Genomic DNA, 576,716 nt, shown 5'->3' on the forward strand with positions numbered 1-576,716 from the left:
AAGGCTTTGCTAAATTAAGTATTGTGCCTGGGGCTCCTGTGGATTAGCCAATGGCTCTGCCTGGATTGAGCCCTGGCTACACAGGTTCTGGATCCCACACTCTTAACCATCACACTAACTGCAGCTCCTTCAGAAAGTAGTTATTTCTTTATCCTTCTCTGCATCACCCCAGTCTTACACAAAAAGGAAGATACTATGAGTGGAAACAGATTCACGTCCAAAACTTCAGGTCAGTTCATTTATTCCCTTGATACACCTGAATGTGTCTTTATTTATTATATTTTCGTTTTGCTGTTGTATTGCATCTACATTGGCTGGAATATATAGAGATATGAAAATATATAGATAAGAATATAACTTGTATAAAATTTCATTTATAGAGCTTACAAAGGGATTCAATAAACCCCAAACCCATATCTTCTCCAGATTTCTGCCTTCAAAATTCAACAGGTGGGTGGTGTATAAAAAATGTACAAGGACACGCTGTGACTGAGGAAGAAGATAGTCTCTTAACCTTGATTCAGGAATCTTAAGTAGCTTTTTTCACTGACGTGGTACACCCCTCTCTAAAAGTAAAAGGAAGATCGTGGGAATAAGTAGATGCTCATTTCAGGGATCAATGCATTTAATTTAGTCCTCAAGGAGACTTTTAAGGGTGGCTGTATTTCATCCTTCTATAGTACACACTTAAACATATTTGTTGTGAGGGAGCTCAGTTCCTACAGTTCTCTCTCATAAAAAAATAATATACTTTCCTCCCCACTCTCCATCCCAGGCTCTTTGGGTCATCGTTGTATCTTATAGCCTTTATCTCACCATCCTGCAATCAATCATTTGTTACACGAAGGCCTTACCTTAGGCCATCAACTCCAGAAGGGCAGACAGACACTGAATTCTATTAAATTTTTCATCTCCAGCTTTTGACACAACATCTGACACATACGTGCTTTCGATGTTTGTTAAGTGAATGAATGCAAGCACAAATGAAGGACTGTCTTTCAAAAAGAGTTAATTGTGCAACTCATACATTCGGCTGCAAGATGAAAATCCGTCAAAGACTTTAGTCTTCTCCCTCTTTCAATGACTTGCTTCTGCGGCTTCTTTCTATAACTTTTGACAGCAAATCACTTATTTTCATTTATCTTCCTCTGTGTCGTCTAAATAACTTGTTGTCTTTACAGTCATCGTTAGTATTTTATGGAAATTCTTCAAAGGGTTTGCTGGTACAGCTTAGAGAGTTGTCATGGGAATTACTATTTATCTTAGATTTTGGAAGGATTTTCATTCCTAGCAAAAGGCTGTGGCATTGGAAGTACAAATTTGTTACTATCAAAGCTCCTGACAGTGACAGGGGCTAGAATTATTAGACTAGTTTTAGCTCACCTTCCCAATTTTTACCCTTCACTAGCTATATTCTCATATGTTCTAGTTCTTATACTTGCCAATATAATTTTGAAAGTATTGACTATCACATAAGACAGAAATTCGAATATACACTCATAATCAATCACATAGCATTTTCACTTTATGTTTATTAGATACACACATACTGTATTCAGACCTACTTTTTTTGCAAAGATATCTGCATAAAAAGAATTAGTCTTCTTTTCTCAGCAGTTTTTAATCTGTGAGTATTGTCTAAGATAGAGTCATGTACCCCAAACTTAGTTTTTCCACCAGTGGCCATTGGTACATAAAACCCTAGGTTATGGATAAGACTCTTTATCCCAGGACAGCACCAACTTCCATGTCTGTGTTTATCCACCTCTGTGATTTCCTCATTCTTTCTTATTTTCTAGCCCTTAAAGAGTTCCCATATTTTCCTATGAGCTTAAAATTTTAATAGTGTTTTGCTGTGGCTAAGAGAGCTCTACTAATACTTGAGTCCACAATACTGCTAGAAGTAGAAGTGCTGTTTTTGTGGTTTTCATTATGATCAGAATCCTGGCTTTAACTCCTTTCTCCCACCCCACATCTTCCCTGTGTTATTTGAACAACTCGTATTCATCCTTCAAAACCCAGTTTAGAGGTAACCTCATAGTGCAGCCTTCCTATATAGAAAATTAATAACTTCTTCCTGTATGCTTTTTCTATAATTACGCAATATACCCTTTTTGCACTTTTCATGTCATATTGTAATCTGTTTATTAATCTGTAAAAAAAAAGTTAATACTTGCCTCAAGGTTACTATGAGAATTCAATTAATGACAGGATATAATGCACTTTGCAAACTATTAAGTGACAAGAAATTGAACTGCACCTTACTCTTGGATTGGAAAAGAGAAGTGATATGTTCATAGAAACAAAGAAGGAAACTTTGATTCTCACCTTCCCCAAAAGGGTTCAGTAACATTGAACCGTTTCAGTAGGGTGATTTCATTGCATTTTCTCATTGTATTGTCAATTTCTTGGTCTATAAATTTGCTCTTGTTGGCATACTTATCCCTCTTAAGCTCTGAGTTTATGTGCCTGTCAAATAGATGCATAACTTTTTATCTTCCGATAGCACAACTTCTTCACATTGCCCCCAAATGTGTAACAATTTCCCTCTACCAGCCATGGGGGTGAGAGAAAGAAAGGCAGTCTCTGACGTCCAGGAGCTGGCCTGGTACTCCCAGCTAGGCCTTGGTGTTCTTCTACAGAACATGAACTATGTCACAGAATGTCAGTATCAGACAAGGCCATTCTGTGACCAGGCTGGATCAAGACAAAACTAGAACCATTCAATAATTATATCTAAAAGGATCAAACATGAACACTGTCCAAGGCACAAAATGCCAAACACTCCCCTCTCCCGGTTAATATGAGTAGCTGCAGCTTCTTTTAGGGCTTTATGCTCTATTTTTTCTCTCCTAAATAAAATGTATTAAGATACAAAATCATAGAATTACCCCTGATTCGTGACAGTGTCTGATCAAGACCAAAATCCTGCTTCTTTAAACCCTCCACAAATCACCCAACACGTACCCTATAAGTTTTCCCTAACACCCTTCACTGACACACACCATGGTTCCCCATGGAGTTGCTCTCCCTCATGTCAATATGTCATAAATCCAACTTGATGAACTACAGATGTGTTCCTGGTGGTATTTGGCTGGAGAGGATTGGCAGGGATGTCTTTGGGTTAATGATCAACCAGGGTAGATATTAACTTTACCCCATATCTGACATGTCCATCTGCATTGGAGAGAAAGTGAAAAAAAGCGAGAGATTCGAAGGCAGGCAGTTGGGAAGGAGGGAAGAAAAGAAGGAAGGAGGGAAGAAGAAAGGAAGGGAAAAGATCTTGATTTATTCCCTCTAAAAATATGTTTCCACCTTATGCTTTGGCATATCTACCCCACCCCCAACCAGGCCTCACTATAGGCTGATTTGAAACTCCTAATACTAGGATTTTACATCTTTGCTCTCAGATACACATTCTTCCCACTCTCTGACCCTGGCTCTCTCCTGGCTCAATTTGATCTTCATAGATAAGTATCAGGGTCCAGCTCATGGCTCCCTATCTTCTAGTCTTATAACAGCCTTATTTTAGTTTTACTACTGCTTTCTTGGTGCTTTAAAAAAGTGTAAGAACCTTGCCCCCTTATATAGCTGAGACTGAATACTATTGTTTAAATGATTCATGCCATAAACCTGAAGTCACAAGCATCGTCTAGAATACACCCAGCCTTATTGCCCTACTAAAGTTCTCAGACTTTTATGTGTATCAGAATCATCTGAAAGGCTAAAACATACATTTCTGAGCCCCACTTCCAAGGTGACTGATGCAGTAGCTTCGGAGGGAGGCCCAAGAATTGCATTTCTAACAAGTTCTTGGGTGTTGCAGATGCTGTGGGTCTGGGGACCAAACGTTGAGAATCATTGGTCTAAGAATTAAAGGAGGAGGCCACTATTTCTCAAACTACTTTATGTGGACCTGTGGGATCAAAAATGGTCTCCAGAGTTCAGGAGTTCTCTATAAAAATTTTTTAATTTTTCTGTATCTATTTTGATAATTGTATGAAAAAATAGTACAAACTTATTCTAAAACACCTGGATGGCCACCTTACTGCTGACTGTTGCTATACGATGTCAGTGCCCCTATTTGCATTTATGATTTTAATTACATTGATGCTGAGGCAGGTTAGGTAACCTAGGAAATTGACAACCCCCTCCAGGATACAACATGAGGGGCCTCACTGGTTACACAAGTAACAAGTGACTGTATCTGGCACATGCAGCTGGAGAAAACAAGAACCAGGTTCATTGGGCAGGGCTAATCCCTATGACCAGGAACCTGACCTTTAGTTAATTTTAATGTCATTTGCATTGTGGTTGCTATGACTCCCACCATGCATCTGATGCCATGATAGTTCCAGAGGAACCAAATAAGGAAGAAAGAGCTGGAAACGGAGGGTGCCTCCCAGAGGGAGGAGATGAATGACCCACAGAACAGCATCAATGAGAGGTCACCAATTCCAGCTGGGGAGAGATAAAAATCCCTAATGGTGACTTCCTCTCTGCCACAGGTTCTCTGAGTTCGGCGGCAACTTCCTCTCAAGTGTGTACTTTCATTTTTAGTAAATCACGTTCGCTTTCCGGCATCTGTCTCCCTCTTGAATTCTTTCTTGCACAGGAGACAAGAACCCGGTCACTGCCGCTCCAGGTCGAGTCCTCTCCTGGACATTCCCATGAGCCTCTGGTGACAACACCAAGCAGTACTCCTCTGTCACTAATGGCACAAGAACAGAGATGGACTAAATACGTAAATGATGTATTCTTACTCAGTGAAGACCAAAGGAGATTATAAATGCTATTTGAACAGAGATTTAGCAGTAATTTAAATAGAGAAATGTGCTAGAGGAAAAGGACTGTTTTAATTGAACCATTCCACCGTACAGGAAAGCATTCCTATGTCAAATTCAAAAGGGCTTATGTAATAGCAGTCAGAACCATATTCTCTTCATGAATAGGCTTCGGTTTAATAAAAACATCAGCCGGATGGGAGGGGGATTGGGGAGGCTTGGTTAAAAAAGGTGAAGAGATTAAGAAGTACAAATTAGTAGTTACAAAATGGTCAAAGGAACGTGGGGTACAGTATAGGGAATATGGTCAATAATGTGGTGACCATATATAGTGCCAGGTGGGTGCCACAGGTCTGGTGAATCACTTCGCAGATTATGTGGCTGTATAGCCACTATGCTGTATACCTGAAACTAATATAAAATAATGTTAATTTCAACTATATTGAAAAAATTAAAAGAAGAAAAGTAAACTAGATTGCACAAAAAAAATCAGCTGTCACATCAACTTATTATTATGAATTGTATTAGAGTAAGGTATTGTTTGAATCCAAATAAATGGATGAGTATATCCCTTTTCATTGAGATTCCGCCTCCCCACCCCGCTTAATTTAGAAACAGCCAGAGCCCATAATCTTTGCAATCTTCTCAGTCTTACCATAATTTTATCAGTCAACTTCAAAGATAAACTGCAGGTCAGCCTTTGTGGAACACAGGTAGATCTAAACCACCAGTTATAGAAACAAGAAGCTTACTATTTCTACCTTAAATTCAAATGCCAGGGAAATTTAATTTTTAAAATTATCTCTATGAGGTGACAAAAACTAGGAAAGCAAATGGATTTTGAAGAAAGACCAAAGGAAAAGGTAAATTGCAGGTAGATATGGATGGAAAATAGGAGAGAAATGGAGAAGAGTGAAGAAATGACAAAAAACGTGGACAACGAAACAGAGAAAGTCAGCATAAATATGTCTGGGAATAAATAATACATCCCTGGAAAAGTCAAAGACATATTATGCCTTTTATTAAATGGGAGTATAAATTCTAATTATTCTGTCAAGATTTGCAACAGAAACCCATTAATCTTTTTTTTACCTGCTATGCTAGAATCATTTATCAAAGTTAACTATATAGTATAAACTTCATCAAACAAGCTTAAAAAGCAACAACGTCATACATCATAAACAAATGACCTTATTTTAAAGGAGCAGATATACTTATACCATTTAACAGTTCACAAATGCTGTTGAGTCTTTACTATGTCACAGCAGTGGCACTAGGCATCAGACATACAATGGTACATAAAATAAATATATTTCCCCATTTTAACAGAGTTCATAGTACTGAGGAGGTTACAGGCAACAAGTAACCAAGAAGTTGTAACACACTAGAAATCACTTGGAAGGGAAAAACACAAGACACCATGAAAACATTAATCGAGACGCCTGTCCAGACTTACAGGGCCAGAAGTGCTTATATTGGAAAGGGGAAGGAAAGGATTAGCAACAGGTCTGAAATTTTCTTCCTCTGGGGGATGCCTAGGAAGAGATGCCACAGCCAAACTCCTTTGTAAAAATGAGACCTAATGAAATTTTCTAGGGGTGGGTGAGAGTCCTTTCTATGACATGGTCTAACTATGGTCTATCTAATTTTCTTGTTATAGCTAAACTTGGAATTTATAGCTCACTAAAAAACATCATGTAAGCTATCTAATTAATGGGGTATAGAAAGGACATGTTCCATAACTGAAATAGCTCCCATTATGCATATTATTCAACCATCATTTAGAACATCATGTGTTCTAATATACCTCCTAATATGGGAAGAACAGATTTGGTTGGGTAACTTTGTTGATGGACTCAGATTTTTTCCATGTTTCATTCGAGGGTTTCATTTGCCTGTCGGCTCTGAATTTGAAATTCAAACTCAGTGTTTTCCCAGAAATGATAAGCTGTGACTTAAGCAATAAGTAGGTTGAATTTTCAATATAGTACAGGGAAGGCATTAGAAAAAAGGCAAGAAAACAAGATAGGAAGCTAGTAAAATAATAATACTAATGTATCAAGACTAAGTGCTGCAATTAAAGAACTCACTCAACAGAATGCATATCATGTGTGTCAAATCAAATGTACAAGTGTGATTTTCGAAATGTTGTTTCCAATAACCAAAATCTGGAAACAATCGAAATAGCCATCAACAATGAAGTGGATAAATATACTGCAGAATATTCATGCAATGGACTATACAGCAATGAAAATGAACTGCTACTACCACAATAGGAATGACTCTCACAAGTGTAGTATTGAACTAAATAAGCCAGATACAAATAATGAGTCCTCCATGACATCATTTATATAAAATTGAAAAACAGGCAAAATTATAGTATTACAAGTTGGATCAGTGGTTACCTTTGAACTTGGAATTGTATCTGAAAGGGGTCTGAGGAGTTCCTGTGTTGCTAGAATGTTCTATTTCTTAATGTGGGTGGTGGTATTTCCGGTGTTCACTTTATAGTGAGTCAATAGGCTGTACAATTTTTTTTTTGCACTCTGCTATATGTATGTTATGTTTCAATGTCAAAATTACTTAAAACCAAAACATAGACCATAAAACTGAGGAGACTATAAAGTATCCAGTAAGAAAAAAAGTGTCAAATTTGGGGATTTTTGTTGCAAAATAGTCTTGAAAGCAGTGGCTCGCTATTACAAGAGCTAGGCATTTGAAAGAGAAAATAGTTTGTGTGTGACTTGTTTCTTCTGTGGGAAGTTTCTGGTGGACTTGGGAAAGTTCTGAAAGTTTGGCTTTATTAATTACAAGCAAAGCCTGGAAAACTCAAACCATAGAGCAGGGAAAAACGTGTGATGGCACAAGAATAGCTTTCTTTCTTCTTCTTTTTTTTAGAGATAAGTAAATAGGCTTATTTGCATACAGAGAGAAATAAGTAATATACATAGAGAATCAAGGCAGTGGTTTTTTTTTTCTTCTCTTTTTTTTTTATTAAATGTATTGGAGTGATATTGGTTAATAAAATTATACAGGTTTCAAGTGTAAAATTCTATAATACATCATTTGTATATTGCATTGAGTGTTCACTACCCAAAGTCAACTCTCAAATACATGGTGATGGAAGAATAGCTTTTTAAACACCCAGACAAGTGATTAAAATCTTTTATGGACTATGGGGGAAGAGGAAATTTGGCAAAAGCTCAAAAAGACAAGCAAAAGAGTTAAATGGTAGAACACCTGAGGCGCTGCCACACTCCTCTCTGCCCCATTCTAATCCCACACAGTAGATCAATTTAGAGGAATACTAGGGCACGAGGAATATTGCTGTCTTCTCAGAGTTTAACACAAAGAGACTGCAAACCCCTGAGAGAAGCCCTTCATCCAACCACAGAGAATAGAGGAGCAATGAGTGTAGGACAGGTAGAGAGAGAAAATGAGCCTGATGGTTCGCCAAGTCTCTTCTAGCTCTAAACCTCCATGGCAAAGCACCTAACAGTTCTCAGGTCCCAAGAGAGACATAGAAATTAACAGTAGTCCAAAAGAAAGCTCACAGCTGACATAAGATATTATAATACAGATCATGGTGCCCAGATAACTGAAGGCTGTAGTGGAAATGACACTGTCAGCTGATGTAGCACGAGCAGATGCTGACCCCTATGCCCTGCTAAGACAAAACACCCCTCAGGACAGACAAGCAATGTCAGAAGACGACCATGGAATCCCCATGGTGTGCCATAGGTCCTAATCCCCAGTGTCCCCCAAGGACATAAGGGAAAGAAAGAGGAAGAGGGAGACTACAGAAACTGAGCCCTAAATGGAAATGACTGAGTTTCTTCAGCATGGCAAAAAGATATTCTTACCACCAAGCAGAAATAAGGAATAAAGCTTTATTTTTGCATCTCTGAGTTTGTGACTTATAAACTGTGTACTGCACATGAAAAGATTTACAAGCAATTTTGAAGACCCAGTTGTTATTCCCTTCATGTCAAAAAAGATGCTCCTTCCAAGGTAGGGAGAAAAAAGTGAAGGAAAAAAAGCAGTATCTGTTATCTATAAGCAGGAATGATTATCCAAACTGGTAGGGTTATTAAAAAGATTAAGCAACGTGACAAAAGTAGCTGTCACCAAGTAAGCATCAGTAGATACGAACCCTTTCTCTCGTGGAAAGAAAACAAGAGTTCAAGAGTCTCCAGAGTTCCTCTGGTCCCCTGTCTTTATGAAGGAAAATTCAAAATACTTAAGGCAAATCATTGTCTGACCTAGTTTTATAGATATCAGGCATGGAAAAATCCAAAATCCATCCTAGTATTTATCACAGATACTGTCAACAATACTTCCCACCTCCTTCCTAGGAATTTTAGCCATTTCTTCCCATTACAACCCTTATCAAAGGAGAAATTAATTAGCCATGTCCTTTTCTTTAACTGGAAAATAGTCATCAAATCATCACATAGTCTTTTTATGTAAGCTAAATAATTTTGACTCATTTAATCTTTCCTCATTGGTCCCATTTAAGATCTTGCTGTTTTTGATTCTCAGCACTCAAAACTCCTTTTAAAATGAGAAGATCAAAACAGAATACGATGCTTGATGAAGCTGGAAAATTACTTCTCAAGTTTTATGACAGAAGCTACAATGTTATTTTTTGAAAACAACACTCAACCATTGCTAATTTTTAGGAAGTTAATACTGTTTTAGAGATAACTATGAATTGAATTCTTCTCTGAATGTCACATTTTTAACAAGAGGAAATTAAGAGGTGAGAAAAGCCAGTGACTCACTCATGTTCAAACCACTTGTCAGTGCTAGTTCATGTTAGAGCTGGAATTCTCCATCCATCTGCTTCTTTGCCTGCTCCCCATATCTTGGCTAAGCCACCATCATCTCTCACCTAGACCACCGTAGCAGCCTCGTCACTGTTCTACCCACGTCCATTCTTGTCCTCCTTTGATTCACACTCTATACTTCGTCCAGAAATCTTTTTTAAAAGATAATGTCGATGCCTTGATTCAAACCCTTCAATAATTTTCTGATGTGTGTTAGGGGGGTACACAGGGGTTGTTTTTGTTCCTTTCTTATTTCTTCCACTACTTGATACTCCAGTCTTATCATGTATATGGTCCTGCCCCTAGAATCAGCCATTTCTCCAAGGAGTCCTACTTCCTTTTATTAGAAAATTATGTTAGAAACCAAAACCATTATGTTTCTTTTATTAGAAAATTATGTTAGAAACCAAAATCAAAACCAAAATTATGTTAGGTGCTATGTATGCATATTGCTATTGGGGTATCATAGTCTCTAGGCCCTCTCAACTGACAAAATAAGATAATATGAGTGTGTATACTAGCACGTCTACTAGCCTATGTACACACATACACACAGCGCGTGCGTGCAAGGTCTGATAATTAAGTTCATGAACTTGTTGCAGTGATGTTGCTAATCTTTTTTGATATCAGAGGGATTATTTATTATGAATTTGTACCAACTGGACAAACTGTTAACCAAGTTTACTATTTGGAAGTGCTGAAAAGGCTGCATGAAAAAGTTAGACAAAAACTACTTGAAATCGTTGCCAACAATTCATGGCTCGTGCATTACCACAATGCACAAGCTACCCGGCACTGTCTGTGAGGGAGTTTTTAGCCAGTAAACAAATCACTGTATTGGAACACCCTCCCTACTCACCTCATCTGGCCCCCAATGACTTCTTTCTTTACCCAAAGATAAAGGAAATGTTGAAAGGAAGACATTTTGATGACATTCAGGACATCAAGGGTAATACAATGACAGCTCTGATGGCCATTCCAGAAAAAGAGTTTCAAAATTGCTTTGAAGGGTGGACTAGGCACTGGCATCGGTGCATAGCTTCCCAAGGGAAGTACTTCGAAGGTGACCATAGTGATACTCAGCAATGAGGTGTGTAGCACTTTTTCTAGGATGAGTTCGCGAACTTAATTGTCTGACCTCGTATGTATACCTACATACCTATAGCCATTTTATACGTATATAAAACTAAATATAGGCTCATACTGATGTCTTTAACTAATCCATTAACACATGGATGATTCTAGTCTCTTCTCCTTGCTTATCTATAACCTCCCACTCCAACAGTGAGAACCCTGGATCCCACCATCTGCCATCTATTTACTTAATTGTTCAGTTCTAGTACACATGTATAGTGGCATCAGAATTATTAATTCATACCCTTGTGGGAAAAAACTTTACCAACTAGATTATACTGCTTATGAACAGTTCTTTTTGCCGTTAGTTTTACAGCTTTCACTCATTTCCAATGCTACTTAGGTCAGCATATTTTACCCAAACCCTTCAGTGAGGTTGTTTCACATATTTGTGATACAGTTAAGAGTTTGCATTCAATCTTGGATCTGCTGACCTCCTAAATGATTGCTTGAAGATTATTATGTATTAATGTTTGTCAAAATCAGCACTAAAAATGTTCATACCAGTTTAACTTCTACTTCGGGAAAGCAGATCTCAGCTGTGACTCTCCAGATTTCAGCATAACACCTACCTAGCCCTGTGACCTCATTTCTCTGATGAATCCAAGAAAAGTCATTCATTAATGTTCAGTTTATTCAACATTTTTTATTGTAATGATGGGAGTGAAGATTTCCAAGCTCTACATGATGGAAATGAAAACATTTTTTACTTTTTAATTCCATTTTCTTCCTAACTCTATTCAAACACTTAATTCAAATTTTGACATATAGTAAACACTCAATAAATATTTGTTAAATGGATGGAAAAATGAGTAACTCAAGTCCAAATACAAGTCCAGTTATATTTCTTCTATGACACATATGCCTCCCTTGTCTTATTCTGTTATTAAACAGTCTTTTAACCAATCCACATTGTTTGTTACATAGTGTCCCTTTCACATACTTATAACTGTGGAAGAAAATATCTTTTGTATTAATGGCAATTCAAGTCATCATTCAATGACTGTTTAAGGGAAAACTGTCACAACCTCTCTCAATATCCTATTTCTAGTACCATCATTGCTTGGAATTTTTTCAGGCAACAATTATTGGACTCAGTGGGAACACTGGTGCTTCAAACCCATAATGATTTTAAATAATGAATACAAAACCAGATTTTTCTCTGTATGGTGTTAATAGTTTGCCTCTTTAAATCTGCCTCTGCTACTTCCTGCCATTCACGTTCGCAAATTTTCTTCAAACAAGAAATAAGCTAAACTTCAGCACTCTGCAGTTTGGAAAGCTAATCAAAACTTCAAACTATCTGGATGCTGAGAACAAGACATGCTTTCATGTGTGGCAGAATAATTATCTTGACTGGTTTGCCCCAAGTCAGTAGATATTTAAAGCTCTATTTATAAAGCCTATAAATACAGAAACCACGAAGAGACCGCCAAGCAGGAAAACTAAAGGTCTCTACAATTTTCCATCTAGAAAAAGATTATTTACATATACACGAATCAGTATGCAATTTACACACTCTCTTACCTCTAACACACATGCCTTACCAAAGCTGGGTGTGTTAATTTTCCTCAAGTGAAACACGCAGTCTTCCAAGGAGACTCTCCTTTGTTATTTGTGACAGTGTATAACTGATAGAACCTTTCCGGAGATTATATACAAAAGACTGAAATATTGACACAGAATAATCTCTTTTAGGAGTAATTTCCAAGGAAACAATTAAGGGCGTATGAGAAGATGTGAATCACATAGTGTTTTGAGTTGTGAAAAATTGAAAACAACTTAAACATCCAACTACACTGGATTGATTGCTTAAATTATGATTCAGTCATTTAATGGAGCATTCTGTGGCCATTAAAGAACCTGTACAGATACATTTATTAATATGTAAAGATGTTTTCAATGTGCTGCTGGAGAGTTAAAACTTAAAGTCAAAACAGTTCAAAATTATATAACAGCATTATATAATCTCAAAGATAGATTTATTAAGATAAGTAAATAGGTAAGGCTAGATAGATATAAAGATATATTTCAAAATATTCACAGCAGTTTTGTCTGGGTGACAGTATTTATCTTCTTTATTGTTATATTTTCTGATTTTGCTATTATGTGCATGTATTTTATGATTTTTTTTTAAATATACTCAATCTATAGTCATATTAGCACTCCAAGATAACTTAGCACTCCAACTTGGTCACATTGCAATTTCCAGTTGCTACTATGGTGCCCTTGAAGGGCCAGGGTGTTACACAACTAGAAAGAATAACAATGTTGCTAGAGAGCCTGAATATGAGGTTGTAGACATTATCTGGAGAGGAAAGATATGACTAGAACTAACTCTTTTGTTCCTTGTTTTTCAAAGATGAAGTTAAAATATACAAAGTAGGATATAGAGTAGGGTTGGAATAACATACTGAGAAAGTAATGTCAAAATAACAAAATGTCTGTGGCATAAACAAAGCTGGGATTGGAACAGGACAGGTATAACACGTACTCTTCATATTAGAGTGTAATTTTAAGGGAATCCATTTTTATTTGCTCAACTTTCACAGGGCACTCTTTCCTATCATCAGGTACATTTCCTTCCCTACTTAGGGTTAGGAAATACCTAACCCTAGCCAGTTCTAGCCATCCTGTTTTACCTAAGGGGATGGGGATGGTTTGTGGACAGAGCCAGGAGTGCAGTTTCCAGGCTTTCGGCCTCAGGTGGAGAGGTGCTGGCTCAGGTAGTAAATGGCCATCAACTGTGATTGGATGGCCATCAGCTGTGGCTAGTTGGCCGTCAGCTATAACCAGTGAGCCATTGGCCACTAAGATAAGTGCTGTGGCTACACTAGCAGCAAAATGGGGGCTTGCAAGAAGATGGTGGCTGAGCTAGCAAGAGCGGATTGCAGTAGGAAGGGCAGATTGCAGCTAGCAAGTGAGGTTGGCTGGCAGAGAGAAGTGGACGGCAGGTTGCGGATAGTGTGGCTCCTGCTTTCTGTCTCCAACTCAGCCACCAGCGAGAATACAGTGGTGTGACTCCCCTATCTATAGCTCCGTGGGTGTTCCTTTTTGGCCTCACCATGTCCTGCGTTCTTATGTGGGGAGCAGGAGCTGAGACCCTGCAGGACACCCCGCGAGACAGATGGAATGAAAGCCCTTGTGAGTTCACAGTCCAGAGGTATAGATCCACTAAGAGACTGCGACCTAATCACAGCACTGTAGAAATTTTCCCTTCTCCAACACCTTACCACCACGTTACTAAAGGCCTATTTACAGCAGTTCCTTTACCCATGTCTGGCTATCAAAATTACAGGGCGTACTAAAAAGTAAAAAATACAGACGTAGCATCAGAGCTAGACATGGCGGGGATGTTGGCATTATCAGACTGAGAATATAAAACAGCTATGATTAATGTGCAAAGGGTTCTATTGGATAAAGTAGGCAGCATTCAAGAACAGATGGACAATGTAAGAAGAAAGATGGAAATCCCAAGAAAGAAACTCTGGCAGAAATGAAGAATGCCTTTGATGGATTTATTAGAAAGAACACAACTGAGTAAAGAATCTCTGAGTTTGAGACTATCACAATAGAAATCTTCAAAACGGAAAAGCGTAGAGAATAAAAACTAAATAAATAAATAAAATAGAACAGTATATCCAAGAACTGTAGAACAACTACAAAAAGTATAACATACGCATAATAAGAATATCAGAAGGAGGGAGGCAGAGAGAGAGAGAGAGAGAAAGGAATAGAAGAAAAATCTTGAAGGAATAATGATTAAGAATTTCCCCAAATTAATATCAGAGACCAAACCACAGATTCAGGAAGCTCAGAGAACAGCAATCAGGAAAATGCCCAAAAAATTATACCTAGGCATATCATATTCAAACTATAGAAAATCAAAGATAAAGAAAAAAATCGTGAAAGGAGTCAGAGAGAAAAAAATTACTTTATTTATAGAGGAGCAAAGAAAAGAATTACACCCAAATTCTCCTCAGAAATCAAGCAAGAAGAGTGAAATGAAATATTTAAAGTACTGAGAGATGTAAACCACCAACCTAGAATTCTGTGCCCCATGAAGTTATCCTACCAAAGTGAAAGATAAATAAAGACTGCCCCCCCCACACACACACACACACAATTGAGAGAATTTGTTGCTGGTATACATGCTTTGCAAGACAAGTTTTTAAAAGTTTTTTTAGAGAAAAGGAAATTCATATAGGTCAAAAAATACATATATATATATATATATATATATATATATATATATACACTTATATATAAGTGAAATAAATGACAATACTGATACAAAAGATAAGTGGGAGGAGGAAGGTGGTTATTTAGTTATTGTAAAATACACCACCTGTAAAGCTGTATAATGTCATTTAAAAAGGGACTTGGATTAGTTCTAAGGGTATTTTGCAAACTCAAAGGCAACTACTAAAAAAAATTTTTTTTGTAAGTATAATCAATGTGCTAAGAAAGGGAACGGAATCATATAAAATGCTTGATTAAACCTCCCCCCCAAAAAAAGTCAGAAAAAGAGTGTAAGACAAAAATAGGAAAAAAGAACAAGTGCTACAAATAGAAAACAGTTACAAATATGGTAGGTATTAATCCAACTCTATCAATAATCAGTTTGAATGCCACTGGTCTAAATGCACCACTCAAAAGACACATATTGTCAGAGTGGAACAAAGAAACAAAACCAAACTATGTTGTCTACAAGAAACCCACTTTAAGTATAAGGACACAAAGAGATTAACAGTAAATGGATAGAGAAAGATATGTCATGTTAACACTAATCAAAAGAAAGCAGGAAGACCTATATTAATTTCAGACAGAGCAGACTTCAAAGCAAAGACATTTATCGGAGATAAAGAATGGCATTACATAATAATAAAGGAGTCAGTTCTTTAAGAAGACTTAACACTCCTTAACATGTGCTCTTAACAACAGAGTGAAAAACACAAGAAGCAAAAATTGATAGAACTGCAAGGAGAAACAGATTAATCTGCTATTGTTGTTGGAGTCTTTCACACCCCTCTATCAGAAGTGTGAAAGTTGGATTTATTACAAATCCAGCAGACAGTAAATCAGTAAGGACAGAGTTGAACTCAACAATATCAATCAACTGGCTATCATGGCCATTTATAGACGACTTCATCCAACAACAGCAGAATACACATTTTTCTCAAGCTCACATGGAATATTCACCAAGATAAACCACATTCCAAGTCATGAAGCACATCTTAACAAATTTAAAAGAATGGGAATCATATAGTGCTTGCTTTCAGACCTCAGTGGAATTAAATTAAAAAGTCAACAATAGAAACATAACTGGAAAACCATAAAATACATGGATATTAATCAATCACACTTCTAAATAACATGTGTGTGAAAGAACTCTCAAGACAAACTGAAAACATTCTGAACTAAATTAAAATGAAAATATGACATATTTTGTGAAATACAGCAAAAATAGTATTTAGAGGAAATTTATAGCATTGAATGCATATATTAGAAAAGCAAAAAAGACCTACAATTAATCATCTTAAGAAACTAGAAAAGAAGAGCAAATTAAATCAAAAGTAAGCAGAAGAAAAGAAAATAGAAATATTAGAGCAGAAATTAATGCAATTGAAAACAAGAAATACAGAAAATCAACAAAACCAAAAGCTGGATCTTTGACAAGATCAAAAAAAATGATAAGCCTTTAGCCCAGCTAACTAAGCAAAAAAAAGAAAGAGAGGCCATAAATTACTAATATGGGAAAAGAAAAAGGAGACATCACTGCAGATCCCATGGACAATAAAGGAATACTGTAAACACTCTATGCCCACAAGTTTGATAACATTGATGAAATGGACCAATTCCCCATAACACAATCTGCAAAAACTCACACAAAAAGAAATGAACAACTTGAGTTAACCTATATCTATTAAAGAACTCGAATCAATTGTTATTAAGCTTCCAAAGCAGAAATCACCAAGCCCAGATGGGTTTGGTGTATTATATCAAATATTTAAGGAAACAATTACACCAATTCTCTTTCAGAAGATAGAAATGGAGGGAATAACGCTTAACCCAGTAATGCCCTAATACCAAAACCAGATAAAGACATCACAAGAAAAGAAAACAACACACCAATATCTTTCAAGAACATAAATGCAAAAATCCTCATTAAAATATTAGCAAATCAAATCCGTCGATGTGTCAAAAGAATTACAAAACATGGCCAAATTGAATTTATTCCAAGTATAAAGACTGGTTCAATATTCAAAACTCAGTTATTGTAATCTATCACGTCAACAATCTACAGAAGAAAAATCACATGATCATGTTAACAGGTGTAAAAAAAGCATCTAACAAAATCCAGCACTCATTCATGATAAAAATTCAGTAAACTAAGAGTAGAGAGCTACTTACTCAATTTGAGAGAGATTATTTACAAAATGACTATAGGTACTGTCATACTTACTGGTGAAAAAATAGTTTACCAATAAGATCAGGAATAAGGCAAGCTTGTTCCATCTCACCACTCTTCCAACATCATACTAGAAGTTCTCCCTAATGCAATAAGACAAGAAATGATATGTTGATTGGAAAGGGAGAAGTAAAACTGTCTTTGTTCATAGATAACATGATTGTCTATGTAGAAAATACAAAAGAATTGACAAAAAATCTGGAACTAATAAGGAAGTATAGCAAAGTTTCAGGATATCAGGTTAATATATAAAAGTAAATCACTTTCCTATATAATAGCAATGAATAAGTGAAATTTGAAATTACAAGCATAGTACCATTTACATTAGAACCCCCAAAATGAAATGCTTAGGTATTAACCTAACAATATATGTACAAAATCTATATGAGACAAACTACAAAACTGATGAAAAAAATTAAAGAGTAATGAAATAAATAAATATTTCACATTCATGAATAGGAAGACTCAATATTGTCAAGATGTCATTTCTTCCCAACATGATCTATAAATTCAATGCAATACCAATCAAAATCCCAGCAAGTTATTTTGTGGATATTGACAAACTGATTGTAAAGTTTATATAGAGAGGCAAAAGATTCAGAATAGCCAACACAAACTTGAAGTTGAAAAACAAAGTTGGAAGACCGACACTACCTGAATTGAAAACTTAGTACAAAGCTACAAAAATCAGACAATGTGATGTTAGTGAAAGAATAAACAAATGTTTCAATGGACTAGAACAGAGAACCAAGAAATAGACCTACATACAAGGTGTGATCAAAAGATATGTTGAATGTTTAAATAAAAAAAAATATTACAGTAAAGACACATTGCCATTAATCCCCCTCAAAATACACCCCCTCGCTTTGAGCACACTTATCCTATTGTTCTTGCCACTTTCTGAAGCAGTTCTGGAAATCCTCTTTCATGAGTGTCTTTACTACATCCTCCATCATGACAATTTTCTGTGTCACACATCGCTTCTGGTATGCAGCAATTTCTGTCAAATAAAAACATTACAGTGTGTCCTCATCCACCTTATTCATTGGATCTGGCACCGTGTGACTTCTGTCTCTTCCGAAAAATCAAAATGACCATAAAAGTTAACATTTTGTATCGATTCAGGAGATGGAGGCAGCCACAACAGTACAACTAAAGACATTCATGAAAGAGGACTTCCAGAACTGGTTCAAATAGTGGCAAGAAGAATGGGATAAACATGTTCAAAGCAAGGGGGAGTATTTTGAGGGGGATTAATGGCAATGTGTCTTTTACTGTAATGTTTTTTTTTAATTTAAACATTTACCATATTTTTTTTATTACACCTTGTAATTATTGCCAGCTGACCTTTGACAAAGGTGCAAAGGCAATGCAATGGTGAAAAGACAGTCTTTTAACAAATGATGCTGAAACAATGGGAAAGCCATGGGCAAAAAAGTGAGTCAAGACACAGACCTTATACTCATCACAAAAATTAACTTCAAATAGATCATAGACCTAAATGTAAAGTGAAAAACTATGAAACTAAAAGATAACACAGGAGAAAATCTAGATGATATCAGGTTTGACAATGACTTTTTAAATATGACATCAAAGGCACAATCCATGACAAAAAGATGGATAAACTGAACTTCATTAAAATTAAATGTTTCTGCTTTGCAGAAAAGATTGCCAATGAAATAAAAAGACAAACTTCAGACTGGCAAGAAATGTTTGCAGAGGAATATCTGATAAAGGACTGTTATCCAAAATATACAAACTCAACAGTAAGAAAACAAACAACTCGATTAGAAAAATGAGCCAATGACTTTGAGAGACACCTCCCCAAAGAAGATATATAGATGGCAAATAAGCATATGAAAAGACATTCCACATCATATGTCATCAGGGAAATGCAAACTGAAAGAACAATTAGATACCTACCACTACACAACTATTAGAATGGCCAAACTCCAGAACATTGACAACACCAAATGCTGACAAAGTTGTGAAGCAACAGGAGCTCTTACCCATTTCTGGTGGGAATGCAAAATGGTACAGTCAACCACATGGATGTTTATAGCAGTTTTATTCATAATTGTCAAAACTTACAAGCTACTAAGATATCCTTCAGTAGGTGCAAAAATAAATAAGCTGTGGTACATAGGAATAATGGAAAAGTATTCAGTGCTAAAAGGAAAAGCATTATCAAGCCATGAAAAGACATGGAGGAAACTTAAGTGCCTATTATTAAGTGAAAGAAGCCAATCTGAACAGGCTATATACTGTATGAATTCAACTATATGATATTTGGAAAAAGCAAAACTATGGAGACAGTAAACATATCAGTGGTTGCCAAAGACTAGTGGGGAGAGAGGGGTGAGTAGGCACAGAGGATTTTTAGGGCAGTGTTACACGATATTACAATAGTATACACATGTTACTATACCTTTGTACAAACACCAAGAGTGAACCCAAATGTAAACTCTGAACTTTAGGTGATCATGATGTGTCAATGTCACTTCATCAATTATAACAAAGTTACCACTCGGATGGGGGATATTGATAATGGGGAGACCATACAAATGTGTGAGTAGGGGGCATATTGGCAAATCTCTACACCTTCCTCTCAATTTTGCTGTGAACCCAAAACTGCTCTAAAAAATAAAATCCATTAGAAAATAATTACATAGAGGTACATTTTATTTTATGGTTTATAAAAATTGACAGATTAATTATATTAGATCCTACATCATTTTAAGTGAGACTTGACTGCTTTTGGTGATCTGTCCTACAAGATGCATTCCGTAATTTTTCAGTGCTTTTTATAATAGTTTTTGAAGCACATTCACTTGAATTAAAAAATAAAGCCAGGCTTTTTAACAATGAGTGAACTTGATTTGGTTGAATGACATGTCAATTGGCTTGACAAAAATATATTTAAATCATATGTATTAAAGCATATGGGAGATACAAGCATTTTATTAAACTATTATATTGACGATGTATATTGAAATTATTACTGTTTCATGCCCCCAGTTCTTTCTGAGTGTATTGGGTTAAGCTACAGATCTCTAAAATATAAGGTATAATAAATAGGCATTTTAAAAGTATTGTAAAGCATTTTTGGTACAGTTTTCAAAAACTGAGAAAATGAATGACTCCAACAACTGGCGAACAAATCTTTACAAATGAGGTGATTTTCAATTCTTTGCTCTCAACAAAATTGAAAGCCGACCTAGTAGAGTATGCAGCTAATAGAGCATTAAAAATGATTTTTGGTGTGTTGAACACTTTGAGATGTTTGGCATGTAGCTCAGAAAGTATCCAAGGAGTTAAGGGAAATCACTATAACAAAATTCATTTCATTCTCATCTATTTATCTATGTGAATTGATGCTGAACCCTCTCTGTGCCACTCAAGAAATAAATAATATTCATCTAGAGTTACATTAACTAATTGGGAGAAAAAGTACAACTAATCATATAAGTGGTTAATTTAATTGTTTTTGTTAAATAATTATCAAAAATTGTATATATTATTTTGATCAAATTGCATAGTCATAATGCAGTAACACAATCCAGAACATGTTTTAATATAATAAAATATTTTAATTTTGATATATAATTATGGTTTTGTTTTTAAAAAGTATGATGGGGATCAATAAAAGAATTTTAAGCATAAAAATATATTTTCTTAACATAAAACACTATGGAAGAAGTGGAATAAAATTTAAAGCTAAAGGAGAAAATGATGTTCTTTATCTTACAATAAAAAAAGAGCTCCCTCTTGTATCTTTAAAATAAATGGCTGTGGCTGTGAAATTGCTAGGCTACTTAAAGTATATTGCATATATTTTAAATGGCATTTTAGCAGTTTTGTTTAAATGTAAATACTGAAATATATCTGAAGTTTTATCCTTTGCTTTTATTGAAATTAATAATTAAAAATTAAAAATAATGGTTTAATGTTAGTCACTCTCAGTCTAATCCTGTCAAAGAACATATCCCAACAGAGGGGCATCATACAAAACACCCGACCAGCATTCCTTAAAACTGTCAAGGTCAAGGTCACCAAAAACTAAGGAAGTCTGAGAAACTGCCAGAGTCAAGAGAAGATGTGATGACTAAATATGATGTGGCATCCAGACTAGGATACCAAAACAGAAAAAAAGACATCAGGTAAAAATTAAGAAAATCCGAATGAAGTATGGGCTTTACTTCCTAATAATTCAATATTGGTTCATTAATTGTAAAATATGTGCCATAATAATGGCAAGATGTTAATAATAAGAGAAACTGGGTGCAAGAGTATGGGAACTGTCTGTACTATCTTTATAATTTTTCTGTAAATATAAAACTGTTCTTAAAAGTAAACTTTATTTTAAAATGTAGCACTAAATTAAAAGTAGATGTAAACCTAAAAATGTGGAAGAGGGTATTTAGCTTTTCAAAAAATATTTAGTAGATATCCATGAGAATACATGTTTTACGAACACAAGTTTTGGCTTCTGCTACTTTCTGACTCTATTAACTGAGACAAATGACCTAAATTCTCTCTGCCTTGGTTTTCCTATCTGAAAACTTACCTCTGATTTGGGTTGGTGACAGAGTTACAAGGGGGTAAGACCAAGAAACTGAGATGAAATGTTCATAATCATGAAACATTCACATGTACACAAACCTTCTCAAGATCTGGGCCCTCCCGTGCAATATTTTTCTTCTATTCTTCAATGTGTAGTTCCCTGTGCCCAGTTCTGACGCTAAGCGCAACCTCTGCCTGCAGCCAAAGGGCAGTTGAGTCAACTGTCAGTGACAATCCTTGGGGGTGCCCAGAGGTAAGTCAGAAAGCCCAGCCTCACAGCCATTAAGGACTGTAAGGTCAACCTCTACCAACCTTTCCTTCTTAAAACCATCCACCGAAGACTGGAAATGATATCCATGAGATCCAAGTCACTTGTAATCAAGATAATTGAGGAAAAAATCATTGAGAGCAAGGCAAATTTGCAAAAACATTCAAAGTGGCATGAGAGCCTTGCAGAAATATTTGAAATACTGAAATTTCATCTGCATACTTCCATGTCTGTCTTTCTTTCCAGAATGTAGACTCAATGGAAGAAACCATGGCTTTTTAAGCTCTTTATCTCCAACAAGAAGCACAGTGCCTGGTTGGCACTTAGTACATATTTGTTTAGTGAATAATCTGGACCCCAAAACAATATTTAATCAAATATACTTTATGAAGATAATGAAATAATGTGTATGTTCCCGTTATAGTATAAACTGATAGTGAAAACAACATGATTACTGTTACATTGAACATTAAACTTTCTACTTACAATTATATCTGGCATCTAATTTTTAGCTTTGCAAATCCTTTGCAGAGCATATATCATTTATTTTCATTTGTTAAAAATCAAGCTTTTTCTATTTGATGTAGAAGAATTCAAACATTTAAACACCTACCTGTTTGCAAGACACCAAATAATTGCTGTCTGTGTGAAAAAACTGTTGAAATCCAGTCCTGGTTTTGCTTACTCCTACTTAATATTTTGGACAACTAACTTGGAATGATTTATTCATTCAATTCTTAATTCATTCCTCAAGTCAATGAATATTTATCAAACATCTAGTTTGTGCCAGGTGCTAGAGTTCAACAGTGTACAAGACATAGAGCTTATATCGCTTGGTACACACTAAAACAGGTCATGAAAATAGACGATATATGCATATGCCAAAAGTTGTGAGTTTCTAAGGAACCAGAACTATACATGGATGGAAACAAGGCACCTACTATTTCATTAAGTACGTGGCACATTGAGTTTCCTAGACTCTTTATGTGCTTTGTCATGTTGACAAACTCCCTATAAATGTGCAAGATAGATATCATCCTTAAACTATTATCTCTTGCATTTTGAGGTAATTGTGTCTCCATTTTACAGATGAGGAAACAGATGTGAGAGAGGTAAAGTTATCCAAGTTCCCAGTGAGTGATGGAGCTGAAATTTGAACCCACATCTTTCTTTTTTTCTTTTTCTTTCAAAAGCTAAGTGATTCTAATTATTTTATTTTATTTTATTTTTAGTTTCTGGTGCACAAAACAATGTAATAAACGTTTATCATTTATATCCCTCACACAGTGACAACCCCCTCCCCCCATCTACTACCCCTCTGACATCGCTCACAGCCATTACATTTCCACTGTCTCTCTTCCTAATGCTGTACTCTGCTTCTTGTAAATATATATATATATATATATATATATATATATAAAACATTGTAGTTGACATTCATTATTGTTCAGCTTCAGCTTCAGGTGTACAGTGCAGTGATCAGGCATCTACATCATCCCTGAGGTGGTCTCCCTAATGGGACAAGTGTCCATCGGATACCCTACAAAATCTTTACAACATTATTGATTACATTCCCCAAATTGAATTTTGTGTCCCCGTGGCCATCTTGTGGTTACCAATTGTGCTTTCTAATCCCCTCACCTTCCCCTTTATCCTCAGCCCCCTCCCATCTAGCAACCCCCAGTTTTTCCTCTATGTCTCTGAGACTGTTTCTGATTAGTTCAATCATTTATTCTTTTATTTAGATTCTACCTATAAGTGAGATCATATGGTATTTGTCTTTCTCTGTTTCACTTAAAATAATGGTCCATGCATATTGTTGCAAATGGTAAGATTTCATTCTTCTTTATGACTGCGTACCCAATATACTCCATTGTATAAATGTCCCACAGTTTCTTAATCCAGTCATCTACCGATGGGCATTTCGGTTGTTTCCATATCTTGGCTATTGTGTATAGTGCTGCAATAAACATCGGGGTGCATAAATTTTTTCAAATTAGAGTTTTGGTTTTCTCTGGGTAGATACCTAGGAGTGGAATTGCTGGGTCATAAGGTAGTTCAATTTTCAGTTTTTTGAGATACCTCCATACTATTTTCCATAGTTGATCCCACATCTTTTAAATGGTCAAGCCCATCTTCTTTTCATCTATGATTTCTAATATAGACAATGATGGCACTTTGAAGAATCAAAACGGGACAGAGCTTCAAATTTATAACAAGTACTTTGCTTGTCGTGCCCAAAAGAATATATAAAAGTTTCTTGTTAGTGCAACAACCAATGCTGCTACTCTGCCACCATTTTCTATTTGCCATTCTGTTGAAGTCCTTGGGTCTATTCCTTTTTCAGGAGCCTTAAATCCCAGAGTGACTCTTCCCCACTGCCTTTCCTGCTTTCCTCTCTCTGGGCCCAAGTGGTGTTTACAAAAAGGACAGGAGATGTGCAAGCCAAAATATTGGTGGAATAGGCAGCAAGGGTGCAGCAATAAAGTGTGAGATAGTGATGGAGGTCTTGGGAGCAGTTGTAGCAAGGAAACCAGAGCGAAAGAGAAACAGTGTTAATGGCAAGAATTGGAGCATAACGATGTGCAACGCGGTTTTGCTGGGAACTGAAGAATATGCAAATCTGTAAGAGGCATTATCTTCTTGAACAACTTCCCTTGACAATCATTTCCCCCCTCCTCCCAAAATAATAATAACCTATTCAATCCGTTTTTGCTATATAACCAAACATAAAAATTTAGCGGTTTCAAATCACCATTTACTAGTTCAAAAGTCTATGGAGTGGCCAATTTATGGTGAGATTCAGCTGAGTGACTCTTCAGGTCACAGAGAGGCTCATTCATGTGTCAGCTGCAGAATTGACTGGGGGCTGATGTAAGATGACTCCAGCTGTAACTGCTGTTCTTTGCTCCAGGTAGTTTCTCATCCCCAGCAGGCTAGCCTTCACAAGGCAGTGGGGCAGGGTTCCAAGACAGCAAGCAGAAGCGCTCAGCGCCTCTAAGAACTGGCACAACATCACTGCTGCCCCATTCTGTTAGGGGAAACAAGGCGCAAGGCCAGTCCCGATTTGAGGAGGAAACAGAGTCCACTTCTTGATGGGAGGAGCTGCAAAAGCACATTGCAAATGAGTGTGGAGATGAAGCAGAGAAGAATTGCATTTTTGCACCAAGCAATCAGCAGCTGATTCCAAAGAAAGCATATCGTAAAGAAAGAATTTTCCATTTCCAGAAACTCCATTAGAACTTAGAAATATCAGGGCTCAGAACTTAGCTTTAACTTTAAACGTCCCTCTCTGCTCATTAAAACTTCAATGACAGTAACTGTTTATTGAACACTCATAATATTCCAGAAGCATTACATTTAATCCTCTATATAATACTGCAAGGTAGGATTTATGATTCTTGTTTACAGAAGAGAAAACTGTGGTTCTGAGAGGTTCAGTAGCTTGCCCTGGCCACAAAGATAATGAGTATCAGGTCTGTCTTATTCCAAGGCCCATGCTTTCCCTATCACACTCTAAATTGCCATCTGAATACACTTTTGGAAATTCATTTAGTGTCCTGTGTGTAATAACAAAATAAGACCTAGCCGGTTTCCCCCAAAATAAGACCTAGCCGGACCATCAGCTCTAATGCGTCTTTTGGAGCAAAAATTAATATAAGACCTGGTCTTATTTTACTATAATATAAGACCGGGTCTTATAATATAATATAATATAATATAATATAATATAATATAATATAATATAATATAATATAATATAATACCGGGTCTTATATTAATTTTTGTTCCAAAGACACATTAGAGCTGATGGTCCGGCTAGGTCTTATTTTTGGGGAAACACAGCATCTGCACCAAATGGGAAGACCAGGGATTGACATACTGTAGTGGATGTAGTGGAACGGTTTTAAGTATCATTCCAGCCTCCTTATAGTATACCTTCCTTTATTCACGGAGGCTAGAAAGCTAAAATCTGTATTTCCCATAATCCCTTGAATGTAGGATTCTGAAGGTGATTTAGTTGTTTGGGGTTTTTTTTGGTTTTTGTTTTGTTTTGTTTTTTAATAGCAACTGTAAGATTTTATTTGGTTTATTTTTTAATTTTATTTTTCAATAAAATTATGTATATATTAAAGGTGTACCACATGATTTGATATACATAGAGAAATGATTACTAGTCAGGCTAATTAGCATATCATCTCTTCATGGTTACTGTTCGCGCGTGTGATGAGAGCGCCTGAAATCTACTCTCTGACAAATTCCCAATATTCAGTACAATATTCAGTGTAGTCATCATGCTGTACAATAAATACGTCTCTAACATTTTTCATCCTACATAACTGCAACTTTGTACTGTTTCTTTATTTTATTCTTTTTCTATTAGACAATAAGAGTCCTTCAAGGGCTAGTACCACATTTTTGCTTTTGTTTGTTTTCCCTGTCCTTATCTATTATCTAGCACAGTACTTAGAACACAGAATATGCTTGATAAATGTATTTTTTTTATTGTGGTAAAAAGTTTATAACCTGAGATCTACTCCCTTAACAAATTTTTATGTGTACAGTACAGTGTTTTTAAGAGAGTATAAGCACAGTATAAGAAGAATGTTGTAGAGCAGATCTCAAGAACTTTTTCATCTTGCATGACTGAAACTTTATAACCCTTGAACAGAAATTCCCCATTTCCCCTCCCTCCAGTCCCTGGCAACCACCAATCTACTTTCTGTTTCAATGAGTTCAACTACTTTAGATACGTCATGTAAGTGAACTCATGTATTTGTCCTGTGAGTGGCTTATTTCACTTAGCGTTATGTTCTCAAGTTTCATTCATATCATAGCATCTGACAGGATTTCCTTCTTTTACGGCTGAATGATATTCCATTGTATGTATATACCACATTTTCTTCCTTCATCTGTTAATGGACATTTAGGTCATTCTCACCTCTTGACTATTGTGAATAATGCTGCAATAAATATGTGAGTGCAAATAACTTTTTGAGAGTCTGATTTCTATTCTCTTGGATTAAAGACCTAGAAATGGGATTGCTGAGTCAAATTTTTTTAATTTTTAATTATTGTTAATTTTTTGAGGACCCTCCATACTATTTTCTATAGCAATTGCTCCATTTTACATTTCCACCAACATTGTACCAGTGTTCAAATTTCTCCACATCCTCACCAATATTAGTTATTTTCTGTTTTTGCTGTTGTTGTTGTTGCTGTTTTGATAATGGCCATTTTAACAGATGTGAGGCGATATCTCATTATGGTTTTGATTTGCATTTTCTAGATTATTAGTGATGTGGAGCACTTTTTCACGAACCTGTTGGCCATTTGTATGTCTTCCTTGGAGAAATACGTATATAGTGAAGTCTTTTGCTCATTTTTACACTGGTTTATTTTGTTTATTTGTTTGTTTACTTGCTTGTTCTTTGCTATTGAGTTGTAGGTGTTCCTTATATATTTGGGATATTAATCCCTACCATATATATGAGTGGAAAATATTTCTCCCATTCCATTGATTGCCTTTTTACTCTTTTGATTATTTGCTTTGCTATACAGAAGCTTTTTGGTTTGATGTAATCCCACTTGTCTATTTTTCTTTTCATTGCCTTTGCTTTTAGTGTCATATTGAAGAAATCACTGCCAAGACCTGGTGGTGATTTGTTTTGGAAATAAGGTGACCTTGCCTAAAATGTGAAAGTCGAAAGCAAGCGGCATGCCACTCTTCTCTCCTCCTCTGCTGCTGCTGTTGCTTTTGGTTTTGCTGGCAATCCAGATTGTGGAGACACTTGTTTTTCCATTGGCTATATTAGATAAGGTGCCAGTGTCCAATCATTACTTTCAGTGATACATATTGGGCATCTATTTTACAAATACAGGTACAGATTGTAAGAAGTGGTGTGGTTCTCAGGGCTCTGGCAGCAGTAGCCACAGCTTCCTGGTTGTGCATTTTAAGAGGTGCACATTTTTAGAGGCCCAACTTTGCATGTGGCTTTGGGATTCATTCCTGAAAGCTCAACATAGAATGTGTTGCTTCATCCCACCCAACATTTCTGTAAGCCATTTGATAGCCTAGAATAAACAGTTTCCTACATAAACTAGCCAGAGTATGCACTAACTATATAGCTACAGTAGATTACTTTTTTCCACAACTGAATGCCAACCAATACAGGCATTAACATTGTTACCTGGATGGTAAATATGCTTTTGTTTTCATTTTCTTTACAGTGGAAATAAGGGGGGAGGGGAGAAAAAGGGTTCCTCTCTGTTCCATAATTGTTCAAATTGTATATGAATTTCACACCTCCATAACATCTTGTCTGACTCTCTCCTCTCCCATGTACACCAAATATACCTCTCTATAGGGTGCCCGGGGAGACTGATTGTAACATGGCCTCGTGGAGACGAATCTGTACTTAATAACTGAGAAGCAATGGAACAGATATGCTGAGTATATTTAGACCTCACCAAGCACAGCAGGAGCATTTAAATTGAAGCTTTAAAACCAAAATTGAAAGGCTATTAGTTCTAACTTAGTCATTTCATCCAGTTATACTACCTGCACGCACCCAAGAGTTTCTTGTTCTGTGAAAGATTTTGTGTTTATGTGGTTTATGGGGTGGGTATGTAGTAGTATGTAGACTAGCAGTGATGGGAAGGGAGTCTTGAGAAGAAGCAGAAGACAGGAAAGGAGAAGGCCCCCGTTATCTGGCCTTTCAGTGTCCTCTCATCTTCTCTTTTTTTTTTTTTTTTTTTTTTGTGGCTTAAACAACAAACATTTATTTCTCACAGTTATAGAGGCTACAAAGTTGAAGATAAAGGTGCCTGCAGATTCTGATCCTGGTGAGAGCCCTGGCTTACATATGGATGCCCTCTTGCTTTGTCCTCACATGGCAGAGAGAGTGCTAGCTCTGGTCTCTTCTTTTTTTATAGGGACACTGATCACATCATGGGGGGACCTACCTTCATGACCTCATTCAAACTTAATTACATGTCAAAGACCTCCAAATACAAATTATGTTGAGGGCTTCAAGATATTAATTCAAATTTTCAGGAGTCTTATGTTGCTATGATCCTAGGCCTCTCTCTTGGTCCCAGCTCTCCTTTCCCTTCCTCATTTGTTTTCTTCACAAGTGCGCCTTCACTTCAGACTACACCTCAACCCCACTGCTCTTTTTCTCCCTCCTCCCCACCTTTATCTCTTTTTATCTTCTTCTCAGTCAAAAGAAGAAAGCCAAACAGCAAGACAATATGTCCTGGGAAGGGGAGAACAAGCTCTTTCTCTGACATCTAATATGTGATTCTCTTCTGCTACATTCAATCATTTTTATATCTAAAAATTGACACAAAATGAAAATAAAGAAAAAAAGGAGAAAACATAAATAAGAAAAAGATAAAGTAGTATTTAAATGGTCTCTACTACTTGCCTTTATAACTAGATAATACAGTAGTAGTAGTAGTAGATTAAAAGTCAACTTGCGATCATTTAGCTAGCTTTTATTCCACTACCACTCTATATTTGCCTTCATAATGGGTTAAAAAAGGATAGAAAATTATCAATAAGACCCAACCCCTACCCTCAATCAGCTAGTAATAGAAAAAAAAAAATTCAGTTAGTCTCAGAGTCATCTATTCCTCTCTGGAAGGAACTGTGCCCCCCTGCTTTACCACATGGGCTAACACACTCCCTAATAAATTGTTACTGGATAGTTGGCACCTCCCACTCAAGTGCTTTTACTTTTGAAATCCCCAGACTGCACATCTGCTGTGGAATGTCCAGGGAAACTCTTTTCGGTCTTAGCTTACCCACAAAAATCTTCCCTTGTCACCCTTACTCATGTTTCATAGTAGAGCAGTATTGGTTGATTTTTTTTTTCCTTCCTTTCCGTCCTCTTCCCTCACCCCCACCACACCCAATATCTGATTAGTAAGCAAGTCCCATTATTTCTATTTCCAGAGAATATCTTAAATTTATCCATGTCCCTTGATTTACACTAGAAGTCCTTAAAATAAGCTACTGTTGTTTTCATTTGAACTGCTACAATGGCCCCCTAACGGGTCTCTGTGCCAGTTCTTTCTATATACCATCCTTACCACCTCCTCCAGATCCAGTCTCAATCCTTCTGTGCCCCAGAAGTCTGACTGCTTCATCGAGACTTCCTTGTGGGCTGGATTCTGGGTTGAATTTGGTAGAAGAGAGGCACCAGCAGGAAGTCAGGAAGTGGAAGAAAAGTTAAAGTATTTCTTCCTGCTCCATCTTTCCTTGACACCACACCTCTGGCCAGAGCTATGTCTCGCCTCGCTGACTATAGTCTCTGTAGAGCAAGCCCTCCTCATGAGACTCTGGTGACATGCTTTTCCCCATTTCTCCTTCAGGCCTAGGACTGTTTCTAGTCTTCAGGTGCCGTAATATCCTTGTGGGTTCACTTGAACCTCTCTATTTCTCTATAAATAATTCTTTCATTAAAGTGTCTTGAACGTTCCAAGTAGAGATCATTAGGCTATGATCCTAATTCATATAATCTCCTTGCTTCCACTCTTGTTCCTGTTCAATCCATTCTCAACACAGTAGCCCCAACAGTAGTTCTTAGAATGTAAATACCATCACATCCCTCTCCCACTTAAAGCCTCCCAGTGATTTTCCATCACACTTAGACTAGTTCCTCACCACAGCTTATAAAGTCCTAAACTCTGCCCTCTCTACTGTTTCTCATTTTTTCTGACCCTAATACTCTATCTTTGGTTCCTCAAACAGGCTGAGTTTGTTCCCCATCTTGAGGCTTTTGCAGGAGCTGCTTCCTCAGTATGGAATACTCTTCCTCACAGTCTTTGCATGATTGGTTCCTTCTTATCTTTCAGAGCTCATCTTAAATATCATCTCTACACTGAGGTCTTCCCAGAACACTTAGTATAATAACTTCTCAATAAACCCGTTTCAATTTTCTATGTGCGATTATCACTTTTTCACATTTCTTTTGCTTATTGGTTTGTTTATTGACACTGCCCTACCACCAACTAGAATATATAAGCTCTATCTGGCAGTCTGAAACCAAAAAAAAAAAGAGTTTATTGGATCCAATTTGAAAGATATTTAGTAGCTGGAGGGGCATATTGGGAAATCAGGCTAGAACCAAGGAGGCTCTGAGGGCATCAGAAAGAATAATCCAGGATATCACCACCAGACACGGCTGTACATCAGTCCCGCCCACAACTACAGCACTTGACCATCTACCACTAGATGCATCCACCGCTGCTGGACACGGCCCCATGGCCATGTTCCAGCTGTTTCACTATAACTAATGTGGATCTCTTATCCTTGAGCTGAGAGAACAAAGACACTTTCAGGCAAAGGAAACAATGTATGAGTTGGTGGATAAAGCCCTGATTTTATACTCTGTTACTTACTGCTTTGGCTGAGGATATAATCTGGACAGGTCAGGTTTTTAGGGGGCAGAAAGGTGTAGATTTGAAAGAACAAATAGGTGATATCCATCCAAGTCCACTGCTTTTGCTCTTCAGCATTTACTCTTGCCTTTCAATCCAGTTCAAAAGTTCGTATCTTCAACCCAGGTGACTAAACACCCATCGTATGCTCATAATTTCATTATACTGTCACTTGAAAGCTAAAACATACAGACATCACCAGTATTTTCCATGTTAGGTAGTAGGATGAGAAAAGAAATCATGAAGTTATTAATTAACTTCAAACATAGCTGCTTCAGTCCCCACACCTATAGGTGATCAAGACACCTTCCTCCACTATCCATTCATGTTTTCTTTACCATCTGCAAGCAACTAAACCACAAGGGATTTTTATGTAAAAGGTGACCTGTCAGATCCAACTACTTGGCGGTCTTGTCATTTTGGGGTTGTTGCTATTTTTCATGGAGCAGAACGATTAGACAGGGGACGGCTAACAGGCATCCAAGAGAAACCCCTGAGCTCTGAACATAGTCCTTCTGAAAGATGAGAAGTCATGTGAAAACCATGGAAAGAACATTCCAAAAGGAGGAAGAAGCCGTTCAAAGAAGTCCATATACATATCTTTCCTTATCTTCAATTTTCCAATTGTGTCTCCAAGTGCCTGATCACCTGGCGAGCCTATTAGCCCCAGCCCACAAATCAGTTTAGATTTGTCTAAAGCCTGTCTCTTACCATACAAAGTGAGCAAGCATTTCACCTAAAGTTCTGCCTATTGGTAAGATACATATATATACTTTCACCACAGTCTTTTGGAGCCTTTGTTAACTGGGGCTATATTGCAACAGCATCCACTCCTGCCGGTCCAAGTATACCATGCAGGTACAACAACCCAGCCCCACGTTTTTTTCCCTCTTCCCTGAATTAGTCACAGGAATTCTCTATAAGGACAAAGGTATGGATTGAGAGAGAGGCAGCAAAACAATAGAAGCAGATGAGTCTGAATCGTCTGCTTATGCAGTTTCCTTGTGCCTGTGGACCTCCTCAGACCTACTATTAGCCATTCCCATTGTACAATGGACTGTTGTTATTCCTTTCGAATTGTGCGCTTCATCAGCTCAGATAACACTAGTTAATAATGTGCAGTTTGGGCAACAGTTACATTGTCAGGCTCCACAGTTCCAGGGTCAGGCTTTGGCCTCCATTAGAGCTCAGCAACCGGATCTGTGAAGTAGGAAATATTGGTATCACCATCTGCAGAGCTAAACAAATTAGCACAAAGTCACATAGCTAGCTTCAGCGGCAGAGCTAGGAGGCAAACCCAGAGTCCACACTGTTAATCAGCACAGAACATTCTCTAGTAGTATTTGATTTGGACTTGGAAAGATGAGTGAAGTTTGCACAATGGTGTCAGCTTAACATTTTACATTATCATTAAGTCCCACGAAGTGCGCTAAAGGCTTTTCATTTATATTTCATTTAATCCATACAGAAACCCTATGAAGCAGGTACTATTATCATGAATTTTTTTACACATGAGGAAATTACAACTTAGATTAAGCAATGTTCTCACATCACACAGCTGTTTAATGGCAAAACAAAGATTTTCACCGGTGCAGTCTGACTAAGATCAACACGATGAGCCTTGACACAGTAGAGCATTCAGAAAGAAAGCCTGGGTAATAGCCAAAAAGAGCTAGAGCCTTAAGGTTAGAGTCGCTTTCTGAGCCTTTTTTGCCAAGATAAGGAGTTTGAACGTCATCAGGTAAATAATAGAGAACTATAGAAAGGTCTTAGGAATTACTACCTCTAGGAGAACCTGTAGTAGTTAATCTGTTTAAGGGCAAAACTCATGCCCAATCCTGTCACTGCTCACTGGTTGTGGTTTTCAACAGTAGGTCCAGGGTAATCCAGCAGCGGTGGGAGAAGTCAACAGGGGTGAGACAAACTCCTTCTGCTATGTGTGTGGAAGGCATGCTCTAGATAAGAGAAGACTGTGTCATGATTTTTTTTTTTTTAAAGATTTTACTGGGGAAGGGGAACAGGACTTTATTGGGGAACAGTGTGTACTTCCAGGACTTTTTTCCAAGTCCAGTTGCTGTCCTTTCAATCTTAGTTGGAGGGTGCCCTTCAGCTTCAAGTTGTTGTCCTTTCAGTCTTAGTTGTGGAGGGCACAGCTCAGCTCCAGGTCCAGTTGCCATTGCTAGTTGCCGGGGGCGCAGCCCACCATTCTTTGCGGAACTCAAAACCTGCAACCCTGTGGTTGAAAGCCCACTGGCCCACGTGGGAATCGAACCGGCGGCGCTCGGAGTTAGGAGCATGGAGCCTGAGCCACCGGGCCAGCCCTCCACCACTCACTTCTGAGTGTTGCTGCCCATCCAACCCTTTTGAAAAAACCTTTCTAACCTGCTCTAACCGCCACTGAGCCACCGGGCCGGCCCCCAGTGTTATGATCTTTTGCAAATAGTTCCAGCCTTGGGGGGTGGTTAGCCATCTATTTGGGATATGATACCTCTTCTTCCTGGTCATGTGTACTATTTTTGACATCAAGACTCAAGATCCTTCTTTTCTAGAATTTCACTGTGCCTGACCAGCTTATATTAGGTTGGTGCAAAAGTAATTGCGGTTTACAAGGTTAAAAATAATTGCAAAAACTGCAATTACTTTTACACCAACCTAATACTTTTCTGCCTCAGCAGAACTTAGCCTGCAAAAAAACCACTGATCTTTCTACCCAAGCTGTGCCTCTTTGAACTTGACCTCTCACTCATTGTCCTACAACGTTTATCACCCAAACCCTTTCTGGTCCTACTTTCTCCTAGATGGTCTCAAACTGCCTGTATTCCCTCGGATTAGTTTAGAATATTAATTATAGTGGAAGTAATAGCACAGTTTGGAGAAGAAAAGCACATGATACATGGAGGCCAGATGGGAAATTTCTGTCATTTTTCACATGTGAGATAGGAGCTGCAACTAGAACGAAGGCAGCATGAACAGGAAGCTACTAAAGACTTCAAAGAAACAACAGCATCAAATGGCTAATGAATAGAGGGAAAAAGAGGAATGAAGTATTCAGGGGTGAATTTGCAGTTTCAAGTCAAGGTAAGCTGGAGAATGGTACCATGTTAGGTTGAAAGCATGGGAATCCAACTGTAGACAGGTTGAGATTTAATGTGGACACTGACCACTGAAGAGCAAACGTCTCTTGGGCAGTTGGGAATGAAGAACCTGAGCTCAGGAGAGAGATCAGATCTAGCTTATATAGATTAGGCATTGTTTACGTAGTGGAGGCCAGAAAAGCAAGGAAAATAAAAGAGCTTATCAAGGGAAAAAAATGTTTCATTTTGTATATTCACTTCGTATGTCCAGTAGATAAAATGTCAGAGCACAGTAGGCCTTGCTATTCTCTTTATCTCAGTTGGTTTCTTTCACTTTTGAGGCTCAGATGAATGTGTCAGGAGAAATAAAAGGACTAAGTGGAGAGAGATAATGAGTATAACAAGATGAATAATGTTTCCCCTAAAAAAAACGTTTTCTCTAAAAATCCTCAATTATGAATCTTATTGAAGCACATTTCAGCTTTGTTATAAAATGATAGTATGAAAAAAATTCTCTCATTTTTAATTCTCTTACTTTTATAATAAACTTCGTTACATATTATGGTAACAGAACGGAATGATCTAGTTATTCAATCATTCATTCCAGTGAGATGTTAGGTTGGTACAAAAGTAATTGGGTTTTTGCAATTATTTTTAACCTTTTAAACCACAATTATTTTTGCACCAACCTAAGATAATATGTATTACATATATGGATGAATAATTTTTAAAGAACTAGAAAATCTCAACCTCTTACTTAGAAGACTACCTAAGGCATACTATTTAATTTCCCTTTGATAATTCAAAAGGCATGTTGAGATTTTGAATTCTTCAAGGTTATTACTAAGGCCATAAATTTTCATTGGTCAAAGCATAGGATTCATTGGAGTTACTGATAATAAACATTCTGGGCCATCATTTATTCTCTACCTGAGCAAAGGAGACAACGAGTCTAGCCACAAGAATTTCTTGAGTAGGTGCAATAATAAATCCTCTAGAAATTAAATGCCTTTATAATGTAGTTAGCTTTGCTATATCAAGGGTCTATTTAATATGATCATTAGAATCTATCAGTTTAAGATTTCATCTTCTGGTAACCCATTAGACACAAAAACTCTTAGTAAAACTCTATTTTTAATTTGAATGATTGATTGATCGATCATGAGTTATCTTTTAAGTATGATTTATTATAATCTATGCCATTGAAAAATTTATCTCAGGTATAAAAATAGAGATTTTTAAATTAGTTCTACCATCTGAAATTTCCTTTGATAAGAAGAAATGATAAAATGGGCAAGCCTATGGAAGCCCAACGGGACTAACTACTACTAGTTGGGCCACTTTTGCCACCTTCACCCAGGAAAAAAAGTGAGTGGCATTTTCTTTTAACTTAGAGAATTTAGTTATTTGTTTGTTTGTTTGCTTGTTTTTCCTGGAATGGAATCCTTTTCCTAGTGCTTCCAGGCAGCATAAAGCACACTAAATCAATACATGGGAACAAGAAATTTTAAATCTGTGCACAGAAACCTCAGGTCATATATAATAAATATATAAGTGAAAGAACAAAATCATTGTCCCCACCCACTCATCACATTGGGACTACAAGAAGGTTGGTGTTTGTCTAAGAAATCAAAACCTTGAAAGTACTACAGGCATTCCTTGCTCAGTTACCAAAAAAAATGTACAGAGTGGGTATGCAGTTCTGATATGCAAAAGTTTGAGTTAAGACAGTGCTATACAAATCAAGAACTGCTTGTATTTCAAGAAGAGGCTAGGGTTTGAGCTCAGGTCTAGAGAAGGCAGACTTGCTCTGTGTAATCAAATTGGATGAATTTGTTTCCATCCAATTTATTTCTCTTTTGGTCCTAAGAACACAAGAAGGGAAGAGAAGAAAGAGAAACCTATTAACTATCAAGAGGCCAGGATGTCCCTCAGAATGCCAAGGCCTTTAAAAATTCCTCAGGGAAAAGACTTTTGGGAATGAAACTATTTAATACTGAAATATAACTTGTCTGATGCTCTAAATTTGCATCATCCAATATGGCAGCCACTAGCTACAGGTGTCTATTAAGTACTTGAAATGTGACTAGAAAGAATTGGGATGTGTTCTAAGTATAAAATATACACTGGATTTTGAAGATTTTATATGATGAAGAAGTAAAAAAAAATATATCATTATTAATTACATTTGATTGATCACAATTGATTATATTGGTATTTTGGACATATTGAGTTAAATAAAATATACTATCAAATTAACCTTATCACTTTTTAAATGTGGTCACTATAAAACTTAAACTTATATATGTAGTTCACATTATATATCTGTTGGACAGTATTGCTCCAGTAAAGCCTGATACACACTCAAAGACCTTGTATGAGTACATTTTGATGAGAAGCAAGAAAAAGGCATTATGTCAAGGACAGGATAAGTGAGATGGCATCACAAATGGAGTAATAACATGTACAAAGCACAACTTTAAGAGTTCTACATATATTGATATTTTTAATCTTTATTACAATCCTATGAGGACCTCATTTTTCAAACAAGCAAACCGAGGCTAAAAGAGATTAAGAAATTTGCCCAAGGACACAGAGGCAGATTAAAGGGAGGAACAATATTCTCTGAGACATAGATGACATAGAGATTAAGTTTTCTATAGGCCATTCCATAATTCAATTAGCTTGAATACAAACTTATTCATATACTTTCTGTTTCACTATCTTCCATTCAGAAGGCCCACCTTTGTGCCCCACTCTTGGCGTAATCATACTTTCTTATTGGTTCTCTCTTGAACTCAATTTAAGCCCAAACTGAGTTATTTCTCAGCAAGGTAGATTTTCGGAGAAGTAGGGCTCTTCCTTTTCTAAGCTACATGAAGTCAGACGATTAAGTTTGCAAACATCCTAGAAAAAGTGCTACATACCTCATTGCTGAATATCACTATGGTCACTTTCAAAGTACTCACCTTGGGAAGCTATGCACTGATGTGAGCACCAAGTTCACACTTCAAAGGAATTTTGGAACTCTTTCTGGAATGGCCATCAGAGCTGTTGTCGTATTACCCTTGATGTCCTGTATGTCATCAAAATGTGTTCCTTTTAATATTTCCTGTATCTTTGGGTAAACAAAGAAGTCATTGGGGGCCAGATCAGGTGAGTAGGGAGGGTGTTCTAATATAGTTATTTGTTTACTGCCTGAAAACTCCCTCACAGAGAGTGCGGTGTGAGCTGGTGCATTGTCATGATGCAAAAGCCATGAATTGTCGGAGAAAAGTTCAGGTCGTCTAACTTTTTCACGCAGCCTTTTCAGCACTTCCAAATAGTAAACTTGGTTAACTGTTTGTCCAGTTGGTACAAATTCATAATGAATAATCTCTCTGATATCAAAAAACGTTTGCAACATTGTTGCAACAAATTGGTAAACTTAATTGTCAGACCTCATAAATCTAGTGCTTGAGTTTAGATACACTGTTCTCACTTAGTCACATGACCCACTACTTAGCCCTGTGTCCTAGACACCAGCTGAAATTGCCTGAATAGACTTTCTTCACATTTACATTCACTGTGCATTGGCCTCATCTGTTCCGCTTCAATTTCTCTAACAGATACCTCCCACTTCTATATCCACAGATCTTCTAGAAGCACCTCATTTTTTAGAACACTTGATTGCCTCACAGCATTACTGTCATGGTGCATAACTCTCATTCCCAAAGGAGGACATAAATACCCTCTGAATGGAGAAAGTTTTCAGATATTGTTAAATAGGATCTGTTATAATAGGCCCTTGTCCTTAAAAACCTGGAAGAGACTTCCTGGGTGGAATTTACTACATAGACTTGGGCTGCCTTCTGATGAAAAAGCTTAAGTTTTTTGTTTTTTTTTTTTTTGAATGGGGTAGCTATCTTTCCTTAGAGTTACTTGAAATACTACTAGATGTTGGCTTCATACACTATATATCAGAGTAGACAAATACTTCTTCCCTTTGTGTTCCAACATTAGGCATAACTCTGTAACATCTTATAAACATGGCAAAAGAACTCTTGGCCTGCCCACAAAACTTACTCTTCCCTGAGTTTTCCCCCATTTCAATGAATAATGCCACCATTCATATCACTGTGGTCTGAAATCCAGGAATCAGCCTGCTTTCCCCCTTGGCTCTCTACTCTCCACACATAGCCAAACTAATCTTTTAAAATGTAAATAGATCACATCATTCCCCTGCTTCAATCCTTCCAATATTTTCCCATTACACCCATAATAAAGTCCAAAGCCTTAACAAGGCACGCCAAAGCCCTCCGTGTCTTGTTCTCTACCCACCTCTGACCTCATCACCTACCGCTCTTTATCATCTTCCCCTTGGCCACCACTCTCCAGCCACAAAAATGCTAGACTCATTTGTATACCAGGACTGTTATGCCCATTTAGGCCATTCAGGTCTCTACTCAATTGTGACTGATCTCCTTAGAGATTAGTTTCCGGGTCGTCATATTAAAAATAGCTCTCCTCTTGCTTCCCTCCATCACTCTCTAGCACATTAATTTGCTTTCTAATTTTCATAATACTTACTTACCATCATCTTAAAATGTATTACTTATTTGTGCATATGTTTATCTATCTTCTCATTCCCCATGCAGGACATTATATGCTCCTGCTTTGTTTATCACTATATCTCAAATAACTAGAAAAATGCCTCACACGTAATAAATAATAAATGCTGTTGAATGAGGGAAGGAATGAGTTGCCTTATCCAATAAAGCCAATTGGTGACAAGTTGTAGTTGTTTTTGTCTTAGAACTTTTTATCTTTACTTTTATCCTAATTGACACCTAGGATTTTTGTATGTTTTAAAAAATTCTTCAAATCAATTAATGGTGGATATAGGGAAGTTCCAATGAGATCCTTAGTGCCAAAAAATCAAGTAAAATGGGGACCCATTTGGAAACTATTCATTTTTCATTGACTGGTGCTATATGCCACAAGATTTCAAACCATTACACACATAAATACAGAAATGAAGGAGATATTTCCAAGGCCATATTGAAGATGAAATTCATTATTCCCTTCTCTTTTGGCAATGAATCCATTTTGGTATATAGCTTCTATGGTAATTGAAGTAGTGAAGTGTTGAATGTTACAATAGGAGTAAAGGTTGTATAAGATTAAAGCCTTAGTCATGTCAGTGTGCTTTGGCAAAAGACCACCAAAAACAAACCTGTAGTCGAACAAAGTTGAGTTTATTGATCTGTTCTCAGCGGGAGATTATATACCATGGGGAACTATGGCACAGCTCAATAACGAGGTCTGACAAAGGACCTATGGAATTTGATCTTGTCTTAGGTTTGCTCAAGCAAGTAATGAAAGCATTGTTGGGAGTGTCCAAGCAAGCAGGGCTTAGCTTTGGATGGATGCTGTCTAGATGCAAATGTAATTCTATGGTTAGATGTCTTAATAAATCATATCTATAAGTTGGAAAGAAACAAGGCTAAATATGTGATTAATGAAAGAGTAGTCACTTGTATTAGCTAGGCAAGGGGAATGTTGGATCATTTTGCTTGTACAATGTTCATGTTTTGCCTGTGTTCAGACACGATTACAGAATGGTCTTGTTTTTGTCTTGATGCATCCTGGTCACGAAGGGGCCTTGTATGATGTCTCACCTGCTACTTCTAAGTGATGCATCCACCAGAGTCCCAGTTACTCCTCCCCCCATGAAGGGAAGGCTTCAGCTCAGAAGTGGCAAACTGGAAGTCTCTGGGACACATCTGGCCTGAAAATATGTTTTGTCTGGGCTGCCCCGTATCTTTGTAAGATTACATTAGTGGCCAACGTTTAAAATTGGGAAAATTTACATGAAATAAATCCAAATGTCTGGCTTGTCTGGAAAGAAACATAAACTCTGGCAATGCTTAGTCTGCATTCCCGCCTGGCGGCATTCAACTGGAGCTGAGGAACAGGCTTTCACGTGGTCTGCCTCCCTCAGGTGTGTGGGCTTCATAGGTATTTGAGTCAGAGCTTCTGGTTCACTTCCTTTCTTTCTCTCCCTACCCCTGTCATCATTCTCAGCGGTTTCAAGAGCCTCTGGGTGACCCATCTAACACCTTGGGTCCAAGTGTCCCGACCTTCTCACAAAATGGTCTTTGCTCCTATCTGATTTCGGTTCACACTTCTATCTTGCCCCCTGTACCTTATCACTAGTAAATGCACCACCTTCCAAATCCTCAAGTAGCTACCGAGTGTGCTTTCTAATCGATACGAAAGACAGTTTGGGGAATATAATCAATAATGTTGTAAAGATTTTGTAGGGTACTTGATGGACACGTCTTGTTAGGGAGACCACTCCATGGATGGTGTAGATGCCTGACCACTGCTCTGTACACCTGAAGCTGAAGCTGAATAATAACGAATGTCAACTATAATTAAATATATATATATAGTCACAGGATGTGGAGTACAGCATAAGGAATAGAGTCAGTGGAACTGTAACAGCTATATATGATGTCAGAGGGGTAGTAGATTGTAGAAGGGGGGTTATCACTTTGTGAGGGGTGTAAAAGTCTAATTATTACATAGTTCTGTACACCTGAAACTAAAAAGAAAAAAGAAAACAGAAAAAAAAATCCTCAAGTAAACCTTTTTGACTACAACCTCCAGTCCTCCAGCTGCTTCACTCTATAACTCCTATTGAGACTCTTCATTTACCTTACCTACACTCTGCATTTTCAAATCTCATCATTTTCCCCCCTGTCCAACACCCTCCTCATATTGTCACTGCTGCATATCCAGCTTAGATTCCATGACCTAGCATATAATTACTCATTTGCAAGTCATCTGCTCAAAATCCAACTAACTGTTTGCAGTCAACTTCTCTGTGTCTGCACCAGACAGCTGAATGCTGCTGGAGAAATCATACAAGTGGACCCAATTTGCTACATTTTAAACTCATTTAAAACTCCAATATATTTTCAACATAGCATCAGAACGTTATTATGTTTGCCTAGAATGTTCTTTGTTTCCCCCCAATATTTACTCTCTCTTCAAGCCTTCCCCATCTCCTCTGCAGCCATCTGCTTCAGTCAAGAATCTCACCTTAGACTCCCTAGAATGAGCCTTCAGGGGAACCTGGGTTTTGTATTCTTTGACATCACTAGTTAGGCTAGCATTGTGTAATATAATGCCTGGCCCACAGCAAGAACTTAATAAATACTTGCTGAAAGATTATTTCAAGGAGAATATTTTCCCATCATCAAGTCTACCAACCTTCTTGTGTCTGTACCCATTTCTCTCTGCATCCCCTACTGTTCAATGGAAGAAGTATTCCTGCTTACATTTATGTTCTCTGCAATTCAGTCCTTCCACATCATTTTGACATACATAATAAATCTGATTTAATTTGAAAATCCATCCATGTTATCACAAGATATTGCAACATTATGTTTGTCAAAGAGTGTAATAGACAAAAACATTATATGGAACATTTTATTATGCTGATTATAATCGTAACTAACAGTTATTGAGATCTCACATTTGCTAAGTACTGTTCCAAGGGCTCTTCATGTACCAGCCCATTCAATCTGCACAATAACGTGAGTTAGGCACTATTTTTTTCATCTATTTAACGAAGTGCCACGTACTTGGGTATGCTGCCCACATTCTCATAACCTGAAAACAGCAGAGCATCACTCGGATCCACGTGCTCTACTTCCTCCTTTTAAAAAACTAAATAAAAAGGTGAAAAATTAGTACAAACTGTCATAGTGATGCAAAGAATATTGCTGAGATGGAGAATGGAAAGCAAAGAAGAGGAAGGAATGGGGACCTAGATACTTCTACCTCTAAGATCATCTCAGATCTATCCTTTTTCTCTTTATTGCCACTGCCCTAGTCCAAGCCATTACCATTTTCCACCACGGCTATTGCAACAGCCTCCTAACTGTTGTCTGTGATTCTTTCTCCTCCTCAGAGCAGCCACGTGTTTAAAATGTAAACTAGATGTCAAAGAATTTCCATTGCATTTAGCATAAAATCCAGGCTTCAGGTCATGGTCCATCGAACACCACATATTCTGGCCCCAACCTAACTTTCCAACCATGTCTTACTTTTCCAAAAGTCCCAACTGCTATGCTGAGGAGGAGAAGCCTTCCTTCTTTCAGTCTCTGGAACAGGTGACGTTCTTTCCTGACTCAGGGCCTTTGCCTGGAATGCTGTGCCTCCTGGCTCTCTACCTAGCTCTCTTGGATCTAAAACCAAAACGTCACCTACGCCAAGAGACATTCCCCAAGCATCCTATACATCGCAGCCTCCTACCTGAAGTTACTCCGCATCACATGACTCTCTATTACCTCCACAATATTTAGAATTATCTGAACATACTTTGTTTATTCACTTATCTTTTATTGTATGTCTTCCCAACTCGAGTATAAGCCTTCTATTTTTCTGTCTCTTTGTCCTAGGCATCCAGAACAGTGTGTAGAATTTGAATAGCATCCAATAAATACATTGAATATGAGGTATTGCTTCTATAACTCTTAGCCCAATTCCAAGGTCCCCATATGTATAACATTGGCCAACAATTGACCAATTATATGACTTCCTAAAATAAGTCAAACTAATTTCTCAATATTTTTTTTAATCTAAAAATAACTCTTGTTAAGCTCAATGCTTTAAGACTTATTGCTCTTAATTTTTTAGCAGTTTATGAAAGGAAGCCACCCGGTTTCCTTGATCATGTGCCCTAATAACACATTGTTCCCAAATAACACATTGGTTTATATTGTTATTCTAGTTTTTAATTTACTAAAGTCCATCCTCAGGAGATGACCTTTTCCTATGAGCATCTTTGCAAATGTCTATAAATGATGGTGAGGAATCAGATCTCTTAGTTGGTCATTTCCAAACCATTGGCTCTAATTCAGGAGGAGTCAACGTGTCATATCCTTTCTTTCAAAATGATATCTCTACGGAATAGAAACAGAAATAACTATTTCCATTCTGAATAATTCTTGCTATCTAAACATGGTTACTTGGGCACTAAGAGAATATCTACAAAGAATGAATAATGTCTTACTTGAAAACTCTCTGTCGATTAGAACATTTATAAAAAATTAATGCTAAGCTCCTTTAATTTAGGGTAAAAATAAACAGAACTCCTCTACCTTGCCCAAGCTCTATTACCCTGAGTGATCATTTCCCCTCCAATGTTATTCACCCAAATTCTTCATGGTTTGTAGGAAATATGGTCAATTTTTCAAGTGCTACATTTATGAACTCAAGTTTTACATAAAATCTACATCGTGAAGTCTTGAAGTAAACAGGACCCTTTATAGTCTAGTTCATCCAGTATATCTGTTTCTCTATGTAGGAAAATTTCTCAGTATACAAGAATTTGTCCCACATCTTAAATACGTGGAAGTTAAGTGATTACTCAGACTTTCTTTGGGGTCACATTCAGCCTACAACTAACATGGTTTTAGTTTGGCAGGAGTTGGTCGTCATACACAGTCTTTTTTTCCCAATATATTTCTATTATACAGATTAAATAACCTACATTCTTTCATTTTCTCATCCATTCTGTTTGTTTCTTTGTTTGTTTGTTTTTTTTTAATTTTTGAATTATTACCCTACTCCCTTTTAGGCTGTTGAGTGGTACAGAGCTAGGCGATACCAGAATCATCATGTCTAATGGCAATGTCTCTGATGGTGTCATCAGGTAAAACTGAGAATCCAAGTGCAGTTCTTTCCTTTCTTGGTTCCTTTATAGACAATTGCTTGCTTTGAGGCAATAATCAGTATCGGGAACACTCTGTCACCCACTACCATGCTGAGTGAAAAGGGAAGTAAACTCTTTTTGCTAAAACAAAGGAATAAGACAGATAAAAAATAGAAATTTTTTTTTTTACTTTCACAGGTTGAATTTATCACTCTACAAATCAAAAAAAATTGGCCAGTGATGATGCCGCTTCTCTAAACCCAGAAAAATAATGGCACAAAAGAATTTTCTGAGTTGGAAAACAGTTTCTTGCACATTTGGAGTTGTACAGCTGCACTTCTAGTTTTCATAATCAGTTTATCCTTCGCACATCAGCTTCCTCCTGAAGGGTCGAGGAAACTAACTGAACCCACATTATAAATAACACTGAGAACAGCAATAGAAAGAAACCAGGAAAACAAGCACAATGTGCAGTTGCTATTAACAGGTGATGAGAGAAAAGAAGCTTCTGCTTAGCCGTAGGTCTACTTTGTGTTCTAAGCATGCCACGACCCCCAGGGACATGGCAGGAGGTGAGGGCAGCAGGCTGCTTTTGATTAATGAGCTCAGACAGGGAAGCAGCTTGTACCCATGTCCTGCAGTGTGTACAAGAGAAGATGCAAGTGGTTGCTTTTAATTTAAAAAGCCGTAGCTACTTCTGGCTCCTTTGGCATGGCAACAGTGGTCAAAATTAATGGAGGATTTTTGTTTCCCAGAAGCAAGTAGTTCTGGGGTTTGGGGCTTCTCAAAGATCTATTGTGGCTTTATATTACTAGGATTTGGTTGCCAAAATATTTGCAGTCCATTCTCATTTTGCAAGATGAGATTCTAGTCACATGAGATGAAACAAATACAAATGATTACTTGGAAAGTTTTTTTTGACAAAGTCTAAGAATCACATGCTTTTTTCCTGTATGCTTCTTAACCCTATGCCTCATTCATTCCTTCCCTTCCAAGGCAAGATTCAAAAAACAATGGAATCCACTTACTACTATCTCCAGTTCCTTGCTTCTTTTTCATTCCATAATCCATTGGTTGTTTTCTGCATTCACCAACACACTGAAACTGGCCAAATGTCACCAGTGACCAATAACCCTTTTCAGTGATTATCTTACTAGGCTATTCTGCTGCTTCTGCTCCTGTGGATTTCTCTCTTTCTTAAAACTCTCTGTTCCCTAGACGTCTGTCACACATTATGGATGTCCTCCTACCTCTTTTTTTTTAATATATATATATATCTATATATATATATATATATATAAAGATTTTATTGGGGAAGGGGAACAGAAGTTTTATTGGGGAACAGTGTGTACTTCCAGGATGTTTTTCCAAGTCAAGTTGTTGTTCTGTCAATCTTAGTTGTGGAGGGTGCCGTTCAGCTTCAAGTTGTTGTCCTTTCAGTCTTAGTTGTGGAGGGCGCAGCTCAGCTCCAGGTCCTGTTGCCATTGCTAGTTGCTAGTTGCAGGGGGCGGAGCCCACCATCCCTTACGGGACTCGAGGAATCGAACTGGCAACCTTGTGGTTGAGAGCCCACTGGCCCATGTGGGAATCGAACCGGCAGCCTTCGGAGTTAGGAGCATGGAGCTCCAACTGCCTGAGCCACCGGGCCGGTCTCTCCTCCTACCTCTTTAACTATTCCTTCCTAATCTTTATTTGTCCTTATTGCTGTCTACTTTCCAAAATACTTCTGCTCTCATTCTAGTTTCTTTAATCAACCATTCTGAACATTTCATTGCTTTAAACACCATTTCTGCAATAAAAATTCACAAGTTGTATTTCTAAGTTTGTCCCATTCTATGAGCTCAGACTTGACTACCCGAATGCCTGTTGGATACCTCTATGTGGTTGTCCCACAGGCAAATAAAAAATACAAATTCATCATCTTCTATCTTTCTCTTTTACATCTTATTTCAATAAATGCTGCTAAAAGTCACCGAGTCAACCAAGCCAGAGGCCTTGGAAATTTGTTGAGGTTTCTTACTACCTATCCCTCATCCTCCACCGTCTTTGCTCCATATGAGGTCTGTGACAATTAAGTTCACGAACTTGTTGCAACGATGTTGCTAATTTCTTTTGCTATCAGAGGGATTATTCATTATGAATTTGTACCAACTGGACAAACACTTAACCAAGTTTACTATTTGGAAGTGCTGAAAAGGGTGCATGAAAAAAGTTAGATGACCTGATCTTTTCGTCAACAATTCATGGCTCTTGCATCATGACAATACACCAACTCACACGACTCTGTCTGTGAGGGAGTTTTTAGCCAGTAAACAAATAACTGTATTGTAACACCCTCCCTACTCACCTGATCTGGCCCCCAATGACTTCTTTCTTTACCAGAAGATAAAGGAAATATTGAAAGGAAGACATTTTGATGCCATTCAGGACATCAAGGGTAATATGATGACAGCTCTGATGGTCATTCCAGAAAAAGAGTTCCAAAATTGCTTTGAAGGGTGGACCAGGCGCTGGCGTCGGTGCATAGCTTCCCAAGGGGAGTACTTCGAAAATGACCATAGTGATATTCAGCAATGAGGTATGTAGCACTTTTTCTAGGATGAGTTCACAAACTTTGTTGTCTAACCTCATACATACCTCTAAGAAAATGCAAACAAAATCATCAAGAATTGCTAGTTCTACCTGCAAAATCATTCTACTCTCTACTACTGAGGAAAAGACAATCATAGATGCCAATGCAGAGATAACAGAGTTGTTGGGATTGTCTGAAAAAGATTTTAAAGCAGCTATTATAAAAATGTTCCAACAAGCAGTCCATGCTATTTTTCTTAATCTATCAATTACTGAAAGAGATATGTTAACATATGCTGTGACCATGGGATTGTCAACACTTTGAATAAATTCCAGGTGGGTAAAAGACTTTAATATAAAGAACTGTAAAATCTATGACAGTTCCTCAGTCTTTCATTGTTTATTGTGACCTTAACACTTTTGAGGAGTACTTGTCAGTTGTTTTGGACAATACCTCCTTCAATTTTTCTAATGTTTTCTCATGATTAGATTGACATGGTACATTTTGGCAAGAATACTACAGAACTGGTGTATCATTATTTTTCCCTTTGTAATTAGTATCTTGGGGGGATACTTTGAGACTGTGGTGATATCCTATCTTCTTCTTAAACTTTACACCACAAATTTTGGCATTGACTAATGGCTCTTGCCTATAACAACTATTACTGTGATTTCTCGTGATGATTTTCTAGTCTTCTCATTCCTTCAACATATATTAATTAGAATTCTTCTGTAAAGAAGACCTGTCCCTTCTACCTCATTTATTTGTCAAGTAATGTATTTGTATCACTATGAACTTATGTGTTTTTATTTTATTATTTAAATAATAATCTACTACTATTGTAAGTTTTTTAGTTGCTCAAATAGTTTTTTGCCAGCTTTTGTCCTTGGGAGCTCTTTCAGATTGGCTCCAGTGTTTTTCAACATGACCCTCCCCACGTTCTTTTTTGAGCATTTCTTTATTTTCTGGCACCATAAAATGCCCCAGGCTATCTTGTGTCATATTTTCAATGTCTCACTCCTGGAATCCAGCACTTCTTCCAGGAGCCCTGGTTTCTTATATTGGAGAATGACATATAGAAACCAAAATCTGGTTCTAGGTATAACCATTATTCCTGGGGTATCATTAGTTTTAGGTCCTCTCAGCAGACAGAGCTTAGTTACACACACACACACACACACACACACACACACACACACACACACAGACACACACACTCCGCATTAACCCATGGATATACACAGAGCAAATTTATTTATTTAGCTATTTGAATATATATAGTAAAAAAATAAATAAAATGAGTTCATACCAACGTCTCAGATTTCAAAATATTTATTCTAACCTTCCTCCTTTCCTTATTTATAACTTCTTGTCCAACAGTGAGAAATGTGGTTCTCGTTAGCTAAAATATATTTACTTGTTTATTGAACTTTACTTTATACATAAAGTATTTGAATCTATACCCTGTGAGAAACATTTACTAAATAAATATTGGATTTATGTAAAATTCTTTGTGTCTTTATCCAGTCAAATACTGTTTTCAAAGTAATTTATGTTAGTTTTTTACCCTCCCAACTCTCTTAGTATGGTTATGTTAAGTTGTAATTCAGGTAGGTTTATTTGTTACAGTTTGTATTTCCTTTTCAGTTCCTCTTACATTCTGGTGGGGTTTTTTGTTTTTGTTTTTTTTTTCTGTTTTGGGGTTTTTTGTTGTAGTTTACATACAGTAAAATTCACTTCTTGCACAGCTTTTGGATTTTGACAATGCATACTTTTAAGTTCACCACCACAGTCATGGCACAAAAGTTTTTGTCACCTCAAAAATGCCCTTATAAAGAAAAATTTCTGATAGCAAATTTTTTAAAATGACAAAGACTAACCATAAATAAGACAACTGAAAATTTTATCTCCCATAAACATTTTTTCAAGTTGTTGACTTTTTTGGTTTGGTGTATTTAATCTTAATATTTTGTTCCTTAAATATCATATTTGGTCTTACAGTTTTATAAGCCTTTACTGGGATATATTTTAAATTAAATTTATTAAGGTGTTATTTACAAAAAATAAGCTGCACCTATTTAAAGTATAAAATATCGTGAGGAAAAGGCAGAAGAGATGAGGCAGAAAGGGATGTCAGAGAGATCTAAAGTGTGAGGATTCAACCAGCCATGGCTGGCCTTGAAGGTGGAGAAAAGGCTCTACAAGCCAAAGAATGTAAGAGGCCTTTACCAACTGAGAGCAACCCCTGGCCAATAGCCGGCTAGAAAATAAGCCAACAGTTTAAAAAAAAAGAAAAGAAAAGAAACAAATGGGAACCTCAGTCTTGTAATTGCACTACTTACTACTGAATTTTGATAACAATATAAATGAACTTGGAAGTGAATTCATTCCCAGAGCCTCCAGAAACAAACACCCTTTGCCAACACCTGGATTTGAGCTTGTGACAGAAACCAAATGAACCCACCATACCACTGTGTTTACCCGAAAATAAGACCCAGTTGGACAATCAGCTCTAATGCGTCTTTTAGAGCAAAAATTCAACTTTTGCTCCAAAAGACGCTTTAGAGCTGATTGTCCGGCTGGGTCTTATTTTCGGGGAAACACAGTACTAAGCAGGGTTTGTTTGGCCAATTTCAGCTGGAATATATCAATTTTGAAAAGACTCTATTGGTACAGACACTATGGAAAACAGTATGAAGGTTCCACAAAAATGAAAAGCTTAAAAATAGAACCATTGGGGCCAGCCCGGTGGCTCAGGCGGTTAGAGCTCCAGGCTCCTAACTCCGAAGGCTGCCGGTTCGATTCCCACATGGGCCAGTGGGCTCTCAATCACAAGGTTGCCAGTTCAACTCCTCGAGTCCTGCAAGGGATGGTGGGCTCCGGCTCCTGCAACTAAGATTGAACACAGCACCTTGAGCTGAGCTGCCGCTGAGCTACCAGATGGCTCAGTTGGTTGGAGTGCGTCCTCTCAACCACAGGGTTGCCGGTTCAACTCCCGCAAGGGATGGTGGGCTGTGCCCCCCTGCAACTAGAAAATGGCAACTGGACCTGCAGCTGAGCTGCGCCCTCCACAACTAAGACTGAAAGGACAACAACTTGAAGCTGAATAGCACCCTCCACAACTAAGATTGAAAGGACAACAACTTGACTTGGAAAAAAGGCCTGGAAGTTCACACTGTTCCCCAATAAAGTCCTGTTCCCCTTCCCCAATAAAATCTTAAAAAAAAAAAAAAAAATAGAACCACCATAAGATCCAGCATTCGCACTGCTGGGTATGTATCTAAAGGAAATGGAATCATTATCTTGAAGAGATATCAGCATACCTACGTTCATTGTAGCATTATGTACAACAGCCAAGATATAGAAAAAACCTAAATGTCCATTGATGGACGAATGGATAAAGAAGACAAAGATGGATACATACATGTGTGTATATATTATAATGGAATACTATTCAGCCATGAGGAAGAGGGACATCCTGCTTTTTGTGACAACATGGGTGGATCTTGAGGACATTATGCTAAGTGAAATAAGCCAGACAGAGAAAGCGAAAACTACATGGTATTACTTACATGTGGAATCTTAAAAAACAAACAAATAAACAAAAAACAAACAAGGGCCGGCCCGGTGGCTCAGGGGGTTAGAGCTCCATGCTCCTAACTCCGAAGGCTGCTGGTTCGATTCCCACATGGGCCAGTGGACTCTCAACCACAAGGTTGCCGGTTCAATTCCTCGAGTCCTGCAAGGGATGGTGGGCAGTGCCCCCTGCAACTAAGATTGAACACGGCACCTTGAGCTGAGCTGCTGATGAGCTCCCAGATGGCTCAGTTTTTTGGAGTGCGTCGTCTCAACCACAAGGTTGCCAGTTCAATTCCTCGAGTCCCACAACAGATGGTGGGCTTCGACCCCTGCAACTAGCAACGGCAACTGGACCTGGAGCTGAGCAGTGCCCTCCACAACTAAGACTGAAAGGACAACAGCTTGAAGCTGAACGGCACCCTCCACAACTAAAGGACAATTGAAAGGACAACAACTTGACTTGGAAAAAAGAAAGGCCTGGAAGTACACACTGTTCCCCAATAAAGTCCTGTTCCCCTTCCCCAATAAAGTAAAAAAAAAAAAAAGCCTCAAATTGATAGAAACAAAATTTGTTACCAGGGACTTGAGGGAGGGGAAGGATTAGGCAGCAGTTGGTAAAATGGTACATACATATTGTATGTATGTCTGAGGATCTAATATATAACATAGTTACTACAGATGATAACACTGTATTGTAATATTTAAATTTGCTAAGAGAGTAGAACTTAAATATTCTCACCAAAAAATAAACAAACAAATAAATAAATACGTAAATAAATATGTGAGTGATGGATATGTTAATGAACTAGATGGGAAAAATCCTTTACAATGTATACATATATAAAATCATCACTTTGTACACTTTAAATATCTTACAATTCTATTTTTCACTTATATATCAACAAAGCTAAAAAAATAATACAAATTTTAAAAATAAATAAAGAGAAAGAAGTCACTTCAAAATGTTATGGTGAGTAGAGGACTGAACAATAATTACTGGATTGGAAACCAGGATATAATTTGCCATCTCAGTAAGGGTTTACTTTTCAGTGGGTTGAAGAGAGAAGCCAGGGTACAGGGCATGAAGAACAAAATGAAAAACAAGAAAATAGAAATAGCAATCATTTTTTATTTCTTTTGGATGTTTTACTTGGTAAGAAAAGAAAGGAAGAAAGGCAGTACAAGATTTTATTGTAAAATTAATTTTCTTTTCCAACTTTTAAAATATTTGTTTTACATATAATCTTCCAACCAATTATAGTATGAAAAGAACAACTACTATAATTGAGATAATTAAGATCTTTGAAAACGAATGTATAATTTTTTGCTGGCATCATTTAACCTTATCTATTATTATTTGATAACAGTCTGACATGCATAATACTGTTTCTATAATTAATGGGCTTTAGGCATAGTTCCTGTTTTATATTTGGTTTCCTACCAATTGTTCTATTGCTTCATATTATCTTAGGGTTTTGATAATATGCCTAAGAAATGGAAATCCTTTCTCAAATATAAAGAATTAAGCAATGCATCTCACAAAGGTAATACATGTCTTCCTGATTTTTTGTCTTTTTAAAATGCCTATACATTGCTAATTTATAATAAAAATTTTTTAAATTTTTCAAAAGAAATCAGCACTATGACTATATCATTGCCTATTTAAATTCCCTAAGTTTGACTTTTTACGTTTTCAGTAAGAGAGTTTCACTAAATTTGTTCTGTATTCATATCTTTTTATGTTTTTAAAGTTTATGCTTTTCTGTGAAGCCTCTGAGGAATAGAAGCTCTAACCAAAAAAAAAAAAAAAAAAAAAAGACTTTTAAAAAAAAATTTTAACCAAGACAGAAATAAAATAGAGATTTCCAAAGCCAGATCACATATGCATACATATCCCACATTTTGAATTCTCAGCCACATCAATTATATAAATGGTTGTCAGAGTGAAGAAAAGAAGGCTTTATGGAGGTGTGTTTCTGGAAGATCTATTGTAACACTGTGAGTCCCACCTCAACCCCTGGGGGATGTGTGGGGTGCAGAGGGGGCATTTCCTTCACCTTAAGCCTAGTAAGCCCACCTTAATGCAGGAGTTAGTTTTTGGTGTAAACAGGCACGTACATACTTGATTGCACTTTGTCCTAGCTTTTTCCTCTCAGAATTTGATCTGGACCTTAAGGAAGAGAAATCGCTTTTTTCCACTTCATCAAGATGACAGTTGCAACAAAGAAATATTACTGAACGAAAGTGACAGTGAAAGGGGATCAGAATGAAACCAGCCACCTCAGGCACACAAGCAGTCTGCGAGCCAAGAGCTCAGAGAGTCACTTTCAGAAATTAAAGAGGAGAAGCGTATTGACAGTGGGTCTCTCTGTCCAAGAGGAGAAAGACGTCATAGGAGATCAGGAGAACCTCCCTAAAGAGAACACCTGAGCCTGTGCAGAGGACTTCCGGAACTAGCAGAGCAATAGGACAAGGATGGAGAGATGTTCTTCTGTCACGGTGGTGTGGGGAAACACATACTCACCACTACTGCAAATCTTAATGATTCGATATCAGCCCTGCCTTTCCAACTGAAAGATGCTTCTGCACGTGTCCCTCTCAAAGGAAAGCTTTAGTCAGTTAACACGCATTTAATGAGCACCAATGAATGAGCTAGATTCCCTGAGAGATTATAAGAAAAAGTACATGTTTCAATTCAAAATGGAGGAAATGAAAGGCCAAGCAAGAGAGGAATACTGTTATTTACCTACAATCTGCTCTTCAGTCCAGGACTCCTTCAGGGCTGGGTGATGGTTTTTCCACGAGAGAGGACTTCGGGCCCTAAAGAAAGTGTCTTCCACATAACCAGGCCTGGTTCATTGGTAGAGGTACTTTGTTATTGAGGTTGAGGAAGCCCTTTTCTCCCACAGAGACTGACATAAATCCAGAGAAAGCCCACCAATCTGAGCTTACATGGAGACCCCAAACACTGTCCATTTGTCCACACTTCTGGATGACTTAGGTCTCTCCTGGGGTTGGATTTAACCCTATATTTTTAACAGATCCCTTTTATGTGTCTCAAATAATCCTAAAAAGACCAAGACAAAAATTTAATATACTCTTTTCTAAATTTAATTCATTCCAAAGATTATGTTGAATCTCGTCAGATATTCGTTTGTTTTCCTAATCATAAGTACAAAAATTAGCATCAGAAATGAATATAAAAGATTTTTCAAATATTTTACCTGTAAATTGTATAAGAAAGAAATTTTCTTCCCTCACTCATACTTCTCTGGGCCTCAGTTTTCTTTATAAAGATAGAGATTAGATTAACAAGTTTCCAACTCTCTTTTTCTGTCTGACTTATTTCACTTAGCCTTGTAGCCCTTAATTTATGTAGTTGCAAATACAGGATTGCCTTCCTTTGTGGCTGAATAATATTCCATTGTATATATATACCACAACTTCTGTATCCATCGATCCCTGGATGGACACTTACACTATTTTCATTTCTTGGATACTTTAAATAATGCTGCTATTAACAGGGAGGTGCAGATATCTCTTCAACATAGTGTTTTCATCTCCTACAAATATATTCTCAGAAATGGAATTGCTGGATTACATGGCAATTCTGTTTTTAATATTTTGAAGAACGGTGGACAAATGGGCAGTGTTTGGGGTCTCCATGCCAGCTCAGATTGGTGGGCTTTCTCTGGATTTATTTCAGTCTCTGTGGGAGAAAAGTTTCCTCAATCTCAATAACAAAGCTCCTCTCCCAATGAACGTGGCTTGGTTATCTGGAAGACACTTTCCTGAGGTCCTCTTTCACGGAAAACCCTCACAGAGCCGAAGGAGTCCTGGACCGAAGAGCAGGTTGTAGGCCTTCCGTGCTGGCTCTTCAACACAGTGACTGAATCACAGGATTCCTCTCTTGGCCTTTCATTTCCTCCATTTTGAATGGAAACGTGCTCTCAGGGAACTGAGTCCATTAATTGGTGCTCATTAAATGCTTGTTAATTGACTAAAGCCTTCACTTGAGAGGGACATGTGGAACCCCCATAAAGTTTTCCATGGTGGCTGCACCAATTTACATTTCCACCACCAATTTACATTCCTTCCTACCAGCTGTTGGCCTTTCTCCACATCCTCACCAGCACTTGTTATCTCTTAGCTTTCTGATAACAGCCATTCTAAGAGGTAGGAGGTGATATCTCATTGTGGTTTAATTTACATTTCCCTGATAATTAGTGATGTTGAGCCCCTTTTCCTGTACCTGTTGAGAACTCATATATCTTCTTTGTATAAATGTCTATTCTGGTCATTTTTTAAATTCGATTGTTTGTTTTTTGCTACTGAGTTGTGTGAATTCTTTATATATTTTGGATATTAACGCCTCATCGGATCTATTGTTTGCAAAATTTTTTCCCATTCAGTAGATTGTCATTTCATGTTGTTGATTGTTTCTTTTGCTGTGCAGAAGCTTTTTAATTTGATGTCATCCCACTGGTTTATTTTTTATTTTGTTGTTTGTGCTTTAGGTGTCATAGCCAAAATATCATTTCTGAGACCCACTGCAAGGAAATTTTATTTCTAGCTTCTTGCCTAATTGTTCTGGCTAGGACTTCCAGAGTTGTGTTTATTAGGGGGTTCGGGGTGTGGAGGACAGCCTCCCTGGTGTTCCCAATCAAGCTTTCTGGTCCAGAGGGGCCCAGAGCTGAAGCCTGGTGCGTGTGGCTATTAATTAGCTAGCTCCCCTGCCTGGGTGGAACGGAAGGGTCCGCTCCTAGCTGCCATCCAGGTGTTCCCATCAGGCCTTCTGGCCAGGAAGTGCCAGGAGCTGAACTTAGGAGTGGGTGTGGCTATTAATTAGGTCCCCTGCCTGGGCTGACCTGGGAAATTGACTTTAAACTCAGAGAGGCTCTTTGTGGGATTGACTCAAACGGACTCGCTCTTTATGTTCTCTGGCTGAAAGTTGCCACTGGCTTTGCTCTGGGGACAATCGGTTCTGCCTGCAGAACTCTGTGCTTGATCCTTGCTTGGCTACACCGCTTGCAGGTGTTCCTACCAGGCTTTCTGGTCAGACGCGCCAAGAGCTGCCCTCAGCGAAGGGCCCGATTCTGACTCTGCAGCTGGCTGTGCAGTTACATTCAGCAGAGACTAGAACTGGGACTGTGCTTCCCGGCCTAGGCAGGAGCATACCAGGCTCCGGGCCCGTCAAGGTTGTTCATTTGAGGACCCAACTCAGGCAGACCTGTGCCTGCCGAGTTCCCTGCACCACAAGCAAAGCTGCTGGTTGGGACTACTCCGCGGACACAGCAGGTAGGAACTCAATCTACCAATATTCCCCCTCGCCCCACACATACACACACTCAGGGCTGGATGTTGCAAACCCTTCCCCCCTTCTCCATCACAATTAGATTCCCAGTGGTCAAGCCTCACAGATTCCCTCAAATTCCCCTTGTGGTGAGACCAGAGTGGAGGCTCCCCATGCTGAGGGAGCTGGATGTCTACCCTGGATTGCCTTTTCTCATTGGACGAAGCATAGGCTCAGGGGAGACTTTTTGCGTGCTGCTGCGCAGACCTGGGGGAGGATGCAGTGTGGTTAACGTGTAGCTCCTCCTCTTACCCTTCTAATAGTCTGTCTTGGTCTCTAGTGCAGGGGCTTCAGCCTCACCCCTGTGTTCTAGGATTTTCTCAGTGGGGTCTTAGTAGTTTTCCTTTGCGAGGGGGCGTGAAGTCAGGAATGACCTATGTGACATCAGTCTCCTGAGCTGGATAATTCTTTGTTTTGGGGGCCTCCACTGCTGGGCAGAGCAAGAGAATCCCACGATGTAGGATGCTTAGTCGGACCCCTGGTCTCTACCACTAAATGTCAGTAACTTTTCCCACCCCAGTGTGACAACCAAAATGCCCGTAGACATCGTCAATGTCTCTTGAGGCTCAAACTCCACCCCACCTTTTGAGAAACATTGTGCTACAGGGAGACTGGAAGGAGGGACAGATGGAGAAGAACATGTGTACTGAGCACCCATTCGTGTCAGCATTGCCTCTGTGGTAGCAGTTGCTCTCATTTCCAGTTTCTTTTGGCGCTACCAGAATTAGCCTCATTATGGCCCCTCGGAGACACTAGAGACTGCTGATGTGGGATATTTCTGTGAGTGCCACGGTCCGGGTCTCGCGAAACCCAAGAATGGAAGCATGGACCAGGGAGAGGTGAGGAGTTGCAAAAGAGGATAGTTTATTAAAAGTAAAGAGTAGCAGCTCTCAAACAAGAAGGGGGGTCCCAACTGGGGTGCCCAGTATCTAAGGCGAAAGCTCTTACTCTTAATTTTATATCTTCCCTTGCCTGCTTGGAGAAGGGGGCTGGCGTCTTCTAATGGAATTCGTCTATCAGGTTGGTTCTGTTTGCCCATCCTGAAGGGATTAACGAAATAACCCATTCCTAGCTATCAGATCTGGGCCGTTTGGCCAAAAGGGATTTACCAAAGGGGATTTAGGCGATAACTTATTCGCCTCAAGGCTCCAGTTACATTTTGTCCTGGAGTGAATGAGCCATTTCAAAACCTGGAGTTTCAGGATATGGCTGCCTTTGTTTATTCCACCATAGACCTTCCTGTCTACCTAACAACATGCTAACTAACCTGTCTCACTGCCACACTGTGTGTCCCTCTTCAAAGTTCTGGTCACCAGCTCCTCTGGGTCTCTGCTCTGAGCTGCAAGGTGACCCCCAACTGTACCCATTGTTTCCTCAGTTCTAGGGGTTCATGGTGGAGTGGCTTCTTCCCAGAGATATTACCTCTGGCTTCCCTCAGAATCCCCTTGCTGTACTTTCACCTTCTGTCACTCCTGTAACTATGTAAATCCCCTGTATTAAATCCCCTCTATTTGAAATGTCTACTATAGTTTGTTTTCTGAACTGGCCTCTGACTAATAAAGTGGTAAAAACTATAATCTTGACATAGGTCAAGCAATAGAAAGGGCAGGAGCCTGGGATCATTTTTTTGTTTGTTTTTTGTTTTTTCTCATTCAACAGACCTTTATTGAACATCTATAAATAGATAGGCACAGTAGGAGGCTTTGAGAACAAGAGGTGAGCAATATGCAGTCCTAACTATCTGGGTCTAGATAGAAAAGGTCTCTCAAGAGCCAACTGTAGATGGATTAAGTGCCTGAAAAATTGTTTTGTAATCCAGTGCCTCATTTGGCAACCCACAGAGCCATGTCAAGAGGTGCATGCTAGTATTATCTTCCTCTTTACTAGTTTTAATTGTTTGGGGGCACATACCCTATTTCTTTAGTTTGGCTTTGCAATTGAAAATATACTCATCCTGACACACACACTTTTATCTTTACTGAAAGTGTGGGTGATTCAAATATGTTATATGAATAGTCACCCAACCATTAGCAAAAGTGAAAAGAGGTTAGAAAACTTATGTTCTCTGTTCAAACATCTCTGTTACAACTTGGGGAAATAAGCCAGATTTATTTAGAAAAATGGATGGAGAGTGAGCAAAAATAGACGCTAGGTACTAGTCATGTTAAATGTTTAAAATTTCACCAAATCTTTCAAGATTGATTTGAGACTTCGTATGTTGAAGATTGGAGAATTTGAAAACTTTTTTTTTTTTTTTTAAAGTCTGCTGGTCACTCATTTTTAGTCCGGTAGTCAGGGTGTCTGCTTTCCTGTTAGCTTTAAAAAACAGTTGTTGCAATACAATGTTGATTTGGCCCAAGCCACAGGTTATTTTGCCCAGTTCAAACATTTCAAAGGTTTGAGGAGCAAGACGTGCAAGGCAGTTCCTCTGGAATGGCTGTCTTAATTCTATTTTAAAATGGCTCCACTTATGTCAACTTCTTACAGGCAAGAAATGGATCTGAGGCTGGAGAGTGGTTCGTTCTGTATTTGTTTAACTTGTGCAACACTTAGTAAGGTGAGATTAGCCACTTTTACAGCCGAGGAAACTTAAACTCATTCAGTGACTTGTCCAAAGTCACAAAGCCCGTTAGGGGCAGATGTGGAAGGTTTACCAGGTCTGTCCTGATTCAAAGACCCTGCTGCTTTCTCAGCAGAGGTTTGAACATCACAGCAGGGCTTTCCAGGCTGTAAATCCTGAAGAACACGGAGGACTAATAACCTCCTGGAAAGCAAAATAGGGAGATCGTCTAAGTCACAGAAAGAAACACTCTTGTAATGGAAGGCTACTGGATGGAAGAACCCAGCTGGAGACCTAAACCTTTTTATTGAACAAAACAAACATCCTGGCCTAACTTCTTACATAAATCATTATTGTTCTGCTTAATGGGACTGCCATAAACCTAATAACCCGAAGGATTTGCAAGCATTTTAATGAAAAATACACTGGCATTTTAGAGGAAAGTAATTCAGCCCAGGGGAACAGAGTTTGGATACAAAGGAGATTTATCCTTGTAGTCAACAATAAGCTCTGTTACCTGGGCAATGGAACACATTAGCACAGATGAGTTGATGTGATAAGCCGCTGCCAGCAAAGAGCAGAATCTGAAGACTAGTAGAAGCACACAGGAGCCGTGGTTCCTTTGGTGTATGACAGGAGTTCAGGGGGAGGAGGGAAGAGAGAGAAAGGCCACCTGAAGAATAATGAAATTTCTAGGGAAGTTTATTGAGTTTGCTATTGTTATTTGTTTGTTTAGAAGGTTATCCAATGTACTTATTGTGTGTTACACGATCCTTTGGTTGTCACTCCATATTAGAAAGCTGCCTTCTATGGGTTTATAAGGTTAAGTAACGTGGAATGTTTCTCTTCTCGGATGCTTGTAGAACAGGCGTTCACATATTCTGATCTCCATAGCCTGATGGGTTAATAGGCCTCAGATAGTCCATGATTTCAGCTATTTCCCTTGGAGCCAAGTGAATACTTTTTAAAAATTCCTGATTTAAAATGTTTTGTACTCTTTGTACATGTGTTAACTTTGGACTCTATTGCTTGCTTCCTTGTGTTGTGGAGACAAGCTAGGCTCAGAATTCTCCCATTAGCTGTGTTTGGCCTCCTGTAATCTAGTATCAGTGCTAAGCCCCACTGCACGGCTGAGTCATTGGAGAAACTTGCTCTTTCAGCCACAGTGATTGCCCAGAGTAGAGCACATGAATCACGTCACGTCTATTTGAGGCCATCGCTGGGACTTTCCCAGCTTAAGCTAATCATCCTTAAGCTAGGATGTCATACTCTAAACTGTTGCCAGTCACCTTGCAGCCGATGGAGAGATCCAACAAGCAGCAGGAGACAATAAAGCTGATACACGAAGGAGAGAAGACCAAGAGGGCCTCTGTGTCAATGGTGTTTCAGTTCAAGTTCAAACTCTCTGGTCCCCAGTATACCCTGGTTCATACAGCTCAGATCCTTCCAACATGTGTTTCTGTCACTTGCAGCCAAAGTCCTTGCTTAGTATAATGTGTAATGTAGGTATAATGCTGGTGATTCAACTCTGGGTGAAATTTCCTAAACTCCCCTTCCGAACCCATCCCCCGGGGAAATCAAAGCTGCATGCAGCCCCTCCAAAGACCTCAGTTAATTCCTGAGAAGTTTACATTCCCCCCATAACTCCAGGGATTGGTACCCAGCCTCCTTACATATTACCTGGTAAAGGTAAATAGCATGAACAAAGCATACAACATGACAGCCTTTTTTGGGAACAGCCTTCACAAAAATCACATCTGTGCATTTGGGTGGCTATACTGAAGGCTTGGTGGCTGTGCCCTGAGGTATCAGACCTCGCATATCTCATGGCCTTTTAACAGCTCTCATTCTCTCCCTTCTACTACTTCTTTCTCTCTCTCTTGGCAGCAATACCAAAAACACTTTAAATCCACTTTTCCCATATAAAAATGGACTCATCATCATCTGTTACCTGTACATCTCAACATTTCAGCTCCAGCCCAAATGTCTTATTATGATAACTTCCTAACAAAGTTCTCTTTCAAAGTCTGATGCCAGCTAGAATTTTACCGTATTACAATAGGTCCTCCAATAATGTCATTTTGTTCAACGTCATTTTGTTATAACATTCATGGGGCAGGGGAGGGGAATCAATTCCCAGCCAGAGTCGGTCTGTGTGGAGTCGGCCTGTTCTCCCCATGTCTGCATGTTTTTTTCTTTTTGTCTCCAGGCACTCTGGTTTCCTCCTACATCCCAAAGATGTGCACATTAGGTGAACTAGCATGTCTCTACTGTCTCAGCATGAGTGAGTGTGGGCTGTCTGTGAGTGGGCCCTGCAATGGAAGGGCACCCTGTCCAGGGCGGGTGACTGCCTGGCACCCTGAGTTGCCAGGATCGGCTCTGGCCACCTATGACCCTACCTGGAATAAGTGGGTTTGGAAAATAATTATGTTGTTTTTGTTGGTCTTTCTTAAATAGACGTATAGCTTTACATTTCAATGTTTATTATGAGAGGTGTTTGGGGTCTTTGTTTAGAATTGTGGTGATGCTTTTGTGACGAGAAATATGCCCTAGGAACTTAATTCTTGTTTATATCACTTAGCCTATGGTAAAATTGGTTTCATTTTATGTCATTTACCTTAGTCATTGTTTTCAAGGAACTAATGATGACATTGAGGACTCGTTGTACATAACACTTTTTGCTTATTTCTTTTGTTTTTTAAAAAAGTAGATATATTTTTAGATATTTGACATAGTACATTATATCTAATTTTATATTCTGCTCTAGTCACCTCAGTTTAGACCATAAGCATTTCCCATGTGAATAGAAACTCTTCAAAACCATATTTAATGTCTTCATAGTATTTTATTGTATCAATATATGATAATTTACTTATAATTTCCCTAACTTTGAGTATTGAGATTGTTTTCAGTTTTTACTATTGTAAATATCAATGCAGTGAACATCATTATAGATAAATGTTTGTATTTTTTGTCTTTTGGAATTGTTTCCAAAAAGTGAAATTACAGAATTAGAAGGTATGAAAAATATTAAGGCTTTTAATCAAATCACTACATTACTTTTTCAGAAAGATTGTATAAGTTTAAACATTCTCTAGCAATGTATGAGAAAGTACTTGTGTCACTTCACCTTTATAAAAAAGTACTTGTGTCACTTCACCTTTATAAAAAAGTGCTTGTTTCACTTCACCCTTGTTACCTATGTAAACGTGGTTACCAAGTTTTTAAAGATTTTCTGACTGATAAATGAAAAATGATTCATCATTGCATATTTTTAATTCCTAGGGAGGCTGAGAAAATTTTGTATGCTTTAGCTTTTTGTCCTATTGTAAATGGTCTTTGCCACTTAGATAAAAAGAAGTCTCCCATACCACTTCTCCCTCCATCAGAGAAAAACTCTTTTAATTTTCCTCTTTAAATTTGTTCTGGTGTTTTTCACCATAACTGAGTAGTAATATGTTCAAACTGCCATATCTTGTTTTATCAAATTTAGACAATATGTATTAGCTCCTGGGTATGAAAAAAAAAAGGATTTGACTCATATTTTATAGCTTAGTTTGGTTCCCACTAAAAATAGATCCTGAGACAAGGATTTATGTACAAGTAGTTTATTTGGGAAGGCAATTCTTGGAATGACACAAAGGAGTGAGGAAATGCAACACAGAAGGGAGAAAACCCAATGAATGTTGGATGAATGAACCAGTTACCTCTGTGGGCAACTGGGCTTAATATCTCTGGGAACACTTAACAATGGGACAACTGAAAGTTGTCTCACTGAGAGCCAACTCTCATCCTTATTAGCTGTGGCTTATTCCTGCGCCATCTTCCCAGTCCTTCTGGCCTGTCCAACTTGAGGCCAAGGTCATTCTGGCAGAAAGGGAGAGACTGGGGGAGAGAGAGAGAGAGAGAGAGAGAGAATATTCTATATTCTCCAGTACAGTTACAGTAAGAAAATACATCTGATGTTAGTATGATGTTTAATTCCTTATAAGTGATTTGGTTTTTCTGTCTTTGAGGTTTTTAGGATCATCATTTAATCTTGGTTTTGTAAAAATTCATGACGCTGTCTAGGTGTGGGTCTTTCTACACTTATTTTCCTGGACACCAGATGGGTCGTTTTCGCCTGAAGATTCTTTCTTCTTCAGTTCTGGGAAATTCTCTACTATAACCGCTCAGTGACTCCCCACCAGAAAACTTTTGCCACCACAGGTTATCCATTTTATAGTGAAAACAAATGGGCAGATTGACCCTGTGGATATTCTATGATAGTAAGATCTTGGTCTCTTTTCTGATTAGGTCTCCACATAAAAAATTTTGACGGAGAACTCTAGTGAGGAAATTCAGGGTATCGTGTTTCCTTGAAAATAAGACCTACCTGGAAAATAAGCCCTAGCATGATTTTTCAGGAGGACATCCCCTGAACATAAGCCCTAATGCGTCTTTTGGAGCAAAAATTAATACAAGATTTAGGTTTATTTTCGGGGAGACACGGGATATCAATTCATGTAATTTACTTTATTCTGAGCCAACAGAGAACCAGCTGTTAGGCTACAAATCTGCCCAAATTCTAGAATGAGAAATACTGTTTTTGGAAGCTCCAAAATTTTCACCAGAAGCCTTAGTTGTCTCCAGACAATTAGTTCTGGGTTTTTGTTTTTACCTTAAAAAAAAAAAAGGGTAACAAATGTTTTGCCTTGGAAAATGCCATCTGCTTCTGTTCCATGAGCAGGGTAGAGGAGAATAAGGAAAGCTACAGGTACAGTCAGCCATATAGAGATATTTAATTCATCCCTCTGATTTCAGCCTCATTAATTTTTCTACCTAACTGAATCTGCCGAGAGCCTCCATGGGGGTTCTATCTTGGTAAACTGGCTCCTCATTCTTCAGGAGCCCCCTCACAGTGTATCAGCATTCTTGTTTTCTCTACTTGTTTCATCATCAACCCACTTCCAATTTCGGTCTTCTGGAAATTGTTTTGAAATGTGCTTAATCTTCTATCTTCCTATTTATTTGAGGGTGATCTTGAGGTTTTTCTTATCTAGTTGTATGAGGATGTCAATACATGAGTTTTTGTCATAATTATAGAAAAGATTTCTACCAATATTACGTTTTAAAATTTTTTGTTTGTTTAGACATTGTCTTATTTCAAGCAGGATTTAAGATATATATCTATATAGACATATATCTTGTTATATCTATATAGATATATATCTTAAATCCTGCTTGAAATATGTCATATATGTTATATATTATATATAATATGTATATTATATATATATAACAAAAATAATAAAATAAAAATTTGTAAGCTTCAACCTGTAACATTGATAAAAGAATTCATATACTCTAGATAGCAGGCTGAGGACAGCTGTAATAAGGAGAAGGATGCCCCCCCTCCAAATATATCCACATCCTACTCCCTGGAACCTATGAATATGTTACATTACAAGGCAGAGAAACATTATGGTTGCAGATGGAAATAAGTTTACTAAACAGCTAACTTTAAGATAGGGAAATTATCCTGGATTATCTAGATAGATCCAATGCAATCAAAAGGGTCCCTAAAAGTGGAAGAGAGAGGCAGAAGAGTCACTGTCAGAGTAACACAGCATGAGAAAAACTGGAACACTATTGCTGGCTTTAAAGATGGAAAAGGGCCATGAGCCAAGGAATGCAGACAGTCTCTAGAGGCTGGGAAAGTCAAGGAAACAAACCATCCCCTACACCTTGATTGTCACACCTTGATTGTGATAATTCATTGTGACATTAGCCCAGTGACACTCATTTGGGACTTCTGACCTCCGGAACTATTAAAATAAGTTTGTGTTGTATTAGGAAACTAATACAACAATAAACACACCAAGTTAAAGAGTCTCTCTAGGATTCCTATTGCAATTAAGATTCTGGAGTCCAGAATGGGCAAAACCAGCTTGGAAGTACTAGCTGGAGAATGCTATCATTTAGCACATTAGTTCTGTCTGGGTGAAAGTAGAATAATGATATCAATAGATTCGTATAATAGTTTTTTAAGTGTGGCTTTAAATACAACTCTTGGAGAAAATTATAGAGTACAATTGCCAAAAGCTTCTCTTTACACAACTTTAAGTGCTTATGGCGATGTTAAATTTTCTTATTTATTAAAAGCAACATTTTCTGACTCACCCTATTAGATTTAGTGCTTGATGACTGTGAACTGACTGTAGTTTTTAATTTCATATCAGTTTGAAAAGTTGTCATTAATGGCATTAATGGCCTTCAGACTTAGGTCAGACCTAGGGTTCATATTTGTTCACATTAAAGTAAAAACATTTGCTAAGGGACAGATGGTTTGCACCACAACTTTAACTCTCTACAATGAGTCAATGATGAGGAATCATCATTCTAGAGTCCTACCAGGGATGCAATGGAAACCCCTAGTTAAATCCCTAGCAGAGCAGTTCCCTCATCTCAAAACTCTGTCACTACAACTGGCTCCACAAATGGGCAGACTTGGCAAATAGGTCAACAAGCTTTCCTGCTTTGTTAATGACTCATGGATGCCCCAGGTAGGTCAGGGAGCTTAGCCAGCAGCTATCTTTGTAAAACAAGATCTTTGGGTAAGTAAACAAGTACTTTTCACCCCAGAGGGAACACAGGTTGAAATGATACCTTGAAAACTAAAACACATCAAGGGAGGTTAAAAAAGGGGGAGGTGGGAGGAGCCAAAACTTGGAAAAAAGAGAATTAGAAAGCTATGAAGGAAGCATTGCCTAAAGGAAAGTTATTCATAAACAATTGGGTAGCAGTTTTTCTTCTCATCGTACCAAACTATAGTAACCCTTTGAGGCCTAATTAGTCATTATCATACAGCTGGGGTCGGTCACACATCAGATCACTGGAGAAATCATTAAAAAGTGTGCATTTGGAAGGAATTCAAAAGCAATGCGATGGAAATTAGAATGCAATTTATCTAGAGCAGCCCCACCAAGCATGGGGTGAAATCATGAGTTTCTTTTTTTTTTTAAATTAAAGTTTATTGGGGTGACAATTGTTAGTAAAGTTACATAGATTTCAGGTGTACAATTTTGCAATACATCATCTATATATCACATTGTATGTTCACCACCCAGAGTCAGTTCTCTTTTTATCACCATATATTTGATGAAATCATGAGTTTCTAAAATGAATATCATTTGAATATTTTTCATTACTCACTTTTCCTCTGTCTCTGAAGATTTTGAATATTGACAACTGCAAGAAAAATTAACCAAGCCGCAAAAGAAAAGCAATGATTGAGAAATACAATTGTGCCCCAAATTCTGTCTGCTTAAAATCCTAAAGACTTGGGGAATATATGACTTAAGACATCACTATCACCACAATCACCAAAAAGTATGTGGACAAGTCACTACCTGTGTGTGCAAAGCAGATTTTAAAAGTGACTAAAAGCTCACTAGAGTCGATACTGCCTTGGTTCTAATCCAGGCTCTGCCACTTAACGGCTGTGTAACTAATGTATCTATCACTCAGGCAGGTTATTTAACTTCTGTGTCCTACTTTTCCGTAAAATAGTGGAGTTGTTGTAAGAAAAGAGTTATAGAAAGTGTTAGAACAATGGTTGGTACATAGTAGTGCTATATATGTATTAGTTGTAATTGTTTTTACCTTTACAAAATAGAATTTTGCAATGCCTGTGGCTATGTACTTTAAGGCAAAGATTTCAACCTATCATTTAGACAAATGTGTAAATTTAAGATAGATAGTATTAGTAGTCTGTCTTCTATTACAAGACCCCAAGAGGTTTTGTTTGTTTTTGGTGTTTGAAAGAATTCTCTGTCCTTAACTTGTAGAACATTTTCAAAAGAAATTTTAAAGGGTGGACCTTTCAACACAAGATGTCGCAAACTAAAGACGTGATGAGTATATTCCTTCCACCACTTGCTCTTCATCCCGATTGTGTAATACAGGAAAGATTTGTATGATTTCTTCCTCCCTGTGCTTGTCCTCTAACATTGTCTGTCCCCGCTTCTGCCACTGTCATTACTCCAGCTCACTTTCTCATGAGCTCTTGCAAGGACTATTACAATGGTCCTCTTGCAGGTCTCTTATCTCCAGCTTCTCCATTGTCTACATACTTTTACAGACGAACTCCTGTAAGCACTTTAATCTCACTAAACCCGAGCCCCAAACTTCCTGTAGTTCCCTATCATTTTCAAACTAAACTCCAAGATGTTAATTCTTACATTTAAGGCCTTACCAATCTGGCTTCAAGTTTATATTCCAACTTTATTTCTCCTTGTTCCTCTCTCATAAACTCAATACTCTATCATAGTGATTCTCAACCATGGACAATTTTGCCCTTCACGGAACATTTAGGAATGTCTGAAGACATGTGGCTGTCACAAAAAGGTGAGCATACTACGGATATCAGATGGGCAGAGGTCAGGGATGCTGCTAAAGACCCTACAATGAACAAAACAACTGCTTGCTCACTTGGCTTTTGGCGAGAGAGAGAGAGTATCACCATTTTATCTCATCAGTTTCCCCCAACACAATTATATGAACAATGATTTTTAACAATTTCCCTACCCAAAATATTTCTAATTTCTTTTAAAATAAGACATTTCAACAAGCTGAAGGCAAAAATACCGATACAGTTTTTTTTTTTTTTCCCAATACAGTTTCTTAAATCCAAAACGTTCAGCATGGAAAATGGCTTCAGAGACTCTCTTAGTTCCTTTCTTCCATGCTGTTTCTATAATGGCTTTATTGAGATATACTACACAATCCACTTAAAGTATATAAGTCAATGATTTTTAGTATAATCACAGAGATGTGTAGCCATCACCACAATCAATTTTAGTACATTTTCATCATTGCCTCCCAAAAATTATGTCACCCTATTTCTCCCCAGCCCTTGGCAAACACTAATCTACTTTCCTTTTCTATAGATATGCCCATTCATATAAACAAAATCATACTATCCCTATTTTGGCTGGCTTTTCCATTTAGCGTAATGTTTTCGAGGTTCATACATGTTGTACCACATATCAGTACTTCATTCCTTTTAATTGCTGAATAATATTCCGTTCTATGGGTATATCATATTAATATTATTTATCCATTCAGCCAATTGGGTTGTTTATACTTTTTGGCTATTATGAACGATGCTATTATGAACATTAATATACAAGCTTTTATTTCTCTTGGGTATATATGTAGGCATGGGATTGCTGAGTCATAGGGTAACTCTATGTTTAACCTTTTGAGGAAGTGTCAAACTGTTTTCCAAAGCAGCTTTCCATGTTTGAAGTTGTTGATTTCTCAGTTGTTTTTCTTATATCTAATTCCAACTGGGTTCCTGAAGCACCAGTAATGAACATCCTGGCAGAAACTATGATACCAACATTATAGAAGAATATGCTTCATACTTTTATTACCTTGTATCTCCACTAAGATATCCTCAGCCTCTTTTTTTTTCCTTTCTAGTGATGTGTATATTTGCAGACAGAGAAAAACACTGAATACATATTTGCCATTTAGTAAAGGATCTGAGAAGAATACAGTTTCTTTGAGAATTCTTTGTTTAATGATTTCAGTAGCTGAATTATTGTGGCATACTGAACAACATTTTTTCTGGGAAAAATATAGATGGCAGATGAGTTTTAATGTTAAGAATATGTTCAGTCTTCAACATTTACCTGGTACCTTTATCCTGGGAGTTATTGACCCATGTTGGATATTTTGGCAAGTATTAAAAGTGAATCTCAAATACTTTACAAAAGTCAGTTATAGAAGTAGAATAAATTTAAATGGCCTAAAATATATTGTTACATTTTTTTTTTTCTCATTTAGAATAGATTCACAGCATGGGCGTACGGAAAATGTCAAAGTCAAAAAATACAGTTTCCGGATTGAAAGATCTCATAAATCTTTGATTCCCCCCCTCCCTGGCACCAAAGAAGTTACTTTCTAAATTTATTATCATCGATATACTTATATTTTAAGGTAACATATTTTCATAGATGTAAATATTTTTTTGAGGAGAGGAGCAAAACTATTTTGGAGTGAATAAAAATTTCCATTTTTATGGAGCATTTATAATTTATTAACCCCTATTTACTTCTACTATTGATAAAAAACATAATATCATCCATAAACTCAGATGTGAAAACCTAAAATAAAGTCTCAATGTAAAGAATATAGTTACACATTAAAATTTCACCATGGAATCTGGCCTCTTTTGACCAATTGGCTTAGGCAAAACGAGAACTTAATGACTCACATTACGCAAAATTCCAAGAATAGATCTAGCTTTAAACACTGGTAGGTAAGACTAGATGATATAAGCAAGGTCCATTTTCTCTCTGACAGCCTCTTAGCTCCATCCCTCTGTTGGCTCCATATTTTGAGAGGTTCTTACCTTACTATAATGACAAATTTGGTTTCATTCATATCCTTTCATCCTTACATCCAATGGCAAGTTTTTGTTCCAGAAGTGATAGCAAATGCTCATTGTGAATCATTGGTTCTAAGTAGATCAAGTGCCCACCTATGAACCAATCACTATGACCAGGAAATGTGAAATACTGATTGGCTTAGAATTAAGTGATTATGCCAAGAATGGAGCCAGTAACATTGAAATGTTATATATGGTCTTAGAAAGAAATTATGATATAGCTACCAAAATAAAGAGGAATAGATGATTCCCAAAATAAGGAAATGTGTGCTAAAAATGCTATTTCAATATAAGACAAACATATGAGTACACCAATAGGAGAAAAAAATTCATAAAATTCAATACCTAATCCTTAAATAAAAATTGTCAAAGCATTATTGAGGAGTCACCGACATAAGATAAATTTCATGTTTAAAGTATGCTGTTTAATAGTTTGACTTATGTATACATTCATGAAACTATCATCACAATTAAGATAATGAACATATCCATTACCCCCAAATGCTTCTTTCAAACCCTCTCACTCAGGCAATCACTGATCTGTTTTCTATTACTATAAATTTGTTGGTACTTTCTAGAATTTTATACGAATTGAATCATACAGTATATACTTTAGTTCCATTCACTCAGCATAATTTTGTGATTTATCCATCTTGATGGTATCAATAGCTTATTTTTATTGCCAAATAGCAGTCCATTGCACAGATATATCACAATGCGATTATCCATTCACCTGTTGATGAACCTTTGACTTATTTTCAGGTTTGGCTGTTATAAATAATGCTGCTATGTACAAGTCTGTGCATGGACATATACTTTCATTTCTCTTGAGTAAGAGAATGGGTAAGTGGAATGGCTGGGTCACATGGTAGATGTATGTTTAACATTTTAGAAAATTACCAAACTGTTTTCCAAAGTGGTTCCACTATGTTATGTTACATTCTTATGAGCAGTGTATGAGAATTAGGGGTGCCCCATGTCCTTGTATTTAGTATGGTCAGTCTTAAATTTGAGGCATTTCAATAGCCATGTAGTAATATCTCATTGTGCTTTCATTTTGCAATTTCCTAATGACTAATAATGCTGAGCATCTTTTCATGTGCTTATTTACCATTCATATACTTTATTTGATGTGATGTTTGTTCAATACTTTGTCCCCTTTTTTATTGTATTTATTATGTTTTGTCCCCCTTTTTGTTAAAAAAAGTATTCATTTGTTTATTATCTTATTATTGAGTTTTGAGGGTTCTTTATATATTCTGCATACTAGGCCTTTATCAGATATGCACTTGCAAAATTTTCTCCCAGCCTGTGGCTTGTCTTTCATTCTCCTAACACTGTCTTTCCAAGAACATAATTTCTTAATTTTGATACTCAGTTTATCAATTTTCTCATTAATGAATCTCTCCTTTCGTATCATATATAAGAAATCTTTGCCTAGCCTAGACTTACAAAGATTTGCTTTTATGTTATCTTTTGGAAATTTCATAGTTTCAGGCTTTACATTTAGGCCTATGATCCAATTTGAGTTAATTTTGGTATAAGGCTGTTCATTTCCTACAACTGCTCTAACAAATTACCACCAATTTAGTGACTTGAAACAACAGAAATATATTCTTTCATAGTTCTGAGGCCAGAAGCCCAAAATCAAGGTCTCAGCAGGCCATACTCTCTCCACATATTCTGGGGGGAGAATCCATTCCTTCCTTGCCTCTTCTAGCTTCTAGTGCCTTGTGGACATATCACTCTAATCTTTGCCTCCCTTTTCACACAGCCTCTGCTGTATGTTTATAATCTCCTTCTGTCTCTCTTCAGAGGTCACTGTAATTGGATTTAGGGTCCACCTAGATAATCTAGGATAATCTCTCCACGTAAATAAAGATCCTTAATATAATCACTTATGCAAAGACCCTTTTTCTTAATAAGGTAACATTTACAAGTTACAGGGATTAGGACCTAATATCTTCAGGTAACCATTACTTAGTCTATCACAAAGGTAAAAATGGATATCCAATTGTCCCAGCACCATTTGTTGAAAAGATTATCCCTTCTCCACTGAATTACCTTCACATTTTTGTCTAAAATTGATTGACCATATATGTATATATATGTGCCTATATCTGGACTCTATTCTGTTCCTTGACTCAATTGGTCTATCTTGATGCTAATACCATATTGTTCATTGTCTTGATTACTATAGCTTTATAGTAAGTCTGGTGGAGTAAGATCTTTTTGGTGTTCTAGGTCCTTTGCAATAGCATATTCTATCAAAAAAAAAAAAAGCCTGCTAAGATTGATTGACTGCATTAAATCTATAAACTTGGGGAAGACATCTTACCACTACCAACTCTTCCGATTCATGAACATAGTGCTATTGTTTTTATATCAGTTTCTGGTTGTTCATTGCTAGTATATAGAAATACAATTTAATTTTGTATATTGACTGTTTCCTGCAACTTTGATAAACTTACTTATAATTCAAGTAGTTTGTTTTTATTTTTAATAAAGTCCAAAGGATTTTCTACATGAATGATCATGTTGCCTATGGATAAAGACAGCTTTAGTTTTTCTTTCTGATCTGGATTCCTTTTATGTATTTTTCTTGCCTGATTGTACCGGGTAGAACCCATAGTTCAATGCTGAATTAAAGTGGTGAGTGTGGACATTCTTGCCCTGTACCTGATCTTATACGGAGTGGGGGACATTTAGTCTTTCATCATTCAGTATGATGTTACCTGTAGTTTTCTGTAGAGGCCCTTTATCAGACTGAGGAAGTTCTTTCATTTCTAGTTTGCTGTGAGTTTTCAGTAAGGATACTGGACTTTATCCAAGGCTTCCTCCCCACCTCCATCTACTGATAAGATCTTCTATTTTTTTAGTCTATTGGAATGGCAAATTTTAGTGAGCTGTATTTTAAATATTAAATCAAACTTGCATTGCTCAGATAATCTCTACCTGGTCATGATGTATTGTCATTTTTGTTTCCTTTATAGTATCCTTTAATTTGCTAAAAGTATGTTAACACCTGTTGCATCCATGTTTATAAAGGATATTGCCTGGTTTCGGTATTAAGGTAATTTTGTGGTTGTAGAATACAGTTGGGCATATTCCGTTCCTCAATTTTTCAGAAGAGTTTGTGTAGAAGGAAGATATTTCTTCAAATGTTTGAAAGAATTCACCTTCATACCATCTGGTCTGTGAGTCTTTGTGGGGAGGTTCTTAACTATAAATTTCTCTTTAAAAATAGATATAAAGCAATTCAAGTTATCTATTTCTTCTTCACTGATCTTTGGTCACTTGTTTCTTTTAAAGATTTGGTCCGTATTTTCTAAGTTGTCCAAATTATTGGTACAGAGTTGTTCGTAATATTTCCATATTATTTTTTAAGTATTGATAGAATTTGTATTTCATCTCTCTCACTGCAATTGGTAATTTTTATCTTCCCTATTTTTTTTCCTGATCAGTTTGACTAAAGGTTTATTAATTTTATCAATATTTTCAAAAAAACCAATATTTGGTTTCATTGATTTTCTTAAATGTTTCGTTTCCCATTTCATTGATTTCTACTCTCATCTTTATTACTTTTTTGCCAATTTAGGTTGAGTTTGCTCCTCCTTTTATAGTTTTTTAAAGTGGAAGCAAAGGTCATTGATTTAAGATTGCGTCTTTTCTAGTAAAAGCAGTTAGTGCAATAAACTACCCTTTAAATACTGACTTAGCATCACAAAATTTGATGTTCTTATTTTCATTCATTTGGAATATTTCCTAATTGCTATTTGATTTCTTTTTTGACATGAGTTATTTAGAAGTGTATTTACTTTCTAAATATTTGGGGATTTTTCCAAAGATCTTTCTATTAGTGATTTCCAATTTAATCCTCTTTTGCTCAGAAGACATACTTTGTATGACATACTTTTTGATTTATTGAGATGCTTATTGGCCCAGAATATGGTCTATCTTGATAAAAATGATGTTTGCACTTGAATGTTTATTCTTAAGGTCAAGAATATTAAGAATGTTATTCTGTTGTCGGGTAGTGTGTTCTACAAATGTCAGTTAAGTCAACTTAGTTAAAAGTGTCATCTGAATCTGCTATATCCTTGCTGATTTTCTGTCTACCTGTTTTATCAATGATTGAAAGAATGCCATTCAGATCTCCAAGGGTAATTGCTGATTTGTCTATTCTTGCAGTTTTATTAGTCTTTGTTCCATGTATTTTGAAGCTTTGTTATTAGGGACATAACTATTTAGAAATATGTCCTCTTGAATTACTGACCCCTGTATTATCATGAAATGACCTTCTTTGTTCTGGAATTGACTTTGTGTGATATTAATATAGCCACTCCAATTTAACTATAAATGACAGTCGTTCAGTGTATGCACGCACTTCTTTAGACTTTGTATCAGCTTGCTACAAATCGGTTACCACTTGCCCTAATATTTCAGCCCCTTGGTCCTTGGATAGCCAAGGTCACTTATGCCAAGAGCAGGCTCATTCTTTTGCCCCAGTGTGCCATATTATTTTCTGCGTGCCATGAAGTGGGAGGTTGGGGGTTATAAATCTATATTTGTGGGACACGGTATAAATACATGCGATACATTTCAAAAATGGTTCCAGTTCTTCACCCTCCCCATATCCATATCGTTTGACAGGTAACTTCGCAGGGTACTCCACTCTGACTCTGGGATAAATTATATAATTTGCTTTGGGCAATATATCAGAAAATGTGACACAAGCAGAAGCTTGAAAAATGCTCATGCAATTGACCTTGTGCTCTAACATTGCCATAATACATGCCTGGACTATTCTGCTGGAGGAAACACAGATGGAACAGAATCTTGGATGGATGTGACTGGCAACAGATCCAACAGAAGAGAACTCTCTTGAAACATGGCTTGCTTGCTTTTAAACCCAAGATGCTTGTTCAAAGCAAAATGTTGACTCTTTTACTTCCTTCCCATGGCAGAATCTTTGTAACTTAGGCAATTTTCAATCTTAACTTTCTTCCTTCTTTTGAGGCACTAAGGGTATTATTTCCTCTTATTTTTTAAGACACATTAAACAGCAGAAAAACGTTTTTATGAACAAAGAAAGACTTCTTATAGAAATATCTATTTTCTTGGAAAACAGCAGGCAGGTCTTATTGGAAATTGCCAATGTTACAATTTAACACCATTTTTCTCCCATGAGAAAAGGAAAAAAATATTACATAATGAGTGTCGGAGTTTTCAGGCCCATAAAGAGGGATTTAACATAAATCTTATAAATACTAATATTTAGCATTCCAGTATAAAAATACTACAATTTAGTCATTCCTAGATTAGATTTCGCCAAATTTTTAAACATTGCCACATTGTATAACGTATTCTTTTATTTTTATCTCCCTGTGTACATGTTGCGTGCTTTCATAGCATTGCCTGGATTATGGAGAATGAACCTATTAATACATCCTGCTAAGTGCCCTTCAGTACCTATTTACACTCCCACCAGCTGTGCAGGAACGCTCATTTCCCCATACCCTAGCCAATATTTAATGTTATAAAACTTTTCAATTTTTACCAATTTTTCTGATTACCTAGGTGACTAGCCATCTTTTTAAACGTTTTGCCTGTTTTTCTATTGTGTAATTTCTTTGCTTTAATTAAATGATAGTTCCTTTTTAAAGTCTAGATTTTAACCCTCATGTATTATGCACTGGCAAAAATCTCTCAGTCTGCTATCTTTTACCATTATTAATAGAACAGGTCATAAATTTTACATTTTGTGATGATAAAATTCTTTCCCCCCTTCTCAACTTTGAGATTATAAACATTATTTATTTATTTTTATTTTTTGATTTGTATGGAACCACAAAAGACCCGGAATAGCCAAAGCAATCCTAAGAAAAAAGAACAATGCTGCAGGTGTCACACTCCCTGACTTTAGCTTGTACTACAGGGCAACAATAATCAAAACAGCATGGTATTGACAGAAGAACAGACACACAGACCAATGGAATAGAATTGAGAACCCAGAAATAAACCCACATAAATATAGACAGATAATTTTCGACAAAGAAGCCAAAAACATACAATGGAGAAAAGACAGCCTCTTCAGTAAATGGTGCTGGGAGAATTGGACAGCCACGTGCCAAAGTATGAAACTAGACTGCTATCTGTCACCATGTACCAAAATTAATTCATAATGGATCAAAGACCTAAACATACGACCTGACACAATAAACTGCATAAAAGAATATAGGTACTTAACTTATGGACCTTGGGTTAAAGGAGGATTTTATGAATTTGAAAGGCAAGGGAAGTAAAAGCTAAAATAAATGAATGGGACTATATCAAACTAAAAAGCTTCTGTACAGCAAAAGAAACCATCAACAAAATAAAAGGCCACTAACCGAATGGGAAAAGATTTTTGCAAACAACACCTCCAAACGGGCTAATATCCAAAATATGTAAGGAACTCATACAACTCAACAACAAAAAAACAAACAATCCAATTAGAAAATTGGCAGAGGACCTGAATAGACAGTTCTCCAAAGAGGACATACAAATGGCCAACAGATGTATGAAAGAAAGGATGCTCAACATCACTAATCATCAGAGAAATGCTAATGAAAACCACAATGAGATATCACCTCACCCCAGTCAGAATGGCTATCATCAACAAGACAAATAGTAACAAGTGTTGCAGAGGCTGTGGAGAAAAAAGAACCCTCATCCACTGTTGGTGGGAATGCAGATTGGTGCAGCAGCTCTGGAAGGCAGCGTGCAGGTTCCTCAAACAATTAAAAATAGAATTACTATATGACCCAGCAATCCCTCCCCTGGGTATCTATGCAAAAAATCTGAAAACATTTATCTGTAAAGATATATGTGCTCCCATGTTCACTGCAGCTTTATTTACAGTGAACATTTTCTTCTAATAAATTAAATGTCTTTGTTTACTGATGAATACTACCTTGTTTAATTACAGCTTCATAATGTATCTCCATACCTAGTTGTTTACCTTTTACCTTGGCTGTTTTTGCTCATTATTCTTTCATACTAATTTTAGAAGGGCTTACTTTTCATTCGTTTATTATGCTGACATCCCATCATTAGGTTTTATTTTTACCAGCTCAACTTCTATCACCGGTTTATTAAGACACATTTAGGACTAAAAAAATAATTAAAATATTCTTCCAGTAATCATCAATGACTAGTATACTAGTTTTATTAATTATATTATTTGCCATACATAAACTCACCATTTGTTCTTTCTTATCTCAATGATCAGAAATGTTAGAAATGCCTGTGCAATGATTTAACCTGTAATTTCACTTCTTTGTAAAAATGTTGTAATAAGAGTTGTAATTACTTCAAAGCATCATTTAACACTATTAATCATAAATTTCTTTTTAAGCAGTTATTTAACACATTTATTAAATGTTATACATTAGGACCTGTATCGGGCCTTGGATATAAAATGGCCATAAGTCCCTTAATTATCACTTGAGACTTTGCAGTGGTTATCAGGAAGAACAGGACAGAGCTAGGTTGCTGTCTTTGAAGATGGGGGGGTGGGAGGGGGTGGGTGGAGACTCTGTCTGAGGGCAGGAGGGAATAGTACCCTGAAGAGGTGGGCAGGAAAAGGACTAAATCCAAATGGTGCCCATTCACAGGTAGCACCCTAAGCCTTCAACTTCCGTGTCTTCACACCACAGCCCAGTCCTCACTTTTGCTGCTGCACTTTGCTGACCTGTGTCTTCATGGTGGGCTGAGGTCAGAAAGACAGGGGAGATGGGGTCTCTGTGGATTCCTTGAGTTGGTTTCATGTGGAAGAGGCCATTGGAGCGTCCTGCCCCAGCAGCCATTATCCCTCCCCTGGGACAATTCTTCAAGTCTCACCCTTTTTTTTTTTCAGTGTGGCAGCTGAACTGTGACTCAAATATTACAGATTGGTTTCATTATCTTTTTCACTCATTTTTTGTAATTGACATATACATTAGTTTCAGCTGTACAACACATTAATATTAGTACATACTGAAAAATGATCACAATTAGTTGACATCCATCACCATACGTAGTTTCAAATTTTTTTCTTGTGATGAGAAATTTTAAGATCTACTCTTAGCAACTTTCAAATATGCAATACAGTATTAACTATAGTCATTGTACTCTTCATTACATCCCCGGGAATTATTTATTTAATAACTGGAAGAGTGTATCTTTTGACCCCTGCCTTCAATCATTTTGCCCATCCTCCACCATCTGCCTCTGGCAACCACCATTCCGTTCTCTTTATTGTTTTTGTTTTTTTTGAGATTCCACATATAAGTGAGGTCATGAGGTATTTGTCTTTCTTTGACTTATTTCACTTAGCATAATGCCCAGAAGGTCCATCTGTTTTGTCCCAAATGGCAAGATTTCCTCCATTTTTATGGATGAATGATAATCCATTTGTGTACACACACACACACACACACACACACCCCCCACAATTTCTTTATCCATTCATCCATCAATGAACACTTAGGTTGTTTCCGTATCTTCGCTATTGTAAATAACTCTGCAATAAACATGGGGGAACATTTATCTTTTCTAGTATTTTTGTTTTCTTCAGATAAATACCCAGAAGTGGAATTGCTGGATCATATGGTAGTTCTATTTTTAATTGTTTTGAGGAACCTCCATGATGTTTTCTGTAGTGGCTGTATCAATTTACATATTCAACAGTACACAAGGGTTCCCTTTTGTCCACATCCTTGCTAACACTTATTTCTTGTTTTTGATGACAACCATTCTAAAGTGTATGAGATGATAACTCAGTGTGATTTTGATTTGCATTTCCCTGATGATTTGTGATATTCAGAATATTTTCATGCACCTGCTGGCCATCTGTGTTTTGAAAAACGGCCTTTCAATTGAACTTTTATACAATTGAGTTGTACTGAATTCTTAAATATTTTGAATATTTACCCCTTAACGTTGTATCATGTGCAAATATTTTCTCTATTCAGTAGGTTGCCTTTTTGTTTGTTGATGGGTTCCTTTGCTGTGCAGAAGTTTTTGTTTGCTGTAGTTCCACTTTTCTATTTTTACTTTCGTTCTTTGCTTTTGGTGTCAGATCCAAAAAAAACTTATTGCAAAGACTGATGTCAAGGAGCTTACTGCCTATATTTTGTTCTAGGAGTTTTAGGGTTTCAGGCCTATATTCAAGTTTTTAATCCATTTTGAGTTAATTAGTGTGTATGGTATAAGACAGTGGTGGAGTTTCATTCTTTTGCATATGATTGTCCCGTTTTCCCAATACCATTTATTGAAGACACTGTCCTTTCCCCATTGTATATTTTGGGCTTCTCTGTTGTAGATTAACTGACCATATATGGATGGGTTTATTTCTGGGATCTTCATTCTGTCCTATTGATTTCTGTGTGTTTTTATGCCAATACCATACTGTTTTGATCTCTATAACTTTGTAATATAGTTTGAAATCAGAAAGCATGATGCCTCCAGCTTTGTTCTTTATCAAGTTTGCTTTGGCAATTTTTGGTGTTTTGTGGTTCCATATAAATTTTAGTATTGTTCATTATATTTATGTGAAAAATGCCATGGGAATTTTAATAGGGATTACACTGAATCTGTAGATTGCTTTGAGTTGTACGGACATCTTAACAATATTAATTCCATGAGCACGGGATGCCTTTCTATTTATTTCTGTCTTCTTCAATTTCTTTAATCAATGTTTTATAGTTTTCACCTCTTTGATTAAATTTATTCCTAGGTACTTTATTATTTTTGATGGAACTGTAAATGGGATTGTTTTATTAATTTCTTTGATAGTTTATTAGTTTATCAAAACAGGACAGATTTTTGTGTCCTGCAAGTTTACTGAATTCATTTATTAATTTTACCAGTTTTCTTGTGGAGTCCTTAGGATTTTCTCTATATAATATCATGTCATCTGCAAATAGCTTTACTTCTCCTTTTCCTCCCCATCTCTCCCCTCCCCTTTTCCCCTTCCTTTCCCACCTAATTGCTTTGCCTAAGACTTCTAATACTGTGTTGAAAAAAAAGTGGCAAGAGTGGGCATCCTTATCCCCAGAGGAAAAGCTTTCAGCTTTGCACCATTTAGTATGATGTTAGCTGTGGGCTTTATTGAGGTACATTCCCTTTATATCCACTTTCTTGATAGTTTTTATCATAAATGGATGCTGAATTTTGTCAAATATTTTATGCATCTGATTTTTATGCTTCATTATATTAATGTGGTCTATCACATTGATTTGCAGATATTGAACCATCCTTACATCTCTGGAATAAATCCCACTTGATCATGACGTATGATCCTTTTAATGTACAGCTGAATTTTATTTGATTTGTTGAGGATTTTTGCATCTATATTCATCAGGGATATTGGCCTGTAATTTTTTTTTCTTCTTTTTTTTGTGGCATCCTTCTCAAGTTTTGGTATCAGGGTAATGCTGGCCTTGTCAAATAAGTTTGGAAGTGTTCCCTCATTTTCTATTTTTTAAAAAATTTTTATTTTTTTATTTGGGGGAAAGGGAACAGACTTTATTAGGGAACAGTGTGTACTTCCAGGACTTTTTTCCAAGTCAAGTTGTTGTCCTTTTAATCTTAGTTGTGGAGGCACAGCTCAGCTCCAGGTCCAGTTGCCGTTGTTAGTTGTAGGGGGCGCAGCCCACATCCCTTGCGGGAGTCAAACCGGCAACCTTGTGGTTGAAAGGACGCGCTCCAACCAAGAGAGCCATCCGGGAGCTCAGCAGCAGCTCAAGCTCAAGGTGCTGTGTTCAATCTTAGTTGCATAGTTGCAGGGGGTGGAGCCCACCATCCCTTGTGGGAGTCGAGGAATCGAACTGGCAACCTTGTGGTTGAGAGCCTACTGGCCCATGTGGGAATCGAACCGGCAGCCTTCGGCATTAGGAGCACAGAGCTCCAACCGCCTGAGCCACTGGGCAGACCCTCTCCTTTTCTATTTTTTGGAAGAGTTTGAGAAAGGTTGGTATTAATTCTTTAAATGTTTGGTAGCATTCACTTGTGAAGCTCTCTGGTCCTGGATTTTATTTCTTGGGAAGTTTCGATTATTGATTCAATCTCCTTACTAGTAATTGGTCCGTTCATATTTTCTATTCCTTCATGATTCAATTTTGGAAGGTTGTATATTTCTAAGGATTTATTCATTTCTTCTATGTTGTCAAATTTGTTGGTAGACAATTGTTCATAGTAGTTTCATACGATATTTTTTATTTCTGTGGTTAGTTTCTGGAACTCTCTTGTTTCTGACTCTTTCCATTAGCAACTCTTTTGCCTGATATTACATGGGTTCCATCCTTGGTTAATCTTTCTAATAGAACAACCACTCCACTTACACCCCTCCTATTTTTTTTTTTCACCCAAGGGAAATTTTACTTGGAAATCAGGAGAATATAAACTCTGTGTCTCTTCATCTTGGCACTGAATTATCTTTAACAATGAAAACATCATGTTATGGTATGTAGTTGATGTTTACTAAATATGTTAAAATAATTAATATTGTTAAATGACTCTAATATGAAAAACACAAAGTACTACTTTATTACTATCATAAATTACCACTTATAATTTATGATCAAAATCAAGAAAAATACAGGGTACTGCATTCATAGCACTTGTAGTATACACCTCATTTAAATGTGTTTATTATGAAAAGTTTAGAACACTGTTTAAGCTGAGTTAAATGTTTGTGGAATCCTTGAAACATTTTATAAAACACGTCCTGGAATCACTGCTTTAGACCTATTACTCTTTTAACATACATAGGTCAATATGCAACAATATTTAGGCCTAATTATCCTAATAGTTTTCAATTCAACATTAATCATATTAAAAATCACATGTACAAAGAAAAAATTGACTACTATATGGAAATTTGCTTATATACATCGCCATATTGTTAATTAAGTAGCCACATTAATCTGCATTTTTCTTATATTCCCTAAGAGAGTATTTATGACCTGTGAGGTAAATTTCAAGGAAAATTTAAATCTACTGTTACATAACATAGTCTTTTAATAGTTCATTGTTTAAATAGTCTTTTGTTTAATTTTTACAGTGACACTACAAATGTTCTGGAAATATGGTTTTGTTTTGGTTCACCCATACATTTGTCTCCCCTATATTCATTACCTCATGATGCTTGATATCTAGTCTCTTTCCTAATACTAACAGTACTATTAGGACTTCAAATGTCACTACCAGTTCTCAGGACTTTTCCTAACTTCTCATCTAGCATCCCAATACTTCTCTCTAGGAAATTACATTCTGACATAGTGCTTAGAACACGCAGATAATTCTCACCGTTTTTTCTCTTTTCCTATCTCTTAAACTGGTTTTTACCTTCTTTCACTAAAATTTAATTAGAACACGCAGATAATTCTCACCGTTTTTTCTCTTTTCCTATCTCTTAAACTTGTTTTTACCTTCTTTCACTAAAATTTAATTCAGCCAAACACTTGCAAAGATAGGCAAGAGATATGTTAGGAACAAGTATTTTCTGTCTTGTATCTCTTTTTTCTTAATTTTCTGTCTCTTATATTAAGGTCTCAACTCCCCTAGTAAAATATAAATTCAACTTGAAGTTTATGTAAGGAATACCTAAAAATGGTATAAAAAGTAAACAATTTTCTGGGTAAATGCACACCACAAGAAATCCAAGGAAATAATATGAGGAACTATTCATGGCAAAAATAAATTTAATGCATAAACAGAATTTTTTTCTTAACTGTAGAAATATAACGAGAACTATAAGGACAAATTATAATTTGTGTGGTAGACTGTTACATTAATAAACCCCAATCATATCTCCTGCTATCTATATCCTTATGTATCCCTCCTCACACTGACTCTAGACTTGACCATGTGACTTACTTTGTTGAATGGAAGATGACCAAATATGATGCAAGTTCAGGATTAATAAGGTCTTATCTATTAGGGTTTGCCCTCTTGGAATGCTCTCTCTCTCTCATGGGAAGAAGCAGTCTAGTCTACTGGAGGATGAAAGGCCATGTAGAACAGAGACAGTCAAATCATTGGATCATGAAAAATTATAAAACATCCTTGTTTTAAACCACTGAGTCTTGGGGTGGTTCATTATGCAGCAATGGTAAGAGCTACAGTTTGTAGAACCGTATCGTCTCTTTGTCTATGTCTATGGAAGAGCAAATGGATAAAAATTAAATAAACTATACTTAATTTGAAAAAACACTTAAGGTCTCTCAGCAAACTTTAACAATATGAGACCTGTTGTACTCCTGCTATATTTTCCCCTCTACCTCAACTATTCAGTTCACTTAAGTATTTACAAGAATCAACATTTTAACTGTTATCCTATACATTCTAGAGGTACAGAATGTAGAAACTGTATCAATGAACATAGAGTACACGATAAATAATTTTCTTTTTAAACAATGAATTGTATATTTTCCATATAAAAGATGAGATTATAGCCTATTTTTAGAAAATAATTACACTTGCTAATACTTTTTTTTTACAGAAGCCAATTTTCTCTAAATTTTCAGCTTCATGTCATAGCTTTTATAGAATTACAATCTCTTGAATATATTTCCAGAATCCCTTAAAAAATAAAAAATTAATACAAGATAGTTTTATTTAACACATTTAAAACTTAACAAGTAATGGCATAACTGCCCAGCCTTCCAGCTACCACTGACACTTCCCAGTACAGAGAAGTCAACATGTTCAAGTAACTAATTCTCTGTTTTTACTTTTATTAAAAAGAGGTTTTTGGTAGTCAGAACAAATAATCTCTCATTTGTTGCTTGAAAGCCTAAAATAGGATCATTGGTTTCTAGGCTTGCTACTTGCTGCTTAGCAACCTGCCCTACTTGCCTGCCTTCCTTTCTGTTGTAAAGTACAGTGGACATGGGAGTGGGCTGGCGGTAGATGAATACTCGACGAAGGCACTCACAGAGGGCCGCATAGGAGTAATTTGGAGAACAGGCAAAAAATTTTTTGTCTCTCTTTGATGCTTGGACATAGCCTGCCGAGAAATATGAAACAAACAAAAGAAAAATTATATATTAAACAGAAGGAGAAAATTGTGATTTAACATTCCATATTTCATAATTTTATTACAAATTAAAATGCCTAAATAAACTGCATACCGTAAATACTCAACAATAAACCATTAATGATTAGCTACAATCAATCTTTCCCAACTGGTGCAAAAATACAGCTTTACTTCCTAAGGAATAAAATGGAGAGGGTTTCATCTCTTTAAGAAAAGTAAAATATAGCACCATATAATTTCCATGAATAATTAAAACACTAAAAGTCTAAAATATAAAATACTAAAAACCTACCAGAATATCTTTAAGTGCCAATTTAATAATTAGATTCATAAATCACAGAAGTTTCATTATAGAATCTTGCTTTTTCTAACAAATGGGAAAATGTTTACAGTATATCACTGTACAGTTGTATCAGCAGTGTTTTCATAATGCAGGCCCCATTCCAGAAGATACTAACATGCACAATATGTTCTCATTATTTCTGTAATGTAAGTGGTACTTTTATATACCAGAACCAACACTGTAACTGAATTTTGTTGTACTTCAGCTCCCAGAAGTAGAACCCTGAGACCACCTCAAGCTCGAAAGAAAATTCAAGTATCTAATATTAAAATATTCATTAGGACATCCCTTTAAGACTAAACTTTGAAAAAAGTATTCATCTTATATTTTTAAAAATTATCTTTACAGATAAAAAAAAGCATTTGTGTTCTAAAACATAAATTAGGATTTTCATATTGGGACATGGTTACTGAATGCTGTAACAAGTGAGATAAAAAATGTAACACGAACGTAAATTGAGTCTTCATGAAACAATGAATGAGCAAAGGAACTACTGAACACAGGCAGATTTTTTTAATATTAAGTATTAAAAAGTATTGCTTTTTTAATATTATTGCTTTTTTATTATTAAGCAGAGTTTGGGAAGGAAAAAGAAGATGTAGCTACCTATTTGAGCAGCTTAGAATTAGTTCTCGAGACTAACCTTGACAAAATTAATAACGTATATAGTATCTCAAGACTACGTATCTAATGTAATGTTGACTTAACTTAAATTCACACATAACATAATTCTTCTGTACTAGGGGATTTGGAAGACCTGACCATATGAAAATTATAAGAGTTTCCTCTTACTAAAAATGATAGAGAATTAAAAAAATAGAAATTTACAGTAGAGATTAGAAATTATACAGTTAAATTAATCAAACTTGATTTCAGGTCATAAAAGTCCATTTGGAGTCTGAATTAACCGGTTTAACAGCCTACATTATAAACTCTAAGGGATAATTGACAAAGCTCTACAATTAGGGTTGTGCACATAAAGCCATCCAAATGTACAATTTTATTTCTGCTGCCATTTAAAATAATATTTCCATAAAGCAACAATGGTGGCTAATCCATGTAAAAAGTTTCTCCCACACAATACTAATATATATTGACATCAAATCAATTATTGCATAAGTCTACAATTGTGTAGTCTAAAATGTATTAAGCCCTAGATTTAAAACCCTTTTATCTTACAGAATAAATTTTATTTCTCCTTATCAACATTTCTCCTACGTGTTTTCATTACAATGGGTCTTTGCCCTTACGTCCCATGAAAGATCTCTCTTAGTATGCATTATCTGAGAGCAATTCTATGATGTTTTGAAGATTACTCTGAAAAAACCTGACTACAAGTTCCACGTAGGGTATTGTCAAACTTCTTGCTTATATTCTAACACCATATAGCTTAACTGGAATAAACAAATGATTGATTAGAACGATTTAAGTGGTTAAATAATCACTTTTCTATTCTGCATTGATCTTCTCTACAAGCATAAAAACAGATTAGTCCTACTGTTCCAAAAGTACTAACATTCATCAACTATGGCACAACCAACCAAATTATAGCACAAATCAATCCAAATGTAGTTAGGATAGCTCAAATTTTTAAAAAAGAAATAAACTTAAAAAAAAAATGATGACTGTACTTTTTGACATAATCATCAATGCTGTCAAAGAACTTGCTTTATACCTAAGGCATTGAAAGTTGCGATGTGCTCCCACATATCGTCTCGTTTGCTGGAATATGGCTGCCAGAGCAGGGCATCAACATCATGGCGCAGACAGAAGCAGGGCATTTCTTTAGGATCCACAATGACAGAGAAAAGGTACTGATTGCTTCCAAGATTCACCTGGAATGAAAAGTGATAAACAATATTTTATTCAACTAGAAATTATTGAAAGTAATAATGAGAAAAACTGACACGTAACACTTTATGTTAGCAACTGTTCTTTTTACAAATATATACTTAGTGGGATTAACTCTTCATAACGCCCTTGGAGAAATGTGCAGTTACCTCCATTTTAAAGCCAAGGAAAGTGATGCACAGGCCACTTACATAACTTGCCCAAGGTCTGCCTGGTAGTAAGTCCTGGAACTGAGATTTGAACCCAGGGTCTATGTTTTTAACCACTATACTGTACTACTTCTCAACTCTTAGTAACTAGTTTAAAACATGAGGTAAAGCACCAATTTCATAAGCAGAATATTTTTTTTAAACTGCAGAATACAAATACGAAGTTTACAAATGCTAACTTAGAACAATAATTACCAAGAACAATGATAGCTACTAGGATTTATAGGCACATTCTGTATGCCAGGCAAGTTGTAAATATTAATCTCAGCAGCCACAAGGCTGTTATTATCTTCATTTCATAGATGAAAGAACATACTTGGAGAGCTTGAGTAATTTATTCTAGGCTACACAGAAAAATCACACTGTTGAAATCCAAACTCAGATATGTCCACAAATTATTTACGTTGGTGTACTGTTTAATTACAATATGAATTTCAAGAATGTCTATTACATTAATAATTTTTATTGCAATATGATAGCTAAAGGAATTCATTTTAATAGAAAATCATCAACTTGAGATGATTTCATAACTGGATTCCATCTACAGAAATAGTTATTTTTAATACAAGTAGGTTGCAGTGATTTTCTTCTTTATTAGAAATGTTATTCTCAGAGTTAAAAATGCCTACATACCAACAGTCACATCAAATGTAGAAAACATAAAATATGTGTAGCACTTGATAAATACTGCATTTTTTCCATAAGTGTTAGAGTAGACTGGAGGATAAAATGGGTTAAAATTTGAGATGAAGACCCGAGCAATATATTCAGTAGGGAAAGCGGTGAAGTGGGCTCTCCAGCAAGAATGATTGGTGTAGCTGTGCACTGGTCCCAGGAGAAACCAGCGAGAGAGCAACCCAATTCCTGTTGCCCCAGCAATGCCCAGGGATAGGGTCTTGGATGGGGCAGGTGCTTTTTTCTACAGAAAGGGTCAGGCTAGCAAGCAATGGTCACAGACTGTTTCTTTTCTCCCTTATCTAGGTAATCATTGGCTGAGCGAGGTTTATTTTCAAAATCACCAACTAACGAGCTTTTTATAGTAAGTTTGATGGACCCAACACTGCTTCAGCTCTCTTCCTGTACTCTTCCTCTGCTATTTTCACTTGTTTACCAACGGCTTTCACAGAAGAAAAAGGTAACTGAAATACAAATACAGGTTGAAATAACATTTTCATAAAAAACATTTCCTTTCATGAGCCAAGTGCCTTAAGAATGTATTGGGCGTTAATAGTGAAACTGACTGACCTCTAATACTCTCATATGTGAATGGAGAACAGTCAGACAACAACAGAGGGTCCTGAATCACCAGGTGAAAGGCTGACCACCAAGGGCGATCAGCCATGAGAATAACTGTACTGGGATGCAGGTCTCTACTGTGGGCCCCTTACTTCGACCCAGATGTTCCTTCTCTCCCGGCTTCCACTTACCTCACGCATACCTCCATTACAGTGGAGTCAAAGTACAATTAACTACAGACACAGCAATCTGACATCATACAGTGTGCTTCTGCGAAACCTGTGACACAGCATCCTGCGTAGCTTCTTGCTGCCCTTTCTTGCCTGATGGACTCCTACCTCCCCTCCAAGATTCAGTTCAACCATCTGCTGTGCCAGAAGCTTCCCATATTCTCGTGGTTATATGAGCTGCTTGAACTCTGAGAACCCCCAACACCATGCATATTATTCCTAACAAATTATTTATCATACTATGTTATATCATTAATAGGCATGTGTACCACCTGTGGTAGGCTGAAGAATGTGCCGCACATCTTAATCCCCTGGAACCTGTGAATACGTTCCCTTAATGGCGAAGGGGACTTTGTAGATGTGACTAAGTTAAGGATCTTGAGCTGGAGAAATAATCCTGGATTATCTGGGTGGGCCCAATGTATTAATAAGGGCTCTTATGAGAGGGAGGCAGGAGTGTCACATACACAGAAGGTGACATGACAGCAAAACCAGAGGAACAGCAGAGACAGACTGGAAGAAACCATGTTGTTGGCTTCGAAGCTGGAGGCTGAGGCCACCAGCCAAGGAATGCAGGCAGGCTCCTGGAGCTGGACAAGGCAAGAAAATGGCTTCTCCCCTAGAGCCTCCAGAAGGAATGTGGCCCCAAAGACCTATTTTAGGGACTTCTGTCCTCCAGAACTTAAGGACACACATCCTCTAGAATTTGAGAATAAATATGTGTTGTTTAAGTCACTAAGTTTGTAGTAATTTGTTACAGCAGCAACAGGAGGCAAATACACCACCTTTCTCACAAGACTATTTTGAGGACCAGAAGTTTGTCTTCTTGTTTCCATATTCTAGAGAAATATTTTTTGAAAGAAAACTTTATGTAGAAAATCATTATTTAAAAATATTTCCAACAAAGGTAATCTATCCTAAGAGTTGGGAATATTTTACTCTATCTTACAGTTAGAATAATTGGCTGAGGATTTTGTAAAGCAAAAAAAAAAAAAACCCAAAAAACCTTATGATTAAGTTATTAAAGAAATATCTGAGCACCTTCCACATTTAACCACGTACGCAGTTCTCTGTGCCTTTTAGTTCTCACCTCAGAAAAATCTTACTTTCTCAATAATATTTCCCCATGGCTTTCCAATGTTTAAAGAAAAATGTCCAAACTGACTTGAATGGCGTTTCTGAAGGCATCTCAAAAACTGACCCCAACATATCTTTCTAATACTAGCTACTATTACTCTCTTCAAAACCTACTACATAGCAAAACTAGATCACAGTTTACGAAACTGCCTCCTCTACTTTCCCACTTCTTTTGTCTGTCATGCTTTTTCTGCTTGCTGCAAATCCTGCCCATTATATGCTTTATGCCATACTCAAATGGCACTTTCTCCTCCAAGCAGCTTTTGCCAATGCTAATAAAAAGAAATAATGTATCACAATAGTTTATTTATACCTCTAGAGAACTTATCTCTCATTCTCTTTATAGTTCTTTGAGGGTGAGGGCTATGACTTTGGGTAGGATACTTAGCCCCTCTTTATTTTCCTATAAATACGACGATAATAATAGTACTTACTTCACAGTTGTTATGCTAACAATATATTTCAAGCACTGTACAGTGCTTGGCACTTAGAAAGACCTGAAAAAATGCAAATCCATTATTACCACTGTAAGCATCTTCTATACATTCTGCCTTGACTATTACTGGCATTCCAAATAAAACAAATAGAGATACGCAACATTAATGAGGAAAAGCATAACAATTTTGGTGTGATCCTCATTTAGCTCATACAGCACTTATATAATTTTATGTCTAGAAAATGTGTGAACAGCTATAAAAAAACAATTAACATACTCTTACTCTATCCTAATCCTAGCATATTTAATTTACAGACCAATTTCTAAACTGTTGCACCATTTCAAAAATAAATGCAAAATTCATTATTTTGTTTGTCATCTTATCAAATTCTATTTTATTTGTAGTTTCAAGTGTATGCCCCTTGCTTTCAACTTTCCTGTAATGCATATGTTTCAGTAAAGTTTGTGGCCTGCTCTCCAAACAGTGAACAAGTTATTCTTCAAATAAGAAGAACAGATGCTTTAAATATACTCAAAACCAAGTTTCTGGAAGTTTAAAAAGCAAATAATAATAAACTAGTCCGATGATAATTAACTGTGAGACACAGTCCCTTAAATAAGATAAATTAAGAATTCCTTTCTTTCTATATGTAGTAAGAGACTGTGTGATATCCGTTTTATTTAATAAATTCTGTATGTTTCATTTGAAAAAACTATACAGCTAAATAAAATGATTATGTGACTATAAGATGCTTGCCACTTCTTAGGTTGGTCAACAGCCACGAAAGGAAAATAAGCTCATAGGAACTGCATAGAAGCACTGCTTTTACGGTAACATCAAAAAAGTGTTTGTTTTCATTCTTCTTGTGGTAGTATTGGAATCTCTTGATAATTATTTATGCATTTCACCCCTTTTTCTTACCTCACTAGCTAGGATTTCCAGCATGATGCTGACTAGCAGTAAGGAGGGAAAACACCTTCAGTTTTTTAGTCCCATGAAGTACGATGTTAACGCTAGGTTTCGTGAGGAGAGAGTTACCTTCAATTTCTAGTTTGCTGAGCATTTTTATCATAAATGTATGCTAAATTTTGTCAAATTATTTTTCTGCATCTTCTAGAATGCAAATATTTTTCTTTAGTATGCTGATATGTTGAATTACATTGATTAATACCTGAATGTTGAATCTATTTTGAATTCCCAGGATAAACTGTATTTGGTTATGATATATTATCCTTTTTACTTATTGCTGGATTTGATTTATTAATATTTTACTGAGGATTTTTGTGTCTATCTTTATGAGGGATAAAGGATACTGGGATATTGGTTTCTGCGCCCCTACCCTCCCCCCCCCGCCATTTTCTTTTTGTCATGTGGGAGGTGTTTCTATTTTCTGGAACAGTTTGTATAGGATTGGTATTGTTTCTTCATTTGGTAGAAAACACCAGTGAAGCAATCTAGATCTGGAGATTTCTTTGTCAGAAGGTTTTGTAATAATAAATTCAATCTCTTTAACAGATAGAGGACTATTAAGGTCATCTATTTCTTGAGTGAACTATGGTAATGTTTGTCTTTCAAGGAATTTGCTTCACTAAATTGTCAAATATATGAAAATAACTGTTCATAATATTCCATTATTACATACACCTTAGAGTCTTTTAGACCTATATGAACATGCCCATTTCTATTCCTGATATTGGTAATTTATGTCTTCTTTTGTCCTTGGTTATTATGGCTAGAAACTTAACAGTCTTAATCTTTCAAAGGATCAGCTTTTTGTTTAATTGGTTTTATTATTTCTGGTTTTCAATTTCACTGATATCTGTTCTTCTTTATAGTTTCCTTCCTCTTGCTTGCTTTAAATTTGGTTTGTTGTTCTTTTCCTAGTTTAAGGTGGAAGCTTAAACTATAATGTTAAATTGAGACTTTTGGACTTTTGTTCTTTTCCAATATAACATAAAATGCTATACATTTCCCTCTTAGCATTGCTTTAGCTGCATGCCCTATGTTGCATTTTCATTTAGTCAAAATATTTCCTAACTTCCCTTGTGAGTTCCACTATGACTCATGGGTTATTCAGAAATATGTTAATTTCCAAATATTTGTGGATTTCCATTATTAATTTCTAATTTAATTCTGTTATGTTCAGAGAACATTCTATTTATGATTCTTATTCTTTCAAATTTGTTGAGGTTTATTTTATGGCCCAGAATATGGTCTATTTTGGTGAATGTCATATGACCCTTCTGGGATTCCAAATAGATGTGCCTATGTTAGACTGTTTGACATTGCTCCACAGCTCTTGGATGCTCTCATTTTGCTTTTTAATTCTTCCCTCACTTTCACTTTGCTTTTAGTTCTATTAATTTTTACTAACCTATCTTCAAGGTAACTAATTTATTTTCTACAGATGTACAGAGTGTACTAATTTTTTTGTAGAAGGCATTCTCTTCTCTTGTTGATGTTTGTTTTGTTTTCTAACATTTTCATTTGAAACTTCTACAGTTTCTCTCTGCTAAAATTCTGCAGTTATTCTTGTATGTTATCTACGTTCCCCACGAAAGCCTTTAACATATTAATCACAGTTATTTTAAATTCTTTGATAGTTCCAAAATATGGGTCATCTCTGAGTCTGGTTACATTATTCACCTTGTTTCTTGACAGCAGGATATTTTTACTTTCTTCTTTTTTGTGTGTCTTCTAATTTTTGATTGAATACTGGATATGTAAAACAGTAGAGACTGAGGTAGGTAGTATTTATGCCTGGGAATGGACACACTTCTTCAGCTAGGCTACTAGTGTGGGCGGTTATGACAGAGGGAGGTTGAGACAGGACTGATCTGAGCTTGAGTTCTGTTGTTGCTATGGCTGGTTACCTTCAGTGCATCACTAGCTTCGAATTCCTCTAGTGTTACCTTGTGCTCTGGTGGGGACTGGATTGCTGGAAGATTTTCCTCAACTGTACTGTTTCCCACCCCAGCTTTAGGTCTTCACTATGCATCTACATCTCAGAGAGAAGTCTATGCTCTTACTCCTTCTCTCATGGGAGACTGCTGTTGCGTTGTTTGGTGCTTCCCAGCCTGATGGTGGTGGGCTGGAGGGATATAGGAAGAGTATTCTCTACAGTCTTGTTTCAGCCTCAGTCTTGGGCCTTGTATCCTTAGGTTTCAGGGTTTGTACCTTTTCAGTGATACTGCCCCTCCTCCAGTGGTAGGAAACTTCTAATAGTCTGGGCCTACGATGATTTTCTGGCCCTTCCCCAAGCACAAAGATGGTGTTTTAAAAAATATTTTTATTTGCCTCCAGCTGCAATAGATTTTCTTCCCAGCCCTTGAGATGCTAAGATTTGATGCTCTTACTCAGCGGCTTAAGGTTTTCGTTACTTAAGGAAAATAATTCAGGCAGTACTTCATGCTTTTTCCACAGAAGATACTTCCGTCCTCCAACCCCACACCACCAAAGTAGCTTTTCTCTCATCTTCTCTCCTACTCCCAGTCTCTCCTGCTATGTTCTGCTTAAGGTCCACAAAGAGGTTCTGTGAATCCCAAAGGTTCTATGCTTTCTTGCTAGGCCACACTTGGACTTTAGCAATTTGTTCGTTGAATTCTTCTTACCCACTTATATGGCAGACCTTTCTTCTTCCCATGCTCAGATGAACCAGTCCTCGTAACCCATCTCTTCTTAGTGACACCCATTTTTCCTTAGATTTCAAGCTACTTGGTTGCCCTGTAATCTCAGATTTAAATCTCTTTTTTAAAAGTAAGGATTCTACAGATTTTCCAGTCCTTTATTGTTACATTGGGAGTAACACTCTTTTTAGCTTTCTATATCCAAGGCATCTGGAATTCCCTTGCTCATTAATTATAAACTTGCTTAAAAAGCCTAGGACTTCAACTTATAATCAGCAGACTGGCAACAGTTCAACATCCACAAGAGGTTCCACATACACAAGTAGGCAAACTGTATACTGTAGGACCTTATTCCCCAGGATTCTGCTAAGAGAACCCGGGGTAGGCATCTAACTCAAAGGCAACCATCTTTTATCTGAGATTGAAGTATTTTCTTGAACAGGTGCTTCCCATTATTGGATGGTGGCTGGCCAAAATAATAAAATATTCTTTGGGAAGCCTAAATGCCCAAATAGACAATAAACACACACACATGACTAAAAAAGAAGACAGGCAAAAGATTATCCATAGAGACTGTAGTAACTAGAAACCATGATATGAGGAGAAAGTAAGCGATCAACAGAGAAAGAGGCATGAACAGCAGAAGCCAATAAAGACGATGGTGATGTGATCACCATGGCACAGCACTGAAGTAGAGAGCAAGGGACACTTCATTCTCAAGCAGATTATCTGGTCATTAGAACTATGTTCTATTTTCTAATGTCCCACTTCTCCTTTAGGCCTGACTTGCCAACACATTTGTTTACAGAACGACCCTCTAGTTCACCATGACATCTAAAGAGGTTGTTTCTACTGTTCCTTCATCTCCATGTATGTTCACACTAAACATCTAGCACTTGAGATATTCAAAGGTTTTTTTTTCTCTGTTCCCTGCAACCTCTAAAAGTCCAGATAACAATATTTTGTACAAAAGAAAATCAAACCAGAAGTAACATTATGAACTAAAGTAACTAGTTTTGTTAAGTGAATGAAAATGAAGTGTGATAATTAAAAAGTACAATTGAAATTAAGTGTACTTTTGTATGGTCCTATAGAAACAACAACAAAAATCAATATAAGAAAAAGAAAGAAAATGTTTGAAGAATAAGACATATTGCAATCTGAAGCAGACAAAACAGGGAAGTGAGACATTATCTATATCTGGCATGGGCAATTACCTGTAAGAATCAAGAACAAGATGTTCAAAACGTCCCAGAATAGTCAAGAACAGATGCCCCAAATCCCACTGAGTTTACATCTTAATGGCCAACAGCAAAATGAGACAGCAAATAAGAAAGAAGGAAAAGGATGACTGCTTTGGGCAGACACGGTCAAAAGTAAGAATAGCACCTAATAGCTTATTCGCAGTGGAAAAAAAACAAAAACAGGAGCACGCACAACAAGAACAGAAATTTTTAAAGTGGAGTAGGTTAAGGCTACTTAGTGTAGGGTAAAGATCCCAAATTACTTCAAATGCCTCTAAGGGTATTACTATAGACATATACAGCATGGTAATTAATATTCACAGTAATGATATTCAACCATCAGTAAAATATTATTCTTTTAAGAATGCTCTACAAATGAGGTTGGGCAAATAATAAATTTTAGTAAAATTCCATGGAAAAAGGAAGCTTTAAATGTAGTTTTAGCACTTAAAATAATTAATTTACATTAGACAACTTACTTATTTGGGAAACTAATTCTTTGTTAATGCCAAATAAATAGTGCATTAAAAAAACAAAATAAAAACAAAAAACCCTCTTAAATCCTTAAACCTTTTGGCAAATAAAACTCTACATTTCTTCTATTGTCATGTTTATTGTAGAAAAGGTTATATTTACCTTTGAAGTACCAGTGAAGACTACAATTAGGTAAAATATTCTCTAGAGAAAATTTGAAAAATGAATTCCAGGTAGTCAATTGTCTTTTTCTTGTCTTAGAACATTTAACAATTAAAGACTTCTAAAGATTAAATGTCAAAGTGAAGACTTTTAAACAACCTTTAATCACTGCTATTACGAAATTAAATTCAAAAGTAGTATTAAGAAAGGGTTTATCTATTCAGAAACAAAGTATTTGTTAGGAGGCCAGACTGAAAAGTTAATGACATGAAACTTTAATTCCAAATTCATATTCTGTACCATGGAACTGTTAAAATTTACTGTTCTTCCTATGCATGAAATATTGAGTTGCTCTGTTTCTACTACTGTATAAGTAAACATATTCCCTGTGTTTCTGCTTTACTTTTACAGTACAGTACTACCACAAACAAAACATTTCTGATTCCAGATGTGTGGGTTTTTCACACATCAAGCAATTGTCCAACACCAGTGGGTATCCTACAATTCATTTCAGTTCTGATACAATCTACTGGGAGATAGCGTCAGATTCCACAGATTACTGGCTCAGTTCTACAAGACTCCCCCTCTCTACCCCACTTCTGACGCCAATCACATGTCCCAGGTTGCCACTTGTACATCTGACAGACTGGCTATAAATCAGGGTTCCAATGACCCCCTCCTTGGCATTGATAATTTACTAAAATGGCTCGGCTCACAGAATTCAGGGAAACATTTATCTTTACCAGTGTATTATGAAAGGATTTGATAAAGGTGAACATCCCGATGAAAGAGATGCACAGTGCAAATTACAGAGGAAGGTGCACTGAGCTTCCATTTCCTCGCCAAGCACACCACCCTCCTAATACCTCCATGTGTTCTGTGGCCCAGAAGCGCTATAAACCCTGTACTGTGGGATTTTTATAGAGGTTTCATCACACAGTCATGAGCAATCACTGACTCACTTTCCAGTCCTTCTCCCCTTCCTGGAGGATGGGAGGTGAGCCTGAAAGTTCCAAGCTCGTAATCATGTCTTGGTCTTTCTGGTGATCAGCCCGTCTTGAAGTTATCTAGGAGTACACCGGGAGTTGCTTCATTAAAACAAAAGACACTCATATCCTGGAGGATCAAATTCCAAGGGATTTGGGAGAGCTGTGTCAGGAACCAGATCACAGATCAAATATTACAACAAAATATGCTCCTAGTGCTCTTATCAGGAAATTACAAAGATTTTAGGAGCTGTGTGCCAGGAACTGGGGTCAGAGACCAATATATACATAGTTTTCTAATATTTCACAACTACCTTATTTAATCTTCACTTCCTGAGAATGAAGAATATGATCCCGTTTTATAGAAGAGGAAACTCAAACTCAAGACATTAAGAGATTTAGTAAGTCAAGAAGCTAATAAGTGGGATTTAGCTGGGATTTAAGTTCAATTCAATGTGCTTCCAAACCTACGTTCTTAATCACCGCCACTCTATGGTCTTCCAGAGCCCATTTTATAGTAATTATTAAGCAACCACCAGAGTGTGCCCCTGGCTGGGCACTATTTCAGATATGGTAATCCACATACTATAAAATATATGTATATTCTGCTTGGTCAGTTAAATGTGTTGGTAAGTTGTGCAGGTGTGGCATGTCTAAAGTTGATGTTTATAAACAATGGCAAAGAAGTCTCATAAAATCCTGAGTTATATTTTTGTTTGAACACACGTTCATGAAGTGAAATATATAATTAAAGATGTTGAAACACTGACTAGAGATTGGGCGTAGGAAAATGCCAGATCTTAGCTAAGTGATGTAAAATGCAATTGGGGGAAATGCCCTTACATTTTTACTTTACTAAAAATTGTAAGAAAGAAAATAAATGGAGGATATATCAGACAATAGAAATATATAAATGTATCAGAAAATACAAAATTCCATGAGGAAAAAGAAAAGAAAAAGCAGGTGAGGAGATAATGTGGTTGTGTTTGACATAGGTTAGTAAGGGATGGAATGTAACATGAACAGAGGCCAGAATAAAGTGAGGGAACTAAGAAGAAAAGGCAGAACACTTCAGATAGAAAGATTAATTAATGCAAAGGCATAAAGGAGAAGCATTTTTCGTATGAGGAAAAGGATGAAGGCCAAAGTGGCTACAGACAAGTGCGCTAGGTGGAAAAGGAAAGATAATCAGTACTGGATTTTAAACTATGGGTCTCAGTACTGGTAGCAAAATACATTTAGTAGATCGAAAAAAGAGTTTTCTATTTTATTTCATTAAAAATAGTATGGAATGGAGTACTTACACAACATGGAGAACTTATACAATGGAGTCTTATACAATAAGGACTGCTTTGTGAAATTTCTGTTTCAAATATGTGTGTGTGTTGAGTCTCAATTTAAAACGTATACAGTGAGTCACAGAAAGTTTGAAGGGGGCTTGTAGAACATGGAAGAATCCTAGACATTATTCTAAATATGACAGAAAGCCACTGTAGAAAGAAAAGGAATAGAGAAATGACAAAATCTACTGAAACCTTTAAAAGGATTACTTTGACCTTCACACAAAGTCCTTATTAATTCAAAGGGGAAGATGATAACTCTAGAGCAGAGAAACCTGGTGCACATCATATAATTAAATTTAACATCACGATAAAAGGTGGAAAAAAACAGTAGGAAAACCCACCAAGTTCCTCCTAATGTGATACTCTGGAAAGGAAATATCATTTATGTAGTATTCCTGGCAAAAATGTAATACCTGAATCTAATCTTCAGGAAATATTGGAGACAGTCTATAAAATGTATAAAATAAAGTCAATGTCATAAAGGCTTCATAACTGGATGCTCCAAATTAAAGGAGAATAAAGAGAGATCACAACTAAATGCAGTATATGACATGGGATTAGATCCCAAAGCAGGGAGGGGAAATTGCTATAAAATACATTATCTGACCAATTGGTAAAATTTGAATATGGACTCCATAGTAGATAAAAGTATTGTATCAAAATTAAATTTCCTGAATTGTATTGTGGTTACACAAAAAAATGAGGGGTAAAGGAACCTGTGGCATGTGCAACTCCTTCCTAAATGTTTCAGCAAAGAAAAGAGGAGGTAGAAAACAGAGAAAAAAACCAATGTGGCAAAAGGTTAACATTTGCTAAAATCTAAGTGAAGGATATTGTTATGGGCTAAGCTATATCCACCCCCCAAATTCATATGTTGAAGTCCTAACTGCCAGTACCTCAAAATGTGACCAAATCTGGAGATAGAACCTTTAAAAGAGTAATTAAGTTAAAATGAGGTCATTAGGGTTGGTCCAAATCCAATATGGCTGGTGTCCTTATAAAAGGAGATTAGGACACAGACACATGCAGAGAAAAAACCATGTGAAGACAAAGGAAGAGCACAGCCATGGACAAGCCAAGGAGGCTTCAGAAGAAACTAACTCTGTTGGCACCTTGATCTCAGACTTCTAGTGTCCAGAACTGTGAGAAAACAAATTTCTATTGTTTAATCCACCAAGTCTACAATACGTTGTTACGGCAGCCGTAGCAGGGAAATTATTATATAGATAGCTTAATTTCTAATATGGTCAAATTTTACATAATCCAAATAAACAAAAATATTAAGTACCTCAAGGAACTTAAGAATGTAAAGGGGTCCTGAGACCAAAAAGCTTGAGGACCACTGGTTTAAATACTTTCTAAAAGTATTTTCTTCCTCTATAACTTCTGATCCTATCCTTAGTATCTTTTTGAAAGAATTTTTATATTGAGTATGTGCCTTTGCTACTTACTAGATTTCAAAATGACATTGACCTAAAAGAATTACTTCCTATTTGTAACTCTTCTGCTTCCTGTCTTAATGGGTTTATTTATAAATTGCAAATATTCTTTTCAGTTGTTTCAATCTGGTATTTTAAGCAATATATGGTGAATAGGACCATGTATGTGATCTAAGAAACTCACTGTAATTTAATTTTTAAAATATTCTATGAACTTTTGATTGCTTGAGTCTGTATTTAATTTGATTACTACAGCCCAGTGTTGTCCAATAGAAATAAAATGTAGGCCACATACATAAATTTTAAATTTTCTAGTAGCCACATTAAAAATTAAAAAGAAACAGAATAAATTAATTTTATTAATTGATTTTATTTAAACATATCTAAACTACCATCATCTCATCATAAAAATTCATATAAAATTATTAATAAAAATTTTTTTGTCATGCTAAATCTTCAAAATCTGATTGTATATTTTACATTTACTCGACATCTCAATTCAGAAAAGCCATATTTCAAGTGCTTAATAGCTATTAATATTATGTGGCCAGTAGCTAATGTTTTACAAAATATACAGACCACAGCTCTAGACAGAAGCAAAAATAATTCAGCTTCAATTTTTTTTGAATTCTCATTTGAGCTTTATATCCCAGTCACCACATCTTACCATCTTATCACTTGTCTTCTTCAGTTCTGATACTTACTATTTCTAATTTTGGTGCTGCTACATACAGTCATTTAACATTTTACTTTTCAAATGCCAAATTCTAACCCTGATTCACATTTTTTTCCAGGGAATTTTATAGTTTGAAGAAAATCTGTCATTTACAATATAGAGTTCTGACCTTTTCGTTATAGTATTTTTTCTTAAAACTATAAGGACATATGTTGACCTTTGCATGTACAGGTAATTTTAAATTATCTGAAGTCATGACAAATGAAATCAAGGAGCGAGAACTTGAAGCAAACGTTGACGAAAGCACAAACTGTCAATAAAGCACTACTTAATTCCTAAACTGGATGTGGCACTGAACAAACTATTATAACTCCTTCATTCCCTTCCTCCAGTGACAAGCCAGCTGGTACCCTCTTGGGTATACCAAGAAACTACATCTGACCAGGTAGACCTTGACTTTCATATAATACACTGTTTACTTCACTGAATCTTTGCCTACATTTATTAAAATGACTAATAGCAAAATTGAAGTGCTTATAATTGTACAAAACAACTTTGGTGTCAAATTTAACCCAACTGAGACAACGATAAGAATATTTAGGAGGCTCCAGTTCAAGATGGTGACATAGAAAGATCCTGAATGCACCTCCTTGTGTGGACACATCAAATCTATTCCTACATATGAATCAATTTCCTCTGAAAAAAAAAAAAACCCCGAAAAACTAGCTAAGCAACTCCTACACATCAGGTGAACTAGGAAAAACCCACCCACCCCTGGCATGGCGAACCACATTGGGAAGGAACTCAAACCCGAGCTTCTCCCTGAGGAGCAATGAATTTGAACCCCACACTTCAGGAACAACTTGTAAGACCTGTACCTTAGAGATGAGCTCCCAACATATCTAGCTTTGAAAGTCACTGGGGCATGAGATGCAAGCAGGCATCTAATTTAATACACATCTAGGGACCTACTGACATACTCTCCAGGTACGGACACTGACCAGCACCAACTTTGTGCTCTCCCTCTGCTTCACTACAGGTCACTACTATTTCCCAGAAAGGAGTTTGTATCCTTCTCAGATGCTCCAATTTTTGTGGCTGCCACCCAAGGGGAAACCTCTCAATCACCTGGCTCTGGTGGCCAGAGGAGCTTAAGCTCAGGGGTCCCATAGGACTGTAACCAACAGAGAAATAGTTCTTAACTGCCCACCATCCCCGAGGTACAGCAGAGAGGCAACAGAGTGAGGCACCTGGTCTTTGTGTGAAAGCTTATCTTCCTAACTGTGGCCTGAAGGGCAGTCTTCTAATTAAGCACACATCTAGGAGCCGGCTATCACCTTCTTGAGATCTTAGAGGGGATGTGCTATCTTGTTCTCCCTCTGCTGCACTGCAGGATGCCAGTGTCTCTGGATGGGAGCCACATCTGGAACCCCAGTTTTTACATCTGGTGCTCTAGCTTTTGTGGCTGCTGCCCAGGCGATGACCCCGATTGCTTAGCTGTGGTGTCCAGTGGTGCTTGTGTTCCAGGTGCCATGTGATGGTAACAATCAGACAGCTCTTACACAGTACGGATAGCAAACAAAAACACCCCCAGTATTTTTGTGAAAAAGGACTATTTGCTTGTTCTGGAGCTTCAGCCTAGGGGCAGTCTTCTGGTTTGCCACATATCTAGGGACTTATTAAGCTTTTCCCCAGGGACGGAGACTCCCCAGGAACAGAGACCAGCAGGCACTCTCTTTGCTCTCCCTCTGACTTGTCCCAGATCAGCGGTACTGCCTGGAGAGGAGCTTGTACACTTGGCTGGCACTGGGATTTTTGCAGCTGCCACACAAGGCACACTGCTAGATCACCTGGCTCCGGTGGCCAGCAGAAGTTACCTGGGGTTTCCACAGGAATATACATTTTGCATACTTTAAAAGCTGCTGCATGAGGGTCTGGCTTCCAATCAGCCTGTATCTACATGCTGATTGAAATCTTCCCTTTTGAGACATGACAAGTATTGATACACCCTCAGCGACTGGGAGCCACTAAAAGTAAAACAGGCTGCTTGGACAATCACAAAATTTGAGAGACAACCAAGAGCCAGGACAGAGTTGAATGAATGATAAGATTCATCACCTACCGTGTTTCCCTGAAAATATGACCCAGCTGGACAATCAGCCCTAATGCGTCTTTTCTAGCAAAAATTAATATAAAACCCGGTCTTATGTTACTATAAGACCAGGTATAATATAATATAATATAATATAATATAATATAATATAATATAATATAATATAATATAATATAATAAAATATAATATAACATAATACCAAGTCTTATATTAATTTTTGCTCCAAAAGACACATTAGAGCTGATTGTCCGGCTAGGTCTTATTTTCAGGGAAACACGGTATATGGGGCCACTCCTTTAAGACTGGAATAAATGGCTGTTAAATCCAGTGTATAGTAACAACACACGGAATCAAGGAAAATGAAGAAATTAATGAATACATTCTAAAGAACAAGATAAACCTCAGAAAGAGACCTTAATGAAAGGGGTATGAGTGATTTACATGATAAAGACTTCAAAATAACAGTCATAAAGATGCTCCCTGAGCACAGGAGAAGAATGGATAAACAAAATGAGAACTTCATCAGAGATGTAAATATAATTAAGTACCAACAGAAGTCACAGAAATGAAGAATAAAATAACTGAAATGGAAAGTATACTAGAAGGGTATAGCAGCAGACTAGATGAAGTTAAAAGAATCAGTGAACTCAAAGACAAGGCAGTGGAACTTGCCCAATCAGAGCAGCAAATAGTGAAAATAGCTTACGGGACTTATGGGACATCATCAAGCTGAACAACAGTCACACTGTAGGGCTCCCAGAAGGAAAAGAAAGGGGCAGAAAACTTCCTTAACCCGAGGAAGGAAAGACCTCCAGTTCCAGGAAACCCAGAGAGTTTCAAATAAGATGAACCCAAAGAGACACACAGCAAGACACTTTATATTGAGAGTATCAAAAGTTAAAGACAAGGAGAGAACCTTAAAATCAGCAAGAGAAAAACAACTTGTTATGTACAAGGGAATCCCCATAAGCAATCAGCAGATTTTTTCAGGAGAAACTTTGCAGGCCAGAAAGGAGTGGCAAGTGCTAAACATTCAAAGTGCTAAAAGAAATAAATTCCAACCAAGAAGACTCTACCCAATAAACTTGTCATTTAGATTGAAGAAGACTTTTTCAAAGAAGCAAAAGCTGAAGGAGTTCATCGCCACCAGACCAGCCTTACAAGAAATGTTAAAGGGACTTCTTTAAGTTGAAACAAAAGGGCACTAATTAGTAACAGGAAAACATGAAAGTATAAATCGCACCGGTAACTGTGGTGGGTTAATCACTTATAAAGCTAGTAAAAAATTAAAAGATAAAAATAGTAAAAACAACTATAACTACAATAATTTATTAAGGGATACACAAATAAGAAGATGTAAACTGTGACACCAAAAAACATAAAATGTGAGTGGTGGAAAAGAGAAGTACAGGTAATAGAAATTAATTGTAGGAGTAAGAATTTAATTTTGGTATAGCTTCAATGGTACTTTCGCCTTGCCACTATTCTGCCATTCCACATTTGTCTGCACAGGTATATAATATAAAAATGCTGATTTTTATAAGTCCTTTAAGTACTGTATTGTCCAGCTATTAGTTAAAGTTAAGTATCCAAAAAAGACTAGGAAAGGTTAGTGAGTAAGAGGAACAGTCAGCTCAGTTAAACCAATTTCCCATTGACACTTCTGACTTTGGTTCCATGAATTTTGTTAGAATTCACTGTCCCCTCAACTTATACAAGACAAAGAAACACACTAGGCCAAACTTGGCAGAAATTTTCAAGAATTTTCTTGATCTATATCAAAGACTGAGAGGTTTAAAAACAAAATAACGAGATAAAATTGTTCTCTCTTCTATTGCTTTTGCTTGGACTGAGACTCCCAACACTTCTGGTTTTAGTAATAAGACTAAATTAATTTCTACGTGCAAAGCTCTAAATTAGCCACTGATTTATTACAGACCCTTCTCACATAAACAACTGTCTGACACATGCACTTAGTTGTACAATATTAGGTAATAAATGATTCCCCTAAGCAAGAATATGTAATAAAGTTCTAAATTTTCAAAAAATCTACATATAAAAAGCTGAGGACCACACCCCAGAATACAGGAACTACATCAAAGCCGTCCAGGCAGCATTCTTCAGTACTGTAATGCACAGTTCTCAAAGTTTTTGAATAGAATGAATTTTAAGGGAAAAAAATTAATCAATTTATATACTTATGGCATACCAAAAAACTGGAAAAAAAAATCCCAGATTAATTAAGGAGTTGATTAAAAATACTCAAAGAATAGGAAAAAGTTAAACCACTTGACACAGAAGGGTTTTCTAAGTTTATAACAGGTCCTACAAATCAGTAAGAAACACTAAAACAAATAAATGAAAAAATTCTTCATAAAAAAAAAGAAATTGTCAAAAGTAATATATGAAATAGTCAAAAAAAAAAAAGCAACAAATTAAAACAAGATCCTATATCTTACCCATCAATTAGTAAAGATCTAACAAAAAAATTGAAGAGGCAGTGAAAAATGAAAAATTGAAGAGGCACTGTAAAAATGCAGTGAAACAGGCAATAATTACAACCATTACTAATGAGAACATAAAATGAAAATCAATTTGTCACAGCCTTAGTCCATGAGTCATTAATATAACTTCTATAACTCTTTATTAGATAAATATCCTTGAATATAGAAAATACTTCGTGTAAAAGGAGATTTTAAAAAACACCATCATCATGAATAATGCAGTTCAGAAAACTTTAAACATGTGTATTGTAATCTGTAGAAAACCACTACACATACAGACACACACACACACACACACACACACGAACACCAACAATAACATTATAGTATCATCCAACCAATAAACCAGAGATTGAAATAACATTCAATCATGAAGAAATGGTATGCCATAATGTTAAATGAAAAGACATGACGTTATTATACATTACAGGCATAACTGTATATAAAACCTGCACCGAAAAAAGCCAACTGAAAGATTATCAAATATGCAATGGTATCAAAGCAATACAACATTTTTTATAGAGGGGTGGTGTTGTGAAAAGTTGCTACTTTATGGAGTGATGGGATTTATATCACAGCCAGTAACTGCTAACTAAGACATCTTTGTAAAATATATTACTTGGTCAATCATCATGTCATCTGAGTATCTTCTATTTATTCACAAATTTTTAGAAATATCATTATCAAGAACTTACCACATGAGTAGTTTTTAATGTATTGCCATCAAATCTGGATAAACTGGAACTTTCTTCAAAGAAAATATCACATTCTTCTAATTCTTGAGCATTACAAGGAGGTTTTTCTTTATCTGGATTTGGATTCTTAGACCAGAAAATAAATGAGTGGATTTCTTCATATTTAAAAATGTTAATATTACAGCATTAACTAAAAACTAAATTTCAGAGCCATGACCAATAAAAACTTAATCAGCAGGCAGAAATGACGGAATGATAAAATCAGCAAAAAGAACATTGAAACAGCTATTATAAACAAGTTGTATATACTCAAAGATGTAAAAAAAACCAAAAAGTTGAGAGAAATTATGAAAGATATAAAATAGAACCAAATTTACCTTCTAGATATAGAACTGGAAAATATAATATCTAAAATGGAAAACAAAATAGATAGGATTGACAGCTGATTAGACATTGTAGAAGACCAGTGAGCTTGAAACACAATAAGAGAATAAATAAAATGAAACACAGGGAAGACAAAAAATAAAAACACAGTACTCCAGTGACCTGTGGATCAATATCAAATGGTCTAATATATGAGTAACTGGAAGGGGCCAGGAAGAATGGAAAAAATTTTGAAGAAATGGCCAAAATATTTCAAATTTGATGAAAACATAAACTTATAGATCACAAAGGGCAAAGCTGGGATATGGAGGCACCTATTTGTGCCTCCAAATTGCTGTCTGCTCCAATTTAAATGGCAATGGAAACAATTCTGGTTGTTGTGGCTGGCTAAGGCGGCAATACCAGCAATTAACTGGGGCCATTCTGCCACAGAGACTCAAAAAGATTTGTATGTCCGGCAGAATACAGAAAGCAGTCTTCATAATAATCCTCCTTCCCTTCCCATTTCACTTCCCCATGTCAGAGAGAGGATGACAAAAATGAAAACTTTAGGACTATTAAGGCAGCCAGTACTTAACAGGACAAGATTACAAGAAAAGGGAACAACAGATTACAGAGAAAAGGGAACAACAGCAGAGAAGGGAATCCAACTCTGCTGCTTTCCTAGTGCCATTTACTAATTTCCAAGCTGAATTAAAAACATAGTGGAAAGCATCAGGTAAAGGACTAAAACTTTGATTTCTGATATTATCAAAGTGCTTGGGAGACCAAAATTAGAGACCATGGCCCACACAGGAGGAGAAACCCTGGTAAACAACCCAGACTTTCAGTTGGGTTCTGTCCTAGCAGTAAGAACAAACAAGGAATAAAGATCAGCTATGTAAAAAACTGAAATCCAGCATCAAATCAACCCCCCATTGGGATTAAGAAGACACACTGAAAATTTGGGACATGCAGCTAAAGTAGTGTTTAGAAGGAAGTGTATAGCATTACATCCTTTCATTGGAATAGAAGTAAGGTAAAAAATAATCCAAATTTTTAATTAAAAGAAAGAGCAAAATAGATCCAAAGTAAGCAAAAGAGAGAAAATAATAAATGTAATAACAGAAATGAATAAAATTGGAAACTGGGGGAAAAAAAAAGAATGGAAATAGATGCCCAAAATAATCCGATATCTATTAAAGCATTCATGGCTGAAATACTCAATTCTTTTTCCCAAGATCGCGAATAAGGCAAGAATGTCTGCTTTCACTATTCATCATTTCTATTTGACAGTGGATTAGAGGTTCTAACCAATGTAGTTAGGCAAGAAAAAGTATAAAGATTGGAAAACCCAAAACTGACTTCAGTTGCAGATGACAAGACTCGATGTTTGTTTTTTTCAAAATGTAACAAACACACGGGGATTCGGGCATAAATAACTCACGCATGTATGCCGATATTCATTTGAAATCACCAAGTGTAAAAGGCAGTTAGCAGCAATTATCTGCAACCTCAGAACAAGCCACCACTGCAGAGCCCTCCACAACACATACTTGCTGAATGAATGAACACAGCGCAATGCAGTCTACATGGCGTGTTGTAACATGCGATGAAATCAAAGTTTTGTAGTCTTATTTATGAATTCCAGTGATTCCCAAAATTTTCAATTACTGCTGGGAAACATGAAACTTAGTTTCTCCATTTTGGCCATGTATTATTTTGACAGAGAGATTTTCATTTAAATATTCTAATATTTCCTTTTCTACCTTAGGATGCGACTAACCCTATTATACAGTTTTCCTCATCACTATAATTCTAGGTGGCAATAAGACAGACATTTTACATGTGCTGATATAATTTTGGTGAATGAACATGTAACTGAAATTCTGATGTACTGCTACACAACACTTGTTCAAACTCTTAATATTATTTTACAAGTTAACAGTGGGAATATATTCAACAAAATCTCATAATTGGGTAAGTAGAGTATTGTCATTTGTAATCATTACAGTGAATCACTTTGTCAATCAAAACTAATTGCACTGTATATGATATATATCCCCCTTGTGATATTCTAAGAGCACCTAGAAAATTTCAATGATGATAAGTAGATTAATTAGCAAGGTAGACAGTAAAATCATACTTTTTGTTTCCTGTCAGCATTGGTATTTTTCTAAAGGAGTGTACACACACATACACACACACACACACGCACACACACACACACACACACAGTCATGTGCTGCATAATGACATCTTAGTCAATGACAGACTGCATATACAATGGTGGCCCCATAAGATTATAATGGAACTGGAAAATTCCTATCACCTAGTGAGGTCATAGCCATCGTAAGTGATATGGAATGTATTACTTACATGTCTGTGGTGATGCTGGTGTAAACAAAACTGCACTGTCAGCTGTATAAAAGTACAGCACATATAATTATGTACAGTACATAATACTTGATAGTGATAACAAACGACTATATTACTGGTTTATGTATTTATTATAATTTTAATCATTATTTTAGGGTCTACTCTTTCCACTTATAAAAAAAGTTTGCTGTAAAACAGTGTGCTGTGTTACTCCAGCAGCAGCCTCGTACATCTTGTGTTTACCATCTCTCTTGATCACATTTCTAGTGCTTGATTTAATCTTGTGTTGTTTTATATAGTGACATGCTGTACACACATGTAGCCTAGAACAAACAGGCTATCCCATACAGCCTAGGTGTGTAGTAGACCACCTAGGTCTGTCTACGTGCACTCTATGATGTTCACACAATGACAAAATCACCTCATGAGTCGTTACTCAGAACTTATCTCCGTCGTTAAGTGGAGATGACCGTGTGTGTAGATATATACATACATACATGCACATTCACCCTATACAACATGACAGCACACACACACACACACACACACACACACACGTATTCACATAGTGTAAGGACTGAATATTAGAATTTTAAACACCATATTCAAACACTAGTCAGCAATACTTAATATGTGTCTTTTACATTAGGAAAAGAAATATGTTTGAAAAATATAGCAAAATCCTCACATAACATACTTCTGGATCCTTAGAAAGTCAAACTCCTACTGCCAATGCTTACCAGTTCCTCAGAAGTCAAATGCATCAAACGTTCAGCTATTGCTGCACACTGGGCAGAGTCTCTTATAAATTCCCCTTGTTTATCACCGACTACCAGCTCTGGCCATGTCAGTCCTTCGTTCTTCTTAATTAAGGAAATCTCTAAGCTAGAAGTTTAAATGAAAAAAGTATTGTTATATTAAGCAACTATACAAATTATACAACTAATACCAAATAGAAGAATCTTCCATAGAAATTACCCTTCCCATGTCTAGATGTGTTACCAAAAATTGTGTTCATTTTTTAATTTTGCACATGATGGGAAATCTATAATCCAAGTATAAATAATTTAGATTTAATAAGTAAACAAGAAAGTACCAGTGGAAACAGTATGTCAAATGGTTTGATGAGGGGAGTGATTGGAAAGAGTAAGAACACCCAGAAAGTACTGCTGTAGTCCAGGTGTGCAGTGTGTTACTGAATGTAAGCAACAGACATGCAAGCAGCATGGATCTGAGCTATTTCACTGGGGAGTGGTGGTGGTGAGGGTGATGGCTGGGGTGGGGGTGGATACATAAAGTTAATTGGAAAGATACCTCTTTCCGTGTGGAGCCAATTAACTTTATTTTCACAGACTAGTAGCCATAGTATATACCGTGTTTCCCCGAAAATAAGACCTAGCCGAATCATCAGCTCTAATGCGTCTTTTGGGGCAAAAATTAATATGACAAGTCTTATTTTACTATAAATTATTTTACTATAATACTGGGTCTTATATTAATTTTTGTTGCAAAAGACTCATTAGAGCTGATGGTCCGGCTAGGTCTTATTTTCAGAGAAACACGGTAATTATTAATCAGGAAGGTGAAATCAACAAAAATGTTAATTTTTAAAATACAGACTTTTAAGAATTGTAAAGAAATGTAGGAATTAGAAAAATATTAACTTTGGTAATACAGGAAAAAAATGTTGTTAATGTGCTCTCTCTCAACTTAAAATCTAATTCTGTACATTTACACCATTAAGCACAAGTTGCAAATGCACTAAAAAGGGCCTATCAAGGACTCCTGAGATTAAGGTCTGATGCAGTGGTTAAGGGAGGGGGAGCTCAGTCAGGGCTGACTGTGGACATAGGACAGGGAGTTGCCCAGGTGCCTCCTGAATAGGAAGGGAAATCTGAGTAAGCTTGGGAAATCTTGGGAGCAGCCATTGCTATTAACACAGAGAAAAGAGGGCCGGTGGTAGCTATTCCACAGCAAAGCAGCCTTTTCCATGTGCCATCTTTACTAATCCATGCCCTGGAAAAACAAGTGCAAGCAAACAACTGCAAGAATACAATAATAATTATTATCATAATTATCAAATTGCATATGCAAACTTATCAGCTATTCTTTTTCAAGGCTGTTATTATCGCCACCTCATGAATTAATTGCAGCACTTTAAAATTTTCTGAAACTAGTTATTTTAAGAGACTATACAAAATATATTTCTTATGTAATATGAGTTGCTATCATTAGCATTAAAAATTACCACCACAATCAACAATGCCCACATTTAGTTATATTTTCTAAGGAGAACGTTAATCTTGATAATGATGATGATGGTGAAGATAGTAATAATGACAGTAATAAAAATAATGACAGCAGTTTATACTTACCTAATGCTTACCATATGCCAGGTGCTGTCTTGAGCACTTTACATGTTTTAACTCATTTACTGCTCACCACAACCAAATAAAGTAAGAATTATTATCTCCATTATATGAGTAAGAAAAAAAAGCACTAAGTGGTTAAGAACTCGCCAAGGTCACAAACCAGTAAAGCAGTCGTGCTCCAAGCCCATGTTCTTCACTACTGCACTGCTCTGCGTCTCTGCAAAAATACATGTAGCTAACTAGTGCAGAACGTTTACCCACTGACCAGAATGTATAAATACTGTTCTTAGTTGCTACCTAAATAAGTTAGGAAAAATTCATACAGTCTCAGTTATAAAGAATTTCTGATCCATCATTAAATTTGCACATTTAGTGCACCCCTTCTAGCACAACTGCATACCTACCTAAGTATTAAATCCTGTCATCTAAGCCAAAAAGAACATAAAACCCCATACATAGTAAACTATAGACTAGTTACTCTTCCAACGGGAGAGGGAACATTAGTTGAAAATGAACGAGTAATTTAATCAAGTACAGAAAATCGTGTGTTTTTAAACCAAGGATACCACCTACGCATCATTGTAATTATCTTTTGCAACATAAAATAGTAACCAAGTACATTAAAATTTAATGGAAGAAACAATACAGGTCTGTTTTCATGTATTAAATGCTGAAAGTATCTGCATAAAGTAGACCTTTGCTGGTTTACTGCTTAATGACTTACATTTAACAATTTGTACTAGCTGGTTTGCCAGTTTATGCTACCTTCAAATCTATCACACACACATAAAACATGTTTAAATAGAGTACGTGGATATAAAATATCTTTAAAACAATCTTTCAGATAACTGAGTTTTTAAAATAACTTATTAAAAAGTGTAGGGCGGCCGGTTAGCTCAGCTGGTTAGAGCGCAGTGCTCTTAACAAGGTTGCTGGTTCCATCCCCACATGGGCCACTCCACAACTAGATCGAAACAACTACTTGACTCGGAGATGATGGGTCCCAGAAAAACACACTTAGAAGGAAAAAAAAAAGTGTAACCAAGGCACCAAATTTCTCCATTAATAAAGTGAATTCAGGATATCTGCTTTTAAAGCTTAAAACAGTTTTCAACTAGATATATATTTCTTAAACTCCCAGGATTTACACTCATACAAAGACTCACATGGGTCATATACTACTAATCAAGAACTGTACTGAGAGTAAAAATATCTAACTTATATCCACTTCTGACCAGATTGGACCACTTTTAAAATTAAGTGCCTAATACTATTCATCAATCTATCACTGAATTCAATAATTACGAAGACTTCATATATAATGAAAGAGAATCATTTTATAAATTCAAATGATTGGGGTGTGAAGTACCTGGGACAATAGATGTGCAAATTGCCATGGTAGTAGAGGCAGATTAGTTTTATAAGACCTTTAACCTTTTTACCTTTTTTTAAATCTACCTTTTTATTGAGGTATAATTTATAGACAAAACTCACACATTTTATGTGTAGAATTCATTGAGTTAGACACATGCATACACCTGTGTAACCCAATGAAGATGCTGAATCATCCAGAAAGTTCTCTTGTACTCTTTTCCAGTCAGTCCTACCCCCTAAAGGTAACTGCTGTTCTGATTTTTATCACCATAGATTAGTCTTGCCAGTTCTAGAACTCCACATATATGCAACCTCACATATGTACTTTTTTGTCTCTGGCTTCTCTCACTCCATATAATGTTTCTGAGATTCATTCATATTGTATTTATCAATAGTTCATTCTTTTTTATTGCAGAGTAGCATTCCATTGTATGAATATACCACCACATTGTGTTTATCTGTTCACTTTTTCATGAAGGTTGAGCTGTTTCAGCTGTTTTGGCTTTTATGAATAAAGTAGCTACAACTATACTTTTATGAGTTTGGGGAGGGAGTTGTTTTTTTTTTAACATGTGCTTTCATTTCTCTTGGCTAAGTATCTAGGAGTAGAGTTTCTAGGTTACAAAGTACATGTTTAACTTGGTAAGAAACTGCAGAACATTTTGCAAAGTGATTGTATCATTTCCACTCCCATCAGCTACAAGTTGCTTCCTGGTGCTCCACACCCTTCCAACATTTGATACTATCAGTCATTTTAGTTTTTGCCATGCATTGGTGTCTCATCTGGATTTAATTTGCATTTCCCTAATGACTAATGATGATTATTTTCATGTGCTTACTAGCCATTCATATATCTTCTATTGTGATATGTTTATTCAAATCATTTGACCATTTTTAAAATTGGGTTGTCTTTTTATTATGAATTTTAGTAGGTTTTTATTATAATTAAGAACACAAGTTCTTTGTTTCATGAGTACTGGGACTATTTTTTCCCCTAGTCAATGGCTTGCCTCTTTGTTTTCTTAATGGTGTCTTTAGAAGAGAAAAAGTGCTCAATTTTGGTATACAGAAAAGCTCTTTTTTTGATGAAGTTGAATTTATCATGTATTATTTGTGAATGTGTCCTGAACACCTAATTCACAAAAGAAATGTAAATGGCCAATTCACATAAGAAAAATATTTATTATCCACAATTTCCAAAGAAATATGACTATTCCACTTGTGGGTATTTATTCGCCATATATATTCCACTACATGTGAAATTACACACACACACACACACACACACACACACAAACACACACGAAAGATATTCACTGTAGCGAAAGCCTGGAAACAACCTAAATGTCCAACAATAAAGGATCAATTTTTTTTTAATGATTATGCAGTTGATACTATGAAGCCATAAAAAAGGATAAAAAATAATTATGCATTCTTTATGGAAAGGTCTCTAAGATTTATTGTTGAAAGTTAACAAAAGCAAACTGTACAACTGTGTAGTATGTGTTGAAAATGTTTTTGTCAAAAAACAAAAATAACATTTATGCTGCTTGAATATACATAAAAGTAAACTAACAAGAGTGGTTGTGGGGAGGTAGAGAATTGGTGACGGGAGGACCTCGGTTTGAGGGCATCTTTTACATAGCTTAAAGAATGGGAATGTACCATCTAGTCAGCAAGTTAAAGGTAACAACAAAAAAATTATTTTTATTAAAAAGTTTAAAAAGTACAAATTAAAATAAATAACCACTTTTACCTATTAATTATTATTGTTACTGTTATTATTGTATCCAGAGCTGGTAATGAAAAGCACTACCATACAATGCAAGCAATAACTATACTAGTATCTTTAATCTTAACTACAATTATACTAGTATCTTGAATCTTAACTACAATTCTTTGACATAGTAATTCCATTTTTAATCTAGCTTAAGAAAAATGATCAGCAATATAGAGACCAATCAGACCAATTATAGCATTCGCCTCTGAGGGAACCGCTGTAGAAAGAGTAAAAAGAAAAGGAAGTAAAATAATAAAAAATAAAAAATAAAATTTTAAATATAAATAAAACTATAAAAAAATACCTGTTATTATCTTTAATTATCCATGTACTGCTTTCATGATCGACAGACGAGTAGAGATTTCCTTCCAAAACCCTCTGACCCTTCAGCACAATGTTGACGTGATCAGGCAAAACCTGGACTTGGATGTCCCCTTTGGTACTGTCTTCTGGAAGCCGCACTGTTACTGTCAAGTCGTCTTCAGTCTGTTGCCAGTAATACAGAGGTTCTATTGGGAAAAGAAAAATCATGCCATAATAAAAAATTAAGAATAGAACATATAAAATTAGAGACTGGAACATACAGACGAATACCTATCTAAAAAAACCTTAGCGTATTTTCTAGTGATCTCACAAAAAAGTAATTATAAACAAACACATACAGATCTCTTTGGGGAATTTCACTCAAAGAGTTACAGCAGTTGCACTTCACATTTTCCTCTTCCAGGCTTACTTAATACTCTAGGAGATAAGTAGTCATAAAATACTAATGACAGTGATCCCTTTATCCCCATTCCTTCTCTCTGTGCCTCCTAGTACCTCTCCTTCTCCCTCTTCCCTTACTTAGGACACATATACACACAATGAGTGCATTCCTAGTTTCAAATAATACCAAATATGTCATGAATTACTGTTTGAAACTTTCACCACTGCCCTGTTTTACCCATGTTAGGGCAATGTAACTGTGATACAGGAGACCATTATTATTTGGTGGGACATACATCCACACAAAAATAAAAGATATATTTTTCTTGTAAAGGTATTGGCTATTCTACCCCACAACTCTGTTGCATGAAAGCAATTTCATAGGAAATGCAAAGACTGTCAGCATATTTTATCTAAGTTCCCAGTAAAAGAATCCTCCCTTCACCTCCTTCTCCATCTTCTCTGCTTGTCTCCTAAAATGCCGGCTACTAAAAGAAAAAAAACACCTTTAGACCCATCATGTTGTAACTATGGAACTAAGAAAATAGTGCTTAAATGCAAAATGAATAAATATTTGCCTAATGGCATCCATAAGCATTAATCTGGCCATCCACTCACCCAGAAGAAATATAACATAGTGCTTAGGAACCAGTACTCTAGAGTTGACTAGTTCTGGGTCTGAGAATCCTGGCTCAACCATTTATTAATTTTGGTATGTAATTTAATCTCTGAGCCTTATTTTCCTAATCCATATAATAACAGAATATCATATACCTCTAGGACTGTTGACAATTAAATGAGCTAATATACATAAAACATTTAATATCAATTCTGTTATCTAAATATACACTCTCACTAAATGTGGGTTATTATTGTTCTTATTATTTTTGCACTGTTTTATGGAAACACTTTGGGGGTACTAGATATGCTCAAAGATACAGCATAAACATAGTGTATCTTCTAGAAGAGTCACTTTTACTTGATGTTAAAAAATTTAACAAACATAGAAATAAATATAAAACATGCATGAGTTCTCAGTTGATAAAATTGTTACTTTGGGGTAATTTCGAATTTGCATCACATTTAAGTAGCCTCTCAGATCCTCGCTCTTTTGCTTTTAGAAGTATTTTTAATATAAATTCACTGAAAAACTTTGAACAATAGCTTAAAAGATTGATAACTATAAGTTCCCTAGGCAAGTAATTTGTCTTCTTCGTATTTTTGTTTATTGCAAAAGTTATGGTAGTTTATACACAATACTCAATGGATAACTCCCGCCAGATATGGTGGGAGGACTCTGCAAAATCACATGAGCTTTTAGTATAAATTAAAAACCATGGAAACAGACTAAAGGGAAAGTCAGAATTTTTAAATCCTCTCTCCACTAAACATACACAAACACCTAAATAGTTTTCTCAGTTATTGGTTGCTTTGAGTACCTCTCTATTTAGAGATCATGTTTTAGGTCTTTCAAAGAAAATACTATTATTTATATCATCATAACAATATTAAATAGGCAACAGACAATATCAGTCTTCTTGAGGTTTACAGAAAATGAAACCAGTATATATACTAAGAAGACTGTTTAAAAGAAAACATACTATAATTAATACGCTATCCATATAATTTTTAAAATTCTGTTTTTCATTTATTATTGTGAAAATCACAAAGTAAATGCAAAATAAATTTCCCAATAGAAAGTGAGTACAAATATTTAGTAAGGACTGTTTATTAGAAGGGAAACAGAAAAAAGGGGGGATTTGAGGTTTACATTAAAAGGGAAAAACAGACATAGTAATAAATTCAGAAGACATTCAGAATACAATGTGAGACGTCAACAAGAAAAACAATACCTGGACTGGTAGTTAGTGATTTAAACACGTGTTCCACCTAGGCTGCAAACTGTCTTGGAGCCACATGATCCTAGATACTACGTAAAATAGTTCCAAGGATTAAGGCATTCTTTCATTCCTTCACAATTGCTCAACTAAGGATTTAAGTTCTAAAGAACATGTGGTCTAGAAATATGCATAGTTGTTCTGGCTAAGCTCTAGGAGAGTTTAACATTATAATTAAGATAGAAAAGTGAATTTATTCGGAATAGGATCTTAGAGCCAGTCTAACAATAACAAAAAAAAAATCACATATGAGGAAACTACGTTATTAAGAGGCTAAATAAATAAAGGCCACCAAGCACAATTCTTGTATTCTGAGAAGATATTTATCCGCCTAGGGAAAATATTTTTCAAATATTTATTTAGTATTTTCAAAAAATTCATTTTTAAAAAGCTTTAAATACATAAAAAGAGAAACTAATTTTATTTTAAATAATTAACAAAAAAGGTAGATTCAAAGGGTAATATATATAATTATAATTAAATATTGAAAAATCTTTTAAGAAAAATATATTATTCTTTGCCTATAAACATCAGAAATATGAACAAGTAATGATTACAGAGGGATGGTCTCTTGAATATATTCTTTGTATACAAATGTAAATTTCTCCTGAAAGACCATGTTACTCTTCATTCTAAAACATTACCTTCATTCATTCACTCATTCTACACAGAAAACAGTCAGTGATTATGCATGCCCTCAAGGAACTTTCTTTCAGTAGTAGGAAAAGTAAAACATGTACGTTACCACAGTGTTTCCCAGAAAATAAGACCTAGCCAGACAATCAGCTCTAATGTGTCTTTTGGAGCAAAAATTAATATAAGACCCGCTCTTATAGTAAAATAAGACTGGGTTTTACATAATATAATATAGACCCGGTCTTATTTTACCTACATAATATAATATAAGAGCGGGTTTTATATCAACTTTTGCTCCAAAAGACGCATTAGAGCTGATTGTCCGGCTAGGTCTTATTTTCAGGAAAACAGGGAATACACCTATAATGAACAGACGAGCTTATTTTAAAAGATTACTATCTTCAATACTAATATGCTGACTTCTCAAATGCCAACAACAAATAGACATTATTTATTTTTTTGATAAGTATTTATTAAACATCTAATCAGATAAGCTAATATATATATATTTAAACATTTTTGGTAATTATAAAATTATTAAGTTAAATTAGTTTATACTACTTAGATGGTATATTTTACAAAAGATTATTCTGGTAAATGTAAAGGAAAATAAAAAATATTAAGCACCCATCTTCACCTGGTAAAACCCGTAACTGGGAAGACAAACCAGACATAAATATGTATGTATATAAATACACATGAGCTCTATAAAGATTCAAAGTGAAATTACCTTTGATTTTCTCTGACATATTTTCATCCTTCTTTTCTTCAATATCTTGAGCAACGGGAACAAATGTGAAGGACTTGTAGGAGATAATCATTAGACCGTTCCCATCAGGCTCAACAGCAGCATAATGTGGCACTGATTTTCCACGGAGACTATAACGCTTAGCAATTTCATATTTTTTATTATCTGAAAGAAAATAAAGTATTTTTAGAACAAAAAAATTACAAATAAAAACTATTATAAAAATATTCTGAAAATATTTGTATATTAATTAAAATTAAGTATTTTAAAGGTTCTATTAAAGGCACACTATTAGGTGTCCTTTAGTAAGGGTAAAAAAATTGACCACCTAATAGTCTGTAAATATATCCCTATTTTAAAATATTGGATCTCATGAGAATTGTTTTAGAATGTGCTATCCAATGTGGTGGTCACTGGTCAGAGTGGTTATTTAATTAAAATTAAGTAAAATTGAGCCACACATGGCTAGCTGCTATCACACTGAATGGCACAAATATAAAACACACCCATCTTGCAGAAATTTCTATAGGACAGCAGTTTTCGAGATCATGAAAGTGACTGAGCTGAAACAACAGCCTCTGAACGTTTCGTCTTTTCCTTGACTACTACTTTCTACTGTCAACTTTCCCTGCAAGTGTATGATAGACACCTTTTGAAAAGAGCCACAAATTAAGGATAAGGGGAAAGTGTAAAGCGGACTATTTTTCTACCCATTCTAGCTACAGATAAGGTTTTCCCTAAAATGACAATGTTTAAAGTAGAAATGATTTTTATACACACTCAGATATAGATCTACATGCTTACTATAATGAAACATAAATAATTATACTTAGAAATTTTAAGATATAAACAACTGTGTTCTGAAAGTTTCTGGTAAATTAACTGAATTTATTCTTCTATGAAAATATGTTATTTTTTGCTTTAAAAAGTACCCAAACATTTCAGTTGAGTCCATACCTTTACTTCCAGTTACTCTATTAAAGTGAGTTCTACTTGTAGCTTTACACTGAATATAGTCAAAATTGTAACTCAAATACAATCTATTCTAAAACATCTATTATTGTTTTCACTCTAAACCCTCACCTACATTCACACATTTATTTCATACATATTTAAGAACAGATTTTTCATTTCAATGAATGAAGTAAAACCTATTTTTCCTACACAGGTACATGCAGGGCAAAGAGTCAGTCCTACCTGCCTTAAAGACCCAAACTTAGACACTGTATAAAATAGGGAGCCTTTCCCAATATGTGTGGGACAGAAAATAATATGTAGGTCTTAAGTGAATTCCATGGTTAAACAACTTGGGAAATTCTGGATTAAAATTAGTATTTTTTACTCAAAATTTTTAGAAACTTTAATGTACTTAATGTGTAATGGGGATACTGTATGCCCACACTGCTCTGTTATGTTCATTTAAAAAGAAAAAGTAACACAATTATTATATACTGGTGATAGGAAGAAAAAAGGAATGAGACATTAAGGAGAAATAATTAAAATTATTTGGGGAAGAAAAAAGAAAAGTGAGTCTAAATATATCTGTTCAGTTGAAGCAAGGAAACAAAGATGAAGGGAATACAGGTGATGGTACTAGAGCAGAGTGCTACTGTGTTCTGAGGCAATCTGATGAGAGTTGTTGTGGATTGAGCTAAAGCAGTCACAGAACCAAGTGTCTTGGAGAACAGAACAGACATGCATGACGATTTCTCCTATAAGATGTTATGTACATTAAGAAAAACACAATAAAGCTTTTCTTACCTCAAGCAGGGATCTATCTGTACACTATATAGTGTGTGCCATAGATTAAATTTTATATTTTAAATGGTTAAAAAAAAATCAAAAGAATAATACTTAAATACATGTAAAAATTATATAAAATCCAAATGTCAGTGTCCATAAAGTATTATTGGAATACAGCTATACTCATCCGTGTATTGTCTGGCTGCTTTTGTAACACAGCATCCTAGTTGAGCAGCTCTGACACAGTTCGTATGGTTACCATCTAGTCTTTTACATAAAATTTTCCAACACCTACTCTAAACTTTTAAGATACTGTGTTCTTCCAGAGATGAAACTACAACACGGAGTAGAAAAACAAACAAATTACATTGAATACTTCAAAGAACAAATCTAGGAAATTTATTCAGCTTACATATAAACTATTCCTATATATATATACACACACACACACACACACACATTATATATATATACACATACATTATATATATATATATACACATTATATATATATATATACACACGTACCTATGTATATATATGCACTTATATAATATAGATATAGTAGTCCGTTTTGAAATAAAAGAGCCCTCTTAGAAAAAAATGCTAATAGCACTTACTAGATTGTAAATTAGTAGCTACGGTACAGAAATCTTTTTCTATAGAGATCAATGATTATCTAAGACTGATAAGTTAAATGAGTATGTTAATAAAAACTACTGAGAAAATAGTCATGGAAACAAGCTCCCTTAGTTCTCAAATACAATAAAAAAACCACTTGATGAGTCAGTAAGAGCTAAGCACTAGCAAAGAGCAAAGCCACCCTTAAAAGAATTAAACGAATCCTAATTAATAAAGGAAAAAGTAATTTTTAATCTCCAAATTAGAAGTCTGACAGTTTCAAACAGACTAAACGTCAGGACATTCCTACACAGGGAAGCACTTTAGGTGAGAAAAATTGAGATTTTTCCCTGAGGGTAGAAACAAATGGCAAAGTTCAAATAGATTGAAAGAAATCACAGTTGTGATTTAATAAAATAAAGGTATTCATTTCCATCTAGGTAGTTATATTTAATTTATACTTCAATTTCACTGTAATTTATAATTAATTTACATTTAGTTTTATATAAAAATTTTTGTGTGCAAATGTGATAATATGTGTATATACACGAGGTCGGACAATTAGGTTCCCAAACTTGTTGCAACGATGTTGCTAATCTTTTTTGATATCAGAGGGATTATTCACTATGAATTTGTACCAACTGGACAAACACTTAACAAAGTTTCCTATTTGGAAGTGCTGAAAAGGCTGCATGAAAAAGTTAGACGACCTGAACTTTTTGCCACCAATTCATGGCTCTTGCATTATGACAATGCAGCCACCTCCCATGGCATTGTCTGTGAGAGAGTTTTTAGCCAGTGAACAAATAACTGTCTTGGAACACCCTCCCTACTCACCTGATCTGGCCCCCAGTGACTTCTTTCTTTACCCAAAGATAAAGGAAATATTGAAAGGAAGACATTTTGATGACTTTCAGGACATCAAGGGTAATATGAGAACAGCTCTGATGGCCATTCCAGAAAAAGAGTTCCAAAATTGCTTTGGAAGGGTGGACTAGACACTGGCATCAGTGCATAGCTTCCCAAGAGGAATACTTCAAAGGTGGCCGTAGTGATATTCAGCAATGAGGTATGCAGCACTTTTTCTAGGATGAGTTCTAGAACTTAATTGTCCAATCTCATTTGTGTGTGAGATACACACACACACACACACACACACACACGTACGTATATATTTGTATATATTAAAAATATATGCTTTAAATTCTTCAAAAATTATGTAATAATGTTTCCTTTTATACAAAAAGGAATAATTGACTGGAGAAGCACATGATTTTTTTTTTTACAACCCACAATAAAGAGAAACTATAGATATTCATTCCAGTAAGTGGCAGGAATCATAACACAAGGCCCAAGGAAAATGCAAATAGCATTTATAGGAACAGCTTTGCATTTCAAACCTACTACATTATGGCAACCACTATGAAGAGATTCATAATTTTGTTGTTTTACCTTTATTTTTCTTACTGATAGTGACCCACTCCAAGGACACATAGAAACCACTTCCTTTCCTGTCCAATTCTTCTTTCTCTATTCGAAGAAGTAGGGTAGCTATTGAATGTTCTTCAGCTTTCAGCAATGAGATACTGTGAATTATGATAAAAGGATCACCAAGCTCTTCATTAAACATAATCTACAAAAGGAAATAAAAAAACAACATACAAAAATGAATACATAACATGAATGTATATAGCAGAGGGAATACAGAGAATTCTGACAATCCAACAATTAATTTGGATACTATTTACTATAAGGAATACAAAATTGAAAAAGCCTTTAAATAAAGGTTTCAATTTAAGTAATATTCCTTGAAGAAGTTTTAATACACAATTGTTTAACAGATAAAATTGATCAGTACTCTTGCCTTAAAAACACAGCAAACAACAGGGCATCCAAACAGCATCTAGAGGAGAAAGACAACTAAAAGCAATCTCCTAGAATAGAAGTATCACGGCAAAACAGTGCTCTATACACAAAGAGAGGACTTGAGAAGGTCAATACTATTCATTCCTCCATCTCCTCCCATCTCACATGGTTAATTGCTGCTTTCTTCCTCCTAGTTTCTGGACACTGTGAATGCGTCTGTGCTTTTTTCCTATTGTTTTTGTTTTTGGTTTGTTTTTGTGTTTTCTGAAAGCTTACAAAACAAGAGTCAAAGGAATTGGAAAACAAATCTCTAAAATTTTATTTCTCCAAAAACAATAGTCCTTTACATTTACAAGGTATAATTCAGTCAAGTCTATGTAAAATATAATACTGAAGTTGCCTTTAAAAAAGGAAATCTAAGCATACTATGGAGACACATTAAATCTTAATCAAATTTTTTATACCACAAACACATAATTTAAAAGACTTATATTTTTATTAAAGTAAATACTATTAAATAGGAGAGGTTTTAAGACTGATTTCTAAACAAGATTTTCAAATAAATGAAAAGCAAATATAGATTGGTGCAAAAATAATTGTAGTATTTGCAATTATGTTTAACGTGTTAAACAGCAATTACTTTTACACGAACCTAATAGTTAAAAAAGAAACACCTAACTGAAAAACAAAAATTAGCGATTTTTAAAAACTTGTATCTGGAATCCCCTCGTATCTGCTCCTACTAGAAAGCCTTATTATGAAGGAAGGAAGGAAGGAAGGAAGGAAGGAAGGAAGGGAGGGGAGGGGAGGGGAGGGGAGGGGAGGGGAGGGGAGGGGAGGGGAGGGGAGGGGAGGGGAGGGTAGGGGAGGGGAGGGGAGGGGAAGGGAAGGGAAGGGAAGGGAAGGGAAGGGAAGGAGGGAGGGAGGGAGGAAAGGAAGGAAGGAAGGAAGGAAAGGAAGGGAGGGAAGAGAGGGAAGGAAGGGAAGGAGGGAAGGAGGGAAGAAAATTATGCCTTAACATCACCGATTTTCCTATGCGTTTGAGCAACTCTGAAAATTATTCAAATAGGAGACCTTTGGAATCCATTCTAACGTCTTCCATAAGCAGAAAAACAACAGCAACAAAAATTCAAATACTCAGAACAGGGATTATAAAGACAGGTTTTTAGTTGGTCGATTGGGTTTTCCTTTTGTATGGGAGACTAGGGAAAACAAAGGCGAAGAAGGAAAAAACTATACTAAGTTTTGCCAGGTACAAGTAGCTAGTTTACTGTTTCCTCCCCTTTCTCTCTAGTGCATGAAAGGGACTGGAACGAGACCAGAGGAGAAGGTGTCTGGACTTCTAAGAATTGTCAGGCTGAACTTTCCAGGCTTCTGAACAAGCCCAGCCACTCAGCTGTGATATTGTTGATATACAGCATATTGTTGATATACATCCATTAGAGGCACACTTGGGAAAGCAGGCCGTCTTCCTGTCTGATTTCTCTCTATACTTCATTCATCACCATCATGCTTGCTTGGCCCCCTAATGTCCTACCACACCCCCTAACCACTCCTACCTTTAGCTGCTTCTGTTACACCAAATCCCCCAAAGTTGTTTCTCTTAAGTTGTTCTCCTAAGTTGTTTCTCTTAAAGTGACCGGTGTTCCATAGTATCCTTCTTACTCAGTAAATGTCCAAGTCCCATCTCTGTCCCACTCCCCACCTCCCCAAGCATGAAGTAGATTCAAATTTTTAATTCAGTTTAAAAATATTATTGAAGGCCTACTATGTGCCAAGGGGATATACACAGCAGAAACCAAATGAATCATAAACCCATATGAATGTGCTTCTAGCTAAATATGCAGTGTTATTTTAAGCTGAAGGTGAGTGTGTCTCTTCCTGGTCAAAACCAGCAGAATCAATACAGCTTGTTAATATTAGGTAAGTTCTCATTCATATATTTCCTGCCCATCATTCCCCAAACTCCTTCTAAATGTTTCCGGTAGTTGTGCTATATACATTGCTTCAGTTAAAAAAAGGGGGGGAAAAGTTATTACTGGAGGGTATAGTAGAAAGTATCACAGTGTCCAGTGACTATTTGAAACTGTGACTGCAGAGGCCTGCAAAGGCCCCCAGGAAACAGGCTACTGTTGTTCTGGTCATATACTGTGTTTTTTGTTTAGTTTTTCAACACAGTACAATTGAGTACTATATACCATTTAGTTTGACTTAGTAAGAAAGGTAAACCATTTTGTTGCAAGGCCTTCTTGCTTTTTCTCAAATAATTAAAGCCTCGCCTTGGTAGATATCTGTTGATCTGATAAAAATGTTTTGTAAGATACAAGTATATTAAGTCCCCATCTCTTTACCCAGAACTAAATGCCGAGTGCTGAGAGTTAGTCACGATATCATTAATTTACATCCTTAAATCTAAAAAACAACAACATCCTTACCTCCCATTTTTCAGAAGCATTATTTCCACGTTCACCAGTTTCAATGAGATACAATCTTCCAGTTCCATCTGACAAGGTCACCCACGTAGAAGATGTGAAATGGATAGATGCACAAAGGCGAGTATCACATGCCATCACATCTGTAGGAAGTCGAAATACTTCTCGTGGTTTTCCTAAGGCAGTGTCCTAAAAAGAAGCCAAATATTATAAATGAATCCGTTCCTCTCATTGGTTCATACACATATACAGAATAAATATCTGCAGTGTAGTAACTTAATTTCCCTCTTTTGGAGTATGAGCTATATTACTGACTCACTTCCAAAAAACAGGGCAGAAGTGATGGTATGTGACTTCTCCGATTAGGTCATAAAGGCTTTACATCTTGCTGTCTCTCTTAGATTGTACATGGCAGACCCACATGGGGAGGAACCCAGGGCTCTTGACAGTAACCAGCACCCTGTGAGTGAATCATCTTGGGAGTGTCTCCTTCAGCCCTAGTCAAGGCTTCAAATCACTGCAGTTCTGGCTGACATCTTTCTTGGCTACAAATCTATGAGAAAACTTGAGACAAAACCGTCTAGCTAAGTCACTCTCTGATTTCTGACCCACAGAAACTGTGTGAGATGACAAATGTTTGTTTCAAGTCACTAAGGTTTTTTAAATTAAAATATTGTAGCATACAGGGGCGGCTGGATGGCTCAGTTGGTTAGAGCACGAGTGCTGAACAATAGGGTTGCTGGTTCGATTCCCACATGGGCCAGTGAGCTGTGCCCTCCACAACTAGATCGAAGGTCAAAGACTTGGAGCTGATGAGCCCTGGAGAAACACACTGTTCCCCAATATTCCCCAATTTAAAAAATTAATGTAACATACAGTATTATATTAATTACAGGTATACAGCATAGTTACTCAACATTTATACATACCTAACGAGGTGACCACCATAAGTCACCTCGTGAAATTCTGAAGTTGTTGCACAGAAATATATAATACAATGCAGTAATCTAGTCTTCCTCCTTCTCTTACATTTGGAGTTAATGATCAGCATTTGTATATAATTGGAAAGACAACATTATGTTCTAACTGACTACATAGACACCAGCCTGTGGTATGAAAACGCTACATTTAGACTACTAACTTAGGCTTTTGTTAACACACATTTATTGCGTCCATGTCCTCCTAATTTAAAGCTGCAAGATGGATTACATCATTAAAATGTTTTATAAGAAAATATATACAAAGGCCTCCAATTCAAAAAATATACTTCCTCTCACACACCTACTCAATACACTTCCTCTTAGACACTGTATTCAATAATTTTTTGTTGTTATTTTAGTTTTCAGTTAACAGTTTTTCCTACAGGACAAAAATAATCCTTGATTCACATATTTCATTCCCTGCTCCTAGAACTGTTTAGATATTAATAAAATTTAAGTAAACTATATGCAACGTTCTTACCAGCCGCAAGTTTCTGTTACCCATTGTTTCTAAAGCATAATCGTACAATTTAGTTTTCTTTGAAACAGCACCTTTCCTTCTTTTTGTACTTCTATTTTCCTGATTTACATAACATTGAATTAAATAATGAAAATGCATTGACAAATACTGCTGGCATAAAGTTCTTAGAATGACCAAATCCTCCCCCCAAACCACCTAATACAAGCCCAATCTTGTATGTCCTTTCTAATACCCTCTTACTGAGACACCGTGGTTCCTCTTGGTGTACATTCGCCGTTGCTTAAAAAGTAATAAATCCAAGTGAGTGTTAAATATACTGAAGTGGGTTTATATACTGACATAAAAAAGACCTCCAAAAAAATAACTGAAAAAAAAGATGCAGAATATGTACAGTATAAATCCACATATGTTGAAACAAACAAACGTTGTGATAAGACAGCACAGAGTAAGGTGTAGACAGACACCTGGTCTGTTAATACTGTACCGTTAGAAAGGAAAATAAGATTGGAGTGAGACCAGTGGTAGAAGAGAATGGGGGTAAGGGGAAACTTTCCCTTTTTGCTTCGAATACATGGCTTGACTATATTTTTTCACTGAGCAATTTATATGTGATATATGTAATTTAAAAACGTTAATAAGATAAAATAAAATAAGACTTCTTCCTCAAAACAGTTGTTTCAAAGTAAAGCTTTCTAGTGACCTCCTCAATATGCCCTTCACCACATCTACTCCAGTGAACTAACAGGAAGAATGCAGCACTAAACTTAAGTCACTATTCTTCATTTTATACATAATTATAAAGGTTGTTTTAAGCCATTTTCTTTTAAATACAAGGTTACAATTGACTGAGATTTCTAGAAGTCTGATTATCAATAAATGATTGCAATATCCAACAGAATGATTAAGGTATTCTAGTATGAAAATATAAAGCCAAAATTAATTAAAATACAAAAGAAAACACACCGTATTTCTCTTAAATTAAATGACAGTTTAAGTGAAAACAACCTGAATATTCCTGATTTCTCAAAGGGTACATTTTAATTTTTAAATGGATAAAACAAATTAGAATATTAAATTATTTCCGAATAACCTTCATTGACAGTTACAAAGTGTTCTCATAGTAACACTTTATATGTTAGTGAAATCTATAATGGCCTGATTCCACCGGATCATTTTCTTCTTCTAGACAAAAAATGTTAATGTAACTATGTTCAAAGCTGTTGAAAATCATTCCGAGGTAACATTTCACAGCTGAGCTGCAAAATAATTAAAATTTCATTGAATTTCATTCACTTACTGAATGACTATAATGTAAAAGCATTGTATTAAATAAATGCTTTGACATTTTACCATCTCCTTTAATTGTTACCAAACCTTATGAAGTTGAACTTATCCCCATTTGAAGAAGATAAAGAGCTCTGTTTCAAAAAGATTAAGTGCCCAGACTCCACTGCTAGAAAATGGCAGGGCCAAGATTCAAATCCTGGTGGAATCCACTACAAAGGTTGATGTTCTTTCCTCTATTCCACACTTTCTTGAGAAGAACCACTTCCCAAATTTTTCTAAACAAATGATACCTCAGATCTCGCTGCAATTCTAGGATACTCCCCTTGCAAAAACCCCACTATGAATACAACTACTATATTTAGCTTTCCTTCATGCTATTATACAGTATTTTTAATTAGATTTCTAAGTCAATAAATCATAATACAAAAATTATAACGTCCACATACTACATATAAATGACACTATAAATAAATATTAAATAACTATTAATATAGAAACTATATATTTATTTAAAAAAATCTCTAAACAGGAGTTAGGGTCCTCTTAGTTTCATCTACAAGGAGACAAGCTTTGAACTAATAAAACATTTTCCTAACATTTATAGAAAGGGTTACTGAAGTTTTAAAAAAATGGTTAATCAAAATTAAATAAAAATGCCATTTCTAGTATTGTTAGACACTGACATTTAAAATTTTGTCCTTTTAAAAGGAAGTGATCTTTTTCTAGAGAAAGGCTTTCATCACTAATAACTTTTAAGTTTATTTGAAAAAAAGTCTTCCTTTTTCCTTTTTGTTGCTAAAGCTTTAAGAAATGATGGTTTTAATTAACTGCAGTTTGACTTGAGTAATGTTTCTGTAACATAAAGCTTTCAATAATGCATTAAGCACACAATTCCAAGAACTTAGTCCTCTTTCTTATTATTTTTTTCTTTAACCAGGTAAATAAATGGCTTCCTATTAATAAACTCAACCACAGAAAATAAGCTGAGATTCAGGTCTAGAAGTGAACATACAGTTGAGCTGAACTAACAAGTCGTTGTATATAACCTGTCACTCCAAAACACAGGCTCACCAATGATTTTTAAGTGCAATTTAAAGAGGCACCACAAGATGACACTCTTCTTTAGCAGCAGAAACCAGTTTTTCAGGTACATGGAAAAAACATTATGACATAATTAAGTCCCTAAATATTAAAAAAATGAACACATTATTTTAAAATAAGCCACAATGCCATAATAAAATGATATGATAAAGAACTAAATTTTAAACACACATTTTTTTTTTTGCTTCCCTAAGGTTTTCTACTTTCTAAGCACACTTCCTCCCAATTGACATTTCTCTAACATTAAAGATTTGTAAACCCACAAATGAAACTGACTTATAAGTTGAATGCCTCTAAAACCTCTGTGTTGAACTGCTGCCACCTGCAGTCTGCTGACAAAATCTAAAGGCCAAGTAATGTGTGGATTTCCTTTCTTGGGCTCCACTGCCTTCACTTTTACCACAATAATGTCTAGCCCAGATTGAACAAGGGTGGCTGGTCATTTTAGACTAGCCACAGGAAAAGAGCTTCTATGGGATTTGATCATATGTGCCTTTGATTACAACAACAAAATCAGACAATAAAATGGACATGAGAACAATCGTTTTCTGCTATTAAAAAAAGGCTAATGTGTAGTCAGTGGCCAATATTCTCCCCTTGCCCCCAACACAGCTGAAAAAGCAGGTTGACGTCTTTTGTTGCCGATCAGAAAAATACGAAATAAGTGTGGTGTTCTTCAGAATAAACTCTCCAGGTGCAGAGTTTCTCAAAACTTGGTCACTGAACACAATCCAAATCATCTGAGATGTTGATAAAATGCAGAGTCCCAGACCATGCCCAACCATGACATACTGAATCAGGACCTTCGGGAATGGTAAACTGAAGTTAGCTTTTGTTTTGATCAATTATTCCAAGTGACTCTGATGTGCAATAGTTTGAAAACCAAAGACAAAAGCTGAATTAATAAGCAGGAAAAAAAATAAAACAACCCCAAATATGGGCCATTAAAAATAAAATAATACCCTTCTAAAGTTTGGTTAAGGAAAAAAGAGGAAAAATACAGAAAAGAAAAAAGAGAAAACACAATCTAAATAGCACAATACACTCAACTTTACAGCAACAAATTCGAAAACTTAAGAGGAAATGGATGATTTTCCCTAGCCAAAAATAAAAAATAAATAAAAAATAATTTACATTACCCAAGGAACAGAGCTTGAATAAACTAATTACTGTAGAATCCATTGGATAGGTGATTAGAGAACTTAACATTGAAAAGGACCACAGGACATATAATAGGTCCAAAGAGGATCTTTAAAACACAGAAATCTGATCATTTCAATCTTAAACCATTTCAGTTCCAGAAAATTCTCCAATTCATTTAAGGAAGCCAGAAAAACTTTAATCAAAATCTGACACATATCAGTAAAAACAAAATTAAAAAGAACTGTAACTTGTGAAAATAAATACAAATGTTATAAATAAAATGTCAGCAAATATAATCTAAACAATGTATCTAAAAATATATGTGCTCTTTCCAAAAGGGATTTATTCAAGGAAATTATGGAATTATATTAATTTAAATCACTGCATTATAAATTAATGAAAAGCACACAATCATTAACAGTAAGTGGGTGCTGAAAGGCATGTTGTAAAATTCAACAGCCATTCTACTTAAAAACCATTAAATAGAAACAGAAGTTGAAGGAAACAACCTTAAAACAATAAAGCCATTTATCAAAAACCAACAGTATTTTCTTTTTTTCAATTATAGTTAGTATTCAGTATGGTATTAGTTTCAGGTGTACAGCACAGTGATTAGACATTTACATAAGTTATAAAGTGATTCCCCCTGATACATTTAGTACCCACTTGGCACCATACTTATTACAATATTATTAACTATATTCCCTATACTGTACTTTACATCCCCATGAATATTTTGTAACTGCCAATTTGTACTTCTAATCCCTTCACCTTTTTCACCCAGCCCCAAACCCATTTCTCATCTGGCAATCATCAGTTTGTTCTCTGCATCTCTGAGTTTGTTTCTGTTTTGTTTGTTCATTTATCATTTTATAGATTCCCCATATAAGTAAAATGTTCTAAAAGTATCAATTCTAAAAGTATCAAAGTATGGATTCATCAGGTCTCATGTATCATTTAAGGCTGCTGGATTCTTGTTGATTTTCTGTCTGGATGATCTATCCATTGAGTCAATGGTGTGTTAAAGTCCCCTGCTATTACTGTCTCTCTCTACCTTTATGTCCATCAACATTTGTTTTATGTTTTTAGGTGCTCCTTATGTTGGATGCATAAATAGTATTTACAAGGGTTATATCCCCTTGTTGGATTGATTCCTTTATCATTATAAAATGTCCCTCTTTGTCTTGTTTTAGCCTCTGTTTCACTTAAAGAGTATTTTGTCTGATATAAGTATTGCCACCCCAGCATTTTTTTCTTTTCCTTTTGCGTGAAGTATCTTTTTCCATTCCTTTACTTACAGGCAGTGTGTGCCTTTAGATCTGAAGTGGATATATGTGGGTCTTGTTTTCTTATCCATTCAGCCATTTTGATTGGAGCATTTACTCCATTGATATTTCAAGTAATTATTGATAAGTATATAGTTATTGCCGTTTTGTTATTCCTATTTGTGTTTTTTTTTTTCTTTCTTCCTTCTTCTTCTTCTTAAAGAAGTCCCTCTAAGATTCCCTGTAATACTGGTTTGGTGTTGAACTCCTTTAGCTTTTTCTTGTCTAGGAAGCTCTTTCTGTGTCCTTCAACTCTAAGTGATAGCCTTGCTGGGTAGAGTAGTCTTGGTTGTAGGTCCTTACTTTTCATCACTTTGAATATTTCCTGCCAATCCCTTCTGGCCTGCAAAGATCAGCTGCCAGTCTTATGGGGACTCCCTTGTAGGTAACTAACTGCTTTTCTCTTGCTTCTTTTAAGATTCTGTTTTTAACCTTTGGCACTTTAATTATGATGTGTCTTGGTGTGAGCCTCTTTGGGTTCATCTTGTTTGGGACTCTAAGCTTCCTGGAATTATATGTCTATTTCCTTTACCAGGTTAGGAAAGTTTTCAGTCATTATTTGTTCAAATGTTTTCAATCCCTTACTCTTACTCTTCTCCTTCTGGTACCCCTATGGTATGAATGTTGTTATGCTTGATGTTGTCCCAGAAGTCCTTTAAACTATACTTCTCGGTCCTTAGTGGGGACCTCTGCAACCGAGATATCCCTCCCAATTCTTAATTGCCACACGTGACTGTGGGACCACCCTACCTTGCATCTCCGCCCCTTTCTTCTTTATATTCTTAGTCATAGGAACTCAGTTCAGCTAGTCTTAAAGTGGTTCTCAAGGGTGTTGTTTTGTAATTTAGTTGCAATTTTGATGTGGCTGTGGGAGGAGGTGAGTACAGCATTTACCTACTTAGCCATCTTGACCTGAAATCCCAGTATTTTCTTAAGTAAATTTAAAAGCCATTAAAATTAAAATTAAGAACTAAACAGTGATACCTGCAATCCCCATTATTATTTTAACATTTTCTTGGAGGTTCTGTTTAGTAACACCAATAAGATAAATCTGAAACGACACAGAACGTTATTTCCATTTTTATAAACACTGGAAAAGAAGAGATAAAACCATTTCCTTTTGCTGTCAATATAATTGTATACTCTGAAAACCTAAATGGGAGTAGGTAAAAAATTATGGAATTATGAAATAAGGTGGCTGTTTATACAATAGAGTGTTTATCAATAAGCACCTAGAAAGTAGAAATAGCTATTTTCTATAACAACAAATTAAGAAGCTATAAAATACTTAAGCATAAATTTAATAAAATGAGTATAAGATAAAGGGAAAACTAAAAATCTTACTTAAGGACATAAAAGAAGATCTGAATAAATGGAAGGGAATACCATGTTCTGAAATGAAAAAAAGAGATCATAAAAAGGCCAATTCTTCCAAAGTCAATATAAATTCCCCACCCCAGCAAAAAACCGGAGATTTCTTCTATAGAAAGTTTAAGCTGCACTGACTCTGGCCATCAGGCCCAGATCAGCACAGGGGTCAAGGACACTATTGAAAGAACGCAGGGAATTCAGTGAATGCTATGTATTAAAACGATGAGTCTACAAATTTTTTTCTTTTCCTTGGATCCTAGAAAGCCAGTATCAGGCCTTATACCTCTCAGACAAGAAACCAGAGGACTACTCTCTCTAAGGACACCTACGAGCCAGGAGAGATGACCTATAAAAACCATCATTTGGGGCAGGGGATACTCACTCAAACATACAGTGTCACTTATCACTTACCACTTGATAGGTCTTCTCCATAGAGGATGTAATAAACTATTTTTAGAGTCTAGTATTATGTCTTTTCAACTAAATAATTCAAAGACTTTATAACCCAATTGCTAAATAGAGAATACATATGAAGTGCTGCAATAGTTCAGTGATGAGAATAATTAAGAAAATAAAGAAGGCAACTTGTAGAAACAGTCCCAGAAGTCATCCATTCTAAATTTTGGTTTCCTTATTGCTTACCAATACAATTTTTAAAAAACCTTTTAATTTTATCAGAAAATTAAACATATTTAAATGTACACTGTATATATGGAAAGGCATACATTGCTTTGAACATGCACGAACACATGTACCAAAAGAAGCTGTTATTTCAATGTTAAGTTCAAACTGGGAAGGGAGGGAAGGAGATGGTTTATAGTCTATCTGTAAATTAATAAATTGGAAGAGACTTTATTTTATATGCTGCAGCATTCCCAGTGCTTAGAGCAATGCATAACATATAGTACATCTTCAATAACTATTTTGAATGTCGAGTGAACAGTATAAATCAGACTATGTGACTGAGTTAGGCTTGTAAGCCAATATTCTTAGAGAATTTTCAGACTTCGGATTTGTCTTCCTAAAAACTAAGTATCAGAATTTAAAAAAATATAAAAGCCCTTAAATTTAAAAGACACAATAAAATGCAAACTATGCATAGGCAAAGTATGGACACATATGACTAAAGCACGTGTGTATATAGAGCATTTGGCTTGTGTGTACATACTACCCAAGTATATAGTGCATATAGAGTGTATGTGTGTATGGTATCTTAAATTAGTCCATAGGCAGGTGAAGAGAAACTACACTAGGAAAGAAAGTATAATGAGTTATTCTAAGGTGTCCACAGAAGATAGAGAACAAGTCAGGAAAAGGAATAAAAAACATATAAGTCTGCTGTGATTCCATGTCAAATAAGCTACCTGAATAAAATTACGGTACAGTTTACTCTTGAACAGAAGTTTGACTGTGTGGGTCCACTCCCCAATGGATTTTTTTCAATAAATACCTGTATTGTTTTTGATACAGGGTTGGGAGTCTACAGATGCAGTGGCCGCATGTATGATTTAATCTGCTCAATTCTATATAGAAGACTTGAGCACCCATGGATTTTGGTATACACGGGTGGGGTCAGGGATCCTGGAACCAATCCCCCGTGGATACCAAGGGACAACTAGGTTTTGGGGAAATCAAAAGTTATACATTGATTTTCTATTGTGCAGGAGGTCAGCACCCCTATCCCCTGCATTGTTCAAGGGTCAACTGTATTGGATTTCCTACTGAAACTTTCCAGTGGGAGAAGAAAAATATACTGAACAGTCCACACTGTGTATCTATAGTATTGCACATGCAATCGTTAAACTTGCATTCCAGATTTACACTCAATCTTGTGGTTTAAATTGAAGCTAGCATCCCAAATTGTGATTATCACTGGGTGAACTGATGAAAACAAGCGTTTGGCCCTCAACTGTGACCCTATCGCACCCTTCTCCCAGCCAAACACACTACTACCCTTTCCTTCTCCATACTATTTCTGCATCTTATGCCTATTTCCACTGTACATATCAGTTTATATGAGTATGTGGCTACTAAGCACTTAGTAGCATTCAATAAAGGTTTGCTGAAGAAAAATAAATAATCCTCATTCAGTGAAATGACATCTCAACAAACCAAAGACTCATACCTGTACCTGGATAATAGGAGAAAGATCGTATCAAGAATCAAAGCCAATTCCAAAGAGTAAGAACAAACTTTAAACAGCTGTTATCTATTCAATAAGCAGAAAAGGAGCCTTACATAGACTGATGACTGCCTATCTAAAAGAAAGGTATATGTACGTCAATACTCTGGGCACTGGATTCCAAGTGAAAATGAGGGATCATGTTTACTGGAAAATGCTAGTATTTTTTCCTTACCAGCATCACTTTTAAATTCATCATTCTTCCAAGGTTATCGATGTAGTAGACACTGTCTTGATACCATGAATCGCAGTGTAGGTAATTATACATTCCAAAAGCATGCATGTGTTCCAGTGTGTATTGATCATCTCGAAGTTTTACTTCTGCCACCGCTGAAATATTAGAAAAATAAACATCAAGAGTTTTGCCTCAGGTTGTTCCTTTCTGCAGAATGCCTACGTGGCAAAAAAAAGCACAGAATGTGAATCACAAAGGCCTTCAGGACAATTCACTAGTATTCATTCAAAACAGTTTCTGGACACCTACCAGGAACTGTGTGCAGAAGACAAACTGAGTAGAATTGACATGGTCCCTGAACTTACAGCACTTAGCAGATAGTAGCCATAGGAGAGAGGGCTTCTCAGGCCACAACGCTCTTTTCTTTTAGGCACCTCTTCCTTGGAATAACAAATAAACAGAGAAAATCTAAAATGAAAGGGTTCCTGTCTTCTGGGCAAATATTAAGTCCACTTCACACAGTGTTTTTACACTTTTTAAAATGCTTTTACTGATAATATCTTTCATTTTTACCACATGTTAAGAAGTAAAGAGAATGTTTTTTATTATCTCATTATACAATTATGGAAATGAACGTAAGCACAAATGGTGACTCCAATGTTATACCACATCTTTCCCAAGAGTACAGAACCAAACGGTTATACCTAGAATAAAGTTTTCCTACTTAAAGGATAGTGCGTTTTCCACTAGAGCATATGTTGCCTCCATAATTTTATTTTACTTTCCTCCAGCTTTACTGATATAATATACATATAACACTGTATAAGTTTAAAGTGTACAACATAATGATTTGATATATATATACATATTGCAAAATCATTACAATAGCATACCCATCACTTCATAGTTAAATATTTTTTTTTCTTATGAGAACTCTTAAGATCTACTATCTTAGCTGCTTCAATAATTTTAAATCTGCCAAATGTGATCTCTGCCTCTCACTCCTTCTTCGCTCCCATACTGATAGAAACCCTTATAGTTCAGGGCTATCCGTGACCTAGAATTAATTTCTGCTCCAACAGAAAATATATTAGTGGACCAAGCTGGGCCAATACCTTACCTTAATATAAAACTCACTTTACTGTAATAGAAAATTGTAAGTATTTTCTTCTTTTCCCAGAATGCTCAACTGCTCCTAATTCTATTACCTGCTTTGAGTGCTGGCTGACTTATATCCATTCATTCATTTATTCAACAAATATTTGAACAGGCACCAGAGATACAATGAAGGGGACAGCACACAGAATCTGCCTTCTTAGCACTTATGATCCAGTGGGGAGTCGGACATTAGTCAAATAATCGCATAAGTAAATATGTGACTAAAGTGTAATAAATGTTAAGAAAAATTACTGGGTACCGTGAGAACAAATAACATTGGGACATAAAGCTGATCCACTTGGGGAGATTAATGAAAGCTTTCCAAAATTTGAACCAAGCTACAAAGGATACGGTAAAGAGAACACACACACACACACACAACACACACACACACACACACACCACCCCTATTATCATCGGCAGAAGGAAAGCAGGCAAATGTAGGAGGAAAATCTTGTGTTCCAATACCCAAAAGAAGGCCAAACTGCCTGAGATACAGAGCAACAGAACTGTACAAGGAAAGGTTTACAGATGAATGAAGCTAGAGAACTGGGCAGGGTTGGATCAAGAAAAGCCTTGTATTTATTTAAATTTGTTGATAAACTCAATGTAATAAGAATTCGTTTAGATTTTTAAGCAGTGAAGTCCAGATTCAAATTTGTAAAAGGATCTCTTATAACTACAATATGGACAACATACAGGAGCGAAAAGGGTAAATCCAGGAAAATCCATTAGAAAGCTATTGCAGTCATCTGGGTAAAGGATGACTGAAGTTTGGAGGCATTGCCAAAGTAAAATAATTACACATTTATGATGAATTTGATAGAGACTGAGGAAATTGTTACTATGTAACTCAAAGTGTTTATTTTATAAGTAAGGAACAGTTAGAAACACATATTCCACTGATTGGGAGGGAAACAATCAATTCTTGGTTTTCTAGCACCACTCTGTGGATGAAACTCGATACTGCAGGAAATGTGCGTGGTACCATAATGGCCCGAAGCAGTAATATTAGACGGTATTATGACAAATAACAACAAATAAATTTTCTCATAATTGTGCTGTTAGTGCATAGAAAAAGGTTGCCTCTGGCTCTACATCAGAAATGGGAAGTTATCATCGCATCTATATGTACATCACCTTGAGTATAAAAGGAGAGGCAGAGCAACTTAAGGAGAAAAGCAGTGTTGACGATGTGAGGCTGGCAGAACTTTCTTTCACAGAGCCTCCTAAGAGAACGGGGTAAGAGGAGGGAGTCCTAAATCTCTGCTGGGATCTTTGAGATGGTTGAGAAACGTCTTTAACAAAGGGCTGAGAAGCCAGTGTAGTAAATATTTTATTATTTAACATTATCATGCATTGAAAAAAAAAAAAGCTTTCCTGAGAAACACTTCTTAGTCTTTTAAAAAGAACTTAAGGCCTAAATTTCTTACAAAACATACATGGAACTTCAAAAACCTATAGTTTTTCATTCACAAATTACTTATTGAATGTCTACTAGGTGCCAGGCACTGTGCTTGGCATTAGGCAAACACTGATAAATAAAAACAGATATGACCCCTGCTAATGGTGCTAGCAATAGTTGCAATTACTGCTTCTTGTACATAATCCACCGTTATGTTGAACCACATGAAACTGCCAATATTCAACTCTTTTGACACCAACTAAACACAAGTCAATGTAATACCTATATAAACGAAGTACAGTATTTGTTTAAATGGGTGGAGGTAGAGGCAAAGAACATTAAAACATTAACTAACAAAGGTCATGTCTTAGACCATTTATCTTCTAATCGGACCCAATGAGTTAAGTCTTCTTTCCGCCTAGTTACTGAGTTTGCTATTTGTGTATAAAGATGTAAAAAGTAAGAGTACAAGTTTGTATTACGAGTTTTGAAGCAAGATTTATGGGACAGGGCGGGGCTAGGAGTAGGAGCATTGCTCTCGCTAAGCTACATTATATAATGCTTCTGACACATTAACGTATTCACTGGCCTCTCTTCCCCATGTTTTCCTCCATAAAAGTAGACATGAATTTTATAGTAACATCTACATAAATATAATGGTTACATAGCTCTTCTCTCCCTTTACTCCAACCAGAGTAAATCTTCGCTGCCTTAATCTTCACCAGCATTTATCTCCCTACCCTGAAGAAATAGCCCAGAGAGACTACACAGATCACCAGAAACAACGTCAGCTTTAGGGTCAGCTTTGCCACCGGGGACAAGTAGCTTTGTGAAGTTCCCTAATCTTCCTATCCTGTCTCCTCATCTGTAATAAAGGTTAACAGTACTTGTCCTATACAATTGTTGACAAGCTTAACTTTAAAACACATAAAGTGTTTTGCTCAAAGGCACATAAATAAGAAGTACTGATTTCCTGTTTCTCTGTCTCCCTTGCAAGACTAATTCTCACACTGGTGCATGATTCCATTCTCTCTTCCCTCTTCCAGGCCCCTCCTTCAGCAATTATCTCCTCTCTACAGGTCCCTTCTCCACTTAAACATGTTGAAAACTTACCCACTCAGTCTTTTAAGACATGTAAAGTAGTGTAGTATCATTTGAACATATCATGTAATAAGTTAAAGCTGTATATTTAAACCCTAAAGCAACTACTAAAATAACAAACAAAAATGATACAGTGGATTCACTAAAAAAACACTTAATCCAAAAGAAGGCTGTAAAGTGGGAAAATTCCATTTTCCGAAGACTAGATCGGACAAACAGAATACCAATAGCAAAATAAAAGACCCAACCTAACAAATCAATAATCACATTAAATGTAAACGGTCTAATTAAAAGACAGAGATTGTAAGATTGAATAAAAAAGCAAGACCCAACTATTTCTGCAATAAAAAAATGTATGTTTAAATACTAAGACACTAAGAGGGCTAACAGTAAAAGGATGGAAAAATACACACACACACACACACACCACACAATGGTAACATTAATCAAAGAAAAGCTGGAGTGACTATTTTAATATCAGATGGTAGATTTCAGAGCAAAGACTATCACCAAAGATGAAGGTTATTCATAATGATAAAGGGGTCAATTTATCAAGAGGACACTAACCAATGTTTATGCAACATGACAAGTTTCAAAAATACATGAAGCAAAAACTGATAGAGCTGTCGGGAAAAACTGAAAAATTCACAATTACAGTCAGAGATTTCATTATCCCTCCAGCACAACAAGGATGAACTCAAAGTAATTATGATGAGTAAAAAGCTAGACCAAAAAAGAGTACCTCTGTATATTCCATAAATACAAAACTCTAAAAAATGCAAACTAATATATAGTGACAGAAAGTACATCAGTAGTTGCTTAGGGATTGAAAGGGATATGGGAAGGAACAGAGGACTGGTAACCAGAAGGGTCACAAGGAACTTTGGGGGATGATAGCTAAATTTAATATCTTGCTTGTGGGTGATGACTTCATGAGTATAAACATATATCAAAATTTGTCAAACTATACACTTAAATATGTAGTTTACTGTCAATTATATTTCAATAAAACTGTTTAATGTGTGTGATATAAAATAATTTATTATTCGTCAGGCATGCTCCAGTCCTAGAGATAAGGACTGAAAAAGACAGACCCATCAGGACAGAACTAACAGCCTTACCAGAGAAAACAGACACCAATACTACAAAGTGTGATATAGTCTATGGGAAAGAATAATACAGACTCCAATGTGTATAGATTCTTTAGGTATAGATTTTCACTAGACAGTCAAAGAAGGAATCTCTAAGGAACATGTAAACCAAAATGAAGCATAGAATATGAGTAACTAGGTGAAATATAGAGGAAAATATAAACAGACATTTACTGAATAAAGATTCCAGGGGGAAAAAAATACCTGTAAGATAAATGCCCCAAAATGGAATGCTGGGTCAAAGGTCAATTGCACTTATCAAAAAAAGGGTTTTTTACTTAGTTCTTTGCACAGAAAAAGACAAAGTGACATTTACCGTTTACCGTAGCAGATGGGAATTTTAGAACAACTGTAGTGACATTATTTAAGATAACAGAATAAACCTCACGGCGCCAAGCTCTGAGACCCAGACATCTTCATCCTCACATCCTAAACACATCAAAAGCTTCACGCACCAGAGGTGCCCACTAACGGTTTGCTAAATTATGTAAACTCCTTGGGTATGAAAGAAGTCAAGTTGTGAGGAGGAGCTCCTCAATCTCACTATCTCTAGAAATGATTAGTTTGTAAAAGAATTAACCTCTTCTTCATCATCATCCTCAAGTAAATCTCAATGCAAGCCACTCACCTGGACTATTGCAAAAACCTCCAAGCTGATCTCTCTGTCTCCATTCCTCTTAGTTTCTAAATTCAACCTCTAGAGCCCAACAGTAAACCATTTAATCCTCAAATCAATCTCCCTTTTATACTTAGTAAAACCTAAATAGCACTTCATCATCTCCCCAAACACAGAATCTAAGCCCAACACTGGTGAAAAAGAACAACTTAGTGAGTTTTTAATAAAGTTAATGTATTCAATTTAGAAAGCTATTTCTAGAGAGATTTTGCTTCCTGCTTTTTGGTGTTAAAATATTCTTTTATTATGAAAGAGATAGAAGAATACAATGACAGTTTTTAAGAAACAGCTCCCCTGGCCAATTAAGAAGTTGGCAAATCATGACAGATGAGCTTTATTTTTTTACTGTAAGGGCCTAGAAAAAATCCTGGGAAACACTGACTTACATGATAAGTTCAAAAAGACAACACCTACCTTTCTAAATCCTGTCTCACTTTCTCAGAAGATATTTTTTCTCCTTCTTTCTTCATTTACTCAATTTATTGGGTATCTACTATGCTAAGAGCAAGACAGAGTATTGAATAACAGAGACACATCACTGTCTTCGTGGAGCTTACAGTCCTAGTGGAGGGTAACAGATATGAAATAAATATAGAATTAATAACTATGATAGTACGGCCTTACGGAGAATGGAATGACGGAGCCCAAAAGTGAAGAAGGATAGTCAGGGAAGCTACTATAGTTTAGGTAAGAGATAACTATGATTTGGAGAAGGATGGAGGCACAGAGAAGTCAAAATCTTGAGTCATCTGGATTTGCTGACAGATTGAATGGGGGGGCAGGGGGCTTAAAAGAGGAAACACTCTGTGACTTCAACTATACAGACTTGCACTAACACTCCCGACTTTTATGCCTCCTGGTTCTACGCCTTTTCGTATGAGGTTGCTATACTGACTCTAGGCTTAATTACATGACTTGCTTGGCCAATGGGACAACAGCAAACATTCCAAGCAGTAGCTTGGGAAAGTGCTTGTGCATGGCTACTTGTCCCTTGGAATAAGCCTGGACTAGCCAGCCAGAGACCACATGGAATAAAGTATGGACTATCTGAAATAATGTTAAACCAGGCTATAGCCAGAGAACCCCCACACATATGAGTAAGTGCAGTCAAGATAAGCAAGAGCTACCTAGCAGACCCATAACTGAACACAAATACATGAATGAGCCCAAGTCACAACTAGAAGAACCACCTACCTGATCTGTAGACTTGTGAGCAACAGTAACTGCTTCTTGTTTTGAGCCACTGAGTTTTGAGGAGGTTTTTTTACTGACGTGGAGTGGGACAGGGAAAGGAAAGGAATGAAAAGAAAAACCAAGATCATTTTATCTTACCCTGATCAACTCTTACCTATCTTTCAAAGCTCAAGTAAGCCATCGACTCCTCCAGGAAGCTTTCCCAGATCCCCCAGGCTGGTTTGGAAAGATGCTTAAGTACTGCCATCATTTTTTGTACATATCCCATTCACTGCCTTATCACATTGTTTCATAATTATCTGTTTACACTTTTCTTCCCAACTAGACAATTGCACGTTTATGTCACAGACTTTGTCTTACTCATCTTGATATTAGCATGTAACATAAAACAGGCTCCGGACAGATGTTTCTGGATTTTATAAATTAATTAAAGTTATTATGTGATACTGTAACATCTCTTAACTCTAGATCAGTAATTCTCAAAGTGTGATCCACTGACAAAAGGCATGAGAATCAGCAGGGGGTGTGTATTAAAAATGCAAACCTCTGGTTTCTTTATCATTAATGAAAATGCCCTTCTTTATCTTGTAAAAAGAAGGATGACTATTCTGGCCAGCTACAAATAAACAAAACAAGGAGAAGTATAGGTATTTCTATACTTTGAGGAAAATCAACTTTTCCTCAAAATTTTCCATAGATGTTCTCTACAATACAGTCCTTAGTCTGATAGCACCCAGGTCATTGAAAATGTTCCGAAATGCAATGGAGTTTCTGTTTTAAAAAATGGGTCTCGGCCAGAGCTGAGTGGGGGGAATAAAGGGGGGATGCAGGGGTCCTCCAAAGAGGTGTGGCTTCTCAACGCACACGTTTACAGAGGATGCTGCAGGGGGTGAGCACGTTCTGAGCTTTCTCCACAGCAGGAGCCAGGCCAAGTGAGGACAGGCGGCCTGAGTGCAGACAGCACCCGCTTGCCGGACCTGGGAGCCCCGGCTGTCGAGCCGAGGGCCAGCCCGAAGTCCCGCTACGTAAGAGCCGCAAGAAGGTGGCTCCCATGGAGTTCCGGGATGGGCGTCCTTCTCCAGAGACCCCGCTCCCCGTGTCCACCCCAGCCCCCGACGGATCGTAAGGAAGTCCTCGGTCGCCTTGCTTGCCCGATTCAGACAGGAAGAAAATGCGGGAAGGGTCGGGCCAATGGCATCCGAAAGGGAAAAAGAACAGAGTGGCGAGGGGGGCACCGCCGCTTCCCACCTGCGTCAAGCTCCAGCTGGTAACAGGGCAGCGGCTCGAGGGAGAGTTTTGTAAACCCTCAAATCGCGGATCCAACAGAGGTCTCTTCACCCGCAGGGAGCAATTAGCGGCCACCTCCATCACCTTACAGGGGTCTTCGCGTGAGAATTAATAAAGCTCTTGTTGAAAGGTCCGTGCTTCACTCGTTGCACGGTCTGGGAGGCGGCATGGGTCCCATCCCAGAAAACACGGCGGTGCAAAATGCCTTCTGGGAAATGTAGTGCCCATGCAAATATTTACTGTTGCATGCTGGGCTATGTAGTTTTCCCGGAACGCACTGCGCGCGCGACAGTAGGATCTGGACTCTGTTACCCAGAGGGCTGAGCGACCAGGAGGCGGCCCGCGCTGGTTAAATTCTCACATTATAGGCAGGGTGGCGAGACCCCGCCCCGGAAATGCGTGTTCTAGCTTTCTGTGTGCTTAGGTGCCCGAGCTACTGAGGGTCTAAGTCTGGGCAGCCGAAGAGTGTGGTAGGTAACGGTCGTCAGCGCAAGGGTCATTTCGTCGCTGGGAAGGGACGGCCCTCGCCCGCGGTGATGGTGGTGAGCTATGCCGTGGTCCTCAGGGCGGGACCCGGGCCCAGCCCAGGCCTCCTTTCGATGTGCTGTCTTTCGTTAGCTTCCCCGACCCGCGCTCGCGGGCCTGTAGGGCTCTCCGACAGGGCGTGCTACCGGAGTTGGCCTGAAGCCAGTCCTCGCTTTGTTTTCTGGCTCCTCCCCTCCCGCCTCTCCCGCTGTCTCCGCCCTATTCTGTTTTCCCAAAGAATGTTTGAACTGGGAGGGATCCCCTAGCGCCCTTGTTTTACCAGTGAGAAAACTGAGGCCTTTAAGAATTGACTTGTCCAAGGTCACTATCCGTATTTTAGGAGCCGAGGCGAGAGATCAAGTTCACTAGTCTAGGAATGGTACCGACTAGACTTTAGAATTATTTTGAAAATGTTAGCTTCCAACTGCAAAAGCAAACATTCCTAGTCCTTTCTCAACCCCTCCTTTTTCCTGTTCCACTCAAAAAAAAAAAAAAAATCAACTGAAAACTCATTGCCAGTCTGATTTGCTGTATAGGCAAAGATGGGAGACAACAAAACTAGTCTCAAGTTAGTGACAGATTAGGGGAGGTAATGTTAGCTTATTCTAACTTTTACAACCTAACTCCTTTCTACACCATTTTTGTTTTGGTTGTCTTACTGAAAATTGAGAATTTCCTCAGTTAGGAATTAGTTTGGGATTTGTTTTCCCCTTATCCCACCAGCAAACTTTGGTAAAGAGGAAACACAAACATACTTACAGCTAATTTGGTAGTTGTAGTTCTGGATACGTCCTAGTGAAAAGTAAAGCACTTAGAGCTTTATCTGGAAATTTCATTTTTTCACCAACAATGCTTAATCTTTTATTGATATTTAGACTATATGACTTCCCCCAAATTTTGAATGCAGTTAAGGTACAGAAATGATTAGCAGCCAGTTACAATGTGCTGTTTCAAGTGTTTGGGGGCATCTGGGTTCAAACTACCTGAGTTCAAATCCTGCTTTCAGCACTTTCTGTCTCAGTGCCTCAGTTTCCTCATCTGTAAAATACATATTATGTTAATAATACATAAAAGAATAAGTTCTGGGGTTAAGTGAGATTGAAAAAAAAAAACAATGTGTTAGCTAGTACCGGGCACATAGTGTTAAATAAATGTTACAATGATTATTATTATCCAAAGACTCATTAATAAAGGGTATATGGGGAAAGAAAATTGTAAAGTGAGCTAATCAGTAGGACTTCTTGGGATGCAGGAAATATTAAGAGTAATGACAGTGTTAACACATTGTTGAAATTTATCACCTCTTTAGTTGATAGAATTTTAAACGTGTTGGGATGCTTGCCTAGAAGATTTAGGGGGAAAAATGCTTTGTAAGTGTTCTCTATCTGAAAATACATGTTGATGTTCAGGTTAGCAAGATGAACAAAGATGCGCAGATGAGAGCAGCGATTAACCAAAAGTTGATAGAAACTGGAGAAAGAGAACGGTAAGTAATAGACTGTGTTAGTAAATTACATTTAACACCTTAAATTACAGTTACGTTACATACAAGAATTTAAATATCAAGGAGCAAAACTGACGTCAATGGAAAGAGTTACAGAAAATAGAGATTATCAAAAGCTTCAATTCCTAACATCTGTAAAAAATAGTTAGGTCTGTTCATTATTGCAAGACTTACAGGAAAGTGGATGATGTAGAAAGATGAACAAGAAATGACTCTCTCTCAAAGAATGTATAATAGAGGGAAAAACATCCAAATGACTACAGTTGGAGACAATGTTACCCATGTTTTAATAGGGTGACAAACATAAGAGAACAGAGTTTTAGTTACCAAGCTCTCAACCTCAGAGTAGCATGCACTCTCCCTACTCTCTGAAACATTCCTCTTTCTACCCTAATCATTAGTTAATTCTAGCTCATCTTTCAAGTCTTAATTTAAATGTCTCTACTAGGTATCTGTGAAGTCCCAAATACCTTGGTCTAGCATAGCATTTAATCACGTTGTATTGTGACCACCTACTTTGCTAGTTTATATCCTCTGATAAGTTCCTTGACAGCAAAAATACCATTGTACACCCAGTATCATGCCTAGCATATAATCAGCCAAGTAAATATTTGCAAAATAAACAAGTTTGGAAGTACAAAGGAGAGGCTAAGGAATCAAGAAAGACTTCCAGAAACAGGATGATAAATTGTATGAGAGAAATATATATAAGGAACAGCAGGATCTTTCAACTCCACCTGGGGGTTAAGGTCATCAGTTAAGGCCTCATAAAGGTAAAAGGTACTTCAGCTGGGGGAGAAGGATTAGCAAGTCAAGAAAGTAAAACATACAATCTAGGCCCATGGAACAGAATGTGTAAAATCACAGCTTGTTACAACGTGATAATGTTCTGGGGAACTGCGAATTTAAAGCTGGAGGGTAAAGGGTGAATGCTGTGAGGGTTGAACAGTGGACAGGAAGAGTGTGGATTTTGTATGAGTCAGAATTTTTTCAAGTGAAAAATGATAGAAACGGAACTAGATACTGGCTTAATCAATGGAAATATATAAGCTCATTTAACTAAAAAGTTGAGAGCTTGAAATTGCTTTAGGCACCACTGGGTCCAGGCACTTAAAAATTATTGCCAGGAATGTCTTTCTTTTCCTCTCTCAACTCTCTTTTCATCTGTTAGCTGTATTCTTAAGCAGGCTCTACCCACAAGGTAGCAGAGATTAGTTCAAAATTTACATCCATCTGGCTTAGACTACCTTCCTTCTAGTAGATTCAGCAAAGGACCTAGCTTGATTACCGTCTTACTTAGGTAATAGTCCAGTTATGATCAGCCTGGCCTAGGTCACATTTCCATCACTAGAACCCTAAGCACATTTTTACACTGAGAGTGGTAGAGTTGTTTTTCTTTTTTTTCTTTCTGTCAAAAAAATGTCAAGAAAATGGGTAGTGGGTTTGTAAAAACATCTGTTGTGATGTTTTGTTGGTGGGAGTCATTTAAAGAGTTTTTAAAAGGGAATGGCTAGATCACATTTACACTTTAGAAATGCTATTCCGACAGTGTGGAGGATAGACTGGAAGCTAGAGATAGAATGCAGAAGAATGTGTTACTAGAAAATTATATAGAGGGTGCCAAAAAAATGTGTACACATTTTGGGAAAGGGAAAAACTGTATTAAAATTGTAATACTCAACGTATACCGATAACAAAAGATGAATACAAGTCACATTTGACTTCTGCAGTACAAAAGGTGTTCAAAGTGGTTACCATCGGCATAATTTTAATACAGTTTTTTCCTTTCTTAAAATGTGTCTACATTTTTTTTGGCACCCTATATATTTGGTTAAAAATGAGAAACAGCAAAATGGAAAGGAGAACTTAACAGTTTTGGTTTTTCTTTTTTTTTTTTTTTTTTAAAGTAAAAGCAGCAGCTCTCAATATAAGGAATAAGGAAGAAAGTGGAATCTAGAATGATGCCTTGGGAAATTGAGACCATAGTATTGCCAGTAATGAGTGTAGGTGATTATGTGTTGCCATATTTTGCCGTGTATAATGCGCTCCCATGTATAATGCACACCCACGTTTTTGGCCCAAACTTTCAGGGAAAGAAAAATTTCGTTTTAATTTCTTAATTCAAATTTTTTATTTGTTTACATTTAGGTACTTGTTTTTTGTATTATAAAGGAACTTTAGCATTTATTTTTTGACATGTTATGGTACAGGAAATTTTATGTAACAAATAATTACAAAACAGAAAAGATAGAAGGTACAATAAATTTGATGTACCGGTAACAAATTTACGATATTTACGCATCATAGAAGGCCAAGAACTCATCGTCGTTGTCAAGTTCATTGTAAGTTCAACAAAACCAATTATTGTATTCCAGGGTATTATTTTGTATATGGATGTTGTTATTGATTTCGAAAGTTACACTTTTAACTCATAAGCATAAATAAAAGAATTAGAAACATTTCTATAAATAGGGAATTAGTACTACCCATGTATAACGCGCATCCTTATTTTTCCCTCACAAATTTGGGCTAAAACGTGTGCATTATACCCAGCAGTATACGGTATTTTTATTTTGTTTGTGTTTTCATTCATGCAGCTTAGTTTCTGAGTTTCTACCACATGCCATGTCCTGTTAAGGTGCTGAAGTTATAGTACTGAACAAAATGAAATCTGTTCTTTCATGGAGCTTGCATTCTAATGAGGAAACAGACAATACATGTGTAATATGTCAGATAGTGATGAGTTCTAGAGAAAATACAAAGCAGGGAATAAAGGGGTATGTTACTTTGGATAGAAAAAACAAAGAATTCATTGATAGGAGATCAGAAAGACATGAAAGAGTTAGGGGTACTCCAAGAGCCAAGGTCCTCAGACAGGAGCTTGCCTGGCATTTTGAGGTGCACATGGAAACTAATGAAACAAATTGGGAAAGGGAAAGAAGAGATAAAGTCAGGATATAACTAGGGTGGGGATAGATCACGGAGGGTCAGTTACGCTGTAGGAAAGACTTGGAATCTTATTCTAATTAAACTGCGAAGCCACTGAAAGGTGGAATTTATTCTGGGTAAATTGGGGAGCCACTGGAGGGTTGTGAACAGTGTGAGGAGAGTGGAAGTGTTCAAGGGAAGAAGCAGGGGGACAAGTTTGGAGGCTTGGTAATCAGTCAAGACACGATGGTGGCTTGAACTAGGGTCATAATGGCAGAGATGACAAAAAATGTTTGGATTGTAGGTATATTTTTTAAAACTGGAACCCAAAGGATTGATTTACTCATGAATTGGATGTGTGGTTTTAATCAAGTTGCTGAGTGAAGGAGGCTGCCAAGGTTTCTAACCTGAGGAACCGGAAGAAAGGAGTTGCCATTGTGAAAAGAACAGGTTGAGGTGGGAGAGAAGCAAGAGTTGGGTTTGGGCCCTGTTAAGATTGAAAGACCTAATTAAATGCTGAGATGGAAATGTCATATACTGAAGGTATACGAGTATTGAAAGTAAAGCAGTTTGGTTTGGGCTGTGACATGTTGAAACTTAGATGATTTATGTGGAAGACTTAGGATTTGTAAGAGTGGGTATGGCAAACGGATAAGAGAATACTGATAAGAAAATACCGTATTGCATCCATGATGCCATTAGTTGCAATATACACTTTTTTTATTAACCAGTAAGAAACAAGAAAACACTGCCGATTAAATTATAGGTGTGCCAATTACTGAATTGTTAAAATGTGGGGGAAAAGCAGTGTTAGATTCAATAAAATACCATAGTTACTGTGTAATTTAGAAAGTTAACGGCAAAAGGGAGGGGAAGTCTTTGAAGTTAGAGAGAGAGAGAGAATGGGGAAGGAAGAGAGCTAAAGAATAAGAATTTGTAGTCAACGATTTCAGTGGTGCAGCTGCTCCAAGCTCAACTAATACCCTCCAGAAGTTGCTTGAGACCCACAATATTCTATCGGTGGGGGGAAGTAGGCGAGAAGTGTATAAGGGGGGAAGTGTATAAGGAGGCCAGAGTAGTTTCTTGAGAAGTATTGACCCGGCCACTTCATTTTATTTCACTGATAATGAAAAGGAGGCCCAGAGTTTAAATGACGTGCATAAGATCAAAGAACTATTTGGTAATAGAACCCAGATCAGGCCATGATTAGTCTTGTGACTGGAAAGGATGGGATTTTTAATTGAACAGTTGAAGCTTTGCTTCAAACATTCCTATCTAAGATACTGTGCATTGTTGTTGCTTAATTTGGAAATTCTTCTTTCCAACAGCCTCAAAGAGTTGCTGAGAGCTAAATTAATTGAGTGTGGCTGGAAGGATCAATTGAAGGCACACTGTAAAGGTAACCAGTTTCATTTAGAAGCTAGGCGCTTTCCGTTGCTCTGAACTGTGTTCGTCTGGGGCTCGCTGGAAAAATTATAAGTCAGTATTTTAAGGTTGATTGAGTGCTCGGGCATAATTTTAAACAAATGGAAAATTAACTCTTATAATAATGATTTCCTCCTTTCTGTGATACTATTTAGACCTAATTCCTAAATTTTTAGAAGTTTTCTGTTTCTCCTAAAACTAGTGAGGCAAGATTTTCTCTGGCCTCAAAATACAGAATCCCACCATTTTCAATGTGCCTATTCAAAGTGAAACATGAGTTATTTCTAATATGTTTTAATTTAACAAAAAATTGAGCACTTTATGGTTAGCAGACTTGTAGGAATTATATCTCCTGTCTTTAACGGTGTTATTTTGAAAAACCCATTTTAAAAGCTCTTAGAAAATTACACTTAGTTTTTTAAATGTAGACTGGAAGCTTGTTAAATTGCTGAACGTTGATTATGATACCATTAGGTAAATTACATGTGTCACTAAGACTTTCTTGCTCAGTCAGCCTTTAGTACAATGGCCTTCTGGTTATTTTTAATGAACTGGCATTGTATTGTAATGGTTCTACAAATAATAATGATAATAGAGACTAATTATAGCATTAACCCTAAGAAGGCAATGTGACAAATTAATAAAAGCATAGACTTTGAGGTCATACAGACCTTCACTGATAGAAGACTAAAGCTGGATTTCAACCCATGTTTGGATGAGTTATTTCATCTTTAAGCCTCAGCTGCCTTGCCTGTGAAGTGGGAAAAGTGTTCCGCCTATTAGATTATTGTGAATGTTAAATGATATAAATCACCCAGCTCATAATAGGGGTTCAGTAAATGTTAACTATCCCTCTTCTGTTTCTTTTGGGCCAGCCTGGAGAAAAGAATGGAACAAAGAAATTATTCTATTTTTTAATTTTGGGATACGAAATTATAAGTTAGACACAAATAATAGCTTTTTTTCTCCTCCACACATTCAAGAGCTGGTATGACAATACTGAAATAACATCTGTGCAGTTATAAGTTGCCAGTTTTTTATAAGTGTTAGATTTGACTTTACAGTTCAAATTCATTCTAAATGTTATAATATTTGTTAAGTTACAGGTTATTTAGCTGAGAGAGGAACAGACTTTTGTGATTTTGATTTGGTGAATACTTAATGTGTTTAAGATTGAACTAAATCTTCATTAAAAAAGAAAAAAAGAAGTGTCCTTTTTTTGTTGTTGTTAAAGACCAATCTGAACTCTAAAAACATGATCTTAACCCTTCCTCTATGAAAATCTTTCTTACAGATAATGATTTTAAATGATATGATTTGTTTTTTGCTTTTGCATAAGAGGTAATTAAAGAAAAAGGACTAGAACACGTTACTGTTGATGACTTGGTGGCTGAAATCACACCAAAAGGCAGAGGTAAGGAATATAAATTGTGTGAAAGGAAACTTATGCTAAAGACCTCATTTTTTTTCTCTCTCTTGCTGTTATTTTTATGAGGAAGAACACCCTTTCCAAAATTATTTGGGTACTTGTGTTTCGTCATTGGGAAGAGTTTCCTCTGTAGCATGGTTTTGATTAACAAATGAGATAAAAGGTGTAAAATGTTTTTGCACTCTAAAACAGTATGCAAATGTAAGTTGTTATAGTTGTTAAGATAGATAATTTTGTAAAGGCAAATATTACCTGAAGGTAAGATTTACAAATCATCAGATATGGACTGACTCCACTTAGCTATTTAATAATTCAAAGTTTTACTCTAGTCCCTGAGTCATTGCTCTGCTATCTTTTTCCTTGTTAAAAATAAACAAAGCTTCATAGTCTTGAATGACTAATTAAGAATTTGGTAGCTCCATAACTTCATGTTCAGGGTAATCCATATTTCAGATTCACACTACAATTGCCTTCATTTTCCTCTTTAATGCCTTGTTTACAGAAGGCAAAGGAAAGAAAGGAAATACATTAACTTCGATGTTAAGTAATAAATACTGTCAGGAACTACAATATATTGTATCTCAGAAAATGACATTTTTATTTATTTTGAGAAAGTTTTGTTTAAGTGGAAGCAGGTAAATTACATGACTCATTAGTTGTTTTCTCACACAGAGATGTATCTACTAAAAAGAATTTAAGTGTAAAATGGTAGAATTATTATTAGAGAATACTAGTTCCCCTGAACTGCTGCCTGCTGGGAAGGAGCTAGAGAATCCCATGGTCCTTTCCAACCATCTCTTAAGGCCTTTTTACGAGGAAAGAAACAAAAACGAAAAACAAACCTGATTTTCTTCAAGCATGTCTCAGGGAAAGAAAAACAAAGCAAAAACAGTATTTATTGTTCCCCGCATGGATTTATATTTTAAAATAGTTTTCCTTAATTTCTATTTTCCTTCTGTACTTTAGGCTTAATCTCTAACATGATTTAGGAGCTGGATATATAGGATAGAAATTGTCCTTTGCTTCTTTAACACTGGTATCTGAGACATTTCAGTCCCTTGTAGATCCCTTGCTAGAGAATGAGCAAATAAAGAGAAGTGAAAGTAAATCTTTTCTTTTATGCTCTTAGTCATCTTTGTTGTTAAAGAGAAGTATTTTATTTTTTAAATTGACCTTTTAAAGTGTGCAGCTCTGTGAATTTTATTTGCATGTATAAATTCATGTAACCACCACCCCAGTAAAACTCCCTCAAGCTATCCCTTTGTATTCACACCTTATCCCGAGGCAACTGATCTGTTCTCCATCACCATGATTTTGATTAAAAGTATTTAATGTACATATTGATCACATTTCCAGTAGATTTGAATTAATTATATAATCTTTATTTCTAGGCAGGCTTGAAGTAAATTTATAAAGAAGACTATTCGCCCCATTTGACTTATGTGCTTATTTGTGGAATTCTTTATAGAACTACTGAGCTATATCTGAAGCTTTCAATTTCCTCTGGATACAAGCACAAAACAGAAGTTTCACTTAATTCCTATTGCCCTTATTTATTAATAGCCAGAAAAGGAAAAACAGTCATGTAGATTTGTTTATTAACACTTAATATTCATTAAAATTTCAAAGAGCCGGGCTTTTTGTTCATTTTTAGTTTAATACTCTGAAGAGACTATACAGTCACATTCAAATTCAAAAAGTAAAAATATAGGAAATATAACCACTGTTGCAGTTTTTGCATATTTGCTGAGTCAGAGTATGTTCATTTCTATAAAATATTGCTAAATTACCTTCCCAAAAATCTTGTACCAATTTTTATTCCCACCAGCTAATATGAGAGTGTCAGTTTTTCCCTTAGTCTATCTGCACATTATATTATTGACCTTTGGATTTGTCAGTCTAATTGGTAAAATGTGCTATGTGAATGTGGTTTCAATTTTCTTTTCTATTGTGAAGTTAATGTTCAAGAACTTAATGTTCAAGATCTATGTTTCTTGAACTTAAGAAGTTAATGTTCAAGAACTGTTTCTCCATTTCTTCATCTCCTTTGCTCATTTTTCTATTAGCCTGCTTATCTTTTTTGTATAAATTTGAAGAAATCTTGTACCGGTAGAGAGATTAGCCCATTTCTGTAAGAGTGTTTTCTCAGTTTTTGTCTTTTACCTTTGTTTACAGTGATTTTGACCAAGCTTATTAAGTTGTTTTTGCACTTAAATCAAACTTACCAATCTATTACAGCCTCTGTGTTTAAAAAAGGCCCTTCTCACTCCTAGTTTAAAGAATTTTCCCATCTTCTCAATGTGCAGTATTTCATAGCTCATTCAAATAATGAATTGCAAAGATACTTTATTTTTTCAGATATCTTATATTTTTATCGAAGCATGAGGGTTATTTTTGAAATAAATTATAAGTTAAAAAATTATAAGTGTATGAATTGGTCATCCTGAATAAAATCTCAAATTGATATATATTAATTGGAATCTTCTTACTCTTGTATTTTTATATTTCAGCCCTGGTACCTGACAGTGTAAAGAAGGAGCTTCTACAAAGAATAAGAACATTCCTTGCTCAGCATGCCAGTCTTTAAGATTGAATTAGATTGTGTTGTTTTGTGGTTTTATTTCTGAAAGTAAAACTTGCCATAAATTAGGAACTGCTTTCCCAAAATAAAATCCTTTTTTGTATGATGGTATACAGTTTTCGGTAATGATGTATACATTGTATTGATTTTTTTTCCTAAATGTGTTATTTTAATAAATATCTCATGAATGAGTTCGAAGTTTCCTTGGATTTTGGAATAAATGGGACTTTATTAACAATCTCCCAGATTGGTTGAGAGAAAAAGTCAGCAAGTAATACAGTTTAAGTATTATGTGCATATATGTCTGCTAACAACTGAGGAAAAGTAAGCAACCTCTTCTGATTGTCTAGCTATGGTGTATTTCTCTTTTGAATCCCTATAATATTTTATATAATACATGCCCCGTCTTGTACTACGATTGTCTTATTTCTTATTTGTTATAAACTCTTGCGAGTTAGGACTGGGTCTTACTCATCTTTATGTGCCTTCCTTATTCCTCAAAGAATTTACCATCCTTTTGGAAGAGAGAACTTGCAAACTGGCTCGATACCAAGCTCCTCTCACATACTCTACTCATCTGAACTTTGAAAGCAGAAACTAAATTGCATTCCCACATACTAAGGTCAAGAAAGAACTTAATGGGAAATACTCTCCACCCATAGCTTTACTCTGACATCAAGATTGCCAAATCCAATGGACTCTTGGCTATACTTATGTGACCTCTGCTGGAAAATGAGAATGTTGACCATCCTGCCACTTGGAACTTTCCTCCCACAACTCACATTGCTTATTCCTACAACTGGAAGTTCCTTCTGTTTCTTGTGGAGTACCTTTGCTGTATGAGACTTGAAATAATGATGTTTCTTAGGGCTCCCTCTTGGGCCCTCTGCCTGACTAATGATACACTTTTTCTGGGCAAATCCCAGGAAACTTGGGTCGGACCATGGCTTCAAATACTAACAGGTTAATAAATGGTACATTGCATCACCAAACCAGACTTCAACCCATCCGTCATACCCATATACTCAACTGCTATGGATCAGCTTCCTTGGATGTTCCATGGATACCTCAAACTGACCATATCTAAGATAGTGATTTTTTTTTTCCCTCTAGTAACTAACTACCCTTACTGTATTCCTTATCTCTGAGTGGTACCTCCCAGACATACAGACTACCCAAAAAGCCTGTTAAAATACTGATTCAGAAGGTAAGAGGTGTGGCACAAGATTCTGTATTTCTGACAAGCTCCCAATCAGTGTCCATGCTGCTGATCGTGGTGGCAAGGATGTAAGTTGTCCACACCTGCTCTGTTTACCTGCCTTAGTTACGCCCAGGTTAGTGCAGTAGGCTCCTATTTCCTTGCTTTAGTTGCTTCATGCTTCCTTCAGTATCTCTTCCACACTAGTACCTAAGTGACCTTACTAGAATTTAAGCCTGGTTGTTTATTCCCCTCCTCGAAACTTCTGAAAGGCTCTTCTGGTTTGCAGGGTACAATTCAAGCTCAGCCATAGCACCTAGGCCCTCTTCATCTGACACTTAACCTATTTCTCTAGTTAAGTCTAAAAAGTTCCTAAAAAGACCCAAGTTTCATCCCTAAATAGCTTTGAAAACCATCAAGCTAGGAAGCCCTTCTATCATCCCTACTTGGCCTTCAAAATTCTGCTTGAGTTATTAAAACATTCTGACATTCCTGTTTGATTGAGGTTCCCCATCACTTTTTTCTATAAGAAGCATGGACATAACTTCTCTTCAGCACAGTAGTTCTAGAACTGTATATGTTTCCTGGAGGGGAGGAAACATGAGTTGTTTTTTTGTTTGTTTGTTTTGCTTTGTATGATACTAATTTGTGAGTGAATGGACAGAATAATGAATAAATGAACCAGTCAGTGGACATGGGAGCACAAAATAATGCAATGCATGTATTTGAGAAAAGTTTTCACATTTTTGATTCATGTGCCAGAGATAAACAACTTTACCTTTCTGATGAATTTATGTTAAGTAGTCTGAACCAACTGGGTTTAATTATGTAAAATTTTGAACGTAGGACATGCAAAAACAAAACCAAGAGTTTTTGTTTCACTGCATCTCTTAAATGAGTTACATTCATCATTCTGCTACCTATTATCAAAAAGGAAACAGTACATAGGAAATGTTAAAAATAACAGGTAGCTCTTAATTTCATAGTACTGTATATAAAAGCAAACCAAAAATTGCTCATAGAGGTACTATTTTAATAGTTCATAACAATGGGAAAATGAAAAGTTACGAAATATTTTGAGATAGAACCAAAAATAGTTGAAAGTACTTTATAGCAATTCAAAATACTAAAGAGCATAGCTTTAAAATGATAGTTCTGAGAACTCCCCCACCACCTCTAGGTTTTTTTGACACCTTAAAAATGTCTTGTGGTTTGCATCTACTAGAACTATTGGTATCTTTCAAATAAACCAACTTTGTAAACATCTTGACTCACATCATTGATTTATGTTGACTAAGAATACATTCTTTAAAAATCATGCACCTTTTCATGCCTTGTGTTGGAAATTTGATCAGAGATTACTGTTACAATGACGCCACTAGGTGAGTAAAATACTAATTAGGATTACTATAAGCTCTTGTATAGGATTAAAGAAGATCCAACTAAATTATTTAGGCAATCACTTTGCTTTGGCACTACAAGTGTATCATTTGGTTGAACAGTGCCAATTCAGGGCCTGGGTGATGCTGGGGACTGGTAATTGGATATGGGACTTTTCATAACTTGATAAAAGGCTCCATCCAACTCAAGAGAGTGTGACAGCTGCTCAGCAGCTGATGTTGGAAATGATCCAATGTGTGCATATGTGTTTTAACCCTTTTTGTAAAATCGCTATCTCAAGTTACTCAGCGACTTCATAAAACCCGTTATATTTACCATTACAACCACACAAAGGTCATTGGATGGATGAAAACTAACAGGTACAATCATACAATTCGAGTTCTAGTTTCATCTACGATTCTGAAGTATCAGGTAAGACTGACTCTTCTGCCTCAGTTTCTCCATCTGCTTAATAGATCTGATAATGCTGACGTGGCAAGAATTAAAATTAAAACTGTATACTATTAATAGGATAATCAGAAAAAGCAGTATGGATTATGTTACTCCTAGGAAGAATTCTAGAAATACATATTTACTACCTGATTCCCCAAAAATAAGACCTAGCCGGACAGTCAGCTCTAATGCATCTTTTGGAGCAAAAATTAATATAAGACCCGGTATCATAAGACCGTAGATGGTCTTATATTAAAACAAGACCGGGTCTTATATTAATTTTTGCTCCAAAAGACGCATTAGAGCTGATTGTCCGGTAGGTCTTATTTTTGGGGAAGCACCGTATGAGTTTTCTAGATTTATATAGATATATGAATTACACTCGTGTGGAAAATAGCTTCTTTTATTTTTCAGGAATCTCTAGATAATATTAACTACCATAAGAATTCCTACAAGAATAAAAATGATCAACATAACCTAACTGGAATAGAATAAATATCGCTATAATAGTACATAGCAGGGAGGACTGAAATTGACCTGTAGTCTTTTTACCCACTTTCTACAGTGAACTTCTCTATGCCCCTGACTGTCATGGAGGAGTTTATCTTTTGAACCTATTTATATTTTTGATCCATTTGTCTTTGATCCTAAGTGACTAACAAAATTAATTCTTGATAAATTATTTTAAATGAATAAATAAATGACAGGAAATAGGGAAAGAAATTTGGCATGTGCCTGTTTATTCCAGAATTCAAATTATATTTGGTTATTTTGCCTGTCAGCCACCAGGTGGCACTTGAAGCCTGTGTTTTGGCCCTCCCTGAGAAGGTAACTGAAATGTGTTACAGTCTCAACAGGTCTCATTCCAGTTTGGGCCAGGCAGCTTTTTCGAGATGAAAGTGTTATTGAATTAAAACTTAATTGTTAGGACCTCAGAAGGAGCTGCTGGTATAAACCAAGATGAAGCTACAGTGAGATGCAGTAAGGGTTTTACTGGGACTCTTTTCCAAAGCCAATTCACTAATGCAGACAGCAAGTTGATTTCAATAGCATATCTCATGACTGAAATCGTTCTTTTCCAGTTACTTTACCAAAAAAAGAAAAAGAAAGAAAAGAAAAAAAGAAAGAAAACAAGCAGAGTACATTCTTAATACAAAGTGAAAGAAAATAATTTCAGGTGTTTATTTCCCTCTCATCATGCTCCTTTCTCATACATATCCTTTTTAAAAGGGAATATTTTTGTTTTATTCTATGTCACTTTGTTTAAAAAACAAGTATAAATAGAGCTTTATATAATGCTAAAACCCTGTGGACGTGCAATGATTGTTGCCTTATGATGGCAATGATGGAGAAAGGCAATGGCTGAAAGCAGATGGACTCTCTCAGATGGACTCTCTATTCATGGTGTGATGTTCATAAAACAGTTTGGAGTACAAGAGCTGGTGCCACACCCATAAATTCGTTGGCTTTGTGCCTGGGATGACCAGAATTAAGTGATGATAAATGGCTTTCAGTTACTGTATGCCTTCTCATTCTAAAATTATTTGTTGAGGGCACCCCTTTGATAATTTATCCTTCCTAGACAGCTCCTTACATCAAAGTTGGGCTTCAATGGGGTAAGAGGCACAAAAAAGAGTAATTGAAATACAGATATCCATGAAAACCCTAGCCTGCCTAATGTGCAGGTGATGTAGGTAGTGGTACACATTTTGGGATTTGAGGAGCACTCAGTTTGGCTGAAATAATATGTGAGCGCGTGCTCTAGTTCTCTACTCAATTCTACCATTGATGACGTCATTAGTCACTTAAATGTCCTCTGTGACAGTTGCTTGTCAACACATCTCCTATCTGCTAGGGATGCTGGGAGGATAATAAACTATGAGAATTACAGACACTCCTCTTCGGAGTCAAAGTTATGGTCAAAGACTTTATAAGTCTTTATATATATGCTGTACTTTTCTCCTAGCAATAGTATTCATAAAATAGTTCTGTTTATCATGTCTAGTACCCACATTTTACCCCAGTCATAAAACACTGGACTTTTAGAAGACATACTGAAAAAGCACAGATGTATTCTCTGACCAGCTGCATTTTCTATGTTCCTTATACAATTTTTTCACTTTATAGAGACTTTGTAGAGACCTCCGGAAACTAACAACCTCTTTATGATTACCCATCACTCCCCTCATGTTCTTACTTCCCTCCTTAACCCATTTAAATTTGATAGTTTATAATTAGATCTCCCTTACAATTACCCTCAACTTCTCCCTCCTTTTTTCCCCCAGTAACATATATTCCTACTTAAATCTAACTGTCCTGAAAGCTTACTCCTTGCACGCACCTGACCGCCTAAACTTCGTTGAAGAAAATTATAGAACCCTCTGATAAATCCCATTCTAAAATACCAACTACATGGACTTACCAAAATGTTGTCATGAAAGACTAAAAACAAAAAGAAAAGGGAAAAAAGGAAAGAAATGAAAGTTGAGAACTGTCTAGATTAAAAAAGAACAGACATTAGTATTTAAAGCAATGTGTCATCCTAGATAAACAAATAAAACAGAATTCTTAAGATTATTAGCACAATTGGAAGTTTTAAACATGGGCTATAGTATCAAGTGTTTTTAAATTTCCTGAGTGTTACCTTTGTATTCAAGAAGAATGACCTTGTTCCAAGTTGAAGTATTTAGGGGTAAAGTCATATTGTAACTAACTCTCAAATGGTTCAACAACATAAAAAAGTATATAGTAAATATGGAGAAAGAGAGAAAAAATGTGATCTAAGAGAAGAGTAGATAGATAATTGTTGCAAACAGGTTTGAAATTTTTCAAAATAACATTTTTAAAAGAAGTAATGGCCACAAATTTCAAATGAACACTTTTCATTGTCCAAGAGCTCTACTATACTTTGCTAGTGTATACGCTTTCTTATTTCCCAAAATGCCTGTTTCCCACTCCTCTCCTGCACTAACAAGCCTTCTTCAGGCTTTGTCAAAGAACAGCAGCGATCCGACAAGAACCCAGCATCAACCTATCATCAAGCCTGCCAGCTTTCCTGAATCTGGATCCAGACTTGTAACCTTTCCTCCACCTGTGCTCTGGATTCCAGTGCCTCCATTGTTCTCAGCCATTTCCCGCCTGCGGTTGTCCTCTTCTGTCCTCCATCACAAGTTTCTCCCTCTATTGTATCAGCTCTGGTCCTGGTATCTCTCATCTTGCATAAAAACCATGTCTTGATCACAGATGTCCCTCAAGGAACAGCCCCTTTTCTCTGTCCCATTCAAAGCAAGGAAGGCTTCTTAATTAAGTGGTCTATAGGTACTGTCGCCACTTCTTCACCTCCTACTCACTCAATTTGGGCTTGTAAAAATTCCATTCCACATAAGCTGTTCATGTCAAGGTCAAGAGAAATTATTACCTTAATCAACCTCTTGGCAGCGTTGCTAACAAAAGACTGACCACTCTCCTTCCTCAGACACATTCTTCCCTTGATTTCCATACTACAAAACTGTCCTACCTTTCCCCTAACTCATGGCTGCTCTCTCAGTCTTTCTTTTCTTTTCTTTTTTTAATTAAAATTTATTGGGATGACAATGATTAGTAAAATTACATAGGTTTTCAGTGTACAATTCTGTACTACATCATTTAAATATCACATTGTGTGTTCACCACCCAGAGTCAGTTCTCCTTCCATCGCCCTATACAATTTGACGCCCTTCACCCTTTCCTGCTATCTAACTTCTCTTCTGCTGGAACTCTAACTATTGTAGTTCCTCAAATCCTAATCATGCAACCTAGTTTCTTCTCTCTCTGCTCTCTCTCTCCCTAAATCAGGCTTCTTAACAGTTGTTGTGTTACTTTGGCAGTCCAGTGAAGCCTATGAATTCATCCTCCGAGTAACATATTTAAATGCTGAAATAAAATTCTTAGAATTACCTGGGAAACTATATTAAAATGTAATTATAAAAACATTTCAAAATGATATTCAGCTTTATTAACACACAATTAAGGCAGTGCATTTCAAATATAGGTCAACTTAGAATCATATCTCATTATTTTAAAATATCAGTGTAAAGGCTTATTCAAGTTATTTCTAAACTTGTATCAGACAATAAATTGTGGGATGGTGTTCAATAGCACAACATATATATCATATATAAATGATATGTAGGAAAGTCTATCAATTTTGAATTTTTGTTTTAATGGTTATAAGCATTGAAAATCTTGATGAGTGTATACACACACACACACAAACACACACACACACAAACACACATAATCATTTTCATTCAAGTTGCTCCAAATTTGGAATTTCTTTTCTTTCAGAATAATTGAAGCAACTGCCTTAATTCAAACAAGCACTTAAGTCTTATTCTCTGGGAAAGCCAGTAAACTATTTGATAAAGATTTACGTCATATTCTTGTCCCTTTTCTTGATAATTGTTTAAATGCAATGATTCAGAGGAATTATCAGAGGATAAAACTGATAATTTTTATGGTTTTTAGCAAACCTTCTTCCAGGATTGTCAAAACAGTCTTAATTCCTAGTGCATGTCTGTGTAAAAAAAAACAAAAAGTGACGATATCATGAGGTGCTTCCTTTGTGATTCAGGTAGCAATACCAGATATATCACCATGTATTGCTGGGACCAATCACGTAAGGAGTATAATGCTTTTTTTCCAATTAAAGTTTTATTTGGAAAAAATAATTTAAAAATATAGATCTATAGAGCAACTTCTCATCATTTCCAAAATGTCAAGAACCTTGGTAGTTTCCAGAAGAATCTCACAAAACAGGAATTCTTCTTCCAGGTGTGTCGTAAAAGGGAATGGTGAGGCTGTCAATTCCTCCACTGCTTGTTTCAAAATGTTAAGATGTTTTGATAGTTCTACAATATATCAAAAACATTTGACCTGAGAACCTCTCCTAGATCATCTGTTGGTTCACAACCTTGGGAGTTTGCCAGGTCAGATCTGAAACAGGCTTCCCATACACTGAAGGCAAGGAAAGATGGAAGAAGGAGGCTGACACCCCAGATTGGTAGGTGGCAGATTTAATAAACAAGGGAAGTTACACATGAGGACTGTCTTGAGTGATTGTAAGATAAGTAGATTTCCACACCCACCTAGCAGAATCTTCAAACTTTCTATAGAGGCCTTAACTGGGTTTGGTCACATATTCAGAACAAGAAAACAGCAGTTGGGTGTTTCTCTGAAAACATAATTTGGATCATGTCACATTTCAGCTCAGTATTCCACAGTGGATTCCCATCTCCCTCCGAATCAAATCTATGCTCCTGCATGATCTTTCCCTCCTCCCATTACTTCTCTGACTTTGTATCTTCTACCGCCCTGCTTGCATTCTTCACTCCGGCCACAGTGACTGCTCTGCTCCTTATACACCAGGCACACGCCTTCCTTGTGGCATTGGCATTCAGTCTTCCAGGTGCTCAGAATGTACTTCTGAAGACTCATTTCAGACCCTCAGATCTTTACTCAAAATTCACTTCTCCGTGACAACTTTCTGGTCATCCCATCCAAAACTTCATCACACTAAACACACACACACACTCACACACACACACACACTCACACACACACACACACGCACGCACACACACTGTTCTCCTCTGCTTTATTTTTCTCTTTCTAGTATGGATTACTTTCTGACATACTAGATATTTTACTCATTTATCTTGTGTATTGTCTATCTTCCCTAAGAATGTAAGTTCCATAAAGATAGGGATTTAAAAAACATTACTGCCATATTTTTTTTTTTTTTTTTTTTTTTTACTTTTTTTTATTTAAGTGTGTTTTTCCAGGACCCATCAGCTCTAAGTCAAATAGTTATTTCAATGTAGATGTGGAGGGTGCAGCTCACAGTGGCCCATGTGGGGATCAAACCGGTAACCTTGTTAGCGGTTAGAGCACCGCGCTCTAACCAACTGAGCTAACTGGCCACCCCCGTACTGCCATATTCTTAATGCCTAAGATACTGAATATTTGTTGAATGCAGACTATTGATTTGTAGGTACCTCATTTTGCTCAAACATCTCTTTCACAATTAAGTCTAGATTCAAAATCAGGCTCCAGCACGAAGCTCATTGTTCCATTTAAGTGAATTCCTTACTCCTTTTAGTTCTGCAAGAGTTCCTGATAACTCCTTGTCACTTTCTTATTGCTTTTAAATCAAGGGATCAACAAGTTTAAAATCTGTCTCTTTTTTCATCAGAAAGGCAGGTAGGACCAGCTACATAATTGTGAGACCCCAGGCAAAATGAAAATGGGGATTCTCTCATTCGGAGAATATTAAGGGTTTCAAGATGGGGACAGGAGAGCATTAAGACAAGCATGGGGTCCTAGGAGACTATATAGGTCACATGCCCTTGATGCTGGTGGCCCCTCTTTAGAAAGCAAGGGAAGGTTTTGTTAGAACTAGATTTTTAAAAAATTTACAAAAGAAGCCCAGGGTTTAGTGATCAGGATTCTCCTTTCATGTTTCCCCATTCCATGTTCCATGATGGGTCTGAATTGTAAAGGTTTAAAGATTCTAAAGGTGATTACAATTTAAACCATTATTCATGTAAACTACATAAGCCCTTTTTCTAGTTCTAAGTTGACCTTTTGATTATATAAGTTTCCATCTAGTTATAATTATTTATTGTCACATTGTCACATTTATGTTAATAATTCAAGATTAAAAATCTCACTGGTTTGATCTCTTTCAGAAAATTGATATATTGTATAAATAAGTACTATTTAGAGAGAGATGCTCATTCATTCAACAAAAGTTGAATTAAAACCTACATATGCAAATTATAGTTCCTGGCTCTATAAGAAATTTAGGCATTATAAGGCAGAAAAGTGGGCTAATTTGCTGAAATATCAACTTTCCTGAAGATAATTAGCCAAATGATCAATTTGCTGATGACCAATTTGCCAAATTAGCCAAATTAAATGACTATAGTTTAACAGAAATATTTAGAAGCTTACAGGATTGTTTAATTTTGGTTACTGATAATGAAATATATAGAAAAATGATACACACGTTTTTAATATTAAGTAGTGTGTTTTCTATATATATTATGTACACATATACATTTGTGTATGTATATGTGAGTACATATTTGTATGTACGTACATATATAATCCTGTACATACTTGAATATATAGTTAACTTGTTATAAGAGACTAGGTATCGAGAAAGTAAAGGAAGGGACTATTATAATGGATAATGTGGTTAGTACAAGTTAAATACAAAACTGAAATAGGACACAATAGGAGTAACCATATTATATATTAAATATTGTATGTTATTTGCTGGTTGATAAACTATCTGCGAATTGGTAAAATAATCTTAAAATTTTCGCAAAATCAACGTAAAAGCAGAAATCAACATAAAAAGGTTCCCAATCACTTTATTAATATATCCAAAACTTAGAACAGTTTCCTCTTTGTTATAAACAATATGGATTTTTTTTCTGGAGGAAACTCTGGCTATTTCAATGGTTCCTATTTAGAAAGCAAACTTGATTGTATGATATGGAACAAGATTTTTCACCTACTTCTGCTTTCTTTCGTAGTGCTTTTGAATGACATTTTCTACTTTTTTTTACACTGAAGCATTTTTAATATTCTTTTTAGCATCATTCAGCCTATTCTTCACACTCCATTTTAATTTATAAATTCAAAAGAATCTGAAAAAAAATCAGAATTTTGGATTAAATTGCATTTAAATTACTTTTTAGCGAAATCATCCAAAATTTAATTTAGGTTAACTTAATCGAACTTTAATTTGAAATCATCCGATAGAAATCAAAATTAGCCAAACAATTCCACATAACATTTCCCACATTAAATTTTATTTTGGTTACTGATATTGAAATATACACTTTACACGTTTCATAGCTAATAAGCAAAAGTTATTATTTTTGTTAATACTGCTAAATTATTCTGGGTAAAGTTGATAAGTATTGTTATACAACATTAGAGTCTTTACATTTAGTAAATTTGATAACTAATTAATTGGCAAATTGGTATTCAACTGGTTGATTTTCTTCTAATTGGCTTACTTCCAGATAGAGGAGTGAATAGAACCTGCAGGAATGACAATTTTCAGGAAGAGATGGGAGAGAAAACTATGAGCTAGAAGTGATTGGAGAGGTAGGAAGAAACCCAAGACTATTCAGAGGAATGGAATTTCAAGAAAGATGTTACCAGTGTCACGTGCTACACAGAGTTCCAAGAGAAGGAAGGTCGGTGGTACCCTTGCAGCCACTATTTTCAGTAGAGTGGTGATACTGGAAGTCAGTTTGTAAAAAAATTATTAGATGAATATATTTAACCAAATCTAACAAAATTATTTTCTTGACCCCAGTGAAATAAATATGAACTTCCAATTGTATTTATTAAAATTTAAGGACCTAATTTTATTTACTTATTTTGCAGTTCTCTTTTCATTTCTTCCCGCTTCCTTTCCCAACTAGAGTTTGTCAGATTTAATAAATAAAAACGCAGGATGCTGAATTAAACTGGAATTTCAGATAAACAATTAATAATTTTTTTTTAGCATAAGTGTGTCCTAAGCTTTGCAAACCCTCACTAGAAGTCTACTGAATTGCAGGCAATGGAGGGGATAAGAGAGGACTGACTCTGGAATCACTCTGCTTAAGTCTTCACTCTACTCTTAGGGGTATTGCCTTGGGCAAGTTACTTAACCTGCTGTATGTCAGTGGAGACAATAATTGCAACAACAGTAATAGTAATAGTCCTTTGAGATTATTGTGAGTTGAAGTCTCTGAAGCAGTAGGTATGGTGTTTGGGACATACTGAGAGATCAATCAAGATTCACGTGATTGTCAAAAGAATAGACCGAATTTATTTGAATGTGAAGGGGGGAAATGTGTGAAGTTTGTGTATTAGGTGGACTTTTAGGCCCAACGGGAGATGATTAACAACCATGACAATAGAGGGGCAATGAAAATATGCAGGTCTAGAATTTTAAAAAAGAAAACGAAAAAAAATAAAAAGGAAAGGGGGGAAAAAGCGGGATTGACGGAAAACTTGCCCCTTGATCTCTCTTGCCAAAAGGAGTGGGGCCGCTACACTTATGGGGACAGCCTTGGGACGTTGGTACTCAGGTGTGAGTGTGCAGGTTTGATGAATGCAGGCTGGCTCTGGGCCGGCTTGTTTCTCCAGTGAAGGGGTGTGGATCTGTGTGCAAATCCCAGAGTGCCGCCGGATATACCGGGGCGGGGCGGCCTCCCGCGCCAGAGCTCGCCTGCGCGCGTGGGACGCACCCAGTGCCAGCGGGTGGCGGTCCCGGAGCCGAACGCAGGCGCTGGCGGCGGCTGCGAGCGAGCGGCGGGCTGGTCTCTGCGGCACTCGAGTCGCGATGGGACACCTGTGGCTTTTGGCGATCTGGGGCTTCTGGGGGCCGCTCCTGTGTGCCGCGGAGCCCCGCACAGGTAACCCATTCGGGGAAGCAGGGAGGCACGCAGAAGTCTGTATAGACACACAGTCCCTGCTCCTGGGGTCGTGGGTGAGGCAGGACCGCCTGGCACTAGCCCTGGGCCAAAGGTGTGGGTGCTGCTGGATGGTGAGCCTAGGACCTAGGGACCTGGGAGTCCGGCTTAAGGAGAGACAGAGACAGGGGGACAGAGAGAGGGAGGGAGGGAGAGAGAGAGAAAAAAAAAAGAGAGAGAGCCTCAAGTGACTAATGAAAAAAGACTAAAATTTGTTTGGCCTGGGGTGTGTGTGTTGGGGGCGGGGGTGGGAAACGCAACCCCAGTCATCCTCCAAATTCTTGGGTCCTTTTGTCCCACGGCAGAAAGGTCTCCCAGTAGGAGAAATGGGTCTTCGTGGCGGCTGTCAGTCACTCCCAAGGCCAGCTGCCCTGTGCCTTCAAAGTAATACCCAGGAAAGGTCTGCTGGAGAAACTGATAAGATAAGAAATTGGAGTTGTCCGTGGAGATAACAGGAGGATGAACCTGAGATAGGTGAGGAGCAGCACAGTCTTGGAGATAGGATCCAGCTGGAGTTTCCTACTCCTGGCTGTGGGCTGCTGGAAGGTATAGAAGAGCCTGAAGCAGGAACAGCCTAGGAGCTCTGGGCAAAGACAGGGCTAAAACACGGAGGCATTGGGTCTGGGGGAGGGGGTAGTCTTCTCTGTGTGGGAGAGCTTTTGCTGTTAGAGGTGAAGTCCCTGCTGAACTTTGCTCAGACAGGAATGAACGGCATAATCCTAATTAATTTCACCTTTCTCATAATTCCATTTCACGCAATTGATGATTTCTCTGGCTTTTCTTTGTGCCCCCACTTAAATTTTTCCACCTACTCTGAGAATTTGTAACTGGGTTGAATAATTACCAGATCGGTACAATTTAAGCAGAAAATAACCCTACTGGCCACTGTATATCTTGGAATTGTTTTAAAGCATTGCTTACAGTTCTCCTAGGAGGCTACTCACTCATCCCGGTGCTTGCATAGACACCTCCCTCTGTCTAGAACTCTTGTCTTTCCCACAGTTGGTCCAGTTTAGCTGTTGTATGTTCATATTTGCCTTCCAAGATGCAGCAGGGACACCCCTTCTTTCAATAAACTGGTATGACCCAAGAGGCATGGATGAAATGCCCCTTCTGAGTCACGGGTGGCCTCTGTGCTCTCTTCTGTCGTTCTGTACTAAGCTAAACTCCTGGAAAGTTGGGACTGTTACACATTTTTATATCCTCAGGAACCTAGCATCGTTTAGTGAATGAACCAGTGACCTTTGCATTAAGAACTCACCAGCATCAGGAGACTAGAAAGATCCCAGAAATTATCTTTCCTGAAGCCTTACTCTGTCACAGAAAACAACTTCTTCTTAAAACACAACATTCCTCTTTGTACCTAGACTATTACTAGCTTTGCATTGCCTGTGTGCTTGTATAATGACCTATTTCTCCACAGTGCCATTTCTCCAGCATTGCCTGCTGCTGCAAGTACTGCTAATTGTAGTTAGGAAACTGAAGTTAGAAGAGCACTACGTGAATTTAAGGGCTTAATAAATGTTTGATAATATGATAGGTAAAAATGATGAAAATGATCATGTATTATTCCTGCTCTTTGTAGCACCTAGGATAGTGCATTGCATAAAGCCAATGAGTATTAACTAAGTTAATGATTTAACTCCCTGTCAAGTCATTGGTGAGCAGTAGAGCCCAAAATAAAAGCATTGGCATATTTATTTTTCGTCCTATAATCTTCACGATATTTTTCTAACAACGTTTTAATATATGGTATGAAATTTGATGCTTGAAATGAAGTATTTGATGATTTTACCTCTACTGTACTTTAATATCTTTCAGACGGCTCTAAAATAATTCCTAAAGTCACAGAAGTAATACCTAAATATGGCAGCATAAATGGAGCTACAAGACTAACTATCAAAGGAGAAGGTATGGTTGCCTTTTTTTTTTTCTTATGAAGGTAGAGGTATTTTAAAGACTTTTTCACATTTAGAGCCTTATAGTTTAAAAACAAAAAAAAATTCACTGGAGTTGTTTCTCCACTTGGCCAGAGAAGTAAAACTCTATCCCCTTTGACAGCTAATGAAATCGCCAAGAGTCTCTATCAACACGATCATCTGAATTCGTGTTATAATTACTTGCTTAACTCCAAGATCTGGATTTTAATGACTGAACTGAAAGGAACACCTTTAACTGAAACACTGCAATTATTAGTTTTATTCTTCGTGGGTATAATAATATTTAATTTCTTTTTATATCAAATAAAACACTTTGGGGTTTTGGGGGTAGAATATTATTAGTAAGACAGGATGATAGGAAATAGAAGGGTAAGGAAAGGAGAAAAGCCTTTGACAGTAAAACTTTGGGTTCCTTTTGCCACCCAATCCTTATCACATGCTTCATCAAAACATTGGTTATGTATGACTCTTTTGCCTTGCCTGGTCTTGGGATGAAAACATACTGTGTTTCCCCGAAAATAAGACCTAATCAGAAAATAAGCCCTAGCATGATTTTTCAGCATGATATCCCCTGAACATAAGCCCTAATGCATCTTTGGAGCAAAAATTAATATAAGACCCAGTCTTATTTTCGGGGAAACATGGTAGTAGGCAACCAGTGAATATATTTAATGAGTAACTGTTCCTATAATTAAATAGAAATATGTGGTTCTTTTAGCCATAAGGCCTTTACAATCTAAATGATTGTAGTATTCAAGTGCTTACAATTTTTTGAAGGATGGGAAAGAGAAATTTAAAAAGAATATTAACAAAAGCTATTATTTAGTCTATAATAAGAATAGAAATGAGAAGTTTTAGGAGTCAGAGAATTGACAAAGCAAGATATTTAATTCTGTTATATATACTGAAATGTCTCTCAACACTTTAAGTAATATTTCTGCAGAATTGAATCTCTCAATGATATGCTTAGAATGGTTTATGTGTCTACATTATGAAAAATATATTTTGGATTCAAGTGTTTGTGTTTTAGAGTTAAACACCTGGAGACAGTGTGTCAAAGACTACTTTTAAAATGTCTTTAACCATACCTCTTTTATATTGTAAATTACGGTTAAGATAATGTATTTGGAAGCTATTAGATTTTTAACAGAGACTTATATGCCATGAAAGAAATGCCCAGATTAAAACAAAACCAAAAAACCCAGAAAAATAAAACCACCCGGCTGTTTCCTTCTGTCTTGAGATCTGAACTTTTCCTGCTGTAGGAACCATGGCTTGAGATTAAGTACATAGATCCAGATCATCCCTAGTTAGAAACAGGAAAAAAACAAAACAAAAACACTATTCTTAAGGCAGTTTGGAAGGACATCCTTGTTAATCTAACTATCACCTTTGCTCTTTTGTAATACTCTGACTCATGAAGCACCAAGTGTCATAGTTGATTTCTAGTTTTTCCATCAGTCTCAGCTTATAAGTGCTTTTGGCAGAGAATTAAAGAATAGTTAAATCCTATTTAATTGCAGATACCTTCACCCCTTGCCCAGATTTGTCTTCCCTCTCCCTGCTTTAACCACACACTGTAGGTGACTAAAAATGTGTTAGCTGGTCTTTCTCAGGTTGAATCTGAATACTATTTTATGTAGGTTTGGGGAGCCCATGATATATACACAATGCATATAAAACAGTGAAAATGAATGTGTAAAACACACCAGAGCTCCTATGGCTACATGAATGTGGTACTTGAACAAAGTTTATTTGGAAGGACTGCATTCCCATAATTCATTGGTGCTGTCTTTAACTGCGACTCTGTGGTTAGAATTGCATGCAGACCACAGTTACTAATCACACAAGAACACTTTCTGAGTGAAATTATAAATGCTAGATGATTACCTAAATGTTGGTCCCATATGACTTTTAACATATTTTAGTTTTGTAGAACTCATGATGGAAAAGTAAACTATTATAGAAATGTTCAACTTAGCAAGTGAATCTTTGAAATTCCACGCTCTAGAAAGATCTACTTTAATATTTTGGTGTGTCCAAATGACTTTGGACTATTTCCACATATAAAATTGACCTTTACAGGCAAAAATTTGCTATTGCATAACTTTTTTCTAACGACTGTGCTTCAGGTGCCAAAGATATATAATTTTACAGTTATGATGCCCAAGTAAAGTGCTTCGTGCGATGGCATGATCGCAGAAATACTTGTATCTCCTTCTAAGATGACTAATTTGATGAGGAGCGTTATCATTTTGATAAGTTCTATAGTGTTTGTTATTTTATTGGTTTTATTACATTATATTTATACCTTGTGTCTCTCAATTGACTTCCTCGATGTTTATCTTATTTCCTTTTATTTAAAAAATCAGTAAGATATAAGGAGTAACATTTTACTTTTGGCTCTTTGTTCTATGTATTTTCATATTACAGTGTCTGGCACATATATTTTTGTTAATCTGAAGTGTCAAATCACACAGTTTTTATAATATTATGGAAAGCATGTGGACTTAGGTCTGGTCTGATTGGCTTTCAAGTCCATCTTTGCCACTTGCCACTATGTAACTGGGGCAAGTTGATGCTCTAAGCCTCAGCTTCCTCAGTAAAATGGGGTAGTAATTCTTACCTATTAGGGCTATTGTGAATATTGAAATGGATGATGTATCTAAGATACCCCTATATAGTGTATGCTCCATAAACTAGAGCTCTTTTATTTTTATTATTCTTTTGCATTTTGTTGCAGGTTCAGTTTTATTTATTAGGAGTTTCTGCCATCACACTACACCTTTCCTTTCCATTTTTTTAAAAATGTTCCAACTTTTAAGTAAGTTCATATACTCTCAGCCCTGTTTTTTTTTTAAAGTAGAGAAACCAAAACAGCCTGTATGGCAGCTGTCATCTTCCATGACAGCAGCATAAGCTGCTATCAGGAGGCCCAGCTTTTCTTGCCTGGCAACTCTTGTCTCCGGTTTTTCTGCGCAAGAAAAAAACACGTCAACATTTCAGGAATTTCCATCTGAATCCTCAACCTTTTCTGTATCCAGGGTACACCCAACGCTTCCTCTAATCTTTGTGCTTTGGAGTACTTCCAGAGTTATCTTTTTTCTACCCAATTATGTATTTAGAATTATACTGTTATTATTCGTTTTAAAGGTGATTCCTTTTAATTTTTAAAAATTATACTTCTAAATTAAAATTCTCTTGAAAGGCGATTCTGTTGTATGTTTTTTAACTCTTTGGAATTAGCTAAAAAATTAGAAATATTTCTGTGCTTCTTTTTCTAAAGCACACTGTATAATGAAAATATACAAATCTTAATGATTTGGTTCATATTTTCCCATAGATTTTACTCCTCGGATATATATACATATGTATGTACACACACACACACTATATGTGTGTGTGTGTGCGTGTGTGTGTCTATATATATTCATATATATATATATATATATATACATATAAATATGGCATTAAAACACCTCCTAAGCTAAAAACAACATCATCTTTTGTTGGTATAATTTTTTTAGAATTGTATTTGTCTTAGGAATGCTGAAGAACACATTGCGTTACCATATCGTGGATGTGACATGTACTTAATAGGAAAATAATACATATTATCACATCCTGAGTACACCGCAAGTAAAACTTTCCATTCTTTAGTTAGTTGCCAGCAGCCCTTCTGTGTGTTCCAAACTCAATGTGAACTCTGAAGATAAGCAGAAATTGGCAAAAGGAACATGTGGGTTTACAAATAGCTTGTTTTTCTGTGTTTGCATGTGTCTTCTCACAATTCCATTTTAGCAGGGATTGCCTTTCTAGATTCAAAACTGCAAATTCAATGCAAATACCTTTCATATGTTAAATTGATGCTTGTATTTGTACCTTAGTCTATGCTGGGCGAGTCCTGTTTGGTAAACATTTAAGCTTAGAAGAAGAAAATGGTGTTTATTAAAATCCCTACCCTTTGTTGAATTTCTGCAATAAAGGAGAGGAGAGGAGCTAAGAATATAGGTTGTGGAGGAAGTTGCGTTATAACGTGCGTTTTTAAATACGGTTGTTCTCTGAATATCAGAAGTGTGTCTGATTGGCATCTACGACCTGGGTTCGAATCCTTGCCATCTCTATTAGTTCTGTCATTTTTTAAAAGGAATATTAATACTGAATCTAAAACTCAAGTTCTTTTTGTGACTAATAAGAGCAGATATCAACTGAGCTCTTAACATACGAGCCAGGCACTGTGTTAAACAATATATATGAGGTTGGACAATTAAGTTCGCGAACTCTTCCCAGAAAAAGTGCTATGTAACTCATTGCTGAATATCACTATAGTCACTTTTGAAGTACTCCCCTTGGGAAGCTATGCACTGATGTCAGTGTCTAGTCCACCCTTCAAAGCAATTTTGGAACTCTTTTTCTGGTATGGCCATCAGAGCTGCCATTGTATTGCCCTTGATGTCCTGAATGTCATCAGAATGTCTTCCTTTCAATATTTCCTTTATCTTCAGGTAAAGAAAGAAGTCAGTGGGGGCCAGATCAGGTGAATAGGGAGGGTGTTCCAATACAGTTATTTGTTTACTGGCTACAAACTCCCTCACAGACGATGTCATGTGAGCTGGTGCATTGTCATGATGCAAGAGCCATGAATTGTTAGCGAAACATTCAAGTTGTTTTCATCTAACTTTTTCATGCGGCCATTTCAGCACTTCTAAATAGTAAACTTGGTTAACTGTTTGTCCAGTTGGTACAAATTCATAATGAATAATCCCTCTGATATCAAAAAAAGGTTAGCAACATCGTTGCAATAAGTTTGTGAACTTAATTGGAAGATCTCGTATATCAAGTCCTCATTTAGTCTTCCTAACAATCCAATAAATAGATTATTATGGTCCCTTTTCTAATGAGGAGCCTAAGACTGAGAGAGTTTATATGTAAAACACTAATTCCTAAAGTCATACTGTAGGGAAATGCTGGGGCTGGATTCCAACCTAGGATGTCAGGGTCCAAATGCCCTTTCCTTCAACAGCGCTGTCCCCTAACATGTAGCTTTACTGGAGTTGGAGTTTAGGGGCTTTGGTACTTGCTGAACATCTGGCACAGTGAGGTCCTACTTCCAGTCCTACACTAAACTAGGAAATAGTCATGTTAATAGTCATGTTTTCTAACAGACCTTTGTAGAACACTAAAAACTTTCAGTAATTTAAAAAGCAGTCATACAACAGACATCTGGCAACCCCAATTCAGCCACTTCAACTATTAAAGGTTATTTAGTGTGAACACATATTGTAGTGGTGATTGTTTTGTTGAAACATACTTGAAAACTACTGGCAATGTCAGATAAATACCTAATATTTATTTTTTTAAACATTAGTAATATAAACACGTAGGGTTTAAAGAGTTAAATCCACATCTGAGTTTACCTTCTTTTCTTTTTTTTTTTTACACTGATTTTAAGTTTATTACTGTACTGGGGAATGATGTAATCTGTAGGTAATTAAGTTCTGAAATTTAACTAGTTTATAAGTTTACAGTAAAGGAAAATTTTTCATAATTTCAAAAATATCATTAGTCATCAATTTGGCTATATTGGTGTTTTAATGATAAGTACTTGTGATATTCAGAGAAAAATAGTACTTAAAAACACATATTTTTAGAATTCAGAATTTAGGAATTTTAGATTTTGATGTTATCTGGAAAAAACTGTTTATTTACTAACTTAACTTTATTCCAAAAAAATGCTATGACCTAGACAACTTCATAGATTCACTCTGCATACTTGAATAGTATTGTCTTCTAAACATTTTCATTAGAAGAATATTTAATTATAGTATGTAATCAATAGAACATTATCTAATCAATTTTTTTCATAGGTTTCATTTCTTAGGTTTATTTCAAAATTGAATGTTTCAACAACATAAAATACTTTTATGTGACATAAATACTTAATCCATGTTTACTTCCAAATCTAGTTTTGAATTTTCATATATCCATAGTAACATTAAAATAATTTTCTGCTCTGTTTCACACTATCCATTTCTCTGTTTCTATTTGGGTCACACCCATCAACATGCAAACATAGTGTTATTTCAGCCACCTGAAAAAAGCAAAAGCATAACCATCAATCTTCTCTTCTTGCTCTACACCCCTGTCCAGCTACCACCTGATTTCTCTGCTCTCCTTTACATTAAAACTCCCAAAAATGGTTACCAATATTTATTCTCTTTACTTATCATCCTTCATTTTCTCTTGAGCCTATGCCAGACAGTCATTTATCCATCACCTATTGATACAGCTCCTTCACTCCTGCCCCCGGTCTATAATCTCTGAACAGCAGCTACTGACGCTTGGGAAGTGTAAGTTCAAGCTTCTCTTCTGTTTCACAGCCTCCAGTAGTTCCCCACTCATAAAAATGCCATCCAAATGCCCTTATTTTCTGGTCTCATCTCCTGCCCTTCTCACTTGTACTTCTCCGACCTTACTTGCTAATTCTTGAATCCGCAAACATGCATCTAGCACAGGGCCTTGGAACACTCTGTTCCCTCTATCTAAAATGCACCTGCCATCGATATTCTCGTGGCTTACTCCTGAAAACCGTCCTTGACTGTCTATGTCACATACTTCCTGTATCCCAGGAACAGGATTGGAAGATCAGAAAGAAGAAAGTCTTGGAAAGAGACATGGGAATGGACTCATGGTAGAGAGCGCGAAGCATGTTTCAAGTTAATTCCCCCAAGAAAGCATTCCCACAGGGGAAACAAAAAAAACAGGTTGACTAGATGGCTCATCCAAGAGCTTGTCTCCTCGGCTTGTGAAATGGACCCAAGAATAGAGGGGCCATGGAGTGATTACTGTGCATGGGCAAACAACAGGGACCCCTCTCCCCTTTCACCAAAGCTAAGCTACCTACTGCTGTTGCAGAATACCTGACCTGCCAGTAGCAGAGACCAACACTGAGCTCTCAGTAGAGACCTTCCTTCCCGAGATTCACCCAGCACTTAGTGACTAGTTGTATCACTCTCCTTCTCTAATGGGAAGCGCAGAGATTCGTTATTGCTGGAACTGGCACCTACTCCACATAATGGGTCTTGTCTTCTCTTTCCACGATGCCTTTGTCAGCTCCATCTTCTGAGAGCCTGTGGAGCGTGATTTACTGCCATGATATTCCACAAAATAGTGCTTCAGAACAAGGCACACATCTTATAGAGAAAAAGTTATAATAACAGGCACATGATCATGAAACCTGTGTCACCCTGAAACATATGGCCTAGAAGCATGATGGAATGGCCTACGAAAGGATTGGCTAAGGTCCAAGCCTGGGAACAACATCCTGATGTTGTCCTCCATCTTAGGCTATATGCATTGAGCCAATAGCAGATACGTGCTGCTCTTTCCCAATAAATAAAATACACGAACCTAGAAAAGAAGGACGATGCCCCTCATCATTACCCCATTATTACTGCCAGTGATCTAGAAATTGAATCTGTGCTCTCTGTCCTTGCAATTTTAGATTTCTGCTGGATTTGGAGTCTGAGTTTCCAGTTAGAGCATGCTTCTGCCTAGGATCCCAATATGGGTTCCACTGAACTAAAACTACCACTACTACCTGATCAGTTTGAATTCATCAAACATAATTAGTAGACAACTACAGATAATCATTTCTGATGATCATGAAGAGGTAGAGTTACTTTACCTCATGCAGTTAGGGAGGAACATATCTGGAATTCAGGATATTCATGGAGGCATCTCTTGGCTTCCATGTCCGGTGATAACTGTGCATAGACAATTATGGCAACCACATCCTAACATGTGCAAGGCAACTAAGAGCTCAGACCTTTAGAATAAAAGTTAGTGTCACTTCATTAGCTCAAGTGCTGGCTAAGGGTAAGGGAAATCTACATTGGGTGATAGAGAGGGGACATGTGCATATTCATTATAGCCTCAGGACCAGTTGTGTTAGTATGGCCTTGAACTTGTTCCATTAACCCTGTTGTATTAAATTCTTAGCAGAGCTCTCAGCTGGCCACCACCTTGGAGACTTGATAATGGATTGTACTTCAAATGTGGGACATGAGAATTTCTGTACAGTGCAGGGAATGGACTGTATTAGAGGCCTTTTATGCTCAGCTTCTCATCCTCTTGTTGTCACCTCTAATTCTAGCTACAGCTGTTGCAAACAGTTCCCTCTGTACTTTGACTCAATTTATATTTTAGCTTCTTGCTTCAAGTTCCCACAGCATGTTTTGTCTACTGTCCCAGGGCTCTGTCATAGAGTGACTTGGGACATTCAATCCCATATAGCATATACTTATGTGCTTCCTGAAAGTGTAGAAAAAGTTATTTCCCCCAGTGGGAACCCTCAACTAATGGGGACAGAACTTGATGAGTAAATGCTTCTTGCTATTGATTCTTTGATTCTGAGAGGCAGTCTATATTTTCCTTAAAAGTTACCAGCAAGATTGAGCCCCAGTTATCCTCATTGGTGCCCAGCTTTTCTTTCTTCAGGTTTTCCTCTTCCTTGTACTTAAGGGAACACCACCCAAATAAACTTACCTGTTTACAAGTCCTCCCCTTAGATTTTGTGTTACAGGAACTCGTGGTAAAATAGTGTTATAGTGTTCCCCTCGTGTAATTTTTCTATCCCCCTTAGCCTGCTTTTTTCATAGTAGTTATCCCCACCAAATATAGCATATAGCATCTGGTGGTATGTGTATATGTGTATATACTATATGGGATTCAATGTCCCAAGTCACTCTATGACAGAAGCCCTGGGACAGTAGACAAAACATGCTGTGGGAACTTGAAGCAAGAAGCTAAAATATAAATTGAGTCAAAGTACAGAGGGAACTATTTGCCACAGCTGTATGTGTGGCATATACATAGATACATATATATGTATATACCTACATCCACACACATATACATATTTATATATATAAAATATTTATTTGTTTATTTTCTCCACCCCTCCCTACCCTACCACTGGAATATAAGCTATTTGATTCCACTGCATTTAACAGCACCTGACAAATAATAGGTTCTCAAGGGTTACTTTTATGAATAAGTTAAAGTCTAATTTTTATCCTTCCAAAGAGAATTACAATTATAGGGATAAATATGAAATAAGTTACCTGCTTGCTTCAGTACTAGTCCTTATTATTTGTTGAGTAATTCAATACTGAATGACAGTTGTTAGATCACTAAAAACAGAATCCATTAAAATGAGTGTTTTTACTTTTCCAGGTTTTGCTCAAGCAAACCAGTTTAACTATGGAGTTGATGATGCTGAGATGGGAAACAGTGTGCAATTAGTTTCTTCTTTCCGATCAATTTCTTGTGATGTAGAAAAAGATGCAAGTCATTCAACTCAAATTACATGCTATACTAGGTATGTTTTAAAGTATCTTTAATAATACCATTTTCATCATATCAGAATTGTAATTTTGCACATTAGTATTATAATAGTTTTATCACTGGCTATTACAATATTTATCTGATTATCAACTATTTTTTATTTCATGATGTTTAGGCTGTCTTGTACCTTTATTATATTTGATTGTAGTGCCCCTTTCACATATTGGCATAATAAAATATATTCTATATTCTTTCCCAGGTTATTAGAGCTATTATTATTATTGATCTCCTTTAGAAGATAAATGGCTACTATTAAGTTATAATGATGCTCCTCAAAATATCAAAATTATTCTTTCCTGTCAGGTTTGACTAATTTTGTTCAAAATCTTGACATAGTCATTGAGATTAAAGATAATCACTTTGTATAGTGACACCTCAAGTTCTTTACTATTAGCCCAAATTAATGTTTGTTATTAGCAACTAGGGGAAAAAATTAATCATTTTAAATTGCAACTTTCAATATTGAAACAGGTAGCATATATTCCAGAGGGTTTTTTCTACATCAGGTTTGTTGGCTGTTTTTCTGCAGCAAAATCTTACTTAGCAAAAACTTGATTGAAACTCTTTTACAAATAAAGCAAGGTGATACATTACTATTTTTAAATGATGATTATTAAATTTGTTGTTATTGCATTTATTTTTCTTCTAAATAAGCATCAATGCAGTTAGAATAAGCATTTGCCTGATATGCATGATGTTAGAATTTGCAGTACAGAGTTCAGGATGGAGATCATCTTTTCATATTACAGAATGGAATTTAACTGTACCTCAATTAGAATTTTAAACACCATTTTTTCAAAAATGACACGTAGTCTGGAGCAGTATTTTTTATTACTATCGTACATTAAATAAAAGAGTTATTGTATTCCTTATGTGTTCTTCATTTGCCTTCCAGAGCAATGCCAGAAGACTCCTATACTGTTAGAGTCAGTGTGGATGGGGTTCCTATTACAGAAAATAATACCTGCAAAGGTCATATCCCCAGCCGCGCGTGCAGTTTCTATGTATGTGGGAGCTTGTCTTTAACTTATGTATAATTGACTTGCACTTTCTTTTGTGTGAAACTGGGCTTTTATTTTATTTTTTTAAATTGGGGAATATTGGGGAACAGTGTGTTTTTCCAGGACCCATCAGCTCCATGTCAAGTTGTTGTTTTCAGTCTAGTTGGGGGTGGGGGCGCAGCTTACTTGCCCATGTGGGAATTGAACCTGCGAACTTGGTGTTATGAACTCTGTGCTCTAACCACTGAGCAAACCGGCCGCCCCTTATTTTTCAATTTTACACATTGTTATCTATGTCCACACTTAAAAATGTCTTAGCACATAGCTAAGGATAATTTCACCCAGTTTTAATTATTTTCCCTAGTAATAGAATCTCTTATTATTTCTGATTTGTTTCGCCCTTCTTTAATTTTATTAATTAATTAAACTTTTATACTTCCAAATTATTTTCCTGTTCACACTGTTTTTTATCTTTCTCCATTTCTGTTCTTAGTTTGATTCTTCTTTTTCCCATTTTCATTGGAGTCACCTTCATTTTGAATAGAATCCTAACATTTTTGTTTCTCCATTAAGCATTTCTCTTCTCCTACCATTTTAAAGTGTGAAAGAATAACTCTGAAGTTATTTGTAGCCTTGCATTTCAAAATTTATCTCTTTTCTTGGCAGACTGAAAAAAAACAAACCTATCCTTGTAAGTCGAAATCTGGGCATCTTATGTTGTCCCTGAATGACAATAAAGGGATAAGGGATATTTATTGAGAATCTATTTGTTTTATTTGTATTATTTTTGCATCCATTCATCCTTTTCTGCCTCACCAATCCCCCACCTCCAAAAAACTTCAGTTGTTCCTTAAAAATGCTGCCCATATTTCTGTCCTTTTCTGTTTTCTGTGGCAGCCTTGTGTTTGTGCAGATGGGCTCTTCTTGATCTATTTTTGATCCATTCCAAGAACCCCAGTGGATGCCTGAAACTGCAGATAGTATCCATCCCTGATCAACTTCTTCAATTTTACCGGAAATGTGACAACAGCTTCTTCATCGGCAGACTCAGCCTCTCCAGTAGTCTTTATATTTTTCAGTCCAAACCTATTCCTGAATCTGTGTAACCATCCTTTACTTGTATTAATAGTAAAGGGCTTGATGTCACTCGTTTTAGGGGATCTCTTGCTGAAGTCTTTGTTATAGGCCCAATGCTTTCTGGTACAACATGTTGTTGTCAATGAAAAACGTCAACACAACAGGTTTTCTCTGTTCATGTCGTCCACCCATAAGTTTAATGCCTTTTCCACCTTCACTAAGCACACTGTGACCTTAACTTTTGCAGTCTGAGGCATGACAGAAAAACTAGCATGGATTTCTTTTTCCTTCTTTATAATTTCATGGATAGAAGATTCTTATTATAGATCTTAGCAACCTCAACATATGATTTTTTTTTCTTTCCTTACTAAATTGAGAACTTTCACCCTTTCACATAAAGGAAGCACTTTACAGCTTCCTTTGGCGTTTGGGGTCATTTTTTACATAAAATAAAAGTTACTTCGACCACAAGGACAGGGATACTGAGACAGTCAATTTGAGAACCTAGAGGTGACTAAGTGACTGATGGGCGAGGAGCATATGCAACCTGGATACACTGACAACGGAATGATTCATGTCCTTGGAGGGACGGAGTGGGACTCTCGAGATTTCATCATGATACTCAGAACAGCACACAGTTTAAAACTTATGAATTGTGTATTTCCTGAATTGTCCATGTAATATTTTTGGACCCTGGTTGTCCATGGGTAACTGAATTGAAACTGCAGATAAGCGGGGACTGCTATATTTGTTTTTAAGTGTGGAATTTGATCTGTATATATCTCAGTTACTGAGGACTCTATTTTGCCGAACTCTGCTCTTTACCTTTTTGGTGTTAATTTTGTTTTTCACAGTGTAGTATATTTCCCTTTTGCAGTAATTATTTCTCATTTTGCCTTTTGAAAAGAACTTGGAATATATTTACTTGTATAATAATAGCCAATAATTAAAACGAGTATGATATTTTCTTTGTGCCAGTTGGCAAACTAAATATTTTATAAATATTAACTCTTGGCTCTCACAATAATCCTTTAACGGTACTGTTATTATCTCTATATTATGGACGATAAAACTGAGGAACTGAGAAATTACATACCTACCTAAAGTCATGCAGTGTGGGGGTGGCAGTGCTCAAATTTGAATTCAGATAGCCTGACTTCAAAACTGGACTTTTAGTCATGAATCCCTCCTGCCTCGTATATGTACTCGAGTATCCCTGACAGATATGTATTCATTTCCTATTCGCTGCAGTAAAAAAATTACTCAAACTTAGTGGCTTATAACACAACTTCATTACCTTTCAGCTCTGTAGGTTAAAAGTCTGATGTGGATCTCAACGGGCTAAAATCAAGGTGTTCAGAGTCTGTGTTCCTTGGGGAGACTTTGTTTCCTTACCTTTTTCATTTTCTGGAGGTTGCCCACATTCCTTGTCTCATGGTCCCTTCCTCTGATTTCAAAGCCAGTAGTGGAGGTTGAGTCCTTACCACATTGCATTATTCTGATCTTGCTTCCATTGTCGCACTTCCTCTTACTCTGACTATTCTCTCTCTCTCCCACTTACAAGGACCCTTGTGATTACATTGGGCCCACCCAGATAATCCAAAATAATCTCCCTATATTAAGATCAGCTCATTAGCTACCCTAATTCCATCTGTAACCATCTGCCATTTAACCTAACATATTCACAGGTTCCAGAGATTAGGGGCATGGGAATCTTTGTGAGGCCATTATTCTGTCTACCACAAAGTGTTAGAGTTTCCATCACACTGGTGGCCTCCCTGGAATTCTTTCTTCCAGTTCCCATTTGGTGTCGCAATTCTTAAGATTCATACCTGCAGTGCTCTAGAAAATTATCACTAGATAGATTACTAAAGCTTACTTTGGTGGACTTTTTTGAAATTTTGCTTCTGTGTGTTTTGAAATATTGCTTCTATGTTGAAGTATTGCTTCTATGTTTTTTGAAAAAATAACTTAGTTATTTTTTCTTCTTGGACTTAATCCATAGTAGGTTTTCTTTAACTTTATTCTACCAAATTCCTTAAAATCTTTACCAGAGAGCCTTATTACTGTGGTTTGACTTACACTGATAACAAACAAAAGGATGATTGAATTTTAAAATTCCAAGCTAGAAACGTTTTGAATGAGAGGATTTTTAGGGATAAGGAAAAGATCTTGAATAATCAGAATAATACTCTTAACTTTATTTCTTATATGTAAAAAAGGAACATTTTTACAGTCATATTACAGATATTGTTTAAATATAAATAATATAAGAAACAGAGATATTCCATAAAACCTGGAACAAAATAGAGATAAGAGTGCTTACCAAAAGTATTATTTTACAGGCAAAAAGTTTCAAAACTCCAACAATAAGAAGCATCACACCTTTATCAGGAACTCCAGGTCTGTTATATTATAGCTGAAATATCTTTTTGGTTTGTGGTAATTAATTTACTTTTTGCTGTATAAAATTACCATAATATCTGAAAATGTATAAATAGCATTTTTCTGATTATATAATAACTCCCAATGTTTTTTTAAAAACATGATTCTCAATGGCTGCATATGAATGTACTATAATGTATTTAACTTTTCTTCTATTATTTAGCTGGCTTCCAGTGTTCATTATAACTATAATCATACCAGTTTATAATTCCAATAGGAATATGTGAGAATGCCTTTTTCTGTAACCTTGACAATTCCATGTACTATTTTTTCAAGTATTTATATGAAAAATGTACTAAGTTTTGAAAACAATTTTCCAATTCTTTGATTTATGTAATTAAATTTATTTTATATTTACTGACATTTGTATTTCTTCTTTTATAAATTACCTACCTGTTCATCTCCTTGGTTTATTTTAAGGGGAGTCAACACTTTTCATATTAGATTATAAGAATTCTTTATATTTTAAGGATATTAACCATTTATATGTCATATATGTAGGAAATAGTTTTTAATTCATCATTTGCTTTTAAAATGAGTAATGGTTTTTCTGTCATTTAGACACTTTTAATTTTTTTTTTTTTAAAGATTTTATTGGGGAAGGGGAACAGGACTTTATTGGGGAACTGTGTATACTTCCAGGACTTTTTTCCAAGTCAAGTTGTTGTCCTTTCAGTGTTAGTTGTAGAGGTCGCAGTTCAGCTCCAGGTCCAGTTGCCATTGCTAGTTGCAGGGAGCGCAGCCCACCATCCCTTGTGGGACTCGAGGAATCGAACTGGCAACCTTGTGGTTGAGAGCCCGCGCTCCAACCAACTGAGCCATCCAGGAGGCAGCTCAGCTCAAGGTGCCGTGTTCAATCTTAGTTGCAGGGGGCAGAGCCCACCATCCCTTGTGGGACTCAAGGAGTTAAACCGGCAACCTTGTGGTTGAAAGCGCACTGGCCCATGTGGGAATCGAACAGGTAGCCTTCGGACTTAGGAGCATGGAGCTCCAACCGCCTGAGCCAGCCCAGACACTTTTAATTTTTATTATCCAATTTATAAATCTTAACCTTTGTTTTTTCTTCCCTCATTTTTATGTGGTAGAAGACGCCACAATCCCAAGTACCGTGTTTCCCCGAAAATAAGACCTAGCTGGACAACCAGCTCTAATGCATCTTTTGGAGCAAAAATTAATATAAGACCCGGTCTTACATTATATTATATTGTATAAGAAACACAGCATTAGAGCTGATTGTCCGGCTAGGTCTTATTTTTGGGGAAACACAGTATATAAGTATTACATACATTTTCACTTATTTTTCAAGAGTTTTATTTTTTTATAATTAATTTTTATTTCACCGAGAATTGATTTTGTTTTTTAGTATAAAATATGGACTCTTTATTTATTTTTTCCAGTTAACTCATCCATGATCCAAGTGATATTTATTGAATAATTCATCCTGTCTTCCATGAAACACCTCTTTAATCTATAAATATTTATAGATACTTCCATAATACTATCAATATTTATTTATGTTTTATTGTATTTTCTAGAACTTTCAGAACAATGCTAAGCAATGGTGGTAAACATGAGATATAAATGTTTAGATGCTGGTTTTACTGGAAGAACTTCGAATGTTTTGATATTAAGTATGTGGTTATATGAGTAGATAATCTTACAGAGAACTTTTTGTTTCTTTTTAGGTACATTAATAACAATTCAAGGCAGAATCTTCACTGATGTCTATGGAAGTAATACTGCACTAAGTTCAAATGGGAAAAATGTTAGGATTTTGAGGTAAATTATTGATGTGGAAACATATTTTTATAACTCATAGTTAGGATATGATATTTGAAAAAACAATGGTCCAATTATATTAAAAACCACTACAATGGGATTAACCAGTGTTTTTTTTCAGCCATGTTATGGAAAGAAGCATAGACTGTTAGATGATGCATTGACGTGGAAGCAGTAGCCAATATGCCTTTCTTTATTGGTCTGACAGAATTCCTTCTTTTTCTGTGGTGGATTTTATTACTAGAAGGCACAGGGAGGCAAGTGCTAGAGCAATTGAGTTAAAGTCACAGATCTTTAATATTGGAGAATTTTGTTACTTAATCTAACTGCCTCATTTTGCACACATAAAAGAAAAAACAAACACATGCTGCATCCTGGAGGTCCAAAGCTTCATCACGGTCAGGGGGAGAACCCAAGTCTGCTAACACGTAATTTGCCATTGTTTCTACTGCACTGTGGTGTACAGGAGAGTGCTAAAACGAAAAACCATCAGTAACTTATTAACAGGCTAGAGTTCGAATCCTGGTTCTTTCATTTACCAGCTATGGACCAGATGGTAATATTGGCTAGTTATTTAACATCAAAAAAATCATTGGAAACAAGGATTTTGACTAGAATTCTCTTCCTATAGCATAGATGGGACTATCTCAGTCCTGCCTTAAAAGACTGAAAGTCCTGTTCATTTCCTACAGAAAGGAGTACAGATATCATGGCTTTCAAGTTGTTCCATGCTTATTGAATACTTGTATAAAATGGATAAATTAAATAACAACTCAGGTAACACATACATTTGAATATATAATTTTATGAAACATGCAATTTGAAAGGTTTTACTAAATGAAATAAAACTGATTAATCTGGCATTCTATGTCATAAAACTGAATTAAATAACATTTGTGGGAATCTGTAATCTGGAAATATTCATATCGATTCCTTATAAATAAGAAGAGAACTACTAAATAGGAAAACAAATATTTGACATTTTATATAGATTTTTTCATATGTAACACAAATAAAGATTTTGCTTGCTACCATGTAAGTTGAGTGTTATAAATGGTTTGCATTGTAATTCTTAGAATTCTGTAAATTCTTAGTTTACTAAATCATCCTTTCCTGTAATGATGCCAAGAAATAGAAAGTTTAACTTACAAAAAGAGATTCCCTTTCCCCCCTCACTGTAGCTGAAATTACTTCTGTTTAATACAAAGGGATGGATGGAAATTATGTCATGAATTCACAGAATTGCCGTCAGCAGGGACCTCAGAGGTCAGGCTACCCAGCCCTTATACTCTAGAGACCTTGAAATACTACATATAAATATAGAAAAGAATTTCACATACCTATTAACGGGAGGAGAGAAGACCTGAGAGCTGCATTTATCTCATTTCTACCATGTTAATTGTGACAGTAGGGCCCCCACGGCATTTCATTGTGCCTGAATTCCATTAACTGGGAGCAGTGGCCCGAGTCCTGGGCAGGAATTCAGGAGACTGAGTTCTCAAGCTGCTTCTGTTTCTCACAATCTAGTGAATTCAGACAAATCTCCAAATTCACACCAGGTACAAATTACAGAGGACATGCAAATGACTAAAGGATCTAGTGCCTACCAAGGAGCTAATGGTCTGAAAGATCAGATGAGAAAAATTTTTAAATAGTGTATGTATTATGCCAACTAGTGTAGTGTTACCATAGACAGGCAAACTCAGAGCACTGTGGGAATTACTGTGGTTAAGGGCATACGGGGAGCTCACTGTCTGGGTTTGAATTCCTGCCCTACCCTTTACTGGTCACAGATTTGGGCAAGCTACTTAACTTCCCTACTTTAGTCTCTTTATCTGTATAATGGAAGGATAATATTTACTAACTCATCAAATGGTTGCAAGGATGAAACGTAGTAAGGGCCTGTAAGTGTTAGCTGCTAAAATTATTATTTAGGTGCAGTGAGGTAGGAGATTAGAAGGAGAATATGAATCCATAAATCTATAAGGGGTACAGTAATTCAGGTTACTTTCTTTGCAAACGTAATGTAATGACCAAATGAAAGGATTTGTGTGTAAAATTATATCAAACAGTTCAAAGTTCTCTGCAAACAGAAGTCCTTATATTTTAAGTTCAGGATTATATCTGGTCTTATTTTGAGTCTAGGATTTGCTGTCACTGAAGCTGGGTGGTTTATTATGATGATGCAAAAAATACAATACTCGTCAATAACCTGCAGGCCTCCAATAACCTAAGGGTTCTATCAACCTTAAAGAGATAGGTTGACTTAATCAGCTGCAGAAATGCTAAAATAGATGGTCTCTCTCCAGGCTTACCCTGCCTCTTAGCTTCTTATTCCCATTTCAATGTCACCGATACTGGTAGATGTTCTTTACATCCTGATTACTGTGTGGGGCCTCTGCTATGGACTTTGTTTAATTCCTATAGTATGAAACTTACTACAAAATTATCTTTTGTATTTAATTTTGTTGAACTTCAGATGGACGAGTCCCCATTATCTGTTTCTATGTTTTCTCTTCCCGTAGTACTCATCACTTACTAACACACTAAATATGTTATGATTATCGTGTTTGTTATCCGTCTCCCCTGGTTAGAATGCCAGTCCCACAAGGGCAGGGATCTTTGCTTTGTTCATTGATGTGGTTCAGTACCTAGAGCAAAGCCTGCAACATAATAGGTGTTCAATGGTTGTTTGTTGAATGAATATGTGATGGGTAATAAATGATTGAGAGGAAAATTATAGGCTGGCAGTGAGTTGGTGGGTGGAGAGCATTTTGAAACAATTTAAGAAACATAATTTGATCTTTTCTAATAAAATATTTATACAGAGTTTATATTGGAGGAATGCCCTGTGAGCTTCTTATACCACAGTCTGATAATTTGTAAGTAATCAAATAATTTTTTTTTGGAAAAATAAATAATAGATATAAGCATACTAAGTTTAAATAGTAATTTCTGGAAATACCACATGAATGCTTTATAATATAGTATAAATTATAATATAGTAAATTAGCAAGAATTTATGTACTTAGATGTTACCTGATATCATAGCCCCTGTTGTCTCCAGGATAGTATGATAAGAACTATTAGAGCATTATGAGAAATATGTTTTGAGAAATATCTTTATCAAATAATTATTTTACTTGGTAGTATTTTAAACTCTTTAAGGGGAATATCAATAGGGATGGCCAAATTAATTGCAAAATATTTAATTGTTCAATGAAGTTTTATTCAAATATCTTCAACCGAAGCTGGGAAACATTTTTATTTCACAGAAATTTTTGTTATAGCAGTTGTTTCTATTCTGATAAATATTCTGCAATTCATAAGATGTTTTTTAAGGGAAACACAGTATTTTAAAACTTTAATGTCAATGTAAGCTTTGAAATTAACATATATATTTTATTAGGTATGGCCTAAAACTAGATCACCCAAGTGGAGACATGGGATCTATGATTTGTAAGACGACTGGAACTTACATTGGTAAATGTTGATCATCATTTTTCATAGTTCTCAGAAATGCCTGACTCTATTTCCTTGTTTGGTATTATCCTAGACCTCCCCTGAACCTTCATCCCTTTGTTAAAAATGATCATTTCCTCTTTAACTTGGCTTTTTTTTCATTTTCATGTAAGCATGTAAAAATTATCTTTTTCCTATAAAGTTTACATTTAAGATAACCTTCTTCAAATTACTTTTTTTCTTCTTTTGTCATCCAGAAGATTCTATGACTAATTTGGCTGTTTTTTTCTGTAGCCTTAATTTTACAGTGGTTTTTCCCCCCTTGCTATGTATTCTACACACCTAAACCTTGTAGGTCTTGGATGAGCTTCACTCCCTTCTTGTCTTTGCAAGCTTCTCATCTTGAGAATTTCAGATAAAATGTCATGTCTTCGAAAAGCCTTCCCTGATCCCCTGCCTTACATTCTTAGTTCACTCTCCTTTTCTGTGATAGCTTTGTCACAATTTGCAGTCGGTCTTCTGTTTGTGTCATGGCTCCTGACTGACTGTATCCTCCACTAGACAATAACGCTCTGTTAGAAGAGCAAACTGTGCTTTCTCCCTGAAGCTCTGAACCGCTGACCCAATTAAATAGCTATTGAATAGACAAAAGAAATTCAAGGGTAATATGGTTATATATATATTCTTTTATCATTCTTCTTTCATTATTATATTTTGTCAGGTTTTTCTAGTTATAACCTTGAGACACCTTCGTATGTAATATTAAAATAGTAGATACTTTTTCAAGATAGTTCAGTTGTCATTTCTTTGAGGATTAATAGATGTGTAATTACAGTTTTAATTTTAAGTTTCTTTGCTTTTAAATCAGCTTTATAATGTATAGTTACTGTTCTCCTGTGTTTGGGAATTTAATTGATTGTGTATTTTAATTAATTGCAGGTCATCACAATGTCAGTTTCATCTTGGATAGTGATTATGGAAGGTAGGTCATTTTATAAATAATAATTTTCATAATTGATTCATAAAATAAAACTGTGTACTTACTTTGTGCAATAGATCCAGAGATTAATCACTAAAAAATTAATCACTTTCTTCCCACAAATTAACATTTAAGGTGTCTGTAACTCCCTTTCATTCATAATTTGTGCCTTAGACATGGCCTTTCAACTGTTGGGAAATCTAAAGCAACAAATTAAAAAAAAGTTTTGATTGTGATATTGAAGAGTGTTATTTTATGTCTTTGGCTCTTCTGATTTAATTGTAATTCTTTTGATAACTAAGTAATTCGTTTTTTATTTGACCTAATGTAAGAATGAACAAAACCTGTAGTTAACATTACCTGATAAAGTTATTCTTTTAAAGTGTCAAGACATATAGAGTTGTGAAAGACAGTAGTTACAGCTTTCCGTAGTCTGTCTTAGCACCAATGTTAATAACTTGTAGTTATGATTTTTAATAAAAATAGAACTCATTTCCAGATATCCTACATCCTAATATCAGTAAGAAAGACCATGAAATATTTATAGAAATATCAGCATATGCAAATGTCAACATGTTGCAACCCTTGTATTATAGATAATAATGATAATGAATATTGAGTGGCAGGAACGATGCTAAGTACTTTACGTATATTACCTAGTTTAATACTCCCAAAGAACCTATAAAATTGAGTGATATCATCCACCCTGTGTTGCATACTGAGGAAAATGAGACTTAGGAAGGTTAAATAATTTGCCCAAGGATTTTCAACCAGTAGGAAGCAGTGCTAGTATGGGAACCCTTCAGTCTAACTCCAAGCTGAGTGTTTCATTTCAGTATTCTGCCATGGCTAGTGGAGGGTTTCAGCCACAGAACCGTATCTCATCACTACTTAGCATCTTGACTCAGGATTCTCTATTATGGTAGGATCACCCCATTCCTGGGTACGTTTGCAAATGTGTGGGGACATTTGTTGTCTGTCATAGTAACTGGGACATGCCAATTGCCTTTCCTGGGCAGGAACATGCTGTGCCAAATCTAAGTGCATTGTTCTGCACAAAATATCCTGGCATCCCCCACTGAGAAAATGAGTCACTTAACAGAAATCCAGATAAATCACATTAGTTAGCCATCTAATGCTAACATAACTGTAGTAGATCAATAATAGGATAAGTCTGTTGATTTCTTTGTTGTCTCTGATGAGTGACTCATTGATTAGAACTTTGAAGAGAATGGTGATTATTACAATCAAAGATGTTATTCCTGGTTAATGGATGCAGACTGCAAGAGAAGGATGGTATTCGTTTCACACATGCATGGAACTGCAATTGAATTAGTAATACCAAATCCACTATCATTGTATTTAGGGATAATCTAGTTCTAGACATCTAGAGGCAATAGGTTTGTAATAATGTGATGCCTGAGCTAGACACTTTATTATAGACCGGTATAGACAGGACCAAAACCATGAAGAATATTATTATTCAAGGACAAACTAGAGTGGATGATATGTAAATGGTACTAAGATTTACCTGGGTGATTTACATGGGGCAAATGACTTGGAGTCCCATGAGTTAACTGTTACTTTCTGCAAGGACATGATATATTTACATATAACTTGATAATATAGAACAAAAGGGTTTTATTGAACACATTAGAAAACCATATTAAAAGCAACAATTACCAAGATTAATATGATTTCTTGATCTGTACGAGTATATGATTCTTTTATGCTCTCAATGTCATTTTCCTAAGGTGAGAAAAATGAATTCTTAGTTCTGAGTCTATATGAAAAGTATTAATTGCCAAATCCATCTTATGTCTCTCAGAGAAATAATTATCCAAATATAGAAGTGATCAAGCTCGAATGTGATTGATAAGTATACATAAATCAATATGCTACATTAACATGTCTCCAAAATTTCAATTTAAAAACCCAGCAAATTTGCTCAAAATATAGGGAAATACATACTACATAAAATTGTTGATTCTGTGATCTTGACTTATAATTTCTTTTTTTAAACAAATGGCTGTATTTTTATACTGTCTCAGAATTGATGTAATAGTGTTTCTATACAAAACAATCTTAGGAATTTAAGATAACTATTAAAATATGACATGTATACTTAAAAGCCTAGTTTTAAGATTACATGGCATTTTAAAACGTTAAACCATTTTATAAATTATAAAATACATATTTTACAAATTTCAGGGGCACTCTTGAATATCCAGTGAACCAATTAAAGACCGTTGTGGCACCCATTCTATATTTCTTTTAATAGCCTACCTTCTTTTCTCTTTCACCCAAGTTCAGACAACAGCTGTTCCAAACTGATAAGGTTCAGATGAGGCTGCCTTAATTGAGAAATGCCTAATCATTATCAATGAATTAGTGAAAATCACCTCAGTGTCATACCAAATAAATTACATTCCAATTTTATATCAGGAGGCAATTTTCCCATCAACTTAAGAAGCAGAGTTAATTTTTCAGATGCAGGATCTGACCACAGACAATATTGTGCATCATTTCAGATCTTTAGGAAAGGTACTGAAAGGCTTATAACATAAAAATATAAACTCCAGTATGAACTTCTTAAATAACTAATTTAAAAAAACGTACTTCCAGGGACTCTTTAGTTTTCAAATGCACGTTATGATGCCTGGATTCGATTTAAAGGGGGTAAACTGTTGGTCTCAACTACAAGATTTGCATTATCCTTTTATTAGGTCCGTGCAAAAGTAGTTGCAGTTTAAAAGGTTAAAAATAATTGCCAAAACCGCAATTATTTTTGCACTAACCTACTAGATTCTAGTTCCGTGTATTTTAATTGTGATGAATGAGTTTGAGTCTTAACATTTGAATTTCTTAACTTTTCTAATTATGAATGCCATTGAAGTCATTAAGGGAACAGAATTTCATTTCTAGGGTCAGATTCTTTCCCTTCTCAAACCCTCCAGGCTATGGAAATGCTGGTGTGGACCTATAAAAAATATGAATAAGCTCTGTGTTTATTAAGCATGACAACGCTGCTGGATTGTTGTTAACTTGCTCTCACCTGTTTGTACTCTCACACAAATTAGTGGCAGGAGAGAAGAACTGTGTAGTACATAGGGTGGGAGCCAGGGCTCTGGACTCAAACTGCCTGGGTTTAACTTCTATTTCTGCCACTTAATCTTTTTGTGATCTTTATGACAAAAGTGAATTCTTTGAGTCTTACCTTCCTTGTGGGGTCGAGGTAAGAATTAAAGGGCACAATAAATTAAAAGATTTTTAAAAATCTTAAAATAAGCTTAAAAGTCTTAGCATGGTACCTGATAAGTGTTCAGTGTTAGTTATTGTGACACTGAATGGTTTAGAAGAGAAGAGAGAGCAGGGTGGGCTGTGGAACAGCCAATCCTTTATGGAACGTTATCCTGTTTTTTATGGGGATATAAATTCTTACTTTATGGAGTTACAATTTGCATGAAATAAAATGCACATATTTGAGTCCTGACAAATGTGTATTTGTGTAGTATTTCTATACTTCTATCATTGTGTAACCAATAAATATGTCAAGATACAGAACATTTTTATCTTCCCCAAAAGTTCTGTCCAGCTCCTTTGTAAATTATAACATGATTTATATTACTAAAGTAAAAAATTAAATATTTTCCTAACATAAAGTTTATTTATAAAGTAAGAATCTTTAAACTTTTTTTTAAAACAGGAGTTACCCCCAAAAAATGGCATATTTTGTTTCTTCTCTGAATAAAATTTCAATGTTTCAAACATATGCAGGTATGTGAATTTCTCTCACTCTGTGTGTTTGTGGGAGGTAGAGAGAATGAGAGAGAGATGTGTATACTTCATTTCATGAAGTCAACAATAATAATGGCTTAGAGCGTAGTATATTATTTTGTGTACTTCTAAGAAGGGAAAAACGCTTGAGACGGGGAGTCTAATAGGAAACCCTGTCATTAACCCAAGACCCTGGAGACTACATTCCTAGTGTAAGGTTGATTGGAAAATAAACTTATCATACTAAAAGAGACAGAAGGGAAATTTGCGCACCTCAACTTTGGCTGCTGGTTGAGGGAGGGAAAAAAAAATTTCCAGTGTCAATTTAAGCCACATGCCAATACTCTCAGATATATGCTGTCAGTGTGGTCCAAAAGAATCCTCAAGCAGATTGAAATTTATTTTAATTTATAGAAGTCTCAGGTTGGTAGTACCCTTAGAGTGCCAGAAGCAAACACAAGTCCTCCTGGAAAAATTATATTTCCATCCACGTCAGGAGTGATGGAAGTGGCACATTCAGATTTCGAAGATGTTCAGTGTGAAAAAATGTGTCTTGGAATCAGTCAAATATGACACACCTTGGCTTTTTCTAGAAACTTATTTAATGTGAAAATCATATGTAAAACTACGTAGAACTTTGATGGAACCAATAAGAATAAATTTTAATAAGAATCTGCCGTATGGCATGCTCTGGCCCCATTTACCAATATACCTAAAACTTTTATATATAAAGCCACAAGAATTCCAATCATAAGTAATATATTACCATATGAGAAAAATAATATAAATTTAAGATGTTGGCCCATAAATATAAGAAAAATTCATTCTTCAAGAGCGCAGGGGAAGAAGAGGTGTTCTCCTGCTTTCCTACGTTTTCTTTTGAAACCGCACATCTGTGCTCAGCCCAGGTTTTCCTTACTCCCCGAACCCTCCCATTACCAGTGTCTCTATAGCACTAAAGCCTGGTCCCAGGGAGATGTACTGGTGGGTCTCTGTGAAAGCCATGTTTATTGTTCTCTGCAGGATTACATTAGAGACAAAAGAACGAAACACCTAATCCATTCATTCGGAAATGCAAAACCTACACTGACTGGGTGCTATGGCTGGGTAATTTAGAAACATTTCAAAAGGCAAGCATTTGGGTTTAGGTGTAATATTTATAACATTTTATTTTATATACTTCCCCTTCCTCTCCCCAGAGGTCACTGCAATTTCACCTTCACGAGGAAGCATTCAGGGTGGCACCATGCTAACAATAACTGGACAGTTCTTTGATGAGACGGATTTCCCAGTCAGAGTTCTAGTTGGAGGTATTTTTTTCATGACTTTTTAATATATTGCTTTATAAGAACAAATTGTGTCTTTAATAATTTGTTAGAAGAATAATAGTCTTTTCTCAGTTAATGTCTTCAATTTAAAGCTGAGTATTTTTACATAGGGGCTTGATACTTGTCCTACTGCACCTGTGCAGTGAGGGCCACTCCTTGTAGCATTGCGTGATCAGCTTGGTACCAAAGGGCATTGTGTGGGAGCATTGTGGCTGCTGTCCACAAATTCCTCGCCACACTTAGAGATACACACCTCTGTTTAATGGACTCTTAAATGTCCTTCTTGAACTGTTCTTACTTCTTCATGGGTTGGCTAATTATGAGTAAATTCAAAGTAGTATTTGGGGATATTCTCCTCCTCCCCTTCTACGATACAGTGCCTTGTCTGGACATCAGTAATTGCTAATGATACTGACCTTGGAAAGAGCATCAACTAATGTGTTATATGGTCATAAATGTACGTCGGGCTTGGTTCTCTGGTTATGCATCACTTTTATGTGTCTGGTATAGATCTGTTCAGAGGTAGGGAGCTATGCAGCTCAAAGGGGAGATGGGGGTAAATATAATAATGGGGATCTTCCCAGTCAGTCATAGTGACCTAACTCACCTTGATGGGCAGGGGACAGCCCATGCACCTGGCACATACTTTTTCTCACGCAGCCCTCTCTGCTTAGTGTTTTCTACATTTAAGGAATCTGCTCATAAGCCAGCCAAAATGAGATTTCAAGAAGAGAAATTAATATGAAGCGACCTTATCTAACATTTACATAATGTCTTTCCTATCCATGTGAATGCTTGCTTGTCACCTGCATAAATATTAAAACCTACGCCATAAAAGTTTTATGTTTCTTATACGTCATTTTGATATTTGAAACATAATAAATATGCTTTAAATATTAAAATGAGGGGCATAAAATATTTTTAATTTATGTAATGTGTTTTATGATCTGATATGATACAGTTGATATGCAACTGTACATGCTAGTTTTTATGTCTCATTGCCATTAATGGGATCACTATATTCGAGATTTTGAAGCTTCAGTAATTTCTTGAAAATAAAGATTTTTTTTTTTAGTTTATCTTCCTTTTGCTCCAAACAAAATAGGCTAAATTGGTTTAATGTACTATTCAACTGTACTGTTTTCTAGTTCAATGATTTTGCACTACAAAGCATTCAAAATAGTGAAAGGCAGTGTCAAAGTATAAAGCTTCCAGGCCACCAAACAAGACTTGGCAAAGATACCTTCCTCCATTTGCTAACCCTTGCCTCGTTTCTCATGGGCTGTGATTCCCATTTCGTTAAATACTTAATGAGGGCTGACCGTACATGAGGCCCTCTGAGGGACAGATGGGCATTGAAAGCATAGATTCTTCCCTGAAGTCTACTTGTGCTTATGTAAGTGTAATCATTCTCGTTTAGACTCTTGTCTGTTTTGGTTTCAGTCTGCCTGTACAAATACCATTTACAAGTGATTATCCCCTTTGTTTTCATTTGCAGACCTTGAACTGAACCACCATTTATTTATCTATTTACTTACTTACTTATTTATTTCACCTAAGCGTACTGGGATCACCTGCTTTTGTAAATTCTGACCATCATGGATTTAATTAACATCATTTCCCCAAGGAACAAAATATATGGCTTCACTTTGGACCCCCCCAGAAGAGAAATCTTTTTACAGTTATTTAGTTTTATCAAATTTTTTTTTAAAAAATTTAATTTTTATTGGGGAATATTGGGGAATAGTGCGCCCCTCCAGGGCCCATCAGCTCCAAGCCCAGTCGACATCCCTCAATCCAGCCATGGAGGGCGCCCAGCCGCTGTCCTCAATCTTACTTACAGGGGGCGCAGCCTACCATCCCATGCAGGAACCGAACCGGCAACCCTGTTGCCAAGAGCTCGCGCTCGAACCAACTGAGCCATCCGGCTGCCCCAGTTTTATCAACATTTTAATTTTGTTTCTCAGAAATTGTGAAATTTTATAACTCAGACTTGTGATATTTTGCCAAGAAAATGTTGCCTTATAGAAGTATGACGATTAATGAGTGGTAAACTTTAATGGAGAACATATAAAGGAAATGCAGACCCCCTCCAACTTTGCTTCTTGCTTGTACAACTTTGTTTTAATTTAAAAAATGCCCCAAGGTGGCTGATGTGATTTGTATTCTGAAGCTCTATAGTAATAGCTCTGTACCTTGCTTCTCTGTAGGTCAAGACTGTGATGTTTTGAATGTCACAGAAAATAGCATATGTTGCAAGACACCCTCGAAACCTATTATCAGAACTGTATATCCAGGTAAGTTACCAGAAGAGAGAATGGCCATTCCACATTTACAAAAGAAGAATATTATTGACGTACATCATTAATGCCTTAGTCCATTCGAGCTGCTATAACATAATGCTATAGACTTGGTAGCTTATAAACAACAAACGTTTATTTCTTACAGTTTCGGGGGTTAGGATTGACATCCTAACCCCCGAAAACGTATTATCATGGTACTGGCAGATTAGATGTCTGGTGAGGACTTCTTCCTCATAGATGGTGTCTTCTCAGGGCTGGGGAGCTCAGTGGGTCTCTTTTATAAGGGCACTAATCCCAATTATAAGGGCTCCACGCTTATGACCTAATCACTTCTCAAAGGTACCACCTCCTAATAATAACACATTGGCATTAAGTTGCAATATATGAGTTTTGGGGGGACACAAACATTCAGCCTATAACAATTAGTAAAAAGAAAATTATTTCAACTTTTTAGAATTTGTATTTAGAATTATAGTAAATTTTTTCCTAGTTGTTTTTTTTTTCTCTATACTTTCTGGATTAGGAAGTATTTGCATAAAAATATCTGCATGGAGGCTGCACCCCTGGAGGTAAGGCTGACCTAAATTCCTTGGACACCCTACTGAACACAGCACATCTCTATTAATAAGAGCATGATGGTGACTTTAATTTCAAATTAAATGATGATTAATAAATGTTGGTACTGGCTATGTGGAAGTTTAAAATATGCCTTTTTCTAGTTAAAAAATAAATGGCAGAGATTAAATCCTTACTTGTCTAGAGTTATTTAGGAGTGAAAAGAGGGAGAGAAATGGAACTCAGAATTCTTTTCAGACTTTCACCTGTGGCCCAGTGAAAATACAGATGATGACCTTGATATCTACAATAATACCACTGAGATGCTTGCGTGTTGAGTAGAATGTGTATCTTTTTTGTGCACACAGTGAAATCGGTTCATAATTTTGTTAGTGGCTGATTTTTGAAGCCACATAAATTATGTTTATCAACCTCTTAAATTTCCTTGTTTTGACTGATATTAGAAAAAATGACCAGTTTAAGAAAATAATTTTGATATTTATAATTGACAACATCACAGAAAGTTGCATATATCAGAGAATGCTGCTGCTGTAAAGGCTGAAGTGTTCAAGCTTTTCTCTAACCCAACTCAGCTGAAGAGGAGTAGCCATTACTTTCTAGATCTAGACATTCCAGACAAGCTTAAGGCTGCTGGGGGAAGGCATGAGCCTGATTGTTATTGTATTTTAAGGAAGAAATAGTTAGATGGCTCCTTTTTTTCTTTTTAAATTAAAGTTTATTGGGGTAACAACTATTAGTAAGGTTACATAGGTTTCAAGTGTGCAGTTCTGTAATACATCATCTATATATTATGTTGTGTGTTCACCACCCGGAGTCAGTTCTCCTGCCATCACCATATATTTGATCCCTTTTACCCTTATTTATCAACCCCTTCCCCCCTTACCCTCTGGTAACCACTAAACTATTCTGATAAGGGGCTAATATCCAAAATATATAAGGAACTCATACAAGTCAACAACAAAAAAACAAACAATCCAATTAAAAATGGGCAGAAGACCTGAACAGGCATTTCTCCAAAGAGGATATACAGATCGCCAGTAGACATATGAAAAAAATACTCAACATTATTAATCATCAGAGAAATGCAAATGAAAACCATAATGAGATATCACCTGACCCCAGTTAGAATGATTATCATCAACAAGACAAATAGTAACAAGTGTTGGAGAGGCTGTGGAGAAAAAGGAACCCTCATACACTGCTGGTGGGAATGCAGACTGGTGCAGCCACTATGGAAGGCAGTGTGGAGGGTCCTCAAAAAATTAAGAATAGAATTACCATGTGACCCAGCAATCCCTCTCCTTGGTATCTACGCAAAAAATCTGAAAACATTTATCCGTAAAGATATATGTTCTCTGATGTTTATGATGGCTCCTTTTTTTGATGAGGAAAAAGCTTAATCACAGGGTTTACACTGGCCAAGTGTAGGTACACCTTAATGAGAATATTCTCTCTCTGATTCTAAGAAGGTGATGAAATCCTTGAGCAGAAGTAATATTTATTAAAAAATAAAAAGAAGTACTGACAGAAATCTTAAAGCCAACAGTACCGTCCTTTGATTAGTGGTAAGCCATTCATTAAGTAACTTTTGTTTCAGAGAATAATCAAAACAAAGATTTTGTAATCATATGGTCTGAATCTTGAAGTTTTGAGACTTGACTATATAAAGCAACATCATTGATGTCTTAGGTAATAATTATTATATTGTTATCTTAAGTGAAGCACTTACTAAGTGCTAAGTATTTTACATATATTATGTACCGTGTTTCCCCAAAAATAAGACCTAGCTGGACAATCAGCTCTAATGTGTCTTTTGGAGCAAAAATTAGTATAAGACTGGGTCTTATTTTGCTATAATATAAGACCCGGTCTTATATAAATAATACATTATATTATATATTCATATATATATATATATATATATATTACTTCTCTGCACTTCAGACTCCACATATGTGTGTATGTGAATGTATATATATATATACACACATACACACATATATATAAAATATAATCCTCAGCAATCATGCAAATAGTAATATTATTCCATTTTTCATATGTGGAGCCTGAGGTGCGGAGAAGTGAGGTAATAATAAATTGTAGACTGTCTTAGCACTCTATCCTCTGGATACGGGTACAGGTATGTGTGATTGTTTTGCTTACATACATGCTCTAAAATGTGAATTGAAATAGAATATCTATAACCACCACCCAGACAGAAGGCCTTTGAGATGCCACATCATAATTCTGATGAAACGCTTCTTTTATTTTACTATGTACAGGTGGGAGAGGCCTAAAGCTTGAAGTATGGAATAATAGCCGGCCACTACATCTTGAAGAGATACTTGAATACAATGAAAACACACCAGGGTACCTGGGTGCCAGTTGGGTAGATTCAGCTTCCTATATTTGGCTGATGGAGCAAGACACATTTGCTGCACGACTAAGTGGATTTTTGGTGGCTCCGGATTCTGATGTTTATAGATTCTACATCAAAGGAGATGACCGTTATGCGATTTATTTCAGCCCCACTGGACTTCCAGAGGATAAGGTAGGGAAGCTAAAGAAAATTATTTGATATTATTAAAGCAATATGATAATCTTTATATATGCATATACATAATTTATTCTAAACCAAAACCAACAAATACATGAAATAATTTATGAGGTAAGTTTTCATGTGGTTGGATTCTTGGCTATTTTAACACTTGTGATACAAAATATAAAGTTGTCATAGAAAATCCATGACCTAAGAGAAAATGCTTTCCCATATCTAAATTTTATCTTCTATGGGAAAAACACATATATTTCCTTTACAAGTAAAATTTGTTTTTATTATGAAAGAATTATAACTACAACAGAGGAAATTTGGAAAAGAATGAAAATATTTCACTATTGTACTCACTCAGTCATGAAATGAAAAGTCTGTCATTTCCTTGTATCTCTATTTTGTTTTCTACATAAATAGGATCATACATCCAATTTTATAGTCCTATTTTGTCATATTAGTATGTCCAGATGATATTAAGTAATTTATGTAATACCATGTTTAATGACTGAATAGTATGTTATTGCATGGTTTTACTAAGCTCAGGTCACTGTCTCCATATTGATAAGTTTCTTACTTCTGATTTTTTTATGGCCACAAATACTACCTTACTGAACATCTGTATTCATTAAATGATTCTGTATTTTACATTATTTCTTTAGGATAATTTCATAAATGTGAAACTAATGGATTATATCAAAAGAACATTTTATGACTCAATATATATGGCAAGATTACCTCTAAAACTGGATGCACAAGTTTAAATTGCTACCTGTGATATGAGATTTCCAATTTTACCATAGCTTGTCAGTATGCTTCCACCAAAGATGGTATAGTCCTTCATAATGAGAACCCAGTCTTCTTATTCTAGTATGCAGACCTATTTAGTGATCTTTGACATCATTCAGAACTATTTTTAATTATCTCATTTTGATTAAATCCTTCAAAGTTCTCCACAGAACAAAATAATATTTTATTTAACAATTAAAGCCACCCTCCTGGTTTGTGTCTTTCTCTTTTCCCTTGCAGTTGTAATTGTGGAAAAGCTATGGTCTGTGCAGTACATTTCATATGGTGGTGTTGATGTTAGGGTGGAAGGAATGAAGTGAGCTTTGCTGATTTTTAAAAATTCCACATCATCGTAGATAACAGATCTTAGGAGATAAATAGGAAGTAGTTTCACATTTTCTTATTCATATAAGTTCTAAGACTGACAGAAATAGTAAATAATAAATACTGAAAAGGTTTATTAATGAGGTTCTCTCTCTCTCTCTCTTCCTCCCTCGCTCCCTTCATTCCTTCTTCCCTCCGTCCATCCTCCCTCTTTTTTTTTTTTTTTTTTTTTTTTGGATAAGGTGAAGATTGCATATCATTCTTCAAATGCCAACAATTATTTTTCCAGTCCAACACAAAGATCTGATGACATTCCTCTTCAGAAAGGAAAAGAGTAAGGTTTTTTAAAATTATTGTGTGATAGTTAAAAATTATAACTTTATATCTGAAAATATTTTTAGTTTGTTTTTATTGATGGAAGTGATACTAGTTCATTGGATTAATTTATAATTGTGCATTTGCTGTAATTTTATTAAATTTTGTTTCTATATTTTCAACAATAGTGGCATTCAGTTAATCAGGGAAATTTGACATCTAAGTTATCCCTGTTGCAGAAATTATAATTTTGTGAAATTTACTCAATCCTGTTTTCAGTTTTTTACTAGAACCTTTCAGTCAATCTGGTCATGTAATTTCTCTGTTCCTACACTTGAGTTCTTGTATATTGCTGGAGGAAAATTCCCAAACTGTATGGATTGATGCCACAGTTAACATATATTTATTATTCACTAATTTATTCCAGACCCTTGTCCAGGTACTGGAAATTTAATGCACAGGATGTTAAAATATATTCCCTGTCCTTATGGAATACATCATTTAGTGCTGAAAGGTCAAAGACAGAGAGTAATTGAAGGAAACATTCAAAAAGCAGATAATCCCATTCAAAAAAATTCAGTCAGGATTCCTAGAAAACAGGAAAGTTAAATACATGATATATTAAAAGTAGCTATTGCATGGAGAACATCAAGAGAGTCATTGAGATCATTTTCCATTTATCATTTATATCTGTTAAGATTCGCTACAGAAGAAACTACTCTTCAAATTTTAGTAGCTTAAAGAGACCCAATTTTGTAGTTGGCTAGGCAGTTCTTCTTGTCGTGGCTACTTGAGTTGGTGACTAATGGTCTAGGGTAGCTTCCCTTACATATCTGGAGCCTCGCTTGACCTGGTTGGAACTTAATTTGGGACATTCCTCTCCACATGGTCTGTCATCTTCCAGGAGGCCAGCCCAAACTTGCTATATTGGTGAATGGGTTCCCAGCAGTAAGGAGGGCAGTTCTTAATGCGCACACTTTTCAAGACTCTGCCTGTGTAACATTTGCTGGTATCCCATTGACCAAAGCAAATGGCCAAACCTTGGTTGGGTGAAAAAAATAGATTTCACTTTTGATGGGAGGAGGTTTTTTTGTTGTTCTTCTACCACATCACTATTCTAGATATTGATGAGATTATGCTTATAGGCAGTGCCATGAAGATCTGATAGGAAGAGCTGGGATCTATGGTACCTGGGAGGAGTCACACTTATGTTCTCACTGCGGTTTTAGCCACAGTAACATGGAGAAAGCATTTCATTCTTTTTCTCCTCCTCCTTCTACTCTCGCTTCTTTATATACTTAAACATTTTCTTTTTCAACTAAGATCACTGGGCCAATTCAGGGTAAATGGAGTACCGAATTAACCCCTCCTGCTATTCAGTGTCAGTTCACCTTCAGGCTTTGCCTTGGCCTTGAAAAAGGAGTTCAGTTTACCTGCTTGGCAAGAGCACAAAGCTTGCATGAAAGTGACTCCTAATACACCTGCTGCCTGCACATGAGCTTGGAATTTACACACTGCTCTTAGAATGATGACTGTGAATTCTGCAATTGAGGCCACTCTAGCAGGTTTATGGAACACTGGTCCCTGGGACCTGTCCAAGGGTAGCTCATATCGCCAGTTCATTCTGCTCAGATAATGTAGCCTCTGTCTAAGTGCATATCTCTTTGGCCACCCTGATCTACTTTGAATCCTACCCTACTTACTGATTTTTAAATGATCTTTCAACATTTAAAACTCTCTTAGTCTCTTATTCATATGAACAGAATAATAATAATATCTATTTTATAGGATTTTGTAAAGATTAAATATAATATCTGTAGTGTTCAGATTAGTGTCTAGCACATAGAAAGTGCCTAATAAATATTAAGTTGCCAGGTAAGGATACAGAATATAATAGTTCTTCTTTGAGCTCTGCTCCTTGGTTAGTGTCGCCCACTGTGATTTGGTAGAGCTGGCAAACAGGTTCTCAGGGCAGCCAAGAGCCTGATGCAATCCTCCAATATCAGTTTTGTGAGGGGGATGTCTGAGAGCTCCATCATCGTAGATAGATGAGAGGTGACAAATGTCCCTCAATCAGAGTCCTTCATGAAATGTAGATACTTATTCTCTATCTACAAGAGTATACATTGAATGATGCTCTTCAAAAATGGCAGCTGTAAAATTGATAGATATTTAGGTAAGGAAGCAGTAGCTTTGTACTCACCTGTAACAGTGGGTCAGTGAATGCCTTATCCTGGATAGGCAGTTGGATGATGGACAGGGGACCTCAGCAATCAAGAATTCTATATGTAGGTGTGAATCCCATTTACCTTATTGGAGGATCATACTCAATCTAATCAGTAAAGGTTTCCTGAGGCAATGTTTTATTTCTCAAGTTAAAAGTGGAGCCACTTATTTGCGGATGCTAAAGAAAAGAATAAGTGAATGAACTAATCAGAAACAGTTTTGGAGACAAAGAGGAAAAACTGAGGGTTGCTAGATGGGCGGGAGGGGTGGGGGGTGGGGGGGAGGGTGAAGGGATTGGAGGGCAGTCGGTGACCACAGGATGGCCACAGGTTTGAAAATTAATCTGGGGAACGTAATTTGGTGGTTACCAGAGGGTAAGGGGGTTGGGGGGTGGGGGGTGAGGGTGAGGGGGATCAAATGTATGGTGATGGAAGGGGAGCTGACTCTGGGTGGTGAACACACAGTGTGATTTATGGATGATGTGATACAGAATTGCACACCTGAAATCTATGTAATTTTACTAACAATTGTCACCCCAATAAATTAAAAAATAAAATTAAAAAAAAAGAAAAAAGTGGAGCCAATATTTGAGGAACATGAGAGTAGGAACTTTATATCCCTGATACATATAACCACTCATATACAAAATATATGACATGTCTAAGTCTGCCTGTCATTTTCTTAAAGAATTTAACCTCTGCATATCCTTTGTATTTTATGCCAGGGAATTTGTATTTTTTAAATTTTTATTAAATTTATTGGGGTGACATTAGTTAGTAAAATTATATAGGAATCAAGTGTACAATTCTATAATACATCATCTATATATTGCTTTGTGTGTTTACCACCCAGAGTCAGTTCTCCTTCCATCACCATATGTTTAACCCCCTTTGCCCTTGTCTGCCACTCCTCTCCCCCTTATCCTCTGATAACCACTAAACTGTTGTCTCTGTCTGTAAGTTTTGGTTTGTTTGTCTTGTTTGTTTGTTGCTTTCAGTTTTATATCAGATATAAGTGAAATCATATGGTTCTTGACTTTTACTGACTTATTTCGCTCAGCATGATAATCTCAAGATCCATCCATGTTGTCGCAAATGGCAGTATTTCATCTTTTCTTATGGCAGAGTAATATTCCATTGTATATATGTACCACATCTTCTTTATCCAATTTTACATGTTGAAGGACACTTTGGTTGTTTTCATGTCTTGACCACCATGAATAATACTGTAATGAACATAGGGGTACATATATCTTTATGGACAAATGTTTCATATTTGGGGGGTAGATACCCAGAAGAGGGATTGCTGGGTTGTATGGTAATTATATTCTTAATTTTTTGAGGAGCCTCCAAAGTATTTTCCATAGTGGCTGTGCCAGTTTACATTCCCACCAGCAGTGTGTTAGGGTTCCTTTTTCTCCACAACCTCTCCAACACTTGTTATTACTTGTCTTGTTGATAATAGCCATTCTAACAAGTATAAGGTGAAATCTCATTGTGGTTTTGATTTACATTTCCCTAATAGCTAGTGAAGTTGAGCATTTTTTCATATCATAATCTACGGTGTAATTTTGTTTAAGCTCCTTGAGGATGAGAATTAGTATCTTTCTCAATAAATATTTTGACAAAGTGAATGAATTAGTCATTAATGGGAACAATTCTCAACTAAGGCAGATATCTTACATACTTCATTTTATTTTAGCAAACTACTATGAAACTTTTAATATTTTAATATTTAAAATCAGAAATACTACAATATAAATCATTTAACAGGCAGGTAATTTATATAGTATTGAAATTTTATTCATTGCAAAAAAATCATGACAAGTGCTCTGGAGAAAATGTTATATTTATTAGTTACTTTATTTTTCAGATATTACATTGAAATCTTGCTACAGGAGTATCGACTAAGTGCTTTTGTTGATGTTGGACTGTACCAGTATAGAAATGTCTACTCTGAACAACAAACAGAAGATGCAGTAAATGAAGAACAAGTTATCCAGGCTCAATCAACAGTTGTCCAGGAAGTACAGGTTTGCTATGATTATAGACCCACCTTATAGAAAGTGAATGTTCAAAGGTAGGAGTTCTATTTGGTTATTCAGTTTACTAGATAAGATACTGTTTTGGGGGAGAGTGGTCATGGAAAATTATTGGATTGTTGCTTGGTGTGTCGGTATTATAAACTAAAGAGGCTGTTACTTAAGACAACCATTATTTTATAATTTGCAGTAAAATAGGGCAATAAAGAGACATTGAATAGCTGTATTATGATGCTTTTAAAATGTCTTTTTCTTCATAGTAAAGATATACAATTTTTTAATTGAGAAATAGGTTATAACATTGGAAAACTGGGAAACAACTAATGCAACTAAGGAAGTTCAGAAGATCACAGTAACCAGCCCATGTATAGAAGTTAATTCATGTTCACTTTACCAATATAGATTAATTTATAACAAGGAAAAAACTGGTAAGTGATAAATAATAAGGAAGATTTTATTTGTCTTCATGTATGTATAATTATAAAGAGGTATTTGCAGTTTGCAGTAGTAGTAACATTCTACTACCTGGAAAATACAATTTTAATATTGTGCTCAACAGAAAAGCAGAAAGCTATATTAGATTATAAAGAAAAGCCTTAAAAGACTGTGATAAAAAATGGCATCAATAAAAACATAAAGAAGTAAAACCATGATATGTATTATCATTTTCCTCTATTGGGATCATGATAAATGTATATCTAAATGCACACAAGGATTTTATATATTTGTGACTCACAGATGTAAGTTAATAGAAATTAAATTCATCGTTACAGAGAAGTAAAACATTTCTTTCAATTTCTCAAGTTAAGTGGTAGACCCATAGTAATTATCTGTGAATACAGATAGCAATTATCTGTGAATAAAAACATTGTATTTCTATATAACAAATGCTGAAAAACTAATCTTTGCTCTTTCTGTTAATTGTTTCAATCAGTAAATATTGACGAATGTTTAGTGTTTGCCAAATACAGTGCTTATTACTATGGGAATATAAAACGATAAAATGTGAGCCCTGGCCTCAAGTTACTAAAATCCAATGAAGAAGTCAATATTATTGAACTTGAATCAATTTCAGAACACAGTTTCATTAAGTGATGACTTATATGGTGCAGAGTATGAGCGCTTTAAAAAATTAATACGAGACATCATTGTTGGTTGTGGTAGTGCAGAAAGATTTCAACTGTTCTTTTATTATATTTTTTAATTCGTCCAAGTCTTCCTACCTGCTGATGCTTCTGACGTCCTGCTGCAATCAGCCTTAAATGACCTTTGGTCTTTAAAACCAGACGCAGTTCAAGTAATAAGAACAAAAAAACCCCAAAGTTACATTTACACGATAACGTTTATTTCAACTAGAGGTAAGCATGTTTTTCACTTTACAGTTCTCTAAAGTTTTCCTTAGAAACAAATTTGTATCCTGTGCAGCACAACTGAAAGAGGTAAAAACTCCACAAAATGAGAGAGGAAAAGAATTGGATTGACAGCCTTGATCAGTTTTAGAAAAAATAGAAATTAAGTGGTTAATTTTTTCTGTTGTAATTTATATTTCAGTTGTATGTCCAGAAATGTACAACTTCACTTCATGAGAAATATACTATCTGTATCTACTACAAATGTGCTATCAGTATAATACTCTACTTTATAAATTAACAAAAATTAGTGAAGATATTAATTAATTCTGGGAGTAAAATTTAAGTAAGTCAGTATTTCCCGGGACACACACGTTTGGCCAGATTTTGCCTGATGAAAAGATTCTGTGGTCAAATCCACTTTGGAAACACTGCTTACCACGACTTCTACCTGTAGACTGACAGAGTTTATTCGAACATCAAAATCCCTGAGGGTCCTGCAGTGAGAAACAAACAAACAAACAAAAAAAAACAGTTTACCTGTGTTTAATGCAACATTTTCCAAAGTTATTTGACCTCTCTACCTTTTTTTTTCAAGTAATAGCTGTTAACTTATTAATGTTTCATATTTTCAAGTCTTAAAGCCACGTTTAGCAACCAGTTTGGGTTTTGGAGATTCCTACCTCATGAAATAGGTCCCTGAATATACGTGTTTATTTTTTTTGGGGGGGGGCAATCATTATTTTCCAATTAATTTAAGTAAAATGTTACTTCAATGTTTGTCTCATTTTATGAAATTATTTATTTGATTATGGAATGGAGAGTGAAGAATTATGTTTAACATGAAGTGAAGTTCTAAAATTTCCCCAAACGTTAGATTGTCAGAATACTGTATAAATGACAGTAACGGTATCCTTGTTCTCCCAGGAACTTATTTATAGATCAGAGAAATATGGTACCAAAATCATTACTGGACAAATTCTAGAACTTTACCCAACAGAGAAGGTCAGTAATATTCCACTAGTAAAGCATCCTCCAAAAGAAAAGAGATATCTGAAGACAAGGCCTATTTTTCCCAAAGTAAAATTGTATAAACAGGCCTCGCAGCATGGGGTTGTGTCCTGAAATTCTGCTTTGTACCCTATTCATGTCTAAAAAAATAGCAATATTCCAGCCTAGCCCTTTACACTAAGATAGTGGTACTGGCACAAAACTGAAAGAACTTTTGGAATATTCTACTGCCCATTGATCTTTACCTCATGGTCCTAATACCTACTTCTGTTTATCTCATAATATTTCCTTTTAAGCAATGGAAACAGAACCTGAAAGAAATAGCACTTTATCTACTATTTTCCTATTTCTGCTATGTATAAATCTGCTCAGATTCAAAGGCATTTTCCCATCATCCTTCTTTTGTGATAATGGAACTCCAAATAAAACCAGTTTTGTTAAATTTGAGTATCTACTATGGATCTATTGATATTTTATTAATCAACATCTTAAAATTCTGTTTGGTACTTTATTGCAGGAGACTTTGATATGCTCAGTTATGAAGTATTTGAAGGGTATAATATCACACTGGATATTACAGAACAAACCAAAGGAAAACCCAGTTTGGACACATTCACACTGAATTGGGATGGGATCACTTCTAAGCCTCTCACCCCAAGGTCATCAGAAGCTGAAGTATGCTCTATATTAACTTTGTAAACAGAAAGCCATTTAAGCATCACCTTTCTATAAAAACACAGTTTAAGGAGTAGTAATATACTCTCCTACTTGGCATGATGGGTTGGAGCCAACCCATAGCGAACAGAGAAGGGAAGAAATATCACAAAGACAGGGAAAGAAAGGGGAGTTCTTAGATCTATGCCAACAGGATCCAATGTATCTCCGTAGCAGTCAGCTCTTCATAAGAAAGAATATTTGTTGTGAGTTACTGAATTTTGACAACTACCTATACAATGAGTTTAAGTTAATATTTGTTTGATGATGAAAGATTATACATCATCCCAAATCCTTAGTTCTAAATACCATTTATATCTGTGCTTTGCCAAAGGAATAGATATGGAAATTATAGGAGCCCTCGTGAATGTGTACCGATTCCTGTATAAAACAGATTTATTTATTCTGTTTTAAATAGTCATAACAGACTTTCAGTATCTGTATCTCTTCTTTTGAAAAACAGAATACATCGGGTTGTATAGTTTTTTTCCAGTTAATTTTGAATTAATTTGGAAAACTATTCATTTGGAATCTGTTTAATTGGCTGCTAATTCATTTGGGTTTGCTTCATTGTTCTCTTTAAAAAGCTATTAAACAAATATATCCACCTTAGTAATAACTAAGTACCCTAAGGTTAACCAATTGAATGTAACTATTGTCATTCTAAATTAAAACTCTAGAAAAAGTCATAGGACACTTACATTACCACATATTACTTATTTAGGCAATGATCTCATAATTATGGTTAACATATGGGAATTATCTTATGAATATGTTACAACTAGCTAGTAGAATGACTAATGTTCTAACTCTTCATGAAAAATAATGTACTAAAGTTCATATTGTTAATTTAGTTTCAGGCAGCAGTGGAAGACATGGTTAGTGTTAAGTGTCCACCACAAATTACAAATTTTGAAGAAGGATATGTTGTGAAATACTTCAGCGATTATGAAACTGATTTTAACCTGGTATGGAACGTGTAATGAACCGTGAAACTGACCAAATAATAATTTATTTAAATGTTTGGAATTTTATCATTTTTTAAGTAGCATTTTTATTATTTATTTAATTTTAATTAAATTTATTGGGGTGGCATTTGTTAGTAAAATTATATGGGTTTCAAGTATACACTTCTATAATACAACATCTGTGTATTGCATTGTGTGTTCACCATCCAGAGTCAGTTCACTTTCCATCACCATATGTTTGACCCCCTTTTCCTTATTCTCTCTCCCACCTTATTCTCTGGTAACCACTAAACTGTTGTCTGTGTCGATGATTTGTGGTTTCTTTGTTCGTCTTGATCATTTGTTGCGTTCAGTTTCATCTCCTGCATACGAGTGAAGTCATATGGTACTGAAAATCAGAAATGAACTCACAGCTTCAATAGGGATAATTTGGGACAACAAAAACACTAAAGGGGAGGGAGTAAATGTCTGAATTAACAAAGGGGAATGGAGATAACATGCATGCTGGAGAAAAAGGACTATTGTATATATGAAACTTTCTTTTACATAAACTGAAAGGTAATCACTCAAAAAAAATCCAGAACTGAGGCACATAACAAAAAGAGAAAACAGAATAAAAATATTATAGAATCCCACCAATCTAAAATATCAGGCAGAAACACAAAGCAAAAAAACAATGAAGACACCAACCGACCAGAAACAAAAGATAAAATGGCCATAGGAAATCCTCATATATCAATAATCATCCTAAATGTAAATGGACTGAACTCACCATAAAAAGGCACAGAGGAGAAGATTGGATCAGAAAAACAAAACCCAACCATAGGCTGCCTCCAAGAGACACATCTCAGCTACAAGGACAAATATAGACTCAAAGTGAAAGTGTGGAAAATGGTACTCCAAGCAAATGGAATCCAGAGAAAAGCAGGTGTATTCATACTTACTTATATTTGATGAAACAGACTTCAGGATAAAAAAAGGTAACAAAAGACAGAGATGGGCATTTCATAATGACAAAGGGGACAATAAAATAAGAAGACGTAACACTTATCAATATATATGCTCCCAATCAGAGAGCACCAAAATATATAAAGCAACTACTAACAGAACTAAAGGAAGAAACTGACAAAAACACAATTGTAGTAGGGGACCTAAATACACTATTGATAGCTGTGGACACATCATCCAAACAGAAAGTCAATAAAGAAATATCAGCTTTAAATGACACATTAGACCAAATGGACATAATTGACATTTACAGAGCTTTTCATCTTAGAATATCAGACTATACATTCTTTTCTAGTGCACGTGGAACATTCTCAAGGATAGACCATATGTTAGGACACAAAACTAGCCTCAGCAAATTTAAGAAGACTGAAATCATACCAAGCATATTCTCCAACCATGATGCTTTGAATTTGGAGATCAACTGCAAAAAGAAAGTGGAAAAAACTGTAAATATGTGGAGATTAAACCACATGCTAGTAAAGAACGACTGGATCAAAGCAAAAATAAAAGGAGAAATCAAAAGATATATAGAAACACATGAGAATGAAAATACATCTTATAAAAATTATTGGGATGCAGCAAAAGCGGTATGAAGAGGGAAATTTATATCATCATAGGCCTATCACAAGAAACAAGAAAAATCCCAAATAAACAACCTAACATTACGTCTTAAAGAACTAGAAAAAAGAAGAACAAATGAAACCCAAAGTCAGCAGAAGGAAGCAAATAATAAAAATTAGTGCAGAATTAAATTAAGTAGAGAGCAAAAAGACGGTGGAAAAAAAATGGCATTTCTTTTTTGAACTAGCGTTAATTATCATTCAAAGTTAAATTGCAAACATAACTTTTTGGTAATGTCTGCCCTCATATCTCTTTGCATTATAAAATGATTCATTTGTGAAAGCAGCATTTCTACCACACATGAATTTTCTTAATCAATAGACAGAAGGCAAGATGGACAAATATAAGATCTACAGGATTTTTTGTGTGTTTTCTTCACTTGGATGCAGAATGTATCCCTTTCCCTCATTTGCCTCAGAGAACACAGTTTATAGTAGGGCATTTGTATAGTAAATTGTTTTCTTTGCTTTCTGAGTTCACCCTCTGGTCAATTAGTACAAGACCTAGTGATTATTTCTTTCTTGGTGAGATAAAAAGTTTTTATTAGTTTTTTTTATATACAATAAAGGACATTTAAAATACACTTATCTTTCTAATTCTTATTTTAAAGACTTGAGGAAGCCAGATAGTCACCATTTCCAAGTGAGTATCATCAGAATAAGAAATATGTTAGTTATTCAATTCAGATCAATACCCTAGAAATATACGAGTCCTTAAAAATATATATAACGTGATGCTCTGTATGAACCCATGTATTAGTGAAAAATGGGAAATCTTTCCACTTTAATGGCTTATGTTTTCAGCTTAATTTAATAAATCTATATGTATTTGGGTTCTCCTATCTTGAATGTAGTAACTGCAGCCATGGGGATTGTACACATAATTTACATTATATTCCTTTTTTCCTTCATCTTCCATCATCATTACAACACACATTCTTTGCACCACTTTCGCCTTACTATTTGTGTTTCACGGCACTGCTCTCTCATATCCCTATTTCTTTGCACTGATTTTATCCTCTTTTTGAAGCCCCTTGAACCCCTTTTCTTTTTAAGTAACTCCTGTTTAAAGGCAACTCATATGTCACTTTCTCTGAGTCATCTTTCTTGATGTTTTCTCTGAGTTTATGTGAGGCCTCCCTTCAGCCTTGGTTTTATAATCCTTGGGTCCTTTGTCTCAAACTGGTAGGAACAGTATCCTTCGCCATTTGAACCCTGAAGATTGAACAAGAAGCAAACACTTGAACAAACATACAAACACTTGGCACACAGTGAACACTGAATAAAGATTTGTGGAAGGAAGGACTACATATCCTTGTGGATTTCATAATATAGGGGAAAGATAAGGCTTGGGAAATAGTCTGATACAGGTACAAGGAATTATGTGATTATGGACCCAGATGAGTGATGTAGGATAAGAGCTTTAGAATTTCAAAGAAGAGAGAACATTTCCAGTTAAAGTAGTTAGGGAAGCAATGGGATCTGAGTTGGAATTTAAAGGACTTGGGTGGGGATGTTAGTAAATAAAGCAGGACATGTTGTCATTTGAAATACTATTGTTTCTGCAGGAACATATTAATAGAGGGCAGAAGACAGCTGAAAGTGATGCTTACTGTGGTCGTTATTCCCTGAAAAACCCAGCTGTTCTTTTTGACTCGGCAGATGTTAAACCAAATAGACTACCATATGGAGACATTTTATTATTTCCTTATAATCAGGTAAGCTCAACAAAATGATATGCTAATCCAATTTGTAAAATACCTTGGTAATAAAATTTCATGAAATTTTAGGACAAGGAAAAATGCTTGTCATGTGAAATCATGTCACATTGGACAGGCACTGCAGTGCACAGTCTGGGTGCTTGTGATTTCCTCTTCTGTTGATTCTAAAAACAAGAAATTAAAATAATATGCAGCACTATGTACATGTATTCTGCTTTATTGCATAGTTTCAGAAAAATTATTTGCATTCAAATTTAAATCCTAAAACAAATATGTATAATTTTTTCAATATTCCTTCATTAATGGAGACGAAACAAAAATGGATACCCATCATAGACTGATCTCAGGTGTCTAATGAGGGAAAAGTGAAAAAAAAAAAAGAGAAGAGGAGATGGGAGTTTTAGGATAAGTATTTAAGACTGGCAGTCATAGATTTGCCTTCTCTTGTTTTAAAATTCCGAAATTGTAGCATATGTTCTAAAGTTTGAAGTTCTAAATATATTTGGCATTCTTAAGGTGTGGTAGACCGTTAAATTGGTATTTAATTACTGTTTTAGTGACCTCTCCATCTCTAAAAGCTCAGATGCATTCACATCTTAATTAATCTACCCAAATGTTTCTCTCTCCTCTCTCTATATATGTAATGAACTTTTAAATTCACTTAAGAGTTCAGTTAGAGCTGGGCTTAATTATTATATAGCTCCATGACTATAAGGGGTGCATTATTTCCATTTTTTAAGGAAACCATACCAAAGAAAAAAAATAGAGAATTAATCATTAATTATAAGGTCTCTTGAACTCCACTTCCTCCATTCCAGTTCTTCTGTACCTAATTGGCTGGAGTTAATCATTGTTTTGTGAGTTCTGATACATTTTGTATGGAAAATGCTCAATAGACATTTATTGGTTTGGATTGAATTAATTTGAATTGCTACAAAACAATTTGATGGTAAGTTATTGTTACTGTTTTTTTCCATATTCTCTATGTAGTTATGTTTAGCATACAAAGGATTCCTGGCAAATTATATTGGTCTAAAATTTCAATACCAAGATAAAAGCAAGATTACCAGAAGCACTGATATACAATTTACATACAGCTTTGCTCATGGAAACAAGTAAGTTACACTATGAATTTGAAAACTTAAATTATTCTGTAGTATATAAACTATGAATATAAACCCATTTCCTGTTTGTTTTTGAGAAATAATGAGCATCATGAATCTATCTGCAATTTCCCTGCCCTCTATATAAGCTTCCTACCAGAAATAGTTGTGCCAAAAATAAATCTATAGATTATGAAAATAAAAACTGGTCTAGAGTCATCATCACCCATGACCACTTAAAAGAAAGAAACCAATGATAAACTGTTCAGTATACCAAATTTTTGTAAGTTTTCTAAAACTTCAGAATCATATAATTAGTAGAATTCTACTTACAGGCCTTCAGTACATTTATTACTTTAAAGAGCACTTTAACTTAATGTAGTGCTTCATATAACTTTCTAAAATGGACATGTCATTCTAAGCTTTGATGCACCAGAGGTGGTTCCCATGATGATTTTACAAACCATGAAGGAAATGAGAATAAAAAATGTCCAAACAAACTAAGCAGTTCATAACTACAATAATAGCTGATGTAAAAAATTACTGTTAAATTTTATTTAGTTCTTTGAAGGGCAGTATTTATCTCTTTCTTGTAAACTGCCATAGCTGAATTGCTTATTGTAATTTATGGGACTCTGATGCAGTTAGTATTTAATGGAAGGTCTGAATCTAAATTACACATTTGGAAGTACTGTACTATTAATATAAATAACTTAGCACCTTTTTTAGCACCTTAGCCACTTGAAACAGTAAACAGTGCAACTCCAGTTTTGGAAGTAATAGCAAGTTCCATCTTTGTTTCTTAGTATTCGATTGACTTTATTGTTCTATCCCTGATATTTTTTACTAAAATAGTTTACTTCGTTCTTTTGTCTTGTTTTTGTTTATGTGTTCTACACCAAGGTTCATGCTCCTTAGTTTTCTTAGCTGTTGCCACAGAATATTTTACATTCTTGTGGCTACTGGAAAAACTACAAATAAAAAAATAAAAACCTGTATTTGGATACAACATTAAATCTTTTTACTGACAATGTAAGTTTCTGTCTGTCTGCTGTGGCTTTTTTATAGCTGCTTTTCTGTGCTAATAAAGTATGCTTCATTGTCTTCTTGTGGAAAAATACCCCAAAACTTTTACTATTTATAATTTTAATGCTTTTTATAGTGTATTTGTCTACATTAAACATTACAACAAATCTATATCCCTACTTAATTAACCATATTTCAGCTGGAAGTATACTTGCATAGACCTTCTGAACCTCATACAAACCAAATACGCTGGGACTAATTTTTCTCTTCAGAGGATTAGTTTACAGAAAGCATCAGAATCACAGTCCTTCTATGTGGATGTAGTTTACATTGGACAGATATCTACAATCTCAATATGGGATGGTATGTTATATCCTTTCATATCTACTTAAACCTTCTAAATCTATTATGTAGTAAAATCTGACCATGAACATTATTTATATTATGTAGTATAGATAGAAACATTAATCTCTAAATATTTATGAGTTATTTTATCACAATAATGTGCATAAATCATAATTTTTAAATGAATAGGGCCAGGATTATATAACAGGATTATTATAAGAGTGAGTGTATTCTTAATGTAAACTTTGTCATTATAGCAAGAATTAGCTTTTATAGTCCTGTAATCTGTTTATAGATATGTAAACTGTGGCAAACTTTTTTATTTTGCTTTGTTTGGTTTTTGAAACAAACTACCAAGATGGAGATCTATTCCTAAAAGCCAACTATTGACCTTGTTGAGGATGTTGACATTGACATCTGTTTAGTACAATTCAGCTGCATCTTTCCATGGACATGGTAGCAATAAGTAATAATGCGCTAAATGAAAACATTATGTCTGGTAGTCTTAGCATTGTTTTTTAGTCATGTTAGTAGACTCATATATATCAACTGTGCTAATAAAATAATTAAAATTAAACTGTGGTTTAAAGAAAATCACCCTAACTCCAGTCACCTTAAAAAGTGAGTATTCCCATTTTTCAGAGGAGTTTTGGAATCCTTTCCTTTGGAACTGTTTTCAAGTGCAAGGTTATGAGTCAATGGATAAAAAGTTAAATGTTACTACTTTAGTTACTCCTTTTGAATCCACTGTCACCAGATCTACATTATGATTGGTAGAACACACTTATAAGACAGCTGATTTGTGCTGGGATGTATGTTGTAGTTCGTTAAACAACATTTATGTAGCACCTACCATGTGGCCGGCACTGTGTCAGGTATTAAAGAAAGAGCCGTGAACTTGACAATCCCATTCCTGCCACATGTCCCACTGAGCACCACATTCAGGGCACCTAGAACATTCAGGGTTTGGCGGTTTTTAAATAACAACTTGAACAAATTTTTCTCTGTTTTACCTGATGAGGCTCATATGTCAAAAGACTTTAAGCTTTGTATTTTAGAAGTAAAAGTTTACCAAGCACCATGCACTACTCGCCTTAAAGTCTTCTTTCTAAAATTTGGTTCTAAACAGCTTATTCCATGACATGTGGCTATTACGTGATGATGATTTTCTTCTAAAGAGCAGAAGCTATGCCATTTTATTTCTCATTTACTTTACGTTCTTCAGAAATGCCAGAGAGAAGACTCCCAGCATTAGCAAATAAAGGAATATTTTTAAAGCACTTTCAGGTGAATCAGACCGAAGTTAATGGATCAAGTAGGACCAAACAATATTCTGTCACCATGACTTCATATAATTGTAGTTATAATATACCCATGATGGCTGTGAGCTTTGCGCAGGTAAGCCCAGAATTTTACAAGTTACTATTTTCAGCTTATGAAGCATTAGTTTTGATCTAGTAAACTTTCTTTTTAATTTTTACAAATAGCTGACATTCAGACTGAATATCTTTTAATAGGACAAGGCAGTTATTTTAAGGATAAATGAAGACTTAGTGGCTTGTTGAACTTGAGCGTAAAAGTTCACTTTAAGTATTAAAAAAATCTTCAAAAAATGTATCTATGGGAAAAATTAGAAAATAGCCTTAAGAAACAGTTAATCAGATTTAAGTAGAATTTTCTCTGTTGATTTATTAATAAAAGGAAAAATGGTGGACTCTTCCAATAAAGATCCGTGACCAGAGATTATTGAAAGAAAATTTGAGATTCTGTATTGTTTTTAAATTGTTTCTGTTATAAATACCATTCATTTTTTGCTTATATCAAAAGTTTTCCACAAGTCCAAAAGGATCTGAACAATTGCTTTTATTGCTTGAGTTATTTTTAGTAAGATAAGTATTAAATATTAAAAATGTGATGAGTATTTTTAAATTTAATGTCCTACAAAAGTATACGAATCAATATAATTTCCTAAAACAAACAAAAATATAATAAACTCAAGATTAAGGGTTAAATAATGATTAAATATTGTAGACAGAATATGGTAGACAGAATCTCATAAATAGTGTTTTGCTAACTAAACGATTTTAAGATTAAAAATACTAAAAAACTAAGTATTCCACAAAAATTGCCTTTACCTTATTCTGCCCCAATGTCTTAATCTTAATATCTTCAAGATGAATGTCTTGTAAATATTTTTCATTCTTTTACTCTTAGCTCTATAACAAAATGTAGTTACTAACTCAGGACTTGTGTTGTCAAAGTGTCTGTGTCAAACGTCTTCCTTTTTTTTTTTACTTCATTAATACTGGTAATTGTATCCGCTAGATTTAGCTATTTACCCATCTTTTTCCCAATGGTAGGTAACATCTTGTATAACTATAGAATAACAGCACAACCAGAAATTGACGTCGATACAATCTTCCTCCCTTATTCAGATTTTGCTAGTTCTACATACTTTTGTTTGTGTGTATGTGTGTATATGTGTAGTTCTATACAACTGTATCACGTGTGTAGATTCATCTGGCCCCCATGGAACAATTCAATCGCAAGGATCCCTCATGCTGCCCTTTATAGCCACAGCCACCTCTCTCCCACCTAAACTTCCTTTTATCTGTAAATTACTAATCAGTCTCTATAATTTTGTCATTTCAACAATGTTATGTAAATGGAATCAGACCTTATATAATCATACCAGTATGTAGCCTTTTGAGATTGGCTTTTTTCTTTCGGCATAATTTTTTTGAGATCCCTCCAAGTTGTCTTTATCAGTAGTGTGTACATTTTGTTTGCTGAGTAATATTTAATGGTATGGATGCCCCACAGTTTGTTGAACCACTTACTCATTGAAGGATATTTGAGTTGCTTCCAGGTTGGGGCTATTATAAATAAAGCTGCTATAAATATTAATCTATAGGTTTTCATGTGACATAAAATTTTCCTTTTACTGGGTTAATTGCCCATGTGCCCTAAGTGACATGTATAGCACATGTATAGTTTTGTAAGAAACTGCCATGTTCTTTTCCGGAGTGACTGTATCATTTACACTCCCACCAGCAATATAAGAGTGATTCAGTCTCCATACAAACTTGCCAGCATTGACATTATCACTATTTTTTATTTTACTTATTCTGATAGGGTATGGACTGATACTCCTTTTGGTGTTAATTTGCTTTCCCTAATGGCTAAGGATGAGGAATACCCATATATCTTCCTCTGTGAATTGTTTCTTCTTTTTTAATTTTTTTTTTGGCCCATTTTCTAGTTGGATAATTTTTCTTATTGTTGATGTTTTAAAGCTCTTTATATATTCTAGATATAAGTCTTTGGTCAGATATGTGGTTTGCAAATATTTTCTTCCAGTCTGTCCCTTGCCTTTTCATCTTCTTCATATGGCCTTTCATAGAGCAAAAGTGTTTGGGTTTTTTTTTTAATTTAATTTTTTATTTGAGTATAGTTGGTATGCAATCTTATATTGGTTACATTAGTTTCAGGTGTACAATATAGTGATTCGACATTTGTATACTTTACTATGTGATCACCCCACTAATTCTAGTAAACATCTATCACCATGTAAACTTATCATAGTATTATTGACTGTATTGTCCTTCCTCTTTTCACCCATCCCCCCTACTCCCTCCTATCTAGTAACCATCCCTTTTATCTCTGTTTCTGAGTCGTTTTTTTGTTTTGATTATTTGTTTTCTTTGTTTTTAGATTCCACATATAAGTGATATAATAGTATATTTGTCTTTTTTTGCCTGACTTATTTCACTTAGCATAATACCCTCTAGGTCTACCCATGTTGTCACAAGTGGCAAGATTTCATTCTTTTGTATTGCTGCATTTTATATATGTATGTATGTATATATATATATATATATATATATATATATACACACACACACACACACACACATAATGTTCATACACACACATGCACACCACATCTTCTTTATTCATTCATCTATCAATAGACATCTAGTTTGCTTCCATATCTTGGCTATTGTAAATAATACAGCAATGAACAGAGAGATGCATATATCTTTCTGAATAGTGTTTTCATTTTCTTTGGATAAATACCCAGAAGTGGAATTGTTAGATTGTATGGTATATCTGTTTTTAGTTTTGTGAGGAATCTCCATACTGCTTTCCATAGGGGCTGTACCAGTTAGCAGTCCCACCAACAGTGCACAAGGATTCTTTTTCTCCACATTCTCGCCAACACATGTTATTTGTTGACTTTTTGGTAACAGCCATTCTGACTGATGTATGGTGGTATTCCATTTTGATTTGGTTTTGATTTGCATTTCCCTGATGATTAGTGATGTTGAGCATCTTTTCGTATGTCTGTTGGCCAGCTGTATGTTTTCTTTGGAGAAATGTCTTTTCATGTCCTCTGTTTTTTTCGATAGGATTGCTTATTTTTTTGTTACTCGGCTGTATGTGTTTGTTATGTATTTTGGATATTAACTGCTTATTGGATATATCATTGCAAATATATTCTCCCATTCAGTAGGTTGCCTTTTTGTTTTGTTGAAGGTTCTCTTTGTTTTGCAGAAGCTTTTTAATTTGATGTAGTCCCATTTGTTTATTTTCACTTTTGTTTCCCTTGCCCAAGGGAGCATATCCAAAAAGATATTACTCAGACTGTTGTCAAATAGTTTACTTCCTATGTTTTCTTCTAGGAGTTTTCAGGCCTTATATTTAAGTATTAACCTGTTTTGAGTTAATTTTTGGATATGGTTTAAGAAAGTGTCCAGTTTCTTTCTTTTTTTTTTTTTACGTATCTGTCTAGTTTTTCTAACAAAAAGATTATGTACCATGATCAAGTGGGATTTATACCAGGGATACAGGAGTGGTTGAACATCTGCAAAACAATGTGATTCATCACATCAACAAAAACAAGGATAAAAATTATATGATTATCTCAATAGATGTAGAAAAAGTGTTTCACAAAATTCAACATCCATTTATGGTAAAACCTCTCAACAAAGTGGGTATAGAAGAAAATTACCTCCACTTGATAAAGGGTGTATCTGACGAGCCCGTAGCTAACATTATACTCAATGGTGAAAAGCTGAAAGCTTTTTCTATAAGATCAGGAACAAGACAAGGTTGGCCACTTTCACCACTATTATTCAACATAGTACTGGAAGTCCTAGCCACAGCAATTGGACAAGGAAAAGAAAAAAAAGAAAGAAAGCATCCAAATAGGAAAGGAAGAAGTAAAACTGTTTGCAGATGATATGATACTATATATAGAAAACCCTAAACAATCCACCAAAAAAATTAATAGCATTAATAAAAGAATTCAGTAAACTAACAGGATACAAAATTAATATACAGAAATCTGTCATGTTCCTATACACCTATAGCAAACAATCAGAAGGAGAAATGAAGAAAACAACCCCATTCACAATTGCATCGAAAAGAGTGAAATAGCTAGGAATAAACTTACCCAAGTTGGTGAAAAAACTATACTCTGAAAACTGTAAGACATGAAGAAAGAAATTGAAGAGGACATAAATAAATGGAAGGATTTACTGAACTCATGCATTGGAAGGAATATTGCTAAAATGACCACACTACCCAAAGTAATATACAGATTCAATGCAATTCCTATCAAAATACCAATGTCATCCTTATCAGAACTAAAATTTGTATGTAACTACAAAAGACCCCAAATAGCCACAGCAATCTTGAGAAAGAACAAAGTTGGAGGTATCACGCTCCCTGATCTCAAGCTATACAAGGCTCTGTACTAATCAATACAGTATGGCACTGGCACAAAAACAGACACACAGATCAATGGGACAGAATGCAAAGCCCAGAAATAAACCTTCATTTATATAGTCAACTAATCTACAACAACGGAGGTAGAAATATAGACTGGAGTAATGACAATGTCTTCAAAGGTCTTTAATTTTGAAGAGATACAATTTATCAGTTTTTTTCCTTTTATGAATGGTGCTTTCAGTTTCAGAACTCTTCACTTAGTCTTAAGTCCTGAATGTTTTTCTTTTTTTTTTTTTCTGAAAGTTTTACAGCTATACATTTTTCATTTAAGCTCATGATCCATTTTGAGTTAACTTCTGTATAAGAAGTGTAATTTTAGATGGAGGTTCGTGTGTTTGCCTATGGCTCTAATTGCCCAGCACCATTTGTTGAAAAGGCTATCCTTCCTCTATGAAATTAATTTTGCACTTTTATCAAAAAATCAGTTGGGTGTATTTGTGTCGGTATATTTCTGGATTCTCCATTCTTTATGATTTCTCTGTGTGTCTATTCTTCTTCTCATAATCTCATGTAACCACTACTCGGATCAAGATAAAGAAAATCATTAGCTTCCAAGAGACGTCCTGGTGCCTTCTCCTTGTCACCCCTAGAAATACCACTATTTTGACTTCTATCACCATTAATTAGTTTTGCTTGTTTTTAATCATATCTGTTAGTAATACAGCATGTACTCTTTTTCATCTAGCTATTTTAATTCAATACTATGAGATTCGTGTGTTGCCTGGAGCTGTAGTTCATTCTTTTTTATTGTTTTACAGTATTCCATGGTGTGTGTATATCACAATTTATCCATCCTATTGATGGACTTCTGCATTATTTCCAGTTTGGAGCGATCATGAATAAAGGCATTATGAACATTCTTGTATCTGTCTTTCGGGATTTACGTTTATTCATTTCTGGGGACAGTGGGGCTTATAGTTAACAGATAACTATGAGGGATCAGAAACAGGTGAATGTCGTTTTCACTGTTACAATCTATGAATTTTTATAGGTTGTGTTTCTTTTGGCACTTACATTAGATATTTCCTGAGTCTGGATCAGTCACTGTACTGACCATTCACTTCCTCACATTATTAGGTACATTTTCAAGTCCCCATATGTTATTTCTTCAAAAAGGTTTTTTAGGTTTTTCATAGCCAGGACTATATCGCATGTTTCTCTGCCTCTCCGCAGTAATTAGCACTGTGAATTAGCACCCTGAACAGAATGCCTGCTCAATAAATATTTATTCCTTGAGTGATGGAGGGGATACTCTGAATTAATGAGGTATTACTGTGGTTCCAGATGATTGCTGCACAAATGCCTAACTTTGGCCTCATTATTGCAGCTATATAGGTATGGTCTATGTTGATTTATGTGACTCTCCTTAATGTTCTGAAGAATGTTGAATATCTGTTGCTCATTTATGTCATATCACAGAATCGTACTATGGTGAAATAGAAATCATGTTAGCCATTGTTATGTTTAATCATTTTATCAATATTTATTTTGGAAATTAGCTAATCACAAATGAGACAGAGAATGAGTCTGTTTACAGAGGAAATAATTGGCCAGGGGAGTCAAAGATTCGTATTGAAAGAATTCAAGCAGCGTCTCCACCTCTAAGTGGCAGTTTTGACATTCACGTTTATGGACATGTTCTCAAAGGTATATGAAAAAATTCAGAGCATGGTATATGTATCAATTGGACAGTGCTGATCTAGACAACCATATAAATATTTTGGTGTATTTCTTTCTAATATCGTTTCTCTACATAATTTATATACTTTAAATTATGTCAGTAATGTAAAGCTAAATGATCCAGAACAAATTGCATTTTCCTATTTTCTTTATTGCCTCACCAGATATGCCAGGTTATATTCCCAAAAGTTTGTTTTTTTGTATATCCACAGCTTATAGATTATCCATAAAGTTAATTGATATTAAAAAGAAAGTATTTGAGCCGAGGCTATAATCAGATGTACATCACTCATGTAATGTTTGTTTCTAAGAGATATATAAATTCTTGACAAAAGTAGGATGCAAATTCATTTTTACAATATTGGAGGACAGTTGGTTTAAAGAGATAATACAATTCATGTATTTTAAGGATGAAATTGGTTTGTGAATTTTTGACCCCTGCTGTTTGCCATCCCTCTGTGAGTGCAGGCCTCTCCGCTGATGTGTCAGCTGCAGATTTACAGTTTGCTCTCCAGAGTCTGGAAGAAGTGGGAAGAGTCTCTGTTACACGAGAGGGAACCTGTGCTGGATTCTCGTGGAACATCAAATGGAAAAGCACATATGGAAAGCAGAATCTTCTACAGGTTCCCTCATTTATCTTGGTTTCTGTTTTCTTCTGTGTGCTGCATGCTTATTTGCACCCTGCTTCATTCCAAAAAGAATTGGAGACGACATATATAATTTAAAATGCCATCTGTAGACTAAACATTAAAGAAAGGAAATTGAGGACAAGAAAACTGTTCTACATTAAGTTGACCGGATGGTCTCTCTCGTGAAGAGCTGTTGGTACTTTATTCCTTTTCCCCTCTGGAAAAAGTCTAGGAATATGTGTCAGAAGACCCTTGATAGGGGCAGGAAGAGCCTAGGCAGTGTCAGTCTCAGAACTCAATCTGGGTATACGTAAGGGTGGGGGAAAGCGACCATAATCACTGTCTAGAATTCTACCACTGTGCACGAGAGCTGTACGCTGGGGCCTTGGATGTTTTTGTGGTTTTAAAGATGACCTTTTTAAGTTCATAAGGGAGTCACCCCTTAAGTTCTCACCTAATTACCTTTGCTTAGTCAGAGTGTGGAAGGGGCCAGTAGAGAGGAGGCAGGGCTAGTATATGTGAAGGCAAGTAGTCTAGAACAGACTAGGAGCTCGGATTGTCAAACGTTAAAAAAATGATGCTCTCTTTTCAAGACATGAGTGTGAGGCAACAGTAAATTAGTATGTGCTTTTTAGAGGACATACTATCTCAGCTATATAACTCTCTATGACCGAAATAATAATACAAGTTTTCAATGATATAAGCAGAAAGGTGGTCACTGCCACATTATTTGCAGTAGCGAAAACCTAGAACCTTAAATTCCCATCAATAGAAGAATGGTTGTTGAAAGGACATAACCTTAGCATGAATGCCATGTAGCCATATGTAGACGCACGTATATTTCCCTGGAAAGATGTCCATGACATTAGGTGGAAAAAAATAGAACTCTGTTTATGAAAAAAATTTAAAAAAGAGGTTATGGGGAAAAATGAGACCAAAGAAAAAGGTATATAAACATAGAATACAACGTACCATCCATAGCCTCTATGGATATCGTACAGATGTGGCGGTTATTTTAAGAAAACACATGCCTGCACTAGAATTAGGAAATTCCACAACTGAGACAGCTGTAGTGACAGGTCTTCCTCCTGGTGACCTGGCTGGTGTCTGTGCATCACTCTCTTCTGTCTTTTCTGATTAGTCTCCCCTGCTTCATCTTCATTTCTGCTCCTCATCTCTTTGGATCGATCACACACGGCCCCCCCAGGGTGATGCCTATCTGTTTGTTAGCCCCTCTATACATCACAAGGCTACCCTATTGGCAGAGGGATTTTGGAAGGAACGTGTTGTACATTTTGATTTGGTTTCATTTTTACCATTTGCAGAAAATGAAATTCTGTAAGTGGGTGAAAAACCAGGGTAGTCAGAAGTGAAAAATGCTAAAGGGGAAAAGTTGACTCTCAGATGGAAAGAGGACTAAATTTTTCAATTAGTCAGTAATCATTTATTTTAGGAAAGTGGTCATACTCAGAAAAAAGCATAGAACATTTTGAGAAAATCAAATTTAATAAATTTATTTTCCTTAAGTACATTTTATTCTAAAAATTCAGGTTAATTTTAGTTATTTAATTCAAGTTGTAGGTGATGCACTATATATAATGCAATAATTTTAGCTTTTTTTTCCTTGGGGAGATTACGCTCATTTTTGAAGAGGCTCCTTTGCCAAGAAATGTGATTAAAATGGTTTTGAATTTTTTTTTCAAATCCTTTATCTTTTATTCACTTTTAACCACGTGTAAATTTAACAAGAAAAACTAGTGTGGTCATATTCATTATAGCCTTTCTAGTAAAATAATTTTGTCTAAAAAATAGGTTAATGACTCCAACATTATTGGTGAAAAAGCTAATATGACAGTCATGAGGATAAAGGAAGGTGGCTTATTCAGACAGCGCATACTTGGAGACCTACTTCGTACACCCACCCAACAGCCACAGGTATTTTTAAAACTTTCCTCATGATGTTTGATGATACAATTTTAAATGTATAAGTAGTTTGTAATACATTAAAGGCCTGGTAAAAGAGGAGAAATTACATCTTCATTTTCATGTGAATATTTGCGTTAACAGTTGTTCAACTCAACAATATCATTTTATGACCTTTGGAAAAATTATCTTATGGTAAAAGAATGGATTTTTAAGCTCTACTACAGTCTGTTAGAATTTGAAAATATATTCTTTCATTTAATCTTCACAGTAATACTGTGAAGTAATTTTTAATGTTACTACTTTAATGATGAGGAATTTGAGTGTAAGAGTTTAGGTGACTTTCCCAAGAGTAACCTTTATTTTCCTTCATAGCACTCAACAGCACCAGGGCATAATGTGCTTTTACTTTAGTATTATTATTATTATTTATAGTCCTATGCAACTATCATCTCACCCTCACTAGACTATAAGTTGGGTGCAGATGGGATGTCATCTGTTTTGTTTAATGTTGTATTCCTACATTCGAACATTTACAGTTGTGCCTGATACAGAGTGATCACATTTGCCGAATGAATGAATGAATAAATGAAGTATCAAAGCAGAAAAAGTATAATTAGAATAGACTAATTTTGTAAACAAATAAACAAAATTCCATCATTCGTTCTATGCATATTCTCCTGAACCATGCTGCCTCTTTACCTCTATTCTCTAGCTCTGTGTTTTCTTATTTGAAGGTTGAAGTCTATGTCAATGGAATTCCTGCTAAATGTTCAGGTGATTGTGGATTTACATGGGATCCCATGACTACTCCCCTCGTCAGGGCTATAAGCCCCTCTCAAGGTAGCCTCCTGCTTTTTAACTATGGGGTGAAGACAACTAGCAAAACTGTAAATTCCAATAATAATTTTTTTGTATGCTTGTGTTACCAACTAAGGCAAGCAGAGAGTTCTACATAGTGAAAAAAAAAATCTGTCAGATCAGAAAGCTATGGAAAAATCATTATTTTTGAAGAACAAACAAAAAAACCCTTTGCAGTTGAACTCACCGGTCTTCTACTTCTTCCCTTTCATCACATTAGAATTAGTCTCTAAAAATTCACTCTGATGTTGAGACATTTTTCTTAAACTCTACTACCTAGGGTATTAATTGGATCTTTCATCACATGAGACCACTTCTTCTAGGAGATTTAGTATTAAAAGGCTAGTAACGAGACAGCTGCTGTTGAGTAAAAGAAAATAATTAGGTCTAGATTTGAGAATAAAAGATAGAGAAATTATTGCCAAGAACTCAGTCTGGGGTGACACATTGTACCGTGTCTTCATACTATGTGATTGCCTTAAAAAAATGTGATTATGCTTTGTGTCTGAACTCCTTTGTGTCTGAAACCTTGGCAATTGTCACACAATTGCCAAGATTTTAAGAGCAAAGAAATTGTAACTAAAGATAACTGCGTAAGATGTTTGCTAGTGTTTTAAGGTAGATGTCTATAATCATTTTTAACCTTTGCCTTTTAGGATAAGGTCAATACTACCAATTTCATCTGTGACAATCACACTTGGAGTCATATCATTGCTTCCATTATTGATCTGGTCTTCCTCAATGCTCCTTTTGACAATCCTAAAATGACCGAAGTATAATTATATGTCGAAAAATAAAATTTGAAATTTAAAAATAGCACATATTTGTGTTGAAAGAATATATCCTTCAGACTTTTTTGTTTTTACAGTAATGATACTAACTTTTGGATAATTCATGTTATATGGGGTCAACACTTTCAAGAATAAGGATTGGATGAACTTTAATTTGGTTATAGTCCTTTGGGATCCTTATCCTTCTTTGTGTTGTGTAATGAATTTCCACTTTTATATGCTCTGCCTAAAAAAATTATTTTAATAAATTTAAAAACATTTTGATAAATTTAAAAGCAATGAAAAGGTAAATATAAATAATGCTATTAAAAAAACCATATTCTCTTCACTGAAAATTAACAGCTGTTGACATTTTGTCATACTTACTTCTAATCATCAGTTTAAGAAAGAAAATTTTACAGAGACTGCAGAAGGCTCCTTTAAGCACCATCCCTAGTCCTAGTCACCTGCAAACTTCCCCAGAGGAAATCAGACTAATTAACTTTGTGTGTATTCTTCCATGCCATTTTAAATACTTTTTTATATAACACAAACAGTAATTGTACCAGTTTTTTAAATTTTATGAATGAGATATTACAGTGTAAATATCATTTGCATCTCTTATTATTCAGCATTCAATTTGAGAAATATCTAAGTCATCACTTTAAAATATTTTATGAACATACCAATTTATTTGTTTTTCTATTGATGGACATTAAGACTGTTCACAGTTTTTTGTTTTTATGTGTAAGACTGGACTGAGTTTTGTTGTACAACTCTCTTACATACATACTAGAGCTTTAGGATACATGCCCAGGCATGGAATTGCTGGGTAATAATTGAGTATATGTGTATTCAGTTTATTAGATGACCAAATTGCTCTCCAATGTAGCTGTACCTCCAGCAGGAATGAGAGCACCATATTCCCCACTTCTTGCGAGCGCTCGATATTATCAGCTTCCTAATTTTTGGTCAATCTGATGGATGGGCAAAAGAAGTTATCTCATTATTGTTTTAATGTGTCTGTTCCTTGATTAGTAATGCACATAAGTGTCTTCTTGTGTGTTTCCTGGACATTTAGATTATTTTTCTGCAAATTGCTTGTTAACATCCCTTATCCATTTATCAAATTATCTTTTTTTTCTACCGAGTTGTAACTGTGTACTGTGTACAGTGTTTACCAATCCTTTGCACATGTCTTCTTCCAGTATATCACTTGTGTTTTGTTTTAGTATCTTGTTCATGGAAACATTTAAATCATTAATTTATTCCAATTTATGTATCTTGTCCTTTATGATTAACCATAGCTTTTTGTATCTTATTTAAGAAATTTCTATATTAAAGTCATTAAGATAGTTATGTTTTCTTCTAAAATTTTAGAGTTTTGTTTTTCATCTTTAGTTGTTTAAATCCATGTGTGATCTTTGTTGTGTATGATATTGTATAAGTAGGGTGACCACATTATTTATTGATCAAATCTGGACACTTTTAAGAATCAAATGGAAAATAATTAAGTATAAGATGCGGGGACAGCAGGTGTAATCCAGGAATATCCTAGACACTTTAGGATGGATATCACCATAGATAGAGAAATCTTATTTTATTTCAAATGGAAAGTGTCCATTATACTTAGTTTACAGTTTATCCTTTTCTCATGAATAAATGATGACAATTCTGAAATAGTCTAAGTTACCATATAGAGATGTGTCTCTAAGTTCTTTGTTGTAAGAATAATTTTCCTTTCCTTACCTCATTTCATGCTTTCAGTCAGATAATTCTTTCCACTAATCTCTATCAATACACAGATTCAAAATATGAAGCAATAGATTTATTCAATGGAAAAAAATGCCATTGCTAAATAAATATCTTTTGCTCTCTGCTTGCTTATAGGCTTATTATTTATGTTTTAGAAGATAGGCTTATTTTTCTCTCAGAAATATCTGATTTCATCACAGCAGATTCTATGTTTTGTTATTGTAACATTGCTTTTTCGAATTGTCATTTTCAGGGTCCTATGAAGAAAGCACAATTCTAACCATATTAGGCTCTGGATTTTCTCCTAGTTCAGCTATTTCAGTCTCAGTTGGACCAATAGGTTGCTCCCTTCTTTCTGTGGATGGTAGGTCCTTTTAAAATTTATTATTATTGAGTCTAATTGTCCTTCTCTAAGAGAAAGTGGAATGGAAGAGCACTGTTATCCTATAGTGTACCCTGTGGGGTCATGAAATTGGCAAACTGCTCCGGGTAAATGTCTTTTTAAACTTTGGTTACCAAAAAATTAAAGGGGTAAGACATTTTCTAATTCTCTCTGTTGTACAGTATCTTTATCCCATGATAGGTGATTTTTGTTTTTTTCCCTTCATAAACTGCTTATATGAAATCTTTCCTACCCGAAACTTATATAAAATAATATTGAATTTCAACTGTAATTGGAAAAAATAAAATAGGGATAAATAAATAACGAAAAAGAAATCGTGCCTTCTTTGGTGTGTCTCTGGACCACAGCAGTATATAAATTGCTGCCCTGGTATTCTACTCTGCCTTGCTTTGACAATCTCACGTTAGTCATACAGCAAGAGGACACGGTCATCTTCCTTGACTTCTAGTCCAACAGAACCTCTGTCCATTAACATAGAATTGAAAGAGTATTCACGTTTTTCTGCTCATGGAAAAGATGGCGATAATTTTTTATTTCTCTAAAAATTATTTTTCATAATCCTAGGTGTATTTCTTAATTTTAATAAGTTGGAATTATGTAAGCAAATCCATTTCCTTTCATGTCATTCAAATTGTTTGCAATTTAGATCATCTGTGCATTCTTGAGATCTAACAATCAATTTTGCACCTGTATTACGAGTGCACATATACTATTCTAAATGAGGTGAAGAATGTGTTTTCATTTAGTTTTCAGTCACCTTTCTTGATGAAACCTGTTTTACTCAGTTTGGGACATAAACAATATATTGAATCAAAATTTTTGGAATTATGGTGTAACTGATCTTACAAATTGGGATTTATTGTTGTTGTTATTATTATTATTATTACAGTAACTCTTTCTGCCACAGCAGCAGTCAGGAGCAAATTGTTTACTTTTCTTTCATTATTATTTTACCCAGGAATGTCTGATTCATAACATCAGGTAGTTTATAAAAATTTTTTCTCCCATTATTGTATGAGTAGTTTTCCTTAGATATAGTTCTTGGGGTATAAAAATGAAGGCCGCTATTTATATTGGCAGATATACAATTTCAGTAATTTTGTCTCACGACAACATTTGGCTTATTGTTTTCTTCTTCTTTTTAATCACAAGAAAATGAGATCAAGTGCCAGATACTGAATGGGAGTGCTGGACATTTCCCAGTTGCTGTGTCCATAGCTGATGTTGGACTAGCACAGAATGTGGAAGATGAGGTATTCTACTTCATTTATCAGGGTCACATCTCACACATCTGGCCTGCTTCTGGGAGCCTAGCAGGTAATAAACAAAGAAAATTCCATACATTTTCATCATTTCATTGTACTGTTTCTAGAACAGAGTGAAAGGAGAGGTACCCAAAGCTCCCTCATATAGAACAAAGGAGACTTCCCTTTTAGAAGGCACAGTGATAAGTGGCTGGCTAATTCTTTTGTTTCTTATGAAGCACAAGTCAGGGTGACTGCTTATACTTACATCTTAGGTTATTGAATTAATATCATCAATTATTACATGTTTCTATAATAAGCTCATCAATTATGTCAAGATAAGATTTATTAGTTAGTATTCTGCTTACCAGCTGCTCCATTTGTAACCACAGTCTCAGTGGAGCTACTTGACCCAGAAAAAGTTCCGGGAAAGGAAGGCCAATAAGAAGATGAAAAGAAAATAACACATTTTGCCTGTTCTGTTTCATTTCCTTTGTGTTTTTCCTTTGTTTGTTTTACCATGCTTAGTTTTGAATTTTGTTCTGGTTTTGAACTTTTCGGCATGTTTTGTGTTTTTACTTTATTTTGTTGGGATTTTTTTTCTTAGTTTTCCTTTTATTTAGAGGTGTTAAAATTTGGGATTTGGTAAGAGTCTTAAATTCACTTTCATGTCCCACCCATGGAATCGTTGAACAAATCGAAACAGCATAATTTCTCTTTAGGATGAAGAAGGCACTCTAGAAAATAAAAGTTGCTGCTGGAAATGTCCCAAAGCAATGTTGGTTACAAATCTGTTATTTCATTAATTTGCTCAGCCCCGCTCCTTTATGGTTTCAAACTTCAGAGCTCAGGTTCGGGTGTATGGTGTGATTGTATGTATCTTGAATCTGGTCCCCGATCTTTTTGTCAACCCATCTTTTGGATGATTAGACAGTTCTTGAATGATGAGTCAGATTATTGCCAAAGATTCTTTTTGTTATCGTTCATCTGTTGTTGCTGGGTTGTTGTTTTGTTTTTTCCCCTTATGTAGGTGGTACTCTTCTGACTCTAACTGGATCTGGCTTTACTGAAAATTCAAAGGTATTAGTTGGAAATGAAACCTGCAATGTCATTGATGGGGATGTGAATAAGATAACCTGCAGAACACCCAAAGTAAGGCATCTGATTTTAGTCTTTTTTCCCCCAAAGTCTAAAATCTTATGAATTTAAGAACATCTCAGTAGAGGGCTAAACAAATGGCATATATACCTAGGAAGTGCAGAGTTTCAGTTATGCACCTTAACAATGATTTCTTCAACATCGTTCTGCTAATATCGAAATACGAAATATTATTCCATATTCTAGATACTTAACATAATTAAAGAAGACAGACACATAAGTCAATACTAAAAAGTGTAGTCCATTTGAAATAATAGAAATCGTTACAAAATAAAGATAAAATACGTGGGAAGAGGGTGTTAGAAGAATTTTACAGAAAAGTAGAAAAGTTGATGTCCTATCAGAGCTTAAAGGATGAATGGAGTTGACCAGGTAAATCAAAGGATGAAAAAAAATTAGTACTAATAAATAGTCTAAGAAATTCAGGGAAGCAAATTTAGACATTTTTAGTTTTTAAAAAGGAACATATACTATAAATTAAAGTTTCAATTTGTTGACCAAAAAACAACACAACACAGTGTGAAGTTCCCCATGGAATATTCCATTTTAGGACCAATTGTTGTTCTTTATTTAAAAAAAAAATAGTGCTTAAATTAAAATCAAGAGTCTGGTTTGCTTATTATGTGCATAAGGATGATGAATCCGGTCACTAACATTTTTTAAAAATGTAGCAGACTAAGGGGGGTATTATGCAGTTGAAATCTGTAGGAAAAGTAAATTTGAGCATGCTTTGGAAAGAATGATGGAAATGCGAATCTGGAGGATACAGTAAATTAAATCTTACTTTAAATTATATCATTAAGTTAAATACTCAGTGTGTGTTAAGAAATAGTAGAGTAAAAAGTGATTTTCTAATTGGGAAATGCTATATCAGTGAAAGCACCAAATATTTTTCTTTAGGAGTCTAAGTGTAAGTTTTGGATTCTGGAATTAGGTCAGCTACAGATATGTGATTTGTCAGTGAAAAAGAATGAAAATTATATTCGAGTCTATTTTTCGAGCAAGAAGTCAAAACATTTTGTATCTTATGTTTTATCAGTTAATCACTTGTCCACAGCATCTTGATGACATTGCTGAGCCCTCAGGAATCTAATAACATAGATGTAAATTAAATTGATCAAAACCACTATATCACACACATTTATATAAAGAATTTAAACATGTAATCTACGTTTGCAACCAGGACTTTCTAAAATCTGAAAATTGATTCTAATTCATAACTTAGAAAGAAAACATATTTGAAAATTTATTTTGCATAATGCTGTTTATTTTTAGTCATTGGATAGCTATATCTCAGCATTTAACATTTTCTAATTGTTTTATTTTTTCTTCTTATTTCAGCGAATTGAGGGTACAGTTGATATTTCAGTTACTACCAATGGATTTCAAGCCACAGTCAAGGATGCTTATAGTTATAATTGTTTACAGACTCCAGTCATAACTGATTTTAATCCAAAAATACGGACAATACTAGGTAAGAAATTCTTCAATAATATCAGTTATTTGACATATATGTGTATGTATGTGTGTGTGTGTATTTATATATATAATTTCTAGAAAGTCTTTTGAAATAGTTTCTCCTGCAGTTCTGTTTCTTAAAGCAAAATCGGTTATGAGTTGTTTTTATTTAACCATAGGTTATTATTTCACTTTGAACATGTGCAATAGGAGAAAAATATTTGTTAAAAAAGTACTTTGCCATTTTTCTCTATGAAACAATTAAACATGGATTTTATCTCCATATGCAGCTGTCAGCTCTTTCATTGTTTTTTCTTTTGCCTCTGAAAGTGTTAGGATTTCCTAAATCCAGTGATAGTTAAGAGACATGTTGGTTTACTTAGTATGCAAATTTCACACTGTATAATAAGTTGAACGTTTTTGTAAAACATTTTTTAATTTTAAATAATAGGAGAAGTTAATTTAACAATTAAGGGTTATAACTTTGGAATTGAACTCACACAAAGCGTGGCAGTGTATGTTGGAGGAAAACCCTGCCAAGTTCTTCACTGGAACTTCACCGATATTAGATGCCTTTTACCCAAGTTGCCTCCTGGAAAACATCATGTCTACGTAGAAGTCAGAAACTGGGGTTTTGCATCAACCAGGTATGGTAATGAACATAGAATTGATGGAGTTGTTGAACACACAGGCTAATAGCACAGAATAGGAGAAGAAACAGTTATTAACCTTATTATATTCTGTTGCTTTCTTCACCTTTCTACTATCCTTTTGCAAAAGATTCTGAGAAAATCCTATAAAGTGCAATAAGATGCTTGCTTTTGAGACAAATATTCCGATTAGGATCTAAGATGGCACAACAAGGTTTATGTATGTGTCACATGATTTTCATTTGTTCTGCAAATATTTACATAGTTATTAGGGGACAGGCACTTGCTCAGTGCTGGATTCACAGTGGAAAATAAGAGAGACATGTCCCCCATCGTTTGTGATGCCACAATTTTGTTAGGGGCGAAGATTTCAAACAGGTGATTACATCCATAACTTAATTATAAATGGTAAAAAGTCTACAAAGAAGAGGTGCCAGATACTGTAAGAGTACGTCACGGAGAGAACTAATTTTCCTGAGGGAAAGAGAAGAGTTCTCCGAAAAGGTGACAATTAAGCCTTTGGGTGGGAACTGGCCATCTGAAGGAGAGGATGTACTCGTATAGAATCCTCCTCCAACTCCAACTTTTCTTTAGGGAAGCGTTAGTATTTTCTTCCCCAAAGCTCTTTGTTAACTGGTAAAATTTTAGTTCTGTCATAGGATGTTACAGGTGTAGAATAGAAAAAGAAGAAATTGAAATTTAGGGATTAACAAAAAGCAAGTAAAGCTGATGCTGGAGTGGAAGGAGAAGTGATGACAACAGAGTCTTATGAGGAAAGATGCGCAACAGTAAACATAAATCTCAGAGCTACATCATCCCCTCTTAAATTCACAAGGCAGAGCTCACATGGGTTCTAGAAAAGCTGTCGGCTTGTGCTTTGGCGTATGATAAAATGGGAAGAATTGACAGCATAGAAAACTGGATATTTGGGGAGGTGGTTCATTTTGTTATGCTGAGGAAGTTAAACAGTAGTTAACGCAAAGAATCATTGAAGTTATAGTGACAGCTGGGATGTGGGAATCAACTCTAAATATCAGGTCAGAAATGCATTGTACCTTTCGATGGCCTCTTAGCAGACACATTGTTTGTAATAAAGCAAAATAAGTGAAAAACCTGCTCATTGACCTAGTGGGAAAAGAGATCAAGACAAGTGTCCAACAAACAGGATGGTGAATTCAAATTAATTGCACAAAACTTTCAGAACTCATAGAAAATGTACAAAATTTCATTGCTGTACTCTTTTATAGATAATGCCTCCTTTAAGTTTTAATCTAATGAATATATAAAATATTATAAAGTATTTCATGTGTTTATTGTGACCTCAGTTCTCATAACCATATATTTGTTTTTAATTTTTATTGGGGAATAATAGGGAACAGTGTGTTTTTCTGGGACCCATCAGCTCCAAGTCAAGTCGTTGTTTTCAATCTAGTTGGGGAGGGCACAGCCCACTGGCCCATGTGTAAATCAAACTGGCGACCTTGGTGTGATGAGCACTGTGCTCTAACCAACTGAGCCAACCGGCCATCCCTCATAACTATATTTTCCCCATAATACTTTAAAATCTTTTATCGCAAATTCTTCTACCATGGGATTTTCAAAAATCTAATTTTCATAGTTAGGGAGAAATTATTATCTACATACCATCCAACCAAATTGAAGTTCATGATAATTGTCAGATTAGCTTGAGAACGTACCGGCTAATTAAATATTCAATTACTTCTTCTCCTTGAATGAATCAAGTTCAGCAACATGACCCCATGGAAAGCTCACTGAAACAGCTATTAATTTTTCTTTTGCAGAGACAAGTTAAATGCTTCTATACAATATATTTTGGAAGTGACTGAAATGTTTCCACAGAGAGGCTCCTTATACGGTGGCACTGAAATCACGATAATGGGTTCGGGGTTTAGCGCTATACCAACTGAGAACACCGTGCTCTTAGGTAAGAGTTTCTTCCTCACAGGAGGATTGTTTCGTGTTTCAAAACTTAAAGGATGTGTTTTAGGTGCTGAGTTATTACACAAAGATTATTAATCATGGAAGCTGTATCTTTCTATCGGTGTATAAAAGGTTAAGTGTATTTGGTAAACAAAATAACTGCTTTTGATTTCAATCAATAGTTATTGTGTATATAATGCATATAGAGCACTCAAGAAGAGGAAGGTCTCTGTTCTAAAAATAATCAGGACTCAAACAGGATTATTATCAGAAAAGTGCCAAAGATCCTACTATCTAGTGTGGAGCTTTTGTAGGGCTGACTGTTTATTAATTATACTTCATTTCTACAGTTCACAAATATAGTTGAGAAAATGTTTTTTTCTTCATCTTTATTCTTTCCAGGGTCCTTCCCTTGCAATGTGACATCATCATCAGTAAATGTCATAAAATGTATTCTTCATTCAACAGGGAATGTATTCAGGATTACCAACGATGGGGAAGATTCAGGTATCAGCCAACATCGATAGATTGTAAATAATGGAAACACTTTACCTTGTAATTAACTGATTTTATTTATTTTATACTTCAGAGTACACAGAGAATATATATTGTTATTTCTTTCTATAATTCGTCAATAGTATCCCCTTGACATAGAGGGTCACTTGTAGCGTAGACTTGAGCCTACAATACTAGACTTTACAGTTTCCAAGTTCAGGAATTCCCATTTGTTATTAGTGCTGTATAGATCCTCCTTGGTTTCTCATTGGTTGTGAATTTCTAAATAAATATTCAGATTGGAAGTATATAGATTTTTTTTATGCCTCTATGCCTGAAAAATATTATGTTTAATAATATTTAATCAGCTTTAAAAAATATTCCATGTGACATTTTTGAACAACTTTTTCATTGACTTTCTGATGTTTAAGATTGTCTCTTGATCATCAATTTTGTAGTTCTGTGATTTAGCTTTTTTCCTTAGGTTCTCATTATCTCACTTTCCATTATTTCTGTTTATCTTTGATATATGTTCAAATTACGCATTGTAAAAATTTTACAGTGTTATTTAAAAAGTCTTTCACTAGAGGCTATATAAACATGCAGAATTTTCAAAGATAATTATTAAGAATTCTCACTCCTTTTCCTTTTTTCTTTAACACTATGACTCAATTCTTGCTCCCAGTACATGGATTAGGTTATGCCTGGTCACCATCAGTTTTAAATGTATCTGTGGGCAACACAGTGACATGGCATTGGCAAGCACATCCATTTCTTAGGGGAATAGGATATAGAGTTTTTCTCTGTCTCCAGTCCTGGAAGTGTAATTTATGATGGCAAGGATTTACGAATGGAAGAGAAAAATCTGCATCAGGTATGTTTCCACTGTGTTGAGTTTTGCATCCTGCTGCTTTTTCCTAGATGTAATAAAAAGACATTTTGTTTAGATTTAAAATATATTTGCATAAATAATATATACAAATATTCAAAATGCTTTAGTTGGCATTTTATTGCCATAGTAAAAATTGACAAATTTACATACTATTATAAGTGAATGTTGCAAGATGTTTTATACATTAGTGATGAGTTCCGATACCAGAAATATTTTTATTCATTCTGGAATAATCAACCAGTTGAAAAAAACGTATGAAAACAAGCAAACTACAAAGAACACTGGAATATATGTTTTAATCATACCAGTCTGGTGGGAAGTAATGAACTTCTGGTGATTGGAATCGGTTGTAAGATCACTATTTCTCCTAGGACAACTCAGTGTAAAGAGTGACTTTTAGACTGTTTTGGTCTATACATGTAGCAATTTGAACTTTTTATTCGTAAACACAAACTAAGTATTATTTGTTTATTTTTCATTCCATGTTGAATTGTTCTTTAAAATTTGGTTATACCAAACTTGACGTGGTTTTCTTAAAAAATAAATGCTGGATCTTGTCTTCCTGGAATGTGATTTCATTATACCTAATAGCTCTGGCATAGCCAGTGAGTCACTTCCTTACTACTTTCTGTTGAAATATCACATGCATGAAAGTCAGAAACTTGTCAACTGCATGTGCATTTGAATGATTTCAAACTCCTTTTCAAAGATGCATTAATTGCTTATATTTATTATATGTCCAATCTTATTTTATGGCAGGTTCATTTTCTTACCAATTTACTTCACCTGGAATTCATTATTATAGCAGCGGGTATGTTGATGAGGCTCACTCCGTTTTTCTCCAAGGAGTCATTAATGTTTTACCAGCTGAAACCAGGCACATTCCCCTGCACCTGTTTGTGGCTGGCACTGAAGCCACATATGTTCAGGGTAAGAGAATTAAAGATGGAAACCCCGTTACGCTGGTGACTCAGGTATATGTGACTTTTCTCAAGTAAGAGGCGGATGACTGGGTCTAACCCTGCTTCTGTCTCTTAATAGCCACATGGCCTCAAATACGTCTGGACTACTCTCAGGCTGGAATTTATTATAAAAATCATGTTAATGTTGTCCTACCAGCCTCTTAGTGTCCTTGTTTGCCTCAAATAAGATATAATGTGGAAAAGTTCTAACGCTCCGTTTATGTCCGAAAATCTATTGAAATGTGAGATATTACTGTTTCATTTTCCACATGGGCTCTGGCCTTGGACAAATTGAAAAATTAATTGTATATCCACTCTCTACTGTATCATCTTTTTCCAGGCCTTTCTTTTAAGTTTGCACTGCCTGGGGCCTTCTTGTCTTTAAGAAGAAGAAAAATAAAAGTTTACCAGAATATAAACCACCATCATCAAAATAGAGTAATGCAGTCTGAAAACAGCTCTTATTTTAGAATATTATCCATGACTTACAGGCAGTTCTTTTGTCTAAAGGAGGACCTGTGAATTTGCACTTGGGAAGCTCTGTGGCAGGCTGCCTAGCAACAGAACCCCTGTGTGGCCTGAACGATACCGAGGTTAAAAATTCAGATAGATTTCTGTTTGAGCTTTCAAGATGTTTTTCACCATCTATAAACAACAGTAGTCATCAACTGGGACAGTGAATGAATTGATAACGATTACTGGACATGGCTTCAGTAATCTCACAGTTGCCAATAAGGTAAGACTATAAAGATCTCCTTTTTACTTCTTCATATTCAATAAAAGCAAGATATTTTGTCTATAACCTCATAATTTAATTTCTAACAGCTTTATTGTGATATAAGTCACATACCATACAATTTGTTCATTTAAAGTGCACCATTCTATAGCGTTGAACCCATAGCTTTGAATTTAGTATATTCACAGGATTGGGAATCCATCACCACATCATTTTTAGAACATTTCATTACCCCAAAAAGGAACCCCACAACCCTTAGACATTACTCCCAACCCCTCCATACCTTCCTGCCCTAAATAACCACTAGTCTACTTTCTGTCTCTGTGGATTTGCCTGTTCTGGACATTTCTTATAAATAGAATCATACAATATGTGGTCATTTGTGCTGGCTTTATTCTTTAAAGCATAATGTTTTCAAGGTTCATCCATGTTGTACTATGTATCAGTACTTCATTTTTTATGGCAGAATAATATTCTAGGATATGCCTTAATCAGTCCCCCAAATCAATTTTATGCATAAAAAGTTTGCACATGATTATTATTCTTTTAATTTAGTTGCTGATAATACAAACTTTAAGTTTGTATTTAGAGAAATGTATTGACCTGTTTTCATGTTCATTTTACTTTCAGGTTACAATTGGTAACTACCCCTGTGTTGTAGAAGAAAGTACTACCAATTCCATTGTATGTCATATTGACCCTCAAAACTCAATGGATGTTGGCATCAGGGAACTTGTCACGTTAAGTGTCTACAACTTGGGCACTGCTATCAACACACTGTCCAATGAATTTGATAGGCGATTTGTACTTTTGCCAAACATCAACATGGTGCTGCCAAATGCAGGATCCACTACAGGAATGACAAAAGTGACCATAAGCGGCTCTGGATTCGCAGTCTCTTCTGTGGGTGTAGAAGTCCTTATGGGTCATTTTCCATGTAGAGTTCTATCTGTGAATTATACGACCATTGAATGTGAAACATCTCCTGCTCCCAAGCAGCTTGTGAATGTAGATCTTCTAATACATGGAGTGCCTGCCCAGTGTCAGGGGAACTGCAGCTTTTCGTACTTAGAAAGCAAAACTCCTTTCTTAACAAGAATCTTCCCAAACTCCATCCGGGGGTCCACAGAAGTTCTTATTGAAGGAGAAGGTTTTGGCACTATCTTGGAGGACATTGCTGTTTTCATTGGAAACCAACAGTTCAGAGCAATACATGTTAATGAAAATAACATCACTGTTCTTGTGACTCCCCTCCCGGCTGGACTTCATCCTCTCAGTGTTGTGGTGGGAACTAAGGGCTTGGCTCTGGAAACCTGACTATTAGCAGCCCCGCAGTAGCTTCTGTCACACCAGTTTCTGGAAGCATCGGTGGTGGAACTCCTTTGGTGATCACAGGAAATGGTTTCTATCCCAGGAACCACCACAGTCACTGTGGGGGATGAACCTTGTCAAATTATTTCTGTCACTTCAGTGAAGTTCTACTGCCGCACCCCAGCAAGGGCAGCTGGAAGGGTCCATGTGCAGATCTTTGTTAATGCAGTTGCTTATCCACCTCTGTCATTTACGTATGCCTTGGAGGATACTCCCCTTCTCAGAGGAATTGTCCCAAATACAGGTACTTGCTTTTTATTGTTCGACATCACATTATCAGTTAATATGTATTAGCATAGAATTGGAATAATGTTTATAATGATTATTAAGGTGTGTTTTTAGACGATCGCAGTGAACCCAATTAATACATGGGATTTGAGTTCTGTATAATCTCTATTTTGTGATTATTTTTGTAAATTCTCGGGGTAAAATTTTTAGTCAAATGTCAACTTCTGTTCTGAAAACAAAAATCCCCAATTAATGAACTTGACCTAAATTTCAAAATGAAGAAGAAATAGCTAGATATCTATGGACAAATATTGGTAATTAATTTATGTCATCAAATTGATATGGCACAGGAAACACCTGTCAAAATTCAGAAGTAGTTGACGTTCCTAACATTGAGAATATTTTGGAATACCTTGTTGCCATGAAACTACAATTGATTATTCACTTATCAACACAACAGAATTCTTTTTAAAGAGGTAATTGGCCCATTCAGATGGAAAAATATTATAAGATTTACTCAATTGTTTGGCGTGACTCATATTTCTAAGCTAAGAATAGATTGAGATGTCGTCTTGATCCTTTGTCATTATGTTATGCCATTTGTGATCATCTTCAAGCTGCTGGAATACTTGTCATCTATGTAATGAATTCTGGAAAGGCAGCTGTAGTAAAATGGTTGAGAACCTGGCCTTGAAGCCTGGGTTCAAATATTGGTTCTATTCCTTTCCAATGATGCAACTTTGCATAATTTTTTAAATATCAGTTTCCTGATACATGCAGGTACTTACCCCATAAAGTTAAAAAATTTCATTCATATAATGTAACTTAGAATGGTACCTTTAATAAAGAACTCATTAAGTATTAGCCTTTACAAAAAGTCCTTTTTAGTTTACATTACCAGATTTGGGGAAGATGTATTCTCTGCTTTCAAGAAGTTTGCTGTTGAAATTTTCTTTGATACATCCAGTTTTCTCATTTAGAAATTTTTTAAAAAAGCAAAACATTAACAATAGCAATGACATACTTTCTCCCCGTATATTTGTAGTCATTGCAAATGATGAACTAAATATTGGCATATGTTCCTTATTTCCATGAGCCATTTTTGTCCCATCTCTCTCTTTGAATGTCTCTTTCAAAACAATGTATTTGAAGGTATAAGAAATGTAGACAAGTGAGACTGAGCTGTTTTATTTACTGAAGAGACATACTTAAAGCAACACTTTCATTTGAAAGATGAAAATGCCAGACAATATTAAAAATTTAAGACCTCCCTCAAACATTTTTGGCTTGTAATTTAAAATTATTTCTAACGTGAAAGATTTCATTAATATCTTTGGTCTTTAAAATAACAATGTATATTTCAGTGATCTTTATTATGGTCATTTATATGGTTATTTTACTATTACTATTAGAATTAATATCAAACTACTATTCGGTGACTTTAGTAACGAGTTTTGTTGCTTAATATCTATTCACTTAATACTTAGGTATGTAGGTCATTTAGATGACCTATGAAATATTTCATGTGTTTAATGTCCTCAATGCATTTTTGTCAGAATGAGGAAGGAAGGAAACTGAGACATTGAAATACTTTGTTCTGTGTACATTTATTCAAGGCTTCAGCATCAATATTTATCTACAAGTCTTTAATTCCTTATTTATCTATCATAATTTGTTTATCAAGTCATATATATTAAAAATATTTGAATTAAGAATAACCCATCCTCAAAGACGTTCTAAAATCAGGACAGTGCCAAAAACAAAAAATAGTAAGCCCAGCCTTAAAATATACTCCAACCAGCCACCTCCTGCTCAGACATTCAGACTTCCAACTCTAGATCTCTCTTTTCTTCTCTGCTCTTCTCCACTAGCCTGAATTACTAACTTATAACTCGGTAGAATGAACAGAAGGGCTGGAAAATAATGAATGTTGACATAATTTACACTTAACGTACCAAAGACTATCATGTATACTATAGCCAAAATGTACATGACACAACATGTTTTGTTAACATTTATATTAGTTTTAAAATACTGGATATTGTTTTATTGATAGGTGTGTCTTTAAATGTATGTGAATATACTGGAATTAAGATATATTTGTATTGTTTGCTTTTTTTTTTAAGGTCCACCGGGAACCAAAATTCAGATCACTGGATCTAATTTTGGTATTGATGTCTTGGAAGTGACAGTGATGATAAATAACGCTCAGTGTAATGTAACCATGGTCAATGAGAGTGAATTGCAGTGCATTGTTGGCGAGCATGCTGGTGGCACATTTCCTGTTACGATGCATCATAAGACAAAAGGCTCTGCGGTGTCCACAGTTGTATTTGAATACCCACTTACCATTCAAAATATTCATCCCAGCCAAGGTAGTCACAAGTGTACAGGAACTTATAAATATATTATTTCAGTAAACACCTTATTGAGGGAAAAAAATAAAACAATATACTTCAAACACTGCTAAAATTTGTAGTTCTCTTAACACATTAAACAGATTTTTGTTTAGGCGTCAAATAAATAAGGATGCAAGGGCATCAATTAGTCATATTAAAATATCAGTTTAATGCCTGTATTTCTTAGAGTGATATAATTTATTTAAAATGTAACCCTACTAAAAATGGCCAGGTTATATGTGGAAAAAAATTTTTTTTTGTTTTTTAGAAGGTTCTTTTATTAAAACTGGGTTACATCGATAAGGGGAGAGTACAAAAAAAATTTTGGTCCATGAAAAAAACAATAATTCAGCTAATAAAAAGTAATCGTTAACAGAGACACTGTGTAGGAGTCTGAGCTTCCTTCTCATGGTTCCGGCTCCCAGGACAGAGGCTGTCCAGTATCACTATGGGGAAGAAGCTTTCAAGGGAGGGGTGGTACAATGGCAGGAAGGGGAAGATGGGGAACAAATACTGCCGTCCCCAGTGTGGAACAGGCAGGGACGGGAGCATGATCACAGGAGCCTGAGGAGGGGGTGGGGAAGCAGGGGCTGAAAAAAAAGTTTTTAAGTCATGTTTAGAAATCACTGCCCTGTAATTATGTTTACGTAATTTTTTTTTTGTTTTTTGTATTTGAAAGTTATTTTAGTGGTTCAAAATCTTAAGAAAGTATAAATAACGTGCTCTTAATTAAAATAGTAATTTTACATTTATGTTGTTACTACTCTGAAACTCTTTATGACATCTCTTTTAAATAAAATTTTAGTTCCTAGAAGTAGTTTAAATAAATTACCAGGTGTGACATACGCTCAAAGACTACACTACAATCAAGATTGTACACTCAAAAGATAAAACACTACAATCAAAAGAGATACCATTGCATTAATATACTATATTATACTGTAATATAAATATAGTTTCGGTTATAAGAATCTTCATTAATGTCACTTCGATTTCAGATTTTAAAATACAGTTAAATGTATACATGGAAGAGGCTGTCTTTTAATTAGCTTTGTTTTTTTTCCCTTTTCTATGTCTTCCCTAGGGAGCTTCGGAGGTGGTCAGACCATGACTGTGACAGGCACTGGGTTTAATCCACAGAATTCCATTATATTAGTGTGTGGCTCAGAATGTGCAGTCGACAGGCTTAAATCTGATCGCACAACACTGTTATGTACAATTCCACCTACTAATGGTAAGTTGTCAGAAAAAAGAACAGCAGGCTTTGAGAAATGGTTCATTTTATAAAGATCATAGTCTAGATTTTTTGTGTCAAGTTTTTGTGTTCTTTGGAGCTACTGAATCACCTTTATAACCATTCTGATTTTAAGGAATTTCCTCAGGATCTTTTTTTTTCTAGGTTTGTATGTGTTTCAAGATTCATAACCGTTGGGTTAGAAGGAATTGTTTATAATAAATTGCCATGTTTTAGGTTCACATAAACTGATGGCTCTTAGTTTATTAAGCATACCAAATAGAGAACACATTTTTAGTTCCTATTGGAGAATTAGATTGGCCTTCAAGATAGGATAGTATAATGGGCACGAGTGTGGACTCTGGTAGTGCATTGGCCAAGAGTCAAACCCAAGCTGTGTCTTTGGGCAAGTGATTCAGCCTCCCTGTGTTTCAGTTTCTTCATCTATAGAATGAGAATAACATATTGGCTTACTTTGTAGGATTCTTGGGAGGTTGGATTAGTTAATGTATGTGAAGTGGATGGAATGGTCCCTGAAACATGTTATGTGATTTGCTATTATTCATTTATTTTTACAAAGCAGTTAAGAGCTGGCCTCTGAGGAGCCCAAATATTTTGCCACTTCCTGTGTCACCTTCGCTAGGTAACTTAACTCCTCTCTGCTTTAGTGTCTCCATTTATTAAATGGAGACATTAACCCTAATTCAGTGGGTTATTGTCAACTTTAAATATCTGGTATTTTAGGTCCAAACCGAATTTTAATTATCTAACAAAATTTAAGAAGAACCAAAGGGAATATTTTCAATGAATAAAGAATGTTTTATGTGCAAACATTTCTAAAAACATTGGCAAAATTTGAACATTTCTTGTTCTTTTCTAAACATTTTGGCTTCTTTGTCTGACTTCCTATACGAAGAATATTGAAGAAAATGTAATATTTTTATGTCTGGGCTTATTTATTTCAACATCAGAGTTTGTATCCTGATTTTTTTTTTTTTTAATGCAGCAATGTTGTTGAGATTTATCAAAGTTTTTAGGATGCTTGTCTTAGCACTAGCTCTGCTTCCTCTTTTTACGTTTTTGTATTGGGTTTCTGTAGTTTCCTGTCTCTTACCTGGCTTTCAGCTGTTGATCCTTGCTGTTGTCAGAATGCCTGCCGTTCCTTCCTTCCTGCTCTAATTTGCCGTGTTGGCTCCCCTAGGACTGGAAAACTAAACAGGCAGGTTTGTACAGTTGTCTACAATAAGAGGCTCCCAGGGAGGGTCTGAGGGTTTTTTCCCTGTTGCTAATGTGCGTGAACCTTGTGATGTTTTTAGCAATTGCTAGAGGTGTTTATTATTTCACGTATAGCCTGTGAAAGTGACTTTGGGAAAAAGAAGATGCTATTGAAAATGTTTGGGGGTTTTGTAAATGAATAAGGGCCTGATGGCAGAATTGTACTTAGTTCCCTTCTGTTCTCATAGACAGGGGACCCGAGCTAGCCTGTGAAGTGAGTGTGGGCAATGGGAAGGCTTTGTCACAGGCCACGACTCCTTTTACATACACCATGTCACTGACTCCTCTCATCGCTGGAATATCTCCCAAGAGAGGCAGTACAGCAGGGGGCACCAGACTTACTGTCCAGGGATCCAGCTTCAGGTACTGTCTTTACCTACCCATACATCAGTGCATATTTCCAGGCTCAAGCCATTATGCCTGCTTTCTCGTATGCCAGGACAGTGCGTAAAGATGGTCATGTGATACATAGCCATCTGCTCAAAAGTCACACTTCAGACACGTCATAGTACTTATAAGCTAACATTTATTGAGTACTTACTCTGTGCAAGGCACCTTCCTACCCCACTGAAACTTCTTACCTTACATTAGTAGATATTTTATCCCATTTTATGGTTGGGAGACTAAAATTAGAAAGACTAAGATTAAATAACTTGCCCCAAATCCTAGTAAGTAACATCACAAGTATAAATCATCTTCTTCTGTTTTCCCCAACATCTCATCTCCAGCCATGATCTGCATCATTGAGTAAATGAAACATCACTTCATGCATCAGGTCCAATTCATTTTACTGGCCAGATTCTTTTTTTCCTAAATGTAGTCTTTATTTAGCTCAAGTGTATATACTGCTTCGTTATTCTTCAACTGGATCAGGCTGAGTTCAAAATGCCAGATCATTTAAATCCTAGAGGCAATTTTAATTCCTCAAGTACTTATAACTACCTAGGACTTGGCATTTTTACCTGGAGGTTAAATTCTAAAGTCTGGAAATGTGGTGAAAATGTCACATAGACGAAATGATCCCTGAAAGTCTCTTGCAAAGGTACCTGTTTGGAGACCATCACAGAATCTCTCAATCAATTGAACCCAGGCAGTTTTTTTTCTCCAACAATGGAAGACCTTCTACTTTGTACAGTTATATTTCCTGGCCTCTTAATTTCTGTTTACTTTTTTCTCAACAAATATTTTTAAGTCTTAATACTGAAAAAAGTGTATATCTGTACTTTGACGGATCATAGGGTAAGTTCATTTTTGCAATAATGTATATGAATTATTGTGACAGTGTGACCTAGAAATTTGAGAAAAATTATCCATGTTGTGTTTTCCCCCTTCTTTCTTTACAGTGAAAATATACAGGATGTTCTCGTCACCATAGCTGAAGCCAAATGTAATGTTGAGTATTCCAACAAGACATATATCATCTGCGTGACAAATGCCCACACTCCTTCAGGGTGGGCTCCAGTGCATGTCACCATCGGAAGCTTTGGCATGGCCACACCGGTAATAGTGCTGCTGTATATAGTAACCACAGCAATAGGAAAACTAGCATATGGGAGGTGATGGGAAGTGATGGGAGGTGAAGTGAGAAAAAGTGATGGGCTTTTTACTTTTTTAATGTCTCCAAAAAATAACTGAGCTGTGATTATAATAAATTTAAAGTAGATCATGATTTTTTTTGCTTATTACTAGACATTTTATTATTTCGGATTTTTAATTATTTAATTGTGCGTTAATTGGTAATGGGTTTTTCACTTCATTATCGTGAAATAAGCCAACATATTTGAGGTAGTTTATACTTTATTATTAATGAAAATGTTTATTGTTTTAGATTTCTTCTTTTTTGAGAAATTGAATGAAAAATTCTGATAAAACCTCTGCATTTAAAAGTATCTCATGTTCTATTACAGGATAATGCTGACTTCTTATACGTCGATACTTGGTCCTCCAACTTCTCATGGGGAGGAAAATCTCCTCCAGAGGAAGGGTCATTGGTTGTCATTACAAAAGGACAGACAATTTTGCTGGATCAAAATACCCCTATTCTGAAAATGTTGCTTATTCAGGGTAAATTCCTGAAAATCTGTTTATTAGACTCTGCCTGTGGAATAGTTCTGTACAGTTAATTTGATCAAAAGTCACTATTATGAACATCCAGAGTTGTATCATGTTTTTAATATGGAGTGTTGTACTGAGTTGTTTAAATCAAGTCTTCAAGTTCACTTGTGGTATGAAATTATTTAGTGTATAGCAACCAGAATCATTTAATGAAATAGAATAGAAAATATCAGAATATATCGCATTTGTTGTAACCTGCTTTCATTGTTACCTGGAGTTCTCTCTGCTTCTTGATATTCTGTTTTCACTATACAAAACTAAATGATCGAAACTGTTACAACTGCATGTAAAAGAAATAATCATTGGCAATCATAAAATACTTTGGGGTTTAGTGTATAAACTTTGCCATGTAGTGTTAGCAGCTCAAAGACCTTTGTATTTTATTTTTGTTTTAACTTCTGGGATAATATCCATGCTTCAGAATTTGAAGTTATTAACTATTGGACCTTTGGACAAGTTTCCCTGTCCACAAATTTATGTTAGTCTCATAAAAATGTATCTCAGTACATTCTTTAATAATGCTAATCAAACTAAAGCTGTTACTAGTGCAACTTAGTGGATAAAAGTTCAGAGTTAATCTTGGCATTATAGTGGTCTCTATAAAAAGTGCTTTTATTTTTATTGTTTTCATTCTTAATTTATATTTTGTGGGCCTGTGTTTCTAGAACTAGAATTCATGTAGCTATTTAATAGTATTTAAAATAACCAAGGGTCAAGAGAAAATCTGCCCTGGGATTTGATTTTCTATCACTTCCTGGGTCATGTCTGAAGTTGTTATATTTTATGTTGCCAAAGAGCTGAAATGACATGCATAGTGATAGAAATAGGAGCAAGAAATTAAATTTTAATGTGTAATTGAATAAATAGCTTTTAATGTTAATTTTCTTTCTGATATATTACAAAATTGTATGGCTTACAGGTGGAACTCTAATATTTGATGAAGCTGACATTGAACTCCAGGCCGAAAATATTCTGATTACAGATGGAGGCATTTTTCAGGTATACGAGAGAACCTGATACATATATTCATTGCTGACCTCTCACCATTTCTTTTAAAACTACTATATGTAAACTGAACAGTTAAACATACCAAACTCTCACAAATTTATCTTTGTATAGGCTCTGTTAGTATAAAATCCTCTTTCTGGGGAAAAGTTTTTCAGAGTATTCTTGGGCTTTTAATGAGAAGATAATAGTATTACAACAGAGCAGAATTTTAAATAGAGCAGAAAAAAAAATTAGGTCTGAGATGTGGATAAAGTCCATCAGTATACTTTCCCAAGGTCTAGCATAATGTATTGGGCTGACTAGAAAGTTAGATTATCTTTTGGAAGAAAGCTACTGACAAGCAAACAAGCAATTCTCCAAAGAGAAGGGACAAAAGGAAAACATTCCTTTTAAATGATTAGAATTGTGGATATTGAGTTTTAACTTTCTGAATGATGCTTGTGCAACCCCTTGCAGATTGGGACAGAAGCATCCCCATTTCAGCACCAGGCAGTCATTACTTTGCATGGGCACCTTCGATCTCCTGAGCTCCCAGTATATGGCGCCAAGACACTGGCCGTGCGTGAGGGAATACTGGATCTGCATGGTATGGGGGCCAAAAAAAGGCTCAGGGACCTGGTTGAGGAGAGACTAGACAGGAAACCAGGGATAATCCTCTTGATAACTTTCTCTAAATGAAAACTTGCCAAGCTTCTTCTGTCTTTCCACATTCCCTCTTTCTTCCTCTTTATCTCTTCTCCCCCTTATGTAGGCCAGGCCAGGCCAGCCCTACACAGGATCAAGGCTGACCACCAAGGTCTCTTTTGGAGAAGCCCTTCTGGGCCTTCTCTATATCCTTCCCTTTAGTCCTTTGCATGTTCCCCCATAACACCATTTGCCTGATTTACCGCTCACCACAATTCATACTGATTGTTTATGGGCTCTTTCTGAAATATAACTATAAATTTATAGTTGTACTTTTGTATAACTATATTCCGGAAAGTTATCAGCAAATAACAATGATTTTGATCATGTTTGAAGTAGCAGGGTAACTTATTTAAAGGAAGCATGGAGTGTTCCTTTTCATATTGAAGTCTTCTGTATTACAATAATCCGTCTCTTATGCATTTAGAATATATAAACATGATACCCATTGTGATCATAAACGCCCTGCATTGTGTTAAATATATTTGCTAGTGGAATTTTCAGAAATTTACACATTTCATTTGTCTCTAGATTACCAGTTTGAGCAATTCCTTTCAACAAAGACATTTTATCAATAGTAACACACCACATGTATATTGCGTTTGTATAAAGAAGATTGTCATAAATGGAATATATTGGTGCCGAAGGATGTTTTTAACTTTATAAACTGACACATATTAGTACAAACCTCATTGTTACTTTTATAAAGCAAGCATTTCTTTTTTGAGAAACGTGTGAAATACTAAGGTAAAATGAGCCTTCCCCAAATTGACTGAATCCAGGAAAAGATTTAAATGCATAAAGCTCTCAGTTACTGAGAAAACACATCTGAAGAAATACTCGGTTCGCATGTTGGTTCCAGGTCTGCCTGTTCCTGTGGTCTGGACTCGTTTAGCTCATACTGCACAGGCAGGGGAAAGAACTTTGATTCTACAAGAAGCAGTAACATGGAAACCAGGAGAGAAGATTGTAATTGCGAGCACAGGACACAGGTATGATGTCTTCTGGGCCTGATGAGTTTGATTTGTAAATAGAGACTTTTTTTAACTCTGCAAAGGAGGGATGGTTCAGAAGGTCTACAGCTATCTGATTTAAATTTGAAACCTCTGATAAAGAAACATGAACAGCCAACTATGTATTTGTCAAATGTTAACATTGGGTTGATCACCAGTGTATTGTTTCTATTGATTAAATTTACAATAAGAAAAAGTATTAATTTGAACCTGTGGAATAAACATTTGCAGTAAGTCCTCAACACCGTCAAAAGATTCTGTGACTTGACATAAAATGACATATAATGAAAACAGTTTTATCATAGGCTAATTGATATAAACAAGAGATAAGTTCCTATGGCATTTTACCTGGTTTCCCTGAAAATAAGATGTAGCCGGACCATCAGCTCTAATGCGTCTTTTGGAGCAAAAATTAATGTAAGACCCGGTATTATATTATATTATATTATATTATATTATATTATATTATATTATATTATATTAACCTGGTCTTATATTAAAATAAGACCGGGTCTTATATTAATTTTTGTTCCAAAAGATGCATTAGAGCTGATGGTCCAGCTAGGTCTTATTTTCCGGGAAGCACGGTATCAACATTATAATGAAACAATATTGAATAAAATGATGTTATTCAAGAACCTGCTGAACTAATAAAATATTTTGGTTGTTTTTCATGGTTAGGTTTCCTTATAAGATTTTGATTGAAACAAAAAGCATTCTGCTGTTAAAAGTCATTTGAAAACTTCTCACTTAGCGCTTTAGCTAAATACATTACTGCATGCAAAAATGTAAATGAGTTTCTTTGTTTGTCACTAAATAATATGGTAGGAAGCATTTAGTGAACTGTTTCTTATCTTACAGTCGTGGCAGTCGTTCCCATGATCCAAAATTGTTCGTAATGATTAAATTAAAGGGAAGAAATCATTATAGGATGAATGATAATTAACATGACCTTCTCGGTGTCAGACATTTTATAACTGAAGCTGCTTTATGACACTCAATTTCTCTTTAATTTTATATTTTAGCAAATAAGAAATAAAATGAGCGGGAGCCAAGAAGAGCTTTATTTTTGCTTTATTGTCGAAATTATGGGTAATGGCAAAATTGTATATCAGGGAACAAATAGTAATTTATGACAAGAAGCAGCTAAATTATGTTAAGGTTGTGACTCAGTTTAGAATTAAAATTCAAGGTGGCATTTTGAGTTTGCCATTTTCCAAGTTAAAAATAGACTTGCAGATGTTAGGAAGAGTTAAAAATATACTTAGCTTTATAAGTGAAAAAATTTTTTTTTTGCCCTTGGAAGAAATTTTAATTACATAATGGCAAAATTAAAAAGTAGCAAAACGACAGGGTTTACTAATAAAATAGAAAGCCCTTATTTATAGCTTTTCTGTATGAATGAAAAGTAAGTTTAGTATTTAGCATAGAAATATTTAGTTTTAAGAAACAAGAATCAAAGAGTTTCACTCCAAATCTAATCCATTGTTCATTATTTCATTTGTAAATCCTATTTGAGAGTTTGTAAAGCAGTTGGTTAAAAATATCACTTCAAAGTCAGTCTGTTGGGTCCATCTCCCACCATTACCACTTACTAGGCTTGTAACCATACTTTTTCACCTCTCTGTGCTTCAGTAAAATTGGAATGCTATTGGTATCTATCTTGGAATTACTGTAAGACCTAAATGAGTTAATATGATGTGTACAGCACTTAGAACAGAAGTTGGCTCAAAGTGCTATATAAGTGTTAGCTATTATGACGAAGGAAGGAAAGGTGTATTTAGGCACGCATAACATACAAAAATGGTTTTTAGAACCTTCTTTTCTAAAGAAATCTCTGTATCATCTTGATCCAAGGGAATTCAATAGAGCCCAGCCTAAACCCCTTTTCCATACCACTTGTAGGATGTTCTAAATGAATAGATCATTTAAATACATTTCTACAGAATTAGTGAAATTGTATGAAGAAATGTCGCTCTTGGAAAATATTTAATTGAAGAGCATCTGTAAAATTGATTCAGTTGCTTTAAGAAAGTAAAATACCACCTTTAATTTCCTCTTCAAAATATTGTATGACAAAAAGTTTCCTATTTTACAGATGAAATGTTCAAAATAGCATAAAACAAATACACCAAAACAGTGTTGATTTATATTAATTTTGAAATTTTTTTGTTAAAATTTATATAGACACAGTCAACGAGAAAATGAAAAAGGGACAATTGCATCTGTATCTGCTGATGGCATAAACATAACGCTAACAAATCCACTGAATTACACACACTTGGGAATCACTGTCACCCTTCCTGATGGAACTCTATTTGAAGCAAGGGCAGAAGTTGGAATTCTCACAAGAAATATTTTAATAAGAGGATCTGATAATGTGGAGTGGAATAACAAAATTCCAGCATGTCCTGATGGATTTGACACAGGTAATTTTAGCAGCTATAGGGTGACAACTTAAAATGTTTTCAGACATTGCAAAAATATTCCCCAGGAGCAAAATCACCCCCAGTTGAGAACCGCTGGACTAGGTTGTGCTCTAGTAATAAATAAGTCCCAAATCTCAGTGATTTAATATAAGAAAGGTTTAGTTCTCATTCATGCTACATGTGTCCAATGTGAGTCAATGTGCTCATTGTAATTATTCCAGAATCTAGGCTAATGGATGCTACATCTCAACATGGGAAGCTCCATGAGTCTCCATGTTCTCTGAGACAGGAAATAAGATGGCTGGAGAGGTGCGGGCCAGCAACTAATTACTTCGGTCCTGAAGTGATAGGTCTTTCTTCTACCCAGGGGCCACTAGTAAGAACTAATTTTGTGGCTATGCGTAACTTGAAGGAAGTAAGTTACTACAAACTCTGGTATACCCAGAGGTGGAAGAGAACTGGATATTGGTGAATCTTAATGATGTTTACCATATATATATGATATATATACATTTATATATATATAAATGTATATATATCATACACACAAACACACGTATATAGCACAATGTATTTTACAAGTCTCGTTTAAATATTTTACGTAATCACTAATACCATTACAATCCTATAAGCAGTTAGATAATAACAGACACAGCTTAGATACAGCGTTTTCCTTCATTGGGAAGTATAACATAAGACAAAGCTCGTTGGATTCAATGTCAAGTGACCTACGTTCTGATTCTGGTTGTCAACTAAGAAAAAGTTTAGGCTGTAATGAAGAATAAAAGCATTTATTTGAGCAAAACGATTGCAACCCAAGAGACGCAGATTCAGATGGCAACCCAAACTGTGCTCGGAGAACAAAGAAAGGCAGGGTTTATAAAGGCAAAAACCATAAAATGTAATTCTTTTATGTGAATGAAGGATCGCTGGCTAGGTTAACAGGGATTAGTTAGCTCCAATAAGCAAACAAGGGAGTTGAAAACTACCAGGAGGAAAGTCAAGTCTATATGTGTCCTCTCAGCAGTTATTGTTCCAGGATGTTTATGACTCCAGGATGTTTATGGCTCAGCCTTGAGCTGAGTTTAGCAACTTAACAGCAGCTCTGAGAACTGAGGCACAAGATGTGCACACCCTAATAGCTTCCTATTTTAAGTGACTCTCTTAGCAATGCTTATTCCACTTTGTTGTTTTCCATTATCACAGTTCATCTGCATCAAGTCTCACAATGGCCGTTAAACCAAGTTTCATTCTGTTTAAAATAAGAATGCTTCCTGTTCTGCCTACTTAACTACAGTTATGAAAATTAAGTGAGATGATGCATATTCTAGTGCTATCCAAGTATAAGATTGCCTTAATTATATTAAAATCCAAATCTTGGGGAAAAGCTTCAGAGATAATCAAACAAAATGCCTTTATCAGTATTCATTCAACCATTCAATCACTTATTTAGTATCTTTGAAAAATATGGTAGTAAGTACTTTAGGAAATGCAAAGGTGAACAAGACAAGGTACTTACCTTTTTTATTATCTGGAGGAGGAGATGATGTGAAATGCAAGTAATTATGTTCCAGAATAAGATTAAAATTGTATGTGAATAAAAGGATATAATTCGGAATGAGAAAAAAGTCTTTATGTAATTAGAGGATTTTTGACATGGTTTTTCTTTCTGATGTCTTTAAAAATATTTCTGAAGGTGAATTTGCTACACAGACATGTCTCCAAGGAAAGTTTGGAGAAGAAATAGGAAGTGACCAGTTTGGAGGTTGCATTATGTTTCACGCGCCTATACCTAGTGCTAACATGGTAACTGGAAGAATAGAATATGTAGAGGTAAGAGGCATTATTATTAAATCACAATGGTCTCTGCAAGGTTGTCTGTACAATGAATGTGTACTGAGTTTGTGCTGTTAGCCACGTGCTACTTATCATCTGGTAGAGAAGACAGACCGTTTGAATACACCCAATTATTCACTCATTTAATCACGTTGAAATTTTGTTTCTCTGTTTTTCTCAAACCTCCCATCAAATCCATCAGCAAGTTCTATCCACTGCCCACAAAATACTGTCTCCTGAACCCACTCTCTTTCCACTACCTCTATCTGATCCCTAACCTAAGTCACCGTTACCTCTCACCTGGACTACTGTAATTTGTTTTCCTAACTGGTCTTCCTGTTTTCACCCTGGCTTCAGTGGAATCTTCACACCACAGCACAAGTAAAAATCGTAAAGTGTAAATCAGATCTTGTTACACCCTGTTGAAACCCTTCAAAGCTTCATATTACACCTGAAACAAAAAGTCCAAGTCTTTCCCTTAAGACCCACAGGATCTGTCCCCCAGCTGGCCTCTGACTCTGTCTCCTATGACTTTACCTCTCGCTCGTGCCATACCAGTCATATAAGCCTCCTGCTGTCCCCTGACCACGTCAAGCACATTTCTGTCCCAGGTGTTTGCACTTGCTCTTCATTCTGCTTGAGATGCTTCTGTACCAAATATTTGTGTGGTTCACACCCTCATTTCAGTCAGTTCTCTTCAAGTGTTCTCTCTTCAGAGAGAGAGGCCTTTCCTCACCAACTGTATTTGAAATAGCTACCCAAACCCCTGCTTCCCTTTATTTCTTCATAATTCCTGACATTATAGCTACTTTTTGTTTATTTTTTTTATCTCTCCCTCTAGAACATAAACTCAATTAGTTCAGAAATTTGTCTTTCTGGCTTTCTGGTAATTCCTCTGTGGATTGAACAGTGCTTGACATATAGCAAATTCTTGATTATTAATGGAACAAATATATAAATACATTAAATGCAAGTTATCCCCAAGAGATTAGGAGCTCCTCTGTATCTTATTAATATTCAGTCTATATAATCGAGGTTTACTATAGTTTTTATTAAGTATTCAGTAAAAGGAAGGAAGGGGAGGGGAGTGGAGGGAAAGGGAGGGAAAGAATGGAAGGGGAGAGAAAGGTTGTAAAATCCATAAATCCTCTAAACTGGGAACACTGAAACTACAAACTACTGAGGGTGATAGAGTTAATGCCTGCATTTTGTAAAACTCCCTTCCTCCTAGGATGTGTTACAGGCTTGTGACATCTGAGGTACAGACTGAGTGAGGTTGCCAGGATCCATCTGTATATTACATATTAGTAATGGTTAATTTCTTATTTTTATGAGGAATGAAAATAGAGGCCATAATGTTTTATTTCCAAACCTCACGGGACCATATTTTGCACATGTGCACACACGCGCACACTCTGGCATTCTCCATATTAGATTAGTATTCGTAGATTATAGACTTACCAAAAAAAAGTACAACAGATTGGTTAATAAGAGCACCAACTTTAGAATCAGACCAACATGGGCTAAAACGGCGCCTTACGACTATGAACAAGACACTCATCCTTCCTGAACTTCAATTTCTTAATCTGTAAAATGAAGTTAATGGTAAGTGGCTACTTCATAGGATTGAGGTAGAGACTGTGATCATGCACATAAGACACGTAGCACAATATCTGGCACATGGTAAACATTCAAGGAATGTTTCTTATTTTTATATAAGAATATATGTAAAGGAAAAAAGAAGTCTTTTATGTGGTTTTATTTGGCTAAGCACAAAAGGTTTATAATAGACCAAGGTGAAAAGCAGAGTTGTCAAACCTGACTTTTGTTCATTAATTATAATCATTGGTATCAAGTATGGGCTGTTATATAATGAATAAAACAAGGTAGGTTGGGGGCCAAATATTTTCAAATGACAAACATGAATAATATGGGAAATATAAATGCATTGATAATGATATAAAGTTGGAGATTATTTTTCAACAAGAAATATGAGCTAGGTAAAAGTCTGTGTCTGTGTGATCACTAAATAGCTGTGATTTCTGGGCTTGACAGGTATTCCATGCCGGCCAGGCTTTTCGGCTGGGGAGATATCCAATACATTGGCACATGCTCGAAGACTTACAGTTTAAATCTTATGTAAGAGGCTGTGCTATTCACCAGACCTATAACAGAGCTGTTACTATCCATAACACACATCACCTTCTGGTTGAGAGGAATATTATCTATGATATCAAGGGAGGAGCATTTTTTATAGAAGATGGTATTGAACATGGCAATATCCTGCAATATAACTTGGCAGTATTTGTGCAGCAAAGTACTAGTCTTCTGAATGATGATGTGACTCCCGCTGCATTTTGGGTAACCAACCCAAACAACACCATACGGCACAATGCAGCTGCTGGTGGCACTCACTTTGGCTTTTGGTACCGAATGAACAACCACCCTGATGGGCCATCCTATGACCGAAACATTTGCCAAAAAAGAATTCCTCTTGGAGAATTCTTTAACAACACTGTTCATTCTCAAGGTTGGTTTGGATTGTGGATATTTGAAGAATATTTCCCCATGCAAACAGGAGCTTGTACTTCTACCGTGCCAGTGCCTGCAATATTTCATTCACTTACTACTTGGAATTGTCAAAAAGGAGCTGAATGGGTCAATGGAGGTGCCCTTCAGTTCCATGACTTCGTGACGATCAATAATTATGAGGCTGGAATTGAGACCAAGAGGATCCTGGCTCGTTATGTTGGAGGATGGGGTGAAACCAACGGGGCGGTGATTAAAAATGCCAAAATAGTTGGTCATCTTGATGAACTTGGAATGGGGTCTGCATTTTGCACCACAAAAGGCCTGGTTCTCCCATTCAGTGAAGGCTTGACTGTATCATCTGTACACTTCATGAACTTTGACCGTCCCACCTGTGCAGCTTTGGGGGTGACATCCATCACTGGAGTTTGTAATGAAAGATGTGGAGGTTGGAGTGTGAAATTTGTTGACATCCAGTATTTTCATGCACCGAACAAGGCTGGCTTTCGATGGGAACATGAAGTGGTACTGATTGACATTGATGGTTCACTTACAGGTAATGTTATAATTTCTGAGAAAATACGTTGGAAATGTGTTTGCACTAACATGGAGAGTTGAACTGTCAAAGCAAACTCATGTGAATACCCAGTACCAAACTTTACAAATGACTTAACGATATAGGTCAACACTAGGCACAGATGAGACATTCTTTTCTGGAAGAGCCACAAACTGTCAGATGCAGCCTCCAAATGTGTCTTTTTACTCCTGCCTTTGTACTTTGCTTTTGAATTTACAGCAATATTTATTGAGCAATATTTATGGAAATATTAAGTACAAAAGGAAGCTGTTTCAGGAAGCCTCCATTTTATACTCAGTTAATTACACAGATAAGGAACTGCTTACATGACTACCCAAATTCTCCAGTCATGCCGGATAACGTATAAATTCATAAATTATGAATTCATAAATTCATAAATTAATGTATAAACGTATAAATTCTAGGTTACATAAGCAGTGTAGACAGACTGGATATATCCTGCTCAAATATTTTAAAGGGAAGTAGTAAATTATAGGCCGGTTGTTAACTATTTTTCTTTCTAAATCAGATTCTGAGTTTGGAATTAGTTCAAGCAATATGTTAACTCTAGTAGGTTACATTTTCTTTTTTACCATTTCAAGTTCAGAGTATGTCACAGTTTTTGTAAATATTCATAGTTTCTAGAACTCAGTGTCTTTATAAATTTGTATTCATAAAGACCTATCTAAAAAAGGTAGCAAGGGTGTGTGTGTAGTGTGTGTGTGTGTGAGAGAGAGAGAGAGAGAGAGAGATTGATTCTGCATAATACTTTAGGAGAGAAAATTGACAAGTACACCTACAGATATTAACAACTTACTTTTGAAAGACTTTGAAAAATGGAAGAAGTTTCTCAACAAAAGTTTTCTCAACAAAAGTTGTTGACATCTGTTGCCTGTTCTAATGGTGGCTTTGAGAGGGAGGCCATTTGGATGGTTCTAATATATAAAACTTTGTGTAACCTTAATTTGTTTATTTAATTTAGCTTAGGTTTTTAATGTTAGTTGGCAGTCCATCAGTTAGGAGTACAGGTTCTATGGTCAGAATGCCTAGACTTGAATTCTTCTGTGTATTTTTGACCAACTTATTTATCCCACTTCCCATCTCCTACTTTGACTCTCAGGGGTCTTCAGATCCTACATTTCAGCTACATCCACAAGAATCTACCGCAGAGCCTCTTGCTCCATGCCAATATATATATATATATATATATATATATTTTTTTTTTCCCCAAGACATTTAGATTTTACTAGCAGTACTATGGGTCACAGTACTTTTACGTTGCAGACAGTTTTTTCAGTTATATAACATGATATAGGAAACATGTCATTGGTGTTCATTTCCTAGGTCACCAAGGACACACCGTCATTCCACACAGCTCATTGCTGGACCCTTCTCACTGTACTCAAGAAGATGAGTGGAGCATTGGGTTCCCTGGGTCTGTCTGTGATGCTTCAGTCAGCTTCCACCGTTTAGCATTTAACAAGCCTACTCCAGTGTCTCTGCTTGAAAAGGATGTGGTTCTCTCAGACTCTTTTGGTAAGTGGAATATAATAGTTTAAACCACTAATTTAAACATGTTTTCCTCAATTTTTATCATCTTCTTGAGTTGTCACTCATTGTTTAGAACATTGAAAAAAGCATAATATTTATATGTCAGAAGCCAGACAGGAAACAAAGACACCCAAAACAGGCATGTGAGGAATAGTGAATAAATGCATGGACCATCACGATAAGGAAGCGGCAGCCATTATTATGCCACAGAGCAGGAAAGTTGACATAGCTCTTGGAGCAAGACAATAAAAATATACCATTGTTCCTGCCACTGAAGGCAAATGATTTTGATTGTCTTCACTGGTTGAAATGGGATGGGGAAGCATTTGCTAGGTGAATAGCCACATACCAGGTGCCGGAGACTGTTGATTTACTGATTTGTTTTAGGAACGGTACTGTACCTGGGACACCAGATGTGCTTGACATCATTACCTGACTAGATTGTATGAATTTACTGTCATTATTCATGATCCATCTGGCATTTGCACCAGCCAAACAAGCAAGTTAAATGGGTTTGTGGTAGGAATCCTGATCCTTGCGTCCCTCAGGTCTTTCACTGTGGCACTAATATTTTGATTTTCCCCCCTCGAGGATTTGGAATTGCTTTTAGTATATTATCTCGGCGAGGGGATGAGGAGGCATGGTTCCTAGAGTGTTCACTCTGTCCTTCTTATTTCCCTTCAGTCCATTAGTTAGAGAACCAATGTGGGAATCTTTCAGTTACTAAATATATCTATTTTCATTATACCTGACCTAGCCTACTCTGACTGGCTTAGATCTATATATTTATGTCTTTATCTTCCATCCATTCATTCTTCCATCATTTGTCTAGGAGTTATTACTATCTCTATACAATTAATCCACTTACATACACTGTTTTGATGGACTTCAGATTTTGGAAAATAGGAAAAACACTGATGAATCAAAGATTTTTTTTTTCTTAAATGCAAGGCTAAATTTTATTGGGGAATATTGGGGGACAGTTTGTTTCTCCAGGGCCTATCAGCTCCAAGTCGTTGTCCTTCAATCTAGTTGCAGAGGGCACAGCTCAGCTCCAAGTCCAGTCACCATTTTCAATCTTAGTTGCAGGGGGCGCAGCCCACCATCCCATGTGGGAATTGAACCGGCAACCTGGTTGTTGAGAGCTCACGCTCTAACCAACAGAGCCATCCAGCCGCCTGTTGATGAATCAAAGATTTGCTAAACAGTTCATTATCAAATATAGTTTTCTACATTTTCTGCCTGAATATGTAAATGATGTAGCTTCTTGATGACACTATGTAAAACTAATCATCAAGGTCTAATCTAAACACATAATAAGGAACCATAAATACACAAAGAGACTTTATCAACAAAATCCAAGTTCACTTATTTCTCCTTTTATAATGTCAACATTAACTACTTTTCTTCAATATATTACAAATACTTTTATAATGTTACTTAAAAACTCTTATCAGAATTTCCACATTTAATATTTACAAAGTAGAAACTTGCAATTTGAAGCCAAATTCATGCATCTCAATCTATGCCAAATGAATTTTGAAAATTTGTAGCATGATTATACCAGTCACACTATAGCTGCTAAAATTACACGTTTCAAATCTGTGATGACATGCTGGAATTTTGTTGTTCTACTCCATGTTATCAGACACTCCTATTAAAATATTTCTTGTAAGAATTTCAACTTCTGCCCTTCAAACAGAGTTCTATATCTATTCCCACTTTACAGTCTGGAACTGGAAAAATAACCATAAGATGGGCCAGTGGCCCCACTGGACTCGCTTGTGGGACTAAGCAAAGATTCAGTTTATCACCTGGCCTTCATAAGCTCCCACTCTGTCTGGTAGACCATGTTAGGCATGGTGGCATTTAAGGTGTTGGAGTATTAGAATTAGTTCAGAGCCAGGATCTAACAACTCTTGGAAAATCTGGCGGGTTTCCTCCTAATATTATGCAGTAGCCTGATAAATGGTCACAGATTCCTCCCACTCAGTGTGGCAGGGGGGCTCCCAGTTTGTGAACTGGCTTAGATCTAGGAAGTAAGTCAGAAGCAGTGAATTTCCGCTTGGGTAACTTGAGTTACGTTACAATACCCCAAGACATAGTTTTTCTTCCTACGTATGCCAAACATCACTTTAGTGGGCTACCCACTTATTTCATTTTTAGGAACCCCAAGATCAATCAGCCATCGCCAGAAGTTCCCGCAGATCAGAACACTCTGATTATTCCTCTGGCTAATAGTTACTATGTTCATTAAACCTACCTTTATGTCTGACAGTTAAGGGCCACATCCTGCCACTGTGGGATCCCATTATTCCTACTGATAGGGAACCCAACTGCATTGCAGCAACCTCCGTCAGCATATCCGGCATCCAGAGAACAGCCACCATGGAGCTCTTCAAAGGGCTAATAGGACAAAGGTGCTATTACCACCATGAGGCCCAAAGAGGTGAGGGGAAGGAACAGTTGTATGAACCAGACACAGACAGAGCTATGTGAAACAGGCTGCCTGACAGAGCGTGTGCCCTTTAGTTGAGAGATGCAAGAGCCCACTGAGAACCCTGACCTCCCCACAGGGAGAGAGTCAGGGGAAGTACCTTGCTTCCGCTTTCCTCCTTCCCTGTCTCCTCCCTCTCGTGCTTCCCTCTATCCAAACCCATGGAGAATAGTGGACAGTAGATCTGCAGGGGAAACAGGAAGTATGCAGCTCCACTTCCATCATTTACAATGATATAAGTCATGAGATTTACTTGAAAGGGTCATATACCTACTATCTGAGTATTAGTTATACCCACTGTCTCAGTAGCTTACTGACATAAATCCCGAAGCCAATCCTTCTTTCCTGATAACTAGATGTCCAGAATGGAGCAACGTTACTTGAACTTTTAGAAACTATGATACAATAAATAATATTTTCAGCAGAGTATCTATAAATGCTTTCTTCCAGTGACAATCTTGACAGGCTAAATCAAAATGGAACCAAAACAGCAAAAGCAAATGAAGTTATTTTATCTGGTGAGATAATGTTTTAGTGTTTTCATTACGGTGTCATAGAATAGTTCCTTATGATACAACTTTTAACCATTTCCCCAAATTCTTTATGGCATAACTGTGAGTAGACTGAACATAAGTATTTTGTAAGACGTGATGTAAGATAGTTTTACCAAGAACTCAGAGATGTACAACCTTCCTAAGTAAATTATTTTAAATATACAACATGGCAAAGTATATATACCTTTAATTATTAATTTTTAAGCAGTAGCACTTAAGCTTTTTGTATGTGTCTGTGTGGTAGTGGTGGTGGTGGTGGTGGTGGTGGTGGTGATTTTAAGGAGGAGTTTTTGTTTTGTTTGTTTTTGCTTTTTGATTCAAGAAGTCTAGTATTTCTGAATTTATGAGATTGTAGCTTTCCTGTGAAGTCTCCCTGTACCCTTTGGCCTACTCCCTTCAAGAATTAAGATTTTTATTTAATTACTAACCTGTGAACACCATGAGGGCAAGATCTATAATCTTATCTTTCTGTCGCCCTCAAAGCTCAACACAGGACATTGCAAATAGCAGGGACTCAGTAAATATTGAATTATAATGGAATTAATTGTAGTGCTCAGACCACATTGCACAGTAGAGAAAACATGATGCCAGTCACTTTGCTTTTTAATGTGACCAAAAAAGTAAATCAATTTTTAATAGGCATATTTGACTATTTTTATTTTCTCTCCATTAAAGTCAACTGAGGTGATTTACTAAAAATTTTAAAAATTAAAAATATAAAAAGAGATCACTTGTTTTGATTTTACATGTACACTAAATGAATCAAAATTTCAACAAATACTAGATCAGTGGAAAACAAAGTTTGATATAACTTTATGTATATCTTTATATATCTTTGTTAAAGCATGTCACACATGATGATGTATTTTTATGTAAATATATATAAAAAGTTAGACCAGATGGCCAACTGATTTGAAACACTTACTCTTTATGATATTATTTTTTAAAGATAATCAACTTCAAAGAATTTGTATTTCAGTCCAAAACGCTTAAAATCAACATACTGAAAATGATTGCAGCTGAAAAAATATTAAGATAAACACAACTTTGAAAATGAAAGTTAGTTTTACTTATGAAACAGAATTATGAAGAAATGTTAGGTGAAAATATAATCCCATGTATAAGCAAACTTCAGTGGAGTTTGATTCTGACAAATATAGGAGCAAATTCTAGAGGTTTTGGGTGGTTTGCATTGGCTCTTGTGTAAGTCAGCTATTGCTTCACCCCAGACTATTCCCAAACTCAATAGCTTAAACCTACCCTCATTTATTTTCACTCACAGGTCTGAGGGCTGGGTTAGTTGATCTAGGACAGGGTCAGCTGAGAGGTCAGGATCCAGTAGGCTTTCCTCCTCCCCAAGGGTTGAATTCAGGTGGAATTCAAGGGTTGAAACAGCCTGAGTGCTCACTGGAGGGCTCAGGATGAAGGGAGAGCAGGTAACTGGGGAGCCTCTTCTCATTAGCATGGCAGAGGCTCAAGGCAGCAACCTCACCCTCTAAGTACTTCTTAAGCCTTTGTGTGTGTCAATTCTGCTAATGTTCTGTGGGCCAAAGAAGTCACCCAACATCAAGGGCAGGAAAGACTACTTTGCCATTATGGAGGGAGAGGAGTGGCTATTTGCTGAATGATCCAAATTACATAGCTCTTCTCATACGAGCACACTGCACATGTTTTACTCCTGTGTTTTAGTGCTTCAGCTCATGGCCCTTTCAAAACTAGCATGAATTCATAAGCCTAAAAATGAATGAATTTCTTCCTCCTTTATATTAGAAATTTTTTTTTTTGCCTTATCCTCCAAAGTAAAAGGATGACAGTTTATTTTATAATCTTGCTTCTATCTTCTTCCTCTTAAAGTTGTAAGGGAAGAGATTGCATATTTAATATAAAATTCAATCAGAGATGAAAAGAGAGGGAAGGGAGAGAAAAAAATAGGATATGGACAATTAATTAGTACAGGTTTTTTGTTTATGTTTTAGGAGATCTTTTCACATCTTATACTGAAGTTGTCAGGTACTCTCTTATGACCAGAGCATTACTAAATTAAGTAGTTTTTCCCATAACAGGTAGTTAGGTTCCAAGTTTGTCACTCACAAAATTTAGGGTATCATGGCCAGTGTTTGTGGTAGGTCTAATTGTAACCTAGTTCCTGAAGAGTTCTAAATCAAACTTTTAACTAACTCAACAAATACAGGAGCATCTATTAAGGAATCCAAACTTATGTTTGCATACGAGATCTGACAATTAAGTTCATGAACACATCCTAGAAAAAGTGCTTCATATCTCATTGCTGAATATCACTATGGTCACCTTTGGGAAGCTATGCACTGATGCCAGCATCTAGTCCACCCCTCAAAGCAATTTTGGAACTCTTTTTCTGGAATGGCCATCACGGCTGTTGTCATACTACCCCTGATGTCCTGAATGTCATCAAAATGTCTTCCTTTCAATATTTCCTTCATCTTTGGGTAAAGAAAGAAGTTATTGGGAGCCAGATCAGGTGAGTAGGGAGGGTTTTCCGATACAGTTATTTGTTTCCTGGCTAAAAACTCCCGCACAGGCAGTGCCGTGTGAGCTGGTGCATTGTCGTGATGCAAGAGCCATGAATTGTTGGCGAAAAGTTCAAGTCATCTAACTTTTAATTTAAATTAAAATAATTCATTTCTTTTTCTGAACTTTTATTGTTAGTATAGGAATGCAGTGGATTTTTGTACATTGATTTTTGTATCCTGCACCTTTACTGTATTCATTTTTTATTTCTAATAGTTTTTTGGTGGATATTTTAAGATTTTCTATATAAAGAATTATGTCCTCAACAAAAAAGTGACAATTTAACATCTTCATTCCCAGTTTGGATACCTTTTGTTTCTTTCTCTTGCCTGATTGCTCTGGCTAAGAATTTCAATACTATGTTGAATAACACTGGTGTCATATTCCTGATTTTAGAAGAAAAGCTTTCAGTTTTACACCATTAAGTATGATGTTACCTGAGAGTTAGTCAGACAACTAAGTTCGTGAACTCAAACTAGAAAAAGTGTTATATACCTCATTGCTGAATACCACTACAGTCACCTTCAAAGTACGCCCCTTGGGAAGCTATGCACCAATGCCAGCACCTAGTCCACCCTACAAAGCAGTTTTGGAACTCTTCTTCTGGAATGGCCATCAGAGCTGTTGTCGTATTACACTTGATGTCCTGAATGTCATCAAAATGTCTTCCTTTCAGTATTTCCTTTATCTTTGGGTAAAGAAAGAAGTCATTGGGGGCCAAACCTGGTGAGTAGGAAGGGTGTTCCAATACAGTTATTTGTTTACTGGCTAAAAACTCCCTCACAGACAGAGCCGTGTAAGCTGGTGCATTGTCGTGATGAAAGACCCATGAATTGTTGGTGAAAAGGTCGTTTTCGTCTAACTTTTTCATGCAGCCCTTTCAGAATTTCCAAATAGTAAACTTAGTTAACTGTTTGTCCAGTTGGTACAAATTCATAATGAATAATCCCTCTGATATCAAAAAAAGTTAGCTATATAGTTTTGACTCTTGATTTGTACTGACGAAACTTTTTTGGTCCTGGAGAAGTGGCTGACTTCCATTATGTACTTTGACGCTTTGTTTCAGGGTTGTATTGGTACACCCAGTTTCATCACTAGTAATAACATGGCCCAAAATGTCGTCTTGCCTCTCCAAAGGGTCTTGGCAAACTTCGACTCTCCTTTGATTTTGTTCATTGGAGAGCTCCTTCGGGACCATTTTTGACACACTTTTCTCATGCGAAGATTTTCAGTTAAGATTTTCCTAACCGTTTCTCTATCAATCTTTATTTGGTCTGTTATGCTTCTCACAGTTAGCCAATGATTTTGATGGACAATTCGATGAATTTTTGCCATGTTTTCATCAGTTCTGCTTGTTACTTGCCACCCTGACCTCTCTTCGTCAGTGACACGTTCTCTCCCCTCAGAAAAACGTTTAATAGATGTGTACACTGCCATTTTCTTCATGGCATTATCCCCATAAACTTGGACTAACATGTCCCTGATTCACTCTTTCCAAGTTTAACAAGAAATTTAATGGTGGTTCATTGCTCTAATTCAAGTTCAGACATTCTCGCGATGGCACACAAAAACATACAATAAAATAATAAATGCCAATTGGCAAGACAGTGCCACATGTCAACATAAACACAGCTGTGAGACACTGATATACCCAGGTTATGAAACCTTACCGAGCTGTTTGTGGGGTGCTGCCAATGTAAGCGCATGGTGGCAAGTTCGCTAAGTTAATTGTCAGACCTTAATTGTCAGACATTACAAATCAAGGATTTTGCAGAATTAAGTTCTTAAAAGAATAGAAATGGAATTATAGTTTAGATCAATGATATTTAAAGAATTGAATTGATATATTTAAGCACTTTTGTCATAGTAGTTTTAATCATCATATTTTAATTTTTCTTTCCGTAAGGAATAAATGCTTCATCTCAATTTAATATTTCAAGTGAGAAAGCATTTTATGTTTCAGTTAGGTGTAATATTACACATTGAGACCTTCAGTTAAAGACATTTAGAACATAAATAATGAAATGCTATCGTGACCTCTTTGGAGACATCCATAGACTAGATCAATATTTTACATTTACATATAAAAGGATACATTTTCTATAGGTAGAGATTACTATTATTTGTTTTCTCTTCTCCCACAGGCACAAGCATTGTTCCCTTTAAGAAGAAACGACTGACTCATATGTCTGGTTGGATGGCTCTAATTCCAAATGCAAAGCACATCAACTGGTATTTTAAAGATGTGGATCACATAACCAACATATCATATACATCAACATTCTATGGATTTAAGGTAAACAAAGAGCTATAAAATCCCTCTTCTAGTAATTAGATTGTACATTACTCAGTTGCAGCCTACGTCTCAGCCTTCCGCCAGTTGTTAGGTCTAGAATGCCCTTGCCTCACATATTGCACTGTTCAGTCCTGCACACCCTCACGACCCACCCCCAGTCTCAGAAGCAAGCTCAAAAAGGATCCTTGTTTAAGAATCAGAAGTAAGCAATCTTTCTGCCACATCCCTGTAGTACTAAGCTTCTGCCCTGTTATGATTACCATGAAAATAACTAACATTTATTGAGTGCTGATGATGTTTTAGGTACCAGTTACAGGTCTCAACATTTATATTATGGAACATATCAAAACAGAAAATTAGAGAAAATAGGTCAAGTCTTCTATGCTCACCACCCAGCTCTGTCTGAAGCTACCGTTCTGTGTGAATGTTTACCATCATGTTTTAAAAGAAATAAACATTTTGGATGAAGTTCCCTGTATGGCTTACCCTGATTTCATTCCCCACTCTCCACCTGCGATGGTAACCAGTATCCTGAATTGGGAGTTTTTATCTACATTGGTGTTCTACTTACACTGCATATGTGAAGCCAAACCAAAACAAAACAAAAACTCCTAGCATTGTTTTAAATGTCTTCAAACATTATTGAAATAATATTTATATGTGCATATATATGTGTATATATGTATATATATTATATGTGTATATAATATGTCTATTTAGAGAGAGGCTTTCATTGCCTTAGTGATACAGTTAGCATTATTGCTATAGACATGTAAAATGTTAATAGATAAAACATAAATGCAAGATGAAAAACAAACTAAAACCAAAACTTAAGTCTTAATATAGGGGCTAATTATGTCATCAAAATGAATGTATATTATACCATGTTTTTTATCATAAAACGAGCCATATTTTCTTGTAAACTTTTATAGGAAGAAGACTATGTCATCATATCTCATAACTTCACTCAAAATCCCGATGTGTTTAATGTTGTCGATATGAGGAATGGCTCCTCAAACCCACTGAATTGGAATACTAGCAAGAATGGAGACTGGCACCTTGAGGCAAACACTAGTACTCTATATTACTTGGGTATGTATTCATCAGACAGAAGTCATACTTTTAGCTAAGACTTTGTCTAAAGGAAGAGAAAAATTGCTTAATGAGCAAATGTGTTATACAGTGCCCTGTATATAGCAGGATTCAAGAAATATTTGGTGAATGAAAAGACTGGAGGTGAAATTTATGCTGGAAAAAGCCATGAGTTGAATTAAGAACTTATATTTTATGTTGGGAGATAACACCAGCACTATTAAATGTGGCCCAAAAATTCATTTCACAAAATTAGAGGAAATGAGTCCAATGGAAGCTGTCCTATATATTGCTTTCATTTTTATTGTTTATTTATTTTGGAAAATTAAAAAAACATATAAAAATAAATTTTAATTACATTCTAAAATACTTGTTTTTGTCAAGATATTTGGGCTATGTGCTTCTCAATAAGACATGCATTTTGTCAGAATTTCCATGCATTTGAATTTTATAATACAAAGTCACTATCTGAAGAATATTTTCAAATTGCCTTGACTTTGCTTACATTTAAGTCCTTAGATCGTCATGTTAAGTTAAACTGCTGTGCTGTACTTTTAGTGTCAGGGAGAAGTGACCTTCATCAGAATCAGCCCATTTCCGGGACCCTGGATCCTGCCGTGAAAGACGTTACGATTAATTTCCAGGCTTACTGCTGTGTTCTCCAGGATTGCTTCCCTCTGCACCCTCCATCTAGGAACCCAATTCTCAGGAAACGACCAGCCATATATAAGTATATTAGCCTTTTGTTTGTTAATACCTGTAATACTTGACATAGTCCTTTTCATATGTCACTCCTGGGTGAGAAAATAACGTCCCCCAACTGCACAGTGCCTCGTAGGTCACAAAGCACTTCCACACTCGTTACTTCACTTGAGTCTTATGATCACCCTGATGAGAAGATGGAAAAAAATCTCACAAAAATTATGTGTGTGTTTTACTGGTCATCTCAGACTTCTGGAGTATTAGATCTGAATTATTAGACCAATCCCCTTATTATATAGGTGAAGGCCAACGTCCTTATGTGAATTACCTGAGATCACAAAGCTTCTTGATGACACATCCAGAATAGCAAAATTAGGGTATCGCAATAAGGATTTAGTGGGAGAAAAAGTGATTCAGATGTGCATGGAAAGTTTTCTTCAGTGGAGAGAGCACTATTTGTAGTTGTGTGTGTTGTGTTGAGTGTGTTACTAATTGAAATTATAAACTAATTATAATTATAAACTAATTGAAATTATAAACTAATTTGCATTCTGTCATCCCCCAAACACCTAGTATAGTGCTACACCCTAAGGAGATGGCCGTGGAATATATATAGAGAATAATAGAACGATTTCTCTTTTCAGCTTATGGTCAAATGATTCTTTTTGGCAATCATCTCCGGAAAATAATTATACCGTACCTCACCCAGGAGCAAATGTGGTTATTCCTGAAGGTAAATACATAAAGAAATAAAATGCTTGTGTTTGTGCAACATGAACATAGATACCACAATAGTTAGCATTCCACCTTCATGAAGCACACCTTCGGAACGAGCAAATGTCGAGGTGGATTCTACTGTCGTGTCCTGGATATGAGACTTAGCGTTTATGAGGACTTAAACCTATTAAGAATAATAGACTTTGAGGGAGAGACAAGAATCAGTCATTGGGTAGAAAAGGGGTCATAAACTTCACAGCCAGGACTCGCTGATAAGGCTTTCAACATTTTATCTATAGGCTATAATCTATGGACTATGTTATGTTTCTTATACTAAAGTATTGTTTCCTAGGAACATGGATTGTTGCAGACACAGATATTCCACCAATGGAAAGGCTCATTGTTTGGGGGGTTCTAGAACTGGAAGATAAGCATAATCATAATATGGAAGCTGTAGAGTCTTCTTACCGAAAAGTTGTTTTGAATGCTACCTACATATCCCTGCAGGTAATAGTGAGGGTCTTCTAATTAATACCAATATTCACCAAATTTTGAAATGTTGGAGATGTACAGAAAAAATTAAAAGCATATTCAATTAATATGAATAAGAAATACAGCTGGCTCTAGCCCATGAAACGCGAGTGTCATGGAAGCCTAATATATTTCTGGTCTCCTTTATATAGTGGACTAAACATTCCTTAAGGAATAGTTATCATGCTACTTTTTAGTGTGAGGTTTGCCCATTTTCAATCTTATGTAGAATGTTTGTATTATTATTAGGTACAGCGCAACTCATGGCTTGATCCAACCAACAGAAAATCCCCAGGAGTTTGGAAAAATTAAGATTTTAAGCCTTTTTTTGAAAGACAACAAACAGTATTACTTAAAATAAATGGACATAGATGGAATTATGAAAACAGAAGCAGACTAATAAAAATATGTCAGTAGTTTGGAACAATCACCTCATTCTCTCATAAACCTCACATGATCTTGGTCATATAGCAGTTTAATCAGTTTAATTGTTCTGTCAGTCTTTTATTATCAATCATTAAAAAGAATGGCATAACCAAAAAGCTATTAAGCACCATTAAAACTAAAGTGTGTAGTAGCTTTTCTTTAGTAAAACTGGGCTTTTAATGCTTTAAATGTATGTGACATCTTGGTTAGATTCATGAACTTTGAGGTAGGGAAAGCTATAGTTGAATCTAGACATCACTGTTTGATAGTTGGTTAACCTTGGATAAAGCTTTTAGCATCAGTTTTTTCACATATAAAATAAGAATAATACCAATTCATAGTTTGGTGTAAAGGTTAAATTATATATGTAAAGCCTTACATGTTATGTCTGACATAGAATCAGCAAGCATTTAGTCATAGTTTTATTATTAACAATGATAGCTCATAAATAGCATAGCCTTGAAAACTATATTTGATATATGCCATATTATTTTAAAATACAGTGTGATCTGTTCGAACACTATTAGTTTAGGTCTTATGAGGTCTTGTTTTTAGGTCTAGTTCTGACAGTAGGTAGATATTGAATTTGACCTTGGAAAATAATTTAAATTGCATATCCCAAAGTGAATGGATTAAATTAAGGTTACTTCCAGTTTTAATAATGTCCTTTGTATAATAGAATTCATTCATTTTTACTAGAGGAGGCTGCCAGTCTTTCTAATTCCTTTTTTATGGGGGAAATTTTTTCTGCCCACTTTTCAAGTATTAACAATTTTCTGCTTTACCGCAGGGAGGTAGGTTAATTGGTGGCTGGGAAGATAACCCTTTTAAAGGAGAATTACAGATTATTCTTAGAGGAAATCATTCTACCCCAGAGTGGGCTTTTCCAGAAGGACCAAATCAAGGATCAAAAGTCTTAGGTATGTGTTTCCAGATATCAAAAGTGTCATTCATATCAATTTTAAGAATCTACTTTAAAACATATAGCACTAAAGTACTTGTTATCAGTTCATGATTTATGGTATGAGAAGCTTTTACAGACATTTATTTATAGTAAAGGGTTATAAAAGTGGCGGAGATTTTTAAAAGTTAAATCATGTCACATTAAAATAGATACAGATGTGTATATTTTAAACCAAAATGTAATTCATTGCAAAACTAACATTAACAAATCTCTCCATATGCATATTGTGTCTCCAGTCTGGTTTTCTTCATAATCTGTCATTTATATAAACAATACTTTGCATATTTTGGTGCTTTTCCCCTGAAAGGTAACTCTCCCACATATTATTTCATTCACAGTATTAATAATCTGTGGATCAGTTGACTCTGCTAGCAGCTGCCCAACCACAATTGTTGCTAAGTTTTCATTTCCCACTTACATATTTGTATGGCTGTACATATTCCTATTTGAATCTGGAAAGCAAAGGACCTGAAGGGGGTTTAATTTGGTCACAATAAGTAACTGCTTTTATTAATTCTACTGCACATTTATTTAATAGACACATATAATCATGTGCTACAATTACTCCACAGTACAACTTCTAAAATCATGATAATCAGTATATAAGGGGGTGAAAAATGGCTTGAGATTGCATTAGTCAGCTCTCCCGAGACAACTTCAAATCTTTAAAAAAAGACCCACGCAGGCAAATTCAATCTTAAAAAAATTGAATGGACTTATTTTTTATTTCAAAAATAACATTTCAAATAATACAGAACAGTATCAAGAAAAACATTAAGAAAAAATATACATCTTTACAATTCCACTCCTCTCTTGAGGAAACTAGCATTAGTTAGCAATTTTTACATGTCTTTTCATATTTTTTATCTATGCCTTTATTCATGTTACATATATTGATTTGTGGTGGTAGTATTTTGCCCTTTACAAAAATATGGTCAAGCTAAATATACTAGTATACAGTTTTCTTCTTTTCAGTTAATGTGGATATCTTTCTAGATCAATACGTATTGATAACACTCTTCTTTTTATAGCATATTACACCACAGTATTAATATATTATACTTTATCCCATCATTCTATCAATGTACAATTGGATTAATTCTAGTTTTCTAATATTTTCAAATATTGTAGTAAGTATCCTCATTCATATGTCCTGTGTATTGGCTTTAATTTCTATGGATTAGATTCCTCAAAGTGGGCCAAAGGGTCAAAAAGCCCTGAGCAGATAACCCCAAGTCATTTCATTCATTCTGAAATATTCAGTCACTTATTAAAATAAAGCACTGAACTGTTTCATTTTATATTAGCACCTAACTCAGTACTGTGTGATGGGTAAATAGGCGTGTGTTTTTCTCCTGCAGGGGTGTTTGGTGAGCTGGATCTTCATGGAATTCCACGTTCGATATATAAAACTAAACTCTCAGAAACCGCAGAGGCAGGTTCCAAAGTCCTATCTCTGATGGATGCTGTGGATTGGCAGGTAGAGGAAATACTATGGGGTGGCAAGTGAATACACACAGTGGGTCAACTTAAAAATTCTCATGGACTTTTTTTCTCATATGATTAACTAGATGAAAAATGTACATTTTGCAATTAGTGTACACTCAAAAAACTGACATGATAGCAGGCATTTAAAAACTGGTCTCAAAGGTCCTTCAGAATATATAAAGCACATCATGTATATATTAGTTATGAAAGGGAAATACGAAAGTTTTGGGGCAATAAAAAATATTTATTTTTTACAAATTCTTGCAAAACAGAAAAAAGGAATTGTTTGAAATGCATTTTATTGTTATTTTGGTTATCTCTTTTAATTTATGATTTTACATGTTAAGCATTTGGAAAGAGAACAAATTCTGATGCCCAGTGATATTCGAATAATGCCTGTGTTACATGAGAGATTTTGGTAAAATATAAGTTATGGCATTTCCTATCTCTACTATACTCAAAGCATGCATAGGCCACAGTCTCAGATGTTTTGCAAATACTCTTAATGCTAAAGGATCAGGGAAATGGATGGATTCCTTTTCCAAACTCTCAGATCTCAGCCAGTTCCCTTCTGCTAAGAATAAGCTTTTAAGTCACAGAACAAAGAGAGGCTTAGTCTGAGTCAATCAAAACAAATCAAACACACAGGCTGGCTCTGTGGATGTAGTTTAAAATCAGTAAATAGAAGGAGGATTTATGGGGAGGTATTCTAATCTACTTATAATAGATTTTATTTGTAAGAATTGAGGTGTAATTGCTTTTTAAAGAAAGTAATTAAATGATTTCAATATCCCTATTTATCCAATTAATATTTTCTCTGTATTATTTATTCAGTTAATGTTTAACCAGGTATCAGATATTCTAAGCACTGAGGGTTCAGTTGTGAAGAAACTGGTCAAACTACAGTGGAAATTGCATTGGGATAGGAGAGGCCGACACTAAATGAACAAGTAAATATGTGCTAATTTCAGATTATAATGTGCGTGATGAAGGAAATCAAACAGGTAGTGTGACAGACTGCCATGGTAGAGGGTGGCAGACAACAGTAAATAGGGTGGCCAGAGAAGGCCTCTCTCAAGGGTATGGTGGGGTTCGGGACATGCGACCCCAAAATATTGAATTCAGGACATGCTACCCCAAATCCCTGAATATTTTAAGATGAAGGAATTTGAGAAACAGCCTGCACCAGAAAGCCTTTCTACTTTCCCCTGAAGCAGGTCATAAAACCTTCATGTGAGAGGTGACTTCCCCCCACACCCAGAGGAAAAGACCATCCTTATCTCTGAAGACAAAGGGACAGAGAGAGGAACCTGAATGAAGAAGACTTGCTAGTTACTGTGTTTCCCTGAAAATAAGATCTAGCTGGACAATCAGCTCTAATGTGTCTTTTGGAGGAAAAATTAATATAAGATCCGGTATTATATTGTATTGTATTATATTGTATTATATTATATTATATTACATTACATTATATTATATTATATTATATTATATTATACCTAGTCTTATAGTAAAATAAGACCGGGTATTATATTATATTATATTATATTATATTATATTATTATATTACATAAGACCCAGTCTTATAGTAAAGTAAGAACTGGGTCTTATATTAATTTTTGCTCCAAAAGGTGCATTAAAGCTGATTATCTGGTGAGGTCTTATTTTCAGGGAAACACAGTATCCCAATTTATTATACTTAACTCATACTCTATCCCATTTTCCCACTACTCTCCACTCCTCATCAAACCTAGCATAAAAATGGTCAGGTTTAATATTTTCTTCAGATCTTCATTTCCTTACCAAGGCCCCTATGTCACAAAATTTATATTAAATAAATTTATATGCTTTCTCTTGTTAATCTGTCTTTTGTACAGGGGTCCCAGCCAAGAACTTAGAAGGGTAAAGGAAAAGGTATTTTTCTCCCTTACAGGTACATTTGAGCAGAGAATTGGATGGCAAGAAGGAGCAGCTTGTCATACACAATATACAAAGATTCTCAGACTTGTTCTTGCTCTTTAATTTTCCTCTTCCCTTCCTACCTTTCAGGAATATCAAGTGATAGTTAATTGTGTTAAATTTAAAAAATCCCAGGAAATATTTTTAAGTCTTAAGAATATTGTCCTTATCAGTTTTTGATAAAAATATGAATATATTATTTTTCATCTATTTATATTTTTAATGTACATAGCCCGTGATTTTATTAAATGACTGAATTAAATTTAAGGAAATGCTGAGATAATTCAAAATTTAGAATTCTTAATATCAAACAAAAGCATATTTATTTTAGAGGCCTAAGTGTCCTAACTATATAGTTTGTTCTCTCTGATAATTTCATAATTCTAATCAGATATAAATTAAATTAGAATTACTTAATAGTTATCGAGAAATATAAACCTATTTTTTAAATTGTTCTTGCACCTGGCACTTGGATTTTCCTAAGGAGGGAGAAGAGATTGTGATAACAACCACAAGCTATGATTACCACCAAACAGAAACTAGAAGTATCGTTAAAATCCTGCATGATCACAAAATCCTGATTCTCAATGATACTCTGTCTTACACTCATCTTGGTAAGTGGCTGTTCTGTAACCAAATAGATAATTAAAATGTCTTGAAATATTCACATTTTAGTGCTCTTCTCTGTAATTACAATTAATTCGAAGAACTGTCTCACAAATATTTTTAGAGGAGCATTTCACTCAGATTGGCACTGGTACCCGAGGGGTGCCACTATTTATATGTGGGCTACAAAGAGTCCCTGCTGTAAGCATTCATTCATTCAGCAGATACTCAGCGGAGACCTACTGCGTTACATTCTATGGGATAAGGCAGACTTTCTGTACTAAGCAGGCTGCTAGGTGATACTTATGCACCCTGAAATCTGAGAACCCTTGATCTGAGAGCATCTGATTGGTTTCATTGACACATTCCTTAGCTGTAACTGCTTTTAGACAAGCTACAGCCAAATGGTAAAACTAATTCTCCAGGATAGAAGGAATTAATCAGAATCATCTGAAGACCATCTTTCAGCCTGTAGGATCAGGACCTTCCCAGCACCCCAGCCTTTTCCCATTTGACATTCTACCTTCATCTGAATCCCAGGAAGTGGAAACAGACAGGAGTGGAATGTTAGAAAACCCTCTCAGATATTGCTGTGGCTTGTCAGAACTCCAGTTGTGAGGCAGCGTGAGAGACTGGTGGACATTTGACCGGCATGAAAAAAGCAACTTGAAAGAACTTTTTAAAGCTGTATTTTCATAGAAGCACATGTGTCTATCATTCTCTATCACATGTTTTTCTGTAAATCAAAAGGAAAAGATTTCATTAAAGAAGACGTTAATCGTAAAACAAAAAAGGTTTTGAAGTTTGACATTCTAGAGTCTTTCCTTTAAACTACCAAACATTTCCGTTTGAAATGTACCTGCTTGTCTTAAAATTTTGAATAAGATTTCTAGAAATGTAGAACTTAACTTAGGTTATGTGTTACAAATCGTTCAGATATAAATGTACAGACTGTGTTTGCTATGCTACTACATATTTTTAAAGAATTGTGTTTGATACAAAATATGCCACAGGAAAAGTGGAACAAACCAAGGTTTCGGGTCAGGAGAGGTAATGTCTGTATATTCCCAATTCTCCACATGGCCTTGGGCAAATTCTTTTACTTCTCTACCTCATTTCCCCGTCTATTGCGAGCTTCTCAACTTGCCTTACAACAGTGTTTTCGTGTATAATTTAAAGTAATTGCAAACTATCTGAGAAACAATAACTTCATAATTGGCGGATTATAGTAGTAATCTTTCTGATGTTTGTAGAAGAGCTTTTTTGATTCTATTTCATTTTATAAATAAAAAGATATCATAATTTCAGTCTGCCATCTACCCTGTTTCCCCAAAAATAAGACCTAGCCGGACAATCAGCTCTAATGCGTCTTTTGGAGCAAAAATTAATGTAAGATCCAGTATTATATTATACTATATTATATTATATTATATATTACATTACATTATATTATATTAAAGACCCGGTCTTATTTTACTATAAGTCTTATATTAATTTTTGCTCCAAAAGACGCATTAGAGCTGATTGTCCGGCTAGGTCTTTTTTTCAGGGAAACACGGTACGTCTGTGTAAGCATGCAACTCTAATCAGTTCATGCATTCATGTTGACTTTTGGTATAATAGAAAGTTATGTGGCTTGTGAACTAAAAAGAAACTGATAAAGACAGACATTTCTCAGCACTGGTTATAATGCAGCGATTCTTCTGTTGCAGCGGAAAGATACCACGTTCCTGGAACTGGTCAGAGCTACACATTAGCAGCTGATGTTGGGATACTGAGTAGAAATATCAAAATACTTGGTGAAGATTACCCTGGTTGGTTCAAGGAATCTTTTGGTGCACGTGTGCTGGTCAGCTCATTCAGTAAAAATATGATGACATTTAAAGGTTGGTACAAGTTCAGTTTATTTTTCTGAATGAAATATAATGTAGTCTCTTTTATGTTTAGTCAGTTCTTAAACAACTCTCACTTCTTTATAGAATCATGTGCGTTAAAAAAAAATTCAACAGAATACATTTTAAAGATCTTACTGGCTTTATCCAATGATTCATGAATCAGGCAGCATCCAGTCTAGCAGATAAAAAGGAGCTCTGAAGAGTTGTACAAAATGAAAGACTTTATAGGCAGAAGGAAGCAGGAACAAGGAAGTTGTATTGGGCAGAAAAGCGAATTGGTTATTGCAAAGTTACTTTCCCTATAGAGGATTGTAGGGGTCTGTCAGGCAAATTACCCAACTAATGCTGATCAGGCGATTTCTGATTGGTTTAAGATTCCATTTCTTAACCCAATCTGTAATTTAACCTGTAATTAAGTTAAATTTTGGTTTGGTGAAGTGTGACTTAGTGTAAGTGACTTCACTTTGGGCCTGATGTATTATTTTTAACAAATGGGAAAATAAAGCCTTGAGTTGGGATTATGTAGCCCAGGTGCTACCTTCCGAAACTAAATCCCTAACATTTTATCTTCCTACTTATTATGTATCCCTACTTATTTTATCTTCATAGACAATAAGAATTATCAAATGAACAATGACCTTATGGAACAGCTAGCCCAGGCTCTCACCCAAACAAAAATCATTTTATAACAGGCATAACAGATTTGTTATTTTTGAAGGATAATTTCAAACATATACTGAAAATAGAGAAAATAGTATAATGAATTCCAATGCATCCATCATCAGCTACCACAATTATCAACTTTGTCCAATACTGTTTCATCTATATGCCCACCCACACTCTTCAAGTCCCTGGATTTTTGAAGCAATCACATACATTTTTTATAATTAACATATAACATTGTGTAAATTTAAGATGTACAATGTGTTGATTTGATACATTTATATATTGCAATATGATTAATACCATAGCATTACATAACATCTATATCACATTGCATAATTGTTATTTTTTTTGTGGTGAGAACAATTAAAATTAGTCTCTTAGTAACTTTGAAGTTTATAATACAGCATTGTTGACTATAATCACTGTACCATACATTAGATCTCCAAGACTTACTTATCTAGTAGTTGCAATGCTTGTACCTTTAAACATCTCCCCAATTCCTCCACTTCCTACCCCCTGGTAACCATCATTCCACTCTCTGATTTTACAAGTTCAGCTTTTTTAGATTCCACATGTAAGTGAGATCATACAGTATTTGTCTTTGTCTGACTTATCTCACTTAGCATAATGCCCTCAAGGTCAATCCATGTGGATGCAAATGGCAAGAGTTCCTCCCTTCTCCATGTATACCTACATGTACCATATCTTCTTTATCCATTCATCTGTTGATGATGGACACTTAGACTGTTTCACGTCTTGGCTATTGTGAATGAAGCAACCACATAGTTTTTCACCTAGGAGTGTTTCAGTATGTAATTCTAAAAGACTTCTTTAAAAACACCTGTAAGTCTCAAATTTTAAAATGTTAATAATAATTCCATGTCATTAAATGATTTTGTTTTGCATGCTCCCAATTTGTTAATTCTTTCCCTCTTTTTTAAGCCTTCCTTCCTTTCCCTTGCACTTTCTTTGTTCAAATCAGGATCAAAATAAGGTCCATGTTGCAGTTGGTGATGAATCTTAAATCTCTTTGATTCATTTCTTTTTCCTTGCCATTTATTGAGAAAAGGAGCTATGTCATCTAGGTCCTCTAGTGTTTCCAATAGTCTGGACTTTAGTGATTGAATCCCTAGAATTTAAGTTGTTCCCATCTCCCTTGTATTTTCTTTGCACATGTAGTCTAGAACCAGAAAACTGATCAGACTCAGTTTTTAGACAACAATTCTTTATAGTTGGTAGTGTGTTTTTCCATTAGTAGGCACATAATGTACGACTATTTCTCCTTTTGTGATGTTTGCAGTCATTAATGATCATTGCCTGTATGAAATTACTGAGGTTTAAAATGGTTATGGTTTCTTTCTACCATTCTCTCCTCATTTATAATCTAGAATACTTCTATAAAGAGAAGATTCTCTAGACAACTTTTTGTCTACCCTGAAGGTCAGTTTATGTAGGAAATGTAGGAAAAATGCTTCGTTCTTTCCCCTTTTTAACTAGTTTTCAAAATAGTGAGTTGGTTCCCAAGCATCCTCCAAAGGTGACAAGAAGTTTTTGTTTTCTTTTTAGTATTATTTTGAGATCCATGGATTTAACCATATTTGATGTGTTGTAATCCACTGTGATTGTTGGTCTCATTGATACTGAAAATGCCGCCACACTGACCTTCAGAACCTTTTCATGCCGATGCCTGAGTTCTCCTTTTGACTAATTGTTGTTTTAGCTTCTTCACCTTCTGATATGGCAAGCACATGATGAAATGTTTTTTTCTGAGACTGGGAATAAATTCTTCCTCTAAGTAACCCTGGTGCTTTTCATTGCAAGATGATATTTCAATTCCCCAATCTGGGTACAATGAGTAATCATCTACTCTAGACTTGAAACTGTTTCAGGAGACCCTCACTTGAAGGAGACTTTCATACCATTCCATTCCATTTTGCAACAGCTCTAATTTTAGAAAAATTTTATATTGAGCAAGTAGCTATCCCACCATAACTTCTACCTATTGGTCAGACTCTGGCAACAGAAGCTTAGCTGATGGTGATACGATGACAGTAATGATAGTCATGACACAAGATTCCAGGCTTAGCATTTAACTGTGCTTAGCATTTCACACATGTTATCTCATTTAATACTCATAGCTCTATGGCATAAATATTGTCTCCCTTTTAATTATAAAGAAATATAGATGATTAGCGCTGTGAAATTGCTCTGATATTGGGTACTAATTCATGTCTGTCTCATTAAAAGTCCTATGATGGACCCTCTTCCCATGACAACCTTTTCTTGCTCCTATAAATTATTTTGTGATATTAAGTCAAGGAAATACATCTATGACATTTGTAGGCCCACTTGGTCTTAGTCATCATTTCTTCTCTGTCTCTATCTTATCAATCTTATGTTCTCCACCATATAGCCAATCTCTGGCTCATAGATTTTGAGACAGGCTACGCTTTTACCTCCTAGTACAAAGTTTCTCTTCTCTAGAGTATTTTATTAGATACCAGTTTTTGAAACAAAAGCTGTTTTTTACCAGCCATGAATCACTGTTTTCTTATATAGAAGATAGCAATAATAAGAGTTCATAACTCATAGGATGTTGTATGAGAATTAAACTACACATTGCCTGTTAAGTACTTAGGATAGCATGTGGTACAGAGTAATCTCTCATGGATTGTTATTGCTGTTATTATGAATCTAGGAAATTGGCTTTTGTCAGCTCAATGGTACTGATGACAAATTGATGAGTAGATAGTTAGATGGGAATGCATATTCTGGAAGAAATTATGTAAGGATAATGCCCTTAAAAGCTCTCAAAATGGAAATGTCAGGTAAATTATATCTCATGTCATGCATTCTCAATGTGGATAATGTCACTGCCACGGGGGTGAAAATTAGTTCTTGGGGGATGAAAAAACCCTTAGTTATTACAATGGTTTGTGGCCCTCCAAAGGACCACCATATGTTAACAGATATATAGTATATCTGTGTTGTTAAAATTTTATGTGGAGGGAGTTATTAGGGAAAAATGTCTAAAAGGACTCTGGAGGGCAGTGAAAAAGAAGTTCAGATATACTGCCTCACTTTTATTAAAGGAGCAAAGAAAAACTGAGATTTCCATGAAAAAGTTGAAAACAAATTTGTAATTTGGAAAATTACAACTTTTGTAACTCTTCAAAAAATTTTTTATCCTGTTTCAAAAAAAATAAATTAAACTCTCTTTCCCCTAGGAAATGCAAGAATAAGTAATGTGGAATTTTATCACAGTGGTCAAGAAGGCTTCAGGGATAGCACAGATCCAAGATATGCTGTAACATTTCTTAACCTAGGACAGGTTTGTACTTTATTTTTAATATTTGCACGTATTCAAAGTAAAATATTTTAATTTTGATTGGATTTTGATTTAATTTTATTAAATAGCCATATCTTAGAATTACTAAGACTATAAGCTAATGTAGTAAAACGAATTTCTTAGATACATTTCCTGTTAACTTTTTGAGACTCATTAGCAGCATTTCATGCATTTATTTAAGATCAGTGAAAAAAAAAAAAAAACAGAGCAAAAAGAGCACAAAAGGTGAAAGGATCTATAATAGTATTTTACATCTCCACTTTACTTTGCAATGACCAAACATATTCCCAAGCAGTTTCTGTTAAACAAAGTGAGTATTGCTTACATTTCTCAAATGAAAAGCATGTCTGTATATCCATGCCTCTCTCAAAAGTGGGAAAGTAAATATTCTGAGATGGCTGGTGATACAGGAAAAATGAGAGAGCATATTTCTTATGGAAATAAAAAGTGATCTTGTAGGTGTAAAACTGAAGCCCCTAACCTACTCATTGACTGGTTCCGTATAGCCATTTAACTTGTATGCCCTTCGCTAGTGGATCAACTTTCATAATTAAAAAGAAATCCCTGCTCATCATACAGTAAACTATTCTGAAAAATAACTTATAGTGCCTTGGCATTATATAGGTAATGACTGGAATATAAATGCATGGAAAAGTACTTGAGAATTTTTAATCTGCATTTAAAATAAGCATACTTTTTTTTTTGCTCTATTTAATCATATTTAATCATAAATTCAAGGTATGTGGAAATTTCCCAGGATTAAAAGACCTACTGGGAAATCATTTTTCATGAAATGTAAATTGCATATTTTATTTATCAAAGTTTGTTTCCTGAAAGTCATCTACTTTTAATTTGTCTCTTTAAATACATTTTCATTTTATTTTTAAAACATTCACTAAATCCTCATGTTTTATAGATTCAAGAACATGGGTCATCTTATATTCGAGGCTGTGCTTTTCACCATGGCTTTTCCCCAGCAATTGGTGTGTTTGGAACAGATGGATTGGACATAGATGATAACATCATTCACTTTACAGTGGGGGAAGGTATTATAATAATGTTTCGGTCCAAATAACATGTCTGTCTGAGACAATCTTATCTGTAAATTCTAGGGCCGTGCCGTCCAGGTGAACTTCCTGTAAGAATGGAAATGGTCTTTATCTGTGCTAATATGGTAATTACTAAACCACATGTGTCCATTGAGCACTTGAAATGTGGCTAGTGTGACTGAGGAACTGGATATTTTATTTTAATTATACTTAAGATAATTGTACTTACTTTACATTTAAGTAGTCACATTGACAATGGATACCATATTGGACAAGAAAAATTATTTACCCAACCATGATTTTATGTGAGTTTTCTAATCACCAATAGTTTAAATTGCTGTGACTTTTTAAAATACATCTCACATGTCAGTCATAAAGATTATTCACGAATAAAGGTTATTATTAGATAAAAGTTACATTTGATTATAAGAGGTTATTTTTTCTTGAATATCAACGTAAAGCATAATACAAACCTATTTAACGTGTACAAAATTTATTTCTGTGTTAGTTAAAATCTGAGGTGGAGCCTGTGAACCCACATGTTTAAGAAGCACCCCAGAAGATTCTAATTCAGGTAGTCTATTAAAGAGATAGAGTTTCACTATCAAAGAGTTCAGAGGGCTCACTCTAAAATATAAGGGGTTCACTTGTCAGGCTCAAACTAGAAAACTAATCTCATGAAAAAAAAAAGGAAGACATTCCCCATAGTGCTTATTACAAATGTATATGTATTTGAGGAGGATTTTATTTTTTTTTCCAGGTATAAGAATATGGGGGCATGCCAACAGAGTCCGAGGAAACTTGGTTGCACTTTCAGTTTGGCCAGGAACCTATCAGAACAGAAAAGATTTTAGTTCCACTCTCTGGCATGCAGCAATTGAGGTAGTGTGAACAAATTTATAATTATAATTATACAAAATTATAATTTCCTTAGTGAAGATTTCTGTAGAAACTGTGAATCTCAACATGTTATTGAAAACCATTTCTTGCTTAGATAAAGATTGGTGAATTACTGAAATGAGCTAATTGAAGGAGTGAATGAACTTTCTTAAAAGATATTGTGAGCTCCAATAGCCATTGGGGACTTTTCTTCGTGTTAATATTAATTGGTTTAAATAGCTCTTTTATTTCTTTGCTTCTCCAACATTAATTATTGCTTTCAAGTTACGGTTCAAGGTCTCTCTGCTGCTAATTGATTGAATGTCTTGCACATATTACTACTTAGCCCTGAATTGAGTTTCCTTCCTAATATGGAAAGTTAGGATGATAGATTATAGAATCTCTAAAATCCCTTTCTCATCTAAAATTCTTACGATTCTCTATGCAAGGTTATATACCCTTATCGAATATTATTCATTGGACCCTTCTTGCTGACCATGAAGTTTCTTCGATTACTGTTGGTCTTTATTTAGATGTGGAGTGAGATTATAAGCAAGAAACTAGAAAGTAAAGAGAAAATATTTGGAGGAAACATAGCTTCCTCTTGTTTTTAGTTTACTTACCTATACCATGGGAACAAAAGAGAATTAAAAATAGCTCTCTTTGAAAGATGGGATAGGATTGTGTTTTGTTTTTGTGCAACTATTAATAATCACCTTAAAGTAAGATCTGAAAGCCTGGAGCTCAGTATACATTTATGAGGTAATGATGTTCTCTTTTGATCTAGTAATAGATGTTAGAATGTAATCAAATGTCAATTCCAAAACTTTTATCTGTATTTTTTAAAGCAAAGGTACTTATTTTACTTTTATGAATTCCATTTGACCTTTTATTATAATCTTTAAAAATAAAGGTGTTTAATATACTTTAATTAATTGAAGTTTTAACCATTTTGCTGACACCACAGGCAAGAACTAAACCTTCTATGCTCTATACTTTTCATATTCTACCACTTTGACTTGGCTCATAAAATAAAATGGCTTAATAATTACCTAACACATGTGCTAACCCAGTTTTTTATTATAGCAGATTTTATTTAAATTAGTGAATGCCTCTATTGAATTTAGTGGTACACTGTAATTGCCATAGTTGTTCTTTTTGAAATAAATCAAATTGGTAGTAGAATATAACCAAAAACTGTGATAAAATCTTTGTAAACTTGCTATCATACTGGAATTTGGTCTATGGCTTGTCAATATTGAACGACATCAAGTGGATTTGTGACTGAAATAAAAAACCTCTTTACTATACTTTTCTAATAAAGTTTAAGATATACTATCTAGTGATGGTTTTATACCAAGAACCTAAGGTAATTTTAATACAATTGTAATGTAAGTTTGAATGGGATGAATAATGAATTAAACTTTTCCTCCTGAAAGTGTAGTCTTACCTAGTTTTCCTATGTTTGTTGCAATATTTGCTCTCATTGCATTATTGTGTAAGAGCCTGACCCAAAGCACTTTCTTTATTATTGTACTAGATAAATAGAGGGACCAATACAATCTTACAAAATAACGTTGTGGCTGGGTTTGGAAGGGCAGGATACCGCATTGATGGAGAACCTTGCTCAAGTAAGTCTTTGGCATAGAGTCACTAAAACTAGTGTCACTATAACAACTTGTCTAGATTTGTTAGAAATAAATAATGACATGTGTCAGTTCAATATGTAATATCTCTTCCTGGACACTGAAAGAACTCAACAAAATTACTTCAAGATACCATTGAGTCTATAGAGAAATGAATAAACTTTTAAGAATAACTATTTTCCATGTGCATGATCCCAAAACTCTAACAGCAACTTCAGTTCTTGGTTTGGCTGGTATTGGGACAGTGAGTACCTCATCCCACTACCACTTTACAAGAACAAAACTTTTCAGTATAGAGATTAATGTCTATAGGGTTGTGCCACTGTCGTATGCTTCCTCTTTAAGGGAATAGATGCTGACTATTCACGTGTTAAAATCTGTAAGCATGAAAAAGTCAAAGGACATGAACAGACAGTTCTCAGACACATTTCTGTCAGATGAGTAAAAATCAAGAATTAACTGCACAACTGCTATCTTGGCAAGGCTGTGGGGAAACAGGGACATTTACACATTGCTGGTTGAAGGCCAAAAGGATATGATCCCTACAGATGGAAAGCTGGCAATAGCCACCAAAATTATAGGGGCATTTACCTTTGGCTCAGCATTTCTACTGTGGTAATCTGACTAACAGTTGCCTTTATAGCAGTTAGAAAAAGATTTGTGAACGAGGTTATTCATCACAGCATTGTCTGTACTGGCAGAAAACTGAAAGCTATCCTGTAAAAGTTATATATATATATATATATATATATATATCTCCAAACATTGGAACACTAGGTCCCTCTTAAAACAAATAAAAAATGATTTATATCTATGTATTGATATGAAGAAATCTCCAGGATATTCTGAAGTGATAAATGGTGATTGCAGAACAATACTGTATATGCAGAGGGTGCCAAAAATGTATACACATTTTAAGAAAGGAAAAAACGGTATTAATTATAATAATATTTACCAATAACAAAAGATGAATACAAGTCACGGTTGACTTCTGCAATTACAAGAGGTGCTCAAGGTGGTTACCATCAGCGTCCAGGCATTTCTGATTACGGGGAACTACTGCTTGAGCATAGATAACATCTCTTAAAAAGTGTATATATATTTTTTGTCACCCCCAGTATAAAACTGTTTCGTATATAATATGTTGTGTGGAAGAAAGGGAAGAAAACAGGCATATGTGTTTACATAAAGAAATAGAGAGTGTAAAAACACAAAGTAAAAAAGGTGAGTGGGAACAGGGTGACTGGTGACTTAATATTGTATAACTTTTTATAACCTCATGATTTTTCAACTACATAAACGAATCATTAGATCAAAAAAGTAAAATAATTGTAGAACTATAGGCTTTACCCCTTGAGAAACTTCAAGGAAATGGCATTTTCTCTGAAAAATTCATATTCCTTTTACAGTTTTTTTTTTGTATCTCAGTATAATTATTTTGAAGATCCTTTGAATCAGCATTTTCTTCTATGAATTTAAAAATGACTGTACTTGAGCTAATTTTATTCTTGTGCAAAATACATTTGGAAGGAATAAAACAACAAATTTAACTGTTGTTTTGCTAACAGATTTAACTGAGTCCTTGATATATGCTCTTATTAAATATTTTAGTTCCCGACAGCTTCAAGTGGCTTTTCTTTGATTAAAATTTAAGAATATGTAATTTCTCTAAAACCTCTTGGAATGTTATTCTGGCTTTTTGAAAATCAAAATATGACCTGTGAATATTGAATATTTACTAATATGTAATGTCATATAATGCATTTTTCACTGATTATATTGATGTTACTAAATAATTGAGAGTGTCTATAGGAGTTTTTGGATTTGAAGAAATTGAAATATGAAACATTACACAGGAATTAAGGGTCTCAGTTCCGGGAATGGGACATCAACTTATACAGTCCATCTCCCAGACAAGTGACAGGCTGGGATGCTGGGAAGGGGGTCATGACCCACACTGGGTCCTAGAGTGGAGCTGCATTTGTCCATGGAGCTACACATTGTAGGAACCAAGGGAGAAACATGCAAACAGCTTCTTACACAGAAAACAAAATCAACACCAGGCAGATCATAAGTAAAATGTCAATCTCAAAGGACTAGGAAAAAGGCAAAAGTAAAAGAAGATAGGAGGAAGTCAGATCCTTGGGGAATAATTACAATTTAGGAGATAGTGCTGTTTTTTATAAGGAATCCTCAAGTTATTAAGGTTACTGATCTGATCTGGGCATAAGTAAAACTTTCATTTAAATCTACTTCAATTATCCTGCATATTATGAGTGTAGCATTCATTAATTGGGGCACTTTACGTGGGTTATTTCATTTCACTTTGCAACAACCCTGAATTAGGCATTGAAACTTTTTATATGTGAGGAAATTGACATGTGAAAAGGTTACACAACTTTCCCACGATCATGAATACACTAATTAAACAAATACTGTATTTTGCCATGTATAATGTGCTCCCATGTACTATGTTTCCTGAAAATAAGACCTAGCCGGACAATCAGCTCTAATGCATCTTTTGGAGCAAAAATTAATATAAGACCCGGTCGTTTTTTACTGTAATACAAGACCGGGTGCAATATAATACAATACAATATAATTCAATTCAATTTCGGGTCTTATACCATATAAGACCCGATCTTATTTTGCTATAAGACCGGGTCTTATATAATATAAGACCGGATCTTATATTAATTTTTGCTCCAAAAGACTCATTAGAGCTGATTGTCTGCCTAGGTCTTATTTTCGGGGATACACGGTATAATGCACACCCATGTTTTTGGCCCAAACTTTCAGGGAAATAAAATCTTTCATTTTAATATTTTAATTCAAATTTTTATTTGTTTACATCTAGGGACTTGTTTTTGTATTGTAAAGGAATTTTAGCATTTATTTTTTTAACATATTATGATATAAGAAACTTTATGTAACAAATAATTACAAAACACAAGAATAGATACAAGGTACAAGAAATTTGATGTACCGGTAACATATTTACACATCTTTGTCCTTGCAAGTTTGTCATAAGTTTAACAAAACCCATTATCGTATTCCAGGGTATTATTTTGTATATGGATATCGTTATTGACTTCTAGAGTTATACTTTTAATCATATGCATAAATAAAAGAATTAAAAACATTTATATAGATACAGAATTAGTACTACCCATATATAATGCACATCCTTATTTTTCCCTTACAAATTTGCGCAAAAAAGTGCACATTATACATGGAAAAGTACGGTATTTAATTAGCAGTTACTCCTGCATCACCTCCTAGGTTCTGGGACTGGTGAGTGAGTTAGACACAGAACTCACAGAGCTTCGTCTTCTCTCACGAAGCTTACATTCTAATAGGAGAGAGGAGATGGATGAGTCACAAACATGTAATAATAAAATATTAGGTGAAAAAATTTAATTTCCATGTAAAGTGCCTGAGGTGCTACTTTGAATCAGGTAGGCAGAGAGGGTCTTCTAAGAAAGTGACACTTACCTTGAAAATGGAATAACCAGAAGGAACCAGCAAAAAGGTGTGCCGGGGAAGCATTTTACAGACAGCAAGTGGCATCGTTGAGTTTCCAATTCAGCCTTGTTTGAATCCAATGTCATGTTCTTTCTAATGAAATTCATGTTTAATCAGATTATAAATGAAGGGTGCTCACACTAAACCAAACTTTTGCAAATGAGCATACAATTATTCTGAGTAACGGTGAAGGGACAATTAAGATATGAGTAAATACTACATAGGGTAAATCATAAATGGCCAAACCATAAAAAAAATTTGATCATCTTGTTAAAATTTACATCGAAATTATATATTTAATTTTTTAAAGAATTTTAACTTTAACCAATACTGCTTATAAAACTACATGACCAATGTTAATTCACTGGTTCTGTATTTCTTTCCAAGGTCAGTCTAATCCCCTGGAAAAGTGGTTTGACAATGAAGCCCATGGGGGGTTATATGGTGTCTATATGAACCAGGACGGCCTTCCTGGATGTTCTCTTATACAGGGATTTACCATTTGGATGTGCTGGGATTACGGAATTTATTTTCAGGTAATTTGATCCAAGATGGTGATTGTTTATTTTCTCTTATGATTGTATTTTGTACTGTGTAACCTACAAGTTTGTATTACAGACCACAGAGAGTGTACGTATCTATAATGTGACCCTGGTTGACAACGGAATGGCCATTTCTTCAATGATTTACATGCCAGCTGCTGTATCTCACAAAACTTCCAGTAAGACAGTACACATAAAGGTAAGAAATGAATATAGCCACGCAAAGAGAAAGAGCAACTCTGAGAAGGGTAAATTACTGAAGGAACAATACAAATGATCTCTGTGGCTTCTCCCCTGGCTGTCCCAAACCTCCTGCCTTTGCTCTCAGTATCTTCCGCCAGGAGACTCTCTATTCTCTCTCCTCCCCGCTTCCCTCACGTCTTCTTGCTTATCGTCTGCTCATCTTGCCACAGTTAGTTAAATTTTCATTCTGTCTATAAATATTTTTCCTGAACCAGCATAGGTTGTGTTGACACTCCCTCCTCTTCTTATTCCTACGGTTTCCTGGACATATGTCTATCCGAGAAACAGAACATGTCATTGTGTATAGTTATTTATGTGTCTGTCTGTCTTCCACTCCCACTTTGAGTGTAGCTCCACACAGGGCAGAAATCACATCTTTTTCGTTTTGGTTTAATGAATGATCCACTTCACAAACTTACAGGTTTTGTTTTGCTGCATTTGAATTCAGTATTGCCCTTTTATTATGTTGTCCTTTAGCAAAAGCTATTATTGAAGCTGCACTGTTTGAATTTTTTTAATAGAGCTCATTAGTTGTTGGAAGTAGCCCTGAATTCAATTGCTCTGATGTCCTAACTCATGAGGATCCCAATATTGAACTTTCTGCTGCCCATCGGAGTGCCAGACCTCCATCAGGTGAAACTTTTAGAGCTTTAATTTTGGTGTTCAAATGAGTACATTTTCAAATTTCCTTAACTTTCTTCTTTTTATAAAAGGAGGGAGAAGTGGGATTTGCTGGCCTACCTTTGCTTCGGCACACAACATGGCCCCCCGGAAGCCTCATGCGGGGATCGTGAGTTACAATGCCATCAGTGGCCTGTTGGAAGTCTCAGGCAAGTTTGAACCAAGTCTTTGACAAATCTACTCAATTAAGTGCTATCAAGGATGCCCAGAGTATAACTAATAATGTTTCATTGTACTTTAGTAAAAAAAAAAAAAAGTGATTTATAGGAACCTGCTCAATATGACAAGCAAAGAAATCAGACATCAAAGTCAATTTCAAGAATGGTTTCCTGGCAAAAGTCATCCATATTCAAGAATCGACATTTACTTTTTCTTCTACAACAGAAAAAATACTGGAATAGTGACTTCATATTAATTAGCTTTTATAAATTGTAAAAGCCTTTTCATTTAAAAGGGTTAAACATGATTATTGCTTTTTACAACTGAAGACATTTAAATTCATGTAATTTAAGAACTCATACAATCTTGCTGAAATCCCACAGCTATTGGCGATTTAGGATTAGAGTCAATATCTTCTGACTTAAAATTCACTGCTTTTTCACTGAACCAGGCTGCCTCCTTAAAAATGTAAAATGATTATGTATAAATTAATAGTGACCATAGCAATTATTTACATTTTCTCTATTAAATACACTGTGTCATTCTCTATTTCAGTTTAGCAAGTCTTCCTTTTATGATACTTTTAACCAGTGTCTCCTCAAAGAAAAAAGTTCAATTGTTTCTCATAACTTTATGTCCCAGAAATGCAAAATAAATGATCATTACAAGTAACTCAGTGTTACTCGTAATGAGTATATTCTTGTCAAAAATTATTTAACAGGCTGTATCGGTTTCAGTTGAACATATATTTTTCTCAATAAATAAAAGAATATGCTCTGAAATATTATAAATATCATATAGGAATGAAAATATTCTTATGAAATGGGCCCTTATAAATAAAATTTATTGAAGGAACACAAATAACTGCTCTTTTATAGGACATAGTCTCAAAAGATAATATACGAATGATTGTTGTCTTTGGCTGGGTTCCCTAGAAGCAGAGCCGTAGAGGAGGATTTTTGTGTGTTTTCTTGAAGAAATGCTCTCAGGAGAAAGGCATAGAGTCAAAATAGGACAAAGGAAGTTGCTAAGCAAGGATGGTCATAAGCTGGAGAATAGTTTCACTTGATCCCCTGGGGAGCTCTGGAATGTAAATTACCACGAAGTTGATCTCACATTTTAGGTGGAAGGTTCCTGCCATTTGTACCCTCCAGTTAGATTACAGCTGCCCCCGTGGGAAGGGCCTTAATTTCCTGAGTGATGTGACTCCTATTTGCCTAAGGCTAATTTTCTGGAAAAGAGGGCAGCTCTGGGCTGTTAGCATTCAATGCTCCAAGAGATGGGAGGTGGGTGCACTAGCTTGTATCCATTTCTACCCTTTCCTTGGACTGCTTGTATCCACTTGCTTTTTTTGTTAAGTTTATTCCTCCGAGACATGGTTTCTCCAGGGTCCTGGATGGTCACAATTTCTGGGAAAAACATAAAAAGAAGCTCAGTGGTCACACTGCCACAGCGGGTTCCAGGACTGTAAATGACGATCGTCGTCTCCTTCCTCCATCACCCTTACTAAATGTCCCTCCTCCCGGAATAACTCTTCTGCTAGTCAAGGTGGCTTGCCTGCCCCATACCCTCAGCTCCGTTGGATGTGAGCTCTGGTTACTGTTCCCTTATTGGGCCACGACTGCTGTGCTTGCCCATTTACAGTCCGCACTGGGCATGAGCCCCAGTGTCTGTGAGGCAGACACAGTCCTCCCCGCCTCCATTATGGAGAGTAGCCCTTCCTCTGCATGGTCAGGCTCAGTCACCCCAGATAAATGGTAAACGCTGACAAGGACCCCAAAGGACCATGAGGGAAGCCCAGCTTTAAGGTGACTGGATTCCTTACTATGTCCGCTGGTGGAAATACTTCCACTGTGGAAGTGATCCAGACTCATAGAACCTAAAATTACAGGATTGGAAACACAAATTTTCCAAGTGGGCTTCCCGGGTTCCTGGTGAACAAAATGTATTCCTCCTCCAAGCCTTTGTTACCAATACCCATATTTTTCCCTATATTTTGAGAATTCGGCACCATAGAATAGCTGTTGTTTTTAAGCGAATAAACACATTCTTGCAGGAGATGTCCAAAGTTGACACCTCAGCTGTGCCTTCAGAAGGACTATTTTCCAGTCGGTTAGGCAGATGGTTTCCAGATGCTGCCGTATGTGGTTGTCATGTGCGCACTTTGCTAAAAGTGTGTTCTTTGATCCAGGGTAATGGTACGCAGTTAGACCCCTCTGTGAGGCCCAGGATGGCGGTGCCACCTGAGTCCCTGTAAGCAGAGAAGGAAAATCCATATCAGGAACACAGCTTAATCCCAGCCAGGATAAACTGTTACCCTTTCCAAGGTAGAAAAATCTGATGTAATCAACAGTAATCCAACTGACCGTTCCATTTTCTAAGGAAGCGTAGTTTGGGAGACTTAGCTGTGGTCGCTGTGGCCGTGGTCAGGTCAGACGGGAAGCAGTGAAGTAGTTTTATGAACCTGGGAAAGAAGGAGTCTACGTCAATGCCCATCCCCACCCCAAGGCTGCTCGGTGCATAAGCCTAACGCGTCTGAGGGCAGAGATGAGCTGACATGTTCACGTAGTGCTCCTTCTGCAGTGGATGCTCTTTGCTGATCATTAACACGCCCTTTGTGTTCCCTCCCACAGCCTCGTCCACATGCTTTTCTCCCAGGCTTCCTTTCCCCCAATCATACAATCTTGTTGCTTCCAGGCTCCTGACCCACCACTGATTTACCGCTGCCCATGGTCCATGTCTGTCCTTACCTCAGACGACTTCTCGCTCCACACACACTGGAGGACCCTGTGCCCTACCGAAATTTCTACCCACTTTGAGAATCTTCCCACACTACCCCTCTTCCTGCACCATCCCCAGGTGGGGCTGAAAGGACTTGCTTGGTATTATATAACAGGTTTACTCCAACGTGCCCATGTCGCAGAGCCTTTTGGCCCCTTCTTCCGTAGTCTGCCACGGAAATGTTCACAATTCCACATCACTTAATGTGGATCCTCATTTTCCTCAGACTTACAAAAGCCATGCCAGCAACCTGGGAGTATGCCCCCATCCATATCGATGTGCTCCCCTTTATCTAGCTTTATATTCTGTCTCTTGTGACCCATCATGATTTACTCCCAGATGCATGCTCCCAATTCCTGACAGCATTTTTGCCTGACTCTTGCCTGACGGGGGAAGTTCTGAGCCTGCTATGGGATATGAGGGCTTACACACCAAAGGAGCTATAGGACAAGTGCCTGTATAATGACAAGTCCCATCCCATAGCAGGCCGAGAACTTCCCTGTCAGGCCTTGACGAGACTTGACCCTAGTTACTGCTCTGTTTGCTAGAAGGGGAGATGGAGTTAGATCCTGAGAAAGGCAGGATTTGCCTTATAAGAAACTTACATCTTTTGAGGTCTCTGCGTGATTTCAGAGAAGTGGGATAGGAGAGCTATCCTCTAACGGGGAGAAGGGGGCCACTTACAGAGAACTAGAGCATTCAAGGGAAACCTAACGTGTTAAGGTTCAAGTGCATCTTCCCGTATATCTCCACCCTAACTCAAGGTCCCACTCGTTTTATAGCAGGATGTGGTCTTTGATGTAGGAGACTTGCCAGGGCTGAGAAGTCAACCCTCTATAAATGTTCTGCTAGTTTTATTATTAGGTCCTGAAATTTGCTGTGAATTTGTGATTGATCACCTCAGCTTCTATTTTCTTCAAAGCATCAATAATGGTCAACAATAGTCGCCTAATTCTAGTTTCCTTGTAACTACTGTTTTCCCTGCACCATTCAAATGCCAAAGTTACTGTAGGAGCCAGATCATCTCCTTTCACCTAGATGCTATCCCAGTTCACCACAGGTGAAGTTTTAATAATGGCACTATTACAGCATACTAGGGACTCGCAGTACCCCACCTACCACCAGTAATGGGTTCCTCATTCCCATCTGGCCAGCAAACTATCTAAATTCACTATTGCATCATTACAGTGTGTATCTTAGGACCACTTCTGGTACTAGCTATTTAAATCAAGTAATCTAGAAGTAAAGTCAGAGATGGGATTCTTGTGCAAGTAAGTGGTTTATTGAACATATGCTCTCACAAGAAAGAGAGTGAGGGAAGTTGGATAGGGCAGAGGAAGGAGCTAAGCAAGGATATGGTCTCAGCGGGAGCCTGGCTCCATCTTGATACTTCAGGGAGCTGTGTAACATCCCTTAGTTTCCTTCCCCCTTGAGGCAGGGGGTCTTCTGTATCAGTTGTCAGTCAGGCCTGGCTACCCCTATGGTGATGGTGTTGAAGAAGGCATAATATCTCAGGTGACAGAGTTGTCAAGTGGTCAAGGACAATTCTTCAGAGAACGGGGCATCTGTGAGTGGTTAGCAGTCAATGCTCAGAGGAGCTAAGGATGAGTGCCCTGGGCCAGTGAAAGAGGTCCGCACAGGTAATAAACAGTATCTGCTACTGGGGTATTTTATTAATACTCATCTACAAGCTCAAATTCATGTACATACAATATCTCCTTAGGAAACAATGAAATCAAGAAGGGTAGTAGGTAGCACAAAACTGATTTAAGAATTTTTGGAATCACCTTTTGCTTTTTTTCTATTTTGAGTTCTTGGATTATAAGTACAATGGAGGTTAAGTTTTGGATCCAATAAAGTTTTTCTTTTGACCACACAATATATGCAATAAGCCCAAGAGAACAATAGTGTTTCAGTTAGCCTTTGCTGTGTAACCAACTACCCCCAAAATTAGAGCCTTTAAATAGCCATTTATTAGCTCATGATTCTGTGGATTGGCAATTTGGGCTTTGGTCAGCTGATGGTTCTTCTGCTGGTCTCGCCTGGGATTATTCATTAGGCTGCCAACAGTTTACAGAATGGAAAGGGGCTGATTAGTGTAGGATAGTCTCACTTCCATCTGGTGGTTGGTGTTTGTTGATGGCCATTGGCTGGAGGAATGGATGTGACTGAGCTAGGGCTTATTCACATGCTGGAAGTGACAGAATTCCCAGGAGCACTAAGACAGTGAGCTTGAATATTCAGCTCTGCTTATGCCAAAATTGCTCTTGTCTCATTGGCTGAGTCAAGTCACATGGCTAAGCCCAGAGAAATATGGAAGTGACTATTCAATGGTGTTGATATAGAGAGTCAACAATCTACCACGAACAGTAAGACAATCTAGCTACCACCTAAGTTAAGAGTTCCATGTTCAAGGTAGTATTAAATGATATGTTTGCTGGAATGTACGTGAAATGCAACTGTACATATCTCCAACAGGAAATAATTATTTTTCTATTATTTATATTTTAGGTTCAACATTTGTTGGATTTAAGAATGTTTGTTCAGGTGAAACTAATGTGATATTCATTACTAACCCTTTAAATGAGGATTTACAGCATCCAGTCCATGTAAAGAACATACAGCTGGTTGATACTGCTGACCAATCAAAAATATTTATACATAGGCCTGATATAAGGTAAAATATATGAAAACCCAGTCCTTTTCTGTCTTTATAGTTTTACATTGTCTCTTTCTCCCTGTCATAGATCTGAGAAAGTTGCTATATGAAAGTAACTTAATTTCTGTAAAATTTGAATCAGCATTATGAACATTAAGACTAATTCATCTGTGTTTTCAGTTAAGTTAAAGAAGCTAGGCCTAAATATGTGTATTTTCTCACACTTTTTTTCTATGCATCACACATTACGCTATCATTAAACATAAAAGATAGAGACACAATTAGAAGTGTGTCGTACATTCATCTCTCTCCATTAATCATCATTAGGAATAATGATTATCTTGATCGTTTCTTCTCTCTTCCATACCTCTTTTGTTTCCTGTTGCTTTTTAAATATCTTATCACATGCACTCCAACATGTACTTGGAAATTAAATGTCAATCCTTATTTTCACTGTGACTGAGAATATGCAGAAACGTAGAACAGTGACTTTTCAATCACAAAGGTCAGTTGATATCAGCATATTTCTAGAGGCTGCACCACGTAGATTCTAAATCTTAAAAGAATATAGCCAATAGCTATAGCTGCTCTTCCTAAGAGGTACACACCAGGAATGTTAGAGGAAAGAAATTTTCTATTAGAGACGTTGGACCAGTGTTGGTATAGGGAGAAGACAAGGAATAATGCTGTCTAATTAGATAGACATTTTTTTCAGAGAAATGCAGTTTGACTTCATCTGATTTCTGTTTTGATGACAATCCCACAGCTCTTCATTTAATAAGTGCTGAACTGCGGTGTTTTTTGGCTCAGTAGAGCTTCTCCCCACTAGAAAGTTATTAGCTCCTGTTTGGTCATCATTGAATCTTTCAAATTTAATATATAATTTTAGTATTCTTGGAGTTCTGTGCTTTTATTGGGATACTGGTGACACTCTTTCAGATCCCTTTTACTAGGCAGTTTATCCAGTCCTCAAATGCTCTAAATGCTTAGGCCAATAATTACCTAAGATTGCCTGCTTTTCCAGAAAATTGCTTTTAGCCAAACAGGAATAGCTTTGGGAGGCTAAAACCCTCCCTACCACCACCTTCTTACATTTCATGGAAAATGACTAATTTATTCAGGAATACAAAAGGCCAGCCCCCTTGCTCCAGGTGGGAACCAGTCTGGGTGCAATTCATGATTCAGTGGTTCCCCTGGGATCAGGCAGAAGCTAGTCTGCAGACCATAGTCAGATCCGTTTTCTTTCCCTTGCTCTATATGGCTTCTCTCCTTCCCTTTTGAGAGGACTTCTTCAATAACTAATTTGAACAAAACTCTACATCTCAGCCTCTCTTTGTCTGGAACCGGAAGGAAGACAGAGCCCTAAGCCATGATATAAGAGCGTCACAGGGCACTCTACCTACAGACTTATTTACAAAAGCACTTTGCACATACACACTTGAAAACAACACGTGAACTACAGAAATATTTACTCAGATCATCTCCAAAACTATTACAGTATTATAATAAGGAATAATTTATAGCTTTATGTTTCTCTTATAGCACAAAAGGAGAGATATGCTATATGTTACTTAATAGATCTGAGCTTTCCACTATAATTTTGTTGCTATAACTCCAAAATAAATTATATTTCCCCAAGAATATATGATGATTTAGTGTAAGTATACTGTATACCATGTATGGTGCATTGAAAATTAAACATCTACCTTATTATTATAGCCAATTGACAAGCAACACTCCAGGTGGCTCAAGATGGAGGCAAAATACCATCTATGATTGAAACATATAATGAATTTATAGTATTTCATCTCTTACAGTTTGGGTATCTACAGAATGGTTATAAAATATGTAGCATAAAGATCAGAATCCAAGTATATCTGTTTGTATAGACACAGGCAAAGGTGTATAAGAATATATACTAATCTGCAATTTGTGATGAGCCTAAGAGATTGAGATAGGAACGTGACTAAACTTTTACCAAGTATGTAGATTATTGTATAGTAACTATGCAATACTTATATTAAAGACCCATTAAAAAAATAAAAAGAACGGAAAAATAATAACGACTTCCAAGCCAACACAGGGATCTTGTACGAGTGTGTCCTGAATAATAGAGTAACTGTTCACTTGCTCAGTGGGGCAATGTTAGTATATTGTGAGCAGTGTACAAATATGAAATCTTTCAACAAAATAATGAATAACGAGATGGAATTCTAATTTCATATCCCACAGGTATAACTTGTCCTTTTGAAATGTTAATGAATTCATAGTAGACCAAATCAACACAATGCAAACAAAGACCTCATCACAATGCTAAGTACATATGCTACTTGGTCCCCCTTTGAATCCTTGGAAGTAAGATTCAATCCATCAATTATTTTTGGATACTCGCTTTTTAAATATTCAAGTATATTCAAATGCCCATTAGAAACAGGGGAGGGTACTAAATCTAAGTATTCATACATTTCGCCTTTTCTCCACAGTAAGGTGAATCCATCTGATTGTGTAGACATGGTTTGTGATGCCAAAAGGAAATCTTTTCTTCGAGATATAGATGGCTCCTTTCTGGGGAATTCTGGTTCAGTGATACCTCAGTCAGAATATGAATGGAATGGAAATAGCCAGTTTGGAATTGGAGACTACAGAATTCCTGAGGTGATGCTCACATTTCCAAATGGAAGTAGAATTCCTGTCACTGAGAAAGCACCTTATAAAGGTTCGTTTGATATGTTTCTGTTAGTCTTCAAATTTATGAAACAAAATATATCTTTTATTTTTAATGATTGATGTACTCAACCAATAACACGTTTTCTACTTATTTATTTTACATAACATGAAAAAGATATGTGGATGCTTTGGCAAAGGTATTCCTTTTCATTGTTAAAATGTACATACCGGTGTTTCTAGGAATTATTAGAGATTCAACCTGTAAATACGTTCCAGAATGGCAGAGCTATCGGTGCTTGGGCATGGAATATGCAATGATGGTTATTGAAAGCCTGGATTCTGACACAGAAACTCGAAGACTCTCACCAGTGGCTATAGTGAGCGATGGTTATGTTGATCTCATTAATGGTACGTGTTCAATGTCAAAAAACTAGAGTTACTCAAAGCATTCGCTATTTATTACATGCATGGAAACATCTCATCAATTATTTATCACATAAAACTAGCAAACATTAGGACTTCTTTGCCTCCCGTTTGTAGGGAAGATCTATGTGTAAGAGAAATGCTTGCCTCTGTAGCAGTTCCCCCTATTAGAAAACTAGGACAGTTATTCCAAATTGACCATTAGAATAAGAAGAAGGGGAAGAAAGCTGTTTCTTGAGTGATCTTCACACCTATAATGATAAGGTTTCCTTTTTTAAGAAAAAATTAGCCTTCTGTCTCCAAAAAGCCAATTTGCCTTCCATAAGTTAAAAAACTGGTAATATTTGGAATAGTTGAGAACAAGTATTCTTGGCCTACTCATTTTTCATTTTCATGAATTCTTAAAGGGCTTAATCTTGAAAACAATGTGTTTTGTTTTGTTCTATTTTCATTCTTGATTTCTTGGTCAAGAATATCTCAAGATCCAGAGTCTAGGTTCCTTACCTTCTGGTCATACCTTCAACTAATACAGAGGGGAGGCAAAGTCTCCATAAGAATTCAGATCAACTTAGGAGTCTAGGACTTTTTCAGTGAATAAGATGAACTTCTAAAAGCTACTGAAAACAGAGGTCAGGGACTCATTGTATAACCCTGAAATAGCACTGAGGCCTCCAAGATTCCTCCCTAAGAAGGCTTAACGGTCTTTCAAGTATGAAGGGGCACATGACCTGGATCAGAAAGATTTCTGTGCCCTCGCCATGTCATAACATGTATTAACATATTCTGAGATTCAACAAAACAGCTTATATACCCCCACAAAAATAATCATTTAAAAAAAAATGTGTCAAAGACAATAGAATGAGCTAAATCAGGGTGGGGGGGAGGTCCCAGAGTAACATGATTTTTAAGCTCTCCCCACTTATCTTGCTCCAATATGCAATTACCCCCATTTGAAATGCTGCCTTATAAAGCAGAGATTGTGAGAAGAATTTTATCCAGTCATTGAATAATGGAGATGATTTTAAATTGTTTTATATGGTGGAGAAAGATTTCATTCTATTTATTTTTATGTTTTCCTTTTCTGAAAGGCCATACAAGTTTTCCATTTGCAATAATGACATGAAATTTCTCTTTAAAACAAATTTAAATTGTAAAAAGGGACTGTGAATTTAAAGAAAAGTCTTAAGTAAATGATAGTAGCATTGCAAAAATCATTGAAGTGTTAAAAGAATCACTGAAACTTGAGAATGCCCTACACTAGGTGGCTTTTGTCACTCTAAATTTTTTCATTTTAGACACAGAAATTTCTGTTTGTTTTCAAAACCCACAAACAGGTTTATTTAAAGGTAGGATTTATATTTTGGATGCTAAGGGAAAGTTTAAGGTTCTACTTGAGCTTCAGAAGTTTATATTGATTTAAAATTTGATTGAAGTTCAGTTATAAATATTGATAATAATTTCAAGTAAGCCAGGAAACTGAGCAAAGCTAATGGATAAAATGCATCAAGAAAATTCAACATTCCATATCTCACTCTATATTTTATATATGTATAATCCCAGCCACTTTAATACTGAAGTGAAATAGAGAAGTTTGCTATAAAAGTCATGTTATACCTCTTCTGGAAATGTCTGGATTCAGGTAGAAAAGTGTCCACTATCTTTTGGCTTTTGAGAGGGTTTATTGGGTGTTATTTCTCAGACTGCTTCAGAGTGCATTCATGATGTTGGCCTTCCAACAGTACCGATAATCACAGTCTTTAACAAAAATTTATTAAAATAACAGCGGAGAAAGACTAAAGACAATAAAAAACAAACTGAAGAGTTTGATGAACTTATAGATTAACTGATGAACACATGAATGAGTGAAAGAAGACTTAATGAATCAATGGTTCAGACATAGAAATGTCCATGTTTCCAGGTACAATACAGGCTCTGTTTAAAAAAAAAAATTAATTCTGTTAATTTCTGTTAATTAATTCTGTTAATTAATTTCTCAGCAAAGAGTCTGAGAAAGTTGGTTTCCCACCCAAACTCCCATTTGACAAATGGAAGAAAGTATCAGGCATTTTCTTCCTTATCATTTGACCTGGGCTCCAACATGATTATTAAAGTGGAGAACATGCAAATCTGCCATTTCTCTCAGTGACCTTCCAATACAAATCCTCAGCACATTTATTCACCCTTCTTGGTCTGGGCAAGGTGAAAGTAAGGGTAATAGGGACAAGTTGCTTCCCTGCCTTCCTTTTTTAAGCCAAGGTTTGAGAAATAGCTTAGATCACAGGATACATGGGTGGATAAATCATGGATGTAGATGCTGAATTTGATCACTGCAATTTACTTTTAATACAGTTACTCTCCAGACTTTGCAATAATAATATTCATCATAGGAAACATGAACTTTCATTTTATGTGGATTTAGGCCCACAGGATCATGGCTGGTGTGCTGGATACACATGCCAGAGGAGACTGTCCCTGTTTCATAGCATTGTGGCTCTGAACAAATCTTATGAAGTTTACTTCACTGGTACCAGTCCTCAGAATCTCCGTCTGATGTTGCTTAACACTGACCATGACAAGGTGAGGCAAGACAGAAATACTTTCTTCCGTTATTGGCATTGATTTCTTGCACATATTTCTGTCTGCTAAGGACTTTGTCTCCTCCCCTGTTCTTTTGAACATCATCAGCCTCACAGCTCATTTGCAAGGATCTTTGGGTACTACTGAAAATACTATTAGTCTAGGCCATTGTCATCAGCCTGAGAGCACATGTGAGTCCCAACCACCTCTCCCCCATATGCACTTGATTCGTATAGAAGGCATGACAGTGAGTCCTATGGTTTGTGTGATTTGCAAACAAACCTGAATTTTTACATAAAAAGAGTGCACATCCAAAACTGGCCACTGGAATTATATATTTATTCTTCCTTGCTGCTATTATTTATATATGTCAAAAATACACCTTTTGAATTTACTGCAGAGATCACAGCATGTTAACTGCAATATCTTCAGTAATAGCCATTGCTATAAACTGAACTCAGCTGGGATGATTACCTTTATAGAAACTATGTCAGTGGGAAGCGAGTATAAGGCTAAGCAGTAGTCCCATAATTTTGGTTTTCTTTTCTAAGAGTGTGAGACTGAAAATCTCAGAGTATTAGGACTGTGAAGAAACGATGCTGATGAGATGAAGCAGAGAGAAGTAACACAGGTGACATCTGCCCCTTTTCAGGTGATAGCAATCCTGTCCTTTCAGTTGGAACCATTCTTGATTCTTCTCTTTTTTTCCCACAATCCTGTCCAATAATTCTGCAAATCCTGTTGAGTCTCCGTTCAAAATATCAAGGATCTGACTACTTCTCACTATATCCACGGTTACCATCCAGTTTGAGCTAACATTAAGGCCTTGCCTCCCAACTCCTCCTCCTGCTCGAGCTTTCCCCCCTCTATTGTGGCTTCTCACCTCCTTAGCCACAGAGATACCTTCAAAATATAAGTCAGATTAGGTCACGCCCTCTGCACCAAACCCTGCAATAATTTCCCCCGTGGTCTTTGTACAAGAGGCAGGGTCCTCACAAGGGCCTACAAGGCTGTATGAGAATCTCCCCATCACTTAGTTCTCTGACTTCTGCTCGTCCAGCCACACTGGGCTCCATACTGTTCCTCCACACACCAGACATGCTATCACCTGGGCCTGTGTTTCAGATGTTGACTCTGCTTGGAACATTCTACCCTACAGGCTAACTTTCCCATCTCTTAAACTCCCATTTTCTCAATAGACCTGCCCTGACCAGCCCTCCCCTCTGGGCTCACCCAATTCCTCATACTCTGGTCTCCCTTTTCTTTTTTTCCATAGCACTTATCACTTTCTAACATGCTTTACAGTTTACTTTTTATTATTTCTATTATTTATTGTCTCTCTCCTCACTCTAGAATATAAGCTCAAATAGGGCATTTGCGAGCTCCTAGATTAGTAGTGCCTGGGTCAGATAGGCACTCAATTTTTGAATGAAAGAAAATATTTTTAATTTAAAAAATAAGAATGTAACTACAAAGTAATGTAGTTGCTAATATTTTGAGCCTCTGTAGACAATCTCAGAAGAAGATTCCAAAACTATGCATAGCTTATTAGATTCCTTATTAATTTGTCCCTGCCCTTGCAAAAACCAGTCGGTCTCCTTACTTTATGAATATATCTGATAGCGTAAAATGTGAGGAATAGAAACATGAAAAGTGAACAAAATTGAATCAGAGAGGACAGTAATTTTGAGTGATTTTTATTAGTCTTACTACCAAATTTTTCTCAAGCATTTTTTTCAACATGAACTAGCTACTTTTGTGTGGTTACCTTATACAGAGCACTGCTAAGTTCCCCATTTCCCCTGCCCCTGGAGTTGAGAGTTTGTTTTGAACTCTGTTATCTTTAAAGGAACCTTTTCTTTAATTTAGAGATTCTCCTCTAATAATTTTTCTTACATTCTTTTCTACTGAGAATTAACAACTAAGAGTTAAGTTGTAACAACTAAGAGTTAAGTTGTAACAACAGTATGAATGGTTGATTGCAAGTCCATTTAAAAATTTTAGTTCAACATTTATCCTAAATCCATAAAACTTAGATTTAATATTTTACAGGAGGTATTTATAGTTGGAAGACTTTTTTAAAGTGCTAAATTCTAAATATTCTGTTTCATTGTTCCTGTAAGACAACAAAATGTTTATTTTTAACAGGCGGTTCTGGTAGGAATTTTTTTTTCCACACTTCAGCGCTTGGATGTCTATGTGAACAATGCATTGGTCTGCCCCAAAAATACAGTGTGGAACTCCCAACAGAAACACTGTGAACTTAACAGACACCTGTACACAGGTATTTACTCAGAAAAATGTAATACACACTGTATGTGTACTTAATTACATATAAAATTCTTTGTAATGTTTCATAATATTTTTACTTCCTTAGCCTTTGATGAATGCAGGAGAAAATAGTTTTCAGCCATGGTCCACCAAATATTAAGATGTTGTTTTCATTTATAACGTGTCTTTGAAGATGACTCCTGATAGAACTCTTCTCTATCTGCATATACACAGATAAAAGTTTTTTGTGTGTGATGGACATTCCTTTGCCCCTGGAAACATTTTCATTCTGTACATTTAGTTCAGTTATCTCTCTGTACACAAGAAATTTTGCTTAGAATTTTTATCCTATCTCTGCTTTACCTCTATTTCATAGAGATCAGAGCCTAAATTAATTGGCAGTCACCGGAAGTATTGCCAAGAGAGCTAATATAACATCAATACCATGAAGTAAATGTAATAAACTCTGGATGTAAATGAAATATACGTAAGAGGCTAAACTTACCCATTTAGTAATATTTGCAAAACTAGGATTTAACTACTCATTGAAGTATTTTTGTTAAACTAGGTACTAATAAGGTCAATACATTCCATTCCACATGTGCTACTTATCATTTTTCGATGTGCCCATAATTTTGGCTAACAATCACACAAATGTGTGCTGTAGATCGTAATATAAGCTGGATGTGAGAGTGTGAATGGATAACCCATATTTATTACCGTCTATGGAGAAAGTCCTATTGCTACTAATAATGGGAATAACTGATGTTTCCAGAGACATTACTATGTACCAGGCAGGCACTGTTCTACTATAAGTGCTTTTCATATAATAACTCATTATTGCTATATCCTAATAATAACCCTGTTAGATAGGCACAGATGAGTAAACAGTGAAATAAAGAGGTGAAATAATTTGCCAAGGTCTCTATCTTAGCTCAAGCTGCCGTGACAAAATACCGTAAACTCAGTGGCTTAAAAACAGAAATTTATTTTCTCACCCTTCTGGAGGCTGCTAGCACAAGATCAGGGCGCCAGTATGGATGAGGTCTTGTGAGAGCTTTCCTCCTGGCTTGCAGGTGGCTTCCTTCTCACTGTGTCTTGAGAGAGAGAGAGAGAGAGAGAGAGAGAGAGAGAGAGAGCCCATGCACAAGCTCTCTATAAGGGCATCAATCCATCATGAAGTCCCCACCCCTATAACTTCATCTAAACCTAATTACCTCTCAAAGGCCACTCTCACATTGGGGGTTAGGGCTCCAAGACATGAATTTGGGGGGCTGTGGGGTGACACAACTCAGTCCATAGCAATATCAAAGCTGGCAAGGGCATAGCAAGGATTTGAACTCAGACTCTAGCTCTAGAACCCATGCACTTAACCGTTAATGCTAGATTTCCTCTAATAAACTGAGTCAGGGTTATCATTTTTTACATAATTTTTATATCGTTTGTATCGTATTATACAAATGACTGCACATATTTACAGCTTAATTTTCATAAATTGTAACTCTTTTTTTCAAACAACACTTTTTTAACAAGTATATTTAAGTCCGGAAAGTAGAAACCATAATACCTCGACAGGCAGAATTTAATACAGGGAATTGGTTGTATAGATGTTGAAGGGATGAAAAAGTACCAAGGCCCTCTTATAGATTTTTTTTCCCCATGAAATAACATTGCTTTTAAATGGACATTTTGCCTTGGCACTTGGAATATAAAATAATAGCCCTGTATTATGAAGCTATACATATTTTTTAGATTACTTGAAGTGTTTTATTATTTTCTGTGTCTCTGCTTCCTTCCATTACTGTGAAGACATGAGAAAGTTATGTAGGATAAATAGCGTATGCACTTCTAACAGTAGCTTGAGAGCAGCTTCAATTTATAATACAAAAGCACATTCTTCAGATTCACAGAATGTTTAAACCAAAATGCATCCAGAATTTATCCTCGAAGGTATTAAATATGCAGTAATAATGAAATGGCTTCTTAATGCCATTGCTATAAATGTCCATTACATTCATAAGAAATGCCTTCTTCTTTCTAAAGTTTTACTTTCTTTTTCTTGGTAAGTTTCACTATGAAATGTGGTCAGCTACATGTCTCATTCTAGTACTATTATACAGCTCAGCCTTCGTCAGGGATTAATGTGTGATAGTGGATATGTTACCTTTGAGACATTGCTGATACTCTGCCTTAAAAATCATATATATATATATAATGATCCCAATCACTTTTACAAAATTTATTTCCCTAGTAGAACTTGTTTCGCGTGAACCAAAGATTTTTCAGACTGAAATGTAAACCTGTTTCATTGGTATAAGATCCTTTTGGGATGTTTTAATATATACATCATTTGTATTACATAATTTTGTCCTTGGTAAAACTAGAAGTTCTGAATTGTAACAGCTCCTCGAGATTTGGTATATAGTACTGCATAAACTAGATGGCCATTGAAGTGAAATTTACATTTTTAAATTACCAAATGCCTTCGGTCAAGGCTTTAAAATTCCTAATATGAAAAAAGTATTACAAGCACAATATAAGCTCCTTAGATTTCATGTATACCGTGTCTACAGTATTATTTTTTTTAAATAAGTTTAGTGTATAATGATTATTTTAAATTAAATTAATTTCCTCTTAAATTAATTGCTTTTTAGTTTTTTTAAAATTTAATGTATAATGATTATTAATGTATTTATGGTATTATTTAAAGGATTGACTTTAATTTTGCTTGTCAGTTCTACAAGTGTTTTTATTTTTAATATTCATGCTTTTTTTTCAAATTAAAGTTTATTGGGGTGACAACTGTTAGCAAAGCTACATAGATTTCAGGTATACAATTCTGTAAAACATCATCTATATCTCACATTGTGTGTTCACCACCCAGTCAGTCCTCTTTCCATCACCATATATTTGATCAGTATTCATACCCTCTTATGAAAGAATGATAATGTTGAACTTTTTCAGAATTTCCTAAATTTAAACAAATATTAAATACTACATGGTAATTGTGATCATATAAATATGTTTAACTGTGCTGTTTTGGCTTTTTTCCTTCATAGAGCAATTCCTTCCTAACCTGAATTCCACAGTCCTTGGTGAAAACTACTTTGATAGAACCTACCAAATGCTTTACCTTTTGGTTAAAGGAACTATACCTGTTGAAATCCACACCACTGCAGTCATATTTGTTTCTTTCCAATTACCTGCTGTCACAGAAGATGACTTTTATAGCTCTCACAATCTGGTTAGAAATCTCGCCTTGTTCCTAAAGATACCAAGTGACAAAATTCGTGTCAGCAAAGTAGTAAGAGGGGAGAGTCTGCGGAAGAAGAGATTCGTGGGACTCACAGTTGAATTGGAGATTGCAGATCCTCCCCCTCAGTTCATAAGCAATGACACCACAGGTATGAAAAACAGATATTTGGGATACAGGAACGTAATTATCAAATTCACATCCACAAACAACCCTATCAGGGCCTAGTAAGCCAGGCCTCCGGAAAATCCCACCAACCCCACATCCTGAACCCTGTAAGGGCCTATAGACCTTTCTCTCTGCTCTACTCCTATAATCCCAACGTATTTTGGAATTACAAAGGAACGTTAGCCTCTGTTTTATTATTGTAACCATTAATAAATTCAACAAAAGGATTTGACCTAATATGAAAGAAGTGACCTTATAGCTGAGAAATTACGCATGAAAAGAGTCAGTCAATGGAAAGATGGAGGTAGGGATGTCCAACTCTGAGGAAATAGTTGGTGAGACTTTGGTGTATGAGAAGAACTAGAAAAAGGCCAATGTGTCTGCAGTAAAAGGAACCAGGAAGGGCAAACTGCTGGAGATGAGGTTGAGAGGTCAGCAGGTGCCAGGTCATGGGGCATTTGAGTGAATATTCAGTCCTTCACCTAATGTTCAGTTCTTCCTCTCTGTTCAAGTTGGTACGTGAATACCAAGGGGGCTTTCCTGACCTCAGGCCCTCATAGTATTCCCTCGTCTTCATAGTCTCTGCTACAACGTGGATGGTCTGTGCTCTGCACAAGCCTCTCTTGAGGTACAACTGAACTTTCCAAGTCTCCTGCTGCTAATCCCAAAATGCTAATTCCCAACCATTATATTGTCTCCAGTGCTCAAAGCACAAGTACTCTCACCTAGGCTTTCCCTCTCTCGGAAGATGCGATCTAGGTTTGTCAGAGGAGGATCACTATCCAGCTGGTGAAGCCCAAAGGCCCTTCACTTGTACAAGTCCCAGGAGGTGCTTTAACGTTCAAGGCCCTGGGAGAAGGGTCCATTCAATAAAGTGGTCAGATCATTGAATGTTGTAAAAGTGTAATTTTTCTGCATTCTTCTTTTTAAAGAAAGCTTCTAACTTGCATAAATTTCAGACTCAGAAAATCCATATCTGCCCTATCTGTCCCCACCTTTTTCATTAAACTCCCTGGCTCTCTTCCTGTGTAAACCTGGGTACTGGGTGACATTCTCACCTCTGCCACTAGGGATCATCATTCATTTCCCCAGGAGGTTTGTTTAGTGGTGACGCTCTCCGTGTGCCTTGTTGCCCTTCTGGAATTCTACCAGTTCAGCGGGCAGAAAGTTCTTCCCCTGTGGGCTAAGTCTGTGGAGAGGCGTGCATGAGTGGAGGGAGGGGTTGATCAAACTCTCTTTGTTGAAAGAAACAGGAAGCACAGGTTTGAGTTGTAACCAGATATCCGAAGAAACTAAAATTTACTTCCTAAACATGATCTAAATTTCCTCACATACAATGCTTCCCAGCCCATCCCTTTAAAGCAGTTCTATCTTGTTAGTCAGATTTATCCAGCTTGGTATAATAGTCTCAGAACATGGAGATAAGGGTGGGGAGAGGGACAGACCCATGGCATGTTTCCCAGACCTAAACTGGGGTAGGGTTTCAAGTCTCAAGGAAAGCCTACAACTTGTCAGGGAGCGATAGCGCAACAAAATATAGGGAAGTGACAAAAAGATGTGCATGTAATAATACTGCTGGCTCTCCACAACCTTCACACAGTGTTGGGATATCCAGAAGTTTCCAGGTGTCCTAGAAAGGGGTATGTAAGTACTGAGGGGACCACTGGATAAGCAGAGTCCTGAGGTCAGGAATGAGAGCTCTTCAAGTGAAGGTCTTTGGTTTCTAGGTGGCATCAACAGAATGGACTCCTTCATGTGTCAGATGGTCAGAGTACCTATTAACAGTGCAGGCCAGGTCAGACCGGCTACTGGACCAGAAGCTAGTGAGGACAGGTGGTAGTAGTAGTGTATGGACACGGAGCCTCCTTGTACTGCTACCATTAGGTCACATGAGCCCTCATACCTGGGAAGACGTCTTGGAGAAGAGTACATAGAGGAAGTGGGGGGAGAGGGAGGAATCTGGAAGACTGAGCATTCATCCAGAAGAGTCTGAGTCAATCAAAAGAGACCTTTTAAATAGGAACTGAAATTCCCTAAGACTGTGATTTTCAAAATGTTGTGTGAGACCTGCTGCCCTAGGACATTGCTTCCTTCTTCCCGAGCCTTAATGGAAGAAACTCAGTGATCCGAGTCCTCAAGGCAGGACTCTGGATGTAGCAGATGCTGGATATCTAGGAACAAGGGGCTGGCAAGGCCTACAGTACAACAAACGTTCTTCTGGTTACCGTTGGGTTTCAAAGATCACACTGACTACAGTGTATAGAATGGAGCGAAAGGGGAAAAGATGGATATAAGAAAGCCAGTTTAAGTCCACTGATGATGGCTTTCACTGGGATTTTGACAGTGGGGACAGAGAGATTTAGAAATTGGTAATTGACTATATAGTATAGTCAAGGGAGAGGTGAAGGGGGAAGTAGAAGAAGGGATCAAGCAAAAGTTCCAGGATTCTGAAGGAGTCGAGGTGCCATTTCATAAGGTAAGGAGCATTATGGGTGTAGTAGATTTAAGACCTGCCAAGCTAGAAAGAGAACAGAAACTACCTACAGTGTTAAAAATAACCTTGAAAGTCATAAATGCCCAGAGCAAGTAACCATTTGTTACTAATTTAACAAATTTAATAACTGATAAATATACACACTGTAAATTTGATGATGCCAATTATTCTTCCGTTTCCAAACAACACTCTATTTTTTAAAAAATGATATGTGATGACAGACGTGCATGATAGGGTGCTTCACTTTTAACAAAGAATGACATGGGGAAGTATTAAATTGAGACATTTTCTCACTATGCTTTCATTCATTTTTCTTGTATTTTTTATCTGCCCTTGTTTTATTCTTTAATTCCACCTTAAAAACATATTCTACTGAGTTCTTAATTTTCCTGATATCATTAATATGATTTGTCATATTTAGGTCGTGTACAGTTAGAAAGCTGTAAAATTCTATAATGTGACTAGAGCAGCACAAACATAAACGTAAGTGAAAAACTGTCACATGTTCTCACAATTTTATATTCTTATAATCCACATGTCATAATACTGTCTCCCTCTAGGTCAGATGCAGTTATCTGAACTCCAAAAAATCACTGCTTCTCTTGGACAAGCTGTAATTTTAGGAAAAACCAGTAGTATCCTTGAGTTGAATATCTCTTCCATGTCTATTACTAATCCTATCCCCAGCCCAAGTGATTCTGGCTGGATTAAGGTAAGAAAATGCAAGTAGAAAAATGCATTTTAGCTATTTGATACATTGATGCTTATTTCTTATTTTAACTCTATTTCACGACAGTCATTTAGAGAGCATGTCTTTCTAATTTATTATAGGCCACTTTTTATGGTATCACTAAAATGATCAAGTAGTTGAAAAAGAAGCGTATCTAAAAAACTACTTCTTGGAATAAAATGTGCTTCCCTTTGAATATTTATAACCATGCTTCATGAATTTGATCTAGAGGAAATATTGTAATCATAGTTGCACCTATTGAAGGTATTTGTAAACAAACAATGACTGTTACACTTAGCCTGCCTGAAATGAGCTTGCTATTGAATGTCGTTTATCATATGAAAACCACTTCATCACTACATGACCGTTTACAGGTGACTTCCCAACCAGTGGAAAGGTTTGCGTTTCCTGTTCATCATGTGGCCTTTGTGTCCTCGCTCTCAGTGATCACTCAGCCGGTGGCAGCACAGCTAGGACAGCCATTTTCTCAGCAGCCTTCAGTTAAGGCAGTAGATTCTGATGTAAGTTATACCTCAAAGCTTTATCTGAGCGAAAGGATTGAGCTATAAATTCCAGAGGGTGAGCCAACTTCACTGATCCGGGTAACCTGAGGATTGCACTGCCCCTTGGAAGTTGGACTAATATGTATGGATATCGTCTGTTACTGTTTTAAAACAGTTCCTTTTCCATGAACTTGCTCCAGTGTCCATATTTGTGAACTCTTTGTACAGGAAAGGGACTTCTGCAGGTTTTAAATTTGTAATGAGGCATTTTCAAAAATAAAATTTCACATATCTTAAATAAAGAAGCATGGTGACAGGACAATTAGAACTCTCTATGATTTTTTTTCTTTAGGATAATTGTGTATCAGTTGGGATTACTTCACTGACTTTGAAGGCCATACTAAAGGACTCTAATAATCACCAAATCAGTGGTCTTAGTGGAAATACAACAATTCCATTTAGAAGCTGTTGGGCCAACTACACGGACCTTACGCTTCTTAGAACAGGTGAGTACACTGTTTTGGATCCTCACATATATACCGATAAATAGGGACAATTACAATTGAACAAAGCATTCTGTAATACTCTGGTCAATAAATTATAGAAATCAGATTCCTATGAGTATACTATACCTTATTTCAGAAAACATGCAGTCTAGCTTACAAAAATATATTTAATATGCAAAACAAAATAGAAATTAAAATAAGCAATTAAAGAAGTTAAAACAGGTAATTTGAGGATATGCATCAAAATTACATCATGATTCATATTTGTGTATTTTTCCAAATTTTCACTAAATATGTGTTATTACATTTATAATAAGAAAAACTATTATATACATTTTCAAATTAAAGAAAAGAAAGGGTAAGATAGGCTCACATCATTTTAATGTCCCATGCAGGAATTCAGAGTTGGTCTGGAAAAGTGGTTCCTAGCCTCTCTAGAAGCCAATGCAAAGGAGAAAACATAAGTATTATCATGACTCACAGTGCCCATCAAGATAAACCAGCTGCTGTGGAGAACTGTAATTTGCTCTGAGATCAGAACCAATGTCCCCTGTGAGTCCTCATATAGTAGAGCCAATGAATTAAGTGACATTTTCAACATTGTTACAGTAAATACAGTTATAACTTCCATAGTGATGTTTCTTATGTTATCTCCACACGGGGTGATGGTGTAACTCCAACTGGTAAAAGTCTTTCTACTAAGGCCAAAAGGGTATGTCCAAAAAACAGATCTCCCTTGGTGATCGATTATATAGTATCTAAAAGAATGAAATGGATAAACTGCTTATCCTTGAGCTAGGCCTCCATTAATCAGTTTATCTTAATCTGGGGCCTTTTAAGATCTGTACAGGCCATCACTGCTGAAGAGTGTCATAGTGGCACTTCCTATTTCTTACCACTGTTCTCTCAAACACGCACATGTACATACTAACGGTTAGAATAAAAGTCAAAATAAAGAGTAAAACAAGTAACAGAAATGCCAACATGAGTCAGATTTTTTTTCATAGTAACTAAATATCAAAAACTAAAATCATTCCAGAAGAATTTTTCCCCTCATTTTTGCTTTCGCATGCCTTGCTGAAGCCCTGTCTATTCCAGACAGTTTCATCTGCCAACTGGGCTGCAATATCTCAGCCTAGTGTCCGATGAGACTCAGATGGCAATGAGTTCCACATTGTGCCCATGGAAAAGTGCCCAGAGTATCCTACACGCTTGCTGGTTAAGGGCACAGCTGTATTCTTTAACAGTCAACCTAAATGGTGGTCGGACTAGGACCCTTTTAAGGGACAGGAGGCACCTGACAAGAATTCTGCCTGAAGAGAAGTTTGCCCACCTCCCCATGGAGGTGGACCCAAGAGGTACCCAGTGGCAAAGACCCATCTTGGAGACCAAGGTCTTCAAACTACGACTTCCAAATAGCAGTGTTCCATTCCAGAGTAACCAGAATCAAAGGAATGCTGAAGCAATAATAGAGGTTTTGGCATTTTATTGTGATAATAAAATAGTATTCCTTTTGTACAGTAACTTTTCTTCCAAAGTTCAAAACTTTCCTCAGAGTGTCTATCTGACACATTATGCAGAAGAGCCATTGCTTCTAATTTATTTATTTGTTTGTTTGTGTATTTCTGACTTTCTATTTGTCTGCCTCTGTCTTGCTTTTTTTTTTCTCCACCAAATGTAGGGTCTCATTTCCCTGGTTGTGTATAGTAAGGGAGGTCAAGTATAGTCATCTCTTCATTATCTTTAGGTCACTTATCCAGTTCTTAGATTAACCACTGTAAGATTGTAATCATAACAAAGCACATGTAAGAAAATTAACAAAGCATCTTTCTTATAACACTTTCTAGTAGGTCCCCCCACAATTACTGCACTGTGGGAAATCCCCTTGCAAATTAGACTGTACCTGACAGCGTGGCAGCCAAGCACTCTTCTACTTATAGCTCAGTAAAGGGCAAAGCAGGGGCCACCTGTGTATGGGTTGTGGCTTCTAACACAGAAAATGGGATGTGAGAATTAGGTGAGAAAAGAGTAAGACAAGAAGAAAATAAACAGCTGAGATTGCATCTTCGGGTAACCTGGATAAAAATAGTATTACTAATGGATAATAACATTTGAAACATGTTTATCTATCAACCTATGTGATCTATAGTGTTTGTTTCAATTTCTGTTATTACATAACAAGTCAGCCCAAAATCTAATGACTTAAAACAACAACCATTTCATCTGCTCACAATAGAGTAGGTTGGGGATTTGGGCAGGATGCACATCTGTGCTCCAGGATGTCTGAAGCTTCACTTGGGATGGCTTCATGGAGTCATGGGCCTTGATTCTGGATTTTGTCTGGGTTCTTCAGTTCTCCTCCACGGAGTGGCCTCTCCACAAGGCTGGCTTAGGCTTCCTCAACAGAACTGAAGGAGAAAAAACAAAAACCTAAATTCTTTACACATCGAAATCATTAAGAAAAAATACACCTGCCATAAAAATTCAGTTTTTTTCAGAGTCAAAAGGAAAGAATGAAATACACCATTGTCATGGATGGTAACAGTGGTAGAAAAGTCTATAGAGCAATGCCCATCCATTTTGAAAGTTATAGAACAAATTTCTATTGTTCGTGAAAACACAGTGTGGTCAAGATCTAATTAAATTCACTCCCTGAAAAAGAAAGGAAGAATAAAAACAAATGCTTTTTTTTTTTTTTTAGAAAAAGGTAATAGAAAAAATAAATCAGAGGAACAAAAACTTCAAATTGTACAAGTATTGCAAACTCTGTTCTGTGTGGTAACCATTAATGATAGCAGTAGTCGCAGAAGAAATTATGTCAAGGAAAAATATATTGGTTATCTCATAGTCAAAACTGTGGAAATATTTAAAATGTGGATTAAAAAACATTTGGATGAGGTTTCTATGTTCCACTCTCCAAAGAGATCTAACAGGTGTTTTCTTAAGCTTGTCTACGTGGAGTAAGAAGGAAGGAAGGATCACAATCTTGCCACACCAAAATAGCATCTGACTTAGAGCAAACGTGGGAAACAGTTAAAAAATTGTTAAATCTAAGTGGAGGGCATATGAGTGTTTGTTGTACTATTCTTTCAACTCTTCTGGATGTTTGAAATATTCAAAATAAAAAGTTCAGTATCCATCCCCTGTTCCCCAAACCGAGGCTGAGGCTTCTCCACTCCTCGGTCAAGTATACAAGGATCAAACAGAGATTCAGCACCTGCACCTCCCTTCCCTACTGTCCCTCAATTCAAACAGCCTCCAGTCCTGGGCACTAGGAGGGAATCCTTAAGAAGCAGATAGTGAATCCTTAAGCAGCTACAGAAAGAAAATCTACCCTGAGTCCCCCTGCCCATAGTTGGTGGCAGATTGAACTCTTCGAACTGAGACCCTCTCTTCACTTGTTTATACTTCACTAATTTATTTGACTCAGTTTCCGAAAATACTTTGTTAGGAATTACACGGTATTGTTAAGTCCACGACAACACAACCGGAAGTGTACGAAAACAAAACAAATAATAAAAGGAAGTCAAAGACTATGATGATTTATTTTTTTCTAGGAAAAAATTATAAGATTGAATTTATCCTGGATAATGTTGCTTGGGTGGAATCCAGGCCTTTCAGCCTACCAGCGCAGTCTGTCTCTAGTAGCGGTGGCAGTGCCAGTGGCAGCAGCAGTGGCAGCAGCAGCAGCAGTGGCAGCGGCAGCAGTAGCAGCAGCAGAGCGTCAGCTGTGGGCACAGCTGCCCGGATAACAACACTAATTTGCTGTCTGATGGGAAGAGCATTGCTCTTGGAAATATTTATGGCTGCAGTTTTGACTTTGAACGTAAATCTAGGTAAGCACCGTTCTGTTTTTTTTATATATAATGTATGTCTCCACGTACTGAGCTACTAGTAAATGCGTACCAAGTAAAGACAGTGCACAACACTTGTGCATGGCACCTCTGTGGACCCAGAGACATGGTCTCGGCCATTAGGAAGTAAATGGCTTCAGTGGTAGAGACAAGACAGCCCTACAGGAAATGTTATTCACTTGATGTGGTGGCCTGGCCGAATGGGGGAATGAGAAGTCCACGTAATGCCAAGACTCTTCTTCGGTTACAAGGGGCAGAAGCTCAGCTCGAACTGCTTTAGGCAGTCAGGTTAACTGAGAAGTTCAGAAGTAATGTGATTTCTGCCACAACTAGATCCAAGGACTCATTCAGAACCAGTGTCACTCCATCTCTTGGTTCCATTCTCCTTGGTAGTAGATTCCCTCCCTGGCAGACACCTCCAACCACGATGGGAAAGGTGCCACTAGCATCTTCATGTTTACATTCTACCAGCTCAGCAGCTAAGGCCCAGCCCAGCTAAAGAGCAAACCTCTTTCCCAACACTTCCCGCAAAAGTCTTCAAGCTCTATCATGGACCTGGCTTGGGTCACATGCCCATTCTTGAACTAATCACTGTGGCTATGGGGTGCTGTAATACTGGCCTAGCCTGGGTTACATGGAGTAAAGAGCCGAGAATGATGGAAGTGTGATTTCACAAAGGGAAATCAAAGTGCTACCATGTTTCCCTAAAAATAAGACCTAGCCGGACCATCAGCGCTAATGTGTCTTTTGGAGCAAAAATTAATATAAGACCCGGTCTTCTTTTACTATAATATAAGACCCTAAGATGCTCCAAAAGATGTGTTAGAGCTACTTGTCTGGCTAGATCTATATTTTCGGTGAAACATAGTAGTACCAGAAGAGAGAGTAATAAGAGGAAGAGGTCTCTGTGGGCCAGAAATATTGGAGACAACTGTTGATGTCACGCCATCAGCAGCACTTTACAGATGGGATTCTAAAAAATGAGTAAGATGTGGAAATGGAGGGAAAGGTGCTCCAGAAGAGCAAAGAAAAGAGTGGGAGTGAAAAAAGACATCTTCAGCACAAAATTGCTCATCATTCCCTTCCAAACTCACTTCTCTTCCTGCAGCCCTGCCTTAATGCCAGGGTCATGTTTCTGACCTCTCAGGCTGAGACTTCTTAAGACTTCTCCCTTTCCTTCAACCGCCACATCCCTTCTGGTGCTCTGGGGCGTCTATGTCCATCCATAATGTCTTCTATCAGTCCTCCTTTAAAGTCTCGCTGCTCCACTTACAACCTTTTTAGTTCTCATTTGACCTGTTACAATAGCCTTCTGGATTCCTTGCTTCCAAACTCTACAATGCATTTTCTTCTACTTTCCCATGGTCTCCAATTGTGTTTTGTTTATACCATTATCAAAGCCCTTGCTGGAGTGTACTTGTATTAAACTCGGATATACTCAAATCTATCTTCCTCACTAAATTGTGAGCACTTAGAAGATAACACTGCATGTTTTATGTATTATAGATGCTAAAAATGTGGTTTAATTGATATTAAATCTTAAATAGAGGATAAGGCCTTCCCTCAGATTTAGGGGGAAATGTTGAGTAGGGACATTATAGGCAAATATAAAGAGCTTTGATTGGCAGATATTAATCACTTTACAATTAATCTAATGGGGACATGATGGAGAGTTTCTGACAGATTAATGAAATGAAAGTATCACGTAAGAAATACTGATATGATTTAGGAAGATGAAAACAGTTCTGGAGATTGGTTGCACAACAATGTGAACATACTTAATGCTACTGAACTGCCCAATTTAAAAAGTGGTTAAAATTTTATGTTATGTACATTTCACAATTAAAAAAAATCATCAGTATTGATCTACATAGAAACAATACAAATCTCCAGATATTAAAAAGATAATACATATTATAAGACACCGAATTATATATATACATATATATATATATATATATATTTTTGTTTTATGTCAGATGGGTAATGTCTGAATTATATTCTTATGTTTGAATAAAAAATCAAAATTATAAAAAGGATTTAGGAAGAATTTGAGATTGGGTAATAATTTAGAAATATACTTAAGTATTTCAAGTAGTAAAACCAAGACTAGATTTTAAATTTAAATATAAATAAACAGCATCTAGGGACACAACAAGGCTGGTACTGAGAGTAGCAGAACAAATGGTCGGCCGGGGCCTCAGGAACAGTGATCAAATAGGAAGGAATAATCCTTTCTTCCCTCCTATGGCAGAAACTAATTAGGAACCAGTTGTCAAGGGAGAAGCATGGTCTGAAGAGACCCAGTCCTGGTCTCTAATAGCTGAATATGTCAGGGTAGGTTTGGAGCTAAGGGACAATATAACCAGCACACAAAGTATTGTATTTTTATGCCAGTTTTCTTGTCTCTAGAATTCTAATAAAAGTAACAGTTGCCTATTTTATAATAGTGTGACAGGTATTGCTTAAGTTCATTTCTTTCTTCTCAGAATATTAAAATGTAAGGTATAAATACTGTTTTGGCTGCTCGCTTGTGGGACATGAAAGAATTCACAAGGCAGGTAGAAATATAGAAGGAAGATTTATTAAAGTAAGAGAAGGGTCAGCTGGACAGAGTCTGCTGGAAACTACTGCCTCTAGTCTTTGTTTCTTCTCAAGTTTTATATTTTCTAATCAGGATGTAAATTGCTTTGGCCTGTAGTGGAGTTTTCTATTGAGTTGGCTTGGCTTTGTCAGTGAGGGAAGGAGAATGTGCAGTTAAATTGGTTATCACAACCTTTGCATATGTTATGTAAATTTAAATTGGAGCCAGGAGTGGGTCCCAGTCAGCTGCAAAACCTCTCCCAAGTCACAGGGCCAGCACTGGGCCTAAGTAAATAGGAACCTTAAATCTAGTATGCATAGTAAATGTATGGGAAACAGTCATTAAGGTTTGCTGGAAAGGAGGCAAAGAGGAAAAAAACTTTCTAAAAGTTCCAAGCTAAATTACACTTGTGAAATTGAATTATACCAGAGGTCCAAATCTCAAAATGGAAGATTTTGTGCCACCCTTACAATACCCCCGTTTCATCAAATACTGTTTGTTTCCTCATTCAATATATTATTTTCTAATTATTTTCACTGACTTTCATCCTACGTGTTTATGGCAAACTTTGGGATTTCACACAATTCAGAAAATTCTATATTTATGTCATTAGTAAATGATATTGTTCCTGGCATTTTTTAGGCCATTTTTCTAGAAAAAAAAAGTTAGTTCACAACTTCTTCTTTGCTACTAAATTATCTGTCATTGTTTAATTAAGATACAAGATGATTTAAACACCATTGTCTTAATCCATTCAGGCTTCTGTTATATAACAATATAACACCACAGACTGGGTGGCTTATAAACAACAGAAATTATCTCTCACAATTCTGATAGCAGGAAGTCTGAGATCAGGGGACCTGCAATGCCAGCTGAAGGCCTACTGCTGGGTCAGACTTCTCACTGTGTCCTCACCTGGTAGAAGGGGGAGGGAGTTCTGTGGAGCCTCTTTTATAAGGACACTAGTCCCATTCATGAGGGCTCCACCCTCATGACCTAAGCACCTCCCAAATACTCTACCTCCAAATACCATCACATTGGGCATTAAGCTTTCAACATTTGAATGTTGGGAGGACACATTCAGACTATTGCAACCATTAATGAAATGAAATGCTGTTTTTTTTTTAAATATAACTGCATTCTAAATTAATAATATTTTACTTTTAAGAGAGTCGTGATGTTCCGCTAAATAAAATGACAAAAATTGAATGTGAAAAATACAATGTATAAACACCACCATTCTCCCTCCACTGCTCCACAAAGGAGTACATTATTGATTTTCACATTAAATTGGTAAACTTTGAAATACTAATTTTCATACATACTACTTTTGCCCTGTTAACCATACTAGACAAGTTAAAATTAATAAAACGTATTTTAAGTCACACTCTATGTTACTACTACTTTTAAAAAATGTATTTGTATGTTTTTTGCTTTTCAGGAAGCAACTGAAGTGCTGCTCCAAAGAACAGGATGAAAACAAATATATAAGAACTGGTTATTTAGTAGCTATTTTGTTGCCCAACAAGAAAAAGTCTATAGCAAAAATGTATGCTAAAAATATTTTTATAATATATAAAATGTATTAATTAGCTTTAATTATAAAAAATCAAATTTCTTCAAAATATAAATTTCTTTTGATTCCTTACATGTGTATGTACTTATTTCATTAAAAAAACTTTAGATATTTTTCATTTCGAAGCAGATATGCTACCTCCAAGTTGCTATACCTGCAAATCATAGAATCCTTTAAATAGTAGAAAGAGCTTGTCTAGTTTTGACGTACCCTCTTTAGATCAATCAGTGGGGAAGTGTTTTAAATTTTTATATGTATTGAGGGATCTGACTTCCTCTATCCATTCATGAGGCTCTGATTTCCAATGATCTAAGCCATTCTAATTTCTAAGGATTTTGGGGAAATGAGATTGTTTTAGACCTTTTTCAGACTAAGTTGCTGTTTTTAAAATGCACAGAAATCCCGGGAATTCAGGGTTGTCCTGGATTTCTGAGCCTGCCAAACACTGGCCAGTCTGGAACAAGCTTTTTGAACAAGTCCAAACTTCCTATGCTTACTCCTTCTTCCCACTCAAAACTGCCACTCAACCCCAGGCTACAGCAGAAGAGACACTTAGTTTTGAAAGGATAAACTAGGGAATGCAAAAAAAGCCACAGCTTAATGTAGCTAAGTTAACCACAAGCTCTCACACCATAAAATTTGTACTTTTTACTCAGGAAATTCTAAAGGGCATGCTTAATTTGGAGGAAGCACTCCCAACAAAGGCATTATAATCATGTTCAGAGCAAATAAGAGTGGTACTCACAAAAGTTACCTACTGGCAAGTGACACTCAGGAAGCATTTGAAACAGCTGAGAGAATTCAGTGACGTCCAGACATTTTTCTTCTGTATACCATCACCTAATATATTTACCTCATGTCATTGTTGATCTTGCTTAACAGAAAACTTATAAACACTTATCAGGTGGTGAATCTAAGCATCTTTGGATATATTTGGCATTTCATTCAATCAAATAAACGTCTGTTTAGCATTTACTAGATACCAGGCACTCTAGTGAGAAGACTATAAAGAGTAAGATGCCGTCTCTACCTTCCAAGAGTTTAGAGGGTAGCTGGGGAAGTAATAGTTGAAATAGGAAATACTGATATAATATGGTGTTGAGAGAGAGAGAGAGAGAGAGAGAGAGAAGTGTAGGGTGGTAGAGGGGCATAGAAGAGGGGCACTTGGCTGAGGGTAAGGGGCATCCTGTGAGGAAAGAGATGGATGAGGCACAGCTTCCAGAAGATGATGATGTCTGAGATGAACATGGAGGAAGAAAGCATGAGAATTGCGAAGAAGTCCCAGCAGAAGGTGTGGTGTCGAGCACGAAGGCTGAAACACCACTAGACAGCGAGTTCTTCAAGGTAGGGGCTCTCCCTTACTCAGCATTTTTCCTGCCATCTAACAAAACGTCTGGTACTAGGAGATGCTGATTCACCGTTTAGTGGATGAATGAAGCACAGAGTGTAGGGAAATCAACAAGTGGTCTGATGTTACTGGTGCAGTAATATGACATGAGGAAAGGCTAGAGAAAGGCTGGAAGGGGAGGAGAGCAGTCTTCTGTGCCACGTTCCTAGAGGGGCTTGGATTTATTCTGTAGGTCCCAGGGGTGCAGTTTTAACCATATGTTAAAACACAAGTTTTGGCCAGTACTAATTATAAAGGGAGGTACCAAACAGAAATTTAAAACTTTTTAAGTAAATAGTCTAAAAAGAGTAGATCAGAGGGTTTCTGAAGAGCAATCCTTTGAGATGGCTATGCTGGGAGGCCCCCCACACAAAGGGGAGAGAGCGAAGGTACTAGATTCCAATGCCCAGTCAACAGAAAAGGACTTGAATTAGCCCCCAAGGAAAGCTTAGCAGGTTTGGGGCACGCAATTAATTGGTGTTGGAGTCATAACTGCCTAATCAGAGAGCCGGTGGCTGAAGCAGCCTGTGGCAGCCAAGCCTAGGGCTGCAGTTTAAGAAGTAACGGCATCCCCTAGTTTGTAGGGGAAAGAATGTACAAGTGTGTCCCTCACACTGGATGTGGGGTGTGTGTGTGTGTGTCTGTGTGTGTGTGTCTGTGTGTGCGTGTGTGTGTGTGAGTGACAGAGACAGAGGAGTGGGGGAGAGAGTTCCCTAGCAAAGGAAATCTGAGGTCTTATCCTCAGACCTCAGGAGGGATGCCTAGAAGGGAAGTAGATTGCAGGCAAAGGAAACTTTGAGGGGGTCACTGAAAGCCTAAGGGCTACAGGTAAAGTTCTAGCAAACAGCTAGAATACAAGTAGTCTCAATTTTAAGAGGTCCCTGACAACGAAGTCTGTGAAAAACACATGAAAAGTCCCTTCCTGGGAAACATCTTTCATGTCCAGAGAGCACTGATACTTGACTAGACCACACCACCAGTTAGTTAATTGAGGACTTTCATAGTTCTCTCTGTTCCTACCTTGGAGGGATGAGAAACTCTACTAGGAAAATAGGGAGGAGGACAGACACCCAACACACTCCCATTCCATGATAAGAAACTTAAAAATTGGGTCTTCTAATGAAAATCCAGTTTACTTTCCATTTCCTGATACTTCCTTTCTGTTAGACAACCAAATTCCACAAATTGCAGTTACAGCAACTAGAGAACAAATTTCTACATTTGGGTTCTGGAAGAGATGCAAAAATCTTCACATCAGAACACTGAAAGCCACAGAATTGACCATCACCATCTGTAATTTTCCTTACCTCAAGTTTTAATTCCATCCATTCAAAAATTTTTTTTGTCAAAAATTTTGCAGTTTCTTTTTTTTTTTAATTAGTTTCAGGTACTAAAGAAGTTGTATAATATAAATCATTTGAGAGTAAAAGGATTTTCTAAAATTTTGCTTCTTAGCCACATATTTGTGAAAAAGTTCCTGATTTAACTTCTTTAGTTTTCTGGCTCTCTGCTTTTATAAAATTTTCTAGAGTTATTATAGTACATACCTATAATTGTTTATGCCAGATGAATTACAGTTTTAACTACCACTTTTTAAGATGCCTGAATTGTTAGTTATCCATGGGCAACAGAGCTTCACATAGCCTTCATTCGCAAGCTGGCTTTTTTTTTTTTTTTTAAATCATGTTTCTCTGAATAATGCTTTCTTAGAAATTCATGTCTAGATTTTTAAAAACACTTTTTAATATAAAGTGGTTATTGAACAGGTCATAAAAATACTTTGGGTGTTAGTACTGTTCTATCCAGGATCTGAAAAATTCGTAAAGTAAATGTAATGTTTCCATTTTGGTCAATGTCAGGGACACAGAAAAAGGAAGTAATGTTTTCCTGTATTTCTGATAAGTAAAACGTTTGTATCTTGTACTACTGTCTCTACCCTTTTCAAAGTTCTATTACCTTCTCATCATTGCAATGTCTTTCTTTTTCAAGAGATTAGAAAAATTTTATTCATCATCACAAACTGGATTACATATTACAAATTCTGATCAAAAGTAATAATATTAAAGTGTTTTTAGTAGTACTACAAACTATCATATGTACTTGAAGATAAAACCTAATAGTAAACTGGTAAGCATACACTAAAATTTACTGTTTAAAACAACACTTTGTTTAGAAAATTCACGTTTTTCTGGGTATGAAGTGAAAGGGACACACAAATAGCTACATATCATTCTCACTTAACAAACACATTAAATATTCCCCATCCTTTGAATGAGTCATCAGAAGGCTATCAAATCTTGTAATATTTTTAAAAAGTGATGCAGGAGACAGTATAATTACTTTATAGAACCAAAATACAGTGGTCCATCTACTTTTAGCTCTTCTCTAATTTATCGCAGAGAGCTATCTAAACAACAACTACTACTACTCGCTACTACTACTAGTAGTAGTACTAACAATAAAATAAGACACAGATTTACCACAGGTTTACTAAGTGTCAGACACTATGCTGAGTGTTCTATGTGGATTCTTTCCTTACAATAACGCACTGAACTTATTATCCCTTTTTCCAAATGAGTAAACTTGAAACCTAAAGAGATTAAATAAAATGCCCCAGTTCACAGAGTTTCTAATGGTAAATCTGGGATTCAAACCCAATCTAACTCCAGAGCCCAAGCTCCAACATTATATTGCCTCCCACTTTCCTCAAGCATGGAAAAGTTGTTTCGTCATGAAGAAAGCTTTTAGTAAAACATATGTATATCCACATTCCTATTCAAATGCTAGGTTTATACTTTACCACCTCAATGCCCTCAGGCGAGTTCATAGTTTCTCTTACTCTCAGTTCCTTCACCTATAAATTGTGGGAAGTATCTACCATGCAGTGTGGTATTTGAGGACCCACGTAGCATATACCCAACACCTTATACAGTGCCTAACAGGTAGGTGGCAGGCTGTCAGTAAATGGCAGGCACTCCCGCTATTTTTATGACCATAAGGTTGCCCATGTTACGTCAGTCACTGGCCCAATAAACCACCGAACTTCTTATTGCACCAGAACAATGCCTAGCGTATAACAAACACTATGTGAGTGTTAATGATTAGAATCTTCGGCTGGGCACAGGGCCACTTAGAAGAGAATACTATTTCCCAGCTTCTCTTGCAGTGAGGAGTGACAAACTTCGGTGCAGTGAGTTACGGGAAAAAACAAACAAAAAACAACAACAAAAAACAGATACTCTTGAGGCATATTCTAGGAACTTTCCTTAAAAGATGGCTATCATGCAGCCCTTTGCCCTTTCTTCAGCCTTTCCTGTTTTTCTGCTGCATGGAGCAAGATGCCTCCTCGGCCCAGGAGAACAAAGGCCAGTCCCTGCGGGGATGGTATAGAGAGCTCCGCTGAAAGGAATTTGGGTCTCTGACAATATCGTGTACCGTACCAGCCCTTGCTCTTCCAAGGTTTCAGTGTTACTTGGTGGGGATCCTAATCCTAATTGATAATTCTCCCACTTTCATCAGATGTCTGAGCTGGCAAAATTATTCCTTCCTATAGCTGGATGTGGGCAGAGACAATGCCAGGGTAAGAAAAGACTTTAAAAGACCACATCCTTTGAAGTCATTGCCTGTCTCCTCCAAAACAGAAATGCTTAAACATTGACCTGAATCCATTATGTATTTGGTTCGGGAAATCTGTGTGAAACAGTTGGAATGTCACACTTCCATGCTCGTCATTGGGCATTTTCCGCTTCCTCAGTCTGGCACCAGCTGGCAAGAAAAGTCCAGTCTCCAGTGAAAGAAACATTAAGATGCATTCCCCAACTTCACCTACCCAGAAAATAGTTGCAGACACACTGTGTGAGACCAAAAAAGAAAGGGGCCTACCCTGTAGGGGTTACAGTAGGTATTTACGGCAATCAGACCAACTACAAACCTCCCGCCACCTTATTTGCAGGCCCTAATACACTATTCTAGTTACTAGGATCAGATGATTCTAAAATTGGAAAGCTCCTTATGAGAACATGTTCTTCCATTAAATCTGTTTCCCCATGACATGCTGGGTTATTAGAGAAGTTCCTTTAGGTTAGGAATGTGTGTTCTTTTGACTTTTTTAACATGCTTAGCACACACTGTGCCCATGGCAAGTGTTATTCACTTAACAAATAAATAGACAGCATGATGAAACTTTTCCTCTACTAGATTTCTGAGATAAAGAAATCCTTCCAAAATATTAGAATTGCACTTTATCCTGATTTACTGACTTAACATTTCAAATAACAGTGTACTATGTAATTCACACCCAGTTATAGACCAACTAGTTATGGTTGCTATGGTAATGGAATCAGTGCCTACAAACAGAAAAAATGATTCCTTTTGGGCAAGGTATTTATGAGTGTGTATGGCTACATAGCAAGAGTATTTTCCTTTGGTTGTTATATAATTTATGTATTTATGCAGATGATCCTTTATACATACAAGTTCTCCCTAGGAAGAGAGAAAATGACATATTTTTATGTTGAAAATTTCAAGTATGATTATAACATCGATTTAATTCTCACTTAAAAAGGATTTAATTTCAAATAAAAACACAGCAAGAAGTATATATTTCATGAGGAGGAGGTGAGTTAATTCTCACTGTGTGAAATGTACAGTGTACACAAACAACTTTAACAAGAATTGCTGGTATCTCTGATATTTTAAAGGGCCAGAGGTGGTCAGAGGGGGATCCAGGAGCAGCAGTTCGAAATGATGAGTTTAAAAACCAACAATGAAGACATGTATCCGCCCAAGTAAGTTCGAATTGATGGACAATGGCAAATCTCTATTTTGAACGGGACTGTTTCCATGAAGAAATCTGTGATTTAAAAATATTTATATTAATCATATAGCAAAGGACCAAGCTGATTTAGAGGGAGGGGAAAAAAATACAAAATACTAGTTAGGACATCGTTATGATAATCCCAGTGTGCTAAAACGATGGACACACAGAAGAAAGAATGGATGAAACTTGACAACAGATACTGTTGAAAAAAATATCTCACGAGTAGTGAGAAAAAGCATGGAGAGGGAGGGGTAGGGTTGTACATGCTTTCCTTCTAACAGCTGTTTTTTCTCCTATGTCTTTAAAGCAAAAGTGGGGGGACAAAAGAGGTGGTGGATGTACTCAGAGTGTAGCTTCAAAGCTTAGTGTTTCCTCCTCTTTTCCCTTTTATAATGTGTTACTAACAAATATGTCTATTTCTGATTGCTAATGAGAGAAAATTCACCTGTTTTCCATGGAAGCACTAGTCCCAATTGTAGCTAAAAGAAGATTCTGGACTTGAAGGTGATAAACTTGTACAGCTGAAAGCTTTCAGTGATACTATTGCTTTGTTTCCAAGATATTTCCACATGCATTATGCCACTTACTCTGTAAAATAAATCCCTAAGGCCAGAATTATTAACCAAATTTTGCAGATGAGAAAACTGAGACTCAGATTTGTTCAAGGTAAAAACCACAATGGCCACCATGTTGTAGCTGAATGGATCAGGCTTCCATTGCTGGTTCAGTGTTGTTTTATTTTATTTTTAAGTTTTCAACACACATACAAGATAGATCGTGTCTTAAGCTGTTGTTTTATACTTGTTGTATGAATCTCAACACACTTATCCTTAGAAATAATAAATGGCCTTAGATTGCCAGACCTGCTCACGTCATCTACTTAACTCATAACGTAGCTGAAATATATTAGAGCTCTAATAACAATGTGGCATTAGCCAAAAGGTATGACATTGCTGGACCTCAGGACTGGAACATAGAAGTGAAGGGTTTACTCCTTTTTTCATTTGAATTCATTTCTAGTGAAAGACACATTCCTCCATTCCTATCCAGGCCTCTTCTAAAGAGACTTGGTTAACTCTAAATTGTTCTAATCTTGGGTCTTCCTGTATTTAGCAATAAAATTTACTACTAATTAAAGACATGTTGCAGTAATAATGATGATGAAAAATATTTAAATGCTTTATGGAAAGTTAATTTTCTTTTAATAGAAAAGAAATGAAAAAGTTGCTTCAGAATTTTTGGTATCTCCATTAAACAATTGACCCTAACTATTAAATGGTAATTATGAATATTAAAAAGAAATAACTTTCCAGAATATTAAAATACATTATATTGAAAGCAAGCAAAATTCTCTGGAATTAAAAAGATCAATAAAGCAAGCCACTAAAATTATCATCAGATAATCCTTTGTTTTCAAATGTATCTGTTCAAAACTGTCACTCAATGAGCTGAAGGCTTTGTTTTGCTTGATCAAGAAAGAAATATGGGGCTGGCCCGGTGGCTCAGGCGGTTAGAGCTCCATGCTCCTAACTCCGAAGGCTGCTGGTTCGATTCCCACATGGGCCAGTGGGCTCTCAACCACAAGGTTGCCAGTTCAACTCCTCGAGTCCCGCAAGGGATGGTGGGCTCCGCCCCCTGCAACTAAGATTGAACACAGCACCTTGAGCTGACCTGCCACTGAGCTCCTGGATGGTTCAGTTGGTTGGAGTGAGTCCTCTCAACCACAAGGTTGCTGGTTTGATTCCTGCAAGGGATGGTGGGCTGCGCCCCCTGCAACTAGCAACAGCAACTGGACCTGGAGCTGAGCTGCACCCTCCTCAACTAAGACTGAAAGGACAACAACTTGAAGCTGAACGGTACCCTCCACAACTAAGATTGAAAGGACAACAACTTGACTTGGAAAAAAGTCCTGCAAGTACACACTGTTCCCCAATAAAGTCCTGTTCCCCTTCTCCAATAAAATCTTTAAAAAAAAAAAAAAAAAAGAAAGAAAGAAATATGACTTTATGATCTGTATTCAACTGTGAACAGCTGCTAAGTAATCAAAAGCCTTTAATGTCCTTTAATGTCAGAACAGCAGGTCTAAAATTGTGGCTGAGATAAAAACCCTCCCTTAAGTGAAAAGCCAGGGAACTGGCTTGGGGGAGATCTGGAAGCATTAGGCTGTGTTTGCAAGGTCTGCCCTACCTCCAGGGAAGGGAGGGGAGGTCAGTTGACAGGATAGTTAGTACTCAGACCCAGCTGGAGAACTCAGAACAAGGAGGCCTATATGGGCTTTGAACTGGGAAGGTGAGTGGTGGGTTGGAAGCTGATAGAATGAATAAATCGTGAATGAATAAATCAAGCTGGCAGTTGGGGATCGGGTAGAGGCAAGTCAGCTTCCTTACAGTGGGCAACATAGTCTTCACACAGAGCAGGCAGAATCAACTATACTCCTTGAGGTAGAGGCGATCCAGAAAGATTTTTCATATATTAAGTTCTATCCCTTATACTCCTCCCACTTGACATTTGGTAGTCCCCCACCTTCACCCCCCCACTTGGGCAGAGGATTGCAAATTGCAGAGGACAACCACCCAAGAGGTGGTCCCCAAGCAAGATCCCATATTATTGGAGCCTATGATCCCCCAATTAGGGGATTACTACTCAACAACTAGATAAAGATGATTTTAAAATACAGTGGTACCTCGGTTTTCGAACGTAATCCGTTCCGGAAATCCGTTCGAGTTCTGAAACGTTCGAAAACCGAGGTGCGGTTTCCCCATAGAAAGTAATGTAAAATGGATTAATCCGTTCCAGACCTTTAAAATCAACCCCTAAAACTACAAATTTAGCATGAATTTTACTATCTAATGATACCATAGATCCATAAAACTTACAGCGTTCATAAACTGAAATGTTTGTCAATGGAGACGTTCAAAAACCGAGGTACTACTGTATTCTTTTATGGGTATTTTAAAAGTAAACTTTAAGTGTTACCATCTTTAGCACGCGTTCTTTTTGTTTTGTTATTGTGTTGGGAAACAAGTTGTTCCTGGAAAAATACAGACCTTTTGTTTTATTTCATTTTGAGTTGGCACATTAAATAAAACTGAAGACTAATAAAAAAAACTATCATAGAGGTGTAATAAATAATTTGAAGCAAAGATACAAGTCTCTAAGGAAAAACATGTTTAAGGTTAGGATGTAGGCTATTTTGTATTACTGGATTCATTTTGGAAATTCATTTTGAATATTTGGAATTTAGGCAGTTGAAGAGATTACAGTTAGCGTGTGTAAGGGGCTGCAGAGGGTTTAGTGGACTCAGGAAGGTGTAGTAACGGAATGATGATGAAGTACTGTAACATGAGGTAGCATTAGTAGAAGAGGTGGTAACAGCTCTTATCTGTGAATGTTTGCTCTGTGCTAGGCTCTGCCCTAAGGGCTTAGCAAGCATCAGCCATTCCGTGAAGTAGGAACTATTATGGCCATTTTACTGATAAGGAAACTGAAGTTTAGAGATAAAATAACTTATCCAAAGTTATACAGAACCATTTCAGACCAAGAGTCATAAACGTTCCCTTTTTTTCCCCTCCCTTGGGCATAAACAAGCTAAATTATTAATAGAAATGGTACAGACTGGAGCGGGATAAGGATGCGGGTTCTAGAAAGTTAAATGGGTAGGTGGGTGCTATTCAGGGTGACAGAGCAAAGGTAGTTTAAAAAAAAAAAGTAGAAAAGGAAAAAGGCTGGTTGGGGAACATTTGGAAGAACTGCTTTTAGTCTATGACCATAAAAACTATTGACTTCCCTCAACAGTTGCTTTGTCAACAGCAGGGCAGATAGTTTTCTGAGGGCTCCTCGCTCACAATACCAAAGGACCCTAGTCTTTTATTAGTACATAAGGATAAAAAATAAAAAAAGCATCAGGCTTCAAAGAGAACCATAGCAAAAAAGAACACCTTAGTTTGGGAGACCGGCTAGCCCAGGCTGCAGGCTAAGAACAAATGCAGGGACACGATGAAGTGCCACTTTTTAACTTCCCGTTAAAGCAAATTCAATAAAAAATTAATTGCAGGAGGCTAAGTCCTAAGTTAAACTCTGTTTCCCACCCCTTAGGTGGCAGAACGATTGAGATCTGGCCTACCCACATTCAAATCATCCCGAGACAGCGGGGGCTCCCTCATTTTTTGCAATCTAAACACTGCTTTCCCTTGGTCCTAAGTGGTAAGGGGATTCTGTGGGTGGAGCGTTAAGTGGCATGGTTGGAGCGAAAGCACTCTTTATAGAAAGCAGGGCCACACGGAACCAACCCACATGCTCCCCAACCGAACAGTCCTTACAGTCACAGCCAGCAACAGTCACAAAACACCTACTCGAGATCAAGTCTCCGCCGCAGCCGCGCCAGCCGCTGCTCGCCCCGCCCCCAGCCCTCATTGGCTCTCAGCCCGTACGCCCGACCCGAAGTCTCTCGCCTATTGGGCCAGGCAGGACATGGGGCGGGGTGCGGAAGTGAGGGCCTGGAGACAACCGAGAGCCGCGTTCAAGTAGGCCGAAGGGGGAGGAGCGGGGGCAGGGTTTCCAGAGGAGGGGGAGGCCATGGCAGCTGCGCGGCGGCAACGGCGGCTGCGACGGAGCGCGCGCCCGGCTTTGAATGAGCGGGGCTGGGACTGAACGGGCCGAGCGCGAGCTCGAAGAAGCGACCGGCTGCGCGCGTGCGCGTGCCTCGTGTGCGCGCGTGGCCCGCAGCAGCTCGGAGCCTCAGTCCGGCTGGCGGGGAGGGGGAGGGGCAGGTGAGTGTGAGCGGCTCGCGCGCGCCCGCGATGGGCTTCCCTCCCCCACTCCTACCCTGATCCCAACCCCGGCCTTGGGGTGTCATCTACCCTCCTCTGGTCAGCCCTCGTCTTCGCCTGGCACTTCCCGCCCTCTCACCTTCCTTTTTGCCCCTCCAGATGATTTTCCCCCCATGGTCGACTGCCATTCTGGGATACTGTTTCCGGGTCAGGGTGACCTCTGGGGTGAGGGAATGGTGATGGGGAGGGGGACCCGGGCGTGCTGCCCTCACCATGGTGTGCTCACCCGTGGGAGATCGGCCCGCGGGCCGCTGGCCGGAAAAGCCCTGAAACCCCATATTCGCCCTCCGCAGGGAAATTAGCCCGACCTTTCTGCCTTTCCTCTACGGACCTTGCTCCTTCCCAGACAGATTTTTCCCAAAATCCAAATCCCAGCCCACGCAGCAAACACTTCCAGTAATTTAGAGCGTTTCACAAAACGTCGTGCTCATAACATCGGGTTGGGGAACCTGAAAACGCTCTTGTTTTTCTCATCTGTACAGTGGGTATGATCTTGTTTTTCATCAGCGAATTTCAGATGGGTAATCTGAAGTTGTAAAGCATTTTAGTAATGAAATGCCTTTGTAAGAGTCTTAGTGGTGTCACAAATTGGAGGGCCTTGACTTTAAGTTGCCAGGATGATACAGTGTTCGACTTAGAATCCGCTATTACATTCTACGTCTAGTCCCCCTTCTCTTAACTACTGCCGAACTTTGGTTTTTGAAATTTGAGTGAGTGTAGGTAAATTTTATTTTGGAATCTTGTAATAGTCCTTATCCTACTCCAGAGAGTTTTTCTAATTTTGGTATTAAAAAATTCGAAATGTATAGAAATACAGCAATTGATGACTTTTTTAATCCAGTGTGTACTAACTCAGATTTTGGCTTGGTTTGTTCAACAAATTGTAATACAGTGATTCTACTGAAAGGATCTCCCCAGAAGTTTATATGGAATTACTGGGAGGAAAAATAACATTAAATCTTTCAGTTTCTAATGTAGAATTCTTTTTTAAAATTGAAGGTGAATCTCTTTCGCTTGGCATAGCTGAGGTGTTATTCCTATTGATTTCCTAGAGATGTCATTTTTCCAAAAGCCCTGAAGATTGGTTGCTTGAAAGTTCTGAAACTTATTCTGCTGTATTTTAAGTTTTCGTATTTTCCTAGTAATTTTTAAGGATATTTTAATTTTAAAATTAGGTTATGTTAGCATTTCTCAGTTCTAGAAAGTAGAAGCAACCAAAGTGCAAATTAGCCTAATATACGTGCTTATCAAGTTGATGATCTAGAGGGCATTTTAAAAATCACAGAGGCAATGAGTATAAAAGTAAAGGTTTTTCAAATGGCATGTGATGTGGGGAGAGACTGAGCTTGGGGGTCAATCGCTTTTAATCCTGGGTGAGTGAATCTGAGCTTCAGTGTCAGCCTCATCTGTTAAAAGGGAATAGTGAAACTTACCTCCTTGGTTTGTTCTTAAGATTCCAATGAGGCCATAGAACATACATTGTGTTGAATTATGTCTTGAACATATTGAATGCTCAAGGGATGTTAATTTCCCTTCATTCAACAGATAGTTGAATCACCTACTACTGTGTGCTTGGCATTAGCTAAGACCTAGAGATTCTAAACTGAGCAAGACTGATGGGATCCGTCTCCATCATCCCTTGCATGTCTCTAGCTGGTGACAATTGAGCAGTGAACACAGAGTTTCTCTGTACTTGGTCAGTAGTGTTTCCTATCATCCATGTAGAATCTGTTACATAGTAGGTGCTAAATATACATACATGCATACATACATACACATACATATACTGGGGGTACCAAAAAAATGTATACACATGACATATTCCTCTTTTAACAGTATATATTATTACAATTTTATTAGTCTTTTTCTTTCTTAAAACGTGTGTACTTTTTTGGCATCCTCTGTATATACACACACATACACACATATGTATATATTCATTGAATTAAATTGGAACATTAAATAATAAATATGGGTCCGAAAGAATATTCCAGCCTGTAAATCAGTGTAATTGATAAAACCAAGTGTTGCTTGATAGATAACTTGACTGCATTTACCCCATTTCAGTGCCACTGGTTGAAAAATTAATCTTAGAAATTTTAATGTCATCACTGAATTACTAAGAATATTATTAGTGAGGTATTCTTGGCTTTTGAAGTAAACAGACCTAGAAACCTAAATCATTGGGTGTAGGAACATGGAAATGTGCTTACTCTCTGCTTCAATTCTTTGAAATGAGAACAATAATATTTGTCTCATAAGATGATTTTGTGTATTGAGTGAGATCATATTTAGATAATGCTTGGCACACAGTAGCTGAGCAGTGAATATTGGTTGCTCTCATAAAAGCAAATTTTCCTTAAAGTGAGAAAATTCGTAATTGCTAGGGAGAGAATTCTATTCTGTTGTCAATAATAGTTCTACTTCTGCTTTTCTGATAGAACGTTTTGTCTCCAGTTATCATTGAGTCATTCAAGTTAGAAAAAGTGATCATGGTTACCAAGACTGTATATGAAATTTATTCTCCACTCTTCATTCATGTACAGCAGTCCCCCCTTATCCACAGGGGATGCTTTTCAAGACCCACATGGGATGCCTAAAACCATGCGATAGTACTGAACTCTACATATACAATGTTTTTTCCTGTATGTAAATACATATGGTAAAGTTTAATTTATAAATTAGGCACAGTAGAAATTAATAATAACTAATAACAAAATAGAAGTTATAACAATATACTATAATAAAAGTTAAGTGAATGTGGCAGTAGTAAGTCAAATAAGGGCTTCTTGAACAAAAGCACTTCCATACCAGAACAGTCGATCTGATAACCAAGATGGCTACTAAGTGACTCACAGGCAGGTAGCATAGCATATACAGTGTGGATAGGCTAGAAAAAAGGATGATTCATGTCCAGGGTGGGATGGAATGAGGGCCACAAAGATTTCATTATGCTACTCACAACGGTGTGCAATTTCAAACTTATGAATTATTTTTCTCTGTAATTTTCCATTTAATATTGGTAATATCAGTTACTGTGAGTAACTGAAACTGTGGAAAGCAAAACCATAGATAAGGGGAGACTACTGTATATCCTGAGACGCAGTCTTCTCTCCAGTCCTTAAATATTAATGGAAGTTGGCTTTTCAGAAAGAGTTACATATAATCAATACAAGATGATGGTATTAATGACTTCTTTTAAGATTCTATTTAGAATCTGAAAACTTTCATAAGTGATATAATATTGCAAAAAAATGTCTTACTAGTAGCATAGGTTGTTTTAAATAGATTTTTGAGCTATATTGATGTATGGTAAACTGCACATATTTAAAATGTACAATCTGCTCAGTTTTGATGAAGACGTACATACCTACATACCATCACCATAAACAAAATAGTAAGTGTATCCATTAGTTCCAAAAATTTACTCATGCCTCTTGTAATCCCCACCTTTCCCTACCCCAATCCCAAGGCACCACTGACCTACTATCTGTCAGTATAGATTTGTTTATATTTTGTAGCGCTTTTAAAAATATATGGAATCATACAGTATACTTTTTTGTCTATCTTTCAGCATAATTTGAAATACAGCCATGCTATTGCTTACTGTAGTAGTTCAAGTCCTTTTTATTGCTGAGTAGTAGTCTGTTGTCTGTTTATACCTGTTGGTGTATATTTGGGTTGTTTCCAGTTTGGAGCTATTAAAAATAAAGCTATTCAAGTATAGCAAGTTTTTGTATGGGTATATGTTTACATTTATCTAAGGTAAATTCCTAGGAGTAAAATGGCTGGGTCGTACCGTACATGTTTGTTTAACTTTGTGAGGAACCACCAACTGTTTTCCAAAATGTCTATACCATTTCACATCCCCACTACCAGTGTTTGGAAGTTATAGTTGCTCTACATCCTCACTGGTACTTAGTATGGTCATTATCTCTAATTTGAACCATTCTAGTAGGTGTGTAATGGTTTTTAACTGTGGTTTTAATTTGCATTTCTCTGATTAATGATGTTGACCATCATTTTATGTACTTCTTTACCATTGTACAGAGGGTGCCAAAAAAATGTATACACATTTTAAGAAAGGAAAAAACTATATTAAAATTGTAATAATGTATACAGATAACAAAAGATGAATACAAGTCATGTGTATACATTTTTTTGGCACCCTCAGTATATCTTCTTTGGTGAAGTGTCTGTTCAGATCCTTTGCCCATTTTTAATTAGGTTATTTTCTTACTGAGTTTTGAGAGATTCTTACCTATTCTGGATACGAGTCATTTACCAGTTATATGCTTTGCAAAAATTTTCTCGTAATATGTGGCTTGTCTTTTCTTTTAACTGTTTTTGAATTGTAGAAGTTTTTAATTTTGATGAAGCTTAATTTATCAGTTTTTCTTTTACGGATTGTGCTTCTGGTGTCATACCTAAAAAACTTTGCCTAACCCAGGGTCACAAAGATTTTGTCCTATTTTTTTTTTCCTAGAAGTTTTATAGTTTTAGGTTTTTCATTTAGGTCTCTGATCCATTTTGAGTCTTTTTTGTAAGTGGTATGAGATACCGATTAAAGTTTTTCTTTTTTTGCATATGGATATCTAATTTTTCCAGCGCTATTTCTCAAAAAGACTGTCCTTTCTCCACTGAACTGCCTTCACATCTTTGTCAAGGTTCAATTGCCTGTATGTATATAGGTCTATTTCTGAACCTTCCTTTCTGTTCCATTGATTTATTTGTCAATCTTACCTCCAGTACTATGCCATTTTGATTACCGTAGCTTTATAACAAGTCTTGAAATGAGATAGTATTAGTCCTTCAATTTCATTCTTTTTCAACGTTATTTTGTCTGTTACAGGTCTTTTGAATTTCCATATAAATTTTAGAATCAGCTTGTCAAGTTTTAGAAGGAAAAAGCCTGCTGAGATTTTGATTGAGATTGCATTGAATCTATAGTTCAATTTAGGGAGACTTGATATAGTAACAATATTGAGTTGTCGAGCCCTGAAAGATCTCTTTAAATTAATTCAGGTCTTTTAAATTTCAGCAATATTTTATAGTTTGTCTCTAAGTATATCATTATTTTTTTGTGCTCTTATAAATGTTTCTTTAAATTTCAATTTTTGATTGTTGCTAACATATAAAAATACAGTTGATTGTAGAGTACATTGAATTTTCTACGTAAACAAACAGTTTTACTTCCTTTGTGATCTGCATGCCTTTCATTTCCTTTTCTTTCTTGATAACATTGCCCAGAACCTCCACTACAATATTGACTAGAAGGGTCAAAGCAGACAAGCTTGTGCTGTTCATAATCTTAGGTGGGAAGTGTCCAGTTTTTCACCATTAAGTCTTGTGTTACTATAGGTTTTTCATAGATGTTCTTGATCAGATTGAGAAAGTTCCCTACTATTCCTAGTTGGTTGTGAGATTTATCAGGGATAGATTTGGGGTTTTGTCAAGTCCTTTTTCTGTCTCTACTGAGTATAGTATAGGGTTTTTCTTTTTCTTAACTTGTTAATATAGTGTATTAATTACATTTGGTAAAGTCTTTAGGGTTTTCTATATATAATATCATGTCGTCTGTAAATAATGTGAGTTTTACTTTTTCCTTTCTGATTTAGATGCCTTTTATTTCTTTTGTCTGATTACTATGGCTAGGGCTTTGAATACTACCGTGTTTCTCCAAAAATAAGACCTAGCTGGACCATTAGTTCTAATGCATCTATCTTCTGGAGCAAAAATTATTATCAGACCTGGTATTATATTATACCCAGTATTATATTATATTATATTATATTATATTATATTATATTATACCCAGTAAGACTGGGTCTTATATTAATTTTTGCTCCAAAAGACTCATTAGAGCTGATGGTCCGGCTGTGTCTTATTTTCGGGGAAACACAGTATGTTCATTCAGCCCTCAGTTGTCTTCACAGGAGTAATTGTTGTCTATATACATGTATGTTTGAGTTTGCTTATGGGAGAGGGTGAGTTCAGGGTCCTCCTACGCCCCTGCCATGTTGGACCTCCATGATTTACATTTTAATTTTAAGTTTACTGTTATATTTGTGATTTATAAAGAAAAGTAAAAAAAATATCTGATTTTCACAGCTTATCGTAGGACTTTTCAACTTGACTTCAGAACAGGAGTATTGCTTGTGAAATCAACTTAATGTATTTATTTTTATGTTTTTTCCACAGGTGTTGATTCCCACCATGGCTATCACACAGTTTCGGTTATTTAAAGTTTGTACCTGTTTAGCAACAATATTCTCATTCCTAAAGAAATTAATATGCAGGTAAACAAATTTTATGTTCACACTGACATGTTTGTCTTCTTTTTAGTTTTGGGTACCTTCATAACTATAAAACACCAGGACAGACTATATTTAAACTAAATATCTTGATTGCACTATTCGTTCGCTAATTTCTAGTATTTTTAAAATTCTTTTTTCTCTACTTCAGATCTAGAAAGTAGAGATTCAGTTCTATTTGTTCTTTCAAATTCTTACATCTTCCATTAAAATAACAGTTTTGGTAATACAGAATTTCAGAAATAAACCAACTTTCATTACTATAATCATTAGAGAGTTTTTATATGCATGATTGTTTCATTATCAGAATGTTTTAAGATGGTTAAGTGGAATTAGGCATAGATATTTCTTTATAGACTACAATATGAATGTTATTTTTATATTTTGAAAAAATTTAATAATTTTAATAATTTTAATAATTTTTCATTATTTTTATTTTTATTTTTTAATCTCTTAAATAATATTCCAGAATGTCCAGGTAGCCCAGGGCAGATAGGTCATTGTACTTCAGTAAGTCACCTAGAGACTGAAATTCCTTCTTTTTTGTCACACTTACGTACCCGAGAGCTCTACTGTTCCTAAACTGTGGTAAGGCACTTCGGGCTTTGTATTAAACTCACAGAAGTGCTATAGGATATTTTTAATTTTCCAGCAAAACACAGTGAATGTGATAGTCAATGTCTTGTAAACGCTGCACAAATACTGTCTCAAGGTAGTCACATTTGCAACATCAGAGATCGCTGTATTACTTTTGATGATGTTCTTGAATGTTTGAGATAAGTTTTAGTTTACTCCTGTTTTTGGGTGGCCTGTCTTTGCAAAGGCTAGGATTTTAGTTTGCAATTAAAAGCAAGTACTAAACTAAAATTAATATGGAACAGAAAATGAGGGTAGTGGTATCCAATCTGACTCCAGGGCTTGAGAAGCTGTACAGAGTCCAACAGGATGCACATTCCATTAGTAACTAATAGGGGTTACTTAAGAATGAAAAAAAAACATTATTTTTTCTTTAAATCTATATGTATTATTTTCTCACATGACTACTAAGCAGTTAGGACATGCATAGTATGACATTGTTTGAGGCTAACTTCTTAATGGAACTGTTGAGTATTACTTTTGACCTAGGGGTTCTGTGAAAAAGTACTGACACATTACCTGTAGGGCAAAGTAAAAGAGGAATTTGAGGGAAATCAGCTCTCTTTTTAGTGGACATGATTGAGAAGTTGCACAGAACAATTCTGGTCTCAGCTTACTGTCCAGAGCTTAGTCATATATGGCCATCTAGCTGCAAGGGAGGCTAGGAAATGTATTCTATGGCAAAATGGCCATTTTACAGCTACTAAAACTCACAGGATTAAATGGCATTTAATTTATTGTTAGAATTAGAGTGGTCTGGAATTTTAAAAAGGCAGTCCAGGATATGGCAATGAGAATGAGTGGAGATTGTGGGGGAAGGAGAGGTCAAGAAAGAAATGGAAAATTTAGGTGACTGTTGAAATCATCCAAGAAGAAGACAGAATTGGGGAAGTAGGAAAAAAGTGAACTAAGTGCTCAAAATCATTCAGAGCATGAGGACAATGGCCAGAAATTCACTAGGTAAAACAGGATAAGAATGGATATTATTGCTAGAAGGCCAGAGGTTAAAAGTTGTTATGAGCACACAATGTGATACATAGATGATGTATTGTAGAAATATACACTTGAAACCTATGTAATTTTACTAGCCATTGTAACTTAAAAATTTTTTTTAAGTTAATTACAGGTGTTTTTCTCTTTTTTTTTTAAATTGAGGACTATTGGGGAACACCGTGTTTCTCCAGGGCCCATCAGCTCCAAGTCGTTGTCCTCCAATCTAGTTATGGAGGGCACAGCTCAGCTCCATGTCCAGTCTCTGTTTTCAATCTTTAGTTGCAGGGACACAGCCCACCATCCCATACAGTAATTGAACCGGCAACCTTGTTGTTGAGAGCTCGTGCTCTAACCAGCTGAGCAATCTGGCCACCCCTCCGGAAGCTCAGCGGTAGCTCATTGTCTTCAATCTAGTTGTGGAGAGCTCAGGTCACTGGCCCTTGTGGGAATCGAACCGGCAACCCTGTTGTTCAGAGCTCGCGCTCTAACCAACTCACCCATCCGGCCGCCCTGTTTTTCTCTTTGAATCTGTATTTTCTAAAACGTCTATTATAGAGTATAGGTTTCTTTTAGTATAAAAAATTGCATTTGACTTTAAAAATATTAAGGACATTTCTGTTGTTACATGAATTTCTATTGTCAATGTAAATATATTTAGGGTTAATTGTACAAATTCAGTTATTAAGAAAACTGAACCTGTTTTTAGACTAAGCTTTTCTTAAATGTCAGAAGGAACATAGATCATGTATTCTAAAATACCAGGTTTATATTGTGAATTTAGTAGTTGACTATTACTTTTCTATCTATTGTTTAAGCAAATAAAGTATGATTTCTAATCTTATAATAAAAATAGCTGACTTTACCAATTAGCTCTAAGTAGATGCTTTATAGATTATTTGTAGTTAAGCAAGTGACTGATCATTTATAATAGCTACCCTTTTTTAATGTCTTGTTATATAGCATGCACTGTCTAATGTCTAGCTGTTTTACACGTCACTTAATTAAATCCTTACAACAAACTTACAAAAGTAGGTTTGAGTACCTACTTTTTAGAGATAAGGATATTGAGGTTGAGAGGTTAGGTAATCCCAATTAGACTCATAATTAATAGAAATAACATTGAAAACGATGGTTTACACACATTCCATAGCCCATGCTTTTAACAACTGAGTTATAATACCTATCTTGTTTGAAAGAACACTTTTCTTACTAATCCTTAAAACTTTTACCAGTTATCATTTAGTTAAATACAATGATTTTCAAACTTTTTATTAGTTTAATAGGTAATCTTACCAAGAAACCAAATATGTAAAACAAAAGCAAAGCCACCCTAACAGCATAGGTGTCCCAAACCTTCACCTACAGAACTCACAGTCCTCTAAGGAACATTGTTTGAAACCATTTTGCATTTTTGTTTTTCACTTTATATTACTCCTGAGTTTCTCTCTGATTTTGAGATGAAGCCAAAAAGCAGGTATATTGTCTGTTCCAAGATTCTAAAAACATTTAAAAATAACCTGATACATGCCTTTTCATTTCTTATCTAATGAGCAACTGTTAATTATTAAAATAAATAATTCTAAAGTTGAAAAGGATATTCTTTCATAAGCCTTAAGTTACTGTCCATAGTGCTTTTTTGCTTCTTTTGGTAGTTCTTAAAATAAATAATTTCGTTTTTCTTTCAGATCTGGCAGAGGACGGAAGTTAAGTGGAGACCAAATAACTTTGCCAACCACAGTTGATTATTCGTCAGTTCCTAAACAGGTAATTTTTTTTAAAAGTTTGAATACGTGTTCCAGAACCATATTTTTCAAACAGGCTTTCAGATCATTGACGTGTCACAAAATTAATTTGGTAGTCAAGGTCTGAACTTTTATTGTTACATAATTTTATTCTAAAATTTTTATTTGGTTCTTTATTTTATTTTCTGTTTTTTTGCTGAAGTTTTCTCTTTTTTCCTGTTGGTTTCCAGAGTATTTGCTGTTGCTTGTTGGAACACTTTTACAATAATTATTTTAAAATCTTCGTCAGATAGTGCTAACATTTTTGTCACTTTGGGGTTGGCGTCTACTGATGGACTTTTTCCATTTGAGTTGAGATTTGTTGATTCTTTGTGAGCTAATAATTTCAGGGACATTTTGAATATGTTTGAGACCCTTATCTTATTTAAATCCTATTAAGATTGTTGATATTCTTTGTTTGATCAGGCAATCAACTTGGTTAGGCTTAGGTTGCAAGTTCCAAACCTCCTTCTGTGGGCTGTAGTTCTAAAGACAGTTCAATTTTCAAAGCATTTGTTTTGTTCTGTTTTTTTTTTTTTTTTAATGGATAGAGCAGAATGTCTAAATCATAGTAAAAGTATTTTTTTAAACTTTTGATCCAGTTTTGTGATCCATTATGTGATATAAAATTGATATTTTCCTATTGGTCAAAAAAGTTTGAAAACTAATGTTTTAGACAGCCCATTTTTCTAATAAATGGTGAATGAGATGTTAATTAGGTTCTACCTTTGTCACTGACAGTATTGATCGATTAAATTTAGACAGATGTTGAAGAGTGGACTTCCTGGGATGAAGATGCACCAACAAGTGTAAAGATTGAAGGAGGGAATGGGAATGTGGCAGCACAACAAGATGCTTTGGAACAACTGGAACCTGACTATTTTAAGGACATGACACCAACTATAAGGAAAACTCAGAAAGTATGTTCAAGATTTGTGCTGTTAGAGATTAAACTATTAAAATGATTTTTCTATGGCTGTAGTTAAAATTAGTATAAAATTAGTATAATTAGTATTTATTAGAAAGTCTATTTCTAATTATTAATTTGTTGTGTCTGTCATGTTAAAGTTGAAGTTTATGTGTTCAAATGACCCAGACATACATCTAGTAATTTGTACCCCTTTTAAAATTATATCTAAGCATTTATTGAAATTCTATATGTCAGAGTCTAGACTCCAGTGTCTGCTGTGGAGACTAAGCTGAATAAGATATAGTTTTAAACTTTAAAGAGTTCACTGTTTAGTGATGTCTACAAACTGATAAGTGCATTCCATTGTTTGTAACCATTATAACTGATGCAAGTCTCGTTATAAAATGAGGCCATTATTATTCCACACTTCTCTAATAGGGTTTCTCAGCCTCTTCTACCTTTCACCCAGTTTCAGCTGTACATTTAGTTTTACATTAAGGCTAATAACGTTTACATTCTGTAATCATAAGGAAGGAGTTGTCCAAAAGTCCCAATGCCGAAAAGCATTAAATTGTGTACTGTTTAAGGAGTTTAACTGGGTTTCTTAGTAGATGAATACCTTTTATTGTAGAAATATATTGCTGTTCTTAATAGGACCCAGTAAGTTATGATAGTACCTTAATAAATTAATTAGAATGAAAATGCTTTTAAGCTACAAAAGTAACACTACGGGCTTGAAAGAGTTAATATATTGATAGATATCTACATGCTTGGGAGCTGGTTATACTTTTTGTTGGACATGGTACACGTTCTTATTTAATACTGTGACTAAAAGTGCCTAATTACATTTTGGGGGTCTAGGGAAAGTAGGGAGAAAGGAAGGAGGAAGAGGAAAATTTATAATTTTTTTAAAAGTGAAATTCAATTTGCTTGGTACAAAACTGATTTGTGTGACAATTGCTTGGGAATTTTGGTACTTTTTACAGCCTAAAAAAAATTTTATATTATATTTGTAAATTTTAAAAGAATGGTAGAGCATGTTTTAAATAATTATAAAATGCTTTAGTCAGTTAATTATTTTGTCTATTTTTATAGTGATGTGTAAAATATTTCTACAATTCTATTTCATTTACTCTTGCAGATCATTATTAAGAAGAGAGAACCATTAAATTTTGGAATCCCAGATGGTAGTACAGGTTTCTCTAGTAGATTAGCAGCTACACAAGATATGCCTTTTATTCATCAGTCGGTAAGTATGTTAATGATATCTAGGCAAGGGCTTGATTTTTTTCTGTTTTCTTTAAAGAAGAAGAAAAAAAATCAAAGTTGAACATAGTATTTGTATTTTTGTGACTTTGAAATAGGTTTAATACATTGAGAGATTGTAAATTACATCAGACACTAACATCAGAGTCCCATTGTACACATGAAAGAGACAAAATGTTATTTAAAAATATGACCACTAAAATTTAACCTTGGTTTCCTACTAGATATATTTACAATTTAAGTGTGATTTGCTTTAAAATGGGTTTGACTTAAATGATACACCTTTAAAGACAAAAGTAGTGAGAAAAGTATATAACTGGTTCTCAACCTTGGAAGTATATCAGAATCACCTTTGAACTTTTTAAAAAAACAGTGTCCAGACCCCTCTCCAGACCTGTGCTTAAACATGCTTTGATTGATTAATTATTGATTAATTGATTACATGAGTCATCTATTGTTGTATAACAGCCTCATACTTGGTGGCTTAAAATAATAAACATTTTTTATCTCATACTGTTGCTGTGAATCAGGAATCCAGGGGTGAGTTAAACTGGGTGGTTCTGGCTCAGGGTTTCTAATGAGTTTCCAGATGAGTCATCAGGCTGTTGTCACCTGAAAGCTTGACTGAAATTGGAGGATTCGTTTCAAAGGGGGCCACTTGCCTTCCTGGCAAATTAATGCCTGTTTGCGTGAAGCTTCATTTTGTTGCCACAGACTTCTCCATAGGGCTGTTTGAGCTTCCTTATAACAACAATAACCGCTGACTTTCTCAGAACTAGTGATTCCTGAGAAAAAGAGAACATGCCGGGGGGAAGTCACAATGCTTGTTTATGACTTAATCTTATAAGTCATAAACTTATATGTCACCTCCACATTATTTTATTCATTGTAAGGTAGTCATTAAATCCAGCCAATATGCAGGGGGAGAGGAAGTAAGCTCCAACTCTTGAAGGAAGGAGTGCCAAAGAATTTGCAGATATAGTTTTGAACCACTACATCTGTCTATTTGTCTGTTATATTTGTTTGTTTAAACTGTACAGGTGCTCCTGAGGCCCCCTCTCTAGGGCACCCATGTTTATACATGTTTTTAATTCATTGATCAAAAACTATTCCTACTAATGCCAGACTCTGCTTTGCTGGGTGCTAGTAATGTAGTGGAAAGTAAGCAGGGTCCTGGCCTCAGAAGAATACATTCTTGTGTGGGAGGCACAATATTAAACAAATGACCATACAGATGAATATTATAAACTTTGATAACTCCTTTGCGGTTACGTGGTGTTCCGAAAGCATAACAACACTATAGATATTTCTCTAAAAGAGCATAGCATCAGAATGTATAATTTTTTACTTTATATTTCTAAATTCTAAACATTTCATATATGTATGCTCCATATTGGTAGTCATTCAGACTTCCTCAGTGAATTAGTACATGTATGCTGCCTAACTGTAATTATAAGTTATTATAGCACTAATATACCTAATTATGAAATTGTAAATATGTAACCACTTACAGAGTTGGGAAGGGGTAAATAGGGTATGTGGAGAATGTCTCCACTGCTTTTTCCACATATTTTCCTCCCAAGCAGACAAAACAAAGGGGCATTCCCTAGGAGAGAAGGGCAACCTACTGTATCTACTTTATTCTCTCCAAAATTACCTTACCACCCATTCCACAAATTAGGTTCTTCTTTTAAATTGCACATACTATATTTTTTTCCCCTGGAATTTATCATTTGTATTGTTGTGATAATTTTCTGCACTAAGGATGTTAACTTTTTTCTGTCATCTTTTACTATTTTTGGTTTGTTATTGGCGTTTATAATTTGGTTTGGATGTTTTTGAAGGGCAGATGTATTTGTTCTTTATGTAGCAAATCTATCAATCTTACCCTTTACAACTTCCTCTTTTTTTTTGGCAAAGAATTTTGATTTTATTCTAATGACGATGGGAAGCTAGTTAATGGCCTTTTACTTTTTTTTTTTTTTACGTTTTATTTTGAAATACTTTTAGCTTAACAGAAGAGTCGCAAAGATAGCACAGACAGTTCCTGTATACCCTTCATCCAGCTTCCTCTTACATTAACATCTTATATTACCATGGTGCATTTGTCAAAACTAGGAAATGAATATTGGTATCATATTATTAACTAAACTATCAACTGAATAAATGTGCCAAGTAAACAGAAATAGTCTCAGAGATGTAGAGGAAAAACTGATGTTTGCTAGATGGGAGATGGGTAAGGATGAGGGAGAAGGGGGCGGGATTAGAAAGCACAAATTGGTAACTACAGTATTGCCACGGGGATATGAAAAATAGTTTGGGGAATATAATCAATAATGTAAAAATTTTGTAGAGTGTCAGATGGGCACGTCTTATTAGGGAAAACCACTTCATGGACAGTGTAGATATTTGACCACTGCGCTGTATACCTGAAGCTGAAGCTGAATAGTATTGTATGTCAACTATAATTTAACATATATATAGTCATGGGATACAACTTCCTCTTTTTTACTTAGAAGGCCATCTCTACTAAAGGATCAGATGTCATTCCTTTTTATGGTCTTCAGTAGTTTCACCTTTTTATATCTAAATGTTTATACAGTGAAAGTCAAACACCTCAGTGGAAAAATGGTTAAATAAGAAATAGATATAATCTGCTAACATGAAAAAAAGTTTGATCTTATTAGCACTCAAATTCAAAGTAAAATAACGATAACCATTTTTAAATCTTAACAAATTAGCAAAGATCAAAAAGAAGGCTGTTACCAGTTTTGACAAAGGTACAAGGAAACAAGACTTCCACCTACTGTCGGGAGAAAAGTTGGTACAATTTTTCAAGACAGTCATTTGTATTTTGTTTCAGTGGCTTTAAAACTCCTTCTTTTCTTTGACTTAGCAATTCTACTTTTTAGAAATTATATTAAAGGGATAATTAGAAATACTTAAAAAAAATTTTTTTAGCAGCATGGTATCACATTTATGGTTAGGAGGAGAAAATTCAACACATTTCATTTTTAGGTATAAGTGTTCAAAAAATATAGAATAAATCTAGTCCCAGATTGGTGCCAGTTATTTTATTCACACAGTCACGCCCATGTCTAATTAAACATTCCAGAATGAGCATTTTCACTGGTTTGCAGAAGAAAAAAAAAAACCTTTTAGAGGTTTGGCCTGGGGAATAGTGGAAGGTAGTGGCCTATCTGATGGTATCAGGTAGGTAGGACAAGCGAAAGAAGCACAATATAGAAGTACTTTGATAAAGAGTGAAATTTGCCTGATTTATCATTTTTGCTTGGGACCCAGACAGTAAGTGCCACTGAAACATCTATAAATTATGCTGAAATGAAGATGACTGTGCTAGTTTGGAAACTTCAGTCCTTCCGTTCATCTCCAGCAGAGAGCAGTCCAGCCAGGCATCTCTAATTCAGTCTTCTCTTTCCCCAAGCCCTGCCTGCTACTGAAAAGAGGGAGAAATAGAAAAAAGAAATGTTCTATTCTTGGCCATTCCAAACTAAAGTGGCAAAAAGGAAGAACAGTTGATATAAAAGGAGCGTTCTTTAAAACATAAAATAGGAAGAAAGCTAGACTGCCAAGGACAGTTGAGTACCTAAAGACATGCATCACGTGAAACTTCTCAGTTCCAGGCACACCAGGTGCCAAATCATTTGGGCCTTCTATAAGACGTGGTAAGGGAGAGGACAGACACAGTGGGGCCAAGGGATGAGTTACGTTTTAAAAAGATGCTCTTCCTGACTACCGAGTGGTAAAGAAAGGATGGCTCTTTACTATTGTCATTTTTTTTTTTTAATTGTAGCCTGAATTAGGTGACTTAGATACCTGGCAGGAAAATACCAATGCATGGGAAGAAGAAGAAGATGCGGCCTGGCAAGCAGAAGAAGTTCTCAGGTATTTGAGTAATATTCATATTGCAACCTGAGTAAAAGAGCTAGATTTGTTGCATTTAAGGTCAAGAAAGTTATTCTGCGAAATGTTGTATTTCTTTTGATTCTCATTTGAAGTTTAGATAATATAGATACTATTTTTGTATTTCAGACAACATGTACCCTTCAATATGATTAAAACCTTAAAACCTCACAGAAACCAGTAATGTACAGCATTATAGAAACAAAAGAATAATAATTTTATTAATGGCAAATGAAATCTTTTACATATGTATATTGCATTATATGCTCTATATGCTCTTCATTCTCTGTAAAATGTTCTTATGTCTTGAAATGTCCTACTATGAATGTGAGCCACCCCTGTGTATTCCTATAGGTCAGAAATTATGTCTTTATTTTTGTTTTCCCATGTTCTGGCATAGTGCCCAGCCCTGCAAATTTGAATGAAAATAACTTATATAACATTCTACATTTACGTGTATATCTCAGTTGATGCACTTGAAAGCTCTATGAAGTAGATATAAGTTAGATACTACCCATTCTACAGAAAAGAAAATATTGTCCCGGGGTTTTCAAGTTTGTTTTCCTTGGTTGTTATGGTCTTATTTCTTTGTTTATCTGAGCAATAAACTTAATTCTTGCTACTGCTGAATTAGGTCAAAGAGTAAAAAGAAAATTTACTTGAACCGAATTTGTGACTATCATCACTAATTAAAACTCAGATATTTAAATGTATCTAAATTACTTTTGCATTTTTACATGCTTCTTTTTTAAAGACAATACAAATAGCCTACTTTTGCATTTTTAAATATGAAATAGCAAAATACAGCTATACAAATTTTTTGTATTTTAAAAGATTGTTTTTATAATAGGGATAGAAAATGAATTACCATTTATCTGACTATCTTACCAAAACGACTGATTTCATTTTCGTATTTCCCTTTCCTCTCTGTCAATAAATTACGATACCTTGAAAAACCAGCAGAGGGTGCAGTTAAATAACTGGGAGTCATGGCTGACTTTCTATTTTGGTCTTGTCCTTCCTTTTTCCAGCACTTTTTTTTTTCTTAAAATAGGATGGGGTCATATTTTAAAAGTCAAGTCAGTAAAATTGTGAAGTTTTGAAATATTTAATTCCTATTTAATCATTATTCAGTATAAAGGAAATATTTTAAAAATTCTAAATGACAACATTTATGTTGGATAAATCATCAAAAACGATAAGTCATCTATTTTTTTTACTCTATATTTTGATAAATCAGGTATTGAAGTCTGAGCATTTTTGAACATTTTGGGGCTTCTAGTAATGATTGTGTCATTAACCACAAGGATAAAGAAAAGGACTGTTCATTTTGAATCTATCAGCCTTAATGATAGCGGTTTAGAGTATATGAGTTCACAAGTATCTGAACATTCACCATGCAAAACCTTCTCTTTTCCATCATATCCTCTTGTATGCTGAACAAAATAAGACCAAAAACCCAAACTGAAGTGTTTTACATGATACAACAGCTTGGGAGAGGGAGCCGAGCCTATTAGTCAGTAATAGCCACACTTCGTGTCACAAATTGCAAAAGCAGAGCCAGAGACGTGGAGTTTCCATACATTGTTACGGCCCCAGAAGAACACTGAGAAATTAAAATGTGTATCCATACTCCATGTCCTCTAACTCAGCCTGTTTCCCGTCACTTTAAAATCCTACCACTTCTATGATCAGTATTGTTAAGGAAGATTTTGGTACGTTAGGAATTCCAGGCATGTATCTGGGCAGGGGCAATAAATTTTCTCTAAATAATCTCTGAGTTTCCTCTTGTGCCAGCAACATTAATTGTTTATGTTTATATTTCAGCTAGTAACCAGGTCAAAGCTTAATTACCTTATTTGTTTGTAACCTAGCCAGCCTTTTGTAATTTTTTTCCCAGCTCCCGTTTTGCCTGGCATTTTGACTTGACTAGTGCAGATGATCAGCTTTGCTTAAAAGTCAGCAGAGCTAGTGAAAAGTAGACTTTTAAAAACTATACTTTTGAAATTTTAGTTAATTGGTGGTGATTGTCAAAATGTTGCCTAAAATAAGTCTCTACTTTCTGGAACTTTGGTCGTTCATAACTGCTTACATACTCCCATTTATAAGTATGATTGAGATTTGTATATACATTTCACTCACTATAGTCAGTTGTCCCATATATAGGTAATCCACACTAGATTTTTCTGTGTATAATCTAGTGGTGCCTAGGCCATGCCTAGCTGTGATCTACAGCTTCCTTCCTCAACCTTGCATGCTTCTTATCTTACTTTCTCATGCCCTATACCTTCAGATCCAGGACCAACTTCTGTTTCTCTCCGTGGTCCTATTTCATCACCCTGCACCTACTCCCACTCCCCACACCAATCAATCGATAAAGACCAAGAGGTTTAGTGATGCTAGGGCAGTGGAGTTAGGGAGGGCCAGGGAGCAGGTAAGTAGTTCATAATGTGTATGGACTTAGTAAACACCCACCATTCTGCCCCTCATCAGGATTGCTGCTCAGAGGTCATTCCTTAGATTTCTAGCTTCTAGTTGGAAGGCATGTCTTAAATTTCCTTTTTTTTTTTTTTTGCAATTTGTTCTTGACATCCTTAGCTGACTATTTTTTAATTATCATAATAAAATGAGATTTGATCCTCAATACCAGGCTTTTCTGAGAGAAATAAAAAGGAAGATGTGGTCCAATGGAAGTAATGTTTTAGTGGAAATAATTTGAAGAAGAGGGATCAGGTTATGTGGATTCTTATCCTTGTACTTAATCTTGACTTTGGACAAGTCACTTAACCTTTGTGCCTCATTTTACTTATTTGTAAAATAGAGCTAATACCTCTTTTATCTTGCAAGTCATGTTCTAAGGATTAAAAGAAATACTGTTTTTGAAAATCTTTGAAGTTTTTAAAGCAGTGAAAAGAGTGAAGACTTTTTATTTACATTTGGTGATGGTGAAAAAGCACTGCTGTTTCTTTCTGAAATGTATTTGATATTTTACTTGTGTGGTATTTTCTAAAAGTAAAAATAACCAGTATGTTTCTTTTTAGGCAGCAGAAGATAGCTGACAGAGAAAAGAGAGCAGCAGAACAACAAAGAAAGAAAATGGAAAAGGAAGCTCAGCGACTAATGAAGAAGGAACAAAACAAAATTGGTGTGAAACTTTCATAACAAATGTTCTTCAAATGTCATAGTGCCAGTCGAAGAAATATGAGCTCCACACCCAAGCAACATTTGTATGGATCTCAAGAGTATTTTCACAGAATGCAAACACATTGCTTGATTTTAATGCATTCTTCAGGCCTTTCAGGACACCAGGATTCTGTCAAAGTACCTTGAACTTTTAGGGATTGAGACTCAAAAGAAAAAAAAGACTTAGGAGACAATATTTTCTTCAACATGCTCCAACATAAGATAATTGTTTGCTGTAGAGAGATTATTACAAATGGACTATACGAGTACCTCTTCAAGCTATTGTTTCTAGCTAAATAAATGGATATAAATAATTTTATGGTGGAAAAGAACTCTGCTGTCTATAATGCTTTCTTTCAATGTTCATGATGATAAAATAAATAATTTTGAATATTTGTTTGTTTCCATGATTACCTGACCTACTCAGACAAACTTGCAGGGCTTTAACTTCTTTATTTTTGTTGTCAGAAGCTGGTGTTGGCATACATTTCCTCTGACTTGAACTAGTATTGTTTATGTTCAGTACAACATTAAGGAATTCGATCATTTGAGTTTTCAAGAAAATGACATTAAATGCAATAATTTTATTTATCATAAAGATTTTTGTACATCATTGTTTTCTTTTAGATGGTGATGTAATGTTATAAATATTTGTAATTTATATTGCATGTATAAACATATTGAAAATCAGATAAAATGGCAAATTTGTTTTACATTATTACAACTTGTGAGTTTTAAAAACTAGTGTCAGTAGTTTTTCCCTTTTGTTGTAGATTTTAGGACGTTATGGTCTCTTTAAGTAGCTTCATTCCTCCTCCCCAAAAGCCATTAATTTACAAATGCAGAAAGCCTTCAGTTTTAATATTTTAAAGCTTTTAGATGATTTCTATATCAGTTTTAAATATCCAACATAATGCAGGTTACCTGTGTTGTGGGCTAAGATAACATTGATTTATTTAATTATAAACCAAGATAGGAATAATAATATTTTTACTTTTCGGTGTTAACTAGCTCCAAAATAGTTTTAAGGAAATAAGATACACACTGTGTTCATAGGGGGAAAAAATGTACATTTAATAGTTTAAAATCCCATTAATTTTTTTTCCTTCACAAAATACATCCAGCCTGATTTTCTGTAGCTTTAGAATTTTTAAAGGTTTTTACTTTCTTAAAAGTTATTGCCCAAAATTAACATTTTGTGGATTTTAAAATGTGATGGATACTCTATAGGCCCGAAATTGCTAATATATTTGAATTAAAGGAGTATTTCATATTTAAAATGACAAACTACAAGGAGTGCTCCCTAAATTTAGCCTAAGCTTCCAGACTAAATGTGATTGTGGACTCAGTTGAAATTTAACTTTGGTAGAAAGCTTTTTATATCCCCAAACCACATTTTCAGTTATGTTTATTAGAGAGTTTTTGCCAATAAATTCCCACTTAAATAGAATTAGACTCAAAATTTTAATGATATATAAATGTAATTCTCTTCCCTCATTTGTATTTATTCCTTTTTAGTTATGGAAATGCTACATGATTTTCTAAATTTGGGGTTCATAAAGGATAACCTTCACATTAGTACATACAATAAATTCTACTGTTTTCCCTAACAATTGACGAGTATTGAAGTCTTTGGTCATCATGTTTATGTATGTGAGATTTTGTTTTTTGTTTATTTAGAAATAAAGACTGGTTAGAAATTATAGTTTATATGATTAATTAGGAAGAGATTTTTCTCATGGAAAGAATAGATAACAGTTCTGAATTTTTTTTTTAACCTCCGTGGTATGTAAACTAACTTCCTGTATTAAATTGGGTATATTGTCCCAAAAGAAGTCATGGAGTTAAACACATGGTAAACATTTCATGGGAGCAAATTGGCTCTTCAGCTTCTAAATTTATGGTTTCTGTTTTTTTCTTAATTTAAATAAAGAATTAACAGTTTTAAAAGCATATTAGAAGTAAAGAAGAAATACAGACAAGCATACATAGAATAAGTGAAGTCCTATTCATTACCTGAATTGTATTTCATGTACTGAGTAAGTAAGCAAAGACGTGTGAAAGGTACTTTGTGTTTTTTATGTATACTTTTACGGTTTCCAGCTATGTCCTCTTACTAAACTTGAGCTAGGGAGGATATCCTCTAGTTGCTTCTTGGCTCTTTTAGTAGCATGTTGAATTGAGTGGACATATTAGAACTGACAGTTAAAATTCAACATCTGAATTCCTCAGTTTTGACACGAACTTGACTCTGGCCAGGGCAGTGACTATTCCTGAATGAAGATTGGTTGTTGAGAAGAAGATGGTAACTATGGAAACTGGCATCTCCGTGGAGCTTCCAACACCACAAGTTACCACTATAGTGTAAATCTAACCAGAGCCAATGTTACAAAAAGCCTAAATTTTGTCAATAATAACATATTTACTAAAGGGATGGTCTGGGCCTGATAGAGCTAACATACACATTTTGTTTAATCCTATATAGTTTAGCTTTGAGATAACATGCTGCAATGATTTTCCTACTCTTTAGCACCTTGTTCAGAGGAAATCTTTAATAAGGTGTGTAAGCAAATGTAACAGCAAGGTGAGTGGTTTTGGTTGAAGCCAAATTGGGGGTTGGGGATGCTCTAGGGCCTACAGATTGTTGCAGGTGAATTGGAGGGCTGGAGAAGATGGTGGGTTCACGAGGAGCTTATTTTAGCCGCTAATAACTTGTTTTTACCATTTACATAGACTTAAAATTGGAGGTGCTCATATCAAAGACTTCTTTTTTTCTTGATGTAATTTACTTCATTCACATTCCTTTAATACAGCCAAGGCTATTCCAAGGTTACAGTACTAGCTAGCTACAGACTCCTTTTGTAGTCAATTTTTTTTTTTTTTTAAACTTTGCTTCCTACCTTTTATCTTCGGTGCCCCTCATGGCCAGTCATGGCCACTGGGCACGCTCAGTAACCAGAATAAGTTTTGAGAGTAAGGTGTTTTTTCACCAGAAGCCTCAATCTTCTAGGGCTGGAAAGAGACATATTCTGGGAGCCCCCTCTTACCTGTCTCATACAACAGATTTCTACCCTTGCCGAGCTGTTGCTGACACTTCTAATCCTTGCAGAGAAACATTCACTGAAGTCGGTGGCCAACCCAAGTAATCTCAGCCTTCTTTTTCAGGGAATGTTCGTGGCTATAAATGCAGGTACTCTGCTTGTAGAGTAATCTGATCATACCAATTTTGAGATCTCAAGAGTTCTCAGAACTGCTGCAGAGATGGTGCAGTGTTAAACTAAGTTTGCAAATCTTTTAGATGGAGATGGTTTTAAGGATTAACAGACTTTGTAAGTGTTCAGTATAGTGCCTGGCATATTTGTAAGTGCTCAACAAATGGATGTTGTTATGAGGCCCTGTACACACTTCCTTATGTGATCTTGTACACACTTTTCCCATATCTCACTGTATACTGATATTGGCAGGCCCTTTTCTGTGGAGAGTGGGAGAAGGTGACTGATCTTGCAATAGGAATTTTTACACACCTTTTAGTTGAACTGCAAGTTTAATAAGAGCATTAACATGTATTATGAGCTCATCGCTGTCTATGTGTCTTTATATCAATGACTCCTCACAATCCAGTGAGGTAGATATTATCCCCATTTCACATACAAGGAAACCAAAGCTTAGAAAGGTGATTATGTGTTAGATAACGGAAAGGAAAATAACAAGCAGGTCATATTAGTGGTTAATCAGCATTCTAGGTGGACAATGGTTTCTAAGGCCCCTCTTTACTTGAAACTATGAGCTGCCAAAGAGTTAACCTTTAGAATTTCCTCTCTAGTTCTAGTTCGATGAAGACGATGTTACAAATTATAGTCGATAATGCCCATTTGTGTTTCCTAAGAAATTAATGAATATGAAGGAAACTAGCTTGACTTTTATTTTCATGTAAATAACGACTATAGTTGAGTGTCCCTGTCATGTAATGATGTATTCCCAGTTTACTTGGGTCAGATTTAATCAAGACAAAATGAAATGTGGCTTATATTCATACATTTGCACAGGCCAATTTGCTCACTTGATTGGGTCATAGTTCTAATGAGGCCAAAGTCACAGGTTTCATGCATGTGCAGCCGAGTACTGTACCCAGAGACCCTCCTGCCACAAACTGTACTTGACCTTGTCCAGTTACCTTAACTCGTGTCTTTAGGATATGGTTTGAGAGTGATTGACACAGGAAAAATAATGATCTCCATGCATAGGAAATTCAAAGGACGTACACTGAGTCGGTGGTATGTCAAGAGAAGTTATGGTTTCTTAGTCTTAGGTCAATTTTGGCTCATTATAAGGTACTAACTTCTTGGCTGGCAGGTTAGCTCAGTTGGTTAGAACGCAGTGCTCTTAACAAGGTTGCCGGTTCGATCCCCACATGGGCCACTGTGAGCTGCGCCCTCCACAACCAGATTGAAATAACTACTTGACTTGGAGCTGATGGGTCCTGGGAAAATATATTTAAATAAATAAAAGTTAAAAAAAAAGATATACTAACTTCCTAACTTCTTCCCATAGTTGGTTTCATTTGTTAAAATATTCAAACCTTAATTTGAATGCTTAATTTATACAGCATTGCCATTTCCAAACCTGCTGACTATCCCTGAATAAAATGGGTGTTTACCTATTTTAGGGAGAAAAATGACATCATCATTAGATATAGTGGCCCCTGGAATGAATTTTTGAAAAAAATTTGACCCCGTACTTTATTGTAGTGGTAAGTAAAATAAGATGTGCATAAGAATATGGATATATTTCACTTGCCTCATGTAAGTTTAAAGTACGCAAGTGCTTTTCATTCCTTTTTGAAGGTCTGCCATGTATTGAAGCCTCATAATTCCCTGTCATGATTAAAAGGAACTCTTGTGGAGTCAGGTAGTACAAGGGTGATCATTTAAAAAAACTTTTTTCCATATACTGCATTCAGTGAGAGATGTGAAAATTATTAAGACTGCTTTTGTTTTTCATTTTCTCTATGCAACCAACAAGCCAGAAATAATGTGCTCGTTCAGAAGAATTAAAGGTCAGTTTAAAATGTCAGCACCTATTGTTTACTGTGGAAAGTGAGGCTGCCAAACCATTTCAAACACTGTGAGCTATTTGATTGCAAGGAAGGGAGGGAGGTTCTTATTGTACCATCAAATTAGAGAAATATTGCTGTTGTTAATAGTTTTCATATTCCAGTCCATAACAGCTCTAGTCTGGCAAACATTTAATTTTTCAACTTTATTCAAATAGCTTTGATCAGAAATGACACTTTCAGGGAAGAAGAGTGACGATACCCCTGAAGGCTGGTCAGATAAGACGACCATAGAGAAGAACTCTAGAGCCTCGGGAGCAGAAGCTATGACCTCTGCTTTTCATAGCTTTCACTATAGGAGCCCGGACTGCAGGCTTTCCGTCATCATTTTACTGCACTATAATCCCAGATACTACATGGCCTCTGTACTTGGAGTGAGAGATCCTCTTCAAGGTCAAACCAACAGCACTGGCAAACACAGTTTTGTGATTTGTGTTAAAAGGTTAGAAAACATGTCCATGACCATTTCCCAGAGCACTGTGTATTCCAGTGAACTGAGAGTTACCACTCAGGAGAGCTTACATGAACTGGCCATTTTCAAAGAACCTGGTGTATGGCGAACTGCTTTTCAAGTTGTTCTCAGAGGAGATACTGGAACCACTACAGGGGATGCGAGGAAGACAAATGGCAGGGCCCGCAGGCCTGGTGCCTCTGTTCCAAAAAACTTCACTTTCATGTGTTTTGTGTATTGTTTTTGATTGTTTGTTTCTAGTGTTGAAAAAAATTTTTGAAAGAGATACACCTTTTACAAAACTTAAATGTTACTATAATATTCCAGTCTTTTCACACAAACTCTTCTGCCTATTGTTTGAATCTTTTCTGAATTTTAAAGTTCTGTGGAATTATCAAAATATAATTAATGGAATATAACCATTAGTTATCACAATCATTGTGATTGTGGGAGAATCAGTAGTCACAGCAGAGCATATCTTCCACTGGTTTAAAAATAATTACCTGATACAAATATGTTTTATTCTATTTGGACTTTGTAATTGTTTTTGTTCGGGACAATTGGGAGTTTGCCCACATTCTTTCAAGATTTGCTTGCTATACACTACTATGTTTAATTTCCTAGGTGACTTCCTTGTGCACATGTTGCCTGGTAAGACAGGGAATAAGGGAATTTTGTAAAAGTGCTCATAGAGCCAAAATGGGAGTCAGAAACTACCCCAAGACTTGTAAAATGAAAAATCCTCAAGAGAAAAACATACCAGGGGGCTGGCCCGGTGGCTCAGGTTGTTGGAGCGCAGTGCTCCTAAGGCCGAGGTCACAGGTTTGATTCCCACACAGGCCAGTGAGCTGCGCCCTCTATAGCAAAGATCGTGAACAACAGCTCTCCCTGGAGCTGGGCTGCCGTGAGCTGCCGCCGGCTGCTGTGAGTGGCCCATGGACAACAGAGGACTGACTGCCTCAATTGGGGGGAGGAGCGCAAGGCTCACAATACCAGCATGGACCAGAGAGCTGTGTCCTACACAACTAGACTGAGGAACAACGGCTTGAACCAGAGGGGTGGGGGGTAGGCAGAAGAAAGGGGGGAAAAAAAGAAAAAAACATATCAGACCCAACCACTACTAAGGCAGGGCCTATGATTAATACAAATCACAGACTTCCTTTTTCTGTCACAAATGTCAGAAACGCTTGGCATCTGAGTGCACTGCATTTTTTTCTCCTCATTTCTGAACAGCTCAACTTGGAAAGGTCAGTGTATCCCTTTGGGAAAAATCTTTTCTTATAAATTGGAATGTTTGCACACACAACTGTAGGAAATGTTTAATATTTGCTTTGATGCGACAGCAGTTTGTTGAGTAGAGTAGAATTGTTCTTATTTTTCCATTTTCCTGCCTGTTTGTACATTACAGGCACCCGTATTACGGAAAGCAACTTTGAGGTGCTTCTTTCTATGGGATCAGATCATCCTGTCCACAAAACAGCCAACGCCTTGGGCTTCCGAAAGGCAAGCTATGTTCCATCTCTTTCATGAGGCAAGACTCATTTGTGAGAGACTTTGTTCTGAATAAAAGCAGTAATTTTCCACAGACTGTACACTGAAACCCTGGAGAAGAGGGTGGGGGAAATAAAACACAGTAACTGCTCCAGGATCTCCTCTTTTACCTCTGCACAAATTTGTTTCAGTGTGGAAAGGATATGTAGTGTCCAGTATTTCAAATGAGTTAACTTTGAATTATTCCGTTTAAAGAAGGATACAGGTCATTAAGACAACAAAGCAATTTGCTATTTGTGATCAGCTGCGTTCAATTTGATAATCAACATAAATATTTGTGGTTCCCGGAGAATTCTTTTTTACCAGAGCCCATCTTTCCATCCATCTTGATTTGATGAAGAACAGTGCTGAGTTGGTGTGGTTATATTTGTTTCTGTAGCAATAAGTGGAGACCAAAAATATGTTTATGGTGGGTGCTGGACTAATTGGGGGGATCACTTCATAAATTATATAAATGACTAAACCGCTACGCTGGACACCTGAAACTAATATACTATTGAATGTCAGTTCTTAAAGTAAAAATGTGTTAATTTAGCAACAAAAATAAACACAACGAGGGACAGTGAGGAAGATAGCATCTAGGTGTTGGTTTGGGCTGGACTACAGGAAGGGACCTGAGTCAGCAAGTCTCATTATTTTGAGACAGTTCCGGTTATTCACCTCCAGAAATAGTTCCCTTTCCATTTCAGCCAAATCCCTCGACTGCTGTGTGCTGTGTAACTGCCCAGTGTGTGCCACGTGTATTCCAGTAGAAGCAATGGCCTTTCAGGGACAAACCACCCCTCTCCACATGTACACCTCTTGCCATACAGCCTATCCCTTCTCATCTGCTCAAGGCTTCCCTTCTTCAGTTAATCTTTTCTCTCCTACATCTTCCATTTCCTTCTCTCCTTTGGCTCAGCCACAAAGCATGTAAGCTTGCTCTAACTCCTCTCGATATTGAAAAATAAAACAAACCCCTGTCATTTGCTTCTCCTTGTAACTACCACCTGCCTCCCTGCTCCCCTTCAAGGTAAAACTTTTAAAAATGATTAGCTGCACATGTCAATTTCTACTTTCTCTCTCCTAGTCACTCTCCAATCCACTGCCATCTGGCTCCCATCCCCTTTTCTCCAAAGAAAAGATCTTGACAGTCACTAAGACTGTGTTGTTAAAGCCAGTGGACATGTATCTGTTCTCATGTTACTCAACTTCTTGGTAGGGTTTCAACACAGTTGACTACTCCACTCTTGAATCACTCCCCTCTCTTGGTTTTCATAATGCTACATTCACCTAGTTTTCCTCCTTTAGGCAGCCTCTTCTCAGGCTGTTTTATTCATTCTTCACCCTCTACTTCTATCTAAATGTGGAAGTGCCCCAGGACTCAGTCTTTGCTCTTCTTTTCTTCTTTACATTCACCCTGGATGATTTCGTCCATCTCATGGTTTTAAATAGCATGTAAATGTTGAAGAAGCCCAATTTTATAAAGAACTCTAGCCCTGACAACTCCTATGATTTTTCATATCCATGTATGCAATTACTCACTTGACATTTCCACACAGATATTTAATAGACATTGCAAATGTATTTTCCCAAATTTCTTTCTCTTGACCTCCTTATATTCTTAGTAAATGGCACCACCACTGACACCACCGTAGCTCAAGCTAAAATCCTGAAAATCATCCTTGATTTCTTTTTTCCTTAAACCCTACATCACCCCACTCTCCACCTCTAATTTATCAGCAAATCACAGCAGTCCTGTCTTCAAGCTATATCTTGTTATTCAACTTAATCTCTGTATCCACTTTCACCTCCAAATTGTCGTAACTACTCATTGGACTATTTACTATAGACCCCTAAATGGTCTCTCTTCTTCCAATCCTGCCTGCTTACAATGCATTCTGCATTACAGCAACCAGACTGATTGTGGTAGTGATGGTTTGAGGGTAGGAAACCAGATTATATCATGTCCTGTTTATAAGCCCATTAGTATTTCTCCTTGCACAGGCAATGAATTTAAACCAACTCTACCGTGCTTTATACGGCCCATATGAGCTAGCTTGTCCACTTCTCCAAACCTCCCTCCCCCATCACTCCAAGGCTCTAGCCATACTGGTCTCCTTGGTGCCCCTATAACATATTAAGTAAGCCCTTTTCTGCCTCCCAGCTTTTGCATTTGTTCTTTTTACATTTTATCCCCCATATTTTTATGTGACCAGCTCTTTTTCATCCACTAGCACTGTTATTTCTTCAGAGAAGTATTCCTTACCTTCTCCTTGTCACTCTTCGTTAAAATACCTAATTTATTTCCTTGGAAGCACTTATTGCCATCTAAAATGGTCTTGGTCATTTGTTGGTATATTCTTTGTCTTTCACAGGCAGAATGGCTCTCCGAGGGCAGAAACCTTGTCTGTCTCCTTCACAATTGATGACTGACCCAGTAAAGTGCCTAGCATGTGAACAACCACCCACCCATGTTGGATAATTCATTTAACAGCTATTGTTAGAAACCCTACTACGTGCCACACAGTGTTCTAAGTTCTTGACATAATCTGTGAACAAAGTAGAACAGATCCCTGCCCTCAGAGAGCTAATATTTTAGTGGGGAATGAGTAATAAGTAGGTAAAATATCCATATATTTAAAGGTGGTAAGTGATATGGAAGAAGAGTTCCTGGATGAGAACTTTGGATATTCTCCAGGTCTCTTCCCTTTGTGTGTGAAGTGGAAAAGGCATTTGCTTTGTAGACACTTGAAATCCTGGCTTCCAGAGATGAACTATGACATCCTGAGCAATTCACCTCTTTGAGTAAAATAGAATAATACCCACATCATAAGGTTGGACAGAAGAATAGCTGAATATGGATAAAAACTATCTCATCCCTTTCCAGCCACCCAACCTCACCCTCTTATCCCAAAGGAGCATATAGTACTAGCATATTTTTCCTCTCTGTACCCTTAACATGCTTGAAAAAACATCAACCCAATTTTCCTGAAAACACTCAACGTATCCTTATTGTATAAATATATAGACATATAAGTGCATGGGTAGTTTAAATAACAAACAACCAAAGCTATTTTTTATTCAGAAACAATGCTTTTTACAAGATGGAGTAGAAAATTCCTACCTTTAATAATTATTTTCCCTCTTCCTAATTTCTTTTGCTTTCTTTTTTTTAAATAATATTCCTAAAACCAAACCGGTCACATTTTCACTTTTGTCTTTATTTTTTTTAATTGGGGAATATTGGGGAACAGTGTGTTTTTCCAGGACCCATCAGCTCCAAGTCAAGTTGTTGTCCTTCACTTTAGTTGTGGAGGGTGCAGTTCACTGGCCCATGCGGGAATCGAACTGGCAACCCTGTTGTTAAGAGCTTGCGCTCTAACGAACTGAGCCATCCGGCCACCCAGCCCTCTTTCTAATTTCTTAATTCTATTTTTACAGACCACTATTGATTACTATAGAAGGATCTACTATCCATGTAATCTTTCTTATCATATATAGAAGTAAAACCACAGAGAAAATTATTTTATAGGAGGATAAAACATTTATTTAACTGGAAACACTAATTTTTATTTTCATCATGCTGAAGTGTGTGGTTACAAACAATTTCCAATAAAACACTATATATAATAAGCAAAAAATAAGTTAATACATTGTAAACTTACATACAGTTTCATCAATTAACAGGTTTAAGAACAAACAAGCCATTTTAAGACTTCGGAGCTACATTTAGTAAAAAACTGCAAACACTCAAACCTTATCAACCCCAAGTAAGACACTAAAGAACTAGTCAAGACTTCTTCGAACCAATTACACAAATACATGTTTATTTTTGGTTACAGTCCCCTGCTATGCACAAGACCATTGGAATGCTGGAACAATCACACATTTTAAAACGGCACAAAGCAAAGCAAGGAGATAACATGCCAGCCTTACAGAAGCTGTCTTGAAAGTGCAAACTTCGTATTTTCTCTTCCTGAACCACTAGGCTAAGAACGGGCACCTCAGACGATACGGCAGGGTCATGAGCATGCTTTCTATACCACACTGGTGGGACATTGACTTGAATCAGGTCTCCATGCCTTTGAAGATACCTCCAGTTCTCAACAGTGAACAGGCTTCAACTAACTATAGTGCAAATCAAATACGGAGGGCAACACGACAGAACAGACACCGTCCCAGGTCGACCTGCTGTTTCTCCACCTGGCACAACGCCACACGGGACTGAATGGCACACGGGAACAATCACTTCTACCTAGGTTTTGATATGAAAGGCGGTGCGGCGGAGAGAATGCAGGGCAACCACACAGCAGCCCCGGAGCAAGGCTCCGATGTTGTAGACGGGATCCGTCCCCCCCCTCTGAGTACTGAATGCCCACAGAACGGTGGGGACCATGGGGGCAGCCACGGCCAGGAGATCCACCAGGAAACTGCTGCTCCAGTACTGCTTGCCCACGGCCCCCTGGGCCAGCGGGATGATGCTGTCCCATCTTTCTTCTGTGGAGCTTGCGAAATCCAGCTCTCTCATGAGGCGGTTCGCATGAGCTTCCAGACCCACCACGGTGTGTGGGGTCTCCACGGGAGACAAAAGGATGGCTGAGTTTGGATTCCTTGGAGTTAAATCAACCAGGAATGCAGAGATGGACTCTGGGAAGCTTTCTGTTGAGTCCGCCGCAGACTCCTCCGGGGATGCTGAGCTCGAGGGACAGGCGTCTTGGAGCTTGAGCACATACTGAATGAGCTCCGAGACTGCAGGGCTGTAGGGCACCACATCAGTCTGCACGGCTTGCTCCACCACCATACTGCCCTCCTCCTGGTCCACCGTCACGGGGACGGTCTCAAGGACCTTTGGCCCAGAGGTGGAATGAAGCAGCTCCAGGTCGCCAGCCTCTGTGGTGGTGGCTGTCACCATCTCATCAAACAAATCGGTGCCATCGACCATGCTTTCTCCTACCAGCAGCTCGCTGTCGGTCCCCTCTTCTGTGACCTGCTCTTCCAGAGACAGCCCCTCGGCCACCTTGCCGAAAGGAGTATTTCGGGTGAAGCTTTTCTCTGGGGAATCACACGGAAAGTCCAGACACAGTTCATCCCTCAGAGTGCCATTGTGCGCCATCTCCATGCTCTGAAGTAGTGACTCCAACTTCTTGTTTTGAATGTTTATGTCCACAAAGTATTTCTGAATGCCTTTATCCTTATCAGCCAAGCTGCTCCTCATAGTTTCGATCACCTGCTTGAGCTGTTTAATCTCCTTCCTGGCTTCCTTGAGGGCCAGCTGGGCCTCCACCCGGTGGCACTCTTCTTCAATCCAGTCTTCTCGCATGCGGGCCAGCTGCGACTTAAGCTCCACAATTTCCGTTTCCCTAGAGTGAGAAGACAAGCAAGGCTAAGAAAAATGTCCACTTTGAACTAGGCAGCAAATGATTTTGACACACAGAAGGGAGAGCCCATTCTTTTCCACTTGAAATACAGAGGTTACATCAGTTTTGAACTGCTCCCCTAATCGTAAAATAGCTAAAATAATAGTGAGTAGAATCAGAATAAAATCCGCTATTATTGTTTTTATTCTTTTTTGAGTGCTCAGTATATTTCAGACATTGCATTAAGTACTTTATAAGCATTATCTTCTATTCAATACTTAATATTTGAAAGTTATTATTAGAACACAGCAGAGTCTTTTAGTCTGCTCTATAGCCTCCCCTTTTATGTCTACAGTTTGTGGAAGGAAAGTCCATTTTAGTTTTAATTACCTATGTAAGACAGAAGGCAGACTAAGTTTTAGCATTGCAAAATTGCTCTGATGTCGGTCACCTTCTCTGTGACCTGCTCTTCCAGAGACAGCCCCTCTGCCACCTTGCCAAAAGGGGTACTCCGGGTGAAGCTTAATCATATTCCAATGATAATTACATTTTTTTTTAAATTATAGAATGCTATATGTTGCAAAGGCTTTGTGAAAAGTTTATTATTCCATCTCAGGTAAGATGATACTGAATCCATCTTACACTGAAGAAAATCTATCCTACTTTCTTAGGTCCTTCACAGGACTCTATCTGAAGATCTCTGTCGAAACATTCTTCCTTACATATAAGTTCTTCATAGTCAATGTAAATATATGTCCTTATATTCTCAGTGGATTTGAAGACCAGGTAGTCAGGATGCTGATATATATGAGATGTTGTTAGTGTAGCTGCTGTAAGTTTAGGCTTGAATATTCTCCAGTTTCACTGCCTTCAAACCTCCCTCCCATGATGGCTTGAACCATCCCACAGTTTCCTCAAATCATAAACCAAAGATCTTCAGAAAGTAGGGTCTGACGCACGGCATCATTACCCTGGGTTCATAGCTACCCCGTCAAGACCTCTGCTTGGGCATCCTAAAGTGTTCAGGGGAAAACCATCAAGCAAAGAATGTGGCCTCCTCCAAGAGGTCAAAAGTCATTTCTCTCCGAGGTAAGATCTCTTAAGTATGGACTTTTTTTTTTTTTAAACCTGTTTCTATACAGTACAGTACATGACAATTTTCAGACACTGATTTAGACTGGTGGGTAGGATTGGCCATTATCAATGGTCATCAGTTTCACTATTTGTTTCTTAGTAGAGTACATATATCACCAGTCGTTACTCGGTGCTAGAGTATATTCTTGTTTGAAAGTATTTTAACTGTTGTAAAAAGTAACTTACACAAACCTAACTGGTTTGCCATCTTTGAGTATGGACTTGTAGCTAAACATGAAAAGAGGAAGAAAAATTGTGCCCAATAATGCAGTATTTAAATTTTGTGTCATAAGCCATGCTTAGAATGGCTGTTTTAATACCTTCTGAAATTTAAACATTGCAGCCAAATAAAAGACAAAGATTCAAAAAAAACCTTAACACTTGGCCAAGAATAACTAACCTCTTCCTTCAGCACAGAAATAGCTTGCAGGAATCACAATGCACACAGCCATCTACTCTCTCACAGAGATAAACAGAACTTAATAGGGGCTCACTGTGTGTGACCCATTCTGCTGGAAGTATGGATTGTTCCTGCAAGTGTTCCTGCCACTTAAAAATAGTCAGGCACACACCCAACTCCTCCTGTCAAAGCTGTACACACCCAGAAAAAGCAGACGGTCCCCTCTAACCCTGAATTCCTGAAACAGCCAAATCATGCAAGATTATGAAATGGCTCTTTTGAGAGACTGATTTAAGAAATTTGATAAAAATGAAATGCAATCACATTTCTTCTTTCCTATGTTTCTCTAGTGTGGGTTCCTATTTCATTTTATAGAAAAAGAAACTGTCCTAAACCACCGTGTGCAAGGAACGCAGATTCACCTCTCATGGAGTCGGCGCTCAGATTCCTTCAGCTTGGTCTTCAGGTGTCTCACTGTTACCTCTTTCTGCTGCAGAGGAGTCAAATACTGCTCTGGATTTGGGGGTTTGATACCATGATTTTCACCACAGGACATGTACCTTCCAGACCGCCTGAAATAACCCAAGTAACAAAGTGTTACTTTTTGCCCTATTTCCTTTTGTATAAAAAGAAAAGTTAAGGTACAGCCAACAGCTTGAGAAGGAATGGCAGCTGTATGTTGGGGTCTTTCTAAACCTCTGTCATGTGACCTCAATGTGGAAGGGGACTGTATTACACTTGCCAATCTTAGGATGTTCATTACTTGGAAGTTTGGTGGTGGTGGAGGGGGGGGATGTTTGTGGCGGGGGTGGGGACAGAGGAGAGCGAATTTTTTATGGCTTTAGAATGATCTCAAACAAAATAATACACAATTGTCCATGGGCCTGCCTGTCAGTTCAGAGTAACATGCTGTTATATTAGAGGACAATGAGTGAGGCCAGGCGGGAGGGCAGGAAGGGAGCGAGATGACCTAACTTTCCACACAATGTGCCCCTAAGATTCTGATTGTTATTAGCTGAATTCAAATTGTTCTGAAATCAGTCCCTGGCATGAGTGTGCTGATTTGGTGGAACGTTTCCTTCTTTTGACGGGAACAAGGCTACTCCACTCTCACCAGAGTGTGTTTTGTAAGAGAGGTGCCCAGTGTTCTACAAAACATCCCCAGCCAGAACCTTGGCCCCTCTCAGTCCTGGCCTGGAGCTGAGCATCCCTGCTGTAAGAGAGCTGACTAATGAGAACAGGACGCCCAGAGGAAGAAGACTGAAGGAGGAGGGCTGGCAGCTTCTTCCTTGACTCTGGACCTGGCCCAAGCCACTGCACTCGCCCTGCTCCCCGGTGCCTACACTCCATCCAAGGTGGCCCGAGTCCAGTTCCCACCCTGCCACCCGTCATGGCCCATTTGGATACGCAGTTCCTTCTTTTTGCCTCCCCACTGCCACCCCTCCCCCCAGAACTAACTAATTCCTTGTTTGACCTTCAGATCTCATTTCAATTTCTCTTTCTCAGAGAGCCCTCCAGACTGAGCTGGACCTCTTCCCCACCTTTTACATACACATGTACTTGCAGAATAATCCTAATGTTTTTGTCATTAGATGGATAACGTCTTTCTTCTCCTCGGGGCAGTAGGTACAAGGACGGTCTCTGTTGTTCACTGCTCTGTTCCCAGCACTTCACACTGTACCTAGCACAACGGTGCTCAAGACATATCTCGTACTTGAATGAATGAACACATGACTCTTCCCTGTTCTAATGGAAATGTGCAGGACCCTCCTACTGCCACTGTGCCATTTTGTCTCCCTACCCAGTCACAACTCGGACCGCTGAACCTTATTAGAGATTGTGGCTTACGTTCTTTCTGCAGCAACCCTCGAAGGATTAGCTGACTGTAAGAAAGGAAAGAGAAGTGTCTTACTGTAGAAAAAGGCAGCAGATCAAGAGCTATGTCATTTTTATTTCATTTTTTTTTTTTTTTTTTTAAGAAAACTACCAAGTAGAACCAACGAAGAACCATGGATTGATGACCAGCACTCACCTCATGACGGGGCTGCAGTCGCTTCCTTTGTAGGAGCCGGAGTTGCTGCTACTCGGGGAAGAAGGCGCATAATTGGGATGAATGGTGACAGGGCTCAGCTGATTCCTGCACAGCATGGACAGAAGGTCCTTTTCCCGTGGCGATGGCGGGCTGTTGCCAGACATGTGCGATGAAGCTCCATTACTTCGCCCATGGGGACCTCGACTAGGGGAAAAGCATGAAAACATGTTAAAATCCTTGGGGATGCCAGTGCCTACTGCTAATACTTTAGTCCTTAAAGCCAGTTACTACTAAGGAAATCCAATTTATAGAGTTGAAAGGGGCAATATAATCATCAGTGCAAACTGTCCTTACAAGCAACCTTCTTCCCCCCTCCCCCCGCCTGGATTTTCTTTTCTGTGTCAGCGGCACAGGCAACGGCTCCCTTTGCTGTTCTTTCAAGTTCTTTCTGACCACAAAGCTTGTTTTGGATTAAGCCAAACTGCCTGCTAGGAATACAAACCATGTAAAATATTGATTTGGTTTAGGTTCATTTGGAAGCTGTTTAGAAGATGTGTTTTTTTTGTTTCAGTACACCTGCTTCAGCTTAAACATATTTGGATTGGGTTCAGGTTAGAGTACGAAAATTAGGGTGGTTCATTTGGGGGATGGGAGGAAAGGGGGTTGCCCATAGAGAGGGAGGAGAAAATAGGACAGATAAACATAACCCACAAAAACGTTAAATGTATCAAGTCTATTTTAACGGACTATGTTTTTCCTTTTCTTTCCATCCCCAATGACGTAGCACGACCTTCATTGCTTAACTGCTGAAATGTTGTTAATAGCCCCTTCTTCATTCCCTGGCCTCTTGTCTTGCCCCCTCCAGCAAGAAGGTTGACTCTCTGGCTGAGTCGCCTTTCTAAAATGGAATTTGAATATCACTGCCCTCCTCAAAGCCCTTCAATGGCTCCCCACGGCCTCCAGAATAAAGGCCAGACTCTTTAGTAAAGCTCACAAGGTCCAATCCCACCACCCTGTCCAACTCACCGTCTGCCACTCCTCCCTCGTCCCTCGATCCCAGCGTTCCAAACGACTTACAGTTTCTTGACGATCCATGCTCTCCAGCATCTCTGTATTTTAGAACTTAACAATTTTCTCTGCCTACAATGTTCTCCTACTCCCTACCCTAAGCCTCTGGATACCTCCTAGTTTGAAGACAATGGGAACCTACTCCGAGCAGCCTTCTTGGGATTCTTCTTTCCCTAGGCTGGTGTGGATGCTACTCCCTAATATTCTGTGCAAACTTCCACTGTGAAACTTCTCACACTGCATCAGAACTGCATACTTGCTTGTCTGTCCCGCTACACTAAGGCATCTGAGGGCGGGAGCACAGCCTGTTCTTTTACATCCCCACTATTGTGTGGAACATGCTAGGTGCTCCATAAATGGCTGCTAAGTGACGAAACTGGGTTTGAGTCCCGGCACTACCACTTGCTAGGAACTTAGGCAAGTTAGCCACTTACTATGTGAGGGTATATAGTAGTAACCTATCCTGTCTTCCTCACAGAGTGGTGTGAAAATCAAAGAATGCACGAGAGTGCATCCATAAGCTGTCAAGGGCAATTTCACTGCAGGGTATTATTAGAGAATAAACGTGTTTGGACTTCCTAGTTAATCTAGTATCAGAGATGTAACACCCACTAGTTTAAGGAAACATCTTGAAAATGTTGAAATTACTTAACTAGGATAACAGTTCTGTGTCAGGAATAGCTCTTGATGACTTTACAAGAAAACAAAAGGGAACAATATACCTCTCATAGAGCAGTACTTACTGCTTTTTGACAATTCCCTCTTTGCAATTTTAACTGCAGCTGTATCCAACTATCACGTCTCAGTGAGAACATGTGTGAGTGTGAGTGTGAGTGTGAGTGGGGGTATGCTTGGCTCCAAAACTACAACTACTTATTTAAAATCAAATACAATTTCAACTAGCTATCAAGCCAGTAAACCACACATAAATGAAACATGACTACATTCTAAAGTTAAAATTTCTTTCCTTTCTAAATCATCTGAATGGACTCTGCCTCCTTTTCATGAAAAGGGGACACTTTATATAGAACAGATGGGCTGATGGCTTTGTGACAAACCCACTTCAGCAGCTCAGTGGTGGGCACGCCTTCAGGAGTAGCTGAAAAGACCAGGTACTCTGGTTTGAATTTGCTTCTCCAGGCTCCACTCCTAGTTGTGACACCAATCGGCCTCGTTCTTAACGTGGCCATGAGAAATCTGGAGGATTACCCATTACAAAGTAGGAGAGAGAGCATAGGACTATCACTAATTTTGACCTGGGGAATTACTCTGAATTAACCTTCACCGAGGACCTTCTTGACCCTGCCCCTGTTCCAGATGCCTATGAACACCATTTCGTTTATTTCTGACCATCATGCTTTAAAGCTGGTAAAGTTATTATCTCCCTTTTGTGTTAATGGGAAGTACTCAGTGAAGTACTCAGTGAAGTAACTGAAACTCAGGGGAAAAAAAGTTCCAAGAACATGCACCTGAACTGGGAATTAAATCCAGGTCTTTTAACTCTATAGAAATGTCTCCTACTTGACACAAATGTAATATATTGTTTTGGGCTTGTAAACAGGTATATTAGGTACTGGCTAGGTATGTGGTTATTACCTGAAGAATTCACCACTGACTACTTTAGTGTGGTACATGTACTAAGATACAGATTGAATTTGATGAGGATTTTTGTAAGAACTCATCTGCTATACAGAATAAAGCAAAAACTCTTAAGCTATTAAACATTACTAACGTACAATCGAGTCTTCACATAGTTTCAGGAAATGAATTATTAGACTCTTTGTAAGAGCTAAGTTAAAAAAACGAAACAAAACTACATGCACAAAAGTATCAGCTCTGGTCCTTACATTTAGTTTAGTTCAAATACTATCATACATGGGTACAAAGTCATCGGGGATGATGAGAAAATATTTTCAAAGAGAAGCCGGGATTCCATATTGGTCATGGCTGTGAACAGACAAGCACAATGCTACCGTCCTCAGCCCACCCCGTATCCCTTGGTCTGGTGGACAAGAAGAACGCAGTCCACAAAGGGGAGACAGAATTCTGCTGACCCGCCCCCTTCCCGAAAAACCTGAATACAACCAACGGAAAGTGAGAGAAAGGGAGAAGTGAAGAAGGAAACCTCACAGGGGGCCCAGCCATGGCTCTTCACTCCAGGTGACATTACTATACACCACCATCATCATCATCGTCATCATCATCACACGATCATTGTCATGGGCTGAATCACGTCCCCCGTATTCATAGACCGGAGCCCTAACACCTAGTACCTAAGAATGTGACCATACTAGGAAAAAGGGCTTTAAAAAATGTAATTAACTCTTACACTGCATTAACTGATTTCAAGTTTTTTTCCCCAAAATGTATCAGAAATCCACAAAAATCAAAAAGTTCATATTTTGACTACTGCATGCATTTAATAATAACAATTTGAGCTGCTTTGTACATAAATGACATTATTTTTATATATAAAACTTTCGAATGTATTCATTTGGATATAAACAAACATCGCAGAAAAAGGCTTAAGTTCAAATGAGGCCGTCAGGGTGGGCCCTCATCCAATGCGACTAGTGTCCTTATAAGAAGAGGAAGTTAGTTTGGACACAGACAGGCATAGAAAAAAGATTTTGTGAAGAAACAGGGACAAGCCGAGGAGAGAGGCCTCAGAAGAAGTCAAGCCACCGACACCTTGATTTCATACTCACAGCCTCCAAAATTGTGAAAGTAAGTTTCTGTTGTTTAAGCAACCTAGTCGTGGTGTTTTGTTATGGCAGCCAAGCAAGCTAATATGATTCTCAGCACCATAATCATCACCACTAACACCATCGTCAACAGTGGCAGCAGCTTCACGTCCAGTAATATTTTTGCTACTACTGACTAAAACAACCATTTATTGATGCTTTTAGTAAGTTCTGGATGCTGCGTTACATGTATGTATGTATTCAGCTCATTTAACTCACTGAAGTAGATGCCATTATTACCCCATTTTCCAGAAGAGGAAAATGAGGCTTGGGGCTCTGGGTCATGCATCTAATAAACAAATGAGGCTGAACTCAACGTCCAGGTCTGCCTGACTCCAATTTTTTTTTTTTTCCTTCTCACGTCTGTCTGCCTCTGATCAGATTAGCGTCTTAGTTTAAGAAAAGAAAATTCCTCAGCAATATCAGCAGAGTTGCCCTTCTCTAAGAAGGGATCATTGGTAAATCATTCAAGTTTTGTTTTTAAAATCCCATCAAAAATATTCTCATCAATTCCATCTGTCCCTCACTTCTCCCACCCCTTTACCAAATGTCCCTACCATTCTTTCCCCCAGGAACTAATTCTCCACACACACAAAAATGCATTTATTATAGGAGGAAAGAGCCAGTTAAAAGGATCACAAGCTATTACAGAGTTCGGTATGGATACCCGGCCCCCACCTAGAGGAGGGGTCCTCAATGCATGGTCTTGCAGAACATGGAGATTATGTGAAATGCCGGAGATATTCCACAGAAATCTACTGCTGCTGCTCTGTGCCTGGGTCAGATAATACAGGTGAGGACAATGGGTAGAACATCCCCAATTTCAACTTCCATCTATTTAGCATATATCTGATTTGCACATAATTATATTTAGCTATTTTATGTTTAACACATCAATTTTTAATCACATAGAGGAATCACGGGTTCCAGACTAGAATATTTTCTCAGAGTCACTCAGTTATTGACGTTACCTTGGAATTTAACCACAAACACAAATTCCTTTGAAATGCTTAATAAAATTGGCTTCTTCTTCCAGGACCTTTATGTTTTATTTTGCTTCTCTGTTTTATCATGGGTATGTGCTAATTTCTTGAATGGATTAGACAAATGATTTATTCTCAGAGCGAGCCCCATCTGATTTATACAGAGAATGTTTATATTCATGTCCTGTGATCTCAGAGGCACTTTATTTCCAAAATAGATGGTGTTTGGGAATAGAACAATTGTGTTTTTTCTGTGTGGACTTCACTCCTTTGTTACAGGTTTGTCTGCCTTCAGCTTTGTCTTTAACAAACTGTATGCTGTGGGTCTCAGGTCCCTTTGTAAACACCAGCCAGCGCTTCTGCTCACCCAAGAGAAATGGAAAATATTTGCTTGCTGACTCCTGGAAATGCAAGCTTTCAGAAACTAAACAGTTTTTCTACAGGAAGGGGCCTTAAAAAATCATGTAGTCCAATCTCTTGTTTACACATTTGGACACTGTGGCCCAGGACAGTCAAGTAACTTGCCCACAGTCTAAAGACAAATCATCCCCAAGTGCCCATCGTTGGGTTCAAGTCCTTGCTCAGAGGTCACTTCATCTCAGAGGTCTCCGGAGCCAACCTCTGTACAGTATTCCACACAACCAATTATTCTCTCTATCCTTTCTCTGCATGTTTTAAAAATCATCATTTATGTATTTCTTGTCTTTCTTTCCCTACTAGAATGATTATAATTTTCATGGAGTTTTGTTTACTGCCATATATCCAGAATCTGTCTCATAGCAGATGTTCCATAAATACTTGTTGAATGACTAAATAAGGCCACTGATGGTAGCAGAGAATCCTGGAGCTTACAACCTGTCCCACCAAATGTGAACATTTCTTCACAGTCCTTCTCTCCCCCAATCCAAACAGCATCTATGGCGAACCTTTGTTGACGCTTACTATGCTCCAAGCACTGATCCCACAATTTACCTGTGGTAATCAAGTTAATCCTAACAATAAAATCTACAAGGTAGGTATGAATATAGTAGCCCTATTTTACAGATGAGGCAACTGAGGCGTAGAGAAGTTAAGCATCTTGCTCAGGCCCACACAGACTGTAGGTGACGGAACTGGCATGCAAACCAAAGTAGCTGGGCTCAGAGCCTGCACACCCAGCTGTCAGCTCTTGAAGTGGTGGCCACCCATGACTAAGAACTTCACACTTCCTTCACCCTGTCCCCAAGTGAATATTGGGTTGGCTAGGAGGTCTCTATGCTTCTTTCACAAGGATTAAAAAAAAGGAAGCTCAGCTCGAGGAAAGAAAGGGTGAAGTCAGAGTCTTCACAGCTCAGAGACCATAGATTCATGAAGGGCAGGCAGGGTGGGAAGTGGGAGACTAGCTTGATAGCCAGGTGAGTACACAAGTGAGTGAGGGAAACAGAGAAGGGGGGGATGAGGAGCAGGTGCAGAGTCAAGGCCTGGATGAGAGAGAGCCGTGGGTGGACAAACACAGGCCATGCCATGTGACCGCAGTAGGTAAAGCAGGGAAAAGTACCAACTTCCAATCACTGCTGAAAGCAAACAAACAAGCACCACTCACTGAAAAATAATAAAATATGAATGGACAGTAACCCAGGTGGTTCTACAGAAAGATCAAGTGCAGGTAAGTCACCTGTGTGAAGCATCTTAGTAATTACAGAGCAGGAGACAGTGCCTACTTGCGTGAAAAAGAGGACCGCTTGCTTCCCGCAGCAGACATATGGACCTCAGGAGCGGAAATGCTGCCAGTGCTGCTGGAGGAGCTAAAATCAGCTTCACTACCTGAAAAACAACAGGGGAGAGAGAAGCGTGAAGGGAAGGAAACCTGAGAACACGCTGCCCAGTTCTCTGCCTTCCAAGGCCCCTGGCTCCCTGCGTTTGCACTCGAACTCAGCAAGTGGCAAGACTCCAGCGTTCCCGGGCTCTCAGCGTTTGTCTCAGAGCAGACAAGAGAAGGCACGACTACAAGGACACCATTTCATAAACACAGCTTAGAGGCACAGTAAGGCTGGTTTCATAAAGAGGCCAGTCTTTCCGAAGACTATCAACAGTGACCCAAGTGGGGGCAGAAACGTGTGCCCACCCTATGAGTCAGTCAAAGGCTCCCTCAACAATGACACGCTGGCCAAAACTTTAAGCAAAACGAAAAGCATACTTGTCAGTCCAAAAGTAGTTTTTTGTTTTTTTTTTCCAAGAGAATTTACCTTTGGTCTTTTGTAGTCAGCTAGCCATACTTGAATTTGGCACATTAGCGTCTGGAGATAATCAACCAGTTAGAAGCAGTCAGGAAGAAAGCCTGGGCTCCAGATAACTGCTTCAACCCCGACACTATCTGATTATTGACTTTCTCTGACTGCAGCTGTACTTTTTCTGTCAGAACAGAACCTTAATGAAAAGCAGGAACTGAACATTTCCAAACAGAACGAAAATGTTCACAGTGACAGTGGTGGAACTTCTGAGTTATACTGAAATTTGAAATTTTAGTTTTTTTGGGGATGGAGGGATTGTTCATTAGTCTACAAAGATCACATTTATATTTTGACTATAGACTAGAGTTTAGTAAGTAATTAGAAACATGCTGTGTGGTCAAATAACTAATATAAATTCGCTTCTAACAAAAAAGCATGTAATTCTGAAATAGTAATAATAATGGAAATATTCCGTGGATTGCCTGGGAAAGTGAAAGGATGTGGAAGAGGCAAGAGAGAACAAGGGGGAAAAAGAAAGAGGATTAAAAAAAACCCCAAAACTGAAAATCCATATACTTTTGGAAAACAAATCTAGGTGTACAATTTTATTTGACCCTGTCTCTCAGCTCCTCCAGCACAATTTCTGACTCTTCTGGTCTAGAACCCAGAGCCAGCTCACATTTCTAAGTTGAGGAAAATATGAATATTTTAAATCCCTCGAGTTTCTAACAAGCATTGGACAACAATTATCACAATCAAAACTATTTATTGAGTACCTAGTAGGTTCCAAAGCTATTGAGATGCTTTCCATTCTTTATACCTTTTGACAACTTTGTATGGCAGGTATTAATTTCACTATTGAGGAGACCAAAGCTGATGTGTCCAAGATGTGTAGATGACAGACGTATCCTGGATGACAGACGTATATTTGGTCCAGGACCAAATCCCAGTATTACTTCCTGTGCTGCGTCCTCAGGAAGGCAGTGGGAAAAGCAGAACCAAAGCGAGGTTCTTGAATAAATATACACGACCACCTCCCTAACTGGTAAGATGAGCCCTCCATGCAAGTGCATGATGTGGCCAGTCTGGCCCACTGGTGAACAGATCCTCTCACTGACGGGCTGTATTAGTTTTGCTAGAGGGGAAGGTAAGCAACAGCAAGGCAGAGAGAGAGAAATCCCTTCCCCAGCTTCCAGGACCTCTCAGGAAGTTCAGCCTCTTCTAGGAAAGACATCAAGAATGACGTCTGAGCACAGATGACAGTAGTGAATTTCAGCTCCCAACAGAATTCTGGGAGGATTAGGGTAGCAATTTATCAGGATGGGGACGGGCTATTCCTTCTGGATTTCAGAGACTTTGTCTAGTGATATAATGAACTCTAGAAGCTCCTCGAATTTAATTAGTTGGCTCTGAGAAATGCACTGGGTAAAAAAAAAAAAAAAAAAGAAAGAAAAAAAAGAAGAAACGAAATGCACTGGCTAAATTGTAGTATTTGACAGTCTCAGTGATTCATAATTGGTAGTAGTATCCAGGAACAGAGTAGTCCTGACAGCCTAATTCAACCAGCCTTGTCTGCTAGTAAATGATCAGGTTGGTTATTAAATGATAAAGATGGATGATTTTCAAAAATAGATACTGGAGTTGCCGTCATCAGGTTTAAGATACTATTTTCTAATGTAAAATTATTACTCTGAGACATCCAATGTTCATCTTTAAAAGATACATACAAAGCCATCAATTGTAATTTAGCGGCCTGCATAAAAATGGAAATTATGGAACAGAAACAGGTAATTGCTGAAAATCCACTGTTACCTCATGACGCCTTTGCTCTCTGGTAATTATGTACTCTGAACTGAAGGGACAACTTTGTTCTACACCTTATTGCTTCTGGAACTAAATATGTTGACTCTTACGTATTTGCAGGGCCTGAGATCACGTTGTTCCTGTACTTTTCTAACTTATCTTCTGCCCATCTGAAAAAGATTAGAAGACTCATTCAGGGTACCCAGCAGCTGCATTCAAGACTATCTGAGTAAAATGATAGTGAAAAATGCATATGCTACTTCTCAACTATTTCAGTTTATGATTTGAAAAAAAGAGAAACGATTTCCAGTTCGATTAATATAATGCAAAGACGACGTATTCTTTTTAAGGCATACACAGAAAAGCCCTTTTCATCATCTGATACACTCTCTCCATTTGCTATGCAAGATAACTAAGAGGTAGGCTGGAGACCTGAAAACCCTCCGTTTATCTACTGGCACCAAAGATACAAGGAAAGAGAGGCATTCTTTACTCATTTCCTTTAAACAGTGTATGCAACCAGGTTATTGTTGTGGGTGCTGTAGTTCAATGTTCTTTTGGATTACTGAACTCTTACAAATCTTCACATTAAAAATATAGGCCCCAAGTCCGGCAGCCTGAGTTCAAATCCCACCTCCACTGCTTACTAGATGGAGGACTTTAGGCACGTTACTTCAGCTTTCTGTGCCTTAGTTTCTTAATCTGTGAAATGGAGGTGATAATTATAGCACCTGCCTCATAGAGTTATTGTAAGCAATGAATATATACATATATGTACACACACACACACAGAGTATATAAATAAACTTGATCAACATTGTAAACTCTCAATAAATGTTAGCTGTTGTTATTATTCTGAAGAGGTTAAAAGACAACTTTTATTATATAATACAACTTCCTTTGTAGAAAACTTGAAAAATTGCAATGATACAGAGGGGAACATGTAGTCTATAATTCCATCACCAAAAGTATAACAACAGGTAACCTTTTGATATACAACTATTCAGCATTCATACTTAATACAGTATCACGTAACCTAATTGTCCTTTTAATATGTGAATATCTTGAAAACATACCACATTTTGTTTTATTAAATCAATGAATATGTAGGTTACGTCAGATTTTCCAATTATTAGTAACAAACACTATGTGCCAGAAATTATCCTAAGTATCTTTTACATATCAAGTCACTTATTTCTCATGATAGTACAGGGACATGCACTATAAGGTAGGGACAATTATCAGTCCCTTTTACAGATAAGGCAGAGAAGTTGAGTGACACAACCAATAAGAAGTTGAGCCGGGGGCGGCCGGTTAGCTTTGTTGGTTAGAGCGCTGTGCTCTTAGCAACAAGGTTGCTGGTTCGATCCCCACATGGGCCACTGTGAGCTGTGCCCTCCACAACTAGATGGAAACAACTACTTGACTTGGAACTGATGGGTCTTGTAACAACACGCTTAAATAAATAAAAGTTAAAAAAAAAATAAAAAGAAGTTGAGCCAAGATTGGAACCCACGTCGCCTGACCCCAGGGTCTACGTTCTTAAACACAGACTTAACGTTCAATGGATATCCTTGTGCATGCAAATTTATATCCTTGCCTGCTTATTTCTTTAGAATACATTCCTAAAATTATCTTAAGCCAAAGAATATGTTCAATTTAAAGACTTTTAATATATATTCCATAGGGATTTTTTGGATGACATCAGCCTAAAGCAGTTTTGTGGTCAAGCGTGTTTGTCCCCATTGATCTGTTTGTAGACACCCAACTGGTAAATCTCTGAGGTCACAGGGAAACAATAGTGTGGGAAACACTGACAAAGTATGGGAAACAATATTTGGCTGTTGAAGAGCTGTGCTTGCAAAACTGCAGGGAATATAAAATATATGCATAGCCAAGTCATCCTCACCAATATTGTCTTTGTTCCTTTATCAATAGTGTCTTCGATCAGCTGCTGTGGTTGGTGGAGCGGGACTCCAGGACTGAACATGGAAGATGACCTTAAAGGTATCTTGTGGTGCCAGTCGTGGTGACTGACCATCCTGCAGCAGAGGCATTTTCCAACTATCAGAATTTCCATGCAGAAATTCTGGTGGTTTTCTGTTTGGTAGTATTGCTGGATTCTCTTGAGAGCTGTTACTTTAACTCGTAATGTTAGGGGAACAAGCATTCTGTACATGGGATGGTGAGGTCAGGAATTAGAGAATGAAGGAAAAGTGGAAACAAGACAGAATATGTGCAAAAACTGATAACTAGACTTATTCTTTTAAAAATCACTGCCTGTGATCTGGTCTCTTAGGACGTTGTTATTTTTTCCTGCTTTCAGGATACTATGGAGTCCTCATACATCAGGGCGTCACAGGCCTCTCAGAACAGAGCAATCCTGATGTCCACAAAGCTGTATTAAGCCATTCTAAACCAGGGATCGAAGCAAGCCCAAACCCTCCTTTAACCTTAAGGTGTCATCACAAAGCTATCAAATTAATTCGGTTGGCCACCTATATCCCCGTCTCGAATAGAGGCAGCAAATTAAAAAAGAAAAACAACAACAACAAACACACACAACAAGCCAACCAATCCCTCATCCCTTCATCTTCTCATCCCCCATCCCCACACACAGATACACAGATCTTTTATTTAAAGGTCTCTAGGGAGGAGAGATGAGCCATTTTCACTGAAGCCAAGCAGAGCTATTAGGGAGCAGCTGGGGCAGTGGACAGATGTAATTATAGAAGACACTATAAAAGCTACTCTAAAGTAGACTGGGTAGGATTGACTCTTTCTTAGCTGCCAAGCTTTGGGGGGCCTAGCCAGGGAATCAAAAAAATGCTTCACAGCCTAAAGAGGACTTTTGTTTCAGTGTTTGCAAACTATCCCCGGAACCCACTAGAGATATTTATCTCAGAAAAGGAACATTTCGTCAAAAAGGTCAATAAATTGAAAATATATAGAAAGGTTTTCTTGCATTTCAGAACAGAAGTTTTCCTCAAAAATTGCAAACATCATTTCAATTTAAATCATAATTTCAGAAAAGATGTATCTTCATTCTAATTTATGTGCAATGGATGGTGCTGTGATAAACTTAACAGCACATGCGTACACATTTAAAAACAAAAAAGGAAGTTCAAATTTAAAGTATTTATTAGTGAATAGTTTTGTATTAATACATCTACATAAAAATAAAAGTGTTATGGGAAAATTGCAGTCAAAAAGAATAAATTTAAAGAAATTATTTACAACATGTGATAAAGGGTGAATGGCCATAGTTTACCAAAAGCTCATACAAATTTGAAAAAGGAAAATGGGCAAAGGACATGGATAGGCAGATGACAAAAAAAAAATAATAAAGAAAAACAAACGACCAGTATACGTGAAAAGCCATCCAATTTCACTTACAACATTAAAAATGTAAAGGAAAACAAGGAGATTGTCTTCATCAGATTAGCAAAAAATTAAAAGTCAAAGTTTGCTAATACTGGTTCTGTTAAGAGTGTGAGGAAACAGTCACGCTTATAAGAGTTAGCGAGAGTGAAACGATGCAACATGCATAAAAGGAAAACTGTACTGCTAGGAATTTATCCGAAAAGACAACCTAATTGTTTATCAACTAGGACTCTGTAAGCATGAAAAGGAGTGACATGGACCTGTGTGTGCTGAAAAGATCTGGAAAACTGGTTGTTGGATGAGAAAATCAAGATGAAACATAGTGGGTGTGGCATGTCTGCTTTTGTGTAAAACCTTTAAATAAAATATAACCTGCTATTTACATAGAACCCTTTTCTTCAAGAATTAAAAAGATCTGTTAACAGTGGTTTCCCTTGGGAATGGGACCTTGGGGATATAAAGAGATTCTTATTTTTATATTATCTTTCTGAGCCATTTAGCTTTTCTAACCATGTGCATATTACTCATTATAAAAAATATAAATAGGGGTACAATGCAATTATGGACAATTAGTTTTTTTCTTAAAAAAATCTAAACTTTTTAACAGAAAATTATTTTATAATAGAAGTAATTACACATATAATGTACTGGGCTTTGGAGTCAAGCTACATGGGTTTGAATCATGGCTCTTTGTGAATCCTTGAACAAGTTATTTACTCTCTCTCTCTGCCTTAGTTTCCTCATCTGTAAAATGGGGATGACGCTATTAATAGTAAGTATTGCTAAGGGATTGTGGGAACTAGATAAAACATGAAAAAAATTAGAACAGTGCCTGGCACATAGCAAACACTCAATATATGTTAGCTTTTATTATTTCTAGCTAGACCTGTGTGGGGTGGGGTGGTGGTGGTGCAGTGACTAAAGGGCCAGAAGAGGGCTTTTCAAACACCTTTCCCTTAAAAAGCCTCACAATAGGAAATGCCTTATTTCACTTACGTAATACATTTTTATAAACACCCTTTACAATAGGTAGCTTTCCCTTAGCCATTCTTCAGTGGAGAGCGTTCTTCTATTTCTTACTGTGTGTGTGTGTGAGTGTGTGTGTGTGTGTGTGTGTGAGTGTGTGTGTGTGTGTGTGTGTATGAGAGAGAAAGAGAGAGAGAGAACAAAACAGAGTATGTCTACAGATCTGTAGTCCCAAAACAAATGCCACAGGGCCTCCTCCAAAAACCTCTAGAGTTGCTCCTGGGTTAGAACCTTGCCTTCAGAAAGCTCCAGGGAAATCACATAGGTTCAAAACAGCTCAATCTTAGCAGAGGCCAGTCCCCGGAGGCAGGTAGCTTTGAAGGTCTGAGAAAGGGAGGGAGCGAGTGTGGGAGAAGGGGCCCAGTAGGGTCAAGAACAACTCCACCTATTTCACTCCTTTTGTCTTGAGTTGGCTCAGCTACCTGTCCTGGCAGAAATACAGGCAATCCACCTACCGACCAAGAAAGTAAATGAAAGAAATGATAAAGGGTATAAAGGGACTGGACTGCATGAAGTGAGGAAGTGAAAATTTCTAACCAGGGCAAAAGGTTTATTAATTGCTCACAGGGACCCAGGATACATCTAGTTTCCCTCTCCTTCACTCCCAGGGAAAAGTAAGATTGCTTTGGGGAAGGAGAATGGTGCTGTTCGGCTTTGTGAATGATCACCCAACCTATCTGGGCCTGTTCTCTTCATTAGTAATAAATAAATATGTGGCCCTGTCAATTTACCAGAGATGGCCAAGAGAACGCTAGAGAAGAGATCAATCAGTTCAACCAGAGGTCAAGCAGATGCCTCTAGCATTTTCCAGTGCCCCTGCCATGCACTACCCAGCCTCACCAGAGGGAGGCACCCACCTGCAAATTCATACACCAATAAGCTAAACCTAAAGAAGGCGCTATAAAGCTTGGCTCCATCTCTCACTAGTTATGTGTTCTTGGCCAAGTGTTTTAACCTCTCTAAGCCTTAGTTTATTTATTGATGTGTGTGTGTGTGTGTGTGTGTGTGTGTGTGTGTATAATAAATTAACCTTTAAAATATATCTATAAAAGGTTAATTTGTTTGACAAAAATTTACTATGCATCTGCCATGTGTCATGTGTCAGGCCCTGCTCTGGGTGGATTAATATTCCTGCATCGTAGGATTGTGAAATTGAAATGAATAAAAAGTGAAACGCATGGGAAGTGTGTGACATGCTCATAAATCTTAATCTCATAATTATTATTAAAAATGCAATTATTCCTAAACCTTACTATGCATCAGGATCACCCGGGAAGTTGAATAATAGTGCAGAATCTGGGCAACATTCATAGAAATTCCAGTTCTGAAGGTTTGGGGGAACCTAGGAATCTGCATTTTTAATAATTCCTATAGATGGTTGTGCAGTACGTGATCATGGACCATGTTGTGAGGAAGAGAGCTCCAAAGATAAGAGCCTCTGGACTCTCTTTCCAGGTGCAGTCAAATTACAAGGCTTTCCTTAGTGAGAAGTGGAACACGAGTGAGCAGAAGTCAAGGCAGATAGGCAACCAAAAAGAAGAGTTAATTCAGAGGCAAAGTACACAGGAGAGAAGAGTTTAGTTTACTGAGTGACCTGTCTTCTTATAGCTTTCCAGAAACACTTTCCTGAGCTAAATGCATTTTCACAGGATTGGAGGGGAAATAGGGACATAGAGAAGGCACAGGTTGTTCAAAATTGGGCATTTCCAGCCAAACTCATGTACACAAATGTTGGTTTGCTTAGCAATTGATCCATAGTTTAAAGTCCTCATAATCCTGTTTTAAAGAGGAAGGGTCAACCGATTTGGAGTTGGGGGTGTCAAACACCATTCGGCAGAAAGAAACACCTCACAATCCAGCATGTTCTCCATTTGGGTTATCCCATCAGCCCTAACCTGCTGCAAATGGCCAATGCATCCATGGCTGACTTACTGAATGCCACCAAAGGAGCCATACAGGCAGGCATCGTCACCCACAGTGTATCAGCATTGGGTACAAGCTTTGCGGTAGGTTGGCTAGAGGGGCAATCCTCTCCCGCACTGCCTTTCACTGAGCAGGTCTGGGAAGGGTTTCATCCAGTGGCCATGAACTTCATCCATATTGATTATCTTAAGGTCCTGGTAATAACAAGAGTAAAACCTCCTTGAAGAGTTGTGCAGACTCAAACATGTTCCTTATCTTTGATTTCTTGCCAAATGTACTGAACTGAACTAAATTTCTGCCCCTTTAAAAAGCTAGCTGGAGAGCCTGCTGTTTCTATTTAAGGAGAAGTGTTTATCCAGTGTTTACCAAAATGAGGTGCCAGCTCTCCATGTCTGGCAGGAAAACCTAAATCAGGGAAAAGCAGCACTCACGGTGCTGGTGGTGGGTTCAGAGCAGGGGTGTCTTTGTGGGGGGAGTTAACAGATCAGGAAGGAGGTGATGAAGGGGTGGGAGAGAGAGACGGAGACTGAGATGCCACCAACACTAAAAAGTGTGGGGCAGGGCTAGGCTAGGATTGTCTGCGACTTTAAGTCTGGAATATAAAGGAGAAGGAAAGGATGGGTCTTTTTGAAATCACCTCGTTTTCCACTCTTCTCAGTGAGGTGGTGCTGTGTGCAAGCAGTTAGAGACCATGAATGGAACAAAACACCTACTTGCTAGGAAAAAGATGACATAATTTACAACTTGCTGCAGAGACATGCAATAAGGACTCTAAAGCAACATTTTTTGTTGTTTTTTGTTTTTAACCTCGCTTCAGTCCTTTACGTAATACATATATTTTTTAATTGACTCTAAGACCTAATAGCTTTAGTGCCTTCCCTCATCCTCGTCACCACCGTCAGCACCATGTGACAGCTCCCAGGGCACACCATACATATGTGCTCTCCACAGACAGTTTCCTTTCCACCCTGGGCAGCAGCACCAGGAGTGTCACAATCCACAATCTACACTGAAGTCGGGTCTCACACCTGGATCACTCCCTTGACTTTCTCAGCAGCACTGACCACCTTCACTCCATTTAACAGTCTTCCAGAGAATGATATCACTGGATCTCTCAGCACTCCTGACGTGCTTTCACCACCCATCACAAAAACTAGAATGTTGACACTAGCTTACGTCTACCTCCCTCATCCTTTTCCCTGTTCACCATTTCCTGGCTTTCATTTTTTGCAAAGAATTGTCACATGTTTATGTATTCCTAAAAAGTAGACTTATTTTGTTTTCTATAACAGGTTTATATATATATATATAAAATCTTTTGAGATAATTTTCAAAATTATATTGCTAGAATTATCCATATAGTTGTAGTGCACACATTTGACTGTTATATAATATTCCGTTTGTATGACTTATACTATAATTTATTTATTCAGTCTCCGGATGATGAAAAAAATGAGTTACGTTACTCATCTAGCAAGATTTTCCATTCTGATAAACATCTATTTGTATATCCAGAGGCACAAGTCTCCCTAAGAAATAAATTAAAAGAGTAAACCCACTTTTATGTAATGTTTTCCCTAGGCAAAAAGAAATGCTCTGTGTATCATTTGTTCTTACACCCCTTCCTTCTCTGGAGAAAGAAGAGGTTCTCCATTGTTCTGGAGAATCAAGAGTTAAAAGTAAAACCAGAATCTGTGCATTACCCTACCCCCATTTTAGCATCCAACATGCCTTAGGGTGACCTTTCTTCCTCCAAGACCTTTCCCCTTAGCCTTGGCAATGAGACCAGCCCATGAATGTGAGAAACTGCCCCAGAGTTACCTAATTATGCATATAACTTCCCTGAGGGAAGAAACCCTGTCCTGAGGTGGGGAAGAAGAAGGACAGGAGATACATCCTGGTGAGTATGTGCTACTGTGTTTCCCCCAAAATAAGACTTAACCAAAAAATAAACCCTAGCATGATTTTTCAGGATGACATCCCCTGAACATAAGCCCTAATGTGTATTTTGGAGCAAAAACCCGGTCTTATTTTTGGGGAAACATGGTAATGCTTAACGAAGCCCAGAATTTGGTAAAGTACCTGGTTCTAAGGCTAACCTCTGTGCTTGAGTCATGAGTAAGGGAAACATCTGTTTTAAACTAGGCCCCACTATTTCAGAGAAGGGGAAGCAACTGTGTAAATGTCTATTTGAAAGCCACTGCTCTGCTTCAGAGACGTGAAAGCCAAAGTAAAGATTTCTGTCTTCCGATTTGCATCTATGCATCTTACCTTTTGGATCCAACGTTTGTTGCTTCAAAACGCCCCATGAATTTAAAAAACTAGATCTGTGGAGCCAACCAGGCAATTATAGGGTAGATTTTAAACCATCCTTTGCTCCTAAATTCACTAATCATCTTCTCATTCCTTATGGCAATGGTCCTCAAAGTGTGGTCCCAAACAGCAGTACAAGGCTTCACCTGGGAACTCCTTAGAAATGCAGATTCTCAGACCCCACCCCAGACCTATGGAATCAGTGATTCAGGGGCAGGACAGGGGCTCAGTAATCTGCGTTTTAACAAACCTTTCGGGTACCTACAGTTTGAGAAGCACTGCTCTGAGACACCCTCTGACTGAGAATACCTCATGTGGAAGCTTCCCGAATGGCTGCCTCTGCGAAACAGGGCAGCAGGCTTGACTAGAATTTAAAATATAGCTGCACAGCATAGTATACATTTTGGGAGTCGTTTTTACACATTTCACATTCAAAAGGAGTCAATTTCTTAATTTACTTGGCATAATACTGAGTGTCACTAAACCATGCTTCATCTAACTGACAATACATATTTAACAGCTGTGGTTAAAAAGCAGATTCTAGCATTGGAGGGTTCCAAGTTCTGACATCTGAGGTGTAATGGCATCAGACGACAGTGTGACCTCAGGCAACTGCTTCATCTCTCTATGCCTCAGTTTACTCACTCTAAAAAGAGATCGCATGGGATCGCTGAGAATTAAATGACCTAATTGGGACTACTGTAAGTGCACAATAAATATTCATCACTTATAGGCCTACTTATCCATGTGTTTGGTATGTGTTGGTAAACACTAAATTTCTCTAAGAATTCTTGCATATGACTATGACAATGTGTGTTAATTTTTAAGTACTGTGACTTAAGAAGGTGAAGTGTTTATTACATGATTAAATTCTAATACAAGTGATAAATTTACTATAGGTGACCTGGCTTCCCTCAGCACGGGTCAGAAATGGTCTATGATATTCACACACTATTCAATGTGCTTTACGTGTATTCTCATTTAATCTTCACATCAAGCTCATGAGACAAGTACAATTTTATTCCCATTTTACAGATGAGAGAACAGGTGCCTTGCTGAAGGTTACACAGCTCTCACAGTGATGCTGGGATTAGAAGGTGTGCATTTAGGTTTAAGAAATGCCACAATAACAAACACATCAACATATACCTTAAACATTAAGAACGCACACCTGCATGGAACTTCAAGAGTTGGGGAAAATTTGTTTTCCCCGTAAGTATTTGCTTGTTCATGCAAAGGGCTTGCTGAAACCTTTAAAAATGTGTTTCTAAAGCCTGCAGTAGGGGTCTTAACAAAATTATCACTGCTCTGCTCTGCACCACTCACCAGACAGTGCAGCACTGGTGAACACCAGCTACACCAGCAAGGAGAGTGCTCTTTTTATAGCACGTTCACCCTTGTGGCTGAGCCCATTCACCTATTTCCAACAGAGATCACAGGACTGAATCTTCATTCTTAAATGAAAAGTTAACATATTGTGAACACACTTGAAAGAAGTATTGCAATTTAAAAACATCTGACAGAAAGGGGTTTTCAATGATGCTGTCTGAGGACCACCTCCATCAGTGTCACCTGGACTATTTGCTGATAATCCAGATTCCTGACTCAGACCTCAGATCTGCTGATTGAAATTTCCTCAAGTCATTTCCATAATCCACATTTTTACAAAAATGTTCAGGTGATCTTTTAGGCACACTAACGTTTGAGAACTACTAAAAATTACTAACTCTGGTATTTCAATATTCAATTGCAGCCACCTACTCCAATCTGTCTGTTTACCGTTGTTTCCCCCAAAATAAGACCGGGTCTTATATTAGTTTTTGCTCCAAAAGACGCATTAGAGCTTATGGTCAGGGGATGTCATCCTGAAAAATCATGTAGGGCTTATTTTCCAATTAGGTCTTATTTTCGGGGAAACACGGTAGTAACTTCATGATCAGTCTGCTTCTTCCCATCCCGAATGCTCCACCCCAAGCCATCATCATTTCTCACCTGGAATTATGAAACAGTCATACACTGTGTCCCAGCTGCTCCTGTGGTCCTGAGTGCTCTATCTTCCACCCTGCTCCAGAGCATAAATCTCATTAGGTGATTCCCCCGTTGAAACCCTTTCATGGCACTCCATGTCCTTAAGATAACGCCTGAACTCCGCAGCATGATTTACAAGCCCTTCATCACCTCTTCTGCCGGCCACTACTGCACCTCCAGCCAGTGGAACCATTTTCTGAAAGCAGCACAATACTCTCTAGAGGCCCAATATTTACACATGCTCCTCCCTCTACCTGGATTATTTCCCTGTCCCTCTGGGCCTGGCTAACTACTACCTGTTCTTCAGGTCTCAGGTTAGCCTCCATCTTTAATTCCTTCAGGAAGGGATGAGGTGTCCCTCCTTGAAGCTCTCCCCACTGAGAATTTAACAAGCATGTATCACACTTCACTGCAATGTATGTTTTCAATTTCCCAGCACGCTGTCAAGTCCTTGATGGCTGGCTCTTCATTGTATCCCAGGGTCTAACGCAGCATGTAGCACATAGTAGGTGCTATCACCTAGAAAGATTTCAAAGTATTAAAGTTTCCTCCACTCTTGGCATTCAGCAATGGCTCCTAGAAAGGCTTTCTATTGAGTTACATTCCTTTTTCTCTCCCTTTAGGCTGGGTTGACAGCCTAGTGTTGTTTACAATTAGGATAAATATTTCCTCTGCTCTCACCTTCATTTCATATGGCCAAGTCTCTTACAATTCAAGTTTTTAGCCCAAACCTTAGGATGTAAAAAGCATGCAGCCTGGGAAGACCTCTGTCTTGTTTTCCACTGTATCCCCAAAGCCACGCACAGTGCCTGGCATATAGGAGACTCAGAAGAATATTTACTGAGTGAGGAAAGAAAAGTACTGAAAGCAATTACAGATACATTTGTGGAAACAACACCACTAATTTTTGAGATATCACAAAGGAAGGAGGTTGGAGGTGGACAAAAAGCATACAGGTTATCAAAGCAGAGAAAAAAAATAAATTCTGGAGATCATAAAGTGTTAAGTTTGGTATTGATGTCCAGTAAAATTGTAGAAAAAGTCTCTTAGTAAGGCAAATAGGAACAGCAAGAGTTCACTGAGAATCAGACAGGAAAAACAATTCTCACTTCCTTTCCTGATGGAGTTATGATTGTGGGCTGCCACATAAATTACACATATGGGATTCAGTAGGAACTTAGTAAAAACACTTAGGAGAGTCTTACAAACGTGGCTGGCATATGCACTGGATGACAACACAGTTCAGTACCCAGAAGACGTCGACCAATGGATTGTTTGTCAGCCTCCAGGGAAATCTCTAGGAATGTGTCACCTGGCTCTGTCCTTGCCCTTATCCTACTTAACATACTTCATTAATGACAGGAATGAAAACACAGCAGGCATGGTGTTGACAGCAGACTACATATTACACAAGCCTCGAAGGGATAACTAATACGATGAATGACAGAGTCACATACTAATGTTACTAGCTGCTGTGTACTAACAGTCAAAGCTGTCAAGAACTCTGCATCTGCTCTTTCCTTCAATCCTTCCTCTCAAAGACATACAGGTTATGGACGAGGAAACAGGCTCTGACTGGTAGTGAGATTTGCTTCCAGTCCCAGAGCTACTCAACAGCAGAGCTGGCTTGCCTGAGTCCAGTGTCTGCTTTCCTCTTTACCCATTCTGCTTGGCATCTCGTGAGCAGAATTCATAAAGATGTAAGAACTGGAAACCAAGATGGTCTTCATATTATTCAGCTCAGTCCATTTCAAGTATGTGCTGAAACTTGCACATGCTAAGGCACTGAGTGGGGGTGGGAATCATCAAGAAGTACAGCTCTGGTGCTAACAGATCCTTCCAGGAGATGAGCTTCACAGACAAACAACTAAGATATGAGGTAGGACATGATGAGTGCAATACAGAGAGAGCGCACGAAGGGCACACAGAGGAAGAAGTGCTCTCAGCTAGGGTGAGGGGAGGAGGGCAGGGATATACTGGGGAAAAGATAACACCGGAGATGGGCTTTGAGAACCAGGAAGAATATGAACAAGTGTTGGGGGTGAGGAATGAGCAGACCTTAGGTGAGAGGGAATGTCATGAACAGAAACATGGAGGAAAACACCACAGGGAATATTTAGGACATCCTGAATCCCTTGTTTGTCTGGAATATAGTGACTAGATGAGAAAACGCAGCCAGGAAGGTAAGTTGTACCCAGAGCTGAAGAACAAGAACGCTATGCTAACGTGACTACATGAAAGGTACTATGTCAAGGGCATTGACTCTGAAAGCAAGGAGCCATGATGAGTTTTGAACAGGGTGGACATATGAACAGAGTAGTGCTTTATGGAGATACTGAGGCAGCAATATCTGGAGGAGGGATGGAGGCTGGAAGGCAAGGCAGGTGACTGTTATAGTTAGGAAATGGGGTGTATAGTAGCGGGGAGAACCCAGATCATGGAGTCTCTTTCCACATAGCTCTTAGGTTCACAAAATTAACTGCATAAGTTCAAAATGACTTAAAACCCCAGGTGAATGAAAAGATTTAAGAGTAAAAGCATGAAGTAATTTTAATTTAAACATTAAGAAACACCTCGTCTTGATTGCAGTGCTAAGGGCATAAAAGAACAACTGAAAGAAGGTAGCATGTATATTTTCCGTACAACCAAAAAGCAGAAAAACAAACGAAAGAGGAATTATCTCCATCAAATGAAAGGAAAAAATGTCTCTCATATTGCCTGAGGACTATGTGAAAACTTGAATAATCTAGTCACAATGGTTTGAGGTACTCCAAGATCAATGCTAAATTTACCACTGTTTAATCAATCGTTAATGCAAATATTTATTTGCAAGCACAAACGTCAATAAAATAAAACAAATAAGCTGGGTAAATTCTGGCAATTTCTTGCATCTCTATAGAGTGTCAGAACAAAAGTAAATGGAGAAATGGAAAGCCTAGTGCGGTTTGTTTTAATTCAGACATATGTTCAAGGAACTAACCTAAGAATCAGGGAGGAAGGGGGATGAAGTCACATGAAAATGTTTCCAGGAGAAGGCCTGGCAACACAACAGAGAGAATTCTGGAACAGGGGATGGGCTTGGAGGAAAACAGGTGCAAGGCAGGTGGAACAGCTCCTGCCCTCCTGCCCTGGGACACCTGTCCAAGGCCCTGGGAACCTAGTGCCTGCCCAGGGAGGGGACTTCACTTTGGACATTGCACTCCCACTGTGGCCTTCGGGAGCTGGGTAACCGGTGGGGAGACACAAGGCGTTCTGCAAGCCAGCTGAGCTTCCAGCAGCAAGCGTTAGCACTTCACCTCACACCATTGTTTATCAACTGGAAACTATTTGAACTCCCAAGTTGCTGAACAAAATGTTTCTGAATGTCCCCCTGAAAAAATTCTCTACTGATTCTTGTGAGGTTTAGAGCATTTGAAAAGAACGGCGCATACCCACGATTAGATTATGCTACATTATGCTCCACACACCAATTATGCTCTGCATTTCCATGGACTTGTTTAATGGAACCTTCCCCAGGAGCTCAGCTCAATGTGACATCTGGCACGGATCAGACATTCCCAGGCCAACCCTTTGCTTGCCCAGCGACTCTGCCCCACCCCACCCACAAGCTGACTTTTAAATTCAAGTGTACTCAATGTTCTCTATTCTTTCCACCCCTCAATGTCCTATGAAAAACCAAAATGGAATGGAACAGCAAAGCAGACCATGACAAAACTATTAAGGCCACTCTCTTTAGGATCACACAGTAAAATGGAGACAATAAGTAGGAAATGGTAGTTTGGAAATATCTCTACACAATTAAACAGTATGTGACTAATTCTGTAGCCTATGCGATAAGTACTCCGCAAAAGACAAAACTAACCAGGCTTAAAAAGAACAAACTCACTAAAGTTAAATTCCAATATCGCCTTGACATATAGACTCATAAAAATACCTTCTAGGCTCTGGGGCATATCCATCCATTCACAAACACCTGATGCACACCTACTAAGTTCTAGGCAGTGTGCCAAGTATGGAAAATACAGAGGCAAAGAAAACATGGCTCTGTGTTTAAATTTTGCCATTGCGTTCCAACATATTTCTTAGGGACGCAGACCTCAGGTGGTAAAATGATTTTTAAAGATCAAAGAAATGATAAGATACACATTCAATACAGTGGTTACTTCTGAGGGGACATAGAGAATAAGATCTGGGAGAGCCAGCCGGCAGTTTTGGTGGTGGTGGTAATTCTCCAAGGGAAAAGTAGGGTCACAGTGCTTGATTATTATATCGCATAGTTTACATACATGACATACATTCTTTTTCTGCATCACATTATATATAATATTTAAAAAGAAATAAAAGAGGCAGCAAAAATAAACTTAAAAGATAATAAAAGGATAAAGAAAGAGTGAGAACAAACACATGAGCCGTGTCCTATAAAGGCTCCCATTCTAGCTGAGAAGAGTCATTTAAAAAAATTGTTAAATACAACATGGTAACCATAACAATAGAATTTGAAACAAACAAACAAACAAACAAAAAATCTCCAATTACACAGTATTTAAGTTAATAGCAATGGCATGCAAAGTTCAGATCCTCAAGTGTCTTTGCATATAAACCTGGTTTTACCCTTTAGAAGTATCAATACAACACTATGTCCCCTGGGCGGCATTTTGGACCCCCAAAGTCTGGGTGCCATGGTTCTCCTCAATGGTGCACTCATGGGACCCTGTGCTTCCCCCAGGAACACATCACACAGGAGGCCCCCTGCTTTACTGTTGCACCCCAGTGTCTGTCTCACTGCCAGGTGCATAATAAATATTTGTTGAAAAAAATAAATGAGTAGTGTTACTAGGTTCAGTTTTGTTAAATGGTGCCTGAGACTGGAGAGACAAGGCAGGGTGGATGCTAAATTGGCAAATCCCATGCAAAACTCAAGAATGCTCTGGCTTTGCACAGACAAAACCCCTTCACTGTCCCTTGTAAGCTGGGCTTGGCAGGATACCAGACGACGGCACCGCCTGCAGACCCTAACCCACTGTTCTGTGTGCACCAGCGCTTCTCAGCCTGTGGCTTAGATGCTTCACTTCTTCCACCACCTACTAGGGAAAAGCATTGGATGTCAGGCAGTAACAGTATCAGGTTCAGGCACAGCCTCTTGACAACAGTCAAGCCCGCCAGTAGTCTCAGCAGAAATCAGATCTTCCTGGCAGAGGCTTGCAGAGCCTGCCTATCTCAGCCACGGGGGTCAGGACCAGAAGCCAAGGACTCGGGAAGATGCAGTTTCTCTGAATAATGTTGCCACCACACAAGACAAGGGGCACCCCTCCCTCTGAAACTGCCATGAACTCCCTTCTCATGAGATAAAGCTCGGCAAACAGAAAGGTTAACCAAGACCTCAGAAGGATATGGCCCACAACTCGTGACAGCAGCAGCATGGACCTAACGGACACTTGACACATTGTGTACCATTAGAGCATGTGCCTGTATGACAGACAACAGTGGAACAGGAAGTGGGGCATTACTGTGGTCACAGACCCGCATAGATAAAAGGTCACCATGGCAGTGGGGATGGTGCTAAGAATTTAATTTTTGCCTTGAAACAAGGCTTATTCTAGGTAGATTAGCTGAGGGACATTGCATCTGAAACAATGTTTAGCAAAATAGATTTAGCATTTATGGACATACATGGGTTGCAAGTTCCCAGCCTCTAGATATCTCATTTTAAATCACATCTTACAAAGGTCCTCCCCTTTTCCCATTCAAGTGAGGTGGTATAGTCCCTGTTGCACATGCCACATTCTTTCCAAGGCAAACAGATGGAAGGAAGAGAATATGCCAGAAAGAAGAAACGGAAAATGAAAATGACATTGAAATAAAAATAAAGCTGCAAAATATAATCTGGGTCAACTCTTCATGCGTTTGGAAGTCAGCACCAGCAAGCTCTGCACATATGGCATTGGCTTTATATTTTTCTTGGCTCAGATGTCACACAGGATTAGTGCAAAAGGAAAAATCCCAGCATGGGGTCTATTTTTATACAGATTAATCAATCATTTCTCATCTCTTCCTCTCCCATCATTCCCCGGACTTTCAACTTCATGAAATTACTCTCTTTATAAAATATGTCATTCAAGGCACTCTGAACGGAAATCCTTTTAGGAAAGGAAGTAAGCTTAAAATTTGAACCTAGATATTTAATTGTCACATTTTTAATTTGTTATAAATATTAACCGACTTAACGCTACAGCCTTGTCCCTTTTATCTTACATATCCATTGTCGTGTCCTACATATCCATTGTGTTAGTGGCAGCAAAACTAATTGGCAAACATTTTATTACCTACGTGTGGAGCGATTTAGCAAAATCATACAGCCACACATTTGAAAACAGAAAACGATGTATCTCTCATATTTTGTTAGCTACATTTTCATATACATGGAATGCCATAATCCCCATTGGAATATCAAGCACATAGTTAGGTTTGTAGTAAATATTTGATAGGAAATTTGATAAACTGAATGGAACCAAACCAAAGAATGGTTCAAGACGATAACTACAGCCTCCCTTGACTATTAAGACAAGGCATTGTAAAAATGATGCTTATAGTTATCAAAATACAATAGCAGGTAATACTTATTGTATGCTATCTGCCATTGATTATGTCATTGAATTTTCAAAGCAACCTTGTCATAGGTACTATTATTCCACTATACAGATGAGAAAACAGCGTTGGAGAGGAGATTCAGATATTTTGAGGTTGGAAAAAAATCCCATACTAGGCTGCTTTTCAGAAATGGGCAGGAAAATTAATCACAGACACATAGAAAAAGAGAAATGGGACCTTATTATTACTAATGAGGTAAAAAACCTTTAGGGAAAGTGTCATCAACATTGTTTCCAGATCTCCAAAACCATAACCTCTACAGGTTCATTACCCACTCTTGTTTATTGGCTGCTCCTCTCATGAATGGAAATTATATTTATAAAATATTAAGACAATGACCTAAAGCTTGATCCCGGTGACAAAGTCAGAACCAGAGTAATCACCATCACAGTCACATGCTCAAAGGGTGGTAACTTTTCACCATTTTGGGGCAATTAAAATTGAGCCATGACTAACAGCTGGAAAAGACGACGTCTCAACGGTTGTCTTTCGCCTGAATGGCCATGAGTACAGAAAATAAAATAAATTTATAATCTAGCCTAATACTCTGTACTCACTCTTTTATAAGATTAAAAGGAATCCCTCTTATCCCAATATAATACATGTTTCGCTTTTCGTTTAGAGCTCCACCTGTCTACTGTGGACAGTCTACATTTTACATAATTTTAAAGTTACTGAACTAGAGTTGGGGGTTACCGTATGTGTAGTATTTCTTTTGTTTCTACTAATTAATTTTAACACCACAGGCATTAATCATTTTCTCAGCAGATGAAAATCATTTTAAGATGACTCGTGTGTTTTACAACATTGCAAACCCAACCCCTTAGGCTTTGGAGATGTACAGTAAAGAGGTAGTGTTAGATCGAATCAATTAATAAAAAGCAAACGTCCACATCCCAGGTCCATGGGCATGAAGAGTTTCAGAGTTCTACTGGCTGCCACATGAGAAAAGTAAATTAAAACTGGTCAGAGCGGCGTGCTGGGAATAATTTCCACGGTGAACCGGCAGACGTAACCACATGAGCAGGCTCTCTCTTGATAATAAATACATCATGTCTCGGTCTACACAGAGGCCCACTGCAAACTCTGTGCAGGGCCAATCAGCATTAACCGTGGCTGTGCTCATGCATTCCCGTAGCACGCTACTGGGGAAGGCCAGGCTTTGTATTTACAAATGCAGCATGCAATGCTCCGAGTTCGAAGAACATTCTGAAATGTAAGCGTTCATGGTCATTCTTTTTCATTTTGCACAGGCTCACCTATGACAAGGGGTGTTTAAAACAATATATGTGTGTATTTTTAAAAGTGTCATTATAGACCTGTATTCAGGATACTTGAAAGGCAGAGTTGAAAATTCATTTTTAGACTGCATTTTTAGCCTACCACAACTAACTCCATACACACACATACACAAAGAGCATACATATCCCCTGCGATCCAATATAATAATTTACTTACTGTGACTAATACTACTTACTTAGGAGGTAAGCTCCGTAGACTTTCATGGCAAACACTGCCTCTGCAAACAGCCTCCCACCACAGGCTGGGGTATGTCTTGTGCAGAAATACAGTGTGTGCAGCTCATCTCTTGGTGGAGTACACTCTCAGAGTGGGGTATCCATGGAGACCGAGCCTCCTACATGTGCAGGGCAAGGAAGTTACTCTGCTGGGCACCATAGCAACAGGAGGCAGAGGGAAGGACAGCCTATCAGAGACGAGCACAGGAGCTTCTCCCTGGCAACTGCAGCATTTCAAATGAAACCATTGCCCTCATGAATGGACACAAAGCATTTAAAGATATACCAAATTGTCAAATAGAATTAATGCCTACACAATAGTCAAGGCTAATACTTTGACAGTGTTGGAGCAAAACGCATAAGAGTCTTTCTACAATGATTACATCCCAATGGGCAAGGAAGAAATTACATCAAAATCCCACACTCTCTTAAATTGATGGCAAGCATGTGATGCTTTGAGGAAAAGGCTTGGTGTTCTCTGTGAATTCTAGCTATTTAAATATGCAAGGCACTTCATAGTGCTGCCCAGGAGAGAGGAACAGGATAGATCCATTGTTCCGAAGGGAAAAAACTAACTCGAGGGCTCCCTGGAGCGATAGCCAGCATATTCCTTCCAAATACGTGGGCTTACAGTTAAACACATTTATTAAGCTCCCACCAAAGCCCTCCATTCTGTCAGAATAATTCTTACTAATGAGGTATCCGCAGTAAAATAGGACCAAAGCAAATGAGATGGCGAGTGAACATTCGAATGCTTTCAAGTTGTCCTATTTATAAACTTTACTCATTTCTCATAACAGTAATGACAGTGATCATTTATTGAGCACATACTGTATACCAGGTAAAAGCTATCACTACAAACACAGCTTCCTGCCAATTGCTGACACTGATTTTTGCAAAAATACAGGATGTGTATGTTTACCTTTTACTGCTGTGCAGTATTTATGTGATGCATAGTCTGGCATATATCTACTTTGATTAGCACAGCAACCTGAAAAGGTTAAGTATTAATTATTCCTCCTTGTTAAACAGGAAAAAAATGTCCTTACATTACAAAAGAAACCCTTCTGCCCACTAAGTCCCCTTCCTCCACTGCTCTGCTGGTGACCTGGTCCACCCTATTCAATGCCTAAATATAAGGTGCCACAATTATCTCCCAGAAAAGAAATCCCCTTATATTAGAATCTTCCCAAAGCTTCTTATTATAGCGCTCTCTCTTATAATTACTTTCTTTGAACAAAAAGTGCCATTTGAAAAAGACACATCAGTCTGCATTGACCTCAATCACTGCTAGCTTGGGCTGCCTTCGGACGTCAACTGCTGGGACTGCCTAAAATCAAAGAGGCAAGAAATTGAAAAACAGATTTTTAATTATTCCTGTGGTATGATGCCACCAGCCTTTTAGAGATCACTTTAAATAGCAATAGAGTCAATAGTTAAGTTGTAGAGATCGCAAAAACCCGTATCCCTCGCTAATTGATGTCAGGAACTGAGTAGCTTTGGAGTGAAGAATACTCATATACATCTACCGGAAAACAGAAAAACCAGCTGTCCTCATGCTACAGTGGATGTTGTCACAACCTGCTAGTTCTCCTCCAATGTCCACCTCCATTCTCCCCTTCTTCCATAATAGCAGGTTCTCATTTGATTAAGACGTCCTGCAATATAATTGGAAATGACATGTGCCACTTCTGTGTCCTGACTTTAAAATGACTGGGTGAGTGTCCCCTGGTCTCTTTCCCCCTTCCTTCTGCCTGGTAGATGACAGACAACCTGACATAACTGCCTGTCAGCCTGAATCACCCAAATACCTATGTGCTATTTTGCAAGAGACAAACGTCTGCCTGGTTTTAACGTTTGTATTTTGGGTCTCTTTTTACAGAAACTTAATTCATACCCTCACAGTATGAATTGTCTTGAAAAGATGTCCAATGAGAGCACCAGACAAGGATTCAAAACTGCTTTCTATCAAACAGATTGGGTGGAAGTGAAGATGATTTGCTCTGGAAAAGACAGATGAGTGGAAAAATTACTCTAGGGATGAGAAAGACTGAAAGAAATGTTTTATATTAACTACGAATAACAAAACCGATGTTTCTAAACTAATTATAGAATATAAATAAGTATGTTTAATTAAAATAACAAAAACCACACCCATCGAATATTGACTATTTCATTCAGATATCTAGAGATTTACTTGAATTAGCAAATAAAATAAAACATTTTAAAATCTCAGTAAGAAAATGGAGGCCCTTATATTCTGTCATATGCCCTGTATCCATATATTTTTTCCCTTTTTTCACTATCTCCTTTCCAGGCGAAGCAATCTAAATTTAGTCTACCTGTTTCCAGTTTCATCTCTTTTTCTTTTTATTAAATTTATTCTAGTGACATTGGTTAGAAAAATTACATAGGTTTCAAGTGTACGTTTCTATAATACATCATCTATATATCACATTGTGTGTTCACCCCCCAGAGTCAGTTCTCCTTCCACCACCATATATTTGATCCCTTTTCCCCACTTCTACCGCCTATTGATAATCTAAGCTCCAGAGAGACAAAAGGATCCCAGATATACAAATTAAATTATGTCTCTCTTCTTAAACCCTCCCATGGCTTTCCATTACTCTAACAATACAGACCTCACCTGCTACAACTCTTCCCTCCCTAACTTACTGCCCTACACCCTGGCCCCCAAACAAAACCCACCCTAAGCGTGAATAAGTACGGCTAAGTTCTCAGCTTAAAGGTCATCTCGCCAGTCACTCCCCTGCCCCATCCCCAGTCACTGTCTACACAGCATTACCTTGTGTTACTTGTCACTATCTGAACTTATCTTGTTTGTCTGTTTGTGCACCAGTCATTTCGCCATGTTAAAAGCAGTGTCCATAAGAACACTTCTCTGTTTTTTCACTCCTCGACGCTTAATGCCTGGAACATTGATGCCAGCACAGAGTAAATGCTTAGTAAATATTTGTTGAATGAATGAAGGCAAACTAGTCAATGTATAGCTGGGATTCAAACCTAGGTTTAGCAGAAGCCCTGCATGTGGTGAATGAGGGCTCCCTTCCTCTAGACTCTTACATAGCTATCGCCTTCCTTTCAATGAAACAAACATTCTAGACTGTGCATCTTGGAATGTAAATCCACTGAAGCCTGGTTCCTGCAGCGTTACCTCACTTAACCACAACCTGTATTCACACAGCTTCCTGCTTCCCTTTGGCTGCTTTCAGACACAGGCTTAGGAGGTGAAAGACTTTAACCCACTGAATGACCAAAATGAACAGACCGTGTTGTTCAACACGTAGCTTTTTGTCAATAAGCCTGCAGTACACCAAAATGCCACACAACAAATTATACGGACAAGGCAGACAGAGAGGTCAGGGTATTTATCCCTCTGGCTCTTTTCTTGTTAGGGAAAGGGCCCAGTTTCTTCACAACACTTGGGAGTTCTCTCCGTCTGGATTCTGGGTAACTTGACCCTCCTCTTGCCCCTTCATGATGTGGAAATGGATCCAAGCTGTTGCCAGCGCCAAGTATTTCAGCACACCTTGTTGGCTCTCCTTAACTATGCCCATACCTTTCCATGCAGACAGTCTCTTCAATAAACATTCCTCCTCAATTAGGAAAAAAAAAATCATATATCTGCTTTATTGACAGGTCTTGGTTTATAAGTCTGTGTGTAAAAGAAGTTTCCAGGCTTATTTCTCTTATGCTGGCAGTCAAGAAACATGTCCAACAGTGGATGTGCGGTCTGCTGGAGCATCTGCAATGTGTGAGAGACCTATAGGGCTTCGTTCTCAACTCGTTAGAGAATGTAGTAAGCATTTGGCAGGCTCCCAAACCAGTGGCTACAACACTGTACACGCACTAAATCCTAGTGGACCTGGGATTCAGATGGCAGTCACCTTTGGGGAGAAGAGTATTATAATTCAGTCATGCTTAGGGGAAAACCGTTAGCAGACCATTTGACAGCATTACATTGACTGGGTGTATCATGTAAAGCACAGGCAGGAGAAAGGCATGAGAGTAAATATGTAACTCTGCCATCAAGATAAACACTCGTGTCCACTCATCGCGGTTAAACTTTATTTTCCTAAACTTTTGTTTTCCTACCACAAAACATCCTCTGCTGTATCCGGGGGGAACATCCTTTCTCTTAGGGTGAAAGAAAGTTTCAGAGATCCATTTCAGTATTAATGCAAAAGCTCTGGTTCATGTTGACACAGTCTAATGATCTCTGTTTACGAAAGTATTCATGATATACAGGGTAGCACATAAAACATTGTGACAAGTAGAGAAAGGACCAGCTCACGATGAAGTGGAAAACACTGACGAGCTTAATGTTCCTTTGATGTTCACATCCTCATGGCTTATTTCATTAATCTGCATCCAAACAGCTGTATGTGCTCAACTTTCTGTATTTCACTGACGTTAAGTTACCCTGAGGTTCATGGATTTTGTTATCAGCAACAGCCAGCATAATCTACATAGGGACTCGATCAGCTAATTTATAAAAATTAGTAAAAATATGTTTAGATTCTACAAACATTGAAGAAAAATAATCCTTGTCTTATATCAACACATCGTTCTCAATTGTCATACTCCTGTACTGCAATTAAAATCAATCCTTTGAAGGCAGACCATATAACCAGTGGAATGGTTAAGAGTTAGGAGCAAGACTACCCTGTTTAAAATCCATTTACAAGCTGTGGGACCTTGGATGAGTTACTTAACCTTTCTGTGCCTCAGTTACCCCATCTGTAAAACGGGGGAAAATATCCCTTTCTAGCACTGATGTTAGCATAAAATGAGTAAAGTCCTTGAATTTTTGCCTAGGACAGTCAGTGCTCAATAAATATTAGCTAAAATATTTTTAAATCCAATTTCAGAATGTTAACAAAGCCCACAATTACATCTAATATAGCCTTCCAGATATTTTCATAAGGCTTTCAGCCTCTAAAATAGGTTACAGCCTTTATTTGATGATGGGCCTTGCTGCTGCAACAGCTTTGATTGTAACTATAAGCTATTAGAAAAATAACGCCTTGCCAAAAATGCAAAAAGTTTCCATATAACTAAAATCTTCTCTTTTGGCACTACAGTTTTAATTTTTTTCCACTCTACGAAAATATTTCTAAAACGCTTAAGACATTTTTCTGCTCTCATACACATCATTTTCTGCCAACTCCCCCATAACAATGACTCAATCTGTTTCTAGAACATTAATTACTGCACTAAGTACTACAAAGCATTCAAATACATATGCTTTTTAATGGTCTTTTGTCTGCTCTTTTGTATTTTCCCATCTCTTTCCTCACTGTGAAGCCATCAGCTGTCAATCTGTACTCTGGTGAGTGTCCTCCTACAGCAAACATTCCTGTTCTATAGAAACCAGGATACCATGACATGCTATTATAGAATTTTGTTACAAATAAACCTAAGTTCTACGTGAGAGTTTTAAGGATCTTCTTGTAAATATAGTGCATGGAGTTTGTGACATATCTATTTTAAGAGCGACAAATGACCATTATAAACATTTACTGAGGAATTACTTTGTCCAGGTCCAACGTTAGGCCCTTTACATTCGTTAGTCTGTTTAATCTTCACAAGAACCCATTTTACAGATGCTAACCACAAACTTTCAAGACGAAAACAAGTAGCTGAAGAGCACGCAGTTAGAAAGTGGTGGTATAAAGATTTGAATCTAGTATGCTAGACGTCAGAGTCCAGTTGTTAGAAAGTGTCCCCGCCTCCATCCCACCCCCACACATACTTTTTTTCCCCAAGATAGGACAAGTTAGGTAATCTGGGGAGAAGCTGTGTTAGAAATCTAATCTTTCAACTCTCCTCTAGGTAGCTCAAGTTATTATAAGAATGGCTTCCCCAGGTAAGTTGTGTAGCTCTCCTTTCACAGAACTTTGAAGTGACAGCGATGTTTGTGATAAGCACAGGAACATCTGTAGGTGATGGGCTGTGTGCAGAGAACCTCTATTCAAGAACCAGTGTTGATTAGTCACTAACCTAGTTGGTGCCTTCTGGGTTTTCTAGCAAACGCCTGTGAATGTGGGAATTTTTTTTTTTTTTTTTTTTTTTTTTTAAGTAACCAATCCTCTGTTATTGTTGTGAGGTTATTATAGTTCATCTGGCCAGGTCTCCAATTTCAATAGCCTGGGTGGTATCTGATGACAGGGAATACTAACTTAGTTTGAATGCTGATGGAATGAGGTGACATCTTTCAAATGCAGATTTCAACATTTCAGTTTCTAAATGTGGATTTCTTTGAAATGATTCTGACCCCAATCATTTGCTCTTAACCTGTCTCCTAATCGCAGGTGTTTGTTTTTTTTCTTTCACATTTTCTAATTATTAAATTGTATAATTGTTTCCTCAGTTCTCCAACAAGACTTGTGGTTAGAAAGGATTTAGTACTTGTATTTGTAAAACAATGACATTGGGTCTCTTTCTTCCTTGATTTAAGATACAGTATTCCCCAAGTAGTAAATCAAGCATTAAAGGAGGTCCAGGAATGTCATTTGATGTACTAACAGTAATCCCACAAGGCCTTTCCTTGCTGGGAAAACAAAAAACAAAAAAACAAAAATGCAACCAACCTCATCAGGAAAACTGACTACAAAATAAATATAGGAGGAGCACCTGGGAGAAGGAAGGTTCCCAGCAGATCCCTCAAAAAGTTCCTAGTTGGAATACCTTCATTGCTTTCCTTTTGATCCGTACTATAGGCCAGATTTACCACACAGTATTCTCCCTTAAAAGATAAGCTCCCGAAGAGCAGGGTGACATTGAGGTAATCTTTGCCACATCTGGCCAATGCTGCCCCCAATGCTAAACATAATTCCTTGCACAAAATGTACAGCTTATTTTTCAGTTAAGTATTTATTGAACTGCCACTTTATGACTGGCACCACATTAGGCTCTGGGGATTCAGTTTCAATGTTTGCTGAACTGACTTGTAGATAAAAGGAAAAGATGAAAACGTAAAGCCATTATCCAATAGGATTGTAGGGATGTTTTCCTTTTGCTCTTTGGTGGCAATTTTTAATTAATTGTGTATGGGCATTAAATGACAGAAGCCAACATGACAGAAGGCTCACTGCCTCTAAGAAGTTCCAGAAAGAGTCCTGCCTGGAGAAAGGAAGGGCTTTCATGCTGCGCGTGCCACGGTGCCCTGTTGGAAAGGGCCAGGCTTGCCTAGCTCACCTTTCCAAGCCCTTCCTGGCAGTCTGTGACATATTTCCCTTCTCCTTCTGTATCAGATGCTCAGTCAACATTATTAGCATATGACCAAAGGGGTATTTCAATAACTCCTTTCTGAGGTGAATAGGTTTCCAGAATCTAGAACAAAGGACCTAAAATTAAATGGGTTTAGATTATTTAATGTTCAAGGGCCCCCAAGCATCTGTCTAAGAGACACTAATTGCCTGCTATTTTAATACAGTGGTATTGGTTCTAATGAGTCAATTTATTAAAAAAAAAAAGAAGTAGAGCGTGTGCTAGGCGCTGAAGATCAGTTGGGCTGAGGAGACATGGCCACTTGGGGCTATGGAGAAGGTGGAACATTTTAAACCGCCAGCAGTGTCTTCTTGTGGTTTAACAGGTTATGTCTCTGCATTTCATAAATTTTGGAGCCATCCAAGGGACTCATTTCCAGGATTTCCTCTCTTCGTATTTATGAGACTGACAGGTTTGTTCTGCTGAAAGGTCAGAGAGCTATAGGTCACGGAGCAGATTTTTCTAACTACAAAGAGCTTACTGCACAGAATTGAGTCCCATTCAAAAGCTCGAGCAACGTTTTCAATAATGACATTAGGAATTTTAGGCAACTGAGAAATAAACTTGAGGGATCCCTTTGATCTTGGTTAAGTGCAAACAAATAAAAAGATCACGAGGTAAGAACCGCTTAGGTGATATGTTTGTCTATGGAACGGTTCAATCAGAAGCAGTTGCCAAAAGTGGTGTTTCAGGCTCTGCCTCTGGGCAAGGGTCATTAAACCAGGATTCATAATCCTGCTAAAGGAGACCCATGGAACCTCAGAAACAGTCTGCAGTATTTTGTGCGTAGGGGATTTCTGTGGGATATGGGTCCATGGCCTTCATGATTCTCAAAGGATCCAAAAATCAAAACAGCATTGAGAACAACTTTTCTTTCTTCCTTCTTTCCTTCCTTCCTCCTTCCCTTTTTTCTTCGTGAAGAAAACGCAGACAAACAAGGAAAAAAGGGAAGGAGGAAGGAAGGAAAGAAGGAAGACCTAAGGACTTAAACATTCTCAGCAAGACAAGTGGCTGATCTTTAGCAAGTGCGTACCTTCTGTAGGATCAGGGATGGGCTAGGTGTGAATTCCGTGCATACACATAAAGTTTTAAGTCTTATGTTAACATAATTATTTTTATTATGATTCTTGAAACAAGGAAGGACAACGATAATCTTAACTCCCTTTTAAACTTAGTTAGCTCTTTCGGTACCGCACTTGTCTCTTGTTTCACTGTTTTCTTTTGTTGTCACCACTGTATAATGGTTTTGGAATGAGGCAGGGGGATGGATAACAAAAATGAAATAATTTCAGGTTGCGTAAAATCCTACAATACCTTCACAATGAAATCCGTTTTTCTTTGTAATCCATGAAACTGACTTTCTTTCCAGCACCATTTTATCCTCCCAATCCCATAGCCTACCTTTGCTGTTGAGGTCAACAAGTGTTGACTGAGCCCCCGATATATACTGACCCTGTGTGCTAGGAGTACAGGGATCCTACTCTTAAACTTATATCTCATACTTTAGAGAAGCACATTCTATTGGTTATTACTCCTAGGTTAAAAGAAAATTGAGAACGTTTATCTAAAGAAGATATATAAATGGCCAATGAGCACATGAAAAGACACTCATCCTCACTAGTCATTAGGGAAATGTAAATCAAAAGCACAATGAAATACCACTTCACATTCTCTAGAATGGCTACAATCAAAAAGATAAACAATAACAATTGTTAACAAGGATGAATATGGAGAAATCAGAACCCTCATACATTGCTGGTTGGTATGTAAAATAGTACAGCCATTTTGGAAAACAGTTTGGCAGTTCCTCAAAGAGTTAAAAATAGAGTTATCATACGACTCAGCAATTTCATTCCTAGGTATATACCCAAGAGAACGGAAAGCATGTTCACACAAAATCCCGCACATGAGTGTTCACACACATTATACATAATAGCCCCAAAGTAGAAACAACTCAAATGCCCATCAACTGTGAATGGATAAACAAAATGTGGTATATCACCAAACCAAGGCAAGATGTTAAGAACAGGGGAAGCTGGAAGTAGCAGTGGTGAGAGGGTACATGAGAACTCTGTATTCACCACTCAGTTTTCCTGTAACCGAAAACTGCAAAAAAAAAAAAAAAAAACACCAAAAAACAAAAAAACAAAAAAAGTCTACTTAAAAATGTGATATTATCAATACAATGGGATATTACTGAGTGATAAAAAAGAATGAAGTACTAATACATGCTATGTTGATGAACCTTGAAATCATTATGCTAAGTGAAAGAAGCCAAACACAAAAGACTGCATATGGTATGATTCCATTTATCTGAGGTGTCCAGAATAGGCAGATCCACAGAGACAGAGACAAGGGTAGTGGCTGCAGGGGCTACATAAAAAGGGAGAGTGCAGTGAACGCTAACGGATATGGGGTTTCTTTTTGGGGGTGAAAAAAAAGTTCTGGAATTAGACAGTGGTGACATTTGCAGACTCTTTTGAATATATTAAAAACCACTGAATATACTAAAAGCACTTTGAAAGTGTGCATGTTTTGGTATGTGAATTATATCTCAATTTTTTATAAAGGACAATTGACTTGGGGGAGCGAGGGAAGCAGTTCTTGTCCCTGGATACTAAAGGGAAGCAGAGTTTTGCCATCCAAAAATACGCCTTTTGGGATAGTGATTATTTTAAGCTGGTTATTTTTAAGAAATGAAAGACTCAAGAAAAGACGCTTACATCCCCTTTATCTGTCTAAAGGAATTCAGATAGAAAACCCTGCTTAAAGGAAGGGAGCTAACATCTTAATGTAAGAAACTAAATGTGGTAGACTGGGAGGAACCTGCAAAGTGTGTTTGTTTGATTCCCCTCTGTGTTTCATGGTTTCTGGGTGGCCCAGCAAGAATTTGTTAATCAAATGTTTGCTCTTTCTCATCTACCTGTGAATTGCCTACTTTCCCTTTGAAGTCCCAGATCCCTGCCTCTCTCTCCTTAGTCCAGAAGGGCATATAATACAAGCCTCAACTTCCCTCATTTGTACAAGGATCCTATATTCTTAGTGAACCCACATTTGTACATATGTGATAAATTTGGTCATTTTCTCCTGTTAATCTGTCGCATGTCAATTTGATTATTAGACTAGCCAGAAGCACTTAGAAGGGTAGAAGGGACATTATTTTTCCTCCTATGCAGTATACAAAGCAATGGTTTTATTTCTTGTCAATAATTACATGACGCTCTTTACCTCATTGTCTCTGTCTTAAGTATTGAAGGGACCCAGCATCCTTTTTACAATATCCTCCTTTCCTTTTCACATGCTGTCTCCCCCACTGTGTATCATTCCCTTTCTTTTTCATGTGATTCCAAAGCACAGGACTATTAACAAATTCATCATCACAAACATTTATCAGGTGCCTAGGAAAGAAGGGATTTCTCTTTCCCACAGTTTAAGTTTTGCTCTGAGACTACATGACATTCTCTTTGGTTGACTAAAAGCAAAATCAAGAATAATCCGTTAGGATATGCTGTGTACATCAATTATTCAGGAAGAACAAAAGTGGACAGAGATGGAACAGGACACAGGATCTTCCAATGGAAAAGGCATAGGACCAAGCCTCGGCTCCATCAAAATAAGGCTGTCTAAAGCTCCTTGACCAATAATGTCACCACCAAACAAAAATTAGAAGGCAAATGTAAGGAATGAGGATACATGCAAGCCATCACTCTGTCTTTTGACTCATAAATATGTATAGTATAACTATGGATGTTAAAGAAAATCATGTAATATGGAGGTTGTCTCACAATGCCAATGCTCATGTCTTTCTATGTTAAGGTTATAACTTCAGTGTTAGTGAAAGTCTATTTGCTCATTACTGTATATATTTTTGAGATACAAAATATTTATTTATATATTGCAAATTCTGAGAATTGAACTTCACTGATGTTCATGTTCAACATGGCATCTCATCCATTGCAATAATGATCTTCGTTTCATCTCATAGCTTGTAATATTTTATAATTATTGAACATTTATATGTATATATACATATGATGTCATATTCATGTTTCAGTCTTTAAAAACAAACAAAATGACTAGGTTAGCAAGTATGCCTAGTCGTATAGCTTTGCATCAATATAACCTGCTCTTTTCATAATTTGTGAGCACTTTAGATTGTACTAAGTAATTTCCTAATATAATTTCTGCTAGAATTTGTGATAGAATTTAAATATCTGTTAGACAATCCAGTCTACAGTTTTAAGCTTTGCTCCTTTTTCTATGTCTTTATAATGCACACAGGTCACTATACTTACCCAATTGTTAACAACCAGTACAGAAAATATTCTACTTTTTGCCCCATGTCCTTAAAAAAAAAAAAAAAAAAAAAAAAGTTGTTTCTGGGTACTGGGTACAATAGTGTTCCCTGTCTCGATATACAGCTGCTTCATTTCAAATGTGAAATGACTCCCATCATATTACTCTGATAAAAACATGAATATAGTGCATTTACCTGGCTTTACAAAGCCTGCCTTTGGTTCCTTCTTATATCGCGCTGACTGGATGCTTCCCTCACCAACCATTCCAATTGTGCCTTTCTTTCTAGTAAAGTCTTCATCACTCCCAGGGCGAAAGCCAACAGGACTGTTTCCAGAATCTGAGGGCGTCTTCACAGGAGATACTGACTGGCTACTAGGACAGCCTGTGTCATCTGGAAGACAGGAATCAGTAAGTGTTTAATGAGGAGGAGGAAATCAAGGATGGCCAAGAGAAGAGTGCAGGAAGCTATGCATATGTGTGCTTGGGGCTGCTTATGAAGCCCCAAGTTAACGTCTGTGAATGACTCTTCTTTTAGTTTCCATATCTGGTCCATGATTTTAACAAATAAAATATCATTTTAACAAAGACAATATCAACAATCAGAAAACATATTTTAAGGCAACACCTTACAAGCTTTTTGGGTCACAGATATTTCTGTAACATTCATGTTGTCGAAACCTAAAGGCTTGTCTGTTTTAACACTTCAGGTAGTCAACTTTTGGGTCATAACTGTCCATAGATTTTTGGTGGGGTTAGTAATAGGAAGTTCACCACAGCAACTCAGGATCATTAGTGAGAACATTTCAGAGTTGTTTGTGTTACGGAAAAAAGTTACTTGAATATTATTGACCATACCCAGTGTTTGGTCACTTGGCCCCTCACTGGGTTAAGAGAGTGATAGATAAGAGATCTGACTTTAGGAGTTCAAGGAATCAGAAAGAAATGATCTTGTTTTATTATCATACACACCCAACCAAAAACATATCAAATCAGATATATTGCTGTCTGGAATAAACTGATAAAATGAAAATGATATTCAAATTAGAAACATTCCCTTAATTTTTAAGTTATAGATTATTACCATCTTTAGTATAAATTAATGGGCAAGATATAAAGTGAACTGTGTAGATGCTTATTAAGCAAATGGAAAAATGGAAAAGTCGCACCGTTACTCCTATAAGTGCTTTCCATATTTATTAAATATTTATGATAGTTGGTTAAGTCATTTATACTTTGATGAATATTGTATGGGAATTGAATGCAAATCAGTATTACTTAAAAGTATGTCTACTCAAACTGATCAATTAGAGGTAAATTTCATTACTAAATATTTCCTTGTTATACAAAAATATTTTGATGCCAGTAACTAATTAGACAAGAAATGAATAGACATTTAGTACAAAAAACTTTTAGAACTATTATATTTTTATGAATATTAAAGGAACTGAAATAATTTGCCATCTATGAAAGGCTATCTTCAAACTCCATAGCTTGACTAAAGATAGAAATAGAACTAGGCCTGAATAAAACATACTGATTGCCTGAATTAAGATGAGTAGAATCCATCTAAAAAAAGAATTGCTCTTGCTTCATTTTTGGCCTTTACTTCAATTTTTATTATGAAATATCCCAGTTCCTAGAACAAAGTGAACTTGGCAATGGTAAAATGATTTATTTCTCCTAATATTCTTTTTTGACTTTTGGACATACTGTGTTTCCCCGAAAATAAGAATTAATTTTTGCTCCAAAAGACGCATTAGAGCTGATTGTCCAGCTAGGTCTTATTTACGGGGAAACGGTATTAATATACATAGGACTTCAAGAGTCCACTTCTGGAAAGGAAAGGTATTTAGTGCATTGTTCATGCCTGCTCTCTTTGCTGCTCTTTAAAATGTGCAGAATTCTTCCTGAACTCCTGAAGACACTTGGCCCTGAATTACAGAGTGATGAGAACCCTTCTTGGCCACTACTTCTATTGTCCCTGCCTTTCTGTTACATTTCAATGTCCCATGCTTCAATCCCAAAGAAATCCAAGATCCTCTCTGAAGGTGCAAAGCTGCTATTACTCAGGCAGATTCCACCCCTTTGTCAAGGCTTAACAGGTCTGACACTGCCTCAGAAGAGCCTCTGTTTCTTGATTCCTATCCCAAAGCAGATAAACCCAAAGGAACAAGGTCTATCCATTCAAAATTACCTATTGCCTTTAAAATTATTTCCTAATGAGTCAGTTTCATAAAGTGCTTCTTTTGAAAGAGATGACCCAAATAAATAAAAATCCATGCTTCGGATTCTCTACCCTAAAACATAATGTTTCTCAAAGGGACAACATTAAACAATTTCCAGTATTGCGAAACACTGTCAAAATTATACTTTAAATAAATAGAAAGCAATGTGTTCTGTTTGGTTCTTTTATTATCATGTTGCTAGAGTTAAATAAGAAAAAATATGTACATACCATGCCTTCAGTACTAGTAATTTCAAGGATTACAGTGCCAGGGTCTTATTAAAAATTGGGAACTGAAATTATTTAGAGTGGTACCAGTAGCAGTTTAGGAAAGGCAGTAGCAATTTTTCATCTGGAGTGTGTGCCTCACCTGTCATCAATATTTACAGCCAGTATCTCCAGGGGCAAGACTGAGAAGATGAATACCGAAATAAATTTTTAACTTTAGTTACCTCATACAGCATTTGAATCACTGCATAAACTTATGTTTACCCAACATCTCTTAACTGTCTAGTATTGTGCTTCATATTGAGGGGGAAACAATACGAATATAAAACATGGTCTTTCATTAGTTAAATAAATATGTATCAAGCCTTGGCACTGAAACAGCACAGAAGCATTATACCCAGTCCCCACACTGATGGAGCTCATAAAGAAGCCAAAAGAAGTAGGATAAATATCACTTACAACACACAGTTCCTGTAAACTGCCAAGCCTATTAAGGCAAATCCATATCCAAGAAAATCTGTGAGTTATCAGAGGAGCCTGGGACATTTGCCTGTTTTGTCTATGGGGTCCAACACAAACAAAGGCATTGAGTTATGGAAAGGGCGGGGCCATCAATTTTCCTACTACAGAGAGCACACACTTCAAGTTATGCAAAGCAAGACTGAAGCAAAGGCAACAGAGCTTCATATACCATAGTCATCTGGTCACCTGTGGCACCTGAGGTATTTCCTCCGGGCAGCACTGAAGAAGTGGTTAGTTTTCAACAAGTCTTGTTTACGTCCCTTTCTCCCCTCTCTCCCATCCCTCCTCTTCTTCTTCCTCCTCATTGTTAACTTCATGGTCACAGTCGGAAGCAGACTACCAGTCTAGATGAAGATAAATACTTCTTTCCAAAATTCTATGTAAAATATTCTTTGTTCACATTTACTCCAAGATTCTGAGAATAGTGAAGACAAGTTAATATTCTTTGGTTGTTCCTGTCTAAACTACACTTGGATCAAGCATATATTAAAGAGATTTATTTCTTAAACCCTCTTCAGTTAAACCCTTTGAGTGTGCCTTCTGTTTCCTGCTGCTACCTTGACTCCCGAATTTGTCTTGTGGATCCATAGATTTATAAACACAATATTTATAATTATAGCTTTTATTAGTCATGTTAGCATAAGGAAATTATCAATGACTAAAGTTGCTAACATGACACCATGAGGAAACTTTTTGGGTAGGAAATGGCAGAAATTCTGAATGACAGTCCCAAAAAGTTTGGGATGTTTCAAATTTACAGAAGAATGCCTGAGAAGAGTAAGACCATTTCAGCCTGATTGTGGCATAAGGGAAACTTTGTTCCATGGCTTTAGGGAGAGGGTGTACAAGACTGTCAGTCTATGGGAGAAAAAGGAGTTTGTTTTTTCCAAAACACATGAGCACACTCACGTACACACCCCAGCTCTTACATAGGTGAGTTTTCACACTTCTTTCTCTATTATGTATCCTAAGTACAACTTAATTACACACACACACACACACACACACACACACACACACACCCAACAGGACCATGTTCTATGTTTTACCCAGTGTGCGATCCATTTGAAAACACAGGATGATTTTTTTCTGGATAAACAATTTTAAATCCCACTTGCATGGGCCCAGGATCACCCCTGGTGGAACTGAGGTAAAAGTGACCCCCATTAAGGCTGCATCTAAATGATCACCCCCTGCAGTGAAGGAAACTAATTTACATGTAGTAAATTATTTATAGCAAGGAATAGCTTCTTTGGTTGTTTTTCTTCTTTTTAATTTGTTTTGAATCTGTCAATTTGCAGTATTAAGGACAGTAGAAAGAATACTCACAGATCCAGGAACTTCCAGAAGTTGAGGCCTAACTAAAGTGCTATAAGAAATATACCTACTAACTGGTTTCCAAATTATTATTAAGGAAAACATATTTTAAGGTCTATAAAGACAGATAGGAAAAAGAGGCATCTATTATAATTTTGTAGCCTAGAGGTTGTTCAAAAAATTAAATTTTTAAATCTATTTTTCCTCTTTCTTTACATTATAAGATCTTTGAAAATATGAGAGATAGTTAATAATTGTACAATTATTCCACTTACAGTTCTGAAAAGGTGTGTCTAAGTATCTTTTAAAATAATTTGAATCTTATTTTAAATGCACTAAAGGAACTTGCTAATAAAGGAAATCTGTTGGGGTTGTTAAAATTTTGACTTAATTTTTTATAAAAGTAATAATTCTCATTGTGGGAAATCTGGAGTGCAGGACAGTACAAAGCAGTAAAGAAAAAATAAAGGGATAGTATTTTCCTATAATTGTATTATCCAGAAAAACCAATGTAACAGTTTGGTATATTTCTTATTGATCTTTTCTTAAATGCATATGGTAGACCTGCTTGCTGTTTGTTAAAATTTCAACATATATTATAGACAGCTTCATACTCTTCTACTGAAAATTTCTCCCTGGAACTTGTTAGGCTAGAAAAGAAGCTAAAGACTACGTAACAGGAGCCAACTCAAAGGGACCCCCATTGGCCAAAGATAGAATAATACAAACATTTAAAAAAAAAAAAAAAGCTTCTGATGATAACCATTGGACAGCTAAAAAATCTGTGTGTTCATAGTCATCATACGAAAAAACAAAACTGAAGCGAGAAAAAAAGACCCCTTTCACCCAAAAGAGCCCTAACCCATTGGAAATCACTGGAAGTGACTCAGGGACCAATTCTTTATATTGAAATGTGACAAGTAAAAGGAAAGAAGACTTAGTATATAGTCTGGTTATAAAAACTGTTCCTATACAAACGATATTTCAATATAATTGAAATCCCTCATTAATATTAGAAAGTTCTTTCTTACAGAAGCATTCTGGTTGATGAAAGTAGATGGAATAACAGAAAGTTACTATTCTGTAATTATTTCTAATGAAGTAACTGATTGTGGCACCAAATAAAATCAATGACACCATTAGTCAAAGGGCTGGTAGGGAGTTTCCAGTGTGGGGATCAGGCCTTACCCACCTGTACTCACTAAGTACTTGGCGCCATCAACAGTAGGACAACAGACAATAGGTACCTTCTGGTGGGATGCCATATGAAGCTCAGCACTCCTCATGAAGTATTCTTGCCACAAAAAATTACCCCTGAATCTATTCAATCCTTAAAGCTAACGTCTACCTCATAAACTATATGGAGAACAGAGTAATGAGTTAAATTAGGAGTTGGCAAATTACAGCCTGCAGGCCAAACCTGTTTTCTGCCTGCTTTTGTAAATAAAATGTTATTGGAACAAAGCCATGCAAAATCCTTTACATACCGTCTATTGAGGTTTTCAAGCTACAGTGACAGAGTTGAATAATTGTGACAGAGATCATCTGGCATCCCACCAGCAAAGGAGAAAATATTTACTATCTGGTCCTTCACAGAAGAACTGTGTTGGCCTCTGGGTTAAATGATACCATGAGGAAGCAAACATACTTTAGACAATGGGGCTATTTCAGTGTTCTCTGTCATACCAAGGAATTACGGTAATTGCATTAGCAATGAAAATGACACTAGGATTATGTAAGAAAATGTCTATTTTTCTTTAAAGAAATACATGCTGAGGTATGTAGGTAGACATGAAATGACATGATGTCTGAAGATTTGCTTTAAAATGCTTCTACAAAGTAAAAAAAGAAAAGAAAAAAGATAATAGGATAATATCTTGCTATTGCTTAATCTGGATAAAGTGAATAAGCAGCATATTGGAGTTCATTGCAATATTCCCTCTGCTTTTGAGATGTTTTACAGAATTTCAAAATATTTTATTTACTACCTCAAAAGCATTAATTTAAACGAGTAACTATTTAAAATAGATATAAACAGAGCATTTAAAAAAATAAATTCCTTCTTGTAGGATATTTTAGGTTGTTGATAACTTTCTCACTATTATTAAATTGCTTTAATAACATTTTTACTGATAAGTCTTTGGTCAAATTTTTTATTATCTCATAGAATGTGTCTCTAAAAGTGGAATTACTAAGTCTCCCAAGAAGTTTAGGACAACTGACATTCCTATTATAATTGTATGGGAATATCCCACTTATTAAATTCTTGCCAGTATTGAATACTATTTGCTTGCATTTTTGCCAATAATGAAAAATATATTTTGATGTTTTAATTCGCATGTATTTAATTATTAGTGAGGCTTACTGTCTTTCATTGGCCCTTTTAACTTATTCTACGCATTGCTCATGTCCTTTCACAATTTTTCTGTTAAAGTGTTAAGGATTTCTTACTGAGCTATAAGAAATCCTTGTATATGAAAGGCACTAACCCTCTGTCATATCTCGCCCAGTTTGTTGATTGCTTTTAACTTTATAATGTCTTTGACTTTCAAATGTTTTCCTATTTCTACTTGTCAAATATCACCATATTTTCCTTTATGATTTCTTCTAAGGTTTAGAATGTCTCTTTTTACTCCAAGATCAACTAGACATTTACCTATACTTTATTCTAGATTTTTATAGCTTCACTTTTCATTTAAATTAAGTCCTTTTGGAATTCATTTTAAAACGTAGTATGAGATTAGATTTTTAGGAAATTTATCCTTTCCATATTACTGTGCAATGTTTTCCCAATGAAATTTGAAAGCAATAAATACATTTTGTTTGAATATAAGTATATATATTATATATATTATATACAGAGGGTGCAAAAAAATGTATACACATTTTAAGATAACATCTTTAAGAGATGCTACCTTAAAATGTGTATACATTTTTGGGGCATGCTCGGTATACATGAAGTGTGATCAAACAATATGGTGAATGTTTAAATTAAAAAAATAATTACTACAGTAAAGGACACATTGCCATTATTCCCCCTCAAAATATCCCCCCTCCCTTCGAACACACTTATCCCATCATTCTTGCCACTTTCTGAAGCAGTTCTGGAAGTCCTCTTTTGTGAGTGTCTTTAGTTGCGCTGTCATGGCTGCCTCGATGTCCTGAATCATTTTGACTTTGGGGAAGAGCCAGAAGTCACACGGTGCCAGGTCCAGTGAATAAGGTGGATGAGGACACACTGTAATGTTTTTATTTGACAGAAATTGCCATATACCAGAGGTGATGTGTGACATGGAGCATTGTCATGATGGAGGATGATTTACCACACACTTTAAAACACACCTTCTCTCAACCGTAGCTCACACCTGACTGACTGCACTGAACAGGTTGAAACTTGTCACACACTGTCACTAAGGTTCAACACGCCACTTCCCATATTGAAGATCCCTGCTTTTCCTTTGGATGGCACTTGGAAGGAACATTCACCGTATTTTGTGATCACAGCAGAAAGTCTCTGTGTTACACATAGCTTCTGGTACGGCAATTTCTGTCAAATAAAAACACGCTGTATGTCCTCATCCACCTTATTCAACAGATCTAGCACTGTGTGACTTCTGGTTCTTCCCCAAAGTCAAAAGGACCATGAAAGGTAAACATTTTGAATCGATTCAGGACATGGAGGCAGCCACGACAGTGTAACTAAAAACATTCTCGAAAGAGGACTTCCAGAACTGCTTCAGAAAGAGACAAGAATGATGGGATAAGTGTGTTGGAAACGAGGGGGAGTATTTTGAGGGGGATTAATGGCAATGTGTCTTTTACTGTAAAAATTTTTTTTTAAATTTAAACATTCACCATATTTTGTGATCATACTTCCCATATCTATATATGTCTATATTTATATATCTATATCTATATTTGAATCCACATTTAAAATATTAGAATTGCCCGAAGTGTGTGTGTTTGTTATATAATTTCTTAATATTTAACTAAAGTGCCTAACAACCAGTGCCATAGAACACATTTGGTGGCAATTATGATGACCAAGTCCTTACTTTACTCCCCTTGTACCAATTAATTACATATAGAATAAAATACTAGGTTCCGAAGATTACAAATAAAACATTTCTTTAAAATCCAAGAAACATCTCTAAAACTTTTGGTTCATTTTTGAATTTAGATCTCAAAACTCATTGTTGAACTAAACAATTCCAGAAGACATACTTGTACTTAAAAATAACATCAAGTGGAAGAAAATGTGGTTCTGTGCCATAATGTCTTGAAACATTCAGTTATGGTTTGATGCTGTTCAATGTTCAGTTGCATAATTTGGAGGAAAAAAAATCATTGTATTTTAAGGAAACATTACTTAAACTATATGGAAATTTAGTTGATTCTCATGAATGACAGAAGCATTTGCAGACTACTTATTCATCAATTTGACAAATATTTATTGAGTATCTACTATGTGCCAGACACTGCTATAGGTGTTACTATTTTCACTGTTTTAGATACTGACATTTTTGAAGATAGTCTGATCAAGACAGATAAAATGTCACAGCTTAAACTCATTGTCAGTCTGAACCCTGTGAAATACCACAAACCATTCAAATGCACTGAAAAGAGGTAAGGTAAGGAAAGTATTCAAATGCACTGAATGTAGATAAGGTAAGAAAAGTAACACTTATTAAGTAGTTATCACGTGGCAAGAACACTGATTTTTTTAATCATAATTATATTTAAGAATATCTTATTTTATCAGTGGGAAAACAGAGGCTCAGAGAGGTTAAGAATTTCAGTCCTACATCCGCTAAGTAACTGACTAAAGATTCAAACTCAAGTTTGTCTGATTCTATAAAGTTCTTGTTTTTCTAACTACTACAAACTAGCTGTTTTCTCAATTTTTCTACGTATGTTTGTTCCAAGAGGAAACAAGAGCAATTCTGGGAATGCTCAAATTAAAAACAGACAAAGGAAGCTGTTAAAAAGGAGCCATCCCATAATAAGCAGACCACAAAAATTTGAGGCAAGGAACTCTTTCTAGTTGTTTCCAGTTTTCCAATATTCTTGCTTTAACACAGTAACCATATAATGCTTGCCATTTATATAATTTTGCATTCTAGGTTTTCAATAGCAAAATTTGAACTTCTATTCCTTCATCTAATTTTAGCATCCTTTTGGAGTGAGAATTTACAAGTCTATAAGACTCTACACGAATTTTGCTTCCGTATTATATAGTGGGATACTACCTAATCGCCAGTGTTGAAGTGTAAGGATCCTATCTATCCCATCCATCCATCCATCCATCCATCCATCCATCCATCCATCCATCCATCCATCCTTTCCACAAATAATTACTGATTTCCTATTGTGTTCCAGGTAGTCTTCTAGATATTAGGGATGTACTGATGATCAAGACTCTAAGATCCTTGTCTTCAAGAAGTTCACATTTTGGTGGTGGACAGAGACCATTAAAACACAAGTAAAAAATAACATAGACAAGATATTTTGATTGTGATGTACAGTTAATGAAACAAACTGGGTGATATTACATAGACTAGCTGGTGGGAGGTGGGAAGGTACTTCATCAGATAGGTTGTCACGGAAGGTACTGTAGAGGTAATTTGAACTGAGACCAAGAAGTGAGAAGGAACCCATTATAGAAAAGGCAAAGAGAAGAAAATACACAATACACAACGTCCAGGCAGAGACGTAAACAAGGAGTTTGGGACATTGAGGAAATTGAATGGAGGCCCGGAAGGCTACAGGGGAGAGAAGGACTGATGATGAGGCCGAGAGGAGGTAGGAGCCTGAGCATGTTCAGGATTGTGGGCCAAGAATCCTAAGTGTATCTTAGGTGCAATGGAAGCCATAGCATGTGTGAAGCAGGAGATGACAACAATTTGGTTTGTGGAAAACAGACTGTATTAGTGATAATAAATCTAGCTCATATTTACTGGGTGCCCACTAACTACCAGGTGTGTTCTAAACATTTACCACAAGTCTTAATGAACTCAATCCAATATCTCCTTGAGTAGGCACTCATATCATTCTGCTTTGCAGAGGGCGTGCAAAACTATCACTAGTGTTTAAGCCTCCTGTGAGATCACAGTCAGTAGTAAGTGGTAGAACCATAGCAGGAATCCAAACAGGCAAACTCCAGAGGCCCCTTCTTAATCTCTATGCTGTGTGCCCTTTGGGACTGAAAATGCAGAAGCAAATAAACCCACACGGAGGCTTCCACCATAGTAGAAATGAAAGAGGACAGTGGTTTGACTAGGGTAGTAGTACTGAAAATTGGGAAAAGTAGATGGATTTGGCATAGCTTTTAGAAAAATAATTGAAAGCATTACTTTATGATAATGAAAAATAGGAAGGGATCAAGAATGTCTTCTAGATTCTTTGTTTAAATAGAGAACATGGTGGTCATTTCTGAGTTGGAGAAAAATCGGTCTAAGAGTAGGAAGAGGGTGAAATCAAGACTTCTGCTTTTGATATGTTAAATCTGCCGCACTAATTAACCACAACCCTGGAGATAGCAAGTAGGCAGTTGGATATGTGAGCCTGACACTCAGGGGAGAAGTTAGGGAGCATTACCATCCTACAGGTGAAGGATTTAAAGATCTAAGACCTTAGGGAGAGCAGACAGAGAAAAGGGCTGAGGATTGAGACCTGGAACACAATGATATTGTGGGGATAGGGAGCGTGTGGAACTGACAAAGGTGAGTTAGAAGTGACTTGAGAAGCAAGAGGAAAGCTCAGAGGGGTGGGACCACAGCAGCCAAGGAGGAAAATCTTTCCCAAACGAAGGGCTTTTTCAATTGTGTTGACTGCTGCTGAGAAGTCAAGCAAAAGGAAGGCAAACGAGAGAATGTTAGATTTGCCAACGTGGTCACTCACATGCTTGACAAGGGCAAATTATGGAGACAGGCTTTTGGAGAAGTTTTGCTGTGAAGAGGAGCAGAGAAATAAGATGTCAGTCACAAGCTGTTGAGGGTCAAAGGGAGCTCTCTGAAAGGTGCATATACCCGAGCATGTGTGTATGTTGATGGAAATGAGCTTGGAAAAGTAATTCAAATGAAGCACCTCCACTGAGACATGCAACCGACATCTATAAAAATACAGTGGAGAGTGGAGTAATTATTTAATGAACGTCTCTCTGGTTTCTTGGAGACAAAATAATCATTTCGCATATAAACATTCTTGGGATTTCTGAGCTATTTTGGAGCCTCAAGTGCTCCCATAAATGTCATTCTGGTGCAGCCTTGGGCAGTAAAGGAGGAAGTGAAATGAGATGAAGTGAGGCAAGTCTCCTTTTCTTTCTAGAACTCTTGCTCTCTCTAAAAACAAGGGTCTCTACTTGGTTTTTCCATCAAGCATCAGTCAAGTTGTTTGATTTGCGTTAGCAACCAGAGAAGAAGGAATTTGGAGGGGAACATATCTTGGTCCAAATATGTAAAGTAGTGTGAGTAAGGAATCTATATAGGAGTTTCGGTGAGGGAGTTGCTGATGCCAAAATTGGGAAACAGGGTGACTCTATCATTGCCAGAAGACAGGTGAGCCCGGCAAGGGGTGGGTGCAAGCTTTTATTTCTCTTGCTCTTTCGAAGGGTTATGATCTTTCCAATATAAGCATGTCAGTAATACTTCTGACCTTTTCTCTCTTTAGCAATATGAGTTTATTTGCAGTTTCTAAGCCATGCCTTTTCAAAGACTCAATTTTTTTTTTTTTAAGGTTCCTTGGTAGGGGAAGGTGGAAGAGGGGGAGATGTGGAGAGGGAGGGATGAAGAACTGGAAGGATAGGAAGGAAAGAAAAAAGAGAAACAGAGACAGACACCAAGAAGCTATCTCTTACTCTCTTGGAAACCTTATAACAAGGAAACTCCAAACCACTCTAAGGACACCTGAATTACAGTTGGCTCTCTTGTAGCAATGTAAATATTTCCCCCTCTCCCTTCTAGTTTGTCTCACACTGAGAATCTGAAGATAGCGATGGTCAAGATGGACTAAGGGATAAAAATGGAGCACATTAAGGAAAAAAACAATGTTCGTTATGCAGTTTGTGTAACTGTTATATTTGGGTTTTTCTATCTGGAAAAAAATACGAATTGTTTTAGATAATATACATGTATCATGGTATTTACTTTGTTTTTTAGAAAGGAACAAAGAAAGAAAAGAGAGAGAAAAAGAAGCAATATGCTCATAAACTGTGTAATTCCAGTGACATTCATAAAATAAAATTCTGAATTTTGAAAGTTAGCCTCACAGGCGAAATGCCCATTCACAGAATGGCTGGATAAATGACAGCCTTTTGTATAGTGGAACACAGGCTGTCATTACGATTGACGAGGGGACTTCTGTGCACTGGGAAGTAATAATAGGTACAAGTACTGCCTGAAATACACATTCCTGGACAGGAGTCCTGGCAGTATCGCTCATTGCTCTAGTTCACCTCCTAGGATTAGTCTCTTGCCCACAATAGGTGTTCAATAAATACTGGGGGAGCCACAAAAACGTGTACATTTTAAGAGCTGTTATCTATGTATTACTTTTCGAAGTTGAATTGAGTTATGGTAGGTATGACGTTCGCTCAAAAGATGGCGTTAATCAAAGGAATGTTCGCGTCATTCATTGTATTACAGTTTTAATATAGTGTTTTCCTTTCTTACAATGTGTGTACATTTTTTTTTGACACCCTCTGTATTTATTTGACAAATGAACAGAAAGGACCACAGATGAATGCAGCACAATCTCACTTTGGCAAAAAGCAAAACAAAATAAATCCTGTATATGTGATGACCTCCACTCTCGCGTATGTGTTTCCACATTTCTATTACTTTTAAATTCAAAAAATATAATAACAAGCATCAAAGACATATAATCCTCAGAAACACCGCAGAATAAATAGAAGAGTAGATTAGGGTCCACGTGTTCTCAAGATTTCTGAGGGTTAGGTAAGTGTCTAACACAAATCCTATCTGCACGGGCACCCACCCCAAAGGACAGAGAATAAAGACTGAGCCAGCCAGGAAAGAGGAGGAACCCCAGGAAAATCCAACTGAGGGGAGAAGTTGAAGGACGTGTTTCTACAGATCAGGGTGAGTGCTGGACGAGCCCACCTGAGGAGCACTGGTATGCACTGGGAAGCTTGTTTTGGGTCCCCAAAAAGAAAGAGCAGTAGGCCCCAAATGACTGGCCTCCTTCTGGAGCCAGAGGAGTGTAACTCAGGCAGCGGAGCCCCTGGATATGACAATGGCTACACAGCAGTGTGAGAAACAGCTGGGTCAGGAGTCTCTCTCTGTTCTGGCAGAGGAGCTGGATTGTGTCTCCAAAGCAAGAGATGGCCAAGCCAGTTACGGGGCCCAGGAGCCAGCAAAACCACGTCACACCTGGAGCTCACTGAGTCTCCCCGGGGTCAGCGGGAGGAGATTGGTGCTTTCTCAGAGTGAAAAGCACCTGGGGTGTAGGGTGGGGTGATGGTTAGTGTCAAGTTGGAGTCCTGGGAAAGTGGGTGTGTGGCTTTGTACTAAATGCCTTCTTGACTCTGAAACTGGGCTACTGGGTTTTCTTATGGTTTGCAAGTGTCAACTCTCAAATGGAGCAGTTTCTGACTTTTTCGGCAAGAGATGTCTCTTCTAGCTACCCACAGCACTGGGGGGCATGGGTCTATCACAGAGATTATTTGTTATTGCCTGACAGGGGAGCTCCTCAGGACAGGAAGGTTTCCTTCATTTAACAAACCTATTAAAGTGAGTAATGGGTACGGTTCTAGTAGTTTTATTTCCCCAGTTATTAAGATAGTATTCTGCTCTCAATGGATTCTTTTCCCCCTTCTTCCGCCTCTCCCCCGCCACTCCGCTTCAAGCCATGGTTTCTCAGTCTAGTTGTGTAGGATGGGGCAATCACAGCAGCTCACGGCAGCTCTCCCTGGATGCGGGCCACTCGTGATAGCTACCAGCCGCTCATGGCAGCGCACGGTAGCCCACGACAGCGCACAGCAGCCCATGGCAGCTCACACCAACCTCTGGCTGCTCACAGCAGCCCAGCTCCAGGGAGAGCCGTTGTTCACAATCTTAGCTTTAGAGGGCGCAGCTCACTGGCCCATGTGGGAATCGAACCAGCGACCTTCGCGTTAGAAGCACGGCGCTCCAACCACCTGAGCCACCGGGCTGACCCTCAATAGATTTTATTAAATGAATGAAAATATACCACTTGTCCTGTTCTCATAATTATGCCTTTTACCAAATTCCAACAAATACTTATTAAGCAACTCTGTGTCAGGTATGGTGCAGGGAATTATATCGTTCCTGCCTTCCTGTAGCTTAGTCTACTGAGGAGTCAGGTAACTGAGAGAGAATAAAGAAATTTTCAAACCAGGTCTTGTGATATGATAGAGGAAGCATAAAGAGGGGCACCTAACCTAGACTTTGAAGTGCATCCTTCAGCTACCTACCCTCACCTATAAATACACTTACCTATACAGTTGACCCTTAACATGGGTTTGAACTGCATGGGTCCATTTACATGTGGACTTTTTTTCAACAGACAGTTGGCCCTCCGTTATCCCTGGGATTCCCATCCATGGATTCAGCCAACCTTGGATCAAAAGCAGTATTTTGGATCCATGGTTGGGAATCCGCAGATGCAGAGTGTTTACTATATGCATTGTTCTGTGCCATTTTATATAAGGCACTTGAGCATTGGTGGAGTTTGGTATCTGCGGGGGTCTTGGAACCAATACCCCGCAAATACTGAGGGATGACTGTAGTTACGGTTTTGGGAAGTTAAAAGTTATATGCAGATTTTCAGCTGCATGAAGGTTGGTATCTCTAACACCTGTGTTGTTCAAGGGCCAACTGTATTCATTTCCAGCCTTTCTTTTCTTCCTTATATGTGTCTTTTTTGGTCTACCCTCAGTCTCATTACAAAGTTATCACTTCTCTACTATTTTCAAAATCTCTCTCTCTCTCTCTCTCTCTCTCTCGTTTCCTTCTTTCTCTTCACTGTGTATTCCCTTCAGCCTAAAAACCTTATCAAAATACCTGTCATTTGATAAACACCTTATCTTTACGATGAATGCAACACTTGTTTTTATTCTATTTTCTCTTTCTTATCCCACTGAGCCTTTTTTTAAAAAGCTGTCTGCGTTCTATTTATCACCAACCATTCACATCTCAGCCTTATGCAATTTGAATTCCATACCCCCAATTTTCTGCGATTGTTTCTACCTAAGATCACTGATAACATAGTGGTGTCCTCTCCGAGTACCTTTTAGTGCACACCTTACTTAACCCTGCTGTGACCTCCGAACCTGCTGGCGATTTCTTCTTGAAAGTCTTCCTTTGGGATCATAGTCATTCCTGGCTCTCCCCTTTCCTCTTTGAGTGCTTGTTCTCAGGTGCCTTGGTTTCTTTATTCTGCCTGCCCTTGCTTTATCTCAGAGTTCTAGCCTTGGTCCTCTAATCATTTTCCTCCATGCACACTCCTCAGATAGTATCATCCATTCCCTTGACTTCAGCTACCAACATTTCTGACTTCTCTTCACTCTAGACCTTTACCTTTATGTCAAATGCAACAAAGCCTAATCTGAGCGCATCCACCTGACTCATTGTTCTTCTCCCCGGTCCTGCTACTCTGTCTGTACTCATCCAGTGGACACTTAGATACAATCCTTTCCTGCCCCTTCCACTTGCAATTAGTGACTAAGGCCCATATGCTCTCACCCCCCATTCTCACACGTATCATTTTATCAGTTTTCCCTTAGACAGCCACAATGGTCTTCAAACCAGATAGGCTTCTCACCATAATTGCCTGCCCCTCCCACCCACTTTCCATCACATAATCAGAAAGATATTTCTAAATTATAAATCTGCTCATAACTCTTCCCTGCTGAAAACCCTTCAATGGCTGGGCAAGATCCTTAGGAATTGCACAATGGTAACCCAGGCACCACATTCTGTTATTTATGCGTGCTACTTGGCCCACAAAACGAAAAAGCTAAGTTTTTAAAATTCTGAATACTGTTACAAGGGGAACACACTGTGCAGTTCTAAAATCCCAGCTATTGTAATCTATGCAGGCAGCCTCACTCTTTACATTCCTGGTCTAGTTCCTTATGGATCCTGGATCTCATGGATCAAGTTCTTACCACAGCATACAAAGCCTTTCCTGATCTGACCCTGCCTGCCTTGCTAATCTCATTTCATGCTTTTAACTCAGGTTTGCTGATGTGAAGGCTCATGTTTATCTACTACACCACACTAATTAATGTTACTCCTTTGAATCTCTGGGCTTATGAAATGTGAGAAGTAAATGTGAAGATAAATGGAACAACAAACTCAAATTACAAGGAAGAAGTGTGTGTGTGGAGTAGGTGTGGGTAAAAGGGACAGGGAAACAATACCAGTGAGTGAAAACAGTCACATAGGAATCACATTCTAAGATTTGTTATCCATTTATTTTGGTGCCAGGGTTAAGGCTGTAAAATAATGGAGTTTTCTAATCACTGTGGTTTGTTCATCTTTGTAGCCTTAGTGCGATTCCTGATCCTTAGCAGGTATTTAATAAATGTTTATTGGATAATACATTTTTGTGGAAACTTGCAAAACGCTGAATGTCCTGCTATTCCCGGGCCACAGTTTCTCGTTTTTCATTTTTTTCAGTGTACCCAGTGGCTGTTCAGAGTACACTCCTGGTGTACCCGGTATACCTACTTTCTGTGTACCCCAAATCATCTTAATATAAAAGAAAGAAAATACAAAAGAATAAAGAGCATGAATAGAAATAGTAAAACCAGAGATAGAGAGGATTGTATAGGAAAATAAAGGAAGGAAATGTTTTCTCCTTCCCTCTTCTTTTCTACCATTTGAACACAAGTTAAATCCATATGTAGATATAATAAATATTATTGCTAAGACGAATGACATGGGAATTGTAAATAAAGAGTGAGAAGCTATAATTGCCAAGGAATGCAGAGGCATTTTCCTTGTCCCGTGCTGTGGATTTAAACAGCTCATCTGGCCATCATCTCTCTCATCTCCATCCTTGCTCACCTTTTGATGCCACTTCAGGCATACCACTTGAGTTTCTCATACAGAGACCCCAAACATATACAGACCCCAAAGCAGTGAGGCTGACTTCAGTAGGTATAAGAGTCACCTGGAAAACCTGGAAAATACAGATTCGTAGGTTCACCCACTCAGAGATGCTACGTTACAGTGGGGCCAAGACATCTGCATTTCAAACACGTTTTCCTGAAGATTCTAAAGTAGATAAACACCATACTCTGAAATTGAGAAATAGTGTCAGAAAGATGAGTATCTTAGAACATAAAAGATTTTCACTTTGAGTGCCATAATTTACTTTCAGGCATAATCCAGTTCTATTGCGAAGTATTTTTATTATTATTATTATTATTAAATGTCAAGAAAAGTTTGCTCCTGTCCTCCTAATTGTAGTTACCACATCTTCAAAGAAATAGTGCCTATGTACTTTTCACTTGTAACCTATTTCATTCGGTACTTATTTCTGCAGCTGAGGCAGCTAAGCACTTGAAATATAGATTATGCAACAGTGCCATCCTCATTAAAATGATAGTAAAGTCTTAGACTCTTTGTGTTTTTCCCCCTTCCCAGCAGGTTGGCAGTCATTCAATTACACTGTAATTCTGTATTGCAACTCACTTCACTTTAAGCAGTTCATCTCAATTCTAATCATTATGTTCAAATGCTTACTCTAGCCGCATGCCAAGTTTCCTCCATTGGACAAAAGCATAGCAGAAATATTTCTGTTTGGCAAGGCCTGGCAGATTTCTTGAGGCATTGTCATGCCATGGCAGAATACTAGTCAGGTTGTAATTTGCTTTAATTTTTCTTCCCACAAACAGCAACAACGATTACTCTAGGTCTTGAAACTCAAAGAAGGATTTCTTCATAGCTACTGTCAAAAAACCAAAATACTTTCTGAAACACCCTGACTCAGGATTAGACGGCAAAGCATCTTGGATTCTGATCATTTAGTGTATTGATTTGGTATGTGTTAAAGTCACAAACTTGCCTATGTATCTGTGTGTGCAGATTAGAAACATGGAAATAACTCAGAGAAATCATGGGTCGTCCATAAAACAACCAGTGTTCTATACGCATAATTTGTTCCACCTGCCATGTTTACAAGGCACCCCAAGGAGAACTAGCTTAAAACCCAGCAATCCATCTGCCTCCCAGTTCTAAGGGGCAATTACTGCCTCAACTAAGCAAAGAGGAACGCACAGCAGGCTGCTAACCATGTCAGGTGACTGATGTATGTGACTGAGTTACTCAGGTCATCAGCTTTTCTCATAGTGGCTGCAGTCCTGGGACGATGACACAGACAGTTAACTACCAACAAAAAAAGGAAGAAAAATGGACAGAGACCTAGATTCAGTGGGCCACATCCAGGACACAAATCATAAATATGGGTTTTATCACTTCTCATGGGCATGTTAAACCAAGAAATATGGCACAGGGGCTTTGGGGAAAAAAGATAAGGAGACTTTATGCCAAAACGTTGATTTAAAAAAAAAAACTGATTAAAAATAAAAGAGGGGACATGAAAGCAGATGTTTTGTTACTATTAACTGTACTTCCTTATGTATTTCTTTTTTTAAAGAAAACATTAGTTAATATTTACTAAAAATATACAATGTTTTATTTGCTATGTACACAAAGTAGTGCCTGGCCTCCAATATATACAATATAAACTTAACTATGCCCAATTAAGGCCACAGTGAGTAAGACTGAATACAAACTGTAAGGAATAGACTGTTTTAACAGGAGAATGATGTTGGAGTACACTGCAAAAAACCAAAAACCAAAACACACACGTGTATCTTCAAAGAAATTCTGCTAATAAGAAGCTATTAAAAGAAGAGCTCTTTGGGGACACACCCAAATGAATTGCAAAAGGTCACACACAACTCCTTCCCTCTGAAATGAGATAGATACAACATACAAATTAGCATATAGAATATCAAGTCATTAGATGTTCCTTGTCAAGGCTCCCATGGGAAGGAAGAGGGGAAGGCAGTGGTATGCAGGAAGGAATAGAGAAAGTAGGTAAAAATGGACAGGTCACTTTGAAAACAGTTCCCAGTCTTTTAATTTCACAGATTGGTAAAATTCAAAGAAAACCATGAGGGTGGGTGTGAAGAACCCATCAACTATCGTGATCTTTTTTGTTATAATACAAATGAAAGGAAAGCCAGGCTCTCAAAGGATAATCCTTTATATTAATATTAAGTAAATTTAACTTCATGTAAACTCACAACATTATCCTTCTTTAAAAAGCGAGCATCTTAGAACATATGCTCTTTACAATTAATGCCTCTGGTACAGATTTGGGGAAAGCGTCTGTGGTTTGCTGTTCTGAAAAATGTAATTTTCAAATTAAATTGCATTGAGTTTGAGTAACATCTTCCTCTACCATTTCACGACCAGATTGTAAGAATTCCCCTAACTCTGCATGTCTCCTTTCACATTAGTGAATGTGATGATTTATAAAGAAGACAAGCTAATGCAGAATGATCACTGTAAGGTTATAAAACTATGGTGGTAACAGACAGCTCTAAATAAGTTTAGTTTCATTCTAGCAGAGGATGGAATCTGTAATGTTTGTATGGACTCTGGTCTCTGACTTAACTGCCATGATTAAGCAACCAACACATATTCTGGCCTTAGTGTCAACGTGGCTGGATTTAAACCAGCTATTTCCCCCTGCTGGTTGGACTGTTTTACATTCTCTACCTCACTGCCTGCGGCTTTAATGCTCCCCACAGTACCAAACCCATTTATTTCTCATCCACAGACTGACCTCCTATAGCATCATTAACATGCCCCCCCAAAGGCCTTGCTCCTGTCAATTTTAGTCAGCGCAGCACTCAAAGCAGTCATGGGGTTTGTCAGGGTTCTGTAGGAAAAGAAAGCAAAGAAGGAAAAGGCAACAACCCAAAGCTTGGGGAATCACCAACACAGGAGGATGAGGCCCAGGAATGGAGGGAATCCTAGTAAGAAATAGGATGCAAAGCTAAAGATGGAAAGGTAGGTTTTAGGCACTCATAATTAGTTGCTTCTGCCACTCAATTCTCAGATAGTTAATGGCAGATCGATCAATATCTACTTTTCGATTTTCATGTATAGCATTATGGTCTCGGTTGGAGACAGGTCTCCTAGAAAGGAAGGATGATCCAGGAAATGGGTCTTGGAGAGAGTGATTCATGACCAAAATTAATAATTTTATTGGTTTGTTAAGTATATTTTCTAAAATATATTTGGAGTTTTTGTTTTGATTTGACTTTTTTTTGTTTGTTTGTTTGATAACACTATTCATCCTGAAGTCAGTTAGAGAGAAAGTGATTATGTGGACAGGAGATCAGGATAAATGTGGACTTGAGTTATGTAAACAAGCCATGTCAGTTTGAAATGATATCCCCGGGGTTCATCCATACTTGACCAGAGTGATTCCTGAGCTCCAAATGGAGTGAAAGTAAACAGCATTACACTCTGCAAATATGACTTCAGTTTCTGAGGCTCTAAACTGCTCTAGTTTGTCAGTTTTCCTTTTGTTTTTTTCTTTATCAAGCAAGCCATCAGTGGGTTTCCATTTTAAACTAGATTCATATTATTCCAACAGCAATAAATAAGTTTTAAAATATAATATTTTGAGAGAATATTTTTTCAGAACCACATAGATCATCTGAGGCTTTTCAGAGAAAAAATTTAAAAATCAAAGTATTTCTAGTATGTAACTTACGGATGGAATTCTTTTGCAAAAGTATGTAAGTCCAAAGATGCATGTTAAAAATCCCTGAAATATGTAGTTACCGCTACTAAATATAATGAAATATTGTATTCTGTTAAATGAGCGCATTCATCATAACATCTTGATTCACATATCCTTTCTCATACATGGGTTAATCTTCGAATTACGTTTTCCTAAATAAGTTCTAAAACTTATCCACTATGAAACATGCTTCATTAATCATAAGGCAGTCACTCCTTTAAATTTTACCCAAATTCTTAATACTTCTCAAAGGATTCAAGTGCTTCTCAGTCACGTGCTTCAATGTGTATAACAGGCTCTGCCAAGTGATATGGTGGCACCTTCAGGAGCTATGAAGAGATTTGTGCTTTTACCAAATATGCTCAGAGCTTTAAGGAAACTTCCTACTCATGTGCCAAAACTGATATCCCTACTTCATCTTATTAACAACCATCATTTATTAAGCACCTCTATAATAAGCCAGGCACTGGTCTAGGAGTCCATTTAGGTACGTGCTCTCATTCAACCTCACAGTAACCATACCAGGTAGGTATGATCCTTCCATTTTATGGGTGTAACAACTGAGGCTTAAGGAGATTAAGCAACTTGCCCAAGGTCACACAGCTTGTAAATGGTGGAAAGACCAGGGAATCAGCTAAGGCCTGGAGGATTACAAAGTCTGTGCTCTTCTCCTTTCTCTAAACTACAAGGCCAGTCCTGGGGTATAAACCTCCTTGATCTTGATGTTTTGGAGTTGCTTTAGCTTTGGGGGTTCCATAAATAGAAGTCCACAGGCTTATAAAGGTTGCTAGCAAAAAATGCAAGCTTATACGTTTTCCAGATTTAACAAAGGAACACATTTTTTAAACAGTCCATGTATATAACAGGAATACATTGTTTTCAAACAAGAAGTTAGATTTTACATTGTAAATTATAAACTAGAGTCATATAAAAACAGGTGTGAAGTTCCACTGGGTTGAGTCATATGAAACTGCTGTATTTGTAGGTCAGAACAACCCAAAAGGTTGTGCTGCAACTACAGACAATTCACCCCAATAATAGAGGTCTAGTTCTAGGCTCTACCGGGCCCGATGTAGGCCCATTCACAACACACCTGCAGTGTACACACTTCATGCCTGTGTGTGGCCTCTCGTGGATACTGTACCTGAGCAGAAGCTGTTGCTGCTAATGGTCCTTGCTGACCGCCCAGAGCTGCTGGGGTTGAACTCTCTGCTCTCTTCCTCCGAGAAGGGAGACTCTGAGGCTGGGGACACTTTGTGCTGCTGCTGGGGCAGATGGGGCCGAAGAATCAAACGGGGAATTCGGCTTCGGGAAATCTCCTTCTCATGATGCTGCCCTCTCTGCTCCTTTTCAAAATTGGACATCAAAAGAGAAAACAAAAGAAGAAACTTGTTTCCCTCTCCGAACTTCTCTGCTCCTTGTGGGCTCAGTTTCTAAGAAATCACATGTCTGAACACTGAATCTTCACAGAGTAGTTCTTATCTCAGTAGCTGAAATGAGCTCCAAAACTCATCTACAGAACTAACCCTTCTCATCTACTGAAGAGCACACACTGGAGCAAGGATGAAAATGGACGGACACACACACACACACACACACACACACACGAGCCCACACACTTCCACCACTGGCAGAAAGGCCATCCCACTCTTCCATGCCATTCCTGACTCACCTTCCTGCTCTAGTTTTTTCATTCACATTCAAGCTTTCGGCTCTCTCAAAGGCTTTTTATTACTCACAGCACACTACTTGATTTCCTTTAGACTTCCATTTTGCTGTCCCTGAATTAGCTGCAACAATTTGACTTCTGTTTTCCCATCTCCTCACAAAGTAGACCCCTGTACCTGGAACAATTCTTTCCCGATAGATCATGCAGCCTTATCTTTCAAATCCCTCCTCTTCCGGCCAGGATCTTAATTATTCATTAATATCCTGGTACACAAGGCTTGTTGCCAACAGAAAAGCAAACAAAAATCCAATACCCGGTAAGATGGCTCCACCTTTTACATCATGTTTAGCTTTTGTTTTCCTTACAGGACACCCACGAGAATAGATTTTTTTTTCCTCTCTACTTAAAACCACAGCATTAAATATAGAGGGCGGTGACTTGGTTTAAAAAGAAATGCATGAAAGTAATATTTTGGCAGTGTTTTTCCACTTTTAAAGTGCTTTCCCAACCATTATCTTATTTTATCCTTATAACCCAGACCACCGAGAGGACACTAATTTGTGTCCCGATTTACAGATGAGGAAACTGAGGCTAAAAGAGGTGAAGATGCTTAGCCAACACAGCATGTCATCTAGATGCAGAACAGCCCTGAACTCCAGTGCTTTTCCAGGTTACCACCACTCTGCCTTATTAAAATGGTTTCCTAGGAGGATCTCTTTACAAAAAACCCCACTGCTCCCTCCAACCTCTGCAATTGAAAATGGGTTTTGGATTAGGTAACAAACACTATTTTGAAACATGACCTCCTGCTCCTTTCCACGCTGCTTACCAGGAAGGGTCGCTGCCAAAGTAAACATCTCTAGGAGGCCCGCACAGTGCAGGAACTGAAGGGAAAGCCCAGCCGCGAAGAACTCCTGAGGTTGCTCAGGCATCCAGCCTATCCAGGGGCGAGAGCCGCACCCAGTGTCTGGATTTGTCAAGCACATCAGTCACCCAGCAGGTATCACACGTCTGCCACAGGGCTTGGCAGACTGCATACCCTGAACCAATACTGTCTGGATCGCTGACATGCCGGAGTCCTCATTTCTCAGTCACCAATACATGAAAACGTTTTTATTCACATCACACACACACACACACACACACACACACACACACACACACACACATCAATTCAGAGCTAGATCCCAAATTCCCAATTTCAGGAGATGGGATTAACCCTCCAAAGGCAATGTTTTAAATCCTTGTCAACCCCCCAAATCTTGTCCTACCTAAGCACCTACCCATCTCCCGGGTCTCATCACTTGAGCAAATGTCCCTCGCTTCCCATCCTCCTCACCACCTCCTGTCCCCGTTTACCCCACTCTAAACGCCACCCCTCCAGCTCGTACCTGGCCCTTCTCGCCCTGCCGTGGTCACCTTCCCTCTCCCTCCAGCTCTCGCGCACACTGCCACCCGCGTCCACACTACGTGCCTTCCTTACCTTGCTCTCTCGTAGGGGTCCCATCGCGCTGCTGCCCTCCGGCTCCCCGCGCCGCCGCTGTCGCCGTCCAGGAGGCACCTGCTTGCACTGGGGCGAGAAGACTGCGGTGAGCTGGCGCGGGGTGCAGGACGCGGCTGCTGCGGGTCCGACGAGCCGCCGCCACTGCCACGGTTCGCGCTCCGCTGCGAGGGCGCACCCGTCCGCCCCGCCCCGGCCGGACACGTGGTGCCGCCGCCGCCCGCTGCTGCCCCTGGGGCGCCGCCCCGTTCCCCCGGACCTCCCTCACCTGCCGGCCCCCGAACGACCCGTCCGTGCCTCGGTTCACCCCGCCCGCCCGATTTCGCCGCTGGCACTTCCCCCAGGTGCCAGGCGCCCCTCCCTCTCTGCCGATCCTGACCCGAAGGGGGCAGGCGAGGCTCGGAGCATCTGCAGCCGGGAGGTTCCCGACACCCTCTTTTTGGCACCTGGTATCCGGTTGGAAGGCGGTGCACGTCGGATGGAAGAGCAGAGAAAATCTGCGACATCACTGAGAGCCAAAATGGAGAAAGAGAAAGTTTTCCCTCACGGCCCCTCCCTGCCCTCTCGGTTTTAAGTCAGCACACGGCTGCCCACAATTACCTCCCCCGAGAGAGACAGGGCGGGTCCCCCTCCACCCGGACCCCAGCCAAGCCAGTGCTGCAGGACTGACACAGCATCTGGGTTCCGGGATCTCAAAGGCTGCTTGCTATTCCCCTTGGGTGGTTTGCATCAGAAGGGCCTTGGGTTGGAAGCGCAGCGCCCCAGGCTAAGAACGAGGAGGCGGTTCCCGCGGGCTTGGGGAGCCAAGCTGTTTAGGGCGAGAGCAGCCTTTTCTCCAATTCTGCTCAGCAGCCGCCAGAGAGAGAGAGAGCCCTAGGCACCCAGCTACAGGAAGGACACTGCACTTGAATTTATGAAGCCCGGTTCGGGGCACCACTTCCCTCCTTTCAAGCTGAGTATCTTTGTGCCTCAAGTTTTTGACCTCTCTGAACTTGACCTCTCTGAAATTCATTTTCATTCTCGTGAAATTCAATAATAATAATAATAATAATAATAATAATAATAATAATAATATCTACCTCAAAGGGTAGCTGTGAGGATTAGATGAGGAAAACAAAAGAGCTGTACCCAGCAGACGGAATAGAAATTTCCAAAGGGCAGTTAAGTCACCTTCAGGCTGTCCATTCTACTTGCTGAGGCCTCTTACATGACAGGAAAAGTATTTGTGAGACAGACCAATTTGTTCAAAAAAGCTTCAAAACCTGTCCAACTGAGGACTTAGAATAGGAATCATCAGCTGGATCATGGGCCTTGATTTATTATTTTGCTTGGTGTACTGAAATCTTACCTGGTGATAGAAGTCAACATGTATAATAACTTAGATGCCATTTATTCAGAATTGGAGAGCATTCTAAGTAGCAATATGGGTGGGAACAGTCTGATCCTCACACCCAAGTGTCCTGCATGATCCTTAAAAATCGTATTTGAACTTTCAACATCCCCATTTTTCTGCTCTCCAAATAGCATTTGTCTCAGTCTTCAATTCTCAAAGTCTACAAATGCACAGTATGAGTCTAGAGAGAGCCTGAAGTCAGGATTAGTGGAATCAATTTCTTTTTCCTACATTTCCAAAGCAATTTTACTCCATACATCTTCATACCTTTTCAATCTACTTAGCTCTCTTAAGCAGTGGGGTTGGTGATCCTAGGATTTTTTTATTTGGGAGGAAAGCATGATTAATTTATACTTTCTATATCCATAGCTGTCCTCAGATATGGATGTCAGGAAAGTGATGGTCCAGGATGACTTCTATAATTTATGATTAGGTTGGTGCAAACGTAATTGCAGTTTTTGCAATTATTTTTAATGCTTTAAACCACAATTACTTTTGCACCAACCTAATATTTCCAAAATTATAAGCCTGGGAACATATACTGTGAGATAGGAATGAACTGTTAAGGTCAAAAGGTGCTTCTGAATTCCCTACTAAGAACTGAGAATTGAGGCTTGCGGCCTAATGTCAGAAACATCCTTCACTGACCTGTCCAATCAGGACCTCAGAGTCCTTCTTGGCTTCTCCCTCCCGTGACCCCCAGATAGCAGCCATCGCCACGTGATCTCCACACTACCCTAATAATAATGTCTTGAATCTGATTACTTCTGTCTACTGATCAACTGCATGATCTTCATTTAGAGTCTCAACCACAAACATCCTGGATTATTGCAATAGTGATCTAACTCAAGTGGTCTTGCTTCCAATCTTGCCTCATTCCTTTCTCACCAGTTTTTCAAATTTTCCCCACAAGGCCTTCTTTCAAAGGCCTTGTCATACTTCTTCGTTAAAACCCTTCTTCATGTCATACTTCTTCATTAAAACCCACTAACAACTTCCTGGTTATCTTCTACATAATATTCAAACTCCTTAATGTGGCACAAAGGCCTTTCATGATTTGTCCTTATTTACCTCTCCGATCTCATTTCTTGCCACTCTTCTCTCTCTACCCTGCACCTCCTGCCTTCACTACCCACCGGTCCTTTGCAAATGGATACCCCTAAACTAGAATTTTCAATTCTCTGGAGGTATCTGTTCTTTTTTCCTCTAGACTGTTGCACATGATGGTCCTTTTGTTTAGAACCCTTCTTGTATCCCACCCACCCATCCTTCTCAACTCCTTAGGTTACATTAAGTTTCATGTTAGAGATAGCGTCTTCCAGGAAACCTCCCCAAGAAGGGTCAGGTGCTCCCCTTACATACTTCCAGGACACCTCGTATTTAATTTATCCCAGTAGAGCTGTTATTCTCTTGTATCAGAATTCCCTATTTATTTGTCTGTCTTCACCAGGGATTATTGGCAGTGTCTGGTACAGGTCCTGTCACATGAATAGTCAAATGAATGAATACATAGAATGAATGAATTCTATAACACCATAAGGGGCCCATCAGTACAGGATAAAGAAAACAGACACAACTTCTGCTCTGAAAATGACTCAGGGAAAGCTGCCTCATTATGTCTTTGTATTTGATGATGGGGTATGTGCCTAAAAAATCCAACATGTGTTCAATGAAAGCTTTTACTGCAGAAGTGCAGGCAGTGAGAGGCTGTGTGGTAGCCCTGTTGTCACCATAGCAACCCTGCTGAAGGAAAGGCTGATGATTTAGTGTTCAAATGCTTCTTAGCTCTGTACTTTTGGAACCCAAGCCTGTTTTTCCACTGTTCTAAAAGGCAAGTTTTACAAATGATAATATCTATGTTGCCTTTAGTTTCATTCAAGTGTTTCTCATGTCATCAAGAGAAATGTCTTACAACGTCTGGATTATACCATCAAAGAGATATCATCTAATACAGTATATTATATTCATCTTCATCTGCTTTACAACATTCTCATGCGTCATTTTCAGTGTCTACTTACATACTCATTGTCTGGTTTTGTAGCTTTGTGGCTTTTCCTTTAGAAATGAATGTAATGCTGGTTTTTAGAAGGTATCAGTTGCTTCTGAAGGCTAGAACTCTTCAAGATTATAAATAAGATCCCTGCCCAGGCCTGGGGAGGAACAGGGGAGATAGGGTATTGCAGATTGGGAGAAAAGAAATGTGTCTATGCCCCCAAATCTGGTATAAATTATTTGATTCTTTATGTGAAATTGGTAATTAAATGACTCATACCTTTCATTTGCACACAACTTTATATTTTTAGATCTCTTTCACATATATAATCTTCTTTGAACCTCACAAAAATCCTGTGAGGAGCATGTGGCCAATTCCTGAAACCAGATAAGTGATAAAGGACAGGTTTTTATGTACAGGAGCACCCCCACCACCACCCCTGACTGCCAACTTCACAGAAAGACAATACAAATGCACTGCCAAAGAGAAAACATCTGTACCATACAACCGAGACAACGTGGTCCCCACATCCACTCTTCCTCACAGCTCACCTGAGTATACTGGGGGCTTTCTGGGACTCAGTCAGGGCCGACAAAGCACCATCTCCTAATCCTACAAGCTGTGCGAGCAAGCACTGCTGTCTCTCTCAGTGACCCGATGTTGTGTGATCTGCACAGCAACAACAAGCAGCTGACGTGCTTTACAACACGTCATGAAGAAAAGAAACTGCACTCTGGGGCATCCTGGGATTTCTTTTTTTTTTTGTGGTAGGGTGCAGACCTATGCTTTTCTTACCAGGGAAAGCGCTGTCCATTTTCCCATAAAAACATGTGTGAGTGGTCAACCCTCCTCTTATTGTATGTATTGTTACTATATGGTTAAAGGATTTTGATGTTGTAAAACTGTCGTGAGTAGAATTCTGCAACATCACTCCCCGACGAGGGGTAGAGAGGGGAGTGCGTACCGTGAGGCAAGGCTGGCTTTAACACCCATTGGGTTCAGAGTGTGTCAATTATTTCTGCTCTACAAATGAATTTTCAGTCAGAGGTATCTCCCAGATGAAGAACAGGAATTAATGGCAAGTCCAGGTGAGAAGGCAGAGGTTGGGGCCTTTGAAGACTGATAAGGATACAGTCTTCTGCTTGCCTGATGAGGAAGTAGACATGAGGTAACCCTCCAAAAATGCTGTCTGCTGTTTATGGCCTTTTGTCCATTTGTGCGGATAGGAAAGATACTAGCCAAACATATAGGTATGGTGATTTGATTGTATTGAACAAACTGAAGACACATGGTTGAATAAGCAGGTGTAGACTTATTGGGACAGATTATAATGATTGAAATTAAGACACCCTGGGAAGTATGAATGTAACAGTTTCCATCCAGATAGCAGAAACTGAATCTTGACATTTACCTAATGAAATGCTTCAAATGACTGGACAAGACAGGGAGATGTGTGGGTCTTACCGACTCACAAAAAGGGCAGAGAAAGTTATCTGTAAGGTAGGCATAAGAAGATGTAAATCCAGCGGCTGAATTCTGAGCCTGAGACAAAAGCACCTTCCTTCCCCAAGAGACCAGAAACTATGAATGAGATTGACAGGGCCGTTGAAAACTACGTGAACCCAGCAAGGGACAGCAAGGGACCTAGACATGAGAAATGAAGGCCAAGATTCTTCTCAGACGTGGCAGAGGCAGAGCGGGTAGCCAAGGTTAGAGGGTCTGAGGGATTCATTCAGCATCCACAGTAGTCTAGGCTTAAACAAGGAATTTATAATCTGGGTTCCCAGAAAGCAGATCTGTGACTAGATTTGAGTTACATTAAGGTAAAAGAAACTGTTCTCCATTATATCATTTATTTCCATGATTTAGTACTTGTTTTCCCTTCAACTTCCTGGTAAACATACTTCTCAATAAATAAAAAAAAAACACACACACACCAAAACAATTCTGCCTTTATTTCTGCTAAAAGATGGGGAGGGAGAAAGACAAGGATTTTGAGATCCTCTACTCGAAGGGCAAGAGCAGTACGTATTGGGAAATGGAGCACAGCGCCCCTAGAGGCCAACCACTATAATGGCAGCTACTGGAGCCCTGGGGAAACCTGGAAGCGTCGCGCTCCTCTAGAGGACCTGATGATGGGGTGAAGGGTGAGGGGGGCGTTACCTCTGCAGTCGTGGAGCTGAGAGCAGTTTTGATTGCTACTTTATTTCTACCTCATAGGCCATCCCTGTGATCCATTTTCCCTCATCCCCTGAAGTCTTGTGACTTAGTGAGTAAATATAGCCCTTGTTATGTGGTTGTAGCTCCTCTCCAAATCACTGCAGAAAAATCTGTAGGAACATAAATCCATAATTTGGGAATCTGGCCTATGTTGTTTCATTTGTTCATGCGTCTTCTCTAGCTATTTATAGAATGCCGATTAGTTAAATGGGAAAATAATAGTAGGTCGGTGCAAAAATAATTGCGGTTTTTGCAATTATGTTTAACCTTTTAAGCTGCAGTTACTTTTGCACCAAACTAATACTAAAAAAAGATAATTTTAATATTTTATTTTTTAAAGTACTAAAACCACATCATCAAGATTTTGGAAAGTAAAAGGAAATCCTTACTCATCATCTCATTGCCCTAACATCAATTATCCATAGTCTTTCTTTTAACATTTTTGTGTATTTGTTTTCAGGATTATCTACTATGCAACAAAAACAGCACTATTAAAAATGAGAATAAAATTCTAAAGGACAAGGCATGTGGGGCCTTCATCTGGACCAGCCAAAAGTTTCAGGAAGACCTATCAGTGGTATGGTGGAGAATTAGCAAATTCAAGTCTAGAGAAATGACCTCAACTCAAAGGCTGGTAGAAAAACATCTGTGTCCCTTTCTATTGGAAGCCCAGCTACTGGCTAGCATAATATGATGCTGATTTAAGGGAGAGGAGTAATGTGAAATGAGTTTCCCAAAGTCTGCAAAGGGATCTGTGATGGAAAAAATGTAGTTTAATAAAGGACATGGGTTCTCAAGTCCCATAGGCCTGGTGAGTCCTTCTTTGCTGCTTTCTGACGGTGCAACCTTAGGCAAGTTGTTTAACTCCTCTAGGACCCAGCATGTGATAAGTACATGTTAGTTAAAGGAAGGAAGAAAGGAAAGGAGGAGGGAGAGATAGAGGGAATGAGGGAAGGGAGGAGGGAGGGAGGGAGGGAGGGAGGGAGGGAGGGAGGGAGGGAAAAAGGGAAGGAGGGAGGGAGGAAGAAAGTAAGGAAGGAAACAGAGGGAGCGAAGAGGGAAGAAAGATCAGTTTGCACCAGTTTATGTCTGTGGGCAAATTATCTTCTCTGATCCTCATTTTCTCACTTACAAAATGGGCTTAATAACAGTAATCAGTTCATGATACTGACGTAAGGATTAGATAAGAATACACGCAAAGCCTACCAATTACGTCTGGCACATGGTGAAAGCTTAACAGATACCCTTTCTCCCTCAGGACCAACCGCCATTGCTGCCTCCTGCTTGCTTATCTCACATTCTCCTCTTCCTAAAGATTTTCATTTTAACTTTTATTAAAGGTAAACAATAAGTATTTTCTCATATGACTTATGAGGTAGAAAGAAACTGTATTATTAGAAAAGATATCGACAGGACTTTTTTTCCCAAAGGTAGATTAAAAAGGTAGAAGACGTAATTAACGGCACGATACCTATTATTCATTCATTCATCAGTTCTGAGCCAGGCACTGGGTCAGGCTCTGGTTCCAGAGTATTCAAAGATGAACAGTGTTTCCTCAAGTATCTCAGAATCTAATAAAGACATAGACATGGTCATCAGCCCTTATATTACTCATTGTGTTAGTACCATGACAGATGAATGTCCTGAGGGCTTGCCACCATCTGAATTAGACTGGGGTCTGAGGCTTCCAGGGGTGAGTTTTGAGATGAATTTTGAAGGATAAATAGGTCATATTGTAATTTTGGCTCCTTCATAATTCCTTTCTTTATCTCTCCTCTCTTCTCCTCTCCCTTTCTTCCCCTCCCCTCCCCTTCCTTTCCCTCCTCCCTCCAAATCTAAATCTTCTTTCCATTTCCAGAGATTTCAGCTGCCCTACATACTGGTCCACAATAGATACCAGTAGATGCAGAGCTGATTCAGGTTTCCCCTGAAGCTTTATTATCTGACTGTAACCTTCTGGAAGAAAGGCATTTTTGCCTCAGAGTTGTGATTACCTAGCACAGCACCTAGTGCCTCATTCAATATTTTGTTAATTATTTAAAATATTTGTTAATTATTTTAAATTTCAAGAACACTATGTTATACTGCCACCTCTTGGTTCATTAGTGAAATTTTCTTCTGACAGGTAAAGGCTCTGCAACCAAGTCAGTCTTCGTAACAAACCGTACTGGTAGTGCCTTTATTCAAACTTTCAACACTTTCAGAAAACGTTAAAAGTTTAAGGCTACACATCACTGAATATCAATAAACAGAATCAACATTCATAGGTTATGGGATAATGAGCAGGTGCTTTGTGGTATGATAGCCAATGGTTCCAAATTACTTTTCTCTACCTGCGGAGCAGCTGTAGACAAACAAGGTAAATCACATGTGTGAGTCATATGGTAAGCCATATCCAGATAGTCCCCACCTTATCTATTCCCAGGTCTATTTTTCTGCATTAACAGACTTTGTGGGGGCAGTTTTAGGTATACAGAAAAAAATAAACAGGAAAGTACAGAGAGTTCCCATAATACATATATCCTTTCACCAAGATCTATTTTTTCTCTTTGGACACGATGCATTCATTCCCTGTCTACCAGACTTATTAGGCAATATTATACCCTACTTCTCAAGAAGGTACAAATATGTACCTATCAAATGGATCTACAGCCCTACCCATCCCCAATCCTTCCTCACAGTCCCTGCCTGTTTGATTTGCTTCCAAGGTCTTCTAAGTGTCCATGATGGACTTAAAGCCAAGACCTCTGGATCTTTCTTGGATAGATCGTTTTCCTCTGACCTGAAGTTGAAAAATGGGGAAGGCCCACAACCCTGTGGGTGAATGACACTGCTCGAACTTGTTCTCTAACTGCTGTGGGGCCTCAGTGCTGTCTGGTCATCAATTTATGCTCCTGAGTCAGTGTTCTTTCCTATTCGGCAGGGTCTATTTGAAACCTCCAGCTTTCAAACCTACCAACCTACCATCTCTACCCTCATACTGTGTAGATGCCCTTATCTCCTGATTGGCAGACAAAATAGAAGCTATTAGGAGAAAGCTCTCAATCCCCAGCCTCTGAACCTATACATTCTCCTGCCTCCACCCCATGTTCTCCACTTTTGGTCCTTTCGAACAGAAGTTGTCCCTTTCCCGTACAAGGGTGAGTCCTTTACCTGGGCTTTGGATCCCACCCTTTCCTAGTTCTTAAGGGAAGTTATTCCATCAGTTAGTCCTTCTAACTCTCCATGTTGCTATATCCTTATCTGTAAAATGGAATAATTGCAATACCTACTTCAGAGGTTGTTATGAGAGGAGTTAGCACACGTGAAGAACTTGGAAGAGTGCCTAGTATATATCAAGCACTGAGTCTTACCTGTTATTATTAGCTATTATGTCTTTTTTGATCATTTAATCTACTTTTCTATCAGACACTTCACATCATCAGCATTTAAACATGCTGAAACCTCTCCCAACGAACCAAATGACTCCCTTAAACTCTTATATCTTTCAAGTACTACCCAGTTGCTTCTCCACCATTCATCATCAAACTTCTGAAAAAGAGTCTATATTCACGTTTCACACTCTCCCTGCCCTTTCACCCAACCACGCCACTCATGTACATATACCCACCATTCTACTAAACAGCTCTTGCCCAAAGTCACCAATTCTCTCTATGTGGTTTAATGTAATGGCTAGTTATCCTAATCTTGACCTCTCAAGAGCCTTTGACATAAACGTTCCCACAGTTTTGAAAACCACTTTCCTTCTGTAACACGGCTTTCCTGTCCCCCCCCCCCCGCACATCTCAGTATCCTTTCAGGCCATTCCTTAAATGTTGGTGTCCCTCAGTTTCTAGCCCCAACCCTCTTACATATTCATCCTACCTTCCCTCCCTAAGTAATGTCTTTCTTTCCAATTGCTTCAATTACTATTTATAGGCAGATCTTCCATAAATTTTATAAATCCTCATCCCTATTCCATCACTATCCAACTGGATATCTTGACTTTTGTATCCCACAGGGTCCACAAACTCACCATGTTCCAAATTGAATTCATCATACTTCTAAAAGCTGACCTTCCGTGTTCTCTAAGTGAATAAATGCTATGATCATGCAGACCCTGGAACCCGGGTGACATTCCTAACTCTTCTCTCCTCCTCACCCTGACAACTAATTGGAACCTAAGTCCTATCTGTTCTCTCTCTTATTTATCTTTAAAATGTGCTCATTTCTATACCATCTCTTCCTGCCTTGATTTCTAACCTGGCCTATATATAGAGCTGCCCCCTTCAGTACACTTTAAAACAGTAGCCAGAATGACCTCTTTAAAATACAGATTTGATCAGCCCCTACCCCAGTCTGCATGCCCTGGTTCCAGCTGAAACCCTTCAATGCTTACCATTGCTTCAAGATGAAGTTCATACACTAATATATGGCTTACAACAACCCTCATGATCTAATCCTGCATTCTTCTCCCTTTGACCTTCACAAATGTCGTTTCTCCTACACAGAACACCCTTTCCAATATTAAACCATCTCCCAGCACCACCATCCAGGCCCTCCAGAAGTAGCCACTGAAAAATGTGATTTGTTCGAGTCATGGAATTTACTCTGGTCTTAAGTGTGCAATAGGAAAGAATGATTTCTGGCTTTGAAAATGCTTTCTGCTGGAACTCTATAGGTGTATAATATAATGGAAAGATAAAGCCATATTAAGGATATAATGAACGTGGAAGTAGTGTTAGCTTTGGGGTTTGTAACATGAGTTGAAGAGCAATTCAAAAGAATTTTTTAGTGATCAAGTGAAATGACTTCCAAGTTGGTATAACTTGAAAAGCTTCTGCCAGAGAAAACACATATATTTCATCCTACTTACTACAAAATATTAGTCTTAGCTTCATTGTTTTAAGGGATTCACTTCTCTTGGGTGAGAATTCAAAGAATTCTCTTTGAAAAAGTATTCCCATGATTCCTTGTTATAGTTTTTCCTCCTGTTTTGTTCTATAACTTATTTGACTTTTAGTATTAAAATAGAAAACAATTATAGATGAGGATTTATTTTTTTAAAAAGACACTGGTATTTATATTTTTAAATATTCATATGGTTGCATTGTTTATTATTGTTATAATAAACTCAGGAAAACAGAACTTTTTCAAACGTATATATGGTTTAGGTAAGTTTATTTTGAAACTTGGAAAGATTTGTAATGAATAGTTATTTGGACAAAAGAACATTACAACACCCCACACTACAAAATCTTTTTAAATACATTTGAGAGCAGCCGATTTCCTGATGTTTGAGATACTAAGTATAGAAGTGTGAGTTTGTTAAAACCAATGCGCTTATATCTCCCATAATAAACACCTGTACTTTTTGCATATAAATTACGTACTCAATTTTTTTCTGTCTGCACCTGATATCAGTAGTCCTCTCCACAGACTTCTAAATTCAGAAACACCTCTTTAGAAAAGGACTGTGAAACATGGCCAATGGGGGATAAATATAGAATTAAGAATCTTGTATTTTTCATTTTTGGCTTTTAATTATGTAATAGTGGATATCTGAAAAACATTGTTTTAAAATATGGAGTTTATTCATCACTAAACACAGTGGAGCTAAAGCAGATAATAATTAGGCAGTTTCTGTAAAGCTCACCTAAGAACTGCCTTACAGAGTTATACTGTTTTTTTTTTTTTGGAGGGTGCAGCTCACAGTGGCCTGTATGGGAATCGAACCAGCAACCTTGGTGTTATTAGCACAATGCTCTAACCAACTGAAGTAACCGGCCACCCCCAGAGTTATACTTTTACTGCTGCAAATTTTATCCCATGCATTTCAGACTTTTTATAAATAAGTGATTTTATTTATTCAACAAATATTAATTGAGCTTTTCCTTGCTATGTAGCAAGAACTCTGGTAAAAATTGGGAGAAATTTCAGTAGTTTGCCTTGGTAGTAGGAATAGTGTGATTTTTTAAAATTTTACTCTGTGCCCTTCCTTGCACAGTTCCCTAAGCAGTATTTGGACTATTTTATGGCTATGGAGCATAAAGGCAGAATGATGGACTCCACACGAATATTAAGCCATGCTGCATCCTTCTGGGCAATTTTAAAATAAAAAAATATATATATGATAATTTTGACACTGATAGGCTAATGACATGACTCACTTAATATTAACACTTTAATTCCTAGCCTTTAAGACAAACCAAGAATAAAACACAGAAATAAACATGACAAAAGAATCATATTTATTAATATAGAATAAATGCTGTATTTTTTTCTTTATAATTAAAAGATATGGTCAAGTAAAAATCAAACGAGTCTTTTCCCCCTTGGATGAATCCCTTGAATTCCTTTTCCACAGAGCACTGCTGTTTCTATAAACATTAAAAACTAAACAGAAACACAACCACCCCTTAATGGTAGGAAATATACTCCCTTCTTCATTTTATTTTGCCATAACAGCTCTATTATTACACTTTACAACAAACTGGTGTCACTTCTCCATAATTTATAAATATAGCCAGAGATCATGGTGATTTATGCAGGGAGTTCAAGCAAAAAATACTGCTTATTTTTTATCAGAAGGAATATGGTTCTCCTTCAAAACAGGTTTTTTGGTGGGCTTTTGCCAAAAGGTAATTTATTTGTTTTGGTGAACGTTAATACGAAAAGGTTGACAGCAGGTTTGTCGTTGTGTATTCCTGGCTTTGGGCCTCCCTTAAAAATGTGCATTAGATATTCAAGCCCTTTCTTAGCATTCTATTCCTGTAACTTGATTTCATCCTTTCCTTTCCACTGTTGCCATTGAAATTGGAAATGACTGCAGAATGCAAATCATTTGATAAATGTTTGGGAATTTGTCTTTGTAGTTTTTCAGCACCTCTGCCAAATTTCTTGCCTAGAGAGCCGTGTGAGGCTTTTCAACCTGAAACCTTTGCGCAATCCCATTTTCCAGCCAACTGGGGAGCATCCACATGATTTAATTGTAGCAGCCCTTCAAAGGGATTCACAAACATTTCAAGTTCTCTGGCTGCATATTCTTGTAAGGCTTATTTGTTGGCCACATATTTATATGCAATAATTTTAAACACCGGGAAGCATCTTCTTTATGAAGACCCCATAATGTGATGCACGCAGTTTTGAATTGCATCAGTATAAATGAGGACTCTTGCCCTAAAATTTTCAATCGATGCTATCCCTCCTAGAGCCTAATCCTGCTGAGAGATGCTGCCTCTGGGTTTCTTTCTGCAATCACCAGTAAATCACTGAATGCACCATGCAAGGTCCCTTCCCTGATCCTCTTGAGGGTACAGTAGCACTTCTCAAGAAGTGATGTGACAGAGAGCCAATCTCACTATCCTTCTGGAAGACAATGCCTTTTGGAGAGTAGGTGGGTCTAATATCTCAGTGATGAGTAGGAGGATGAAGGACACATTTCAGGCTTATTAATATCCTCACATAGCTCTGCATTCTCACATGCAGGCCTGCACTTGTGATTTTCTCACTGACCATGCTTTTATACCAAGGGAATATACGAAGGAGGGCTATGTGTGTCCTGTTTTTATGCTAATAACCAGTGTGTTCCATCTACTTTCTTTAGTGTTGTTAAACGGTCTTTCACAAACTCGGCTGTTTTTAATTCAGAAAGACAAAATTCACAAAAAAAGAGGAGTGTTTGATAGAAGTTATGAAGAGAAGTGTGGTAAAAATGTCAACAAAGCCAGTGTTTTAAATGTGTCGGTAGCTATTAACTCTCTAAATGGTGACTAAAACAAGGTAGTGAAATTAAGGAGATTTCCTGCTTGAGGTTAGCAACTTCTCTCTTCATGTGGAGATTACAGCTAAGGCTGTCTCCCATTAAACCAGTATGCTTGTTATTTACATCCACTTCAAGCTCCCAGACTGTATTAAGAATTGTATTCTTCAAACCTTCTGCATTCACCTGTCTGGCCTCTTTTAAACTCAATGATTTAACATCTGGCAAAACTATCTTACCCATATAGAACATACGCATCACTTTGTGGTCATTTGCACTTGTGTTTCAGATCCATTAATAAGGATGAAAAAGTACTGAGCTTGCTGAACAGGGATCATAGATCATGTCTGACGACTTTTCCAGTGATGTGGGTGAAGCTCTGTACGAGGTCTGCCAATCAAGTTTGCGAACTTGTTCCAATGATGTTGCTAACCTTTTTTTGATATCAGAGGGGTTATTCATTACGAATTTGTACCAACTGTATCAACTTCCAAATTTACTATTTGGAAGTGCTGAAAAGGCTACGTGAAAAGTTAGATGAAACCACCTGAACGTTTCGCCAACAATTCATGGCTCTTGCATCATGACAATGCACCAGCTTACACGACACTGTCTCTCAGGGCAGTAAACAAATAACTGTATTGAAACACCCTCCCTACTCACCTGATCTGGCCCCCTATGACTTCTTTCTTTACCCGAAGATAAAGGAAATATTTAAAGGAAGACATTTTGATGACATTCAGGACATCAAGGGTAATACGACAACAGCTCTGATGGCCATTCCAAAAAAAGAGTTCCAAAATTGCTTTGAAGGATGGACTAGGCATTGGCATCAGTGCATAGCTTCCCAAGGGGAGTACTTTGAAGGTGACGTAATGATATTTAGCAATGAGGGATGTAGCACTTGTTGTTGCAAACTTAATTTTCCAACCTCGCATTTACTTTCAGAAAGGTGGTCCTGCCCCAAGTCTGCACCACGATGAACATCGAGTTGGGCAATGAGAGAAAATTAGCCAAGGGAATTTCCAATTTGGCCATTGCTTAGGGAGTAACAAACAACTTGGTATCAGCTGACTCGTATTTGCTCCAGCTCCTACAAGACTTCTGTTCATGATTGCCAAACCGAAGTTCTCCAGTGTGACAGAGGAAGGACTTTTCAAAGCTTATATATAGCTCTTTGTTGCATTTCCCTACCTAAGTATTTATTTACATTGTTCTCTTTCAATGAAGAGCCCACGATGTCATTGATAAAAGTACTATATTCCACAGTGGCCCAATTTGATTTTTTTCTTTTGTACACAGAGAACAACACATTTTAGCAACCATAGCTTTATCACCAGATTCATAGGAGCCCTTCAGCTCTGCCTGTCATTTTCTTTCGTTCTTTATTAGAAGAAAAGTACACTCCAAAGAGGTAAAAGTGGGCCCAAGCAGAAAGCAGTGGCTCACGGCCATTATTAGAAGAGAAAGTACACTCCTAAGGGTTTGGAGCAGACCGAGCAAAGGCAAGGCTCAAGACAGGGCCCTGCCTGTCATTTTCTTAACTCTCCCCACACTAAGAGACATTCTGTTCTTCCCTTTTACTCCTGTTTTTCACTTAATTTTTCCTTCCTCTTGCAAAGCATATCGTTCTTTTGCAGTTAGTTCCCTGTATAGGTGCAATCTAGTGAACTGTCAGTATGAGAAGGGGAAAATATACATTTACTATTATTAGTTTTAGAAATAGAGATTGGTGTTTTTATAAAAGTTTCTCAAGTCAGTTTTCAAAAAACTGTATTAATAAGATCCTAAGTACATTCGTTATATGGAAATAGGAATACTGCATGGAAAAAGGACAAAAAATAATAATTTTGCTTCTGTAACAGCCTGAATATTTATGAATTAAGCAGCCAATTAGGCAACTAGCCAGACAGCTCTGATGAAATTACTCTAAAATACACTTAATTCTGAGTCATCTTCTGGCAGTAACTGTTTGGCTTCCTTTATTTTAGTAAGTAATATATGGAATGACATCTTTCCACATTGAGGTCAAATTTAAAATAAAACTAGCACCATATTTTTTGTTTACAAATCAAAAAGTAAAAGCCCTTTTTCTTATTAGGCAAGAAAGGAAATTAGGCCACAGTTATTTACAAATTATTTAGTTATTTTCCCCCTTTCTAGTTTTAATAAATGGCTTCCATCAACACTATGGTAGAAGTTACAAGTTATTTTAACATCAATTTCATTATTTACATATATTGGAAAGATGAGTACATCACAAACTTTCTAGACTGTGTACTTAACTATATCAGTATTGTGTCTTATCTCAAATAATCCAGTTGGGGTTTCCAGCTGTTGTCTGATGTCTTAATATTCACATTTGCCCTTTTTCAATGCTAAGGTTTATTTTCTATGGCTCAAATGAGGATATATTTTCAAGTGCAATGTGGTCAGCCTGTCTGTCTGTAAGACTATCTACCAAGCATAGGAAATCTTTTAATTCAAGGCTAAAGAAAACAATAAGTGACTAACAAGAAAAAATGAGAAGTAAAAATAAGTTAAAAGCAATAGTCTAAATAAAAATAAGACACACTGATAATATTTTCTACTCGCTTGACAAAGATTAATAAATATTTTTGACATTACCATTTGACTCTAATCTCCAAATTATATCTCACTAAGCAAATGTTTATATTCTGAGTATATATTCTGACTCAGACAGTACTTTTACTTCTGACAAATAAAAGGGAGGTATTCATTCATTCCATAGTGAGTGGAGCTGGAAAAGACATGAATTTCTGGGTATTATCGAAGGAAATCCTGGAAATGTCAGCGAACATAGATCTGTCCACATGCAAATTTGTAGTAGGCATACTCTGGAAATACTATAAAATTCTCTATAACATATTCTAAGACCTATAAGATAAAACAAAAGGTTGAAGCTATAGTGTTTTAAAGAAAAAGGGGAAACTAAAATGGTAAAAAAAAAAAAAAAAAAAAAAAAGAAGAAAAAGCCATGATGTTGCATGAGGAGAATAAATCTACAGGGACTCTAATCTAGAAAGGAAAAGGCTGAGTAAGCTTTGGACAGAGGTGTGTACACCGTACGGTATAGAGATAGAGTGATCTCAGTCTTGTCTATTCAGCAAATGCTGGAATATGAGTATTGAGCAAGCACCTTCTGACCCTAGACAAAGTCAAGACAAAGTCACTGGTTTCCAAAATGCAGAGAAGTTCCCTGGCTGGGGTGGAGAACAGCTACAGAAATTATTGGGTGTGGAAAGGAAATGCCAGAGTGGCAATTTGCAAATAAACATGATGATATTTAACATATGGAATGAAACCAGTGCCATAATTTCATTCCTAAATCAGATGTCTGGTACCACCTCTGTAAATGAAATGAGAATGAGAGATCCATAATGCAGGCTTAGACAGTGGTGTCCTTTCGTGTATAGTAGATTGTTAACAGAGCGCAGTTTACATGTGCCTGGATAATACAGAATAGTTTTAACTCAACAAAATGAAGAAATGGCTTTAAAAAGTGCCCTGCAAAAGAACTGCAGATTGAAGTTCATGTTCATAGTGCAAAGAGAAGCAAACCAGAAAATGACAGAGCTGCCTCTGCTCCCAATATGAACACTTATTTAGCTACATTACTAAGTGAAAATAGTGGAGAGTAAGTTACATATACTAAGGGTGTATGCTCAAAAATTGTGTTATAATTGAAGTGTGTAATCAGAGAAGTTTGTAGAGCACTGGTCTGGGGTCACAGAACCTGAAATACCAATGTGCATGCTTCTCAAATATGTACACTACCTCCAAGAAGTAGTAGTTATTAAAAACTTGCTATTACAGAATTGTATATGTGAAACCTATGTAATTTTACTAACTATTGTCACCCCAATAACTTTTAATTAAAAAACTAGACAGTTATAGAATATTGCACCCAGCAACTGAAAACAAACAAACAAACAAACATCTCATTTATAATAGCATCAAAAATATCAAATACCTGGGAATAAATCTGAGGAAAGATGTACAATAACACTACATAGAAAACTACAAAACATTACTGTGAGAAATTTTAAAAGATCTAAATACATGGAGCGAAAAAGATGTTTATGACTTGGAAAACTCAATATTATTTAAACGTTAATTAGCCTCCAAATTATTGATAGATTCCATTAATTCCAATAAAAGTATCAAAAAAAAAAGAAAACTTTCAATCTTTGATATCTCTATGTTCTCATCACTTGAGAACTTTTGATCTCTCTGTGATGCTTATTGTTAAATTTAGATCTCCAGCTTGTTCAAACTGAGATCTTTTATCTCGAAATCTCACCTGGACATGTCTACTTGGAAATACTATTGTCCCAAATCCAAACTTTATTTCACATATAAATTATTACTGTGTTTCCCTAGCCGGACAATCAGCTCTAATGTGTCTTTTGGAGCAAAAATTAATATAAGACCCAGTCTTATTTTACTACACTGTAAAACTGGGTCTTATCTAATCTAATCTAATCTGATCTAGCCTAATCGTCTAATCTAATCTAATATCGGGTTTCATATTAATTTTTGCTCCAAAAGACACATTAGAGCTGATTGTCCAGCTAGGTCTTATTTTCAGGGAAACATGGTATTACTTATTCTTCCCAATTAGTTCCTCATCCCAAAATATTCATTCACCCTCATTTCTTTAGGACATGAGAGAGAACAGCCTAGAAGCTAAGTGCATGGCATTTGGATCTAGGCTGCCTGGATTAAAATTTCTGTTCAGCTGTCATTTTGGACAACTTATATTTCCTCTATGAACTTGTTTCCTCATCTATAAAATGGGAAAATACTACTACTTACATCAATAAACACATCTTGAAACTGAGGAAAATTCACAAAAAGCACACAAAACACTACTTGGCACAGAGCAAATGCTCAAAAACATTAGCTATTATTATTATTTTTTTATCTGGGCTTAAAACCCTGGGCTCATTTTAACCATCTCACCCACATCTTTTAATTTCCTGTTTCCAGTCAGACCCTGAGTTCTGTCTGTTCTCCTCTCAAAAGCTGCTCCTGGTCTAGTGCCATAGCCATTGCCCTAGAAAGACAGGCATCTTTCCAACCTCGGCTAAAGCCAACCATCTCGGGCACAGTGTTCCTCACACAGGCTCTCACCAACTCTAATCAATTTCCACATTGGGCTCTATGAGTCGAATCTTACCATAGGAGTCATCTTGTGGACCCTCAAAAGTCTCCATGGGCTTTCTGGTATCTTCCGAACATAATGTAAACCATGCCTCTAGCTTTAATAGCCTTCAGAGTTGGCTTTACTCTGCAAACATGCTCGGGTATTCCAGCCCACTTTCAATTCCCGTTTCTGAACTGGAGTACATGTTCCACAGAATTGGGGACTCACTCTCCATTTGTTTTCTAATTATCTGTTTGTTTTTTCTTCTCAACCAAGAAGGCAAAGGAAGTCTGTATTTTACTTTCTCTTTACCCTCCCAAAGCACCTGTCCCCATTATATACTAATATATATGATTTGTTCATATAAGAAGATTTAAATAAAACAGGGAATGAGGCACAGATAGAGCTGCCTTTCATAGGAACAGTAAAGGACAGAGTGGGATAGGATAGTCTCTGGGTCAGACCTAACATGACATTTCCTAGGTATCATCTGTCATGTTTCATTCTTACAACTGGCTTAAATACAGATGCACCTCAACTTACGTCCCAATAAACCCACTGCAAGTTGAAAATAATATCTTCAGTCAAAAATGGATTTAATACACCTAACCTACTGAACATCACAACTTAGCCTGGCCTACCTTAAACGTGCTCAGAACACAACATCCAAATAATGCTGGTAACACAGTGCACTCTGTAGACTATTGGGCATTTGATCCGTGTAATCACGTGCCTGACTGGGAGTTTGCACTGGCGGCCAGTGCCCCGCATCACCGGAGAGTAATGTACAGCATATCATTTGCCTAGGAAATGATGAAAATTCAAGGTACGATTTCCACAGAATGTGTATCGCTTTTGTGCTATTGTACAGTCGAAAAATCGTTAAGTTGAACCATCTTAAGTTGACACATTGTAAAATGGGCACCATCTGTATTCTAATTTTGATTAGTCAGTGCATGTGGGTATAATATATAGTAATGAATCAATTAGGTTTTTGAATTTGGTCACTGAGTGCATATTTTTGGAAAAAAAAAAGTTAGAGTTAAGATATGACCAATCTATATTTGATGGATGTGCTTCAGAAAAAGAAACAGGATCATTTATCACAATTAAAATAGTTCTGGTGACACTTTATTATTCATCCCTGTCCTTCTCCTTTGTACACTTTTTACTTTAAGTTCTTTTTTGCTCTCATTTTCTAGTTTTCTATTTGATCCCCATCTTATATTTTCCAGTGACTTTACCCCTTTTGCCCACAAAGAAACACCAGAGGTATTTATTGGCTTGGTTTAGTGTTGCTGATACTATTCCATACTGAATAGGTTGCAGGTTGTTTGTCCTGTACTTCTATCACTAATTAGTTTAAATTTGAAAGTATTGTGTAGTCGTAAGAACTATAGGGCTTAGCTTACTTTAAAGTTCAATTAGAGTTGCTATTATCATTAACAGGGCTAAAACACATGTAGTTTGATCACTTAATATATTAAGCGAAATCAACAGGTAATTAGTAATTTTGCACAGTGCCAACCAAGATGATTTCTGGCTTAAAAAGTTACATACAATATACGTTAGGAAATAAGAAATAAAAATGTGAATATGTAAGTGGAGGTATAAGATTTATAAATGGCTCAAATCAAGAGGAAAAAAAAGCCACAAAAGAATATGTGTTGATTAATGGTATATGCGCTATTTTTCAAAGAAAGTTGCTAGTAACTCAATCCTGTGAAATGTGTGGACAAAAGAAATGTATTCCATTGTCAGAAAGGACTGGAAAATGCTGGATACCAAATGGCTATTTAGGCCAAGACATAGGAACAACCAAAGCGTCCTTCAATAAATGATTGTATAGAGAAGATGTGGAACATCTATCTATACAGTGGAATATTACTTGGCCATAAAAAAGATAAAATACTGCCATTTGTGACAACATGGATGGATCTTGAGATTATTATGCTGAGCGAAATAAGTCAGACAGAAAAAGTTGAGAACCATCTGATTTCACTCATTTGTGGGATATAAAACTGAAAGCAACAAATGAACAAGACAAACAAAGAAACAAAAACTCACAGACACAGACAACAGGTTAGTGGTTATCAGAGGGTAATGGGGGTGGTGGTGGTAGAAGAGGATAAACAGGGTCAAATATATGGTGATAGAAGGAGAACTGACGCTGGGTGGTGAGCATACAATGTGACATATAGATGATGTATTATAAAAATGTACACTTGAAACCTATATCACCTTAATAAATTGAATTAAAAAACATTTAAAGGCAATTTGCAAAAAAAGGGAAAAAAAAGTTCTCAATCCAGACTAAGCTATTCAGGGCCCTAAGAAATCTTGTACGGAAGAGACCAATTTGACTGCGTTTAACTCACAATTTCCCTAATGTAACTCTCACAGTTCCAGTGTTAGAAGAAACACACTTAGAGAAAGGCTGGTACAGAAGAAGTGCTAAGGAGTTCAGAAATGGGAGAGACCACTTGCTATTGAGGGAAACCATTATGAAAAAGGATTATGTTGAGTTAGATCTGGAAGACCTAGGTAGGTGGAAATAAGGCAGGGCAGACATCCCAGACAAAGGGAACATTGTGAGTGGAAAAACCCAGAGGAGAGAGCATTAGGTTATTCCAGGAAAGCTTCGAAGAACCTGTTTGGGGGAAGCAGAAGGTTCCTGTAGGGCAGAATGGGAAAATGGGGAAACGATAACATTATGTAAACGATGCTATGTAGTAAAATGATTAGGAAACCATGTCTCTTTATGTGTTTTCCTCATTATCGTAATTTCTTAAATGCTTATTTGATCATGAAAGTGATTATTTAATCAAAATTTGAATGGTCCAGGCCAGTGCTGTCCAATAAAAATAATGGACTACAAATGTACTTTTAAAATTTTCTATCAGCAAAATTTAAAAAAGTAAAAAGAAACAGATTGATTTAACAATACATTTTATTCAACCCAACGGAAGCAAAACAGGATCATATCAACATGTAATCAATATAAAAATTATCAATGAGATTTTTTTTTTTTTGGCTAAACTTTCAAAATCTGGTTTGTATTTTACACTTACAATACATCTAACACTACCCTATTGGACATAAATTAGTTGGATAAAACAGTCAATTTGGATAGTTTTCTAGTACTATTAACTACGGTTGAAAGTTTTAAACTCTTTAAATGGCTAAGGCATTTGCTTTATTGTTTTTTGAAATGTATATTTTATTTTTTAGCTGGATTTGAAATAGGCAAATTAAGTACAATTATAGAGTAAAAGTGAAAAGCTCCATTTTCCCTCCAAATCAGCTAATTAATGTAAGTGAATTACCTTCTTGCTCTCTTTTGGCTCTCTTTTAACTATTAAGTTAAGAAAAGTCTGTGGCTTTGTGACAATTAAACACGAGGGCTTTACTACATATACCAGCTGATCTGTAACCATATACATGCTCTATGAATTTCTCGGGTTTTTTAAATGTTAAATGATTCATCCTGCTGGTGCAGTTCCTTCACACTTCATCACATTTCTAAATAAGTGATCATGTAACTGAAGATTTCATGTCCTGAAGGCATTATACCAATGCTTTCAAATGCTTCTACTTAAAATACACAGCAATTTTATTCACACTTCCCATTTTTGAATCCACTAAGGGCCATATTGGGGGAGAAAAAGCTAGAAAACTGCTCTTCTGTTTTCTACAAATTCTCTTGTCTGAGAGCTTGTAAATTCTTGCTAACTTTCCAAAGCACATTTAATACCCATCAGAAACTGAGGGAACATGGCACATTCTTTAAATGAAAGCTCTGGAAAATCTGCTGCTTTAAAAATGGAAGACGAATGCCAAGGCAACTGCTGTGCCTCTTTCTGAGTAGAGAGCTCTAATCTAAATGACCCATGTGGGAACATAACAGGAATGGAAAATAGCCAACAACTTTCTCTGAAAGTTCATGGCTTTATTCCAGGGTTTCTGAACATCAGTCCTTTTAACATATTGGGCCTGGTAATCCTTTGCTGTCGAGGGCTCTCCTTTGCATTGTGTGATGTTTCACAGTATCTCTAGCCTTTACTCACTAGATGCCAATAGCACCTCCACCCCACAGTCCCACCCAGGTCTTGACAAATCAAAAATGCCTCCAGACATTGCCAAATGTTCCCTGAGGAACAAAATTGTCCCACGTTGCTCTATTCAAAGTCTGAAAATTATATGTATGAATATAGTATGCGTTCTAGTTTCAGAGTACAAACCCATTAATATTCTTTCCATCTGCTTTTCCGAAGAGCTTGCAGCCTTTGGAAATGGATTAGGTTCATATAACAGCTTCTTGTGTGTCATATTCTAAATTTCAATGATCTTTTTTTGCTTGCCCTCTAATTTAAATACCACGCCTCATTTTTACCTGGAATTGGTATACTATAATGATAATGTCAACTTTCATACACAATCAATCACTACATGCAACAGAGAGTGAGAAGAGGTAGCAGCCTGAAATCCCTTAGATATATTTCACGGGTGTTCATTGAAATTGTTTTAATAATGACCTGTAATCCCTAGATAACAAGAAGCGCACTAAAACTTCACTATCATCAATTTGGTATCTTTCAACAGTACCACAAAGAAGATGCAGTAATTTATGTTTTAAATAGTACCTAAAACCTTGTCGGCCACATCAAATACGATGTATGAGTAAAACTCTTCAAAGCAAAATTTATATTTCTTTGTCTTCACCTTGAAAACAGTTTGGAAATAAGACATCTCATACTTAGGATAGCCTATTCCTTGTCATATGTGAAATTCGGAGGATTTAAGACTAGTGAAAGCATATTGCATGTGTTGAAGCTTCTACGTTTATTTTGAAGTGACAGAACAGGCAGACAGATGTTATTATGACGACAAGAACATGGTAATTTCACAGAGGCAGCACCTCTACTACCATCTGGTGGTTTGTATAAAAAAACGTTACCAGTTTTTTTAAAAAAAACACCTTAACCTTTATTCTAATCACTGATAATATTAATAGCTACCATTTATTGGCAAACACTACAGTAGGCTTAAAGAAAATTCTCTCATGTAACCCTTAACAGTTGCTTGAGATGGGTACATCTGATAATTAAGAAAACTGAAGCTCAAAGTGTTGAAACAATTGATCTACTGGTAGAAATGGCATTCAAATTCATAATTTTTTATGTCAAAGCTCAAGTTCATTGTGTGTGTTAGTGTTTCCTGGACAATTCTTCATGAGAGCTGGCCTGACACCATGAGCCCTGTAATTTGAGGAGGTTAACGGACTTTTTGGCAAAACAGTGAAGACATGTCATATTCTTATTTAAATTAATCGGATTCAACTATTCAATTTGAGAGAAAGAAAGAGACAGGGAGATTTTTAATCATGTAGGCACTTTCCGGCTTAGGCCTGGAGTTTAGTAAAATGGGAGATGTGAATCTTCTCTTTCTTTAATTCTCACATCTAACTGAACCATGTGTTTCTAGTGTTTAAAGACACAAATATTTTTATACAAGGGTTCTAATTATCAACCTACACATTCATCTCTGGTATTTAATTAATACAAAGTGACCTGTCCTGATGTTTGAAGAAAACTGGCTAAACATTGGATTTATGACCAATTTAAAGAATTTTCCAAAATTATTTGTACTTCGTTATTACTATTGTTTGCTTTGCATGCTTTCTTTAAAAGCTCAACCGAGCACACAATGGGATTCTATCACCTTTGTACCTGTGTATATGTGCTAGGAGAACAGGGTGTTAAGAGTTCATTTTAAGGGGGATGTCACTCCACAATTTCCAACAAGAAAAATGAAGCCAAAAAACCATATTCTTCATGGTATCTCTTAAAACAGCAAAAGAGTATCGTGTTCTTTCAGACCATTGATGGCAAAGATGAATACATATTTTAGAGGTTCTCAAGATGACTGCAATTCTGACTGAACCAGGCAACACTGAATGGTAAATGTATGATTTTCAAATTGGATACTCCTTGAAAAGAGACCCAGTAAAAAAGATTATGCTGCTAACTCAAGCTCAATAATTTATCACTTGAAATCCACTGAATTTTTATTATGTGTATTTTGTGAAAAATAATAAACATGTGTATTCCATTCTATTAGATTTTAAGTACAAATGGACTGAAATTCATCCATGTGTCAAGTATCTATAAAAGAGAGCAAAAATTGTATCAGACAGTGGAAATGCAGACTTATTTTCCTGATTTATTTAATTATTCTATGAAGCAACTGATCTGTGAGATTGAAGCTATTTATTGGCCGTGGCATAAACACCTATAAAATCTGATTGAGCAAATTACGTTTATGCAATATTAGTATATAAAACATATTAATGTGCTGAATTTCAAGTGGAAAACATCTTATTGTCATTTCTGATTTAATATCATGTGAGGTTTTATTCAAACACCATATGTTTTCATATGTTTTAATTTCTGGAGTCTGAGTTTGCAATTCTACCAATGAAAAGCTTCTTTGGGTCGATTCTTTCCTCTTCCAACTTCTCTTCCCATCCAAGAAAATGCAAGGTGGCTAGCCAGAGGCCTAATATACATATTTATGATTTCATAGTCTCCAGATGAAGGATATTTATTTATTAGCTTAAATAAGTGCTCATGCCTGATTACAACTGTCTTTGTGTAAGGACCATCGACTAAGCCTGGATCCTAGCTGTATTTGTAAAATGTGCTTATGCAGTCAAAGTACTTCAATCCTTCAATAAATGATGAATGCTCATCATAGGTACATTTATTTTCAGTATAAATATAGAGGATTAGTGGACTTAGACCAAATGAAGAAAAGCTTAGTGATAGTAACAGAATTCTGAACAGAACTCTAATAAATAAATAAACCTCCATGATGTACAAATTAGCTTCTGTTATTGGCTATTACCAACATATGTTTGCATCACTATACCAATAATCTAAACACTAAGAAGATAAAATTCTACTTTAAGGAAGTTTTTAAAAACAGACTTTTCATATTCATAGAAGAAAATTCCAGAAAATACAAGTTAAATATTATCCTATATATCTTAGTTTTACAAATCATTTTCATGTATACTAGCTCATTTAATTTCAAAATTCCTCTTGACCTTTTCTGTACTATTTTTAATGAGCCTATTGTGTATTTATATTTTGGTTTGTGAGTACTACTGAATGAAGATATAAATGGTGGTTCACTTCTATCATCAGGGTTTCAATATAATATCTTTAAATTTTTAAAGAATATTTGCCTTATCTCTGCCAGGATATCAGTTTTTACCAAACAACCCTGATTCCTTCCTTTCATCTCTTTCCCTCCCTCCCTTTCTTCTATATACGTTATAATTCTGGTTATAACATAAATATTTTCTATTTTTTTCTAAAGAAAAGAGAGAGGTAGGAGGGAGGGAGAGAGAAAAGGAAGGGGGAGAAAGAGAGAGAGAGAGAAAGAGAGAGAGAGAGAGAGAGAGAGAGAGAGAGAGAGAGAGAGAGATTTCTTCACTTTACGTAGGTATCAAAGGCGATCTTAATATAGAATTTCTCCTCTTTGTACTCTAAGTGATAAAAGAATCTACATGTTCTTTTTAAAGAACTGATTGAGATAACACCTGTCAAGTTATAAATCTTTTAGATGAAGCTACCTGCTCTTTGCAATTTATAGGATAGTAAATAGGTATGAAAATCCTAACTTCAAATGTGTAATATTGGTTTTGCTTCCTACAATAATTCTTTCTGATAGAGTGAACTCAAATTTATGTGCAGAAAAACATTCTTTATGATGAAGTCATATTAAGTTCAAGACAAATTTTATTTCAGATTTCTCTTGTTTTCTCCTTATTATGGGTGTGGCATAGTGTTTTCTGAAAAAGAGAGGAAGGCTATGTGAGTGCATATTTCATAAGCTTCTTATTCATTATTCATACCATTAGAGATAGAAGAAATATATACACATGGAACATTCCCTCAGATGTGTCCTCTGAGAAGTACACTCAGCATAAACCTCAAAGGGTCTCTTCAGTGGGAGCTGGAGGGAAACTCAGTGAAGATGGCAGACAGCCTTCCGCAGATAGATTAGAATAGCAATGCTCCAGTGGGTACCAAGTTCCACTGGAATTTAATTCTTGGCCACATGAATTAAGCCAATAGCATTTTATCCTACATAATTTGAGTGACTATAGCATTTGAAAAATTTCAAACTAGTTTTATTCTGTGTTTCAGAAATATTATTTCCTCAAATATGAAAATACAACAATCTCTAATTCAATTTTGTGAGGGCTCATGCCACTTATTTATTTACTTATATAAACTGGAGTCATGCTTCGTATAAGAATGAATGGCTGCTTTAGGCTTATGGGTTAATTAATATGTATTGAAGATGCTGAGGGTACTTAATGAATATTTAATTATAAAAAACGAGGATAGCATGTTTCTCCCCTACATGAATGAAAAAGGAGTTATTAGTGTAAACCTTTTTGACAAACTGTTTTATGAAGTCAAAATGAACTAATAAATTGGGTGCTAAAATGTACTATGTAATTTAAGAATATGAATGAAAACATTTTTCCTTAATTTCAGATTATACTTTTCCCTGAACCATCTATATAATTTCAGTAATGAATGAAATGTCAGAAAGAAAACACCTCTTCCCGCACCTCACTTCTGCGTGTCTGAGATAGATCCATAGTTGTTATCTCAGGAAAACATTTACTGACATTAATAAATTAAGTTCTCATGTAGTCAGCTATCATTAAGAGAAAGACTGTAGCAAACGCTGGTAATTTTAAGGTTGCTGAGCATTTAATAAGCTGTAGTTGAGCAACTTAGATTCTGGGGTCTCAATATCAATAGCAGTTATTTAACTCCAGTTTCACAATATAGCATGTTATTTTACTCACAAAATATAAACGAGAATTCAACTGAAATAGAAAAAGCATAAGTAATTTCTATATTGACATTTATAGCTTGATGTCCAATAGCTGTAAAATTATTAATAAAAAATGACTCAAATATTTTCTTAATAAATTGAACTGTGTACATGGCATTAAAGAGGGAATGGGATTTTTCATATAATTAAGAGGGTGTTAGCTTGGCATTTAGGGGATTGTTTTGGCAGCAATCAGTTGTTATCAACATTTAAATTGGCTAAGATCTCGGAGTCTACATTGTGGAAGAATCTCTCTCTCACTCTCGCTCTCGCTTTGTCTCCCTTTCTCCCTCCTTTTCTCCCTTAAGGAAGATAAAAAAAAAAAAAAAAAAAAAGAGCTAGAAATACGTATTTGGTTGGATAAGTGTTATACATATGAGTTAGGATTTGAGTTGGGAAACTTTTAAAGAACTTGTGTCAATAAATGACAATGGCTGTTCACAAAACTAAAAGAATTTAAGACACTTTAAAAATAATATATGCAAACTCATCCCTGGTAACTCTTCAATTAAAAAATATGAGAGACCTCAAATAATTTAAAATGTTTTCTGTAGTATGCTTGCCATCATTACCAACATAAGGATGCATTTCAGTCATTTCCTTATTTTAACAACGTTTAGGCAAATTAATAAACCTTGTATTTTCTGCACGATTTCTTAGTTATGGAATTCCTTTAATTATTTTGAAATGAATTACAAAGAAATACACATCATACTCCAAAGAAAGCTTTGATTGAATCTACTTAAAAAAACAAGAGATGAATCGACATAATATATGAGACATGACGGTTTTTCCATACCCATTGCCTGAAGGTTAACCTGGAGTGTTTTAATGCTAAAATTAATAAGCTGAAGGAAGGGGAAAACTAACTTAGATTAAGCATCAGTTGTGTGTCAGGCACCAGGCTAAACATTTTAAAATACATTATCCCATTAACCCTTAAATACCCTCTAAGTAAAGTAATAAATCTAGCCATTTGTTTTCCATGAGGAAAATGGCTTGGGTGTTTCCCAAACTGCAGGCTGAGATGAGCCTCAGGGACTGGAGAAAGGTGGTAAGTGTTGCTAAATAATTCAATCATTTCTTTTTGTATTTAGTTATAGATATATTGAGATATGGAAAAGTAAAATTAAACACCTTTTTAAATTTTACTTCTCCAACCTGACTCCAAATACATCAGCATTCAGATAAAGCATGTGGCTTTATATTCTCAAAGCTAAATACATTTGCACCCCTATGAATTTTATTTTATTCATCATGCTGTGTGACTCAAGGTTGTTAGATCAACATTGATACCTCCCTATGCTCCTCAAAAGTAGATAAATCACTTTAGTATACAATATTGCTGCCTGGGGTGGAGACCGCAGTTGCAAAGCATTCTTAAAACTTATGCAGGAAGATAATTCTTTCTGAGGCAGTGGTTCTCAACCTTGACTAAACCTTAAAATTACCTAGAAAACTGAAAAACATTGATTCCAATGTGCAGCTGAGGTTGGAAAACATTGTTCTTAGGTTCCATCCACAACAAGGGCACTATTCTTTTGGCACCCACATGATCTCAAATAAGATGAGCCTTGGGGTGCCAGGTGGGTGTGAGGAATTGGGGACAGCACAGGAATGCCAGCTCTCTATGTAATTAGCACAGAGATAACTCGTATAGTCACAATAATCACCATCACTTTGGAATAGATTCCTGAACTTCTGCAGAAACTTTACTGGAGAGAAAGCTGCCTTAGGGCAGCAGCAACAACCCTTTCCCCCCTTGCTGAGGTGGGAGTTTAATTGGCATCCACTTAATCCCAACAGGGATTGGAGCCTATAGGAAAACAGCTATACTTAAATACTGCTTACCTGCAAGAGGCTTCATCAAGTTGTACACTAGACTCAAATTCATGGTCGCTATTTTTGAAAATCTACATACTAGAGAGGTCAGCAATAAATAATACAGCACTTTTACTTAACGACAGATAAAACACTTTAATCCTAATTTGTGACAGCTCTCAAACAGGAGAGCACATATATATATATAAACGCTTATAGGCTACGGAAGCATTCATTTTATACAACTGCAAAACAACTAACATCACACTTAAATTAGTTTAGTTAAAATGCTTCTCAATCAAAATAATTTTTTTTGTTGTTGTTACATTCTAGAGCAAAGCCTGCATTCTGGAATAAACTGTGGATAGAAACTCATTAAAACTCAATCACTCACTCAACTGCTAGCTAGCTGGCAGGTATAGGAATGGCTACATGCCACTGTAGTTAGTTAGCAGTTCTCTCCTTGTCACCCAGATCAGAGATGCTCATAGTGAAGAACCCAGGAAATAGTTTTGTATGACTTGATAAAAGGAAAGTTACATTTTACCAAAATGAAAAATTAGGATTACTTTTCATAGTACGTGATTTGTAATTTTTTTTGCAGGAATCATAAATCAGGCAGAGCAAATCCTTTGCTCTTGAAATGTTCACTTGGAAACTTTAATTTTCTTCAGATCCTTTCCAACTCCCCAAATTAGGCTCTCTGGAAAAATCAGCAACATTTTACAAAATATGGTTTAGATAACCACATCTTCCTTAATACTTTTATGACAAATCTTTGACAAAAATATAACCCCAGCAGCAAAACAAATATTCCTCCCTCATCACCACAAGCAAACTTACCTACTGGGAAGAAGAAATAATCAAAAATCACTGGCTCAGGGACAATATAAAGAGCTATATGAGGCTTCAGCTCTGGAGCTAAGCGTTCATTTAAATGAACCCAAGAGTCAGATGGCTGTGGCTACCCTCTAAAGCAGGGGTGTCCAAACTTTTTTCAATGTTTTTTACCAAGGGCCATATGCGGTAAAATACACAATCAGCCGGGCCACTCACTCGAGGTGAAGTACGTATTGCCTCACCTGGTTTATTTTAGTAAACTAAATATATTTTTGGAATTTGCTGCGGGCCAATTAACAATGGATTGCGGGCCACAGTTGGCCCGAGGGCTGCAGTTTTGACACCCCTGCTCTAAAGGGAAACCAGAAGATTCTGTACTGGTATGTAGTGCTTCCAGCCTCCTCTCTTTGTTCTAAGTAGGATGCTAATGCTAAAACTGTAGTGTGTATTCCTGCTTGCTCAGGGAACACTGATGTAGTCTGATAAAGCTCCCAGCTTAAATATCCCGGTGGGGGAAAAAATAAGGCCCAGAAATGGAACCTCCCTTGAGTCCTAGTAAAACAAGCCACAGGATGAATGTATAAATCTGAACAGATGGGAATTTGTGGTCATAGTAGTGGTACCTCATCTTCTTTGAAAGATATATTAGAGACATTGAGAAAAGAAATTTTCCACTTCTTGTGAAAGTCCATTAAGGAAGTCATGTGTGTCTTTGAATTTTTTTCATCTCTTTTTTTCTCCCTGGTGTGCAAAAGTTTTATTGGCAGATAAAAGCAAGCAGTGTAAAAAGAGGAAGACATTCCGTAAGGCAGTGAAATACTCGTAGATCAAGGCATAGCATAATGGAATGAAAAACGCTATGAAAAAGTTAAGGCCATCAGAGGAAAAAAAAAAACCTAAGAGTGTAATTTATCCATGTGTTAACAGGATATGCTTTAAAATAAAGAAAACTTTAATTTCAAACCATTTTTTAATGCTGTTTTTCGTTGTACTGGAGGAATATAAAGCAAGTCAAAGAGAAAAAGTATTATTATGGGCCTAAGATAATCCAAAATGAAGTGTGTTGAGAAATCAAATAGAAACTGACAACTGTTGAATATTATTGCTGTTGGTATACCTTAATGAGTAAAGGAAGTGTAGGAGCAAAATGATGAAAATTCCCAAACAGTAGTTCGAAAAAATTAAAAACAAATATTTGCCAATTCAGCCTCCATGTTGCACATTATTCAAACATACAAACTTGAAATGTATGCAAATTTTCTTGCTATGCTGATTATAAAGTTGAACAATACATCCATTTCTAAGTCAATATTTGTATTCTTGTAAGTCATTAACTGAAAGAAATGATCAATCCTTCCTCTCCCCCATCGGACCCTGTAGCGGGGCCACAGAGGAAGAGCCAGTTTCAGCACCATGGACAAAGCACTTACTCTTGGGGACTACAAGAAATGTCCTCCTTAGATTAAAATGTAAGAAATAACTTTATAGTATCCATCTTCCATTTTAATATGTTTTAAGGACCAAGTGAATACTAAAAAATGTTCAGGTGCATAATAAAAAGTTTACACTTTCAAACCCCTTCTAGCATATGGAAAAGCATAATGGCCCTTTTAAAAGACATGCATCACTGTGATAAATGCATTCAAGTGTCATTAGGTTTAATGGCTCCTACTCACTCAGACTCTTACACCGTACCTTTTAAAGTTAATTTGATGTGTATTAATGGTATGAAATTGATGAAATTATGAATTGAGCTTCCCTGGGCACAAGTTAAACCAAGGAAGAAGGGAGAAGACAGGTTAATATTACGTTCCACCCCATTCTTCATTTGTACTACAAAATATGTCAGCCCTGCTCCTGGGAAAGAAATGCTCACTGTTAGTAAGTTGAACTTTAATTGATTTTTATGGTTTTAAACTCAGGTAACTGTCTTTGGTTGGGTCACCAAAGGTTAGCAGTTTTCTTCAGGGAATAAGAAAATATGTGCACTTCTGAGATGAAATTGATATTTTTATTCCAGAGTTTCAGAGACATCCATAACTTGTCACTTCCTTCTCTTTCATTCATCTTATAGATTCAACTTAGAGGGTCAGTCAGGATATTCTTAGTTTGTAATCCGTCCCTCAGATGAAATTGATATTTTTATTCCAGAGTTTCAGAGACATCCATAACTTGTCACTTCCTTCCCTTTCATTCATCTTATAGATTCAACTTAGAGGGTCAGTCAGGATATTCTTAGTTTGTAATCCGTCCCTCACTTCATCACCATGTGTCACACAAAACAGGGTGTTTAATTAATTTAAAATGAGTTAAATTTTATAATAAGTACTGTAACCATTAATGTGAAAAATTGAAAAATCCAAAGTTCTCGTCCTAGGAATACCTGGAGAAAGAAAAGTATAAACTCTCTACTTGTTACCATTCATTTAATATTGATGGATGACTAAGAGAAAATAACTTTATAGCCACTCTTTTGCTTCTCTATCAAGCAAAATGATCTCCAAACTAAAAAGGTTAGCTCAAGCCAGGCACAAATACGAACTTCTTTTAAGGCATTTAGTTCATTTGACAGACAAATTATGTCCAGGTTTTATAATCTCAGCTTTAAAAACAGGATTATGATAACACTGTTAATGTCTCTGAGGAACCCTGGAGATAAGGAGAGATGCCAAGAGATCAGAAATCTAGTAATGAAGCATATATTCTGAGTTTCAAAAATCAGAGAGCAGAGTCTCTAAAACACTGGTAAGACTGAAATGAAATATTAGGCAATATTCTGGCAAAAAATGAATAAAAAGATGATTTCTGAGCACTTAGAAAAGCAAAAAAGTGATACTTAGAGATCAGCCTGGGCTCTGAAGAATAACTTGGGAAAGCCTAGGTTTTTTGTCATTTTTGTTAGTTTATCCAGATAGGTTGAACACTAGTAAATGTGAGAAATGGTTAGGACAAAGAAGTCACAATTTTAGAAGCTTATTTTTAGTCCAGGTAATTAACACACATGAGCTAAGTGGCCCAGTGTACTATCAAATGGAACAATAAAGGGCACTGTGAATGGAAGAGTTTGTGCTCAGCTACCACTACTCAGCTCTAACGTTATAATTTATTTTCCCAGGCCAGCTGGAAATCTGGGATTTTTATGAGAATCTTCTTGATTAAAATGTTTTTTAACTGCAACGTTTTATTAATAAATGTTCCCCTGGTTTTTAAAAGAAAACAAATCAGATCTGTAGACTGAATCTGGCCTATAGGCTGCCAGCATGGGACACGTGGAGAAGCATATGGATCTTGGTGAGGCATCTGGCAAAGTTTCACATATCATTATTGAGATTTTCTGGGTTGGATGGCAATAGAGACGTTACAATTGGGTAAGTTCAAATTTGATCTCAATATAAGGATAACTGGATCTTTCCAATGATGAAATGGACTGCTCTTACACTAGAAGTATTCACCTTAACCACAATTTGGCAATTCACAAGATCAAATGGAAAAAAATCCTGGGCGGAATTCTGCATTTAATGCTATTATTTTTTTCCTAAGTGTGAATATACTTATATGTATATATATACATGTCTTCTTTTAGTCACTCATTTTTTGGAAAATATTTATTAAAAACCTACGATTGCCAAGCACGAAGTGCTGGAAATACAATAGGAACAAAAATCTCTGCTCTTATGGAGTTTACATTCTCTATTTGCCTCAGTTTGGACATTAAATTATATGGGTACTCCCATCTGATGTGTCTCTTTGTGTAAGGTCTTCATTCTGGAATTTTTCTATGCATTCAGCACTGGACATGAAATTACATTGGGTGAAAAGCACATGACAGTGTGACCAATGGGCGTTGTTATCCATTCACTTAAGTTTTCTTTCTAAAATATTTATTATACACCTGCCATTCTGCTGGGGCAAAAAGCTAAACCAGATGGGATTTAGTGTCAAGAGGTATGACCTGGGATATATGGGCACACTCTACATGCACCAACATACTGAATACTTTGGTGGCTCAGCAAATATCCTACATTTTCTTTGATTAGCCTTTCATAAACTTAAATAAATTAGAGAGGAGGATGAAATCATCTGTCATTTGACAGTGGATGTTCCAACATCAGTATTACTTTCACTAAAAAAAACCCACCTTGTCTTTGTTTTTAGATCCCTTCATGGTGTGGCAGACTGTAATTCAAACTGAGATAACAAACATAGTAAAACCTAGCAATAGACTACAAATGAGTCTATTCTAATCCAATTTCTTGTTTTTCTATCTGCACTGGTGATGGGATAGGAAAAATTATTTTAAAAAATTACCATGTATTCAAAATAATCCCATCTGATTTTGTAAATCATTTAGGTTTTTAAACACAAAGGGTCAGAAATAACTGGAGGATATAAGTTGTGACTGAGTTTATTTCTCCTATATCGATTCAGTCTTGGTCAAAGAATTAACATCCTTTCCTCTCAAATCTGGATTTTGCTGGTAGGTAAGGTCTAAGAAGATACTTTTCAATTGTCCCAAGAGGCATGCCAATGTTTCTTGAGAACCAAAGTTAAAAATGAAGCAACAGATCATGTTAATGCTTGAAAATAGTTTAAATAGGAAAGAATCATGGCCCTGAAGAATGCCTTTGCAAACCACATGTTGTAATGGGAAAATGTTTTTGTTTTCCCTTTCTGATGAGTAAACATTTTCACCGAAGTCTGATGGTCATAAAAGTTCATTTTGGAACCCGCAGAAGCACGATAATTCAAGTTCCTTGAAAGTATTTTAAGGAATGCTGTTATGGTCCTTCCATACTCATCTATCTATCTTTTCTCATATAGCTTTTTTTTTTTTTTTAATTTCCTTTGAGAATGCAAGGCTTTTCTCATGAATGCCTTTTTTTCAAAGGGATTTCTATACCAAACCAAATACCATATACAGTAGTCCTCCTTATCCGTGGTTTTGCTTTCCATGCTTTCAGTTATCCACGGTCAACCATGGTAGCAAAATACTCAATTTCCCTAACCATTGACATCATTTGCTCCTGACATCCAACCACTGACATTATCATGGCTTGATCCAGAATCAGCTGAAGCAGAAGATCCACCTTCTTTCTGTCAGAAGGTCAGTAGTAGCCTAATACTATGTCACAATGTCTTTGTCACTCACTTCATCTCATCACACAGGTATTTTATCATCTCACATCATCATAAGAAGGTGGAGTACAGTAAAATAAGGTATTTTGAAAGAGGGAGACAACATTCACATAACTTTTATTACAGTATATTGTTATAATTGTTCTATTTTATTAGTAGTTATTGTTCTTAATCTCTTACTGTGCCTAATTTATAAATTCAATTTTATCACAAGTATGTATATATAGGGAAAAAACATTGTGTATATATACATATATATACATATATATATGTATATATATATGTGTGTGTGTATATATATATATATATATATATATATATATATATATATATATGGTTGGGTACTACCCCAAATTTCAGGCATCCACTGGGGATCTTGAATTATACCCCCGTGGATAATAGGGGACTGCTATAGTTTAAGCAAACTTGAGTTAACATACTGAGAAGAGAGACTGAAAAAGCCCACATACAGACAACCTGGTGATTAAACCTGGGAGACAACTTGAATAATCATTGCCATAAACTATAGAAATTAAAACCAAATACAGGTTCCAGCTTCTACAGAAGTTTACTGGCTGAAATGCTCTACTCTGATAAAGACTCAAGTAATTTTAGGAATATTTTATAACTTAAAAAGCTTAATGAAAATTATTTTTTTCTAGAAGGAATAATAGGTCATTTCTCAGGTGGCTACTAGGATGTGGGGGAACCTAGTTCTCTCTCCTGTGACACCACTGATCAGGAGCTGCTCTGTGGGGCTGAGCTTCCTCCCTCCACGGGGTCTGGGGCACCTCCCAAAGCCTTGCCATTGGACATCATTCCTGATGTGCTGGCTGTACTACTGGTACCTCATGGGATGCTTCTCGGTGGTTTATGGATGTGTCTTTTAAAGTTGTATATTTATTCTTACATATTTGAAGAAATGTAACTGGCATACAAAACCTGGTATGTCATGGATATTATCCCTTATATGAAGGCTAAATAGAAAATAGTGTGTCAATTTAAATAATAATATTAATAAAAGTAGCATAATTTGTTATTTGGATGGCAAAAATTGTGATGCGTACTAGAATAACTGAAGTTCTGGAAATTGTGTCTTCTCCATTGGAGAAGGATGTTTATTTGGTCAGAAGTGTGTATACAAGAACCTTCTTTTCTTTGCCAGGACCTGTAAGGACCTCAGTCAACAGGACCACTGGAACTTTAGTTTTCTACCTCAGGGAATGCATTTAGGTGTCTGGGGCTTCTGCCATGGCTGGCCAATCCCAAAGAGGAAACACCCTGGAGTTGGTGAGGGTAGCTCTAAAAATCCACAACAGACTTTTGATATACTTAATTAACTTAATTTAGACTCCTGATTTCTATCAAAGAGAGAAGTCTTTATGAATATCAATTTCTTTCTATGGGAAGCCTGTCTCCTCGCATCACTTCTGCCCAGCGATATCTACCCTTTTAATCACCTGAAGCACAGAAAACACCCTGTTAAGAAAAGGAGGAAAGACTTTAGTATTTTCTTGCAGATTAAAAAAAAGAAAAAAAACACAACACAATAACTAGTCAAAGGAGATATTTCCTCTCCGTTTTCCAAAATTGTAATAACCTTAAATTAATATCTATTGCTAAAATGCTATTTAGTATCTCCAGAATATACTGATACCCTAGCACAAGAAGTACTATCTTAGAAGTGCACACGGTCTTTTAAAATATCAAATAAGTATGCAGGAAGGTACTGGTTTTGTATCAGACACTTAAAACAGTATAAATAGCAAAACAAGGTATTTTGTATACATTCAGATTAAGCAAAATAGCCAATGTTGGAATTTGACGTACTAGTGAAATAACTTAAAAAAAAACAGCTTCTTTTAAAATAATGATAGATTCATAAAAAGTTGCAAAGGTAGTTCAGAGAAGCCCCATATGACTTCACCCAGTTTCCCCCAATGATTATATCTTATGTAACTATAGTATAACATCAAAACTAGGAAACTGACATCAGTGTAATGTGTCTACAGCTCTGTGACATTTTATCACATATGCAGATTTGTATAACCATCATCACAATCGAGCAATCAAGATACACAGCGTCCCATCATCACCAAGATCTCTCTTATGCTACACATCCCTTCACCGCATCTCTAAGCCCTGCCAATCACTAGTTTGAAAAATTACTCCTTTATTCTTATCTTTTACATATTTTAACTAAAATACGAGAAAACCACAGGACTAGGTGTTAGGAAATGGCTGACGCTAAGTCTACTAAGGGCTGATTCATGCCTCTGGACAACTCACTCTCTGCCAGTCTCAGAAGCTCATTCAGAAAAATAAAGGTTTAAACTCAGTTTTTAGTGTATAAGAACTCATGATGACAGTCTCCATTATAATATCATTTTAAAGACTATTAAATGCAAACCAACTTACAAAATGATTTAAATATGTGAAGATCACCAAGGACTGAATGGTGTTTTCCATGTATTCTGTGTTCAAAGAGTCATTTTCAAATAACTTAAGTAACCAAAAGCTAAAATTATGATAATATATTCGTGCCCTAAAATTTGAAGCAAATGAAAATCACATCTTTCTTGCACCCATTTATTTCTCAAGGGGACAGGTGCTACCATTCTCCCAAATGTACAGGTAGAGAAAACTAGGCACCGCGATTACCTAACTCTCTTTGCCCCCAAGGGCACCCTATGGGAAGGAAGCAGCCAACATCTCTAAAATGTGTCTGACCAAGTATCTGAGCTTGCAATGGTGCAGCAGAAACTTTTTAAGATTCTGAACTGTGGGGTTCAAATTTGGCCCTTTTCTGAGAAGGAAGATTCCGACATTGGAGCGTTCCTTAGTCAGGACCAGAGGACCTGCAAGGAACCCAGTAGGGAAGTTTCCCGCTTTCCTTGCTGTCACTACTCGCTCGAGGACACCGGAGAACAAAATAAAAACAGGAAAGCAGTTTCCCCCAAGTGACTTCTTCTACTTAAAGCTTTACGAATCTCTTCCCACGCACCAAATTTAAGCGTACAGATCTCTTCATCTCTACAATTAACTCTTATTTTCAATTCAACCCTGTTGATGCCCCAGCATCGAGATGACTGAGCTCATCAACTGAGTCCTTCAACAACACATTGATGAAAAAATAGGTCCTCCCTCCTCACCTCAAATAATCGTATGAAAATCTCGAAGGAAGCAAAAAATTGAAAAGGGTCCTCTGGGGACTTTGGACCATTCATGCCTTTGGGGAGATCCACCAAGGTTTTCTTTTTGGAGACCATCAATTCTTTACTGAACATTCCTTATCAAAAGGCACCATTTTGAAGCCCCACTCCCGGAGACAAGCAGTAAAGGGAGATCCAGAACCCAGGGCCCAGTCAACCTTACCTGTTGCCACAGGGAATCCAGCCCAACCATCTCAATAATCTATCAACTAGGGACACTGTCCCCTAGGCTTCCTTGGTTGAAGGTCCTCATTTTCCAGGACCTCCTTCAGTGTGACCCTGGAACACACTGGATTACCCCTGTCCCGGACTGGAAGGGGCAGTCCCGGGGCCCCGCAGGGTCCGTTTCCACCCTCATCGAACGGCAGTGAATCAGTCACCCTCCGGGGCCCGCGGGCACTGACAGCAGAGCCTTCTCAGAAGGCTTACCCTGGTCTTCTCAGAAGGCTTACCCTTTCTCTCCCAGAAGGTCTCCATCGTACGGTCCAGGAGGAGGCACCTCCGCGAGCCCGGGGAGCCGGGGCCCGGCTGGGCCAGGGGCGAGTGCGGACGCGACCCGACTCCACGGCTGGTGCGCGTTCAGGCTCGCGGAGCGGGGCCCGGCCCGCTCCGCTCGCGCCAACCCTGGCCGGACACGTGGTGCCTTCCCCGTCCGCGCGCTGGGTCCCGGAGGCCCCTCGGCCTCTGCAGCCACCCGGCCGCGGCTCGGGCTGCGAACCAAGTGGGGAGAAGGGCGGGGGACCAAAGATGCCCGCGCGGGTAGGTGACGCGCAGAGACGCGGGCGCGGTATGGGCTGCACGGGGTGGGCACCGGGGTCCTGCCCAGGAAGGACCTCCCTGCTCCGGACCTGGAGGCTCGGTCTCTGTCCCCAGGGCCCCCACCGACTGAGCCGCAGGCTCTGTTTCCCGAAGCCACTCGGGGCGGGGCGGGGCGGCGCACTGCAGAAGCCCCGGTTCCCGCGGTAGAGGAAACACCCAAAGGCGGCAGCGTCTGCGTTGCACGACCCACTTCTCGCGCATCCAGGATCCTGGGGCCGCTGCAGGCCTGAGGCCAGAGTCTGCCTGGCGGTGTTCATTCACTCCAGGTAATGACTACACTGTCCCCGCTCTGGAGATGTAAACTACTGAAAACCACAGCGTGGACCTCAGGTGCCCTGTAGGCCATTTGCTCCGTTGGAAAATTCCTTTCGCTCCCACAGCCTGTCTTTGGGCAGCTAAGGCAACACCGGCCCCACACACTTAAAATAGTATAAACTGGAACGAAGACAGCTATAGCCACACGTTTTTCCAACTTCATCCGTGGCCTTGGGTGCCTGGTCTCTATCCAAAGGCGTCTCTATCCAAATTTCCTGATTCTGGGAATAAACGTGGCCATTCACTTTCTATAATAGCCCTCAGGAGATAATAGGGATTGGGGTTTTAAAACTAAATGAAATACTCCTGACGTCTTTAATAGCAAGTGCAATATCAATATAATTTGTATTAACTTTAGGTAAGGCTGAAGGAAACCTCAGGACCGGGAGGAAAATGGTTCTAACTTGTGAGTCCAAATGCAAAACGAATTCATCAGCCCCACTACTGGCTTTTCTGGGAAGGTAGGTTTTTAAGAGATTGATGGGAAGGTACTTTCTTCCCTCAGAATTGCCAAAGCCCGTAGGTAGTCCCATTCAGAACATTCAGCTTAACTAAAGAGCTTCAGGATGAAACTGGTTGCATCCTGTCCTACCATGGCTAAGGGTCAAAGAGCCATCAGAGTCAGGCTAAAGGCTCTTCCAGGTGAGTTTCTTGTTATGTTATTTGCTTACTCTTTAATTAGTCTTCACTTTTATCCCTAAAGAGAGCTTTCTGTACAGAGATTGCTTCTGGAGAATAGCATCCCTGTCCTGACCCAGACGGTGGACTCCCTTCTCCTTCCTTGGTCCCCTTCTGACCTATTCACCAGAGTTTAGTACACACAGGCAGCTTAAAGTAACAGGCTTTAAGTGTGGGAGAACTCTGCGGTGCAAAGTTTATACAATTGAAAAGGACGGGTCTCCCGTTACTTAACTGGGCACATGTTAAAGGCATGAAACATTGTATTCTGTTGTCCCTGCTTATTTTCCTCTGGTCTTTCCTTCTCCTACTTCACTGTCACCATAAGGCTCAGCCTCTAAGATTCCTTCTCTCTGGTGTTTTCTAAGTCTTGGAAACCCCTTCTTTCATTAAAAATGCAGATTCATAATATAATGGAACCTCATCACAACCAAAATTCATTTGCCAAATCTTGACATTTACTAGCTCTTAGTACATAACTTACCCTGCTGCTCTCCCCCTCCATTCAAGAGCCAACCAGTGAGTTTAAGCTTCCCTTGACCTTCAACAGAGATAAATCTATCCCTTTGGCTTTTGAAACTGTTGTCCGTACCAGCATTTCCTTCACCAGCTTGGCTCACGGTCTCTTGGGGCTGTGTCATGGCAATCTGGTTTTCTATCTTCTCTCCATAATCCAGGCTTTCAGTCCCTCTGCATCACGTATTCTTGGATTATTTCCTTTGAATCCCTCCTAGTTTTTAATTAGATTGTCGTGAAGCTGAAAAAGAAAGTGCATGAAAAGTGCCATGGAAATGTAAGTCTATTGGGTTAATGATTATCAGTCTTATGCCTTTGTAAATTTTCGGCTTCCTTCAAAACAGAGATTCCCACCTTTTTGGAAGGAAATGTCATTAGATTTTTATCGGGAAGACTTCAGAGGACTGGGAGTGTGTGCGTGTGTGTTCGTGTGTGTGTGGTGGGGGGTGCGATGGGGTGGGATGGGCTTGGTAGCGGGATGGAAACCTGGGGAAGAGGGAAGGGTGATATGGTACTAACGTGGGGTTCCTGAGTGGGAAGTGTCAAGTGGACCAGAAGGTGGGAAGAGGAGAGGGAACATGCCTGTTAGGAATGATTTTCATCCAAATGGGCACAGTACTGGCTGCTGTGAACAAAAGGAGTTGCTTATCCACAGGAGCTTAGTTTCTTACTCATTGTTAATATACGTTGTGGGGACAGAGTCCCAGAGAGCAGTTTCCAGGCTCTCGGCCTCACGTGGAAAGGTGCTGGCTCAGTTATTAGATGGCCATCAGCTGTAATCAGATGGCCGTCCGCTGTGGCTGGGTGGCCATCAGCGGTTAGCCAGTAGCCACTAATATAGCGGCCATGGCTATGCTAGGGGGTTCATTGGTTGGTGAAGAAGTGGACGGCAGATTGTGGATTGTGTGGATCCTACTTCCTGTGTCTCGCCCAGCCGCCAGCGAGACTGGGGTGCAGGAAGACCCCTCATTGGGGTACTGGTGAATGTTTCCTTTTGTGTCTTGACCAGCTGCCAATGAGAGTATAGTGGTATGACTCCCTTATCCACGGCTTCATTGCTGTTCCTTTTTGGCCTCACCATATCCTGCATTCTTGTGTGGGGAGCAGCAGCTGAGACCCTACATGACATACGTCCTCCACAATGTATCTTCTATAAGACGGATGAAATTAAGAATACAATAAATATCTCTCGATGACTGACTATCAAAGTACGAATCACTGAATTCAAACTTTCCTGGACATATTGCAAGAATACAGTGTACCTGTAGAAACTGTTGTAGAATACATTTTAGAAGGAAGGTTTAAGCCAGGAGGCTTATAAAATCTTAGAGATTGAAAGGACTTTAAAAGATTATCTGATCCAGCCTTTGAGATGCCACATTAATCCTTTCTCAGTTCTTAGGCTCTCTGTTTCTTCTGTCTGGCAACCAACTCCTTCCTTCTCTGTGTTTCCAAGCCAGGCCCCCTTCCTCATGGCTGCCCCTTACTTGTTTATTCCTGGAATCTAGATTTGAACTAGGCTAGAGAAAATTCTCTTTTGATTTCTCTAGACTTGAGAATGATGTTAAATAACCAGCTCACAAGTGGGATGGTTCCCGTGGTGCTCAAATCCACATAGTCCTATAAGAAACTCCAGATTAAAGGAAAACAAATTCAGTTAAAGTGATTGCAGTGAAATGCCAGCCATTCTTTCTGGGACTGAATTGTAATTGTTTTGTGCTGAGAGTATTGGAAGTATAGTTCTTCACTGCTTTTATCAAAATATGTACAGTTAGTGCCTGTCTGTAGTTAATTTTTTCATTCAGCCACATTTTTTATCATATTTCAGACCTATCTTGTTTTTCCTTTTCCTCCTTCCATCTCCTTAAGGCTTGTTTGTTAAAGTGTGATGGATTAGATTGATATATTACTTCTCTAAGTTACCAGGATGGGGAAGAACTCACATTTGCTGAGTGTGTACTATATACCAGGCACCGATTTACATCGTCTAATTTAATTATTACATTTTTTTTAAAGAAGTAGTTATTCTTAGTACATTTGACTGATGAAGAAAAGGCGGCCTATGATTTGTTTACAGTCACAAAGCTAACAAATGCTGGAGTCGGGATGTGAACCCAAATATTTCTGATTTTTCTGTATTCCTATTCACTGCAGGGTCTTTCTGGAAGCAATGCCTTTAGTCAAAGGAATAAGTCAAATGTGAAAATATGAGCTGCTACTGTAGGATGGACACGGAGTAAATTTGGACATCTTTTGTCTGCTCAACTCAAACATATCAAAGGCTTTCTCTCTTCTTATAAAAAATGCTGGGCTAGAGTCTAATCAAAACCCTTGGGAAGACTGGAAAACTGTGGTACAGTCTCTTAAACCACACAGATGATGATGAATATTTATTGAAGAAGTATTTTGGTGAAGGATTATTTGTTATAATCCATGGGTCTGTACCACAACTCTAGAAATATTTAAAGTATTAGTCAAACCAACAATTTATTCATAGCAGATTGGTTTAGTGAAATGATATGCATGGTGAATTTGAGTAACTCATATACCCCCTCTAAGCCTGTAGTTCTTTTTCTGTAAAACAGAAGTAATAAGTATAATCCTTCAGGAGCTTGAGGTATCAAAGGAAATGATGGAAACAAAAGTGTGTTGAAAACTATAACTACATATGCATTATTGTATATGACAATAAGAAAACAGCTAACTGGAAATCACAGTGAATTGAGTGGAAAAAGAATATTTTATAATTCACCTAAGTTTTGATCACAGTCATGTGTTTGCATAAATGGAACATTTATGGATTATTTAATTTCCCCCATTTTATAAATGAAGAAACAAATACCCAGAGAAAGTAAATTGTCTTATTCATATCACTTCCGTAGGAATATTGTTGAAAATTCTAAAATAAGAAAGTGGTACCATGGAAATAGCCAGAGTCAGTTAATGAATATTTATTGAATGGCAACTATGTATCAGGTGTTGTTGAGATGCTGGGAACATAGTGCTGAACAAAACAGGCAGCGTTCCTGCTCTCCAAGATCTGATATTCTGTGTATGGATTCTGTACATATATGGATTGGTGTATATATGGATGTACCTATTACATGTGAGATAATAATGAGTATAACTGTGTGTGTGTGCGTGTGTGCGTGTGTGAGAGAGAGAGAGAGAGAGAGAGAGAGAGAGAGAGAGAGAGAGAGAGAGAAGAGAAATAAAGAGAAACCAAGAGGATATTAAGGTCATATTTTTAGGCTAGGCCTTCACTATAAAAATTCACTATAAAATATTCTGAAAGAAGTTGAAACAACAATATGAAAATTATGTAGGCTTCCCAGCTGTGAGCGAGTGTTTTAGTCAGCCTCTCAGATCCAGGTACCAGACCAAGAGTTTCTATTTTATTGCTTGGGAGACCCCAGGTGTAGTCTTATCTCTTTATGAGCCTGAAAGACTTTTAGTAATTTAGATTTACAATGAACTGGGCGTGACAATTAAATGAGATCTTAATTTAGTTCCTTTGTGCTGGAAATATCAATAGTCTTTTAAAATGGTGTCTCAGCCATATTCTTTAGCATCTTACGCGAGTATTTCATGTCCTAAATGAATTCATCCCCTTCAAACAACGGATACACTTTTAGAGCATCTACTAATATGCCAGCCAGTGTTAGATGCTAGATATAAAAAGTCTCTGATCTCCCAAACCTTATGCTTCAATCGGAGATATAGGCAATTATAGTACAGTGTGATAGGTATTTTGATAATGGAAATGAAAAGTGCCATGGGAGCATGCAAGAGAAATATTTGATTAAATGTGGATGAAATGTTTGGTTAAGTGTTTCTTTTATGTGCTCCCATAACAGTTTTAGTTTCCACTCTAAAAATGCATATCCCATTGTGCTATAGCTGCCTGTATCTCTGACTGAAGTGTGGACTTTGGTAGGACAAGGCTAATTCGCTATTGGTTCTCTATTGGTTAAACCAGGGGTTGGCAAACTTTTCTGCAAAGGGTCAGATAGTAAACACTTTAGGGTCTGCAGACCATTTTTTTTATCTCAACTACTCAACTCACTGTTTTAGTGCAAAAGCAGCCATAGACAATATGAAAATGAATAGGTGTGACTATGTTCTTATAAAACTTTATTTACAAAAACAGGAGGAGTGTTGGAATTTGTTCACTATTGCTTGGTATATGGTGAGGGCTCAAATGATTTTTATTCATAGTAATGGGATGTTAATTTTTTTTTTTTTATTTTTTAATTTATTGGGGTGACAATTGTTAGTAGAATTACATAGATTTCAGTTGTGCAATTCTGAATCACATCATCCATAAATCACACTGTGTGTTCACCACCCAGAGTCAGCTCCCCTTCCATCACCGTACATTTGATCCCCCTCACCCTCATCCCCCACCCCCCAACCCCCTTACGCTCTGGTAACCACCAAATTACGTTCCCCAGATTAATTTTCAAACCCCGTGGCCATCCTGTGGTCACCGACTGCCCTCCAATCCCCTCACCCTCCCCCCCACCCCCCACTCCCCCCGCCCATCTAGCAACCCTCAGTTTTTCCTCATTGTCTCCCAAACAGTTTCTGATTAGTTCATTCACTTATTCTTTTCTTTAGAATCCGCAAATAAGTGAGATCATATGGAACTTATCTTTCTCTGTCTGACTTATTTCACTTAACATAATGTTCTCTAGATCCATCCATGTTGTTGCAAATGGTAAGATTTCTTTCTTCCTTATGGCTGCATAATACTCCATTGTATAAATGTACCACAGTTTCTTAATCCAGTCATCTACCGATGGGCATTTTGGTTGTTTCCATGTCTTAGCTATTGTGTATAGTGCTGCAATAAACATAGGAGTGCATAGAGATTTTTGAATTGAAGTTCTGGATTTCTCCGGATAGATACCTAGGAGTGGAATTACTGGATCATAAGGTAGTTCCATTTTCAGAATTTTGAGATACCTCCATACTGTTTTCCATAGCGGCTGCACCAGTCTGCAATCCCACCAACAGTGCACAAGCGTTCCCTTTTCTCCACATCCGCGCCAGCACTTGTTGTTTGTTGATTTATTGATGATAGCCATTCTGACTGGGGTGAGGTGGTATCTCATTGTGGTTTTTATTTGCATTTCTCTGATGGTTAGCGAGGTTGAGCATTTCTTCATATGTCTGTTTGCCATCTGTATGTCCTTTTCAGAAAAATGTCTCTTCAAGTCCTCTGCCCATTTTTTAATTGGATCGTTTGTTTTTTTGGAGTTGGGTTGAGTAAGTTTTCCATAGATTTGTGATATTAATCCCTTATCAGATATATCACTGGCAAATATCTTTTCCCATTCAGTAGGATCCCTTCTTGTTTTATTGATGGTTTCCTTTGCTGTGAAAAAACTTTTTAGTTTGATATAATCCCACATGTTTATTCTTTCTCTTAGTTCCCTCGCGCGAGGGTGTATATCAGTAAAAATCTTACTCCGGGTAATGTCTGAGAAGTTTCTTCCTATATTTTCTTCTAGGTATTTTATGGTTTCAGACCTTACATTTAAGTCTTTAAGCCATTTTGAATTTATTTTTGTATATGGTGTAAGGAGGTGGTCCAACTTCATTTTTTTGCATGTGTCTGTCCAGGTTTCCCAGCACCATTTATTGAATAGACTGTCATTACTCCATCGTACATTCTTGCTTCCATTGTTGTAGATTAAATGGCCATATAGGCGTGGATTTATTTCTGGACTCTCTATTCTGTTCCATTGATCTATGTGTCTGTTTTTATGCCAGTACCATGCTGTTTTGATTACTGTAGCCTGGGATGTTAATTTTGTTTGATAATGAGTGGAAGCCAAGGGAAACGTAGTATTTGCATTCATGGGTCATACATTCTAGCAGAGATTAAAACAATATCAACACAGTATGAAAAATCCTGTAATGGGCCATGTGCAGTTATTAAGGAAGCCCAGAGAATAGGCCTCCTTATGAAACTGGGGAAGAGATTAGACAAGGTTTCCTGGAAGAGGTAGATTCTGAATTCTGTTTTGAAGAAAAAATAGAAGTAATATGCAGAAGATGAGAGGGAGGAGAAAGAGTATTCCAGGCTAAGGGAATAACATCAGTACAAAGGCTTAGAGGAATGGAAGTCCATGACACATTTGGAGAGCTGTAGGAAGTTTGTTATGGGAATTCTAACTTTGGAAGATGGTGTTGCAGTTGAGTTGCTCCACCTGTGCTCTAACCTCCTTTTCTGTTTTCCTTTGGAACCAGCTCCATCCTTTTTTCTCTCTCTCTCTCTCTCTCATGGTTCTGCGACCATAGTGGATAAACCTGCTCAAGTGTTTTCTATAGTTAAAACTACTATTTCCATTGTACCATCACCACTACCACCACCATCATCACTTACACTACCACCTCTACTGCCACCAGCAACTTCACCACCACCTTAGCTACCTCTGCTACCTCTCCCATTTTCATCACCACCACCGTCATCACCTCCAAGACCACCACTACCCGCTTCACCTCTACCATCTTCACCATCACCTCTGCTACCTCCTCCATTACTTCTGCCACCAGCACCACCATTGCCATATCCGTAGTGAAACGTTCCTTTAAGCCTCCATCCTTCCAAATCAATCGTGACATCTCCTTATTCCACAGACAACCTTTTTGAAAGAGTAGTATGGATGCACTTGCTTTTTCCTCCAACCTACTTTGTATTCTCATCACTTCATTGAAATGATTAGAAACAAAGTCACGATTTGCTTTGATCACCATATTGCTGCATTCAGTGGACCCTTTGACACTTAACATACTTGACTTCTTGGTAGCATTTGAGTCTGTTTTTCACTTCCTCTTTAAATTAATTCTTTTTGGATTTTGTGGTACTGAAACCTATGGAGGCCTCCTAATTTTACTTCCTCCCCTTTTCAGTCTCCTCTAAGATCCCACCATCATCCAGATATCCATTCAATGTACATGTTTTCCTTCGCTGTCCACTAATCTCACAATTTTTAGTCAGCTCTGTATGTAATCTCTCATGCTCAGTTCCTACACCCAGTGAATAAGAGCAAGGCAATTTGCTGTGACTAAGTAAAAAGCATTGGGCAGAGAGGTGAACATTTGGCATAGCTGTTGAGAGAAATGAGAAAGGCAGCTGACTAAGACATGCCGGTCAGGGCATGGAGCCCAGCTGAAATTGCAGACCTTAAATTTGTGGTGTCTTAAAACCACTCAGCTGTAGATTTTTTCCAGCATCCTAAGAATACCAAAAAAAAAAAATAAAAAAAATAAATATATATATTATACAAAATATAATATAAAAATTATATTATTTTTTATAATATAAAAATTATATATTAAATAAAAATATATATTATAAAAATATTACATATATGTGTATTTATATACATATACCATATATATATATATATATATATATATATATATATATATATATAAAAGACTATAAGGAAATTTATTTAGGGACTTTATCCCCTTTTCTAGCCACATAGCTACTGTAGCTATGTGGCTAGAAAAGGGGATAAAGTCCCTAAATAAATTTCCTTATAGTCTTCACTGGGACTGTTCCCTAAATTGACATCTTATTTTCAAATAGTTGAGAGGGTACTATTTATCAAAAAACAGTGACCTCTAACCATTTATGGTTAAAGCAACACATCCTTCTTATTTGATGTGATAAGTCTTTATTCTTTCCATCCTTCATTTTAAAAGATACTTTAAAGTTTATATTAATTTTTAAAAATTAAGATAGAATAAAGTTAGATTTGTCTAGAGCCCTTGATGTGATCTTTGAATACTCTTTTAAGATGATTTTTTTAATACCAAATTCTGGAATAGACAAAATAAATTTGATGTAAACCTTTGGAGTTGTATCTGTTTCCCCCCAAAAGGGATTCCTCAGTATTTTCAAGACCGGGTCTAAACCAGTTTAACTAGAATCCTTATTTGACTGTGCTGGGTAATTGCATGGCTGAATTCATATGTGTTATTTAGTTTTCTATTTCAGCTTGCAAAAATCTGTTGCAGATCTTTGTATATATTACTTAAAATTGTTTAAAGTCAGAGACAATTACATTCTGGATAAAATTCAAACATTTTAGCATAGCCTTTCATTAGAAGGCCACTCTCTGTCTTTCCAGCCTCAACTTCCCATCTTTCCTAACCTCATATCATATGCTACAACCAAGTTGGATAACTTCCAAATCCTCAAACATACCATGTCCTCTCTCACCATCTTATTCTTGAGCATGTGCTGTTCACTCACTGTTGATTACATTCTCCCCTAATTCCTGTGAATTCTTCAAAGCTTCACATTGGGAATTCTTCCCTAACACCTTAATGTTAACTGTATCATAGGACTTAATGCATTGTATTGCAATGATTTCATCTTTATTGCTCCTGCTAGACAATAAGATCCTTGGAGACCCTGTTTTCATTCCCATATGACTAGTGTCTAGCACAGCGCTTGACAATTGAAGGCCTTCAATAATTGTTGTTTGGTTGAATGAATGAATGAATGAAATTGCTCTTTATGTTCCATTTTTCTTTTTAAATCACGTTATTCTGACATGTTTTCAGTTATGTTTCATAGTTTCTTGAATATAAAGTCATGGTTTCCTAATATTTAATATTATTATTTTTCAGTGGTTTTGCTTCTTTGTAGTTGTCTACCATTATTCACCAGTGATCTTATGCTATCCCTGCTTCCATAAGCTTCACCTCTCCCATTTTCATGCATTTGCTTGCTTCCACCTGTACGCCTAGATTCCTACTGTAGCTGGAAGCATATAGGAAGCTTCCTGCCAGGGACTGAAGATTGCCTTGAAATCAAGCTCTCCTTTTTGCTGGTATCTGATATCTGTTCTGCTCATCTTTCTTGTAGATCACCTGGTTCCTAGTGACCTCTCTGGACTTTTGACCATCTGCCATGCCTTCCAGGCTTGGGAATCTTCCGTTCACCTATGCCTTCTTGTCTCTCATTCACCTGCTATTTGCTCTGACCTTCCATGCAGGCACTGAATTTTCCTTTTCTTTTTAGTCTCTGACTGACTGCAACACCGTAACCACTGACTCATTTGTGTGTTTGAATTATGGACCAACCAATATGGTTGCTGTTCCATCACCTCACCTAGATCCCGTACTCTGACTGTGTTTTAGTTTTCCTGGTTTTAGATGCATGCACTATCATTACCTTTAGCTACAGGCCTGGCTCTATCATCTTATTTCTTTTGAACAACAATGCTATTCGTGGTTCTGTAAGCTCCTAGAAACCAACTGCCCTGTCTTCTCAACCTTTGATTTGCTTGCATCACCCAGCACAGTCCTTTGCACGTGAGATATACTAAATTTTGATGAATAAATGCATGAATCAATGAATTAGAGATAGAATTGAATGGGACAACACGTGTGAAAATAGCTTGTAAATTATAAAATGCTGTCCAAGTAATAAGGGATTACCATTATTTTTATTGTTAAGAATAATTTCTTTTAATGTTTTTTGAAGTATGATTACATTTAGAAAGGTGCAATCAGAAGTGTGCATTTCCAAAAGGTGAACAAGCCCATGTAACCAGCCCCAGAATACAAAAACAAAATATTGCCAATATCCAGAAGCCCCTTTTCTGCACCCCCCAAGTCATTGTCTCCCCCAGATGTAACCACTGTCCTCATTTCTGACACTATAGATGTGTTTTGCCTGTTTTTGAATTTCATAAAGTTCAATCATACTGAATGTATTCTTTTGTGTCTTACTTCTGCTCAGCATTTAGTTTGAGAGATCCACTTGTATTTTTAGATGTAGCAATAGTTTTTTCATTCTCTTTGCTGTACAGTACCCCTTGTATGAATATATTTCAATTTATTTATCCTCTCTACTACCGAGAGACTTTGGGTTGTTTTCAGTTTGGGGCTATTACAAATAGTTCAATAATATTCTTCTACATGTTGCATGGTGAAGATATGCACATATTTCTGTTGTATGTATACCCAGAGGTGAAAGTGCTCCAGGTTATAGATATATTCAGCGTTAGCTGATGCTACCAAATAATCTGCTAAGGAATTATATCTGCAGCATATGAAAGTTCCAGTTGCTCTTCATTAAAGACAAGATTTGTTGTCTGGCTTTTTTCATCATAGCCATTCTGACGGGTATGTAGTAGTATTACAACACTGTGTTTAATTTGCATTCCTATGATGACTAAAGAAAATGTGGACATCTGGCTATTCTCTTTTATGAAGTGTTTTTGCACAGGATTTTGCACATTATTTCATGGGGCTTCTTTCTTTGTAAAAATTCTGTACGAGTTCCTCATATATATATAGTGGATTTGGGTTCTTTGTCAGATATTGGTATTGCAAATATCTTCTGTGAACAATTTTAACCCACAGTTCCTTCAGAGTGAAGCCACTCCAGAAGCACCCACTACCAGTGGTGTCAACCTGGTGTACAATAGAATCCCTGTGTGGATGTTACAAGATACCAGGGTTAGGGCCTCCTTCCTGAACAACTGAGACCGAATCTCCAAGGTTGGGGACTGGCTCTATGTTTTATCCATCACTGCACCCCCAGTGCCTAATCAGCAGTATTCTTCATGTGGAAACAGATATTTACATTGTAATCTTTAGTTGAAGATTCATTCTTTCACCAAACTATCTACAGTTTATCTCAAATATATTTTCTCCTACGATTAAAGTAAATTACGCAGTTTAGAGGACTTGATAAATAAAAACGAACATTTATCTTTGCACAGTTACTCTGTATTCATGATCTAATACACTTTCTAATAGAACGTTTGATAATATTCCCATATAAAAATGAGAGTCATTTAAAATGACTTTTCATCTTATCCCTCATAAAAGGATGAGGTGATTTGAAACATTTTTAAAGGAGTATTATCTGATTTTTAAATTTTAGCAAAACAGGTTTATGGTTCACAATCAGTTGGGGAATCTTGCTCTGGAGGAGCAAATGGATGGACATGACAAGGCTGCAGGTTGTGGCTCATGATTAGGAACAGGGAGCGAGAGTTGGCCAACAACTCAGGAACCTCTCAGGACGCATGAAGGACCCATTATGAAGGGTAATCAATGTGTGGTTTGAATTTCCATTTGGATGGAAATTTCCACAGTGGCTCAGATGGATGACCTCTAACAGGGCCTTTTGGCTGTACATTCTCTGTTTTTGCAAGGTAAGACCCTGATATAGTGCAACCCGTTTTCCCCCGGAGGTGAAATCCTCCCAACCCCAGTCCTCTTTATATTCTTGCCCTGGATGCAGAGGCACATGCCAAAGGGTTTTGGAAGTCACCTTTCAAAGGAGGTTTTTGCCAAAAAGATTCCTTCCTGACCTTGATTTAGCAGAGAGGTTCTTATTAAACTTCCTTCTTCCTGTTGGATTTATTCTTGCTCTGTATTTTTAGGAACTCCTCCCTCCCTCAGCTAGATTCAAGATGTTCTGTGAAATGGAAATGGAGCGGAGTGGAAAGCAAGATTGACAGTGAGACTCCTCAATCTGCCATTTACAAAAGATAATTTGTTCAGCATTAAATATAAAAAGCTCTGCCTGATGGTTGCATTATAACCAGTGGGGTGTCTTGTCAACCGACTTGCTGGGGGACAGGTTTCTACAACTCACTTCTTTCAGTAATTATTGCCTTGAAGTGAGAGCATCGGAGCATGTTAAATGAGCCTTAGTTCATAATTGTTAGATAGTAGTAAAATGGATTCAGCTAAAAGGATTTTAGACATTTGGGCCAATTTGGCCCTCTGTTCTAGGAGTTGCATGTGGCACGGTATGACTCCGCCCGTTGAAATTGGGGAGAGGACGATATGAATGACTGGATGCCTGGCTTTCGTTATTTACACTTCCTGATTCTTCTGCCACCCTGAAGCGTGTGCAGCGCTCAGGACTGGCCTACCTCTAACAAACAAAAAGATTTGCAGGACCTTATTGACTCCAGGATGCACGAAATCTGGAGCTTGATGCTCAGGCTGAGAACCCGCGTCAAGAATATTTTCACTTAGCTTCTTGTTAGCTCGCATTTCCAAGTGTTGTCTGAGTCTTCTGTTAGGAAGTGAGCGGTGCCTGAATTCCCAGGATGTGTTCTGAGCTGTTCAGCATATCGTACCAGTCCTAGGCTTGTAGGAGTTTTGATGTGAAGAAACATGACATGTCCAGTCTCTAATTCACCCGTGTAGAGTGTGTACCCACAACAGGGAAATCACACCAATTCTGGTAGTAACTCCATCAGGATGTCAAGGTTGGACCTAAATTTTCACACCTTAAAATTTAGGGAAGGTCAGCACGTTATATAGAATTAGGAACCATTTGACGAGCTCTTTTAATATTGCCTGAGGAACGTGTGTGGGATGCCAGGGGAAACATAATTATTTTGATAATAGCCAAGACACGTGGTCTGACCTTGCCTCAGAGAACCTATGGGTGGGACAGAACCCTCCCTGGTGTGAATATTCATTTAAAAATTCCCCTGGGTATAATCGTGTCTGAGAATCCTGGAGTCTATGATAAAATTTTATTCCACAGCCATGCTCAGATCCAGTCATGGACTAGGCACATTAAAAAAAAAAATCTGTTAAAAAGTACTTATTAGTTTATACAGATAATACATGAACACATTCTTGTGGGAGTATTTCAAGCGGTGAAGGAACTATATTCAGGATTAAAGAGTTAGTCTCCCCTCACTCCTGGCTTTAATCCACTCCAGCTGACCTCATCCTAAAAGTAGTCACCACTCATAGCAGAATATATTTTTCTGATCTTTTTCTTGCATTTACACTCAAATGTATGAATACATACAAATACATAGTTTAGCAAATATGAAAGGAATCATAGAGTATGCATTTTTTGCTAAGGGCTTTTTCATTTAAAAATATAAATCAATTATGTTTAAACCAGGAACCATCAGGATTTGGGAATATGTTTGCAAATGCAGAATTGGGGTTTTCCAAAGGCCTCCCGCCCCTGGGGCCCGGACTGTACTATTTCGTTTCATACCCCACCCCCATTGCCCTTCCCATTGTCTCACAGTCCACTTGCAACAAGAGGAAAAACATTCTATTCAGTGCAACAATTTAGAAAGCCTTGTTTGTGTCTTCAGGTGAAAGGATACTCAAGAGTTTTGAACCAACAGGGTGAGAAAATGGAAACACTAACGGATATTTCAATTAAGAGCTAAACATGCATGGATAGATAGGCTACTAAGGCAGAAAGGGACTATTTCTCATAGCCTCAGAGATAGAAATGGGATAATTGCTAAGACAAATGGGTCCATCTGACCCATTATCCCTTATTTCTCCCAGCTTCCCTAACCCTTCCTTTGTGACCCCTTGACAACCGAGCAGAAGGCAGAGTTCTTCCCTGCAATAGCTGAGCTTGATTGCTTACAATCTTCCACCCCCAGGGGTCCTCACTCCTCCCCCCCTTGATTAGGAGAAATTGCCCCCTGCTCATCCTGTCAAGACTCCCAGTTTGCACAGTGAATGGGGGAGAAATCTCATTTTGGAGACAAGGCATTTTGTGTGAACTCTATTAAGCAACAAAGCAGCCAGGCTTTCACGGGGGTCACATTTCCAGGATATAATCACCAACTTCTTGGGTACAATATAAGGCCCCTGCCGGAGTCCACTCTTTTCCATGTTCGTCAATGTGATTATTCCACGATAACAGCTTTCTCCAGGGAGTCAGAGATGCTTCCTGCACATTTTAATGAGGCTGTCATCCTGCCTCAATTTTTTCTCTTCGTCTTTATTTTCTTTCATGTTACGAGCCACATGTATTTGGAAGACCAAGAGGACACAGAGATTTTAAATGTCATCCAGCATAGATGAAAATCCATTTTCTTCTGCTGAAATATAGCAATATTGCATTTTCTTGATTTAACAGGGTTAAAAGTATTCTAATTCTGTATTCTGAGGGGGAAAATTGTATAATTAGGCACAGAACTTCAGTATATTCCTAGATAAAGAACGATCTTACTTTTCGTGAAGAATTGAACATTAAATACAGTTGTAAGAAAGAGCATTGTAACAAACATCCCTATATAATAAAAGATTTCAGAATCCTATCTAATGACCCAGCAAATTCAAATGTCCATAATTCTGTTTTTACTAGAATTTGTTAAAAGAGACTATATATTGGTTCTAACAGGTAACATTTTTGTTTTTAGGTGTTAATTTAACAGCAAATACTGAATTTGAGATTCATAAAATGTGGTTTTTATGTTTCAGAATAGGAGAAAAAAATTGATACAGGTATGGTTGAAATATTTGATGTCATTTCTGTTGTTCGTGCCATTTCACAATTACTAAATTTACCCTTTATTTTCAATATTTAATGATTTTTTTCTCACATTCGAGTTGAATTTTTATAACTAAATTTATCCTAGGATTTACTATAAAAGGAGACTAGGATAGGATTTGGTTTTATAAATAAATTTACCTTGGGATTTACAATGTAAGGACTATTAGGTATATTGTAATGAATTTCAACTACTCATTGATGATTTTGTATTCTAATCTTTTCAGATGGCTTTTGTTAATGAATGATGTCTGTGACTAATGCTCCCTGTAGCTTCACCTCTTTAAATTAATCTGGCTCTTTATCCTTTGTAAACATATGTATGATCTGCTTCAATCAGATTTTCTGAAAACAAAGGAAAGTCGTCCCCATCTTTTCCCGGGAGATTTACAAATGATATGCATTGAACTAATCCAATTGGACTAATATGATTATTTGTGTGTGTGTGCAAAAGGGCATAGATTGCTCAATAACACATGAGGAAAGAGAAATGATGATTCTCCTCCCAGCTTCTTTGCATCTGAATCCAGGGGAGAAGGTGTCCGTGATATAAGAATCCACGTAGCTGCCAACTGCGAGACTTTGCTTAGGAACGATTGGTGCTCTTTCTTCCTCTGGAAATGAGGATCCATTCTCCAACTCAGACAAAGACGATACATTGGCTCACCTTCACTCACAGCTCTTTTTCTAGCAGTGATGACGGGCTTGTCGGGACAGGTTCCCACTTGGCCACCAGGGTGGTAGAACCAAGGCCTGGGTTTCCAGGCCAGCGGGCTGAGGGAAGGACGTACCCTCTGTCTGGGCCTGAGTGTGGGTCCATGAGGTGTCCCCTCACACAGCTCCTTGGTTTGTCTTTCAGCTTGTGGGGCTGCTGTGACAGAAGACTATAGACTGGGTGGCTTATAACCAACAGAATTTCATTTTTCACAGTTGCGGGGGTTGGGAAGTTCAAAATCAAGGTGCCAGAATGGTTGTGTTCTAGTGAGAGCCCTCTTCCTGGCTCACAGCAGGCGCTTGCTGTGTCCTTCGATGGCAGAAGAGGCTAGGGATCTGTACGGGGTCTCTTACAGGAATGCGAGTGCCATTCCTGAATGCTCCACTCTCGTGACCTAATCACATGCCAGACACCCCACTGCCTAATCCCATCACCTTTGGGGGTTAAGATTCAACGTATGAGTTTGGGGCAGACACAAACATTCAGACCATACCAGTGTGCTTCCTCTACCTTCCCTTTACTGGCTGGTGTTCCCAAAGCTCCTTCCTTGGTTCCCCTCTCTTTTCAAGCTACATAAACTTCCTGGTAATTTCACCAAGGCCATGGTTTTCGACATCTCCTGATGATTCTAAACACGGTTATCAGCCCAGACCCTCTCCCAACATCCTGACTCAGATATTCGATACTCGATTGTATATTTTCATTGGAATATGCCATTGTTCCCCAAAACCATCAAGTCCCAAGATGAACTAATTATCTTGAGTTTCACACATGCCTTCTTGTGTGTTTCTTATCTGAGGGAGTGATACCATCCAACTGACCAAAATGGAACCATAATGGATTCTTCCCTCTTGTCACCTTTCATATTCCAGGTCAGTACATTCTATACATTTTATCTCTTAACTATATCTCAGAGTCCTCTCTGTTTTTCTCTGACCACTTCCAGTATATTAGACAAATTAGTGAATTTCCTTGTTATTTTGTGGAGGAGGGAAGTGAGTGAGTCGGGAGGTAAATGTTTTTCATAGATATAGTACACACCCTTTGTCGGCTGGGTTAGACACGGCACATATTAATACCTTCCTTTTCCTTCTTCCATAACTTTCATGAATATGATTTTAAAAGATGAAATTAGAATTTAAAGACAAGCCATTTACCTGTTGATGGTATGTTCTTTGCATCAATATATTGTCCCACTAACATTATATGAAGGTGTCCTTTAATGCATACTCTTGTCAACTCTAAATAGTATCAGTTTTTAACAGTCCAACGGGCAAAAAAACTGTACTTTATTCCTTTAATGTCAGATTTTGATGATCATCAATATAACTTCTAGCGTTTTCATACATTTTATTCCTTTGTGTTTTTTATTATGTGACTTCCTATTCTCATGATTTTTTCCATGACAATGTAATAAAATTAAAATAGATTTCCATTGAGTTGGAGGAGCTTTTTATTATTAAGCATAGTTGTAAGAACCTTTTCTGGGATGGTGGTATGTGTGTAATTAACTTTTTCCTTTTACTCTGCCACTTGCCTTTTAATAATGTTTATGTTACCCTCTGCCATTCAAAAATAACTTACGTGTAGTTTTTATGTAGTCTCCTGGTCTTTTCCTTTGTGTCTCCACAACACTGACTGACTAGTCTCTCTCCCACAGTCTCCTTGGCCTTCCTTCTGGACTCTAAGTTCCCCAGAGTTATTTTCTCCCAGCCCAAAGCAGCCCTGTTACTTTTCACTTTAAAATCCTACAGTGGTTTCCCACTATCTACCACGAAAGGCTCACATTGAGTTTGGCACAGCAAAGGTCTTTTGTGAGCTGGGACCGTGCTGCATCTCTGACTCATAGCCTGTCACTCACCCCTACAAGCCACATTAACCCACCAGCGCCCCCGTATATTATGTGTGCAGCTCAAATCAGAGTCTATGTACACAGTCCCCTTTGTCTGGAATGCCTTTCCACTTTCCTTGTCCTCACAGGCAATTCCTACGTATCACTCCAGGCGCAAGCATTATTCCTTTCTTTATGGCATCAAGCAGTGTACGAGGTTGGACAATTAAGTTCGCGAACTCATCCTAGAAAAAGTGCTACGTACCTCATCGCTGAATATCCCTATGGTCACCTTCCAAGTACTCCCCTAGGGAAGCTATGCACTGATGCCCGCACCTAGTCCACCCTTCAAAGCAGTTTGGGAACTCTTTTTCTGGAATGGCCATCAGAACTGTCATCGTATTACCCTTGATGTCCTGAATGTCATCAAAATGTCTCCCTTTCAATATTTTCTTTATCTCCGAGTAAAGAAAGAAATCATTGGGGGCCAGATCAGGTGAGTAGGGAGGGTATTCCAATACAGTTATTTGTTTACTGGCTAAAATCTCCCTCACAGACAGTGCGTGTGAGCTGATGCATTGTCGTGATGCAAGAGCCATGAATTGTTGGTGAAAAGTTCAGGTCATTTTTGTCTAGATTTCTCACGCAGCCTTTTCAGCGCTTCCAAATAGTAAACTTGGTTAACTGCTTGTCTACTTGGTGCAAATTCATAATGAATAATCCCTCTGATATCAAAAAAGGTTAGCAACATCCTTGAAACCAGTTCTCAAACTTAATTGTCAGACTTCATATATTCCTCCTTTACACTGTTTTCCAAATTTTTGCTGTAACAATGTACCTATAGTCTTATTTACTTAGGTTTCTTTAATACATACCCATTCTTAATTTAAATAAAACTATTCGAAAAGGAAATTTTATATCTCTACTATAAACAGAGATGCAGTGTTACTTGGAATAGATATGACCATAAAATAGATAAGACTATAAAAATAAAAACATTACTGCAAAAATCTAACTGTTCCCCTACATAAAATCATCTTTACTACCTTTTGGAAAGTACCACTCAGTTGTATCATTTATCAAATTATCCAAATGTAGACTTTTAAAGAGAGATTTTTCTGGAGAAGATTTACAGACCATCGTACAATCATAGCTTTTAAAAGAGATGCAAATTTATGAATGAGTTTAAACAGATCTTTAAATAATCACATATATTTCTATTTGTGTCACAGTAAAAAGGTGTTAATCTTGCACAAATGAAGCAAGTCTTAATTGATTATACACTAACAGAATTCTAAACAGTGTGATGGAAAGCTTTAAAGTGTTTCTCAGCCCATTTTTTCCTATGGCTTTTGTCTTACTTAATTCAGAAGGGAAAGTGTTAAACACAGATAAAAGGAAATGAGATCAGTAGGGCAATGAAAATGGGGTGTGATGCCTCAGGAGACAGATGTTGTTTCAGAAAATTCTGTCAGGCTAAATTTGTTTGATTATATGGTAGGAAGAATATGAACTTAGAATAAAATGCAGTATTATATTTAGATTTTGGAATGGTCAAGGAATATTGCTAGACTGGACTTAATTACATGCGTCATTGGACTGTGGCACTCTATATTTACATATATCTCAAAGGGATCCATTATATCTTAAAAGTTTAAATATACAATTCCCATTACTTTTCATTCTCTCTCTTTCATCTCTCGGTGCTGATGTGTACATTTAATAGATAATGCAGTAGAAACAGTCTACATCCAAATGCTTTTATCATTTAATTTGTTAAGAATAAGTCAACATAGAAGCTGAATGGTTAATAACTGGAGAGCTAGAAACAAAGAAAATTATTGTTTAAAACTTTTCAAATTTGTTACCCTTCTCATCTCAAGATTACAAATTTCTACTAAATGCATAAAAGTGCTGCCAATCCTAGAAATTTCAGAGAGAATAATAAGCATTAACTAGTAGTATAAAAATAGAACTTTGTGACCAGTAATGAAAGGGTGTTTATTTCCTACATTACTCTGAAATGTATAATTTCAGTTGTTCCTTTTCAAATTACAACCGGATACAAAATCCTCTTTTTATTCAGAAAGGATGTTATTAAGTTTTCTTTAAAAAAAAAGAAAAAAAAAAAAAGAGCAGCTGTGTGCAGGCAGGTCTCAAATATGGACCCAAAGATGAATGTAATAGCTTATTAACATGAGTCTCTATATTTTAATAAGATGAAGTCATACTGTTTAATTTTTTATCCTTCATGCTGACTTCATAACCATTAACCATTTGTGGTCTTAGGTTGTAAAAAAGGCATTTAGTTTCAGACAAAAATGAAACTGCACTTGAGTCTATGAGCTTTGGGGTTGATAATGGTTGTCTTTTTGTTCTTTTATCCCATCTGTGATTTCAGACTTTCTTTAGACCTTTAGCAGAAATTGGAGATCACATGCCAGTGAGATTCCCTTTAGTGAAAACCCTCTGACATTCCCAACAGCTGACAGTAGAGTTTTGTTGAGTTTCACGTGATACGTAGGGATTTTGTTGAGTCTCATGTGATAAATAGGAATTTGGTGAGTTTTATGTGACTACTCTTGCAGAGAGGTCAATAGGGAAGCTTCAGGGTACCATCATTTCTGTCCCCCAAATTATACACAACAATGTGTTTTTTCCCCCCTAGAGAGGGGTTCCATAGCCTCCAGAAGATTCTTCAAGGGTCCATTCATTGAAAAAAACATTGAGAACTGCTCTGGTAATGCCTCATTTTGTTGTAATTTGTAGTCCTAGAGAAACTGCCTCGACATTGTGTAGACTTTAAATCTTTTTATGGTGAGATTGATAAGATCTCTTTTTTTATATTATGGTACCATACACACAGTATAATATTTACCTTTTTAACCATTTGTGAGTGCATAATTTAGTGGCATTAACTACATTCACAATGTTGTATAACTATTAATATCATCACTCTCTATATCCAAAACATTCATCTTCCCCAACAAAAACTCTGTACCCCATTAAATAATAAGTCCCTCTACTCTCTTCCCCCCTAGCCCCTGTTAACCTCTATCCTACTTTCTGTCTATGTATTTGCCTGTTCTAGTTACCTCGTAGATGTGATATCATACAAAATTTGTCTTCCTGTGTCTGGCTTATTTCACTAAGCGTAGTATTTTCAAGGCCCATCTCTATTGTACCATATATCAAAATTTCATTCCTTTTATGGCTGAATAATACTGTATTCTGTGTGTATATCACATTTTGTAATCCATTCATCTGTTGATGAACACTTGGGTTGTTTCCACCTTTTGGCTATTGGGAATAATGCTGCTATGAACATTATTCAAAACATCTGAGTCCCTGCTTTCAATTATTTTGGATTTATACCTAGGAGTGGAATTTCTGGGTAGATGTCTTTTTATTATATTAAAAATATAAAGTTAGTTTCTTCTTTTCACCATCATGAAGAGTTTTTGTCACAGAACTATTCAAAGTCAGTTGTTATTCCCTAATCAGTTTGCTCTATGTAACTCCTCTGATATGAATCCCCTTGGGTGGTCTCCGTGACCACCTCATTTTCAAATTACAAGTATAGGTTGGTGCAAAAGTAATTGTGGTTTAAAAGGTTAAAAATAATTGCAAAACCGCAGTTACTTTTGCACCAACCTAATGCTTCTCTCATGGTCTTGCCTGTGAAACACTTGGAAACAAAATCCATCAAAGAAGATAGTTTATTTTCAATTTATCCTGAGTATAGATCCCAGAGATCCTGTTCTCTTTCCACACTCCTGACACATACAGAATTTTTTACTTCATGAAAAAAATATCCTAGGCATTGTTTTTACACAATTTGGAAAATTTATTTTGCAAATTACTTGAAAGGGCACCTGCCACTAATGAACAGGGATGGAAAGTAGGACATGTCATTCCCCTTGTGGAAGTGATTATTCCAGACACGGTGCTAATTTGCCAACCCTGAAAAAGTCAGTTCTGTTTATAAAGAACTTGACATCTCCACAGAATTGAGAATTTTAAGTAAATATCATGAGCTTGTGTATGCTGTCCCTGGGGTGATTGCTTAATACAAGTTCTTCCAGAGCTCTTTACCCTCAGAAATCATACTCCAACGATGGCATTATCAAAGTGCTGGAGGATGGGAGACCAAATCAAATGCAGATGGATTTATAGTGGGAGCTCAGACTGAGCGGTTCATTTCCATAGAGATATTTTGTCATTTCTCTTAAACTCATTCTTTTTTTTTTTAAAATTTATTGGGGTGACAATTGTTAGTAAAATTACATAGGTTTCAGGTGTACAATTCTGTATTCCATCATCTATAAATCCCATTGTGTGTTCACCACCCAGAGTCAGTTCTCCTTCCATCACCATATATTTGATCCCCCTTACCCTCATCTCCCACCCCCCACCCCCCTTACCCTCTGGTAACCACTAAGCTATTGTCTGTGTCTATGAGTTCTTTTCTTAAGTCCATCAGAGAGGCAGGAGAGAGTAGACATACTATACTCCTTTGAGACTCATTGTTAATTATCCTAAATTATGTGATAGGTGCCGCTAGTCAATGGGGATGGAAATCAAGTCATCTCAGGGACCTGCAGCACCCACGTGCCCTCTTTCACTCCCTGCTGTCAGATTTGCTCTGGATTAGCTCTGGTTCTGTAGGTTTGCCCCCTATTCTGGAGAACAATGGATACACAGAATCGAAGGTTTTGAACGTGTTTGTACTCATGTGTCTGAATTCCGTCTGCATCTCTGCCAAGTGGATTTCTGGGGTCGACTGGCAAAAATAACTCTCCCAATAAATCCACACGAAGAACGGTTTATTCGGCAAAAAGGAAAAAGAAACACAAAACCACCACCACACTGTGGGAATGCACACCTCAAACCCTGGGTGCCAACGGCTCCCAGGTGAAGAAGGAAAATAAGGCCCCGGTTCCAAGATGATTATTCTATTTATCAGCATCCCTCCCGCTGACATTACCACAAAGTTCAACAGGAAGTCAGGGCTAGACAGTCAAGGGTGGGGGGGCGAGCTCCACCCACAGTCCTCCCAGGTCCATGGTTAAGCATCCCAAGATGGCAGTTCACTTTTATCACTGGAGTCCAAATGAATTGTACAGAGACAGTGAGCAGTGTGTTCGGAGATAGTGAGGGATGCATCAGAGGCCCCCAGTTTGGGAGTCAGGGCAATTTGGATCTGACATTAGAGCTGTGTGAGTCTTTAGATAAATCACTTAAACATCCTCAGCCTCAGTGTGAAGATCTGTAATACATTTTTAATAACACCTCACATGATAGGAGAACTAAATAGAATAAGATTTGGATACTTCTATCATTGTTTCATGGCTGCTCTGTTCTCATCCCAATAGTAAGTGCTCTACATACATACATGTTATTTCTAGTTGGAACAACAAAAGGGTCAGCTAAGTGTTACCTGTATCTTGAGTTATTCAGGCAGACTACTCCAAGTTTCTTAACAGCGTCAAATCTCACCCCACCCCACCTTCAATTCTTCCCCCGAAATCCGATGTGATAATCACTAAATGGAAGCTTGATAGTATTATTTCCCTACTCGAAATATGGTATCATCTTATCACCGTGAGGACTATGTTTAGACTTCTTAGTATGGCATTCTAGCGACATTCAACTTCTGCCAACTTTTAGCCATTTTTCTGGCTCCTCCCATATATTTGCACTCAGGTACAATTAAATGTACGAGGTTTCACCCATGCCCTATTCTCTTTCACAACCTCTCCCCTTCTTTTCCAGGATAACACGTTTTCTGCCCCATTGGCCAGACTCAAATGTTCCTTCTTTTGGAAGTCTTCCTTGATACCTTCACATAATGTCACTGTGAGTTTACTTACTTGGCTGCAGTGGACACAGAGCTCTGGCTCCCAGAAATCAAGAGCTCTTTCAATTTCTGTATGAAAATTCTGAGCGTCATTCCTGGCTTTGAGTAGTTCTCACCCAATATTGACTGAATTGATGAATAAATGCATATCAGTCCTTTGAAAGTCATTCTCATGTCTCCCCACGCCTCGTGCTGTGAACGTTTTCCTCTCCACACTAATGCAGACACAAAACTAGTTAGACTTAGGAATGTACTGACGTGGACTCAGTTGCCCACAGGGCAAGTCCAAGTTTGGCTTAGGATTCAGGTGCTAAATTGAACATGTGGGTTTACCTCGCCTTCTTATCAAACATCCATTGAAAGGACAGCAGAAACGTACAACGGGTAAGTCAGTCTCATGAGTACAGAGAACTGGAGTAGGGGTATCAGCACACCAAAAATGTTAACCAATGTCTGGGATACTAAAAGTGGATAGGCTCCCATTGCTGGTGAAGCAGAAAGGAGGGATTCATGACTCAGTGCATGCAGGATGAACCTGGAGTGCAAGCTGGTCCCATTGTTTTCATGATACACCTGTCAGATTGAGCAGTGAGAGGAAGAGCAGAATACAGGTGACTGACGTAGGCCACTAAGAGCTGAGGATCAGCCATGGTTTATTCCACTCTCTTCCTCCCACTGCTGTGGTGTGCCATGTTGACATTTGCCCACAGATCGAAGCCACATAGAACACTTCCTGGGAAGAACAAGGCCTGCCAGTTGGGGATTAGCTTTCCTGATTAGGACCCTCTTTCTCTTGGCATTTGGGGAGCGGTCTGCCTTCTTGCTCCTCCCCCGTGTACCCCAACTGAAGCCTGTACACCAATCTCACCTGCATAGAGGCTCTTATCGGTCTGCTCTTTCATCCACAGTGTAGGCCTGTGTATCCTACACAGTGGCAGGTCCATGCATCAGCCAACCATCATTCACAACAATGAGGAGGTAACCAACACTCACTGCCTATTGAGGTCATCCACCAAGGGGAAAAAAGAAACATTGATCTCTAAGGAAACAGATGATTTATAGTAGGAGAGAAATATTTTAAAGAAATTTTCAGTTTGAGAGATAATCAGACCTATAACATGAGAACAGACTGTTATGAAAAGGAATGGGAAACAGGCATAAGAGTTCATAGAAATATAATAAAAGAATTTTTTTGAAGGACTGCGATAAACAGTCAAGGAGCTTCCCAGAATGTAGAACAAAAGGACAAAGCCACTGAAAATTATCAGAGAAAAATTTAAAAATCATAGAGTGTCTATACAGAAGAGCCCACATCTGAATAATAATTCTCAAAAGGGAATACAGAAAATGACAAAGGAGAAAGAATTCAAGAAATATATGCAAACAAATAAACACTAAATCAAAACAAAATTAAAATCAGCTTCCCAGTGCTGAAGTGAGATGAACATATTCAGATTGAAGAAGATAATAACTGAGTTCTGAGTAGAATAATTTAAGTAGACCTTTATTTAAACATGCCTCCCTGGTGTTTAGAACACCACGATTAAATTGAAGATCTTAAAAATCGTAGAGAAAACAGGTTATCTACCTAGGACCATGTAACAGGATGGCATAACGGGAAACAGATGGAAGATGGAGGGGGAAAGACAGGGGAAAATGTATGGGGGATATGTTCTTAATTTTGTATATAGCTCACCTATTTTTACAAGCCAGGTGACTGCGATAGATTTCTATCAAAAGATGATGAACACAGATGGTGTCTTCTCTCGCGGAGCTTAAATTCATCATGTACAGGAGGTGGCCTACAGATACTGCCTAAAGTTAATGGGTCAAGAAAAAGAGATTTAAGCATATTATAAATGGCATAAACATAAACAATAAAATAAAATAACTGAAATGGGCTTCATGGAGGTTGGGAGTGGAGGGAGCAAGTGCAGTGTTAGCTTTTACATCTTTCATAGTGAGGCATCAGTAAGTGATGACTGAGAAATAGACAGACATGTGTATTATCTGCGGTTCAGGGTAGCCATCAGAAGGATGACAATCAGAAATGGTAGTGGGAACCAGGACATGGGAGGAGAGTTTTGTTTTGTTTTGTTTTAATCTGTATCTATCTGTCGTGCGGGGCGGCCTGCGGGGTCTCTGGTCCCGCTCCCCACATAACAGCACAGGACACGGCGAGGCCAAAAAGGAACACCCACGGAGCCACAGGTAGGGGAGTCAGACCACTATACTCTCACTGGCGGCTGGGTTGGAGAAACAGGAAACAGGAGCCACACAATTCTCAACTCTCACTGCGCCGCTTGCAGGCTCAGCCACCATCTTCTTGCTAGCTCCCCCCCTTTTTCTTTTTTTGCTACTAGCCTAGCCACGGCAGTTATATTAGTGGCCAATGGCTCACTGGTTACAGCTGACGGCCAACTAGCCACAGCTGATGGCCATTTGATCACAGTCGATGGCCATTTACTACCTGAGCCAGCACCTTTCTATGTGAGGCCGAGAGCCTGGAAACTGCTTTTTGGGGCTCTGTCCCCACACCATCTGAATAGTTTGACTATGTACGCATTACTCATTTAAAAAAAAAAAAGGCTAAAAAGGAAAACAAATGCCTTTGCAGGGCCTGTAAATCCTTTGATTATCTTATCCTTAACTCTTTTTTTCAGTTTCATCTCCTGCTGTTCCCCTCAGTCATCCAGAAACATTTGCTGTTTGAATGCTGTTTTGTTCTTGTGTCTTTCCCAAACTATTTCTCTGCCTTAATGGTTTTCCCAGGTTCTCCCCAATCTACTCCTTTCTTGAACATACCATTCCCACATCTTCTTGTGAGGTCTTCTTTTACCCCGGGGGAGGTAGGAGATCCATGGCCCTTTGGAAATCCCTCTATTAGAGTGCTTCAATCGTGATGTTGTCATTGTTTCTGCGGCCATTATCCTTGTGGCTAGAAGCCTCTTGATGGTAGGAACCATCTCTTATTCACATTTGTATCTTAGTGCCTGGTCCTGGGCCTGTACTCGTGTAGGTCTGCAATAAATGTTGGGTGAAAGAATGAACGAGTGACCGTGATGTCATTTTGTGCTTCATTGCTGTTCTGGCCTCTGCAGATTCTGCTACAGTTGGTTTATAGTTTTTCCAGATAGTCCGAGGATATGTAGGGTTAGGCAGAGAGTGAGCAAATTACCCAATGGGAATTCTTTACTTTAAAATGTATTTAAATAATAATACTACCACCAACAATATAGTTTATTGATTATTATGTGATTGTCACTGTGCTGTAAACTTTGTGTAGATAATCAAGACTTCTCACAGCCACTCCACAAGAAGCTGTTACGTTGTTCTTTGTTGAATTAGTTTCCTATGGTTGCTGTAACAAAGTATCACAACTTGACGGCTTGAAACAGTAGAAATGTATTCTCTCAAAGTTCTGGAGGGCAGAAGTCTACAATCAGGATCACTGGGCTGCAATCAAGGTGTCAGGAGAGCTGGCAGCGCTCTTCTGGAGACTCCAGGGTAGAATCCATGCTTTGCGTCTTCCTGTTTCTGGTGGCTGCTGGCATTCCTGGATTTGTGGTTACTTTACTCCAAGCTCTACCTTTGTGGTCACAGTGCGTTTTCCTCTTCTGTGTCAAATCTCCCTCTGCTTCCCTTGAATAAGGATATATGTGATTGCATTTCAGACCCACCTATAACTTCCCCACCTCAAAATCCTTAACTTAATCGTATCTGCAAAGACTGCCAGATAAAGAACAATCATAGGTCCAGGGATTCGGGCATAGATATCTTTAGGGGATGGGTGGGGAAGTGGTGGTGGCTATTTTTCTGCCCACCGTACCACACTTTACATATATGGAAATAAAGGGATAAATAAGATCACTTGCCCAAGGACACACAGGCCTTAAGCAGCAGAGGCTAGATTTGAACCTGTGGCTATTTGATCCTGGAGTCTGTCTGTCTGTCCCTTCTCTCCCTCTGTCCCTAAATAATAAGTAAGACATTTGCATTACTGTTTTATTTTTATTCTGCGTCAAGGTTAAATGTGAAACCCTTAGGTTCAGGATTCACAGGGTAGGCCATACTGAGAGAAGTTGCTGATCACACACACACACACACTGGAGTTTCGTGCTACACTTGGTTAACTTCCTTCACGGTTGATGCAGGCAGCGAGGCCCTGAGGAAAGAACACAGATGGGCCCATGCTCCTCGTGGGGATGAGTCAGGGTCTCGTTACCTTCGCTGCTGTTGGCTTTCAACTGGTACGTCAGGACCCTCTGCTAGTAAGATCTTCTTCCCAGGAGGATGGAGTCGCTTCCCAGTTTGCAAAACACCCCCCAATCCAGCATCCTCCTTTGGAGATGCAGGAAGGTGGGTGCTCAGGTTCAGGGTGAGATGGTGACTCAGCTTTTATGCTAGAATTTCTACTAGGGGACTGAGCACTCCCACAGCAAGGAGTATTAGCTCCACTGGCTTTTATGTAAACCCAAACAACTCTTTTACATTACTAGCTTTTCAGAGATAAACATATGTCCCCCTTTTCAAAAATGTCTCTCAAAAATAAGTTTTATATAAACACATGTATAATACTTCTCATGTTTAACAAAGTGGGGTTAAAACACTCTGCCAAAACAAGTTCACTTGAGGGGAGTGCTGAAGCTCTGAAAAATCCTTAAATCACACAAGTCCCATTTGTACACAATCAAAGAGTACAATGCAGACAGAGTGTTCCTCCCTTAGCGGTCACCACTGAATGGTGAATAATTTGGGGTGTATCCTTCTACTCTTCTGTTTGTGCTTTTTAGCATACATATCTAATATATTTATTTTTCAATAAATGAGATCATATTTTGACTACTTGCTTTTTAACATTAACAGTGAACCCTAGAGGTGTTTGCAGGTCAGAACCTACAAAAAGTTTTATAGCACCCCCAAATATGGATGTATAATACCATAATTTATTCACTCCCTACTGGACATTTAAATGTTGCTATTTTATTATTAAAACAATGCTGTAAGGAGCATGTAGCTTGAGTATTTGTGTCACTATAAATTTGGGAGTTTATTTTTTTAAATGGCATATTCAATCTAGAATAAATTAATGTAATATTCTTTACTTTTTCACTTGATATAAGTATTTTAATACTTTGCTACCTAACTTCTAAACATTCATTTAAAAGAGCTGCAATGTATCCCAGAAGTTTTATACCCTTTCTATCTAATCTATCTATTAATCATCTATCTACATCTGCAATGTTAGACATTTAGATTTTTTCCACTTTTAAAAGCTAATGTAGAAAATGTTACGAGGACCATTTTCTTATATATTGCTTTTTATTTCTTTAGGGCACATTCTTTATGGAAGCATTTCAATAAGATGAACATTTTTACGATTCTTGTAAAAGGAACCATGCAATTTTGTGGAAAAGTTTTTACCAATTGCACTGCATCTGTGTTTCCTTTTAATATATTAAAAAGAAAGAGGGGAGGAAGGAAGGAAGGAAAGAAAGAATGAAGGAAGGAAGGAAGGGAAGGGAAGAAAAGGATAGGGAAGGGAAGGAAAGAGAAGGGAAAGGAGAAAGGAAGGGAGAAAGGGAGGAAGGAAAAAGAAAGGTGAGGTGTCCAGGATTGGATTAACCCTACCCTCTTGTGGTAAATCTTAAAATTGCAGGACATTTTTTTTTTTTTTTTTTTTTTTGTCCTCTCTCAAGGTCTTATTTTGATGGCGTAATGCTGTCCTCATTGGCCACCAAGCTTTTCAAATAGAATGTATGGACCTCAGTATTAGTTGCACAGATGCAAAGAATAGTAATGGTTTGGGCTTGAAGTTCACAATATTAACAAAGAAATCACCTACAACAAATGTATCCATATAGAAATAGGCAAATTCTTGTTCTCTTGACTAGGGAATTGTTGGCATTGACTGGGAGACAAACTTCTGAAGGAAATAGTCCTTCAGTGATTATTTAAAGGAAGGAAGAAGAATATGTGGTTGAAGACTGAGGGTTTTTGTTTTTGTTTTTGTTTTTGATCTAGAGGAAACAGTGAAGATCATCTAACCCAATTATTTGAATAAATGCATTTGAATAAATGCATTTGAACTAATGCACGGGAAGTGCTTAGCACAGTGTTGGAACGTAGCCACGGTCTAAAACTGTTAACTAATAATCATTACATTATATGGTTGGCTCTGTCCTAAGTGTTTTACATATATTAACTCCTTCAGTCCTCCTACCAATCCTATGAAGTTGAGCCTATTTTTCATCCCATTTTGTAGATGAGGAACCTGAGGTCAAAAGAGGTTAAGTAACCTGCTGTCGTCACACAGTTGTAAGATGTAGATCCAGGATTTGACTTCAGGCAGCCTGGCTCTGTCATGTGAGTTCTTACTGTCTCCCTAAACCACTTTGAAGGGATCATCTGGTGCTCAGGCTAAATGCCCATTTTCTATCTATTACACAACACATAGTATCTTTTCTGTTATGTCCTCTATCTTACACTAGGAAACAGGAGAATGTCTCCCAGATCTTTTTAGACAAGTAACACTGTAACTTATTGAGAGTCCATATGTTATCAAAACAAAGTAAATGTTGCAACAGATGAATAAATATTTGTTTTCTACTTAGTCATAGTAGTGGAGAAAGAGATATTCCAGGGATCTTTTTCTTCTCAATAGCAGAAGAAGGACAATGTAGAGACTCCTTTTTCATTCGAGAATCAATATTTTCTGACTGTCTTTTTAGCAGAAGGGCTGAGTTTACCTTGATGAACAGGGTAGATGGGGTCCCTGCCCTCAAGGTGCTTACGTTCTTAAGGAGGAAATGAGTATTTCTCAATTGATCACGAGGGCAAATATGACAATTGCTATTAAAAATGAGAAGGGTATATGAGAGTATAACAGCATGATCCATGTTAATAATGAAGGTTGGACAAAGCTTTCTGAGGAAGTATTATTTCAGGAGGAAGAGCATTTCGGGGGCAATACTGTGTGCAAAGATTGTCATAGGAGGGAATGTGACCCCACTGAGAAGCTGACAGATGACTGTGGCTTGAGCACTAGAGAGGAGAAGGGTATAGAGTAAGAAGAAGTGTAGGTGGTGGACTGACCATACAAAGCTCTCTCTCTCTCTCTCTCTCTCTCTCTCTGAATGGCTTTGGTTTTTCTCCCAAGGGCTCTGGGGAATGATTGCAGGGCTTTAGTCTGGTGTGTGTGTGTGTGTGTGTGTGTGTGTGTGTGTGTGTGTGTTTCAACCTGGCTGAAGTCTGAAAAATAGAATAGAAAGCAGCATGGGTCAGAGTGTGGCTAAGAGGTAGCCTTCTAGTACCGGGTGGAGAGATAATGTTTGGGGTCAAAGTAGAGGCAAGACAAGGAAGTAGATTTAATAGACACTTAGGAGGTAAACTGGATAAGACTTGGTAAAGGATCAGATATATTAGATGAAAGGAGATTGCCGAGGAAGACTTCAGGTCTTTTGGAATGCCACGCAAGGGGTGGTGCCACCGTTCATTAAAATAAGGAATATTGGAAGGGTTTAGAGGGTGGGATGGCAGAGGTCTTTTTTGGAATTCAAGTAGTAAATCCAAGGAGGTAATTGTGTTTGTGAAACTGGAGCTTTTAGAGAGAGCAGAAGGTAAAAACTTTAGAGTCATTGAAGTACAAATGGTCTCATACCGATGAGATTGCCTAGGGAGAGAATATATAGTAAGAAGAGGGTCTTGATGAATCTGAAAGAACCTTAACATTTAATGGCCAGATAAATGTTTGCAAAAGAAATGAAAAGGAGTTGAAAGGTAGAGAAAACCTTAGGAGTGGTGTCACAGAGGCTGCAAAAGGAACATTTTCAAAAGGAGGGAGCAATCAAATATGCTAAAAGGTCATGAAAGGTAAGGCTGAAAATGTCCATTGGATTTAGCTCCGTGGAGATCTTAGATGATCTTAGCAAGAAAGTTTTAGTGGAGTCAGGGGTGATGGAAGCCATATTAGGTGGTGTTAAAGAGAGAAGGCAGGGAATGGAGACGGGAGACTGGAAAGGTTGCTGAATTAAGCAAGGTTCTTCAGAGAAACAGAACCGATTGTTTGCTTGTTTGTTTATAAGAATTGGGTCATGCCACTATGGAGGCTGACATGTCTGGAGATCTGCAGGGTGAGTCAGCAAGCTGGACAACCAGGAGAGCCCGTGGTATAATTCCCGTCAAAATGGTGGCAGAGCTGACCCAGGAAAAGCTGATATTTCAGTTAGAGTCCAAAGGTAGGAAAAAGCTAAAGTCCCAGTTCAAAGACAGTCAGGAAGGAGGAATTCTGTCTTGCTTAGGGCAGGATCAATCTTTTTGGTTCTATACTGGCCTTCAACTGATTGGATGTGGCCCACCCACATTAGGGAGGGCAATGTGCTTTATTGGATTTAAATGCTATTCTCATCCCAAAACACCAATAACAGACAAACCCAGAATAATATTTGACCAAATATCTGGGCACCCCATGACCCAATCATGTTGACACATAAACTTAACCATCACAATTGCTGCTCAAATAAGAGGAGACTGAAAAACATCCACCAGACTAGTTGACATGGTAGAAGGATGGCGACAGAAGTCATTCTGGAGATGACTGAAGAGTGAATGTGAGGTGATAACCTACATATGTTTCATTTGTGAAGTTTTGCTGTAAAGGAGAGGAAAGTGAGAATGTCAGAGTTAGACAGAAGTGAGCTTGAAAGATCCTCTTCTCTCTCTCTCTCTCTCTCTCTCTCTCTCTCTCTCTCTCTCTCTCTATTTCTATCTCTATGTCTTAATGGCAGAGAATTAAAAAATAAAAATATTTTGAACGGAAAGAGCAACCAAAAATAAAAAGGGATAATACATATTATAAAGTTCTTGAAAAGGTAGGAGGGGATGAGATCCTTGCCTTTCCTTCATCTTCCTGTCAAGTCTCAATTCATAACCTGAAATGGGAACGTTTAGGTCTCTTACTCTACAAAACATTACTTTCATTATTTTCAGGATTTTCATCACCACCATCATTAGCATCATCTAGAGCATTTATAAATTTCCAAATGGCATCTGATGCTCTACAAAGTTGTAGTCATCTTGTCTCTATCTGTTCTACCTCAAACCCTGGCTGGAATGATGGTTCAGCCTGGTCTGCCTTAGACAGCTTGCATACATGGCATATCAGGTGTGCAGAGATTTTGGCTTATCTGGAAAAATTGCTGTTTTCATTTTACTGACCAAGAGGATACCATGTTCAGGAATGATAAAGATAAAAATTCATTCTGAAGATGTTACCACTTAAAATGTGAAGAATTGAACTACTAAGGGTTTACGACTCTTGGTGCTTAATACAAAAAAATATATATCGATGGTAAAATATTGCCTTCATTTTGTTTAGTCTCTTTGCTTTCGACATTTTTGGAAGTGTTTATGAAGTATTGGGCCTCGCACTAGGAATAGAATGGTGAACAAGAAACCCTTTTTGCTTCCAAAGGATTTACAGTTTGGTGTGACTAAGATAAATATAGATAAGTAGTCACTTGCATGGAGTAGGCATTATTCATTATTCATTATTCATGGTGCTATACGTAGAAAGGGCTCCTGTCTGAGAAGGCTTCTCAAGATAGAATTTGTAAGTTGAGACTGAAAAGGATTAGAATCCAGGTGAAGGAAGCAGGGAGAGGAAAGAGAATTTTTACAGAGGAAACGACCTAGGTGCTAGGCTATGGGAGAAATAAAGCTAGGTGCATTCAGGGTCACCTCAAGTTGTTTTTTATGCCTATAGTGTAGAGTGCAGTAGGGACATGGGAAGAGATGAGGTTGAAGCAAGCAGGGGATGAGAGTTCCAGAAGGGTGAGGCAATAACAGCGTCGTGTTTCCCCGAAAATAAGACCTAGCCGGACAATCAGCACTAACGAATCTTTTGGAGCAAAAATTAATATAAGATACGGTCTTATATAAGACCTGGTCCTATTGTACTATAATTTTTGCTCCAAAAGACGCATTAGAGCTGATCGTCCGGCTAGGTCTTAGTTTCGGGGAAACATGGTAGCAAATGAGTCTTTAGTGTTAAACTGAGCCAGGTTTTATGCATAATAATGCATTTAATCCTTATAAATCTCTGAGACAAGGAATATCATTGTCCCTACAAAGTAGATGAGGAAGTACAGTGAGGTGCCCCAAATCACTCGTAACTAGTTAGGCTAGTTTTTACTCTCATTAAACTGTGACAATTTTAAAGACTATGTACACTCTTCAAGAAAAACTATAGACTAGAATAATTTATATATGTCTGCTCTGTTCTTCCAAGGAAACTCTCACTTCCTCCACTGAAATAATTATCAACCTTTTATTGTTATTGCTTAAGTTACCCAAGTGTCTGCCTCTCACATTTCAAGGATTTCGTTCCCCTCGTATATCTGACCCACGTTAGCTCTGGGCCCCCCCACCTCTCTGCTTTACGCACTGCCAGGCCGTGGGCAGCCTCATGCCAGCCCCCTGCCTCCTGCTCCCTTCTTTTCCCAAGCACTACGAATCCAAGGAAGGCAGTATAATGCGCTGGACCCGCTGTCAAAGTTTAGGAGTAGAAGATCCCAATACCACAGAAGAGAAACCAACTTCAAATAGCTGATGAGAAGAGGGATTCTGTGGAAAGTCACCTCGCAGGGTGATCTAATCCTAAATTCCTAACTGAGCCGGTCATGGTGGGGAGTCACAGGCCTATAACATCTTTACTAAAAGGCTTATCTTTGCCTTAATCCAGCCCTGTCCACTGTCCCTTTGCATCTAGTTAACACACCTTTGCAATGCCCTCCCATTCAGACCTCTCTTTCTGAGGCTGTGACCACCCTCAAGAGATCACAGAGTCTTAACTAGACTATAATCCAATCCCTGCCTTGCTTTCTCCCACCCTCAGTAATCTTCCCTAAAGTCCCTCCTTCATTTCAAATGCGTAAGAGAAACTGCAAAACTGCTATTCTCTGGAGACTTTGAGATCTTGCTCCCCAGCAATTGTCGTCAGTTTGGCTCAAATAAAGTCATAAAAATTCTCTACAGGTTTGGACGTTTCGTAATGTCTACATGTGAAGTGGGCATGGGAGTTCTCCACATGTAGCTGCTGTTTCCTCTCCGGCATTCCTCCCGGCGTGGGTGCTCTGTGGGCTCCCGAGTGCCATCAGTCTCAGGCGCCTGCCTCCCCCCTCAACAAGAAACTGCTGTTTCTGTGCATACCCCCAATTCCTGTGGCATTTTTATTCAGAACGGTAGCAGTTTAGCTCCCTCCTCCAACTCAGTCCAGCTCCAGGTCTATCTGTGTAGACACAAAAAGGTATTAATGGGCCGACCTATGCAAAGGGACCTCGATATTAAGTTATTTTTCCTAGTTTTATTGAGATACAATTGACATATAATACTGTGTGCCTTTAGGATATAAAATGTAATGGTTTGATATATATATATATATATATATATATATATCGCTAAAAGGTTGCCACGATAAGATTAAATAAAACCTCCATCATCTCACGTAATTTCCATTTTGTGTGTGTGTTGAGAACATTCAAGATCTAGCCTCTTACTAACTTCCAAGTCAAGTATATAATACACTATTGTTAACTATATTAGGTTGATGCAAATGTAATTTTGGTTTTCGCAATTATGTTCAACTTTTTAAACCGCAATGACTTTTGCACCAACCTCATAGCGTGCTAGATCCTAGAACTTTTTCATCTTATAACTGGAAGTTTGCCCCCTTTGACCAACATCTCCCTATTCTCCCGACACCCAAACCCCTGTCAACCACCATTCTAGTCTCTCTTTCTACAAGTTTGGCTATTTTAGGTTCCATATATAAGATCACACAGTATTTGTCTTTCTCTGTGTGAGTTATTTCACTTAGCATAATGTCCTCAAGTTCTATCCATGTTGTCACAAATGGCAGGATATTTCCTTCTTTTTAGGAGGTGAATAATATTCCCTTGTGTGTGTGTGTGTGTGTGTGTGTGTGTGTAATCACATTTTTTTATCCATTCACTGTAGATGGACACTTAGGGTTGTCCCATATCTCAGCTATTGTGAATACTCCTGCCCTGAATGTGGCAATGCAGATGTCTCTTTGAGATTCTGTTTCATTTCCTTTGGGTATATACCGAGGAGTGGAATTGCTGGTTCATAAGGTAGTTCCATTTTTAATTTTTTCCGAGGAGCCTCCATATTGATTTCCACAGCAGCTGCAGCAGTCTGCATTCCCACCAGCAGTGCACAGGTTTCTCTTTTCTCCACAGCCTCGTCAACACTTGTTCTTTGTTGTCTTTTTGATCAGAGCCAGTCTAACAGGTGTGAGGTGATATCTTATTGTCGTTTTGGCTTGCATTTTCCTGAGGATTAATGATGCTGAGCACCTTTTCAGGAAATTGTCTTCTTTGGAAAAATGCCTCTACAGGTCCTCTGCCCATTCTGTAATCAGATTTTTTAGTTATTTATTTTTGCTATCAAGTTAATTGCTGATAATTGCTCAAACTATTTAATCCCATCTGCTGCTCAAATCCAAAGCCCACTCCTAGAGCCATCATGCAGTTAGATGAGCCACCTCAGGACCGGGAAACAACAGTGTTTCTAAATAGCACACAAAAGGCATGTGTCAGTCTCCTGGACTCACAGTTAATTCGTCAAGTCCGGTTTAAGGTACAGAACACTGTGGTAAATCAAGTCATCCTCATTTAGTAGATTGGAAGGTGGACGGACAAGAGGTTCAGTCTGTGTCATACAGAAAATGAACAGCAAGGCTAGTATTAGGATTTTGCTCATTTTGTGGTAAATTATTTAATTCTGTTGCATACTCTTCGGAATTAAATTTCTGTGCCCTTAATTGCTTTTGGTCTAAGAACAAAGTTATCTATGAATAACAACTACAGAATGCAGCTGGTGAATAATAAAGCGAGAGGGTTCATTTTCCAGTTGTTTTCTTTAATTGCTTTTCGGCTTCCACGAGACAAGGGATCAGGGATTTCCCGTTAATTGTGATAGAGCATTGAATAACGCAGGTCAACGGTTGCATTACTCATGGAGAAACACTTTCACTGAATCCTCTCTAAAGTAGATGTTAAACAATGTCCCCAAGGATGTACCTCCAGATTTTAAACATGTGCATTCAATACTGCTATTTGGGGGGATTTTTTAAATTTTTTCATCGTCATTCATGGTTAGCTGCATAAATGATTTTCACCGATGGTTCAACCTGTGAGTATGTCTTATCTACCCACAAGCCTGATACACTGAAATCTGAATGTAGCAATGGAAAGCTGGTGCAAGAAGTTTGGGACTAACGGAGGCTACTCTGAAGACTTCTTTTTTTAAATTGTTGGAGCTGAGGACATGGTTCACAGCCATTGCTTTCAAAGTCCTCAGGAATACCACACCACTTATCTTCTTTCTCATTCAGGGTTTTTGGAACTGTTCCTGGGCTTCATTACATCTGCCAAGAGGCAGGCAGGAGGGCTAAAACTCTTCTGTAAAGGCTAGTTTTATTCCTAGTAAGAATAACTTACATTCCTTCCACAACTAGCATGTGAAAAATAACATTCTGACTTTGTGATACAATAATGAGGGAAGGGATTAAATCTATTACCACGAAGGTGAATCCAAATACAAGGTGAATACAGACAGTTAAAAATGAGTTTTCTATTTCACGGCTTGGCCTCTCGTAGTTGAGAATTCTGCTATTTGAAGAGATTTCATATTTGAGAAGTAAAAGCCCTGTTTTCTCACTATTTCATAGGGATTGCTGTCACTTAAAATGGACCTTTTTTATACCTTAGCTTCTCTTTCCAGACCAAGATTTAGGTTGCAGATAGAAAAGCAATAGTTTTAGAGGCATTTTGGTTATTTAGGTGTCATCTCTCTAGGCTTTGTATTATTCAGACAGAGTATCCAGATTCTTGGTTTATTCTTCTTCCACGTTGTCTGTTTTATTTCATTTTTACCTCACAGACTAATATACTTGATTTAAACACTCCCCCCAAAGTAGGCAATTGCTGCAGTAGAGTAGGATAACAATATATCAAAACTTTTGATCGGATTAGGTCTTTCCTCAAGTTCCCTCAGCCTTATCCCCTACATCTTTCAAATAATTTTTTTTTACCCAAGAGGTTCCTTTCTCTTCCTCGGTGTTTGAATATGTGTTCTGGCCAGCTGTATGACTATCACCTTGGACAAGACACTAAACGTTGCTAAGGCAAGTTTTCCTCATCTCTAAAATGAGGCCATGGTTTGCTATCTGCTAGGAGATTTTGAGGCTTAAATGAGGCAGCATAGGTGGAGATTTCCGTTAACTGTGAAGATGCCTTTTGCAGATGCTTATGAAGGATTAATGAACTGTCTGTTCTACTCCCTAATGTATACACTTCACTACCAATTTTGATGTCCCACAATCTGCTATCTCAGCTAGATTTCCATGATCTCTTTGCTAATGAACAAACAAACATTTGTCCCTGGCTTGCCAGTTAGGCTACCTTCCTCTTGACTTCCTGGGAAGGGGATCTCTTTAATCTGTTGCTGCCTGAAGGCTATGGGGGTGAACAGAGTTTTGTGACCCCAAAATATGCCTTTTGGGGATATTATTTGAAGCTGTTATTTTTAAGAAATGAAAGACCGAAGAAGAGTTTACCTCCCCCTTACCTGCTTAAAGGAAGGGAACAAACACCTTAGTGTAACAGAAACTAAATGTGACAGACAGGGAGGACCCTGCCAAGTCTCTTCCTTAGATTCTGCTCTGTGTTCTGTGGTGTCCAGGTGGTCCAGCAAGGATTTGTCTATCAAATGTTTGCTCTTTCTCTTCTACCTGTGAATTCCTTACTTTTCCTTTGAAGTCCCAGACCCTTGCCTCCCTCTCTTAGTTCAGAACTGGCATGTAAGCCTTAACTCTCCGATTTATGCATACCAGGGTCCCATAATCTTATGGAACTCCCATATGTACATATGTGATAAATTTGGTTATTTTTCTCCTGTTACTCTGTCTCATGGCAATTTGATTATCAGAGCAGGCATAAGTCCTTAGAAGGGTAGAAGGAGAATTATTTTTCCTTCCCTACAATGGGGAAAACTTGTCTTTGGGAAAAAAAAAAGTTTTAAAGCAAGTTATTAAAAAACACAACTTTAAAAAAATTAAAAATAGAGACTATATCATGTATAATTGAGTTTCTCTTTACATCAAGCGTAAAAAAAGGCAGGGGATATTTTTGATTATTGAATCAGTATTCGGAGACTACAGTTCTGTTACCAGGACCCCAATATTTGAGTCCAGTGTCTGTGCACACTGGCCAAAGACACTCAGGAGCAGGATTCTGCAGTACGGAAAGTAAGGTTTATTAGAGAATTGGCCAATCTGAAGTACAGGCAAGCTAATGCTCTGAAAGACCCAACTTTTGGACAGTGTGTGGATTATAGCCAAAATCACAACGCCTTGTGGGTTAGGGGATTCACAGTTGTGCTGAGAGCTGATTGGTGGGAGATGATGTAAGGGTAATAAATCATCTCTGCAGGTCTTGAGGACAGCTCTGAGGTATGCTCTGGCATCCCTCTGTCTGGTTTCATGAGAAAGTAGCCAGGGGGTCATTCTACCTTAGGGCTCAGGAGCTGAAATATAACTTAGGTGAAGATATTATCTTTACCCTGATATGTAGGTTCTGATAGAGTGACTATTAGTCAGGTCCAGGCTACTGTCTTCTGCTGCCTTGGGAATGCTGATTATCTGGGAGAAAGGCTAGGTCTCTGAGGGATATATCTATATCTATATATATGGAGAGAGAGAAAAATGGTTTTTTAGAGCTAGGGTTTAAAGCTAGTTTTAATCAAGATCGTAAGGACCCTTGGTTTTAGTTCTATTTTATTTATTTAACTCTCGGGTTTAATAGTATCTTGCAAGAAACAGAGTTATATTGGGTCGTTCAATATTTAGGAAAGGGAACTTGTTGAAATGCTAACGGGTTTTTTTGGACCTTGCCCAATATGGGACACTGAACACTTGAATGGAAATCATGGAACTTCTTAGAATTCAATCCATGTGTGGAATTGAAATGCTGTGGAAAGTAACAGATGAAGAACATTTAAAATCATGTCTAGACCAGAGAGAAAGGGATGGAACTTGTCACAGAGGTAAGCAGTCTGGGTGACTGATTTATCACATCTTTATTTAAAAAGTTCTGTTTTGGGATTTCAGATCCGACTTAAGTATTACTACATGATAACCACTAGATGGCAGGAGTGAACAACATAAACAGTACAGCATGGCTTCTAATAAGAGAAAACGTTTTTATGTAGCTCACCTTTCTTCCCATCACTTTCTATAAGCTCTTGTCTTCTCTCATTATTCCACTTTTCCTCTCTCTTCCTCACTGTGTTTGTATTTATAATTTTAAATAACTGATTCTCAAGAATCACATAAGTGATTTTAAAGACTCTGATCTGAAAATTGTTCAATCACATGTACTTTTTTTTTTTTTTGTTAAAGATGAACTCTTTTTTTCAAGTTTTTAATTGGGGAACATTGGGGAACAGTGTGTTTCTCCAGGGCCCATCAGGTCCAAGTCGTTTTCCTTCAATCTAGTTGTGGAAGGCGCAGCTCAGCTCCAAGTCCAATCGCTGTTTTCAGTCTTTAGTTGCAGGGGGTGCAGCCCACCATCCCATGTGGGAATTGAACTGGCAACCTTGTGATTGAGAGCTGTCGCTCTAACCAACTGAGCCATCTGGCTGCCCCGCAATCGCACATACTTTTAACTTGGAAAATAAAACACAAACTATATCCTCTAAATGAAGAAGTCTTTTGTAATTGCTTTCGCTTGAGCTGGGGATAAAGCTTCAGAAGCTTTTGAGTTTCACAAAGCCTCATATTTCTGTCCCATCCTTGTGTGCAGTTGAGCAGGACTGAACTGAAGAGAAGGAAGAAGAACAAGGACAGCCCTTTGGAGCTCTGTGTAAACCAATAAGCCTTATTTCTTCTCTGTGATCACTATCAAAATGGTGGTTTGATAATGATCAAGGTGCTGTGCTGAAGTTAGTACTAAGAAAACATGAAAAACAAAAAACAACCCAAACTCCAAAATACAACACAGCTTGCCCAAAGGCAGCAGTTGGGAAATGAGCTACTGTTTTCCAAATCCAGCCAATGGAGGAGAATTCATCAGTTTGAATAACAGCCATGCAGTTGAGCCCCATGTTTGAGAAGTGTGATTTAGGCTCTCTTCTCTCTGGGAGTTGTTGTTCTTTGCTTAGTAAATCTTTCTTTCACTTTTAAATTTATTTTTCTAATCTCAAAGGCTTCTCTTTTTGAAGACTAGTGTTCTGGTTTCTTAAGCACAAAATTTAAATTTTGGCCCTCAGTCACCCAAAGGCAGGCTTCAGGCTTCAGAGAGCTTCCTGGAGGTTAGCAATGGCTCCTTGACCACCATTGGTAAGCCAGGCAAGGTCCAGAGGTTAAATTTTTTCAGTCTCTGGGAATTAAGGAATTAAGGAAAAGCCAACTATCCCTCTCTCTCTCTGTCTCTTTCACACACACACACACACACACACACACACACACACACAATACCCACAAGCATACACATGAGAGAAAGAAACACACTTATTCTAGTTTAAAATTAAACTTGGCTCAAATAAATGAGATTATGAAAACTCCTTTTGTCATCATCGTCATTCTGTCGATTCAGTTTTCCCCAGTAGTAGAAGTTAAATAGTTCTGTTTTGGGTAATAAAGACACTGCAGGACTTGAAAAGAGGTTAAGAGAGAGGAATAGACTACAAAGTGACGTAATTTCTGTGATCATTGGAACTCACTGATAGGAGCTACATTAGTTCCAAGAAAACTCAAAGAATTCGGGGTATAACTATTCTATGTCTGAACTGTGAAGCAGCATATGTACAATTAATATGATTGTTTTATCCGTAATTTCCTGGAGGGTTTTGAAGGATGAGTAGGATTTGCAGCTGTGGGGCCTGGGATGGCCAAATATAAAGTATGTCCTAGAGTAACACATGCTGCAGGGAAAATTGACAGGGAAGGAGCAGAGGGTGTTCTGGGGGTGGGATATAGGTTGGATAGGGAATGCCTCACTGAGAAGTCCTCATAGGAGAAGGGAGTGTGAGCAAAAGAGATGAAGGAGTGAGCTGTGTGAATATCTGGGGAGAGAGAGGGTTTTCCAGGCCGAGGGGACTCCAGGTACAGAGGTCCCGAAGCAGATGCATGCTTGGAAAGTTCCACAAATAATAAGGAGGCCAGTGTGGCTGGAGAAGAGACAGCAGGGGGAAAGCAAAGCAGATGAGGCTGGAGAGGTAGCATTGTGGGGTTGATGGTTGAGTGGGCAGGTCATGTAGGGCCTTATGGGCCATTTTAAAGTCTTTGGCTTAATTTTGAGTGAGATGGGAAATCAATGAAGAATTTGAACTGAGGAATGGCAAGACCTGACTTCTGTTTACAATGGATTGGCTAGCTCCTGTTTTGAGAAATAGGCTATGGGGAGCCAAGGGTGGAAGCAGAGAAATCATTTAGGAGAAATTTGCAACAATACAGGTGAGAGTTGATGGTGTCTTGAGCCAACACATCAGAAGTGTGAAGTGGCTAGAGTTTGATATTCTGGATATATTTTGAAGTAGCAGGAAGAATCACAAAAACAATGACCCCATGAGTTATTTTAGAGATGGTTACTCTTTGAACCCTTTGGTTTAGATTTATTACATTTTAGTGATGAAGAGCAAAGTTGTAGGTTTCAACTTCTCTTTCCTTTACCTGTATAACATGTTGCGGTTTGATCCCTCACTTTCACCCTCTATTTTGCTCCTTTACTATATGAGTATATCCATTCCTCATCTTTCCATTCATCCATCCATGCATCCATCCATCCATGCATCCATCCATTCATCCATCCATCCATCCATCCATCCATCCATCCATCCATCCATCCATCCCTCTACCCTTTGAGAATCCATGGTGTGCTATGTGTAGGAACTAGTGCTGGTGACTGAGAGATGAATATAGCTCATGACCCAGCCCGTAAAAAGCTCATAGTCTAATAATGGGGACTGGTAAACAAGAAAAAGTGAAACATTTTGATAGGAACTATGTTAGAGAGATTGAAAACATGATGGTGCACAAACATGTTTACTACTATCTGCATCTCAGAAAAGTCTTCACAGTGAGGTTCCCCCCCCTTAAATGTAAGCATTCACTAATATTCTGTCCTTCAGCCTTTGTCATCTCTCTCCTTTTGAGGTCTCATTCATTCCCACAACTTTATTTATTACCTCTATATGTATGTCTTTAAAAAATTCCAAATCTTCACCTTTAGCCCTGACTGTTCTTTGAATGCCTTCAATTAAGTTTCAAATGTTATCTTCCTGGAATATCTGCCCCGTCACCCTGATAGCCACTGTTCTGCTAGTGCACCAGTTATAAACATCAGTCACATTTGACCCTTCTGTGTTTGACCCATTTTTCTCTTGCTTTATTACCCATTTTCTCTTGCTCTATTCCTGTTGCCACCAATACATTACTTCTTGGCACCACTACTGTCATAGCCACACGTGATGGCTATGGCTCTTCTCACCAGTCTACTCTATACTTTGCTACCAGAGTCATCTATATAAGAGTTCACCTTTTATTATATCACTCTACTTAACAGCTGCCCACTGCCTGTGTGAATATGAACTCTGGTAAAACATGGCACCCAATCAAACTTATTTTCCCCTGATATACCTCCCTCTGCTCCCAGCAAACTTAGTGTCATTTGCTGTCTTGCATCTCTGCCATTTGTTATGTTTTTCTGAGCATATGGAATTCTATCTTTCCGCATCTCTGCCTTTTAAAAATCTTACCCGTACTTCAAAGCCCAGTTATCCTCTACAGGCTTCTTTTTTCTGTTTCTCTCAACAATATACATATACTTATATATAATTACATAATATATGAATCCATCATACAACTGTAATGTAAATTCGGCGAACATGTAACTACTATGTGTTAAGGAGTGTCCTAGGTTGGCATAATATATAAGTTAAAGACATACTTGTTTCCTTCAAGAAGTTTATAATTCAGTGAGTTAGATGGTTAAGTAAACAGTCATACTATGGTACCGGTAAGTGCTATGGTACTGGTGGGCACGTGCTATTAACTGACTAAGCCTCTGGAGCTATGGGAGCACATAGGAAGGACCCTTAACCCACCCTGGGTGGAGACTGGAAGAACCAGAGAACATTTCCCAGAGTCGAGGAAGAGTGGGCCCCTAGGGCTCTTTTCTTCTCTATTTTTGGGGGCCCAGATTGGGTGAAATCAGATTTGGGTGATGCCAGCTTCTTATAGTTCTCCAGTGTCACGTTCTTGTAAAAGTTATTCCCTCTTGAATGAAGTCCCAGTCACATTGTAGAAATTTGCTGTGATGAAATCGGCAGCAATTCCCTCTTTCTTTGTGCTTCTGGGGATGTACGTTTCCCACAAATGGCAATTGCTGCTGCTGAGGGGTATGTGCGTGTGTGAACTCTTATAGAACTGTCTATATCGCTCGTATATTTCAGATTTTATCTGCTGTATGGATTTACCTTATCACCTCTAGCATAAAGAGCACGCATGAGCTGGGCTCAACGTATTTAAAATACCCATTTTTTAACGTATTGTGATGTTTTGTGAGGTCCTGTTTGCAAAGAACTCAGCACAGTGCCTGGTCCCCAGTTGGCATGCATTGTGACATCACCCATCTGTCTCCTGGGTTTTCATTCGCCCACTGTTGTAAGCTTCTTGAGGGCCTGACATCCCTTTTATTACTTAGCACAGATTAAGGTGCTTAGTTGAGGCTCAATAACTATTTTTTAACCAGAAATTCTTTACCTTTTGTAAAATCAAATGGAAATACAAACATATTGGTTCTCAAATTTGTTGTTCATAAGAATTATCAAAGAAAGTTTGTCAAAAATTCAGATTTATGGGGGCTACGCTACAGATATTCTAATTCAGTAAGTCTGGGATGGAGCCCATAAATATTCATTTTTGATAAGCACTGTAGGTGATTCTGTTGTAGGTGGTCTGAAACTGAAAAAAAAAAAAAAACACCTGGAGATATGAGATGATTTGCCTAAGCTTACCTAACACAGCCAGAAATCAAGCTTACTGTGTTTCCCCGAAAATAAGACCTAGTGGGACAATCAGCTCTAATGCATCTTCTGGAGTAAAAATTAATATAAGACCCAGTCTTATTTTACTATAAGACTTATGGTAAAATAAGACTGGTAAATAAGACCGGATATAATATAACATAATATAATATAATATAATAGCGGGTCTTATATTAATTTTTGCTCCAAAAGACACATTAGAGCGGATTGTCCGGCTAGGTCTTATTTTCGGGGAAACATGGTAGCTGCACTGACATGTTTATTGCAATGGTATTCACAATAGCAAAGATATGGCAACAACTTAAGTGTCCATTAATGGATGAATGGATAAAGAATATGTTCATATATATAATGAATTATTATTCAGCCGTGAGAAATGCTTACCAGCATTAGTTATAAACTGACTGACCAGCATCAAGTTCAAGTCTGTGATGTGCCATCTGTGTAAAGGAATTGGCTTCAAGTTGATTTAACAGGCATTTTTCAGATCTTATTTACTCCTTGGCTGCTGTTTAGCTAAGGATAAAAGAACTCAGACAGTTGAGAAGAGAAGAACTAAAAGAGAGAGGGGAAAGCATCAAATCCTGTAGACACATTTAATTGGCTAACTTCCAGAAATATCCTCATGCTTCCTCACGCTTTCATGAAGCATTAAGATCTTGTTTTCAGGGACTGAATGTCTTTCCAATGGATGATAGATCCTCTTGCCAGCATTAGAAAAAGGGAATAGAGTGAACCATCTTAGCCTACTACTGTCATGATTTCATTTTATTTGAACAGTAATCAACTGTGAAGAGGGCTCAGTCTTCTAAAAAGAAGGGGGAAAATGCTTCTTTATTACTCACCAGTCTTTGGGCTCTGTCAGCAACGTGGAGGACATTTGCCAACTAAAATGATTTAGCAGGTGGAAAGTTGTTTATAACTGCAGTTTCCATCCCTTTCTCCGTGAAAATAGGTGAAGACTCAGACACCAGCAGTATCTCAGAGTGTATATGAGATTCTCTGGATACTTCTTCTTGGCTTGTTTGTGGACATAAGATGGAGCCCAGTGTGGCCTAGCTGGGTTTTTTGGGATGCTTCAAAATGTGTAAAAAGGGCATGGATGAAGGCCAGGCACATAGTAGGTGCTCAGATAGCTCTAACGGAAGGCTACAGTGTGTATTCTTCATTCACATCCCTTTAGGCTTTCTTCTCAACCAAAAGAGCAAAGATGACATTTAAAACAAAACAAGATGTTTTGAAAATGAAGCAAAACTAATCACAGGGGATCTCAGTAATTAAGAATGCAACTTTGTAAAATAAGTCATGTGAAATATTTGTGGAGTATAAAAAAATAATTAATACTTTCCTTCCCACCTTCTTAGTTCTTTTAGGTGGGCTAATAATCAAATTACCAGAGACAGATTAACAGGAGAAAATCAAAATTTTAATACATGCACATGTGTGTCAAAATTGTATGCCCTTTCTGATTGTTAATGTTTACTTATGATTTAATTCCTTAGACATATTTTTTTAGCCTGGACTAATTTTCAGTTTCATCTTTAAAGTTAAAAAAAAATTGCACATTAATAAAAGAGAGAATATAAGATCACAAGACTAAAAATGACCTTCAGATGTTGTTTATCCCAATTTTATTTATCCCAAAGGATCACGTAATTGGGTATGTAGGTTATATAGCTCTTCAGCAGTGTGTAGGGTATTCTGACTTTCTAATTATAATTAAACTAAAGTCATGATTCCTGTTTCTAAAAAGCAAAACAAGGACATGTAATGATATCTACTTTATGGGGGCTCTTTTATGCCTTTATGTGAAACTCCCATGGCCAGAATAGCTAATTATTTCTACAGCTATTACATTAAACATATGAATCTTAAATTAGATTTCAGCTTTCTCATTCCCCTCAAATTTTAGTAGACAGAAAGATTATCCAAGGGGCACTTTAAAAAAGCAAATTGTAGTACTTTATCCATAGAGATTTTAATTTTGCAAATTTGGGGTGGGGTTCTGGAGTGTGCACTTTTCTTTGCTTTTTTCAGGGGATACTCACGCTGCCCTTCGAAAAACACTGTCGGAGCTTTCAAACCTGCTTTTAAGGCCAATCTCAGTCAAATCTTCACTGTTTCAAAATGTCTGTTACTTCTCATACTATTCACTCCTCTGTACAAACATAAACTTCATCAAGTTATATTCTTGTTAAAAAATAAAGTGATTTATTTTTATGGTTTTCATGTTATTATATAATTCTTTGTGAATTTAGGAATAGCCTTAATGACTTTAATTTCTTGGTTTAAAATTTGCACGAGTGAAGAAATTTCTCAGGGATAATTCCACATTTCAATGAAATGGTAAATAATCACCCACTATTCACAGATTGGGGTACAGTGTTTTAGAAATGAAGGAAGAATCTACAGGGTTTCTTCAGGAAAGGAGAGATTTTGGAATAATCTAGAATTTATGCTGAACCATTTTAGGTTGTTCAAAAATGTTGCTCATTGAAGCAAATCAGTAATGTGCCTTTATTATTTTTTGGTCTTTCCAAATGGCATCTATCCTTACTTAAATGAAGGTCAATGGGAAGTTGAAAAATAAAGAAAAATTTTGAAAGGAGGTTCTTTTTGCCAAATAATATATGGGGTGTTTGTCGTTGATATACTCCCTGCTATATTTCATAATTTGAGAGAATTATAAAACTGAACTCCCTCAAAGTTTTTAGAAGAAGTATCTATATGATTTATAGAATATTGTTGACTGGTGCTGCTCAATAGGTCTTTATGCAATAACAAAACTATTCTATGGCTATACTGTTCAAAATGGTAGCCACTAACCACACGTGTACTTGAAATCGCTAGTGCAATAGAGGCACTGAATTTTAAATTTTATTAAATTTTAACTATTTATATTTAAATAGGCACATTGGCTAGTGGCTACCATTGGATAGCACAATAGTATATTAGATCATATGTAGAAGAATTCATCTATAGCCATATACTTAGAAATGGCATATACCATACAAAATTCCAAGTCCTTAAAAACATAACTAGAATTGTGGTTATTAAATTAACCATTCAAAGGGGAGATACTCAACCTTTAGGTCTTTATTTTCCCCAGTGAAATAAAGAGGAGTTTGGCCCAAAAAGGTTTCCCCAATTTCAATACTTTATGATTTCCATCTAGATTGTGTCTAGGTACTTCAAGTGAAGAACACAGAGAAGTCAAAAATACATTTTTCTTGCCTTGCTACTGTTTTCTCTGCAGGTTTTTATTTTTGTGGGCTTTTTCACTCTCATAATTTCAGTTATCATCTCCATGGAGATACATCTCAGCTCTAAATCTCTGCATATGACCTCTTACATATATTATTGTTTTACAATTACAATATCCAAAAAGAGATGATTTAAGGTCATCTCTTTTTGGATATTCTACTCTTAAATCAATGTAAACATATATGTTATATACTGAATTGGTTCCCTCCTTTCATTTATGTGTTGAAATCCTAATCCCTTAGAATGTGACCATATTTGGGGATAGAGTCTTTCCAAAAGTAATTAAGTTAAAATGAAGTTATTAGAGTTGTCTCTAATGCAATATGGCTGGTGTCCTCATAAGAAGAGGAAATTAAGACACAGACACACACCGAAGGAGGTCCATGTGAAGACACAGGGAGAAGATGGCCATCTATAAACCAGAAAGGTCTCAGAAGGAACCAACCCTGGCATCCTCATCTTGGACTTCTAGTCTCTAAAATTGTGAGAAAATAAATGTCTGTTGGTAAAGTCATCTAGTCTGTGGTACTTTATTATAGCAACCCGAGCAAACTAATATAATATCTAATATTTTTTCATCAGATTTGCATATTATCTCAACCTTCTCTACTTTATGTTATCCTTAAAGGGTACAGGCATTTTACCCATTCCTCATGAAGGAAATAAACAAATATTTGAATAATGTATCACAGTTTTTAAAACTCTGACCATTGTTATTTCTATTACTTATTAATTCCCCCCTGTTTTTGACAAATCTTGTTTTTATTTGCTTTGTTGTTGAGATTCCATCCTTTTAAGTCTGTTTCCCTTTTATGTTTGTTCTAATTCTAAGTAACTTCTAAGACCTGGTTGAAGTGGTGTCTGAATTCAGAGCAGACAAGCAATGTTCTACACTTTCACTACATTTCATGTAGGACTCCACATAGCCTCCTTACCTGAGGACAGGGTCCCTGTTTTATTGATTTCAAAAAAAAAAGTGTTTTTTTTTTTTTTTTTTCAGTTTCCCAGCACTATGGGAGCCCCTGGTATTTAGTAGGTATTCCAGAAACAGTTTTGGAAATAAACATGTAATAGTCTTGACTCCTTAGATCGTAAATTCCTTGATAGTTCATCTGTCTCATGTTTCTTCAAATATTCAGTGTTCGTTGAGCATTTACGATGTGCAAGATACTGTAATTATAAACCTTTCACTTCACTTGGGCTGTATACAAAGCTTCAGTCAAATTGCTTTTCCTTTTTGCTGGATTGTTTTGTTGTGTAACCATTCAAGCATAAGAAGCATTTGCGGGATTGTGGCATGTTATTTAATACAGATTTGAACTGATCTACTTGTGTAAAAAGTGGATAACTCTGATAGTTAGATTTGTGTTGAAATAATGTACTCCTAAATGTATCTTAGCTCTTAAATACATCTATGTTTTTAAATGTATCTTTCCTCTGATTGTTCATTCTTGAAAGAAGATAATGCAATAGTGGATTGAATTCAATGAAGTCCAAAATCAGTTTGAAAAGTCAGAAATTATTATCACTTTCAGGCAGCCTGAGTTCAGTCTATTAAAATTGTATTTTATTTTAATTGTGAATGACCATTTTGACCTTATCATGCATACATAAGGTCTCTGAGCTAAATGTTCTAAGAAATTTAATTGAAGAAATATTGAGGGATATATGCAGTTGTGGTCTCCTATTTCGTAATGCAGTTCTTTATTTTTTTAATCTGACTTAAGTACATTTCTGAATAGGGGAGTTCAAAGTGGGAATGAAGGCCGGCTTGAGAAGTAATGATCCCTCTGTCAGCAGCTTCTGTCAATTGAAAAGCATATAGGAATTTTGCCAGGAATTAAGATAAAATTGAAAATTGGAAATGATAAAAAAGAAGAGCTGAACTTCATCTGCCTGTTCAGTTCATATCAGACACACGGCCATAGACCCCATGTGCTTAAAATTCTGTTGATTTGGTAAATAATTTGTAAGTCCTGAGGTATATCTGTGCCTGACTATAGTCTCTGCATCCTCCCTCAAAAGAAGTTGCAGAATAGTACTGATGGATTCAGAGTTAGGATCGCGGTGGGAATGGGAGCTAGTTGAATTTATTATCCGTTTCTGTCTTTAGCATCACACTGAGTCATTAAGACAGAAGAGACTTACGAGGACTTCTAGTTCAGTTCTCTTAAACAGATCAGAGAAAAGAGGCCCAAAGGAGTTAAGATGTGCCACAAAACCAGATGTTTCCTAATTCACTCTCACGTGTCGTTTTCACCATTTAGAAAACGATTAACACTGATTTGAACTGAGCTACTGTTATATGAAAAGTCGATGACTGTGGTTTCTAAACAGGTAGGTACATTTCTCGCAAGGTCATAGGAATTAGATATTAAAAATCAGAGTAAAGAAGTTGATTGGGTTGGCTAATGAAAGGGTTAATGGGAACAAAAAAGTCAAATTTAATAGGGGAAATGTTAATCTCTAAAACTTTCTTTACTAAAAATTCAACTCTAGAATTGCAACATATTGCAGATCTGGCATTATAGTGTGATCATTAAGATCATGGTGGACGCTGCCAGACCTGCGTTCAAATTCTGACCAAATCTTTACCAGTTATTTAATCTGATCAAATTAATTAACCTCACCTATCTCAGCATCCTTGTCTTAAAATGGGAAAAATAACTCCCTTACAGGAATATATTCATGCACATGAAATAATACTTAGGACTGTGTGATTGACAGTCTTTGAGGTGCCCCCCAGTGGTCCTACTTACTAGTATTCATGCCCTTATGTCATGACTCGTCTCTATACAAAGAATATAGAAAAGGTGAAGGGATGTTTTTTCCATGATTAGGTTACAAAATATTGTGACTTCCCTCTTGCTAGCAGACTTTCTCCCTTTCTGGTTTTGATGGAACAAGCAGCAAGTTGCAAGGTCCATGTGGCAAGAAAGTGAGGCCCCCAATGAGTTGAATTCTGCCAACAATTACTGAGTGGGTTTGGAAGTGGATCCTTCCCCAGTTGAGGCTTGATTGCAGCCTTCTGAGAGGCCCTGAGGCAGAAGACCCATCTCAGCCGTACCTGGACTCCTGACCCACAGAAACTATGAGACAATTAATGTGTGTTGTACTAAGCCACTAAATTTTGGGATAACTTGTTAAGCAGCAATAGATAGCTAATATAAACAGTGCCTAACACAAGTAGTGAGGCAAATGGTACAGGTAGGTGCTATTTTAGAAAGAGTTTCAAAAGACAGGGATGAAAAGGAGGGCATTGAGGCCCTTCCTGGGAGCCATGAAAAGACTATTATAAATAGAGGGAATGGGTGTAAGTATAGGTCCTGAGGTTAATCTCTGAGTTAATGGGGAAAAAAAGGAACGATATCAGAATGGCTGGAAGGATGGTGGTCGTAGGTTTGGGGGCAAGGTAGTGTAATGTCTTATGAGCTATGGAAGGAATTAAGATTTAAAAACATATACATGACGGGAAGTGGAATAATCTGGTTAGTATTTTGTCTGCTGTGTGGAGAATTGAATGTACTCCTATGTGTGTTTGTGATGGTGGTGCAGGGATGTTAGCAGAGAGGCTTGATCCAGGCAAAAGAGAATGGTGGCTTGGATTCCGGTGGTTAGCAGTGATGATGAGAAATGGTGAAGGATATATTTTGAAGGTTTCAGCAACAAATGTGCTAAAGGGTTGGTTGTAAATTGTCATAAAAAGAAAGGAGTCAAGGATGACTCCAAGGTTTTTCATCTGTGAAACCTGGTAAACACAGTTTCCATTTATCAAAATGGGGAAGGCATAATGGGGAGTCACAGTTTTAAGGGGAAGAGTAAAAGTTCAGCAGATACCTAGTAGACATCCAAGTAGAAAAAGTGAGAAGGCAGATTGAGGAGTCGAGTTCCGAGAGTGGGGATTGGAGACATAAATGTGGGTGCCATCGTAGAATGTATACATGGGTGTATATATTAATTGGATGTATACATAGGTGTATATAGAATGTATACATGGGCCTAGAGTGAGTGTAGACAGAGAAGAAACCCGAAGCATGAACCCGGAGGCACTCCCACATGTGCAAGAGGAAGAGGATTCAGTGGGGACACTTGGAAAGAGCAGACGCTCAAGTCATTGGAAAACCAAGAGGTATCTTTTTCCAGAGACCAAGTTACGACAGCTGTTCTGTTGCTCTCAGTTTTTTGATGAATAGTTCTCAAACTTGAGTGTACATCACAATTATCTATGGGGCTTTGTAAAACACAGGTTTTTAGGCCCCGGAGTTTCTGACTTAGTAGATCTTGAGTTTGGCCCAAGAATTGGCATTTGGAACAAGCTCTCAGGCGATGCTCCCAGGGAGTACAATTTGAGAACTGTTGTTATTAATCAGAGGTTATCTAACTATGGCCCACAGAATATTTGGGATCGTCTTGTACATTTTCTTCATTTTTATCCGTTCAATGATTTATTGATTCCTTAGAATGTTACAGGTATTGTTCTTGGCACTAGGAATACAAAAGAATTCAGTGAGTAGAGGACTCACATATAAACATATTATTTACAGTGCAACGTGGTACATACAATAGGAGGGGTGCAAACAAGGCAGAATGGCCATAGGGTGGTGGAAGGGGGACAGCGGAGGTTTTGAATGGGGACTTTTGAAGAGCAGGTGATGTTTTAATTTAGTCATGAGTAAGGGTTCTTTAGGTGCTCATAAGGGGGAAATACACTCCAGAGATTAGTGTACACAGACATGAAGGGATGAATAGACACAGTGTGTTTGTTAGATTCAGGACACGACAAGAGTTACAGGGTTTGAAAGGGCAGTGGAAAGGGGTGAGGCTAGACATAGGCAGATGCATATCATTTGTATTTGCTCCATTGTCCAGCTTCTCAATATCCCATTAAATTCGGAGTTTATAGATAGGAATAGTGATACTTATTTGAAAACCAATGTGGATTGAACCACTAGGGCTGTCCCAGAGATTTTAATGACTCCAGCAATTAAAGTGGTTTTCTTCAGAAGTGACATAAAAAGCAACATAAACATAGTGTCTGATTTCAGGTATATGAAATATCCAGAATAGGTAAATCCAGAGAGACAGAAAGTGATCAGTGGTTGCCAGGGGCTGCGTGGTGGTGGTGGGGACATAGAGAGTAACTGCTTAACGGGTGTGGGATCCCCTTTGGGGATGATAAAAGCATTTGGGAACTAGATAGAGGTATTGGTTGTACACTATTAAGAATATACTAATGTTACCCAATGTGCACTTTGAAATGGTTTAATTTTTATGCTACATGAATTTAATCTCAGGTAAAAGTATATTGGCACGATAACACACATATTAACTATAATATTCTAAAATAAATATTGCTTGTGCTGCCAACAATGCAGATTGGGACAGTTCTAATTTTCATGTACATCCAGAGAGAAATGTCAGGCAATTTGATCTTACAATATAAAGGTTGTTTATCATTAACCTGGTTGAACACTAGAAAAGGACATTTTGATGAATAAAACAAAACAACTGACACACAAGATTCAGAATGTTAGATAATTTAAATGAAGATAAATTTTCTCTTTTTTTGATGACAGTTACTGATTGGAAGGTCTGTATTGTTATCGGGACGATTAATGTTATAAAATGCCATTGCACTGTTGAAGGTACTGTTTTTCATGTGATTCATAACTGAAAAAAATCAGTTCAATACTGCAAACGTATAAATTGATTAATGTCAGGTTATCTCAGCATATAAACTACTTCTTGGAGGAAAGCATTCATCTTTTTCTTAAATATTATAAAAACAAAACATTACAATATTTTTAAATTATGGGAAAACACACCATAAGTTTATTCTATATTAACACAACTATTATTGTTTTGTGTATTTCCTTACAGATTTTGAAACGGTGTCCTATAAAAAAGAATAATTTTAGCCCTCAGAGGCAAAGAATTGAGTTTATCATACTCTGTCATAGCAAGGTATATCAGTGGTCTGTGCAAGGCTTTTCTTATTTCATTTTATTTTTCTCCTTCATTTTCACCTCCACTCTAATTTCACTTCCCCATTAGTCACTCTTCTTTAATCCATGTTCATTGAGATGTGTGCATATACATATTCTGGAAAGATATATAGTGCTGTTTTGTTTATATGTGCTTTGATTTTATATAAATGGTATCATATAGGACTCATACACACACACACACACACACATACACACACACACACACACACACACAGAGGGTGCCAAGAAAATGGATACACATTTTAAGAAAGGAAAAAACTGTATTAAAATTGTAATACTCAATATGTACCGATAACAAAAGATGAATACAAGTCATGTGTATACATTTTTTTGGCACCCCCGGTATATTCCATTTTCTATATCCATTTATCTGTTGATAGACAGTTGAGTTGTTTCATATCTTGGCTGTTGTGAATAATACTGCAAGGAATATGGGAGTGCAGATGTGTCTTTGAGATAGTGATTTTATTTCTTTTGTATATACACCCAAAGTGGGATTGCTGGATCATATGGTAGTTCTATTTTTGAGGAACCTCCATACTATTTTCCATAATGGCTGTACCAATGTAGCAATTTACATTCTCACCAACAGTGCACATGGGTTCTCTTTTCTCCACATCCTTGCCAACTGTTGTTCTTTTTGTGAATAGCCATTCTAACAAGTGTGAGTTGGTATCTTGTTGTGGTTTTAATTGGCATTTCCCTCATATATGAGTACCTATTGTCAATTTTTATGTTTTCTTTGGGAAAATGTCTATTCAGGGTCCTTTGAACATTAAATTTTTTTTTTCATGTTGAGTTCTATTAGTTTCTTATATATTTTGGATATTAGCTCCTCATCAGATCTATGGTTTGTAAATATTTTCTACCATTCTGTAGGCTGCCTTTTCATTTTGTTGATTGTTTATTTGCTGTTACACAAGCTTTTTAGTTTGATGTAGTCCCACTTTTTCATTTTTGCTTTTGTTGCCTGTGCTTTTGGTATTGAATCCAAAAAAAGGATTGCTAAGATCAATGTCAAGGAGCTTATTCCTTATGTTTTCTTCTAGGAGTTTTATAGTATCAGATGTTATGTTTAAGTCTTTAATCCATTTTGAGTTTGTTTTGATGTACAGTGTAAAGTAAGGATCCAATTTTATTCTTTTGCATTTGGATATACAGTTTTCCCAACACAATTTATTGAAGAAACTATCCTTTCCCCATTGAAAATTCTTGGTGCTTTGGTCAAAAATTATTTGATTGCATATGCATTGATTTACTTCTAGAATCTATTCTGTTCCATTGACTTATATATCTGTTTTTATGGCAGTACCATACTGATTTGAATACTATAGCTTTGCAGTTTAGTTTAAAGTCAGGAAGTGTGATGTGTCTGGTTTTATGCTTCTTGCTCAAGATTGTTCTATTTATTTGGGGTCTTTTGTGGTTCTATACAAATTTTAGGATTGCTTTTTCTATTTCTATGAAAAAGCTCCTTGGAATTATGATATGGATATTGCATTAAATCTGTAGATCATTCTGTGTAGAATGGACATTTTAACAATATTAAATATTTCTCATTCGTGAACATGGAATATCTTTTCATTTATTTGTATATCTTCTTCAGATTCATCAATGTTTTATAATTTTCAGTGTATAAATCTTTCACCTCCTTGGTTAAATTCATTTCTAAGTATTTTATTCTTTTTTGTTATTGTAAATGGGATTATTTCCTATTTTTTTTCCAGGTACTTTGTTGTTAGTATGTAGAAAACAACTGATTTTTCTATGTTGGTTTTGTATCCTGAACTTTACTGAATTCATTTATTAATTTTAGCAGGTTTTTGTTAGTCTTTAGGGTTTACTGTATAAGATCACGTGTCATCTGCACAGTTTTATGTTCTGACATCCACCAATCTCTCTGTTATTTGTGCAGCTTCTCTAAGTCAAACACAGGGCCAGAAACAGCATCCCATGGTAGTTTGCCATCTTGCCTGGTCTCCTAGTGTTTTTACATTGTTTGTTTTTTTTTTTAAACATAGCACACACACAGTTTTGCAATGTTTTGTTGCCTAGTTAGCACCTATCACTGCTATACTAAGATTCATAATTATGACACATAATGAATATAGTGATTATAGGATACTGTGATACAGAACTCCGATAAACTATAATTTAATTATACCCTACTGTGGGACATTTGGGATGCTTTCCGTTGTTCCAGGTTTCGTAGTGGCATTAAATGTATTAAGTTTTTTTACCTACAAAAGTATTTTTAGATACTTTCCTTTTTTTGTTGTTGTTTCCCAGTGTTCTGAAAGAGTTAAGACAGGTTTCAGAAGTGCTTTAAATTCTGGGAGAATCTGACTCTTTGTCTGATTCATTTCCTGAGTGGGTGGTATACTGCTCTAACCTTGTCACTGACAGGAAAGTTCAGATTTTATATTGTAAAGAGAGAAGCCTGTCCTTGTAGTTCACTTTGACTGAAGTGTTTGCCTCCAGACAATGATTGTATTATACATACTCTGCCATCAACACACAGGTACTTGCTAGTGTCAATTCTTCTTTGAATTGAAATTGCAATTTCTTTGTTCATCAGGGCTATTTTAAAATTATGGCAGTTCTTACTTAAAAGCACAGGTTGTGTTCCAGATTAATCCTGTTCAAATTTGGTAATGATGGTTATACCGTTGAATGCAATCAAAATAATCAACTGAAGGAAAAGTACTTCTTTCCTAACTTATTTGTCCAAATGAATGTTCAGATAACACGACTTTAGTTTTTCTATAAACCCATAGCATTTTGGTAAGCAACATCTGAAAATAGGTTAATGAATCATCATGGGTAGAAACTTGAGAATCTTTCCTTTAAAAAAAGGACATTAGCAGTCGTTTAAGTTGACCTATCACACAAAAGTAAAACTCATTTACAATGTGCCTGATGGTCCGTCAGTTTTTGATTGAACCCCTTCCATGGCTGGAAGATTATTACCTCATCAAATAACCCATTTATTCTTGGACAGCTTTAGTGAAAAGTTGTCTGACTTTTTCTTGAATTGCAACCTGTCCTTTTAACAATGACTTCCCTTTGGAGCCATACAGGAAAAGGTGTATTTCTCCTTATCGAACTTTGAGTATTTGAAGACATCCAAATGGTTTCCTTAGTCTTCTCTTTTCTTTTCTATAAGGTAAATGTACTTAAGCCATACAGGATTTCTTTTTTTTAATTTTAAGATGACATGTATTAATGATCTCAAACACTTTCCCGGATATTTTTTTTGATTTGTCCATGTTCTTCAAAGAAGGGTTGTGGAATGGAAAATAGTGGCTCACAGACACAGTGGGACCACTTTACATTGCTGTGATCGTCACTTGACATATTTTGCTTTACAAATATTCGAGGGACTTCTTCCAAATTTTATTATTATGTAGGATTTCCCTGTGATATACCTATAGGTACTTGTTATTTCCAACAGTCTTAGCCTAGAACATAGCTGCTGAGAGACGATACCTTACTTACTAGAGTTAGGTGTAAAATGTGTAATTATTAAGCTCTTTTATGAGGACTATGTCAAAAAGCCACAGTGCTTTCAATACGGAATATAATTTATAGTAATAGATAAAAACATTGTCATTTACACCTGTGAGCTAATCTTTAATTGCAACTTGAGTTTCATAGACCATAATGGGAGAAAATAAAATCAAAACAGGAATTATCTACACACTACAACTAAAAATAGGCAATGTTGTGTTCCCCCAAAAAATGTGTTCTAATTATTTGTAAAGCATATCAGACTTAGACTAAAAGGGATCTTACATATCATACCCTCCCAATTGTACAGGTGACTGACCATTCCTAATTTATCTCAAGTACCTAGGAAATATTTGTGCTTTGAAAGATTATTTGAGAGGTGATTCTACTTTTTACTTTTCTTTATTTTTTGCTAGTTCCTGCTCTACACAGAAAATTGTTTTGATCATTTCCGACATCTTGATTGGATTTGATCAATCTGTCTATTTAATGAAAACAAAATCAGTTAATGTTTAATGACATTTATTATTCAAGTTAGCTACAGGAGTCATTCTAGCAATCCCCTAAAGATACAATGATAAAAATCTGTGGTATACTTAGTGGTTTGTCTTTTTTATATGATGAATTATATTTTAAGATTTCTTAAAATTGTGACATTTACATACAAGAATAATATGTTATATGTATCTCCCATATAACCCAGTTGAAGAAATAGACATTATTAGTGCCAGAAACACCCTACAAGCTCCACTTTCCCCTGCTATATACACCTCCTGATTCAGCCCTCTCCCAAGAACTGTCACGTCTAAAGCACAAGCCTAGCTTTTGTGATAATCACTTACTTCCTTTTTTCTTTCTTTCTGGTTTTACTACCTGAGTACATATCTATGGGAAACACATTGCTTTGTTTTGCTTATTTTGGGCCTTAGTATAAATACGAGAATACTTTATATATTTTTCTTTGGCTTACTGATTTTTGTTAAACACTATATTTGTATAATACGTATATACATACGAGGTCAGACAATTAAATTTGTGAACTAGTCCTAGAAAAAGTGCTACATACCATAATACCACATTGTTGAATATCACTATGGTCACCTTCCAAGTACTCCCCTAGGGAAGCTGTGCACTGACGCCAGTGCCTAGTCCACCCTTCAAAGCAATTTTGGAACTCTTTTTCTGGACTGGCCACCAGAGCTGTCGTCGTATTACCCTTGATGTCCTGAATGTCATCAAAATGTCTTGCTTTCAATATTTCCTTTATCTTTGGGTAAAGAAAGAAGTCATTGGGCACCAGATCAGGTGAGTAGAGAGGGTGTTCCAATATAGTTACTTATTTATTGATTAAAAACTCCCTCACAGACCGTGCTGTGTGAGCTGATGCATTGTCGTGATGCAAGAGCCATGAATTGTTGGCAAAAAGTTCAGGTCGTCTAACTTTTTCATGCAGCCTTTTCAGCACTTCCAAATAGTAAACCTGGTTAACTGTTTGTCCAGTTGGTACAAATTCATAATGACTAATCCCTCTGATGTCAGAAAAGGTTAACAACAGCATTGCAATAAGTTTGTGAACTTAATTGTCAGACCTTGGTACATACTTGGATATGTAGTGTGTTTCATTTAGTTTTGCTGCTGTATGGATATATTACAATTTATTTTATTCATCTTACTGTTGATACGTAATTAGGTTATTTCTAGTTTTTGCTGTGTTTGTTTTTACCTATTAAAGACAATGTTGCTAGGAATACTTTTTATACGTTAAATGGTGCACAGGTACAAGAGATTTCCCGTTTTTTGTTTTGTGTTTACCCTTTGTAGTTTCTTTGTAAGAATTCTGTTTATATTATATTATGCAGTGTATTTCTCTTCTCCTTCCATCCTTAGTGTCTAAAGGGAAACTCTACTCAGAGGTTAGGAATTTTATAATTTTTCTATAAATATCATTTTAATATATTTATATTGTAAGTATTTAAATATATTTATACTATACATATTTTAAACCAGAGTCTTGGTTGAATTCTCCAAAAAATCCACAACTTTGATTAAATTTAAATTTTACTATGGGAATTTTTTTCTTCCTTTTGTATTGCGGTTAATGGAGAGTACATTAAATTTTATTTCATTCTTAGACATGTATCTTAAATAATAAAATGGAGTGCTTTTATACATTGTCATCATTGAATGAAAAGTGATATTTAAGGAACTGACTTTTGAAATGAACTTCATGCAATTATTATTATTTACTGAGCATCTGTTTGAACTAGATATTGTTAGCTACTAGAGACTAACTGGTGAACTGACTCCAGCCTTGCTCTCAGAGAAGATTGTGGTCTGGTTTGGGAGAAAGAATGATAGGTAATCATAAGAGACGTGCTTAGGTAGGAGAAATACAGTCAAGGAAAATCCACAACCATTTGAGTTCCAGAAATCCAAAGGAGGCCAGCATAGTGTGAAGGGGAGCCATCTAATCTGAATTTGGGAGTTAGATTTAGCTTCCTGGAAGAAATGATGTTTAAATTGAGATTGGAAATATGAGCAGCAGTTGCCTGCTTCATATAAGATGGCCTTATATACCCCTACTCTTTTGTTTAGTTATTATTATTGTTATTATTTTTGGTCTCTATAGGTGAGTACAAATAGCAAGTTTTTGTCTTTTCTATGAAGGCACACATAAGCATCATGGGAAAAGAGTCCAGCCCCATGGAGAGCAGTCAGGCAGAAGCCCCAAAGGCCAAACTCCTCTACCAGGACATTTGCTTAGCAGCTCAGCGTCTTGACCTTTTCTTCAAAAAGAAAATACCCACAAAGTGGAACTTGAGATTATCATGCCAAGCGAAATAAGTCAGGCAGCAACAGTTGAGACCATATGATTTCACTGATACGTGGGATGTAAAACTGAAAGCAACAAAGGAGCAAGACAAATAAACAAAGAAAAAAAAACTCATAGACATAGACAATAGTTTAGTGGTAGATGAGGATAAAAGGGATCAAATATATGGTGATGGAAGGAGAACTGACTCTGGGTGGTGAATATACAATGTGATATAGATGACGTATTACAGAATTGTACACCTAAAACCTATGTAACTTTACTAACCATTGTTACCCCAATAAGAAAATAAATTAATTAAAAAAAAAAAAAAGAGGTTTGCAAGCCTCATATCCTGGCCCTCAGGGATATGGTTCAGCAACTTTGCATTAAACTCATGTTTCTGCAGTGTATTATGGGATGAAAGCAGAAGAACTGGGGGGAACTGTACTCTGATGTTGCTATGCTGCTAACAAAGACCAACAGAAAACACCTTGGACACCTTCAAACACTGGGAAGGCCCGTTGTAGGCTCATCTGAAGGGCGGCCTCATGTTCTGTGAACGTTGTTTCAGGGTCACTATGAGCTGAGGTTATAGAGCTACATTGATCAGCTTCACAGTGCAATCCACTTAATTGGTTGCAAGAAGGTAGGCCTCACATCAGAGGAAGAGGTGGCCTGGGCACAAATGGCCTGCCATCACTGCCTGCTGTTCCTGGGTGACTTGTTCTGCTATCAGAACGAGTTTCTGGCCCTGGCCACCAAGGACATGACAGACACATGTTATTACAGAGCCCTGTCAATGGCCCTACACATAGGAATGCCCTTCAAACAGTTGGGAGCTCTCACAGGGAGTAAGTACTATGGTGTCGAAGCCACGTACTTCCTCCAGCACTGCCTCCACTCAGAAGTGCTTTTTAAAGGGACATCTTGAAACCTCAAATGACTCTTTCATCATGCAGGGTAAGTATACAGCCATCTGAAAAGGTCCCAGGGAAAGAAGCTGTCTCCTAGCCAGAGGCAGTGTTGGGATAACAAAAGGCTGCTGGTTCGCTTTCTCTAACTTCAGAGCCTCTTGCAGCGTCAGAGGAAATTCAGAGTGACCAGGCTGATGCCCTTCCAGTCGATTCTGGAGGACTTTCATCTCTGTCTTTCCCATGGGCCATGCCCATCATACCTGAGCCAGGCCTCCACGGAGGGAAAGCCCCCAAGAGGCTATTTTTTTCCTCCCAGAACTCCTCATCTCACACATGGTGATTCTTTGCCTCATCAGTGTGCACAGCCTGAGGAAAACAGGCTCAAAACAGCACAGGCCTGCAGCCACCTTCGCCTTGACCCTTTTCTCTCACCTAATTCCACATGTGAATATGCGAATCCAGGCTGAGCTCCAGAAAGGGAAGCTGATTCCAGAGATGGCCATCACCAGTGATAGTAAAAGACCAACAGAAGAGACTGAGAAGTGGCAAAAAGACTCTCCAGGTGCCTGTCCTGGGCCCCAGCACAGCAAATCTCAGAAAAGCCACAGGTCATCTTATGTTTCCAATGAGAGTTACAACTCAGAAGCCAGTTTTCATTCTTTCTGTGACGCAGATGATACAGATGAAGATGAAAACACATCCTTATGCTCACAGGTCCACTCAGAAACAAGTAGTGAAACTTCTTATTTCAGATACAACCAAAGAAGAAGAGGGCAGCTCCCTGAATCCAGAAGCAATGCCAGGAAGTGGGGTCAAACCCAGATGTAGAGTTGTCCATCCCAGAGATAAACTAAAGGCATGCAAACCTCCTAATAGGCTCCTCGAACTCTTGAAAATACCTATTTCCGCTAACCTGGCAGCCCCGTAGAGCCAAAATCTCCAAGTAAAACATGGCAGGCACTTGGCTCCTGCCTTCAGTCACAGTATCCTGATGCCGCCAGCTGAGCCCTGCCTTCAGCAATGCACACGGTACGGAGGGCAATATGAGCAGCTTTCCTGAGATAAAGCTGCTCTCTCTCTCCTACTTGGGGCAGAATGCCTCCACCCACCAGTCTTGCAACAATCTCCAGACCATTCAACAGGAATTGCAGATCCTCTCTGCAGAGGGACTGCTGGCCACCATCAAGGTGATCCCGGGCTGGCTCTGCACCAATCACAGCCTCTTCACCTCATTTGGCAGAGTCCACCCAGCCTGTGAAATCACCTGTCCATGCTGCTGAACCTGCTGTCCTCAGTGGAAGACCTCAAAAACCTAGCCTGGCCCTGTCCCAGCATTTCCATGATTTGCTGCAGAGCTATAAGGGCCCAAATGCCCCCAGGTTCCTGCAACTCCCCGAGGATGTTGCCCTGGGCCAGTACTCTCTACTGCAAGCTTCCCAGAAGAGGGAGGGCTTGGAGCAGGACCCACCTCCACTTGTCCCCAACAACGAAGCTGCTGTGCGCACCTGTTTCCTCAGAAGCTTTGGCCACTTTGCAACCACACTCCCTGGATGGTTCCTGAGGTTCATCTCTAAATTGGGGGTCTTTGTGAGCACAGTGTTGAAAGGACCAGAAAACCTGTCTCAGCAGTTTCTAGAGAGAACTTCAAGGATCAGGTTTTCCAAAGACAGTTCAGTTCTGGCTTCAACGTGAAGTGGTGCAACTGGAGAAGGCCCTCAGAGGCCTCCAGATTCAGTCAGCTCTGACTTCTTACCTGTTGGCCGACCCTCGGGCCCTCTGTTAGCATCTTCCAGTCACCAGCTTGCTACCAGTATTAAGATTTTCCTCATCGTTGTGGCTGACATATTCTATGTCCTGAGGTGGGAAGAGCATGGGCCTTCAGCAGCCATCACCTTACTAGAGGATGAGCTGAAGAAAGAGAACCTGTTCATTCTGTGCCAGTCCTGTGTGTCTAAGAGATTTATGAGACCCAAGATGACCAGGCCAGACTCTGATGCCTAAGACCTCTAGAACATTCTTGACTTCTGCAAAGGTCTGTTGGATGTGTCCAGGCCAGGGACACCCAGTTTCAGCAGCAAGTTAACTATCATCACAGGCATCTGTTTGGACAACCCTCAGAATTTCTCATATGCCTTGCAGTTGGTGCTGGGGACCGCAGGTGAAGTAGGTGTGGAAATCCAAAACATCTGGCACTTCCACAGGGTGTGGATGGTGAGCAGTCAACTGGCATGGTCACATCCCCTTTCTTCCTCCTGCAGCACCTGTTGATCAAACTCAGTATGGTCACCTTTCTTTGTTAGCCCCTAATGTTAAAGGTAAACATTGTGTTAAACGTATATTTATATCTACCTATAGGTTGAGGTTTAGTGTATCAGCTTCCAGAGCCCTTTATGTTTCCTTCTTTGTCATCTTGGTTGGACATTCATGTTTTCTATCTGGAAAAAAATAAAATCTCCAGATGAAACTAATTCAGTTCTTGGAGTTCTTATGGTAAAGCAGCAAGTTAAGGAAGCCCTTCCAAGCCCAGGTCATGTCAATGGAACTGTAATTTGCTTAGCTCTGTTTTGTATCGTAAAACTTTTACTTTTAACGCTGTTTCATTTTGATGGGACCATGCCTATTATCTAAGGTAGGCCTTTGCCATCTGTGAAAACTTCATAAATATAAAGCTCAAATTTATGATTGGGGTAAAGGATTTTATTGCAATTCCTGGTTGTGTCTTTACCTTATTTTACGCTTCATTCAGGTTTCCATTGTTGCTAGGACTGGGTGGGTAACCTGGACCACTATGGTATGATTTTATTTGCTCCCTCTAATGAAGCATGCTAACTGTTGTCCCAAGGATTGGCAGATTTGGTTCTTCTTTTCATCATTTGGCAATCGGTATTTCGTGGGACACCATTGGTATTTTTTTCTTCCCTACATCTGCTCAAGTTTTCTAATGTTGGCTACCATGACATTGTCTTTTGATTTTTTTTTTTTTCCTGGCTCCCACATGTCTTGGGATCTCTGGTCAATTTCCTACTTGGCGTGTACTCCAGGGGTAGCTCTTTCCCTGACATTAGCAGACCTCCAATATGTATCCCATAAATACTGAACATAAGTAAAGATCCACAACTTCACTCAGATTGGCACTAACGTGTTAAAAGTATTAACATCAGTCACCTCCCCTCTACCCGTCCCCAATGTTCTCCCTTGATAAACCATCACATTTCAAGGCCAAACTTAATACTCTTTCAGGATCCCAAGTTCTTGAGGCATTGGTGTCCTCTGTTCAAGTACACTCCTCACCAACTCAGCCTCAAATCTAGTTACTCCTCTCAGAAGCATAGAAATTCCATTCTGAGTTTCATCCTCACTCCTGGGTTCTAATTCCTCAGTTGTCCTAAGCTGAACCTTTGTATGTCAATTAAACTTCCTGTTGCTTCCCCTCTTCCATGCTTTTAAAGCATTTTGTTACATTTATTAGAAAAGTTTGACAAATTAAAGAAAAATGGGAAAAAAAGACAAGCCCACAATCGTTTCACCCTAACATTACCATTTTTGTTGTTTTGAGTTATTTATAACTTTTTGTGCTTCTTCTGCATGCATGTTTTTCATAATTATAATAATATTCTATAAACATCTTTTCAGCCCGCTTTTCTTTAAATTACAAATAATTTTATATTATTGCATTATTGTCTAAATTACAAATAATTTTATACTCATTGCCCCTTTAGGAGCTGCTTTCTATCATTGTTTGCTTCAGCATTCATCTTTCTTTATAATATTTTCAGGATTAAGTTATTAATAATTATGTGATAAAGATCTTTGTATCTGTTAGGGTGCATGACCAGGATACATGACTAGAATAGATGACTAGGATACATGACTAGATACATGACCAGGATAGATGACCAGAAATTGATTTGCTAAGTTAAAAGATATAAGTATATATGTACATATATTTTACATTACATTACATTTATATGTGCATATATATGTATATCTACCTATGCAAATAAATATAACTTTTTACAAGACATTGACAAATGGCTTTCCAGGAAAGGAATGTATTTCCAAAAAGAGAATAAGCATTTTATCTAATTTTATAGCCTATATATTTTCAGCAAGTATATTATCATTTTGTTACATATTTACTTTTTAAAGATGATTTTAAAAAGTGATCATCATATGGGTATACCATAATTTACTTAGCCATTGTCTTATTGTTAGACATTTGTTTCTACATTTTTCCTTTTATAAATAATGTAAATAAGTTTTTATATGTGTCTTTGATTATTAGAATAAATTCCTAGAAGTAGAATTATTGAGGCAAAGGATCAGAATACATTAAGGCTCTTAATGATACTAAAAGTGATACTAAAAATGATACTAAATAATAATCATGATGATTGTGCTAAATTGGTTTCTGAAAGTTTGTAAGAATTTATACTCCCAAGAAGATGAGTGTGCATATTTCACTACATTCAATTCAGAGAATTTTTATTTCTCTTCTGGATAATTTGATAAGTGAAATTCTCATTGCATCATTAACTGTAGATTGAAATTAATAGTTAGTGGCCCTGTTATAAATTTTAATTGTTTTGCTCATGTCCTTTTTCACTTTAAAATAGGGTCTTTTTGTTTTTTCTTATTTCTTATTGTTTTGATCTGAACCAACCCAAAGCATATGAGAGTGCAAATTTAATTGCACTCTAAATACAATTGCCTAAATCAGATAGCTCTCTGCCCCTGTTTTCTTTGTCTTGCTTGTTGCAACTTACCAGATACAGTATTATATTCATACGAAGGAACCAATAATACTGATGGCTTGAGAGGGGAGATAAATGAACTCAAACATGCAGTAGAGCACAAAAGAATAAGAGAACAAGAATAAACTATATTTAAAAATGCAAGCAATTTTTTATGTTTTCCTGACAAGAGATGTTTGGTTGTTTTTACCTATGAAAATAAATGGGCATTCCTCACTATGGAAATCCTCCTAGAAGCTTGGATGAGTGGTTCCAAATTGCATTTGGGAGCTTCTAGTCTAAATAGAATGAATGGAGTGAGAGCAAGGAAAGCTGGGACAGTGCTTACGAACTGCCAACACAGTAGACAACACAATGGGTTTTGGCTCTTTCAAGCCCAGGACCAGTCCCGTTCTTATTTGTACTGCTAAAATGGGTCATTTCAAAATGCCTTAGCAGCTGTGGACACTGAGGCAGGGCATACTCTCAGAAAGCAGCAGGGGAAGCAGCAGTTAAACCACCATAGTTCTGCTCATTTAAAAAAAAATTTTTTTTTACATTGTCAATATAAGAATGTCCAAACCTGTAGAAAATTTTTGTAAGAGTTAATTTGAGCCAAACAAAGGATACACCTGGAAGCAAGATATTAATGGTTTGAGAAAAATGCTTCCCAGAATAACAGTCTGCAGTTTCTTTTGTACCTTTGGAACTGAGGAGAGAACTAAGGAAGAATTACATGAACATGGGAGGGAAGTGAGGCAGGGAAGTCTCCATGATTGGATAAGTGGACAGTTAACAAGATTATGTGCCCTCTTGAAGATGGTTATGCTTCTGAGGGGTCTGAAAAAGAGGCATATCAATGGCTTGTTAACCAGATGCACAGAAACAATGGACAGGGCTTGCTTAAGACAAAAAGGAGCCTTCTACTAAAGAAGTTATATGCCTGGAGTGTGACTACCTACCACGACCTTCCCAGTTAGGAATTTAAGATCAGATCAATTTGCGAGGTTACTTTCAGTCAGATTTATTACAGAGTCCCTTTTTTTGCCCACCATATACAGGAATCATGCCCCTGAGAAAGCCTCCTGTTGTGATATTTCCTTGCTTCCCCTTCTAGGAGGTGTAGACTACATATTGTCTCTATCATCCCCAAAGTGTTTGTCTTCTAAAAGTACAGTGTTTTGGCCTTGGCCAGTGGGATTGTGGACAAAAATTTTATACACTAGGAGACTTAAATTTCTCTTCTTATAGTTTTATTTTCTCTTCATTGTGTGTAGGAATGTATAGAGGAATGATATACAAAGCAACAGGTGAAATTTTAAACAGTATAGTGCCTAAATCTTAGTATGTGTGTAGACGCTTAACTGAGGAAAATAACTCTTAGAAGCTTCATGATCACCTGAGATTCTGATGAGGAGAGCACTGTCTGTTTAATGCATACAGTTCATGCATACATTTCATTATCTAGGTGTGGCTATTGCTTCAGTGTCTCTGGTGGGAAGTGGACTTTCTGGGAACATTTGTTTTCTAATTTTCTTATTTCCTTAGAATGTAGGAAACAATCCTGTTTCACTGTAGATGAGTCAGGTAAATTCAGTCAAGTTAAGCAGTTTTTCCAAAGACCTACAGCTTCTGAGTGACTTACCTGAGATTCATTCCAGAGGTATTTGGCTCCAAATCTGTCTCAAGTAGATCAGGTCTCACTTCTAAGGACACAAAGCCATAGAGTGTCCAGTAACTAGGCAGGAAGAGGACATTTCAATGAAGGTCAGTGTGAACCTGGAGAGCAGCTTGGGGGACACAGAAACAACCCTCCCCTGCCCCCCTCTGGCTGCCCTGGGGACAGGCAAACTTTCACCTTCATCCAAAGGCTCTGAGGGGAGTAAAAGTCAGTGGAGGGGAGAGCAGCCCTGACAGGGAGTTTCAACTCTGACTTGAGAGGATTATTTGCCCAAGAAGAAACTGCTTTAAATAGGAAGACACGGAGTTATTTTACTAGGCAAGTTTTACATTTTGAGTGGAATAGGTTAGAAAGTAATTTATGTTCAATCACTAGAGCTAGATGTTTCTTTTTTATATATGAGTTATAGTGTGTAAATTCCAACCTTACTATAGATGTGTGTTATATGTGCTTTCTAGACAGCCAGAAACTTTATTTATTCTGGTTGAGTAATATATTTTGACTGTAATAATTTCTCTTATGGATATAAGACTCCTATTTCCATCTGCCTCTTCTACATGTCTGCTGGAATTTTCCATATACAGTATCTGAAATTCAGCATGTCTAAAAGTAGTCATTATTTCTACCTGAACTCGCCTTTTCCCTTGTAGTCTTTATCTTGATAAGAAGCATTTAGCTAAATTTGAAACTGGTTCCATTCTTTTTTTTAACTCTCCCTTTACCCAAACATTTAATTTTAAGTATGTACACACACACACACACACACACACACACACAGATATTCATTTCAAGGAACTGGCTTAGCAGTTGTGGGGCTGTCAAGTATGAAATTTGTAGGGCAGGCTGGAAACTCTTGGTCAGAACTTGATGCTGCCATCTTGTGGCAGAAATTCTTCCTCAGGAAAATTAGTTTTTCTCTTAAGGCCTTTGTGATCCACCGATTGGGTGAAGCCCACCTCATTTTTGAGATAATCTATTTTACTTTAGTTGACTAAGGTCAACTGACTGTAAATACTTACTAAATCTACAAAATAACTCTACAGAAAAACTAGGCTAGAGTTCCATTCCATAACTAGGTACGATAGTCTAACCAAATAGATAGGCTAAAGTAACCATTATACATATGCCATTTCTCAACAATCTTCTGAACATATCAGTACGCATTTATCAACAACTTACTGAGTTCTTGTTAGTTCCAGATATTATGTTTGCTGCGGTAAATACATGAAAAGTAAGACATATTTCCTGTCCGTGAAGAAATCATGGTTCTAGAAATAGAAACTGACATCTATTCAAATACATGATAATCATTGTAGTATGAGCAAAGTGGGATGACGCTGGAGAGGTGATTGGGACAATGTCACCTAGGGAGTTTACAAGAGTTATTTCTATTCAAAAGTATCTCTAAACTTACTGTTTCAATTTATTGTCACTCCTGTAATACAAGTCCGAGTAGGGAAATTATTATATTTTCCTAACTGATCTTTTCACTGACATTTTTGGTCCTGTCCTACTTCTACCTTGCCACCAGAATTATTGTGCTCTTATATACCTGATTATGTCTTTGTTGGTTAAAATGCTCCTCATTGCATAAGGAGTTCAAATTCCTTAGCATGGTATAAAAAATTCAGGACAACCACTGCTTCCTCTCTGGCTTGGCTTGAGTTGTTAGTGTAATCATTCGTCTACCCTAACACTCAATTTTTGGATCACTACCTTAAAAATAATAACATTCAGAATAAGACTTTAGTTCAAAACCCTGCCCCAAATGGAATGATCCTTCTTGTATTTGACTGCCCGGAAATTGTGAGGAGGAGACAGACGTAGTGAATATGATTTCTCTTCTTTATGCAGAATCGTGTGCACTGTCTCCGTAAAGAAGTCTCCGTACTGATGACAAAATTTGTTCCATGGGTCCGACCCTAATTTCATTTTCTTTTCTGGGTCTATAATACCTGTTTTCCAACTGGGGTGTCTATTCATTGTGTGTGTTCTTTTTACTTCTGAGTCTCCCAGGCAAGTTTAATCAAGCAGCAAATGCTAAAATGGTTTTCCCCAAAGTTTAAACACACTAATATTTCATAGCATCTGTCCAACTTGGTGGAGCAATTTTTTTTTCATTCTAGCTCAGCAGATACCAAGGAGTCTTCTTATAGTTTTCAGTTTGATTTCTCTGTTGTGATTTGCCTTAGCTATTTCCATTTATTATTCTTTAAAGGAGGAAGGGATGTCAATTGAACAGTGAAAACTGTGAGCAGTATTCTGTAGGAGACACAGAAAGTCATAGAAAAGTCAAAATGATGAGTTGCAAACTGGATCTCACAAACTTAAAGAGTCAGTTTAAATAGGGATAGAATGAAAACATGTTTTAGCCATTTTTTTTTTTAATTGGGGAATATTAGGGAACAGTGTGTTTTTCCAGGATGTCAAGTCGTTGTTTTTCAATCTGGTAGGTGTCATAGCTCAGCTCCAAGTCAAGTTGGTTTGTTTTTTTTTCTCGATCTAGTTGTGGAGGGCGTAGCTCACTGGCCCATGTGGGACTCGAACCGGTGAGCCTGGTATCATGTGCATCGCACTGTAACCACTGAGCCAACCAGCTACTCAGGTCCAAGTCAGGTCATTGTTTTCAATCTAGTTGTGGAGGGCGCAGCTCACTGGTCCATGAGGGAATCGAACCGGCAACCTTGTTGTTAAGAGCTTGTGCTCTAACCAACTGAGCCATCCAGCTGCCCCGTTTTAGTCAATTTTACAATCTAGAAATCAATGGAAGGATCTCTCGAACTATGAGGATAATAAATGTCAAATTTTTGAGAGAAAGACGCCTTTAGGAATTTTTTTTACCATGTTCTATTCCAGCAGGAATTAGCTTCTGCCCATCTTGATGGACAGCCTCCAACCTTTCTCTAGGCTTCTCCTGTAGCAGGAACTGTGGGTCTGAGATGAGATCAGATTTTTAAGTTGCTACTAAGTGAACATCATTTAGCATTTCCATTCTTCTAAAAGAGCTCATCAAGTAATTGCCTTCTAATAGCAGGCAAGCAGGATGACAAGCAGAATGAGGCATGATGAAGCTAATGAAAATTTAAAGTAGTCCCCATTTTCTTTGGCTTGGAAAAAGCTTATGAAAGCAATGACACACACCACAGAAAATGACAGTCCTCCTGAAATCTTTGGACAAAGACATGCAGAAGGCAAGATAAGTCTTCTGGTTCCCCAACCCATAGCCTTTTCTCAAATTCATGGTACTAGTTCCTGGAATACTTTTTGTTTTTCTTTGTGCTAAGTCGCCTAAACCTGACAGATCCAAAGGCAAAAAGTCAGAGATTAAGATCCCTATATCTGCTTAAAACGGATTTTGTTTATAAGGAGGCATCTAATGCAAAGGTGCCTATGAAATTTTCTCTAAAGCTATCTGTTTTTAGGTACTATATTAGTCCTGCATATTTCTGAACCTGTCTCAGGAGATTTTCTTTAGCTCTAAAAAATACTTACATTTATTAAAGGATGAAAGACATTTTCCTAGTTTGGGTTTACCCCAAATCAGATGGTGAGGCAGGGAAATAACTGTGTTTATTTTATTTGGGAGGTGCTTCCAGAAAGCACATGAGAAGATGGGGGGAAATTGAAGAGAAATGAAAAAAGCCAATGAAATGAGCATAACTGAGTAGGTTACTGTTGTGAGCGCCTGGAAGGGCTGTCGCCACATTTCAGTCTCTTCCTGAAAGTCAAGGGGACATTAACCCCAAGGCAGGGCCCTACATCCCTGCGTGGTACTCGTGATGCCAGTGGGGAACAAAGTCCTGACACACAGGTTCAGATAGAGTGAATAACACAGCTTTATTTGGGAACCAATGTCCCTCCAGAGGCCAATGCTCTGGTAAGCACAGAAGGTTATACAGAATAGAATAGAATTTAATAACGAACCAAGTCCCAGAGTCAATTGAGGTGGAGAAAGTCCCTGGTCTGGGAGAGACGACTGGGCCCACGACAGGTCTGAGGTGAGCTGGTCTTGCAAGGAAGAACTTCGGAGAGTCCCGGAGTATCGCCCCGTGCACCTCACAGAGGGCTCTGTCCGATCGCCCAGATGAACGCCTGGCAGGATCATTCAGGAGTGTCTCGCTCAGAGCCTCGCAGAGGGTCTTAGCCGGAGCGCCCCGTCGGATCACTCATAGCAGTGCTCTGGAATTCTGCTTTTATCGTCTTTTCCTTGGACTTGTTTACTTCTTAAGTGATAACCAGAAGTTGTTTGCCAGGAGTTGTTTACCTCTTAGGTGATAACCAGAAGTTGTTTTGGTGAACGTGTTTCTCATTCAATTTTGTTACGCTCGGTTTCACACAAAAACATGTTTTTTACTTCATGTATATACTCTAAACATAAACATGTTTCCTTTCATTTTACTCTTATCAGTCTCACACATGTGCAGCGATCGTCCTGTCCCTACTAGGAAACAACTTGTTTTGCAAACCTCAATCCAACATACATAATATGTTTTATATGCTCTATATACCACTACCAGTGTGGACAATTGGTGCTCACTTGCTCTGGGGATCTTTTGAGAAACTATGTTGAGTGTACTTCAGTATTATCTCACCAATGTAATAGGAAACTGGGTTATTTATCCATCAACTCTCATCCCTCATTGGTGCAATTACTTGGCATTTTTGGTATACTTAGCATCCGAGATGAACAAGCGCATATGACATTGGAGAAAGCCCTCATACAGAAACACTAAGAATTGATATTTGTGAGCTCCATCTCATCTCCTAATCATCTCCCAAAGGCCCACCTCCAAATTCCATCACATTTGGGATTGAGTTTCAGCCTATGAATTTTTGGGTGCACACAAACATTCAACCTATAGCATTCTGCCCCTAGCCTCCCAAAATGTATGTTCTTCTTACATACAAAATACACTAATTTCACCCCAACAAGCCCAAAGTCTTAACTTGTTCCAGCATCAACTCTAAAGTCTAACATCCAAAGTCTCATTTTAAATAATATTTAAATCAGAGACTTGAAGTATGATTTATCCTGAGGAAACATTCCTTTCCAGCTATGAATCTGTGAAACCAAACAAGTTATGTGCTCCAAAATATACTGATGGGACAGATAGAGGATGGACATTCCCATTCCAAAAGAGAGAAATAGGACAGATGTGTTAAATCAAAACCTAAGGACAACCAATCACAAAAGGCTGTTATAAAGCAAAATTCAACTGAGCAAATTTGATATTTGGCTTTATTAAGTGATTCATGAATTGAGCAGCATCCCATCTAGCAAATAGAAAGGGCGCTCTGAGGGCTTATATTAATACAAAATGCAAGGTTTTTAACAGGTAGAAGGGTGGGGCAAGGGAACTATTAACAAAAGAAAAAAAAATATTATTTTTAGGCCTTGACATTTTTTTTGGGGTGGGTAAGGGAAGGGTACAGCAAGGGCTTGTCACGCAGATTGCCTCTTCTTTCTATGGAGTGCGGGAGAAGGACCACATGACAGAATATGTCATTGAGCAGAAAATTCCAGACTGTTGATTAAGATTATGTTTCTGGGATTGGTTGAAACTGCAGTTAGATCAGATATTAAATCTAGGTTTGGTATTGTGGGCTTTATAGCCTGAGTGACATCATTTTGGGCCTGTGATTTTCTCTTTAACAAAACCAAGTAGGCTTGCCCAAATAAGGCAACTGCTTAAGCTATAGCCAATCAAATAATATCCTTGCTTTGCTTCTGAATCTTCTGTATAAACTTTTCCCTCTAGACCCTGTCGATGGAGTGATTCTAACTACCTCTGGTTTGGTGCTGCCTGATTCAAAATGATTTTATTCAAATGAACTCTTAAAAATTTTACCATGACTCAGTTTATCTTTTAACAGAAGAAAGGAGTGACAAGTCCCCAAGAAAGTTGAAAACCGAATGGGGCAAATTCCAGTAGACCATAAGTTTCAAGAACAATCCTCTCGATTCAATGTTCTGCCTCCCAGACCTTCAGAGAATGACAATGGCAACCCCACAGCTTGGCAGGGGCCCTACCCATGTCATGGCTCTCTGCTGGGGCCCCATGGCTCTCCCAGGTAGTCTCATCCTTTGAAACCAAGGTGAAGGTGGCCATTCCACCAAGCCTGTGCACTCTGGGCTTTTGATGGGAATGGAGGGCTGATGATCTTTGAATAGCTTTCAGGGTCTTTCGTCTATTGTTTTGAATAGAGCCTGATTTCTGTTGAGATGGCTGATCCATACCAATCTCATCAAAAGGTCAGTTTGTCACACTCTTAGTGTTCATACGTTTTACGATATGGATAGTCGGAGAATTTCCCAAATCTTTAAAGTCTGCTTCCTTTTTGATCAACAATTCCACCTTTAAGTAATTTTTTCCCTTCTCATATTTTATTATAAGCAGTCAGGAGGAGCCAAGTCACACCTTCAATACTTGGCTTAGAAATCTCTTCAGCTAAATATACTACCGTGTTTCCCCGAAAATAAGACCTAGCCAGATAATCAGCTCTAATGCGTCTTTTGGAGGAAAAATTAATATAAGACCTGGTCTTATTTTACTATTATATAAGACCCGGTCTTATAATATAATATAATATAATATAATATAATATAATATAACATAACATAACATAACATAATATAATATAATATAATATAATGTAATATAATACCGGATTTTATATTAATTTTTGCTCCAAAAGATGCATTAGAGCTGATTGTCCGGCTAGGTCTTATTTTTTGGGAAACATGGTATTGTACAGCTTGCAAGTTCTACCTTCTATAAAACACTAGAACATGAACACAGTTCAGCCAAGTTCTTTGCCATTTCTATAACAAGGATTACCTTTCCTCCAATTTCCAATAATATGTTCCTCATTTCCATCTGAAACCTCATTAGAATGGCCTTTGCGATATATGCATTTCTATCAACGTTCAGTTAAGGATGAGTTAGGTATTCTCTAAGATTGAGTCTTTCTCTAGAGCTCTCCTATTTTTTTTCTGAGCTCTCACCAGAATCGCCCTTAATGTTTTGTCTATTTATGACAATGTAAAATTTTTCTAGCATGAACTTGAAAATTCTAGCATCTACCCGTTACCCAGTTCCAAAGCTGCTCCCACATTTTTAGATATTTGTTAAAGCAGCACCCCACTTCTTGGTACCAATTTCTGTCTTAGTTTGTTCAGGCTGCTACAACAGAACGCCAAGTACTGAGTGGCTTGTAAACATTTCTCACAGTTCTGGAGGCTGAGAAGGCCAAGGTCAAGGCACCAGCATGCTCATGTTCTGGTGAGGACACTCTTCCTGGTTCATAGTCAGCATCTTCTTACTGTGTTCTCACATGGGGAAAGAGGCTAGGGCTCTCTGAGATCTCTTTTATAATAATGTTAATTCCATTAAGGATGGTTCCACCCTCATGACCTAATCACCTTCCAAAGGCCCCAATTCCTAATACCATCACCTTTGAGATTCAAGATTTGAACTTTGGGGGTCACAAACATTCAGACCATAACAGTATACTCCCTTCTTCTGCCCTTCCTTTACTCCCTGATATTACCAAATCTTCTTCCTCAGTTCTTCTCTCTTCATGCCGCAAGACTCCCTGGTAATTTCACCAAAGCCATGATTTTCATCATCTCCTGATTTCTCTGGGAAATATATTGTTAGCCCCGATGTGCCTCTGAGATCCAGACTCAAATATTCAGCACTTCATTGGATATTTTTATTTTAATATATCATTGGTTCTCCAAAACCATCAAGTCTAAAAGATGAGTTATCTTTATTCTCAAACATGCCTTCTTGTGTGTTTCTCATTTGAGGGAGTGATCCCATCCAATTGCCAAAAATGGAACCATAATGGATTCTTCCTTCTTGTCACCTCCCACATTCCAGGTCAACAAAGTCTATGAATTTCATCTCAGTGGACTTGGTATCCCCTCACTAGTACAATCCTTATTGCTTTAGTGAAGGGAATGTCATTTAGGTTATGTTCCTCCCAGGGAAAATAGTTGGCTTGTGGTTCTTTGATTCCATTCTGATCTGCTCACCATTCTGAGCCTTCTGACCTTTTCCCCAATTACCTGGCTGAGGTAGTTCTGTGTCTCAAACTCAGTGACTGCAAGCCATCATCATATCCAAGCTCTAAGGCACCACAGTGCCAAAGGAGATTAATCTTGCATCAATAAACTTTCACTTCTCCAATCCAATACCCTAACTATTCCAACCCATGCTCCCATTTCTTGCATTATCCAGGATGCTACAGCTTTTTTGGTGAATAAGCTATTTCTTCACATAAGACTATACTTCCCTGCTTAGGCTATGCTCATTACTGGTGCAGATCATACAGAGTAAAATGGATTTTGAGGTATAGAGAAAACTTAGATATTACAGTTATTTGTGACCCTTTAAGAGACTAGACAACATAAACATATTTAGAGTACATCTGTGGTATTAAAATTTCATTGGGGTGTGTTTGATTAGGAGAGAAAATGTCTAAGAAGGTCCTTAGGTAGGTGTTAATGAAAAAAGATTGAGAAACATTGGTCTAGATGCTATAGCACGGTTTCTCAACCCAAGCACTATTGATGTTTTGGGCTGGATAATCTTTATTATGATGGGCTGTCCTGTGCATTATAAGATGTTTAACAGCATCTCTGGTCTCTAGTCATTAGATGCTCATGGCATTTTCCTCCTCCCTCTCTGACCCTAATTCAAAAGGTCTCCAAACATTGCGGGGGTTCTAAAACTTTAGCACGCATCAGAATTGTGTGAAGGCTTCGTTCAAATACAGATATCTGAGTTCTACTCCCCAATGCACCCTGAGAATTTGCTTTTCTAAATAACTTAAGTATGGGTCATTTCTTAGTGCTTATCCTATAGGATTGTTGTAAGGGCTAAATGAAATAAAACTGAGAACTGCAAGTACAAAAGCCTTGAAGTTGGTGTTTGCATATTTGGTCAGGGAACAGCAGGGAGGTCAGCCGCTGAAGCAGAGTGAAACAGGGGGAAAGTAGAAGTAGATGAATTAAGAGCAGTAGTGAGGTGCCAATAGTGTAGCATACTGACCACAGTAAGACTTTAAATTTAATTCAGAGTAATCAAGAGCCACTGGAGTGTTTTGACCTGACGAGTAACATAATCTAACTTACATTAGAAGGTTTACCCTGTTTGGCAGTGTGGCGTGTACACTGAGTGGAAGCATAGTAGAAGCAAGAAGACTACTTAAGAGGTTCTTGCAACTCAGGAAGAGATGTTGGGGTTTGGGTTTATTGTGGAATTGGGGAGAAGTAGTCACCTCATGAAAATACCGCCAAATAACAGTTGGCAGGATTATGGTGATGAACTGCATATGGGGAGAAAGAGAAGCATCAAGGGTCAAGAATGACCCCAAGGATTTTGGCTTGACCTGGAGTATAAAATTACCATTTACTGAATCAGAGAATAATGATGAAAGAGGAGGTTTTTTGGGAGAAGATCAGGAGGTTAGTTTTAGACCTATTAAGCTGGAGGTATCTCAAATAATGATGTTGAGTAGGTGATTGGATATATGAATTTAGAGTTCAGGAGAGGGTCTGGACTAGAAATCTAAATACCCAGTTATATCCCCACAGATGATATTTAAATATCTGACGCTGGAAGAGATTGCTTAAGAATGAGTGCAGGTAAAAAATGATCAGATCTGGGGGCTGAACCCTGCTGTACCAAAACTTTTTAGTATAATTGGGAGCTAAGGTTATTATTAACAAAATGGATTATGAAGAATTGTTTAGCAAAATGATTAAAAAATACCCTAGTCAAATGTTCCCTGGTAAGATAATTGGGGCCAAAGCCAAAGAAAGTCATTATCCTTGGGATTTGGAATTCACAGGGCTGCAGGGTAGAATTAGTGAAAAATTGAATTTTCATGTATATCTATGAACTATAATAACTACCTCTGGAAGCCAGTTATAGGAATTAGAAAATATCTAAGTCTGTTATTATTTTATTTGAAGAGGAGTTGAAATTTGTTTTATGCTGTACAGAGAACTAATTTGATGTATATTTCATGAGCCATGGTTTAGAGGGAACATTTCATATTGGAATATATGAAAGCTTCTAATCAAACATTTATGTCAGCAAGAGTTTTCTTTTGTGGAAGAAAGTTAATGTGATCAAAAAGTGAAAAGGGCATAATAATGCCCTGACTATGCTAATCCATTTTAACAAGATAGACAGCAGGGAGCAGCCCCAGTAATGGAGAAATCTAGACAAGTAGATTAAAGTCAGGAGCCCAGGCCATAGACATAGCCTTTGACTGTGGCGTTCACGATGGACTGTTACTTCCATTCTCATAGTGAACTCTGAGCCCATCTATTACACCTGCTTGGTAACACAGCACTTGTGAGTGGTTGCCTTTAAATATCTTCAGATACTTGTATGTTCGAAACAATGGAGAAAACAGTGAAGTTTAGTTTAAATGAATGTAGGACCTAAGACGACCAATTTCTGAAGGGGAGACAGGTACTTTAAAATGTATCCATTCACTGGGTATAACATATTTGTTGTCAGCCTCTGTCTTTTTCAGCTATTCCAAGCTGATACCACTAACAGCTTCTGGCTATGGACTCATGTTCTCCCTGGAATGTGAATTAATTTTCACAGGACCTGTGCATGACTTTAAAACCTTCATCAAGGCTCTCCTTTCTCTGTCTTATTACATCTTCTACATGGCCCACTGGAGATTGGAATAATCTAACATTCTCCTGACTACTGGGCTCTTGATTTCAACTTCTTTATCACTGTACCACGATCCCTTCTCTGCTCCACTATGCTCTTTTCTGCTTATAGACTTGGAATCTGGGGCACAAGGTGTGAATTCTAGGTGTCTGAGTAGCTCAGGAGACTAAACATCTTCACCTCTTTTCCTCTTCCCACTTTTGTGGTCCAGTGCCCATGTCTGAGTATGGACCTAGGGTCCCTTCTCATTCAGTCTAAGTCCCCCTCCTCTCTAGACCTTGATCTTAATATGTATCATTTGACTAGCTGGACCGGTTCCCCTGAGATTGGATCAGCCTTCTGCTTGGGGGAATCTTAGCTTATATTTATAGATTTCATGTAAATCAACTATTTCTTGCTTGACAATCAAGTGTCCGATCCTACCTTCTTGATTGAAGACCGGGGGTTAATCAGTTCTAGAACCTCTATGGTGAGAGCTGGGTCCTATAGTGCTATGTCTGGACCGCATGGGCATCCTCTCTGTAACAATCTGGGAATCTGTGCCCCAGATCCCTCCGTCTTGTTTGGAGCTCAGTGTTGTCCTTATTCCACCTCCTTCCCTCTCTCGCCACCTCCCATCTGGCGCATTGCGGGTTTTCAATCATCTAGATAATAAATGAGTTTACTGCATATACTTTATGGAGTTAATAAAGTATAAAAACACTAACATTCGTTTATTATAAAAATCTGATTTTAACGAACACCAAAGTTCTACTTCCAGACTTAAGTTGAACACACCGTGGCTCAGGTTTACTTTCACTGATGCTGTGTCAATTTCATGAGCCTTTCTGAAGTCAGGAACTTCTTTGTTTTCTTTTCCTTTGTCCTTTATTTAATTTATATTTAGTAAGAATATTCCCACCCAGAGAGATAAGATATATATTTACTTATAGTTCCTTCTGTTTAATTGCAGTAACATTGGTTTATAACATTATATAAGCTTCAGGTGTACATTATAATTCGATATCTGTAGACATTATAGTACGCTTACCACCGAAAGTCTAGTCTCAGTGTTGATTTAAGAACTATGATAGATCTTACATGTATCCTCCACAAGGATCAATGCACCTTTCCCTGCACTTCCTTGCAATCAAAAGTGAGCAGTTTTTATCTCATTTCCCCCAACCCCCCTTTAGCTTAGGTTTAAAACTGATTTTTATTGGTAAATTTAATTTTATATAACCTTGGTTCTATTATTGGCTCTGATCTGATTACTTTTAAAAGAGAATTGAGGCTACTCTGAAGACAGCCTGTCTGAATCAAACCACATTTGACCATTACACAATAATATTTTAAGAGTGATAACATAATTTTTTTATAGCCTACTCCCAACGTTATGTACTTCAGAAGTACAGGTACCCTTGTTATTCCTGGAAGTGAGAAAGCTCTGAGAATAGTTTGCCTATACTCTGACTCCCAGAGCCTTTAACATAATAATGATGCTTGCATTTATGTATTACTTTATTCAACTTGCATATATGTGTGTGTGTTTTTTTTTTCCTGGCAGTCTAGAAAAATAAAAGAGCATGAGCTTTGTAGTTAGACTTAAATCTTAATTAGCACCCTACCATTTGTGGAACTTGGTCAAGTTTCTTAATACTCGTATACCTGAGCTCATTTTCTCAATTCAAAAATGGGGAAGGGATGTTACTTATTTAGAGAAGTTGGGAGGATTTAATCCTGTAATGTATGTACTACTCTTGGAACATGGTTGGCTTTCAATACATCCTGGCTTGATAGTAATCTTGGAAGAGTAAGAGGATTGGAATATAATCAACATAAATAACTTGCAAGGATCTTTTATACGTTTAATGGATAAGTATTTCCTCTTCACACAGTAGTACAAGAAATGTTATTTTGGTTCAGTTTTCTAGGTTAAATAAAATCTATCTCTGTGCCCTTACTCTCTAAGGAGGTAAGAAATTAAATCTCACTCATGTGTTTTAGTGTCTTTGGTGGATTCCAAGTTTGGAGGGGAAAAGGATATACGTGTGTATGTACTGAAAGATGTGGAAGGTGAATGGTCTTTGCTGTTCTTATAGCTCCTTTATTCTGGAAATCTACCTTCTATTTTCCCCTCTACCACCTGCCAAGCACTGATGCTGTCTGCAAGCTCAGAGTGTGTTCCCTGAAGATCCTGTTCATTGACCACAGGCATGGTGCCTGAAGACTTTGCTGGTCACTTCTTGGTCTCCATGTGTGTTCTACGAGGGATTGCTATCAGGAACAATACCTGCACTCATGGTATCTCCCCAAACCCCTAGACTCTACCCTGTCTGGGGAAACGTCTCTTTCGCTGGTCTCCTTTCCCAGCATGAGTTTTTATCCTTATTTACTCCAAGAGTCTACCTCAAATTGAACCTATGGGGGAATTATTGTTCATACACAGCAGATTTTGCTTTCAGTTCTCAGATTGTTTGAGGTAGTGGAGTCCAGAAGCAGAGTACCAAGTTTGGTTACTGTTGGGGGAAAGAAAAGAGAACAATAACACTCATTCTTCTGAGCATCCTGCTTTAGCAAGAATAGCATATACATTAATGCAACAATAATTCATCTTGCAATGATTTAGTTGTCCCATAACTCCTAGGATGTACGTTCTTCAGTGACCACTAAAAAAGAGAGAGAGGTCCCGGCCTTCTACTCCATTAGGATCTCTTCCTTCCTAGATTGCAATACTGGCTTCACTGTTGAGAGAGAAGAGATTTTTCGGTGATTGGTAGTTCTGACCAAAGTCCACTGAGAAGGTATTCCCTCATCCCTTGATCTCAAAACATTCAGCATAAACATGCCTGATATCTCCTTAGACCTTCTCAGGACTGATTAGTAAAATTACATAGATTTCAGGCGTACAATTCTGTGTCACATCATTTATAAATTACATTGTGTGTTTACCACCCAGAGTCAGTTCTCCTTCCATCACCATATATTTGATCCCCCTTACCCTCATCTCCCATCCCCCACCCCCCTTACCCTCTGGTAACCACTAAATTACGTTCCCCAGATTAATTTTCAAAACCCAAAATGTGGCCATCTTGTGGTTACTGATTGTTTTCTAATCCCCTCACCTTCCCCCTTACCCCCACCCACCCCCGCCCATCTAGCAACCCTCAGTTTTTCACATCCCTCTTCTTATTAGTCACCATTAGAAATTCAACTGCCCATGTCATCCATCACTAGGACTCTTATAACTACACTGCTCCAACATTCTTCTTCAGCTGCCTCCATTGTCTAACTCAATTTTCCTGTCCTCACAGGCTTCCCAAGCCCTTTCGCTTTTGCCTTCCGCCATTGGAAAAAAATCTCTTTATCCTCATCCTATTTTTGCCCGTTCCTATCTCCTTCATCTTTTTCTGATAGAAACCTGGCCTTCCCTTCACGCCACTTACTCTCATTCAATCCTTTTCAGTGGAGGATGTGTTTTCTTTTTAGCATTCTTACCTCAGGACCTAGAAATCGGATAAATGTATTTCTCTTTACTCCCTCTCCCCCTTTTTTCTATTGATCCCAATAAAACCAAGTCTAGAAAATGTCATCTAATTTTAAGTTGCCACCTGCCCTTCATCACTCCAGTCCAGGGGTCATGGGAACAATGATACTACCATACAAGAAGTCCTTAGCACTTATTTCAATGACAGGAAAAGAAAAAATATTTGCACTTAGATTGTCATAGGAGCTGAGCCTGTATTTAGATCAAGAATGTGTATGTCAATACAATATTTGGCAACCAAAATGATTTTTGAGTACAAAATGCACCACTTCTATTTCTATGAGCCTTTCCGTCACCTTTGGAACCAGCTTCTTGAACACTTCGATAAAAAAGTATTAAATTTTCATTAAATTTACTCTGTTAACTACAGAACTTTGTTTATAGATGAACAAAGCAAACAAAAGGAACACAGCAGAAGAAGATTGTAAACAAGTGAAACAAATGATATTCTATATGTCCCATATTAAATATAGGACCATGGGGAGGTCTGGTATTGAAATGTATATTATCATGAGAAATTTCTATCTGTTGAGAATATAGTTTGCTAAATATTGTCTAAGCACAAATCAACATATCCTTTTTAAAAATTGACCTTACTCTCTGAACAGCAAAAATAATAATTTATAAAATACAATTGCCGTAGTGGTTCTGTTCTCTCAGTTGAAAATTAGAACATTAAAAAAATGTTTTTTGGTTATCGTTTGGTGTTTTGGTTGACTACAAAGAATTTTTTTTTTTTTTTACCTTGTCTTGTTCTGAGAGCTCATGGTTTTGTGGATTGATTATTTTCAAGACAGTTCCCCAGTAGACACTGGCTTAAGATCTCAGCTTGGGTGAAATGAACAAGAGGCACGTTTTGCCACCAGATGGAAGCCTGCGGTAATCAGCGAAATCAGGTTTCTGTCACCAGGCACACGTCACCCAGATAATGAAAGCCCCTTTTGTACACTGTGCACCATTTCCAGAATGCATTAGTTTAAATTGACTAATCTTTGCTTTGCACATATTCTCTCAACCTGATGTTATTTTCTTGGATAAAGATAAGGTGGTAGGATCAAAATGTTAGACTCAAAATGAGACGTTTTTCATTTTGCCATATTCAGAATTAAAACATTTAAAAAGCCTGTTTTCATTCTGAGCTGCTCAATTTTAGTAACTGTTGCATGTCACACCACCATTTCTTATCCCTGAACCAGCTGCCTACAGGAAACAAGGAACTTAATTATTGACAGACCAAATATTTGCATCCTGTGGAAACTAGAATATTCCATAATTAAAAATTTAGCAAATATTTGTCCTAAAGCCAGATTTTATACTTAGTTGTAAATTGTATTTGAAAATAACAGTATAACTTTTTCAAACTATAATTGGGATCTTTTGTTTTTTGAGGTCTGAACGTATATTATTAGCTCTTTTTCCTTTTGAAACTGGTTATTCATTGCTGCCTTTTGCCATTTCTTCTCTCATATTCTATAAAATAACAGATTACAAACTGGTCAGGCACTATGTACTATTTTTCTTTTCATATATTCGTAATTTCTGTGCTATGTATTTATAAAAGGCCTCCAATTAAGGTTATTCTGTGCACAAGGATCTCGTTTGAGAGTGTTCATGATCAGATTTTATTTTCTCTTGCTTAATCTGCCGTTCTCTGCAAAAGGTAAACTTGCTTAGCATCTCATTTGGTGTAAGCAAGTTGATTTGCTTTACAGGAGCAGATTTCTCTAGGGAACTACAAACTATCGTATGCTTTGAGAAATATAAAGTGCCATGAAAACAAAAAACATTATTGATATATTTTCTGATAGCGTGACTCGAATTTTAAGAAATACTTCTGAGAGGTTCTTCCAAGACATTAGTATCATGGAAACAACTCTGCTTGATTGAAACTTTTCATTATGGTTCTGATATATCAAAGCAAGGCTGTTGAAGATGGTTTCTATACGTGAGAGTGACAGAGGCTGGAGCCTTCTGTGCTTTCCCAGTGGTCAGTCCATTTCATAGCAGTGTTGTGAAAAAGGAATGGGATTAGTGAAAAGTGCATGAGATTAAGAAACAAGTCAGTTACCAATTTATGCTGTTTAATCCCTTCCCCTTCTTCCTCATCCCCACTCCCCTCCCTTCTAGCCACCCCTCAGTTTTACCCTATATCTCTGAGACCATTTCTGTTTACTTGGCTCATTTATTCAGATCTTTAGATTCCACATATAAGTGAGATCATATGGTATTTGTCTTTCTCCAACTGACTTATTTCACTTAGTATAATGTTCTCTAGGTCCATCCATGTTGTTGCAAATGGTAAGATTCCATTCTTCTTTATAGCCGAGTAATAATCCATTGTATAAATGTACCACAGTTTCTTAATTCAGTCGTTTACTGAATTAAGGGCATTTTGGTTGTTTCCAAGTTTTGGCTATTGTAAATAGTGCTGCACTAAACATAGGGGTGCGTATATTTTTTTGAATTAGCATCTTGGATTTCTCTGGATAGATACTTAAGAGTGGAATTGCTGGGTCATAAGGTAGTTCCATTTCCAGTTTTTTGAGAAAACTCTGTACTGATTTCCATAGTGGCTGCACCAATCTGCATAAATTGATAAGCACAATATTGCTACGGGGATATGAAAGACAGTTTGGGGAGTGTAATTTGTAATGTTGTAAAGATTTTGTAAGAAGTCAGATGGGAACATGGATTATTAGGGAGACCACTTCATGGACGGTGTAGATGCCTGACCACTACACTGTACATCTGAAGTTGAAGCTGAATAATATTGTGTGTCAACTATAATTTAATATATATAGTCACAGGATATGGAGTATAGCATAGGGAACGGAGTCAATGGAATTCTAATAGATATACATGATGTCAGAGGGGCAATAGATTGGGGAAGAGGGTTTATCATTTTGTAAGGGGTGAAATGTCTAACTATTGCATTGTTTTGTACACCTGAAATGAATAAAAAATGAAAAAAAAGGATAAAATAATAAAGCTTCTTTTTTTAAAAAAAGAAACAAGTCAGGGGTCAGTCCCTGCTCTGTTACCTTTCTCTTACATAACTGGGTAAATCATTGAGCCTGTTTGAAGTGCAGTTTCCATATCTGTAAAATGAGGATGAATATATTTGCTTCACCCAGCTTTTGGAATGAACAATAATCATGAATTTTAAAGTGCTACACAAAGTTGGTTATTACTAAGATTTATTCATTGATGTATTGTTTCTGATCAGAGAGAATGCACCCAAACTGCACTGTTTTACAATTATTTTCACTAAGCTGCATTTAGTTTTATTCCATTAGCCAAATTTGAAGGATATTATAAGAAAATCAAAACTATTTTCTATTTGCTTTACTATAAAAAAGTTATTGAGGAAATTGTTTATACCTCACATAGTATCTTTTTTTATGAGGACCTAGAGATGTGACGCCCATTTCTCAGAATATCTGGGTTTCTTTTAAACAGTTTTCTATTTTTATTTTTTTAAGTCATATAACTGTGTTTTCCTCTTCACATCAGCTTCTAGGCAGCTCTGTGTTAAATCCATGGCTTATTTCTAACAAAATATATATGACTTTATGATATGTATTTTAATTTCACCACTATCTTTAACTTATTTCTAGCTGTAGTTTCCTTTTCTTCATAATTTCCTCAGTCTTCCCTCTTAACGTGCTACCTGTATTTTGAAAGGTGCATGAATTTTGGAATGAGGTGATATAGAAATATAAAAAAATAATTTCTTTTACAAGATAAGACATTTGAAATAGATAATAATAATTGGTAGCATACATTGAACAGTTACTATAGGCTATGCCCTATGATAAGCAATATGTAAATAATATCTAATTTATTCTTCACCATGAAAAAGGTGTTGTTTCTTATATTTTTACAAATGAAGAAACAAGCTTAGAGACTTTATTGGCTTTTCTAGTGGCTCTCCACTGATAAATGGAGGGGGCTGAATTCCAACATAGATTTAGCTGACTCCAAAATTCATGCTGATTAGTCATTACACTCTACTGCATTTTAATGTTAATTATAAATATGTAACAAATGACAATTATTCTTGTAAAATTTCAAAGGTTTTTGATATAGTAGAGCATTTAATTTTTACAAAGAGTACACACAATTTAAAAAATGTTAGGTTTTAAAAAATTCTATTATTCACATCTTCACTTGAAAACTTGATAGAGCAAATATTTTGCCACATCTTGCCTTTACTGCCATGAATGATATCAAGGTCTATCTCCATATGTGACTTTGTATAATATCCAAGAGAAGTTCATACCTCTTAATGGAGAAACATGTTCAACAATCCTTTTATAGAATGTAGCAAATACTTTCCAGCAATCTTCTGTTGTGCTTTGTTCCTTCAAGTTGTACTGTAAATGCCTTTGCTCTTTCTTTTCATGACGTTCAAATGTCATTACTTACTGCCATACCTTTGAGATTTGTTTTAAAGATTCTGTTTAGTCCCCTTTCCTTTTGGCATATGGTAACTGCCCTTAAACAGTCTGTTTCTTTCCAATTTCATAGACATGGTTGTAAAAAAGGTTGAGGAAATGTAGGCCATGAGGAAAGGTAGTTGAGAAAAAATGGTTAACAGCCAGCTCTTGGCTGAAGTAGTGGGAAAATGATATTTGATACACAATAAGGAAAGCATTATGGAGTTAATAACTTCTGAACTGGGTTCTCATTGAGGGGAGTAGGCATTGTGAGAGTGAGGTGCTTATCCTGGAAGACTTTTTCTCTCCTGCAATGCTCTGTGAAACCCCACTACAGCCACAGAGCAGGTTTTCCTCACAACAGAGAAAAACAGTGTTCAGAAAACCTGGAAAATGCAGTCCAGTTAGAGAAGTCATTTCCAGAAAAATTGGTAACTGAGGCAGTTGTTTTTAAGAGAATCAAAGGAGACAAGCTCTCCATCACTTTAGTTTTTTAAAAGATCTGTATAGTAAATAATAGGACTGCGAACAGCTGGAACTATAAACATATAATTCATAAAAGCTGTTACAGTTATGATTTTGAGCATTATACACAGGAAGAATGAAATGACTTTGCAACTGTGTTATCATTCCAGTGTAGACATGCATGGGACAAGAATCAAGATAGAACACAAAAGAGGATCTTTCAAGGATGCCAAATCAGACCATGAAAAAAAGGTGATGAGAAGAGAACCAGCAGGGTAATTTATAAACCCTTATTGAAGTACATTTGGAAGTGAATCTCACAATTATGTCTTTTATTTTTTATAATTTGTTTTTGTTCAGGGCCATTTTAGCCATTATGCAATATAGGAACAATTCGTATGGCTATAAACATTCATAAGGTCTACAAATATATTTGCAATCTGAAAAATGACTTATTAGCTCAGGAATATGAGAAAAACCCTTCAAATCAAAAAGAATTAATACTTAATGAAATGTCAACAAAGCATTATATTACTCAGTTAGCTGCAACTTGACTTGATTGTTATATCTTAGGATAGAGGTTAAATAACAAGGAAAAATATTTGTTCCAAAATAGACAAAATAATGAAAATACTTTCTAAAACTTTTAGAGTAAAACTATTCTTAATGTGTGATGTGAATGTTTACAAATATGCTTGATATGGTATGCAGGGAGATCTTTAAAATTAAGAAGGTTAAAATGAGGAAGGTTGCATTAAAACCATTCAGACTAAATTTATGTACGTATATGTTTAAATTTTCTATTGCTACATAATGTATAATAAATTGCCACATGTTTAGCAGATTAAAGCAAGACCCATTTATTATTTCATTTTATCATTTTAACTCTTTCTCATACTTTGTGTCTTAATCTGTTCAGGCTGCTATAACAAAATACCATAAAGTGAGAGGCTTATAAAAAAACAAGCATTAATTTTACAAACTTCTAGTGTTTGGGAAGTCCAATATCAAGACATCAGTGGATTCGATGTGTGGTGAAAAACTATTTTCTGATTCATAGGTGGATGGGGCCATCTTCTCACTTTGTCCTCACATGGTGAAAGGGGTGAGGGATCTCCCTGGGGCTCCTTTAATGAGGGTATTAATCCCATTTATGGTTCCACCCTCATGAGCCAATATCCTCCCAAAGGCCCCGCCTCCAAACATCATATTGAGGATTAGGTCTCAACATATGAATTTTGAAATGATACAAATATTCCCTTCACAGCATTATATTATCTCATCTTTTCAAGATTATTACTTTCTTACATCAATAGTGAGTGAGAGTGAGTACATGTGTGCATATGTGTGTGTATGCATGCCTGTGTAAATGCATGCTTACATATCTGTGCATAAACTTGGTGTATTATAATTAGATGTCGTTATATTTGCATGGCTGAGGTTATGTGTCTGCTTTCACACTGAGATGGAGGATTCGGGGTCACCTGGCTCATGGTTCAACAAGTGATTCTTGGTACCTACCTGCCTTTGGAAAGAGTCTTCGAACTGGAGCCGGGGCTTCATTGGAGAGGCCTTGCTTATAGTTAGGAATTCACAAGTAGAACAGGATTCCTGAGGATAAAGTGAAATTTGGTGAGTCTCAGAAGCAATGGGAAGGTTGTTTCCTTGGATGAGATTCTTGAAAGACACAGGTTTTGCGGGGCAGAACAGCATAACAAAACTTTAAATTGACGGTGAGAACAACTAGATGGTAGGGTCTATGGATGATATTATTAGTTTGAACCTATCACTTTTGGACTCAAGCTATGAAGCAATCCAGTATGATAGTTAGTTCTATTTACTGGCACCATAAAACATTGAAATGACTGTATATGTTCATGGCTTCCAGTTAAAATTCCTACTCTGAAGAAATAAGCTATGTATATTTAGAAAATAGCTGCTTCTCTGTAGGAGTGCTTTATACCACAACCATCTGAAGAAATTTAAAATTCAGTATATTTTGGTGTCAGAGCAAATAAAGCCACATTTTTAATGCGTGAAAATTTCTAGTCTTCTCCATTTTTATTTTCTACCAATTATTGCAGATGCTTGAGCAAGCCTCCTCAGCTGAAAATTGGTGGATAGAGAACTAGCCACATGGAGTGTTCATATGATTTTTGCCATCTGTCTTTAAATATAACACTCCAGCATGTTATTCTAAGAAGCATAACAAAAAAATCTCCACCTGAAATCATTAATCAAGCTTAAGTCTACATTCTCCAAACATGCAGATTATGGAAAGATCAAGAACTAACGAGGGAAGAAGCTGGTTTACATGAGGAAAAGATATGAATACTATAAAAGAAAAAGAAAAGTGAAAGAGAGTAGGTAATTAATTGAATAGCAGGAAGGAGATGGACAATTTCCAAGAACAATATATTCCTCCCACTCTAAAGCTGGAGAGCTTAATTTCCTCTTTCATAATTACTGGGAGAAACTTTTCAGAGCTAATAAATTGTATTAGTTCCGTTAAAAAAATCATTATACTAGACTTACATAAATCTAATGATAGTTTTAACCCTTTATTATTATTTCATATTTCATAACCCTTTATTAAATTTCATATTCTTAGGTACTATTAAATTGTACTATATTTTAAATAAACCTTCACAAATAGGTTAGAATTGCTCTACTTTTGTTGCTAAATTTGGAGTGAATTAGAAGAACTTTAGAATGCATTAAAATTGACATTACACATATAGAATCACCTTTTGAATATATTTAAAAATTGATTTAATCAAATTTGAGCTAAAGGAGACTCTATGAACTGATTTGAGAAAAGCAGTTCCATCCTGGACCATCACAAAGTGAGCAGGATTCAAAATTAATTAAGCTCCACTCTTACTTGTAGGGAGATATCTAATTAGTAGTCTCTTCTTAGAGAGTGTAATATTGTGTTATCAAATTTCAGTTCCTTCTTAATATGTTTTGGATATAGACATTCAATTAAGGAAATCCATGTCCAAAATCTTCATTTAAGAGAGTAGATTTGTATCTCTCAAACTAAGTGTGATTTTGGAAACTCCCCAATCCCGTTTCAATTTCTAAGGGAACATTACAATAAAGCAATTTGCGGGCTCGATAACACTTTTTTAAGGCAGAAAGTGCTTCCTCTATACCAATACTTTACTTTTGCAAGACTCATTAGAGGACATAAAGGGTAAATCTACATATTACCTAGACAGAAGTTGGTATAGAGAACAAAGGTATTATCTTATTTGAGTTGTCTTCATATTTTAGAACATTTTATCTGTGACTAGAGAATAAATGCAGAAGCTTAGTTTAACTTAGACATTATTATTATTATTATTATTATTATTATTATTATTATTAGTTTCAGGTGTACAAAACCATGTAATAGTTAGACATTTATATCCCTCACAAAGTGATAACGCCCCTCTGCCAATCTACTACCCTTCTGGCATCGTATATGGTTGTTACAATTCCATTGACTCTATTCCCTATGCTGTACTCCACATCCTGTGTGTGTGTGTGTGTGTGTGTGTGTGTATGTATAGTTACATTTAACAGTTCACGAACTGTGTAGATGCCTGACCACTGTGCTTGACTCAAACATTTATGATGGCATGAGAGGATATGTAAAACTAAGTGTAATAGCAATACTATCACTGTTGTTGAAAGGAGAAAACCACACACATAAAGCCATTAGAATTTGAAACTGAAGATAAATCGAGTTTATCGATTTATCTTGGAAGACTGTTAAGTTGGAAGACTGATGATCTGTCAAGACTGGAAGTCAACTCTTCAATGAGTACGTGTCACTGAGAGAAATACTTCTAGCCCTAGAAAATATACGGGGAAAGATATTTTATATAAAAGCTCTATATAACACCAAAAATGAGTCATAAATTGAGTCAGGAGCAAATGGAAACTTGTGATGAGTTTCTTCACTAAATTAAACTGACTTTAAAAGAAATGAATTAACTTCCTAATATTAAAGTAGCCTTCAAATTGATAAACTGGGAAACATTAGAATACTGGTTGGGGAAATACCTGAAATTATCACAGATTAGACAGAACCAATTTAAATCAACTCCGTAAATCCTCTTATTGGGCATTTTCAAAATTTAGGATATTATTATAGTTTTTATGTTTGCTATGAAAACAGCTAAGTCCAGTTTTCTGTTTCCTGGAGTGTTTTTAATTGATGCCACAAAGATGAGGGGTAGCCTTCTTCCATTTACAAAAGTTATGAATGGGAATATGCTTTTTAATTTTTGATTCAATATGGAAGAAGGAGGGAGAAATAATTTTAAGTAAATGACAGTAATTATTATCTTGCTCAAATGAGACAGTATTATGAAGAAGAAATAATAACAATTTTGGGGGTGAGATTAAATTAGCTGTGTGGATTTACAAGTTACTTGAACTCTCTGCTTCTTAATTTCTTTACTTGTAAAAGAAAGCTAATAACACTTAATTGGATAGGTTGGTGTGATGTGTATAGAGTTTGCAAAAGTCATCATGTGAAAATGATATTGATTGTTTTTGTTATTGAGATATATGATTTTTTGGAGTTTATTGGAGAAAATTAAAGGTGATTCTTCTGGATACCTTGGAAATTATAGACAAAGAAAATCCACAATTGGATCTTATTCTCTGTCTGAATGAAAATGAATGGTTAAAATTTACAGTGAGGAATGAAGTTTGGTATACTTTGTTTTATGGGCATCTTGTTATTTGGGCCATTCTGTCATATGGTTCACATTATATTGCCCTGTCTGTTAATGTGGTGTAGCAGCAAGGGGCTACGTTTTAAGTGGCCACAGAATTTGGGTGTCGAATACGCATTCGTCATGCACACTGAGACGGAATTGAGGCAGCAAATCACTATTTATTAAGTGAGGCAATAAGTAAGATAGACAGAATAAAGCAAAGTAAGACAAAGAGCAACAGTGAGTTCTCACCACCTGAAGAGTGTTTCCAAGGCGCTGGGGAACCGAGACAGCATCTTGGCTTCAGGTGTGTCCGGCGAGCATCCCCATCGGAGAGTTCCGACTAGGGCTCCCCCGGGACACTAATTATATAAGGTGTTTTTCAATAGATTACCAGTCAGGAAAGAATGCTAGGCCATAACGATTACAATCAGCGAGCATGGGGACAATGAAGCACAAGTTTCAGGGTAATTATCTAGGGTAGAAGACAGGGGGCATGATTCGGGCAGTTTAACAATGTACAGGAGGTTACTATGGCCACAGGGCAACTTACATGATCCTATTCATGTGTTCCACTGGCGGGTCAGCTATTGTTCAACCAGGGGGGCTGGCGAGGCCTTCCTGAGTTTACTCCTGCTGACTGGGGAGTCAATGTCCGGGTGCCATCTGGACAGAGCGTTCCCCTGAGGCAACAAGTGGAAGGCACAAAGGGGCACCTAACTTACGTTATATTTACTATACAGGTGGTTGGGAAACTTAGCTAAGCCTTTTTCTAGCAGGGAGGTAGAGTATGAGGTAAATCTCCACATTCATAGAATAACCTTGGGACAAATTTAATAGAATTATTCTATCATGGCACATTTTGGAAGCTTCTGGTATAATATTAAAAAAATACAAATATTGAAAGATGGTACTTCCCATTTTATTTGTCACAGTGGATACATAGAGTGGTAGTACCATGAGAAGGAAATCTCACATGCCTTGCCATCAAATGAGAAGATCTAAGACTTTGGTTTGACTTTAGGGAAAAAAAAAGATGAAGGAGGCTGTTTAGCCTGATTCAATTTCTAGCAGTGGTTCTTTTTCTAGGTATGGCAAAGTAGTTCCCTTTGTGGTTCAGCTAGTACATTAGGGAACTAAATTAGAGTTTGGAATCAACCCCCACCTAATAAGTAAAGTATTTCTCTCCCTCATCTTGTTCTTTCTGCATACATGTCACTAGGGATATTTTATGGAGGGATGCCTGGTTAAAAATAGATTGTGGGTTTGAAATCTTAGGTTCCTTATGTCTCTGTCTACATATTTATATAGATACATTACTTATCTATAAAATAGGGTTTATAATGTCTACTTAACTTCTTTTCTTACCTTACCTAATTGAGTGAGACTTATATGTTGAAGGGGTTTTGAAATAATTGATTATTCAATACAAGCCTAAAGTCACTAGTAAGAACTTTTGTGAAAATGGTACAAAGAATAAGATAGAAAGAAGCCCTCTTTCAAATCTTACCATTTGCAACAACATGGATGGACCTAGAGAACATTATGTTAAGTGAAATAAGTCAGACAGAGAAAGATAAGTACCATATGATCTCACTTATTTGCGGAATCTAAAGAAAAGAATAAGTGAATGAACTAATCAGAAACAGTTTTGGAGACAAAGAGGAAAAACTGAGGGTTGCTAGATGGGTGGGAGGGGTGGGGGTGGGGGGGAGGGTGAGGGGATTGGAGGGCAGTCGGTGACCACAGGATGGCCACGGGATTTGAAAATTAATCTGGGGAACGTAATTAAGTGGTTACCAGAGGGTAAGGGGGTTGGGGGGTGGGAGATGAGGGTAAGGGGGATCAAATATATGGTGATGGAAGGAGAACTGACTCTGGGTGGTGAACACACAATGTAATTTATAGATGATGTGATACAGAATTGCACACCTGAAATCTATGTAATTTTACTAACAATTGTCACCCCAATAAATTAAACAAACAAACAAACAAAAAAAAAACTAAGGAAATTTGAATGAATTATGGACTTTAGTTAATAATAATCTATCAGCGTTGGTTCATTAATTGTAAGAAATGTACTGTATTAATGTAATATGTTGATAATAAGGAAATCTGGGTGTGGAGTATATGGGAACTCCCTGTACTATCTTAGCAATTTTTCCATAAATAAAAAACGTCTAAAAATTTAAAAAAAAAAAAAAAGGAAGCCCTCTTTCACCATTCCCTAGCCCTTTGTTTATTCCTTTTTGCTTTTCTTTCAAAATAAGAGGCATAGGAAATGAATTTATATTAAATATGTTTGTCTTTTTAAAGCTTGCTTTCTTTGTGACTTCAGTGACAACAATTCAACTGAAAAGTTGAAAGACAATATGTGCAATGGTTAAGAGCAGGGATTCTGGAGCCAGGCTGTTGAATTTGAGCCTTGTCTCTGCCATTTACTCTGACCTTTGACAAATCACATAGCATCTCTGCTCCACAGTTTCCTTTATATCACATGGGAATGATTCCACAGAGTTCTTGTTGAGGATTAACTGAATTATTTCATGTGTAGTACTGAGAATAGTGCCTGACACTTTCTAAATTCTCAGAAATTATCAGCTATTTTTTCTTCTTTTTAATCTTATTACTGGAAAGGTAGCCGTTTATTTTCCCAGGAAATTTAAGGCAACCCCAGGCTGATTAACTGATTTTTGTACTTGTAGGGAGAATGTGGAAGGATATTTAATAGTTGCTTAATATATGATGTACCAGTGCCTTCTTCTCCAGAATTACTGCATTTTGACTCAATAAATTAAGATTTTTCTCTACATTTGTACTGTATCTGATGATGAGTTCAGCTTTGGTGGGAGGTATAAAGGTTATGTTAGAATTTGTTCTACGTGACAAACTAAAATCAATGTAATCAAAGGAGCCTGTCATAGCAAGAGATTGCAACAGCTAGTGTGGTATTGGACGCTGAACATGAATAAGGAGTACATAATTCTTTGATACTTTTTCTCCTCCTAGTGCCTAAGTATATTGTGTAATAACTATGAATTATTCTCTGTAGCAAAGAATTGAGGTTATTAAACATTCTTCCCTTCAGCTGGAAAGTCACAGTTTTAGGTTCCTTATTGATATTGTGCCTAGCAGAAAGAATTAAATCTATAAAATGAAGCAAATCAGTTACACTTTTGACTGATAGATTGCACCTTGGGCGAGAAATTCTCTTGTACCTCTCCTTTTGTCTTCCCTACCTTCCCTCTTATGACTTATGTGCCTCACAAATTATGCACATAATTTAAAGACAATAAAACTCAATAAATAAGAAATTTGTGTTACTTTGCATTGCTTATAGAATTAAAACAATATTGTTATTCATTTATTTCACCAATAAATATTTATGTGGTCATTCTTGTAACCATTAGAATATAGTGGTGAACAAGAACAAGGCTTCCTTACAAGGAAGTGAGATTGAAGACATACATATAAAGAATGATAATTTCAGAAGTCAATCAATTTTGTGAAAGAAGTTAAACAGGACAAGTGATAAAGAAAATAGGATGGGGCAAGAGAGAAACAGATAAGCTATATATTGTCTTCAAAGAAAACTCCAATAATACCAAAAGATAGAACATGCACAGGCTATATTCTTTGACTACTGAAAGTTAATGACAACAACAAACTGAAAATTAAAATTAAGGAAAAGAACCTCTTAAGTCATTAAAATAACTGTAAGGATAAATAGGACAATCAAAATTGTCATTACAGTATGCATAGAAAGTAATGAAAATAACAAGCCCACTTATAAGGTACTGCCAAAACTATATTCAGAGGTATATTCATGGCCTTTAAAACTTAACTACTTAAAAGAAAGGAGGAAAATTAAAAACTTGTTCTTCAGCTTGCACAAGAAAAATGAAAAAGATACTAAGGTAACTGAATGGGGAAAAGGATGGTTTTGCAACAAAAGTAATGGATTAAAAAAATCCTCAATTCACAGTTTGTTCTATAACTGAAAAAATAACTTGAAGTGGATCATAGACCAAAAATTTAAAAATCTAAAGCCACAAAACTTCTGAAAAAAGTCGAATAGCTCCATAGGTATATACATAAACAAAAGTGTATCAAATTGTCAAACTAAAATATGTGCAGTTTATTCTATCTCAATTTTACCCCCAACAAAGCTGTAAGAAAACACTTTAGAGTAGAAAAATGGAAAAAGAAAGAAGATATTATACAAAAATATTCTAAAGTGTACTGTGTATAAAAGTATTATATTTTATACATATTTATTAGAATTAGAAAATTAATACCCAAATGAAATCTGGCTTAACTTTTCTGAAATTGGCCAAAAGTAGAAAAAACAGAAAACTGCTCCTGAAAGGAAAATAAATAAACTCAAAGAGGGCTGAATCTTCTTAATCTATACTTCAATGTAAACTGGATGAACCTTTATTAGACTAAGTTAATAATGTTAATTCCATTCTTCTTGGCTTTTTCTTTCAAGATTTTTATTAAAATATAGCTAACATAGAATATTATATTAGTTTCAGGTGTACACAATAGTTATTCAACATTTATATACCTAAAGAAGTGATCACCATAAGTCCAGCAACCATCTAACACCATACTGTACTATCACAATATAATTGATTATATTCCACATCCATTACATTACATCCATGACTTATTTGTTTTATACCTGGAAATTTGAACATCTTATTCCCCTTCACATTTTCCCTCCTTTGAAAATTTTTTTCAATTAAAATTGACATTTAATATTATTTTGTATTAATTTCAGGTGTACAGCATCGTGTTTAGACATTTATATAATTTAAGAAGTGATCCCTCATACTATTCTAGTACCTACCTAGCACTATACGTAGTTATTACCATGTCATTGACTACATTCCCTATGCTTTATTTTACATCCCCATGACTATTTTGTAACTACCAATTTGTACTTCTTAATGCCTTCACCTTTTTCACCCTGTTCTCCAACCCACTCCCATCTATCACCCCAATAAATCTAGTACCCATCTGACAGCTTACATAGTTATTACAGTATTATTGACTATTTACTTATGCTGTACCCTACATCCCCAAGACTACTTTGTAACAACAAATTTCTACTTCTCAGTCCTGTCCCCTTTTTCACCCATTTCCAACCCCCATCCCATTGGCAACTGTCAGAATGTTCTCTGTATCTATGAGTTTATTTCTGTTTTGTTTGCTTGTTTATTTTGTTCTTTAGATTCCACATAAGTGAAATCACACTGCATCTTATTTCATTGTCTGACATACTTCACTCAGCACAATACCTTTTAGGTCTACCCATGCCACCGTAGATGGCAAGAACCCGTTCCCTTCCATGACCAAGCAATATTCCATTGTGTATATGTACCACTATTCTTTATCCATTAGTTCATTGACAGACACCCAGCTTACCTCCACATCTTGGCTATTGTAAACAATCCTGCAATGAACATATGCATGCACACATCACTTCAAAGTCGTGTTTTGGGTTTCTTTGGGTAAATACCAGGAATGGGATTACTGGATCCTTCTTTGTCAGTTGTTATAGCCTTTGTTTTAAAGTCTATTTTGTGGTATAAGTATGGCCACCACAGCTTTGTGTGTGTGTATGTGTTTCCATTTTCATGAAATATCATTTTTCCATCCCTTTACTTTCAGTCTGTGTGTATCTTTTGATCTGAAGTGAGTCTCTTGTAGGCAGCATAGGGTTTTGTTTTCTTATTCATTCAGACCCCCATCTTTTGATTGGAGCATTTAATCCATTTACATTTAAAGTAATTGTGATAGATATGTAGTTATTGCCATTTTATTATATTTTATGTAATATATATTATATATCTATCTAGATATAGATAGATATATAATATCTTTAAGATACACACACACACACACGCACACACACACACACACACACACACATATATATATATCTTAAAGAAGTCCCTCTGAGATTTCTTGTAATACTGGTTTAGTGGTGATGAATTCCTTTGGCTTTTTCTTGTCTGGGAATCTCTTTATCTGTCCTTAGATTCGAAATGATAACTTTGTTGGATAGAATAATCTTGGTTGTAGGTCCTTGCTCTTCATCACTTTGAATATTTCCTGACAGACCCTTCTGGCCTGAAAAGTTTCCATTGAGAAATCAGCTGACAGTCTTATGGGAGCTCCCTTGTAAGTAATTAACTGCTTTGCTCTTGCTGCTCTTTAAGATTCTTTCTTTGTCTTTATCCTTTGGCCTTTTAATTATGATGTGTCGTGATTTGGGCCTCTTTGGGTTTATCTTGTTTGGGACTCTGTGCTTTCTGGACTTGTATGTCCATTTCCTTTGCCAGGCTAGGAAAGTTTTCAGTCATTATTTCTTCAAATAGGTTCTCAATCCCTTGCTTTCTCTCTTTTCCTTCTCGTACCCCTATGATGCAAATGCTGGCAGGCTTAATATTGTCCCAGAGGCCCCTTAAACTGCCCTAATTTTTTGGAGTCTTTTCTTTTTGCTGTTCTGTTTGGGAACAGTTCTGTTTGGCAACAGTTCTGTTGCTGTTCTACTACCTTATTTTCTAAATCACTGATTTGATCCTCTGCTTCATCTAATCTACTGTCAATTCCCTTTAATGTATTGTTCATTTCAGTTATTGTATTCTTTATTTCTAACTGGTTCTTTTTTTATGTTTCTATCTCCATTTTTATGTTTCTTATGTCTTTGTTGAAGTTCTCCCTGAGATCACTGAGCAGCCTTATAACAAGTATTTTGAACTTTGTGTCCAGTAAATTGCTTGTCTCCATTTAGTTTAGTTGTTGTTGTTTTTTTATTTTTCCTGGAACTTTGTTCCGTTCTTTTATTTGGGATATGTTTCTTTGTCTCCCCATTTTGGTTGCCTCCCTGTGTTTGTTTCTATGCAGGGCTGCTGTGCCTCCTAGTCTTAGTAGTGTGGCCTAATATAGTAGATATCCTGTGGGACTCAGTGGTGCAATCTCCCTGGTCACCAGAGTCGGATGCTCCAGGTGTGTCCCTTGTGTGTGTTCTGTGTACCTGCCTATTGTAGTTGATTTCTGGTTGCTGTTTACATGTCAATGGGAGGGATTGACCTCATGCTAATTAGTTGTGAGGACTGATGCTTGGGCTGATTGGTTGTGAGGATAGGCCCTGACTATAGTGGAAGAACTGTTGTGCAGAGGCTGACCCTACAGAGCCGTGTTTACTTTAGTGGGGCTGTGTGGCCTGACCAGTCTGTCCTTTGGGTGTGTCATCCTTGGAGATGGCCGGATAAATCTCCAGCCCAGTCTGAAGCTGGCCATTGGGTCTGCCAGTCATGGGGCCTCCTGGGAGGGGACCTGCTGCAGGCAAGTTCAGCAGTAGTTTGTGCCCTGCCCAGGGCCACCTGGCATGAGCCACAAAGCAATCCATAGATGGCCACCATCTGCACTGTGCTCAGAGATTACTTGAGAGGCCAAGCCATGAGCCAAAACTGGCTGTCACTAGTGCTGAACTTAGGGATGCTCAGCCACAGGTACGGGACATGGAGAAGCCACATGCTGCTTGTTTGGATTCCGTAAATCTTTGAGTAATTTAGGAAAGTCCACAGCTTGAGCCAAGGCAGGCTGTTTATATGAAAAAGCCACCGGAGGAAGCTTGGGTATGCCCCAAATTTGGGTGGGGCATGGTCTCAAGGAATCGCTATGGTGGGGCAGATGAAACATGGGAGCCAGTTGGATGGAGACTCAGATATGGCATTTGCCTGCATTTTCACACAGGGAGGGAGGGCTCAACAAAGAAACAATGGCCTCTGCCAGCTCCTCCGTCCGGGAGAAAGCTTCCCCTTCAGCTCTCGTCAGATAATTCAGTTCCTCTCTATATGTCCTTGGCACCTTTTGAGCTGCTGCCCCAGTGCTGGAACTCAGAGTGAGTGAGTCCCTCAGTGAGTAAGTCTGTGCTCAGAACCTTTAAGAGGACTGCCTGGGAGTACAGCAGCCCTCCGTCTCACTCAGCTACAATCTCTGCCTCTTTCCACAGCCAGAAGTTAGGGGACTTCTTTCCCTGGCACTGAAACCTTGGTTTGGGGATGGGCAGGGACCCCTCACTTGTTGTGGGGGGAGCCCCCATAGTCAAGTTATCCCTCCTGATTTTTAATCGTCACAATGTGGGTGTGGGACCAGCCCATTACACCTCTCTGCCCCTCCTACTAGTCCTGAGGTGGCTTCTTCTGTATGTCTGTAGTTGTATGGCTTTGGTTCAGCTAGACTACAGGTGATTCTCAATGATGGTTGTTCCGTGGTTTAGTTGTAATTGATGTAGTCCTGAGAGGAGGTAAGCACCGTGTTTACCTGCTCTGCCATCTTGACTGGAAATCCCATTCCTCTTGGCTCTTAATTGACTTAGGAATAATAATCAAATAACACAATACTTAGTCATTAGACTTGGAAGAATATCTATTGAGAGGCTCTGGAAAAATTTTCCTCTCTTTTTACAAACGGATGAAAGGAAGCGACATTCTCTTCTCTTGCCTTTGGGCTATGTTGTGTGAGGATGTAATGTTTGGAGCTGATACAGCCATCTTGCAACTATGAGGGGACTAGTTTCAAGGCCAAAGTCAATGTATTGAGAGTAGCCAAGCTGAGAGAATGAAAGAACCTGGGTCTTTAATGGTACTGATGAGCCTTGAAATAAACAATCTCGAAAGGAGCCTTCTTCCATTTTCTTATTATGTGAAATAAATATTTAGTTACACCATTTTGAATCAGCCAAAAGCATCCTGCTTGATTAGAAATTACTATGCTGTCCCTGAACTAAACAGGGTATATATTCCCAACCTAGCCGTGACCTATATTTCTAGTTTGATTTCCTCCCCTATCCACACACTCATTCTCTCTAAGCAGCAGTCAACTGAATTTTTAACCATCTACTGAAGTTAAATACTCTATACTCGAAAAATATTTCTATCTTTCTTCACTTGGCAAAGTTCTTCTCATTGTTATTCATCAAACTCAGACATCATCTTCTCTGTGCAGATTTCCCCAACTCCCTTAGGAAGAATCCTTTTTTCCTCTCTCTTTTTGTTGCTACAGAACATTAGTATCTTTTCTAGTACAGGAGTTTTCCTCTCATACTATATCTGTATTTGCATTTCTATTTACCTGAGCTGCTTCAAGGCAGAGAAATTGTTTTATTTAAAATCATATTCTCCTCACTGTATTGGTATGATGTAAATACTAATCACCTATGGTATAAATGTGAAAAATGAGGTGCTGGATATAGGGTTGATTTCTTTTCAGTGTTATTAGGTTCTTATGCAATAGACTCTGCAGCCAGATTACCAATGACAGACAGAAAAGCTGTGAAGGTTTCAGTTTGCCGGGGCTCCAATGAGAAGAGGAACGATTAGTGACAACTCAGACAGAAGAAACAGTGACTAAGACTGACTAATGTTCGTGTACAATCATCATTTTCTGCTTATATATCACAAGAGAGAAATAACAGTGGTGTTGTTTAGTGCAACTCTCCTGTGTGCTGTCTCTTTGGAAAAATTCAAAAGCATTTTATTTTCTGAGTTGATTTCTTCTTCCAACACAGCCAGCACTCCTTTATGTGTCAAATATCCATAAGAACACAGCCTGAACTTCTTTATGTGTCAAAACTGTTCACAGTTAATTTTAAAAGCAAACACTGCAGCTCTGCGTTGAATATAGGTTGTTAGGAAATGTGCCTGATTATCATAATTTTATGAAACTAAACTAAACATTTCCTTCCATCTTTGCTGATCTCCTTTATGAGTGGAGATAGACCGAATTTGTTAAAGAAGAGAGGAGGGAATAAAAATTCATAAGTTTTAAAACTACAGGAGAGAGAAAGCAGGGAGGTAACAGTTGGCTATTAAATGCTCTTTCAACGATTTTTGTCATCTTGGGAAGAAACGTCAGTTCAAGTCTGTGAATATGAGATTCAGTTTCCTTACATCTAAAATGAGGAGAATTATACAGATGACTTCTAAGACGTTTCAGGATCTGACCTTCTAAGATGGGAGATTCACATTTTCTCTCTTTTAATCTTGCATTTGAGCCTCTTCATTTTGATCCTAATCAATTATTGTTAATAAAAATAAGAAAAATGAAAAATTATCTTTTGCTTCATCATTACAGTTAGTTTTAGTAAGTGGTATTAAGATCAAGTTGAAATCGAACAGAGAGTGTAGGTAGTGAAATATAAAAACTGTAATGTTCACTCTCAACAGTTTTTCATCTTATGGCTCTAAGAAATTTCAGAATTGTACATAAGGTGTCAAAGTTATGTATAGTACAGTGACTCTGGGAATTCTGAATGATCAGTGTACTGCTGAAAAATATTTCTCCTCTTGTGGACTTTTCTCATTAAAACGAATGCTTTCCCACTGTGATATATTTTACATTTGGAATAAACCGCACGTTCAGAAGTTAGAGAATTACTAATGGGCTTCAGATGCCTTTTGTTACTGCAGTTAAAATGTTGTATTAAACAGTAAATCTTTTAAGAGAGTAATAGAGTGATGTTTGTGTTTGGAAGACAAACGATCTTGGTGTGAGTTCCTCTTCCCGCATTTTCTCCAGAGTTTAACAGTTTTGAACTTTCCTATATCACCTCAGAAAACTGAACACATGGGAAATGGAATTGAGTTCTAATTTTCACCCTTAACATTAATAACCTGGGATGAGATTTGCATTTTAGGGTAAGGATCAAAACTGTCTTAGCCATAAATTGCTTTCTCACAGTGTTTGTAGCGAGTGAAAGATTTTCATAGCATTTCAACTGCAAGTTAGAGAAGGTCAAGATGATTGCAGTATTATTAAAATTCAGCAATGATTAAAAACAATAAATGGCATTTTTTATTCAGTAGGTCAGGTAACTTACAAAAAGAGACCTCCTGAGGCAACATGGAAAAACCATTATCTAGGAGTTAAAAAGCCTGAGTTTGTCTATAGACCTGGCCCTTATTTCAATAACTAAGGAACTCTGGGAAGTCTGCATGCCTGCTTTGGGCACTGGCACCTCCTCTGTGAAGTGAGCTGATGGAATTTCGATGTAGTTCAAGTCCAGTCTCTTCCAGTATTAATAACTCTCCTTTTCCTTCTTGGGAACTATTTTGCATTTGACTCAGAGGGAATAAAGGTTGATAGAAAGTTCTTAGTGTTGTTAAAAAATAATTTGAACATCAGGAAGTTAAATTATCTTAAACGATTATTCCATACCTACTATGTCCAGCTGCTGTTCTAGGTGTTGGGAATACATTCCTCTTCCTGCTTCCTGCTCTTAGTTGGTACTGAGACAGTAAAGGGACTGCTTTGGAAGTTGGTTTCAAGTCAACTTTTTTTTTTTTTAGGATAGGAAAGCAATGCAAAAATCAGCAAATTAGTGATGTAGGTATTAACTTCAGGAAGGGTGTGGTAGATATATTTTATTTGGGGAGTGGCAAGGAGGCTAAACCAGAGGGACATTAAAAATTTAGAGAAAGGAAATTCCTGCAGCTGCTTCACATTCTAAGTCCTGAATTCCTCTGCTCTGATCATGTTACTATGTTGTGTCTCAGACCAGAATTTCCCAAGGATCTAAAAGTCTTACTCCAAATAAAAAAAGAGAGAACTGGCTCTCTCTCTCTCTCTCTTTCTCTGCCATGTGAAGACACAGCAAGAAGGGAACTGTCTGCCAGGCAGGGAGGGAGAACTCCCAGGAATAGAATTGGCCTGCACCTTGATCTTAGACTTACCAGGCTCTGCAACTGTGAGAAAATACATTTCTGTTGTGTAGACCGCACAATCTGTGGTGTTTTTTGTTATGGCGGCACTAGCAGACAAATGCAGTCTTTTTAAATCTCTTATTCTTTTTTCCTTTTGTTTTTCTTATTGGTTCTCTCTGTAATCTGTGGAATACTTGATTGTTGATCAGCGTTTCAAACATCTTCTCCAATTCCATGGCTTATCTTTTCACTCTCTTATGGTAATTTTGATGAACAAAAAGTAATAATTGAAATGTAATTTACATATCTTTCTGCTACGATTCGTTATTTTGGAGTCTTATTTAAGAAGTGGCGCTCTAAGGTCATTGTGATATTTTCCATGTTACAATCTATTGTGCTGTCCAATATGGCAGCCGCTAGTTACATCATTACTGAGTGCTTGAAATGTGGCTCATCTGAATGGAGATGTGCTATAAGTATCAAATACACTTTTCAAAGACAGTATGAGAAATAACTATGACATCTCTCCTTCATAATAGTTTATATTGATTATATATAGAAATAATATTTTGGATATATACACGTAACTACACACACACACACGATATGATGTGTTATGTGTATATAAGCCTGCAGGTGAATTTATCTGCAATGATTTGCATTTCTTCCCACTCATTTTTTCTACATTTTGATTTTTTTCTAAGACTATTACTTGTAAGTTTCTCATGTAATTTAAAAGAAAGTATGGTCCATATGTAAAGCTCATGGGATTATTCAAATAAAATTATGTGCTATGTTAGGTCAGTTTCCCTAGATGCAGCCTGAGATGGGCAAGTGATTTATTGAGGGAGAGTTGGAGCATGAATTGCATCACAGAGATTGTCCTGCTGTGAGGACAGCCAATCATTGTCTGTGGGTTTTCCATAGGAGCAGGAGGTGGGACAGCAGTATGTCACTCTCTGGGTGATTCTGCTGTCATTGGTTGAGGGCAAGTTCCCAGAGGAGGAAACAACTATAAACTATTAACAGAACACTCACAGATGCTGTGGGATGGGCAAAGCGCTCAGGTGGTCACCAACAGTGTTTTCTGTACGTGCAATAGCTCCAAGGGTCAACCAAAAATGAAGATGTAGTTTCTCTTTATATTACTGATAATTTGATCTTAAATAATGCCTACTTTGCAGTTATGAGTAAGTGAGCATCTAAGTTTACAGAAGACTGTTCTATTTGAAAGAAGACACCTAACAAAATAAAAGTCTTCAATAGCTGTTCTTCCCATGGCATGAGTTAATTTTATGTTTAGCAGAAAACAAGTACTAAACATACAACCTGTACTTAGTATCAAAAATATAACTTCTTCCCAAAGTAATATAATATGCTAATTATCCACAAGAGTCCTTTTATATTCAAATCTCCCAAAACCGGAGCTGTAATGGAGGTTGTCAATCTAGAAACAGAAGCCAATTAAAAAAGCATTAATAGGAAAAACAACAGCTGTTATAAATAGTGCTTCAGAAGCCCATTTTAAATATGGTATAAGCTGCTTCTGAGACTGAAAGGAATTGGGAATATATGAAAATTTAGTAACACATCCATTAAAAATTCAAATACAAATTTCAGCTTGATTCAGTTGTGCAGCAGTATATCAGTTGTCAGTGATCATCCCTGATCTCGGTTTTGGGGGAGGACCAGCATAAAGAAAGCCCTCAGTCAATCTTGCAGACTTCTACCATTGTCATAAAATCAATGTAACAAATTACCTTTTTATTTTAGAGGGTTTCTGTTTTCTTATAACATATCCCGCGTCTTAACATGTATAATAAATATCCACTTATCTTATGGTTAAACTGTGTTTAACTTCCATAGTTCAAAAGTATAATCATGAAAAAATGTGCTCAGAGGAGAGAAAAATCATTGCCATAAAACCCAGACATTTTGTTCTTATGAAGAGATGCAAGGTTGTACTTTAAGGTCTAACAATCAAAAAGTCCCGTCTTAAAATGAGGAGTTGGTTAAAGACACTTGGTTACCTATTTTTTTTTTAACGAGGAATCATAAATTTTTTTTTTATACATTGTTGTAGAGTAGAATTATACATGTGGTAGTCATGAATATTTATTGCTCGATCTCCAGCTGCAATTTGCATAATGCACTGATGGCTTCATGTACCACACGAACAGATCAACATGGCACTTGTGCTAAGGCCACACTTGTCGTTTGCTGCCGTTAACCAGTGACTGAGCATGGTGAAATGTACTGCAGCAAATCCATTCTTTCAAGATGCCAGACCGCTCCTATATGTTTGTGAATGCAGAACTCTCCAATGGCTTGGCTCCGCCTTTCTTGGAACTGTGCTGCTGTCTGTCCTCTTTACTTCCCTACCTTCTTCCATAGGAGTCATGGTCTAAAGGCTCCTCTATCTTCTCCTGATTTCTGTCCCAATAAATCTCTTGCATATGGAGTGGTCTCATATTGGTATGAGCTTCTCCAGTATGTTCTTCTCAGTGGACCTAAACTAACACAGGGGTTATGAGAGTGATCCAAGAAAACAGGTGGTAAGAGGACGTGGGACTAACTCATTAAGCACTTAGTAGGCAAAGAAAATACCACCCCGTGCAGACCATCGCTGGCACAATTTGGTGCTCCAGTTGTTAACTATTCTACCAGTGGTAACCTGGGAAAACATAGCAGTGCAAGGAAATGCCCTTGCAGAGTTGTGATGATTCAGATATTTAAGATATGGGGGTGAGGACAATGTTTATGATGATGACAGCATTGGCTTGTTAGTACTAAGTTGTACTGCCATCTGCAGAGGGATAATGAGAAACTGAGAGCTGTTAAAAGCTAAGTGTGACAACCAGGGGGCCTGTTTAATAGCTTACAAAGAGTCATCTATCTTCTGAGCAGAAGAGCAGAGACAGCTGCACAACAAAATGAAAATTTGATGGTCAGAGAGCTCCAGAGATATTTGAATGCCTGTCATCTACTGTAGGTCAGTTATGCTAAGTTCAGCATTCTGCATTGGAAACCTGGAACCCGGAAACATGAGATGAGGCATTTGGGTTGATAGGGAAAGAGGGAAACCTCTTTAGGGAAAGAGGTTGGCTCTTTAGATCTTCGGGTATCCTCAGAGGTTGAAAAATTAGTCCACTGTTTCCTAGAAGGCCTCATCCATGTAAGGTAACAGGTATCCCTCTCTGGAACTGTTCCGAGCTCCTTTCCAGGATATTTCAGGTTAAATTGGGATCCCAGCTGCTGAGACTGATAAGGGAAAGACTATACAGTGCAGGCATCATAAAACTTAGGTTATAAAGTACTGAACAGGAGTCAGGGGAATATGCCTGAAATTGGATTTCCAGGGTGGTTTATCAAAGAGCTGAAATGTCAGCTAGAACAAGCAGGAATGCATTTATGTGGTAGCACTTTTTCTGGGCAAGGAATTTAAATGCCTGACAAGGACCACGGGGGATGAGACAAACTCACTGCTTGGGTAGCTCTTAGAAGCTTAGAAGACTTGAGGGTCAATGTTGAGCTCCTAATATGACATGATTATAAAAGAAGACCTACAGGTCATTTGGTGGCAGTCAACGACATTAGGCCCCGCTGTCCTGAAATGGCCAGCAGTTTGCCTTTATAGGGATAGATATACAGACGGTGCCAAAAGAATGTATATAGATTTTAAGAAAGGAAAAAACTGTATTAATATGTACTGATAACAAAAGATAAATACAAGTCACATTTGACTTCTGCAATTACAAGAGGTGCTCAAAGTGGTTACCATCAACATCCAGACCCTTCTGATTATGGTGTACTACTACTACTTGAGCAATGTTGACTAAAGCGTTAACATCTCTTAAAATGTGTATACATTTTTTTGGCACCCCAGCATATATGCTAAGTATGAATTTGCCTTTTTTGTCTGCATAGCCTCAGCCAGCACTACTCCCTTGGGGTTATGGAATGACTCATAGGCGTTGGATCCCACACAACATAGCGTCTGACCAGGGGACCCACTTCCTAGTGAAGAAGTGGAGGAATATGTCCATAGGATACACAGTTGTATTGCATATTGCACCACGCTGAAGCAGCTGTCATCACAGAATGCTGGAGCACCCTTCCAAAGGCACAGTTTCAGAAGTAGCACTCTGAGAGAATGTGCACCACCTTTTGGGGTACAATACATGCATCAAACTGATGCTGTGTCCCCAGTAAGAATACATGCGTCCTGGAACAAAGGAGTTGAAGCAAGAGTGGCTCTATATGTCACTATTTCGAATGGCCCACTGTGGGGGGAGGACTTTGTGCTTCCTGTTCTTGCAATTCCAGACTCTACAATGTTGGAGGTCTTGGTCCCCAAAGGAGGCTTACTCTTACCAGGGGATACAGTGGGGGTCTCATTGAACCACAAGCTTCATCCGCTGTCAGGGCACTTTGTACTTAGTTCCCAGGAATCAGAGGCAAGGAGTCACCCTCAGGGCAAGGGTTACCAACTCTGACCACAGGGAGGATATAGGGTGCTTTTATACAATCAAACAGGAAAAAATATATGTGGTGCTTAGACGATCCTTGGGTGCCTCCTGGTACTCCCTTGGCTCATTGGAACCATGAATGGACAAGTTGAGAAAAAGTGTGATCTGAGAAAAGTATGATTGCTGAGGGTTCACACCCCTCAGGAAGGAGATCTTGGGTCACACTACCAGACAAGCCACCCAAAGGTGCTGAGATAAAAGATGAAGGTACAGGGAATTTAGAATGGAAAGTGGAGGAGGGGGACGATGAGTACCAGTTGTGACCTTGTGACGAACTACAGTGATGAAGTTCTAGTTCATTCCATGAATCTTCCTTTTTTAAGTTTCTCCTCTGGGAAAGGGACCCACAGGAACTGTGGGGGAGGGGTTCCCGAAACCTTCATAGGGAAATAGAGCTGTAAGGTTCAGAGATGGACTGTGGTAGCTGTAGAAATATACTGCTGAGATCTCTGCTGCAGGGAGCCCAACTGACTGATGGCCCGTGCTGCTGTCCCTACCACTGTGTTTGTGGTGAGAGCATGCTGGCTGCTCCGACTTAGTGACTGAGCACGGCAGGGGTTCTAGGGCAGGCTCATTCTAATGAGGTGTGGGATAATTGGTGTGGGTGACATATGACATATTTAAGTATTTTATATATGCATACATATATACACATACTTATATACATATATTCTAAGTATGAATTGGCCTTTCTTGCCTGCAGAGCCTCAGCCAGCACTACTCCCTTGGGGTTATGGAGTAACCAATGATATGTATATGTATATGAAAGAAACAGCTTTGTTTCTATTATTTCTTTAATAAGAGTGTTTAAATAGCAAGAAATATCGGTTTCTAGGTTTAGTGATTGTGGTCATCATTTCACAATATATACAAATATCAAATCATTATGTTATGCCATTATGTTACCATTATGTATTAAATTACCTGAAACTACAATAATGTTATATGTCAATTATATCTCATAAAAAAGAAACCTCGGGAATATCACAATTAACAATAAGCAGAAGATATGAACATTTAGAGATACAAATATCCGATAAATATATGAAACATCTCCCATAACCAAAGGAATTTTAAAGGACTACAATCAAAAGCATCATAAAAACGATGAGATATCATTTCCTTACCTTTAAAATTTTCAAAAGTTGGTTGAGTTAGCCCAGTGCTTTTGAGGATGTTAGGATGAAGGTAAGCTCACATGCTGTTTCGGGGAGATAATTGATATTTGTTAATTGTTGAAAGTTATGGGGAGGACAATTTCTACTATTTGTCCAAATTTCAAATGACATTTTCTTGACCCAGTAATCCTATGGCTAGTAAGTGTTCATAGCTGCATAAATACAAGGACATTGAACTACACCATTATTTATAATAGTAAACACTTTCTGGGGGCTAATACTTATTGAGTGCGTATTTTGTGTCACCGCTCTAAGTGTTGCATGTAATGCATGTAATGCAACACTTTACATGCATTAGCTTATTTAATTCCCACAAAAATCCTATGAGGTAGGTAGTTTGTTATTCCATTTTACTGATGAGGAAACCAAGGCACGGAGAGGTTAAGTCACCACTGAAGTTCTGGTTAATAGTGGAGATGGAGTTGAAAGCAGACAGTCTGACTCTAGTATCCATGCTTTTAACCACTATCCATATCACTTCCCGGCAAATTGTAGCACAGATTCACAACTGCCTGGCACAATTTTGAAATTCGGCTCTGATAACTGAAAGCTCTGATAACTGAAAGCTCTGATTGCAGCACACTTGATGGAAAATTTGAACTAACTGAATTCAAATGGCAGCGAAACCTGGAACAAACTGACATGAAGCTATTTATGGTTACTTATTATTAATCTCATTTAGTGACATATTAATTACTATTTCAGTGTAGAAATATTACTGTATTTGATTGCAGGGTGATGTTCCATGTCTTGCTGGAGGTGTTTTAACACTGTCTCTGGAAGGATACTTAGGAGATAAAATCAAAAGTGATGGAAAATCAAGAAGGGGTGAAGGAGAGGGAGACTTTAAAGAGGGACTCATGAATTAATAAACCTATATGAATTGTAGGGTTTCAGAACAAATCCCCAGTATCCCAAGATGTGCCTGTGTTATGTGGATTGTTTTGAGCTAAAGGCATGTTTAGCTGTGGGCTCAAGAGAAACTTTTCTCCTCCCTTAACTGCCTAGAAGTTGAATGATGGGCCTTCTCCATAGAAAGAGATTATCAGAGATGACCTTTTTGACCTACCTATAGGGCAGGGCAAACAACTAATTACTGAACGTATGCTCTCCCTGCAATGACCGTCTGAAACCTCAAGGTACGTTACCTCATCCTTAGCTCGGAATGTCTTATATACCCATTTTCCGTTTCTGTCTGAATCTCTCATGCATGTGGAGTCTCTGACTCTGTCATGTACGTGGAGTTCCCATATGTATGTATATAATTAAATTTGGTTATTTTCTCTTGTTAATTTGTTTCATGTCTATTTGATTATTAGATCCGCTGAAGGAACCTTGAGGGTAGAGGAAAGTTTCTTCCTCCCCCACCGGATCATTGAACCATTCACAGAAATAGAGGACATTGCAATGAGATGGCTCTATAGGAAGCACGAGGTCAGTTTGATGTGCTTTTAAGACATCAGCGGGATATCAAGGAGGCAGCTTGGTGTATTGATGTGAATGTCAAGAACAGCTCTCTACTAGAGTTTGAAATTTTAAAGTTTTAGAAGTAGGGTGTATGAAATGCTGATGACGTATCCAATAAGACAGACCTTGATTTAGCCATTTATAGATTATTGGTAACTTTAGTCTAAGCTGCTTCCATGGAATGCTACTGGTGGAATCTGAGCTGAGAAGTGAGTGGTAGGGTGGAAATGAAAATTAAAAAGAACATAAGACATGCTTTCAAGAAATTTGGCCCTTGAGGGTGGAGAGAAAAAAAGTGGTAACTGGAGGAAGCTGTGAGGATACAGGAAAGATTTTTGAGACTCGAGCATGCTGAAGAGCCCACGATGGAAAAGGCATATCAATATGCAGGTTGTCTGAGTAAATGAAGGTGGCACAGGCTCCAGAATGCTAGTGGAGGGATGGGCCTTAGACAGGAGGAGGAGCAGGTGTTCACTTGTTTTAGGTGGGAAGGAGGATTGCCCGTGTAATTCTATGTACGCAGCCTCAGTGTTTGGAATCAAGAAGATGAAGAGATTCCAGCAGATGGTTTCAAATTAGTGCCTCATCTTATGGGGCCTGGGCATCAGATGCACATGTTAGTTTCATGGGAGGAGAAGAGATCTTTAATTGTGGCAGATCATTAAAAAGACCAGCAGAAGGCTGCCATGCAGTTTTGAAAGTGTATCTTGGGGCCAAACGGTAGCACTTTTTCCAGCAAGGCTTTCTCCTAACAAGGCTATTAGAATACAGGGGTAGAAACATTCTCTGCAAAGAAGGCTATGCCCTTTCAGCAGAACCCCTCCCTGTTTAAGGAAAATTGGCTCCTGCCCACCCCCCCAAAAAAAGAGTATAGTTGCCATTTCTAAATAATTACTACAACCAAAGTACTAAAATGAAAAATGATGGTGTGAAGTTTAAGCTAAGTTTGAGCTCAGAGTCAAGTGGTCTTGATTGGGATCCCGGCTCTGCATTTCCTCACCTGGGTTTCCTTGGGCAAATTGTTTTACCGTCCTGTGCCTCAACTGTCTCATCTCTTAAAATGGGTTGATTAATGGACAACTTAGAATACTGCTTGCACGTAAGAAGTGCTCAAAAGATGGGAGATCCTGCCCAAGCCCTAATGGATAGTTAGTGAAGGAGTCAGTGAACCAGGCAGTCAGGCTTCAGAGTCTGTCTGGGCTCTTTAATAGTGTTCAAGACTTCTCAGGAAGCTCACATGTTAGCTGCCATTTTTTTCAAAATTTATAAATACCAGCTAAAGAAATGTGACTTTTTGAAGTATGCTCTTATGTTTTCAGTTTGTCCACTAAAGGTCAAAGCAGAATAAATACTTCATAACATATGCTCTGTAAGACTTCTGGGTGACTTAGTGGATTGACATTTCTGTAATAATATGTGACATCTGGATTCCACTCAGTGTAGTGGCAGAGAGAGAGATAGAGAGATAGAGAGAGAGAGAGAGAGAGAGAGAGAGAGAGAGAGAGAGACAGAGAGAGGAGTTGGGGGTGGGGATGGAGGAAAACAAGCTCT

At 37.1% G+C, this 576,716-nt stretch overlaps 5 protein-coding genes and 1 long non-coding RNA gene across 20 annotated transcripts; 3 read left to right on the forward strand and 3 right to left on the reverse strand.

The window, feature by feature from the left end:
• Positions 1 to 81,180: 81,180 nt before the first annotated feature.
• Positions 81,181 to 140,670, reverse strand: NUDCD1 (NudC domain containing 1). The gene is given in 11 exon segments (XM_033126748.1): positions 81,181 to 82,817; positions 84,866 to 85,025; positions 103,554 to 103,679; positions 107,036 to 107,180; positions 112,126 to 112,330; positions 115,791 to 115,973; positions 119,625 to 119,805; positions 122,474 to 122,659; positions 132,516 to 132,670; positions 140,449 to 140,497; positions 140,500 to 140,670. Coding segments are annotated over 11 exon segments (1,752 nt in total). The 5' UTR covers positions 140,569 to 140,670; the 3' UTR covers positions 81,181 to 82,524.
• Positions 140,671 to 140,843: 173 nt separating this feature from the next.
• On the forward strand, positions 140,844 to 151,291 carry ENY2 (ENY2 transcription and export complex 2 subunit). 2 transcript variants are annotated; one of them, XM_033126789.1, is made up of 5 exons: positions 140,844 to 140,957; positions 142,422 to 142,498; positions 146,773 to 146,843; positions 148,209 to 148,283; positions 150,809 to 151,291. In XM_033126789.1, the coding sequence occupies exons 2-5, from the start codon at positions 142,431 to 142,433 to the stop codon at positions 150,883 to 150,885; spliced, it is 291 nt and encodes a 96-aa protein (XP_032982680.1). In that variant the 5' UTR covers positions 140,844 to 140,957; positions 142,422 to 142,430; the 3' UTR covers positions 150,886 to 151,291. The 2 variants fall into 2 exon arrangements, with proteins under 2 accessions (XP_032982680.1, XP_032982679.1); XM_033126788.1 differs by having other exon boundaries at positions 140,863 to 141,029.
• Positions 151,292 to 163,244: 11,953 nt separating this feature from the next.
• Positions 163,245 to 315,253, forward strand: PKHD1L1 (PKHD1 like 1). The gene is given in 83 exon segments (XM_033126726.1): positions 163,245 to 163,377; positions 165,256 to 165,345; positions 174,612 to 174,756; positions 175,678 to 175,786; positions 179,206 to 179,263; positions 180,991 to 181,084; positions 183,913 to 183,966; positions 184,494 to 184,567; positions 185,486 to 185,528; positions 189,232 to 189,302; positions 190,502 to 190,612; positions 192,841 to 192,927; positions 195,792 to 196,060; positions 197,413 to 197,504; positions 201,584 to 201,743; positions 202,045 to 202,180; positions 202,967 to 203,110; positions 204,630 to 204,787; positions 205,681 to 205,794; positions 208,991 to 209,140; positions 210,134 to 210,258; positions 211,472 to 211,635; positions 212,843 to 213,015; positions 218,913 to 219,060; positions 219,562 to 219,716; positions 221,535 to 221,657; positions 222,383 to 222,488; positions 225,285 to 225,395; positions 226,587 to 226,751; positions 227,709 to 227,830; positions 229,178 to 229,310; positions 229,746 to 229,941; positions 231,747 to 231,889; positions 232,288 to 232,392; positions 233,066 to 233,178; positions 233,180 to 233,216; positions 233,219 to 233,254; positions 234,032 to 234,202; positions 234,745 to 234,894; positions 234,897 to 234,970; positions 235,601 to 236,273; positions 236,276 to 236,379; positions 236,381 to 236,585; positions 238,696 to 238,944; positions 240,053 to 240,206; positions 241,670 to 241,840; positions 242,821 to 242,977; positions 243,385 to 243,541; positions 244,512 to 244,591; positions 245,057 to 245,186; positions 246,147 to 246,276; positions 248,485 to 248,726; positions 250,423 to 250,559; positions 252,618 to 253,647; positions 255,013 to 255,204; positions 262,962 to 263,113; positions 264,046 to 264,205; positions 264,764 to 264,935; positions 265,552 to 265,640; positions 265,977 to 266,131; positions 267,372 to 267,501; positions 268,907 to 269,025; positions 271,477 to 271,606; positions 273,311 to 273,484; positions 277,387 to 277,490; positions 278,425 to 278,554; positions 279,318 to 279,439; positions 280,977 to 281,067; positions 284,995 to 285,143; positions 285,226 to 285,348; positions 285,914 to 286,025; positions 286,106 to 286,222; positions 291,525 to 291,690; positions 294,156 to 294,388; positions 294,580 to 294,747; positions 297,182 to 297,339; positions 299,488 to 299,623; positions 302,670 to 303,014; positions 306,086 to 306,237; positions 306,630 to 306,776; positions 307,111 to 307,264; positions 310,822 to 311,100; positions 315,144 to 315,253. Coding segments are annotated over 83 exon segments (12,771 nt in total). The 5' UTR covers positions 163,245 to 163,304; the 3' UTR covers positions 315,155 to 315,253.
• On the reverse strand, positions 300,632 to 326,457 carry LOC117034062 (uncharacterized). Its single transcript, XR_004425005.1, has 5 exons — positions 326,393 to 326,457; positions 309,496 to 309,672; positions 307,638 to 307,698; positions 302,814 to 302,875; positions 300,632 to 300,707 (listed from the first exon to the last, which is right to left on the reverse strand). It is a non-coding gene; the product is annotated as an uncharacterized LOC117034062 (long non-coding RNA).
• On the forward strand, positions 326,048 to 345,715 carry EBAG9 (estrogen receptor binding site associated antigen 9). Its single transcript, XM_033126725.1, has 7 exons — positions 326,048 to 326,253; positions 332,515 to 332,612; positions 335,942 to 336,020; positions 336,799 to 336,957; positions 338,089 to 338,196; positions 342,028 to 342,119; positions 345,179 to 345,715. The coding sequence occupies exons 2-7, from the start codon at positions 332,530 to 332,532 to the stop codon at positions 345,297 to 345,299; spliced, it is 642 nt and encodes a 213-aa protein (XP_032982616.1). The 5' UTR covers positions 326,048 to 326,253; positions 332,515 to 332,529; the 3' UTR covers positions 345,300 to 345,715.
• A 10,222-nt stretch (positions 345,716 to 355,937) lies between these two features.
• Positions 355,938 to 463,943, reverse strand: SYBU (syntabulin). Of its 14 annotated transcripts, none has more exons than XM_033125791.1 (8): positions 463,756 to 463,943; positions 424,838 to 424,924; positions 422,830 to 423,031; positions 400,773 to 400,970; positions 367,836 to 367,938; positions 361,341 to 361,544; positions 359,731 to 359,880; positions 355,938 to 357,777 (listed from the first exon to the last, which is right to left on the reverse strand). In XM_033125791.1, the coding sequence occupies exons 2-8, from the start codon at positions 424,859 to 424,861 to the stop codon at positions 356,673 to 356,675; spliced, it is 1,986 nt and encodes a 661-aa protein (XP_032981682.1). In that variant the 5' UTR covers positions 424,862 to 424,924; positions 463,756 to 463,943; the 3' UTR covers positions 355,938 to 356,672. The 14 variants fall into 14 exon arrangements, with proteins under 14 accessions (XP_032981682.1, XP_032981694.1, XP_032981681.1 ...); XM_033125803.1 differs by lacking the exon at positions 463,756 to 463,943 and adding an exon at positions 425,456 to 425,516; XM_033125790.1 differs by lacking the exon at positions 463,756 to 463,943 and adding an exon at positions 425,302 to 425,437 and having other exon boundaries at positions 422,830 to 423,025.
• Between the last annotated feature and the right edge of the window lie 112,773 nt (positions 463,944 to 576,716).

This window comes from Rhinolophus ferrumequinum, chromosome 14, assembly GCF_004115265.2.
Source record: "Rhinolophus ferrumequinum isolate MPI-CBG mRhiFer1 chromosome 14, mRhiFer1_v1.p, whole genome shotgun sequence".
NCBI lineage: Eukaryota > Metazoa > Chordata > Mammalia > Chiroptera > Rhinolophidae > Rhinolophus > Rhinolophus ferrumequinum.

Coding starts and splice junctions, on each gene's coding strand:
- ENY2 (XM_033126788.1), top strand. Junction 142,499..146,772: donor GAAACTGGAGAAAGAGAACG/GTAAGTAATAGA, acceptor TCTTTCCAACAG/CCTCAAAGAGTTGCTGAGAG. Junction 146,844..148,208: donor ATTGAAGGCACACTGTAAAG/GTAACCAGTTTC, acceptor CTTTTGCATAAG/AGGTAATTAAAGAAAAAGGA.
- EBAG9 (XM_033126725.1), top strand. CDS start 332,530: ATGGCTATCACACAGTTTCGGTTATTTAAAGTTTGTACCTGTTTAGCA. Junction 332,613..335,941: donor CTAAAGAAATTAATATGCAG/GTAAACAAATTT, acceptor TTTTTCTTTCAG/ATCTGGCAGAGGACGGAAGT. Junction 336,958..338,088: donor CTATAAGGAAAACTCAGAAA/GTATGTTCAAGA, acceptor TTACTCTTGCAG/ATCATTATTAAGAAGAGAGA.
- SYBU (XM_033125789.1), bottom strand. CDS start 425,361: ATGTCGCAGATTTTCTCTGCTCTTCCATCCGACGTGCACCGCCTTCCA. Junction 423,032..424,837: donor GACCCCTACGAGAGAGCAAG/GTAAGGAAGGCA, acceptor AATTTTGAAAAG/GAGCAGAGAGGGCAGCATCA. Junction 361,545..367,835: donor CGGTCCTCTTTTTCACGCAA/GTAGGCACTGTC, acceptor CTTTTCCCCTAG/TCGAGGTCCCCATGGGCGAA.